Raw genomic sequence first — 572185 nt, 5'->3', positions numbered from 1 at the left:
TCCATGAAGAGAAATATAAAGATTTTTGCAGGGGAAAAAATATTAATTGTGTTCCTTTACTTTACTCGTAGTAAAACGTAGTAAAATAAAGAAATTTTGAAAATCCTCTCAGAGTTCAAAATTTGGTCAAATGTACAAGAACGAAAATATAGTAAAAAGTAAAAAAATCTTCTTTACCCTCAAAAAAACAAATAAAACGCCAGAAAGGAAAATTGTGCTTAATTTGAGGTTAATTTTAGAAACTTTTTAACTAAAATGTATTATAAACGGCTAACATAAAAATAAGCAAATATAGCTTCATTTCAGAAAATTTTAACTAAAATGTTTTACTAATTGCAACATGATACAAATAATTTGACAACTTTTGTCATATTGAATAAAATTTATAAAAAATAATATTTTTTCCATTGTTTAATAAACTTTCACATTTTGGAAGTAAAAATTGGAATTTGAAATTGGTAAAATGTCTCTGGCGCAATATGAAGTTCAAAACAAACACAATTTAAGAAAAAAATAACACATTTGAGAAATAAAGAAGTAAAATTGTGTACTTTTTTCTCATAATTTTTCTCACCAAAATAAAGATAAAAATTGATTGTCTTTTTTTCTGAGGGTTAGACATACTTATTTTCACAGGTCGAAAACCCATGTTGTTAGCACCTATCTTATTGTGTTTATTTGCATAATTTATTATGAATGAAAATATATAAAAAATTAAATAAATATTTTTTTCAATTCCCAGCAAAAAATTTGAAAGTTGTTCTAAAGGCACAACGTTAAAAGCTCTTCCAAAAATGTGCTTCCAAAGATGTTCTTAAAATATTTGAAATAATAAAATAATATGTTAATATTTGAGTTCAATCGTTAGAAGTAGGGCTGTCATTCGGGATCGATTTTTATTAATCCCGGGATGCGGGGATTTAAAATATTGAATCCGGGATCTCGGGATTTTTTTCGGGATCCGGAAATTTTCGGGATAATAAAAGTCTACAGCGCCTAAAACTGCTGTACATTAAACCAATTCAATTTAATTCAATTCTTTAAAAAAAAAAGAACATAAAAGAAAACTAAAAAGCAATTTCAAATTGCTATAATACCCAACAAACATCTAGTCCAACTCAACAAGAACAACAAAAAATTATGACAAAAAAGCAATTTCATATCGCTTATTCAGCAAAACATTTTAAGGATTTTGATTAGATTAGGTATATTTTCGTACACTTGTGTTAATCCTGTTGTACTCCATGGTTTTATGTAACTTCTTAAAAATATCAAGGCATTCAAATTTCTATCAGATAAACCCGATATGTCGACGGACCTATTACCATTGTTTGAGGAACTTATCGTTTACTTCGATTTTTGATGAAATTGTGCTTTTTATAGAATACCTCATGTATAACAAATACCAAGGTGTACCATAAATGTTTATTAACTCAATTTGTCTGGTATGAAATCTAAGAGCCGTTTGCACTGAATGTAGACGCTAATTTATTAATAAATAATTCTAAAAAGGCACAAAATTTAACAAATTTGAAGGATTTTGATTAGGGATCCCAAAAAATCCCGGGATTCAAAACACCAAATCCCGGGATTCGGGAATTATCCCGTCCCGAAATCCCAGGTGACAGCCCTAGTTAGAATGCATTAAAAATCATAAAAATATTAAAATTTTATTTATTTGGCAACATATTACAAAATTTTTCAATTCACATCCAAAATACTGTATTCGGATCACACCTTAAGAAGTGATGCAAATTCAGTGGAACGACTGTTGAAATGGTGGACATCCGTCCTATGACAATGCCATGTTAAATTTATAGCTTCTGCGCCACTTCCGGATCGAAAAAGAATATTTTTCACTACTTTTTTTGGCGATGTTGTTTTTTTTTGCTGTGTTATTAAAAAACAATCGTAGTTTGAAGAATAAAATTAAGCTCAAAATTGCAAAAATTCCTTTGGCACCATAAGAAATTAAAGATGGTAAAATTTAAAAATTTTATGAAACTCTGAACTATTTTGTTTGAAATACGAATTTATTAAATCTTCATGCTTCATTTTGAGTATAATTGTTCCCACTTTTTTTAGTTATGTTAGCTAATGTACGCAAAAACATAATAAATTCAGGGAAACTTCCTTAACAAAAATAATTCCATGAAATAAAATAGAGTTAAATTGGCTTTAGTACGCTAGAGGGTTCACATTTTATTTTTGAGTGTACAATAAGAAACTGTTGTGTAGTTCATACACGCAAAGAAAAAAAACGTTTGGAAAACGTGTACCGAAAACGTTTTTCTTTTGTTAGAGTTTTTTGAATTGCTTCGAAAATTTTAAACTTTTATCACCAAAAAATAAAATAAAAAAAGTTATTTTTGAAATAACAACACAGTCCATTTCGTTTATATCAAACACTGTTCTTTTCTGACTTTAGGTCTTTAATAAGACACATTTTACAGTTCAAAATTTAATATAGTACAATGTAATGTTGAACATTTTTTTCGGAATCTTCCGAATATATCTGGAATATATGTAAAAAAAAAAAACAAAAACAAAAAAAAACTTTGGCCGAAGCAGGGATCGAACCCACGACCCTTGGCATGAGAGTCGGACGTAGCTACCACTGCTCCACGGTGCCAAACTAAATGTTTGTTTCTGTTAAATAAACTTTGTTTATTCGGTTCGTGGGCGCCGCAAGCTATGCTATATAAATATAACTTATATGGATATTTATCTATTGATGACCATAACAGGTACATAGCTCAGTGGTAAGTGTGTTGGCTTACAATGTGCATGGTCCGCGGTTCGATTCTCCGTCCAGGCGAAAGGTAAAAAAAAAATTTAAAATTTATAAAATCGTATAATTTCTTCTACATTGTTGGTATTACAGGAAAAGGTGTTAAGAACTAAAAATCCTCGTGGATGTGAGAAAGATGTGAGGGACAATGCAATTAGCAAGAAAATAATGTTTTTTGAGCTAGTCTTTATGAAATTGTTTTTACATCCTGGAAAAGAATAAACGTTTATCACAAAAAGTATATACTTTTCTTCCAAATACACTTCCTTACAGCGAAAAGCAAATGAGAAACGAACTTTGTTTGTCTAAAATTTCGTTTGGGAGGAAAGAATTATTTTTTTGCGTGTACAAAACAAGTTGACATTCATTTATTCGAAAATATTATTGCAATAATTATTCTAATAAAGTAATAAACATATTTAGTATGACAACAAAACAAAGTCACGCGGGACAATGGACTGTATATTCTTAATCATATGGTTGATGGAGCTGCAAAATTCGCCGTGGACAGTCCATTATTTCAATTTCTTCTTGGAGTTTGGTCTGGTCATCTAAGGAGAAAATACATTTATTTATTTATTAATTGACATCGCTAATAGCAGACAGGACTTTACAAATGATAACTTTGAATATTTAATCAACCACAATGAGCTAGAAAGGACCCCCTGACCCAGAAGGGACGCTTTGGGTCAATAAGGACCACAGCGAGTCAGTAGGGACTCCAGAGTTTAGGCATTCGAGATTTTGGTCAGTAAGGACCCCGTTGAGTCAATGAGGCCTCCGCAGTACTCAATATGTTTCCACATATATAAACAGTTGGATCAGTAGGGATTCCATTGAATAATATAGAAGTCGTAAAGAGCCTTTTCGTAAGATAAATATCAACAAACTCTTTAAACCATCTCTTAATGAAACCCAATACACCTGTAGCCTTATTAACACATTCCACAATATGAGGACCAAAATCAACCCTGGGTATCAAACAAAATCATTAAATCTAAGCACATTCTCTAGGAGTAACCACAGAATCGGCCAGTCTTGGTGAAACTATTGGAAACTATAATAGTTTCACCAAGACTGGCCGATTCTATGGTTACTCCTATTTAAAGGACGCATTTCAGATGACAATGGAATCATTTGCACAATCTTTGAAAACCTCCGAAATGTTACCAGCATTGAGAAAAAATAAACCACCGCTTAAGCCTTTTTGGTGGTCGATCGAATCTGGTATGGGGTTGGGGTATACAAAAAATTACTTGAATTACAGATATATAACACCATATACCACTGTTAATTTTTCAAAAAAAATTTTCTTTGAGTGTATGAAATAAAATGGAATACACAGTTCTAAAAATAAATGAAACAATTAAATATTCTTCAAATAGAGCTGATTGAAACATTTTAACATAAAATTCCGGCAACTCTATAATCTCATAATAGATAAATTGGTCTCATTCCACAGACCCTCTCTAACTTACAAATGTTTTAGTATTAGTTTGCTCTCTCCTGCATGCAATTCCGTAGAAAATTAGGGCCCCCATATTTTCATTTTCACTTCAACGTTAAAAGCTAAATAAACATTACGGAATTATATAAAAAGGGAAATAACGTGAGAGTTGGATACTAACTAATCTCAACACATTAAAGAGAGCGGTGGTTTAGATTTACCCATTAATAATATGAGAAAGGTAATTGAGAGAGTGTTATAGGGAGACAAAGAGAGAGAGAGGGTTTAAATTAGAATGAGAGAATATTTTTTGACAACAATAACAACAACTAAAAAATTCTTATCAGTAAAAGCAAAAACATGAGCGAGAGAGAGAGAGTGAAATAAAATTCCTACAGACATAGAGCATCATTGTAACCAAATGTAGCGACCTGCCATTCGATAATAAACATGAAAACCCCAAACGTACATACATGGGAACGAACACACACACAACCATTGTGTACGTGGAACATGCACCTACAACCATGAATTTGTCAGCTTTGTTTCCTTCACTGACATATTTTCAACAAGAAACAACACACAAAAATCCCAGTATATGATTTTTTGTACGAGGGAATCCGAGAGTGTCAATTTGTGCATGTGTTGAATGTAGCAAGAAAACGGGAAAAACTGATAAGAAATATTAATATTAGTTTTAAAGTATAACCCAAACATATGATAAACATCCACATTTCAAACACATCTCACTCACAGTAAACACTCAATATTTGAGTATCCTAAGAGATGGACTGGACTGGAATTTCTCCAGCAGGCAGTATGAAACTCAGTACCGCCATTCATAACAATGTCCTTACGGTCACCTTCAGTGTACTAGGTTTGAGATGTTAATGTTTGTTGTTATGTTTGCGCTTAATATATTTGTTCTTCATCTTCTTCTTTTTAATTATTGTAAACCACAAGGCCGGATTTTTCACAAATATCCCAAAATAACAAACTGCCCTGTGTAAACAGAGAAGCACATATAAGCAAACACAGTAATTTTTCTTTCCTATTTTCATTTCCTGGAGTATTTTCTTTTTGACTTAAATTTTAACATTGCATCGTTGGCAACACTATGCCGTTAACCATTAGTGACCGGGACATTAAACATTTGACATTTGACACATTACAATTTTTAACTAGATTCGAAAGGATACTTTACTTCTCCGGTGGGTATTGGGAAAATTTTAAGGTATTTTGTGAGGGGGATCGTTATAGAAAGAGCAGCACTCTTCTCACTACTTGTGCTATCACAATGGCACAAACGAGCGTAATGAACACCGTCGTACAAACCCAAGAATCAGGGATCTGAATCCAGAGATTAGTAAGATAGTCGACGAGCACAAGCGGGACACATGATTAGAGCACCTGAACCAATGTAACCTAGGAACTGACACAGATATGTTGGGGTAAATAGTAAGAGCCCTGTCAAACCCCTCTACAAGGGATGATGGGATCTCAGTTATGTTTGGCCACGTGACTGATGCGAAGAGATGGGCGAGATGTTTCAACCCATAGTTTTGTTAGCATCCCGGGAGTGATAGGCGAGAGCCATTTGTCGCTTTCGTTATTCGTCGACAAACTACAAATTTCCCCAGTTATCAATGTCATCAACAATTCAAAACCATCCAATACGCTGGAACCCGACGGAAATTCTATGCTAATGCTGAAGCATCCGAGAATAATGGGAGTGATTGACCATACCCGACCAAACTCCTCAATTTGATAGTGATGATCGCCCTTGTGCTAACACTGCTGATCCAAGATTGGGCAAACTGAATTAGTTAGATAGTAGACGAGCACAAATGGAACACATGGTTAGATCATCTGAAGCAATATAACCTATGTACTGGTACAGGTACACTGTGGTCAACAGTAAAAGCTCTCTCGAACCCAGCACTACCATATGATGTGATGTGACTCGAAGAGATGTCCGCTGCCGACAGTTTGTTTAACATCCCATGAGCGATAAGGAAAGCCATTCACAGCATTTGTAGTTTCCAAGCCAGCGACACAACACAATTCAACCCAGACGAAGTTACCAACGTCATCAAGAGCTCAGAACCATCCAAGAATTTGGGTCCCAACGGAATTTATATGATAATGGTGATGTATTTGGGAATACTAGGAGTTGAGTACTTGACCAGACTCCTCAATTTGTCCTTGGAATCCATTATTAAAGGCAGGCAAAGACTCGTTCAAGGGTAATTCGTACAGAACGATTTCCCTCCTCTCGCCAAGACACTACTCCTCCCTAGATTTGTGGATAATGTTCCAGCTGCCAACCATCAAATGGATTCCATAAAGTAAATGGCACAACAACAGGTTTGCATGTCATTACAGCGTACATAAATAAGGAACTCATTCAGCCCAAGCCGTGTCTCAAGTCCTCGTTGCACTTGACCTATCGAAGGCATTCAATATGGTCAGCCATTCCAAACTATTCGAACATCATGTAGACAAGGACCAAACGTTGAGTTCTTAATTAAATGTGCGGGCGCCATTGGTACGTTTAATTTACGGATGGAAAATCAAGACCTCGTAGAGTGAAACAGGGAGTACCCCAAGTTGGGGTGATAACTCCGGCTCTGTTGAACCTCTACATCTCTCCTATTCCCTCCTCCTCCTCCTCCCTGCTCCTCCATGGCATTGAGATTGTATTATATGTGGGTGACATTGCATCCGCGCCCATTGTTGATGACATCTGCTATCGATTAAATATCTACCTAGCTGATCTTACCATTTATTTCACTGCCAGAAATTTGAATAGAATATCTCCCACCATATCCTCAGCCACACTATTAACTATATGGACGACAGAAGCTCGTATGTAGTTGAATATCACAGTCGATGCGAAATAATTCCAACTACAAGTTAGCAATTTGTGATAAGCTTCACGTTAGAAAAACCGCCCTCAAATTGCTTACCGGCAACACTTAGGGAGCGGCAAAGACACCTTGTTGATTACATATAAGTCAATTGGCCTTATCCAGCGTTACAATAGAAAATCTTTCGAGCAATCAGATCTGAAGAGGATTCATAAGGATGCTGTAGCTGAAACGGTGAAAACTTAGAAGGTCAGTCGTATTCTTGGAGTTCGACCATGGTAGACCAGATATGTTTTGGTTCAACTAAGAGCAGGCAAGTGCATCCACCACAATTCCTACCTATCAGTGACTGATATCAGAGTAGCTAAAGTAACATTTGGGGTGATGGTAGGATAGGTTAGGTTAAAGTGGCAGCCCGATTAAGATTCAGGCTCACTTGGACTATTCAGTCCATTGTGATAAGTAAGGGTGATGGTAAGTCTATGTGTGTTTTGTGTATCCTAGAATACGTCGGGAATCACAAAATGTGTCCTAAGAATGGTATCAAAAATGTTGCCCTGGTTAGACACTAGCGTAATGAGACCTATACTTTCGCACGCGTAGGGAGTATCGTGGATATCGATGGAGAAGAAATGCATCACAGAAACCCTGCAATCGGGTCTATGAGAACCACTTCAACTAGAGAGCTAGAAACTATTCTAAACAATATATATCTCTATAACAAGACAGCCATAACGGCAATGAGACTCAAAATTATGAGAGAATGGTCCCAAATGTGCAACAAATGAAACCATCAGCGGATAATAGAGGCAACGATACATCCCATTTAGGAGTGCTACATGATCGTATATCTGAAGAAACGCTAGTGACCGACAAAATTGTTACACAGAAGTAGCAAAATGGGGGGTAGAACGGGATTGCCGGTATACATAGAAGACTAAAGGGTGATACGGTCAAAATTTGGTCAAGGGAAAACGCGTGTAAATCGGTGAAATCGTTTATTTAAAAAATCAAATTAAATTTCTTTTTCAAGTTCAATTAATATAAAATTCAGGAAAAATATTCAGTTAGGCTTTCGTTTTTCCAAATCCGAATTGCCGGGCCTCACGCTTGACACCTGCCATCAGATTTTGTACAGCCACCTTGTCCACCTTCTTCGCCGCAGAAAGCCAGTTTGCCTTGAACTGCTGCTCGTCCTTAGCAGTTTTTTTGGTCTTCTTTAGGTTCCGCTTGACAATAGCCCAGTATTTCTCAATTGGGCGGAGCTCTGGCGTGTTGGGAGGGTTCTTGTCCTTGGGAACCACCTGCACGTTGTTGGCGGCGTACCACTCCATGGCCTTTTTACCGTAATGGCAAGATGCCAAATCCGGCCAAAACAGTACGGAACAACCGTGTTTCTTCAGGAAAGGCAGCAGACGTTTATTCAAACACTCTTTCACGTAAATTTCTTGGTTGACAGTCCCGGAAGCTATGAAAATGCTGCTTTTCAAGCCACAGGTACAGATGGCTTGCCAAACCAGATATTTATGTGCTTGAAAATATCTGCTACCTTTCCCCTTCCTTTTGCCGTATAAAACTCCTGTCCCGGAAGCTGCTTGTAGTCGGCTTTGACGTAGGTTTCGTCGTCCATTACCACGCAGTCAAACTTCGTCAGCATCGTCGTGTACAGCCTCCGGGATCGCGCTTTGGCCGTCGTATTTTGTTTATCATCGCGATTTGGAGTCACTACCTTCTTGTAAGTCGATACTCCGGCTCGTTTTTTGGCTCGATGCACGGTTGTAGACGATACATCCAGCTTATTTGCGGTATCTCGGAGAGAGAGGTTAGGTTAAGGTTAGGTTAAATTGGCAGCCCGATTAAATTTCAGGCTCACTTAGACTATTCAGTCCATTGTGATTGTGTGAGAGAGAGGTTAGGGTTTCGCTTGAAACTGCCGGCAACTCTCTTTGTCGTCTCAGCGGCTTCCGGTTTTCGATTTCCCCCCGATCCAGACTTCCTGGATGTCGACAAACGTTCCCCAAACACTTTAATTACATTTGTAACGGTTGATTTGGCAACTTTTAGCGATTTTGCCAGCTTTGCGTGCGAGTAGCTCGGATTTTAGCGATTCGCGAGCAAAATTTTGATACGCTGCTCTTCTTGCTTGGACGGAATTTTGACAACTGAAGAGTGAATTCCAAAATCAAAATAGGAGCAACATTCTACACACAAACACCTTCAGAATGAGGGGTGTTCAGGTTTTTTAAATGCAAAATTTAAAGAAATACGTCAAGTTTATATTGACCAAATTTTGACCGTATCACCCTTTAGCACCGAAATCTTCTTCCGCCTGTAGAGCATAATTCATTTCGGCAATCGGAAATCCGAGCAATCACGGAATGTGTCAAATGTTTCAGTACAAATACCAGGCAGTTGATTATAAGATATGATCATCGAAACGGTGAAATCACGAATAAATTCCACGGGGAGATGCCGATGCTATCCGATTTGCCTGAAATGGGAAATCTAGAGGTATTTTAGGAATGGTGCCTATAGGTCAATGTTTTGGTATAGCCACCATATAGATCAATCTCCCGATTTCAATTCTTGGGCTTATAGAATCCATAGTTTTTGTCCACTTTGCATGAAATTAGAAATCTAGAGGTATTTTGGGACCACAAATAGATGTGCCGCAAATGGGTGGGTTCGGAAATTTGGATTACTGCTACAATATATAACAGTCCCCGGTCTGACACATAGATGGCGTCGCTAGTATTAAATGCATATTATTTTTATATAGTACCACCCTTCAAATGATTCGTGTCAAAATTTGACGTCTGTAAGTCAATTAGTTTGTGAGATAGGGCGTCTTTTGTTATTGTGAAAAAAATGGAAAAAAAGGAATTTCGTGTTTTGATAAAATACTGTTTTCTGAAGGGAAAAAATACGGTGGAAACAAAAACTTGGCTTGATAATGAGTTTCCGGACGCTGCCCCAGGGAAATCAACAATAATTGATTGGTATGCAAAATTCAAGCGTGGTGAAATGAGCATGGAGGACGGTGAACGCAGTGGACACCCAAAAGAGGTGGTTACCGACGAAAACATCAAAAAAATCCACAAAATGATTTTGAATGACCGTAAAATGAAGTTGATCGAGATAGCAGAGGCCTTAAAGATATCAAAGGAACGTGTTGGTCATATCATTCATCAATATTTGGATATGCGGCAGCTCTGTGCAAAATGGGTGCCGCGCGAGCTCACATTTGACCAAAAATAACAATGTGTTGATGATTCTGAGCGGTGTTTGCTCGTAATACATCCGAGTTTTCCGTCGATATGTGACAATGGATGAAACATGGCTCCATTACTGCACTGCTGAGTCCAATTGACAGTCGGCTGAGTGGACAGCGACCGGTAAACCATCTCCGAAGCGTGGAAAGACTCAAAAGTACGCTGGCAAAGTAATGGCCTCTGTTTTTTGGGATGCGCATGGAATAATTTTTATCGATTATCTTGAGAAGGGAAAAACCATGAACAGTGACTTTTATATGGCGACCTTCAAACGCTCCAATGTTTGAAGGTCGAAATCGCAGCAAAACGGCCCCATATGAAGAAGAACAAGTATATACAGCACTAAGTTCGGCCGGGCCGAATCTTAAATACCCACCACCATAAACCAAATATTAGGGTTTCCTTTGAAATTTCAGGAGGGCTTGAGGACTTGAGGACACTTCCCGAAGATAAATTTATATATTTCCCCTATGAGGACTATATCAGATTCTGGATTTATAATAACCATTTTTGTTTGAGTTTTAGAGGAATCATTAACATCTCTTGTAAGTGTGCAAGAAAATTATAAAATAACGTCTTGATTTGAAATTTTAAATCTGTAGAAGTAAAATCTGGAAATTTTACATTGAGTTTCAAGCAATTTTCGTGATCAGTGCGCCTTCTACACCCTAAAGAAGTGAAGTCGGTCTATATGTAGGCATTACCAAATGGACCGATAAAAACTTAATCCGATACACGTTTTTTTGAGCATAAAATACCAGAATATTTACAATTTCAGGCAAATCAGATAAAACCTACGGTTTCTAGAAACCCAAGGAGTTAAATCGGGAAATCGTTCTTATGGGGGCTATACTAAAATATGGACCCATACTCACCGTTTTCGGCACACCTCTTTATGACCCGAAAATACCTCTAGATTTCCAATTTCAGGCAAATAGGATAAAAACTTCGGATTCTAGAAGCCCAAGAAGTAAAATCAGGAAATCAATCTATATGGGGGCTATACCAAGATATGGACCGATACTCACCATTTTCGGCACACCTCTTTATGTTCCTAAAATACCTCTAGATTTCCAATTTCAGACAAATTGGATAAAAACTACGGTTTCTATAAGATCAAGTCCCCAAATCGGGAGGTCGTTTTATATGGGGACCATACCAAAACATGGACCGATACTCACAATTTTTTGCACACGTAATTGTGGTCCTACAACACCTATAGATTTCCAATTTCAGGTAAATTGAATAAAAACTGCGGTTTCTATAAGCCCAAGAAATAAAATCGGGAGATCGGTCTATATGGGGACTATACCAAAATATGGACCGATACTCACAATTTTTGGCACACGTATTTGTGGTCCTACAATACCTCTAGATTTCCAATTTCGGGTAAATTGAATAAAAACTGCGGTTTCTATAAGCCCAAGACCCCAAATCGGGAGGTCGGTTTATATGGGGACTATATCAAAACCTGGACCGATATAGCCCATCTTCGAACTTGACCTGCCTGCAGACAAAAGACGAGTTTGTGCAAAATTTCAGCACGATTGCTTCATTATTGAAGACTGTAGCGTGATTACAACAGACAGACAGACGGACAGACGGACATCGATATATCGTCTTAGAATTTCTCCCTGATCAAGAATATATATACTTTATATAGTCGGAAATCGATATTTCGATGTGTTACAAACGGAATGACATACTTATTATACCCCCGTCACCATTCTATGGTGGTGGGTATAAAAAAGTGTTGTTCTACCAAGACAACGCACCGTGCCACAAGTCATTGAGAATGATGCCAAAAATTCATGAATTGGGCTTCGAATTGCTTCCCCACCCACCGTATTCTCCAGATCTGGCCCCCAGCGACTTTTTCTTGTTCTCAGACCTCAAAAGGATGCTCGCAGGGAAAAAATTTGGCTGCAATGAAGAGGTGATCGCCAAAACTGAGGCCTATTTTGAGGTAAACCCGAAGGACTACTACCAACCCGAAGGACTACTACTACCACCCACCGTATTCTCCAGATCTGGCCCCCAGCGACTTTTTCTTGTTCTCAGACCTCAAAAGGATGCTCGCAGGGAAAAAATTTGGCTGCAATGAAGAGGTGATCGCCAAAACTGAGGCCTATTTTGAGGTAAACCCGAAGGACTACTACCAAAATGGTATCAAAAAATTGGAAGATTGTTATAATCGTTGTATCGCTCTTGAGGGAACAATGTTGAATAATAAAAACGAATTTTGACAAAAAAATGTGTTTTTCTTTGTTAGACCGGGGACTTATCAGCCAACCTGTTAGTTTTGGCACCAGATGTGGTGCTGGCTATAATATTGTCGCCCTCTTGACTTTACTTTTTCCTTACTGGATTTCTCTTATTTCATATAATTTTGAACTTGTGTTTACTCACTTTAGAGCATTGCAGGAAATTTTCCTAGAATTTTTTTCCTACATTTACACAGGACAATAAGATTTATTACTAAAGTGGAAATTAATCCAATTAATATTAAAAATGCATATATCATGAAAAAAAAAAACGATAGCCATTGACAATATTCGATTTTATTTGTAATATAAGAAAAACAAATTACATCACATTAATTTTTGATGGTGACAAATAAAATAACACATTGAGAAATGTGACATTTCTGGGTTACCTGCCGGCAATAACGATATAACATTCAAAGATTGACTTTTACACATACCGGCTCCTACACTTACATGCACGCAGACAACAAACTCAGATTTCCCTCTTATCGATGTCAATGGGAAAATTAATTTAATAAAACAAAACAAAGCGAAAAAGAAACGAAAACAAAATATTATAAATTACTTAAAATTAATCATGGATCAAAAGAGTGCACATGTGTTTAACCTTTCGTTGATCTATGTGTGTGTGTGTGAGTGGCATAGGTGAAAGAACACGAGGAGTACGAGTAAGAGCATGGCTTAAATAGCAAAACAAAAATAAAATACATAATGAGAATTGGTCCTCAGTATGTCAATGAGTGGAAAGTGGAAAAAACAAATGATCATCATCATCATCTACTGATGACAATGATGTCGTTGATTACCGTGTCATGCAGAAAACCAAATGGTAGCCGTTTTTATGACAACATATATTGTTTCGTTTATTTTATAGCCGACAACCACTCACACTTTTAGCGATGATAATGATGATGACGATGATGTACTACCTATTCGGGGAGGGGTGGGAAATCCTTAAGAATTGTTATCTATGAAAACTATTTGTCCTTAGCTATCGACAACATTACATTGAAATAAAAAGTACAAGGACAAGTAGCCTTTAAAAAACAGTAACACAGGTAAATAAAATGCAATGAGCTGAAAAACTCATAGTTAATTTGGTCTGTGTGTATGGAAGACTACGGGTGCGAAAGAGCGAGAGATAGAGAGAGGGAGTGTGTGGACCACACATATGCACACATGAGTTGTGAATTAGTGATGGATGGTAAATAAGTCATAAACCTCAATCAACATTCATTACAGACATCACGTAATAAACAACAACAACAACATTTGAAATGTTAGCATTTTATGTATATTTCGCTTGTTTAGATGATCGTTAGGAAATTGCTAATAAAAATGTCAAGCACAACATTTGGATTCAGAAAAAACTGGATAAGAATATTTGTGGAAAGTTGTGGTAAAATTGCAGTACAAATTCAACTTTCACAAAAGGAAAGTTTTTTGAAAATCCTGCGAAAATGGCGACAAAGAGAATAAAACCACACGAGAACGAAACTGTGAAGCGAAACTGCCTCAGTAGGTGGCAGTCATGAGGAAATTTCTCTAATATCATGCAGTTTTTGTCGGCACTTCTCTCAAATATGATACAGTTTGCGTCGGCGTCACCCAGTTCAGTTCTCTGCCTTTACGAAACGTAAAGAAAATAGGATTTAAAACCTACTTTGTACTAACAAATGTTCCTTTTTATAAATGTTTTCATTCCATTAAATTTTTTGGCAGACAATTTCAAATTATAACTGCCGATGCCTTTATAAACAATTTATCAAAACAGCCCTTCGACCACAACGTCGGTAATAGAGGTGTGCACGTGACACGAAATTGTCGTGACTCACGAAAATTGTCGTGATTCGTGCGTGAGTCGTGAGTCACGCTCATGACAACAGCGGGAGTGTGCGTGAGCGTGATTAACAAACCAAAATGTCGTGCGTGAGTCACGAAAATAATATCTTCGTGAGTGTGCGAATTACACTCACGAAAATATTCCTGCTCACCAACATAAAACCCTTAAGAGTTAAATTCAATTACAATTTTAGTAACACCTGGGATGTTAAGAGTTTAAAAACATGTTTTCAGACACTTCGGTAAGGTAAAATAATGATAAAATTATTCGTGAGTCCTACCAAAAAATATCGTGCGTGAGTTTCCGTGAGTATGATTTTTCAGTCGTGAGTGTGCGTGAGCGTGAGTAAACTATTACTCACGTGCACACCTCTAGTCGGTAATACCAAAGCTGCAGGCATTGTGTGACATCTATACGGTGACATTTGTTGTTTTTGTAGAAGAGAAATTTTCGTCCTCTTGTGTTTTTATTCTCTCTGCCCGGGTCATAGTCACGGTTGCCACAGTTGGTAAAATTCTACCAAAAATGGTACATTTTAATAAAATTTTGGAAGTAATAAAATTTTGACAAAATTTTCTATAGAAATAAAATTTTGAAGAAATTTTCTAAAGCCGTAAAATTTTCTATAAAAAAAATTTTGACAAAATTTTCAATATGAAAAACATTTAAAGAAAATTTTCTATAAAAATAAAATTTTGACAAAATTTTCTATTGAAATAAAATGTTGACAAAATTTTCTATAGAAAAAAAAATTTGACAAAATTTTCTATAGAAATAAAATTATAGATAAAATTTTCATAGAAGTAAAAACTTGGAAAATTTTCAATAGAAATAAAATTTTTGATTTTTTTTCTATAGAAATAAAATTTTGATTTTTTTCTATAGAATTAAAATTTTGATAAATTTTTCCAAAGTAATAAAATTTTGACAATATTTTCTATAGAAATAAAATTTTGAAGAAATTTTCTAAAGCAGTAAAATTTTCTATAGAAAAAAACTTTTCAACAAAATTTTCTAAAGAAATAAAATTTGAACAAAATTTCCTAAAGAAATAAAATTTGGACAAAATTTTCTATAGAAATAAAATTATAGATAAAATTTTAATAGAAGTAAAAACTTGGAAAATTATCAATCGAAATAAAATTTTAGAATTTTTTTCTATAGAAATAAAATTTTGATAAATTTCTAAAGCAGTAAAATTTTCTATAGAAAAAAATTTTGACAACATTTTCTATAGAAATAACATTTTTACAAAATTTTCTATAGAAATAAAATTATAGATAAAATTTTCAATAGAAGTAAAAGCTTGGAAAATTTTCAATAGAAATAAAATTTTGGAATTTTTTTTCTATAGAAATAAAATTTCGATAAATTTTTCCAAAGTAATAAAATTTTGACAAAATTTTCTGTAGAAATAAAATTTTGAAGAAATTTTCTAAAATTAGTAAAATTTTCTATAGAAAAAAATGTTGACAAAATTTTCTATAGATATAAAATTTTGACAATATTTTCTATAGAAATAAAATTTTAAAAGAATCTTCTATAGAAATAGAATTTTTACAAAAAATTCTATAGAAATAAAATTTTGACAAAATTTTCTATAAAAATCAAATTTTGACAAAATTTTCTATAGAAATAAAATTTTGACAAAATTGTCTATAGAAATAAAATTTTGACAAAATTGTCTATAAAAAAAAATGTTGACAAAATTTTCTATAGAAATGAAACTTTGACAAAATTTTCTATAGAAATAAAATTTGGACAAAATTTTCTGTAGAAATAAAATTTTTACAAAATTTTATATAAAAATAAAATTTTAGATAAAATTATCTATGGAAATAAAATTTTAACAAAATATTTTTTTTGTTTGGTACTTTTTTGGTAAGATTTTCTCAAAATTCTAGGGTCTTGTTGTTCTCCAAAACTAAAGAACTCCAAAGTGTGCTTCACGTACTACTCATACAATGCGATCGCACATATCTGGAGAGGTGAGATAACATAAATATTACAATTTCCGTCATTTGGGAACCGAATACATTTCGCTATTGTATGCGATTAGAGCCGATATATTTACCCTTAATTTTTTTTTTTTTGCTAGAAAGAACCACATTTACAGGTCTCTAAAATAGGCTAAATTTTGTTAGCTTTATTTTGAGGGACTATTAAAAATTATATCTGTATATTTCAGTTCTATTTACGATTTTGTTTTATATTTGTTGTTAAATTTTAATAAAACAAAGAAATTTGACTAAACTAACGTTACTTTTTCAAAAAATAAAATTTTTATATGTTTGATGACACACTTAGGAATTTTAATATGAAATTCAAGCGTAATTGCTTTATATTTGGCTGAAAAACCACCAGTGACTATCGCTGGAGCCCCCTAGGATTTTAATGTGAATAAATAAGGTTAGGTTAGGTATAGTGCCAGCCCGTTATTTTAGGCTCACATAGGCTATTATGTTACCACAGTTGATAAGAGAGAAGTTCACCATGTGGTATCACAATGGAGCCTGATACATCGGGCTGCCACCTAACCTAACCTACCACGGTGGTGATCATCTGTCTTATTCACTTAAAGAACGTATGAAATACACAGAAATGTCTCTACACTGACGGAAAAGACTGTTTTTCATATGTTTGGGTGTAAAAATTATATGTTTGGAACTCATATTTTTTAACACAATATTTTTAAGTGCACGCATATAATGTTCATAAACTAGCATAACATGTTTGGGACATATACGTTAATATGTAAGAACATATTATGTTTGAGACATAAATTGCTTGTAAATATAATATGCTTAAATGCAAACATATATTAATTTGGAAATAACCTATAAACATATATGTGTGAGACCTAGAGAGTATGCTGCAAATAAAATAATGGATGTAACCAATTGGCGCCTTAAAAATATATCCGCACAAAGAAAATTTCATTAAGATTTTTTATAACCAGTGTATGCCCTAAGGTGAAACATAATATGTTTGAACAATACAAACAATATATTGTTTGCACCAATTCTGAAAATATATATGCTTGAAGCAAAATGTGTTTAGGGTATATGTTACAGATATTTTTTTTTTTTTTTGAGGATGTAGCATTATAGAGAGGGGATAATCCACCGCTGAATATTTTGGTGTCCGGCCGAAGCTGGGATTGAACCCACGATCCTTAGTATGCAAGGCGGGCCACCGTGGTGGCTTCCCATTGCTCGGAAAATTATGGCCAGATTTAAGTGAAATCTGCGCCGCAGGCTGAACATATCGTTAGGTTAGGTTAGGTGGCAGCCCGATGTATCAGGCTCACTTAGACTATTCAGTCCATTGTGATACCACATTGGAGAACTTCTCTCTTATCACTGAGTGCTGCCCGATTCCATGTTAAACTCAATGACAAGGGACCTCCTTTTTATAGCCGAGTCCGAACGGCGTTCCACATTGCAGTGAAACCACTTAGAGAAGCTTTGAAACCCTCAGAAATTTCACCAGCATTACTGAGGTGGGATAATCCACCGCTGAAAAACTTTTTGGTGTTCGGTCGAAGCAGTAATCGAACCCACGACCTTGTGTATGCAAGGCGGGCATGCTAACCATTGCACCACGGTGGCTCCCATATCGTTAGAACCGAATGCAATTCATATTGAAAAATGAGTTTGGACTACAGTCATTGAAGTTTCAAAATACGCAAGAGCTCACCGATGCACAAAACGAAAGCACGATTTGGTCTCCTCCGAGAGATGAAGCCATTCCAAGTTGAGCAGTTTACGAACAAACAAAATAAGATAATCATAAAATTTTGGAAACAATTTCCAAAATTTTATTTCTATAAAAAAAAATTGGAAACATTTTGTATAGAAATAAAATTTTCGGTAAATTTTCTATAGAAATAAAATTTTGGATACAATTTTATATAGAAATACAATTATAGATTGTTGAAACTTTCTATAGAAATAAAATTTTGGAAAATCTTCTATAGAAATAAAATGTAGACAACATATTCTATACAAATAAATTATGGATAAAATTTTCTATAGAAATAGAATTTTGGATAAAATTTTCTATAGAAATAAAATTTTGACAACATTTTCTATAGAAATAAAATTTTCTATAGAAATACATTTTTTACAAAATATTCTTTAGAAATAAAATGTTTACAAAATTTTCACATAATCAAAATCTTGCTCAAACGATATGGTTAAAATCCCACCGAAATTCTACGATAAAATGTCAACTAATATTTTAATCGTTCATAAAAAATTTGGTATTATTTCCAATGTATAACTGTCCTCAGGCGAAGAATAAAATAAATACTATCGGCTCAGTTGTCGTCGCCATCGACATTAAAGCAACGGCTTCATTCTCAGGACATCACTATGTGTATGTGGACTACCGACAAAAGTGTTGGCTACTTCAAATGGATATTCAGTAGGCTTGAATAAGAACCATTGACAAAACCACCAATATCAATGGGTCAGCTAGTCAATCAGTCAAGGAGTCATGTAATATCAAACAAATCGAGAAAAAATGCAAATAACGGACTCATGCGACATACGTATAATATCCTCCTCCCCCCTCATATACTTTTTATTACGGGTCACGATTAGAGGTGTGCACGTGACACGAAATTGTCGTGGCTCACGAAAATTTTCGTGATTCGTGCGTGAGTCACGCTCATGACAACAGCGTGAGTGTGCGTGAGCGTGATTAACAAACCAAATATCGTGCGTGAGAGTGAGTCACGAAAATAATATCTTCGTGAGTAGGCGTGAGTAACGAATTACACTCACGAAAATATTCCTGCTCACCAACATAAAACGCTTAAGTGTTAAATTCAATTACAATTTTAGAGATACCTGGGATGTTAAGAGTTTAATAACACTCTCGATTTTAATAATGCTCATGTTTTCAGACACTTCGGTAAGGTAAATTAATAATAAAGTTATTCATGAGTCACGACGTTTTCGTGCGTGAGTGTGCGTGAGTACAAATTTTCTTTTCGTGAGTGAGTCCTACCAAAAAATATCGTGTGTGAGTATAATTTTTCAGTCGTGAGTGTGCGTGACTAAACTATTACTCACGTGCACACCTCTAGTCACGATGGTGCATGAAACAACAACCAAAATTGCAGCAATAACTGGAAAACACACAAAAAAACATATAAATGTTCTCTTGACCCTTATACGATGGACAAAAGTCACACAAAACGAACATCGAGGAAAAGAACATATAAGAATGATACACTGAAAAAACAAGTATTCCCGGTTCCAAAGATTTTGTCTTTACACTAATTAATTTGGTATTGATTTCGAGACAAAAAAGCGGAGAATTGATGTAAGAATTAAGAAACAACTCTCTTTAAAATTTGAGTTTTGCATACTTGATACTAGGAAACAAATTTGAATCTTTTTCGTTTTTTTTCTGCTTAAATTTCCAAATTCCAATTATGCTATGTTTCATGTAAAACTCGTATTCTCTATAGAAATAAAATTTGACAAAATTTTCGATAGAAATAAAATTTTGACAAAATTTTCTATAGAAATACAGTTTTGACAAAATTTTCTATAGAAATAAAATTTTGAAAAATTTTTCTATTTGAAATTAAATTTTGACAAACTTTTCTAAAGAAATAAAATTTTGACCAAATTTTCTATAGAAATAAAATTTTGACAAATTTTCTATAAAAAAAAAAATTTGTTAAAATTCTATATAGAAATACAATTTTGATAAAATTTTCTATAGAAATAAAATTTTGACAGAAATAAAAGTTTGACAGAATTATCTATAGAAATACAAAATTTTCTATAGAAATAAAATTTTGACAAAATTTTCTATAGAAATAAAATTTTGACAAAATTTTTCGATAGAAATAAAAATTTTGACATTTTCTATAAAAAAAATTTACAAAATTTTCTATAAAAACAAAAATTTTGACAAAATTTTATATAAAAATACAATTTTGACAAAATTTTCTATAGAAATAAAATGTTGACAAAACTTTCTACAGAAAAAAAAAATTTTTCAAAATTTTCTATAGAAATAAAATTTTGACAAAATTTTCTACAGAAATAAAATTTTGACAGAAATAAAAGTTTGACAAAATTCTCTATAGAAATACAATTTTGTCAAAATTTTCTATAGAAATAAGGTTAGGTTAGGTTGTGTGGCAGCCCGATGTATTAGGCTCACTTAAGCTCAATGACAAGGGACCTCCTTTTTATAGCCGATTCCGAACGGCGTTCCACATTCCAGTGAAACCACTTAGAGAAGCTTTGAAACCCTCAGAAATGTCACCAGCATTACTGAGGTGGGATAATCCACCGCTGAAAAACTTTTTGGTGTTCGGTCGTAGCAGGAATCGAACCCACGACTTTGTGTATGCAAGGCGGGCATGCTAACCATTGCACCACGGCGGCTCCCTTTCTATAGAAATAAAATTTTGACAAAATTTTCTTAGAAATAAAATTTTGACAACATTTTCTATGGAAATAAAATTTTTTTTTTTGTTTTGTTATTGTTGGTTTTGTTCTTTAAGCATTGTTGTTGTTTTTTTATTTCAGCTTAAAACCATACATTGACTAAACTACAAGAGTAGCTTAACCAACAGAGGAAAAGAATGTTTGTCAAATTTATTTGGGCAAAGCCCTATAGACTGCAAGATGGTTGGATGGACGCACGTTTCGGAATTACCACATTCCTCATCAGCATCCTCTACTTGCAGCAAAACTATCAACCAATTATCAGAATAAATTCAGGCAGTTTATTAAACCCAACAAAAACCACACTTGAACCCTCCGAAAAAAGGTTTTACATTGATAGCCGGCTTATGCCGAAATAAACTCGAAACAAACATATCTCTTTTCCTATGCCACTGTCAAATCATCGATTTGAATTCACATGGCTGGGTTTATTTTGAGCGTGCCTCCTCTTCTTTTTCCATTTGTTTTGTTTTGTTATTGTTGGTTTTGTTCTTTAAGCATTGTTGTTGTTTTTTTATTTCAGCTTAAAACCATACATTGACTAAACTACAAGAGTAGCTTAACCAACAGAGGAAAAGAATGTTTGTCAAATTTATTTGGGCAAAGCCCTATAGACTGCAAGATGGTTGGATGGACGCACGTTTCGGAATTACCACATTCCTCATCAGCATCCTCTACTTGCAGCAAAACTATCAACCAATTTATTTCTATAGAGAATTTTATCAAAATTTTATTTATGTAGGTTAGGTTAGGTTAGGTGGCAGCCCGATGCATCAAGCTCACTTAGACTATTCAGTCCATTGTGATAGCACATTGGTGAACTTCTTTCTTATCACTGAGTGCTGCCCGATTCCATGTTAAGGTCAATGACAAGGGACCCCCTTTTATAGCCGAGTCCGAACGGCGTTCCACATTGCAGTGAAACCACTTAGAGAAGTTTTGAGACCCTCAGAAATGTCACCAGCATTACTAAGGTGTTCGGTCGAAACAGGAATCGAACCCACGACTTTATGTATGCAAGGCTGGCATTTCGTTTCTATAGAAAGTTTTGTCAAACATTTTATTTCTATAGAAATTATTGTCAAAAAATTTATTTCTATAGACAATTTTGCAAAAACTCATTTCTATAGAAATTTTTTGCAAAATTCCATTTCTATAGAAAGTTTTGTCAACATTTTATTTCTGTAGAAATTATTGCCAAAAAATTTATTTCTATAGAAAATTTTATCAAAATGTTATTTCTATAGGAAATTTTATCAAAATTTTATTTCTATAGAAAATTTTGTCACAATTTTATTTCTATAGCAAATTTGATCAAAATTTTATTTCTATAGAAATTTTTTTTCAAAATTTTATTTCTATGGAAAATTTTGTCAAAATTTTATTTCTATATAAATTTTTGTCAACATTTTATTTCATTATTGTTGTTGTGATCTCAGCTTAAAACCATGCATTGACTAAACTACAAGTGTAGCTTAACCAACGGAGGAAAATAATGTTTGTCCAATTTATTTAGGCAAAGCCCTATAGACTGCAAGATGGTTGGATGGACGCACGTTTCGGAATTACCGCAATCCTCATCAGCATCCTCTACTTGCAAAATTTCATTTCTATAGAAAATTTTTGCAAAATTTCATTTCTATAGAAAATTTTGCAAAATTTCGTTTCTATCGAAAGTTTTGTCAAACATTTTATTCTCTCTTATCACTGAGTGCTGCCCGATTCCATGTTAAGCCCAATGACAAGGAACCTCCTTTTTATTGCCGTGTCCGAACGGCGTTTCATATTGCAGTGAAACCACTTAGAGAAGTTTTGAGACCCTCAGAAATGTCACCAGCATTACTGATGTGGGATAATCCACCGCTGAAAAACTTTTTGGTGTTCGGTCGAAACAGGAATCGAACCCACGACCTTGTGTATGCAAGGCGGGCATGCTAACCATTGCACCACGGTGGCTCTTTATTTTATTTCTGTAAAAATTATTGCCAAAAAAAATTATTTCTATAGAAAATTTTATCAAAATTTTATTTCTATAAAAAATGTTGTCAAAATTTTATTTCTATAGCAAATTTTACCAAAATTTTATTTCCCTAGAAAGTTTTGTCAACATTTTATTTCTATAGAAAATTTTTGCAAAATTTTATTTCTATATTATCATTTATTTCTAAAAAAATTTTTGTCAAAATTTTATTTTTATGGACAATTTTGTCAAAATTTTATTTCTATAGATAATTTTTGCAACATTTTTTCCAATAGAAATTTTTTTGCAAATTTTTCTCTATAGAACATTTATGCAAAATTTTATGTCTAAGAAATTTTTTTCCAAATTTCACTTCTTTAGAAAATTTTTGCAAAATTTCGTTTCTATAAAATGTTTTGTCAAACATTTTATTTCTGTAGAAATTATTGGAAAAAAATTTATTTCTACAGAAAATTTTATTTATGTAGAAAATTTTGTCAAAATTTTATTTCTATAGAAACTTTTGTCAAGATGTTATTTCTATAGAAAATTTTTGCAATGCTTAAAGAACAAAACCTACAATAACAAAACAAAACAAATGGAAAAAGAAGAGGAGGCACGCTCAAAATAAACCCAGCCATGTGAATTCAAATCGATGATTTGACAGTGGCATAGGAAAAGAGATATGTTTGTTTCGAGTTTATTTCGGCATAAGCCGGCTATCAATGTAAAACCTTTTTTCGGAGGGTTCAAGTGTGGTTTTTGTTGGGTTTAATAAACTGCCTGAATTTATTCTGATAATTGGTTGATAGTTTTGCTGCAAGTAGAGGATGCTGATGAGGAATGTGGTAATTCCGAAACGTGCGTCCATCCAACCATCTTGCAGTCTATAGGGCTTTGCCCAAATAAATTTGACAAACATTCTTTTCCTCTGTTGGTTAAGCTACTCTTGTAGTTTAGTCAATGTATGGTTTTAAGCTGAAATAAAAAAACAACAACAATGCTTAAAGAACAAAACCAACAATAACAAAACAAAACAAATGGAAAAAGAAGAGGAGGCACGCTCAAAATAAACCCAGCCATGTGAATTCAAATCGATGATTTGACAGTGGCATAGGAAAAGAGATATGTTTGTTTCGAGTTTATTTCGGCATAAGCCGGCTATCAATGTAAAACCTTTTTTCGGAGGGTTCAAGTGTGGTTTTTGTTGGGTTTAATAAACTGCCTGAATTTATTCTGATAATTGGTTGATAGTTTTGCTGCAAGTAGAGGATGCTGATGAGGAATGTGGTAATTCCGAAACGTGCGTCCATCCAACCATCTTGCAGTCTATAGGGCTTTGCCCAAATAAATTTGACAAACATTCTTTTCCTCTGTTGGTTAAGCTACTCTTGTAGTTTAGTCAATGTATGGTTTTAAGCTGAAATAAAAAAACAACAACAATGCTTAAAGAACAAAACCAACAATAACAAAACAAAACAAATGGAAAAAGAAGAGGAGGCACGCTCAAAATAAACCCAGCCATGTGAATTCAAATCGATGATTTGACAGTGGCATAGGAAAAGAGATATGTTTGTTTCGAGTTTATTTCGGCATAAGCCGGCTATCAATGTAAAACCTTTTTTCGGAGGGTTCAAGTGTGGTTTTTGTTGGGTTTAATAAACTGCCTGAATTTATTCTGATAATTGGTTGATAGTTTTGCTGCAAGTAGAGGATGCTGATGAGGAATGTGGTAATTCCGAAACGTGCGTCCATCCAACCATCTTGCAGTCTATAGGGCTTTGCCCAAATAAATTTGACAAACATTCTTTTCCTCTGTTGGTTAAGCTACTCTTGTAGTTTAGTCAATGTATGGTTTTAAGCTGAAATAAAAAAAAAAAAAAAAAAAAAAAAAACAACAACAAATAAAATTTTGACAAAATGTTTTATAGAAATAAAATTTTGACAAAATTTTCTACAGAAATAACATTTTGACAAAATTTTCTTAGAAATAACATGTTGACACAAGTCTCTGTAGAAATACAATTTTGACAAAATTTTCTTGTAGTCAACGCAATGGTTTTAAGTTGAAATCAAAGCAACAACTATAATAAAATTTTGACAGAATTTTCTATAGAAATAGAAAATTTTTCTATAGAAATAAAATTTTGACACAATTTTCTATAGAAATAAAATTTTTACAAAATTTTCTATAGAAATAAAAGTTTGGCAAAATTTTCTATGGAAATAAAATGTTGACTGTTGAATGGTGTCTATAAAAATAAAATTTTGACAAAATGTTCTATAAAAATAAAATTTCCACAAAATTTTCTATAGAAATAAAATTTTGACAAAAAAAACAACATTTTCTATAGAAATAAAATTTTGCAAAATAATGTTTTTTCGTTTGATAGTATTTTGGTAAAATTTTCTCAAATTTTTGGTAGATTATTTTTGACTCTAGTGGCAACCTTGTTGGGGAGACTTGATAGATACTACAAAAAAATCAATTTTTTCAGACCTACTGCCTTTCTTTTAATATGCAGTAGAAAAAAACGTAAAGTGCAAATGAATATGTTTAGCTGGAAGTGCTTGGGGTTATAATGTTTAACTTGGGACACCCATAACAAAACAAATGCAAGAATGGACAACAAAAAGCCAAGGATATAACGGCATTGAATCATATGATGCTGTGTTGTGTACGTATATGTGTTTGTTGGTTTGATATTATTATTGTGGGTGTTGATATTACCATAGTTGTTGTTGTTCTTGTTGTAGCCATCAAATAATTCATACACACATTAATGTGTATGTGAAAATGGGAGATGATGGGGCTTTTGCTTTAACTCGTCATTTCCAGTTCGTGATACTCTTCAGTGTCATTGATGCTGGCATGGCAGATATGAAATGAAAGGATAATACCTTGAAGGTATTCGACAAGCAAACAACATGTTCATCTTCGTTTTTGTTGTTCCTGAGAGGGAGTTTGTAATGGCCTTAAAGGGCTTACCAGGCTTCATACGTTTTTTCTTGGGGGGCCTGATGGAGCAAAATTAATAGGTTTAAGAAAATATTTGTCTACCAAAATGTCGTATTATCGCCGTCTTTGTAAAGAATCCTCCTAAGAGTGCTGACAACGTCATAAATGAAAGTAATTAATGTCTATGCAGAGATTATTATTTTGTTGAATTAAACAAAATGTATTCAAATTTTAAAATTGTCCCAAGATCAATGGACTATCGGTCTTTTTGTAAAAATTGAAGGATTCGAAAAGGAACCAAATTGTTCTTATATTAAAGAAAAATATTTTTGGTACACACAAATTAATCTTTAAATAAACTGAAAACATAGCGAAAAAAGTTTTCTACAGAAATAAAATGTTTAAATTTTTTTTTATAAATATATGTTTTCTAAAAAATTATCTATCGAAATAAAATTTAAAAAAATAAATAAATTTTTAAAAAATTTTCTGTAGAAATAAAATTTTTTGAAAAATTTTCTACAGAAATTAAATTAAAAAAAGAATCTATAGAAATAATAATATTTTATCCTCTGTTTAAGTTACACTTGTAGTTTAGTCAACGCATGGTTTTAAGCTGAAATCAAATAACAACAAAAATAAAAAATTAATATTTCAAAAATTTCCTATAAAAATAAAATTTTTCAAAAATTTCTATAGAAATAAAATTTTGCAAAAAAAATGTTTATAGAAATAATAATTTTCACAAATTTTCGATGGAAATGAAAATTATTTATAGAAATAAAATTTGCTAAAATTTACTATAGAAACATTTTTTCAAAACAATTTTTATTGCAAAAATTGTAAAAAAATTCTATAGAATTTTTTTTTTACTTTTCTGTGGAAATAAAAATAAATTAATAGAAATAAAAGTTTTCAAAATTTTTCTATAGAAATAAAATTTTTCAAACTTTTCTATGGATATAAAAATTATTTATAGAAATAAAATTTGGAAAAATTTACTATAGAAACAAAATTTTCCAAAAATGTTCTATAGAAATAAAATTTTTCAAAAATGTTTTATAGAAATAACATTTTTCAAAAATTTTCTAAAGAAATAAAATTTTTCAAAAATTGTCTATAGAAATAAAATTTGATCTTTAAATAAAAAATGAATTTTTAAATAAACTGAAAACAAAGCGAAAAAGCTTTCTACAGAAATAAAATGTTAAAAAAAATAAAAAAAAAATAATCTTTAAATAAACTGAAAACAAAGCGAAAAACGTTTTCTACAGAAATAAAATGTTCTAAAAATTTTTCATAAACATATTTTTTTCAAAAATTTTCTATCGAAATAAAATTTTTTAGAAATAGAAGTTTTCAAAAATTTTCTGTAGAAATAAAATATTTCAAAAATTTTCTACAGAAATCCTCTGTTTCCTCTGTTTGTTAAGCTACACTTGTAGTTTAGTCAACGCATGGGTTTAAGCTGAAATCAAAAAAAAACAACAAAAATAAAAATTAAATTTTTCAAAAAGTTCTATAGAAATGAAATTTTTCAAAAATTTCCTATAAAAATAAAATTTTTCAAAAAATGTTTATTGAAATAAAAATTTTCACAAATTTTCGATGGAAATAAAAATTATTTATAGAAATAAAATTTGGAAAAATTTACTATAGAAATAAAATTTTTCAAAACAATTTTTATGGCAAAAATTTTAAAAAATTTTCTATAGAAATAAATTTTTTTTTGAAACTTTTCTATGGAAATAAAAACTGTTTATAGAAATTAAAGTTTTTACATATGTTCTATGGAAATAAAATTTGTCAAAAAAATTTAAGGAAATAAAATGTTTCAAACTTTTCTATGGATATAAAAATTATTTAAGACATAAAATTTGTAAAAAATTACTATAGAAACAAAATTTTCTATAGAAATAAAATTTGACAAAATTTTGAAAAATTTTTTTATAGGAATACAATTTTGACAACATTTTCTATAGGAATAAAATCTTGACAAAATTTTCTATAGAAATAACATTTTTACAAAATTTTCTATAGAAATAAAATTTGACAAAACTTTCTATGGAAAAAAAATTTTTCAAAATTTTCTATAGAAATAAAATCTTTAAACATTTTTTATACAAATAAAATTTTCAATTTCTATAGAAATAACACTTTTCAAACTTTTGCAAAAAATTTTTATAGAAAAAAAATTTCTTTACAAAAAATTTTGCAATTTTTTTTATAGAAATACAATTTTACAAAAAATTTGTAAAAAAATTTCTACACAAATAACATTTTGCAAAAATTTTCTATAGAAATAAAATTTTTCAAAAAATTTCTGTAGAAATAAAATTTTTCAAAAAAAAATTTCTGTAGAAATAATTTTTTTTTAGAAATTTCTATAGAAATCAAATTTTTCAAACTTGTTCTATAGAAATAAAATTTTGCAAATTTTTTCTTTCCCTAGATTTGAACAGTATTGAAATTGGTCGTCAAAAAGTGAGGAAATTCCTTCTTAATCTTCGTCAATACCATTCCCAAACAATTGATGCAAAGAATTGAGGCATAATTCTGCTAGTCTGTAAGTATTGTAATCCATAGACTTAAATAAATAAATCTATATATATAAAATTCAATTTATGTTTGTTTATTTGTTTGTTTGATTGTTTGTTTGTATGTTCCGAGTTGGCTCCGAAACGGCTGAACCGATTTACTTGAAACTTTCAGAGATCGTAGGGGGCGTTCATGTGGTGAAAATAGGGTACCTCATTTTTTGACACCTGGTCGCGGAGGGGGACCTCCCCTTTGTCGGACTTTTTGAAAATTGGACCAAAGTTGCTTGAAATTTTCATTGAAGGTTGGGGTTGGCATCTAGACATAGATCCGCTACTTTATATTTCGATATTTGGTGGCGGAGGGGGGCCTCCCCTTTGTTCGACTTTTTAAAGTACAGTGAAAAAACTAAAATTCTCTCAATTATCTGAGATTTACAGAGAACATGCGGTGCGGTTATGGAATAATATGGGGTACCTGATGGTTTCATATGAGGACGGAGAGGGGGACCTCCCCCTTGCCCTATTTTTTGAAACTTGGAACAAAATTATGCGATTTGCATGAAATTTTCATTGAATGTTGGGGTTGGCATCTAGACAAAAATCCGCTACATTATTTTTGACCGACTTTATTTTTAAAGTACAGTGAAAACAAAACTAAACTCCCCGACTGAAATTTTACGGAAAAATAAGTGAGGTTATGAAATTTATATCAGGTTCCTGATTTTTTAATAAAAATAAAAGGGCATAGGGAGACATCCGCTTCTCTTAAGTACATACAGAGAAACAATTTAACTTTACCGAGTTACTTGAAATTTACAGAGGACTGGGGAGAGGTTACGATATTAATAGTTGATACCTGATTTTGTGATATTTGGACGGAAGAGAGGCCGCCCTTTTAGGCTTATAATTTGCTTGACATTTTCTGGGACGTTTACAAAAGATACGCTACATCACTTTTCGATATTTAGTCGGGGAGGAGGTCCTCCTCTAAAGCTGCAAAAAAAAACAACAATTCTTAAGTTTTCTTGAAATTTACATAGGCAGTGGGGGAAGGTTATGAACGAAGAGGCAACCTTCCTTGCCCCACACTTGAAGGAAAGTATCAAGCATTTTCTGGGAAGGTTAGGGGTGCTATTCACTACGGTGTTTGTCGATATTGTATCGGGGAAAGTGACGACCCTTTAAAACAATAGAGCAAAATTTAAACATCGCCGATCTACTTGAAATTTACAGGGAACGTGGGAGGAGGTGATTAAATTTATACATGATTTTTTAATTAGTATATGATTTTTCGATATCTGGTTGGGGAAGGGGAAAATTGAAATAAACTTTGTCGATTTACTTCGATAGAATTTATAGGGACCATTGAGTAGTTGCGAAATTAATATAGGGTACGTGATAGTCCGATATCAGGTCGGAGTGGAGCGAAGGTGGGGGGATGGTTCCCTTTTGTCCGTTTTTTTTCTCTTAAATTGAAAGTAGAGGGTTGTCCGTTAATGGGAACTCGGTACATAATTTTATGATTTTTGCACAGGCTTCTGCCAGACTTCTTTTTAGTAAAGAACTTAAATTTACATGAAATTGGCAGCCAACGTAGAGGGTGCATCATTTTCCAACATTTTAGCAAATGTTAATGTGGTAAAATTTTTTACTATTTTTGCTTTTTCCGATTTATTGGATGGGAAACAGTAATTCTTTGTATGTTGAGGAGAAGGATATCTTTCCTTGACAAACCACACTTAAAATTCACAAGAAATATAGAAGAAGGTACATCCTCTCCCACCGTACTTGTACCTATAAACGAAAAATCAAGTAGTCCGATTTGTTTAAAAGAATTCAAATCTTTTCGAATTTGTTTTCAGCACGAAGGATATAGTTGACTTAGTTAACGCAAAATATTCCTCCAAATATGCTTCGGAAGGCGCAGCGAAGCGGGTCGGGTTACGCTAGTAAATAAATAAATAATGCCTGGTAATATTGGCTAAATATTCACGCAATGAACAAAGAAACAGATCGCCTGCTACCTACAATTTGTCGATAAAAAATCCTTTGAAATCGGCCAAATTATCACTTTCATTTGCTCATAGCTCCATGGAACACTATTCCATTCTATCTTTTTCATCCGTTGAGAAATAATTCCATGAAAAGCTAGTCTATCGACATCTACACATCTACTCTAAAAGGTGTATGTGAAAAGAAATTCCGGTATTTAGTTCCCTTAAATATTAGGATGTTAATGGCAAAGTAAATATTTACGGACTTGTTTCTTCAGACAGATCCAAAACGAGAACACCGAGAACACCAAGAGCCTATGTCCTTAGCAAATTAGAGGAATAGAAAAATGGCCTGAAACCATAGCAAATATTTTAGTCAAAGTTATAGAATTGGATTTGCCACGAACACACACACACAAACACACACAAATGTATCCAAACACCAGAACAATTTGATGAAACAAAAAGTGCTTTATAAAATACAGTAGGTAAAGGATATAAACATATCTCATATAAAGAAAACTTATTTTATTTCTTCTTAACTTAATTTATTTTATGTAACAATACAATTTTCTATAGAAATAAAATTATGGCAAATTTTTCTGTAGAAATAAAATCTTGACAAAAACTACCAAAGAAACAAAATTTTGACAACGTTTCTATGGAAATAAAATTTTGTCAAAATTTTCTATAGAAATAAAATTTTGACAAAATTTTCTAAACAAATAAAATTTTGACAAAATTTTCGAAAATTTGATAGAATTTTTTTTATTCCTTTTAGTTTTTATTTTTTTTTTAAGGAAAGATTCTGTAGAAATAAACATTTGCAAAACTTTTTCAGAAATCTTCTATAAAAATAAAATTTTTCTATAGAACAAAAATTATTCAAAATTTTTCAATATAAATAAATATTTTCAAAAAAACTTTTACAGAACTAAAATTATTCACTGTTTTCTATAGAGAAAAACATTTAAAAATTTTGTATAACAATAAAATGTTAATACAATTTTCTATAGAAATCAAATATTGTTAATATTTTCTATAGATACACTTTTCAAAAAAATTTTTTAAACATAAAATTTTTAAAAAAATTTATATAGAAATAAAATTTAGCATTCAAAAAAATCGTCATAGAAATCAAATTTAACAAAAAAAAATCTATAGAAACATGTTCTTCAAAAATTGTATATACAAATAAAATTTTAATAAAATTTTTAATCGATAAATAAAAGTTTTCTGAAGAAATTTCTTATAAACAAACAACCTTATAACACTTTTTATATAAATAAAATTTTGCAAAAAGTTTTTATAGAATTAAAAATTTTCTATGGTAATAAAATTTTTCAAAAATTGTCTATAGAAATAAAATTTTGTCAAAATTTTCTCAAAAAAAAAATACATAATTTTCTATAGACTAAAATTTAGACAGAATTCTCTATACAAAAATTTTTTACAAAATTTTCAATAGAAATAAAACTTTGACAAAATGTTTTATCAAAATAAACTTATGACAAAACTTTCCGTAACAATAAAAATTTTCAAAATTTTCTATTCAAAAAAACTTTGTTAAAATTTTCTATAGAAATAAAATTTTCTATAGAAATAAAATGTCGAAAAAATTTTCTATAGAAATAAAATGTTGACAAAATTTTCTATAGAAATAAAATGTTGACAAAATTTTCTATAAAAATAAAATTTTGATACAAACTGCATAAGAAAAACTCCCAAAAATATCTATAAAATTCAGCAAAAAATTTCGTACAGAAAAAAAATTAAAACAAAAATCTATAAAAATAAAATTTTAATAGAATTTTCTATAGAAATAACTGTTGGTAAAATTTTCTATATATACCCTTTTTCCACAATTTTCTATAGAAATAAAAAATTGAAAACAAGATCCACAAAAATAAAATTTAGACAAAATTTTCTACAGAAATAAAATTTTGACAAAATTTTCTATAGAAATAACATTTTGAAAAATTTTCTATAGAAATAAAATTAAAATTCTTTATTTTGCCAAGCTTGAGATCTATTTGTTTTATTATTTTTAATTCATCCGTCCTAATATTGCTTCAAGCAATTCAACGAAAATTGCGAAATATTAGGACGGATGAATTAAAAATAATAAAAACAAATAGATCTCAAGCTTGGCAAAATAAAGAATTTTATTTAAACTGAAAAAGATCGAACAAGAAACAAAATAAATCAAAATAAAATTTGAAAAAAATTTCTATAGGAATAAAATTTTGACAAAATCTTCTATAAAAATAAAATGTTGACAACATTTTCTATAAAAATAAAATGTTGACAACATTTTCTATAAAATAAAATGTTGACAACATTTTCTATAAAAATAAAATGTTGACAACATTTTTTATAGAAATAAAATTTTGTCAAAATTTTCTCAAAAAAAAATACATAATTTTCTATAGACTAAATTTCAAATTTACAGAATTCTCTATACAACATTTTTTTTTTGCAAAATCTTCAATAGAAATAAAACTTTGGCAAATTGTTTTATCAAAATAAAATTTTGACAACATTTTTCCGTAACAATAAAATTTTTCAAAAATTTTCTGTTAAAAAAGAACTTTGCCAAACTTTTCTATAGAAATAACATTTTGACAAAATTTTCCATGGAAATAATATTTTGACAAAATTTTCTAGAAAAATAAAAAAATAAAATAAAATTTTGCATACAAACTGCATAGGAAAAACTTCTCCCAAAAATATCTATAGAAATAAAATTCAGCTAGGTTAGGTTAGGTGGCAGCCCGATTTATCAGGTGTATTCAGTCCATTGTGACACCACATTGGTGAACTTCTCTCTTATCACTGAGTGCTGCCCGATTCCATGTTAAGTTCAATGACAAGGGACCTCCTTTTTATAGCCGAGTCCGAACGGCGTTCCACATTGCAGTGAAACCACTTAGAGAAGTTTTGAAACCCTCAGAAATGTCACCAGCATTACTGAGGTGGGATAATCCATCGCTGAAAAACTTTTTGGTGTTCGGTCGAAGCAGGAATCGAACCCACGACCTTGTGTACGCAAGGCGGGCATGCTAACCATTGCACCATGGTGGCTCCTATTCAGCTAAAATTTCGTGCAGAAAAAAAAATTAAAACAAAAATCTATAAAAATACAATTTTAATACAATTTTCTGTTAAAATAAAATTTTTGAAAAAAAAGATCCCCAAAAATAAAATTTTGACCAAATTTTCTACAGAAATAAAATTTTGACAAAATTTTCTATAGAAATAAAATTTTGACAAAATTTTCTATAGAAATAAAATTTTGAAAAAAAAAATTCTATATGAATAAAATTTTGACAAAATTTTCTATGGAAATAACATGTTGACAAAAAATTTTCTATAAAAATAAAATGTTGACAAAATTTTCTATAGAAATAAAATCTTCTTAAGAAACATAATTTTGACAGAATTTCTATAGAAATGACATTTTGACAACATTTCTATGGAAATAACATGTTGACAAAATTTTCTATAGAAATAAAGTTATTTATATTTCATTTAGTTATTACTTTATTTTAAGTCTGAATTAAATTAAATAATGAAAATTTAATTTGTTATATTGTATTTTATTACTTTTAAATCTTTTAAATATATAATTGTCTGTAAGAAAAAAAACTTTGGTTTTTCTGACATATTTATATTCCTTATCTACTGTTATGCCAGTAGTGAGTGTATGTGTATGTGTATTTATTGATGTAGATGTAGGAGTAAAAGTTTACATTATTCCAAAGGACACACCTCCTCAAAAAGGATTCCATTTTTTTTTTTTTTTAATTTTAGCAAACGAAAGAGAGCAAAGAGTTGCCTGCCTAGTTTGTCCTAATGTTTAACTAGGTAAGTGTTGGCCAAGAAGATATGTTTATCTTGGAAAATGTTTTGAAATTATATTTGATGTGTACTGCTCGATAGCGTTAAAGTGACTGGCGTGTGAATAGAATGTGAATGAGAAGCATATTTTCGGGTCGGTTCTTCATATGATTTACTTTAGAGTGTTTTTGTTTTTGTATTCTTTTTTGTTGTCTATTTGTCCTTCTTAGAAACAAAAGTTTGTCCTCTGATTTATTTAGTATCGTTCTCGGTTAAGTACACGTGATAAATTTGTAATAGATAGGAGCATTATGAAAGGCTTACATCTGGTTTATGTGTGCGTAACCCAAGGACACTTTACGATGTCACAGTGGATTACAAAACTATCGACAAGGGAATTCGTAATGGTAAGTGAGTGTATTTTAGATAATTTTAATAAAGGAAATATTCTCCAAAATCTATGGATATTAAATTTTTACAATATTTAATATAAAAATTAAAATTTGCAAAAATTTTCCATAAAAATAAAATTTTGACAACATTTTCAAAGAATTTGGATAAACTTTTCTATAAAAATAAAATTTTCTTAAAGAAAATAAGACTAAACTAAAATTTTCTATAAAAATAAAATGTTGACAAAATTTTCTAAAGAGATAAAATTTTGGCAAAGTTTTTTTATAGTAAAAAATTTTGACAAGATTTTCTATAAAAAAAAATTTCCATAAAAATAAAATTTTGAAAAAAAATTTCTATAGCATAAATATTTTGACACATTTTTCTATAAAACAAAAATGTTACGAAATTTTCTATGAAAAACAAATTTTGGCAAAGGTTAGGTTAAGTTAGGTGGCAGCCCGATGTATCAGGCTCACTTAGACTATTCAGTCCATTGTGATACCACATTGGTGAACTTCTCTCTTATCACTGAGTGCTGCCCGATTCCATGTTAAGCTCAATGACAAGGGACTTCCTTTTTATAGCCGAGTCCGAACGGCGTTCCACATTGTAGTGAAACCACTTAGAGAAGCTTTGAAACCCTCAGAAATGTCACCAGCATAACTGAGGTGGGATAATCCACCGCTGAAAAACTTTTTGGTGTTCGGTCGAAGCAGGAATCGAACCCACGACCTTGTGTATGCAAGGCGGGCATGCTAACCATTGCACCAGGTGGCTCCCAAATTTTGGCAAAACTTTGTATAGAATATATGGCCATTTCGGCTTGGTTGTAAAATGAGCTAAATAAATAAATAAATAAATTTTGACAAAATTGTTTATAGTTTGATAAAATTTTCTATAAAAATAAACTTTTTAAAAAATTTTCTATAAAAATAAACTTTCTACAAAATTGTCTATAAAAATTACAACAAGTTTGACACCTGTTTCTATAAATTTTTTTTTTTGACAAATTTTTCTATAGAAAAAATTTACCAACACGCAAAAAAATAATTCTTTCCTCCCAAACGAAATTTTAGACAAACAAAGTTCGTTTCTCATTTGCTTTTCGCTGTAAGGAAGTGTATTTGGAAGAAAAGTATATACTTTTTGTGATAAACGTTTATTCTTTTCCAGGATGTAAAAACAATTTCATAAAGACTAGCTCAAAAAAAAAAAAAAACATTATTTTCTTGCTAATTGCATTGTCCCTCACATATTTCTCACATCCACGAGGATTTTTAGTTCTTAACACCTTTTCCTGTAATACCAACAATGTAGAAGAAATTATACGATTTTATAAATTTTTAAAATTTTTTTACCTTTCGCCTGGACGGAGAATCGAACCGCGGACCATGCACATTGTAAGCCAACACACTAACCACTGAGCTATGTACCTGTTATGGTCATCAATAGATAAATATCCATATAAGTTATATTTATATAGCATAGCTTGCGGCGCCCACGAACCGAATAAACAAAGTTTATTTAACAGAAACAAACATTTAGTTTGGCACCGTGGAGCAGTGGTAGCTACGTCCGACTCTCATGCCAAGGGTCGTGGGTTCGATCCCTGCTTCGGCCAAAGTTTTTTTTTGCTTTTGTTTTTTTTTTACATATATTCCAGATATATTCGGAAGATTCCGAAAAAATGTTCAACATTACATTGTACTATATTAAATTTTTAACTGTAAAATGTGTCTTATTAAAGACCTAAAGTCAGAAAAGAACAGTGTTTGATATAAACGAAATGGACTGTGTCGTTATTTCAAAAATAACTTTTTTAATTGAAAAAATAAAAATTTTGTAACAAACGAATTTTTTTGGTGATAAAAGTTTAAAATTTTCGAAGCAATTCAAAAAACTCTAACAAAAGAAAAACGTTTTCGGTACACGTTTTCCAAACGTTTTTTTTCTTTGCGTGAAAATGTTCTATAAAAATACAATTTTAACAAAATTTTCTATAGCAAACATTTTTCTTAAAAAAAAAATTGACAAAATTTTCTATAGAAAATAAATTTTGACAAAACTTTAAATAGAAAAACAATTTTTGACAAAAATTTTTATAATAAAAATTTGACAAAATTGTCTATAAAACTAAACTTTTTGCAACATTTTCTATAAAAATAAACTTTTTACAACAATTTTGACAAATTTTCCATAAAAATACAAATTTGGCAATATTTCTTACAGAAACAATTTGACCAAATTTTCTATAGAAAAAAAATTGACAAAATTTTTTATAGACAATGATTTTGCTAAATTTTCTATAGAAAAAAATTTTGTTTAAATTTTTTATACCAATAAACTTTTTACAAACTTTTCCATAAACATTTTCAATAAAAATAAAATTTTGACAATATTTGCTACAGAAAATTATTTGACAAAATTTCCTATAGAAAAAAATCTTGATAAAATTTTCTATAGGAACACAATTTGCTAAATTTTCTATAAAAAAAAGTGTTACAACAATTTTGACAAAATTTTCAATAAAAACAAAATTTTGACAAAATTTTCTAAAGAAAAAAAAATTCTATAGAAAAAACTTTGACAAACTTTTCTATAAAAATGAAATTTTGAAAAAAATAATCTATAAAAATAAAAATTAAAACGGAAGCACAATTTTATAAAGTTTTGTCAAGGTTTTTTTTTCTAAAGAAAATTTTGGCAAAATTTTATTTTTCTAGTTTTTTTTATAGAAATTATAATTTCTATAGAAAATATTGTCAAAATGTTATTTATATAGAAAATTTTATCAAAGTTTAATTTCTATAGAAAATTTTGTCAATCCTATATAATCGTATGTATACGTTAATAAAAATTTTTGTCAAAAAAAAACTATTAAAAAACATTGTTGGCAAAATTGTCTATAGAAAAAACTTTTAACAAAATTTTCTATAGAAAAAACTTTTGACAAGATTATATATTTTTACAAAAACTTCTATAAAAATAAAATTTTAACAAAATGTTCTAAAAAAATTAACTTTTTACAAAATGACCAAATTATAAAAAAATTTCTATATAAATTAAATTTGTTAACCTTTTCTCTACAAACAACATTTTGACAATATTTACTATAGGAACAATATTTTGCAGAAAATGTGTATAATAATAAAATTTGGAAATTTTTCCTATAGAAAAAAAATTTTTTGACAAAATTTTCTATAGAAATAAAATTTTGACAAAATTTTCTATAGAAATAAAATTTTGACAAAATTTTCTATAGAAATAAAATTTTGACAAAATCTTCTATAGAAATAAAATGTCGAGAAAATCTTTTTAAAATATTGATTCAAATTAAATTTCTTACATCTTAGTTTAAACAACATACTGTTTAAGGTGTTAGGTACATACATTTTCTTTGAATAATTAATTTTGTTTTAATAAAATTAAACAAATTAGCTTCAAAAAAATATAAATTTGAATTTTCATCAACACCATTTGACCCACTGTTCTAATGGAATTGCGTGAAATGTCACGTGAATTGTTTTATTTGGACTTAATTTCACATACACCCACGAACACGCATACAAATGCATGCTCTCATACTCTCATACAAACGTCACTTGCCTAATACAAAACTAAAGCAAAGAAAACACACACAACCACACACATAGAAGCTCTCATGCTTAGAGACGTCACTTGCAAAGCAGAGAAAACAAATGGAGAAAGGATCCCATGAAATTGTTTTTGGGTTCTTTGTTTGCGGAAGCTAAGCAGAAACATCACGAGATTATTTTTCATATCGATTTTTCTACCCAGGAGGAACAGTACAGGCATCTGGCAAGGCACGCATTCACCAAAACCAGAAAATATTGTTGCGTGATTCCTTTCAACGTAGACCCAAGGATTTCTCACATCACCCACAAACGAAAGACGATGATGGGAAAAGACGAAATTCGAAAGCATTTGGGATGATGAAGAACGTCCGAACGAACCTACCAAGGAAACGCATTAATTTGCAACGCATACAACTTTCATGAGACATACGCTTCTCCCGTACACCAGCGGCTGCTCATTTGTTTGGATCCATAATGTGTTTCGTAATGCTCCTTGTCTCATTTCAGAGACGTGAGAGTTCTTTTTTGCTTTCTTGTTTTCATTCATTGCTATGGTGTTACTAAGGCACCCCTGGCTATATAGCTCAAATGGATGCTATTCATCCATCCGTACTCTCGTTTGCTAGTGAACAACAATTTTATTGTCCTTTTGCGTCTGGTTGTTGTGTTGTAGTTCTATGGACTACTCTCATATGATATGGCCGTGGAGAGCTTTAAAGCTTTTTCTCATTCTCATTTCATATCTTATGAATTGATTATAATCTTAAGAGCATTCATTTCGTAAAGGCAAAGTAGAAGAAAATTTCATTTAAAGATTCAGATTGAGGAAAATGATAGCTGAAAGTATTTCATAAAATGAAACAATTTCCTCTTTCCTTCCGAATGCGGAATGAGTGAAGGGTAGGCGACATTTTATGACATTCAAGGTTGGTCCTATAAATTCTTCATAAAAATATACTTATCAAATATTATAAAACATGAGAAATAAAATTTTACAAAAAGTTTCTCTAGAAATAAAATTTTACCAAAATTTTCTATATAAATAAAATTTTGACAAAATTTTCTTTAGAAATAAAATTTTGACAGAATTTTCTTTAGAAATAAAATTTTGACAAAATTATCTATAGAAATAAAATTTCGACAAAAATTTCTGTAGAAATAAAATTTCGACAAAAATTTCTATAGAAATAAAATTTTAACAAAAATGTCTATAGAAAAATAATGTTGCCAAAAGTTTCTATGGATATAAAATTTTGACTAAATTTTCTATAGAAATAAAATTTTGGTAAAATTTTCTATAGAAATAAAATTTTGACAACATTCTCTATAGAACTAAATTTTTAAAAAATGTTCTATAAAAATAAAATGTTGCAACAATTGTCATAGAAATAACATTTTGTAAAAGTTTTGTTATTGTTGGTCTCTTTCTTTAATCATTTTTGTGGTTTTTGATTTCAGCTTAAAACCATGCATTGACTAAACTCCAAGTGTAGCTTAACCAACAGAGGAAAAAAAAAATTTCAATAGAAATAAAATTTTGCAAAATAAATTCTATAGAAATAACATTTTGCAAAATTTTCTATAGAAATAAAATTTTAACAAAATTTTCTATAGAAGTAAAGTGTTGACAAAATTTTCTATAAAAATTAAAGTTCGACAAAATTTTTCTATAGAAATGAACCTTTGACAAAATTCTTGATAGGCATAAAATATTCTATCGAAAAAAAATTTGAACAAAATTTTCTATAAAAATAAAATTTTGAAAAAATTTTCAATAGAAATAAAATTTTGAGAAAAATTCTTTAGAAAAAAATGTTTGCCAAAAGTTTCTACGGAAATATAGTTTTTATAAAAATATAATTTTGGCAAAATTTTTATAGAAATAAAATTTTTTAAAAATTTTCTATAGAAAAAAAATTTGCAAAAATTTTCTATAAAAATAAACTGTTGACAAAATTTTCTATAGAAATGAAATTTTAACGAAATTTTCTACAGAAATAAAATTTTGACAAATGTTTCTATAGAAATAAAATTTTGGCAAAATTTTCTATAGAGATAAAATTTTGGCAAAATTTTCTATAGAGATAAAATGTTACAAAATTTTCTATAGAGATAAAATTTTGACAAAATTTTCTATAGAGATAAAATTTTGACAACGTTTTCTATAGAGATAAAATTTTGCAAAAATTTTTTATAGAAATAAACTTTTGACAAAATTTTCTATAGAGATAAAATTTTGACAAAACTTTATATAGAGATAAAATTTTGACCAAATATCCTATATAGTTTTTTTATAGAGATAAAATTTTGACAAAATTGTCTATAGGGATAAAATTGTGACAAAATTTTCTATAGAGATAAAATTTTGAAAAAATTTTCTATAGAGATAAAATTTTGACAACATTTTCTACAGAGATAAAATTTTGACAAATTTTTTTATAGAGATAAAATTTTGACAAAATTTTCTATAGAGATAAAATGTTGACAAAATTTTCTATAGAGATAAAATTTTTTACAAAATTTTCTATAGAGATAAAATTTTTACAACATTTTCTATAGAGATAAAATTTTGACAAAATTTTCTATAGAGATAAAATGTTGACAAAATTTTCTATAGAGATAAAATTTTGACAACATAAATATAAAATTTTGGAAAAAAATTTTATAGAAATAAAATTTTGACAAAATTTTCTATAGAGATAAAATTTTGACAAAATTTTCTATAGAGATAAAATTTTTACAACATTTTCTATAGAGATAAAATTTTGACAACATTTTCTATAAAGATAAAATTTTGGAAAAAAATTTTAGAGAAATAAACTTTTGACAAAATTTTCTATAGAAATACAATTTTTCAAAGTTATCTATAGAAGTAAAGTGTTGACAAAAATTTCTATAAAAATAAAATTTCGACAAAGTTTTTCTATAGAAATGAAACTTTGACAAAATTCTTGATAGGCATAAAATTTTGATAAAATATTCTTTCGAAAAAAAAAATTGAACAACATTTTCTATAAAAATGAAACTTTGACAGAGATTCTTTAGAAACAAAATTTTGCCAAAAGTTTCTATTGAAATATAGACAAAATTTTTTATAAAATTATAATTTGGCAAAAATTTGTATAGAAATAAAATTTTGGCAAAATTTTTTAAAAATTTTCTATAGAAAAAAAATTTGCAAAAATTTTCTATAAAACTAAACTTTTGACAAAATTTTCTATAGAAATGAAATTTTGTCGAAATTTTCTATAGAAATAAAATTTTGACAAAAGTTTCTATAGAAATAAAATTTTGGCAAAATTTTCTATAGAGATAAAATTTTGACAACATTTTCTATAGAGATAAAATGTTAACAACATTTTCTATAGAGACTAAATTTTGACAAAATTTTTTATAGAGATAAAATTTTGGCAAAATTTTCTATAGAGATAAAATTTTGACAAAATTTTCTATAGAGATAAAATTTTTTACAAAATTTTCTATAGAGATAAAATTTTGACAACATTTTCTATAGAGATAAAATTTTGACAAAATGTTCCATAGAGATAAAATTTTGACAACATAAATATAAAATTTTGGAAAAAAAATTTATAGAAATAAAATTTTGACAAAATTTTTTAAAGAGATAAAATTTTGACAAAATTTTCTATAGAGATAAAATTTTGACAAAATTTTCTATAGAGATAAAATTTTTTACAAAATTTTCTATAGAGATAAAATTTTGACAACATTTTCAATAGAGATAAAATTTTGACAAAATTTTCTATAGAGATAAAATTTTGACAACATAAATATAAAATTTTGGAAAAAAATTTTATAGAAATAAAATTTTGACAAAATTTTCTATAGAGATAAAATTTTTACAAAATTTTCTATAGAGATAAAATTTTGACAAAATTTTCTATAGAGATAAAATTTTTACAACATTTTCTATAGAGATAAAATTTTGACAACATTTTCTATAAAGATAAAATTTTGGAAAAAATTTTTAGAGAAATAAACTTTTGACAAAATTTTCTATAGAAATACAATTTTGACAAAATTTTCTATAGAAACAAAATTTTGACAGAATTTTCTATAGAAATAAAATTTTGCAACAATTGTCATAGAAATAAAATTTTGCAAATGCATTCTATAGAAATAAAATTTTGAAAATATTTTTTATAGAAATAAAATTTTACTAAGGTTTTCTATAGAAATAAAACTTTGACAAAATGTTCTTTAGAAATAAACTGTTGACAAAATTTTCTATTAAAATAAAATTTCGACAAACTTTTGCCATAGAAATGAAACTTTAACAAAATTCTTGATAGAGATAAAATTTTGATAAAATTTTCTATCGATAAAAACTTTTACAAAATTTTCTACAAAATAAAATTTTTTGCAAAATTTTCAATAGAAATAAAATTTTGACAAAATTTTCAATAGAAATAAAATTTTGACAAAAATTCTTTAGAAACAAAATTTTTCTAAAAGTTTCTATGGAAATATAGCTTTGGAAAAAATTTTTATAGAAATATGATTTTGGCAAAATGTTTTATAGGAATAATTTTTTTTTTTTAATTTTCTATAGAAAAAGATTTTGCAAAAATTTTCTATAGAAATAAACTTTTGACAAAATTTTCTATAAAAATAAAATCTTTACGAAATTTTCTATAGAAATAAAATTTTGACGAAATTTTCTAAAAAAATAAAATTTTGATAAAATAAAGCTTAAATTTTGACAAAATATTGTATAGAGTTAAAATGTTGACAAAATTTTATATTTAGATAAAATATTGACACAATTTTCTATTGAGTTAAAATTTTGACAAATTTTCTATAGAGATAAAATTTTGACAAAATTTTCTATAGAGATAAAGTTTTAACAAAATTTTCTATAGAGATAAAGTTTTGACAAAATTTTCTATAGAGATAAAATTTTGACAACATTTTCAGTACAGAAAAAATGTTGACAAAATTTTCTATAGAGATAAAATTTTGACAAAAATTTCTATAGAGATAAAATGTTGACAAAGTTTTCTATAGAGACAAAATGTTGACAAAATTTTCTATAGCGATAAAATTTGACAAAATTTTCTATAAAGATAAAAATTTTACAAAATTTTCTATATGCCAATCTAATGTTACCAAAATTTTGCATAGAAATGAAATTTTGCCAAAATTGTCTATAGAAATAAAATTATGCGACAATTGTCATAGAAATAAAATTTGATAAAATTTTGCAAATACTTTCAATAGATATAATATTTCGCAAAAATTTTCTTGAGAAATAAAATTTTGCAAATATTTGTTAAAGAAATAAAATTTTGACAAAAATGTTCTATAGAAATAAAATTTTGACAAATTTTTCTATATAAATAAAATTTGGACACAATTTTCTGTAGAAATAAAATTTGGACAAAATTTTTTATAGAAATAAAATGTTGGCAAAATTTTTCGATAGAATTAAAGCTTTGTACAAATTTTCTATAGAAATAAAATTTGTATATAAAAAAAGAATTTCGATTAAATTTTCTGTAGACACAAAATATCGACCTTCGAAAGCTTTCTTCCATATTCTTTGTACGTTGATTTGGTTTTAATTACTCTTCTCTCATTTGTTTCCATTTTGTTGGCCTCCTAATCTGACCTTAATTCCATATCTCAGTTACACTATTCATGCTGAGGAATTTCGAGGTGGGAAAAAGGTCAACGCAGAATATCAAATTGACCCACATCACGAAAGCTAAAGTATGAAATTTGAAATCCAAATGTCCTCAAGTATGTACTGGAAAAAAGCCCCAACTAAGGATGGTTTACAAGTAAGAACATTTTTTAGTGGGGTTGACTGACTTTTGGTGTTTGAATAAATAAAAGTCATCAGTCAAAATGTTGCGATTGTGATTTTTATTTTTGTTGCCTTTGACAAGGCAGACATGTCAAATTCATTCATTGACCAATTTTCATGTCTTGCACATACACAAATCCCTTCCGCCTTGAACTAAAATATAAATACATCCTGATAATATTGAATCCAAGAGATTGTATATATGGTTCCAATTAAAGGTCCTTTTTTGCATTTCACTGAAGGTCGTAACATTTCCTTCAAATTATGGCATATATTTCCGGCATTCTTGGCCCAAAGGAAAATGACAAAGTTGACATTTTGGGGGGTGGTCGTTAGATCCAATGTTAATGAATATCATAAAAACACAACAAATCCATGGTGGTATTCATTGACCAAAAGCCTTCCATGATTTTGCAAAAATAAGAAAGTAAGTGAATCCAGACCAAAATTTGGTCAGACCAGTTTCTTTGCCACGACAATCCTTACACCAATCATATTGGCTTGTTTTCTTTGTGATACTTAATTGGCTGGAGCCATAGAAACTTTGGTAGTTAGTTTGGAAAAGTGTTATTACTGAGTTTTTGGGTGTGAAAATACATTACGGAATTAAATACTAATTTATTTTCTAGGATTTGCAGAGTTGAAAAGCAAATGAAATATGACCTTAATTGTGGAAGTAATTTAAAGTAAATAACCACACACAATTTAAACAAACACCCACATCCGGGTTGTACAGTGCGAAAACAAAACAAAATGGTATACAAAAATGTTCGAAACTGTACTAATATCTGACCGATTAGTAGGGGCCTTGGACAAAAAGGGTCAAATTGAGAAATTTTCATAAAATTTTTTGTGGAAATTAAATTTTGACAACAATTTTCTATAGGAATAAATTTTTTCAAAAAGAAAAAATTTTTGAGCGTTTTTAACAAAATTTTCTATAGAAATAAAACCTTAACAAAATTTTCTAAAGAAATAAAATTTTGACAAAATTTTCTATAAAAATACAATTTTCACAAAACTTTCAATAGAAATAAAATTTTGACAAAATTTTCAATAGAAATAAAATGTTGACAAAATTTTCTATAGAGAAAAATTTTTCAGCAAATTTTCTATAGAGATAAAATTTTGACAAAATTTTCTATAGAGATAAAATTTTGACAAAATTTTCTATAGAGATAAAATTTTGACAAAATTTTCTATAGAAATAAAATTTTCACAAAGTTTTCTAGAGAAATGAAATTTTGACAAAATTGTCTATAGAAATAAAATTTTGACAAAATTGTCTATAGAAATAAAATTTTAACAAAATTTAAAAAAAAAATTTTCAGCAAATTTTCTATAGATAAAATTTTGACAAAATTTTCTATAGAGATAAAATTTTGACAAAATATTCTATTGAAATAAAATTTTTATATTTCATGTTAGCCTGATATCGAAACAGGCAATTGACGTCCAAATGCATTATATCTAATTATACAATTATTTTTCGAGCTTTATGGACATATATAGATTAAGATTAAATTTTCACAAAATTTTCTATAGAAATAAAATTTTCTAGAGAAATTAAATTTTGACAAAATTTTCTATATAAATAATATTTTCACAATATTTTCTAGAGAAATAAAATTTTGACCAAATTTTCTATATAAATAAAATTTTCACAAAATTTTCTAGAGAAATGATATTTTGACAAAATTTTCTATAGAAATAAAATTTTACAAAATTTTCTATAGAAATGAAATTTTGCCAAAATTTTCTATAGAAATAAAATTTTGACAAAATTTTCTATAGAAATAAAATGTTGACAAAATTTTATATAGAAATAAAATGTTGACAAAATGTTCTATAGAGAAAAATTTTTCAGCAAATTTTCTATAGAGATAAAATTTTGACAAAATTTTCTATAGAAATAAAATTTTCACAAAATTTTCTAGAGAAATGAAATTTTGACCAAATTTTCTATATAAATAAAATTTTCACAACATTTTCTAGAGAAATGATATTTTGACAAAATTTTCTATAGAAATAAAATTTGACAAAGTTTTCTATAGAAATGAAATTTTGATAAAATTGTCTATAGAAATAAAATATTGACAAAATTGTCCATAGAAATAAAATTTTGACAAAATTTTCTATAGGTTAGGTTAGGTTAGGTTATGTGGCAGCCCGATGTATCAGGCTCACTTAGACTATTCAGTCCATTGTGATACCACAGTGGTGAACTTCTCTCTTATCACTGAGTGCTGCCCGATTCCATGTTAAGCTCAATGACAAGGGACCTCCTTTTTATAGCCGAGTCCGAACGGCGTTCCACATTCCAGTGAAACCACTTAGAGAAGCTTTGAAACCCTCAGAAATGTCACCAGCATTACTGAGGTGGGATAATCCACCGCTGAAAAACTTTTTGGTGTTCGGTCGTAGCAGGAATCGAACCCACGACCTTGTGTATGCAAGGCGGGCATGCTAACCATTGCACCACGGTGGCTCCCAAAAATTTTCTATAGAAATAACATTTTGACAAAATTTTCTATAGAGAAAAATTTTTCAGCAAATTTTCTATAGAGATAAAATTTTGACAACATTTTCTATTGAAATAAAATTTTAACAAAATTTTCTATATAAATAAAATTTTCACAAAATTTTCTAGAGAAATGATATTTTGACAAAATTTTCTTTAGAAATAAAACTTTAACAAAATTTTCTAAAGAAATAAAATTTTGACAAAATTTTCTATAAAAATAAAATTTTCACAAAATTTTCAATAGAAATAAAATTTTAACAAGATTTTCTATAGAGAACAATTTTTCAGCAAATTTTCTATAGCGATAAAATTTTGACAAAATTTTCTATAGAAATAAAATTTTCACAAAATTTTCTATATAAATAAAATTTTCACAAAATTTTCTATAAAAATAAAATTTTCACAAAATTTTCAATAGAAATAAAATTTTGACAAGATTTTCTATAGAGAATAATTTTTCAGCAAATTCTCTATAGCGATAAAATTTTGACAAAATTTTCTATAGAAATAAAATTTTCACAAAATTTTCTATATTTTCTGAAATTTTCTATAGAAATAAAATTTTCACAAAATTTTCTATATTATCTGATATTTTGACAAAATTTTCTATATAAATAGAATTTGGCAAAATTTTCTATATAAATGAAATTGTGACAAAATTGTCTATAGAAATAAAATTTTCAAGAGAAATGAAAATTTGACCAAATTTTCTATATAAATATAATTTTCACAAAATTTTCTAGAGAAATGATATTTTGACAAAATTTTCTATAGAAATAAAATTTGACAAAATTTTCTATGGAAATAAAATTTTCACAAAATTTTCTAGAGAAATGAAATTTTGACAAAATTTTCTATATAAATAATATTTTCACAAAATTTTCTAGAGAAATAACATTTTCACAAAATTTTGTATGGAAATAAAGTTTTCAAAAAATTTGGACAAAACTTTCTATAGAAATAAAATTTTGACAAAATTGTCTATAGAAATAAAATTTTGACAAAATTTTCTATAGAAATAAAATTTTGATAAAATTTTCTATAGAAATAAAATAAAGAGAAATGTTATTTTGATATGAAATGATATTCTGACAAAATTTTCTATAGAAATAAAATTTTACAAAATTTTCAACAGAATTGAAATTTTGACAAAATTTTCTATAGAAATAAAATTTTGACAAAATTTTCTATAGAATTAAAATGATGACAACATTTTCTATAGAAATAAAATGTTCACAAAATTTTCTATGGAAATAACATTTTCACATTTTCAAATTTGGACAAAACTTTCTATAGAAATAAAATTTTGCAAAACTTTCTATAGAAATAAAATTTTGACAAAATTTTCTATAGAAATCAAATTTTGACAAAATTTTCTGTAGAAATAAAATTTTGATAATATATTCTATAGAAATAAAATTTTGATAAATATTCTGTAGAAATAAAATTTTGACAAAATTTTCTATAGAAATAAAAGTTTGATTTTTTTGTTTGGTAGGTTTTTGGTAAAAATTTCTCAACATTTATTATTTTTGGCTCGAGTGGCAATCGTCAACTTTGCCTTCTTCAATTCAGACCAGCATTTCGCTTTTCCCTACCCAAAGTCAAATAATCAATTTGACAAACATACTTTCCCTCTATTGGTTAAGCTACTCTAGTAGTTGAGTCAACATATGGTTTTAAGTTGAAATCAAAACAGTAATTAAACGACCAACAATAACAAAACAAAAGTTATCAATTTTTTTCTAAACTCACTCTATTCCCGTGGGAGAGTTTTTCCATGACCATGTTAAATTAAAATTAAATATTAAAAACAAAAAAATCTAAAAACAAAGTTTGGGCGTAACACAAAACAAACGCTATTTAAAATATGTCATAGATTTACATGCAAGCTAAATTTTATCCTAGAAAAAAAACGAAAAAAAACATCTACCATGGGGTGTCCTTGCATATCCCGTCATGCAAATAAAAATGAAACCCAGTGTTTTTAATAACAATAATGTGAATTATAATAAGTGAAACGGGAAGGCACGCAAACATGCATAATGTCCTGTTTCTTGTTTCGTTTTTAACGGCCAACTTCCTTTGTCCTTCACAGTGTGAGCAATTGAAGCTCTCCATACAATATTCCCCATAGCTAGCCCTCTCTCTTATACCATCCATCCTGTTGGCCATAGATTTGCACGCATACAATTGAAACACACTGCTTTTTTGTATCTTAAAAAAACAGCAACAACAATGGCTACCGAAAATGAACATGTTCCGGTAAAATGCATGTATGCGAAAAACAACAACAGCACAGCACAGGAAGTAATCTTTTTTGTGATTTTTCCCCATGTTTGTTTGTTCGTATGTGTAGTTGCTGTAATCGTTGCTTGTTGATAATTTTCATTTTTAAATACAGTTTTGCATCGTTTGTAGCCCCACATACGAGTATATGAATGTAGAGGTATTATGGTACATGTGAGTGAATTTTAGTTTATGTTTGTGTGTAAGCACGAGAAGGAATTAACTTGTGCTCTCCCTATATGAGGAGATAAGTTTAATCAGTGTGGTGAATTTCGATTAAACTCCCCAACACACGCACATAGAGCTTTGTCATACAGTAGATAACAACTATACGAAACATCAAATGACTGTAATACCACTCACTCATTTTTCCCAAATTTTCATGCAATTTCAAGAGTGACAGAGTTTTGCTTGTCTTAATTGAGTCAAGTAATATTTAATTGAATATCTCCTTTGTCCAAATTTTATCTCCATAGAAAATTTTGTCAAAATTTTATTTCTATTAAAAATTTTGTCAAAATTTTATTTCTACACAAAATTTTGTCCAAATTTTATTTCTATAGAAAAATATCTTAAAATTTTATTTCTACAGAAAATTTTTTCAAAATTTTATCTCTATAGAAAATTTTATCTCAATAGAAAGTTTTCTCAAAATTTCATTTCTATCGAAAAACTTCCGAAAATTTTATCTATATAGAAAATTTTCTGAAAATGTTATTTTTCTCTATAGAAAATTTTCTGAAAATTTTATCTCTATAGAAAAGTTTCTGAAAATTTTATCTCTATAGAAAAGTTTCTGAAAATTTTATCTCTATAGAACATTTTCTGAAAATTTTATCCCTATAGAAAATTTTCTGAAATTTTTATATCTATAGAAAATTTTCTGAAAATTTTATCTCTATAGAAAATTTTCTGAAAATTTTATCTTTATAGAAAATTTTTCGAAAATTTTATCTCTATAGAACAATTTCCGAAAATTTTATCTCTATAGACAATTACCTCAGAAATTTATCTCTATAGAAAATTTTCTGAAAATTTTATCTCTATAGACAATTATCTCAGAAATTTATTTCTGTAGAAAATTATCCGAAAATTTTAACTCTACACACAAAAAAATTTCACAAACATTTTTCCAAATAAAATTTTAATTGAGTTTTAAAAAATATTCAATTAAAATTTTAATTGATTCAAAAAATTTTTTTAATTGAAACAAAAATCAATCACAAAAATTAATAGTATCAATTAATTTTTTAATTGGATCAATTAATTTTTTAATTGATACTATCATTTATGTGATTGAAGACATTTCAATTAAAAAATTAAGTGGATCAATTAATTTCGTGATTGAACCAGAAAAAAATTTTTTTTGTGTATAAAAAAATTGTATCTCTATAGAAAAGTTTCTCAAATGTTATCTCTATAGAAATATTTGTCAAAATTGTATCTCTGTAGAAAATTTTGTCAAAATTTTATCTCCATAGAAATTTTTCGAAAATTTTATCTCTATAGAACAATTTCCGAAAATTTTATCTCTATAGAAAAATTTCCGAAAATTTTATCTCTATAGAAAAATTTCTGAAAATTTTATCTCAATAGAAAATTTTACGAAAATTTTATTTCTATAGAAAATTTTCCGAAAATTGTATATCTATAGAAAATTTTCCGAATATTTTATCTCTATAGAAAATTTTCTGAAAATTTTATCTCTATAGAAAATTTTCTGAAAATTTTATCTCTATAGAAATTTTTTATGAAAATTTTATCTCTATAGAAAATTTTTGTGAAAATTTTATCTCTATAAAATATTTTTGTGAAAATTGTATCTCTATAGAAAATTTTCCGAAAATTTTATCTCTATAGATAATTTTCTGAAAATTTTATCTCTATAGAAAATTTTCTGAAAATTTTATCTCTATAGAAAATTTTCTGAAAATTTTATCTCTATAGAAAATTTTCTGAAAATTTTATCTCTATAGAAAATTTTCTGAAAATTTTATCTCTATAGAAAATGTTCTGAAAATTTTATCTCTATAGAAATTTTTTTGAAAATTTTATCTCTATAGAAAATTATCTCTATAGAAAATTTTCTGAAAATTTTATCTCTATAGACAATTATCTCAGGAATTTATTTCTGTAGAAAATTATCCGAAAATTTTAACTCTACGCAGAAAAAATTTCACGAACATTTTTCCAATTAAAATTTTAATTGAGTCTTAAAAAATATTCAATTAAAAATTTAATTGATTCAACAAATTTTTTAATTGAAACAAAAATCAATCACAAAAATTAATAGTATCAATTAATTTTTTAATTGGATCAATTAATTTTTTAATTGATACTATCATTTATGTGATTGAAGGCATTTCAATTGAAAAATTAATTGGATTAATTTCGTGATTGAACCAGAAAAAAATTTTTTGTGTGTATAAAAAAATTTTATCTCTATAGAAAAGTTTCTCAAATCTTATCTCTATAGAAAATTTTGTCAAAATTGTATCTCTGTAGAAAATTTTGTCAAAACTTTATCTCCATAGAAAATTTTCCGAAAATTTTATCTCTATAGAAAAATTTCCGAAAATGTTATCTCTATAGAAAAAATTTCGAAAATTTTATCTCTATAGAAAAATTTCCGAAAATAATATCTCTATAGAAAAATTTCTGAAAATTTTATCCCTATAGAAAATTTTCTGAAATATTTATCTCTATAGAAAATTTTCTGAAAATTTTATCTCTATAGAAAATTTTTCGAAAATTTTATCTCTATAGAACAATTTCCGAAAATTTTATCTCTATAGAAAATTTTCTGAAAATTTTATCACTATAGAAAATTTTCTGAAAATTTTATCTCTATAGAAAATTTTCTGAAAATTTTATCTCTATACAAAATTTTCTGAAAATTTTATCTCTATAGACAATTATCTCAGAAATTTATTTCTGTAGAAAATTATCCGAAATTTTAACTCTATAAAAAAAAATTTATCTCTATAGAAAAGTTTCTCAAATCTTATCTCTAAAGAAAATTTTGTAAAAATTTTAGTTCTATATAAAATTTTATCTCTATAGAAAAATTTCCGAAAATTTTATCTCTATATAAAATATTCTGAAAATTTTATATCTGTAGAAAATTTTCTGACTACCGAATTCACCCTGTTTTGCATATCTGACCGCCAGCAAGTATTTCATGCTCTAAAATCCCAAAAGCATATTACTACAAAAGCAGTTTACTATGTTATACCGAGCCCTTGATAGTTGAAAAAAAAAATAGTTCTTGAACTTCTTTACCATGTCCCGGTCGCCTCAATTCTTATATTCATTACACATGAATGAACAAAAAATTACATGTTTTATTTAAATTTTATTTCTATAGAAAATTATGTCAAAACATTATTTCTATAGAAAATTTTGTCAAAATTTTAGTTATGTAGAAAATTTTGTCAAAATTTTATCTCTATGGATTTGTCAAAATTTGGTCTCTAGGAAAATTTTGTCAAAATTGTATCTCTATACGATATTTCGTGAAAATTTATTTAAATATAAAAAATAATTTGAAATTGAAAATGAATTTCTTGAATTTCTTTGCCATCTACCGCTCTCCTAAATTCTAATATTCATTACACAGGAATGAACAAAAAATTCCATATTTCAGTGCATGTTGGAAAACCGTTTTTAACAAACAGCATTTTAACTTTCAGTTACAGTTTCATTGCGAGTTACTAGTTCTTTGCTTTCGCTTTTTTTCTCTCAACGCTAGTGTGGCATTATCGGTGGCGCCTTTAGTGCGATTGCCATTGCTCCTCTTCAGTCTCATTCTCTTGGCACTTTTTGTCGACTTTTTCGGAGTTTAGCAGAAGCTTTTTATTCTTTCCATTCCAAAAACAACCAAACCCACAAAAGAGAAGAAATTGGGTCATAATAATGCAAAAAGTATGTTAATTGTTAAAGTTTTTCATCAAAACATTTGTACGCTAGCACGTTCCACGACCATAGAGTGTTGGGAAAAAAAAAGAAAAACACCATCAAAAGCAGCTAAAATTATGTACACTTAACGTCCAACGCATTCTTTGGGCGCCAGCTGTCAAGTCAGCACTTGCACTACTTAGGATCAAGAACAAAAAATCAAATTAAAAGTCATAGCATATGATTCAATTGTTATAAACTTTTTGGGTTTTAGTAAAGAAGATGAAAATTATAACACATTTTGCAAAATTTTAATTCTATAGAAAATTTTCTAAAACATTTTATGTCTATAGATAATTTTGTGAAAATTGTATGTCTATAGAATATTGTGCCAACATTTCATCTCTGTAGCAAATGTTGTGGAAATTTTATTTATATAGAAAATTTTGTCAAAAGTTTCTATGGAACATTTTGTTAAAATTGTGCTTCAATAGAAAATTTTGTAAAAATTTTATTTCTATAGCAAATTTTGTGAAAATTGTATTTCTATAGAAAGTTTTGTGAAAATATTGTTTTAATAGAAAATGTTGTCAAAATTTTATTTCTATTAAAAATTTTATCAAAATTTTATTTCTATAGAAAATTTTGACAAAATTTTATTTTTATAGAAAACTTTGTCAAAATTTTATTTCTATAGAAAACTTTGTGAAAATTTTATTTCAATAGAAAATTTGGTTATTTTTATTTCTATAGAAATTTTTGTCAAAATTTTATTTCTATTAAAAATTTTATCAAAATTGTATTTCTATAAAAAATTTTGTCAAAATTTTATTTCTTTTTAAAAATATTTTTGAGTGTTGTTGACCTATTTTATGTTTATTCTGATTATTAATTTTGTTCGGCTTGAGGTCATAGAAACAATCGATTATTGATTTGTTTTAATATTTATTTCCAATATTTCGGTTAGTGCCACTAACCATCTTCTGGAATTTCGTATCTACATAAAATACAAAAATTAAATTACTTTCAATGTTCACAAATCACAATATTATTTTAGATATAATATATTGAAAATAACTAACGTGAGTTCGTGTGATGCTGTCCGTTCTACAAGTCACCGTACACTAAGCTTCGTTTGTGTCGATGCTTGTTTATGATGTGTCGATACATTCTCGCGCATTCTTCCGTGTCTTTTTTGAAATTCATGCTCTTGTCAGGAGAGAGATCTATTATATTAAGCATATCAAGAGTGTATCTACGCCTATGATTATTCTCTCGAGCAAGTATTTCGTTAGAAAATTTTTGTCAAAAATTTATTTCTATAGCAAATTTTGCCAAAAGTTTATTTCTATGGAAAATTTTGTCAAAATTGTGCTTCTATAGAGAATTTTGTCAAATTTTTATTTCTATTTTTTTTTTGAAAATTTTATTTCTATAGAAAATTTTGTGAAAATTTTATTTCAATAGAAAATTTTGTGAAAATTTTATTTTTATAGAAAATTTTATCCAAATTTTATTTCTATAGAAAATTTTGTCAAAATTTTATTTCTATAGAAAACTTAGTCAAAATTGTAGTTCTATAGAAAATTTTGCCAAAATTGTACTTCTATAGAATTTATTTTTATATTTACATCTCTATAGAAAATTTTCTCACAATTTTATTTTGTGCATACTTTTATTGCTATTTTTTTCAAAGTTTTAATTCTATAAACAATTTTGTCAAAATTTTATTTCTATAGACAATTTTGTCAAAATTTTTTTCTATGGATATTTTGTCAAAATTTTATTTCTATAGAAAATTTTGTAAAAATTTTATTTCTATAGAAAATTTTGTCAACATTTTATTTCTATAGAAAATTTTGTCAAAATTTTATTTCTATAGAAACTTTTGCAAAGTTTTATGTTCTATAGAAACTTTTGTCAAAGTTTTATTTTCTATAGAAACTTTTGTCAAAGTTTTATTTTCTATAGAAAATTTTGTCAAAATTTTATATCGATAGAAAATTTTTGTCAAAAATTTATTTCTATAGCAAATTTTGTCAAAAGTTTATTTCTATGGTAAATTTTGTCAAAATTGTGCTTCTATAGAAAATTTTGTAAAATTTTTATTTCTATTTTCTATATACAATTTTATTTTTATAAAACATTTCCATAATCTGTCCATAAAGCTCGAAAAATAATTGTATAATTAGATATAATGCATTTGGACGTCAATTGCCTGTTTCGGTATCAGGCTAACATGAAAAAAAAAACATTTTGTTAAAAATGTATTTCTATAGAAAATTTTGTCAAAATTTTATTTCTATAGAAAATTTTGTCAAAATTTTATTTCTATAGAAAATTTTGTCAAAATTTTATTTCTACAGAAAATTTTGTCAAAATTTTATGTCTATAGAAAATTTTGTCAAAATTTTATTTCTAAACTTTTGTCAAAGTTATATTTTCTATAGAAGCTTTTGTCAAAGTTTTATTTTCTATAGAAAATTTTGTCAAAGTTTTATTTCTATAGAGATTTTTGTCAAAGTTTTATTTCTATAGAAAATTTAGTCAGAATTTTATTTCTGTAGAAAATTTAGTCAGAATTGTATTTCTATAAAAAAATAATTGTCAAAATTTTATTTCTATCAAAAATTTTGTCAAAATTTTAGTTCTATAGAAAAAATTTTACAAAAATTGATTTTACAACAAATTGACTCAATTTTTTTATTTATTTTTGAAAATGTCAAAATTTTATTTCTATAGAAAATTTTGTCAAAATTATATTTTTAATAGACAATTTGGTCAAAATTTTATTTCTATAGAAAATTTTATTTCCATAGAAAATTTTGTCAAAATTTTATTTATATAGGAAATTTTATCAAAATTTTATTTTTATAGGAAATTTTATCAAAATTTTATTTCTATAGAAAATTTTGACAACATTTTATTTCTATAGAAAATTTTGTCAAAACTTTATTTCTATAGAAAATTTTGTCAAAATTTTATTTTATTTCTATAGAAACTTTTGTCAAAGTTTTATTTTCTATAGAAGCTTTTGTCACAGTTTTATTTTCAATAGAAAATTTTGTCAAAGTTTTATTTCTATAGAAATTTTTGTCTAAGTTTTATTTCTATAGAAAATTTTGTCAAAATTTTTTTTCTATAGAAAATTTAGTCAGAATTTTATTTCTTTAAAAAAAATTTGTCAAAATTTTATTTCTATCAAAAATTTTGTCAAAATTTTAGTTCTATAGAAAAAATTGTACAAAAATTGATTTTACAACAAATTTACTCAATTTTTTAGAAAAAAATTTTTTTAGAAAATTTTATTTCTATAGAAAATTTTGTCAAAATTATATTTTAATACACATTTTGGTCAAAATTTTATTTCTATAGAAATTTTGCGAAAATTTTATTTCCATAGAAAATTTTGTCAAAATTTTATTTCTGTATAAAATTTTCTGAAATTTTTTTTTCAAATAAAATTTTCTCGAAAGTTTATTTCTATATAAAATTTTCTGAAAATTTTATTTTTTTAATAAATTTTCTAAAAACTTTATTTTTTTATAAAATTTTCCAAAATTGTATTTCTATATAAAATTCAAAATTTTGCTGAATAGTTTTTTTTGCAGAAAATTTATTCAAAACTTTATTTCTTAAGATTTTGAAGGAATTTTTATCAAAATTTTCTGTCGTTGGTAAATCTTATCAAAATTTTATTTCTATAAAAAAATTTTGTAAAAATTTTATTTCATTAGAAAATGTTGTCAAAATTTTATTTCGATAGGAAATTTACTCAAAATTTTATTTCGATAGGAAAATTACTCAAATTGCTCATAAAATTCTGAGAAAATAATTTTTGACATAATTTTCTAAAGAAATAAAAACAAAATTTATTTCTTTAGAAAATTATGTCAAAAACTATTTTCTCAGAATTTTATTTTTATATAAGAGTTTTTTTCAAAATTTTATTTGTATAGAAAATTTTGTCAAAAATTAGTTTTATTGAAAATTTACACAAAATTTAATTTCTTTAGAAAAAGTTGTAAACAATTTGTTTCTACAGCAAATTTTCTCAAAATTGTATTGCTATAACTAGAAATTTATCTCAAACTTTTATTTCTATGTAATATCTTGTTAAACTTTTATTTCTATAGAAAATATTCTTACAATTTAAATGTTCTAAAATTTTCTCTTAATTTTAATTCTATATAACATTTTCTTAAAATTTTATTTCTATAGAAATTTCATTTTATTTTTGTGTTGTTCAAATAAAGAAATAAAGGAAGTATGCCAAGTTAATTTATAATATCGTAACCTTCGATAGAAGGAAATATCTTTTATGTAATGCACCATCTATAGCATCCTGCGTTCATAGAAATACAAATAAACTTTACCAGCTATTATATCCTTTATAATGTTTGTGGAACATTTTAACTTCCTCCACACGCATTTAGGTTTTAGGATATGTGAACACATGTGCCACCATTAGACACAATTAGAAGGAAACCAAAAGAATAGTAATACACAGAAATATTGGACCACAAGGGTTAAGCATTAAAAGGAATTTAATGCTCAAGGGAGGTGAAAAATCCGCGCTCAACACAAAATAACACACACTAACACAACTGTTGTCTACGCATACAATATCATACCAACAACATACAGAATACCTATATCCACGTTCAAAAGGACATCACGTGAGGTGTTGTTAGGATATATGGTGAGTGGGAGGGGATATGTGTTATTGTTGGCCATGTCGTGATATGAGAACGGGAGTGAAAGTAAAAAAAAAACGACGACTATTTGTAACTAGGTAATGCAAGTAAAGCAAAATTGCTCTCCACATTATGCCCGACACAATTTAGAAGCCTTCTTGCTGGTGTTTTGCCTTCCATTAAAGGCGACTAGCACACATTAATTTAAATAAATTATGAGCATGTTTTTTGTTTTGTTTTGTTTCTTTAGCTTAAATCAAAGTCGAGTGTTGGTACTTGCTGAAAGTTCCCATATTAACTCAATTTCCCCTCCTCTTAAGAAAAAGCCACCGGTTTTTTCCCCCATTCGTCCTTAGTTCCATTGTCTGACTTTTAATAGAATTTCTGCTAGTTTTTTCAACATGAGCAAATCCTTAAAAATGCTAACTGGGTCTATGTTTTTTTTCGGGAGTGCTTCTGTTTGTTGTTAGTCCATTCTTAGTAGCTGGTCATAATTAAGCAGCAAAAGGTTCTTTTTTCATTTATTTTGTATTTTAGTTTGTTTTGTAATTAATTTGCGTTTAATTATACATTTGTGCGATTTTCCATTTCGGGAATTTTAGTGGAATGACTACAAAAAATTTACGCTTTGCGGTAGTAATTTATATGGTATTTACTTAAATCAAATTTGTTAGCTGTTTATATAAACCATATAAATATTAATTTGGCTTATAGCGTAAACATGTTTGTGTTGGATTTTGCCATAAGCCAAATATCACCTAGGATTCTTAACGTTTTTAGTATACCCAACAAAATCTGGGAAGAAAATTTTTTATTCATGGAGCACGATTTATTACGAATGAAAAATGTGAGTTTTGATTTTTGAATTTTTGTAAGAAAATTATAATTTTGTAAGAAAATTATAAATTTAAATAATTTGTTGGTCATAATTGTGACAACATTTAACCTTTCACCATTTTCATTTCTTAGCTTATTTGACAAAATCAGGGGTTTTTTAATTCAAGCATTCTATCGATCATCCCATGGAGAGAACAAGATAGAGAACTTATGGCAAATTTCAATAAGAGGTCATCTCCTCATAGCCCAGCACTACACGGTAAGCAAGATACCGAGAAGTTTTAAAAATTTTTCTCTCTCTCTCTCCCAACTACTAATCTCAGCTTTTCGAAAAGTTTTAAGCTATTTTATATGTTGCAAGAGCCTTTGTGGTGAAAACGGGAAATTTCCTCTCTCTGGTAAAATGGTTATCTCTCATCTCATACATGTTTTACGCAGTGTAGCCAACTCCCGAATGGCAAAAATCACCAAAAATATATTATAATTTCTAACACCCCGATATCCACCACAAAAAATATTAAATTAGTTAAAATGCATTCAGCAAGAACAAAACAAACAACAATAAAAAATCGCACTAGAATATGGATAATATATGGATATGGATAACTTGAAAGATCTATTACATACAGTCAGATAACTTTTAAAATAGGTATTGATTTGAAGCAATTTTAAAATTATGAACCTTTATCAGGAATCAATCAGTCCGATGTATGTAGTACACAGCTTTATAGTTTTAATGCTTATTTCAATTTCATTTCCTTGACTTTGATCAGTAAAGAATTCTTCGACAAATTTCAAATTATGTTTTTCAGAGGACATAATAAATTTTTCGACATTAAATATGGCAAACTTCCCAGCAAAAAAAATTTGGAAGTTCTTCTCAAGGCACAACTTTAAAAGAGCTTCCAAAAATGCTCTCCCAAAGAAGTTCTTTATTTTAACTCATTTGAGTAAATTTTTTTATAACCCGTTTTTTCATATTTTTAAAGAGAAATTTATTTTTATTTGTTTCAAATAGATTAAAAACATATTAAGAATTAATAAAATTGTACAAATTATTTAAATTTAGCCGAAAAAATGTTAAATCCTTTCTAGAAATTGTGAATTTTTGAAAATATTTGATGACAAACGTTCCAGACAAGCGTTATAATGCCTTAAAAATAAAAAAGTTAAAAATTATTTATTTGTCAAAATATCACAAAAATTCTTAATTCACATCCAAAACACTGAATTCACCTCACACCTTAAGAAGTGATGCAATTCAGTGCAGCAGCTGTTGAAATGTTGGACATCCGTCCTATGACAAGCCCATGTTAAATTCATCGCTTCTGCGTCAATTTGGCACCACTTCCGGATCCAAAAAGAACATTTTCACTACTTTTGTGGGGACGCTTTTTAATGGGTTGTTTCCATTACGAGTGCTTTTGTGAATTTAATACACACGTTTTTAATGACATTTTTATCAGGATCAGAAATTTTACACAAGACTTAAAAAAAAAAACAAGTAAGGAAAGTCTAAAGTCGGGCGGGGCCGACTATATTATACCCTGCACCACTTTGTAGATCTAAATTTTCGGTACCATATCACATCCGTCAAATGTGAGGGGGCTATATAAAGGTTTGTCCCAAATATATACATTTAAATATCACTCGATCTGGACAGAATTTGATAGACTGCTACAAAATCTATAGACTCAAAATTTAAATCGGCTAATGCACTAGGGTGGAACACAATGTTAGTACAAAAATATGGGAAACATTTAAATCTGAAGCAATTTTAAGGAAACTTCACAAAAGTCTATTTATGATTTATCGCTCGATATATATGTATTAGAAGTTTAGGAAAATTAGAGTCATTTTTACAACTTTTCGACTAAGCAGTGGCGATTTTACAAGGAAATTGTTGGTATTTTGACCATTTTGGTCGAAATCAGAAAAACATATATATGGGAGCTATATCTAAATCTGAACCGATTTCAACCAAATTTGGCACGCATAGCTACAATGCTAATTCTACTCCCTGTGCAAAATGTCCATTAAATCGGAGTAAAAGATTGGCCACTGTGGTCATATGAGTGTAAATCGGGCGAACGATATATATGGGAGCTATATCTAAATCTGGACCGATTTCGATAAAATTTGGCACACTTGACTAAACTACTAATTGTACTTCCTTTGCAAAATTTCAACTAAATTGGGCCAAAACTCTGGCTTTTAGGGCCATATTAGTCCATATCGGGCGAAAGATATATATGGGAGCTATATCTAAATCTGAACCGATTTCAATCAAATTTTGCACACTTGACTATGCTACTAATTGTACTCCTAGTGCAAAATTTCAACCAAATTCGGCCAAAAATCTGGCTTCTGGGGCCTTATAAGTCCATATCGGGCGAAAGATATATATGGGAGCTATATCTAAATTTGAACCGATTTCAATCAAATTTTGCACACTTAACTATACGACTAAGTGTTATGTTTGTACAAAATTTCAAGCAAATCGGTATAAAACTCTGGCTGCTGGGTCCATATTAGTGCATATCGGGCGAAAGATATATATGGGAGCTATATCTAAATCTGAACCGATTTCTTCCAAAATCAATAGGGTTCTATTCTGACCCAAATTAGGAACATGTGCCAAATTTGAAGGCGATTGGACTTAAATTGTGACCTAGACTTTGATCACAAAAATGTGTTCACAGACAGACGGACGGACATACGGACTTGGTTATATCGACTCAGGGACCCACCCTGAGCATTATTGCCAAAGACACCATGTGTCTATCTCGTCTCCTTCTGGGTGTTACAAACATATGCACTAACTTATAATACCCTGTTCCACAGTGTGGTGCAGGGTATACAAAAAATACCTAAATAATAATATTGATTTACAGCAGAAACAATATTACATTCATTACAATCTTATTCTAAATTTGGCAATATAATTGAGTTTGTTAATAAACAAAACAAACACTGTTCAAAATAAAATCAAATCAAAAAGCACTAAATTTGGTGGTAAAAGCACCAAATTTGCATCACTGACCAGAGTCTCTGTGGTGAAAACGGGAAATTATCTCTCTTTCTCTGATTAAAATGAGCATCTCTCTGCAATTGAGCTCAGCATTAATGATATTTATCGCATAACATAGTTGTTATGCGACGCTTTTTTACACCTAAATAACAAAAAACACCTTAAAACACCTACACTTAAATAACAAAAAAACACAATTAAAAAAACCTAAATAACAATATTGATTTACAGCAGAAACAATATTACATTCATAACAATCTAATTCTTAATTTGGCAATATAACACTGTTCAAAATAAAATCAAATCAAAAAGCACTAAATTTGGTGGTAAAAGCACCAAATTCGCATCACTGACCAGAGTCTTTGTGGTGAAAACGGGAAATTATCTCTCTTTCTCGGATTAAAATGGGCATCTCTCTGAAATTGAGACCAGCATTAATGATATTTATCGCATAGTTGAATAATTAATTTGTGTTTTGTTTGAGTCTCTGTGTAAATAGTCAACTCTTGGTTATCACTTGTCGAGAAGGTTTATAAGACTGACACAATTTTCTATCTCTTTCTCCTTCTCTCTTCGTCACATATTAAGCCCAGCTTTTCCAAAAGTTCGGCACAGTTGAATAACGATTTTATATGTTCTAGACCGGGCTGCCAATAAAATTTTAAGAAAAGTCGTCACTTTTTCCCGAAAAAAATCGTCATAATCGGCACTTGCTTTTTAAAAATCGTCAAAAATCGGGAATTTAAATAATACTAGCGTAACCCGGCCCGCTTCGCTGCGCCTTCCGAAGCGTATTTGGAGGAACATTTTGCGTTAACTTAGTCAACTATATCCTTCGTGCTGAAAACAAATTCGAAAAGATTTGAATTCTTTTAAACAAATCGGACTACTTGATTTTTCGTTTATAGGTACAAATACGGCGGGAGAGGGTGTACCTTCTTCTATATTTCTTGTGAATTTTAAGTGTGGTTTGTCAAGGAAAGGTATCCTTCTCCTCAACATATCTGAAAATTAAGCATTATATTATAATAACATACAAAGAATTACTGTTTCCCATCCAATAAATCGGAAAAGGCAAAAGTAGTAAACAATTTTACCACATTAACATTTGCTAAAATGTTGGAAAATAATGCACCCTCTACGTTGGCTGCCAATTTCATGTAAATTTAAGTTATTTACTAAAAAGAAGTCTGGCAGAAGCCTGTGCAAAAATCATAAAATTATGTACCGAGTTCCCATTTACGGACAACCCTCTACTTTCAACTTAAGGAAAAAAAAAACGGACAAAAGGGAACCCTCTCTTTACTAATAAGAAGTCTGGAAGAAAGAAGCCTGTGCAAAAATCATAAAATTATATACCGAGTTCCCATTTACGGACAACCCTCCACTTTTAATTTAAGAGAAAAAACCGACAAAAGGGAACTCTCTCCCCACCTTCGCTCCACTCTGACCTGATATCGGACTATCACGTACCCTATATTAATTTCGCAACTACTCAATGGTCCCTATAAATTCTATCCAAGTAAATCGACAAAGTTTATATCAATTTTCCCCTTCCCCAACCAGATATCGAAAAATCATATATTAATTTAAAAATCATGTATAAATTTCATCACCTCCTCCCACGTTCCCTGTAAATTTCAAGTAGATCGGAGAAGTTTAATTTTTGCTCTATTGTTTTAAAGGGACGTCACTTTCCCTGATACAATATCGACAAACACCGTAGTGAATAGCACCCTAACCTTCCCTGAAACTTTCCTTCAAGTGTGGGGCAATGAAGGTTGACTCTTCATTTATAACCTTTTCCCCCGCTTCCTTTGTAAATTTCAAGAAAACTTAAATTTTTTTATATTTCATGTTAGCCTGATACCGAAACAGGCAATTGACGTCCAAATGCATTATATCTAATTATACAATTATTTTTCGAGCTTTATGGACAGATATAGATTAAGGAACATGGTTAATAGAGCCATTTTTTTTTGCAGTTTTAGAGGAGGACCTCCCCGACCAAATGTCGAAAAGCGTATCTTTTGTAAACGTCCCAGAAAATGTCAAGCAAATTATAAGCCTAAAGGGGCGGCCTCTCTTCGGTCCAAAAATCACTAAATCAGGTATCAACTATTACGGTTGACAGAGGTTACGATCTCTCCCCAGTCCTCTGTAAATTTCAAGTAACTCGGTAAAGTTTAATTGTTTCTCTGTATGTACTTAAGAGAAGCGGATGTCTCCCTATGCCCTTTTATTTTTATTAAAAAATCAGGAACCTGATATAAATTTCATAACCTCACCCATTTTTCCGTAAAATTTCAGTCGGGGGAGTTTAGTTTTGTTTTCACTGTACTTTAAAAAAAGTCGGGCAAAGGGGTGGCCCCCTCCCCGACCAAATATCGAAAAATAATGTAGCGGATTTTTGTCTAGATGCCAACCCCAACATTCAATGAAAATTTCATGCAAATCGCATAATTTTGTTCCAAGTTTCAAAAAGTAAGGCAAGGGGGAGGTCCCCCCCCCCCCCCGTCCGCATATGAAATCATCAGGTACCCCATAATAATTCCATAACCTCACCGCATGTTCTCTTTAAATCTCAGATAATTTAGAGAATTTTAGTTTTTTCACTGTACTTTAAAAAAAGTCGAACAAAGGGGAGGTCCCCCTCCGCCACCAAATATCGAAATATAAAGTAGCGGATCTTTGTCTAGTTGCCAACCCCAACCTTCAATGAAAATTTCAAGCAAATCGGTCAACTTTGGTCCAATTTTCAAAAAGTCCGACAAAGGGGAGGTCCCCCTCCGCGACCAGGTGTCACAAAATGAGGTACCCTATTTTCACCACATGAACGTCCCCTATGATCTCTGAAAGTTTCAAGTAAATCGGTTCAGCCGTTTCGGAACCAACTCGGTTCATACAAACAAACAAACAAACAAACAAATAAACAAACATATTTTGTTCGCAGTATTCCGGTCGCAATTATTTTGATGAAACTCGGTTCAGTGTTTTTTTGGCACAAGGACGAACGCTTTTGAATTTGGAAAAAATCGGATCACATTTAGATATAGCCCCCACACACATGTATCGCCCAATTTCAACAAATGGGGTCATATTGAGACTATTTACTAATCGGTCGTCTTCAAATTTAATACAAGATAATTAAGCATCCTTAAAGTAAGCAAAATTTAATCGAAATCGGTTCAGAGTTCGAAATCACTCGACTTTCCCAAATGTTTGAACGGAGTAAATATCATCATTTTCGAGGCAAAAAACGGAAACTGCTATTTTTTGAGCGAAAAATCGTCAAAACGACGATAAATCGGCAAAATTGGCAGCCCTGGTTCTAGAGCCTATGTGGTAAAAATGGAGAATTTTCTCTCTCGCTCTGGTGAAAATGGGCATCTCTTGGGCATTACATATCGAGATGTTTTATTGTTATTTTAAACTATCTCTTTCTCTCTGAAATTGAGCCCAACATTCATGAGATTTTTAGCATTGTTAAATAATTAATTTGTGGTTTGTTTGAGTGTATGACCAAATAGGCAACTCTTGGATATCACTTATGAAGATTTATAGTATATAGAAATGTAGCCCGGCATTACTGAGAATTGTAATCAAATGTGGTGAACATTGGACTATTATGAACATATTTCATTCCAATGTCATTTAATTTTCTCTCTATTCAATGCACTCTGCTCCTTAGTCAAAAAGACTGACATAATGATAAAATTTCTCAAACATTATTTTAATAATGCTTTGTTTATTACAATAAAGATTAGATTTCATTAAATAACCGGTATTAGCTATACCACAAACCATAGCGACTATGAGCAATAGAAAGGGCAGGTGGTTGAGATGCATACAGCGCTATTATTGCGTCGAGTTTTGAAGTGTGTGATGGAAGATGGCACATCATGTTTAAACTTGTTTTGTTTTCTATTTTAGTCGGTGTGTATTTTGTTTTATTAATTAATGCGCTTCAAATGAATATGACCTTCAAAGTAAATAAATATTGACGTTTTGTTATTGTATTATTAGTTTTGTTTTTTTTTTAGACTTTTTTTATATGGTTCTTGTTTTAAAATATAATTCTTTAGGTGGCTCGTGACTTAGGATAAAAAGACATACACTTTTTTTGCTAAAATAATTAGCATTTGTTTTTTTTTTCTCTTTTTATTAAAAGTATATGCAGTAGAAATCTCGTTAATTTGTTAAAAAAAAATTATTGACATGAATTGTTATGTGGATGCAGCACATAACATTTTCATATATTTAGAAAAAAAATAGAAAATTTAGATATTAAATCGTTATTCAACAAAACTTTTCATTACCAAGTAATATTGCATGTAATCATATTGGATGAGGGATTTTGGTATTTTCGTTGATATATCGAAAGGTAATGTCCACGTATAAAATTGTGAATATAAGTAAAATCAAATTTGGTCACAGTCTACTTTATTCATTTTTTAGTATAACCAAGTCTACGCTTGTTACTACTTAATTTATAATTTTTATAAACTTAAAATATATTTATGTATATATTGTTACATTAATAGAAATAAAACTCACCACCAATTTTAGGATTTTCAAGGCCAATCAATCTATAAGTATGAAACAAAAGAAAATATAATTTTAAAAACCAAAATATTAACCAATTTTATAAATAAAATGTAATGTAAAATAGTCTCTCATCATCATTCCTTATTTCACCTTCTAATGTTACATTGTATTTGCCAGAGATCATTCACAATAAATACTGATATAGATGTTATGTACTCATTGCTATGGTAGTGATAATTTACAATAACATTAACTCTCTTGCTCTCATCAATGTTATGTTAAATCATTTACAGAGAGTAGGAAATACAGAGAACGAAACTGTGAAGTTTTTCTAATTTCATGCAGTTTTTGTAGGTGTTTCTCTCAAATATCATGCAGTTTGCGCCAGCGTCACCCAGTTCTGTTCTCTGCCGTATTTACGAAACTTAAGGAAAATATGATTTATAACCTACATTGTAATAACAAATGTTATTTTTTATAAATGTTTTCATTCCATTGAATTTTTGCCAGACAATTTGAAATTATAACAGTCGATGCTTCTATAAGCCATTTATCGACCGCAACGCCAGTGATACCATAACGCTGCGGTCATTGTGCGACATCTATACGGTTGACATTTGATTTCTTTGCAGGAGAGCCATTTTCTCCTAAGAAATTTCCTACTCTCTGTCACTTATGTTGATCGTTTATAAACTTAATTATATTTGAATATTTGAATAAATTGGCGGTTAGCTTAATGACAGCAACTAAAGGACTGCATCGAATAACTTTTCACTGCATGAAATTCGCTTTCGAATCACAGTTGCCACAATTGGTAGAAATCTACCAATATAAACCAGGAATAAAATTTTACAAAATTTTCTATAGAAATAAAATTTTGACAAAAACAAAATCAGTAGAAATAAAATTTTGACAAAATTTTCCATAGAAAGAGAAATTTGGAAAAAAATCAATAGAAATAAAATTTTGGAAAAAAATCAAAAGAAATAAAATTTTGAAACAAATTTCTATGGAAATAAAATTAAACAAAAAATGGATAAAATTTTTAAAATCATGAATAGAAATAAAATTAAAAAAAATATATAGAAATACAATTTTGACAAAATTTTCTATAGAAAAAAAAATATTACAAAATTTTCTTTGAAATAAAATGTTTACAAAATTTTCAATAGAAATAAAATTTTGAAAACATTTTTATAGAAATAAAAATTTTGCAAAATTTTCTATAGAAAAAAAATTTTGGGCAAAAAATCAATAAAAATAGATTTTCTATAGAAATAAAATTTTGACAAAATTTTCTATGGAAATAAAATTTTGAAAAAAATCTATAGAAATAAAATTTTACAAATATTTCTATTGAAATAAAATTTTGACAAAATTTTTCATAGAAATAAAATTTTGAAAAAATTTATATAGAAATAAAAATTTTGCAAAATTGTATAAACTAAATTTGAAAAAAAATTAATAGAAATGAAATTTTCAAAAAAAAAAACTCTATAGAAATAAAATTTTGGCAAGTTTCCTATAGAAATAAAATTTTGGTAATTTTCCTATAGAAATAAAATTTTGACAAAAACCAAATCAGTCGAAATAAAATGTTGACAAAATTTTGCATAGAAAGAAAATTTGGGAAAAAAATCAATAGAAATAATAGAAATAAAATTTAAAAAGAATGCATAGAAATAAAATTTTGAAAAACAAGAAAAGAAATAAAATTTAAAAAAGTCTATAGAAATACAATTTTGACAAAATTTTCTATAGAAATAAAATTATTACAAAATTTTCTACAGAAATGAAATTTTTACAAAATTTTCAATAGAAATAAAATTTTGAAAAAAAATATTTTTCAAAAATTTTCTATAAAAAGAAAAGTTTGGAAAAAAAATCAATAGAAATAAAATTTTAAAAAAATTTCTATAGAAATAAAATTAAAAAAATGAATAAAAATAAAATTTTGAAAAACATAAATAGAAATAAAATTTAAAAAAGTCTATAGAAATAAAATTTTGACAAAATTTTCTATAAAAAGAAAAGTTTGGAAAAAAAATCAATAGAAATAAAATTTTAAAAAAATTTCTATAGAAATAAAATTAAAAAAAATGAATAAAAATAAAATTTTGAAAAACGTAAATAGAAATAAAATTTAAAAAAAATCTATAGAAATAAAATTTTGACAAAATTTTCTATAGAAATAAAATTATTACAAAATTTTCTATAGAAATAAAATTTTTACAAAATTTTCAATAAAAATAAAATTTTGAAAAAATTTATATAGAAATAAAAATTTTGCAACATTTTCTATAGAAAGAAAATTTTGGAAAAAAAATCGATAGAAATGAAATTTGGACAAAATTTTCTATGGAAATTAAATTTTGAAAAAATCTATAGACATAAAAGTTTACAAATATTTCTATAGGAATAAAATTTTTACAAAATTTTCAATAGAAATAAAATTTTGGAAAAACATTATATAGAAATAAAAATTTTGGAAAAAATAATTAGAAATTAAATTTTGAAAAAAAATTCTATAGAAATAAAATGTTGACAAGTTTTCTATAGAAATAAAATTTTGACATTTTTCCTATAAAAATAAAATTTTGACAAAATTTTCTATGGAAATAAAATTTTGAAAAAAACCATTTACAAATATTTCTATAGAAATAAAATTTTGACACAATTTTCTATAGAAATAAAATTTTGACAAAATTCTCTATAAAAATAAAATTTTCACAAAAGTCTCTATAAAAATAAAATTTTAACGAAATTCTCTATAAAAATAAGATTTTGACAAAATTTTCTATAGAAATAAACTTTTATCGAAATTTTCTACAGACATAAAATTTTGTCAACATTTTCTATAGAAACACAATTTAGTCGAAATTTTCTATAGAAACTTTAAAATTTTCAAGTGTTTGTTTCAATTAAAAAATTTGTTGAACCTATACAATTTTAATAGAATATTTTTTTTAATTCAATTAAAATTGTAATTGGAAAAATTTTGGTTATATTTTTTCTGTGTAGTTAAAAAGTCACATCTAACTACCAAAGAAATTTGCGTCGTTTGTCTGCCACAAAAAAAAAATAATATCGTGACATATATGACACTATATTATATTATTTTTTGTATATCACCTAAAAATATGAATAATTTATAAAAATGGCATCAAAAATTGTGAGTCTTTTCATTAAAAGTAATATACATATCCGTATCAAAAAAAAAAACCCTTTTTATCGACCATTAACTTTACGAAATAGAAAGGTGTCATTGTTGCATGTATTACAGGGTTTCTCACAACCAATGACAGAGAGAAAGAGTCCAAAAATACCAAAAGCTTTGATAATAACACCAACACAGGCTGAAAAGGAAAATCCATTTAAGTTTCACCTTTAATTGTAAGCACATTGTAATTACACTTTAGTATATTTCAGATTTTCTTTTATTGTTGTTGTTCTGCATTGTTGTTTTTTTGTTTTTGTTAGTCGAGGTTTTAAAAATAAAGACCAACAACTTTTACTCAACGTTACAGTGTGAAAAACTTTTATATTTTACATATTAAACAAAAAAAAAAAACAAAAACAAGGCAATGATGAAAGACAGCAACAATGATGAGAATGTTTTAAGAGAGTGAGAGAGACATGTCATGAGGTGTTAGTTAGTGTTAGTGTTGATAATGTTGATAATGTTGATAATGTTCTTCTCATTCCTGATGTTGTTGCTGTTCTTGATGATGATGATGGCATGATATTCATGGTGTTAGTGTTCTCATTTAGTTTGCTTCAAGTTGTGATGGTTTTCCGCTTACAACCCACGCACATGTACACAAACACATACAAAAATTTATGGGGTCATCTAATTTAGATGTGTGTGCATTTAAAGGTGCGATTTAATGTTGCCAACTTCAGTGTTTTTCTTCTCAAATATTTTGGGCGAGATTTTTGAGCATAAAAATAAATGTTATTATGATTAGTTTTTAGCAGAACAATGATGAAGTTCCATACTACACACATACTACAGCTTAATTTTAGAAACTTTTAATAAAGCTATGTTGTAAATATCTATATTACAAAATTAATTAATTTTTTCGACTCAATTGAAGATAATTTATTACACATATATTTTTATACCCTCCACCATAGGATGGTGGGTATATTAACTTTGTCATTCCGTTTGTAATACATCGAAATATTGCTCCAAGACCCCATAAAGTATATATATTCTGGGTCGTGGTGGAATTCTGAGTCGATCTGAGCAAGTCCGTCCGTCCGTCTGTTGAAATCACGCTAACTTCCGAACGAAACAAGCTATCGACTTGAAACTTTGCTCAAGTAGTTGTTATTGATGTAGGCCGGATGGTATTGCAAATGGCCCATATCGGTCCACTTTTGCGTATAGCCCCCATATAAACGGACCCCCAAATTTGGCTTGCGAATCCTCTAAGAGAAGCAAATTTCATCCGATCCGGCTGAAATTTGGTACATGGTGTTAGTATATGGTCTCTAACAACCATGCAAAAATTGGTCCACATCGGTCCACTTTTAAGTATAGCCCCCATATAAACGGACCCCCAAATTTGGCTTGCGAATCCTCTAAGAGAAGCAAATTTCATCCGATCCGGCTGAAATTTGGTACATGGTGTTAGTATATGGTCTCTAACAACCATGCAAAAATTGGTCCACATCGGTCAATAATTATATATAGCCCCCATATAAACCGATCCCACGATTTGGCTTGCGGAGCCTCTAAGAGAAGCAAATTCCATCCGATCCGTCTGAAATTTAGTACATGGTGTTAACATATGGTCTCTAATGACCATGCAAAAATTGGTCCACGTCGGTCCATAATTATATATAGCCCCCATATAAACCGATCACCAGATTTGACCTACGGAGCCTCTTGGAAGACCAAAATTCATCTGATTCAGTTGAAATTTGGTACGTAGTGTTAATATATGGCCTCAAACACCCATGCAAAAATTGGTCGAAATCGGTCCATAATTATATATAGGCCCTATATAAACCGATCCCCAGATTTGACCTCCGGAGTCTCTTGGAAGAGCAATATTCATCCGATTCGTTTGAAATTTGGTACCTGAAGTTAGTAGTTATTTAGTTGAATCTTTATTATTTATAAATTCATCTATATAATTCAATGTTTAAAAATTTAATTGATATAATAATTTAAATAAAGATTTTACGGCTATGACTTAACGTCGTCAGCCTGTGTACTTGTAACGTGTAATGTGTTAATTAAAGAACATATTATTCAAAAAGAAATAAAAAACAAAAAATTATGCAAACTCTCTGATAATCAAGTCACGGTATCGTAAAGCTGCTTTAAGATATCCAATAAGATTTCTCCAGTCTTCCACTTCTCTTCCATCTAGTATACTAATGATAGTATCCTCATTTAATAGGTTCCTCCTAAAGTAGAGCTCCCTAATCTCACATAAAATGGGACAAACACCAAGGAAATGTTGCAGTGTTTCTTTCCGATTTATATTGCATAATGTGCACCGATCGTTGCCATTTGGATTAGGGATGTACGGATTTGCGTTAAGAAGTATTAGATCACATCTGGCCTTAATTATCCATGAAATGTCGTCTACGGTGTAAGTTCCCCAAAAATAAAGATGACTTCTGGAGTAATCTAGGTATCTATATATTCTCATGGTGCTTTGTTGCGCTCTTTGTATTGACATACTTCTGTTTTTCATAATCATATGTTCGACCAGGTTTGCCATCATAGTATTCCAAGAATTCAAACTCATATTCTCGTTGATTAGGGGCATATTAAGCAGATATATATGGCCTTCCTCAAGTCCAGTCTCCAAGGCTACTGCATAATTAGGGGCAGAGTCTGGCAATCGTAGTAATTTCTTTATAAAGAATCGCTGTAGCTTATCAACCTCATCATAATAACTGAAACCCCAGACTTGTGCACCATAAGATTGAATCGATCTACATACTGCTTTGAATAGATTCCATTTTTGTTCTAGCGATATGCTTGATTTCCCAAGAAAATTTTTCCATGTCATGTTTATTGCATTTTTTGCTTGTAGGTTTCTGGCTTCGATATGTTTAGTAAAATTCATTTGGGGTGTCAGTATGACACATAAGTAGTTATATTCTGACACTATTTCAATTGGTTGGTTGTTTAGAGTCCACTTCTCTTGATTCGATAATCGGCCACCGTTTCTGAAAACCATTATTTTAGATAAATTTACAACTAAATTCCACTTATTGCAATAGCTTTCTAAGTTATTTATCATTGATTGGAGAACATCCTTATCCTCTGCCAATATTATAATATCGTCTGCATAAAGCAATATTTTAACTCTAATTTATTCAATGGCTACACCACCTCCCAGGATATCATGTAAATCATTTATGTATAGAGCAAATAATAAAGGCGATAGTAGGCAACCTTGCTTTACTCCGCTATTCGTATTAAAATACTCCGAAAGTTCATCTCCCGTCCAAACTGCTGATTCTGTTTTTTGATATACACTCTCAATAATTTTTACCATTTTATACGAAATTCCTAGCTCATACAGCTTGTATATTATAAGATTTCTTGACACAGTATCAAATGCCGCCTTGAAATCTACGAAAAAGGCATATATCTTTCTCTTCTGTGCAAGTTTAATTTGTATAATCGTCGCAAGATTATAAATGTTGTCAATGGTTGAATATTTTTGTCTGAACCCAGCTTGGTATTCAATAAGTACTCTTTCTGCCCATGAACACAAACGATCATTCAATATTCCCATGAATATCTTCGCTATAGAGTTCATAAATGATATTCCTCTGTAATTGGATGCCTCGTTCATATTTCCCTTTTTATGTATGCGAAAAATAATCGTTTTAACAAATGCTTTATCTATGCTCCCACTGGCATACATTTTATCATAAACTTTAGCCAACTCAGCTAGAAACTCTTCAGAAGCATTTACAAAGAACTCGTAAGGCATTCTGTCTTCACCCGGAGCTTTATTCATTTTAACCTTCGACAACATAGTATATATATCCTGTACTGTGATGTTCCTATCTGTTCTAAAAAGCGGGACATATGCAATCATTATTGATTGTTGCTCTGGATTCAGTAGTTGTTCGAAGTATTCTTTAAATTCGTCTGCCGTTACTTGGGGACTTATTTGAAAGCATTGATTATTCAATTCTCTCGCGATTTTCCACCACTCCCTCGACTGAGTTACTTCATTTATTCTTAGACTGATTTGGTCAAAATAATTCCGTTTGCTGGACTCGCATATCTCCTTGAAATTCTTTTGTGCCTCTAAATACAACTTTTTATCGTCGTCAGAATTAGTTCTCCTGAACTTTGCTAAGGAGTTAGTATATGGTATCCAACTACAATTCAGGAATTGGTTCATATCAGTCCATAATTATATATAGCCCCCATATAAACCGATCCCGAGATTTGGTTTTGGAGCCTCTTGGAGGAGCAAATTTCATACGAGTCAGTTGTGCTAGTATATGACCGTTAACAACCATGCCTAACTAGGTCCATATCGGTCTATAGTTATATATAACCCTCAGATAAATCGATCCCCAATCACACAAAAATTGGTCCATATCAAGTTCATAATTGTATATAGCCCCCATATAAGCGACCCCCATATTTCTATTCTGGCTCTCTACGTATTGTCTAATATATACCACGTATGGACTAACTCACAATTTAGAAAACGATGTTAAGATGTTTTAAGATACCACAACCCAAGTAATTCAATTGTCGATGACAGTCTTTCGTAAAAGTTTCTACGCAATCCATGGTGGAGGGTATATAAGATTCGGCCTGGCCGAACTTACGGCCGTATATACTTGTTTTAATTGTTAAGGAAAATTTCGTATTTGTAAGAAGAAAAAAATAAAATGTAGTCAGAATTTAAAAAAAGTCTTCAACAATATATTCCTATATTTGTTCCCTAAATTAAATTTTTTAAATATATCCAAAAATGGGTAAATTATTTTGGGGATGATTTTGATAAAATCTAAAATAATTTAGTTGGTTTTTGAATAGTTAAGAGGAGGGTCCCCAAAACACTTGGCAACACTTGGGCGATACGTGTGCAAAGGTAAGCAACATTCAGTGAGAGAAATAGCACAAGTGCCAAGTGTATCACATCAACTTGAGTGATGATACTAACACAGTACTCATCGTTGCTAGTACTACTACTACTACTACTACTTGCTATTATTGTACGATGAGTGTTACAAATACGAGGTAGCACATACCATGAACATAAATATGAGCCATTGAAGGTGCTACAATGGCTCATATTTATGTTCATTGTCTCCCTAACAAATGTAAAGAAATGACAATAAAATACATATATCACATACAGTGTCCTGTTAAATAATTGTTAATTATAGGCATATAAAATACGGGGAAAGGGCTTTTAAAACCTCACCGAATTGAAGACCCACGATCGCCTAAAAGTTGTCCATATTTGGGATAGATGCATTTGAATGTGATAATATAAGAAAACAACTCCATTTTTTGAGAGGTGTCCGCTTTTCAGTGTCCATGTTCGAGAGGTATCTCTGTAGTTTATTATCTTTACTAGGTTAGATTATAGAAAAAGGCTCCTATTCGTAGAAAACGAATTGATTTCCACTTAGACCATATTGGCCCATTATGATTCATCATAGTTGTTTCTCTCTTCTTTATCATATATCTGCCTCTGCCAGGATTAATTCCTTCATATTTGCGTTTTCAAACGAGGTTTCTAAGTCTTCCGTCTAGAAGCCTTGATGAACGTAAATATATTCTTCCGATTATAGTCCCGTACATCAGTAATGTACTGAAAGAAAAAGAATCCCAGTATATTGATTCTTTTCAATAATAATGCCGGACAGAAAACAAATATCTTCAGTTATTAAACCAATCCTTATCATGTGTTTTCCGAGTGTAATATGTCCTAGTTATAGTTGATGCCAAATAAACTATCTTAAATCCTCTCCATACGTCGCCATTAGAAATCCAGAGTTCTTATTACTCTGGGCCTCCCATATCAATTTGGTGTGCTCACAGCCCACAAAGGAAGCCCAACGTCCTTTGTCTTTGACATTGACTCTATAGATTTATAAAGATAGCGGGGGAAAACGTCCGTAATGATGTTATCCGTGCCGCCTGCGTCCTTATAAGCCAGCTCCTCTCCAAAAATTTTCTATAAAAATAAAATTTCTATAGAAATAAAATGTTGACAAAATTTTCTATGGAAATAACATTTTTACAAAAATGTTCTACAGAAGATTTTTTTCGTTTAGTAGATTATTTTTGGTTCGAGTGGCTACCGTGAAAGTGACACCTCGATATTTCAGGCTCACATTAACAATTCATTTCATTGTGTGGTGAACTTCTCTCTTATCACTAAGTGCTGCCCGATTCCTCAATGACAAGAGACCTCCTATTTATAACAGAGCCCATACGGCAGATAAACCACTTAGAGAACTTTTGAAACACTCCGAAATGTCACCAGCATTACTGAGTGGAGATAATCTACTGTTGGGAAACCTTTTTGGTGTTCCGTCGAAACAGCGATTGTTTCGACGACAAGGCGGGTATGCTAACTATTGCACCACGGTAGTTCCCGAGGCCTTTATTGCTTCCTGACTTTCGAAGCTGATACCGCTTCTGAATAAAGGGTGATACGGTCAAAATTTGGTCAATATAAACTTGACGGATTTCTTTAAATTTTGCATTTAAAAAACCTGAACACCCCTCATTTTGAAGGTGTGTGTGTGTGTAGAATGTTGCTCCTATTTTGATTTTGGAATTCACTCTTCAGTTGTCAAAATGCCGTCCAAGCAAGAAGAGCAGCGTATCAAAATTTTGCTCGCGCATCGCGAAAAACCGAGCTACTCGCACGCAAAGCTGGCAAAATCGCTAAAAGTTGCCAAATCAACCGTTACAAATGTAATTAAAGTGTTTGGGGAACGTTTGTCGACAGGCAGAAAGTCTGGATCGGGGGGAAATCGAAAACCGGAAGCCGCTGAGACGACAAAGAGAATTGCCGGTAGTTTCAAGCGAAACTCCAACCTCTCTCTCCGAGATGCCGCAAATAAACTGGGTGTATCGTCTACAACCGTGCATCGAGCCAAAAAACGAGCCGGACTTTCGACTTAAAAGAAGGTAGTGACTCCAAATCGCGATGATAAACAAAATACGACCGCCAAAGCGCGATCCCGGAGGCTGTACACGACGATGCTGACGAAGTTTGACTGCGTGGTAATGGACGGCGAAACCTACGTCAAAGCCGACTACAAGCAGCTTCCGGGACAGGAGTTTTATACGGCAAAAGGAAGGGGAAAGGTAGCAGATATTTTCAAGCACATAAAACTGTCAAAGTTCGCAAAGAAATATCTGGTTTGCGGTAAAAAGGCCATGGAGTGGTACGCCGCCAACAACATGCAGGTGGTTCCCAAGGACAAGAACCCTCCCAACACGCCAGAGCTCCGCCCAATTGAGAAATACTGGGCTATTGTCAAGCGGAACCTAAAGAAGACCAAAAAAACTGCTAAGGACGATCAGCAGTTCAAGGCAAACTGGCTTTCTGCGGCGAAGAAGGTGGACAAGGTGGCTGTACAAAATCTGATGGCAGGTGTCAAGCGTGAGGCCCGGCAATTCGGATTTGGAAAAGCGAAAGCCTAACTGAATATTTGTCCTGAATTTTATACTAATTGAACTTGAAAAAGAAATTTAATTTGATTTTTTAAATAAACGATTTCACCGATTTACACGCGTTTTCCCTTGACCAAATTTTGACGGTATCACCCTTTATCAGCCTCATCAACAGCAGATCTGTCAAATGCTTCCTCCTGAAAAATGCTGCATCCGCTGTCCATCTTATATGACTATCTAATACCCAACTCTTCGCAGTAAATACCACTGTTTTCGATTCATCCGTATCAATATTCCGATCCCCAAAATGTGTGCGCCTTTCTTCCAATCATCTATACATGGGATAATCAATTTCATTTCGTCCTGAGTCACCATATAGTCTGTCCTTATATATTGCCCAACAGAAGCAAAGAGTTCTGTGTGCCTGCAATCCGCGTTTCCAAGCGATTCCAGGCTCTTCAGCCTGGAATCGGCAACCCAGAGCTCGGGTTGCCGTTGTTCTTATTGCACCAGTCATCTAAATAAGAGCAGTCCTTTATATGTTGTTGAATTTTTGTATATGATTCCGATAGTTCGTAATTGTCCACCAGACAATTACGAAGCTGCTGGTCTTATAACTGCTTTAAAAAGCCAGTGAAAGAGGGAGGGCTTCAAGTCCCAACTTTCCCAAGCTGTTGGCACGCAATCAGTGCCACGTAGGCTTTATTTTCTACCCAGTTTAGTTTGGACCTTTTTATTAACTCGTTCGCGAAATAATGTCTAATTTAAATCTGTATCTCAGGATACAGGAAATTCCCCCTAGGTTAACGTGACTACCAAGCAATAAAATGTTCATACGACAAATTTCAAAGTTACTTGAGTGCCTCATGTACCCCATGAAATCTTTTGTTAATTTTATTGACATTTCTTGGAAAACTTTTATTTAGCTTTAAAAAAAAACTATATACATATGTATGTATTTTGCGGGACACTGTCACATGTGTTATTTTTTTCTCTCTCTTTTTCTATAAATAAAAGAAATCTACAAATGCAGCGTTAAAATACAACAAAAAGGCAAACGTAAGCAATGTTCTATACGTAGGACCATTGCCGCCTCCACCGGTGATACTATGATGAGACAACAGCTAAAGTAACAACAACAATAGTTGCTACTACATCACAAAACGGCTATCTAAACTTAGCAAAAGGAAGGTAGGGAAAACCTAGAATAAGAAGGCACACGAGGAAAAAAACAACAACAGCAATAAGAATAAAATTAATGTCACAAGGTTCTCCTCACTTGACCAAGTTTTTTTTTGTGTTGCATTTCTATACAAGAAAGAAGAGAAAAAAATACAAACGTAAGCACCGAAAGGAAAATAGCCACGACACAATCACATACTGACATATATTGACTCTCACACACACGCACATACCCGTATGTACATCCAAAAGCCCACCGCAAACAATGCACAATGGAAAGAATGGCAAGCAAAGAATGAGTAACAAAACAATGGGAACAAGAACAATTCTGCCTGCTTGACAAACAAATGATTTACAGGTGTATCTTCTATAGCAGCAAGTGCAATAATAATAATGATGACAACTAAGAGGGTGGCCATAAAGGGAGAGTGAGAGTGAGAGAGGCCAAAAAAAGCAATATAGCAAAATAACGGAACTAGGGATGATACACAACAGAGGATTTATTGCGTGAGATTCTGGGATGTTTATGTCATACATGACAAATTTAATTCGATATCTAATACTTGGACAGAAGTTTGGAACATGACGAACCATCGAAGGATAATAGATGGAGCGACGACCCTCTGAGTGCGAATTTCTAACGCTATGTTACACCGATGTTTCGAAGATGTGTGACTTAAGAATCAGAGAACGCAAAACAGTATGCGTTTAGATATATACAGAATATTGACACGTATCCCACTCCTATAAAGATCTATTCAACTCTCCTGATGTTAAATAAGACACACACACAAAGCGTATATATACGAAGGTTGAGAGATAAGATGATACTTCTTTAGGTTAAAGTAGCAGCCCGATTTAGATTCAGGCTCACTTAGACTATTCAGTCCATTGTGAGCTAATACTTACGCTCACTATGAATAGGTAACAATTGAGAGAGCAAAGCTCACATGTAGGAATATATATAAATTGTGGTTAAAGTGTATGGGCCGATGTTGAATGTGAAGCACACCTAAATGCCATGTTTTTTTTCCGAATTTTATTTGACATTTCTCTATTTCAGACTTACTCAATTTGAACCATGGAGAGATACACAATCCAACAACTTGTTAAATGGTTCCAAGAAATGGCAACAGTAGATGATAAATTTTCGAAGAAAATCATCTTCAGTGATGAGGCACATTTTCACCTCAGTGGATTCGTCAATAAACAGAATTGCCGCATTTGGACGAATGAGAATCCAAGAGTGATTGTCGAAAAACCAATGCACCCACAAAGAGTGACTGTTTGGTGCGGTTTATGTGCTGGCGGCATCATCGGACCGTATTTTTTCCAAAATAGGGCCGGTCAGGCAGTTACTGTGAATGGTGTTCGCTATCGTGAGATGATAACGAACTTTTTATGGCCCGAATTGGGAGATATGGATGTGGACGATATGTGGATTCAGCCACTTGCCACACAGCTAACGAAACAATGACTCTTTTGCGCAACAAATTCAATGGACGTGTTATCTCACGTAATGGCGATGTCAATTGGCCGCCAAGATCATGTGATTTGTCACAGTTGGACTTTTTTCTTTGGGGTTATTTGAAAGAAAAGGTGTACGTCGATAAGCCAGCAACAATTCAAGAGCTAAAGGATGAGATAATTCGGCACATTAACGGCATAGAACCTCAGCGTCATCGACAATTTGGACCATCGGATGAATGTGTGCCACCGTGGTCGCGGCGCCCATTTGGCCGATATTTTGTTTCATACATAATTGAGTAATACCAATATATCATAATAAAATAAAATTACAATACTTTCCTAAATAGTTTGTGTTTTATTCAAAATCAACATCGGCCCTTGAAATTTTTTCCACCCTTTACATTCAGTAGATGAGCTTATGCATGTTGTTTATTCTCACAATGAGTTGTAATGTTTCGCTCTACCCCTGAGAGAATATCAAATGCCACCAAATCGTTTAGTTTATGTATTGGTTTCTATTATTTACAGAGCCTATGTGCATAACTTCTCTTCGGCATATTTATGGGAAGCAGAGAATACAAGAGAAAGAGATGCAATTACTACAATACAATTTGAGTAAATATTTGGATATACTCTCCCGTGAGTAAACTTTTTCATTTTCTGATAGAAATTGTAATGAGAATCACAAAGTTGAATTATCAATATTTTCTCAATTTGGAAAAGTTTATATTTCGCCATTTCGATTTTTGTATCGATTAATCGATGTTGACTAACATATTCAAAACAAAAATCAAAATCGATTGGTTGAATTCCAAGATTATAAGAAGTCGATTTCAATTTTTTTGACAAGATGCAGTCACGAAATCTATTGGAAAATAAACGAATGATCAACGACTACTCAAAATATCAATCATATTTATGGCTCGAAATGGCGGAATAAGGAGAAACATGATAAATTAACTGGCCATATAAGATACGACTCAAAGGGAAGTGGACGCGCCGACCATAAACTTTATGGTCAATTTGTTATGTTATCAAAATTTTATTTCTACAGAAAATTTTGTGCAAATTTTTTCATTTGGAAAATTTTGTCAAAATTTTATTTCTATAGAAAATTTTGTCAACATTTTATTTCTAAAGCAAATTTTGTCAAAATTTTATTTCTATAGGAAATTTTGCCAAACTTTTCTTTCTATACAAAATTTTGTCAAAATTTTATTTCTATACAAACTTTTGTCAATATTTTATTTTTATAGAAAATTTTGTCAAAATTTTATTTAGGTGGAAAATGTTATCAAAATTTTATTTCTATAGAATATTTGGTCAAACTTTTATTTCTATAGAAAATTTTGTCAAAATTTTAGTTTTATAGAAAATTTTGTCAAGATTTTATTTCTACAGAATATTACGTCAAACTTTTATTTCCACAGAATAATATTTTTTTTCTATAGAAAATGTTGTCAAAATTTTATTTCTATAGAAAATTTTGTCAAAATTTTATTTCTATAGAAAATTTTGTCAAAATTTTATTTTTATAGAAACTTTTGTCAAAAAAATTTTTTTATAGAAAATTGTGTCAAAATTTTATTTCTATAAAAAATTTAGTCAAAATTTTATTTCTATACAAAATTTTGTCGATATTTTATTTTGATAGAAAATTTTGTAAACATTTTATTTAGGTGGAAAATGTTGTCAAAATTTTATTTCTATAGAATATTTGGTCAAACTTTTATTTTTATAGAAAATTTTGTCAAAATTTTATTTTTATAGAAAAATTTGTCAAGATTTTATTTCTACAGAATATTATGTCAAAATTTTGTCAAAATTTTATTTTTATAGAAAATTTTTCAAAAAAAAGTTTTTGTCAAGGTTTTATTTCTACAGAATATTATGTCAAATTTTTATTTCCACAGAAAATTTTGTCAAAATTTTATTTCTATAAAAAATTTAGTCAGCATTTTATTTCTATAAGAAATTTTGCCAAACTTTTCTTTCTATAGGAAATTTTGCCAAACTTTTCTTTCTATACAAAATTTTGTCAAAATTTTCTTTCTATACAAAATTTTGTCAACATTTTATTTCTATACAAAATTTTGTCGATATTTTATTTTTATAGAAAATTTTGTCAAAATTTTATTTAGGTGGAAAATGTTATCAAAATTTTATTTCTACAGAATATTTCGTCAAACTTTTATTTCTATAGAAAATTTTGTCAAAATTTTAGTTTTATAGAAAATTTTGTCAAGATTTTATTTCTACAGAATATTTCGTCAAACTTTTATTTCCACAGAAAATTTTATTTTTATAGAAAATTTTGTCAAAATTTTATTTTTATAGAAAATTTGTCAAAATTTTATTTTTATCAAAATTTTATTTATATAGAATTTTTTTCTATAGAAAATTTTGTCAAAATTTTATTTCTATAGAAAATTTTGTCAAAATTGTATTTTTATAGAAAATTTTGTCAAAAATTTTTTCTATAGAAAATTGTGTCAAAATTTTATTTCTATAAAAAATTTAGTCAAAATTTTATTTCTATAGGAAATTTTTCAAACTTTTCTTTCTATAGGAAATTTTGCCAAACTTGTCTTTCTATACAAAATTAGACGATATTTTATTTTTATAGAAAATTTTGTCAAAATTTTATTGTCATAGAAATTTTTTTTTCAAAATTTTTTATCTATAGAAAATTTTGTCAAAATTTTATTTTTATAGAAAATTTTGTCAAAATTTTATTTTTATAAAAAAATTTTGTCAAAATTTTATTTCTATATGAAATTTTGCCAAACTTTTCTTTCTATAGGAAAATTTGCCAAACTTTTCTTTCTATACAAAATTTTGTCAAAATTTTATTTCTATACAAAGTTTTGTCAATATTTTATTTTTATAGAAAATTTTGTCAAAATTTTATTTAGGTGGAAAATATTATCAAAATTTTATTTCTATAGAATATTTGGTCAAATTTTTATTTCTATAGAAAATTTTGTCAAAATTTTAGTTTTATAGAAAATTTTGTCAAGATTTTATTTCTACAGAATATTACGTCAAACTTTTATTTCCACAGAAAATTTTATTTTTATAGACAATTTTGTCAAAATTTTATTTTTATAGAAAAATTTTGTCAAAATTTTATTTTTATAGAAAAATTTGTCAAAATTTTATTTTTCTAGAAAATTTTGTCAAAATTTAATTTTTATAGTAATTTTTTTCAAAATTTTTTTTTCTATAGAAAATTTTGTCAAAATTTTATTTCTACAGAAAATTTTGTCAAAATTTTATTTCTATAGAAAATGTTGTCAAAATTTTATTTTTATAGAAAATTTTGTCAACATTTTTTTTATAGAAAATTGTGTCAAAATTTTATTTCTATAAAAAATTTAGTCAAAATTTTATTTCTATAGGAAATTTTTCCAAACTTTTTTTTCTATAGGAAATTTTGCCAAACTTTTCTTTCTATACAAAATTTTGTCAAAATTTTATTTCTATACAAAATTGTGTCGATATTTTATTTTAATAGAAAATTTAGTCAACAGTTTATTTAGGTGGAAAATGTTGTCAAAATTTTATTTCTACAGAATATTTGGTCAAACTTTTATTTTTATAGAAAATTTTGTCAAAATTTTATTTTTATAGAAAAACTTGTCAAGATTTTATTTCCACAGAATATTATGTCAAAATTTTGTCAAAATTTTATTTTTATAGAAAAATTTTCAAAAATTTTTTCTATAGAAGTTTTTGTCAAGGTTTTATTTCTACAGAATATTTTGTCAAATTTTTATTTCCACAGAAAATTTTATTTTTATAGAAAATTTTGTCAAAATTTTATTTTTATAGAAAAAATTGTCAAAATTTTATTTTTATAGAAAATTTTATCAAAATTTTATTTATATAGAAAATTATATCAAAATTTTATTTATATAGAAAATTTTGTCAAAATTAAATTTTTATAGAAATTTTTTTCTATAGAAAATTTTGTCAAAATTTTATTTCTATCGAAAATTTTGTCAAAATTTTACTTTTATAGAAAATTTTGTCAAAAATTTTTTCTATAGAAAATTGTGTCAAAATTTTAGTTCTATAGGAAATTTTTCCAAACTTTTCTTTCTATAGGAAATTTTGCCAAAAGTTTCTTTCTATACAAAATTTTTTCAAAATTTTATTTCTATACAAAATTTGACGATATTTTATTTTTATAGAAAAATTTGTCAAAATTTTAGTTTTATAGAAAATTTTGTCAAAATTTTATTTTTATAGAAAATTTTTTCAAAATTTTTTATCTATAGAAAATTTTGTCAAAATTTTATTTTTATAGAAAATTTTGTCAAAATTTTATTTTTATAAAAAAATTTAGTCAAAATTTTATTTCTATAGGAAATTTTGCCAAACTTTTCTTTCTATACAAAATTTTATTTCTATACAAAATTTTGTCGATATTTTATTTTTATAGAAAATTTTGTCAAAATTTTATTTAGATGGAAAATGTTGTCAAAATTTTATTTCTATAGAATATTTGGTCAAACTTTTATTTTTATAGAAAATTTTGTCAAAATTTTAGTTTTATAGAAAATTTGGTCAAGATTTTATTTCTACAGAATATTATTTCAAACTTTTATTTCCATAGAAAATGTTGTCAAAATTTTATTTTTATAAAAAATTTTGACAAAATCTTATTTTTACAGAACATTTTTGTCAAAATTTTATTTCTATAGAAAATGTTGTCAAAAATGTATTTTTATATATCTACAGAAAATTTATGAAGTATCATGAAGAACAACTGTGACAACCGTGATTACAGTACTACGGTAGCCTTTGTAAGCGGATATATAAATAAAACATATATTTAAAACTGAGGAGTTGACACACAAAAGTACTTTTTCGCTCAAAAAATACTTTTTTTTTACTTTATTAAAAATGTATTTTCCATCGCTGATAACAATACATTGATTTTCAATCCTCTTTGCTCTTTTTTTGTTTGAGTGTACATTTTCTGTTATGGTGGAATCACTTTGTTTTTGGGTGTATAATCTAACATAGCCTAAGTTTCATAAGAATTTTAATTGAAATAATTTTGTATTCTTCCTTTTACAGCCTAATATCTTACATCTTGAGTCAACAATACTTTACTCAAATGGGGCTACTCTTCTCTAGTTGCATTCTTCATCGCATTTTATTGCTAGCACTAGCTCATTTAAAAAAAAAATCATAAAATTGTACTTGGCATGGTTCACAAACTAAGAAACTCGAAATTGCTAAAATGTTTCATAGTTTGTTGTTGCAATTGTTGCTGCAAACCAACAACAAAAGCTTGTTTTTCTCTTCCACTTTGGGGTCTTCTGTGACACACCCTCAAATTAGTTGGACATTTCAAAAGCTATAACAGAACTATTGTGGTACTTCTCTTGCCCCCTCTCTAACATAACATAACAAACTCAAACTTATCGCCGAACACACACACACATAAGCTTGCGTATAGGTTTGAAGTTTTGGGCTTGTTGGCAAACAATTTTTAGTGGCACGATTTTATACCGAATGAGGTTTAAGACTGCAGCACCTGCATGTGTATTTAGCCAGCAAACAGAAAACTCCAATTTTTCTATCACAGCACTTAAAGAAGCTAAAACTAGCGCCCATTTAGCAACACACAGTACTTTGCCATGATTTTACCATCCAAATATCTACCATGTACTGCAATGGATCATATTATGGTTGATGTCATTGTGGTAGACAATTGTGGGTGACACGAAGAATATGAGGATTAAAGAAGAAATTTTGGGAAATACACTAATTTTCTTTAGAAATAAAATATTGACAACATTTTCTATAGAAATAAAATTTTGACAACATTTTCTATAGAATTAAAAATTTTTATAGAAATAAAAATTTCACAAAATTTGACAAAACTTTCTATAGAAATAAAATATCAAAAAACAATTTTGACAAAATTTTCTATAAAAATAGAATTTTGTCAAAATTTTCTATAAAAATAAATTTTTGACAAAATTTTCCATGGAAATACAATTTGGACAAAAATTTTCTATAGAAATAAAATTTTGACAAAACTTCCTATAGAAATAATTTTTCGGCAAAGTTTTTTATAGAAATAGAATTCTTACAAAATTTTCTATAAAAAAAGATTTTTTGACAAAATTTTCTATAGAAATAAAATATTCTATAGAAACGAAATGTTGACAAAATTTTCTGTAGAAATAAAATTTTGACAATATTTTCTACAGAAATAACATTTTGACAATATTTTCTATTGAAATAGAATTTAAACAAAATTTTGTTTAGACATAGAATTTTTGTAAAATTTTCTATAGAAATAAAATTTTTGTAAAAATTTTCTATAGAAATAGAATTTTGATAAAATTTTTTTATAGAAATAAAATGTTGACAAAATTTTCTATAGAAATAAAATTTTGGTAAAAATTTTCTATAGAAATAAAATGTTGACAAAATTTGCTGTCGAAATAAATTTTGACAAAATTTTCTATCACAATAAAATTTTGACAAAATTTTCTATAAAAATATAATTTTCACAAAATCTTCTATAGAAATAAAATTTTCACAAAATAAATAAAAAATACACGAAATTTTCTATAGAAATAAAATGTTCACAAAATTTTTTATAGAAACACAATGTTGACAAAATTTTCTATAGAAATAAAATGTTGAGAAAATTTTCTATAGAAACAAAATGTTGACAAAATTTTCTATAGAAATAAAATGTTGACAAAATTTTCTATAGAAATAAAATGTTGAGAAAATTTTCTATAGAAATACAATGTTGACAAAATTTTCTATAGAAATAAAATGTTGACAAAATTTTCTATAGAAATAAAATATTGACAAAATTTTCTATAAAAATAAACTATTGAAATTTTAGAAAAATTTTCTATAAAAAAATTGACAAAATTTTCTATAAAAAATAAAAATTTGACAAAATTTTCTATAAAAATAAAATTTTGACAATATTTTCTATAACATAACATTTTGACAATATTTTTAATAGAAATAGAATTTTGGTAAAATTTTTTTATAGAAATAAACTATTGAAATTTTAGAAAAATTTTCTATAAAAAAAAATTGACAAAATTTTCTATAAAAAATAAAAATTTGACAAAATTTTCTATAAAAATAAAATTTTGACAATATTTTCTATAACATAACATTTTGACAATATTTTTAATAGAAATAGAATTTTGGTAAAATTTTTTTATAGAAATAAAATGTTGACAAAGTTTTCTATAGAAATACAATGTTGACAAAATTTTCTATAGAAATAAAATTTTGACAAAATTTGCTGTCGAAATAAATTTTGACAACATTTGCTGTCGAAATAAATTTTTGCAAAATTTTCTATAAAAAATGTTTTGGAAAAAAAATTTCTATCAAAATAAAATTAGTAAATGAGAAATAAAATTTTGACAAAATTTTCTAAAGAAATAAAATTTTTGTAAAAATTTTCTATAGAAATAGAATTTTGTTAAAATTTTTTATAGAAATAAAATGTTGACAAAATTTTCTATAGAAATAAAATTTTGACAAAATTTGCTGTCGAAATAAATTTTGACAAAATTTGCTGTCGAAATAAATTTTGACAAAATTTGCTGTCGAAATAAATTTTTGGCAAAATTTTCTATAAAAAAATGTCTATCAAAATAAAATTAGAAATAAAATTTTGACAAAATTTTGTATAGAAATAAAATTTTGACACAATTTTCTATAGAAATAAAATATTGGCAAAAGTTAGGTTAGATTAGGTTAGGTGGCAGCCCGATGTATCAGGCTCACTTTGACTATTCAGTCCATTGTGATACCACATTGGTGAACTTCTCTCTTATCACTGAGTGCTGCCCGATTCCATGTTAAGCTCAATGACAAGGGACCTCATTTTTATAGCCGTGTCCGAACGGCGTTCCACATTGCAGTGAAACCACTTAGAGAAGCTTTGAACCCCTCAGAAATGTCACCAGCATTACTGAGGTGGGATAATCCACCGCTGAAAAACTTGTTGGTTTTCGGTCGAAGCAGGAATCGAACCCACGACCTTTTGTATGCAAGGCGGGCATGCTAACCATTGCACCACGGTGGCTGCAATACAAATAAAATTTTAACAAAATTTTCTATAGAAATAAAATATTGAAATTTTAGAAAAATTTTCTATAAAAAAAAATTTGACAAAATTTTCTATAAAATAAAAATTTGACAAAATTTTCTATAAAAATACAATTTTGACAAAATTTTCTATAAATATAAAATTTGACAAAGTTTTCTATAAACAAAAAAATTTGACAAAGTTATCTATAAAAATACAATTTTGACAATATTTTCTATAAAAATAGAATTTTGTCAAAATTTTCTATAAAAATACATTTTTGACAAAATTTTCCATGGAAATAAAATTTTGACAAAATGTTCTATAGAAATAAAATTTTGACAAAACTTCTTATAGAAATAATTTTTTGGCAAAGTTTTTTATAGAAATAGAATTCTTACAAAATTTTCTATAAACAATTTTTTGACAAAATTTTCTATAGAAATTTCGTAGAAATAAAATTTTTACAATATATTCTATAACATAACATTTTGACAATATTTTTAATAGAAATAGAATTTAAACAAAATTTTGTTTAGACATACAATTTTTGTAAAATTTTCTATAGAACTAAAATTTTTGTAAAAATTTTCTATAGAAATAGAATTTTGGTAAAATTTTTTTATAGAAATAAAATGTTGACAAAATCTTCTATAGAAATAAAATTTTGACAAAATTTGCTGTCGAAATAAATGTTGACAACATTTGCTGTCGAAATAAATTTTTGGCAAAATTTTCTTAAAAAATTTTTTTGGGAAAAAAATTTCTATCGAAATAAAATTAGAAATAAAATTTTGACAAAATTTTCTATAGAAATAAAATTTTGACACAATTTTCTATAGAAATAAAATATTGACACACTTTTCGATAGAAATAAATTTTTGACAAAAATATAGTAAAATTCTGACAAAATTTTCTATAGAAAAAATTTTAAAAATTTTTCAAAAGAAAAAAGTTGATCGTAAAATTTTCTATAGAAATAAAATTTTGACAACATTTTCTATAGAAATAAAATTTTGGTAAAATTTTGTATAAACAAAATTTAACAAAATTTTCTATAAAAATAAAATTTTGACAAAATTTTCTATAAAAATATAATTTTGACAAAATTTTCTATAAAAATAAAATTTTGACAAAATTTTCGTTAGACATAAAATTTTCGTAAGCTTTTCTATAGAAATAAAATTTTGATAAAGATTTTCTATAGAAATAAAATTTTCACAAAATGTTCTATAGAAATAAAATTTTCACAAAATTTCCTATAGAAATAAAATATTGACACAATTTGTTATAGAAATAAAATATTGACACAATTCTCTATAGAAATAAAATTTTGACACAATTTCCTATAGAAATTAAATTTTGACAAAATTTTCTATAGAAACAAAAGTTTAAAAACATTTTCTATAGAAATAAAATTTTCACAAAATTTTCAATAGAAATTAAATTTTGACAAAATATTCTATAGAAATAAAACTTTAGTCATTTTCTATAGGAGTGTGACAACAAATAAAATACAATTTTGAACAAAATTTTCTATAGAAAAAAATTTGAAAACTTTTTCCAAAGAAAAAAGTTGATCGATAACTTATAGAATCACATGCTTTCTCCGTATATATTCGATTGCAAATATATCTCTCCGCCTCTCACTCTTACTCTCTTAAGTTTTGTAGACATTTTTATTTTTCTCTCCTGTTTCACATGACCCTCGTAAACATATGTAAGACACGTTTTTCGTGGATTGTTTACGTTTTTAGTACTGCTAGGTCTGCTGCAACATTCTGGTTTTTTTTGTATTCTAATGGTTGTTGCCTATATTCGTTTGTTTGTTTGTCGTCATCGCTTACGTTTCGATTGTGTCTTGCATTCTATCACACAAATATAGCTTTGCAGATTCTAGGTGAAAAAAAAACCAAGTAAAGTGAGTTTTTGTTGCCAGCCTATGTCCTTTCCCTTCCCTCCAATTGCTATGGTCTTGCTTTGGTATGTGTTGGAATTTTTGAGATGACGCGTGCCGTTACCGTAATTTTCGTACGTTTTTGTAATTTCTAGCCGTTTTTTTCTGCTTGCAAATTCTTTCGTACTTTATGATGCCACATGCAGTATTGTAAAGGGAATGTTTACAAAACAAACAACAAATACGATCATCTGATGCTGGTGTGAATATGTATGTTTGGTGGTAAATATGGAATGTATCTTCAATGCAGTAGAGAGATGGCATTACGGTAATGCCTGTTACGTGGTTTTTTGATGGACAAAATTTAAATGCAAATTTAGTTATTTTAAAGATTAAACAAAATGTTGTGACGTGTTATTTTTTTTCTTCCGCACAAAATTGTGTCAATTTCTTTATTAAATTCATAATCACAGTGTAAATCTAAGCTATGATTTATTTTCAACAACAGGCGTCAGACGTTTGGCTTCAAAATTTCAAAAAATACATTACTGTAGTAAATGACCCAATTTAGCTTTAGCTACGTTTCTCTCTCTCTCTCCCTCTTTCTCTCACTCGTTTCCTAACCTAGAAACTTAGTTAAACCCACCCAATCCATGATATCTCCGTAGATATTCTGAAGGCAATTTGCATTGGATGTTGACAACAAATTTATGTATTATATTATCCGTAATTGTATTTTGAATTTCTGAATAAATTTGCAAGCCATGCTAATACATATACCATGGGGTGGAACGAAAATATATTTTTTTTGTTAAAATTTAAAATGAAATTTTAAAGGAGAGATCAGTGATGAGGCAATTGTACACTGTTAAAGGTGGACAATTCTGAAATTTGGATAATTTTTTTGAGGGGTGCTTTTAAAATTAACGTCTCATACCATAAGTAGACTAGGGTGTCCAAAACCGAAACCGGATAGTAAAATAATTGGCATTTTCGATTGCGAAACCCGGATTTTGACTATCGGTTAACGGGTTTTCTGTATTTCAATAATATTGCTACCTACTTTATTATATGTTTCTTCAGAAAGTCGAACTTTTTGTGGAGAGATACTAACCTTTTTCTATACCACTCTCTATTCGATAAAGCTAAAAAGATAATTTGTGTGTCTTGCTCCCAAAGAAAAAATATTTTCCTCCGGTACGAAATTTTAGTCAAGCGAAATTTTGCTTTATTTTAAAGTGCTTTCTTTGAGATCAAATAAACCAGAATTTATTAGAAAAGTTACGAAAATTGTCTCAAATTCCTTCCAAATTTTAAAGTTTTGTACCAAAAACAGTTTTTTGTTACAAAATTGTTATTTTTGCAATAAAAAAAATAATATTTTATCCAAAAATCAGTCAATTTCGTTTATATCAAGCACCGTTACTGACTATAACTCTTTAATAACCCACATTTCGAAGTTTCATTATAAAAATTTAATATAGTATAAATATAAATGTGTAAATTAAAAAACAAAAAGTGTTCGGTCGGAGCAGGGATTGAACCCACGACCCTTTGCATGCAAGGCAGACATGCTAACCACTGCTCCACGTGGCAAACAAATGTATGTTTCTGTTAAATAATGTTATGTTTGCATGGGCTCGTAGGCGCTGCAATCTATGCTATATAAATGTAATTTCTAACGATAATTATCTCCTGGTGACTATAACAGCTACGTAATCCAGTGGATAGTGTGTTGGCTTACAAACTGTATGGTGCTCGGTTCGATTCTCCGTGCAGGCGAAAGGTAAAATTTAAAAAATTTATAAAAGTGAATAATTTCTTCAACATTATTTGTATTACAGAAAAAGGTGCCAAGAACTAAAATATTTCGTGGATGTGAAAATTACGAGTATGTTAGGCAATGAGCAGAATCGTCTTTGGGAAAAATTCTTCCAAGCATATAATATTTTTGGACTCAAAATGTTCACATAAAACAAACATATTAATGTTTCGGCAGTATCCAATAATATATGTGCTTCCGGCAAAATATGTTTGGAACATATGTTAAAGAAGCGATTTTTTTTTGAGGGTGTATATGTGTAGGTAAGTCTACAAATAATTAGGAATCGATATGGACTTTTGCACGGTACGTAGTGAGCCAGAATTGAAATATGGGAGTCGCTTATATGGGGGCCATATACAATTATTGATATGGACTAATTTGTGTGTGATTGGGCATCGATTTATCTGAGGGCTATATATAACTACACGGATGAAAAAGACTGTTTTTCATATGTTTGGCTATAAACATTATATGTTTGGAACACAAATTTTTAAATACAATATTTTTGAGTGCAAGCATATAATGTTCATAAACTAGCATAACATGTTTGGGACATATATGTTAATATGTTAGAACATATTATGTTTGGGACATAAAATGTTTGTAAATATAATATGCTTGGATGCAAACATATATTAATTTAGAAATAGCCTATAAACATATATGTGTTTAGTAGCTTGGAGCGCTATTTAACAGGGAGCGATATTGAATTAAGTTGGTGGTTGTTGCTTGTTATTACAAAATTAACATGTTATTTTCCCTTGGGCAATTGATCAGCTACTTCTTTGATCCTTACACGCAAAAAAATAATTCTTTCCTCCCAAACGAAATTTTAGACAAACAAAGTTCGTTTCTCATTTGCTTTTCGTTGAAAGGAAGTGTATTTGGAAGAAAAGTATATTGTTTTTGTGATAAACGTTTATTCTTTTCCAGGATGTAAAAACAATTTCATAAAGACTAACTCTAAAAAATTTTTTTCTGGCTAATTGCATTTTCCCTCACATCTTTCCCACTTCCACGAAGCTTTTTAGTTCTTAGCACCTTTTTCTGCAACACAAACAATGTAGAAGAAATTATACGATTTTATAAATTTTTAATTTTTTTTTACCTTTCGCCTGGACGGAGAATCGAACCGCGGACCATGCAATTTGTAAGCCAACACACTATCCACTGAGCCATGTAGCCGTTATTGTCATCAATAGACAATTACCCATATAACTAAGTTATATTTATATAGCATAGCTTGCGGCGCCCACGAGCCGATTAAACAAAGTTTATTTAACAGAAAAATACATTTAGTTGGACACCGTGGAGCAGTGGTCGCACGTCTGACTTGCATGCCAAGGGTCGTGGGTTCGATCCCTGCTTCGACCAAAGTTTTTTTTTTTTTTTACATATGTTCCAGATATGATCGGAAGACTCCGAAAAAATTTTCAACATTATATTCTACTATATTAAATTTTTACTATGAACTGTAAAATGTGTCTATTAAAGACCTGAATTTAGAAAAGAACAGTGTTTGATATAAACGAAATGGACTGTGTCGTTGGTTCAAAAATAACTTTTTTTAGTGAAAAAATAAAAATTTTGTAACAAACGAATTTTTTTGGTGATAAAAGAGTATACTTTTCGAAGCAATTCCAAAAACTCTAACAAAAGAAAAACGTTTTCGGTACACATTTTCCAAACGTTTTTTTTTTTCTTTGCGTGTACAAACTGTGTAGTCCGCTGTTCGAATCCCCGTCCGGCAAAAGGTAAAATTAAAACAAACAAAAAATCATAAAATTGAATAATTTCTTCCACAATGTTTGTATTACAGAAAAAGGTGCTAAAAACTAAAAAATCTCGTGGAAGTGAGAAAGATGTGAGGGAATATACAATTAGGCAGAAACAACATTTTGAGCATTCAGGTCGAAAACCCATGTTGTTAGCACCTATATTACCTGTTTATTTTCATAATTCATTATGATTGTAAATATATAAATAAATAAATAAAATTTTGAGCACAATATTGTTTGGGAGAATTTTTTTTCAGCATATAATATTTTTGGGTGCAAAATGCTTCCAAACATATTATATGTTCACATAATAACATATTGTTTTTTGGAAGACAACATTATTGAATTTGGATGCAAAAATACAAAATGTTTGGAACTACCCAAACATATATTGTTTAGACCAATATGCTTTCAAACATATTATATATTGGAAGAGATCAAACATATAAATGTTTCGGCAATACCCCAAAAATGTATATGCTTGAAGCAAAATATGTTTGGGAGTATATGTTACAGAAGTGATTTTTTGTGAGGGTGTATAGACCGATATGGACCTAGTTAGGCATGGTTGTTAACGGCCATATACTAGCACAATGTATCAAATTTCAACTGACTCGGATGAAATTTGCTCCTCCAAGAGGCTCCAAAACCAAATCTTGGGATCGGTTTATATGGGTGCTATATATAATTATGGACTGATATGAACCAATTCCTGCATGGTTGTTGGATACCATATACTAACATCACGTACCAAATTTCAACCGAATCGGATGAATCTTGCTCTTCGAAGGGGCTCCGGAGGTCAAATCTGTGGATCGGTTTATATGGGGGCTATATATAATTATGGACCGATTTCGACCAATTTTTGCATGACCATTAGAGACCGTATACTTACACCATGTACCAAATTTCAGCCGGATCGGATGAAATTTGCTTCTCTTAGAGGCTCCGCAAGCCAAATCGGGGGATCGGTTTATATGGGGGCTATATATAATTATTGACCGATGTGGACCAATTTTTGCATAGTTGTTAGAGACCATATACTAACACAATGTACCAAATTTCAGCCGGATCGGATGAATTTTGCTCATCAATGAGGCTCGGCAGGCCAAATCTGCGGATCGGTTTATATACAGTTATGGACCGATGTAGACCAATTTTTACATAGATGTTACTAACACTACGTACCAAATTTCAGCCGGATCGGATAAAATTTGCTTCTCTTAGAGGCTACGAAAGCCAAATCGGAGGATCGGTTTATATGGGGGCTATATATAATTATGGACCGATGCGGACCAATTTTTGCATGGTTGTTAGAGACCATATAATAACACCATGTACCAAATTTCAGCCGGATCGGATGAAATTTGCTTCTCTTAGAGGGTCTGCAAGCCAAATTTGGGGGTCCGTTTTTATGGGGGCTATACGTTAAAGTGGACCGATATGGCCCATTTGCAATACCATCCGACCTACATCAATAACAACTACTTGTGCCAAGTTTCAAGTCGATAGCTTGTTTCGTTCGGAAGTTAGCGTGATTTCAACAGACGGACGAACGGACATGCTCAGATCGACTCAGAATTTCACCACGATCCAGAATATATATACTTTATGGGGTCTTAGAGCAATATTTCGATGTGTTACAAACGGAATGACAAAGTTAATATACCCCCATCCTATGGTGGTGGGTATAAAAAGACGTTTATCTAAAATTATGCTCCTCAGAAAAGAAAAATTGCTTTTCAGTGGAAAACGCATATTTCGATATGTGCAGCTTAATGGCATTAAATTGTTCTATAAAACTGAAATAATACAGCGTGAATCAATCCTTAGTTTATTGAAAAGAGTTTATTTTATTACAATGATTAATTAATTCTCAGTACTTTTAGAATAAAATGAGTATTGAAAATTCACATTCACTAATTTTGTCGGTTTTAACCAGTGAACCCCTTTTTGGGAAACTAATAACCAACCGAAAACTGGTTTTTACAAAATTGGGATTTTCGAATAAACCGAGAAGGGACTTTTCAAAAATCACCGCTTATTTGGACACCCTAAAGTGGACTCTTTGCAATTGTTGACAAAATGTAAATGACTATCTAATTTACCTACAGAGGTTCCACTGTCATTAGCATTATGTACGATTTCTATGGCGAAGGGTTAGCACCCACTCAATGAAATAGTATATGAAATTGAGATGAAAAGGCCCCAGGACTGCAAAATCAGCGCTGATTTTACCAATTTTCGCAATGGGAGTTTGTTTTCCGTATACTCCTTCTGTCATCTATATTCTTACTCTGTGAAATGCTGTGTGATTGCTACCACTCCAATGTTATGATAGCAACTTTATATTACATACATATCTTATCTACTTTATATGCATGTATGCATTCACATAACATTTGAATATACATGCATACATATACACTGTAATTTACATAAATATATACAGATGCACATAACTATGCTATAGATGCTACTGTTGCAACTGAAATAACGAATGAGAAATAAAAATCCACACCCACATTCACACACAATCAGGTACATTTCATGAGGGATTTGGTGCAATTCGAAATAGAAAATTGGCCCATTTCTTATTACATCAAGTCGATCATATGGTTAGATTCAAAAGTAAAAACTACTTCAGGATTTTCAGTTGAAATTTATTTATTTAAAATTCCATATAAACATATGATATGACTTTAAAGAATATCATATTCAAGCATATACGATTTTTATACCTTCCACCATAGGATGGGGGTATATTAACTTTGTCATTCCGTTTGTAACACATAGAAATATTGCTCTAAGTTCCCATAAAGTATATATATTCTGGGTCGTGGTGAAATTCTGAGTCGATCTAAGCATGTCCGCCCGTCCGTCCGTCTGTTGAAATCACGCTATCCCACCTCAGTGATGCTGGTGACATTTCTGAGGGTTTCAAAGCTTCTCTAAGTGGTTTCACTGCAATATGGAACGCCGTTCGGACTCGGCTATAAAAAGGAGGTCCCTTGTCATTGAGCTTAACATGGAATCGGGCAGCACTCAGTGATAAGAGAAAAGTTCACCAATGTGGTATCACAATGGACTGAATAGTCTAAGTGAGCCTGATAGATCGGGCTTCCACCTAACCTAACCTAACATAACCTAACCTAACTTCCGAACGAAACAAGCTATCGACTTGAAACTTGGCATAAGTAGTTGTTATTGACGTAGGTCGGATGGTATCGCAAATGGGCCATATTGGAGCATTTTTTCGTATAGCCCCATATAAACCGACCCCAGATTTGGCTTGCGGAGCCTCTTACAGATACATATTTTATCAGATCCGGTTGAAATTTCGTACGAGCAGTCAGTACATGGGATCTAACAACCATACAAAAATTGGTTCATATCGGTCCATAATTATATATAGCCCCCATATAAACCGATCCCCAGATTTGACCTCCGGAGCCTCTTGGAAGAGCAAAATTCATCCAATCCGGTTTAAATTTTGTACGTCGTGTTAGTATATGGTCTATAATAAACATGCAAAAATTGATCCATATCGGTCCATAATTATATATAGCCCCATATAAACCGATCCCCAGATTTGAACTCCGGAACCTCTTGGAAGAGCAAAATTCATCCAATCCGGTTGAAATTTGGTACGAGCAGTAAGTGTATGGAATCTAACAACCATGCAAAAATTGGTTCATATCGGTCCATAATTATATATAGCCCCCATATAAACCGATCCCCAGATTTGACCTCCGGAACCTCTTGGAGGAGCAAAATTCATCCGATTCTGTTGAAATTTGGTTCGTGGTGTTAATATATGGTCTCTAACAATCATGCACAAATTGGTCCATATCGGTCCATAATTATATATAACTCCCATTTAAACCGATCCCCAGATTTGACCGCCGGAACCTCTTGGAGGAGCACAATTCATCCGATTCGGTTGAAACTTGGTACATTACGCTAGTATATGGCCGCTAACAATCATGCCAAAATTGGTCCATATCGATCTGCAGTTATATATAGCCGATCCCCAATCACACAAAAATTGATCCATATCTCCAAAAATAATCTACCAACATTTTATTTCTATAGAAAATTTCGTCAAAATTTTATTTCTTTAGAAAATTATGTCAAAAGTTTATTTCTATAGAAAATTTTGTCAAAAGTTTATTACTATAGAAAATTTTGTCAAAATTTTATTTCTATAGAAAGTTTTGTCAAAATTTTATTTCTATAGAAAATTTTGTCAAAATTTTATTTCTATAGAAAATTTTGTCAAAATTTTATTTCTATAGAAAATTTTGTCAAAATTTTATTTCTATACAATATTTTGTCAAGATTTTATTTCTATAGAAAATTTTGTCAAAATTTTATTTCTATAGAAAATTTCGTCTACATTTTAGTTCTATACAAATTTTTTCAAGATTGTATTTCTATAGAAAATCTTGTCAAAAGTTTATTACTATAGAAATTTTTGTCAAAATTTTATTTCTATAGATTTTGTCAAAATTTTATTTCTATAGAAAATTTTTCAAAATTTTATTTCTATAGAAAATCTTTCGAAATTTTATTTCTATAGAATATTTTGTCAAAATTTTATTTCTATAAAAAATGTATTAAAATTTTATTTTAATAGAAAATTTTTTCAAAATTTTATTTCTATCGAAAATTTTGTCAAAATTTTATTTCTATAGAAAAATTTGTCAAAATTTTATTTCTATAGACAATTTTGTCAAAATTTTATTTCTATAGACAATTTTGTCAAAATTTTATTTCTATAGAAAATTTTGTCAAAATTTTATTTCTATAGAAAATTTTGTCAAAATTTTATTTCTATAGAAAATTTCGTTAACATTTTAGTTCTATAGAAAATTTTGTCAAAATTTTATTTCTATAGATTTTGTCAAGATTTTATTTCTATAGAAAATTTTGTCAAAATTTTATTTCTATAGAAAATTTTATCAAAATTTTATTTCTATAGAAAATTTTGTCAAAATTTTATTTCTATCCAAAATTTTGTAAAAATTTTATTTCTATAGAAAATTTTGTCAAAATTTTATTTCTATAGAAAATTTTGTCAAAATTTTATTTCTATAGAAAATTTTGTCAAAATTTTATTTCTATAGAAAATTTTTTCAAAATGTTATTTCTATAGAAAATTTTGACAACATTTTATATCTATAGAAAATTTTGTCAAAATTTTATTTCTATAGAAAATTTTTTCAAAATGTTATTTCTATAGAAAAATTTGACAACATTTTATATCTATAGAAAATTTTGTCAAAATTTTATTTCTATAGACAATTTTGTCAACATTTTATTTCTATAGACAATTTTGTCAAAATTTTATTTCTATAGAAAATTTTGTCAAAATTTTATTTCTATAGAAAATTTCCTTAACATTTTAGTTCTATAGAAAATTTTGTCAAAATTTTATTTCTATAGATTTTGTCAAAATTTTATTTCTATAGATTTTGTCAAAATTTTATTTCTATAGAAAATTTTATCAAAATTTTATTTCTATTGAAAAATTTGTCAAAATGTTATTTCTATAGAAAATTTTGTCAAAATTTTGTTTCTATAGAAAATTTTGTCAAAATTTTATTTCTATAGAAAATTTTGTCAAACTGAATTATATTTAATCAGCCTTTTTTTGTTTAATATATACGCCGTATGGACTAACTTACGATGTAGAAGATTAAGAAGTTTTACGATACCATCGGCAATTGTTACCGCAACCCAAGTAATTCGATTGTGGATGGCAGTCTGTACGCAATCCATGGTGGAGGGTACATAAGATTCGGTCTGGCCGAACTTACGGCCATATATACTTGTTTTCAATAATTTATACATACATATATTCAAATACTTACTAACTCCATTCTCATTTTCAAAACTCACTGTACTTATATTGTAATTTCATATAATATTTGGACTTTTGCCATGACCAGCTTTCAATCAAATGGCTTTACATGCAAAATACGAATTCATCCCACAGCACTTTAATTACAACATCCCTGAATTTTATTTAAAATCATTTGCGGCAAATTCAATCAATTGAAGTATTGAGAATAAATCTACATGGACCGACCATCTGCACAAATTGTATTTATATATTTGCACAAATATTATTTGTATGACATACACATAGGTTCGTTCGATATACTTTTTACAAAATTTTCTTGCTTCCTTAAAAAAATTACAAATAAAACGATTGTAATTCTTGGATGAAAGCTGAGTTTTAAGCAAAGCTAAGAACGAATTCTCTTGCTTATACTCAAATCAAAAAAGTTGACTAGCATTCAAAAATTTTTATTTTAAATATTGCAAAAATGACATCACATTTTTAGCTTGAAATTTATATTGTTATAGGTTTATTTGTAATTTATTTCGATGGTCCCATAAAGAGGCCGGACTGTTACTAAGTATAGTGACAGTTCGTCATTTTAATCGATATTAAAAGTGGCGAACTCTTACCAATGAGTGCTGTCCGATTTATAACCGAAGCTTAACAGCGTCTCACATTATGGAGAAACCGTTTAGAGAAACACTCAGAAATGTAAACACCATTACTGAGAGAGCTAATCCACCTGTAGGCAATTTAAAATTTTTTGTGCTTAATTTTGGTTTGAAATGAAAGAACATGTTCCGTTGATATGACGAATCCGAATTAATTTTTTAATCGAGTTTTTTAATCAATTATTTTTTTTTATTCAATTGTTTTTTTGTAGTCCTTGTTGTTCTAACTTGAGTATCTGTTGTTTCGTTCGTTGTTTGTGTGTGTGTTGTGTTTGGCTTTTATAATGCTGGCGTAGAGAAGCACAGTTTGAGATCCACTCGGAGAACTTTTATTTTGAGCAAGAGTGTGAACCAAAGTAACTGCAGTAAAATGATTGTATTTTGTATATTTTACACAAGAGGGTGGGTGGGGGAGTGTAGTGGGGTATTGGAAGTTTTTAAAATGATAAGAGAGCCGCATATTTTTGCTAATGCCATTCAAAATTGTAATTTTTGGGAAAATAAACTTAAGTGGTCTTTTAATAAAATTAATGGAATATGACTAAAATGTAGACAAAAAGTTACTATATATTAATTTAAATATATAGCAACTGGAATAGGGATGCCAAATAGGGATAGTTTTGCCATCTTTGAAGATTTCTTCTATGATGCAGTAACTGGTTAATGAGTTTATTAAATGTACACACAAAACAAATATTTTTTGTCTTCAATCACAAAATTAATTGATCCAATTGATTTTTAATTGAAATGTCTTCAATCACAGAAATGATAGTATCAATCACCACAGGTCCAATTAAAAAATTAATTGATACAACTAATTTTTTTTTGATTGAATTTCTGTTTCTTTTAAAAAATTTAATTGAATCAATTAAATTTTTAATTGAATATTTTTTAGAACTCAATTAAACTTTTAATTGGAAAAATTTTCGTGATATTTTTTTCTGTGTATATGTGGGAACATGGAGCTTAGAAGAAAGTAATATCTTAAAATACTATTTCATTAAAATGTTGAAGACAGGCTTTTAAACAGGGCACGCATTTATTTATTTATTTTTTTATTTATTTAAACGTATCCTGTACAACAAGATTAAAGTCTTATAATTAAAGTACGGGAATTTTAATAAGTTGATTGAATCTAAAGACTTTTTAATTAAAAAATTAATTGATACAATTAACTTTTTCATCAAACTAGATTGTCATGCTAGATAAGTCAATGATTGGACATTTTAAAATTTTTAATTCAAAAATTACAGTGATGCAATTAACTTTTTAATCAAATTTGGAAGGCTAAGGTTATGGTCACACTAGGCAAACTATGTTACCAAAACAAGTGTCAAACTTTTTTACAGGATCATTTGCGAAATATCGAAATACAGTTTTTAGAAAATAAACCTATCGTTATGACCCAAACATGTGCTAAAAGTGCATGCTGGTTTGACTTTGACGACGAATTCTTTTTTGATTTCTGTCAAATGTTTGCCTAGTGTGGCCATACCGTAAGTCAGACAGTTCACCAAATTATGGCATTTTTTTAATTTTTAATTCAAAATTTATTTGAAACAATCAATTTCCTAATTAAGTCACTTAAGAAAGTAATTGAAAATAATTACGCTTTTAATGAATTTAAAAGTTAATTGTGTTTTGTAATCAATATCAATCAAAAATGTTTAATTTAATCAATTAAAGAAGAGAAGAGTGAAGAAAAACTTATTTTGCTCAATTATGCATAACATGTTGTCTAATTATTACAATACTGAGAACTAAATAAAGCTTCAGCAACACTAGTTATATCTGATGCTAAATGTTATGCTATCGGTAGCCAATTTGCCCCCAATAACATAGGCATGTTACAACAAATTGGTGGAGGGAGAATTTGGTATTCAATACCTAGTTACCCAATCAAACGTATAATTACAACACACATACGTACCATCACTGTTCTCCCCAAGTTTGTTTATTACACTGATTGTCCTTATAAAGGTCTTGTTGTTTGAAGATCAATTGTTTTTGCATATCATATGTTTGTGTATGTGAACAATACTATCTGTGTTGATTGTAATCTCTGCACATAGAGAGAGAGAGAGAGACAATAGATTCACATTATAATGTACATCCCTTGTTCTTATTCTTCCTCTCTCGTTGCTATAAAAGATAATAAATTACATAACGGTCACGAATAGCATATCACACATACAATCTGCAAACCAAGATTATCATCGAATTTAATACGAATTTAAAACAAAATCACCGAATTAAATAAGAAAAAAAAATATTTTTTATTGATTTTTAACATTTTTTTTAATATTTACATTTTTTTTAATATTTACATTTTTTGTAAAATGCAATTACCCGATCGTACTACATCATACTACATCATCGTGTGGCAGTTTTAATTCTATGGATGTTAAGGAAAATTCACCAATTAAGCATAAAATTCTAATTAAAATACCAATGAAAGAAAGCTGTTTTGTTTTTCTTTTATGGTACTGGGTATCCACAAAACCTAAGGTAACACCTGCATCGAATTTCATCCAAGGAAACGAAACGCAACCCATAACCAGTATCGTCATTATACAACAAATTCAAATTAAATTCTGAAACTTAAAATGGCATTGAATGGACCACAAAACTCAAGCCATAGCCTTCTAGTGTAAACTCAACCAGAAGTGATTAAATAAATGAATTCGCACACCAGTGACGTAAAGAGAGACAGAGAGAAAGAGAGGCGTAGTATTAAACTTATTCTATGAAATCTCTTCCGTGAATAAAGGAGGGATAGATGCTGTGTATTTGTGTAGTTTGGAATAAATAAACAGAAAATGGGAAAATTCTGTATAAAGGCAGCAGATATTGCTGTCATCGTTTGGAGCATCTCAATCCCCCCGTACCATCACCACAAGAAGCTCCCTTGAAAAAAATATAACCACAGCTTTTGGCAAACCGATACTTGGACTCTTGAATGAGCAATAATGGAAGTCAATGAAAATGCATGTTTTCAAGGCTTTTGCTACAAGGGACAATGGTTGTAGGTTGATGTTCCAAGTTGTTGGCGACTTGTAATCACATCAGTATTACAACTGCCAACTGCATAAAATATGTCCAAGCCTTTTTATTTGTATTCATTTATTTTTTATTTTAAATTTCAATTAGCAAAAAGTGCATCATTGGCCAGATCTTAGCCTTGGTGTTGGACATTTTTAAAAACAAATACAGAAACAGAAATTTGAATATATCACCACGAGAAAGCCATGAATTTTGTAGATTTACAAAATGGTGGTAGTAAATGTGGGGACAACTTTATAGTTGTGAAATATACAACTTTATAGATGTGAAATATATAGAACTATATACAGGGTGGCATTTCTATACCGTTCGTCTGATAGCTGACAGATTCATTCCAGTAACAGTTAATTTTATTGTTAACAATGAAATGATTTTCAATGAAATGAAGATAAAAGTATTGTTTTAGTTAGTTTAGATCTAATTTTAAAAAGGTCATTTCAAATTTCTATAAGAAAGTTCATCTTTATAGATGTGAAATATATAGAACTATATACAGGGTGGCATTTCTATACCGTTCGTCTGATAGCTGACAGATTTATTCCAGTAACGGTTAATTTTATTGTTAACAATGAAATGATTTTCAATGAAATGATAAAAAAGTATTGTTTTAGTTAGTTTAGATCTAATTTTAAAAAGGCCATTTCAAATTTCTATAAGAAAGTTCATCTTTATAGATGTGAAATATATAGAACTATATACAGGGTGGCATTTCTATACCGTTCGTCTGGTAGCTGACAGATTTATTTCAGTAACAGTTAATTTTAACAATGAAATGATTTTCAATGAAATGAAGATAAAAGTATTGTTTTAGTTAGTTTAGATCTAATTTTAAAAAGGTCATTTCAAATTTCTATAAGAAAGTTCATCTTTATAGATGTGAAATATATAGAACTATATACAGGGTGGCATTTCTATACCGTTCGTCTGATAGCTGACAGATTTATTCCAGTAACAGTTAATTTTATTGTTAACAATGAAATGATTTTCAATGAAATGATAAAAAAGTATTGTTTTAGTTAGTTTAGATCTAATTTTAAAAAGGCCATTTCAAAATTCCATAAAAAAAATCATCTATACATATTTTTTCTTTTGAAAAGTTGTGCCACTGTCAGCGTGGCCACAATGAATTTTTATTTTGGAGCAACATTTTTCCAAAATTCGTACCAGCGGACCATTTTTCCAAATTAAATTAATATAATTTAAAAGTTAAAATTTTTCCAAAATTTTACTTCCATAGATTTTTTTTAAATTTTTATTTCTATTCAAAATGTATATTTTTTTTTATTTCTATAGAAAATTTTGTCAAAATTTTATTTCTATAGAAAAATGTCAAAATGTTATTTCTGTAGAAAACTTTGTTAAAATTTTAGTTTACTAGAAAATTTTCCAAATTTTATTTCTATAAAAAATTTTGTCAAAATTTCATTTCCATAGAGAATTTTATCAAAATTTCATTTCTTTAGGAAATTCTGTCAAAAATTTCATCACGATAGAGAATTTTAGCAAAATTTCATTTCTTTAGGAAATTCTGTCAAAATTTCATTTCTATACAAAATTTAGCCAACATTTTATTAAAAATTTAGTTTTTTTTCTATAGAAAATTTGTCAAACTTTTACAATTTATACAAAATTTTCTTCCTGATTTTTTTCTATTTTTGCATAATTTTGTATCAATACAATTTTTTTACGTTTATTTCTGTACAAAATTTTGGCAAAGTTTTATTACTATAGAAAATTTTGTTTGAATTTTTTTTTTTTTGTTAGAAATTTTTGTCAAAATTTTATTTCTACAGAAAATTAGTTTTATACAAAAGTTTGAAAAAAATATCGATTTGACGAAAATGGACCAAAATCAACCAAATTCCTATTGGTCCGACCATCGGACCAAATTTAAAAACAAGTAAGTAAAGTAGAAAGTCGGGCGGGGCCGACTATATCATACCCTAAACCACCATTACAGAATTAGTAATCATAAGCATTTGTGGGGTAACATATAGGTCTGGGAGATAAACCGCAGTTGCATATTTAAGAAAATTAAGGGGTACATGTCTATGGGTGCTTTGTGTCAATCTGACTATAGCTCATAGTCACTGTTGCCAGGGAAAATGTTCGGTTTACCCTACAAGGACAAAAAAAGTTCCTAAACAATTTTCCCTAAACAATTTTTCGTTAAAATTAAAATTTTACAAAATTTTACAAAACAAAAATGGTTCTAAGTACTTTATTATCTTAAAACATGAATATGCAACGTTTATAGCTTAGAATATAAATTTGTATTACCACCACGGTTGCCACAGTTGGTAGAATTGTACCCAAAGTAGTAATCTTTTTGTTAAATCTCTATAAAAATAAAATTTTGGAAAAGTTTCTATAAACAAATTTTTGTGAGAAATTTTTCTATAGAAATAAAATTTTGACAATAAATTCTATAGAAATAACATTTTGAGAAAAAAAAATCCACAGAAATAAAATTTTGAGAAAATTTTTTATAGAAATAATATTTTGAAAAAAATTTCTATAGAAATACAATTTTGACAAAATGTTCTATAGAAATAAAATGTTGACAAAATATTCTACAGGAATAAAGTTTACCACACATTGTTAAAGATCAAGCCTTGCCGGCTTCTAATTTCCTCCTCTAGAGCCACCAAAATGTAAAAATTATTACAAGTTGTGTTGAGTGAAAATGTCCTACATTGTGGCCCTACGTCCCTACAAGACGCTAAATATTAAACCCCTACATATAGGGAATTTCCCCTACTTCTAGCAACACTGGCTGTGTTGATATTGCGCCTATGGAGTTAGTATGCCACTAATAGTGAGCCCATTATTAAAAAAGAGAAAATCGTTAAATTAATGTGGGTAATACATCAAAATTTGTAAAAATCGAGCAATATTCTTATGTAAAAGCTACAAGTACGTATACATACGATCGGCTAGTACATCAAAATTTGAAATTTGAGTAACATTAGTTAGTAAATAAGAGTACTATGGCCAAATTTGGGAAAATCGAGCGATGCATATATATGGAAGCTATATCTAAATCTGAACCAATTTGCATAATATTTTGCGGGTTTGATTAATACCACAAAAGGTTACCTTGTACAAGATTTGAGTAAGATCAGTTAAGAAATGAGGCCTGTATGGTCAAACATAAGGTTATTAGGGGCGAAGTTTTCAAAATCGGGTGATACATATATAGGAGCTATATCTACATCTGAACCGATTTCGATGAAATTTTGCACATATAGTTAGTACTATAGAGGACTGTATCTAGCCAACTTTTAGTAAGATCGGTTAATAAATAAGGGTTCTATGGCCAAATTTGGGAAAATCGGGCTATACATATATATGGGAGCTATATCTAAATCTGAACCGATTTCGATGATTTTTGGCACATATAGTTAGTGCTATAGAAGACTACATTTAGCCAAATTTGGGTAAGATCGGTTGATAAATAAGGGTTTTATGGCCAAATTTAGAAAAATCGGGCAGTACATATATATCGGAGCTATAGCTAAATCTGAACCGATTTCGATGATTTTTTGCACATATAGTTAGTGCTATAGAAGATTATATTTAGCCAACTTTGAGTAAGATCGGTTGATAAATAAAGGTTTTGTTGCCAAATTTGGGAAAATCGTGCGATACATATATATGAGAGCTATATCTAAATCTGAACCGATTTGGATGAAATTTTGCAGACTTGAAGGGCGATGGAAAAGATTACCTTTTGTCAAATTTGGTGACGATTCGTTTGAAAAAACGCGCAACGTGACCCCATTTGTCGAAATCGGGCGATACATATATATGGGAGCTATATCTAAATTTGATCCGATTTCTTCCAAATTCAATAGCGTTCGTCCTTGTGCCCAAAAAACTCCCTGTACCAAATTTCATCAAAATCGGTTAATAATTGCGACCGGAATCCTGTGAACAACAAATACATGGACAGACGGACGGACGGACACCAAGCGCTAGATCGACTCAGGAGGTGATTCTGAGTCGATCGGTATATATTTTATGGGGTCTAAAATCAATATTTCTGGTAGGCACATTTTTTGGCCGATCAAACTTATTATGACCACTATGTGGTTTAGGGTATAATTAATATTTTTTGGACCAATTTTGGTCCGATGGAATCAAAATGGCACCCTGGCCGCTGTTCTAAAATACACACTCACTTTTTACAAATTCTCAACGGTGACGCGGACTGGGCCGTTGAAAAATTTGTCAGTGTGGGCATCATTCAGCCAAATGTATAGAGAAGCTATGGAAAAAAATATATTACAATTTTCAAAACATTTAATTTTTTTATAGGACACAGTAAAAATATCACCAAAATATTTCCAATTAAAAATTTGAAAATTTAAAATTTTTTAAAGTAATAAATTAATTGATACAATTGACTTTTTAATCAACATAGAAACATTGAGTTAATTAAGTCAATGATTGAAATTTTTTAAATTTTTATTTAAAAAATTAATTGATACAATTCACTTTTTAATTTAAACTCGGAAGACTAAGACAGTTAAAAAAAGTGATGGGATTTTTAATTTTTAATTAGAATTTATTTCAAACAATCAATTTTTTAATTGGAAGTAAACGGTTAAAGTGGCAGCCCGATTAAGATTCAGGCTCACTTAGACTATTCAGTCCATTGTGATAAATTGTTACGTTTTTAATTCAAAACAAATAATTGAGTTTTGCAATCAACATCAATTAAATTTTTAATTGAATCAAAAAAAAAATAATTAAAAAATTAATTGAATTTTGTTAATGAAATCAATCAAATTTTTATTAATCAATCAAAGTCCAATTAAAACTGTGATTGATACTATCATTTTCGTGATTAAAGACATATCAATTTAAAAAAATAATTGGATTGGATCGGATCAGAAAAAAAAAGTGATGGGATTTTTAATTTTTAATTAGAATTTATTTCAAACAATCAATTTTTTAATTGGAAGTAAACGGTTAAAGTGGCAGCCCGATTAAGATTCAGGCTCACTTAGACTATTCAGTCCATTGTGATAAATTGTTACGTTTTTAATTCAAAACAAATAATTGAGTTTTGCAATCAACATCAATTAAATTTTTAATTGAATCAAAAAAAAAATAATTAAAAAATTAATTGAATTTTGTTAATGAAATCAATCAAATTTTTATTAATCAATCAAAGTCCAATTAAAACTGTGATTGATACTATCATTTTCGTGATTAAAGACATATCAATTTAAAAAAATAATTGGATTGGATCGGATCAGAAAAAAAAAATTTGTGTGTTGTATATAAACTAAACTCAGCTTACTTTTACAACAATCACAAAAATATATCATCACTTCAAAGTGATGCTGAGCAGAAATATCTCACTGTGATACATTTTATACCGAAAAATACTGAACTGTTTTATAGGAAGAATGAACTACCACGCACGAAAATTGAACTAAATTTTACTCCACATTTTGAGATTTCAACAAAGCGTTGTTTAATGCCCTGAGACATACTTAAAAAAAAAAGTAAGATTTCATTAAGCTGTGGAAAATTTCGATAAAAATAATAAAATTTAACTACAAGCAAATAATTTTTATACCTTGCACCACCCTGTGGAAAAGGGTATTATAAGTTAGTGCATATGTTTGTAACACCCACACACAAAGAAAATTTCCATTTCATTGATATAATGAAACATTTTCATTAATACAATAGAAATATTCGTTAATAGTACGAAATGTTACGTTGATTAACAGAAAATTCATCACATTAACGAAAAATTTCATTGTATTAACGAATATGTTTCATTGGCTCACTTTTAATGACACATTTCGTTAATATAACTAATCTTTTTCTATCAGTGCAGAAGGAGACGAGATAGACACATGCTGTCTTTGGCAGTAATGCTCAGGGTGGGTCCCTGAGTCGATATAATCATGTCCGTCCTTCCGTCCGTCCGTCCGTCCGTCTGTCCGTCCTTCCGTCCGTCCGTCCGTCCGTCTGTCTGTGAACACCTATTGATTTTGGAAGAAATCGGTTCAGATTTAGAATTTTGTGCAAACATAACACTTAGTCGTATAGTCAAGTGTGCAAAATTTGATTGAAATCAGTTCAGATTTAGATAGCTCCCATATATATATTTCGCCCGATATGGACTTATATGGCCCCAGAAGCCAGAGTTTTATCCCGATTAGCTTGAAAGTTTGCACAAGGAGTACAATTGGTAGTGTAGTCATGTGTGCCAAATTTGATTGAAATCGGTTCAGATTTAGATATAGCTTCCATATATATTTTTCGCCCGATATGGACTTATATGGCCCCAGAAGCCAGAGTTTTGGCCCAATTTGGTTGAAATTTTGCACTAGTACTACAATTAGTAATATAGTCATGTGTGCCAAATTTGATTGAAATCGGTTTAGATTTTCTTATAGCTCCCATATATATGTTTTTCTGATTTCGACAAAAATGATCAAAATACCAACATTTTCCTTGTTAAATCGCAACTGCTTAGTCGAAAAGTTGTAAAAATGACTCTAATTTTCCTTAACTTCTAATACTTATATATCGAGCGATAAATCATAAATAAACTTTTGCGAAGTTTCCTTAAAATTGCTTCAGATTTAAATGTTTCCCATATTTTTTACTAAAATTGTGTTCCACCATAATGCATTAGCCAACTTAAATGTTGAGTCTATAGATTTTGTAAAAGTCTATCAAATTCTGTCCAAATCGAGTGATATTTAAATGTATGTATTTGGGACAAACCTTTATATATAGCACCCAACACATTTGACGGATGTGATATGGTATCGAAAATTTAGATCTACAAAGTGGTGCAGGGTATAATATAGTCGGCCCCGCCCGACTTTAGACTTTCTTTACTTGTTTTTCTAATAAAAATAAGTTAAATTTAGCGTTAGTTTAACTACGGATTTTTTTTTTCTGTGTAGCAGAAAATTTGCCAAAACCACCATATTGTCTGTTAAAATATTAAAAAACAAAAAAAAATCTAACATCTTTATCAGACCTTTCAACATCCAAAACATCTTTGGTTAAAGACAAAATGAAAAACCTCACAAAAAATCTTTGGTTATGACAAAATGAAAACACAATAGAACAACAAACAAAAGAATAGGAAATTAAATATTTATTCATTTATTCTTTGATTATATCAATCATTCATTCATACATTAATATGCATAAATGTATAGCCTAACGGATCTCTCACTGACTGACTGACTGCAATCATGGTTAATATTAAGCACATCACATTTGGCAAAAACCAAAAACAAAAATAAACATAATCTAAATGTGGGAGATGGCAGGGAAGACTAAGAGGTGTGATGTAAGTGAAAAGTCTTTGATAAACGACTGCGTGCTCATTTGACTGGCAGTTGACTGAGTACCCCATTGACTGACAAATTATCTGACGTGTTGTTGTAGCAACTGTGGACTTAACCAAACACACACACACACATCCCCACCCACAAAACTTTATATGGGTATTTGAACTTTGCACACATGAGGTGGAGTGCGGTGTGACAAATGTGTGTGTATGTGTGTTGGTAAGCATATTCAGGGATTATGATAATCATTATTATCATTTACTCATTATCCAAGCATATATTGTGGAAAGCTTAATGATAATTTCATTGCAAAACCCCAAATTGCATTACATGACACTAAACTCAATGTAAATTATCGTAGTTCACAGTGGGCTATGGGTTATTGATACAAAAAGGACATCCACATTGGTAGTGATTCAATAAAAGTAAAATGCATACAATTATTTCACCTTCAATTAAGTGCTTTGGTGTTTTGAAATTTTAACTAAACATGGGATACATAAAAAAAACATCATTATACCTATCAAATAACTTATATTGCTAAATATAATTTCTTTAAAAGAATAAGTTTTTAGTACACATAAAAACGCCCTACTTTATATTTTCTTCTATCTTATCCCACTGTACATATGTATGTATAATCCACACATTTCATTATGTTGATATTCATGTTTGGAGAAGAATCATCCTTTTGCTCTTATTATCAATGTAGTCACTGGAACTCGGATGTGATATATGTCACCGCCAAATATGTCCCTTGGTCATCGTCACATATCAAATTTAGCTTCTAGAAACAAAAACAACAACAATAAGCTCAAAAATTATTTGCTGTCTATATGCCTCCATTGTCTCAATGGGGGAGTTAGTGGGTGTTCAAAATGTGAATTACACGATTTTGACCCAGTTTTGTCAGTGACTTTTGAATGCAGTATGACATAGATGGAAAATATCCGAGAGAGAGAGAGAGAGAGCGATGGAGGGAGAGTAAGAGTACATAGAGAAGTATTGACATCGCAATAAACTTTGTGATGTGTTTGTCAAGTGTTTGAATGAAAAATGGCTGTCGATGGTAAAGACAGTGGGTGACAAAAAAGGTAAATTTATTAAAATTGTAATAATTTCCATTATATTGATATAAAACCTATAAATATAGCACAATAATTTAATAATATTAACTATGGTCTATGTGAAAATATACTGACCGGAATATTGATCTTAAGATTGATCTCGTTTATCTATACAGAATCAATTCCTGAGTTCATTTAGGTTACGTCAGGTTCACAGTGTTGAACTTCGCTCTTATCACTGAGTGCTGCCCGATTCTATGTTTAGATCAATGGCAAGGGACATACATAATTTTTATAGCCGTGTCCACAAGGGCTATGAAAAATCATATTGCGGTGAAACCCCATAGAAAAGCTTTGAAACATGTCACCAGCATTACTCAGAGGAGATAGTCCAACATAGGCATGCTAACCGTTGCACCACAGTGGCTCCAGAGTTCTTTTAACTCTGACTGTCCGTCTGTCTGATGTTCATGTATTTGTTATTCACACGAAAAATGCTACAATTATTATAAAAAATTATATTTATTTTCAGGAAAGGTTGGGAGTGACTTCTGAATATTATTTTTATGTTTTCGTATGATGCGCAAGACTATGTTGAAGGAAGTACACAATTATAGTAGCTTATAAATTCTGATTTTTATAGTGTTAGGGAGAAAAATTTAATTTTATCAAAATAAAGACTAACATACATTCAAAAAAGGGGTCTCCAATTTCAACTGCACTATATTTCAGTTCATGAAGATTAGTTGATTTTAGTTAAATTTTGCCGAATGTGAGCAAATGTTCCTTATTTGAATAATTTTTTGCCTACTTTAATGACGTGAACTAAAAATAAGAGAAAACAAGTATATACGGCCGTAAGTTCGGCCAGGCCGAAGCTTATGTACCCTCCACCATGAATTGCGTAGAAACTTATTCCAAACACTGTCATCCACAATCCACACAAAAAATACCAAATTCTCGATTATCTCAAAACGATTCTTCGCCCTGGGATGAATCAAAATACCTCAGAGACACTTTCGTGCTGGACTTTGTCGTCCGTTTGAAGGCCATTCGTGCCAAAGCTAGCCAATTCGAACAGATCTAAATTGCTTCTTAAATTTTAACAATAAAATTTAAAAAAAAAGTAAAACAATACATATCAGCCAATCTGAACGGTAATTAGGCATTTTTGTGCTTTATAAATCGAAAGCTTTTGTAAAATTTTGATAAAAATCTCATTCTCGCATTTCATTCAATCAAACATAAGTAACTAAAATATCCTATTATAAACATATTCATACACTCAACACTGTTGCACAGTGTCTATAGCAGACCTACATACAAGAAAAATGTACATGGACAGCAAAATGAGCACAAACTATGGAATTCTATGACAGGGGGTTAGCAAAGGAGCTAGTACTGAATGGATTGATAGTTTAACTGTTTGTCATTATTATTCACTTGCTGTTATAGCACACTTATTGTCGTTGGAAGCGATATTGAATGAAGACTGTTGCACAATTGTGGACTTAAATAGACTCTTAGAACTTTAGTATATGAATATGAATAGAAATAAAATTACACATACATTTCTATAATCCATGTACATATATATGTATGTATGTTTATAGGTATGCATAAATTTGTGAATAGAGCAAGTGTATCATCATTACGATAATATCCCAGCGGGAAAATTGCGAAGTACCGCAAAAATCATACCTTCTTAGCCCATGATTTTGGGATCCTTAACACCTTCCCATATGCCTTCTCCTATCATGCATTCTATAATGCCTTGCACTTCCTTTCTAAAAAATGCTCGCACACATTATTCTGTGCCTTCTTTGGGAATTGGAAAAAGAAGGACCTACATTGTTGTTATAAGAACGAAAATTCAGTTTTACAGACAGTTTTAATAAAATCTTTAATTCGTGAAATTGAATCTGACTTTAGATGAAAGTAAAAGCAATATTTCTTCCTTGGAGTTAAAGAAGCAAACAAATTGTCTTTGATAGATCAGCTCGCCCATTCTCTCTAGTAATTTTGACAACTTGTTTCACGGTATGAAATTGAAATCTTTTTTAATGCGAATCGTAAAGTCCAATAGAAAAACACGAATTAACTCATTCTCATATTAAACAAGTAAGGAAAGTCTAAAGTCGGGCGGGGCGGGCTATATTATACCCTTCACCACTAAGTATACCAATATCTTAACACCTTCAAATTTGTTAGGAGCTATATAAAGGTTTATGTTATTTTCCCATATACAAATATTTAAATATGAACCGATTTGGGCATTTTTTTAAACATTCACGAAATGTTTAGACTCAAAATTTAAATTGGTTTATGACCCGGACGGACAACAGTGTTAGTAAAAAACAAGTAAGGAAAGTCTAAAGTCGGGTGGGGCCGACTCTATTATACTCTGCACCACTTTGTAAATCCACATTTTCGACACTATATCAAATCCGTCAAATGTGTTGGGCGCTATATATGAAGGTTTTTGTCTGACTCCATCTGAACAAAATTTATAACCTATAGACTTAAAATTTAAGTCGGCTAATGCCCTGGGATGGTACACTATGTTAGTAAAAAAATATGGGAAACATTTTAATCTGAACCAATTTTGAGGCAACTTCGCAAAAGTGTATTTATGATTTATCGGTCGATAGATATGTATAAAGGAATAAAGGAAAATTTGAGTCACTTTTACAAGTTTTCGACTTAGCAGTGGAGTTTTTATAAGGAAAATGTGTGTATTTTGGTCATTTTTGCCCAAATCGGAAAAGCATATATGGAAGCTATATAGAAATCTGAACCGATTTTAAACAAATTTGACATGCATACTTACGGCCATTTTCATGAAGCTCCGTTAGGCTTTAACTCCCAGTTAACAGAAAATAAATTGCAAATATCTGCTCTCCGGTTAACTTTAACTGAAAATTTTTTGGCAGTTAAGTTCCTAACTGACATATGGAATATATAGGCAAGATTGCAGCTATGGCCATACTACGGTTTAACGGATCACTAACGGAGCTTCATGAAAATGGGGGTTATTATTTTAATTCTACTCCCTGTGCAAAATTTCACGTAAATCGGACTACAACTTTGAACTCTGTGGTCATATGACGGAAAATCCGGCGAAAGATATATGGGAGCTATATCAAAATCTGAACCGATTTCAATTAAAATTCGCTCGCATATCCAGAACCTTAATTCTACTCCCTGTGCAAAGTTTCAAGTAAATCGGGGTAACTCTTTGGTCTCTGTGGGTATATGAGACGAAATAGGTCGAAAGATATATTCGGGAGCTATATCTAAATCTGAACCGATTTAAACTAAATTTGGTATAATTAACAATACTATTAAACGCACTCCTTGTGCAAAATTTGAAGCAAATCAGGGTAAAACTCTGGCTTTTGGGGCCATATAAGTCCAAATCGGACGAAAGATATATATGGGAGCTATATCTAATAATTTTGCATATTTGACGAGAGCCCCCAAATATTCGGCCTTGCGAATACGTTGAGAAATACGTCAATTATGGCCATATCGGTGATAAATATATATGGCAGCTATATGTAAATCTGAATCGAAATCAATAGCGATTGTCTTTGAGCCAAGGTAAAACTCTGTGCCAAATTTGAGGACGATCGGACTTAAACTGCGACATATACTTTTCACACAAAATTACATATACAGACAGACGGACATCGCTAAATCGACTCAGAATTTAATTCTAAGACGACCGGTATACTAAACATGCAAATGCACAAACTTATTATACCCTGTACCACAGTAGTGGTGAAGGGTATAAAAACGAACTAAAAATAAGGACAAAATCATTGGCATTTCATTCTATTTTTTGGAATCGTACGAAAATTTTCTTTTGCTTTAGTTCATATGGAATTTATGCTTGCTTTAGTTCATATGGAATTTATAAAATGTTTGAGACATACGTACAAAAAACGAAAATTTCATTGGGATGTGGAAAATTTCGAAAAAAATAAATTTAACTACAAACAAATAATTAATAGTTATCAATAATTATTGTGCAATAAAAATAAGTTAAATTTAGCGTTCGGTTAACTACAGATTTTTTCGGTGTAGTAATATCGTCTTTTCATTTTCCCCTAATCAAGTATATATACACTGTATATAGTCGGAAATAGATATTTTGTTGTGCTACGCACGGAATGACAAATTTATTATACCCCCAATACCATTCTGTGACGTCAGGTATAAAAAGGATTTCATAATCATTCTTTGTTGGCTGCCAAGCTATTAATTTACTTATTTCTAGTTACTCCTAACTTTGGCCTTCTAGAAGGCATTCTCTGTAACATATAAAAGATCCGATACCCATTATACGTTCACTTCCAACGGAAGGAAACGCGGAATGACCTCACGTGTAGCTTAAGTTTACCTTTTGGTGCCCACATCACTTAAATGTGTCGTAGGCCAGTGGATGAGTGTAGGACTATCAATAACGAGGACCCCGGTTCAAATCCCGACGGAGCAGAAAAATAAAAAAATTAAATATTAAAATCACAAAAATAAGATAAACTGTATAGGAAAAGTAATTCAAATTAAATTCTAATGTAGAAGGTATGAGGGCAAATGTTCAGTTCATAGACAACCTTGCCTTCAAAATATTTATTTTTACACGCTTTCTTTTATGCCTTCCTGTCCAGGCCTTTTTGAGGGCCTTCTTTGGAAGGCATGATTTTTGTACTTAGTATGAAGGCCTGATAACATGGCATCGACGACATCACCTCTAGAAGGCATACGAATAGAAGCGAGAGGCAAGGCCTTGGTCTCCAATCCAATGTTATTTTGAAATGAACACGTAATGCAGCGCCCAGGCCTTATAGCTACCCGGACAGCACTTCCATCATCGATTCCACGTCGCTTCCATTTCCCGCTGGGATGACTTACTTTACATAGTTAGTGGGGTATGTACCATATGCATGTGAGAGCGTGTGTAACTACTCTGCTATAGAGCACTCACCACTCACACACTCCCTTGCATTCTCTTAAATATCGCATGCACTCACAGAGTGAATGCATGAATTCTATATTAGAAAGGTTTGCAAGTAGAGTACTACTTCTCGTCGTTTTTTTTTTTTTTGTGTTTCATTTAATTGTCCTATAGTTTGTGTTAAGAATACCCAATGGTAAATTAGGTTACTAATTGTTTAAAATTACACACAGGAGTAGACCATTTAAATATTATTTTACCCTTCCACGTCTCTACTTGCAATTGTTGGTGAATTATTGTTTGAATTGTTACGAGTATGTGGTCCACATATTAAGGAAATGGGCAAAGGGGACAATTCTTACTTAATTTATCTTTGAGAGAGAATATGTGGGTGGATGTAAGGTCGTACTAATACATTAGGACATTGTTGAAACATTTGTATATTAAGTAGGACAATGATGATATGTTTATGATCAGAGTTGGGTGATGAGGTTTTAAATCAATTTGAGAGATAGAGAGCGAGTAAAAACTACAATTCAACTTCTTCTCTTCTCCACAATAGCAACCATACAGAAGAGAGTCCTCTCAATTTAAAAATTACCCCCAAATCAAATTAAATAACATATTAAAGCCATTTTAATTAAGTTTGATTTAGCTGCCTTTAATGACATTTCCAAGTTCATATGTGTAATGAAAAATTTCCTCACTCAAAAATTATAAATTTATTTTAAAATAAAATGAAAATAAAATTAAAAATTAACTAATAATTATTATTTTTTTTTTTTGGATTTGAAATTTTTGGAATGACAATGTTTTACTGTAACTTAATTTTCTTTTTTCATGGTTTGGAACAACAACGAGATACACTTACTTACACAATATTCACATTAAAACATTATCACGTGATATTTGAAGAATATTTTGAGATAAATCTTAACAGAAATTCGAGATAGTCAATCATTTTTATTTATTTATTATTATTATTATTATTTATATTCATTTGACTTACATACGAACATTGTAAATTGTTAATTTATGGCACAAACACTCTGTAGACACAATACTAGCAGCGTAGCGTAGCTGTCTATCTTTTAAATTCTAATAAAGCCTTAAGTACGCTCTAAAAAAAAGTACAGTAAATTTTAATATCAAAAGGTTTTCGTATTATTTTGGCCCATTCCCAGTAAAAAAGCATCGCCAAAAAAGTAGTGAAAATGTTCTTTTTGGATCCGGAAGTAGTGCAAAATTGGCGCAGAAGCGATGAATTTAACACGGGCTTGTCATAGGACGGATGTCCACCATTTCAATAGCCGTTGCACAGAATTTGCATAGATTCGAATTCAGTGTTTTGGATGTGAATTAAAAAATGTTGTCATATTTTGACAAATAAATAATTTTTATAATTTTTTATAATTTTTAATGCATACTAGCGCTTGTCTGAACTGTTTGAATTAAAATATTTTGAAAAATTCCCAATATTTCTTGAATGGATTTACAATTTTTTCGACAAAATTTCAATAAGTTGTACCATTTGTTTAATGCTTATTCGGTTTTTAACCTTTTTGAAACAAACAAATTTATGTTACCCATTAAAAATAAGAAAAAAGCGAATTAAAAATAATTGAATTAAAAGAACTTCCTGTGTAGTTAAAATGAAGAGCATCGTTGGTAGTACATCTCTTGGAAGTGCTTTTAAAGTTGTGCCTTTGGAAGAACTTCCAAATTTTCTTGGTGGGTTTTCATGGTATTCTTCAGCACATCTATTTCGTTATATTTCTTATATGGTAACTCTAATAGAGAGGAACTCTATAATGACCAAATTGAGAAAATTGAATTAAAAAGAATGTACACTTTTCGAGTTTTTTTGAATTTATCCAAATTTGAAATATTCGACTTCTCCACTGCAAGTAGGTTCTAAGCGAAAAGTAGACTATTTAAATTTTAAAATTTGAAATAGTCGATTTTCCACTTTCTAAATTTGAAAAATTCTATTCTTAGAATTTAACTTCATATAGTGAAATATTTTAGTTCACATTTTTTTTTATATATAATTAAATGAATAGTTTTTAATTCTTTAATTCATTTGTTTTTTATGTTTTTTCTTATTTTTATTATTTCGTTATATATTTTGTTATATCAACTATTTTTGTTATGATAATGTGAGTCTCTCTACTAGTTAGTAATGTTGACTTACTCATGAAGTAGTTTTATATTCATGTTGTGTTATTATTGTTTCTTATTTTTATTTTTTATATTAATAATGAATAAAATTTATTTTTTTTATGATTTTTTTAATATTAATATTTTTTATTGCTTTAATTATTGTATATTCGTTTGTTTCAAACTCTGTTAGTTAGTTTTTAATACTATTTGTGTTAATTTTTTATATTCATGTTGTGTTTTTATTGTTTCTTATTTTTATTTTTTATATTAATAATTAATAAAATTTATTTTTTTAAGAATTTTTTTAATATTAATATTTTTTATTGCTTTAATTATTGTATATTCGTTTGTTTCAAACTCTATTAGTTAGTTTTTAATACTATTTGTGTTAATTTTTTTTTTCAGCTCTTGTACCTTTTTTTATTATTTATAACTTAGGTTTAAGTTTTTTTTTAGATTTTTTAGATTCGTGAAGAAAGAATAAATAAATACATATTGGGTTCACCTTTTTCTGGGTACGAGTTGTCAGCGTACTTTTTGATGAGTTGTCGGCATAAAAAGAACCACTTCATATTTCCGTTACTACTCAAAATAATTATTTTCGTTAAAATTCGATAATTTTTTTTGTCAACATCAAAAATCTGTTTTTCCATTTGACTCAATTTTAAAAAAAATTAATATGACTTCCACCTTTTAGGTCAAGCATAGCTATAATTTTTTTCTCTTCCATTTTTTTGCTATTAAGGCAAATGTTTTAAAACAAGAGAAAATTCAATTTGTTTAAATTTTGTCAATTTGACAAAATATCAAGAAAACGCCGATTTTAAAAATTACAAAATATTTGAATATGACTTTTTATGACATTAGTAAGTATGATTTTCTTGCATTAATTTTATTTCCTATTACGGAAATTTCTTTAAAGAAAAGAAAACATCTCAATCCAGAGAAACTAAAAATATTCTTTCAGTGTAAATGTGTAAAAAATAATCTGACAAAAATATAACTTGTTTCTGTGCAAAATCCACCATCACACCCCCTGACCTGGGCAAGAGTTAAGCTAATGTAAAATTATATGCATATTAAAGCAGAGCAGAGTACATGGGGCACATGCGGAGATCCAGAACATCCGACTACCTTGCTAAAACCTATGTATTCAGTCCATCCAACAATGTCATCCATAGTCACACTAATCTCAATTGCATGTATGCGAGATAGGATGATATTTGGGGGGGACAAGTATGCGTTTTATAGTCAGGTCAATCTTGCATAGACATTCAAATTGGAGTGTAGCCCATTTTGTGGTCTAATCTTATCGATTAGTATGACATGAACAACAACAATAACAAGACAACGTAATTATAAAAGGAAGAGAAACAAGAGAGAGAGCGAGAGAGTGGTGCACAAGTGAGAAATTGAGAATGAACAAGTATATACGGCCGTAAGTTCGGCCAGGCCGAAGCTTATGTACCCTCCATCATGGATTGCGTAGAAACTTCATCGAAACACTGCCATCCACTATCGAATTACTTAAGTTGCGGTAACGCTTGCCGATGGCAAGGTATCTTAAAAACTCCTAACACAATCTTCTAAATTGTATGTAAGTCCATACGTGGTATATATTAAATCAAAAAAGATCGATCCAATGCGTATATAATTAAGTTTGACAAAGTAGACATAAAATTTTGACAAAATTTTCAACAGAAATAAAATTTTAACAAAATTTTCTATAGAAATAAAATGTTCACAAAATTTTCTATGGAAATAAAATAAAAATCTTGACAAAATTTTCTATAGAAAGAAAATTTTGACAAAAATTTCTACAGAAATAAAATTTTAACAAAATTTTCTATAGAAATAAACTTTTGACAAAATGTTCTATAGAAACAAAATCTTGGTAGATTATTTTTGGCTCGAGTGGCAACCATGATTATGAACCGAATAAACTTTGAACAAAATTTTCTATAGAAATAAAATTTTGACAAAATTTTCTATAGAAATAAAATTTTGACAATGATGAAAATTTTATTATGAACCGAATAAAATTTTAACAAAGTTTTCTCTAGAAATAAAATGTTGACAAAATTTTCTATAGAAATAAAATGTTGACAAAATTTTCTATAGAAATAAAATTTTGACAAAATTTCCTATAGAAATAAAATTTTGGTAGATTATTTTTGGCTCCAGTGGCAACCATGATTATGAACCGATATGGACCAATTTTTGTGTGATTGGACCAATTTTGGTATGGTTGTTAGCGACCATATACTAACACTATGCCTAATTTGAACCGGATCGGATGAATTTTGCTCCTCCAAGAGGCTCCGGACGTCAAATCTGGAGAATGTTTTATATGGGGGCTATATATAATTATGGACCGATATGGACCAATTCTGGCACGGTTGTTAAAGATCATATACTAACACCATGTTCAAAATTACAACCGGATTGGATGAAATGTGCTTCTCTTGGAGACTTCGCAAGCCAAATATGGGAATCGGTTTATATGGGGGCTATATATAATTATGGACCGATGTGGACCAATTTTAGCATGGTTGTTAGAGATCATATACCAACACCATGTACCAAATTTCAGCCGGATCGGATGAAATTTTCTTCTCTTTGAGGCTCCGCAAGCCAAATCTGGGGATCGGTTTATATGGGGGCTATATATAATTATGGACCGATGTGGACCAATTTTTGCATGGTTGTTAGAGACCATATACCAACACCATGTACCAAATTTCAGCCGGATCGGATGAAATTTGCTTCTCTTTTAGGCTCCGCAAGCCAAATCTGGAGATCGGTTTATATGGGGGCTATATATAATTATGGACCGATATGGACCAATTTTTGCATGGTTGTTAGAGACCATATACCAACACCATATACCAAATTTCAGCCGAATCGGATGAAATATGCTTCTGTTAGAGGCTCCACAAGCCAAATCTGAGTGTCCCTTTATATGGGGGCTATACGTAAAAGTGGACCGATGTGGCCCATTATCAATACCATCCGACCTACATCGATAACAACTACTTGTGCCAAGTTTCAAGTCGATAGCTTGTTTCGTTCGGAAGTTAGCGTGATTTCAACAGACGGACGGACGGACGGACGGACGGACGGACATGCTTAGATCGACTCAGAATTTCACTACGACCCAGAATATATATACTTTATGGGGTCTTAGAGCAATATTTCGATGTGTTACAAACGGAATGACAAAGTTAATATACCTCCATCCTATGATGGAGGGTATAAAAACATTGAGTTTTAAAAATAGCATAAGGGCCAACATTTAAAATAGGAATAAAGTACAATTAATTGACTTTACTCCTCTAACTTCTTATGTGAAATGAATTGAACAAGTTTTTAATGGAAACTTGTTTAAATATCTGTACTAGTAGCAATGAAATATAATTATATTATCAATTATATAGTTTATAGCCTCTAATTTTAAAATACATATTTAATTTCATTGTAAATACAGATGCAAATCTAAAACTAATATTTTTGTTTGCAATTAGTTTGGTAATGAGTTTTTCAGACACATATCTGGAAATGGGAAGGTCTCCCAACATTCGTAGAATGTGGTTGTGTGTATAAGAAATTTGATCAATACGACAGATATTGTGATCCTCCACATCCGATGTTCCAATTTACAGGGTACGAAGATTGACAACAGCCGAAGATGAATTTTGGAAACTCAAAACATCGATTTGATGGGTCATCCGCCGTATAGTTCTGGCTTGGTGCCGAATAACTTATTTTTATTCCAGTACGTAAAAAAACAAAATGAGATGTCAACGTTTTTCAACACCTGAAGACGCGATTGATGCGTTCACAATGTATGTTTAGGGGAAGCCTCAATCAGAGTGACAAAAGTGCTTTGGCAATTGGTTCAAACGCATGCAGCATAAGTGTATAGTTCTTGTAGCATACACCTTCATACAACTTTAATTTAATTTACGCTTGTATGAAATCAAAATTTAAATAGTTTGCCTTGAATTCATAATATTTGCATTGTCAAAAGAAATTAAAAATAAATTAAAATCTTAGAGATTTTTATACCCTGCGCCACATTGTTGAACAGGGTACTTTAAGTTAGTGCATATGTTTGTAACACCCAGAAGGAGACGAGATAGACACATGGTGTCTTTGGCAATAATGCTCAGGACCCACCCAGTCGATATAACCATGTCCGTCCGTCCGTCTGTCTGTGAACACATTTTTGTGATCAAAGTCTAGGTCGCAATTTAAGTCCAATCGCCTTCAAATTTGGCACATGTTCCTAATTTGGGTCAGAATAGAACCCTATTGATTTTGGAAGAAATCGGCTCAGATTTAGATATAGCTCCCATATATATCTTTCGCCCGATATGCACTAATATGGACCCAGCAGCCAGAGTTTTATACCGATTTGCTTGAAATTTTATACAAACATAACACTTAGTCGTATAGTCAAGTGTGCAAACTTTGATTGAAATCGATTCAGATTTAGATATAGCTCCCATATATATCTTTCGACCGATATGCACTTATATGGACCCAGAAGCCAGAGTTTTATCCCGATTAGCTTGAAATTTTGCACAAGGAGTACAATTGGTAGTATAGTCATGTGTGCCAAATTTGATTGAAATCGGTTCAGATTTAGATATAGCTTCCATATATATTTTTCGCCCGATATGGACATATATGGCCCCAGAAGCCAGAGTTTTGGCTCAATTTTGTTGAAATTTTGCACTAGGAGTACAATTAGTAATATAGTCATGTGTGCCTAATTTGATTGAAATCGGTTCAGATTTAGATATAGTTCCCATATATATGTTTTTCTGATTTCGACAAAAATGGTCAAAATACCAACATTTTCCTTGTTAAATCGCCACTGCTTAGTCGAAAAGTTATAAAAATGAGTCTAATTTTCCTTAACTTCTAATACATATATATCGAGCGATATATCATAAATAAACTTTTGCGAAGTTTCCTTAAATTTGCTTCAGATTTAAATGTTTCCCATATTTTTTTACTAACATTCTGTTCCACCCTAGCGCATTAGCCGACTTAAATTTTGAGTCTATAGATTTTGTAGAAGTCTATCAAATTCTGTCCAGATCGAGTGATATTTAAATGTATGTATTTTGGACAAACCTTTATATATATAGCACCGAACACATTTGACGGATGTGATATGGTATCGAAAATTTAGATCTACAAAGTGGTACAGGGTGTAATATAGTCGGCCCCGCCCGACTTTAGACTTTCCTTACTTGTTTTTTTTTTTTTTTAATTTAGTGAAAAAAACTTTTTCGCTCAAAAAATGCCTTTTGATACCTTCTTAAAATTTTTATTTTCCATCCCTGGTATTAATACAAGTTTGGTACTAATCTCTGGGTTCTGGTACTAACGCTATCAAAGCCCAATTAACATGTGAACGAGGATGCATATACAGTATTTAATGGTCTTTGGTTTTACTCTTCAACTTTTTTCCACATTGTTTTCGAACTCTAAGCAGGGCTGCCAATAAAATTTTAAGAAAAATCGTCACTTTTTCCAGAAAAAATCGTCATAATCGGCACTTGCATTATAAAACTCGTCCAAAAATCGGTAATTTAAATAATATTAAAATAAATGCATCCAGATTTTATATCCTAACCCACATAGCGTTTAGGGAATAATAAGTTTTATTGACTTTGGACTCCATAAGACATACTGATCGTCTCAGAATCACCTCCTGAGTCGATATATTTGTATTCGTCCGTTCATCGGTCGGTCTGTCTATGTATTGTTCGCAGGATTCCTTTCGTAATTATTTTGATGAAACTTGATTCAGTGCTTTTTGGGCACAAGGACAAACGCTATTGAATTTGGAAAAAAATCGGATCACATATAGCCCCCATATATAGGAATCGCCCGATTTCAACAAATGGGGTCGTATTGAGCTAAATAGGTCGTCTTCAAATTTAATACAAGGTAAAGTACCTTAAAGTAAGTAAAATTTAATCAAAATCGGTTATGATTTCGATTTTTCCAAATTTTTGAACCGAGTAAATATCGTCATTTTCGAGGCAAAAATCGGCAAAATTGGCAGCCCTGACTCTAAGAGGATTTCTGATCAGGGCAGCCAATTTTGCCGATTTATCGGCATTTTGACGATTTTTTACTCAAAAAATAGCAAATGCCGATTTTCCGATTTTTGCCCCAAAAATGACGATATTAACTGCGTTCAAAAATGTTGTCTAGAAGCTGTTCGTTTAACGCTCAGAGCCAACAAAAGAAAGAATACATTTGACAGTTGCCAGATAGAGAAATTGCGAGTTTTTGCTAGAGATTTCATACATGTTGGAGCTATACCTTACACCTACAGTATTAGTATCACGGTTGCCACTCGTGCCATAAATACTCCACCAAAATTTGAAGAAAATTTTACTAAAAATTTAAAAACTAAAAAAAAATTAAGTTGTTGATCAAATTTTTGTGGTTAGTATATAAAAAAAATTGTTTTATTCGAAAGAAATGTTTTATATTGAAATGATAGAAAATTTTATTTTTACAGAAAACGTTGTCAAAATTTTATTTGTACAGAAAATTTCGTCAAAATTTTATTTCTATAGAAAATTTTGTCAACATTTTATTTCTATAGAAAATTTTGTCAAAATTTCATTTCTATAGAAAATTTTGCCAAATTTTATTTCTATAGAAAATTTTGTCAAAATTTTATTTCTATAAAAAATTTTGTCAAAATTTTTAGTTCTATAGAAAATTTTGTCAAAATTTTTAGTTCTATAGAAAATTTTGTCAAATTTTATTTTTATATAGAATTTTGTCCAAATTTTATTTTTATATAAAATTTTGTCAAAAATTTAGTTCTATAGAAGATTTTGTCCAAATTTTAGTTTTATAGAAAATGTCGTCAAAATTATATTTATATAGAAAATTTGGTCAAAAATTTTATTTCTATAGAAAACTTTCTGAGTACTTTATATCTGTAGAGAATTTTTGCATATTTTTATAGGACGTTCTTGAAAAATTTATTTCTATAGAACATATTTGGCAATTTTTTGTCTATATTAAATTCTTGCAAAATTTTATTTCTAAGAAAATTTCGTCAAAATTTTATTTCTATAGAAGATTTTGTTAAAATTTTATTTCAATAGAATATTGTATCCCTTAATTGGAGATTTATGTTCAAATTGTGGAAAATTTTTAAATAAAAATCTTACTGAATTAGTAACTATATATTTAAAAAATAATTTTTATATTATTTTTTAATTGCATACATTTTTTAAGTTATTTTTATACAAAGCCGAATTCATTGTGATTTTGTTGTTCAAATGCATAGTGGGATATATTAATTTTCTGTTCTTTATATGAAATAAATACTTTTGTTTTTAACCAAAAAATTAGTTTGGATTGAATATTATTTACACTGCAGATTTTTTTGACGATTTTTAAAATGGAAGTGACGATTATGATGATTTTTTCGGAAAAAGTGACGATTTTTCTTGAAATTTTATTGGCAGCCCTGTTTCTGATATTTCTCTCATATACCAGGAGCAAAGAAAATATTCTCTTCCTCTTATTCTCTTCTATAGCTAAATAAATTCGAATTAGGTAACTTTCCCCCCATACATCTGAAATAGATAATCACATAGCACATATTTGAAAATTGTGCAAACAAATTATTTAAAATTGAAGTAGAAAATGTAAAAATTAAATTATAAGGAAAACGTGACGTTCTATAATTAAAAAAGTCAGCAATGTTTTTTTAAGAATGTCAAAGTAGTTACAAATATCAAGTTATTGTAACTTACACCATGGCAAATAAAATCAATCATGAAATTATTTCACCTCAAATAATGAAATTGAGAAATGTAATCATTTTTAATTGATTCCATTAATTTATTGAATTGATTATTGTTTTGACAAAATATTTATTAAATTCATTAAGGTTTCAATTGAATATTTTTTTTAAATCTAATTGAATTTTTTATTTAAAAATATTGGTATCTATCTACCAGTTTATATTTATATTTTTTACAAGGTCTTCACATTCTTTTTTATTGGACTGAATATGACACAAATGAACATCCAACATTTTTTTCTGACGTATGTTTTTTTTTATACCCTAAACCACATAGTGGTTTGGGTATATTAAGTTTGATCGGTCAAAAAATGTGCCTACCAGAAATATTGATTTTAGACCCCATAAAATATATACCGATCGACTCAGAATCACCTCCTGAGTCGATCTAGCGCTTGGTGTCCGTCCGTCCGTCCGTCTGTCCATGTATTTGTTGTTCACAGGATTCCGGTCGCAATTATTAACCGATTTTGATGAAATTTGGTACAGGGAGTTTTTTGGGCACAAGGACGAACGCTATTGAATTTGGAAGAAATCGGATCAAATTTAGATATAGCTCCCATATATATGTATCGCCCGATTTCGACAAATGGGGTCACGTTGCGCGTTTTTGCAAACGCATCGTCACCAAATTTGGCAAAAGGTAATCTTTTCCATCGCCCTTCAAGTCTGCAAAATGTCATCCAAATCGGTTCAGATTTAGATATAGCTCCCATATATATGTATCGCCCGATTTTCCCAAATTTGGCCACAAAACCTTTATTTATCAACCGATCTTACTCAAAGTTGGCTAAATATAATCTTCTATAGCACTAACTATATGTGCAAAAAATCATCGAAATCGGTTCAGATTTAGCTATAGCTCCCATATATATGTATAGTCCGATTTTTCTAAATTTGGCCATAAAACCCTTATTTATCAACCGATCTGACCCAAATTTGACTTCTAAAGCACTTACTATATGTGCAAAAAATCATCGAAATCGGTTTCGATTTAGATATAGCTCCCATATATATGTATAGTCCGATTTTCCCAAATTTGGCCATAGAACCCTTATTTATTAACCGATCTTACTAAAAGTTTGCTGGATTCAGTCCTCTATAGTACTAACTATATGTGCAAAATTTCATCGAAATCGGTTCAGATGTAGATATAGCTCCCATATATGTATCACCCGATTTTGAAAAAATCGCCCCTAATAACCTTATGTTTGACCATACAGGCCTAATTTCTTAACTGATCTTACTCAAATCTTGCACAAGGTAACCTTTTGTGGTATTAATCAAACCCGCAAAATATTATGCAAAGTGGTTCAGATTTAGATATAGCTTCCATATATATGCATCGCTCGATTTTCCCAAATTTGGCCATAGTACTCTTATTTATTAACCAATGTTACTCAAATTTCAAATTTTGATGTACTAGTCGATCGTACTTATACGTACTTGTAGCTCTTACATAAGAATATTGCTCGATTTTTACAAATTTGTATTTATTACCCACACTAATTTAACGATTTTCTCTTTTTTTTAATAATGGGCTCAATATTAGTGGCATACTAACTCCGTAGGTGCAATATCAACACAGCCAGTGTTGCTAGAGGTAGGGGAAATTCCTTATATGTAGTGCTTTTCTAAAATTTAGCGTCTTGTAGGGACGTAGGGCCACAATGTAGGACATTTTCACTCAACATAATTTGTAATAATTTTTACATTTTGGTGGCTCTAGAGGAGGAAATTAGAAGCCGGCAAGGCTTGATCTTTAATAATGTGTGGTAAACTTTATTCCTGTAGAAAATTTTGTCAACATTTTATTTCTATAGAACATTTTCTCAAAATTGTATTTCTATAGAAATTTTTTTCAAAATATTATTTCTATAAAAAATTTTTCTCAAAATTTTATTTCTGTGGAATTTTTTCTCAAAATTTTATTTCTATAGAATTTATTGTCAAAATTTTATTTCTATAGAAAAATTTCTCACAAAAATTTGTTTATAAAGGGTGATTTGTTAAGAGCTTGATAACTTTTTAAAAAAAAAAAAACGCATAAAATTTGCAAAATCTCATCGGTTATTTATTTGAAACGTTAGATTGGTCCATGACATTTACTTTTTGAAGATAATTTCATTTAAATGTTGACCGCGGCTGCGTCTTAGGTGGTCCATTCGGAAAGTCCAATTTTGGGCAACTTTTTCGAGCATTTCGGCCGGAATAGCCCGAATTTCTTCGGAAATGTTGTCTTCCAAAGCTGGAATAGTTGCTGGCTTATTTCTGTAGACTTTAGACTTGACGTAGCCCCACAAAAAATAGTCTAAAGGCGTCAAATCGCATGATCTTGGTGGCCAACTTACCGGTCCATTTCTTGAGATGAATTGTTCTCCGAAGTTTTCCCTCAAAATGGCCATAGAATCGCGAGCTGTGTGGCATGTAGCGCCATCTTGTTGAAACCACATGTCAACCAAGTTCAGTTCTTCCATTTTTGGCAACAAAAAGTTTGTTAGCATCGAACGATAGCGATCGCCATTCACCGTAACGTTGCGTCCAACAGCATCTTTGAAAAAATACGGTCCAATGATTCCACCAGCGTACAAACCACACCAAACAGTGCATTTTTCGGGATGCATGGGCAGTTCTTGAACAGCTTCTGGTTGCTCTTCACTCCAAATGCGGCAATTTTGCTTATTTACGTAGCCATTCAACCAGAAATGAGCCTCATCGCTGAACAAAATTTGTCGATAAAAAAGCGGATTTTCTGCTACTGATTTTGGTAATAAAATTCAATGATTTGCAAGCGTTGCTCGTTAGTAAGTCTATTCATGATGAAATGTCAAAGCATACTGAGCATCTTTCTCTTTGACACCATGTCTGAAATCCCACGTGATCTGTCAAATACTAATGCATGAAAATCCTAACCTCAAAAGAATCACCCTTTAGAAACTTTTTCCAAAATTTTATTCTTATAGAGATTTAACAAAAAAGGTAACTAATTTGGGTAGAATTCTACCGTGGTGGTAATACAAGTTTATAATCTAAGTTACGTTGCATATTCATGTTTTAAGATAATAAAGTACTTAGAACCATTTTTGTTTTGTAAATTTTTTTAAATTTAACGAAAAATATAGTAGGGAAAATTGTTTGGGAATGTATGGGAAAGTAGGGAACTTTTTTTGTCCTTGTAGGGTAAACCGAGCATTTCCCCTGGCAACATTGACTATGAGCTATAGTCAGATTGACACAAAGCACCCATAGACATGTACCCCTTAATTTTCTTAAATATGTAACTGCGTTTTGTCTCCCAGACCTATATGTTACCCCACAAATGCTTATGATTACTAATTCTGTAATGGTGGTTTAGGGTATGATATAGTCGGCCCCGCCCGACTTTCTACTTTACTTACTTGTTTTTTTTTTTTAATTTTGCAAATCATGAATTTTAAATATAACCATGGATAACTGCGAGTTTTTATACCCTTCACCACTACTGTGGTACAGGGTATAATAAGTTTGTGCATTTGTATGTAACGCCAAGAAGGAAAAGTCTGAGACCCATCGTTTAGTATACCGATCGTCTTAGAATTAAATTCTGAGTCGATTTAGCGATGTCCGTCTGTCTGTCTGTCTGTCCGTCTGTCTGTCTGTTGATGTATTTTTGTGTGCAAAGTACAGCTCGCAGTTTTAGTCCGATTGTCCTAAAATTTGGTATGGGGTCCTGTTTCGGCTCAAAGACGATCCCTATTGATTTTGGAAAAAATCGGTTCAGATTTAGATATAGCTGCCATATATATTTTTCACCGATCTGGTCATAATTGGCGTGTATATCAACCGATCTTCCTCAAATTCCGTACATCCCAGTATTTTATGAGTCTCGAAAAACTTGCAAGATATCATCCAAATCGGTTCAGATTTAGATATAGCTCCCATATATAGCTTTCGCCCGATTTACACTCATATGACCACAGAGGCCAATTTTTAACTCCGATTTAGTTGAAATTTTACACAGGGAGTAGAATTAGCATTGTAGCTATGCGTGCCAAATTTGGTTGAAATCGGTTCAGATTTAGATATAGCTCCCATATATATGTTTTGCTGATTTCGACAAAAATGGTCAATATACCAATATTTTCCTTGTAAAATCGCCACTGCTTAGTCGAAAAGTTGTAAAAATGACGCGATAAATCATAAATAAACTTTTGCGAAGTTTTCTTAAAATTGCTCCAGATTTAAATGTTTCCCATATTTTTTAAATAACATTGTGTTCCACCCTAGTGCATTAGCCGACTTAAATTTTGAGTCTATAGATTTTGTAGAAGTCTATCAAATTCTGTCCAGATCGAGTGATATTTAAATGTATGTACTTGGGACAAACCTTTATATATAGTCCCAACACATTTGACGGATGTGATATGGTATCGAAAATTTAGGTCTACAAAGTGGTGCAGGGTATAATATAGTCGGCCCCGCCCGACTTTAGACTTTCCTTACTGGTTTTAGCTACAATTTAATTCGAACCTTTTAGTTTATAAAAGAAGTCCTACAACAAACCATAGAAACCCTATAGTCCAAAATATTATTTTATACAATAAGTCTTTTGTTTCTAATACCAATACCTTCTTCTAAGACTTGTCAATATTCTGACATTTTAAGATTTAACAAAGATTTATGAGTATCCTCTTTCACTTCCATTCATTCCCATAACGTTTTTCTCACGTTTCTGACTTAATCTTATTTAAAAAAAAAAATACGGTGAAATGTGTCATTAAAATCAAAATGCCAATACACATAAATATGTATATAAATATAAAAATTTATTATCAAAAAGGTTATAAAAACAATATGATATGAATGCAATAACTTTCCATAAAAAAGAAATATTATTACATAAGAAATGACAAGAAAGGAATTTTTATTTCTGTCATAAAAAATACAAAACACAATGCATTAAAATTTATCCATAAATTCATATCCTTCACTTGGTGATTCAAGGATATGATGAAGGTCACAATTTTTTAAAATTTATAAAAAATAAAATTTATGTTTTGCTTCATTGATAATGAGAGTCCAAATAATATTGACATTTATAATTTGAAGTGATTTTTGATTTAATTTCAAAGTTTCATTTATCTATGATACTTATTATGCAAATACATACACTGAACAAAAAAAGCATGCCCGGTTCCAAAGATTTTGTCTTTACACTAATGATGAAAAGGAAAGTTTAAGTTAGGATACCCTTAAGGCAGAATTCTCTTTTAAATTTGAGTTTTGCGTACTTAATTCTAGGAAATAAAATTTTAGTTTATTCGTGTTTTCAGCTTTTTTCTTCATGTGTAAAAAATGTCTCTAAAATAAAGTATTGGAAAACATCTCCTATTTTTGAACAGTTTCTTGCTTAAAGACGATTTTATTAATTTTAAAGGATGTTTCGGAATTAATAAAGTAAAATTGATCTTAGTCAAAAAAAAAGTCGTTCATGTAAAGATACCCAGTTAAGGGCAAACCAACTTCATTGAAAATTTTATAGACTTTTGGCCAAGAAAAAAAACTTTATAACATAGAAAGAAGTCTTCTATGCTATGCCTTCGTCTTCGTATTTTAAGGACATGAAACATTTGACCACACGACAATATTTTTTTCAGTGTGCGAAAATCTACCTTTGTATATTTAAGAAGAAGTCCCATTATTACTATTTGATACCCAATTGTACCCAATATTAACCTATACTACCATTAAATTTGAAATATACATTAGCAAATTGAAAGTTTTTCCACAAACATTTCTTTTAAAGCCCATCCCAGAATACCCCATCGAATTTTTTCAACTTCCGATGCAGTCCTTGTGGACAAATATTAGAAAGAACGCAATCAGGCTATTTTAAGTGCAAATTAAATTTTACAAAAAAAAAAAAATAGAAAACTAATAAAAAACTAAAAAATAGAAAATTAATAATAAAAAGTAAAAACATAATAAAAAAAATGTCATCCCCGCTGGGATTTGAACCTGTGCCGTTTGACTTTTTCGCTTCCATGGAAGTTCTTTTGAGAAGGTTTTGCAAATTACGAGAATTTTTATACCCACCACCATAGGATGGTGGTGGGTATAAAATATTGCTCTAAGACCCCATAAAGTATATATATTCTGGGTCGTGGTGAAATTCTGAGTCGATCTGAGCATGTCCGTCCGTCCGTCCGTCCGTCTGTTGAAATCACGCTAACTTCCGAACGAAACAAGCTATCGACTTGAAACTTGACACAAGTAGTTGATATTGATGTAGGTCGGATGGTATTGCAAATGGGCCATATCGGTCCACTTTTACGTATAGCCCCCATATAAACGGACCCCAAAATTTGGCTTGCGAGGCCTCTAAGAGAAGCAAATTTCATCCGATCCGGCTGAAATTTGGTACATGGTGTTAGTATATGGTCTCTAACAACCATGCAAAAATTGGTCCACATCGGTCCATAATTATATATAGCCCCCATATAAACCGATACCTCGATTTAGCTTTCGAGGCCCCTAAGAGAAGCAAATTTCATCCGATCCGGCTGAAATTTGGTGCATGGTGTCAGTATATGGTCTCTAACAACCATGCAAAAATTGGTCCACATCGGTGCATAATTATATATAGCCCCCATATAAACCGATCCCCCGATTTGGCTTGCGAGGCCTCTAAGAGAAGCAAATTTCATCCGATCCGGCTGAAATTTGGTACATGGTGTTAGTATATGGTCTCTAACAACAATGCACAAATTGGTCCACATCGGTACATAATTATATATAGCCCCCATATAAACCGATCCCCCGATTTGGCTTGCGAGGCCTCTAAGAGAAGCAAATTTCATCCGATCCGGCTGAAATTTGGTACATGGTGTTAGTATATGGTCTCTAACAACCATGCAAAAATTGGTCAACATCGGTTCATAATTATATATAGCCCCCATATAAACCGATCACCAGATTTGACCTCCGGAACCTCTTGGAAGACCAAAATTCATCTGATTCAGTTGAAATTTGGTACGTGGTGTTAATATATGACCTCAAACTCCCATGCAAAAATTGGTCGATATCGCTCCATAATTATATATAGGCCCCATATAAACCGATCCCCAGATTTGACCTCCAGAGCCCCTTAGAAGAGTAAAATTCTTCCCATTCGGTTGTAATTTGGTACGTGATGTTAGTATATGGTATCCAACAACCATGCAGGAATTGGTTCCTATCAGTCCATAATTATATATAGCTCCCATATAAACCGATCCCCAGATTTGACCTCCGGTGCCTTTTGGAGAAGCAAAATTCATCCGATCTGCTTGAAATTTGGTACGTGGTGGTAGTATATGATATTTAACAACGATGCCAAAAGTGGTCCATATCAGTCCATAATCGTACATAGCCCCATATAAACCGATCCCGAGATTTGGTTTTGGAACCTCTTGGAGGAGCAAATTTCATCCGAGTGAGTTGAAATTTGGTACATTGTGCTAGTATATGGTCGTTACCAACCATACCCATATCGATTCGTAATTATTTCTAGACTTAACTATACATAACTTTTTTGTCTAATATATACCATGTATGGACTAAATCACAATTTAGAAAACGATGTTAAGAAGTTTTAAGTTACCACAACCCAAGTAATTCGATTGTGGATGACAGTCTTTCGTAGAAGTTTCTACGCAATCCATGGTGGTGGGTACATAAGATTCGGCCTGGCCGAACTTGCGGCCGTATATACTTGTTTAATTTAATATATAATACGTATGGACTTACTTACAATTTAGAAGACGGTGTTAGGAGGTTTTAAGATACCTTGCCATGGGCAAGCGTTACCGCAAACCAAGTAATTGGATTGTGGATGACAGTGTTTAGAATAAGTTTCTACGCAATCCATGGTGGAGGGTACATAAGCTTCGGCCTGGCCGAACTTACGGCCGTATATTTGTTATATATAATAATATTATTAAATCAAAAATTTTAATAATTCCATAAATTTTTTAAACGAATAAATAAAATGTTGAAGGAGGAAATTAAGTTCAATAAAAAGTAATTGATTGTGTCAATTCAAAAATTAATGGAGTTTTGGATTCAAAATCAATTAAATGTTTTATTGAAAATGCGGAAAAAAAAAACAATTTTTAAAATCGTAATTGAATTACAATTTTTTTCTGTGTTTGGTCACAAGTTCTTGTAACACAACTCAAATGTGCCGTATACCACTAATTCACTAGGGGTATGTATGTTAGGGTAGAGTATAGTCGGCTCTGAGCAACTTTAGGACTTTCTTATTTGTTCTCGTATAAAATCACATTAAACCCACGGGACTAAAATATAGTTGGCAACACCAAACGCCCACATGTTATCTCGCTAACCTAATACTTGTTAAATACAAAAAAATATTCCATTCAACATAATCGCATCTTTTGGTTACAAGTCACGTGTACGAATAAATAATAGAGGTGGGTATGGAGCATGTACACTTGCACACACACACACATGATGCTAATTCATTCAGTTTTGTTTTCTGCTTTTGTGCTAATTTCAATTTTAAACAATCATGGAATAAATAAAATCAAGAAAACTGTTTAGAATTGTTTTTCTTTAAGCTTATTTTTTTAATATTCACCTTTTTTTATTAGGATAACCATAAAATTCACTTCCTCTGGTTTTGTTGTCGTTTTTCTTGTTTTCTTTGACGTGTAAAGGGGGGTTTTCAAGTTGACAGTACCACACACAATTAGAATGCGTGAGTTTTGTCTATGACGTTTGTTCTCGAGAATCTGTGTCAGTGTTGGTAACCGATGTGTTATTACACTCTTCTGTTATTCTAAACGATGCAGTTATTGTTATGTTTTCTTTATTATTTCTTTTTCTTATGATTTTTCCTTTAGAAATAAGCAAGAATTGCTGGAACAATAATATATGGGTTTATGGATTATTTTCTTTTACAAAATTCTTGGCTTTTGTTTGTTTTCGTTTACTGAGTGCATTTGTTTTTATACTACTCTCTCTGATAATTACTAGACAAAGTTAACGGTGAGGCCTAATGGTGTTTGGTTAATGTGTATGAGGGGGAGAGGTATGCAAATTCTCAATATTGCTAGTGTATGGAGATTTATATTTTTGGGGTTTTCACTCCTTCTATAATTTTCTTTTTGTTTGACAAAATTTTGTTTTATCTAGCACAAATGAAGCTGTAACTTTATTTCTTCACAAGTGAGAACAAGTATGAATGAAACAGTACATAAACTTTTCTAGAATTCCAAAAATATGTATGATGACAATATTTTTCTTATTCTTCAATATATATATAATTAGCTTCTAACACCTTTTCCGATTATATTTAATAACAAATGCTATGACGAATTTTCCTTCTTCCCTTTTATTGATTATTATATATATATATATATATTATTGATTATTATCTTATCCCCACACTTAATATCTTAATATTGATTTCGCGTTTGATTTCCGCTTTTCTTAAATTTTTCCGGAGATTTTTCTTCTTTACTTTGATTTTTTCTCAACGGTGATTTTTTTTTTTTTGTTAAAGAATGGAGGAGAGTATGCTTTTGGTTAGTTAGAGATTTTTGACGATAACGACTACGACGACGACAGCGTTTATGGTGACAGAACGACAATGACCGTTCAGAGCCAAAGTTTCATGCGAACTTGTAATAAAAAATGAGGTTTTCCTATGTGTATGGTAAACGTCAAATTGCTTGCTTTTTTTATTCCATGACATTTCATGGGGGGTCTACATCTTCCCCCTATACCATCAGCCAAAATACATCAAAAGTTATTGTAAAGTATACACAGAATATTTGCAAGAACTTTCTCTCATGGTGAGATATAGAGAGTAAGTTATTATTATATATCTCCATTCATAAACCTGGAAAATTATTGTTTTGGAGTAATATTCGAATTTGAGCATGAAAAAGCTCCCATTACATATGTATGTGGATGTGTGTGTATGTTTACATCTTCCGCACGTGTTTCTCGTGTTGGCTCTCAATAAAATGTAATATGTACAAATGTAAGGGTATAGGAAAGTTTGTAAGTGCAAAGTAATTCCATTATGAACGGGTTTACATACACTTAGAATCAAAAGTGTATTCACATAAGCCGAATAATATAAAAAGTTCAAAAGATCATGGTTTTTGGATCAAAAGATTATACACAAAATCCGAGTAATAGAGAAAAAAGGAAAGATCGTGTTTCTATAATATGCCGGGATTGAAAGCAGAGATAAAAACTGATTTTCGACCGTTAAAAATATGAAATTGGATATTTTTTGGCGTCTAGATATTCGACTTATTTCTGTCCCTACAAAATAAAAAACCTTTTTTGATTCAATCATGAAATTAATTGATTCAATAAATTTTTTAATTGAAATTGCATACATCAGGAAAATGACGTATGCATTTTCCTGATGTATGCAGAATTAATTAGAAATTAAAAATATATAATTATAATTATGTATATCAAAAAAAAAAAATACTTCTTCTTGGCAAAAAAATTAAAATTCAAATTCTAAAAACAATATTTCAAAAGTAAAAGTGCATACAAGTAAAGTATTTCAACATTTTAGATTAAATTACCTTTAGATTAAATAATGTTCTTGTAATTCTTATGAGATTTAGAATTATTTTAGGATTTTTCCGATTATAATTATATTTGGATTTTTCTTTGGATTTCAGTCAAAATTTAATGCCAATGAATAAGATGTATATAGAAATTATTTCCATTCAAACAAAAAAATTAAATTATTATTCTAATTGAAAATATTTTTCAATTTAATTTAAATGTTAATTGGGATAATTAATACAATAATATTTTGGTGACGTTATTTCTGCTTAGATGAACGTATATCTTTCCATCTATTTATTGCTATCAAAATCCAGATATGCATATTTGTTTTAATCTTGATCTACACATTTTTGGTCCTCAGTGTAATTTTGTTTGCCAAAAGAGAGAAAACATACACAGAAGTATGTATGTATAAATCTATGCCTGGATTACATAGTGTGCTAAGTCAAAAATAAGGATTTTTCACAAAAGTTCCGACATTTTCAAATAGCTTCTGATGAAAATATATAAACTTGTTTTAAGATCAAGACTAAGACATTAAAAATAAATGCCTTTTTGACTTGAGCTTTAGTGACTTAATATATTATATTGTTTATCAATATTGTAGCTGCAATCATCTCACAGAGATAATAAATAAAATGCTTTTCTCTCACAGTAAATATTTCTGAGAGGAGATAATTGGCAATGAAGTAGAGAGCGAAAGAGAAGAAAATTGAGAAGTTCTGGAAATCTTAACCACATTTCTCTCTCTCTCTGTCAAGAAAATCATCGGTTCCTGGAATTTTTCTACGTCAGAAATATAAATAGCAATTGCATTTCCGCAAAACTAAAGTACAAGAATTATCTTATTCAATACTATGCAATTTTTCTTTTCCTTTGAACCGTATTAAGAAACAAAATTTATTTTAAAATTAAAAGCTTATTACTTATTAGCTTATATATTGTTAACTGTTTTCCATTAGTTTCTTTAATTGAAGCAAATAGAACTATAGGTACTTGTATTCTATAGTTTTGTCGTTTAAATAATATGAGTTAGCCTTCTCAGTTGTATCTATGGATGTGTATGTTTTTATAGATATAAGAGTTGCCATATTGCCTATTTATAGGAACTTTGCGTTTTAACACCCCCAAAGAAAACAAAAATCTGATATACAAACTTTTAAGTGGATTATGGTCAGATTCAAATTTATAGTCTATCTTATCTACTGAGGGAATTTTTTATTGAAACCCGAGCTTTGAAACACTCATCAATTTTTATAGAGGAGATGATCAGCCTCTGACACACATTTTTGGGGTTCGGCCGAAACTGGGGTTAAATCCAACCTTTGAGAGTCCAAATGTTTTCGTGGGCAACATTTGTTCTCCATTTAAAACTGATGTGTTTGGGAATTCTGTTCACTAGGTTTTCTTTAGGGGTAAAACTCTTTATTTCGTGGAATACCGCGATATAATAGTTCGATTTGTCAATAGCAAAACTTCTCGCAAAATCTCCCTATATTTCTAATAAAACGTTATACGATTTGCTTAACAAAATTTTCTAAAGAAATACAATTTTGACAAAATTTTTTTTATGGAAATAACATTTTGACAAAATTTTCTATTGAAATAACATTTTGACAAGATTTTCTATAGAAACAAAATGTTGACAAAATTTTCTATAGAAATAAATTTTGACAACATTTTCTATAGAAATACAATTTTAACAACATTTTCTGTAAAAATACAATTTTGAAATAATTTTCTATGGAAATAAAATGTTGACAAAATTTTCTATAGAAATTAAATTTTGACAACATTTACTATAGAAATTAAATGTTGACAAAATTTTTTTATAGAAATAAAATTCTGACAATTTTTTCTATAGAAATAAAATTTTGACAAAATTTTCTATAAAAATACAATTTTGAAATAATTTTCTATGGAAATAAAATTTTGACAAAATTTTCTATCGAAATTAAATTTTGACAACATTAACTATAGAAACAAAATGTTGACAAAATTTTCTATAGAAATAAAATTTTGACAAAATTTTCTACAGAAATACAATTTTGACAAAATTTTTTATAGAAATAAAACTGTGACAAAATTTTCTATAAAAATACAATTCTGAAATAATTTTCTATAGAAATAAAATTTTTACAAAATTTTCTATAGAAATAAAATTTTGACAAAATTTTCTATAGAAATAAAATTTTGAAATAATTTTCTATGGAAATAAAATTTTGACAAAATTTTCTATAGAAATAAATAGAAATAAAATTTTGACAAAATTTTCTATAGAAATAAAATTTTGACAAAATTTTCTATAAAAATAAAATTTTTACAAAATTTTCTATGGAAATAAAATTTTGACAAACTTTTTTATAGAAATAAGATTTTGACAAAATTTACTATAAAAAAATAAAATCTTGACAAAACTTTTTATAAAAAAAAAAAATGTTGACAACATTTTCTATAGAAATTAAATTTTGACAAAGTTTTCTCTAGAAAAAATAAAATTTTGATAAACTTTTTTATAGAAATACAATTTTGACAAAATTTCTATAGAAATATTTTTTTTTTAATTTCCTGTAAAAATAAAATTTTGGCAAAATTTTATAGAAATTCAATATCTTTAAACATTTAATTTTTGTGTTAGGTCATTTTATCAAAGTTCAATCAAAAATTTGACACATCCAAAAAATTGCAGATCAACGATATAACATTGCACAATATATAATATCATAAAATAATAAAACATTTCATTCCAAGAAAAAAACATTTTTTCATACTAACCACAAAAATTTGATCAAAAACTTTAAAATAATATTTTTTCAATTGGGGTGATTTTTGGTTAAATTTTGGTAGATTAATTTTGGCTTGTGTGTTTTCAACTCGAACATTGTACCGGCCTTTAACCTAAAACTAAACGAAACTGAAAGATCTGGCCACCTTATTATTTATATGGATTTGTATGAAAACCAGAGAACGAGAGAGAGCTTTAAATCCGTATTATTATCTTTCCAATGTTTACATCGCGTTTCCATTTGCCACCATGTGTGGTTCGTGCAAAGAAAATAAAATGAAAACAAATTAATGACAACAACAACCTGTCTTCTTTCTTATTAGGGCACTAGGTTTTTCCCGACCCGTTAAGCGTGAGCAAACTTTTATACGCACATTCCTATAGTGGATGGATAATTTTATTTGCGCATAACGACACACACATACAGTCATATACATAAGTATGTATGCAATTTGTGGATTGGAGGAACTCTAGGTAATGTAACATGTAGTTGTTCATAACGAATAGTTTGTTGTTTTATTGGTTAGCTAGAACATTGAATATTTTTTTTATACATGCGTGAATATAAATGGGTTTATACAATTTCAATTATTCTGTGTAAACCAAAAGTCAAATATGATAAAGAAAAAATAACATAAATACACACACCCTCCATTACAACTACATCGGTATAACAGCATCCGTTAAATAGAGAGCAGAAGTAACAACTACCTCAAAAGAGAGTTAAGGAGAGAGCTGTGTTTGAGTTTTGCCAAATCGTTACTCTTTTAATGTAAACATACAAAACTGTAGCTTAACATGAATACTTAACATGAAAATTTAGGAATATTTCACTCTCCTTTTCTTATCGATATTGAACATGTCATAACGCTGACATCTCTCTTGGAAATTTCATGGGAATCAATACATATGACTTAAATTGTTTGTAAAAAAATTACAAAAGAAATTTAAAATTCTAGTTATTGGTCTTTTTTGTTGAAATTTTAGACCCATAATGCGTATAAGTTATATTTATTACTTATACGCACAACGGAACCAAAATTGAATAAAGGAAATATTCAAGCTTAGTGTCTAAATTAGGGATGTCACTCACGATATAAAAAAAATAATTGAAATTTTCAATATTCAGTGATTCTTTTGAATGCTTTTTGTTTTGTGATAATTATCTAAGTTTATTTAGTATGCGAATGGAGCTAAAATCGTAATTTTCGAGAGAAAAATCGGGAAATCGGCATTTCATATTTTTTTTTTTGTAAAAAAAAAACGTCCAAATGCCGATTAATTGGCAAAATTGGCAGGCGAGCATTTTTGATCTATTTTAGCAAAGATAGTACAATAAATTCTTACTCTTTTGCAAGTTTTTACTATAATTTATAGTAAAGTTTTTACTGACATCTTTTATTTGCAAATTTTCCCGAAAAAAATATAGACCCTTCATGTAAATAAATAGTCTGTTCGGCAAGGCTTTCTTTCAATATAGTAAAACGATTTAAGTCTATTAATCTTCCATTTGGAGTGAGTTTTTAACTTTTATTTATATAATGTGAAAATTACAAGATTTATTATATATTTTATACTTTATAATTGAGATTAGATTCGTGTTTTACAAAATATTAGTATTACATTAACTTAAACTTATATGAATACAAATAATTTCGACCTTGTTAATTTGTTCTGTAAAAATCATTCTTCAGCGAATACTCTCTACAAGAAGTTATTATGTCATACCTTGCTGATTTGTCCTATTAACGTTCTCATACCTCTGCGAATACTACATATTCTATGTTCCACTCAATTTTTTTTTTTTTGTAATGTAAAACTTTTTTGTTATTGTAATTATTTTTAATACATTTTTATTTATAAAAATTAAAAAAAAATAATAAATAAATAAATCAAACTAAAAAACGTTTAATTGGTATAAAAAAAATTAAAAAAAAGCCAGTCTGTTTAAATCACCCAACCTTACACCAAAAGTATTAGTGGAAAAATCAGTTCTCAACCCTGTCGCGATTTTTTATCCTGGACTGTTTAGGAAAATAGGGGTGAGGCTCTGGTATAGTGATCAAAGACGGTGAACAATAAACTGGCCGACTGGTTTATATTTTTTGCACCGCCTTTGTTAGGTTAAGTTAGATTAGGTGTTGAGAAAAACCAGTTCTACCAACGGTGTTTTATTAGATACAGTAGTAATCTGTTAAAAAAAGGAATAATAATTTGTTCGCTAACTACTAATGGCCAATTTCTCATCCTCCGATTAATACTTAACAGGAGGATAGACCATCGGTTAGTAAAATTTTTGTAAGGGATCAGATGTTTATCGACACGATAAATAGCAACAAGACATTGAGAAACCGGCCCTAAATGCAAGAATTAGAACCATGGTTGCCACTCGTGCCAAAAACAATCTACCAAAATTTGAAGAAATTTTTACCAAAAAATGGTCAAATTTTTGTGGTTAAAAAATATTTTTTATTGAATTTATAGAAAATTTTGACAAAATTTTATTTCTATAAAAAAATTTTGGCATGATTTTATTTCTATAGAAAATTTTGTCAAAATTTTATTTTTATAGAAAATTTTGTCAAAATTTTATTTCTATAGAAAATTTTGTCATTTTTTTTTTTCTATAGAAAATTTTGTCAAAATTTTATTTCTATAGAAAATATTGTCAATATTTTATTTCTATAGAAAATTTTATCAAAATTTTATTTCTATAGAAAATGATGTCACAATTTTATTTGTTTACATTTTATTTTTATAGAAAATTTTGTCAAAATTTTATTTCTTTTTATAACTCTTATTTCTATAGAAAATTTTGTCAAAATTTTATTTTTATAGAAAATGTTATCAAAATTTTATTTCTATAGAAAATGTTGTCAAAATTTTATTTTTATAGAAAATGTTGTCAAAACTTTATTTCTTTTTTTAAAACTTTTATTTCTATAGAAAATATTGTCAAAATTTGATTTCTATAGACAATTTTCTCAAAATTTTATTTTTATAGAAACTTTATTTCTATATTTTATTTCTAAGAAAATTTTGTTAAAATTGTATTTCTATAAAAAATTTTGTCAAAATTTTTCTATAGAAAACTTTATCAAAATTTTATTTGTAAAGAAAAATTTGTCACAATTTTATTTCTATTGAAAATTTGCTCAAAATTTTATTTCTATAGAAATTTTTGTCAAAATTTTATTTCTATAGAAAATTTTCTCAAAATTTTATTTCTATAGAAAATTTTCTCAAAAATTTTTTTTAACATTTTATTTTTATCGAAAAATTTGTCAAAATTTCATTTCTTTTTTAAAGCTTTTATTTCTATAGAAAATTTTGTCAAAATTTTATTTCTATAGAAAATTTTGTCAAAATTTTATTTCTATAGAAAATTTTCTCAAAATTTAGTTTTTATAGGAAATTTTCTTAAAACTTTACATCTATATTTTATTTCTATTGAAAATTTTGTCAAAATTTTATTTTTATAGAAAATTTTGTCAAAATTTTATTTCCATAAAAAAATTTGTCAAAATTTTATTTCTATAGAAAATTTAATTTCTATAGAAAATTTAGTCAAAATTTTATTTCTATAGAAAATGTTCTCAAAATTTTATTTCTATAGAAAATTTTCTCAAAATTTTATTTCTATAGAAAATTTTCTCAAAATTTTATTTTTTTAACATTTTATTTTTATCGAAAATTTTGTCAAAATTTTATTTCTTTTTTAAAACTTTTATTTCTATAGAAAATTTTGTCAAAATTTTATTTTTATAGAAAATGTTCTCAAAATTTTATTTTTATAGGAAATTTTCTTAAAACTTTATTTCTCTATTTTATTTCTATAGAAAATTTTGTTAAAATTTTATTTCTATAAAAAATTTTGTCAAAATTTTATTTCTATTGAAAATTTTGTCAAAATTTTATTTTTATAGAAAATTTTGTCAAAATTTTATTTCCATAGAAAATTTTGTCAAAATTTTATATCTATAGAAAATTTTAATTTCTAGAAAATTTAATTTCTATAGAAAATTTAGTCAAAATTGTATTTCTATGGAAATTTTTCTCAAAATTTTATTTCTATAGAAAATGTTCTCCAAATTTTATTTCTACAGAAAAATTTGTCAAAATTTTATTTTGTTTTTAACATTTTATTTCTTTTTTAAAACTTTTATTTCTATAGAAAATTTTGTCAAAATTTTATTTCTATAGAAAATTTTCTCAAAATTTTATTTTTTTTTATTTGGCAAAACTTTGTTTCTATATTTTATTTCTTTAGAAAAAAAAATTTTGACAAAATTTTATTTCTATAGAAAATTTAGTCAAAATTTTTTGTCAATAGAAAATTTAGTCAAAATTTTATTTCTATAGAAAATTTTCTCAAAATTTTATTTCTATAGAAAATTTTCTAAAAATTTTATTTCTATAGAAAATTTTCTAAAAATTTTATTTCTATAGAAAATTTTGTCAAAATTTTATTTCTATAGAAAATTTTCTCAAAATTTTATTTCTATAGAAAATTTTCTCAAAATTTTATTTCTATAGAAAATTTAGTCAAAAATTTATGTCAATAGAAAATTTTGCTAAAATTTTATTTCTATAAAAAATTTTTGTCAAAATTTAATTTCTATAGAAAATTTTGTCAAAATTTTATTTTTATAGAAAATGTCAAAATTTTATTTCTATAGAAAATTTTGTCAAAATTTTATTGCTATAGAAAATTTTCTCAAAATTTCATTTCTATAGAAAATTTAGTCAAAATTTTTGTCAATAGAAAATTTTCTCAAAATTTTATTTCTATAGAAAATTTTGTCAAAATTTTATTTCTATAGAAAATGTTGTCAAAATTTTATTTCTATAGAAAATTTTGTCAAAATTTTATTTCTATAGAAAATTTTCCCAAAATTTTATTTCTACAGAAAATTTTCTCAAAATTTTATTTCTATATTTCTATAGAACATTTTGTCAAAATTTTATTTTTATAGAAAATGTCAAAATTTTATTTCTATAGAAAATTTTGTCAAAATTTTATTGCTATAGAAAGTTTTCTCAAAATTTTATTTCTATAGAAAATTTTGTCAAAATTTTATTTCTATAGAAAATTTTGTCAAAATTTTATTTCTATAGAAAATTTTCCCAAAATATTATTTCTATAGAAAATTTTGTCAAAATGTTATTTCTATAGAAATTTTTGTCAAAATTTTATTTCTATAGAAAATTTAGTCAAAATTTTATTGCTATAGAAAATTTTCTCAAAATTTTATTTGTATAGAAAATGTTCTCAAAATTTTATTTCTATAGAAAATTTTCTCAAAATTTCATTTCTATGGAAAATTTTGTCAAAATTTTATTTCTATAGAAAATTTAGTCAAAAATTTATGTCAATAGAAAATTTTGTCAAAATTTTATTTCTATAGAAAATTTTCTCAAAATTTTATTTCTATAGAAAATTTTCTCAAAATTTGATTTCTATAGAAAATTTTGTCAAAATTTTATGTCAATAGAAAATCTTGTCAAAATTTTATTTCCATAGAAAATGTTGTCTAAATTTTATTTCTATAGAAAATTTTGTCAAAAATTTATTTCTATAGAAAATTTTGTCAAAATTTTATTTCTATAGAAAATTTTTGTCAAAAATTTATTTCTATAGAAAAATTTTGTCAAAAATTTATTTCGAAATTTTATATCTATAGAGCATCTTTGCAGCAAAAAAATCTACCATTTTTGGTAGAATTCTACCAACTAGGGAAACCGTGATAAGAACGCATTTTTCAAAAAAGAAGTTTCACTATTGGTTGATGATATGTCAGAATTTTTGTTTACCTCAACAACAGCAACGCATGAAATAAGAAATTTGTTTTATTTAGTTTTTTATATTTTTGCACAAGCAATAATGCCAATTTTGATGCTTATCTTATTTGTTGATATATCACTGCCAACATTGAAACTTTCTTGCAATAGAAAAATAAAAAATAAATAAAACATAGAAATTATTAAATTACATAAAAAGGAACAAAAAAACAGAGTACATACACTTAGTGAGATTATAAACGAAATTTACATACATACAACATAATTTAGTTATATTCCACTATAAAATCTTCGAGTAAAATTAAATATCATTGAGTTAAAAAATAAAAAAGATGTTGGTTTCTTTTACTATACATATACAACACTACTAAAAGAAGAGAAAACTAAGTCAAATTAAGTCAATGCATTATATTGCAGTTTTGTTTTTTGCTTTTAAACAACCAGTTGTTCGATAGTAACAGATCAACTAGAACTGGCCCGTTGTAGGATAAATGCCAATGTGTCCATGGGACATAATGATAAATCTTCGTCAAATTGATGCGATGACAAACGCCTAAGGAATGTTAAGGTGGTCTTTTGGACTGCTGATACATTGGCCATTTGCAACAGATGATGTAAATTAATCTGAAAAAAAGGAAAATAATTGTCGTATTAGTAAACTGATGTTCCAAGAAAATACAATTAAAATATTAATATTTTTTTTTTTGTTTTTAGGATTTATTAAGAATCATATAAGATTTATTCCATGTTCCATGTTCCATGTTCCGATACTCGAAATCGCAAAAATTTAGTTTTTTAAAAGAAAAAATTGAGATACTATCGGACTTACATTCAATTTGCATTTGAACTTTTTATAAAAGAGATTTTTTAGCCAAAATTTAAATTTGAATGTTTTAGGGTTAAGAAAATATCGCCAAACGAAAATTTTGCTATTCCGAACATTGGAATATATGTTACCTCACAATGGATCCTTCTAATTGAAAGAAGTTTATTCTATTTCCATAAGACAAATTCTATTTCATATTGGTCATTACCAAAAGGCTGTTACACATAATATTTTTTGTCTTCAATCACAGAAACAATAGTATCAATTTAAATAATTAATTGGTCCAATTAAAAAATTATACTATAAATTGATACTATTAATTTTTGTGATTGATTTTTGTTTCAATTAATAAATTTGTTGAATCAATTGAATTTTTAATTGAATATTTTTTAAAACTCAATTAAGACTTTAATTGGAAAAATTTTCGTGAAATTGTTTTCTGTGCAGTGGGGTTCGGCCATATTGAAATGTCGATTCTGAAAATGACAAAAAGTCATCATCGACTTTTGATGAAAAAGTCAATTTTCGAATTTTATATCCTCCACCAAAACAACCACAACAACTAGTTTTAAAAGTAAAACACGTTTTTTCGACTCACCTCTCCTGTATTCTTTGCCTCCAATCCAGAGCATTGCATGAGATTCGTTCGATGGACAATAATTCCTGTATTCTGTATCATATTTGGTTTACGATCGCGGGGTATAGCTGGTACAGAATTCGAGGGATTTAGATTACGCATAGCCACAATTTCCATGTCATCACCCAATGCGGAATGAGTAGATCCAAATTCGGGTAAAACTCCCAACCAATCATTTTCAGCAAATATGAATTTATCCAAAGGATTTAAAATACATTTGGAATTTCGATAGGCGGTCAAGGTCAAGGCACCCGCTGGATGATTATCTGCCAATTTTTCACAACCATCTACCCGTTCCAAAATAATACGGAAAATATGCACAACTGGTCGATTGTCTAAAACACCTTGACCCAAACCACGTTCATCGTCATGGGTCAAACGGCGATCTTGCATTATTTCCACTTCACCCTGGGCCAAAGAGGAACCACCCAAGGGTTGGGCGGATACAACACTTAAACGTAAACTATCATCTTCTATAAAGATGGCCGATGGTATGGGATAGTAATTGGCTTGCAATGGTATTTTTGAAAAGCGCTGACGTTTTATTGTTTGCAGACCATTGAGATCGGTGTAAAATGTTTCACCACTACGAATGCGAGTTTGTAATCGCATTACCAGTTCCGAATCATCCATATCGATGATATCGATATTATTACGTATTTCAGGAGCTTCACCATCGCGCAATATGGTATGATGAATACCAAATGAAAGGCCTGTGGATACGCTAGATTGTAGAGGACCTTGTATAACTAGAACCACGGGTGCTTGAGCATTGGCTACAAGGGTAGCGGGTCCATTTGGTAAGAATAAATAAGCACCGGAACGATCACCATTCATACGTGTTCCATATTTGAAAAATTGTACTCTTACAGGATTATGAGATTCAGATTCTTTAATTTGGATGGATTTCATCATGCCATCTGTATTAAACGCCACTGTGGGTCCAGATCCCACTTTTAGAGAGACCTCACGATGTTCACCAAATTGTACCTCCTTGGGATAATCACCCAATTGTGTGGTAATAGGATTGCTGGTTAAAATGAGATTCGATGCAAATGTGACAAAGCTGGAAAAAAACAACAGAAATTAAATTCCACTATAAAGTCTAAAAATGTAGGCCATTCTTACTTTTTATTTAACGATTCAGGAGTCTCTACTTTTACTACGTATGTTGTAAGACCCATTGGTGGAACTTTGGCCTTAAATATCAATTGATATTTTGTGGTAGATGCTTGAGGTGTTATTGTATTCGAGAGTGTATGTTTATGCCATGACCATACGGGACTAATCTGTATTTCAATGGGATTATTATTCGAGTCCACAACACTTACAAATGGTGAGGCTATATGGAAATCTACAATTTCTTCGCGCCACTGAGGTAAAGCATTGTGAAAAACAAGATGTTTTTGTGGTAATTCTTCACCCAAAATGATGGTAGTTCGACTATCATCGGGACCAGGCCAACGTGAATCATCCATATAGAAATAATTAAAATTAGTATCGGCATTGTAAATCTAAAATAAAATTAAAAAAAAATAAAATTAATTTTGTACTACGAACGAAACATTATCCATATACCGATTTCTTTGTCAATAGCCTGTACACAGATTGTTGCATAACAAATTTACAAGCCTTTATAGCATTCATCATTCGATTATTGTAATCTTCAACAACATGGGTCTTGGCGGTTCCTGTTATACCATCATGATGTTGGAATAGAGATAGCTATTGCAAAACAATAAACAGAGATTACCATACATTTTATTATGACCAAGCTAGACCAACTTACCTGACGCCTGGCATCTTGTAGCATTTCATCAAATTTAATACTTGGATCCCATTTATGCCAAGCACTTAACATTTCTGCACTATGAATGTAATGGGTCAATACACGATCCATACGTTTATGATAGGGACGTGAGGTATAATAACCACTCCAATAATTATCTGAACGATCGGCATAGGTAAAGAAATCTCCACTTAAAGTAGGGAATGTTCTTTGCTTTTCTCTTTGTTCTTCGTGGACTGCATCAAAGTATTCCTGTAAAGTGCCAAATTTGGCTTCTACAAAATATTTACGTTCTCCATTGATGTGAGAGAAGAGATTCTCATAGTTTAATCGTTGTACTTCCCATTCAGTACTTTGGCTATAACGAAAATCATCACCAAGGGGAAACAATACAACATTTGTTCGATATAATTCGGCTTTCTTTTTCCATTGATCGACCAGAAGTTCAGCCCTAAGAACAACGATATTTTCGCAATTATTTCTTAAAATGTAAAATTTTTTCTTTGTCTTACCTTTGAGCCACATTATGATCACTTATGGTCTGGGGCGGTACACGCCATGGACAATTCAAACCAAAACCAGGTACCCGTTTAAAATCAAATTGACAGCAAATTTTCGGATCTGGACCACAGGAGTGAGGAATATCGTAAGAATAGAAAGGCATCATATGAGTGAAAAGTTCAGTATCTCCCGTGTCATCTGTAGAAGAAAAAATCCATGATATTCTTTGCATATAACCAACCACATTCATTGATCATACCCCACAATTGTCTCCAATAGAATTCCAAATTGCGTTTTAAAGCTAATTCTTTTTTCACCGAGTAATGTGTCCGTTGTATCAAAGCATTTTGGAAACCTGATTTCTTCAATATATAAGGCATTGAAGGACTATGGCCAAATGGATCTATGGCCCAGGATGACATAGGTGTAACATTGAGATATTTCTTCAGCCAATGTTGGCCCTCAGTCAATTGTAATAGCATATTTTGCCAATGTGAATTAGCTTCGTCTGGCATAACCCAACCACCCGATACAAATTCCAATTGGCCACTTTGAACCAGTCTTAAAAATAAAAGAGAAAGAGAAACATAATGGAATATTTTGTTTGGTATTTTTTGAAATTAAAATTATTATTACTTACTTTTTCACTTCCATTTTATGAGATTCGCCCAATTCATGATAGAATCTTGAGAAATAGGAAATTTCAGCCCAAATAAATTTCATATCAGGATTCTCACGCAAATGTCTCAAGGCATTTGAGAGTATGTGTTTGGTTTCATGTTCATAGTAATCTTCGAAAGTCTTAATCCAACCGGGATCATTGTGAGAATGAGGTACCACAAACACTTTCAGCTTATGATGGTCATTGTATTGCAAAGCATCATATTTGATATTCCAGCCTTGTTTCCAAACACCACCATCGACATCGGCAAAGGACATTTTCCCATACAGATTCAACATCTGCAACGTTAAGTAACGCTAGGAATAAGAGTTTTAAAATACCTCCATCATCTCACCTGAATATCCGGTTGTGGAACTTGCTGTGGATCAAACTCACAAGTCTCATCCCTACCAATGGCGTTTTCTTCCATCACTTTATTATCGTCCACAATGTTAGGCATGGCTCCTACTGCTTTCCTTTCTTCACTTCTATCCAATTTATTGATGATAGGGCCAAATCGACCGGTGTTTCTATTTTTTGAAGTGTTTTCATTACTCATATCTGGTTTTTGTAGCACCTGTTTGTTATATCCATTTTGTTGATTACTATTTTCCAATGCCATAAAATTTGGCTTTTTATCCTGGCCGGAAGGAGCAGCATAGTTTATCATGAAATACACGGTCAGGAAAATCACCAATGAGATGCCACATAACAGAAGGGCGAAACGTCGACGTATTCTTATCATTTTTATTAATCTATTGTTGTTACTCTAATCAATTAGAAGATTAAAAACATTGATGCGCCATCGACCAATTATCAACTAAGACTACAGATGAGTATTATCTACTTCATTTCTTTATTATTCCTCAAAACACACAAATTTTCTACCAACCTAAAAGCAAAGATATGAATCAAGATTGCCAAGTGTTCTGAAATGGGTTGTTAGCCGGATTGGATTTGGTTAGATGTAAAACTCCAATTTTCCAGATTATACCAAATACTTCAGAATCAAATATAGAGCACTATCAACACTTATTCATTGATAACTATGCAACTTTTGTTATTAAAATTTCTATTTAAACAATAAATGTCCATAGTTTTATTAAGCTTGAGATCTTAGTTTTCCTTTATATTAAAGATCAAATCCCCTCTGAAGAAGCAATGCAGTGAAAATTGCGAAATATTAGGAATGATGGATAAAAAATAAATAAAGGAAAGCTAAGATCTCAAGCTTAATAAAACTATTGACATTTATTGAAAGAAAAAGATCGAATAAAAAACCAAAAAACAATAAAAAAATCTATTTAAACTTTCTAAATGGTAACAACAACAGTAGGCTTTACCTTATCTTACATTGGCAACCCTAATAAGTTTGTTTACAAACGCAAAGAACAAAGTCGAGGCAACTTTGCTGACGCAGTTAGCAAATGTTATCATCTCTCTAAGCATTTCGTTATTGTTTACCTTTTCTTCTTATTGAAATCACCCACGACATGATACAGCCGTAGGAATTATACAATAGTCAACGCATTCTTAATATTTGTAAAATAAAATGAAGCTGCAAAGATTGTTTAATTTCTATGGCAATCGACTTGTGACAAGAACAGCTAATTATGTCGCCTTTAGTACTTCAACAAAAATAGCCAAACCACCATCGCCAAGAGAAACTTTCCTTGAACGTGTAAAAGCTGGACCAGAATTACAAGAATTTTTTAATGTTAGACCTGCCACGAAATTCAAGCCCTTAGAAGCTCAAGAGGAGGAAATCATACCGTATTTGCCAACAGATAGTTTCAGTGGTCAAGGCCGACGTGTATTTTTTGAAGTTTATGGCTGCCAAATGAATTCCAATGATACCGAAGTAGTTCTATCCATTCTAAAAGCTAATGGATATGAGAAATGCGATGACATTAAACATGCCGATGTTATTATGATTGTAACATGTGCTGTAAGAGAAGGTGCAGAGACAAAAATATGGAATCGGCTGAATCATCTAAAAGCTATGAAAGATAAACGATCCTCGAAAAAAGGACCCTTACAGGTAACAGTTTTGGGTTGCATGGCGGAACGTCTAAAACAGAAACTTTTAGAAAAAGAAAAATGTGTCGATGTAGTAGCTGGCCCCGACAGCTATAAAGATCTTCCAAGGCTATTAGCCATATCACGACATTATCAACAATCGGCAATTAATGTACTTTTGAGTCTGGATGAGACTTATGCCGATGTTATGCCGGTACGCCTCAACTCTGAATCACCAACAGCGTATGTATCCATTATGAGAGGGTGTGATAATATGTGTACTTATTGTATAGTACCATTTACAAGAGGTAGAGAACGTTCCCGAGATTTGGAATCGATCAAGCAAGAAGTATTAGCATTAAGAGAAAATGGAATAAAAGAGGTGACGCTTCTAGGACAAAATGTAAACAGCTATAGGGACACATCTAAAGAAATGTCACAAACAAATGCTTCCACCGTGCCAGGCTTTAAGACGGTATACAAGCCTAAAACTGGTGGCTTACCTTTCTCCATACTATTACAAGAAGTAGCCGAAGCTGTACCGGATGTAAGGTTACGATTTACATCACCACATCCCAAAGATTTCTCAGAAGACGTATTAAGAGTTATTCGAGATTATCCCAATGTATGTAAAAACCTTCACTTGCCAGCGCAATCAGGTTCAAATACTATTTTGGAGCGAATGCGAAGAGGTTATACTAGAGAAGCTTATTTGCAACTAGTAGAGACTATTCGACTTTATTTGCCCGATGTGGGTCTGTCCAGTGATTTCATTTGCGGGTTTTGTGGTGAAACTGAAGAAGAATTCCAAGATACCATTGATCTTATTGAACAGGTGCGTTATAATGTTGCCTTCCTCTTTGCATACAGCATGAGAGAAAAAACCACTGCTCACCGAAGGTATAAAGACGACGTGCCTCAAGATGTAAAAACCCAAAGACTACAGAGAATGGTGAAAGCCTTCAGAGCCGGAGCTACAGAGCTTCATAAACAATATGAAGGTCGGAAGGAATTGATTTTAATTGAGGGTAAAAGTAAACGATCTGACAATTTCGTCTTTGGCAGAAATGATGCAAATATTAAGGTGATTGTTCCTATTCAAAAATTAGCAATAGGAAGTAATGGCAATGAAGCTAGAAAACGGGACATAGTTACTGGAGATTATGTAGTAGCTCAAATAAATGAATCCAATTCACAAGTCCTTAAAGGAGAACCTCTGTATATAAGTTCCATAGCTGACTATTACTCGAGAGTGTAAAAGCAAGTAGAATAAAGTTGTTGATTTGATAAAAAAAACAGTAGTGGTCTTTATTAGCCTTCCATGGGTTCTTCAGCAGCAGAATTGGATTGTATCGCTTGATTTTTAGTGTGAAATTTCGTCATGATTTTTCGATAGAAATCAAAAAGAACACCACTGGCTGCACGACACATTAGATACGCATCATTGAACTGCGCCATTTTAAAGCATCCCGAACTGTTGACTGTTACTAGATCTCTCTCCAGAGAATCAAAAACAAATGTAAAATTGGCTTGGCTTTCATTTGTTTGACCATAATCAGGATCCAAAACAAGTTGACCATTCTTATCAACAATGCAGCAGACAGCAGCTACGGTGAACTTCATGGGCATCCCACCAATTAATAAAGCCATACAGGCGGCGTTAATGGCACAAGCATCCAACTATATATGTGAGAGGAAATATGAGAATTTAGATTTGGTGTAACATATTTTTCAATTACACTTACGCCTCCTCTATCATCGAGTTCTTGTACTTGTACAGACACCATTGTTCTGGGATGCATACTCGACAACAACGCTGCTTCACAAGTGTCCTTTATAACAGATTCTCTCATTCTGTCTTTTATAGTTGGTAAACCCGATTTTGGTCTATAAACGCATTCCACATAGGCTTTATCAATGTTTAAATTTTGCAATTTTACTTCAACCGGCCCTAAAATAGAAGCCATTACACATGTGCCACCTTGGGCGAAAAGTGCGGATCCATCACCCCGGGTTAAGGGGTTGAGTTCACAATTTAAGGAGCGAATTTTAACGTCAGTGCCAGACTCTAAATCCTGTTCCATTTTAATAGTGGTAACCATAGTTAAATGTAATACAAAACAAAATTATCGATGAACTTGTGAATGTTTACTTTTTCAAAATGTGGCCTACAGGTCTTCTTCTTGTTATTGACGGCACTCACAAAACAGATACCCAGCTGTAGTTAAAAACACAAACAGTTAATATCGTAACGCATAAACGTACGTTACGATACACGAGGGCGGTTTACAGTGAGCAGTTTAGCTTGCCGAATTTTTATGAGGAATCGATTGTTTATATTTTCTCTCTAAATAATAGTACTAAGATAACGTTTTCGCACGAAAAATCGTTAGCGCGGAATAACTACGAAATCTTCGTTTTGAGATTTTTCGAATACAGAGTGTTGATATTTTTGCACGAATAAATAGGCTGACATTTTACTTTGCACGAATATGTTAACAACATTGTGGTTGGGACTGTGATCCATGTTTATATTCCTCTTACGTTTTCGCATGGAAAACTGTTATACTCCATATAAAAAACGTTCGTGCTGTATAACTGCGAATTGTTTGTTTTGAGTGAGGCAATAATATCCTAAAACTAAAAAACCTAACGCACACTTTTATAAAAAAAAATAAAATAATTATGAAAAAAATAAATGGTGATAAAATTATTGTCAGTGAGAAACATGACTAGTTCAAACGATTATTATGAAAATGCAAAATCAATCGATCTTTAAATGTATGAGAAGAAATTGAAAAATCCTTAGCAATAGCAGGCAAATGGTCCATAGCCTTGTAATGCGAATTGCAAAAGATTTCTCAAAAATGTTGTGGCTGAAATGTTCCACACGGAGTTGTGAATTTCTTGTGGAGTGTAAAAAATTGAAGTTATGCAGAAGATAAGAAGGTTGTCTGCGTTTTATGACATTAAAAAAGAAACAAAGACATTTTATGGATACAAAATCGTTAAAAGAACAACCCAAGAACTGCGAAGCAAAGTAGTCGTAGTCCCTCCTACATCTCTGGCCATAACAAAACGAAGAATACCATGAAAACACGAAATAAGTCTGTTAACGCAGGATCGATTAGCACCCGTATAGACCTCAATACCGTAAAGTATATGCGGCATGAGCAAGGAATGTGCCAACCTATATTTAATCGCACAAATAAGATAATAACCCAGTAATTGCTGAATCATTCATTGTCATAAATGCTCACATTTGTTTTTCGAAATTAGTACAATTATTGGGAACGGCGCATAATGAACTGCCGAGTCGGCACAATCTTTACGTCTTTATTTTCTGCTAGCTCTGTAGTAAATCGAAGTGCCAATAACTGTCAGTCGTAAAATTATTATTTTTGGGAAAAAGTAACTGAGGAGATTTATCTCATTCGTTTTGTTGTTCATCGTAAAAAACCAAAATAATTCACAACTAATTTAAGTTTGCAATAGTTAATCTTTTGTATTTCTATATTCAAGATTAGTGATTATCGTATAAATCTTAGGAAATTGGTGGTCATCGTATCGATCCAAACAAATTGGACCAATGTTCAATAAACATTGTTAAGCAAATTAAAATAATTTATATAAACAATGACAGATCCTGATCCTTGGTCTGTCCAACATCCAGAAAACTGTAGTAACGGCAATCTAACTAACGGTAATCCACCGCCAGAGTCGTCAGGTGTGGGATTCGAGGATAGTTTTACGACATTCGTTGATAATAACATACAGGGAGAAAATAATAGTTGTGCGGATAATAAAGTAGAACATCAACCCCTTCCTGATTCTCAAACGTATTTGAAATCTCTTGGTAAGTCCTTATAAATAGTTCAATAATTATTAGTTCCAAACTGCAAATTAAACATTAAGTCAGGTATAGTGGCAACGCGATATTTCAGGCTCACTTAAACTATTCAGTCCATTGTGATACCACAGTGGTGAACTTCTCTCTTATAACTGAGTGCTGCCCGATTCCATGTTACGCTCAATGCCAAGGGACCTATTTTTATAGGTGAGTCCGAACGGCGTTCCACATTGCAGTGAAACCACTTAGAGAAGCTTTGAAACACTCAGAAATGTCACAAGCATTACTGAGGTGGGCCAACCCACCGCTGAAAAGCTCTGTGGTGTTTGGTCGAAACTGGGTTTGTATACAAGGTGGACATGCTAACCATTGCACCACGGTGGCAAATATCCTCTAAATACGAATTAAACGAGGGTGTTACATTTATCAATGATTATGTTTAGGTTTTCCGAGAAAACATGGAATGGTTAACCAATTTTTGACTATAACTCGGCTGTATACAAACACAAAATATATGAGCTTCTTTTACCGGTACCAGATATAGTACGTAATTAGGGTAACGATATTTTGAAACTATCTGTCAACCGACTTGAGGATATTTTCGCACATTAATGAAGTGTTCCCGTGCTGTTTTCGTGGAAACACATTTTTTAAAGGTTTTTCGAGTATTCCCATATTATTCGAAACTCATTATTTATGCTTTATTGTTACTCCATTAACATTAAATTATTTTTTCCTTTCATTTTAAAATTTCATCAAATATTTGACATGCTTAAATTTTTCTTTTCTTTGCAGAACGCAAATTAGATAAATTGAAAAAGAACTCTAAACTCGTGGATGCATTATCGGAAAAACGTAACGATTGTTTGCGTTCATTGATTGAGAGTGATTTATCTGCTAATAGTGGACGTAATAATGATCTGCTTTTAGAATTGGAAGCTAGTGTGGGAAACACAGATTCTGCAATACAAAATTTATATCGTCAAATACAACCGGTACAACCAGTTACTGTTGGAGAAACGGTACACATAGTCAAATACGATCAATTGGAGGAACAACGCTTAGAAGCTGACGAATCGGGAGAATCGATTGCTGAAGAAGACGAATCAGCTGTCAGCCGTTAAATATACACTTTTTTCCTCAAATTTCCGGTAATTGGAAAGCTTCATCATGAATTCTCCTTTTGGCGAAGTATTTATGTTTCTTACGAATTTGGCGTGGAAAAGTCGGGTCACCATACCCGTTTTGGTGACGACTGCTTTTCTCATTATGGACATAAGATTGCAAATAGAAATAAATATACAGTCGGGTCATGTAGTAAGTAAATAATTAGTTATTAAAAAAAAATAATAATAATAAATAAAAAAAGTAATAACACATCAATGAAAAAAATAATTTAAATCAGTATAAATTGACGACTCAAATAATTTACTTATTTAATTATAAATATTTTGGAAAAATGAATTATTTTAATTATGGCAATTAATTTATGTATTGACCATTTTATAGGCTGCTGCAGAATTTAATAGAATTGATGGTGACGACGATTATTTGGATGATGACGATGATGATTATGATGGTTATGAAGAATATACAACTGATTCCAATGAGGATGACGACGACGATGATGATGATGACAATTAGTTCTTAAGGAAAACATATTGGAGAAATCACATTATTTAAGTCACATAGTATATAGCAGCAGCATCAGCATTATCCAAAAAACTTTTTTCATATAAACACTAGAATGGCGATATAAATGCATATTCCTCTTAGCTTCCTTTATTCTAATTTATATTTTAAGTATCACATATTATGGTTCAAGATAATTTCAATGGTAAACTAGTTGCCATTTAAAAACAAATATTTTTATGTAAGCGAGATATTTTGTACAAAAAATATTTTATTTTTTATTTTTACGAATATAATAAATACCACGTACACAATATCTACATATAAAGTTTTATCAATTCATCGCTCACAGCTGAGGGGGTTAAAATGCCCAAATCAGTGAAAAGCAGTGTAATATAGGCCGGAGGTGTATAGTCCACCAAAGGATCAACCTTTGAAACATCACTCAAATGTTTGCGGGAGTACTGAAATTAAAAAAAAAATGGAAAAGAAATGTATTAATGAGACCATAACAAATTTCAAACAAAAGAATATTTAAAAAATTAAAAAAATTGCGTAGAGCGCCCCATTGTGGATACTGCAGCAAGAATTTAATAGACGTGTTCGTGCCGATCCTTGTACACACATGTATTGCTTTCGTTAGGTGTCACACTGACACACCGTCAGAGACCTGAAAAGTATACACGAACATTTTATGTGTGTGGGCCAAGTGTATCGCAAAGTTAGAAGATGTTTAACAATAAATAATAGTTTCTGAAACTTTAATGTGTTTTTTTTTTATATTTTTTGCACATTTTATTGAGCAAAATCGCTTGCATATATAAATGCGATTAAAAAAATCTAAAATTTGAAAAAATGTTTTTTTGTTTCATTATATTGTTATTTTACCAATTGGTGGTTTATAGTTTCTGTCTGCAAACAAAATGCATTGCAGAAAACAAATTATGTTTAACTTTTTCGATCAGAAGTTCGAAAAAATGGTTCTCATGTATGAGTCAGAACAACTAACTTTTTGAGAGATTTGAAGAATGTATGTTGTGTGGTGTTGTACAGTGCGGTGAGATTCAGAACAGGCATGATTATGAACCCACCGGAGCGAAGTCAAAATAAGCTTAAGGATTATCACAACAGCTGTAATAAAACATTCAGAATGGTTATCGGCATTACTGAGAGGGGATAAACCACGGCTGAACATTTTTATTGGTTTTAGGACTTTAAATGAGTACCGTATTCAATTTTGCGAAAAAAGCAAATTAAAAAATGCCAGAATATCAAAACGCAAGATTGGTTTAAATGATAATCACTTAAGGCCAATCATGGAATTTGATTTATCTAAACAATACAAATCTCTGCTAGCGATATTTTAATGAATGAATATAACAGTTGGTTCAATACCTAAGGCTATAGTCTTTCTTTACTCAAACTTCAAACCTGTTAGAAAATCATTCATGAGTTTCCATATTAATATTCATATTGGCTAGCTATTTTAGTATGGGACCCACTAATTTCAACCTTACCTTGTATTCATCTGGCAAATCCCTTTGATTAAGTGGATACAAACGAGTGAATTTGAAACTTTCAGCCAAAACATAATAAGGTTTCTTCATTTCTCGTGCACACAGGCCCATAGTGAAACTGCCTATGCGGTTTATAATGCCACCCGATTCTACAACGGCTTCTGCACCAACCATAACAAAGTCCACAGATTCCATAACATAGCCGGTGGCAGAATCCAATATTAGTGTACAATCAATGCCGGCTCGTTCTAGATCGGCAATCATTTGTTCACTTGAAGAAAAGTAAATAAAAATGTAACTTACTCATCTCTTGTTTTTTTTTCATATTTAGACTTACCCTGAGTTGTCTGGACCTCCGTGGGTTACAAAAACATGGAATTGTTTGTTTGCTTTGGCCGCTGTTAGTAGAGCTTTTAAAACCACTCTCGATCTTGAATGGGTCAATACACGACAACCATCCGTTATGAATTTCTGAGCTTGTTGAGCAATTACGTTACGTGAATTTAACAGTTTGGCCAAAAAAATTTTACCACGATGTAACATGATTTCACGGCATTCCTCCATGCCACGATCATCTAAACTAAGTGTAATGAAACGGCAAAATAATTCACCACCTGACACCACAGCGGCTATAGAAAGATCTGTGTTACGCATAGCAGCCACAGCATCCAACATGGTGTTCTGCAATATATGGATAGTGCCAACTGGAAAATAATTCCAGAAATATTAGAAGTTTCCACTATTTGCATCAAATAGATGTTTTCACACTTACATTGTTTCTTTTCCAAAATCATTAGCAAAGTTTTAATTGCTGCAATGCCAGATGATAGATCTTTGTCGTCGTCCAATAATTTAAGGAAATATTTGACTACATCTAAAATAATGGGAAATTATTAAAACTAGCTCGTGTTACAAAGATATACGGTTGTTTTACTTACCAAAGTCATCCTTTTTATCCAGCGGCGATTGTGGTGGCATCTTGCAATTGTTTTATTTATGATGAAAAAGACCACAACAGTGGATTGGTGTTTTGACACGCAAACTTTGTAGTTTATTTAGGTTAGATTTCATTGCTCGTGAGCTATATGTTTTTTGTTTACAACTCAACATCTACATATATAATGCGGGAAGGCGTCGCACAGTGGCTCAATGTGAAAGTGATTTGCTATTCTTATTAAGACCAGTATGCATCTCTAACCAAATTTCCACTATTTATAAGAAAGACATTGGTGTTTTTGGAACCTTCCGGCTTTGAAGTCGATTGTTTACATTTTTCTTCCGTAAGAAATACATGCAAAACTGAATTACTCGTATAGGTGGGTATTAAGTTCGAGTTTAGCCGCTAAAATCACCATTTTTTAACGATTACTTTTCTTAATTAATCCACCTTAAGGAATACAAACTTTGTGAAAATTTGCTTTGGGGTATTCCCCATCAAGTTATAATAAAATTTGCAACAAATATGTATAATTTTATGCCGTTTTTTTACTGATTTAGTTTTCACTTTAGCGATTTTAGCGGCTAAAGGCCGGTATGCACCTCTAGCGAAAAATTTCATTCCCATAAGAAATGCATTGCTATTTATGCTAACGAAATTTTCGGTAGCGTTCAATTTCGTAAGCTGGTACGCACCTCTAATGAAAATAACAGGGTTGTCAAAAGCATATTTTGGCAGCAAACATTTAATTTATTACAATCATTGTGTGCGTAAAAGTTTTAAAAGGTCTGTAAATAATAAACAATTTATTTGAGGAATATTTGGAACATATATTAACAATGTTTAAACGCGATTAGCTGGTTTAAAATTTGTGTATACAGCCCTGTTTTTTTGTTGTAGACTTACATACATTTTTGCTACCGAAAATTTCGCTAGAGGTGCATACCGGCCTTAAACTTGAACTTAATACCCACCTTAAGGCCGATATGCACCTCTAGCGAAATTTTCGGTAGCAAAAATTTATTTAATGGCGTTTTCTTTTCTTGTAAAAAATGCACACTTTTTTTGCATTTTGCCCGGAAAATGTACTCTTTAGGTTCTTTTTTAAAAAAACAGGCAAAAGTGCGAAAAGGCTTCGAATTCTGTTGTGAAAATAGCGCCACGCATAGAGGCAAATTACGGGCATTTTCAGCACTGGCAACAAACGAGAGTGCTGCGATTGCCCTGTTTCCTTCTTTGAATTCTTTTCTGCCCGCTGAAATGATAACATTTTTTTAGGTTTCTGGTAACATTTTAAAAATGCGCATTCTGTACAGACAAAATGAAGGCAAAGCATTTTTTTTTCAGAAAAGAAAACACCATAAGTCTACAACAAAAAACAGGGCTGTGTACACAAATTTTAAACCAGCTAATCGCTTTTAAAAATTGTTAATATATGTTCCAAATATTCCTCAAATAAATTGTTTATTATGTACAGACCTTTTAAAACTTTTACGCACACAATGATTGTAATAAATGAAATGTTTGCTGGCATAATATGCTTTTGACAACCCTGTTATTTTCATTAGAGGTACGTACCAACTTACGAAATTGAACGCTACCGAAAATTTCGTTAGCATAAATAGCAATGCATTTCTTATGGGAATGAAATTTTTCGCTAGAGGTGCATACCGGCCTTTATGGCACAAAAGCTACATACCGGCTTTAGCCTTTAAATGTGAACGTGGTGGTAAAATTTACCACATCGCACACTCGTTTACATGTATTATAAATAAGACGTGTGAAATAAAGTGATTGTTAACTTTTGAAATTATATATAATATTTCGAAATATTGTTTTATTTTCGTTAAATACAATGTGTTCTAATTAACAAATGTAATAATGAGACAAAAAAACTTTCCCACGTTCCAAATTACCTCAACAGTTAAAGGTTAACTATTGTCAAATTTTAAATTTTTGACCGACGACGACAATGATACCCGACCCAGGTAACGATGGATACACAATTTATATGTAGATCATGTTTGTTATACCACGAAGAAAAAATGTTCATAGTTTACTTTACTTAAAAGAAGAAATCTAATATTTGTAGTCAAATTGGTCAAATTAAAGCCAGAACTTAACCTTGCCTAAAATCCCAAAAATTGCCGTAGGTGCTGAAAACCCCCAACTATTTAAGAACGCATCTCTAGCTGAAATGTCGTTTGTGTGTCAATAAAACAGATTTACTATGCATTGTGATCCCACGGCGGCGGGTTCTGTGTACCGGATCGAATGGATGGACCCCATCCATTGGCCAGCGGCTGCCACATCAGTGTACGTGTACGTGTACTATGCATATCTTATGTTATCCAAATGTAAACAATCGATAACAGCTTAGATTAGGTTATGAAGGAGAAGCCAACCCGTAGAAAAAGGAGTTGGTTTCTACTTAGACTATGTTGGTCCATTGTGTTTCCTCATAGTTGTTTTTCTCTGCTCTTTATCAAGCGCATTCGCGTTTCCAGATGAGTTCCAAAATGAGCTTTCTAGGTCGATATCACTATGGAATAGATAACAACTCCACACGGAATCTTCGATAGCATGGATAGGAGAAATTTCGTTGGAGTGGAAATTTCGTTGCACTACCCATAATAATGCTTGCAAAATTGTCGTTAGAACGATGTTAACTATTGTTCTCATAAGAAATGCACTTAAAAACGGCTTTATCGGTATGTAACAACCGTGTACTGGGCTCAAGACCTACAGGAACCTCTAGAAAAGTTTGTTTGCTTGCTAATAACACAGTTTTACCATGTATCTCTCATGCGGGCAAAATGAACAATTGATATTAACGAATAATCATGAAATGTTCCATTTTACAAGTTTCGTTAGAGGTGCTTACAGGGATTTTGTTCAAGACAATACAATAGTAATATATAGTGGAAAATCATAAATAGGTTTTCAAATCCTGGCGGAGGGACTAACATTTTTCTAGGGGGGCTAAGTCATCCCCCTCGAGGCCTTTCTAGGCTTATGACCATTGCACCAATGTGACTTTTTACTACACAGAAACAAATATGTTTTGTCTTCAATCACGAAATTAATTGGTCCAATTTTTAATTGAAATGTCGTCTATCACAGAAATGATAGTAACAATCAAGTCACTTAAAAAAATAATTGATACATTTAATTTTTGTTTCAATTAAAAAATTTTTTGAAAAAATTATAAAAAAATGATATATTTAAAGATTATATTTTATAATCTTAAGAATCCTTTAAACATGTTATATTTTCTTTTTTATTATCTATCAACTATTGTTAATTTAATAATATTAATGCATTGGCCTTGAAATAAATTAATTTTTAATTGAATATTGTTTATACAATTCAATTAAAATTTTTATTGGAGAAATGTTGGTGATATTTTTTTTTGTGTACCAATAGAAGATATGCATAAAATGGGCCATTTTGAAGTAGCTCCTCTGTAATACCATTTGCGATGTTAATGATGCAGATCACGTTCGTCCTATTTAAGCCGAAACTGAAGTATTGAAGAAATTTAAGACTTATGGCAATTTCGAATGTTGCATCTTTTATTGGAAAAAGGTGCAACATTCTCGAAATTGAAATAAAATGTTGACAAAATTTTCTATATAAAAAATTTTTGACTAAATTTTCTATACAAAAAAATTTTGACAAAATTTTCTATAGAAATTAAATATTGACAAAATTTTCTATAAAAACTAAATATTGACAAAATTTTCTATAGAAATATAATTGTTACAAAATTTTGCATAGAAATACAATTTTGACAAAATTTTCTATAGAAATAAAATTTTTATAAAACTTTCTATAAAAAAAAAAGTTTTACAAAATTTCCTATAGAAATAAAATTTTGGAAAATTCCTCTATGAATATAAATTTAAGTTTGTATTCGTTCCTTTCGTTGTAGCCTTCCCTTATTCTAGGAATCCTTAACTTATAACAAAATCTGTTTCTAAAACGAGCTTCCCACAAGGTTAGGTTAGGTTATCCCGTTTTATTTCAGACTCACATTGACACGTAGTGTGTGAATAATCACGTCTACCCATTGGTCATTCAATATATTGCTTTAATCCCAACAATTTCTTATCGTTAAAATTTTGTTTTCCTCATTATATTTAGGGTAAAAGAAAATTTTTTTTAAACTAAAGAAATACGAAGAGAATAAACCGAAGAGGGAATATTGTTTAGATCAGGAAATGTAAAAATATATACATACATTTGTGTTTTTTTTATTGTTGTCGGTAATGTACAAATATAAAAACAACAAAAACCCACTCAATTTTATATTATGCGATGACATATTATATGTGTTTGCTTTTGCTGCTGCAATGCATTTCGGCATAACAATACCAAAATAGTTGCTCCACTTTCTCACTCTTTTTTTATATTATAATGCGAAAGGGATCTAATGGTCACATATAGGGGCTCCTTTAAATTGGCACGATTCTGTTTAGTGTTTTTGTTGTCGTGTTATTTGTGTCATCACCTCCCTAAAATAAGAAGAAAATCAAACTACATACATAAGGCCAATGTATATATTAGGGAGATAAATGTTATACATTGGCTGGCAATGAGATATAATGAGATTTTTGTTTTTAAATTGAAAGGCTTTTCCAGAATCAGTGGATATTTATTAATGATGAATTGTTAATATCTAAATCTCATACGACGACATTCATAATAATAATCTATATGAACACACTAATTCGAATGAACAATTTCAGACTTATATTTAAAACAAACTAAATACTGTACATACGATAGTATAACTAAATACGACACACAAGATGCGAGCTGCTGCTAAAACACACACACAATATATTTGATTCGCTATTTCGCTTAAAATCTACTCCTCAGTTTGCTGGTGTTGCTGTTGATTGTTGGCCAATTTGGAGGAGAGATGTGCGGAGTGACTATCGCCGCTACCCCGCCTCTGTTGTTGTGAATGAGGCAATAGAATGAGGCTCGTATCCGGGTAGGCGCCCACAAATTCGGAGGTGGTTGATAATTTGCTATAGGTTCTATTACTTCCCTCCAACTGATGATGAGATGTTTGACTTGATGTTGTCTGATGATGGCCCCACAGAGTATCTGTAGATTGTTGAGATATTAATGATGAGACTAATGGTCCCACCGTTCCAATGGCGGTGAGAGCAGCTAAACAGTCTTTAGTATGGCTTATTTTTCTAATGTCCGTATTGGCAGAGGAACCACTCGCTCTACCACTATCACTGCTTGGATTTGCACTTATGGGTGATTTTTCATCACAGGTGCTACCAGGACCACTACTGCCGCTTATGGCACCATTTACATGGCTGCTAGGAGGCCTAGGTAGACGTCTACGAAGCCATGGATGTTTAAGGGCTTCAGCAGGAGTAATACGTTTTTCGGGATCCCACTCCAAGCAGCCCCTTATGAAATTCAAAAACAATGGGTCATTGCACCCATCTAAGGCTTTTGATAAACTTTTCGATCCTGGTGGACCTCGAGGTTTGCCACGCCTGGATTGCCCTCCGACCAGCACAACAGTTCCATCGCTCATGTTCCGTACAGTACAATAACGCGGATAGCCCTCCGAATTGAAAAACATTTTTGTACGCTTTGAATTGGCCAATAAATGCTTGGGCGGCATACCCAATACCTCCAAAATGCATGCCAATTGATCAGCCTCGTTTTCTCCAGGAAATAGAGCTCGTCCAGATAAAAGTTCAGCCAAAATGCAGCCCAAAGACCACATATCAATAGGACGACCATACTTGGATCCCAATATAACCTCGGGGGCCCTGTAGAAGCGTGATTGAATGTACGTATATACGCGTTGGCTCTCATAGCAAGATGATCCAAAGTCTATGACTTTTATGCCTGAACGTCCTTGCTGTTTCAATAGGACATTTTCTGGTTTCATATCACAATGGATAATTTCATTCTTGTACAAAACATCCAAACACTGCAACAATGAATGGGCAAATTTACGCATGAGTTGTAAACTGAAACCCTTAAATCCATTCTTTTTAATTAGCTCATACAGATTGATATTCAATAACTCGAAGGTGATACACATGTGATTGCGGAAAGTGAAATAGTCGTACATGTGTATAATGTTCATGGTGTTGTACTTGTCCTGTCGTCGAAGGTGATGTAAGATACGTATTTCTTCCTGAGCCTGGCGATGAAAGCGTTTTTCGTTTCGCACCATTTTAAGGGCAACGTGTTCATGGGTTTTGTGGTCGTAGGCCTTTATCACTTGGCCAAAACTGCCTTTGCCTATTACCTTAAGCATTTCGTAGCGGTAAGCTACATGATCGTGGGGTATATGAATATAAGCACCTTGTTCATTGTCGTAATCACAGTTGTTGGGACCAAACAGGCCAGGACGTTTTTTGGCATTGGCTCCAATGAAATATATTTGCCGATATGACAAGATCTCAGTACGTTCATATGGCGTGAGTTTATGCATATATAATACCATCACCTGCTGGGGTGAAACAATCAGGGGCTTAGGCTTTTCGGCCATGGCGCTTTTCTGCTGTCCCGACATCAAAATTTGATCGTGAAATGAGAATAGGCTATTTTGGGTAGCTGCTAGGGGTACTAAGGCGTTGCTGATTGTTTTGGCCTGATCGTTTTGACCACTACCGCCACCGGGTGATGACGAAGATTCCAGATTGCCAGGTTCTGAGGCAGCTTTTATTAAGTGCTTATTGCTGGAAGCGGATTTCGTTGGAGTATTTGTAGGATTTGGATTAGATTTGTTTGGGGTTTTTAGCAATTCCTTAGCCGAGGAAGAGCTATAATGATTTGAAAATTTTGAATGTTGAGCTGCCGACGATGTTGCTATAGCGGACTCCTTGGACTTTGTGGCACCATCTGTGTTATCACTGTCGCATTGTGATTGCTGGTGCTGCTGTTGTTTATTCCTGTAATCATTTTGGGCATATTTTTGCTTGCTTATTAAGGCAGTGTTAATGTTGGCGTCAAAAGCTATTGATGTCGATGAGGGCGATGATACTGATGGATGCGATCCAATAAGTGAATGAAATGGATTTAAACTAATTTTGTTGATGCTATTATTCCTAAAACAGCTACTAATGCCGTTTACACTCCTTGGCGAGTATATTTGACTCGCTGTTGAGTTATCCAAGCTTCCACCAACAGCACTAAGAGTGCCGCCTATGGATAATAGATCTTTGTTGCTACTGGTAGTGGATAGGGATGATGGTGAATTGACAGATGTTGTGCTATTGGCTGAAACATGATTATGCTTGACTGTTGGCTGATTTGTATTTGTTGTTGTTGTTGTCTGTGCCGTATGATTAATACAATGTTTGCTAGCTTGCTGAGTGGTAGTAGTAGTAGAGGTTGGTTGCTGTGCTTTGGAACCCACCATTTCTTTCCTATGTTCAATGTCCTTTAAAGCTGTTATTTGTTACTAAATATGAGATCCGAAATGTAATGGCAGATCGTTTATTATTATTCCACAGGACCTTGTTTTTGATCTGCGACCAATTTCCTCCAATTTTATTAGCGAGATTTTTCTATGTGCATGTGCAGTAGTGCTGATGATGTCGATGATGACTCCTCGTCGTGAATGATACCGATGCACAGGAGATTCAAGTTTCGGCTACGATAAATTATCAACTAATATTGCAATTTCCTTTGTTCTCCATTATCCCACTGCAAAAGGTGCTATGTTCCTGTTGTTGTGGGAATACTCGAATGATTTCACAATCGATTTTTTTTTATTACTTAAAAAACATTTTCTGGGTGTCCTCAATTTTCACCACACGGAACTTGTGTGAAAAGTTTTCGTATAAATATTCTTCTCGCTTTTTATTTCACATTTACTACTTGTAGATGAAAATTTTGCAGAATTTTTCCAATAGAAACAAAATCTAAGACAATTTTTATAAAGAAAACTTGGAAACTTGTTATTAACTCTGAACTCATAAATTCCAAGTGCTCGTTTAGACAGTGCTTTTCGACGAGTATGTTTGGTTGGGTTTTTCCAATCGACACAATGAGTTCGTCTGACGCTTTATGGGCCGTTCGCACATGTATGATTTGTTGGAAGAAGTATGGCCGTGCTGGTTTGCTCAGAAACGCGACAAACGAGAGTTTTGCGATTTCCCTGAAAAGCAGAGTTGCATTTTGCTGTTGATGGCAACTTGAGTTGTGGACTTAAATGAATTGTTTGGACGAAAATAATGTATATATATTATTATTATTATACATATTTTTTTAGCTCATTTTAGTTTCGCTCAGTTTGGTCCTTTGAATTTTTTTTCTGGTCCTATTGGCGAAATGAAAGAAACTAGTTTTATTTTTCAGAAAATAAAACACCATAAGCGATCTGGAGGATTTGCAATTTTATAGAGGATTTTGAATCGTATTAAAATCCACTACGAGCCAGCTGATCTTTATGCGCCGTCCAGACTATAACCCTGCTGACATTTTTTGAATTTGACGGCGCTTCTGAGAATCCCCACCACGTCGAAAACAATCGTATACGACATCAAAAGCTCGTCGGAAAAGCGCCGTCATCGCATGAGTGCAATTATTAGGTGACTTTTTTGATAAATTTAGAACGTCGCAATAAGAGCCCCTTCAAAATAATAGAAAAAGTGACTTTTAAGATAGTTGTATAAGAATCACTGTGATTAAGAAAAATAATTTTGTTTAGGTTTTTATTAATTTGATTAAACATTTATAAATATAACATTTATACCACTATCACAACACATTTAACATATTTTTTTTTATTAATAATAGAATGATGTTGATTTACAAGTGGCAAGTTACATGTTGCAGCGTCTATCAGCCAGTGTTTTTAATCTCGATGGAGGAAGCGTGTCTGTAAAATATCTGAAAAACAATCACTTTATCCATTTGTAAAGTCAAAAATTGTTCACCATTATACCTTTTATAATTTTAAGCGAAATAACTATGTTTTCAGCACTTCATTATCGATTTTATTTAAATAAATTATAATGCGCTTTACAGACTATAGGTTGAATTACACACCATGCGTCAATCCGTGCGTTGATGGAAGGGTTGATTTTTTTCTGTTTGCGACATACTATTCGAGCTTTTGATATCAAAGAGAAATTTCAACTCTTCAATCATCGGACGCATTGAACGCATGGTATGTAATTCTACCTTATCACCCTGCCAGCATTTCAAAGTTCCATTTCAACCTCATCGTTACCACAGACTCGTAAATGTCACTTCAACCATCATGAAAAGGTACATCAAAAAGTACATGCAAGTAATTTGCCATCCCTACTGTTAAAAAAGCCATTTTTTTTTGTGAAACGCCAAGCGCAACCAGCTTGTTATATTTTAATGAAATAAAAACGAAAATAAAGTTCTGAAAACATAGATTATACGCTTAAAATTGTGAAAGGTATATTGGTGAACAATTTGGTGATTTTCCAAATGGAATAAAGTGATTGTTTTTCAGATATTTTACAGACACGCTGCCTCCATGGAATAAAAACACTGGTTGATAGACGCAGCAACCGCTACTTGTAACTCAACATCAACATTAATGCCAAAAATTATGTTAAATGTAATGTGATAGTGGTATAAATGTTATATTTTTAAGAATTTGTAAATGTTTAATCAAATTAATAAATATCTAAACAAACGTGTTTTACTCGACCACAATGATTCTTTTACAACTATCTTAAAATGCACTTTTTCTGATTGTTTGGAGGGTCCCTTATTGGCGTCGTTCTAAATTGATCTATAAAGGCACCTAATAATTGCACTCATGCGAAACATTTTTGTAGTAACTTGGCGTGGTACAACTTCTCAATAGTGACGGCGCTTTTCCGACGAGTTTTTGATGTCGTATATGATTGTTTTCGACGTAGTGGGGATTCTCAAAAGAGTCCCCAAATTCAAAAAATGTTGGCAGGGTCAGTTATTCCGGACGGAATGTCGGTGTTTGTAAAGAATCTTACAGTGTGTCGGATCGATACGACTTGTCGGCGATGACTAAATAATCGGTATATGTGTTATCGATCCCATAAACATGCATAAACATACCGATTATGCTTTCGGACTTAACTTATAATGTGCACAATATATGGGATATGTTCGACACGAGCACTTTCGTCCGGAATAACTGATAGTCTGTAAAGCCCATAATACGTCAAGTATTATGCAACAACGACCTCTATTGGGGTCTGCCTGTATTGTCAGTGCGACATCTTTTCATAAACACCAATGACACTGATTATTATAAAAATAGGGCAATACCCTTTTCGAACATATGATTTGTGTTTCTAACACATACAGCAACAAAATCAACTTGACGTGTGCAATCAAATTCTTTAGTGGATTCGCAAAAAAAAAACTTTTAAATAATGTAAAACATTCTTCGTTGAGCCTTTGCTGTGTAGACATCGTTCCTTGCTTGTGAAGAGAAACCTTTTTGATTTTGTATTCAGTTCTAACTGTGTGCATTGATTTGAATACTGTTGGACAATTTCATTGTCTTGTTGGTGGTTGTTATTTTGTGTATCTGGTGTGAGTGGTTGTGCAAAATTAACCGCTGGCCTTAGTGGTGGCCATGGAAAGTGGTGTGGAGGAGAAGGCTGGGCCTTCTAAGTCCATGATTGTTTGTCATATTGATACTGACAAAAAATGTGACAATAAAAAGAAACTGACGAAACCTATAAAAGGCAGAAATGTTAGACCTGCGATTATTAATAATTGTGAAGTAGCTGAAACGGGGGTTGACGAGGCTATGAATGTTGATGTGATTGTTAATGATGGTGATGGTGGTATTGCGGCGAAAAATGCGAGACCGCGAGAAGAAATGGTGGTACATGAAAGCAAAAAAAGAAGAGTGAATGATTCGTTGGTGAGATATTCGAATAATCATAAAGGTGAGCCACACGTATTGGTAGACACCTCTGAGGTAGATAATGGTACTAACAAAAAAGTTAAAAATGGTCTCTATTTTGTACAGAAAATAAGAGACATTAAGTCTGACGAGTTTGACAAGATCAAGAAGATCGATGCAATTGGTGTTACGTTATATAAATTAACGTTTGAGGATGTTGAATCAGCCAATAAATTTTTAGACAATGAAGAGTTGAGGAAAAGAAAGTTGAGGGCCTTTGTCCCCAGAAACTTTGTTGAAACTTTCGGTGTCATTAGAAATGTGCCTTTATGCTATAGTGAACAAGAGATTTTAGAAAATGCAACTTCAAGTATCAATATTACTTCTGTTAAACGTTTTACCAGGCGCGATGAAAAAGAGGTGGGTGTTTTTCATCCAACTGAAACAGTCAAAATTGGCTTTGCGGGTGATGATCACCCTAGTTGGATAGTGTTTGAAAAGTCTGTTCTGGTTGTCAGCACATACTATCCTGCTATCAGACAGTGTTACAACTGTGGTCGCTTGGGCCATACTAAACTGGGTTGTCGGTCGAAGAAACGATGTATAAAATGTGGTGCTGATAGTGAAGTCTGCAATGGCCAATGTGGTGGTAAAAAATGCATTCTGTGTAAGGCTGAAGGCCATCTTGCTAGTGACAAGGAAATTTGTCCGAGCTGGATAAAAGAAATAGAAACCAACAAGATTATGACGCGTAAAAAGATGTCAAAACGTGAGGTACTTCAGAAATACAACAACCAAAATCGTTTTGATCTTTTAGCTGATGATGACAGTTTTCCGGAATTATCTAATGGAAGGAATAGAAAGAAGACTGCCCCAGTGAGGGAGGATATGAGAGACAGAGATGTTAATCAAATTTTAACCCCATACACTTATAGCTCTGTGGCTAAGAGGCAGAGAAAAGAATATGTTCATCGCACCGGTGTGCAAACTCATCCGAGGATGTTTCCGGAAACGCAGCCCTCATCGCCTGTTTATATGACAAGTGAGCTGAGAGTCAGTGAACTCGAGAAAGTCACCAGTGAGATGCTGGCTTTCATGATGGACTTTTTCAAGATGTCTGGTAACACTGTTGCTATAGATGCTGCTAATCATTTTAATTCGCGCCTGGTAAAATGTGGTTTGGTGCCTCAATCTTCTAATTCTAGTCTTTTATCTAATTCTTCATTTTATGGTAAAGATACTACAGTATAATGTGCAGTCGTTTACAAAAAACAAGAATTATCTAGAATTTTATGCGAATAACTACAACTTTGACATTTTAGTGCTGTCTGAAATTTTTTCTGAAAACAGAGATAATAGAAATAGAATGATTAATTTCAATCTTGTTCAGAAATTCAGACCTGATGGCTATGGGGGTGTAGCCATTGCTCTGAGGAAATATATAAAATTTTCCAGAATCGTATTTGAAACTGAATTTGACATAATAATTGTCAAAACCAGTAATCTTCATACAAATTTTACAATTGCGTCGGTTTACTTCCCTCCGTCTATGCCATTGTATATTCTGGCTGGTGAAGTAGGAAGACTATGCAATTTTTTAGATAGACATGAGAATGTTATTCTGATGGGAGACTTCAATGCTCGTAACACTGTTTGGGGAGATAATATCTCCAATAGAAAAGGGAAAGAACTGGAGACCATTTTTAGCTACTCTAGATTAAAATGCATCAATTCCAATAACATCACTTTCAGAAGGAATGACGAGTCTGATGGTTCGGTGCTCGATCTCACTTTCATTAGTACATGTTTGGAGGGAACATGGACTGTGAGCGACTGTTATCTTGGTGGCAGCAGACACTTTCCCATTACGGTTGTCATAGATTCAAGGAAAAAATCAAAGATGAAATTTCTATCCAAAAATAAACTTCTGATGTCGCTTTCGAAGTTGGAGCTTGAGCCGGATTTGGATAGTATACAAAAGTCTATGAAAGATGAAGTTGAGTATGCCTCATATGTTGTTCCAGATGGACGTAGCCCAAAGTTTTGGTGGAGTGAGGAACTCAAGGTTGGGTTTCGCAGGCAGTGGGCGGCTGCTAAGAAAGCCAGGCTTTTTCCCTCGTATAACAATCTTGAAGATGCTAGAAAAGCGACTGAGCACTGGAAGAATATGGTGGCTGAGGCCAAGAAAAAGTGTTATCTTGCCAAACTAGATGAAATCAACAAGTCTCCCAACACTAAAAATGCCTGGAAGTTTATTAATAACATCCGTGGAAGAAATAATCCTACTAGATCTATTTGGAATGATGAAAATAATGCTGTATACTTGGAGCACCTTAAAAATCAAGTTACTGGTGAGAATGTGATTATTGATTTTCCTTTGGTTAATCACTTCATTGAACCATTTGATTTTGAAGAGTTTATTTTGTGTCTATCTGGAAAAAGGTCTCAGTCGGCTGGAGGACATGATGGAATAACGTATAATATGATTAAATCTCTCTCGGGCATTTCCAAACGCGCTTTGTTAACAGCTATGAACAATGCTTTTTTGACTAACACCATTCGAGATGATTGGAGAATTATAAAAATTGTGCCTATACCAAAACCGAAAAAGAATCATAATGACCCTAAAAACTTTCGGCCAATATCATTGATATCGGTGTTTCTAAAATGTATTAATTTAATGGTGAAAGAAAGAATCTCAGTACACTTTGACAGTGTGGATATTATACCCAGAAGATCATTTGCATACAAAAAGAATTCTTCCACAAGTACATGTATTAATGAACTCTTGCATAGAGTTGCCTTGCTTAAGGCCAACAACTTCAAGGTTGTTATTCTGTCTCTTGATATATGTGATGCTTATAATTGTGTCAAGATTGATATGCTACAGAGAAAACTCATCCTTTCAGGTTTGGATACTGCGTACTGTAACTGGATCATTAATTTTCTCTCTCACAGAATACTGAAGTTGAGTAATTCGGAGGTGTCTGTGTACAATGGGTTGCCACAAGGTAGTTGTCTGTCGCCACTGCTGTTTAACTTATACACTGCCAGTCTTCATACCCTTGAGGATGGCAATACAACTATTTTTCAATATGCAGATGACTTCATCATAATGTCGTATCACCGTGATTTTGCTGAGGCTAGATCGAACCTTATTGACAAGGTAAGAGAATTCATGGACACCTGTAGAAATCTTAATTTATCCTTTAATCCATCCAAATCGAACACAATGTATTTTGCTAAAAATGGTTTTAAAAATATTGATATGGTTATCGATGGTACTAGAGTTGAGCAGACGAAAAAACTGCGATTTCTAGGCAGAATTGTCACGAATTCCTTGTCGATAAAGGACCATTATGATTCTATTTCAAAGGAGACGCAGAATCGTGTAAACATGCTTAAGTGCCTCACTTCTATTCGAGGGGGTTTGCATCCCAATGTTGCGTTGAATGTGTATAAAAGCATTGTTAGATCAAAGATAGAATATGTGAGAACCACAGCGGCAGATGCCCCGAAGAGTATTAATAAAAGAGTGGAAAGATTACAGACTGACATGTTAAGGAGAAGTCTAGGTGTTGCCAGATCTTCCCCCACACATATTGTTTATGCATTGGCTCATGAACTCCCCCCAGAGTTTAGAGCAGTGTACCTGACAGCGAAAGAACTCATTAAGGTGCAATCCAGAGATAAGGTGCTGTATGATCTAGTGTCTGATAATCCAAAAGTCAACTCCAGCTACAGTTACGTATATTATGAATTTCCTCAAATTTTTGATAGTATTGAGCACATTTCTAACTCCTTGACATCTAGAAAAGTTACTGTCAGACTCAACCTATTGCCTAATGGGAAGAATAACTATCCCATAGATATATTAAAGTCCATCTACCTCAGCGAAATTGATGGCTATAAAAATTTTAATTTTACTATTTTTGCTACTGATGCTTCTGTTTCTACTAACTCTATTGGCTGTGGTATTGTCAATGTATCCACAAATCAACGATTTCTTTTCAGAATTGGTTTTGCTGCCTCATCCACTTTTGGGGAACTATGGGCATTAGTCAAGGCTCTGGAGATTGCCATTGAACATGAAGATGACAAGTGTGTACTGTTCACGGATAGCCTTGCTGCATGCAAGATTATTGCCAGTGAAAACACCAACAACTACATTGCCGCTACATTTCATCAAAAACTTCAAGATTCTAACATCAATAAATGCCATATTGTCTGGATTCCTGGTCATAGAGGACTGAACATAAATGAGTTAGCAGATGAAACAGCCAAACTTGCTGCAGAGTGTGGGGCACCCCTTAACCCTAAACTCACTCCTGAAGAAGGCCTAAACAAAATCCGAACAGCTCTATGGAATAATTGGAATTTAGAATTCAAGAAAATTTCTCTCTGCAAAAGCATCAAAGCCAGCAAATTATTTGAAGATGTTAGAATAAAGCCGTGGTTTTCGAAGTATATGTTCAACCCCCAAGAAACCAAAATCATCAATCGATTGCACACAGCCCGTACGTATGACAAACCTTTTCTTTTAAAAATTGGAGCTATCAGCTCAGATGTCTGCAACGAATGTTTGGATGCGGAATCAACACATCATACAATTTTTGATTGTACAAAATTCGATGCTCTAAGACTGAAATACAATTTAACTAATCGTTTTACTGATGTTTATGACATCCTGGCTACAAAGGACATAGATTTATATAAATCTCTCGTTAATTTTATTATTGAAACTAACGTTTCAATTTAATTACTTGATTGAATCAACAAGACTGATATGGAATTCATCTGTGATATTTTATGGCTTACGCCTAATCGATTTAAACTAACAACAAACCTAACCTGTGATATTTATAAGCCTGATACATTTATGCCGTCGTCACATTTACAATAATAATTGACTAATTGACTATCATTTATATTTTGAATAACTGATCCTAAACTTTTGTCATGGCGAAACATATGCACTATTTATACCACTCACACCTGATAATTAGAGTCTACTCATATCGGGTTCGATAGCTTCTAATCGGGGCTTTTTTGGCTCAACGAAAGTGTTCATTTGTTTATTTCCGGTGTAGTTTGGGTCTACATCGATCGGTGTATATAACCTGGCCTTTTAATGTCGAAGAGACATTGCCATTAATTAATCAAAACCCAAAAAAAAAAAAAAAAAAAAAAAAAAAATAATGTAAAAAGGAAGTGTTTAGGAATAACGAAACATCACAATGTTCAAAATAGAGTCGTATATTACGCCAATAATTCTGAACTATTTGGCAAAATATGTGAAAAATATAAGACCACAGGATTTTCAAGTGTGTTTGTGGGAGGGCGAGGTAACATTTCAAAATTTAGATCTACGTTTAGATGTCTTGGAGCAGGAGCTGAATTTACCTTTTGAGTTCTTGTCCGGTCACATACACGAGTTGGTTATACAAATACCATGGACAAAAATCACATCGGAACCCATTAAAGTTCTTATAAATACCATCGAATTTGTTCTGAAGGGAAAATCGTGCAAATCATCTGCAAGTAATTCCCCTCAACATGCTCCCCTAGCAGATACGGGAAAAACATCACGCAAAGATGACGAAACCTCGAGTATGGGTTCTTCCGGCTTGGCCATGAAAATCGTAAATAACATTAATGTACAATGTCAAAATATAATTTTAAAGTATGTAGAGGAAGATATTGTAGTATCGATGAATGTACAATACCTAAGCTATTGTCCTGCCAATGAAGTGTGGCAACCGGCAATGGTTGACATTAATCCTCATAAAGTTTTGATGCGAAAACTCATCAATATATCGGATTTGACAATATGTTTGGATAAACGTAATTCAGCGGGGCAAATTGATGTTTGTCAGGAACCAGTCCTATATAGGTAAGCAGTAATATGGCATTTCGAAACTTCCCTCTAATACTTGCCCTTGCAGGTGTACCTTGGAGATAAGATTTCTTCGTAAATACAATAGTAATACAATGGTCAACAGTAGTATCACACGAATAGGTATATTCACTCAAGCCCTAGATCTGAACTTATCATCGCTACAAATTCCAATGGTTATGCGTCTTATAAAATTCCTTACGTCTCTGTCGCCCGATAACGATGATGAGGATATGCATGGCGGGCATCGAGAAAGGAATATGGACAATACAGCAAATACTGTGGGTTCATCATATCTATCATGGGCATGGAATCTATTGCCAAGTTTTACTTTCGATGAACCCGACGAGGTGGACGGCAATAGCGATGATACATTAGGTCATACAAAAGATGTCGGTATTTACGTTGAAGTATTGAATTTTACATTGAAAAATTCGGAATTTATTAATGATGCCATGATGGGTGGCATTAAACGTATACGTTATACACCGATTGTACGATTTACCTTTGGCGGTTTGTATTTTGAGAGGGTAGTTGTAAAGGAAATTGATTGGAGTAGCACAAAAGCGGGTTTATCTTCGATATATGTCGAACCATTGGGTCAATATCGGCCAGAGGATACACAGGAATCTTTGGCCTTAATAGAAACAGCAGCGGTAAGTTTTTTTTTTGCATATAATCACATATATTAACACATAATGTGTCATAGTATACCAAATTATATCATGTGCCGGATAAGCTTGGTAAAGGGATGAACCGAGTTACATGGATGTTTGGACGGGGTAGGGACATGGATGCCACTTGGGCCAAAAATAATGTATCAAAATTTATAAAAAAAAATTCCACAAATCTACCAAATTAAAAAATTTCAATTAAATTTGACTATAGAAAAGTTATGTAAAATATTTATATCCATGGAAAATTTTGTCAAAATTTTATTTCTATAGAAAATTTTGTCAAAATTTTATTTCTATCGAAAATTTTTACAATATTTTATTTCTACAGAAAATTCTCTCCAAATGTTTATATGAATTTATTTCGGCATAAGCCTTTTTTTCGGAAGGTTCAAGTGTGGTTCACCTTCGGTTTATTGAACTGCCTGAATTTATTCTGATAATTGGTTGATAGTTTTGCTGCAAGTAGAAGATGCTGATGAGGAATGTGGTAATTCCGAAACGTGCGTCCATCCAACCATCTTGCAGTCTATAGGGCTTTGCCCAAATAAATTTGACAAACATTCTTTTCCTCTGTTGGTTAAGCTACACTCTTAGTTTTAAGCTGAAATAAAAAAACAACAACAACATTTTATTTCTATAGAATATTTTGCTAAAATTTTATTTCTATAGAATATTTTGTCAAAATTTTATTTCTATAGAAAATTTTGTTAAAATTTTATTGCTATAGAAAATTTTGTCAACATTTTATTGCTATAGAAAATTTTATTTCTGTATAAAATTTTGTAAAAATGTTATTTCTGTAGAACATTTTGTTAAAATTTTATTTCTATAGAAAATTTTGTCAAAATTTTATTTTTTATAGAAAATTTTATCAAAATTTTATTTCTATAGAAAATTCTGTCAAAATTTTATTTCTATAGAAAATTTCTGTAGAAAATTTTCTCCAAGTTTTATTTCTATAGAAAATTTTGTCAAAATTTTATTTCTATAGAAAATTTTGTAAAAATTTTATTTCTATAGAAAATTTTGTCGAAATTTTATTTCTGTAGAAAATTTTGTCAAAATTTTATTTCTATAGAATATTTTGTTAAAATTTTATTTCTATAGAATAGTTTGTTAAAATTTTATTTCTATAGAAAATTTTGTCAAAATTTCATTTCTATAGAAAATTTTGTCAAAATTTTATTCCTTTAGACAATTTTGTCAAAATTTTATTTCCATAGAAAATTTTGTCAAAATTTTATTGCTATAGAAAATTTTGTCAAAATTTAATTTCTATAGAATATTTTGTTAAAATTTTGTTTCTATACAAAATTTTGTCAAAATTTTATTTCTATAGAAAATTTTGTCAACATTTTATTGCTATAGAAAATTTTATTTCGAAATAAAATTTTATCAAAAATTTTTTTTATAGAAAATGTTGTTAAAATTTTATTTCTATAGAAAATTTTGTCAAAATTTTATTTCTATAGAAAATTTTGTCAAAATTTGATTTCTATAGAAAATTTTGTCAAAATTTTATTTCTATAGAAAATTTTGTCAAAATTTTATTTCTATAGAAAATTTTGTCAACATTTTATTTCTATAGAAAATTTTGTCAACATTTTATTTCTATAGAAAATTTTGTCAAAATTTTATTTCTATAGAAAATTTTGTCAAAATTTTATTTCTATAGAAAATTTTGTCAAAATTTTATTTCTATAGAAAATTCTGTCAAAATTTTATTTCTATAGAAAATTTTGTCAAAATTTTATTTCTATAGAAAATTTTGTCAAAATTTTATTTCTATAGAAAATTTTGTCAAAATTTTATTTCTATAGAAAATTTTGTCAAAATTTTATTTCTATAGAAAATTTTGTCAAAATTTTATTTCTATAGAAAATTTTGTCAAAATCTTATTTCTATAGAATATTTTGTCAAAATTTTATTTCTATAGAATAGTTTGTTAAAATTTTATTTCTATAGAAAATTTTGTCAAAATTTCATTTCTATAGAAAATTTTGTCAAAATTTTATTCCTTTAGACAATTTTGTCAAAATTTTATTTCCATAGAAAATTTTGTCAAAATTTTATTGCTATAGAAAATTTTGTCAAAATTTAATTTCTATAGAATATTTTGTTAAAATTTTGTTTCTATACAAAATTTTGTCAAAATTTTATTTCTATAGAAAATTTTGTCAACATTTTATTGCTATAGAAAATTTTATTTCGAAATAAAATTTTATCAAAAATTTTCTATAGAAATTTTATTTCTATAGAAAATTTTGTCAAAATGTTATTGTTATAGAAAATTTTGTCAAAATTTTATTTCTAGAGAAAATTTTACTTCGAAATAAAATTTTGTTAAAATTTTATTGCTATAGAAAATTTTGTCAAAATCTTATTTCTATAGAATATTTTGTCAAAATTTTATTTCTATAGAAAATTTTGTCAAAATTCTATAGAAAATTTTGTCAAAATCTTATTTCTATAGAATATTTTGTCAAAATTTTATTTCTATAGAATATTTTGTCAACATTTTATTTCTATAGAATATTTTGTCAAAATTTTATTTCTATAGAAAATTTTGTCAAAATTTTATTTCTATAGAAAATTTTGTAAACATTTTATTTTTATAGAAAATTTTGTCAAAATTTTATTTCTATAGAAAATTGGAATATTCAGATACGAATTAATTTCTTATCCTATATTATGATACCACGTCAACTAAACTATTTTCTTAACCTTTTGCAGTACACCAACATGCGTTCCTTTATCGACAAATCGCTCTTTGATGAGCAATGTATGATTGCCGAACGGGGATGGGGTGTAACTAACTATGATGACTATATTACCCGCATAACAGATGACTATCTCATGTATCGTAGTCCTATTTTGGCCTTTGACATTATAACCTATCGGTCGTCAAGCAATGAGAACCAAGATGCCGGTATTACCACTATGAATTTGGCTAACACAACATGTGCAAGTGGCAAAGATGTACACAAGCAAATCCGTTTACTTTCGGCAGGAGTAACATTTCGTTTAAATGAAACATTTATGCAGGTTAAAGATATAATTAAAAACTTCATTGATTTATACGATTCATTGGCATATTCGTCAAATGTAGAAAAAATCGAAATTCATGATGGTAGTACAGCGGTGATTAAGCAAAAATCCCTAGTATATCCTCAGGAACATATAGTAAATACCAACGAAGTGGGCCATAAGCAAACCTCTTTGGACAGCGCTGGTAGTGGGGTGGGGAGAAATTCGACTACTACAACACTGGAAGGATCGCCAAAACTACATCCTCCTTTGGTTGAGGATTACGATGCCTTAATGCAGGGTATACCATTGTGTGCATACAAAATCGATTTGAAACATATTCGCATGGAAGTCTATGCAAAAACTGAACCTCCACACATGTCGGGCCGTCTGCATAAAAGAATACCGATTAGTATTAAAACGTCTATGCCATTTCTTTTGTTACATTTCGAACATTTAGAAGGATTTCTAGCTACCCCCATTAATCCGGACAAATTGGTCCATACTACTTGTCAATTGCCCGATAAACCTCAAGAACTTTTAAATGCCTGTTATGACAACTACACTTTGAATGTTAAAGAATTCTCTTGTGGTTTGGTATCACCTTCCATGGATAGTTTTATACGTTTGGCCACCATACCAAAGTTACACATAAGCTATGGAACCTTATTGCAACCACATCACTGGAAAACTGATGAGGTGCCTATAAAGAAGCTTGATTTACAATGTGATCACATCAAAATGGAATTCTCCAAAAGAGAGCTATGGGTATTTCTATATCTGTACGAGGCTTTGTGGTCATATCAACCCCAGGCATTGATTAAGGTGGCTGGTATTTTGAATCATCCCTTTGAAATGGCCGATTCGATTGCCCTGAATTGTCTATTCAGTAAATGGCATGTGAAACGTCGTTATTATCATACCTTCGATGTTTGGAATAGCCATATGGCGGCCCTAAATGCAGAACTCTTACTTGATCGCAAATCTGTACAATTCCAAAGATGTAATGTCCTAAATACTATGGCCAAGATGCACAACAATCAAAACAAATGGCTTGAAATTCAAATACAATTCCCGTGTAATGCTCAAGAACCGTTGGCAAATATACAGAAATCATCAAAAAGGGAGAAACGGGAAGAACCCTGCAATATTGCCCTTGGTATATGGATGGAAAAATTCAATGTGACTGGTGCTCGAAATCTATTGGATTTTCTTACATTTACTTGCAAAGATAGCCGTTTTGCTAGAGGTAGGTTTCACAGCTAAAGTAGTCGGTTTTTCGTTTCACATTTTTTCTTTGATCATTCCAGAATATTCTGTAGAAAGTGATCTACAAAATCAAGTGGTTCAAAATCCTCCACCAGTTACAACCAGTCATCATACAAGTTCGGCCCCTTCGACAACTGCTTATCAAAATAATCCTGCAATGCCCCAAATATTTGGTCGAAAATCTTCACGCACTTCGAATTCACAGAGGAAAATATCTCATCCCGAGGAGACTATACATTATAGTTCAGAAAAGGATGAGCGTATTGAATATACCACCACCGATCCATTGATAACAGATGATCCTTTGGTTACTTCAGTCGAGAATAAAACTAAAGACGAGGACCTTATTAAAATGTATTTTAGACAATTCAATACCATTATCATATACATGGAAATAGCACAAAGTCAATTAGATGTGAGTCTGCAGCATAAGCAAGTGGGAAAAAATGATGCAGTAAAATATACCCGATTCTCACTGCCTCGTATACTTCTAAAGTCAACTTTTGCCGAGTACATAACACGATCAAGTCTACGACTAAAAGTCAATCCTCCTTTAACCACTAAAACTACATTTAATTGGACTATACAATTTATAGATCTTGCCATAGAGACCATAAGGGAAGATGGTTTGTCAATGACTGTACTACAACCTTGGCAGACTACAGTGACCGTGGCCATGAACAAACGCAAACAGAATGTATCGATGCATAGTGAAATTTCACAAATTAATTCAGCGAGTCTAAGAAACCAAACAACTACTCCCAAAGTGGTTAAACAGAAGCTAAAACATTCTTTGCCAGAACATTCACATAAATCTCAGGAAAATTCCTCTGTGTCATCTGGTTCTCTCAAAGATATATTTTCGGGTAGTGAACATTATAAGGATTCTTCTTCGGGTGCTCCATCTTCACCGAAAACTAGTACAAAACCCAAATCTTGTGCAGGTGAACAACAGTCTGCCAGTATAGATAAAACTCAGGAGCTTGTGTGCTTAAATCTCCATTTGGATTCATCCACTATTTATGTATATGGAGATAATATTAAAACTCTACAAGAACATTTTCAACATCTTATGAAACTTATAGAATTGGCTTCTTCTGTAATCGCCTCAAAGAGTGACATTAAATCATCAAGAGATATTCCAGCTATAAAAATTCTCACCCTATCAGAAGATCATCAACATATTAAGGAATTTATGGATCTCGATTCCAACTCTGATATATCAGCCACCAAAACAGGCAATGAAAGTAAGTATATATTATCCGTGTAATATTTGGGAGAGTTTTGTACAAGGATGAGTCTATTATTTTCCAAAAATTTGGGTAGAAAATCGAAAAGGGCTTTTCACAATAATTTTCCTTTTTTTTCGTATTAAGAGTAAGATTTTTTATAGGCATGTCACGTTCATGAAAAAATTCACCGATAGTCATTTCGTGAGCACTCGGAGCCTAAATGTTACCCCATTATCAGTGTTCATCACTGATCTGGACATTATTACCCAAAAATATGGAAACGATGGACATGGTTCACCTTCTTATTGAAATTCCACTAAATTTCATTACTTGGCGGCCAAACTCACATTTAAATTTTTGGAGCATTTGGAAGACGATTGCCGGTCTCCTGTTGTTGTCTTTCGAATTCTTGATCTTACGAATTTTTTTCCAATTTTTAATTTTTTACCGATTTTTGATTTCTATAGAAATAAAATTTTGACAAAATTTTCTATAGAAATAAAATTTTGACAAAATTTTCTATAGAAATAAAATTTTGACAAAATTTTCTATAGAAATAAAATTTTGACAAAATTTTCTATAGAAATAAAATTTTGACAAAATTTTCTATAGAAATAAAATTTTAACAAAATTTTCTATAGAAATAAAATTTTGACAAAATTTTCTATAGAAATAAAATTTTGACAAAATTTTCTATAAAAATAAAATTTTGACAAAATTTTCTATAAGAATAAAATTTTGACAAAATTTTCTATACAAATAAAATTTTGTCAAAATTTTATTTCTATAGAAAATTTTGTCAAAATTTTATTTCTATAGAAAATTTTGGCAAAATTTTATTTCTATAGAAAATTTTGTCAAAATTTTATTTTTATAGAAAATTTTGTCAAAATTTTATTTTTATAGAAAATTTTTTCAAAATTTTATTTCTATAGAAAATTTTCTCAAAATTTTAATTCTGTAGAAAAATTTCTAAAAATTTTATTTCTATAGAAAATTTTGTCAACATTTTAATTCTATAGAAAATTTGGTCAAAATTTTATTTCTATAGAAAATTTTGTCAAAATTTTATTTATATAGAAAATTTTGGCATTATTTTATTTCTATAAAAAATTTTGTCAAAATTTTATTTGTATAGAAAATTTTGTCAAAATTTTGATTCTATAGAAAATTTTGTAAAAATTGTATTTCTATAGAAAATTTTGTAACAATTTTATTTCTATAGAAAATTTTGTCAAAATTTTATTTCTATAGAAAATGTTGTCAAAATTTTATTTCTATAGAAATAAAATTTTGATTATTTCTATAGAAATAAAATTTTGACAAAATTTTCTATAGAAATAAAATTTTGTCAAAATTTTATTTCTATAGAAAATGTTGTCATAATTTTATTTCTATAGAAATAAAATTTTGATTATTTCTATAGAAATAAAATTTTGACAAAATTTTCTATAGAAATAAAATTGTTACAAAATTTTCTATAGAAACAAAATTTTGACAAAATTTTCTATACAAATAAAATTTTGACAAAATTTTTTATAGAAATAAAATAATGACAAAATTTTCTATATAAATAAAATTTTGACAAAATTTTCTATAGAATTAAAATTTTGACCAAATTTTCTATAGAATTAAAATTTTGACCAAATTTTCTATAGAATTAAAATGTTGACAAAATTTTCTATAGAAATAAAATTTTTAGAAATTTTTCTACACAATTAAAATTTTGAGAAAAATTTCTATAGAAATAAAATTTTGAAAAAATTTTCTATAAAAATAAAATTTTGACAAAATTTTCTATAGAAATAAAATTTTGACAAAATTTTCTATAGAAATAAAATTTTGACAAAATTTTCTATAGAAATAAAATTTTGACAACATTTTCTATAGAAATAAAATTGTTACAAAATTTTTCTATAGAAATAAAATTTTGACAAAATTTTCTATAGAAATAAAATTTTGACAACATTTTCTATAGAAATAAAATTTTTAGAAATTTTTCTACAGAATTAAAATTTTGAGAAAATTTTCTATAGAAATAAAATTTTGAAAAAATTTTCTATAGAAATAAAAAATTTTTTCAAAATTTTATTTCTTCAAAATATAAAGAACTTTCTAAGCAGCTTGAACGTAAATAGCAATAACAATGAACACAGGCTATGGAGTGCAACAAAATATCTCAAGAGGCCGAAGAAGCGAAATGTTCCTATAAAAAACAAGGATGGTGTTTGGTGTAGATCGAGCGAAAGCAAGGCGAATGCTTTTAAATTACATTTAGAAGAAACGTTTAAACCCTTTTGCTTCTGCAATAGTCTCCAAGCAAAAGAAGTCTCAGATTTTCTTGATTCAACCTGTCAGATGGACCTACCCATTAAACCCTTTAGCATTCGAGAAGTGAAAACGGAGATTAGAAAGCTTAAAAATAAATCACCTGGATATGACCTGATAGATGGACGAGTTGTTAAATCACTTCCAAAGAAAGGAGTAGTGCTACTCACAGTAATATTTAACTCAATTGTAAGATTAAGTTATTTCCCTGATAAGTGGAAATGTGCCAAGATTATTATGGTACCAAAACCTGGTAAACCCGAAAACATAATAACTTCGTATAGACCTATTAGCCTGCTGCCCATACTTTCGAAATTGTTTGAAAAACTCTTCCGGAAGCGATTATCTCCAGTTCTTGAATCATTCAATATATTGCCTGATCATCAATTTGGATTTCGACAGGGACATGGAACTCCCGAGCAGTGCCATAGAGTGGTTAATGTAATTAGAAATGCCCTAGAGAAAAAACTATACCGTTCATCAGTCTTCTTAGATGTTCAGCAAGCGTTTGATCGAGTTTGACATCAAGGATTGCTGTACAAACTAAAGCATTTGTTACCCTCACCATTTTATCTGCTTTTAAAGTCATATTTACATGAGAGAACATTCTTTGTTAGCATCAATGATATTGAGTCAGAAATTGGAAAAATTAAAGCTGGAGTTCCTCAAGGCAGTGTGCTTGGGCCTGTGCTTTATACAATTTTCACAGCTGACATGCCTGTAATGGATGAGGTAACATTAGCAACGTACGCAGATGACACAGCAATATTGGCGACTAATAAATGTCACAAAAAGGCTACTAAAAAAATCCAAAATCAATTAAATACAATGCAAGAATGGTACAAAAAGTGGAATATTAAGGTTAATGCCGAAAAATCTGGCCATGTTTCATTTAGTCTTCGAAGAAAGGAATGTCCTCCACCTGTATTCAATGGAACAGTAATAGTGTCAGCATACTCTGTAAAATATCTTGGACTTCACTTGGATAAAAGACTAACTTGGAATGAGCACATTCGAATGAAAAGGCAGCATCTAAACATTAAAACAAAAAGAATGCATTGGTTGTTAGGTCAGAGATCTACACTAAGTTTAAATAACAAAGTTCTGCTCTATAAAACAATTTTAAAACCAATATGGACCTACGGAATTCAATTATGGGGTACTGCCAGCAATTCCAACGTAGAAATTCTTCAAAGATACCAATCAAAAACTTTGAGGCTTATTACTGGCTCTCCCTGGTTTGTCAACAACAACAACATTCACAAAGATCTCAACATTCCTCTTGTTAAAGACGAAATTAAAAAGTTTAGTAGTAATTATATGAATAGATTAAGTTATCACTCTAATGTATTAGCAATTAATTTGTTAGATGATACCGATGAAGGAAGAAGACTGAAAAGGCGACATGCTCTTGATCTCCCTTTTATTTAAGTAAAGCTTAACTATCAATGTCATGTAAATATTAGATATTTTAAAGAATATATTGTTAGGTTCAATGGAGCCTAAACAATTCAGTTTAAGATATGTAACAAAAAATTTGCTTAATGTTTTGTTGAAAAATAGATTGCAAATAAACAGAATTATTAACAAAAAAAAAAATTATTTCTATAGAAAATTTTGTCAAAATTTTATTTTTATAGAAAATTTTGTCAATAGAAATAAAATTTTGACAAAATTTTCTATAGAAATAAAATTTTGACAAAATTTTCTATAGAAATTAAATTTTAACAAAATTTTCTATAGAAATTAAATTTTAACAAAATTTTCTATAAAAAATAAAATGTGACAACATTTTCTATAGAAATAAAATTTTGACAAAATTTTCTATAGAAATAAAATTTTGACAAAATTTTCTATAGAAATAAAATTTTGACAACATTTTCTATAGAAATAAAATTTGTACAAAATTTTCTATAGAAATAAAATTGTTACAAAATTTTCTATAGAAACAAAATTTTGACAAAATTTGCTACAGAAATAAAATTTTGACATAATTTTCTGTTGTTGGTATTAAAATGAGATTTAGTTATATTACCCGGAGTCGACTCCGGAGTCGGAGTCGAGCTGATGAGAAATGCTGGAGTCGGAGTTGAGCAAAATTGGCTCGACTCCACAGCCCTGATTTTGACAAAATTTTCTATAGAAATATAATTTTGACAAAATTTTCTATAGAAATATAATTTTGACAAAATTTTCTATAGAAATAAAATTTTGACAAAAATTGCAAAATAAAATTTTGACAAAAATTTCAAAATAAAATTTTGACAAAATTTTTAAAGAAATAAACTTTTGACAAAATTTTTAAAGAAATAAAATTTTGACAAATTTTTTAAAGAAATAAAATTTTGACAAAATTTTTAAAGAAATAAAATTTTGACAAAATTTTTAAAGAAATAAAATTTTGACAAAATTTTTTAAGTAAATAAAATTTTGACAAAATTTTCTATAGAAATAAAATTTTGACAAAATTTTCTATAAAATGAAATTTTGACAAATTTTATTAAAGAAATAAAATTTTGAGAAAATTTTCCATAGAAATAAAATTTTTACAAAATTTTCTAAGAAATAAAATTTTTATAAAATTTTCTATAGAAATAAAATTTTGAGAAGATAGAAACAAAAATTTCAGAAAATTTTCTATAGAAAAGGGCGTATAGAAATATAACTGACTTAAAGTAGATAAAGCAATAATTTTCTTTAAATCAAATTCATAGTTAGCACCTAATCCAGCTATAAATATTGTTAATCCAGATAATAATAATAATAAATTACCTAATCAAAAATTAGCTAATAAAATATTAAAACGAATTAATAAATAAACTCCTGCTATAGAAATAAAATTTTGACAAAATTTTCTATAGAAATAAAATTTTGACAAAATTTTCTATAGAAATAAAGTTTTGACAGAATTTTCTATAGAAATAAAAATTTGACAAAATTACCTGTAGAAATAAAATTTTGACAAATATTTCTATAGAAATAAAATTTTGTCAAAAAATTTTAAAGGAATAAAATTGTGAGAAAATTTGCTAAGAAATAAAATTTTTACAAAATTTTCTATAGAAATAAAATTTTTACAAAATTTTCTATAGAAATAAAATTTTGACAAAATTTTTTAAATAAATAAAATTTTAACAAAATTTTCTATAGAAATAAAATTTTGACGAAATTTTCTATAGAAATAAAATTTTGACAAAATTTTCTATAGAAATAAAATTTTGACAAAATTTTCTATAGAAATAAAATTTTGACAAAATTTTCTATAGAAATACAATTTTGACAAAATTTGCTAGAGAATTAAAATTGTTACATTTTCTATAGAAATAAAATTTTGACAAAATTTTCTATAAAAATAAAATTTTGTCAAAAATTTTTAAAGAAATAAAATTGTGAGAAAATTTTCTAAGAAATAAAATTTTTACAAAATTTTCTATAGAAATAAAATTTTGACAAAATTTTTTAAATAAATAAAATTTTAACAAAATTTTCTATAGAAATAAAATTTTGACGAAATTTTCTATAGAAATAAAATTTTGGCAAAATTTTCTATAGAAATAAAATTTTGACAAAATTTTCTATAGAAATAAAATTTTGACAAAATTTTCTATAGAAATAAAATTTTGACAAAATTTTCTATAGAAAAAAAAAATTTACAAAATTTTCTATAGAAATGAAATTTTGAAAAAATTTTCTATAAAAAACAAAATTTTGACAACATTTTCTATAGAAATAAAATTTTGACAAAATTTTGAAAAAAATTTTCTATAGAAATAAAATTTTGACAACATTTCTATAGAAATAAAATGATGTTACAGCCTTTCTTGGATACGCCATCTATTGACAAAACAATTGATTTAGTTTTACTAATATATTCTGTTTCCCCTCAACAACCTTATGTATTTACTAAATTAACTTGGTTTTTCTATTTTTTTGTTTCCAGATAAAACTTTGCTTAGTAAAATCTCACTTTTCTGTCAATGGACCATAGCCAAGGTGATAGCAGAAATTGGAAATCCTCTCGAACAGACACATCGAGCAAAAATCATTGTAGAACTTGAAGATTTTCTATGCACTGTAGATCAGGGGCATGATTTTACAAAGTACACAAGTAAAATTGGGAATTTCAATATAAATCATTACTGCCAGAAAACTCCCAATAGCGATGAATGGCTAGCCCAAGAATATTTGCGTATACGTATGTTAGCCGAAACAAGTGACTTGCCATTTTTGAATGTGGTCATAACCAAAGTTTCATTGAGGGATTTTTATAAACGAATTGGGGTAAAACGTAAAGGTGATGTGGATAGACAAATAAGTGAGATTTTGGTTGTTATGCAAGCCATGGAAATCATAATGGATTTTGATCAAATACAAGAATTTGTAGAACCTTTATGTGCTCTAATGCAGGGAACTTATGATGGTGATCAACATTTGAATAAGGGCGAGTCGTTAGTTATAGCTTCTGAGTTACCCCTAATGCATTTCGAAAGCAAGGGTATAACATGCTATTTTCCCCTAACGCAAGCAAAAGTTCAAGAATGTTCTGTATTGATATGCAAAATAGATGGTATTAATGTAACACCCAATTTACAAAATCCATTGCAACGTAAACCCTTGAGGCCAGATGTTTATGGTAAAGCTGCATCTATGGGTATACTTACAATACCCGGTTCAATGGTCGAGGATCGTCAATATGAGTTGACGGTGAGAAAAATATCTGCAGCTTCGAGTAATTGGAATGAGATTTTGGCCCACATGCGTAACAAAGATCACAACTTCCATACAAATCCTGCAGTTGAATGGAATAATCCAGAGCGCAAGCAATCTTTGAGATTGATAGAAATTTTCAAGAATTTCACTTTAATTTCCATCTATGCTCCAAATATAGTCTACCAAAATATTTTAATATGCGGCGAAGCTTTCGAGTTCAATTGTTCATCGGATTTTGTGGCCAATATAAATACGGATCAACTGCAAATGATAGGTTGCCATTTAAGGACTTTAAAAAAAATCACGAAGTAAGTAGAGCGAGTGTGGTAGGGATATTCCAAAATATTTTACATTGTTCCTTTTTGGTTTGTTTTTACAGGACAATGCAAAAAGTTAGTCATCGCAAATGTCGAACCAAATCACCAACGGAAAATTCTTCGTTTATATCAACAACAGATAGTCCCTATGTTTTAAATGGCCGAGGCACAAAGTCCCATAGCAATATGTGGAATGGAAAAAAGTCTCAACCCCTAGACACTAGACGATTTAGTCGTTTGGGATCCACATCACAATTTGAATCGATTGATGAAGATGCCGAACCGCAAACTAAAACAGATTCCGGTGTACAGTCAATGAGATCTAAGCCATCAATGGTTAATACCGCAATAGCCCGGGAAACCATAAACTCATTGAACAGCTCTTCTATATTCCTAGAGAAAATTGCCCATTCTCAACCATCCTCGATAATGCCTGCGTCAGGTGTTACAAGAAATTTACCAAAATCAATTTCATTATTGGCTGGTGTATTTGTATTCAATATTTTTGATTCCCCTGGAAAAAGTGAAATGTCTTCCGAAGAAGAAGACGGCAATGCGTTGATATCTTGCACAATATCACAGCCCAGTTTTATGATCACACAAAATATCTATGATTCCATAGTAAATTTTTCCATATTTAATTTGAGTCTATGTTTACCCAGCATTGGCATAAATCGTCTACATATTCAAGAAACACCCACGAATATATTTTCGGAGCCCATTATTGATACCCTTCCGGGGGAAAGGAACTCTACAGGGATTCCTCCAGCTTTCCTCACGTATAAAGCCCATCAAACTAAAATGAAAATGCTTGAAATCGATGTGGATTTATCCAAGCCATTGGTTGTAACCTTAAGCCTAGCCTATGTTGAGAAATTTTCGAAAAATCTCATGATCATCTATAATGCCATACGTACTACCACCACGCTGGAGGGCAAAACTACAGTCCTGGAGACACCACTATGTCGCAAATCTAAAGTGATGCTTATGAAAGAGAAAACCCTAAATGCAGATCGTCTTAATGTAAAATGTCATAATATTGCCTTAAAGCTAACCAATCACCATAACTACGAATGCAATTTGGTTTCAAATGATCTAAATTTTAATGTGAAATATTTAACTCGTCCCGAGAAGTGTTCAATCAAATATTCATTGGCCGCCATTTACTTACGCACAAATAGTAATATTGTTGTACATCCCATTGCTTTTAGGGGTTCTTTGGATTTTGTCAGTGAACCCTGGAATCGTTTACCTTTAATGCATGTCATTTGTAAATTCAATGTTTTACAAATCGATGTAGCCACATGTATTCTAAAACATTTAGAATTGGCCAAAAATGACCTGGATGCTATAGCTACATATGCACAAGAACAATGGCAACATTTTCAAGTGTTAAATTTACATGATGATAATGGCTGCTATCTAAATCGTCAGACATTGAGACGTATGAAATGTCCATCGGTCACAAATTTTGTACACAATAATAAAAGTTTAAAACGTGAAGAATTCTATCAAGATGATTTAAGGTATGTCAAAAGTGCAAGATTTTTTTTGCTGATGTGTGTGTGTGTCTATATGTATATGTTTTCAGAGCTGGAGCCTTTCAATTTGTGGAACTTATGTCTGATGCAGTTCTTCCTATGCCATATCAAATTCAAATTATTAAGAAGGATTATGGTATCATTTGTTGGCGTTATCCACAACCTAGAAAAATGTGTAAGATACACATATATCCAGTGCCAATGGCGGTAAGTTTATTTGCCCATGAACATATATATATACTAAGTCCATTGTAATGTCATATATATATGTGGTGAATTTATCCCCTATAACTTAGTGTTATCCGATCGTTGACTACTCCTCCTTTTACAGCAGGCTCTTTGGTGTTTTTCTACGAGAGCTAAAAACCTGCTGAAAGATGGCAATAAATTCGTATATGAATTTTCATCATCAGTACCACCTGTGGGTGAATAGAATAATTCAAAAGTTATAACAGTTCAGTTAAGTTCGGCCAGGCCGAATCTTAAGTACCCTCCACCATGGATTGGGTTGAAAATTCTACTACAGACTGTCATTCACAATCGAATTACTTGGGTTGTAGTAATATTTGCCGACAGCAAGGTATCTAGAAACATTTTAACATCGTCTTCTAAATTGTAAGTTAGTCAATACGTGGTATATATTAGAAAAAAACAAGTAAGGAAAGTCTAAAGTCGGGCGGTGCCGACTATATTATACCCTGCACCAATTTGTAGATCTAAATTTTGGATACCATATCACATCCGTCAAATGTGTTGGGTGCTATATATAAAGGTTTGTCCCAAATACATACATTTAAATATCACTTGATTTGGACAGAATTTGATAGACTTTTACAAAATCTATAGACTCAAACTTTAAGTTGGCTAATGCACTAGGCTGGAACACAATTTTAATAAAAAATATGGGAAACATTTAATTCTGAAGCAATTTTAAGGAAACTTCGCAAAAGTTTATTTATGATTTATCGCTCGATATATATGTATTAGAAGTTAAGGAAAATTAGAGTCATTTTTACAACATTTCAAATAAGCAGTGGCGATTTTACAAGGAAAATGTTGGTATTTTGACCATTTTATGTCGAAATCAGAAAAACATATATATGGTAGCTATATCTAAATCTGAACCGATTTCAATCAAATTTGGCACACTTGACTATATTACTAATTGTTCTCCTTGTACAAAATTTCAACCAAATTGGGCCAAAACTCTGTCTTCTGGGGTCCATATCGGGCGAAAAATATATATGGAAGCTATATCTAAATCTGAACCGATTTCAATCAAATTTGGCACACATGACTATACTACCTATTGTACTCTTTGTGCAAAATTTCAAGCTAATCGGGATAAAATTCTGGCTTCTGGGTCCATATAAGTGCATATCGGGCGAAAGGTATATATGGGAGCTATAGCTAAATCGAAATCAATTTCAACCAAATTTGGCACGCATAGCTACAATGCTAAATCTACTCCCTGTGCAAAATTTGAACCAAATTGGGCCAAAACTCTGGCTTTTAGACCATATTAGTCCATATCGGGCGAAAGATATATATGGGAGCTATATCTAAATCTGAACCGATTTCAATCAAATTTTGCACACTTGACTATACGATTAAGTGTTATGTTTGTACAAAATTTCAAGCAAATCAGTATAAAACTCTGGCTGCTGGGTCCATATTAGTGCATATCGGGCGAAAGATATATATGGGAGCTATACCTAAATCTGAACCGATTTCTTCCAAAATAAATAGGCTTCTATTCTCACCCACAACAGGAACTTGTGCCAAATTTGAAGGCGATTGGACTAAAATTGCGACCTAGACTTTGATCACAAAAATGTGTTCACAGACAGACGGACGGATGGAGGGACGGACGGACGGACAGACGGACATAGTTATATCGACTCAGGGACCCACCCTGAGCATTATTGCCAAAGACACCATGTGTCTATCTCGTCTCCTTCTGGGTGTTACAAACATATGCACTAACTTATAATACCCTGTTCCACAGTGTGGCGCAGGGTATAAAAAAAAACAGATTAAATACGTATACGAGTATAATTCAATCCTTAACTAGGGCAGTTAATTAGAGAGCCAGAATTTAATATGGCTATATACAATAATGAACCGATATGGACCAATTTTTATGTGATTGGGGATCGGTTTATCTGGGGGCTATATATATCTAGAGACTGATTTGGACCAAGTTTGTCATGGTTGTTAGCGGTACCAAATTTCAACCGAATCGGATGAATTTTGCTCCTCCAAGAGGCTCCGAAGGTCAAATTTGGGGATCGGACTATATGGGGACTCTATATAATTATAGACCGATATGGATAAATTTTTGCATGGTTGTTAAAGGCCATATACTAACATCACGTGCCAAATTTCAACAGGATCGGATGAATTTTGCTACTCCAATAGGCTCCGGAGGTTAAATCTGGGGATCGGTTTATATGGGGGCTATATATAATTATGGACCGATATCGACAAATTTTTGCATGGTTGTTAGAGACCATATACTAACACCACGTACTAAATTTCAACCGGATCCGATGAAATTTGCTCCTCCAAGAGGCTCCGGAGGTTAAATCTAAGGATCGATTCATATGGGGGCTATATATAATTATGGACCGATATCGATAAATTTTTGCATGGTTGTTAGAGACCATATACGAACAACACGTGCCAAAATTTAAACCTGATCGGATGAACTTTGCTCCTTCAAGAGGCTCCGGAGGTCAAATCTGGGGATCGGTTTATATGGGTGCTATATATATTTATGGACCGATATGGACTAATTTTTGCATGGTTGTTAAAGGCCATATACTAACACCACGTACTAAATTTCAAACGGATCGGATTAAATTTGCTCCTCCAAGAGGCTCCGGAGTTTAAATCTGGGGATCGGTTTATATGAGGGATATATGTAATTATGGACCGATATGAACCAATTTTCGCATAGTTGTTAGAGACCATATACTAACACCACGTACCAAATTTCAACCGGATCGGATGAAAGTTTCTCCTCCAAGAGGCTCCGAAGTTCAAATCTGGGGATCGGTTTATATGGGGTCTATACGTAAACGTGGTCCTATATGAGCTATTTGCAATACCATCCGACCTACTTCAACAACAACTACTTGTGCCAAGTTTCAAGTCGATAGCTTGTTTCGTTCGGAAGTTTGCGTGATTTTTACAGACGGACGGACGGACATAGCTAGATCGACTCAGAATTTCACCACGACCCATAATATATATACTTTATGGTGTCTTACACCAATATTTCGATGTGTTACAAACGGAATGACAAAGTTGATATACCACCACCCTATGGTGGAAGGTATAAAAATGCTCCTTGCCCCAAAAAGTTCAAATTTTCATAATTGTCGGTGGATTTGACAAGCTAAAAAAAATTTCATAAATCGGAGGTGACCAACTTTCAATGCCAACAGGTCAGCTCGTAGGCCCACTAGGGACCCACAAACTTGCAATTTAGAGGAAAACACCTTACCACAAAAAGCGATTTGGAACCACAGAATGTCTCATGATGTCTCATGATGAATATTCTCCATCAGCGCCACCTATAGGCGAATAGAAAATAGTAGATCAAAGAATTCTGCAGAGGCACAAGTAAGTTATGGACCCATTTTAAGAATCTGTATCAGCTGATTGAACGGTTGCCACTCGAGGCAAATTTTGGAAAAAATTTTCCAAACAAAAAAAATTGGAAAATGTCATTTGTCTATAGGAAATGTTGCCAAAACGTTATTTCTATAGGAAATTTTGTCAACATTTTATTTATATTGTAAACATTTTTTTCTATAGGAAATGTTGTCAAAATTTTATTTCCATAGGAAATATTGTCCAAATTTTATTTCTATACGTAATTTTGTCAATTTTTTTCTATAGGAAATGTTGTCAAAATTTTATTTCCATAGGAAATTTTGTCCAAATTTTTTTCCATAGGAAATTTTGTCAAAATTTTATTTGTATAGAAAATTTTGTCAAAATTTTATTTGCATAGAAAATTTTGTCAAAATTTTATTTTTACAGAAAATTTTGTCAACATTTTATTTGTATAGAAAATTTTGTCAAAATTTTATTTTTACAGAAAATTTTGTCAAAATTTTATTTCTACAGAAAATTTTGTCTAAATTTTATTTCTACAGAAAAATTTGTCAACATTTTATTTCTACAGAAAATTTTGTCAAAATTTTATTTCTACAGAAAATTTTGTCAAAATTTTATTTCTATAGAAAATTTGTGAAGTACCTCTTAGTTAGGGAGGAATATTTCGCAAAATCTACCAAAACATCAAGATTTCTACCAATCTACCAAAACATCAAGATTTCTACCAATCTACCAAATAGTAAATAGTCTACCATTTTTTGGTAGAATTCTACCAACTGTGGCAACCGTGGTTGGAGGCCGTTCGTTAGTAATATAATGGAAGACTAGAAAGGCAACAATGTGATCCCTGTTTTCGAAGTTCGACCAAATCCGTCTTACCTCCTTATTTGGAATTGATAGAAGCGTGGCTGACTTTTGTGTGTCTTTGGCCGTGGTGAAATATTTGACCAAACTGAGTGTCAAAAGTTTTTTCCAATACCGTTTTCGAATTATCTAGATACTGTGTTTGGCAAATACTTCTCTCGTGATGTTATGTACCCAAAATGAAATGTTTACTAGTTTCACTGTGCCGATTATTTTTTTGTTTTGATTTTTGTCAAATACTTGCTTACACACAAAAAAACATTTTTAATTCAATCACGAAATCAATTGATTCAATTAATTTTTTTAATTGAAATGTCGAAACACGAAAATGATAGTATCAATCACAGTTTTAATTGGACATAAAAATACTTTGTTAAAAACTTAATTGATTTCATTAGCAAATTTCAATTAATTTTTTAATTGATTCAATTAAAAATTGAATTGATTTTGATTGCAACTCACCTACGTGTTTAATTACAAACGTAACTATTTTCAGTTACTTTCTGAATTGACTTAGTGTTTTATTAATAAATTGATTGTTTGAAATACATTTTTAATAAAAAAAATCTTTATTTATTTATTTATTTATTTTATTTTCATTATGTAATTTGAAGCCACATAGCGGCCAATTTATGTAAATTACAATGGACTACTAACCGTGACTAAAGTATAATTGAAGTTATGACAACTTAGCCTTCTGAGTTTGATTATAAAGTTAATTGTATCATTTAAATAAAAATTTTAAAATCTTCAATTATTGGCTTAATTATCTTAATGTCTTGATTGGGAGCCACCGTGGTGCAATGGTTAGCATGCCCCCTTGCATACATAAGGTCGTGGGTTCGCTTCCTGCTTCGACCGAACACCAAAAAGATTTTCAGCGGTGGATTACCCACCTCAGTAATGCTGGTGACATTTCTTCTCTAAGTGGTTTCAATGCAATGTGGAAAGCCGTTCGGACTCGGCTATAAAAAGGAGGTCCCTTGTCATTGAGCTTAACATGGAATCGGGCAGCACTCAGTGATAAGAGAGAAGTTCACCACTGTGGTATCACAATGGACTGAATAGTCTAAGTGAGCCTGATACATCGGGCTGCCACCTAACCTAACCTAACCTAACCTTCTATCTTGATTAAAAAGTTAATTGTATCGATTAATTTATTAATTGAAAATGTTTCCAACTTTTTAATTGTAAATATTTTCGTGATATTTTTTCTGTGTGTGGGTATGGCCACATCCTTACTACGAAATCAGTTTCGTAGGTACTCATTAGATGTCTTGACGGTCCGCAAATCTCATTTTCAGATTAGCTCTTTTTAGGTTTTTCGACACTGCTAAAATGTAAACGGGATTAATCAGTCAAGCTTTATATATCTCTCACATAGACCCGGTTTTATTTCTTAAGACAATTTTTCCTCAATTTTTTAATTTTTATATAAAAATTTCTAAAATATTAAACATTTTTCCGCTACCTTTTTTTCTTCCTTTCCAGATTTCAAATCCCATTCACATCAAATGTCGCATGGAATATTTTAGCGAAGTACATGAACAATTTCTACACTACTGTGATTTTTGGCTATCCGAAACAATTTCCAAAGAAATTAAATTACCCGAACGGGATATTTGTGCCACTATCTGGAGGGTAGTTATTTTGCAATCATTGGTCTCCGTCGATGGCGAATGTTTCGATACCAGTGAAGAGGACGAAGAATTGCAATCGATTATGAACATTGACGAAGTATTAGGCAAAGGCCGTAAAGATTCCGATTTTATGTTACATCCAAGAGTATTAGTTGCCTGCATGAAGGTTGATACAACATTCCAGTCAAAGTGTGTGCCCAAAGCACAAGTTCTACTTAGTTGCAATTCAATCTATCTGAAGTTACTCAATCAATCAGAAGAGAGTGAAGAATTACCACCATTATTGCGGAATTTTCATTTGGCGAAAACTACGAAAATTCCCCATGTATTTTTAATAGTCACCATACAAAATGCAAAGCTCCATGCCACATGCTATAGCTGGCTTAACTATAATCTTAATTTGTCATTAACAGCCCATGTGAAATATTTGGACTATGGATTTCTAAATATGTTACCCTTGCTGGAAGAGACGACATTGCAAACCTATTATGCCATGGATCAAAAGAAAAATGCAGTCAATATCAATGTAGTTTGTGATCGTTTACGCTTTAATTTAGGACCTTCAGTCCTGCACACCTTGTTGATGTCTAAACAGCATTGGGAGGAATGTTTGAAATCGGATGAACAACAACATGATCGTTACGCTTTAATACCAAAATGTATTATTGTGAATCGGACAATGACTACTATGGATTTTGGTCAGACCGGGACCCACGAACATATTCCCTTAAATCCCAAAGAATGTTATTTGTATTCATTTCGTAGTGATTCCCATAAACAGGAACTTACTCTGTATATATCCGATGAAGAGACAAACACAGTGTATACATCAACATCAATTCCAATTTATTTTAAATTTGAAACCGAGTCCATGGTACAAGATTTATGCATAGGTAGCAAATGCATATCGGTGAAATTGGAAAAGTTATCGTGTTCTCAGATTTATGTGTTCATCCAAGGTCAAATTGAGCTGGTGTCCATGGTTCCACATAATTTACATTTAGAATTTCGACAAGAGGGTAAAGTCTATGAAGAATCTAACAAACCGTTGGAGTATTTCATCGAAAGATATGGTCGAAATTCATTTTTCTACAGTGTTGAGCGAAACACAAATCTATCAATGAGGTAAAGTATATGTTTCAAATAATCTATTTGCCTATTTGTAACGTAAACGTCCTTTGCGGACGTTACCATATCTCCCAAAATATGAACCGAAAAGGTTCGAAATAAGATTTTCATATAAAATTTTACAATTTTCCGGGATTTTCATCGAAAATTTAAATTTTTCGAGGAATTTCGATTGTTTGGGGATGGTCACGAATTAACGTTCTTTTCGCCAAAATGGCCAAAATACGTTTTTCATATCAAAATTTGAAATTTTCCAGGATTTTCCTAAAAAGATAATTTTTTTGGGGGGATAATCACAAATTAGCGTCCTTTTCGATCTACGGTTGCCACAGTTGATAGAATTCTACCAAAAATGGTAGCTTTTGTACTGTTTATTAGATTGGTAGAATATTCGATGTTTTTGGTAGATTTTACAAAATATTCCTCTCCAACTAAGAGGCATTTCACAAATTTGTAGTAGCAATACAATTTTGACAAAATTTTCTATAAAATAAAAATTTTGACAAATTTTCCTATAGTAACATTTTGACAAAATTTTCTATAGAAATAAAATTTTGACAAAATTTTCTATAGAAATAAAATTTTAACAAAAATTTCTATAGAAATAAAATTTTGACAAAATTTTTTATAGAAATAAAATTTTGACAAAATTTCCTAAAGAAATAAAATTTTGAGAAAATTTTTCTACAGAATTAAAATTTTGAGAAAAATATTTATAGAAATAAAATTTTCACAAAAAAATTTTACAACAATAATTGTCCTAGTTTTCTCTTAGGATATTTTAATTTCTATAAGTCTATTGATTGTTAATAAATAAACTATTGGTTAGTCACTTCTTCATAATAGAGACTAGTTGTAGTATAAGTTAAGTATCATATATGTATTCGCTTAAATAAATAAATAAAAAAAAAACAAGAAATAAAATTTTGACAAAATTTTCTATAGAAATAAAATTTTTAGAAAATTTCTATAGAAAAAAAATTTTTAGAAAATGTCTATAGAAATAAAATTTTTAGAAAATTTTCTATAGAAATAAAATTTTGAGAAAATTTTCTATAGAAATAACATTTTGACAAAATTTTCTATAGAAATAACATTTTGACAAAATTTTTAATAGAAAAAAATTTTGACAAAATTGTTAATAGAAATAAAATTTTGAGAAAATTTTCTATAGGAATAAAGTTTTGACAAAATTTTCAATAGAAATACAATTTTAACAAAATAAAATTTTGACAAAATTTTGTATGGAAATAAAATTTTGACAAAATTTTCTATAGATATAAAATTTTGACAAAAATTTCTATAGAAATAAAATATTGACAAAATTTTCTATAGAAAAGAATTTGACAAAATTTTTTATAGAAATAAAATTTTGACAAAATTTTCTATAGAAATAAAATTTTGACAAAATTTTCTATAGAAGTAAAATTTTGACAAAATTTTCTATAGAAATAAAATATTGACAAAATTTTCTATAGAAAAGAATTTGACAAAATTTTTTATAGAAATAAAATTTTGACAAAATTTTCTATAGAAATAACATTTTGGCAAAATTTTCTATAGAAATAAAATTTTGACAAAAATTTTTATAGAAATAAAATAGAAAATAAATTTTGACAAAATTTTCTTTAGAAATAAAATTTTGACAAAATTTTCTATAGAAATAAAATTTTGACAAAATTTTCTATAGAAATAAAATTTTGACAAAATTTTCTATAGATATAAAATTTTGACAAATTTTGCTATAGATATAAAATGTTGACAAAATTTTCTATAGCAATACAATTTTGACAAATTTTGCTATAGATATAAAATTTTGACAAATTTTTTTTTAGAAATAAAATTTTGACAAATTTTGCTATAGATACAAAATTTTGACAAAATTTTCTATAGATATAAAATTTTGACAAAATTTTCTATAGAAATAAAATTTTGATACAATTTTCTATAGAAATAAAATTTTGACAAAAATTTCTATAGAAATAAAATTTTGACACAATTTTTATAGAAGTAAAATTTTGACAAAATTTTCTATAGAAATAAAATTTTGACAAAATTTTCTAAAGAAATAAAAATTTTGACAAAATTTTCTATATATAAAATTTAAAATTTTCTGTACAAATAAAATTTTGACAAAATTTTCTATAGAAATAAAATTTTGACAAAATTTTCTATAGAAATAAAATTTTGACAAAATTTTCTATAGAAATAAAATTTTGACAAAATTTTCTATAGAAATAAAATTTTGACAAAGTTTTCTATAGAAATAAAATATTGACAAAATTTTCTATTTTTTATAGAAATAAAATTTTGAGAAAATATTCTATAGAAATAAAATTTTTTAATTCGATTAAAAAAAATTTGACAAAATTTTCTATAGAAATAAAATTTTGATAAAATTTTCTTTAGAAATAAAAGTTTGACAAAATTTTCTATAGAAATAAAATTTTTAAAAAATTTTCTATAGATATACAATTTTGACAAAATTTTCTATAGAAATAAAATGTTGACAGATTTTGCTATGCTATATATATAAAAATTGTAAATTTTCGAGGATTTTCATAAGAATTTATTTTTTTTTGGTGGTCTCAAATAATCGTCGGTTTATATATTTAAGAAGATATAGCCAAAAAAAGTTTTTCATATAAACAATTTTGGGGAAGATAATAATTTATCGCATTTTCAAAGGCTTTCCTCTATTATAATGAAAATAGAGCTCTTGTGCGGCCTCTCGCTGTTTAGTCTCTTTGATATATTGGCTAATATTTCTCTGCTCAGAAATAGTTCTGTTTTCTGAGCGGAAGCCAGAAGTATGGCCGAAAATCGTAGAAATACTATAGACTTTTTGTCAAAAAGTCCAAATCGACATTTTGTAATCTATCAAATCGACTAACCGACATTTTAATTTTTTTTTTTTTTAAATCGAAGTTTTTGTTTGTTGATCAAAATCGACTAAATAAACTTTAAGTAGTATAATTAAAGTAGAAAGGTCGACTTTTCAATAATTGTGAAAGTAGTAAGTCGACTTTTTCGAAACGGACGAGAAGTCAAAAAAAAAAAATGACTCAGAATAGCTCTACTCATTTTCCAGTGACATATTTTCAGATTATTCACCGTAACGTCGTCAAGTTGTTGTAGTATCTTATGCCGTTGTCAAGAAATCATTTTAAATAGTCACAACTGTTACATTAGGTAGCAGTGCTCTACCCACAATGTAGTTAAGGACTATATTCTTAATTACCATTATATAATATTTAAGGAATCCTTCGTATTCTATAATTTCAATATTGATTTCAGATTAATGTTGGCAGATAAGAAGATACGAGCTCGTACCGGTGATATACCCTTAAGAATGAACAAAAAATTACCATGGCTAGTTAAAGGTGAGTATTTGAATCGATATATCATTTTACCGATTTAGCAACGTCTATCCTGTACCTATCCACAGTTCCTATTAGCGGCAGTGAATTCATAAGTTTTTGGGTTCGAATTTTACGTGAAGATCTACCAGGATTATCTAATGAGTCATTCTATCCACAAAAGATTCTCATCACTATATGGCCTATATTTGAAATTACTTCCATGTTGAATTGTTCAATTCAGGCGAAAGAAGAAAACACTTTGGAAGAATTTATTTTACATGGACAAGGTGGCCGCTATATATTAGATGCACCAGCAACACATCTTACCGAGCATCCCATACGCTTTAAATATAACATTCCATTGGGAGCTTCGTCACAAGATAATTACACGTTGCGTTTAAGATCTTTTGATTGGCAAAAATTCTTTTGGTATGATGAACAAACCTGGACCATCGATAATGCATTAGATCTTTTGTCTCATACGAAGGGCAAACATTGGCCCATGGAAGATGATGAAGAGGAAATGAAAATAAAACGAATTTCTGAGGGGTCAGGAGAAGCAGATATTATTTTTAATACCAAAGCCAGTAGAGATTTTTCATGTACTCTAAATTTAGAGGTATCACCTTGGGGTATGTTTATTAATGGCACAGGAATTGAAATACGTATATGTGAGCTTCCTATGGGTGGTGAGTCTACAACACAACAATTTCGTCCCAAGGAAGTTGTTGTTGCTGCCAATGGCCTGGAGATGCTATTTAATTTATCTCAAGGTTTCAGCATTGCTATACGAAATGGCTCTAGTTGGTTACAATCTTTGCCCATATTTTTTGAAAATACCTCATATGGCAAACATAAGCGTTATCATATTCTAACTGAGATAGATGTCACCGACATTGTGATTCTAAGGGCAAATGAAGTTTTTAAATTTCTATTGAAATTGAGAAATGAGAATGGTCGAAAAATTCTAAAATTATATCCCAAATTTGGAGTGGTAAATTATACAAAATCTCAACTCAGTTTATTACCCTTTGCCATGGATCATAAGGAAAATGTGACACGACCAAATATCCTTGATTTGGATAGGAACACCACCAAGACCCCTTTGGCGCCTGCTGCAGGATTGGAGAATAGCATTGGTATTTCTATGACTACATTCTATGATATTAATTTTGAAAATACCCAACGATCTGTGGATTCTGCAGCTTTTGTTTATTTTGTTGTAATAAAATTAAATGAAAATACCGAAGTGTCTATGCCAATATCTTTGGCATTACCTTTCCATCGAAAATCGTTGAGTATACAGAATGGTAGAGAATCTATAGCCTTGATGGTATCACTGATAGAACATGAATATGTTTACTACTTAACCATTAGTGAAGATGTGTCACCTGCCGTATTGATCAATAATCAAACCGATTGTGGTTTCATAGTGGCTCAAACGAATGCTGCTGAAAATGCCAAAGTATCCACAACTACACCAGAATATGATGGTAAACATTTGGAATGGTATCATATGATACCGGCACAGAGTAAATGTTATTATACACCACCTGAATGGTATATCCGTTTTCCCGAAGTCGAATCAACATTGTGCAATATTACTCTAGCTTTATATGATGGTGAGTATGTTTGTGTGAGAGAGAGTCAGAGTTAATTGCTGAAAATCGATTTTATTTGTAGCTATGTCAACGAAAAAGACTATTAAATGGTCTAAACCTATACGTTTGGATAAGACATGGAAGAAATTTTTACATATCCCCGGTCATGGGGATGTTAAAGTTATAATCTGTGATAAACATCGGGTCATACGGATTAATATATACTATATATCACAGGTAAGATCTATAATAGGCTATAATAGCACTGAATTGCTAAATAATAATGTTGACAAAAATTTGTATAGAAATAAAATTTTGACAAATATTTCTATAGAAATAAAATTTTGACAAAATTTTCTATAGAAGTAAAATTTTGACAAAATTTTCTATAGAAATAAAATTTTGACAAAATTTTCTATAGAAATAAAATTTTGACAAAATTTTCTATAGAAATAAAATTTTGACAAAATTTTCTATAGAAATAAACTTTTGACAAAATTTTCTATAGAAATAAAATTTTGACAAAATTTTCTATAGAAATAAAATTTTGACAAAATTTTCTATAGAAATAAAATTTTGACAAAATTTTCTATAGAAATAAAATTTTGACCAAATTTTCTATGGAAATAAAATTTTGAGAAAATTTTTCTACAGAATTAAAATTTTGAGGAAAATATTTATAGAAATAAAATTTTCACAAAAAAATTTTACAACAATAATTGTCCTAGTTTTCTCTTAGGATATTTTAATTTCTATAAGTCTATTGATTGTTAATAAATAAACTATTGGTTAGTCACTTCTTCATAATAGAGACTAGTTGTAGTATAAGTTAAGTATCATATATGTATTCGCTTAAATAAATAAATAAAAAAAAAAACAAGAAATAAAATTTTGACAAAATTTTCTATAGAAATAAAATTTTTAGAAAATTTCTATAGAAAAAAAAATTTTAGAAAATGTCTATAGAAATAAAATTTTTAGAAAATTTTCTATAGAAATAAAATTTTGAGAAAATTTTCTATAGAAATAACATTTTGACAAAATTTTCTATAGAAATAACATTTTGACAAAATTTTTAATAAAAAAAATTTTGACAAAATTGTTAATAGAAATAAAATTTTGAGAAAATTTTCTATAGGAATACAATTTTAACAAAATAAAATTTTGACAAAATTTTGACAAAAATTTCTATAGAAATAAAATGTTGACAAAATTTTCTATAGAAATAAAATTTTGACAAAATTTTTAATAGAAATAAAATTTTGACAAAATTTTTAATAGCAATAAAATTTTGACAAAATTTTTAATAGCAATAAAATTTTCAATAGAAATAATATTTTCTATAGAAATAAAATGTTGACCAAATTTTCTATAGAAATAAAATTTTGAGAAAAATATTTATAGAAATAAAATTTTCACAAAAAAATTTTACAACAATAATTGTCCTAGTTTTCTCTTAGGATATTTTAATTTCTATAAGTCTATTGATTGTTAATAAATAAACTATTGGTTAGTCACTTCTTCATAATAGAGACTAGTTAGTATAAGTTAAGTATCATATATGTATTCGCTTAAATAAATAAATAAAAACAAAAAAAAAAACAAAAAAAACAAGAAATAAAATTTTGACAAAATTTTCTATAGAAATACAATTTGTAGAAAATTTTGTATAGAAATAACATTTTGACAAAATTTTCTATAGAAATAACTTTTTGACAAAATTTTTAATAGAAAAAAATTGTGACAAAATTGTTAATAGAAATAGAATTTTGAGAAAATTTTGTATAGGAATAAAGATTTGACAAAATTTTCAATAGAAATACAATTTTGACAAAATTTTGTATAGAAATAAAATTTTGACAAAATTTTCTATAGAAATAAAATTTTGACAAAAATTTCTATAAAAATAAAATGTTGACAAAATTTTCTATAGAAATAAAATTTTTAGAAAATTTCTATAGAAATAAAATTTTTAGAAAATGTCTATAGAAATAAAATTTTTAGAAAATTTTGTATAGAAATAACATCTTGACAAAATTTTCTATAGAAATAACATTTTGACAAAATTTTTAATAGAAAAAAATTTTGACAAAATTGTTAATAGAAATAAAATTTTGACAAAATTAGCAATAAAATTTTGGCAAAATTTTCTATAGAAATAAAATGTTTTCTATAGAAATAAAGTTTTGACAAAATTTTCTATAGTAATAAAATTTTGACAAAATTTTCTATAGAAATAAAATTTTGACAAAATTTTCTATAGAAATAAAATTTTGACAAAATTTTTATGGAAACAAAATTTTGACAAAATTTTTATGGAAATAAAATTTTGACAAAATTTTCTATGGAATAAAATTTTGACAAACTTTTCTATGGAAATAAAATTTTGACAAAATTTTCTATGGAAATAAAATTTTGACAAAATTTTCTATGGAAATAAAATTTTGACAAAATTTTCTATGGAAATAAAATTTTGACAAAATTTTCTATAGAAATAAAATTTTGACAAAATTCTAAGAGATAAAATTTTGAGAATATTCTATAGAAATAAAATTTTGACAAAAATTTCTATAGAAATAAAATTTTGTATGGAAGTAAACTTTTGACGAAATTTATTTATAGATGGCTTTAAACATTCCATATCCTATTGGATTTTGAAAAGCGGCTTTTCAGCGACAAATTTATATCGATCTATGTTTCTTTGGTTTTTGTTTATAGGATATATCGTAGTGTGATTATATGGTTTATGGTGCGTTTGTGAAGTTTAGGTCGTATTGATTTAAAAAAAATCTCGTTTCTTTAACTAAAAAATGTGATTCCATGTCCTTACAAAAGAATTCTCTTAAATTTAAATCGTACGAACTTTCTCTCCTTTTATTTATTTTCCAGCAAATGGAGTTCTCCGTCAAAGATTTACGCCTACGTTTGTCAACAACAGAACCAAAACTACCTGTAATCAATACAGAATCGAATGACAACAAAACATCGCCGACAACTGTTACCAATCTGTACACTGAAACACCACAATTCTTCAAACCGGATGTATGTCACCACTTCCGTAATGAATGTGAATCTCGGCCAAATAAGAAAATACGTTTGTTCATCAAAGAAATTGTCTTGAGTCTGCACAATGATAGTCCACAACAGCAGTGTATGAAGCGAGAAGTTGTTAGCCTTTTTACAGATGATTTTCTAATGGCTTTCGATGATTCAGAGGATGAGCGTATATTGAATGTGGCTATACCAAATTTACAAATTGACAATCAATTGTTTTCGACGGGAAAATATGATTTTCCCGTAATATTGTGTGCTGAAGAGTTGTATGAGAAAACGGATTTCTTGCCAGAGCCCTACTATTTGGGAGGCTATTATAAATATCTGATGGATAAATCACCCATGATAAGTTTGAAATTAAAACTGTACGAGGATGAATTCAAAATACGATCTTTGAATTGTCATTTTAACCCGGTCAGGGCCTATATTGAAGATGCATATATTACGGATTTCTTAGATGCTCGGGTGGATTGTGAACCATCCAATTGCACATATCGACCAAAAATGGATTGTGATCGTATTGTATTGGTGGATAATCAAATGAGAATACCCAGTGATGTGGAATCCACCGTCTTATACACGGCTGAACCTTTACATTTAAGGACATTTCGTATAGAACCAATGAGTGTCCTATTATCGGTTCACACTTCGGTACGTTTGTATATTGCTTTGGATCATTCGCCTTTGTCGTTTTCGGCCTATGAAAGAAGTCATCTAGTCACAATGCCCTTGAAATTTGGTCAATCCTTGGGTATGCATTATTTATCCGGGGCAATATTTGGTGCTGGCTGGGTAGTGGGCTCTTTGGAAATTCTTGGTAGCCCCAGTGGTTTGGCTCGCTCTGTAACTACAGGTCTTAAAGATTTTGTCTCGATGCCAGTGAGAGGTCTTTTCCGAGGTCCATGGGGTTTTATTGTTGGCGTAACCCAAGGATCCGCTTCATTGTTAAGAAATGTAACTGCTGGTACAGTTAACTCAGTAACCAAATTAGCTGCATCTGTGGCTCGAAATTTAGATCGATTGACTTTGGATGAGGAGCACATTGAGAGAACCGAAGCGTTACGTCGTTCAAGGCCTCAAGGATTTACCGAAGGTTTGTCCCAGGGTATGACCGGACTAGGTATTAGTATGCTTGGTGCAGTAGGCGGCTTGGCTCATCATACCTTAGAGGCTCGATCTACCGTCGAAGTATTCACCGGCCTAAGTAAGGGTCTGGTAGGGGCTTTTACAAAACCCATAAGTGGGGCAGCTGAACTTCTTGCTCTTGCGGGCAAAGGAATGTTACAAACAGTGGGCTTTAATGCTATGCCCAAACAACGGGCCCCCACAGATAGCCGCAATTTGTCGCTGGAACCTTCGTGCTATCGAACGTGGAAACTATTGCCTATCGAAATGGGAGCTGATCAAATTTTATTTTATAATGAAATTACCCTGTTGATGGAAGAACAACCTAAAAGAGGCTATGTTTTCCTTACGTCAACAGTATTTGCCATTATAGAAGCTGAGGGGGATAAATTGCAATGTGCACTTCCATTGCCAAAGGTGGAGATGACAGTAGATGCCAGTGATAAAACACGTTATTATGTTCGTGTAACAAAAGAAAGGAGAGACATTGAAGAGGTAAATCAAAGGCAAATTTAATTTAATCAAATAAAAATGTCTCCAAAAATGTATTTCTATTTTCTTGCAGGAAGCAAAATATACGAATGAACGCATTATAAATTTTCTACATACATCATCCATTAAAATAGCTTCAGATTCTCTTTACGATCTGCTACAACCTCACAATGATACTTCAGTCGATGATGTCTCCACGAATAATGTATGGAACCAAAGACACTCACAAACTCTAGATTGGACTTTTTATATCAATGAACATTTGGGTGAATACATTATGCGCTATTTGAAAATTCTAAATTCCAAATATCAAAATTTGTAATTTTTAGTATCACATCCTATTTTGCTAATTTAATTAGAAATTAGATAAATAAGTTTGCAATAGAAAGAAAGACATGTGTCATTTCATAGAAATTTTTGCCAAAATCATGATGCATACGTTGTAAGATTTGTTAAAAGAAAATTTTAATTTGATATTATCTATTATTATCTATATACACACATATTTGTTGGAAAACCATTCAGAAAAAAGACTGTATTTAATTTACTGTATATATATTTTGATTTATATACATGCTGTATTTTTCCTTATTTTGTTGTTCTAAATACACAACTGTTTCATATATTTATATATTTTATTGTTGTTTTATTGCTTGGGTTTATTTGGTTTTTTACTACGATATGATGACGATGATTATTAGAATTGAAAAGTTAAATTTACAATGTTAGAATTTAGAAAAATGGAGACCTCTTTTTTTTTGAAAATATGACTAGTTGTCAATGAAAAAATGTAGTATAAACAAAGAAATTTGCTGTTTCTGCACATTCTATCTGCTGATAAAAAGAAAGGAATCACTATAGCTGAAATAAAGAACTTGCTATTGGTCTAAATGATCGTGTTTTTTATGCCATGAGCCACACTGTGGAACAGGGTGTTATAAGTTAGTGCATATGTTTTCAACACCCAGAAGGAGACGGGATAGAAATTTTATTTCTTTATTTTTGAAAAAATTTTCTATCGAACTAAAATTTGAACAAAATTTTCCTTCGAAATAAAATTTTGACAAAATTTTCTATAGAAATGAAATTTTGACAAAATTTTCTATAGAAATGAAATTTTGACAAAATTTTCTATAGAGATAAAATTATGACAAAATTTTCTATAGACATAAAACTATGACAACATTTTCTATAGACATCAGCGTTGCCAGAATTGTTTCACCAAAAACCGCTAGATTTGTCCAAAAAACTAGCCAAAAAAAGCTAAAAAATTTACAAAAATAGCTAGAAAAAAAGCTAAATTTTTTTGTATCAAAAGTCACATTTTCGATTGAAATTTAACAAACTGTTAGGTTTTAACTCCCAGTTAACAGAAAGTAAAATCGAAATATCTTCTCTCCGGTTAACTTTAACTGAGAATTTTTCAGCAGTTAAGATCCTAACTGACATATGGAATATATAAGCAAGATGTCAGATATGTCCGTAGTACGGTTTAAAAGTTCGTTAGCTAACGGAGCACTAACGGGGTTTCATGAAAATGGGCGTTAAAGGCTTTATTTCACTTAAAATGCATATTATTTTAATTGTATTCATTTTAAGTCCATTTCTGTGAGACTGTAAGAAAATCTAAGTCATATTAGCTTTGCTGGCGTACTCGATACATTTTGATTACTATCACAAATTTTTGCTGGAAGTCCTCCGTTTACATTTCCTTGTAAAAACATTTTTCCCAGTAAACTTGCAATTGTCAGCTGGTTAATCATCAACAAGTCCAATGTGCGATATTTTGCACAATGTTACATAGAACTGCATTAGAAAATATTAATATATTTCGTTTTAACTGAATTAATAATAAATTCGTGAACGTGTACACTTCTCTTAATTTTACCCAAGAGAATAAAACCCATTCTAACTGTCTTGCAAGTTTATACTGAATAACTTTTATTCGAAAACTTCCCAAACCTATTGTTGTCCAATTTTCGTAAATGTAAATCCATTCCATTAATAAATAGCAGATTTGTTTTGATCCTATCACTACGAATTTTTTATTGCAATTTTTTGTTGTTAAAAAAAATAATACCACATTCAAAACTTTATTTCCTTAATTATTTCTATGTTCGGTTCCAAAGATTTTGTACACTAATGATTTTTGTATTGATTCCGAGTCAAATTTTGAATTTATTCGTTTTTTCAGCTTTTTCTTCATAAGCTATCACAGTGTTTTAAAAACGTGCTAACGAAAACTTAAATTTCCAAATTCAGACTCGACTTTAAGTAGAAATTATTTTATGTATACGTTTTTATAATAAAATGTTTAAAAACCTCTTCTATTTTTGAACGTTATTTTGGTTTGTGGTCAAGATACAAAAACTCCACAAATTTAAAGACTATTAATTTTAAGCATTTTTTAGAATTGACCCTAGCCTTCTTTCATGAAAAGATACCCATTTTTAAGTTGAATCAATTAACTATAAGGACAAAACGACTTTATCGGCTTTTGGACAAGGAAAACAGTTTACATAAGAGAAATTCACAAATGCTATTATAACCAAAATTCGTGTTCGTATTTTAAGGACATCAAATCTTTGGCCTCACGACAATATTTTTTCAGTGTACAAAGCAATTCACATCTACTATTTTAATTTAGTAATATCATAATAACTTTAGAATATTATAATAACATAAAAAGGATAAACGAGTCAAATGCTAATATTCCTAATAATTTACTGACAGTTTATATAAGGAATTTGTATGGTAATAGTAGATTTAAAGTTTACGATAAATTTTATGATTACGAGGCAAAAACTTTACAACAGGTGTATTTGCTACAAAATGCCCGCATAATGGCAGTAATAATTATTAATGTTTCAATTGAGATTTGAAAATGTGGAAAAACTTATTCTAGCAGCAAGACTTAGATAAAAACGAAGTTTTATCCATATTTCAATAGGAACATGTCGAAAATAAAAAAGCCAAAAATAGCTAAAAGGGTCATGAAAAAAAGCCAGAAAAAAAGCTAAAAGCTAAATACATTTTTTTCCCGCTAAACGTCTTCAAAAAAAGCCAAATCTAGCGGGAAAAAAGCTAAATTGGCAACGCTGATAGACATAAAATTTTAACAAAATTTTCTATAGAAACAAAGTTTTGACCAAATTTTCTATAGAAATAAAGTTTTGACCAAATTTTCTATAGAAATAAAATGTTGATTAAATTTTCTATAGAAATAAAATATTGACAACATTTTGTATAGAAATAAAGTTTTGACAAAATTTTCTATAGAAATAAAATTTTGACAACATTTTCTGTAGAAATGAAATTTTGACACAATTTTCTGTAGAAATAAACTTTTGACAAAATTTTCTATAGAAAAAATTTTCTATAGAAATACAAAATTTTGACAAAATTTTCTATAGAAATATATTTTTTTACATAAATAAAAATTTTCATAAAATTTTCTATAAAAAATTGTTTTCTATAGAAGTAAAAATCTCACAAAATTTTCTATAAAAATAAATTATTACAAAATTGAAGAATAAACCAACAATAAAAAATAAAAGGAATGAAGATAGAGGAAGCTCGCTCAAAACAAATTCAGGCAACTGCACTCAAATCGATGATTTGACTTTGGCAAAGGAAAAGAGATATGCTTGCAAATTTGTTTAGGGAAAGCCGACTTTAAAACAAAAAAACCTTTTTTCAGAGGTTCAAGTGTAGTTCACTTTGGGTTTAGTGAATTACCCGCATTTATCCTGAGAATTGGTTGATAGTTTTGCTGCAGTGTTGGGCGTTATTCAATAAATTTTTATTCAAATAACAAATAATTTTTTATTCGTTATTTTTCATTTGGAATTTTTTGAAATCAAATTTCAACTGTTATCTGTTTATTTGTGTCACAAATAATTATTCGTCATTCGTTAGTTGTCATTTGTCATACAAATAATAATTTTTTTGAATCGAAAAAAATAAATTGAATTTATTGAATTCTTCTGATAAAATAATATTTTTTTGAGGAGCGATAATTGTCTTTATAACTAGGAATGGAACCGGAAGGTACAACATCCAAAAATAGTGATTCAAGTGAATCTGGGTTTTCCATTTTTGATGGAAAATTCTACAGAATTTTAGAAGACGGAGTAAAGAATATCAGTGCTGTGTGCGTGAAATGTGAACCTGATTTTGTTAAGATAAAAGGAGAGAAAAATTCAACATCAAACTTCATATCTCACCTTAAGAGGCGACATGGTAAGGATGCGTTTGAAGAGTACCACAGCTATAAACGCCTCAAACGTTCTCAAGCGAAGGAGGCAATGAGAAAAAAAAATTTTTCACATACGTGTATTATTTGAAATTTTATTTGAAACTTTCGAATAACAAATAAAAAGATAACAAATCAATTTAAGTTATTTGTTTTCACAAATAAACGAATAAAAAAATTATTTGTTATTCCAAATAAAAACTAAATGGAATTGATTCGTTATCTTTTTATTCGTTATTTAGAATAAATTTTGCCCAACACTCTTTTGCTGCAAGTGGAGGATACTGATGAGGAATGTGGTCATTCCGAACTGTCTTGCAGTCTAAATTTGACAAGCATACTTTTCCTCTGTTGGTTAAGCTACACTTGTAGTTTAGTCAATGCATGGTTTTAAGCTGAAATCAAAACAAAATTAATAGAAATAAAATTTAGATAAAATTTTCTATAGAAATAAAATTTTGACAAAATTTTCTATAGAAATAAAATTTTGACAAAATTTTCTATAGAAATAAAATTTTGACAAAATTTTCTATAGAAATAAAATTTTGACAAAATTTTCTATAGAATTAAAATTTTGACAAAATTTTCTTAGAAATAAAATTTTGACAATTTTCTATAGAAATAAAATGTTGACAAAATTTTTTATAGAAATAAAAATTTTGGCAAAATGTTCTATATAAATAAAATTTTTATAAAATTTTGACAAAATTTTCTATAGAAAAAAAATATTGACAAAATGTTTTGAAGAAATAAAATTTTGACAAAATTTTCTATAGAAATAAAATTTGACAAAATATTTCTATAGAAATAAAATGTTGAACAAATGTTTTATAGAAATAAAATTTTGACAAAATTTTCTATAGAAATAAAATTTAGACAAAAATTTTCTATAGAAAAAAAATCGACATAATTTTCAATAGAAATAAAATTTTGACAAAATTTTCTACAGAAATAAAATTTTGACAAAATTTTCTACAGAAATAAAATGTTGACAAAATTTTCTATAGAAATAAAAATTTCACAAAATTTTCTATAGAAATAAAATTTTCTATAAAAACAAAATTTTGACAAAATTTTCTATAGAAATAAAATTTAGACAAAATTTTCTATAGAAATAAAATTTAGACAAAATTTTCTATAGAAATAAAATTTAGACATAATTTTCAATAGAAATAAAATTTTGACAAAATTTTCTATAGAAATAAAATTTTGACAAAATTTTCTACAGAAATAAAATTTTGACAAAATTTTCTATAAAAATAAAATTTGGACAAAATTGTTTATAGAAATAAAAATCTTGATAAAATGTTGTATATAAATAAAATTTTGTTATAATTTGCTATAGAAATAAAATTTTGACAAAATTTTCTATAGAAATAAAATTTTGACAAAATTTTCTACAAAAATAAAATTTTGACAAAATTTTCTATAGAAATAAAAATTTGACAAAATTTTCTATAGAAATAAAATTTTAACAAAATTTTCTATAGAAATAAAATTTTGATATAATTTTCTATAAAAATAAAATTTTGACAAAATTGTTTATAGAAATAAAAATCTTGACAAAATGTTCTATATAAATAAAATTTTGATATATTTTCTATAGATATAAAATTTTGACAAAATTTTCTATAGAAATAACATTTTGACAAAATTTTCTATAGAAATAACATTTTGACAAAATTTTCTATAGAAATAAAAGTTTGACAAAATTTTCTATAGAAATAAAATTTTGGCAAAATTTTCTATAGAAATTAAATTTTGACAAAATTTTCTATAGAAATAAAATGTTGACAAATTTTTTTATAGAAATAAAATTTTGACAACATTTTTTATAGAAATAAAATTTTGACAAAATTTTCTATAGAAATAAAATTTTGACAAAATTTTTTATAGAAATAAAATTTTAACAAAATTTTCTATAGAAATAAAATTTTGCCAAAATTTTCTATAAAAATTAAATTTTGACAACATTTTCTATAGAAATACAAATCTTGGCAAAATGTTCTATATAAATAAAATTATGATAAAATTTCTATAGATATAAAAATGAGACAAAATTTTCTATAGAAATAAAATTTTGAAAAATTTTTGTATAGAAATAAAATTTTGAAGAAATTTTTTATAGAAATAAAACTGTGACAAAATTTTCTATAGAAATAAAATTTTGACAAAATTTTCTATAGAAATAAAATTTTGACAAAATTTTCTATAGAAATAAAATTTTGACAAAAGTTTCTATAGAAATAAACAGCCTGTTTCTGTATGTCGAATGAGCTCTATCGATCGACTAAAATGCATAGGAACAGCTGATGTTTGGTTATATGCTAAATTCAGCTGTTTGTCTCCATTTCAGTCGATCGATGGAGCTCGTTCGACATACAGAAACAGGCTGTAAATTTTAACAGCCAAATTCGAATTTAATTTCCACCTTAAATCGATAAAAATAAAAATTGTCTGAAATGTGGCCACAATTGGGTGTGCTGAACATCGTGCACACCCTACCACCTTTTAGTATAGCGCCCATATATGTTAGACCTATCTACCGATTTGTCTTCTTGGGCATATAGACACCCTAGTTGTTATTCGATTTGCTTGAAATTAGAAACCTAAAGGTAAATTAAAATGTTTTTATTCGTTGTTAATCAATGTAAGCGGATCAAAATATTTGGTGAGGAACTTCATCATCAAAAAAACAAAAAAAAAAAACACTTGAACTTGAACTAATCTACTTGGGTTTTATTTCTTTATCTCCTCTACTTGTGTCCTTATACTTGTGTGGATTTATTTCGTTCCCCGAGAGATTTTATCCCCACAAGTTACTCACATTGTCTTCCACAAATAGGAAATCATTTCTCTGGTGAAATAGTCTCCTATGATACAGTCTTGTCTTCTTGCCGCAATCCATCACTGTCATTACCCACAGAGTTGCAGTCATCCCCCCTACAAACTGGTTACCATAGTCCCGGGTTTTTGTTTAGAAATAAATCCAGAATCTGAATCTTAAATTTAGCTTCGTTAACATTGCCATTGTCATAAAAAAACCACCTGAAATTCTATGAATTACCAATTAAGCCGCTACGACGAGGGATTTTCAAAGAAATCAATTATATTTGATCCATGGTGGTGGGCATTAACGATTGGGCCTTATATACATTTTGGGTATTTCAGTCTTGTAAACTTCTCTAGGTCTCGACTATAAGAAACATTTCCCATTTGTCCCACAAACTCTTTATAGCATTAAAAATGCATTTCATTGTTATCTTTGATGTTATTTTATTAACTTTCCTGTACAAAAAAACGACTTTATCCCTTGTGACAACAGTTTAATTCAACTTTGTTTTAAAATTCCATTCCATTGAAAAGTTTTAGCCCAGTACCACAAAGATTGCAAACTTAAATTAAACCAATTGATATTGCATTGGAATTTGGTATTCCACACAAGAAAGACATTCCCCATTGGTAGTTGGTTTGCGTGTCTGGTATACATAGACAGTTTTATGGAGTTAATATTCAGAGAAGAAATCAACTAAAGGTAAGGAATTCCATGGTGCTTTAAAAGTTTATGTCCAAGAAGAAGAAGAAGACGAAGAGCACAATGAAATGTTATTTCAAATATTTTCATTACAAAGACATGCTAGCATGCTTCTCCAATGGCAAATATTAAAGGATTCGCTTGCTTTTTATCAGCTTCGAATACTAAACCACAACGATTTTCTTTGGAATAAGTACAATTGAAAATGCAGTTAATGTTAGTAAAGTTCAAAGGTTAAAACTGATTCAGGAATTACTATTTTGGTCAGAAAATTTGATTTAATTAAAAGTTAGTAAGAAAGAACAAAAGTCGGCAGCAGAGGAATGATATTCTTCATCACATAGAAAAAATTAGTTTTTCTGATTAAATCGCGAAATTCTTTGATCCAACTAATTTTTTAATTGAAGTTTCTTTAATCAATTAATTATAAATTAAACAAGTATATACGGCCGTAAGTTCGGCCATGCCGAATCTTATGTACCCTCCACCATGGATTGCGTAGAAACTTCTACGAAAGACTGTCATCCACAATCGAAATACTTGGGTTGTGGTATCTTAAAACTTCTTAACATCGTTTTCTAAATTGTGAGTTAGTCCATGCGTGGTATATATTAGACAAAAAAGTTATGTATAGTTATGTCTACAAAATAATTACGAATCGATATGGACTTTTTGCACGGTACGTAGAGAGCCAGAATTGAAATAGGGGGGTCGCTTATATGGGGGCTATATCCAATTATGAACTTGCTATGGACCAATTTTTGTGTCTGAGGGATATATATATATATATATATATATATATATATATATATATATATATATATATATATATATATATATATATATATATATATATATATATATATATATATATATATATATATATATATATATATATATATATATATATATATATATATATATATATAACTATAGACCGATATGGACCTATTTAGGCATGGTTGTTAACGACCATATACTAGCACAATGTACCAAATTTCAAATCACTCGGATGAAATTTGCTCCTCCAAGAGGCTCCAAAACCAAATATCGGGATCGGTTTATATGGGGCTATATATGATTATGGACTGATATGGACCACTTTTGGCATGGTTGTTAAATATCATAGACGATCACCACGTACCAAATTTCAAGCAGATCGGATGAATTTTGCTTTTCCAAAAGGCACCGGAGGTCAAATCTGGGGATCGGTTTATATGGGAGCTATATATAATTATGGGCTGATAGGAACCAATTCCTGCACGGTTGTTGGATACCATATACCAACATCACGTACCAAATTTCAACCGAATGCTCTTCCCCTTGGAAGAGCAAAATTCTTCCCTGGAGGTCAAATCTGGTGATCGGTTTATATGGGGTCTATATATAATTATGGACCGATTTCGACCAATTTTTGCATGGGAGTTTGAGGCCATATATTAACACCACGTACCAAATTTCAACTGAATCAGATGAATTTTGGTCAAATTTCAGCCGGATCGGATGAAATTTGCTTCTCTTAGAGGCCTCGCAAGCCAAATTTGGGGGTCCGTTTATATGGGGGCTATACGTAAAAGTGGACTGATATGGCCCATTTGCAATACCATCCGACCTACATCAATAACAACTACTTGTGCCAAGTTTCAAGTCGATAGCTTGTTTCGTTCGGAAGATAGCGTGATTTCAACAGACGGACGGACGGACGGACATGCTGAGATCGACTCAGAATTTCACCACGACCCAGAATATATATACTTTATGGGGTCTTAGAGCAATATTTCGATGTGTTACAAACGGAATGACAAAGTTAATATACCCCCCATCCTATGGTGGAGGGTATAAAAAAATAAAAGTTTGTCAATTTTTTGTTTTCTGTAGAAACAAAGTTTAAAAATGTTATTTATGTAAAAAAATTTGTCAAAATTTTATTTCTATAGAATTTGTCAAAATTTTATTTCTATAGAAAATTCTCTCAAAATTTTATTTCTATAGAAAATTTTCTCAAAATTTTCTCAAAATTTTTTCAAAATTTTATTTCTATAGAAAATTCTCTCAAAATTTTATTTCTATAGAAAATTTTCTCAAAAAAATTTTTTTTTCAAAATTTGATTTCTATATGAAATTTGTCAAAATTTTATTTCTATTAAAAATTTTGTCAAAATTTTATTTCTATAGAAAAGTGAAGTAACTCTTGGGTGGAGAGGAATATTGTGCAAAATCTACCAAAACGTCAAAAGTTCTACCAATCTATAAAACAGTAAAAAATCTACCAATCTGTGGTTACGATAGCCATTATTTTAACTCTTTTTTGTTTATTTAAGCTTCACTGAAACATGTTTAAGGGTACTCTAGTTTAAGCAAGTATATATAGGGCTAAAATTTCGGTCAGACTGAAATTTATGTACTCTCCACCAAGACATGGAGTCGAAGAAATAAATATGTGACCAATGCAATGCTTTATAAACTATTCATATAATATACCGTTGTACTTCGGTGCGTATGAAGGATATGAAAGTAAGCATGTTGCTCACACGCACCCCAGGCTATGGGAAATGTTTTGGAGACACCTCCATCACAGTGGCAATATTTATGTCCAATATGCTCATAATTATAATGATATGTAAAGTAATTAATATCAGGGATCCGGAGCGGAGCGGAGCGTGGAGCGGAGCAAGCCCTTTTTTTGCCGGAGCGGGAGCGGAGCGGGAGCGGCATTTCTAAAATCCGGAGCGGAGCGGGAGCGGAGCGGTTTCCAAATGAAAAACCGCTCCGCTCCGAATAAAATATTACTTGAATGAAATGTGTAACTTTGAAATTACACTGTGTAGGTAATTTCAAATATAGCTAGTACTTAGCGTAGTGTGAGTAAACGTTTAAAATGTACGATATGTATTTTTGTACGTACATACATTGGGGAAAACACAAAAACGGCAAATGTCAAAATATATATCTAGTATGTGTTGTAAAAGTAACAACAGTACTTTCGATCAATTTCATTCCGTATTACTACAAAGATGTTTGTAATGAACGTCAAATAAATGCAATTAAACGATCTTATTTATATTTAATTTTTTAGTTTTCTACACTGAAAAAAATATTGTCGTGAAGTCAAAGATTCCATGTCCTTAGAATAAGAATGCAAATTTTGCTTAACATGGAAGACGCATTTCTCTAAAATAAAGTTTTTTTTCTTGTCCAAAAGGCAATAAACTTTTGAATGAAGTTGTAATGTCCTTATCATTAAGTGATTTTACTTAAAAATGTGTATCATAACATGAAAGATAAAATTTTTGAGGTAAGGTCAACGTGACTTTAATAATTAAGAAAAATTCTTTAAAATTAATAAAATTGTCTTTAAATTTGTTTCCTTTTTGCATCTTGCCTACAAAGCAAAAAATCGTTAAAAAATTAGACATGTTTTTCAACACTTTATTTTAAAGACGCTTTTTACTTGAAACATAGCATAATTTCTACTGGAAGTCGAGTCTTAATATGGAAAAAAATAACTCGTTAACTCGTTTTTAAAGGATTTTGATAACAACTGACGAAAAAAATCTAAAAAAATGAAAAATTAACATTTGCTTCCTAGAAGCAAGTACATAGCCCCCAAATTTAAAAGAGAATTACGTCTTTAAAGTATCCTTACTTGTATTCTCCGCTTCTTTGGCTAGGAATTAATACCCAAACTGTTAAAGTAAAGAAAAAATCTTTGGAACCGGGCATGCTTTTTTTCATTCACATTTGCTTTACTATTGTACTATATCCTAGCATTCTCTTATTTCTGATATTAGTTCTCGAAAATTTAATTAAAATTTCAATTTTGGTTGAAAAATGTGCGCATATACATTTATTATACAATAAAGGGGAAAAAAGCGAAATTAGGTAACACTAGATCTGAGTAAGAATATTCGTAGGTATACCACGGACTGATGTCGATGGAGGTTGTTGCAAACATAAACATAAACATACACACACACATTACAAATATAACAAAACCTCTTCTCTACGTCTGTTGCAAAACAAAAAAAAACTTTCGGAGAGTAGTTACTTCTACTCTGTGTATAGACTTTCAATTCCAATCAGCGTTGCCGTTTTGGTCCGATTGGACCAAAATTGGTCCAAAAGATTTATAATTTTTAAATTTGGTCCGATGGTCAGACCAAACAGAATTTGGTCCATTCTGGTCCATTTTCATAAATTTGGTTTCTATCACATATTAAATAGTAGATGGTGCACCGCAAAGAATATTGTCGGGAGGCCAAATATTTCACATGCTTAAAATACGAATACGAATTTTGCTTAGAATAGAAGACGCATTTCTCTGAAAAAAAGTTTTTCCTTGTCTAAAAGTCTCTAAACTTTTCAATGAAGTCTGTTTGTCCTTATAGCTAAGTGATTCGACATAAAAATGTGTATCCTAACATGAATGCAAATTTCGTTTTAATGAAGTCAAAATGGATTTAATATTTCTGAAAAAATCTTCAAAATTAATAAAATATTTCAACACATTGTTTTAAAGTCATTATACCCTAAACCACATAGGTGTTAGGGTATAATAAGTTTGATCTGCCAAAAAATGTGCCTACAAGAAATATTGATTTTAGACCCCATAAAATATATACCGATCGACTCAGAATCACCTCCTGAATCGATCTAGCGCTTGGCGTCCGTCCGTCCATCCGTCCGTCTGTCCATGTATTTGTTGTTCACAGGATTTCGGTCGCAATTATTAACCGATTTTGATGAAATTTGGTGCAGGGAGTTTTTTTGGGCACAAGGACGAACGTTATTGAATTTGGAAGAAATCGGATCAAATTTAGATATAGCTTCCATATATATGTATTGCCCGATTTCGACGAATGGGGTCACGTTGCACTTTTTTTTTTAACCGATCGTCGTCAAACTTAGCACAAAATAATCTTCTGTATCACCCTTTAAGTCTGAAAATTTCATCGAAATCGGTTCAGATTTAGATATACACAGTCTCACATAAGTTTACATACCCTTGAGGTTTTTACCTTATAACTAAACATGTTTCTTGTTGTTGTTTATAATCCAGACTAAAAAAATCTTCTTGAAAATTGACAAATACTTTGTTTTTCAAGTTAATTTACAAAATCTAAAGCATATATATGCAAATTTTATTATATTTTATTAATTAAAGAAAATACAATTTCTTAAACCGTATGTAAACTTGTGTAAGACTGTGTAGGTCCCATATATATGTATCGTCCGATTTTGTCAAATTAGGTCATAAAACCCTTATAACCGATCTTACTCAAAGTTGGCGAAATGTAATCTTCTATAGCACTAACTATATGTGCAAAAAATCATCGAAATCGGTTCAGATTTAGCTATAGCTCCCATATATGTACCGCCCGATTTTTCTAAATAAAATAAAGCTCAATTGAACAAATAATACAATGTTTGTACTATAATTTTCTCGAAGAGGAGCGGAGCGAAGCGATTTTTTTTCTCGGAGCGGAGCGGGAGCGGAGCGGAGCGAAAAAAATGGACCGCTCCGGATCCCTGATTAATATCACCCTAACATATATATATATAGGCTATATAGGAGCTATACCAGAATATAGACAGATGCAAACCACATAATTTTGGGCCTAAAATACCTCTTGATTTTCAAATTAAGGCATTTCAAATCGGGAAATTGATCTATATGAGAAATATAACAAAAAAAAAAGAAACGATAGAAACCAAATTTTACAAATCTGTTCACGGACCTAAAATAAAATTTTGGCAAAATTATCTATGGAAATAAAATTTTGACAAAATTTTACTATAGAAATAAAATTTTGACAAAATTTTCTATAGAAATAAAATTTTTACAAAATGGAAATAAAATTTTGACAAAAATTTCTATAGAAATAAAATTTTGACAAAATTTTCAATAGAAATAAAATTTTTACAAAATTTTCTATAGAAATAACATTTTGACAAAATTTTCTATATAAATAAAATTTTGACAAAGTTTTCTATAGAAATAAAATGTTGACAAAATTTTCTAGACAAATAAAATTTTGACAAAATTTTCTATATAAATAAAATTTTGATAAAACCTTCTATAGAAATAAAAATTTGACAAAAATTTTCTATGGAAATAAAATTTTGACAACATTTTCTATGGAAATAAAATTTTGACGAAATTTTCTATGGAAATAAAATTTTGACAAAATTTTCTATAGAAATAAAATGTTGACAAAATTTTCAATAGAAATAAAATTTTGACAAAATTTTTTATAGAAATAACATTTTGACAAAATTTTCTATATAAATAAAATTTTGACAAAGTTTTCTATAGAAATAAAATTTTGACAAAATTTTCTATATTTATAAAATTTTGATAAAACCTTTTATAGAAATAAAACTTTGACACAATTTTTTCTATTGAAATACAATTTTGACAAAACTTTCCATAGAAATAGAAATTTTGAAAATTTTTTTATATAGAAATAAAATTTTGATAAAACCTCCTTCGGAAATAAAATTTTGACAAAATTTTCTATAGAAATAAATTTTTAACAAAATTTTCTATAGTAATAAAATTTTGACAAAATTTTCTATAGAAATAAAATTTTGACAAAATTTTCTATAGAAATAAAATTTTGACAAAATTTTCTGTAGAAATAAAATTTTGACAAAATTTTCTATAGAAATAACATTTTGACAAAATTTTCTATAGAAATAAAATCATGACAAAATTTTCTATAGAAATAAAAATTTGACAAAATTTTCTATAGAAATAAAATTTTGACAAAATTTTCTATAGAAATAAAATTTTGACAAAATTTTCTATAGAAATAAAATTTTGACAAAATTTTCTATATAAATAATATTTTGATAAAACCTTCTATAGAAATAAAATTTTGACAACATTTTCAATAGAAATAAAATTTTGACAAAATTTCTATATAAATAACATTTTGACAAAGTTTTCTATAGAAATAAAATGTTGACAAAATTTTCTAGAGAAATAAAATTTTGACAAAATTTTCTATATAAATAAAATTTTGATAAAACTTTCTATAGAAATAAAATTTTGACAAAAATTTCTAGACAAATAAAATTTTGACAAAATTTTCAATAGAAATAAAAATTTGACAAAATTTTCTATAGAAATAAAATTTTGACAAAATTTTCTATATAAATAAAATTTTAACAAAGTTTTCTATAGAAATAAAATGTTGACAAAATTTTCTAGATAAATAAAATTTTGACAAAATTTTCTATATAAATAAAATTTTGATAAAACCTTCTATAGAAATAAAATTTTGACATTTTCTATGGAAATAAAATTTTGACAAAATTTTCTATAGAAATAAAATTTTGACAAAATTTTCTATATAAATAAAATTTTAATAAAACCTTCTATAGAAATAAAATTTTGACAAAATGTTCTATGGAAATAAAATTTTGACAAAATTTTCTATAGAAATAAAATTTTGACAAAAATTTCTATAGAAATAAAATTTTGACAAAATTGTCTATAGAAATAAAATTTTGACAAAAATTTCTATAGAAATAAAATTTTGACAAAATTTTCAATAGAAATAAAATTTTGACAAAATTTTCTATAGAAATAAAATTTTGACAAAACTTTCCATAGGAATAAAATTTTGACAAAGTTTTCTATATAAATAAAATTTTGACAAAATTTTCTATATAAATAAAAGTTTGACAAAAATTTATATATAAATAAAATTTTTACAAAATTGTCTATTGCTCCTATATCCTCAAGACGTCAAATTGGGTGATCGGACTATATTGTGACTATATCAGAATATGGGTACACAACATTTTCGGCATACCTATATTTGAACCAAAAATACCTTCAGATTTCCAATTTAAAGCAAATCGGATAAAAATTGTGGTGTAAACTTGGAAATTGGATCTTAAATGAACAATGAACTCCTGTATGATTCAAAAAGAAAATCACTTTTTTTTTTATTAAATGCTTTTCGCCCTAAATTAATAAGAATGTTACTGCCGATTTTACAATGCCCTTGATCAGCATCATTTTTTTCATACGCGTAGTGCCATTACAATTTAAGTAATTTTGTGGTGAAAACTAAAACCGTGGAATAAAATGTGAATTGATTTTTTTTCACTTGGCAAATAACACCATCTCCATAATATGGTGTGGTGCATGAAATCGGGTAACAAAGAGATAAAAAGGAATCCAAATACATAGCAATGCTATTACAGTGTGCAATTTTAAATGCCACATCGAAAATGGTATCTTTCGTTTCGTTTCATGCAAAGAAAATGTGTATGTGTTTGTTTGTGTATGTGTACATTTTTCCATGTGTGCTTTGGAGTGCATTGCACTTGTAAGTTTATTGAGATGGTTTTGTGAAAATACCATCTCAATTTTCTTCTCTGAGAGGGAGCAAAAAAAAAACACAAACAAATACAAGCTTAATGAAAATGCTACACAATGTGCAATCAAGCGAAAACGGAAATGGAATTATAATCCTGTTCGGTACAGAATGCAATTCGTTGCATTCGTAGGAAATATGTGAATTTTGGTTTGAGGGAAATTCTAGCTGTTTGTGAACAAACAAAACGGTCGGGTATTTTTTTGATGTTGCCTTTTAAATTTCGGGATTGGGCAACCCTAGTGTTACAATCCTTCAACTGACAGCTCTATCGTAAAGCTTGACATTTTTGAGGCCATACGTACTCAGAACATTTTGACATATGAGTGTTATTTGTGTTGTTTACAACAACTTAACTGATTCATATTGGCCAAAAAACTGAATTAAATCGTGAACAACGTGAACTTTCAACGTAAACTTAATTTATTTTCTGGCGATGGAGTTCCGTCAAGGGCCAGTGAATTTAATCGTAGTCGTAGTTCTTTTCAAGACGAATCTCCCAAATCTCTATCTCCCCCTCTCTGTCTTAAAAACAGAAATTTCCTGCATGATTTAAACCATCCTCGTTACAGTAACTATTGTTGCAACCACAACTTGAGGCTTTTGCGGGAAAATTCAAAGAGAAGGCTTACAACCAGTGTGATTTGTTATAAGCTAACAAATATACATATGTGGATGCCACATAGGGAAATAAATACTCTACCCCAGAATGAGGTTGAGGGATGCTAGCAAAATTTGCCATTCGGTTTATAGAGCATTAAAATATTGGTCTGAAGTTTATAAATATTTCTTTGTAGTAGGGAATTTTCTTAGTGAATGCATAGAAACAAATTCATCATTAAAATGTAAAGGCAACAATTTAACATACATATTTTTATTGCAAACAAAAATATTTTTTACCCTGTGCCACACTGTGGAACAGGGTGTTATAAGTTAGGGCATTTGTTTGCAACACCCAGAAGGAGACGAAATAGACACATGGTGTCCTTGGCAAAAATGATCAGGTTGGGCTCCTGAGTCGATATATCCATGTCCGTCTGTCCGTGAACACATTTTTGTAATCAAAGTCTAGGTCGCAGTTTTAGTCCAATCGACTTCAAAATTTGGCACAAGTATGTGTCAGAATAGAACCCTATTGATTGTGGAAGAAATCGGTTCAAATTTAGATATAGGTCCCATATATATATATTTCGCCCGATATGGACTTATATGGCCCCAGAAGCCAGAGTTTTGCCCTAATTTGCTTAAAATTTTGCACAAAAAGAACAATTAGCACTATAGTCAAGTGTGCCAAATTTTATTGAAATCGGTTCAGATTTAGATATAGCTCCCATATATATCTTTCGCCCGATATGGACTAATACGGTCCCAGAAGCCAGAGTTTTATCCCAATTTGGTTGAAATTTTGCACTAGGAGTACAATTAGTAGTGTAGTCAAGTGTGTCAAATTTTATTGAAATCGGTTCAGATTTAGATATAGCTCCCATATATATCGTTCGCCCGATTTACACTCATATGACCACAGTGGCCAATCTTTTATTCCGATTTAATTGAAATTTTGCATAGGGAGTGGAATTAGCATTGTAGCTATGCGTGCCAAATTTGGTTGAAATCGGTTCAGATTTAGATATATCTCTCATATATATCTTTCGTCCGGTATGGACTAATACGGTCCCACACCCTCAAAAAAATTGCTTCTGTAACATATACTCTAGATAGGGTCACGAAAAAAAGTTGATGCGGTCACCCCCCAGTTTTGTAGCATATTCGAAGACAATATCAGAACACCAAAACTTTTTTTATTCCGTGCACCCTACGACCCCCCGAAATACAATTTATTGTGCTGTGTCGTCATTTGAAGTCCGATCGAAAAGAAACGCATATCGTTGTTCGTGGTTGATCAGGGGCTATATTTCGTGCATCGGTCATTTTTGACTCCGACGTCAAATTTGATTTTTAATTTTTTTATTTCGCTTCGTATACCCCTATGATGCCCATTTCTTATGACCATTATAAAGATCTTAACAAAATATGAAACTTTTGCTTTTGAACTATTTACTTATATTCATAAACAAAAAAGTTACAGAGATTTTAAAAAGTCAATAGGTCACCCTACACACCACCAAATAGTTTTTGCTGTGTTGTCATGATGTCCGATCGAAACCACATGCACATCGTTATTCACATCTACGAAATTAATTTATAAGGCATTTAGAACACAAAACCTGTTTATCTGTAAATTTCTAACGGTACCTTTGTATACATACTCGTTGTTTGCACTACGGCAATTTCTGCGTTATGCAAAGTGCATGTGTTTTTACTAGAACAATTTGAGAGCCTACTGTTTTAAAATTCTAACAATCACTTTCGCTACATGATTTTTTAAGTCTGTCCATATTTTTGTGAGAGAAGGCTGTTGATAGTATTTGAAAAAGTGAAAACAACAGCCTTCTCTCACAAAAATATGGACAGACTTAAAAAATCATGTAGCGAAAGTGATTGTTAGAATTTTAAAACAGTAGGCTCTCAAATTGTTCTAGTAAAAACACATGCACTTTGCATAACGCAGAAATTGCAAAAAACTATTTGGTGGTGTGTAGGGTGACCTATTGACTTTTTAAAATCTCTGTAACTTTTTTGTTTATGAATATAAGTAAATAGTTCAAAAGCAAAAGTTTCATATTTTGTTAAGATCTTTATAATAGTTATAAGAAATGGGCATCATAGGGGTATAAGAAGCGAAATAAAAAAATTAAAAATCAAATTTGACGTCGGAGTCAAAAATGACCGATGCACGAAATATAGCCCCTGATCAACCACGAACAACGATATGCGTTTCTTTTCGATCGGACTTCAAATGACGACACAGCACAATAAATTGTATTTCGGGGGGTCGTAGTGTGCACGGAATAAAAAAAGTTTTGGTGTTCTGAAATTGTCTTCGAATATGCTACAAAACTGGGGGGTGACCTCATCAACTTTTTTTTTTTCCTTTAGGCCGTGACCCTATCTAATATACTCCCAAACATATTTTGCTTCAAGCATATACATTTTTGGGTATTGCCCAAACATTTATATATTTGATTTCTTCCAAAATATAATATGTTTGAAAGCATATTGGTCTAAACAATATAATATGTTTGGGTAGTCTAAGTTCCAAACATTTTGTATTTTTCCATCCAAATTCAATAATGTTGTCTTCCAAAAACCCATATGTTCTTATGTGAAAATATAATATGTTTGGAAACACTTTGAACCCAAAAATATTATATGCTTTGAAGAATTTTCTACCAAAGAAGATTGTGCTCAAATTTTTTTTCTGCCTAATTGTATATTCCCTCACATTTTTCTCACTTTTTCTGTAATACAATTATTTTAAAAGAAATTATTATATTTTATAATTTTTTTTAATTTTACCTTTTGCCGGACGGGGATTCGAACAGCGGACCACACAGTTTGTAAGGCAGCACACTAACCACTGGCCTACGTAGCTGTTATGGTCATCAAGAGATAATTATCGTTATAAGTTATATTTATATAGCATAGCTTGCGGCGCCCACGAGCCGATGCAAACATAACATTGTTTAACAACATAACATTGTTAAACATACATTTGTTGGCAGCGTGGAGCAGTGGTTGGTCGTCCGCCTTGCGTGACAGGTGACCTGGGTTCGAGCCCTGCTTCGACCAACACCATTTTTATACCCTGCTCCACACTGTGGAACAGGGTATTATAAGTTAGTGCATATGTTTGCAACACCCAGAAGGAGACGAGATAGACACATGGTGTCTTTGGCAAAAATGCTCAGGGTGGGTTCCTGAGTCGATATAGCGATGTCCGTCTGTCCGTCTGTCCGTGAACACATTTTTGTAATCAAAGTCTAGGTCGCAGTTTTAGTCCAATCGACTTCAAATTTGGCACAAGAATGTGTTTTGGCTCAGAATCGATCCCTATTGATTTTGGAAGAAATCGGTTCAGATTTAGATATAGCTCCCATATATATATTTCGCCCGATATGGACTTATATGGCCACAGAAGCCAGAGTTTTACCCTAATTTGCTTAAACTTTTGCACAAGAAGAACAATTAGTACTATAGTCAAGTGTGCCAAATTTTATTGAAATCGGTTCAGATTAAGATATAGCTCCCATATATATCTTTCGCCCGATATGCACTAATATGGACCCAGCAGCCAGAGTTTTATACGGATTTGCTTGAAATTTTGTATTAGCATAACACTTGGTCGTATAGTCAAGTGTGCAAAATTTGATTGAAATCGGTTCAGATTTAGATATAGCTCCCATATATATCTTTCGCCCGATATGGGCTTATATGGCCCCAGAAGCCAGTTTTTTGGCCGAATTTGGTTGAAATTTTGCACTAGGAGTACAATTAGTAGTATAGTCAAGTGTGCAAAATTTGATTGAAATCGGTTCAGATTTAGATATAGCTCCCATATATATCTTTCGCCCGATATGGACTAATATGGTCCTAAAAGCTAGAGTTTTGACCCAATTTGGTTGAAATTTTGCACAGGGAGTAGATTTAGCATTCTAGCTATGCGTGCCAAATTTGATTGAAATCGGTTCAGATTTATATATAGCTCCCATATATAGCTTTCGCCCGATTTACACTCATATGACCACAGAGGCCAATTTTTGCTCCGATTTAGTTGAAATTTTGCACAAGGAGTAGATTTAGCATTGTAGCTATGTGTGCCAAATTTGGTTGAAATCGATTCAGATTTAGATATAGCTCCCATATATATCTTTCGCCCGATATGCACTTATATGGACCCAGAAGCCAGAGTTTTATCGTTTTTTATAGCTTGAAATTTTGCACAAGGAGCACAATTGGTAGTATAGTCATGTGTGCCAAATTTGATTGAAATCGGTTCAGATTTAGATATAGCTTCCATATATATTTTTCGCCCGATATGGACTTATATGGCCCCAGAAGCCCGAGTTTTGCCCAATTTGGTTGAAATTTTGCACAGGGAGTAGATTTAGCATTCTAGCCATGCGTGGCAAATTTGATTGAAATCGGTTCAGATTTATATATAGCTCCCATATATAGCTTTCGCCCGATTTAGACTCATATGACCACAGAGGCCAATTTTTTGCTCCGATTTAGTTGAAATTTTGCACATGGAGTAGAATTAGCATTGTAGCTATGCCTGCCAAATTTGGTTGAAATCGGTTCAGATTAAGATATAGCTCCCATATATATGTTTTTCTGATTTCGACAAAAATGGTCAAAATACCAACATTTTCCTTGTAAAATCGCCACTGCTTAGTCGAAAAGTTGTAAAACTGACTCTAATTTTCCTAAACTTGTAATACATATATATCGAGCGATAAATCATAAATAAACTTTTGCGAAGTTTCCTTAAAATTGCTTCAGATTTAAATGTTTCCCATATTTTTTTACTAAAATTGTGTTCCACTCTAGTGCATTAGCCAACTTAAATTTTGAGTCTATAGATTTTGTAAAAGTCTATCAAACTCTGTCCAAATCAAGTGATATTTAAATGTATGTATTTGGGACGAACCTTTATATAGCACCCAACACATTTGACGGATGTGATATGGTATCGAAAATTTAGATCTACAAAATGGTGCAGGGTATAATATAGTCGGTCCCGCCCGACTTTAGACTTTCCTTACTTGTTTTTATATATTTTTTAACATATAATCCAGATACGTTCGGAAGTTCCCGAAAAGGTGTTCAGCATTACACACTATTATATTAAATTTTTACTACGAAATTGTAAAGTGTGTTTTATAAAAGACTTAAAGTCAGAAAAGAAAAGTGCTTGATATAAACGAAATGGACTGAGTTCAAATCAAATATTATTTTTTTATTGCAACAATAAAAATTGTGTAGCAAATAAAGGTTTTTGTATTCAAGTTTAAAATTTTCGAAGAAAACTCTTACAAAAGAAGAACGTGAAGTCGAGTATATATAAATATTTTTCCATCGAATCCTAAGGTTAACGATAACCATTCAAAAGCACATTATATTTAAATTCTAAACAGTAATTTTAAAACTGCACATAAATTTATTTTGGTGTGAACAATTGTTTGCTAGCATGTTACACTATTAATTTAGAAATACAAATAAATATGAATTTTTATTAACGAATAATTTTGTACTTAATTTAATTCTTAAGACCGGTATAAATTGGCATTATCACGTTAAAATGGCTATGTTTACCCTTTTACTTTTCTTTAATAATTTTTTTTAAAGAAAATAAACTTATTCAATTGTTGCTTTGGATCTTTCCCCACCATGTTATAATACAATTTACCGGAAAAGTTGTAATGTTATTCTGGTTTTGCCGCTAAATTGAGAAATAATTTTAGCGGCAAAACTCGAACTCAATGCCCACTTTTATTTTCGAAAAAATCCGTCAACTCCTCTTGGACTACTCATTAATAAAGAGGAACTAATCTTTGTTTTTATAGATCTTCAAATGTCGATACTTTCAATGAAGTCGTGTTGTTGTTATAATTAAGTGATTTGGCTTAAAAATGAGTATCATAACATGAAAGAACAAATTTTGGACTAAGGTCAACTTGACTTTAATAATTCAGAAAAATTCTTTAAAATTAATGAAACTGTCTTTAAATTTGTTGCATTTTTGCATCTTGACTACAAGGCAAAAATCATTCAAAAATAGGATATGTTTTTCAATACTTTATTTTAAAGACATTTTTTACTTGAAACATAGCATAATTTCTACTGGAAGTCTTGTTTTTAACGGACATTTTATAGCATATGAAAAAAAGCTGAAAAAGCGAAAAATTGAAATGTACTTCGTAGAGTCAAGTACACAAAACCCCATTTAAAAGAGAATTGTGTCTTAAAAGCATCCTTACTTGTATTCTCCGCTTCTTTGGTTCGGAATCAATATCAAAATTGTTAAAGTGGAGACACAATCTTTGGAACCGGACATGCTTTTTGTTCAGTGTATATTGCCCTTTCGTTAGTTTTTATGAAGATCCCTTTAATTACCTTTGTTTGAATATTTGGACTTACTCGTCCTACGTTCCGATTTGTTTTGACGAAACAAAAAAATTGTGCCCGTAATGCGAAAATGATAAACAAAACTCATGCTCTTTTTTTCAAATATATTTTATCTTGGTTCCGAATGAATACTCTCCGAATACTCATTTTAATATTTTACTTAAGCATATACAATTTTTGGCGAAGTCTTATATCACAACATATATATTTTTACTCATAATATGTAAATTTATACTTGTTTATATTCACACATAGTATTTTTCCTATATTTAATGAAATTTTCTTTGTGTATATATATTTATAATGCGCCAATTGGTTACTTTCATTATTTTACTTCCAGCATACACTTTGTCTCTCTTTGTAAACACATATGTGTTTATGGGCTATTTCTAAATTAATATATGTTTGCATCTAACATATTAACATATATGTCCCAAACATATTATGCTAGTTTATGAACATTATATGTTTGCACTCAAAAATATTGTGTTTAAAAATTTGAGTCCCAAACATATAATGTTTATACCCAAACATATGAAAAACAGTCTTTTTCGTGCGTGCAGAAGCCAGAGTTTTACCCCAATTTGGTTGAAATTTTGCACTAGGAGTACAATTAGTAGTGTAGTCCAGTGTGCCAAATTTTAAATATTGAAATCGGTTCAGATTTAGATATATCTCCCATATATAGCTTTCGCCCGATTTACACTCATATGATCACAGAGGCCAATTTTTAACTCCGATTTAGTTGAAATTTTGCACAGGGAGTAGAATTACCACTGTAGCTATGCGTGTCAAATTTGGTTGAAATGGGTTCAAATTTAGATATAGCTCCCATATATAGCTTTCGCCCGATTTACACTCATATGACCACAGAGACCAATTTTTTTCTCCGATTTAGTTGCAATTTTGCACAGGGAGTAGAATTAGCATTGTAGCTATGCGTACCAAATTTGGTTCAAATCGGTTTAGATTTAGATATAGCTCCCATATATATGTTTTTCTGATTTCGACAAAAATGGTCAAAATATCAACATTTTCCTTATCAAATCGCCACTGCTTAGTCGAAAAGTTGTAGAAATGGCTCTAATTTTCCTAAACTACTAATACATATATATATATCGAGCGATAAACCATAAATAAACTTTTGCGAAGTTTCCTTAAAATTGCTTCAGATTTAAATGTTTCCCATATTTTTTTACTAACATTGTGTTCCACCCTAGTGTATTAGCCGACTTAAATTTTGAGTCTATAGATTTTGTAGAAGTCTATCAAATTCTGTGCAGATCGAGTGATATTTAAATGAATGTATTTGGTACAAACCTTTGTATATAGCCCCCAACACATTTGACGGATGTGATATGGTATCGAAAATTTAGATCTAAAGGGTGATTCTTTTGAGGTTAGGATTTTCATGCATTAGTATTTGACAGATCACGTGGGATTTCAGACATGGTGTCAAAGAGAAAGATGCTCAGTATGCTTTGACATTTCATCATGAATAGACTTACGATCTGCCACAACGTCGAATTTTCAGTGAATGGGCCCTAGAAAAGTTGGCAGAAAATCCGCTTTTTTATCGACAAATTTTGTTCAGCGATGAGGCTCATTTCTGGTTGAATGGCTACGTAAATAAGCAAAATTGCCGCATTTGGAGTGAAGAGCAACCAGAAGCCGTTCAAGAACTGCCCATGCATCCCGAAAAATGCACTGTTTGGTGTGGTTTGTACGCTGGTGGAATCATTGGACCGTATTTTTTCAAAGATGCTGTTGGACGCAACGTTACGGTGAATGGCGATCGCTATCGTTCGATGCTAACAAACTTTTTGTTGCCAAAAATGGAAGAACTGAACTTGGTTGACATGTGGTTTCAACAAGATGGCGCTACATGCCACACAGCTCGCGATTCTATGGCCATTTTGAGGGAAAACTTCGGAGAACAATTCATCTCAAGAAATGGACCGGTAAGTTGGCCACCAAGATCATGCGATTTGACGCCTTTAGACTATTTTTTGTGGGGCTACGTCAAGTCTAAAGTCTACAGAAATAAGCCAGCAACTATTCCAGCTTTGGAAGACAACATTTCCGAAGAAATTCGGGCTATTCCGGCCGAAATGCTCGAAAAAGTTGCCCAAAATTGGACTTTCCGAATGGACCACCTAAGACGCAGCCGCGGTCAACATTTAAATGAAATTATCTTCAAAAAGTAAATGTCATGGACCAATCTAACGTTTCAAATAAAGAACCGATGAGATTTTGCAAATTTTATGCGTTTTTTTAAAAAAAAAAGTTATCAAGCTCTTAACAAATCACCCTTTACAAAGTGGTGCAGGGTATAATATAGTCGGCCCCGCACGACTTTAGACTTTCCTTACTTGTTTTTAGTTGACTTTTATAATATTTCAAGAAAATTTTCCCAGGCCACTGAAATATTCCTTATACTAAATACTTCTGAAAAATTTTATGAAGTGAACGTGTTTATAAACAACAACCCTATAAATAAGTTCAATAGAAACAAAGTGCAAACACTGTTGCCACAGTTGGCACAACTCTACCAAAAATGGAAAATTGTTCATTTTTGTTAGGTTCGTAGAATTCTTGATGAACATTCTATAGAAATAAAATATTCTACAGAAATATAAATTTAACAATATTTCCTAGAAATAAGATGTTGACAACATTTTCTTTGACAAAATTTTTGATTTTGACAAAATTTTTTGGACAACATTTTCTATAGAAATAAAATGTTGACAAAATTTGGAAATAAAATGTTCATACAATTTTCTATGGAAATAAAATTTTTTAGTAGTGCATGTGTCTTCAAATTTTGGTAGATTATTTATGGCTCTATAGAATTTTGACAAAAGTTTCTATAGAAATAAATTTTTGACTAAATTTTCTATAGAAATAAAATTTTTACAAAATATTCTATAGAATTTTGACAAATAAAATTTTAAAAGATTTTTGCTATAAAAGTAACATTTTGACAAACTTTTCTATAGAAATAAAATGTTAACAACATTTTTCATAGAAATAAAATTTTGGCAAAATCTTCTATAGAATTTTGACAAAATTTTCTATAGAATGGTGACAAAATTTTCTATAGAAATAAAATTTTCTATAGGAAAAAAATTTGGACAAAATTTTCTATAGAAATAAAATTTTGACAACATTTTCTATAGAAATAAACTCTTGATAAAATTTTCTATATAAATAAAATTTTGACAAAATTATCTATAGAAATAATATTTTGACATAATTTTCTATAGAAATAAAATGTTGACAAAATTTGGAAATAAAATTTTGATACAATTTTCTATGGATATACATTTTTTTAGTAGTGCATGTGTCTTCAAATTTTGGTAGATTATTTATGGCTCTATAGAATTTTGACAAAAGTTTCTATAGAAATTAATTTTTGACTAAATTTTCTTTAGAAATAAAATTTTAAAAAATTTTCTATAGAATTTTGACAAATAAAATTTTAGAACATTTTTGCTATAAAAGTAACATTTTGACAAACTTTTCTATAAAAATAAAACTTTAACAACATTTTTTATAGAAATAAAATTTTGGCAAAATCTTCTATAGAATTTTGACAAAATTTTCTATAGAATGTTGAAAAAATTTTCTATAGAAATAAAATTTTCTATAGGAAAAAAATTTGGACAAAATTTTCTATAGAAATAAAATTTTGACAAAATTTTCTATAAAAATAAACTCTTGATAACATTTTCTATATAAATAACAAAATTGACAAAATTATCTATAGAAATAACATTTTGACATAATTTTCTAAGAAATAAAATTTTGACAAGATTTTCGATAGAAATAATATTTTGATAAAATTTTCTACAAAAATAAAATTTTGACATAATTTTCTATAGAAATAAAATTTTGACATAATTTTCTGTAGAAATAAAATTTTGACAATATTTTCTATAGAAATAAAATTTTGACAAAATTTTCTATAGAAATAAAATTGTGACAAAATTTTCTATACAAATAAAATTTTGACAAAAATTTCTATAGAAATAAAATTTTGACAAAATTTTCTATAGAAATAAAATTTTGACAAAATTGTCTATACAATTAAAATTTTGACATAAATTTCTATCTTTTAGTTTTTTGTTGCATGGACATCCAAATGGTTGCTCAATCATCAATTGCGGCATCATAAATACATAGCAAAAACACTATCCCATTGCCAAGGTAAGTTTTATGGTTGCGAAAAAATTCGAAGAACTATCAAAATTATTCAATCTCATATTTCCGCTAACAAATTACGGATGCCATTTTCCATTTCCACTTGGCGGTTTGGTACGGAAACTTTTTTCAACAAATCAAAATAAAATAAACTTTGTACAATGGAATGAAATATGTAAAGTTAACGGAGGCCACCGTGGTGCAATGGTTAGCATGCCCGCCTTGCATACACAAGGTCGTGGGTTCGATTCCTGCTTCGACCGAACACCAAAAAGTAATGCTAGTGACATTTCTGAGGGTTTCAAAGCTTCTCTAAGTGGGTTCACTGCAATGTGGAACGCCGTTCGGACTCGGCTATAAAAAGGAGGTCCCTTGTCATTGAGCTTTACATGGAATCGGGCAGCACTCAAAGATAAGAGAGAAGTTCACCAATGCACTTCCAGAAGATGCACTCTCAACGATGTTCTTTATTTCAACTACCCAGAAAGTTCTTTTAATTCAATTTTTTATACCCTCCACCATACACGCAGAGAAGGAATATTATCACCTCAACCATATTTCGAGAGCAAAATGTTATTTTTGGACGGTGACCATGGAACATTTTTGTCGCAAAAATGGTGTTTTCTCGGCAAACATATACATGGTTGCCGAAGTCAGACATATGCTTTTTGAGAAAATAACATGGTTGCCGCAAACATGTTCATGTTCTCCGTCCAAAAATAACATTTTGCTCCCGAAACATGGTTGAGGTGATCATATTCCTTCTCTGGGTGTAGGGGGGTATATTAACTTTGCCATTCCGTTTGTAACACATCGAAATATTGCTCTAAGACCCCATAAAGTATATATATTCTGGGTCAGGGTGAAATTCTGAGTCGATTTGAGCCTGTCCGTCCGTCCGTCCGTCTGTTGAAATCACGCTAACTTCCGAACGAAACAATCTATCGACTTGAAACTTGGCACAAGTAGTTGTTATTGATGTAGGTCGGATGGTATTGCAAATGGGCCATATCGGTCCACTTTTACGTATAGCCCCCATATAAACGGACCCCAAATTTGGCTTGCGAGGCCTCTAAGAGAAGCAAATTTCATCCGATCCGGCTGAAATTTGGTACATAGTGTTAGTATATGGTCTCTAATAACCATGCAAAATTTGGTCCACATCGGTGAATAATTATACGACCCCATATAAACCGATCCCCCGATTTGGCTTGGCAAATTTAATCCGATCCGGCTGAAATTTGGTACATGGTGTTAGTATATGGTCTCTAACAACCATGCAAAAATTGGTCCATATCGGTCCATAATTATATATAGCCCCCATATAAACCGATCCCCCGATTTGGCTTGCAGGCCTCTAAGAGAAGCAAATTTCATCCGATCCGGCTGAAATTTGGTACATGGTGTTAGTATATGGTCTCTAACAACCATGCAAAAATTGGTCCACATCGTTCCATAATTATATATAGCCCCCATATAAACCGATCCCCCGATTTGGCTTGCGAGGCCTCTAAGAGAAGCAAATTTTTATCCGAACCGGCTGAAAATTGGTACATGATGATAGTATATGGTCCCTAACAACCATGCAAAAATTGGTCCACATCGGTCCATAATTATATATAGCCCCCATATAAACCGATCCCCCGATTAGGCTTGCGAGGCCTCTAAGAGAAGCAAATTTCATCCGATCCGGCTGAAATTTGGTACATGGTGTTAGTATTTGGTCCCTAACAACCATGCAAAAACTGGTCCACATCGGTCCATAATTATATATAGCCCCCATATAAACCGATCCCCCGATTGGCTTGCGAGGCCTCTAAGAGAAGCAAATTTTATCCGAACCGGCTGAAAATTGGTACATTATGTTAGTATATGGTTCCTAACAACCATGCAAAAATTGGATCACATCGGTCCATATTTATATAAAGCCCCCATATAAACCGATCCCCCGATTTGGCTTGCGAGGCCTCTAAGAGAAGCAAATTTCATCCCATCCGGCTGAAATTTGGTACATGGTGTTAGTATATGGTCTCTAACAACCATGCAAAAACTGGTCCACATCGGTCCATAATTATATATAGCCCCCATATAAACCGATCCCCCGATTGGCTTGCGAGGCCTCTAAGAGAAGCAAATTTTATCCGAACCGGCTGAAAATTGGTACATTATGTTAGTATATGGTTCCTAACAACCATGCAAAAATTGGATCACATCGGTCCATATTTATATAAAGCCCCCATATAAACCGATCCCCCGATTTGGCTTGCGAGGCCTCTAAGAGAAGCAAATTTCATCCGATCCGGCTGAAATTTGGTACATGGTGTTAGTATATGGTCTCTAACAACCATGCAAAAATTGGATCACATCGGTCCATAATTATATATAGCCCCCATATAAACCGATCCCCCGATTAGGCTTGCGAGGCCTCTAAGAGAAGCAAATTTCATCCGATCCGGCTGAAATTTGATACATGGTGTTAGTATATGGTCCCTAACAACCATGCAAAAATTGGTCCACATCGGTCTATAATTATATATAGCCCCCATATAAACCGATCCCCCGATTTGGCTTGCAAGACCTCTAAGAGAAGCAAATTTCATCCGATCCGGCTGAAATTTGGTATATGGTGTTAGTATATGGTCTCTAACAACCATGCAAAAATTGGTCCATATCAGTCCATAATTATATATAGCCCCTATATAAACCGATCCCCAGATTTGAACTCCGGAGCCACTTGGACGAGCAAAATTCATCCGATCCGGTTGAAATTTGCAACGCGGTGTTAATATATGGCCGCTAATAACCATGCCAAAGTTGGTCCATATCGGTCTATAGTTATATATAGCCGATCCCCAATCACACAAAAATTGGTCCATATCGGTTCATAATCATGCTTGCCACTCGAGCAAAAATAATCTAGCAAAATTTTATTTCTATAGAAAATTTTGTCAAAATTTTATTTCTATAGACAATTTTGTCGAAATTTTATTTCTATAGAAAATTTTGGCAAAATTTTATTTCTATAGAAAATTTTGTTAAAATCGTATTTCTATAGAAAATTTTGTCCAAATTTTACTTTTATAGAAAATGTTGTCAAAATTTTATTTCTATAGAAAATTTTGTCAAACTTAATTATATACGTATTTAATCGGCCATTTTAAGTTTAATATATACCACGTATGGACTACGTGGTATATATTACGGTATTAGGAAGTTTTAAGATACCTTGTCATCGGCAAAACTTACCGCAACCCAAGTAATTCGATTGTGGTTGACAGTCTTCAGTAGAAGTTCCTACGCAATTCATGGTGGAGGGTACATAAGCTTCGGCCTGGCCGAAGTTACGGCCGTATATACTTGTTTCCATTAAAAATCAACAACAAATTAAAAATGATCGTAATTTGCAAAACCTTCTCAAAAGAACTTCCATGAAAGTGAAAAAGTCAAACGGCAGGTTCAAATCCCAACAGCGATGATTTTTTTATTTTTTTCTTATTTTTTTACTTTTTTTTTGATTTTCTTGTCCAAAACGACTGCATCGGAAGTGGAAAAAATCGATGGGGGATTCCGGGATGCGCTTTTTTATGTGCTTTTATGTGCTTTGCTGGTGATTTCGAAAAAAAAATTTTAATTTTTTAATGAACAGTTTTTGATATATCCCGTTATTTTTAGTTGTTCGCTCTTTTCTCACTAAACAAATTATAACTCGAGTTAAAAATTTCCGATTATATCGTTGTTGATACTTAAATGAAAGGTATCGAAATGACGAATAATCGTGTATAATGGAATTATAAGACCATATAAAACAAACATCATAATGTTTTTTTTGAGGGTGTAGCTATTATTTTGTCCATGAATGTGAATTTGGGGTGTACGTAACACCATCCATATGCTTTGTTCAATTCATTGTGACGACCGTAGGTGTCTACGGATATTGGTTAAGATTTTTGGTCATTTTTTATATTTTGTAGATGACTTTTGAAATTTATTCTTTATTTTCTGTGTCAGGATGTTCACGTAGTTGCTTCGAAATGACTGCCACCTGTCCAAAGGAAATTCTTATGCAGAAACTTTAATTACTTTACTTCGAAGGAAGATTGTTTACATGGGGGATACTACGACGAGTGGCCTTCTTGTGTTGACAACATTGTTTACAAGTACTTAAAAATCTGTGAACATACATATTTGCAGAATTTGACAATAAAAGTTTGTTTTTTTTTTCGTACAAAATAGAAAAACAAACAAAAAAGGAGAACGTTAGAAACCTGTCTTGATTATTTTCTATTTTAAGAGGATTTTCTTTTAAAGGGTGATTTGTTAAGAGCTTGATAACTTTTTTTTAAAAAAACGCATAAAATTTGCAAAATCTCATCGGTTCTTTATTTGAAACGTTAGATTGGTCCATGACATTTACTTTTTGAAGATAATTTCATTTAAATGTTGACCGCGGCTGCGTCTTAGGTGGTCCATTCGGAAAGTCCAATTTTGGGCAACTTTTTCGAGCATTTCGGCCGGAATAGCCCGATTTTCTTCGGAAATGTTGTCTTCCAAAGCTGGAATAGTTGCTGGCTTATTTCTGTAGACTTTAGACTTGACGTAGCCCCACAAAAAATAGTCTAAAGGCGTCAAATCGCATGATCTTGGTGGCCAACTTACCGGTCCATTTCTTGAGATGAATTGTTCTCCGAAGTTTTCCCTCAAAATGGCCATAGAATCGCGAGCTGTGTGGCATGTAGCGCCATCTTGTTGAAACCACATGTCAACCAAGTTCAGTTCTTCCATTTTTGGCAACAAAAAGTTTGTTAGCATCGAACGATAGCGATCGCCATTCACCGTAACGTTGCGTCCAACAGCATCTTTGAAAAAATACGGTCCAATGATTCCACCAGCGTACAAACCACACCAAACAGTGCATTTTTCGGGATGCATGGGCAGTTCTTGAACGGCTTCTGGTTGCTCTTCACTCCAAATGCGGCAATTTTGCTTATTTACGTAGCCATTCAACCAGAAATGAGCCTCATCGCTGAACAAAATTTGTCGATAAAAAAGCGGATTTTCTGCCACTGATTTTGGTAATAAAATTCAATGATTTGCAAGCGTTGCTCGTTAGTAAGTCTATTCATGATGAAATGTCAAAGCATACTGAGCATCTTTCTCTTTGACACCATGTCTGAAATCCCACGTGATCTGTCAAATACTAATGCATGAAAATCCTAACCTCAAAAGAATCACCCTTTATTTATATTTGGGGTTCTGATAATACTGAAATTGCTAGATAAATTCTTTCATGGGGTGGATGAATACTGCTGGTATCTTAAAAGGAAGGGAGAGCAGTACTTTGCTTTCTCTTGGGGTCGACGAAATAATATGTCATGAATTGTATGCCTTTCAAATTTTATAAAGATAGTCATTTATAGTATATTTGCAGGTTGTTGCTATTTTGGGATTATTAGATGTAATGTAGATGTGAATAATATAGCTATCTCAGAAAATATGGTAGAATGTGGTAGCGAGAAAGACGAAAAGAGAGAGATAGATTTTACTTCAGTTAAATATATACCTTAAAGAGAAAATAAACTTCGTTTGTTTGAATTTACCTTAAATAACCTTTTAAAGAGAATTAAAACAGAAAGTATCCTATAAAAAAAGCGTCGCCAAAAATAGTGAAGGTGTTCTTTTTGGACCCGGAAGTGGTGCAAAATTGGCGCAGAAGCGATGAATTTAACATGGGCTTGTCATAGGACGAATGTCCACCATTTCAACAGCTGTTGCCGGTGCACGTTGATTTCTATAGAAAATTTAAAAATAAAATTTGATTTCTATAACAAACTTTGTCAAAATTTGATTTCTTTAGGAATTTCTGTCAAATTATTATTCCTATAGAAGATTTTGTCAACATGTTATTTCGTAAGAAAATATTGTCAAAATTTTATTTCTATAGAAAATTTTGCCAAAATTTTATTTTTATAGAAAATTGCACCAAATTTTTATTTCTGAGAAAATTTTGTCAACATTTTATTTCTATAGATAATTTTGTAAAAATTTTATTTCTATAGAAAATTTTTATTTTATTTCTATAGAAAATGTTGTCAAACATTTTTTTAAATAGAAAATTTTGCCAAAATTTTATTGCTATAGAAAAGTTTGCCAAAATTTTATTTCTATAGAAAATTTTGTCAAAATTTTATTCGTTTTGTTTGTCATTGTTGGCTTCTCTTCAATCGTTATTGTTGTTTTTTTTTTATTTCTATACAAAAATTTTGTTAAGATTTTATTTCTATAGAAAATTTTGTCAACATTTTATTTCTATGGAAAATTTTGTTAAAATTTTATTTCTATAAAAAATTTTATCATAATTTTATTTCTATAGAAAATTTTGTCAAAAATTTATTTTTATAGAAAATTTTATTACTATAGAAAATTTTGTCAAAATTTTATTTCTATAGAAAATTTTGCCAAATTTTATTTCTATAGAAAATTTTGCAAAATTTTGATTTCTATATGAAATTTTGTCAAAATTTTATTTATATAGACAATTTTGCCAAAAATGTTATTTCTATAAAAAATTTTGCCAAAATTTTATTGCTATAGAAAATTCTGTCAAAATTTCTATAGAAAATGTTATCAAAATTTCTATAAAAATTGTGGCAATTTTTTTTTAAATTATATTTCTATAGAAAATTATCTCAAAATTTTATTTCTATTAATAAGTTTGTCAAAATGTTATTTATATAGAAAATTTTGTCAACGTTTTATTTTAATTTTAAAATTTTGCCAAAAATTTATTTCATAGAAAATTTTGCAAAAAATTTATTTCTATAGAAAAATTTATCAAAATTTTATTTCTATAGAAAATTTTGTTAAAATTTTATTTCTTTAAAAAATTTTGTTAAAATTTTATTTCTATAGAAAATTTTGTTAAAATTTTATTTCTTTAAAAAATTTTGTTAAAATTTTATTTCTATAGAAAATTTTGTTAAAATTTTATTTCTATAGAAAATTTTATTTCTGTTGTTTTTGATCTCAGCTTAAAACCATGCATTGACTAAACCACAAGTGTAGCTTAACCAACAGAGGAAAATTATGCTTGTCAAATTTATTTGGGCAAAGCTTTATGGACTGCAAGATCGTTGGATGTACAGCTGTTTCGGAATTACCACATTCCTCATCAGCATCCTCTACTTGCAGCAAAACTATCAACCAATTATCAGAATAAATTCGGGTAATTCACTCAACCCAAAGTGGATGGTTCAAGTGTAGTTCACTTTGGGTTGAGTGAATTACCCAAATTTATTCTGATAATTGGTTGATAGTTTTGCTGCAAGTAGAGGATGCTGATGAGGAATCTGGTAATTCCGAAACAGCTGTACATCCAACCATCTTGCAGTCTATAGGGCTTTGCCCAAATAAATTTGATAAACATTCTTTTCCTCTGTTGGTTAAGCTACACTTGCGGTTTAGTCAATGCATGGTTTTAAGCTGAGATCAAAAACAACAATAATAATTGAAGAGAAACCAACAATAACAAACAAAACGGAGGAACATTTTATTTCTATAGAAAATTTTGTTAAAATTTTATTTCTATAGAAAATTTTGTTAAAATTTTACTTCTATAGAAAATTTTGTTAAAATTTTATTTCTATAGAAAATTTTCTCAAAATTTTATTTCTATAGAAAATTTTGTCAAAAATTTATTTTTATATAAAATTTTATTACTATAGAAAATTTTGTCAAAATTTTATTTCTATAGAAAATTTTGCCAAATTTTATTTCTATAGAAAATTTTGCAAAATTTTAATTTCTATATGAAATTTTGTCAAAATTTTATTTATATAGAAAATTTTGCCAAAAATGTTATTTCTATAAAAAATTTTGCCAAAATTTTATTGCTATAGAAAATTTTGTCAAAATTTCTATAGAAAATGTTGTCAAAATTTCTATAAAAAATTTGGCAATTTTTTTTTTAATTATATTTCTATAGAAAATTTTCTCAAAATTTTATTTCTATTAATAAGTTTGTCAAAATGTTATTTATATAGAAAATTTGGTCAACGTTTTATTTTAATTTTAAAATTTTGCCAAAAATTTATTTCTATAGAAAAATTTATCAAAATTTTATTTCTATCGAAAATTTTGTCAAAATTTTATTTGTATAGAAAAATGTTATCAAAATTTTATTTCTATGGAAAATTTTGTTAAAATTTTATTTCTTTAAAAAATTTTGTTAAAATTTTATTTCTATAGAAAATTTTGTTAAAATTTTATTTCTATAGAAAATTTTCTCAAAATTTTATTTCTGTTGTTTTTGATATCAGCTTAAAACCATGCATTGACTAAACCACAAGTGTAGCTTAACCAACAGAGGAAAATTATGCTTGTCAAATTTATTTGGGCAAAGCCTTATGGACTGCAAGATGGTTGGATATACAGCTGTTTCGGAACTACCACATTCTTCATCAGCATCCTCTACTTGCAGCAAAACTATCAACCAATTATCAGAATAAATTCGGGTAATTCACTCAACCCCAAGTGGATGGTTCAAGTGTAGTTCACTGTGGGTTGAGTGAATTACCCGAATTTATTCTGATAATTGGTTGATAGTTTTGCTGCAAGTAGAGGATGCTGATGAGGAATGTGGTAATTCCGAAACAGCTGTACATCCAACCATCTTGCAGTCCATAAGGCTTTGCCCAAATACATTTGACAAGCATAATTTTCCTCTGTTGGTTAAGCTACAGTTGTGGTTTAGTCAATGCATGGTTTTAAGCTGAGATCAAAAACAACAGAAATAAAATTTTGAGAAAATTTTCTATAGAAATAAAAACAGAAACAGCTGTACATCCAACCATCTTGCAGTCTATAGGGCTTTGCCCAAATAAATTTGATAAACATTCTTTTCCTCTGTTGGTTAAGCTACACTTGTAGTTTAGTCAATGCATGGTTTTAAGCTGAGATCAAAAACAACAATAATAATTGAAGAAAAACCAACAATAACAAACAAAACGGAGGAAAATTTTATTTCTATAGAAAATTTTGTTAAAATTTTATTTCTATAGAAATTTTTGTTAAGATTTCAGTTCTATTTGTAATTTTGCCAACATTTTATTTCTATAGAAAATTTTCTCAAAATTTTATTTCTATTAGAAATTTTCTCAAAATTTTATTTCTATTAAAAATTTTGTTAAAATTTTATTTCTATAGAAATTTTTTTTCAAATTTCTATGGTTTTTTTATTTTTTTTTGAAAATTTTGTCAAAACTTTATTTCTATGGAAAATTTTGTAAAAAGTTTTTGCTATAGAAAATTTTGTCAAAATTTTAGTTTTCCTATAGAAAATTTTGTCAAAATTTTATTCATTGTTGTTTTTTTTTTTTTTTTGATTTCAGCTTTAAACCATGCGTTGACTAAACTACAAGTGTAGCTTAACCAACAGAGGAAAATAATGTTTGTCAAATTTATTTGGGCAAAGCCCTATAGACTGCAAGATGGTTGGATGGACGCACGTTTCGGAATTACCACATTCCTCATCAGCATTCTCTACTTCCAGCATAACTATCAACCAATTATCAGAATAAATTCAGGCAGTTCACTAAACCCAAAAGTAAACCACACTTGAACCTTCCGAAAAAAAGTTTTACATGATAGCCGGCTTATGCCGAAATAAATTCGTACAAATATATCTCTTTTCCTTTGCCACCGTCAAATCATCGATTTCTATAGAAAATTTTGTCAAAATTATATTTCTATAGAAAATTTTGTAAAAATTGTATTTCTATAGAAAATTTTGTCAAAATTTTATTTATATAGAAATTTTTGTTAAAAGTTTATTACTAGAGAAAGTTTTGTTAAGATTTCAGTTCTATTTGTAATTTTGTAAAAATTTTATTTCTATAGACAATTTTTTCAAAAATTTATTTCTATTAAAAATGTTGTCAAATTTCTATGAAAAATTTTGTGAAATTTTTATTTCTATTGAAAATTTTGTCAAAATTTTATTTCCATTAAAAATTTTGTCAAAATTTAAGATTGAATAAAATCAAAATTTCCAAAAATTTATTTCTTTTGAAAATATTGTCAAAATTTTATTTCTATAGAAAATTGTGCCAAAAATTTATTTCCAAAAAAATATTTATTTCTATAGAAAATGTTTTCAAAATTTGATTTCTTTTAAAAATTTTGTCAAAATTTGATTTCTACATGAAATTTTGTCCAATATTTTATTTCTATAGAAATTCTTTTCAAAATTTGATTTTTATAGAAAATTTTGTCAAAATTTTATTTCCATAGAAAATTGTGTCAAAATTTTTTTCTGTAGAAAATGTGTTCAAAATTCTATTTATATAGAAAATTTTGTCAAAAATGTATTTCTATAGAAAATTTTGTCAACGTTATGTTTCAATAGAAAATTTTGTAAAAATTTTATTTTTATAGAAATTTTTGTTAAGATTTCAGTTCTATTTGTAATTTTGTAAAAATTTTATTGCTATAGAAAATTGTGTCCAAATTTTATTTCTATAGAAAATTTTGTCAAAATTTTATTTCTATTAAAAATTTTGTTAAAATTTTATTTCTATAGAAAATTTTATCAAAAATTTATTTCTATTAAAAATGTTGTCAAATTTCCTTGGAAATTTTTGTGAGATTTTAATTTTTTATAGACAATTTTGTCAAAACTTTATTTCTATAGAAAATTTTGTAAAAAGTTTTTTTCTATAGAAAATTTTGTCAAAATTTTATTTTTTCTATAGAAAATTTTGTTAAAATTTTATTTCTATAGAAAATTTTGTCAACATTTTATTTCTATAGAAAACTTTGTCAAAATTCTTTTCCTATAGAAAATGTGTTGAAAATTCTTTTTCTATAGAAAATTTTGTTAAAATTTTATTTCTATAGAAAATTTTGTCAAAATTCTTTTCCTATAGAAAATTTTTGTAAAAAGTTTTTTTCTTTAGAAAATATTGTCAAAATTTGATTATTGTAGAAAATTTTGTCAAGTTTTGTTAAGATTTCAGTTCTATTTGTAATTTTGTAAAAATTTTATTTCTATAGACAATTTTTTCAAAAATTTATTTCTATTAAAAATGTTGTCAAATTTCTATGAAAAATTTTGTGAAATTTTTATTTCTATTGAAAATTTTGTAAAAATTTTATTTCCATTAAAAATTTTGTCAAAATTTAAGATTGAATAAAATCAAAATTTCCAAAAATTTATTTCTTTTGAAAATATTGTCAAAATTTTATTTCTATAGAAAATTGTGTCAAAAATTTATTTCCAAAAAATATTTATTTCTATAGAAAATGTTTTCAAAATTTGATTTCTTTTAAAAATTTTGTCAAAATTTGATTTCTACATGAAATTTTGTCGAATATTTTATTTCTATAGAAATTCTTTTAAAAATTTGATTTTTATAGAAAATTTTGTCAAAATTTTATTTCCATAGAAAATTGTGTCAAATTTTTTTTCTGTAGAAAATGTGTTCAAAATTCTATTTATATAGAAAATTTTGTCAAAAATGTATTTCTATAGAAAATTTTGTCAACGTTATGTTTCAATAGAAAATTTTGTAAAAATTTTATTTTTATAGAAATTTTTGTTAAGATTTCAGTTCTATTTGTAATTTTGTAAAAATTTTATTTCTATAGAAAATTTTGTCAAAATTTTATTTCTATAGAAAATTTTGTCAAAATTTTATTTCTATTAAAAATTTTTTTAAAATTTTATTTCTATAGAAAATTTTATCAAAAATTTATTTCTTTTAAAAATGTTGTCAAATTTCCTTGGAAATTTTTGTGAGATTTTAATTTTTTATAGACAATTTTGTCAAAACTTTATTTCTATAGAAAATTTTGTAAAAAGTTTTTTTCTATAGAAAATTTTGTCAAAATTTTATTTTTTCTATAGAAAATTTTGTTAAAATTTTATTTCTATAGAAAATTTTGTCAACATTTTATTTCTATAGAAAATTTTGTCCACATTTTATTTCTACAGAAAACTTTGTCAAAATTCTTTTCCTATAGAAAATGTGTTGAAAATTCTTTTTCTATAGAAAATTTTGTTAAAATTTTATTTCTATAGAAAATTTTGTCAAAATTTTATTTCTATAGAAAATTTTGTCAAAATTTTATTTCTATAGAAAATTTTGTCAAAATTCTTTTCCTATAGAAAATTTTTGTAAAAAGTTTTTTTCTTTAGAAAATATTGTCAAAATTTGATTATTGTAGAAAATTTTGTCAAAATTTTATCTCTATAGAAAATTTTGCCAAAATTTTATTTGTATAGAAAATTTTATCAAATTTTATTTCTATAAACATTTTTCTTAAAATTTTATTTCTATAGAAAATTTGTTAAAATTTTATTTCTATAGAAATAAAATTTTAACAAATTTTTTCTATAGGAAATTTTGTTAAGATTTTAGTTTTAATTGTAATTTTGTAAAAATGTTATTTCTATTAAAAATTTTATTAAAATTTTATTTCTATAGAAAATTTTTTCAAAAAATGTATTTCTATAAAAAATCTTGTCAAATTTGTATTTCTATTAAAACTTTTGTCAACTTTTTATTTTTATTAAACATTTTATCGAAATTCTATAGAAAATGTTATATCTAAAGAAAATTTTGTCAACATTTTAGTTCTATAAAAAATTTTCTCAAAATTTTATTTCTATGGAAAATTTTGTGAAATTTTTATTTTTATAGAAAATTTTGTGAAAGAAAAAATTTATAGAAAAATTTTGTAAAAAGTTTTTCTATAGAAAATTTTGTTAAAGTTTTATTTTTTTTTATAGAAAATTTTGTCAAAATTTTATTTTTTCTATAGAAAAATTTTTAAAAATTTTATTTCTATAGAAATGTTTGTTAAAAGTTTATTTCTGTAGAAATTTTTGTTAAGGTTTTAGTTTTATTTGTAATTTTGTAAATATTTTATTTCTATAGAAAATTTTGTTAAAATTTTATTTCTATAGAAAATTTTGTCAAAATTTTATTTCTATAGAAAATTTTTCAAAATTTTATTTCTATAGAAAATTTTGTCAAAATTTTAACAGTATAAAACCTACCATGTTTGGTAGAATTTTAGCAATTATGGTAACCGTGTTCATAACCTGTAACGAAGTCATAGAAGTGTTTCAAAACACCGCGATAATTTTTTGGAAGGACTTCTTAAGGATTCCTCCCTAGTGAACTTATATATTATATATATATTTGAATATATTTGTTTATCTTTCTATTATTTGTTAAATTAAGTTAACCCTATTTTTTGCGGCACTATTTATATCCCATCTTACCTTTAGTTTATACGATTATTTGGAGTAATTGTGTATTATATACAAAGAAAATTATCCTTAATGAAGTCATATCGAGTCCTTTACAAACGTAATTTACATTTCTATTGAATGCATATTGCCAAAATAATAATCTATGAGCATTTTCATAGATGCCAAATAAATGCTCATAGATGCATTTGCTCAACCATGTTATGGAAGATTTAGTTCAAGTAATTTATTGCACATGAATTAGCATAAATGCTTCAAATCGTTTGGGAACAAAGAATGTACTCACGTATAATCAAGGAGCATCATGTCTGTTAGAGACACTGCATATTATCCCAATCAATTGGCATTGTAAGTGGATGGTCTATTGGATAATAAGAATGCCATTAAAATACCATTAGCTGTGGAACAATCTTATATCCTATGCATCTTAATTATTCACAGCAATACAAATTAGTCCTTCTATTTGTGGGATACTATACTCTTAATAGGCAACACGTTTTGCACTCATAAGTGATTGATGAGCTATTTAATTGCGAATGTTATTGGTAAAGGGGACGCACACATCTGCTGCCTTTACGACCATCATATTAAGGATTTCGAAAGAGGAAACTTTTAATTCAATTACCATTATGTATGTCAATATGTAAATAAGTATATTAATATTGATATATTTGTAGTTAAATATTATATTGGCTTTTAAGTTGAACAATAGGCTTTACTTTGTAGTTGTATAAAAGTACCTTATTTCTATTTATAAAGGGTGGTTAAAATTTCAAGGGCCGATGTTGATTTTGAATAAAACACAAACTATTTAGGAAATTATTGTAATTTTATTTTATTATGATATATTGGTATTACTCAATTATGTATGGAACAAAGTATCGGCCAAATGGGCGCCGCGACCTCGGTGTTACACCTCCATCCGATGGTCCAAATTTTCGATGACGCTGAGGCATAATGGAGGTTCTATGCCGTTAATGTGCCGAATTATCTCATCCTGTAGCTCTTGAATTGTTGCTGGCTTATCGACGTACACCTTTTCTTTCAAATAACCCCAAAGAAAAAAGTCCAATGGTGTCAAATCACATGATCTTGGCGGCCAATTGACATCGCCATTACGTGAGATAACTCGGCCATTGAATTTGTTGCGCAAAAGAACCATTGTTTCGTTGGCTGTGTGGCAAGTGGCACCGTCCCACATTGGGGTTTTTGATAACAAAAATGGGAATTAATTGAAAAATGAAATTTAGGAGAACCGAAAAAATTTTTATAGTCGGTAAAAGTACACAAAATTCCACATCACTAGCGCAAAAATTGTGTCTTTGACAAGTACCGTTGTGTCACTATATATGTTTGAAGTTGGAGTTATTTTACGTTTTCCTTGCGTGCGATATAAATGTAAATTATTGGTATCTTAAAAATTAGTTTTGAGTGTTTTCTAAAGCGATAATTAAAAAAATAATAATGGAACCTTCATCCTCAGGTTAATAAGATTATTTTTGTGTTTTTATACCCTCCACCATAGGATGGGGGTATATTAACTTTGTCATTCCGTTTGTAACACATCGAAATATTGCTCTAAGACCCCATAAAGTATATATATTCTGGGTCGTGGTGAAATTCTGAGTCGATCTAAGCATGTCCGTCCGTCCGTCTGTGGAAATCACGCTAACTTCCGAACGAAACTAGCTATCGACTTGAAACTTGGCACAAGTAGTTGTTATTGATGTAGGTCGGATGGTATTGAAAATGGGCTATATCGGCCCACGTTTACGTATAGCCCCCATATAAACCGATCCCAAAATTTGGCTTGCGGAGCCTTCCGGAGCAGCAAAATTCATCCGATCCGGTTGAAATTTGGTACGTGGTCTAAGTATACGGTCTCTAACAACCATGCAAAAATTGGTCCATATCGGTCCATAATTATATATAGCCCCCATATAAACCGATCCCCAGATTTGACCTCCGGAGCCTCTTGGAGGGGCAAAATTCGTCCGATCCGGTTGAAATTTGGTACCTGATGTTAGTATACGTTCTCTAACAACCATGCAAAAATTGGTACATATCGGTCCATAAATATATATAGCTCCCATATAAACCGATCCCCAGATTTGACCTCCGGAGCCATTGGGAGGAGCAAACTTCATCCTACCCGATTGAAATTTGGTACGTGGTGTTAGTATATGGTCTCTAACAACCATGCAAAAACTGGTCCATATCGGTCCGTAATTATATATAGCTCCCATATAAACCGATCCTCAGATTTGACCTCCGGAGCCTCTTGGAGGGGCAAAATTCATCCGATCCGTTTGAAATTGGGTACCTGGTGTTAGTATACGGTCTCTAACAAGCATGCAAAAATTGGTCCATATCGGTCCATATCGGTCCATAATTATATATAGCTCCCATATAAACCGATCCCCAGATTTGAACTCTGGAGCCTCTTGGATGAGCAAAATTCATCCGATCCAATTGAAATTTAGTACGTGTTGTTTAGTATATGGTCTCTAACAAGCATGCAAAAATTGGTCCATATCGGTCCATAATTATATATAGCTCCCATATAAACCGATCCCCACATTTGACCTACGGAGCCTCTTGGAGGAGCAAAAGTCATCCGATGCGGTTGAAATTTGGTACATTTCGTTAGTATATGGCCTCTAACAGCCATGTAAAAATTGTCAAGTTTTATTACTATAGAAAGATTTGTCAAAATTTCATTTCTATAGAAAGTTTTGTAAAAAGTTGATTTCTATAACAATGTTTGTCAACATTTTATTTCCATAGAAAATTTTGTCAAAATTTTATTTCTATAGAAAATTTTGTAAAAAATTTATTTCTGTAGAAAATTTTGTCAACATTTTATTTCTATAGACAATTTTGTCAACACTTTATTTCTATAGCACATTTTGTTAACATTTTATTTCGGCCTGGCCGAACTTACGGCCGTATATACTTGTTTTTTTTTTTAATTTATTTATCCAAATGAATTTCCAAGGTACAACTTCCAAAGCAATGCATATCATCCCAAATGGTGTACTTCCGTCCTATGACAAGCCCATGTAAATTAATTGGAGATGATCCAAGTTTGCACTACTTCCAGATCACAAATTGGGGATCCAAACTACTATTTTGGAACCTCTTTTTATACCCTCCACCATAGGATGGGGGTATATAAACTTTGTCATTCCGTTTGTAACACATCGAAATATTGCTCTAAGACCCCATAAAGTATATATATTTTGGGTTGTGGTGAAATTCTGAGTCGATCTGAGCATGTCCGTCCGTCCGACTGTTGAAATCACGCTAACTTCCGAACGAAACTAGCTATCGACTTGAAACTTGGCACAAGTAGTTGTTATCGATGTAGGTCGGATGGTGTTGCAAATGGGTCACATCGGTCCACTTTTACGTATAGTGGTCCATATAAACGGACCCCCAAATTTGGCTTGCGATTGCTCTAAGAGAAGGAAATATCATCCGATCCGGCTTAAATTTGGTACATGATGTAAGTATATGGTCTCTAACAACCACGCAAAAATCGGTCCACATCGGTTCATAATTATATATAGCCCCCATATAAACCGATCCCCCGATTTGGCTTGCGGAGCTTCTAAGAGAAGCACATTTCATCCGATCGGCTGAAATTTGGTACATGATGTTGGTATATGTTCTCTAATGACCATGGAAAAATCGGTCCACAATGGCCCATAATTATATATAGCCCCCATATAAACCGATCCCCAGAATTGGCTTGCGGAGCCTCTAAGAGAAGCAAATTTCATCCGATCCGGTTGAAATTAGGTACGTGGTGTTAGTTTATGGTATCTAACAACCATGCAAGATTTGGTCCTTATCGACCCATAATTATATATAGCCCCCATATATATCGATCCCCAGATTTGTCCTCCGGAGCCTCTTGGAGGAGCAAAATTCATCCGATCCGGTGAATGGTGTTAGTATAAAGCAGCTAATAACCATGCCAAAATTGGTCGATATCGGTCTATAGTTATATATAGCCGATCCCCAATCACACAAAAATTGGTCCATATCAGTTCATAATCATGGTTGCCACTCGAGCTAAGAATAATCTACTAAAATTTTATTTCTATAGAACATTTTGTCAAAATTTTATTTCTATAGAAAATTTTGTTAAAATTTTATTCGGTTCATAATCATGGTTGCCACTCGAGTCAAAAATAATCTACCAAAATTTTATTTCTATAGAAAATTTTGTCAAAATTTTATTTCTATAGAAAATTTTGTCAAAATTTTATTTCTATAGATTTTTTTTAATTTTATTTCTCTAGAAAATTTTTTTTAAATTTTATTTCTATAGAAAATTTTGTCAAAATTTTATTTCTATAGTAAATTTTGTCAAAATTTTATTTCTATAGAAAATTTTTCAAAATTTTATTTCTATAGAAAATTTTGTCAAAATTTTATTTCTATAGAAAATTTTGTCAAAATTTTATTTCTATAGAAAATTTTGTCAAAATTTTATTTCTATAGAAAATTTTGTCAAAATTTTATTTTAAACTTAATTATATTCGTATTTAATCTGCCTTTTTTAGTTTAATATATACCACGTATGGACTATGTGGTATATATTACGGTGTTAGGAAGTTTTAAGATACCTTGCCATCGGCAAGTGTTACCGCAACCCAAGTAATTCGATTGTGGATGACAGTCTTCAGTAGAAGTTTCTACGCAATCCATGGTGGAGGGTACATAAGCTTCGGCCTGGCCGAACTTACAGCCGTATATACTTGTTTATTTTTATATTTGACTTGTGTTATTATATGAAATTTAGTTTCGCTCGTAAGTCTTTAAATTAGAGGATTTCGAGAAATATATCGATAAATAGTTGTGAATAAAGCCAAATTAAGTAAAAAAGTTTATTTTTTCTAAAACAATAAACTCTTTTGAAAGCATAGATGAAAAAGTTGTCTGCACTTTTTTGCACATTTTGAAATTAAATGAAAATACATTTTTCAACCCCTGGTATTATATGTCCCCAACTGTGCACAAATATTTATTACTTGGAGCAGAAATAATTAACCACGCTTTACTTCCAATTGGACAGTTGTCGGAAGAAGCGCACGAAGCTAGAAACAAAGATTTTAAAAATTTTAGACAGCATTTTTTGCGAAAATGTTCTATGGAAAAGTCAAATGAAGAGATATTTAAAAGACTGTTAATTAACATACTTCGGATCCAGTTATATCAGAAATGAGAAATTAAAAGAGAAGAAACCCCACAATTTGCCTATGGAAGCAATTCAAATGTTGATATTTGAGTCAAATCTTGATGGTGATCAAAATGTCAGTATTGATGATAATGATACATATAGTAATTTTACTGGCGATGATGATAATAATTGTTAAGAATCAGATCAAAAAGCAGATATTCATTCTTTTTTTTTTTTGTTGCAAATTAACTAATGGAAAACAAATAAAATGTGGACTAAAAAATATTTAAAATTTGATTGGTTTTATGTCTTTTAGTGAATTTGGCCGAAAAAAGTTAAAACTATAAACAGGGAAAGCTACTTCGAATTAATTCCCACTTTTGATATCAAAAATCCCACTGTGCGTCCTGCTGAAACCACATATCGTCCACATCCATATCTTCCAATTCGGGTCATAAAAAGTTCGTTATCATCTCACGATAGCGAACACCATTCACAGTAACTCATTTTGAAAAAGATACGGCCCGATGATGCCGCCAGCCCATAAACCGCACCAAACAGTCACTCTTTGTGGGTGCATTGGTTTTTCGACAATCACTCTTGGATTCTCATTTGCCTAAATGCGGCAATTCTGTTTATTGACGAATCCACTGAGGTGAAAATGTGCCTCATCACTGAAGATGATTTTCTTCGAAAATTGATCATCCACTGTTGCCATTTCTTGGAACCATTCTGCCCATTCCCGAAGTCCATGGTTCAAATTGAGTAAGTCTGAAATAGAGAAATGTCAAAAAAAAGCGGAAAAAAAACTTAACGCTTAGGTGTGGTTCACATTCAACATCGGCGCTTACAATTTAACCACCCTTTATAATTATTGACCGATGTGGACCAATTTTTGCATGGCCATTAGAGAACATATACCAACATCAGGTACCAAATTCCAGCCGGATCGGATGAAATTTGCTTCTCTTAGAGGCCCCGCAAGCCAAATCGGGGGATTGGTTTATATGGGGGCTATATGTAATTATGGACCGATATGGACAAATTTTTGCATGGGTGTTAGATACCATATTCTAACACCATGTACCAAATTTCAGCTGGATCGGATGAAATTTGCTTCTCTTAGAGGCCTCGTAAGCCAAATTTGGGGGTCCGTTTATATGGGGGCTATACGTAATAGTCGACCGATATGGACCGATAATTTGCAATACCATCCGATCTACATCAATAACAACTACTTGTACCAAGTTTCAAGTAGATAGCTTCTTTCGTTCGGAAGTTAGCGTGATTTCAACAGACAAACAGACAAACGGACGGACGGATATGCTCAGATCGACTCAGAATTTCACCACGACCCAGAATATATATACTTTATGGGGTCTTAGATCAATATATCGATGTGTTACAAACGGAATGACAAAGTTAATATACCCCCCATCCTATGGTGGAGGGTATAAAAATCACTCAATTGCAGACCTAAAATAGCCCTCTACGGTGTGCAGACAAACTACAGCGCTGTGAATTCACTTGAGATTTTTATACCCACCACCATAGAATGGTGACGGGGGTATAATAAGTTTGTCATTCCGTTTGTAACACATCGAAATATCGATTTCCGACTATATAAAGTATATATATTCTTGATCTGGGAGAAATTCTAAGACGATATAACGATGTCCGTCTGTCCGTCTGTCTGTCTGTCTGTCTGTTGTAATCACGCTACAGTCTTCAATAATGAAGCAATCGTGCTGAAATTTTGCACAAACTCGTCTTTTGTCTGCAGGCAGGTCAAGTTCGAAGATGGGCTATATCGGTCCAGGTTTTGATATAGTCCCCATATAAACCGACCTCCCGATTTGGGGTCTTGGGCTTATAGAAATCGTATTTTTTATCCAATTTGCTTGAAATTTGAAATCTAATTTACCTGAAATTGGAAATCTAGAGGTATTGTAGGACCACAAATACGTGTGCCAAAAATTGTGAGTATCGGTTCATGTTTTGGTATGGTCCCCATATAAAACGACCTCCCGATTTGGGGTCTTGGGCTTATAGAAACCGTAGTTTTTATCCAATTTGTCTGAAATTGGAAATCTAGAGGTATTTTAGGACCATAAAGAGGTGTGCCGAAAATGGTGAGTATCGGTTCATATTTTGGTATAGCCCCCATATAGACCCATATCCCGATTTTACTTCTTGGGCTTCTAGAATCCGAAGGTTTTATCCAATTTACCTGTAATTGGAAATCTAGAGGTATTTTCGGGCCATAAAGAGGTGTGCCGAAAACGGTGAGTATCGGTCCATATTTTAGTATAGCCCCCATAAGAACGATCTCCCGCTTTAACTCCTTGGGTTTCTAGAAACCGTAGATTTTATCTGATTTGCCTGAAATTGTAAATATTCTGGTATTTTAGGCTCACAAAAACGTGTATCGGATTAAGTTTTTATCGGTCCATTTGGTAATGCTCCATATAGACCGACTTCACTTCTTGAGGGTGTAGAAGGCGCACTGATCATGAAAATTGCTTGAAACTCAATGTAAAATTTCCAGATTTTACTTCTACAGATTTAAGATTTCAAATCAAGACGATATTTTATAATTTTCTTGCACACTTACAAGAGATGTTAATGATTCCTCTAAAACTCTAACAAAAATGGTTCTTATAAATCCAGAATCTGATATAGTCCTCATAGGTGAAATCTTTAAATTTATCTTCGGGAAGTGTCTTCAAATCCTCAAGCCCTCCTGAAATTTCAAAGGAAACCCTAATATTTGGTTCATGGTGGTGGGTATTTAAGGTTCGGCCCGGCCGAACTTAGTGCTGTATATACTTGTTATATCTTAATTGGTCTATGATATGACCTGCTCCCATGTGTCTAGAAAATTTCACCATTTCCGATAACATAAAATAAAGTAAAATGTTTTCATTGTTTCTTTATTTTCATATGTTATATGCAACAAATAGAATTAAAATATTAAATATTAAATATCTTTTACATTTAATTTGTTTATATATATACACACATTTACAATATTTGGTAATAGTCAGGAACTTTAAGTTCATTTATTTTGTAATTCTTATAATAATATCATACATATGGATATTTCTAATTCATGCTACATTTACATACATAATTAATATCTATAGAAATATGTTTTATGTTTTTCATTTTCGTATTCATTTTTGTTTGTTTTTTAATATTTATAAACTATTCATTCATGTTTTGGTATTGATGGTAAAAGGATGACATTGCTATATTAAAATGTAAATGAATGAGGAGAGTAAGAGCATAATAATGACAGCAAAAACAAAAACTAACATAAAATGTAATGTAATGGGCAAACCAACAATAAACAGGGTTTATATTCTACATACAAAACAGAATTATTTTGCTACACTAAAACCATTATTTTAACTTTACATATACATTTAAACATTTATCCTTAGAGTGCTTATCCTTACACCTTATGACATACACACATACATACACATTTCTACCTACCATAAAATGGTATCTAAAACCACCACTAAACCACTTGCACTTTACATGGCGAATGAGTATCATCATTTGAGTCATGAAACCTCCTTAAAAAACTATGACATTACAAAAAAACAGCAAATAGGAGGGAAAAAAAAACTATGCAAATAAAATGACGGTGTATTGCTCGTAAACTTATCAGGTATTAATAATGATGAAACAAAGACCTACGCGCTATACAACAACTGCTCGTAGTTCATAATATTCTAAGGACTATACCAAGATAAATATGAGGTTGGGGAAAAATGAAAAAGCAAATAAGAAAGAATTTAAAATGGACCAATACGATTTCAGAATACCGGCTACGGTGAACTTCCTGCAAATTGCATTTGAAATACCTTGCACGGGATTGGTACCAATGCTCCAATTTATTTCTATTTATTATTATTTCGTTATGTTGTTTTGGGATAAAGGGTGATACGGTCAAAATTTGGTCAATATAAACTTGACGTATTTCTTTAAATTTTGCTTTTAAGAAACCTGAATACCCCTCATTCTGAAGGTGTGTATGTGTAAAATGTTGCTCCTATTTTGATTTTGGAATTCACTCTTCAGTTGTCAAAATGCCGTCCAAGCAAGAAGAGCAGCGTATCAAAATTATGCTCGCTCGCGCATCGCGAAAATCCGAGCTACTCGCACGCAAAGCTGGCAAAATCGCTAAAAGTTGCCAAATCAACCGTTACAAATGTAATTAAAATGTTTGGGGAACGTTTGTCGACAGCCAGGAAGTCTGGATCGCGGGGAAATCGAAAACCGGAAGCCGCTGAGACGACAAAGAGAGTGCCGGTAGTTTCAAGCGAAACCCTAACCTCTCTCTCCGAGATGCCGCAAATAAGCTGGGTGTATCGTCTACAACCGTGCATCGAGCCGGACTATTGACTTACAAGAAGGAAGTGACTCCAAATCGCGATGATAAACAAAATACGACAGCCAAAGCGCGATCCCGGAGGCTGTACACGACGATGCTGACGAAGTTTGACTGCGTGATAATGGACGACGAAACCTACGTCAAAGCCAACTACAAGCAGCTTCCGGGACAGGAGTTTTATACGGCAAAAGGAAGGGGAAAGGTAGCAGATATTTTCAAGCACATAAAACTGTCAAAGTTCGCAAAGAAATATCTGGTTTGGCAAACCATCTGTACCTGTGGCTTGAAAAGCAGCATTTTCATAGCTTCCGGGACAGTCAACCAAGAAATTTACGTGAAAGAGTGTTTGAATAAACGTCTGCTGCCTTTCCTGAAGAAACACGGTTGTTCCGTACTGTTTTGGCCGGATTTGGCATCTTGTCATTACGGTAAAAAGGCCATGGAGTGGTACGCCGCTAGCAACGTGCAGGTGGTTCCCAAGGACAAGAACCCTCCCAACACGCCAGAGCTACGCCCAATTGAGAAATACTAGGCTATTGTCAAGCGGAACCTAAAGAAGACCAAAAAAACTGGCTTTCTGCGGCGAAGAAGGTGGACAAGGTGGCTGTACAAAATCTGATGGCAGGTGTCAAGCGTGAGGCCCGGAAATTCGGATTTGGAACAGCGAAAGCCTAACTGAATATTTTTCCTGAATTTTATACTAATTGAGCTTGAAAAAGAAATTTAAATTGATTTTTTAAATAAACGATTTCACCGATTTTAACGCGTTTTCCTTGACCAAATTTTGACCGTATCACCCTTTATTTATACCCTGCGCCACACTGTGGAACAGGTATTATAAGTTAGTGTATATGTTTGCACCCAGAAGGAGACGATATAGACATATGGTGTCTTTGGCAATATTGCTCAGGGCCGGCCCCTGAGACGATCTAGCCATGTCCGTTTGTTCCTCCGTCCGTCTGTCTGTGAACACATTTTTGTGATCAAAGTCTAGGTCGCAATTTTAGTTTTTGATTTTGATTTTAGATATAGCTCCCATATATATCTTTCGCCCGATATCTACTGATATTGCCACAGAAGCCTGAATTTCAGCCTGATTTACTTTAAATTTTGCACAGGGAGTAGAATTAATATTGTAGCTATGCATGCCAAATTTGGTTGAAATCGGTTCAGATTTATATGTAGCTCGCATATATATCTTTCACTTGATATACACTTCATGGCCCCAGAAGGCAGAGTTTTTATACCCTCCACCATAGGAGGGGGGTATATTAACTTTGTCATTCCGTTTGTAACACATCGATCCCAGCTACAATATAAGAAGAAAATTAAGTCGGGTAAAAACGAAATATGAATTTTACTGCTAACCTCATAGGCAAAAATGTGACGGCATGCAAATGGCGTTGAAAACCCCATATTTCTTTGTGCACTTTTCTATTGTGCAAATTGTGCACACAATAGATAATTTACACATTCTGAAGAATAATTTGGCTGAATCTTCCCAAAAAACGGATCTGGAAGAAGGATTTGTGTTTGTCCAAGATAATGACTCAAAGCATTTGACTTATATTCTTAAAGAATACATGATATACAACACCAAAAAAGTATTGCCTCACCTCTGCAGAGCCCAGACATGAATCTAATAGAACACATTTGGAAATATATGAAGATAAATTGAAGAACGTTAACATTTTTAGCAAAGAAACTCTCAAAAATATTATATATCCCCCATATAAACCGATCCGCTGATTTGGCTTGCGGAGCTTCTAAGAGAAGCAAATTGCATCCGATCCGGCTGGAATTTGGTACATGGTGTTAGTATATGGCCTCTAATAACCATGCAAAAATTGGTCCAATTTTCAGCCGGATTGAATGAATTATGCTCAAGAGACTTCGGAGGTCAAATCTAGGGATCGCTTGATATGTGGGCTATATAACTATATATAATTATGGACCGATTTGGACCAATTTTTGCATGGATGTTACAGGCCATATATAAACATCACGTACCGAATTTCAACCGGATCGGATGAAATTTGTTCCTTCAAGAAGCTTCGGATGTCAAATCTGGGGATCGGTTTGTATGGGGGCTATATATAATTATGGACCGATTTGGACCAATTTTTGCATGGATGTTAGAGGCCATATATGAACACCACGTACCGAATTTGAACCGGATCTGATGAAATTTGTTCCTTCAAAAGGCTTCGGAGGTCAAATCTGGGGATCGGTTTATATGGGGGCTATATAAAATTATGGATCTATATGGATCAATTTTAGCGTGAATGTTAGAGACAACAAATTAACACCACGTACCAAATTTCAACCGGATCGAACGAAATTTGTTTCTCTAAGGAGTTCCGCTAGCCAAATCCGGAGGTCCGTTTATATGAGGGCTATACTTAAAAGTGGTTTGATGTGGCCCATTTGCAATACCTTCTGATCTAAATCAGTTTTTTTTGTGTGTGGTATCGAAATCCCCATAAATAAAATCTCCACTATATCTAACCTAAACTACCCAGCAAAAAAATGGAAGTTCTTCTAAAAGCACAACTTTAAAGGACTTCCAAAAATGCCCTCCCAAAGATGTTTTTATACCCTGCACCACACTGTGGAACAGGGTATTATACGTTAGTGCGTATGTTTGCGACACCCAGAAGGAGACGAGATAGACACAGGGTGTCTTTGGCAATAGTGCTCAGAGCCCGTCCCTGAGTCGATATAGCCATATCTGTCTGTCCGTCTGTCTGTGAACACATTTTTCTGATCAAAGTCTAGTTCGTAATTTTAGTCCAATCGAATTCAAATTTGGCACACGTATGTATTTTGGGTCAGAATAGAACTCTATTGATTTTGGAAGAAATCGGTTCAGTTTTAGTTATAGCTGCCATATATACCTTTCGTCCGATATGCACTTATATGGACCCAGAAGCCAGAATTTCAGCCCGATTTACTTTAAATTTTGCACATGGAGTAAAATTGGCAGTGTCGTAAAGTGTGCCGAATTTGGTTGATATCGGTTCATATTTGGATATAGCTCCCATATATCTTTCGCCCGATATGCACTTATATGGCCCCAGAAGCCAGAGTTTTGCCCTAATTTACCTTAATTTTTCCACAGGGAGTTGAATAATTATTGCAGTTATGCATTCCAAATTTAGTAGAAATCGGTTCAGATTTATGTATAGCTCCCATATATATCTTTCCCCCGATTTTCACTCAAGGACCACTGAGGTCAAAGTTGTGATCCGATTTACGTGAAATTTTGCAAAGGGAGTAGAAATGACTTTATAACTATGCATACCAAATTTGGTTGAAATCGGTTCAGATTTGGATATAACTCCCATATATATATTTTTCTTATTTCTGCTAAAATGGTCAAAATACGAACATTTTCCTTGAAAAATCGCCACTGCTAAGTGGAAAACTTGTAAGAATGACTTAAATTTTCCTATACTTATAATACGTAGCTATCGACCGTTAAATCATAAATACAATTTAGCGAAGTTGCCTAATAATTGCTTCAGATCTATACGCTGGTCAACACTTGGGAACAACTAACATTGTGTTCCACCCCAGGGGATTAGCTGACTGCAATTTTAAGCCTCCAGTTTTTTTGAAGTCTAACAAATTTTGTCCACATCGAGTCAGATTTAAATGTATGTACAAGGGAATAAAACTCTTTATATATAGCACCCAACACATTTGACGGATTTGAAAATGTGGATCTACAAAGTGGTGCAAGGTATAATATAGTCGGCCCCGCCCGACTTTAGATTTTCCTTACTTGTTTATTTTAACTACACATGAAGTTCTTTTGATTCAGTTTTTTAAAATTCGATTATCCATATTTTTAATTAGAAATTTTAAATTAATTTGTTTCAAATAAGTTAAAAAAAAAAGATTAAGAATTAATGACATTGTAAAAATTATTTAGATTTTGCTGTAAAAAATTCCAAATCCTTTTAGGAAAAATTACGAATTTTTGAAAATATTTGAAGTCAAACGTTCCGTAAAGGCGTAAGGCTATGGTCACACGAGGCAAATATTTGACCAAAATGAGTGTCAAATATTTTTCTAGAACCATTTTCCAAATATCTGAATACAGTTTTTGGAAAATAATCCTATCATGATGTTATATATCCCATATGAGCTAAATATGTTTTCTGGTTCGGCTGTGGCGAAGGATTCTTTTTTGATTTCTGTCAAATATTTGTCCAGTGTGACCGTAGCATAAGAATGCATTAAAAATCATAAAAAAAAAATTAAATTATTTATTTGTCAAAATATCACAAAATTTCTTAATGCACATCCAAAACTCAGAATTCGCACCACACCTTAAGAAGTGATGCAAATTCAGTGCAACGGCTGCTAAAATGGTGGACATTTGTCCTATGACAACCCAAAAGAAAGAAAAATACATCTTTTTATACCCTCCACCATAGGATGGGGAGGGTATAAAAATTAACTTTGTCATTCCGTTTGTAACACATCGAAATATTGCTCTAAGACCCCATAAAGTATATATATTCTACGTCCTGGTGAAATCCTGAAACGTTCTAAGCATGTCCGTCCGTCTGTTGAAATCACGCTAACTTCCGAACGAAAACAAGTTATCTACTTGAAACTTGGCACAAGTAGTTGTTATTATTGTAGGTCGGATGGTATTGCAAATGGGCCATATCGGACCACTTTTACGTATAGCCCCCATACAAACCAACTTTCAGATTTGGCCTGCGGATCCTCTTGGAGGAGCAAAATTCATCCGATCCGGTTGAAATTTGGTACGCGGTGTTAGTATATGGTCTCTCACAACCATGCAAAATTGGTCCACATCGGTCCATAATTATATATAGCCCCCATATAAACCGATCCCCAAATTTGGTTTGCGGAGCCTCTAAGAGAAACGAATTTCATCCGAGCCGGGTGAAGTTTGGTACATCGTGTTAGTATATGGTCTCCAACAATCGCGCAAAATTTGGTTCACATCGATCCATAATTATATATAGCCCCTATATAAACCGATCCCCAGATTGGACCTCCGGAGCCTCATGGATGAGCAAAATTCATCCGATTTGGTTGAAATTTGGTACGTGGTGGTAGTATATGGTCTCTGACAACCATGCAGGAATTGGTCCATATCGCTCCATAATTATATCTAGCCCCCATTTAAACCGATCCCCAGATTGGACCTCCGGAGCCCATTGGAAGAGCAAAATTCATCCCGGTTGAAATTTGGTACATTGCGCTGGTATATGGCCACTAACAACTATGCCAAAATTGGTCCATATCGGTCTATAGTTGTATATAGCCGACCCCCAAAAATAATCTACCAAAATTTTATTTCTATAGAAAATTTTGTCAAAATTTTATTACTATAGAAAATTTTGTCAAAATTTTATTTCTATAGAAAATTTGTCAACATTTTATTACTATAGAAAATTTTGTCAAAAATTTAATTCTATAGAAAGTTTGTTCAAAATTTTATTGCTATAGAAAGTTTGTTCAAAATGTTATTGCTATAGAAAATTTCGTCAAGATTTTATTTCTATAGAAAATTTTGTCAAGATTTTATTTCTATAGAAAATTTTGTCAAAATTTTATTTCTATAGAAAATTTTGTCAAGATTTTATTTCTATAGAAAATTTTGTCAAAATTGTATTTCTATAGAAAGTTTTGCCAAAATTTTATTTCCATAGAATATTTTGTCAAAATTTTATTTCCATAGCAAATTTTGTCAAAATTTTATTTCTATAGAAAATTTTGTCAAAATTTTATTTCTATAGAAAATTTTGTCAAAATTTTATTTCTATAGAAAATTTTGTCAAAATTTTATTTCTATAGAAAATTTTGTCAAAATTTTATTCCTATAGAAAATTTTGTCAAAATTTTATTTCTATAGAAAATTTTGTCAAAAATTTATTTCTATAGAAAATTGTCAAAATTTTATTTCTATAGAAAATTTTGTCAAGATTTTATTTCTATAGAAAATTTTGTCAAAATTTTATTTCTATAGAAAATTTTGTCAAGATTTTATTTCTATAGAAAATTTTGTCAAAATTTAATTTCTATAGAAAATTTTGTCAAAATTTTATTTCTATAGAAAATTTTGTCAAAATTTTATTTCTATAGAAAATTTTGTCAAAATTTTATTTCTATAGAAAATTTTGTCAAAATTTTGTTTCTATAGAAAATTTTGTCAAAATTTAATTTCTATAGAAAATTTTGTGAAGATTTTATTTCTATAGAAAATGTTGTCAAAATGTTATTTCTATAGAAAATTTTGTCAAAATTTAACTTCTATAGAAAATTTTGTCAAAATTTTATTTTTATAGAAAATTTTGTCATAATTTTATTTCTATAGAAAATTTTGTCAACATTTTATTTCTATAGAAAATTTTGTCAAAATTTTATTGCTATAGAAAATTTTGTCAAAATTTTATTTCTATAGAAAATTTTGTCAAGATTTTATTTCTATAGAAAATTTTGTCAAGATTTTATTTCTATAGAAAATTTTGTCAAGATTTTATTTCTATAGAAAATTTTTTTAAAATTGTATTTCTATAGAACATTTTGTCAAAATTTTATTTCTATAAAAATTTTGTCAAAATTTTATTTCTATGGAAAATTTTGTCAAAATTTTATTGCTATACAAAATTTTGTGCAAATTTTATTTCTATAGACAATTTTGTTAAAATTTTATTTATATAGAAAATTTTGTCAAGATTTTATTTCTATAGAAAATTTTGTCAAATTTTTTTTTTTCTATAGAAAATTTTGTCAAAATTTTATTTATATAGAAAGTTTTGTCAAAATTTTATTTCTACAGAAAATTTTGTGAAAATTTTATTTCTATAGAAAATTTTTCAAAATTTTGTTTCTATAGAAAATTTTGTCAAGATTTTATTTCTATAGACAATTTTTATTTCTATAGACAATTAATTCGATTGTGGATGATAGTCTTTAGTACAAGTTTCTATGCAATCCATGGTGGAGGGTACATAAGATTCGGCCTGGCCGAACTGATGGCCGTATATACTTGTTTAATTCCAATGAACATGAAATGAATACGAACTAATGACTTCCCAAGGCATTAAATTAAAAAATTAAAGCTCATTATTTTGGAATAGTCCTTAGAGAGTTTAACGTTAAAAAAAAAAAACATCTTGTAATATGTATCTTAATGTAAGGCGATAACATTTGAACGTAGATATACCTACGTCTTAAACAAGTACACACACATACACTCACTAAGGTTAAGGAAATTTACAGCGGAGGAGAAGGAACAGGAGAAGATGGAAGGTTAAGTTTTTAAGTAATGGGCAAATACACGTGTCACTGGATCACTGGCTTAGAGCCATGTCTTGTCATTGTTATGCATAGCAGTGGCTGTTGTTGTGGCATAAAGCATCTTAATACCACTTCCGCCGGCATCTACTCCTCGCGGTTCTTCTTCATTGCCACTATGGGTCATTGTTGAACTTTCAATTGTTCCGTTAATAGCAGTGTCACAAATTGTTTTGTCAGCATTGCTCTTGCAGCTGTTAGGTTCTTTACCGAAAGTTACCGTCCCATAATCTGTTTGTTTGGAATGCAACGGAGATTTAATGCTTGTGGTGGTGGTGGCGGTGGCATTGATATTGCAACCATTTGTCAATGCCGGATTGTAGAGACGGAAACCATTTCCGTTTCCTTTTGTGCGATTAAGCGAATAATTCATGAATTCATGCATGGGGTGTTGCTCAACATGCTTTTGTCTTTCTTGCTGTCTACAAAGATCATCCTCCTTGGCCGACTGGTCATCTTTGCCATGTTGTCAAGAAGACATTAAAGGTGCCCCCCGATTGCCCAAATAGTTGGTATCACTAACACCATCTGCACTACCATTGATTGTGGTAGAGAGCGGTGCCCCAAAGACCACACTTTTCTCAGATGGCGTTGATGTTTCCGTATTGGGTGCCACTGTCTCTGTTGACATTGTGGTCGCCCATTTGCCATTTGACCTGGCATTTGATTTCAGAAGCATTTCCTTTGAATTGGAATAGAGTTGTAAAGGTCCATTGCCACTTAACGCTGCCAATTCATGAGAGTTATTGCCCATCTTGAGGCTATTCCTCTGATGGTATGCGGCCGAGGTGTTATGATGATGAGGATGATGATGATGGTGATGGTGATAGCTTCCACCACCCAAATTACAAGAATTCTGTCCAATTGTTGTTGTTATAGGCATTGAATGTCTACTGCCATCACGTTGTGTGGTCATAATCGTTGAACTGCGAAGGATACCTGAATATACCATAATGATGATTGGTTGGTTGGTTGGTGTTCGATGCCATGAGTAGAGCGTTGTAGTTGAGTATCCATTTCAATGGAGAAATAAGAGACACATGGAAAGAGAGAGAGAGAGAGAGAGAAAACAAATTAAAAAAAAGTTTATTTCAGTATCATGTTAATTGGCCCAAAAGTTTGACCTTCTAATGGTTCAGTGAAACGGAAATAAGAGGCTTTTTTTGTGCTTCGTGGTAACAGCATACGTGTCTCTGTTTGTGTGCGAGTGTCATGGTGTGTGTGTGTGAGTTTGTTTGGTCAATTAAAAGTTGCTATTTTTGATTGCTATGATATGACACTGTGTTGTTATAGTTTGTGCTGTTTTTGTTTTGATCTCAAAAATATGGAGACAAATGGCAATGGGTTAAAATTCTTCAACGAACCGACTACATGATACCCTTCAAAGATGTTATGAAAAAAAAAAATGAATTTTAGCAGATTTGTAGCTTAATGGCGTTTCCAAAAGGAATAGTGTTAGTTTGGTACTCAAAGCAAAATGTAAATTTTTGAGATAAATGATCTAATAAAGGGGGAAAACGAAATATTACGCATACCGTTAACCACGTAGGTGAGAATGTGACGGCATGCAAATTGCGTTGGAAACCTCATATTTCTTGAAGAAAATATACACAAAATAGATAATTTATATATTCTGAAGAATAATTTGGCCGAATCTGCCCAAAAATGGGTCTGGAAGACTTATGGATATATTGAGCTCAATTCCCGTAGATTTGACGAAAACCCTAACCCACTCAATGCCAAATAAACTCCAGACAGTAGAAAACACTAAGGGCTATCATACAAAATATTAAAAAAGTTGTAATATTTAAAGTTTAAACAAATATTTTAATTTATTTTAAGTGTACAAGTTTTTTTTTGGACAAGTGAAATTAACCCTTTTTAAACCCTGCGTCACACTGCAGACAGGGTTAGTTAGGGTTAGTGCATATGTTTGCAACACCCAGAAGGGGGCGAGATAGACACAATATTGTCTTTGGCAATATTGATCAGGGTCGGAACCTGAGTCGATCTAGCCATGTCCGTCTGTCCGTCTGTCTGTGAACACATTTTTGTAATCAAAGTCTAGGTCGCAATTTAAGTCAAATCGACTTCAAATTTGGCACAAGTATGTATTTTGGGTCAGAATATAACCCTATTGATTTTTGAAGAAATCGGTTAAGTTTTAGATATAGCTCCCATATATATATTTCGCCCGATATGGACTTATATGGCCCCAGAAGCCAGAATTTCAGTCTGATTTACTTTAAATTTTGCACAAAAAGTGCAATTGTTAGTGTCGTAAAGTGTGCCGAATTTGGTTGAAATCGGTTCAGATTTAGCTGCCATATATATCTTTCGCTCGATATGCACTTACATGGCCCCATATCTTTCTCCTGATTTTCACTCATAGTACCACAGAGGTCAAAGCTGTGATCCGATTTACGTGAAATTTTGCACAGGGAGTATAAATAACTTTATAACTATGTATTTGGTTGAAATCGGTTCAGATTTAGATATAGCTCCCATATATATGTTTTTTTTTATTCCTCAAAAATAGTCAATATACCAACATTTACCTTGTAAAATCGTCACTGCTAAGTCGAAAACTTGTAAGAATGATTTAAATTTTCCTATCCTTATGATACGAGTATTATCAAGTAACCCGCTACGACAGAAAGTTTTCAAAGTAAACTATTATATTTGATTCATGATGGTGGGTATTTAAGATTCGGACCGGCCGAACTTACTGCTGTATATACTTGTTATACCCTCCACCATAGGATGGGGGGTATATTAAATTTGTCATTCCGTTTGTAACACATCGAAATATTGCTATACGACCCCATAAAGTATGTATATATTCTGGGTCGTGGTGAAATTCTGAGTTGATCTAAGCATGTCCGTCCATCCGTCTGTTGAAATCACGCTAACTTCCGAACGAAACAAGCTATCGACTTGAAACTTGGCACAAATAGTTGTTACTGATGTAGGTCGTATGGTATTGCAAATGGGCCATATCGGTCCACTTTTACGTATTGCCCCCATATAAACGGACCCCCCAGATTTGGCTTGCGGAGCCTATAAGAGTAGCATATTTCATCCAATCTGGCTGAAATTTGGTACATGGTGTTGGTATATGGTCCCTAACAACCGTGCAAAAATTGGTCAATATCGGTCCATAATTATATAGCCCCCATATAAACCGATCCCCAGATTTGACCTGCAGAGCCTCTAAGAGAAGCAAATTTCATTCGATCCGGCTGAAATTTGGTACATGGTGTTGCTATATGATCTCTAACAACTATGCAAAAATTGGTCCACATCAGTCAATAATTATATATAGCCTCTATATAAACCGATCCCGAGATTTGGCTTGCGGAGCCTCTAAGGGAAGCAAATTTCATCCGATCCGGCTGAAATTTGGTACATGGTGTTAGTATATGGTCTCTAATGACCATGCAAAAATTAGTCCACATCGGTACTTAATTATATATAGCCCCCATATAAACCGATCCCCAGATTTTAACTCCGGAGCCTCTTAGAGGAGCAAAATTCATCCGATCCGGTTGAAATTTGGTACGTGGTGTTAGTATATAGTCTCTAACAACCATGCAAAAATTGGTCCATATCGGTCCATAATTATATATAGCCCCCATATAAACCGATCCCCAGATTTTATTTGCGGATCCTCTAAGAGAAGCAAATTTCATCCGATCCGGCTGACACACAAAAATTGGTCCATATCGGTTGCATGGTCTCTAATGACCATGCAAAAATTAGTCCACATCGGTCCTCAATTATATATAGCCCCCATATAAACCGATCCCCAGATTTTAACTCCGGAACCTCTTAGAGGAGCAAAATTCATCCGATCCGGCTGAAATTTGGTACATGGTGTTAGTATATGGTCTCTAATGACCATGCAAAAATTAGTCCACATCGGTCCTTAATTATATATAGCCCCCATATCAATCGATCCCCAGATTTGGTTTGCGGATCCTCTAAGAGAAGCAAATTTCATCCGATCCGGCTGACACACAAAAATTGGTCCATATCGGTTCATAATCATGGTTGCCACTCGATCCAAAAATAATCTAGCAAAATTTTATTCCTATAGAAAATTTTGTCAAAATTTTATTTCTATAGTAAATTTTGGCAAAATTTTATTTCTATAGAAAAGTTTGTCAAAATTTTATTTCTATAGAAAATTTTGTCGAACTTATTTATATACGTATTTCATGGGCCTTTGTTAGTTTAATATATACCACGTATGGACTACGTGGTATATATTACGGTATTAGGAAGTTTAAAGATACCTTGACATCGGCAAGTGTTATCGCAACCCAAGTAATTCGATTGTGGATAAAAGTCTTCAGTAGAAGTTTCTACGCAAGAAGTTTAATTTTACCTTTCCAAAAATATTCGCAAGGAATATAGCTTTAACAGTTTGGTGTACGGACAATTGTTTGAGATACACACAAAAAAAAATTTTTTTGTCTTCAATCACGATATTAATTGATCCAATTAATTTTTTAATTGAAATGTCTTTAATAACAGATGATGATGGTATCAATTTAAAAATTAATTTTAAAATTTATTGACACTATTAATTTTTGTGATTGATTCTTGTTTCAATTAAAAAATTTGTTGAATCAATTAAATTTTTAATTGAGTATTTTATAAAACTCAATTAAAACTTTAATTGGAAAATTTTTTTCTGTGTAGTGTATGTGAATCTTTAAATGTATCTTATTTAATTTATCTGTTGCCTTCATATATGTTATTTATGTATATACAACTTAAATAGTGGCAACCTTCTTATACTATTCCAACACCTTTATTTAACTCATAACACATGTGCACACACTGACATCATTACATACACAGTGCCACATTACAATATACCCAGTTTTCATTTGAATGACCCCTCCAAACATTCTGCGAGTGTTAGGTTGATTGATCATTGGAATGATTATTTTATGACTCCGCCTGATGTTCAGTTATGGATTAATTATAACCATGAGTAATTATTGACTCTTTTATTATGCCAAAATATGATGTTCTGATTTTTATTACTCATTTTGGAGAATAATTTCTTAATCATTAATGATTGCATGATGAGACTCATTAAATGATATATTCTTAATCATTTTTGTTTCAATTTGCTGATTTTCATATGCACGATGCCTAAAAGAATTATTAAAAAGTCATACATATGATTGTTTTTTCTTTCCCAGTTAGTTTGAAAAGGCGATCGTCAAACAATCACCCACAGAACTCTTTAATGATTAACATATGCGACAACAACAGAGAAAGGGCTAACACTCATCAAACAAGCACACTTGTAATTAAAAAATGATTGTTTGTTGTTTGATTTTGTTGTAGAAAGAATATAAGAAACTTTCACTGTGCTAAATTTGAATTTGAATCAACGCAGTACATTATAGATAGTCAATTTTTATGTTTGATAAATAAAATACATATTTTTCAGTTGAATAAAATATTTTCACACTATAAGACCAACGCAAATTAATTAATTTTTTTGAGTAACAATATCGGTTGTATTATCGGAGTGCCATTTTCAACCTCAACCGCCTTAAAAGAATTCGACGTTGAGTTACAGACTAACCCTGATTTGAATGCCGAGCTGGTAAGTTACAGTAGGTCACATTTCGCAAATATTTGACCAAGTGTCACGCCAAAAGACATTTCTGAGACATTTTGGTTACATACTAGGTATATATCGAAAACTTTCTTAATTCGTTAATTCGAAAATGTTTCAAGAAAAATATTTGGTCAAAATTTTGTATAGTGTGGCAATGTCCTTAGATTAAAATTTGTTTGATACTCAAATATATACTTATAATGTTCTTTTCTTGCAGAAGCGAATTTTAATGAAAGTGGGAGGACAAGTGTTTAAAAAATTTTAGTGGATGACTTGACCAAGGATTATTCCTGGCTTTATTAGTATTTTGAAAGGTATATTCTTATATTTATTCCAGACATTTTTTAATTAAACAAAATTTCAGATGTTACTCATCGTAAATTTCAAAATGTTGACGACAATCGTATTAATATGGTTTTGCAACAATATGTTGTACACGCAAAGGAGCGTACGGAAAGGCGGCAAAAAAATTGAGCTTCATTTCTGCACTTTTTCTGCAATTTATAATTAAATATATGTATTCGATAATTTAACACATATAACTTTACTTAAATTTATTATATAACATATTATATAGATTTCAAACAAATACATTTTCTTAAATTTTTTTCATATAGTTTTAAAACATATAAATATATATTTAAAAACAAAAACACAAAAAATATTAATTTAACTTACATATAACGTAACATATAATTTATAATAGAATTTATGGACATGAACAAAACCAAAAATTACAACATTTTTCTCTAAGTTTTTTTTTCATATTGTATAATACAAAATATTATATAATAAAAATAAATAAAACAAGTATATACGGCCGTAAGTTCGGCCAGGCCGAATCTTATGTACCCTCCACCATGGATTGCGTAGGAACTTCTACTAAAGGCTGTCAAAAAGGCCGATTAAATACGTATATAATTCAGTTTGACAAAATTTTCTATAGAAATAAAATTTTGACAAAATTTTCTATAGAAATAAAAACTTGACAAAATTTTCTATAGAAATAAAATGTTGACAAAATTTTCTATGGAAGTAAAATGTTGACAAAATTTTCTATAGCAATAAAATTTTGACAAAATTTTCTATAGAAATCAAATGTTGACAAAATTGTCTATAGAAATAAAATGTTGACAACATTTTCTATAGAAATAAAATTTTGACAAAATTTTCTATGGAAATAAAATGTTGACAAACATTGCTATAGAAATAAACTTTTTACAAAACTTTCTATAGAAATGAAATTTTGACAAAACTTTCTATAGTAATAAAATTTGACAATTTTTACATGGCTGTTAGAGGCCATATACTAACGAAATGCACCAAATTTCAACCGCATCGGATGACTTTTGCTCCTCCAAGAGGCTCCGGAGGGCAAATCTGGGGATCGGTTTATATGGGAGCTATATATAATTATGGACCGATATGGACCAATTTTTGCATGGTTGTTAGAGACCATATACTAACACCACGTACTAAATTTCAATTGGATCGGATGAATTTTGCTCATCCAAGAGGCTCCAGAGTTCAAATCTGGGGATTGGTTTATATGGGAGCTATATATAATTATGGACCGATATGGACCAATTTTTGCATGCTTGTTAGAGACCGTATACTAACATCAGGTACCCAATTTCAAACGGATCGGATGAATTTTGCCCCTCCAAGAGGCTCCGGAGGTCAAATCTGGGGATCGGTTTATATGGGAGCTATATATAATTATGGACCGATATGGACCAGTTTTTGCATGGTTGTTAGAGACCATATACTAACACCACGTACCAAATTTCAATCGGGTAGGATGAAGTTTGCTCCTCCAAGAGGCTCCGGAGGTCAAATCTGGGGATCGGTTTATATGGGAGCTATATATATTTATGGACCGATATGGACCAATTTTTGCATGGTTATTAGAGACCGTATACTAACATCAGGTACCAAATTTCAACCGGATCGGATGAATTTTGCCCCTCCAAGAGGCTCCGGAGGTCAAATCTGGGGATCGGTTTATATGGGGGCTATATATAATTATGGACCGATATGGACCAATTTTTGCATGGTTGTTAGAGACCGTATACTTAGACCACGTACCAAATTTCAACCGGATCGGATGAATTTTGCTGCTCCGGAAGGCTCCGCAAGCCAAATTTGGGGATCGGTTTATATGGGGGCTATACGTAAACGTGGGCCGATATGGCCCATTTTCAATACCATCCGACCTACATCAATAACAACTACTTGTGCCAAGTTTCAAGTCGATAGCTAGTTTCGTTCGGAAGTTAGCGTGATTTCCACAGACGGACGGACAGCCGGACAGATCGACTCAGAATTTCACCACGACCCAGAATATATATACTTTATGGGGTCTTAGAGCAATATTTCGATGTGTTACAAACGGAATGACAAAGTTAATATACCCCCATCCTATGGTGGAGGGTATAAAAACATTACATGTAAAGACTTATAAATGAATATTAAGACGGAGTACAATATCAATCAAAAAAAAAAATGATTATTTAAAGAGTCATTGAAGCAAATCATTTTGTGGGCACACTTTCTCTATGAAAAATACTCATATTTGACTCATAAATGAATATTAGGGCGGAATGCAACATCAATCGTAAGAATGATTATTTAAAGAGTCATTGAGGCCATTCATTTTGACAAAAGATAAAGAAAAGATATTTTGATTAATATTTAAACTTACCACAATGGGAAATACGACGACTTTTAGGTGAGGCTGGACACGTGTAAAGAAATGAGCGTTGAGTATCTAAAATTAATACAAGAAAATGATTTATTTTAAGTCTCAAAGGCAAAAGTCCATATAAGTCCATATATAAAATTTTGTAATGATAGCATACTGATATGAATAAACATACACTGAAGAAAAAAAAACGTGTTAACCACAAAAAACAAAAAAATTTGCAAATTTAGGTTAGGTTTTACTTCATGTAGTCAATTATGCCAAGTTTTTTTTTTTTTTTTTTTATTTTTATTTTATTACGTCTATAGATACAAAATCCTTACAGACTAATATGTACAAATAATTTATCTGTTCAAATGCAAGATAATGTTTCTCTTTAATGTTACTCGATTCTCAGACAGATCTATAAGGTTATAATATTTGTTGAATTGCGCGCATAATCTTCGAAAAGGATCATTATTTGCAAAGTTTGTTCTATGATATAGAATTTTTAATGGTTCAAAATTCCTCGTGGGCCTAATAGGTATATTGAAAGCAAGCCTGTTGAGAAGAAACTCTGATTCAATCTCACCTTGAATTATATTCATTATATAACAGATATTTAACATTGTCCTGCGACTTGACAATGAGGGTAATTTTATAAGATTCAAACGAAATTCATATGATGGTAAAGACTGGGGATCCCAGCCTCTGTGTCGTAGGCAGAATAAAAGAAATTGCTTCTGCACAGATTCTATCTTGTCCGAGTGGATGGTGTAATATGGATCCCAAATTATGGAACCATACTCAAGATGGCTTCGTACTAATGTAGTGTATAATATCTTAGTAACTGAATAATCTCTAAACTCCTTACTCCATCGTTTCATAAAACCTAGAGTAACATATGCTTTACTAATGGCCATAGAAATGTGTTGACGGAAGTTCAGACGCTGATCCATTAACAATCCAAGATCCTTGAAAGAATCAACCGCCTCCAGCCTGGTAGAACCGATAATATAACTTGAATCATATACAGTGCCTCTCGAGAAGCGCATTAACTTACATTTCGAGGTATTTAACTCCATTAAGTTCAATTCACACCAATTGGAGAAGCTATCAAGATCAATCTGTAGATAATATTGATCGACGGGATCATTAAATGATCGAAATAATTTTACATCATCAGCGAACATAAGTATATTAGAATATTTTATAATCGATGGTAAATCATTAATAAATAAACAGAATAAAAACTGGCCCGAGATGACAGCCCTGGGGAACACCCGACGTAACGGAGACATATCTTGATGTCGCATTGCCGAACTTAACACATTGTGTCCGACCGATTAAATACGATTGAAACCATTTCAATAAAGAATTGCTGAAGCCAATCATATCTAACTTCCGTAGAAGGAGAGCATGATTAACTTTGTCGAATGCTTTACTGAAATCAGTGTAGATAGTATCAGTTTGCAAGCGATTTCTAAAAGCATCGTTTACCAAGCAAGTAAATTCTAAAAGGTTTGTTATAGTCGATCTTTTCCTTCTAAAACCATGTTGGCTTGTAGATAATAATGATGAAATCTGGTGGGTTATAGAATTAGTTAATATCTTCTCCATCAACTTAGGGATAGCGCTAAGATTTGAGATACCTCGATAATTGCATACGTCGTTTCGGTCACCTGATTTGTACAAAGGGATAATATAAGATCGTTTCCATATATCTGGAAGAACTCCTGACTTTAATGAACTATTAAACAATAATGATAGAGGATATGAAAGTTTATCAGCACACAGTTTCAAGATACAAGACGGAATACCATCGGGGCCAGCATTATATGAAGACTTAAGAGTCCTCAAGTTATCTAAAACGGTAGTTTCATGAACGTAGGAGAAATCGATTCGATCAAAACTCCTAGTTATAAACGGGTATGTGTTACTACAATCATATGATCTATCTGAATAAGTCGTAGCAAAGAATTCTGCGAATAAATCCGAAATGTCCATATCATTATCAGCGGTTAGTGACTGATATTTAAGATATGTCGGTTGGGTATTAGATTGACGTTTTGAATTCACAAATTTATAGAAAGACTTAGGGTCAACTCTAAGTTGCTCCTTCATACTACTTAAATAGTTTCGATGAGCCAGTTTGTTCTCCAGATTGTATTTAGAACGGGCTATTGAATAGTTTGAAAAATCAAGAGATGAACCTGATTTCTTGAATTTTCTGAACATTTTGTTCTTTCTATTCTTTAGTCTCATTAAGACCCTGGTCTTCCAAGGTGGTCCCGAATTGTTGTCCACAGTAAATCGTGGCACTGATTTAGATATGCAATCTTGAAGAACTGAATAAAACCGGTTCGATAATTCAGTAATATTGCCAGAGTCAAGAATATCGTCCCAAACTATGGCAGAAAGTAATGAATTAAGCATATTATAATTGGTTTTAGCAACACAATACTCTTTCTTTGATCCAGTGATTCTAGATGGCAGAGAATTTGGGGCAGCGACATGTATTATTAGAGTAGGGTGATATCGATCTTCCGGTTTTGTTAAAGCATGAAACGATTCTAAACGAATGTTAGATGTATCATTAACAAAAACTAGATCGAGTAGTTTGCCATGTGAATTAAATATATTATTTATTTGAAAAATGCCAAGATTTAGTAATGAATTAAGAAAGTTATTAGAAATATTATTATTTGAGATTATAGGAATTAAGCTGTTAGATTCAGAAGAATGTAACCAGGAGACCGAAGGTATATTGAAATCGCCTAAAACTATTAAAGTATCAGATGCTGATAAATATTGAAATGCGGATGAAATTGCCGAAACGTGACGGGCATAAGTTTCATCGTCTGATGAAGGTGGAATGTAAGAACAAGAAATTAAAAAAGACATGTTCCTGAAGAGTACTTTGACCATAACTATTTCAATACCGTTAAGATGTTGAATCAGAATCTGTTCAGAAGGAATTTCAGTGGATACTGCTATCAGTATTCCACCACCTGTTTTCCTTACATTACTTTCACGGTCGCGTCTATAAATTCTGTATTTTGAACATAATATTTCCATATCATAAACATTTGGTTGAAGCCATGTTTCAGTAAATGCAATTATATGAAAATCGAAACCAAAACTGTCTGAGTAAAGAGTAGAAATTTTGGTATTTAAACCTCTTACATTTTGATATACTATAGAAATGTTCTTATCGGAAGTATTAATTAGTTTTTTGGAACATTTTGTGAACTGTTTGGTAAATATACAATATCTGTAATTGGAGATTCTTTATATAGATATTCCTTAATTAGAGCATTCTGTGGCCAAAATTCTGGATTAACCACTCTATCAAAAATGTCCTCTGGAACGATGATCTTAAATGATGCTTTGCTTCTCCTTTCGCGATATTTAAACTTGAAGACACTCAGTTCGATATCAGCTTGTAGCTTCGATTTTATATAAAAGGAAATATCCTCGATAGTCGTTTCCGCGGCAAATTTTGCTGCAAACACAGTTTTCTTGGAAGGTACCACTTGTAATGGTTTTGGGGGAATATTAGGTAAAGGTGAAGTTAACGTAGTACGAAATCTATTCGATGTAGATGGCGTAGTAGTATTTAATGATGCATTTGAAACAGTTAAATTTGGGAAATTGCTGCATTGCTCGTAGAAGGATTTGATGTTTGAGATAGGATTGGTATAGATAAATTTGGTTGCATTTGGGGACTGAATAACTGGAATGGTGCTAAGTTAGTGTCAGAATTAGTATTAAGATTAGACACAACTTCTGTATTTATATTATTGGATGTTTTTTTCCGCTTACGCAATGAATCTATGGGAGACTGCAGAAATTTTTCCAAGCATGATGCATTCTCAAAAACCGTTTTATATTTTGCGAATTTTTCGGTTAATGCAGTGAGATCTTTATTGATCAGTTCAAAATCCGCACGGGTATTTTTGAAAAAAGCATAAAATTCCACATCATATATTTTGCAATTTTTACAGCACCATCGTAAACCTTTATCTTCACGCAAATTGTCGGCAGTACGAGCCGCCAGCTCTACACATTTAGCATGATATGATGAATGACACAACCAACAAGTAACAACAGGTTCCTCAGTTTTCTTTACTGCGCAATTGGATTTCTCACAAATCATATTGGATTATATGGTTTTTAATAGTGTATAGGTAAATGGTGTATATTATCAGTGCTTCAGATTTTGTAAGTGAATAAATGATGATTGTGAATTATGATATAATGATTATTCACAGTTTTTAAAGTATACCCTTAGGCGGATTTTTAAAACGTGAGTGTGGTGAAAATGTGTGGTGAGAAATTAAACTCAACATACAATCAAATTGTCAAACGTATCAGCTGTTTTTGTTTATTACCAGTGATAAACATCAATCGGTTAACATCAAAATAGCAAAATTCCAGGATTTTTCCAACGATGAAAAGTTGCAAAAATATAATTATAATTTTTTAATACCAAAACTTGCCAATAATAACAACGATGGACTGCACACAGCAATTATAGCGGCTTCCTCTTGAGAAAATTAAGCCAGTAAACTGCAACAGGCACTGTATAATGGCGTAAGTAAGTGTTTATTCAAGTTTTTGTTGGAGCGAATAGAAATACGTGCGATCAGTTAACAGGCCGTATGAACTCTTATAATAAAATAAAGTTTAAAATAAAATCTTGAAAAACATCTCTAACTTCTGAATACGTTTTACATTTGTATTAGCTATACAAAAAATCATCGAATTTAGAAACGTATTCCTTTCCAACTAATATATACTTCAATTTTTATAGAAACACAATTTTGATAAAATTTTGTTTAGAAAAAAAAATTGACAACATTTTATTTCCTATAGGAAAACAAGTAAGGAAAGTCTAAAGTCGGACGGTGCCGACTATATTTTGTAAATCTAAATTTTCGATACCATATCACATCCGTCAAATGTGTTGGGTGCTATATATAAAGGTTTGTCCCAAATACATACATTTAAATATCACTCGATTTGGACGTAGTTTGATAGACTTTTACAAAATCTATAGACTCAAAATTTAAGTTGGCTAATGCACTAGGTTGGAACACAATTTTAGTAAAAAAATATGGGAAACGTTTAAATCTGAAGCAATTTTAAGGAAATTTCGCAAAAATTTATTTATGATTTATCGCTCGATATATATGTATTAGAAGTTTAGGAAAATTAGAGTCGTTTTTACAACTTTTCGACTAAGCAGTGGCGATTTTACAAGGAAAATGTTGGTATTTTGACCATTTTTGTCGAAATCAGAAAAACATATATATGGGAGCTATATCTAAATCTGAACCGATGTCAACCAAATTTGGCACGCATAGCTACAAGGCTAATTCTACTCCCTGTGCAAAATTTCAACTAAATCGGAGCAAAAAATTGACCTCTGCGGTCATTTGAGTGTAAATCGGGCGAAAGCTATATCTAAATCTGAACCGATTCCAACCACATTTGGCACGCATAGCTACATTGCTAATTCTACTCCCTGTGCAAAATTTCAACTAAATCGGAGTTAAAAATTGGCCTCTGTGCTCATATGAGTGTAAATCGGGCGAAAGCTATATATGGGAGATATATCTAAATCTGAACCGATTTCAACCAAATTTGGCACGTATAGCTACAATGCTAATTCTACTCCCTGTGCAAAATTTCAACTAAATCGGAGTTAAAAATTGGCCTCTGTTGTCATATGAGTGTAAATCGGGCGAAAGCTATATATGGGAGCTATACCTAAATCTGAACCGATTTCAACCAAATTTGGCACGCATAGCTACAATGCTAATCCTACTCCTTGTGCAAGATTTCAACTAAATCGGAGGTAAAAATTGGCCTTTGTGGTCATTTGAGTGTGAATCGGGCGAAAGCTATATATGGGAGCTATATCTAAATCTGAACCGATTTGGCTGATATTTTGCAAGTTTTTCGAGAATCATAAAATATTCGGATGTACGGAATTTGAGGAAGATCGGTTGATATACACGCCAATTATGACCAGATCGGTTAAAAATATATATGGCAGCTATATCTAAATCTGAACCGATTTCAATAGGGATCGTCTTTGAACCGAAACAGGACCCTATACCAAATTTCAGGACAATCGGACTAAAACTGCGAGCTGTACTTTGCACACAAAAATACATCAACAGACAGACAGACAGACGGACATCGCTAAATCGACTCAGAATTTAATTCTAAGACGATCGGTATACTAAACAATGGGTCTCAGACTTTTCCTTCTTGGCGTTACATACAAATGCACAAACTTATTATACCCTGTACCACAGTAGTGGTGAAGGGTATAAAAATTGACAAAATTTTCTTAGAAAAAAATTTTGACAAAATTTTCTATAGAAAAAAAATTGACAAAATTTTCTGTACGAAAAAAATGACAAAATTTTGTCACAAAAAGTAGACAAAATTTTCTATAGAAATAAAATTTTGACAAAATCTTCTATAGACACAAAATTTTTGCAAAATTTTCCATAGAAATAAAATTTTGACAAAATTTTCTATAGAAAAAAAAAATTGACAAAATTTTCTGTACGAAAAAATTACAAAATTTTGTCACAAAAAGTAGACAAAATTTTCTATAGTAATAAAATTTTGACAAAATCTTCTATAGACACAAAATTTTTGCAAAATTTTCCATAGAAATAAAATTTTGCCAATTTTTCTATAGAAATAAAATTTTGCCAAACTTTTCAATAGAAATAAAATTTTGATAAAATTTTCTATAGGAATAAAATATTGACAAAATTTTCTATAGGAATAAAAATTTCACACTATTTTGTATAAAAAAAAATTTGGACTATGTTTTGCCCCAAAAAAAAAAAAAAAACAAAATATACTATAGAAAACATTTTTGACCAAGTTTTCTATAGAAAAAAATATTGAGAAAATTTTATATATGAAACCATTTTGAGAAAATTTTTCTATAAAAAATAATATTTTGGCAAAATTTTCTATAGAAATACAATTTTGACAAATTCTTCTATAGACATAAAATTTTAGCAAAATTTTCCATAGAAATAAAATTTTGACAAAATTTTCTATAGAAATAAAATTTTGACAAAATTGTCTATAGAAATAAAATTTTGACAAAATTTTTTATAGAAATAAAATTTTGACAAAATTTTCTATAGAAATAAAATTTTGGTAAAATTTTCTATAGACATAAAATATCGACCAAATTTTCTATAGAAATAAAATATTGACAAAATTTTCTATAGAAATAAAAATTATGACAATATTTTCTATAGAAAAAAATTTAGATTGAATTTTGCAACAAAAAAAAAAACATAACAAATATTGAGAAAATTTATTTCTACAGAAAATTTTGTCAATATTTTATTCCTATAGAAAATTTTGTCAAAATTTTATTCCTTTTTGTTCTTTAAGCATTGTTGTTGTTTTTTTTTTATTTCAGCTTAAAGCCATACATTGACTAAACTACAAGTTTTTTTATTTCTATAGAAAATTTTGTCAATATTTTATTTCTATAGAAAATTATGTCAATATTTTATTTCTATAGAGAATTTTATCAAATTTTATTTCAATTTATTATTGTCAAAATTGTATTTCTATAGAAAATTTTGTCAAAATACAAATAGGTTAAAAACAGAGTAAGAATTCATAAAATGGTACAAATCATTTAAATTTTGACGAAAAAAATGCTAAATCTAATCTGAAAAAATTGTGAATTTTTGAAAGCCCATGTTAAATTCATCACTTCTGCGTCAATTTTGCACCACTTCCGGATCTAAAAATAACATTTTCATTACTTTTTTGGCGACGCTTTTTTTGCTGGGATTTTTAGAAAATGTTCTATAGAAATAAAATTTTGCTAACATTTTCTATAGAAATGAAATTTTAACAAAATTTTCTATAGAAATAAAATTTTGACAAAATGTTCTATAGAAATAAAATTTTGTTGTTGTTTTTTTGATTTCAGCTTAAAACCATGCATTGACTAAACTACAAGTGTAGCTTAGCCAACAGAGGAAAAGAATGTTTGTCAAATAAAATTTTCTATAGAAATAAAATATTGGCAAAATTTTCTATTGAAGTAAATTTTGACAAAATCTTCTACAGACATAAAATTTTGACAAAAGAAATCTATATAATAACAACAATATTTTTTTCAATGTAATAATGTTCAACTTATGTTGTGGTCTTTGGAAGGTAAGAGTCCATATAAGTATGAATCAATAACGATGACATACGGGTATGAATATAATACTGTGTAACTTGTGGCCTATTGGAGATATTTTGAATGAAGAAAATGGAAATGATAAATAATGAATTCGTAAGCTCTCCTCAGCTTATTGAATTTAATTAAATGTTATTTATTATTTTTTAATTTGATTTAATTTCATTTAAATAAAATAAATTTAATGTAATTCTATATTTATTTGAGTAACATTAAATTTAATCGGTAGGTAAACTAAAAATTTGAGGTTGCATGCTAATACATAGTTTGGAACATTTACCATTACGTTTGATTCTATTATGATCCGGTGAGCCTGAACAGGAATAACGCGATGTTAGATTATCGCGACGATTGAGACTTTCCGCTCCAACATGCACGAAAGGACACCAGCGAAAGAACATTTTAAAGCCAAAACGAAATCTGTAAAAAAATGAGCAATAAAAAAAAGACAATAATAAATCAAGACGAAATGTATATATATTTTATAACCCATATCATTGTATGACCAGCAAAAAAAAAAAAAAAACTTATAATTTCTTTTAAAGGCACTACTTTGAAAGCTCTTCCATAAATGTTCTTCCAAAGATATTCTTTATTTTAACTACAAAAGAAGTTCTTTTAATTAAATTTTTATAACACGTTTTTTCATATTTTTGTTTGAGTATTTAGTTTTAACTTGTTTGTTTCAAATAAATTAAAAACAGAGTAAGAATTAATAAAATAAATCATTTTATTAAAATGTTGTCGATAAAAAATCTAAATACATCCTAGAAAAATTGCTATTTTTTGAAAAAAATTGAGGACAAACGTTTCAGACAAACGTTAAAATTCATTAAAATTTTCTATAAAAATAAAATTTTGAAAAAAATTTCTATAAAAATAAAATTTTCACAAAATTTTCAATAAAAATAAAATTTTGACAAAATTTGCTATAGAAATAAAATTTTGACAAAATTTTCTATAGAAATAAATTTGTTTCAAACATTTTTATTGGAATAAAATTTTGACAACATTTTCTGTAGAAATAAAATGCTACCAAAATTTTCTGTAGAAATAAGATTTTGACAAAATTTTCTATAAGAATAAAATTTGAACAAAATTTTCTATAGAAATAAAATATTGACAAAATTTTCTATAGAAATTAAATTTTTGACAAAATTTTCTATAGAAATAAAATGTTGACAAAATTTTCTATAAAAATAAAATTTTGACAAAATTTTCTATAAAAATAAAATTTTGACAAAATTTTCTATAAAAATACAATTTTTGACAAAATTTGCTATAGAAATAAAATTTTGACAAATTTTTTTTGAAACATTTTTATTGGAATAACATTTTGAGAACATTTTCTGTAGATATAAAAATTTGACAAAATTTTTTATAGAAATAAAATTTTGACAAAATTTTTTATAGAAATAAAATTTTGACAAAATTTTCTATAGAAATAAAATTTTGATAAAAATTTTCTATACAAATAAAATATTTTTTTTTTTTATTATTGCCTTTATTTGCAATCTATTTACATACAGAAATAATTAGCAAATATAATAAATAATGAGTATCTTAAAAATAGTTAACAGAGAAGTTAAGATCCAGTGAACTTAACAAAGTAAATAAATTTCATTTTGGACTTATTTATTCATGTGATTATGTGATTATTTTATCTTAGGTAGGGAAGGTCTAAAATATGCTTTCGTTTTAATCTCTTAACTTCATTGGTATCGTCTAAAAGAGTAATGGCCAGTACGTTAGAGTGGTGACTTAATCGATTGAGATATTTTGTACTAGTCTTTACAATTTCATCCTTTATTTTTGGTATATTGAGATCTTTATGTATACAGTTATTTTTTACAAACCAAGGAGCGTTTGACAACAATTTTAAGATTTTTGACTGATATCGTTGTAAAATTTCTATGTTTGAGTTACTAGAAGTTCCCCACAGCTCTATCCCATAAGACCAAACAGGTTTTAGAACAGTTTTATATAATAGGACTTTATTATATAAGCTTAATTGTGAGTTTGGTCCAAGTAGCCAAAACATCCTTTTAGTCTTTATGTCAACTTCTTTTCTCTTCTTTAAAATATGTTCTTTCCAATTAAGTTTTTTGTCCATATGAAGACCGAGATATTTTACACTATTCGACTTAGGAATAGGGACTCCATTAAGTGTTATTGGCTTATGCAATTCATGTCTTAGGGTAAATGTTACATTGGTAGATTTTTCTGGATTCACTTTTATGTTCCACTTTGCAAACCAAGTCTGCAGATTGTTTAACTGTCGCTGAACTGCTCTAGCTGCTACGAATTCATTAGAACTTGATGACAATACAGCGGTGTCATCCGCATAGGTGGCCAAAGTAATATCCTTATTTACGGGCATATCAGAAGTGAAAATATTATACAGAATAGGAGCCATTACACTACCCTGGGGTACACCTGATCCAATTCTTCCTATCTCTGATTGATCATCATTTACAGATACAAAAAACGATCTATTACTTAAGTATGATTTAATAAGTAACTAATATGGCGTTGGAACAATATTTTTTACTTTAAATAATAACCCTTCGTGCCAGACCCGATCAAATGCTTGTTTGATATCTAAAAACACAGCTGAACAGAACAGTTTTCTTTCGAGAGAATCACGTATAACATTAACAATTCTGTGACATTGCTCCGGAGTACTATGTTTGTTCCTAAATCCAAACTGATGTTCGGGAATTATATTTCTCTTGTCAAGTATTGGGATCAGTCTCTTTAGAAAAAGCTTCTCGAATATTTTTGAGAGAATGGATAACAAGATTATAGGTCGGTAAGAACTTAACAGATTTTCAGGTTTCCTTGGCTTTAGAACCATAATAATATTGGCATGCTTCCACTGTGAAGGGAAATATGATAATCTTATTATTGAATTAAACAACGTTGTAAGAAAAATGTGTCCTTTTTTGGGCAAACTTTTTAACGCTTTGGCAGATATGTTGTCATACCCAGGTGATTTTTTGTTATTTAACTTCTTTATTTCTTCTCGAACTTCTTGGACTGAAAACGCTTTAATTGGTAAATCCATTTGACAAGGACTATCAATGAAGTCTAGAATCTTATTCATATCGTCATTGGCACAGGTAGTGAATGGTGTGAAAATATCTTCTAGATAGACTTTGTAGGCCTCAGCCACTGTTTTGTCAGATCTGCACCAAGTTCCATCGGCCTTTTTTATTGGCGTTATACGTTTTCGAGGTCTTTTTAAATATTTGGTTGCTTTGTATAAGCTATGTTCATTGGATTTCGAAGGGCTCAAATTTTGTAAGTATTGTCCAATGCCATCATTTTTGGTTTGTTTCATCCTTTTTCTAAGGTATTGAACTGCTCGGTTAAAGTTGGTTTTATCAATAGGGAGCCGCGTCCTTTGCCATCTTTTTCTTAGCCTTCTTTTCTCCTTTACAAGATTTCTTATCTCTTGTGTTAAATAAAAGTTAGATTTTTGTTTTGTTATTTCTCCCGGAGAAGATTGAAATGTGGCTTCGTGAATAAGTTTCACGAGACATTCAACTGCATCATCGATATCAGCACCCGTTTTAAGGGAAATATTAAGGTTAAGATGAGATTCAATCCAAGTTTGAAAGATTTCGATATTTGTTTTGGAAGAAAACGTATTGCTGTTTGTGGCTTTTAAAGATGAGTTGGTCTTGAAGTTTAAAATAATGGGCGTATGATCGGAGCTAAGGTCATCACAGAACCTGATGTCAAGAAGATTTTGAGGTATGCCAAGGAAAACAAAGAAATCTAACAGATCTGGTATCTTTGCCGGATTAGTAGGCCAGTATGTTGGTCTTCCTGTGGATATTACTTTAAAATCATTTTTACTAATACATTCGAATAATTGTTTGCCTTTAGGATTGTTTAGCCTAGATCCCCACCAGATATTCTTTGCATTGAAATCACCTCCAACAATGAACTTATTTCCAAGCTTCTTGAAAAAGTTTTCGTAGGTTGAACTGCTAATATTGAATCGAGGAGGAAAGTAAGCCGAATATATGGAAACGAAGCCGCCGTACTCACAATATATTTTAACCCCCGCAGCTTGAATATGGATCTCAGAGATTTCTTCTAGTATTTCATATTTTATTCTTGATTTAATAAGTATGGCTGCTCCACCATGGGCTCGATCATCAGGGTGATTGGCAGTTATCAGATCAAATCCTTTGACATGAATATACGATTTGCTTGTGAGATGCGATTCAGAAATGAGTAGTATATCTACATTATATATACTTAAAAATACTTCTATTTCATTGATATGATTAGAAATGCCATTAGCATTCCACTCTACAATTATGATGTCGGAATTCATATTTTACTTATTAACACAGACATCATGTTTATGAGGGTATTCGTCATTTCTATCTGTTTTTCGAGCATGGATTCTATTTTACGCAATAGAGAATTTTCGTTGATTTCTGTACCTCGAAGTGCTTGAGCGTACGACATAGTATTTTGAGGTTCGGCCCTATTTAGTGGAGCAAAGTTAATCTGTGTATTGTTTGGCCTGGATGTTCGTGTTATTCTCTTATTTAATAAGTTCTGATAGAATCTGCAACCTTTGTAACTTGAAGTGTGACTCTCCAAACAATGAACACATTTCGGAGGAACTTCTGGAGACTTGTTACATTCAGTAGTAGGGTGATCTAGACCACAGTTGACACATCGAAAGGGTTTCCTGCAGTAGGATTTAGTATGCCCGAATTCCTGACAACGAAAACATTGGACAATGTCGTCGTATTTTATTGGTGCTTCTACTTGAATGATGGCATTGTCAAGTGATTTTAAATTAAATATTTCCTTATTGTTCGGTTTTGGATCCAAATCTACAAAAAACATTGGAAGTGGGACTTTTGTAACTCGGCTCACGACATTACGAACACTTCGCACATCGTGTCCTAGAGATAATAAAAACGCCTTTATATCTGAAGTGTTCGTTGAGTGGTGGAGACCTTTAATCACCACTCTGAATGCACGTTCTGGTTTTAATTGAAAGGTGTGATAGCTTTTTCCCGATTTTTCCAAATATTTTATTACTGTACGATAGTTCTCAACCGTTTTAATTGAAACTCTAACATGACCGTCTCTAAGACTCTTATAACTAAATTCAGTGGGAGATATTAGCTTATTTAGTCTAGTTACAAGTTTGGAAATATTTTCTACATTAGGTATAAATATTGGACGGGGTTTCGGCTGACTTTCTTGTGTTGTAGAGTTGTCATCATCGTTTACATTACTAGCAAGAGTAATGAATCGATTTGATGATCCAGGTTGATCATCATGATGTGCTCTCTTTTGTTGATATAATTTTGGGGAGCCACAGTTCTTTCTCTTACCAGACACTTGCTGCCACTCATCATCATCGTCTTCATTGCTGCTGCTTGCACTTAAGTCGGGTTCTCTCATTGACATTTTTTTTTATAGGGTTTTGTTTGTGCTTAGAGTGTGCGATCCACAATGGGCATCAATTGCACAAACAACTGATGCACATAAGTTGTAAATAGTCGCTGTAGACTATGATCGTTTGTTGATCGAGTCCGTAACAAAAATACTGGTTTATTAACAATTGTTTTTGTTTAGATTCAGTATGCAAAAATAACTATTTGCTCGTATCACCGCACAACACGTCTTACTCTTTTCGTAGTCAGACAACGACTCCAAATAAAATATTGACAAAATTTTCTATAGAAATATAATTTTGAAAAAATTTTCTATAGAAATCAATTTTTCTATAGAAATAAAATTTATACAAAATTTTCTATAGAAATAACATTTTCACAACATTTTTTATACAAATAAAATTTAGTAAAAAAAATTCTATAGAAATAAAATTTTAACAAAATTTTCTATAGAAATAAAATTTTGAAAATTGTATAGAAATACAATTTTGACAACATTTTCTATAGAAATAAAATGTGCACAATTTTCACAAAATTTCTATAGAAATAAAATTTTGAAAATATTTTCTACAGAAATAATTTTTTTTTTCAAACATTTTTTGACAAAATTTTCTGCAGAAATAAAATTGTGAGAAAATTTTCTATAAAAATAAAATTTTGACAAAATTTTCTATAAAAATAAAATTTTGACAAAATTTTCTATAAAAATAAAATTTTGACAAAATTTGCTATAGAAATACAATTTTGATAAAATGTTCTATAGAAATAAATTTTTTTCAAACATTTTTATTGGAATACAATTTTGACAAAATTTTCTGTAGAAATAAGATTTTGACAACATTTTCTATAGGAATAAAATTTTGGCAAAATTTTCTATAGAAATAAAAGTTTTGACAAAATTTTCTATAAAAATAAAATTTTGACAAAATTTTCTATAAAAATACAATTTTTGTCAAAATTAGCTATAGAAATTAAATTTTGACAAATTTTTCTATAGAAATAACATTTTGACAAAATTTTCTATAGAAATATTTTTTTTTCAAACATTTTTATTGGAATAAAATTTTTTATTGGAATAAAATTTTCTTTAGAAATAAAATTTTCACAAAAATTTCTATAGAAAAAAAAAATTGACACAATTTTCTATAGAAATAAAATTTGGACAAAATTTTCTACAGAAATTAAATTTTTTACAGAAATCTAATACAAAATTTGCAAACACAATTAAGATAATAAATCAGTTAGATATGAGCATTGTAAGGAGAAATTCTATTACTTTATAAAATGTAAATATAATTAATGTTATATTTTTGTTTCAAAACGTTGTTAAAGTTAATATTGTAAAATATTTAAATTATTACAATTTATAGATAATATCTCGCTGAAGATGATCACCGATGGTGTATCGAAATATCCGAGAATAGCAATATTTCAATAAAAAGTAATGAAAAACATTAACACCAGCATTTTTCATTAGTCCATGACCTCAAGCCAAACAAATAATCCCAAAATTGAAATAAAATTTTGTCAAAATTTTCTGTAAAAATAAGATTTTGACAAAATTTTCTATAGGAATAAATGTTTTTCAAACATTTTTATTGGAATAATATTTTGACAAAATTTTCTAAAGGAATAAAATTTTGATGAAATTTTCGGTAGAAATAAAATGCTGACAAAATTTTCTGTAGAAATAAGATTTTGACAAAATTTTCTATAGAAATAAAATTTTGACAAATTTTTCTAAAGAAATAAAATTTTGACAAATTTTTCTAAAGAAATAAAATTTTGACAAAATTTTCTATAGAAATAAAATTTTGACAAAATTTTCTATAAGAATACAATTTTGACAAAATTTTCTATAGAAAAAATATTTTTAAAAAATTTTGTATATAAATAAAATTTTGACATTTTCTATAGAAATAAAATTTTCACAAAAATTTCTATAGAACTAAAAGTTCGACAAAATATTCTACAGAAATGAAGTTTTGGCAAAAAACAGAAGTGAATTTTTGGCAAAATTTTTTGGAGATAAAAAGTTTGATAAAAACTTCAAAATAAGTTTATTTTTTTAATTTGGTATATTTGTGTTAGAATTTTCATAAAAATTTGGTAGATTTGTTTTGGAACGAGTGGGAACCGTGCGCCAGCAACCAAGGGCCCCAATGGTAAAGGCCGATGGTCGCTCCATGTTCGTCATCCAAAAATAACAGTTTGCTCTATGAGGTGGTTATATTCCTTCTCTGTGTGTACTTTGGACCCATAAAAGGGGCCAAATTGGAAAATCCATCCTGTACAAAATTTTTTCGAAATCGTTTCAAATTTCATTATATGTAAATGGGAATATAAGAGTATAGCTATCAAGAAATCTGGAGGATTTGAGATGTTATCGAAAACATAGGTCTCCAACATAGTTTGGGGTATATTACATTCTGCACCGCCTAATATTAGTCCAATCTTGATTAAATAATTTTTCCAACTGGATTTCAATGATTTAATTTCCGGAGGGGTGGGTATATGAGTAGTAACATGCTGCAATTTAGAGTAGTTTTTAGATGTTTCTCCATTCATTTGATATTGTTATTTCCCACCGTTTTTATATCCCTGTCTGCGTATACACTTAGCGGAAATGCCCCATTGACATCAAGACATCCTCCACGGTTTTTAAAAATATCACATATACTCCCACCAACAAAGAAAAAAATGAAAACAAATATCCAAGGATACTAGGATTTCCATGGCATTTTTCAATGACTTTCTAGTATCACACTTCTTTGGGGATAAAGGAAATGTTTTGTTGGCTTTTATACAACAAATTGCAAGAGTTGATTGCTTTGTGACATTTAAGTTTTCTGAATGAATTCCATGATGTGGGAGTAGTGGATTTTCCGTTGGTATGTCAGTTTACTCACGAATGGATCGTGATGTGGAGTTTAAAAGATTTGCTATAGTTCCAAGAAAACGGCAAAGCATGAGAAACATTTATCCCCTTCAAAATGTATAGTGTATTGGTTTATAATGGTATGGTATGACTTTCTTTAAAATCCCCTTCATATGTGAACGAAAATGCAAGCAACCAGGAAACGGAAATTTCTTAGCAATGTATGGTATTGTTTGAAGATAAAACGTCATTGACTTAAAATTTATTTTAAAACTTGTCAAGCTTTGTATGATAGTTGATGGAGTGGTTGCAATAAGTTTGTAGCACTTCGCATTATTGATTTGCGAGCGTATAAAGCGATGTCCGTTTGGACCGTACTACATCAAAGATGATGCGAATCGTAATGTAACTGTGAATGGTGAGCTTTGGATACCGTGAGATGGTATCCAACTGTTTTTGCTCAAAATGCAAGAGCTTTATATACATGATATGTGCTTTCACGGTTGCCACAGTTGGTAGAATTTTATCAAAAATGGTAGATTTTTACTATTTGGTAGATTTATATATAATAATATAATTTGGACAAAATTTTCTATAGAAATAATATTTTGACAACATTTGCGATGAGAATAAAATATTGACAAATTTTCTCTAGGAATAAAATTTTCCCTAGAAATAAAATTTCGACAAAAGTGTCCACAAAAAATTTTGACAAAATTTTCATTAAAAAAAAAAAATTGACAAAATTTTCTTTATAAATAAAATGTTGACTATATTTCCTCTAGAAATAACATTTTTATATAATAATATAAAAATATAGATTTTTATATAATAATATAATTTGGACAAAATTTTCTATAGAAGTAAAATTTTGACAACATTTTCGCTGAGAATAAAATTTTGACAAATTTTCTCTAGGAATAAAATTTTCCCTAGAAATAAAATTTCGATAAAAGTGTCCACAAAAAATTTTGACAAAATTTTCATTAAAAAAAAATTTTTGACAAAATTTTCTTTAGAAATCAAATGTTGACAAAATTTCCTCTAGAAATAAAATTTGAAAACATTGGCTCTAGGAATAATATTTTGACAACATTTGCTCTAAGAAAAACATTTTGATAACATTTTCTGTAGAAATAATATCTCTAGGGAAAAAAATTTAAAAAAATTTTCTCAGGGAAAAAAATTTTGTAAAATTTTCCATAGCAAAAAAATTTTGACAAATTTTTTTCTAGAAATAAAATTTCGACAAAATTTCCTCTAGAAATAAAATTTGAAAACATTTGCTCTAGGAATAAAATTTTGATAACATTTTTTCTAAGAAAAACATTGTAAAAATAATTTACAAGGTATTAAAATTTTGTAAAATTTACCCTAGCAATAAAATTTTGAAAATTTTTTTTCTAGAAATTAAATTTCGACAAAATTTCCTCTACGTTAGGTTAGGTTAGGTGGCAGCCCGTTGTATCAGACTCACTTAGACTATTCAGTCTATTGTGATACCACATTGGTGAACTTCTCTCTTATCACTGAGTGCTGCCCGATTCCATGTTAAGCTCAATGACAAGGGACCTCCTTTTTATAGCCGAATCCGAACGGCGTTCCACATTGCAGTGAAGCCACGTAGAGAAGCTTTGAAACCCTCAGAAATGTCACCAGCATTACTGAGGTGGGATAATCCACCGCTGAAAAACTTTTTGGTGTTCGGTCGAAGCAGGAATCGAACCCACGACCTAGTGTATGCAAGGCGGGCATGCTAGCCATTGCACCACGGTGGTTCCCAAATTTCCTTTAGAAATAAAATTAAAAAAAATCCTTAGGAATAAAATGTTGACAGCATCTTCTTTAGGAATAAAACATTGACAATATTTTTTCTAGGAATAAAATTTTGAAAACATTTTCTCCAGAAATCAAATTTTTATAAAATTTTCCCTAGGACCAAAATGTTGATAGGAATAAAATTTCACAAAATTATCAAATAAAAATAAAATTTTGAAAAAATCTTCGTTAGGAATAAAATTAAAAAAAAATTCTAAGTATAAAATTTTGGCAAAATGTTCCCTAGGAATAAAATTTTGACAAAATCCGGTTGAAAATTTTGACATTTTCTCTAGGAATGAAATTTTTGACAACATTTTCTGTAGAAAAAAAAATTTTATAAAATTTTCTATAAAAATAAAATTTTGACCAAATTTTTCTAGGAATAAAATGTTAGGCAAAATTTTCAATGGGAGTAAAATTTTGACAACATTTTCTACAAAAATTAAATTTTTGATAAAATTTTCTGTAGAAATAAAATTTTGACAAAATTTCCTCTAGAAATAAAATTTTGATAAAATTTTCTCTAGTAATAAAATTTTGATAAAATTTCTATAGAAATAAAATTTTAACACCATTTCCTCTGGGAATAAACTTTTGGCAAATATTTTTTCTAATAATAAAATTTTGGCAAAATTATTTCTAAGAATAAAATTTTGTCAAATATTTTTTAAGAATTAAATTTTGTCAAAAAATTTTTAAGAATTAAATTTTGTAAAAAATTTTTCTAGAAATAAAGTTTTGACAAATTTTTCTCTAGGAATAAAATTTTGAAAAAATTTCCTCTAGAAATAAAATGTTGACAACATTTTCTATACGAAATAATTTTGATAAAATTTTCCGTAGGAATAAAATTTCGACAAAATTTTCTTTAGGAAAAAAATTTTGATACCATTTTTTTTGGGGGAAATTTTTTTATAAAACTTTTTCTAGGAATAAAATTTCGATAAAGATTTTCCTAGGAATAAATTTTTTGGCAAATTTTCAATGGGAATAAAATTTTGACAACATTTTCGTCAAAAATTAAATCTTTATAAAATTCTCTGTAGAAATAAAATTTTGACAAATTTTCCCTAGAAATAAATTAAAAAAAAATCCCTTGGATTAAATTGTTGACAATATTTTTGATAGAAATAAAATTTTGATAAAATTTTCCCTAGGAATAAAATTTCTACAGCATTTTCTTTAGAAATAAAATTTTGACAAAATTTCCTCAAGAAATAAAATTTTGATTAAATTTCTATATAAATACAATTTTAACACCATTTCCTCTAAGAATAAAATTTTGGTTAAATTTTTTTTTCTAAGAATAAAATTTTGGCAAAATTATTTCTAACAATAAAATTTTGACAAAATTTTTTCTAGGAATAAAGTTTTGACAAAATTTTCTCTAGGAATAAAATTTTGAAAAAATTTCCTCTAGAAATAAAATGTTGACAACATGTTCTACACGAAACAATTTTGATAAAATTTTCCGCAGGAAAAAAATTTTGACATTTTCTTTAGGAAAAAAATTTTGATAAAACTTTCTCTAGGAATAAAATTATGATGAAGTTTTTCCTAGGAATACAATTTTCACTGAATTTTCTAGACATATAAAATTTTGACTAAATTTTCTATAGAAATAAAATTTTGACAAAATTATCCCTAGGAATAAAATTTCGACAAAATATTTATAAAAATAAAATTTTGACAAAAATTTCTATAGAAATAAAATTTTGGCAAATTTCTCTATAGAAATAAAATTATGACAAAAATGTCTATAGAAATAAAACTTTGACAAAATTTTGTAAAGAAACAAAATTTTGATAAAAATTTCTATAGAAATAAAATGTTTTCTAAAAAAAAAGCTTTTGACAAAATTTTCTCTAGGAATAAAATTTTGACAAAATTTTTTCTAGTATTAAAACTTTATTAAAATTTTCTCTAGGAATTAAATTTTGACAAAATTTTCTTTAGGATTAAAATTTTGGTAACATATTCGCTAGTAATTTTTCCTAGAAAAAAATTGATAAAATTTTCTTTTGAAATAAAATTTTGATAAGATAAAAAATGAATAAAATGGTGAGAAAATGTTCCCTAGGAATAAAATTTTTCTTATAAAAATAAAAAAATTTTCTGTAAAAATAACATTTTGACAAAATTTTCTGTAGAAATAACATTTTGACAATATTTTCTCCAGGAAACTAGTACGTATAGCCTCCATACTAACCAAATTACATTAGCTCCGGTTGAAATTTGATACGTTGTGTTACTATATGGCCTCTAACATCCACGCAAAAGTTGGTTCATATCAGTCCATAATTGCCCAGCAAAAAATGCGCATCAAAAAAATGTTCTTTTTTGCATCCGTAAAAATTGGCGCAGAAGCGATGCATTTAACATGGATTTGTCATATGATGGATGCCCTCCATTTCAACAGCCGTTGCACTGAATTTGCATTACTTCTTAAGGTGTGAGCCGAATTCAGTGTTTTGGATGTGAATTAAAAAATGTTGTGATATTTTGCCAAGTAAATAATTTGTCAATTTTTTTATGATTTTTAATGCATCCTAACGCTTGTCTGAAACGTTTGACCTCAAATATTTTCAAAAATTCGCAATTTTTCTAGAAAACATTTAGCCTTTTTTTCGACAAAATTTGTACCATTTTATTAATTCTTACTCCGTTTTAACCCTATTTGAAACAAAAATGGTTAAAATAACCCATTAAATATAAGAAAAAAAAATTAATTGAATGAACTTCCTGTGTAGTTAAAATGAAGAACATCTTTCGTAGGACATTTTTGAAAGTGCTTTTAAAGACACGACACGTTTAGGAGAACTTCCAAACGATTTTGTTGGATATATATACCACCGTGGTGCAATGGTTAGCATGCCCGCCGTGTATACACAAGGTTGTGGGTTCGATTCCTGCTTCGACCGAACACCAAAAAGTTTTTCAGCGGTGGGTTACCCCACCTCAGTAATGCTGGTGACATTTCTGAGTGTTTCAAAGCTTCTCTTAGTGGTTTCACTGCAATGTGGAATGCCGTTCGGACTCGGCTATAAAATGGAGGTCCCTTGTCATTGAGCTTAACATGGAATCGGGCAGCACTCAGTGATAAGAGGAAAGTTCACCAATGTGGTATCACAATGGACTGAATAGTCTAAGTGAGCCTGATACATCGGGCTGCCACCTAATCTAGCGCTCTAGAATGGATGTCCAGATTTAATTTGCAGACCAATTTGGAGGTACAAATTTATCCGAACCGATTGAAACTTGTTACTTGGTATGACCTTCAACAACCACGCAACCACGGTCCATAATTATATATAGCCCCCATATAAACCGATACCCAGATTTAATTTCCTACGCTTCCAGCAAAAAAAATGGAAGTTCTTCTAAGTGCACAACTTCAAAAAACACTTCCAAAAATGCCCTCACAAAGATTTTCTGTATTTTAACTACTCAAGAAGTTGTTTTGATTTAATTTTTTAAAACTCATTTTTTCGCATGTTTTTAATAAGAAATTTTATTTTGTATACCCTCTTCCATAGGATGGGGGGTATATTAACTTTGTCATTCCGTTTGTAACACATCGAAATATTGCTCTAAGACCCCATAAAGTATATATATTCTGGGTCGTGGTGAAATTCTGAGTCGATCTGAGCATGTTCGTCCGTCCGTCTGTTGAAATCACGCTAATTTCCGAACGGAAGAAGCTATCGACTTGAAACTTGGCACAAGTAGTTGTTATTGATGTAGGTCGGATGGTATTGCAAATGGGCCATATCGGTCCTCTTTTACGTATAGCCCCCATATAAACGGACCCCCAAATTTGGCTTGCGAGGCCTCTAAGAGAGGCAAATTTCATCCGATCCGGCTGAAATTTGGTACATGGTGTAAGTATATGGTCTCTAACAACCATGCAAAAATTGGTCCACATCGGTCCATAATTATATATAGCCCCCATATAAACCGATCCCCCGATATGGCTTGCACAGCCTCTAAGAGAAACAATTTTCATCCGATCCGGCTGAAATTTAGTACATGGTGTTAGTATATAGTCTCTAACAACCATGCAAAAATTGGTCCATATCGGTCCATAATTATATATAGCCCCCATATAAAGCGATCCCCAGATTTGAACTCCGGAGCCTCTTAGAGGAGCAAAATTCATCCGATCCGGTTGAAATTTGGTACGTGGTGTTAGTATATGGTCTCTAACAATCATGCAAAATTGGTCCATATCGGTTCATAATTATATATAGCCCCCATATAACCCGATTCCCAGATTTGGTTTGCGGATCCTCTAAGAGAAGCAAATTTTATCCGATCCGGCTGAAATTTGGTACATGGTATTAGTAATAGTCTCTAAGAACCATTCACAAATCCATATCAGTCCATAATTATATATAGCCCCTATATAAACCGATCCCCAGATTTGAACTCCGGAGCCACTTGGACGAGCAAAATTCATCCGATCCGGTTGAAATTTGCAACGTGGTGTTAATATATGGCCGCTAATAACCATGCCAAAATTGGTCCATGTCGGTCTATAGTTATATTTAGCCGATCCCCAATCACACAAAAATTGGTCCATATCGGTTCATAATCATGGTTGCCACTCAAAAGCAAAAATAATCTAGCAAAATTTTATTTCTACACCCTCAAAAAAAATCGCCTCTCTAACATATGTTCCAAACATATTTTGCAGGAAGCACATATATTATTGGATACTGCCGAAACATTAATACGTTTGTTTTATGTGAACATATTCTATTTTTGGAAGCACTTTGAGCCAAAAATATTATATGCTTGGAAGAATTTTCCCCAAAGAAGATTGTGCTCATTCCCTAACATAATTTTCACTTCCACGAAATTTTTTAGTTCTTGGCACCTTTTTCTGTAATACAAATAATGTTGAAGAAATTATTCAATTTTATAATTTTTTAAATTTTACCTTTCGCCTGGACTGATAATCGAACCGAGGACCATACAGTTTGTAAGCCAACACACTACCACTGAGCAACGTAGCTGTTATAGGCACCAGAAGACAATTATCGTTATAAGTTACATTTATATAGCATAGTTTGCAGCGCCCACGAGCCCATGCAAACATAACATTATTTAACAGAAACATACATGTGTTGGCAACGTGGAGCAGTGGTTAGCATGTCTGCCGTACATGCAAAGGGTCGTGGGTTCAATCCCTGCTCCGACCAAACACCAATTGTTTTTTTTTTAATATACACATTTATATTTATACTATATTAAATTTTTATAATGAAACTTCGAAATGTGGGTTATTAAAGATTTACAGTCAGAAACAGTGCTTGATATAAACGAAATGGACTGAGCTTTTGGATAAAATATTATTTTTTTATTGCAAAAATAACAATTTTGTAATAAAACACTGGTGTTGGTATAAAAGTTTGATATTTTGGAAGGAATTCAAAAACTCTAACAAAGGAAGAACGTGGGGTCGAGTATAAACATACATAAATAATTTTATAATATACACAAATTAAATAATATTTAGACTTAAATTAAATAATATTTAGACTTAAGCGTATAAAATTTTTGGCCTTATCATAAAGCAGTTTCCGAAACAATATATATAAGCGGTTTCACAGAAATTGCTCTCTTTCGATTCTCTCGCTGTGTTAATTTGATATCTTTCGTCAACCCTCCCGGTTTTTATCTCTATTTCTTTCTCTATACTCTCTCTCTCTCTCTGTCGCTCTCTGAATAAAATATCACAACATATATATGTTTACTCGAAGTTTGTAAATTTATATATGTTTACATTCACACATATAATTTTTATGAAACATGCATGCCCCAAACATAATATATTCTAACATATTAACATATGTGTTCCAAACATTTAGTGTTAGTTTGAGAACTTTACATGTTTGCACTTAAATATATTGTGTTTAAAAATTGTGCCCGAAACACATTTTGTTTATATCGAAACATATGAAAAACATATTTTTCTAACAGTGTATAGAAAATTTTGTCAAAATTTTATTTCTATAGAAAATTTTGTCGAAATTTTATTCCTATAGAAAATGTTGTCAAATTTTATTTCTATAGAAAATTTTGGCAAAAATTTATTTCTGTAGAAAATGTTGTCAAAATTTTAATTCTATAGGGAATGTTGTCAAAAATTTGTACAAAATTTTCAAAAGATTTAAAAATTTGTAAAAATTTTATTTCTATAGAAAATTTTGTAAAAATGTTATTTCTATAGAAAATTTTGTAAAAATGTTATTTCTATAGAAAATTTTGTTAAAATCGTATTTCTATAGAAAATTTTGTCCAAATTTTACTTCTATAGAAAATGTTGTCAAAATTTTATTTCTATAGAAAATTTTGTCAAACTTAATTATATACGTATTTAATTGGCAATTTTAAGTTTAATATATACCACGTATGGACTACGTAATATATTTATACCACATATTACGGTATTAGTAAGTTTGAAGATACCTTGTCATCGGCAAAAGTTACCGCAACCCAAGTAATTCGATTGTGAATGACAGTCTTCAGTAGAAGTTTGTACGCAATCCATGGTGGAGGTTACATAAGCTTCGGCCTGGCCGAACTTACGGCCGTATATACTTGTTTAAAACTAATTTTTTCGTATGTTTTTAATAAGAAATTTTATTTTTTTTTGTTTCAAATAGTTTAAAAAGAGGGAAAGAATTAATAAAATGGTACAAATTATTTAAATTTTGTCGAAAAAAAATTCTAAATCCATTCTAGAAAAATTGCAAATTTTTGAAAATATTTGAAGTCAAACGTTTTAGATAAGCGTTAGAATGAATTAAAAATCATAAAAATTATAAAAAGTATTTATTTGTGAAAATATGACACAATTTTATAATTTACATCCAAAACATTGAATTCGGATCACACCTTAAGAAGTGATGCAAATTCAGTGAAACGTTTGTTAAAATGGTGGACATACGTCATATGACAAAAGCCCATGTTAAATTCATCGCTTCTGCGCCAATTTTTCACCACTTCTGGATCCAAAAAGAACATTTTCACTACTTTTTGGGCGACGCTTTTTTTTGCTGGGTTCATCCAATCCGGTTGAAATTTGGTCCTCTAGTACAGGTTCATCACTATTTAAAGGCTACTTCTTGTAAACCGAGCAAGAACTTAATTGTTTTATGTAAGTAAATAATCTGCTTCCATACACTGAGAAAACAGTGAACGCACCAGGAAAAAAACTTTCGGTTAATTTTGAAAAGTTTTAGAAAATTTTAACTAAACAGTATTACAAACGCTGGCATCACGCCGATATCATTAAAATAAGTAAATATTTTTCGACAAATTCAAGAAAATTTATTAGACATAATTAAGTTTTTTCACTTGTTAAAGAAAAATTTGTAGTTTCAAGGAAAAAATTGGAGTACACAATTGCAAGAATGTCTTTAGTGACATACGAAGTTCATGCTGAACGCATTTGTAGTAAAATTTGCAAATTTAAAGAAATGCTGAACTATTTTGTGGAAGACACGAATTTAGTTAATCTTTATGCTTCATTTGTGTATATTTTTTCCTCGGTTTTAGTGAATTTAACTAATGTACGCAAAAAATTATTAGAGTAGAGGAAACTTTCTCCAAACATAATAATTCCATGAACTCAAATAAAGTTAAATTGGCTTTAGTGAAATAGAGAGTTTTTTTTAGGTTAAGACAACCCAACTATATGACAATCTTTAGTAGAGCTTTCTAGGCGAACCTTGGTGGACAGTACATAAGATTCGGCCTGACCGAACTTATGGCCATGAATACTTTTTGTTTTACCGTGCAAAGAAATTTCCAAACGTTGATCGTTTGCTCTAAAATTTTATTTGGTAGGAAAGTATTTGATCGAATTAACTTTTATATATTGTCTAAACTTACAAGTTTAGACTTACATGTTTCATGTTATATCTTGTATATTAATTATTAGGTTTGAATAATCAAAGATACAATGAATTACTCTAGTTTTAAGACCACAGTGCGTTATTGTGAATAGTCAATTATTATTGGAATATTTCTTGGCAAGTGAAAGAAGATAACTTAGCCACTTACATTTACACATTAAAACGTATTCAAATATTGAATTCCTCTTTATTATTGAAGCCCCTTGCGTCTCGGAAGTCGACTTCAGCGACTTGCTCCACATACAGTCCACTCGAACATCGGTAAAGAGGTATACGTCTCCACAGCGCATCACAGCTTTTGTCCCGATTGCCCATCTTACATATCTAAACAATATAATTTGGGTTACTTCTACTTCTACTGTTTTTTCACCATTCAAGCACTTCACCATTCAAGCACGGGAGGAATTCATGCAATTTTTCTTTAAAATTTCCCCATACAGTAAAATTAAGCTAACATTTGCATTCCACATGAAAATAAAATGTACGAGTCTTCTTAACGATACCTGGTAATGGAATATTTGCAGAAAACGTCAACATTTTGGCAAAAAAACATTTCTGAAATTCCTCTAGACCCATTTAATGAGTACAGGGTGATGTGGTAGTTGGTCATGACGAGGATATACGAAATGTTTGTAGCAAAAAAAAGCATAACTACTCTATCTAAAAATGTCATGTATTTCAGTCACTAAGGTTTCCCTTTGGCCTTCACGTTTGACTGAAGATACTCCATATCACTGAAAAACATGCAATGAATACAACTACGTATGTCAAACAAACGCACACACACACACACATATACAAAAAAAATTGTCTCCGATAATCTACAGGTTTTTCTTTGTGAGTGAAGGTTTTATTTGCCTTACGTGACAGATGAGATATGAATGGGTGCTCTCTTTTATTTTTGTTCATCTCTTTTTGGAGGTTGGAATGTTGTTGGCAATTCTATGCTTGAGGAAAATGTCTTTGAGGGGGGTGGGGGCGGTGACTGACTAAAAATCAACATCAATTTATTCAGTTTATTACACATACACACTGAATTGGTTTTGATTTGGTCATCAATTACTAAGGAATTCATAGCCTTGGATTTCGATAACATTTCTCTTCTAATAATTCGAGAAAGAAAATCTATCGTATCAGGTTTATTTAGCTTTAAGTGCTAACAAGTGAATGATTTAACATTGACTTAATGTGAAATACCAACCTGGGAATATTTTGTAAAATATAATTCTATGAAATTTTGAGACATTGGCATACCATTGCATTTTGTTTGTAAAAAAACAAATGCAAGACCAGCAATTATTTCATTTTTAGAATTTAAAGAACTGAATCACTTATCTATGAACGTAGATATTTATGGAATGAAAACTGTTGACTACCGACACTGAACAAAAAATTTATAAAGTTTCAAAGATTTTGTGTTTACCTTAATTATTTTGGTATTGATTTCGAGCCAAAGAAAACCTTTAAGGCAAACTTCATATTTAATTTTAAGTTTTGCGCACTTAATAAATGAACAAACATCTGTAGCAGTGTTCCTTTTTTATACCCTCCACCATAGGATGGGGGATATATTAACTTTGTCATTCCGTTTGTAACACATCGAAATATTGCTCGTAGACCCCATAAAGTATACATATTCTGGGTCATGGTGAAATTCTGAGTCGATCTAAGGATGTCCGTCCGTCCGTCCGTGATGAAATCCCGCTAGGTTAGGTTAGGTTTGGTGGCAGGCCGATGTATCAGGCTCACTTAGACTATTCAGTCCATTGTGATACCACATTGGTGAACTTCTCTCTTATCACTGAGTGCTACCCGATTCCATATTAAGCTCAATGACAAGGGACCTACTTTTTATAGCCGAGCCCGAACGGCGTTTCACATTGCAGTGCAATTAGAGAAGCTTTGAAACACTCAGAAATGTCAAAAATGCATTACTGAGGTGGGATAATCCACCGCTGATAAACTTTTTGGTGTTCGTGGGCAGGAATCGAACCCACGACTTTGTGTATGCAAGGCGGGCATGCTAACCATTGCACCACGGTGGCTCCCGACCATATACTAATATACTGTATACTAAAATAACGTACAAAATTTGAAACGAATCGAACGAAATTTGCTCCTCCAAGAGGCTCTGGAGGTCAAATCTGGGGATCGGTTTATATGGGGGCTATATATAATTTTGGTCAGATATGGATACATATACTTACGCAACATAGAAAATTTCAACCGAATCGCATGAAATTTGCTCCTCCAAGAGTATCCGCAAGTCAATTCTGGAGGTCAGTTAATATGGGCGCTATATACAATTATGGACCGATGTGGAGCAATTTTTGCATGGTTGTTATACTAATATAATGTACAAAATTTTAACCAAATCGGATGAAATTTGCTCCTCCAAGAGGGTCCGGAGGTCAAATGTGGGGATCGGTTTATATGGGGGCTATAAATAAATAATGGACCGATATGGAGAAATTTTCGCATGGGTATTAGAGGTCATATACTTAGATCACGTACACACAAAAAAATTTCACGAAAATTTTTCCAATTAAAATTTTAATTGAGTTTTAAAAAATATTCAATTAAAAATTTAATTGATTCAACAAATTTTTTAATTGAAGCAAAAATCAATCACAAAAATAATAGTATCAATTAATTTTTTAATTGGATCAATTAACGTTTTAATTGACCCTCAATTAATTTTTTAATTGATACTATCATTTGTGTGATTGAAGACATTTCAATTAAAAATTAATTGGATCAATTAATTTCGTGATTGAATCAGAAAAAAAATGTTTTGTGTGTACCAAATTTCAACCGGATCGGATGAAATTTGCTCCGCCAAGAGGATCCTCAAGACAATTCTGGAGGTCGGTTTATATGAGGGCTATACGTAAACGTGGTTCGATATGGCCCATTTGCAATAAAAAAATTACTTTGTGTTAAATTTGAAAACAATCGGGTAGTAAATAAGCACAGCATGGTCTCATTTGTCGAAATCGGGCGATACATATATATGGAGCTATATCTATATATAATAATATATCCCGTGTAAAAATTGAGGGATCTAATCAGATATGATTAGATCTCAAAATTGGCCCCTTTAGATATAAGCAGATATACCAACATATGATGAGATAGAATTAGATATAAATGTATATCATTTCATATATGACCAGATCTAACATCAGATCCAATAATATATAGGGACAGATATAATTACATCTAAGACATTAGATCTAGGCCAATTTTGAGATCTGATCAGATCTAATTCCATAGTAATTAGATATGATTAGACCTTACCATTTTTCGGATCTACTCATATCTAATTGTATCAAATTAGATCTCTCAATTTTTTCTCGGGATATTAAACTCCATTTAAGAGTATATTCTATAGTATTGCAAGTGGAATTAAAATTTCGACTCCTCTATAGTAACGCACCTGGAATAAGGGGGATTGACTCCCTTTTTATTGGTAACATTTGATTTTGATAAGATATAAGGGTGATTCTTTTGAGGTTAGGATTTTCATGCATTAGTATTTGACAGATCACGTGGGATTTCAGACATGGTGTCAAAGAGAAAGATGCTCAGTATGCTTTGACATTTCATCATGAATAGACTTACTAACGAGCAACGCTTGCAAATCATTGAATTTTATTACCAAAATCAGTGGCAGAAAATCCGCTTTTTTATCGACAAATTTTGTTCAGCGATGAGGCTCATTTCTGGTTGAATGGCTACGTAAATAAGCAAAATTGCCGCATTTGGAGTGAAGAGCAACCAGAAGCCGTTCAAGAACTGCCCATGCATCCCGAAAAATGCACTGTTTGGTGTGGTTTGTACGCTGGTGGGATCATTGGACCGTATTTTTTCAAAGATGCTGTTGGACGCAACGTTACGGTGAATGGCGATCGCTATCGTTCGATGCTAACAAACTTTTTGTTGCCAAAAATGGAAGAACTGAACTTGGTTGACATGTGGTTTCAACAAGATGGCGCTACATGCCACACAGCTCGCGATTCTATGGCCATTTTGAGGGAAAACTTCGGAGAACAATTCATCTCAAGAAATGGACCGGTAAGTTGGCCACCAAGATCATGCGATTTGACGCCTTTAGACTATTTTTTGTGGGGCTACGTCAAGTCTAAAGTCTACAGAAATAAGCCAGCAACTATTCCAGCTTTGGAAGACAACATTTCCGAAGAAATTCGGGCTATTCCGGCCGAAATGCTCGAAAAAGTTGCCCAAAATTGGACTTTCCGAATGGACCACCTAAGACGCAGCCGCGGTCAACATTTAAATGAAATTATCTTCAAAAAGTAAATGTCATGGACCAATCTAACGTTTCAAATAAAGAACCGATGAGATTTTGCAAATTTTATTTAAAAAAAAAGTTATCAAGCTCTTAACAAATCACCCTTTATATACCATGTTTGACGATACTAAATTGATTGTAAATAAATTTTGCCGCAAATTTTCAATTTCCGCCCATAGTGGCACGTACCAAATTTCAACCGGATCGGATGAAATTTGCTCCTCCAAGAGGATCTTCAAGTCAATTCTGGAGGTCGGTTTATATGGGGGCTATACGAAAACGTGGTCCGATATGGCCCATTAGCAATACCATCTGACCAGCGTTGCCAATTTAGCTTTTTTCCCGCTAGATTTGGCTTTTTTTGAAGACGTTTAGCGGGAAAAAAATGCATTTAGCTTTTAGCTTTTTTTCTGGCTTTTTTTCATGACCCTTTTAGCTATTTTTGGCTTTTTTTATTTTCGACATGTTTCTATTGAAATATGGATAAATCGGCGTTTTTATATAAGCCTTGATGCAAGTATAAGGGTTTCCACATATTTCAAAGCTCAGTTGAAACATTAATAATGAGTCCAGCCATTATGCGGGCATTTTTGTAGCAAACACACCTTGTTGTAAAGTTTTTTCATTATATACAAAAAAGTTATCGTAAACTTTAAATCTACTATTACCATACAAATTTGTTAGATAAACTGTCAGTAAATTGTTGGGAATATTATCATTTGACTCGTTTATCCTTTTTATGTTATTATAATATTCTAAAGTTATTACGATATTACTAAATTAAAATAGTAGATGTGAATAGCTTTGTGCACTGAAAAAATATTGTCGTCTCCTTAAAATACGAACGCGAATTTTGGTTATAATAGCATTTGTGAATTTCTTTTATATAAACTGTTTTCCTTGTCCAAAAGACGATAAAGTCGTTTTGTCCTTATAATTAAGTGATTCAACTTAAAAATGGGTATGTTTTCATGAAAGAAGGAAGAATTAATGAAATAGTCTTTAAATGTGAGGAGTTTTTGCATCTTAACCACAAACCAAAATAGCGTTCAAAAATAGAAGATGTTTTTACTGGGAAATGTAAACTATAGGTATTTTCTACAATTTAAATAAAAGTAATGTATTTCGATTTTTTCACAATTTCAAAACCAAACTAAAATTTTATTTAAAAAAATGACAAATCATTTTTTTACCAAATCCAAAGCATGCTTAGATCATTTAATATTTTAAAATAACAAGTAAATAAAATAGAGGTGTTGGGAAGGTAGCTCCCAAAAAACGAAGGACTTCCAGTAAAAAATTTGTGATAGTAATCAAAATGTATCGAATACGCAAACAGAGCTAATATGCCTTAGATATTGTTACAGTCTCACAGAAGTGGAATTAAAATGAAAATAATATGCATTGTAAGTGAAATAAAGCCTTTAAGTTTGTTAAATTTCAATCAAAAATGTGACTTTTGATACAAAAAAATTAGCTTTTTTTCTAGCTATTTTTAGCATTTTTTAGCTTTTTTTAGCTATTTTTTTGGGCAAATCTAGCGGTTTTTGGTGAAACAATTCTGGCAACGCTGCATCTGACCTATGTTACATCAATAACTACTACTTGTGCCAAGTTTCAAGTCGATAGCTTGTTTCGTTCGGAAATTTGCGTGATTTCCACAGACGGACGGACAGCCGGACAGACAGACGGACGGACGGACATAGCTACATCGACTCAGAATTTCACCACGATCCAGAATATATACACTTTATGGGGTTTTAGACCAATATTTCGATGTGTTACAAACGGAATGACAAAATTAATATACCCCCATCCTATGGTGGACGGTATAAAGAAGTATTTATCTAATGTAATCTTTCTTTCATGCAACCTAAATTTCGAAAAAAAAATTCCCACAAAATTCTCCAAATTCATGGAAATTCCCCATTCATACCCCAAGTCCCCAATTCAAAAATTTCTTTCCCATATACTAAAAAATATCCTCAATTTTGGGGAAAAAGATCCCCAATACTGGCAACACTGATAATAAGTTAATATTGTTTATTGGTATATCAAAAATACTAAGCTTTTTATTCAGTATTGATATACGACATTTCTTTGGTATCTTAGTTTTAAATTCAAATAAATGGATTAAGGGTATATTCACACTAGGCAAATATTTGCCCAAAATGAGTGTCAAATTTTTTCCAGTGGCACTTTCGAAATATCTGAATAGAGTTTTGAGAAAATTCTTTTATCGTTATGTAATGTATCCAATATGAGCTACAAATATTTGCTGGTGTGACCGTGGCGACGAATTCTTTTTGATTTCTGTCGACTACACACAAAAATTTTTTTTCTGATTCAACCAGGGATCCGGAGCGGTCCATTTTTTTCGCTCCGCTCCGCTCCCGCTCCGGAGAAAAAAAACCGCTCCGCTCCTCGCTCCGCTCCGAGAAAAAAAAAATCGCTCCGCTCCGCTCCGCTCCACGCTCCTCTTCGAGAAAATTATAGTACAAACATTGTATTATTTGTTCAATTGAGTTTTATTTTATTTAGAAAAATCGGGCGGTACATATATGGGAGCTATAGCTAAATCTGAACCGATTTCGATGATTTTTTGCACATATAGTTAGTGCTATAGAAGATTACATTTCGCCAACTTTGAGTAAGATCGGTTGATAAATAAGGGTATTATGACCTAATTTGACAAAATCGGGCGATACATATATATGGGAGCTATAGCTAAATCTGAACCGATTTCGATGATTTTTTGCACATATAGTTAGTGCTATAGAAGACTACATTTAGCCACATTTGGGTAAGATCGGTTGATAAATAAGGGTTTTATAGCCAAATGAAGAAAAATCGGGCGGTACATATATATGGGAGCTATAGCTAAATCTGAACCGATTTCGATGATTTTTTGCACATATAGTTAGTGCTATAGAAGATTATATTTAACCAACTTTGAGTAAGATCGGTTGATAAATAAGGGTTTTATGACCTAATTTGACAAAATCGGGCGATACATATATATGGGACCTATATCTAAATCTGAACCGATTTCGATGAAATTTTCAGACTTAAAGGGTGATACAGAAGATTATTTTGTGCTAAATTTGACGACGATCGGTTAGTAAAAAAAGTGCATTGTGACCCCATTTGTCGAAATCGGGCAATACATATATATGGGAGCTATATCTAAATTTGATCCGATTTCTTCCAAATTCAATAACGTTCGTCCTTGTGCCCAAAAAAACTCCCTGTACCAAATTTCACCAAAATCGGTTAATAATTGCGACCGAAATCCTGTGAACAACAAATACATGGACAGACGGACGGACGCCAAGCGCTAGATCGACTCTGAGTCGATCGGTATATATTTTATGGGGTCTAAAATCAATATTTCTTGTAGGCACGTTTTTTGGCAGATCAAACTTGTTATACCCTAACCACTATGTGGTTTAGGGTATAATGACTTTAAAACAATGTGTTGAAATATTTTATTAATTTTGAAGATTTTTTCAGAAATATTAAATCCATTTTGACTTCGTTAAAGGAAGCATTCTAGGAAGCATATGTTAATTTTTTATTTTTTCGTCAGTTGTTATCAAAATCCTTTAAAAACGAGTTAACGAGTTATTTTTTTTCCATATTAAGACTCGACTTCCAGTAGAAATTATGCTATGTTTCGCGTCTTTAAAATAAAGTGTTGAAAAACATGTCTTATTTTTTAACGATTTTTTGCTTTGTAGGCAAGATGCAAAAAGGAAACAAATTTAAAGACAATTTTATTAATTTTAAAGAATTTTTCTTATTATTAAAGTCACGTTGACCTTACCTCAAAAATTGTATATTTCATGTTATGATACACATTCTTAAGTAAAATCACTTAATTATAAGGACATTACAACTTCATTCAAAAGTTTATTGCCTTTTGGACAAGAAAACAAGTATATACAGCACTAAGTTCGGCCGGGCCGAACCTTAAATACCCACCACCATGAACCAAATATTAGGGTTTCCTTTGAAATTTTAGGAGGGCTTGAGGACTTGAGGACACTTCCCGAAGATAAATTTAAAGATTTCACCTATGAGGACTATATCAGATTCTGGATTTATAAGAACCATTTTTGTTTGAGTTTTAGATGAATCATTAACATCTCTTGTAAGTGTGCAAGAAAATTATAAAATAGCGTCTTGATTTGAAATCTTAAATATGTAGAAGTAAAATCCGGAAATTTTACATTGAGTTTCAAGCAATTCAAGTGAAGTCGGTCTATATGGAGGCATTACCAAATGGACCGAGCCTAAAATACCAGAATATCTACAATTTCAGGCAAATCAGATAAAAATTACGGTTTCTAGAAACCCAAGGAGTTAAATCGGGAGATCGTTCTTATGGGGGATATACTAAAACATGGACCGCTACTCACCGTTTTCGGCACACCTCTTTATGACCCGAAAATACCTCTAGATTTCCAATTTCAGGCAAATAGGATAAAAACTTCGGATTCTAGAAGCCCAAGAAGTAAAATCGGGAAATCGGTCTATATGGGGGCTATACCAAAATATGGACCGATACTCACCATTTTCAGCACACCTCTTTATGGTCCGAAAATACCCCTAGATTTCCAATTTCAGACAAATTGGATAAAAAATACGCTTTCTATAAGCCCAAGACCCCAAATCGGGAGGTCGTTTTATATGGGGACCATACCAAAACATGGACCGATACTCAAATTTTTGGCACACGTATTTGTGGTCCTACAATACCTCTAGATTTCCAATTTCAGGTAAATTGAATAAAAACTGCGGTTTCTATAAGCCCAAGAAGTAAAATCGGGAGATCGGTCTATATGGGGGCTATACCAAAACATGGACCGATACTCACCATTTTTGGCACACCTCTTTACGGTCATAAAATACCTCCAGATTTCAAATTTCAGGCAAATTGGATAAAAAATACGATTTATATAAGCCCAAGACCCCAAATCAGGAGGTCGGTTTATATGGAGGTCAGGAGGTCCCTGATCAAGAATATATATACTTTATATTGTCGGAAATCGACATTTCGATGTGTTACAAACGGAATGACAAACTTATTATACCCCCGTCACCATTCTATGGTGATGGGTATAAAAAACTTTATTTTAGAGAAATGCGTCTTCCATGTTAAGCAAAATTTGCATTCTTATTCTAAGGACATGGAATCTTTGACTTCACGACAATATTTTTTTCAGTGTAGAAAACTAAAAAATTAAATATAAATAAGATCGTTTAATTGCATTTATTTGACGTTCATTACAAACATCTTTGTAGTAATACGGGATGAAATTGATCGAAAGTACTGTTGTTACTTTTACAACACATACTAGATATATATTTTGACATTTGCCGTTTTTTGAAAACAATTACTAAAAAACACGTTGTGTTTTCCCCAATGTACGTACGTACAAAAATACATATCGTATATTTTAAACGTTTACTCACACTACGCTAAGTACTAGCTAAATTTGAAATTACCTACACAGTGTAATTTCAAAGTTACACATTTCATTCAAGTAATATTTTATTCGGAGCGGAGTGGTTTTTCATTTGGAAACCGCTCCGCTCCCGCTCCGCTCCGGATTTTAGAAATGCCGCTCCCGCTCCGGCAAAAAAAGGGCTTGCTCCGCTCCGCTCCACGCTCCGGATCCCTGGATTCAACCACGAAATTAATTGATCCGATTAATTTTTTAATTGAAATGTCTGCAATCACCGAAATGATAGTATATACTAAAAATTAATTGAAAGTCAATTAAAAAACTAATTGATCCAATTAATAAATTAATTGATACTATTAATTTTAGTGATTGATTTTTGTTTCAATTAGAAAGTTTGCTGAATCATTTAAATTTTTTAATTGAATATTTTTTAAAACTCAATTGAAATTTTAATTGGAAAAATTTTTCGTGAAATTTTTTCTGTGTATTTGCCCAGAGTGACCATACCGTAAGTATATCTGTCAATCAAAAGAAAATTTCGGTGGAATATTTAAAATTCATTTATGTTTCTAAAATCAAAGCCATTCGCGGACTATTCCATCAAATTGAACACAAGCCCTAGAATCGTGTTTGTTGGAATTTCGATGGTTTTTCCCTATTCATATAAAAGTTCTTAGTTCTTAGAATTTCTTCTAAGAAAATTCAAATACTAAATTGTCTCCAAGGATTCTTAGATATATTAGCACGATCTTATTTATTTTCCTTAAATATTTTTCGATGTTTGCAAAATAGTGGATCATCTGAAGCATTACAAAATGTTATACAATTCAAAGAATATTTACTTTAATGTACACGGACAGACAGACAGACTTAATTTAACTAAGCCATACTGCAGTAACCACTACACTACTTTGCGACTACTTTGCCCTACTTAGGAGGGTGGTGAGCATTAAAAATGCTCCTGAAAATGTCTGACATCTGGCCGTGAAGCCACAACAGTGAAACAGTGTAACCATAATCTAAATAAAGTCGACTGTTAACAAACATTGAGAGTGCAAGGTAGCACGAACCGGCATGAAGAAGCAAAAGAAGACGATAATGATGATGAATCGAGTGCTTTAAAGTCATAGTGATGATGATTGAATGGAGGCTACTTTGTATACACAGGTAAGTAATGCATATATTTTGTAGGTAGGTACACGTAGAAAAATTAATGCCATTAAGAATTGTTTTGATGTAAGGTGTAAAGAGATGTCAACGGCAAAAACCTAGAGGAAATTGGTTTTGGTCATGGGTTTGAAATAATTTTTTTAATTTGTTTAAATCAAGAAGCCCAGTTTGAAAACAAAACTAACATGGTCACGTCATGTTTTTTAACATGATTAAAATTTCCAAAAAGCAAGTGAGTAAAGTAGAAAGTCGAGTGGGTCCGACTATATCATACCCTAAACCAAACCTACACTCAAAGAAATATTTACGTGATCTTAAAGATTACGCAACCTAAATTTTAGAATGCGAAATTTACAAAATATTAAGGACACATTTTTTTAAAATAAGGATAATTTTTTTACCCTCCACCATGTCATTCCGTTTGTAACACATCGAAATATTGCTCTAAGACCCCATAAAGTATATATATTCTGGGTCATGGTGAAATTCTGAGCATGGCCGTCCGTCTGTTGAAATCACGCTAACGACCACAAGCTATAAGCCCAAGAAGTAAAATCGGGAGATTGGTCAATATGGAGGCTATATCAAAACATGGTCCGATAATCACCATTTTCGGCACATCTCTTTATTTTCCTAGAATACCTCCAAAGGGTGATACGGTCAAAATTTGGTCAAGGGAAAACGCGTGTAAATCGGTGAAAACGTTTATTTAAAAAATCAAATTAAATTTCTTTTTCAAGTTCAATTAGTATAAAATTCAGGAAAAATATTCAGTTAGGCTTTCGCTTTTCCAAATCCGAATTGCCGGGCCTCACGTTTGACATCTGCCATCAGATTTTGTACAGCCACCTTGTCCATCTTCTTCGCCGCAGAAAGCCAGTTTGCCTTGAACTGCTGCTCGTCCTTAGCAGTTTTTTTGGTCTTCTTTAGGTTCCGCTTGACAATAGCCCAGTATTTCTCAATTGGGCGGAGCTCTGGCGTGTTGGGAGGGTTCTTGTCCTTGGGAACCACCTGCACGTTGTTGGCGGCGTACCACTCCATGGCCTTTTTACCGTAATGGCATGATGCCAAATCCGGCCAAAACAGTACGGAACAACCGTGTTTCTTCAGGAAAGGCAGCAGACGTTTATTCAAACACACTTTCACGTAAATTTCTTGGTTGACAGTCCCGGAGGCTATGAAATTGCTGCTTTTCAAGCCACAGGTACAGATGGCTTGCCAAACAAGATATTTCTTTGCGAACTTTGACAGTTTTATGTGCTTGAAAATATCTGCTACCTTTCCCCTTCCTTTTGCTGTATAAAACTCCTGTCCCGGTAGCTGCTTGTAGTCAGCTTTGACGTAGGTTTCGTCGTCCATTACCACGCAGTCAAACTTCGTCAGCATCGTCGTGTACAGCCTCCGGGATCGCGCTTTGGCCGTCGTATTTTGTTTATCATCGCGATTTGGAGTCACCACCTTCTTGTAAGTCGATAGTCCGGCTCGTTTTTTGGCTCGATGTACGGTTGTAGACGATACACCCAGCTTATTTGCGGCATCTCGGAGAGAGAGGTTAGGGTTTCGCTTGAAACTACCGGCAACTCTCTTTGTTGTCTCAGCGGCTTCCGGTTTTCGATTTCCCCCCGATACAGACTTCCTGGCTGTCGACAAACGTTCCCCAAACACTTTAATTACATTTGTAACGGTTGATTTGGCAACTTTTAGCGATTTTGCCAGCTTTGCGTGCGAGTAGTTCGGATTTTCGCGATGCGCGAGCAAAATTTTGATACGCTGCTTTTCTTGCTTGGACGGCATTTTGACAACTAAAGAGTGAATTCCAATATCAAAATGGGAGCAATATTCTACACACACACACCTTCAAAATGAGAGGTGTTCAGGTTTTTAAAATGCAAAATTGAAAGAAATACGTCAAGTTTATATTGACCAAATTTTGACCGTATCGCCCTTTAGATTTCCAAATTTAAGCAAATTGGGTAAAAACTACGGATTATAGAAGCCCAAGATGTAAAATCGGGGGATCGGTCTATATGGGAGCTATACCAAAACATGGACCGATACCCCCCATTTTCGACATACCAAGTTGTGGTCTTAAAATACCTCTAAATTTTCAATTTCAGCCAAATCGGATAGAAAATACACTTTCTGGACGTCCAAGAAGCAAAATCGGGAAATATGTCCATATGGAAGCTATACCAAAACATGGCACCGATAGGCACCTTTTTCGGTACACTAAACTAGCGCTAGATTTCCAATTTTAGGCAAATTTGAAAAAAAAGTACGGGTTTTATAAGCCAAGACCTCAAATCGGGAAGTCGGTTTATATGGGGACTATATCAAAACTTGGACCGATATAATCCATCTTCGAACTTGACCTGCCTGCAAACAAAAGACGAATCTGTGGCAAATTTTAGGACGATAGCGCCATTATTGAAGGCTGTAGCGTGATTACAACAGACAGACAGACGGACATGCTTATATCGTCTTACAATTTCTCCCTGATCAAGAATATATATACTTTATATAGTCGGAAATCGATATTTCGATGTGTTACAAACGGAATGACAAACGAATCGATATGAACTTTTTGCACGGTACGTAGAGAGCCAGAATTGAAATATGGGGGTCGCTTATATGGAAGCTATATACAATTATGAACTTGATATGGACCAATTTTTGTGTGACTGGAAATCGATTTATCTGAGGGATATATATAACTATAGACTGATATGGACCTAGTTAGGCATGGTTGTTAACGACCATATACTAGCACAATGTACCAAATTTTAACTGACTCGGATGAAATTTACTCCTCCAAGAGGCTCCAAAACCAAATCTCGGGATCGGTTTATATGGGGGCCATATATGATTATGGACTGATATGGACTGATATGGACCACTTTTGGCATGGTTGTTAAATATCATATACTACCTACCACTACGTTCAAATTTTCAACCAGATCGGATGAATTTTGCTTCTCCAAAAGGCACCGGAGGTTAAATCTTGGGATCGGTTTATATGGGTGCTATATATAATTATGGACTGATATGAACCAATTCCTGCATGGTTGGTGGATACCATATACTAACATCACGTACCAAATTTTAACCGAATCGGATGAATTTTGCTCTTCCAAGGGGCTCCGGAGGCAAGGGGTTGCATGGTTATTAGAGACCATATACTAACACCATTTACCAAATTTCAGCCGGATCGGATGAAATTTGTTTCTCTTAGAGGCCTCGCAAGCCAAATCGGGGGATCGGTTTATATGGGGGCTATATATAATTATGGACCGATGTGGACCAATTTTTGCATGGTTATTAGAGACCATATACTAACACCATGTACCAAATTTCAGCATGATCGGATGAAATTTGCTTCTCTTAGAGGCCTCGCAAGCCAAATCGGGGGATCGGTTTATATGGGGGCTATATATAATTATGGACCGATGTGGACCAATTTTTGCATGGTTGTTAGAGACCATATACTAACACCATGTACCAAATTTCAGCCGGATCGGATGAAATTTGTTTCTCTTAGAGGCCTCGCAAGCCAAATCGGGGGATCGGTTTATATGGGGGCTATATATAATTATGGACCGATGTGGACCAATTTTTGCATGGTTATTAGAGAACATATACTAACACCATGTACAAAATTTTAGCATGATCGGATGAAATTTGCTTCTCTTGGAGGACTCGCAAGCCAAATCGGGGGATCGGTTTATATGGGGGCTATATATAATTATGGACCGATGTGGACCAATTTTTGCATAGTTGCGGAGCCTCTAAGAGAAGAAAATTTCATCCGGATCGGATGAAATTTTCTTCTCTTAGAGGCTCCGCAAGCCAAATATGGGGATCGGTTTATATGGGGGCTATATATAATTATGGACCGATGTGGACCAATTTTTGCATGGTTGTTAAATACCATATACTAACACAATGTACGAAATTTCAGCCGGATCGGATGAAATTTGCTTCTCTTAGAGGTTCCGAAAGCCAAATCGGGAGATCGGTTTATATGGGGGCTATATATAATTATGGACCGATGTGGACCACTTTTTGCACGGTTATTAGAGACCATATACTAACACCATGTACCAAATTTCAGCCGGATCGGATGAAATTTGTTTCTCTTAGAGGCCTCGCAAGCCAAATCGGGGGATCGGTTTATATGGGGGCTATATATGTGGACCAATTTTTGCATGGTTATTAGAGACCATATACTAACACCATGTACAAAATTTTAGCATATCGGATGAAATTTGCTTCTCTTGGAGGACTCGCAAGCCAAATCGGGGGATCGGTTTATATGGGGGCTATATATAATTATGGACTGATGTGGACCAATTTTTGCATAGTTGCGGAGCCTCTAAGAGAAGAAAATTTCATCCGGATCGGATGAAATTTTCTTCTCTTAGAGGCTCCGCAAGCCAAATATGGGGATCGGTTTATATGGGGGCTATATATAATTATGGACCGATGTGGACCAATTTTTGCATGGTTGTTAAATACCATATACTAACACAATGTACGAAATTTCAGCCGGATAGGATGAAATTTGCTTCTCTTAGAGGCTCCGAAAGCCAAATCGGGGGATCGGTTTATGTGGGGGCTATATATAATTATGGACTGATGTGGACCAGTTTTTGCACGGTTGTTAGAGCCCATATACCAACACCATGTACCAAATTTCAGCCGGATCGGATGAAATTTGCTTCTCTTAGAGGATCGGCAAGCCAAATTTGGGGATCCGTTTATATTGGGGCTATACGTAAAAGTGGACCGATATGGCCCATTTGCAATACGATCCGACCTACATCAACTACTTGTGCCAAGCTTCAAGTCGATAGCTTGTTTCGTTTCGGAAGTTAGCGTGATTTCATTAGACGGATGGACGGACGGACATGCTCAGACCGACTCAGAATTTCACCACGACCCAGAATATATATACTTTATGACGTCTTAGAGCAATATTTCGTTGTGTTACAAACGGAATGACAAAGTTAATATACCCCCCATCCTATGGTGGAGGGTATAAAAAATGGAAATAAAGCCTTTACTTTGTTAACATTACATATTAGCCTCTCTGTAAGTAATGTTTGAATACATATTTTGAAAGTATACGTACAAAAATTATTCTGGATCATTACGATCATTAGGATTATTTGACGAGTGTTGTTCTAGAAGAGACTAAGGGCGTTTTCGTTTCGCAAAAAAATATGTTGCCTTGGTGTTACACTACTTTTTCCTTCATTGTTTTTTCGCCCAAATGATATTGTCATTCCAAAGTTATTGTTAATTCATAATATTGTAAGGGATACCGGATCCAAAATCGAAGATAGTGTCCTTGATATTTTGCAATCAATTTCGAGAATGCTGCACCATTTTTCCCAATCGAAATCGCCATAAGTCATAACATTGATTTAGTATCGTTTTTAATGAAAACACGTTTTTTTTTCTCAATGTAAAGCCAGCATACTTGGTAAAGCAATAAATGCTTTCAATCATAAAAATATTTACATATCCTGTTAGAGTTTCCCTAGAGAAAACGAATGCAAGAAATTGATTTCTTTCTTTTTTTTATTTACGAAAATATGCTGGTCTATTTTCTTTAAGAAACGCATATATCTTCACTCTCCTCCCCATCGGAGAGTAGAATATAACGTCTCTTTACTTACCTCGAATTCATCCAGCAATATATAATGGGATTGTACATAGAATTGCTCATTGCCAGCCAGTAAATGAAAAGATAGACCTCTTGGATGAACGGGGTCTCTGTTATGGCTGGATAGCAGGATGTTACGATAAAATACGCATGAAATGGTAGCCAACAAACGACAAATATTAAAACCACAACCATCATCATTTTCACCACCTGGTTGGGAAGGAAAATAAAGTAAATAAAAAATCCATAGAAGCAATTAAAAAATATTTTTTTTTTGGGGGGAGCTAAATGTAAATAGCAATCGAGGTTTTTACTGATGGTGACATTTTTTTGATTGGTAAACATTTTTTAAATGATTTTTTCTTTGTTTTTGTGATCATGTGGGTTACGTGAATTTACTTACCCTTCGTTTACTTTTAACATTCTCCACTTGACGTGGTGTGTATTCACCAATGGCTTTGGAACCCCATAGCTCTAAACCAACACGGGAATATGTGGCTGTCATGGATATGACGGGCAAAAAATACGTGAGTATCATAAATAAAATATTGTAGCTGTGAAGGAGAAAAAATATCGAAGAAAATGTGAATGCTTTAGATAAGATGGAAATTTTTAAAGTAAACATTTATGGTTTATTTATAGCAATAATGCTCCCATTGATATTTATTTTTATGTATTTAAAGTAATTAAAATATATGCTAAATGTAGCAAATAGGAGCTCTTTAATTGTTGCCTGCAAGCGTATACCCTAGTTAGAGTGATTTGATTTAGGTCAAATATGCTACGTTATTTATATTTTGTATATTGAAGTTTTTTTTTGACATTTTTGGAATATTTAGAATTTTTAAGTGAAATTTTAAATTTTGTACAATTAAATGCAGGGCTGTGAAGTCGAGCCAATTTTGCTCGACTTCGATTCCATAATTTTACATCAGCCTCGACTCCGATTCCGACTCCAGAGTCGAATCCGGGTGATATAACTAAATCTCATTTTAATACCACTAATTTGTAGTTCTATTGTGGGGGTACCGTAAATAGAACGATATAAATTATCGTATTTATTTATGTGTGCAAAAAAGATCTTAATTTCACATTTGATGCCAATTGAACTCTATATTTAAAATTTAAGGCAAAGTCGGTCCTAAAATAATGATATAAATACACATCATAATATGAGCAGATACCAACAGTCTTCAGTATATTATGTATTTATAAACAAGTAAAGAAAGTTCAAAGTCGGATGGGGCTCATTGTACTATACCCTTCAACATATTGTGGACCAATATTATTGATACCATCTCAAATCCTTTAAATTTGTTTCGAGCTATATAAAGGTTTATATTCCTATATGCATGAATTTGAACCTGAACCGATTTAGATAAAATTGTATACACTCAAAATCTAGGTACCTAAAATTTAAATCTAACGTTGCGGGACGAAACACAATTTTAGTAAAAAAACAAATAAGGAAAGCCTGAAGTCGGATTTAAATTTCGATAAAATCTCAAATTCTTCAAATTTTGAGAAAATTTGCTATGGAAATAAAATTTTGACAGGATATTTTATAGATATAAAATTTTGAAAAAAAATTGTATAGAAATAAAATTTTGACAAAATTTTCTATGGAAATACAATTTTGACAAAATTTTCTATAGAAATAAAATTTTGTACAGAAAAAAAAAAATTTACAAAATTTTTTTATAGAAATAAATAAAGGATGATTTGTTAAGAGCTTGATAACATTAAAAAAAAAAAAACGCATAAAATTTGCAAAATCTCATCGGTTCTTCATTTGAAACGTTAGATTGGTCCATGACATTTACTTTTTGAAGATAATTTCATTTAAATGTTGACCGCGGCTGCGTCTTAGGAGGTCCATTCGGAAAGTCCAATTTTGGGCAACTTTTTCGAGCATTTCGGCCGGAATAGTCCGAATTTCTTCGGAAATGTTGTCTTCCAAAGCTGGAATAGTTGCTGGCTTATTTCTGTAGACTTTAGACTTGACGTAGCCCCACAAAAAATAGTCTAAAGGCGTCAAATCGCATGATCTTGGTGGCCAACTTACCGGTCCATTTCTTGAGATGAATTGTTCTCCGAAGTTTTCCCTCAAAATGGCCATAGAATCGCGAGCTGTGTGGCATGTAGCGCCATCTTGTTGAAACCACATGTCAACCAAGTTCAGTTCTTCCATTTTTGGCAACAACAAGTTTGTTAGCATCGAACGATAACGATCGCCATTCACCGTAACGTTGCGTCCAACAGCATCTTTGAAAAAATACGGTCCAATGATTCCACCAGCGTACAAACCACACCAAGCAGTGCATTTTTCGGGATGCATGGGCAGTTCTTGAACGGCTTCTGGTTGCTCTTCACTCCAAATGCGGCAATTTTGCTTATTTACGTAGCCATTCAACCAGAAATGAGCCTCATCGCTGAACAAAATTTGTCGATAAAAAAGCGGATTTTCTGCCAACTTTTCTAGGGCCCATTCACTGAAAATTCGACGTTGTGGCAGATCGTTCGGCTTCAGTTCTTGCACGAGCTGTATTTTATACGGTTTTACACCAAGATCTTTGCGTAAAATCTTCCATGTGGTCGAATAACACAAACCCAATTGCTGCGAACGGCGACGAATCGACATTTCACGGTCTTCAGCAACACTCTCAGAAACAGACGCAATATTTTCTTGTGTACGCACTGTACGCATTCGTGTGGTTGGTTTAATGTCCAATAAAGTAAATTGAGTGCGAAACTTGGTCACAATCGCATTAATTGTTTGCTCACTTGGTCGATTATGTAGACCATAAATCGGACGTAAAGCGCGAAACACATTTCGAACCGAACACTGATTTTGGTAATAAAATTCAATGATTTGCATGCGTTGCTCGTTAGTAAGTCTATTCATGATGAAATGTCAAAGCATACTGAGCATCTTTCTCTTTGACACCATGTCTGAAATCCCACGTGATCTGTCAAATACTAATGCATGAAAATCCTAACCTCAAAAGAATCACCCTTTATTTGACAAAATTTTCTTTAGATACAATTTTGAAAAAAATTTCTATAGAAATACATGTTTGACAAAATTTTGTATAGAAAAAAAATTTTACAAAATTTTTTTATAGAAATAAAATTTTGACAAAATTTTCTATAGATAAAATTTTGACAAAATTTTCTATAGAAATAAAATTTTGACAACATTTTCTTTAGATAAAATTTTGACAAAATTTTCTATAGAAATACATGTTTGACAAAATTTTGTATAGAAAAAAAATTTTACAAAATTTTTTTATAGAAATAAAATTTTGACAAAATTTTCTATAGAAAAAATTTTAACAAAATTTTCTATAGAAATAAAATTTTGACAACAATTTCTATAAAAATAAATTTTTTACAAAATTTTCTATAGAAATAATTTTTTGACAAAATTTTCTATAGAAATAAAATTTTGATAACATTTTCTATAGAAATAAAATTTTGAGAGGATATTTTATAGATATAAAATTTTGAAAAAAAATTTTATAGAAATAAAATTTTGACAAAATTTTCTATGGAAATAAAATTTTGACAAAATTTTCTATGGAAATACAATTTTGACAAAATTTTCTATAGAAATAAAATTTTGACGAAATTTTGTACAGAAAAAAAAATTACAAAATTTTTTTATAGAAATAAAATTTTGACAAAATTTTCTTTAGATACAATTTTGACAAAATTTTCTATAGAAATACATGTTTGACAAAATTTTGTATAGAAAAAAAATTTTACAAAATTTTTTTATAGAAATAAAATTTTGACAAAATTTTCTATAGATAAAATTTTGACAAAATTTTCTATAGAAATAAAATTTTGACAACATTTTCTTTAGATAAAATTTTGACAAAATTTTCTATAGAAATACATGTTTGACAAAATTTTGTATAGAAAAAAAATTTTACAAATTTTTTTTATAGAAATAAAATTTTGACAAAATTTTCTATAGATAAAATTTTAACAACATTTTCTATAGAAATAAAATTTTGACAGCAATTTCTATAGAAATAAATTTTTTACAAAATTTTCTATAGAAATACATTTTTGACAAAATTTTCTATAGAAATAAAATTTTGATAACATTTTCTATAGAAATAAAATTTTGAGAGGATATTTTATAGATATAAAATTTTGAAAAAAATTTTATAGAAATAAAATTTTGACAAAATTTTCTATGGAAATAAAATTTTGACAAAATTTTCTATGGAAATACAATTTTGACAAAATTTTCTATAGAAATAAAATTTTGACGAAATTTTGTACAGAAAAAAAAATTTACAAAATTTTTTTATAGAAATAAAATTTTGACAAAATTTTCTTTAGATACAATTTTGACAAAATTTTCTATAGAAATACATGTTTGACAAAATTTTGTATAGAAAAAAAATTTTACAAAATTTTTTTATAGAAATAAAATTTTGACAAAATTTTCTATAGATAAAATTTTGACAACATTTGCTTTAGATAAAATTTTGACAAAATTTTCTATAGAAATACATGTTTGACAAAATTTTGTATAGAAAAAAATTTTTACAAATTTTTTTTATAGAAATAAAATTTTGACAAATTTTTCTATAGATAAAATTTTGACAAAATTTTCTATAGAAATAAAATTTTGACAACAATTTCTATAGAAATAAATTTTTGACAAAATTTTCTATAGAAATAAAATTTTGACAAAATTTTCTATAGAAATAAAATTTTGACAAAATTTTTATAGAAATAAAATTTTGACAAAATTTCCTATAGAAATAAATTTTGCAGTCTGTAGGGCTGTGCTCAAATAAATTTGACAAACATTCTATTCCTCTGTTGGTTAAGCTACACTTGTAGTTTAGTCAATGTATGGTTTTAAGCTGAAATCAGAAAAACAACAACAATAAAATTTTGACAAAATTTTCTATAGAAATAAAATTTTGACAAAATTTTCTATAGAAATAAAATATTGGTAGATTATTTTTGGGGGTCGGCTATGTGGACCAATTTTGGCGTGGTTGTTAGCGGCTATATACTAGCGCAATGTACGAAATTTCACCACGTACCAAATTTCAAACGGATCGGATGAATTTTGCTCTTCCAAGAGCTCCGTAGGTCAAATCTGGGAATCGGTTTATATGGGGGCTACATATAGCGATATGGACCAATTCCTGCATGGTTGTTATATACTATATACTAACACCACGTACCAAATTTCAACCGAATCGGGTGCATTTTGCTCTTCCAAGGGGCTCCGGAGGTAAAATCTGGGGATCGGTTTATATGGGGCTACATATAATTATGGACCGATGTGAACCAAATTTTGCGCTGTTGTTAGAGACCATATACTAACACGATGTACCAAATTTCAGCCGACTCGGATGAAATTTGCTTCTCTTAGAGGCTCCGCAAGCCAAATCGGGCGATCGGTTTATATGGGGGCTATATATAATTATGGACCGATGTGGACCAATTTTTGCATAGTTGTTAGAAACCATATACTTACACTTTGTACCAAATTAAAGACGGATCGGATGAAATTTGCTTTTCTTATAAGCTCCGCAAACCAAATCTGGGGATCGGTTTATATGGGAGCTATATACAATTATGGACCGATATGGACCAATTTGCATGATTGTTATAGACCATATACTAATACCACATACCAAATTTCAACCGGATGGGATTAATTTTGCTCCTCCAAGAGGCTCGGCAAGCCAAATCTGAGCATCGGTTTATATGGGGGCTATACGTAAAAGTGGTCCGATATGGCCCATTTGCAATACCATCCGACCTACATTAATAACAACTACTTGTGCCAAGTTTCAGGTCGATAGTTTTTTCTTTCGGAAGTTAGCGTGATTTCAACAGACCGACGGACATGCTCAAATCGACTCAGAATTTCACCACGAACCAGAATATATATATAAATATACTTTATGGGGTCTTAGAGCAATATTTCGATGTTTTACAAACGGAATGGCCACCATCCTATGGTGGAGGGTATAAAAATTAATTGATTTCAAATTTATTTTTTAATTAATTCAATTAAATTTTTAATTGACATTGATTGCAAAATTCAGTTAATTTTTTAGTTAAAAACGTAACTATTTTTAATCACTTTTTCAACAATGATTTTTTTAAAAATAAAGTATCAATTAATTTTGTAATTGAATAAGTTTTACATTTCAATCAACATTTAAATTGGGAATATTTGGTGATATTTTCCTATGTAGGATCTCAAAATTTGGCTCACGACTTAGTCAAATATGCAAAATTTTAAAAAGTAGCGATTTATACCCATTACCAAATGACGGACATTTTGCTATTTGTATTATCTCACCACTTTATGTAATCACATGTTTTTGATCCCTTTGTATGGGAGGTACGTGAAGGAGTGGTCCGATTGAAACCAAATTTCGCATGTTTCTTAGTTTTGACCACCAACAAGGCCCTGCAAGGCCCTAAGATGCTTCCTTCCATTTACGTCTATTCGTTGTATGCGAAAGAAGTAATGTGTTACGGTGCGTATGAGCTACAGTCGTATGTTTCATGTTCATCATACGCACCGAAGTACAATTGCATGTTATATGAATAGCCAGTTTTTTTTACCGAACTATTAAATAATGTGGCTAAAAAACTGAAGTCTTTATTTTTAACGTAACTTCAAAATTATTCTTCTTTTACACAGTTTTCTAAATAAATTTAAATTTTTAAAATTTGTATAATTGTATCGATCCAATTTTCGATTGACAAAAAATTTGCCATAGAAAAATGTTTCCACATTTTTTAAATAAAATCCGCAATAATTAATACTGATTACAACAGGCAAACGGCCGTAGTTAGATAGTATTATGGCGATTTTGATTGGTAAAAAAGGTGCAAAATTCTCGAAATTGATTGCAAAATATAAAGGACACTGTCACAGCTTTTGGGTCCTGTATTCCAATGTTAGGAATTTACAATAATTTTGGAATGACACTATTATTTTGGGGAAAATACAATGACGAAAAGAGGCAACATATTTTTTGTGCGACACGAAAGCACTTTGTATGGTCGAAAATCGATATTTCAATGTCAACTTCTTACCATCACCATACTACACAGAAAGAAATTTCACGAAAATTTGTCCAATTAAAATTTTAATTGAGTTTTAGAAAATTTTCAATTAAAATTTTAATTGATTCAACAAATGGTTTAATTGAAACTAAAATCAATCAATTAATAGCATCAATTAATTTTTTAATGGACCTTCAATTAACTTTTAAATTGATACTATAATTTCTGTGATTGAAGACATTTCAATTAAAAAATTAATTGGATCAATTAATTTCGCGATTGAATCAGAAAAAAAATTGTTTTGTGTGTATAGGATTTAATTTTTTTTTTTGGAAAATATTAAATCTTAAAACAAATGTTTATTTTAAAAATTTCAAATGGCATTGCACCAAATTAACCACATCGTATGTTAATACAAAAATCAAACCTATCGCTATTGGGATAATCCAACCAACTTATGTGTATACAGTTCAGGTATATTTGCCATAACATAGATGAACATAAATAAACCAAAAGCAGAAATTCATTAAACGGGGTTTCAGTGCCTCCCATATATCAGGAGCCATGATTCGATGTATTTCAAGGATAACTATACCCCATAAAACCAAATAGAATTCAATGCTAAATGTGGTCCAACACAAACGTATTTGGCCAAATAAAAGCCCCAAAAACGTCTCTAATTAGACAAATGATGCTATGGAAAATTACTCGAACGTGAATGCATTCAGGCATAAACAAAACATCTGGAGAGGAAGTTTTGGAATAAATGGAATGGAAGACAATTGATTCTCTATTTGGTGGTATAAAGAACTTTAATTACTTGGATTGTATTTGTTTGTATGTGAGGTATTTAGTAAATCACAAATGGCTTTGTTAAGAGATTCTTAGGAATGATACGTGTGTTATTTGGGCTAATTGGCAGAGCGAAATTCATAAGAAATGCAATGGAAAAGAAAATTCTTTGAATCGCACAAAAAATTTTTTCTTTTTCTTTTTTTCTTTTTCCACAAAAAATTGATTTTTTATGGAAATTGTGATTCTTTGGAAAAAATATAATATTTCAAATTCTATACAGATGAAGCAAAACCACACTGAAATTTTTATCGAAATGCGTTTATCTGACCCTTTAGTAGCGGAATTATTAGTAATAAAAAAATATTTAAGCTAGAAATAAACTAAAACAAGTAAGGAAAGTCTAAAGTCGGGCGGGGCCGACTATATTATACCCTGCACCACTTTGTAGATCTAAATTTTCGATACCACATCACATCAAATGTGTTGGGGGCTAAATGTGTTGGGGGCTATATATAAAGGTTTGTCCCAAATACATATATTTAAATATCACTCGATCTGGACAGAATTTCATAGACTTCTACAAAATCTATAGACTCAAAATTTAAGTCGACTAATGCACTAGGGTGGAACACAATGTTAGTAAAAAATAATACCCTGTTCCACAGTATGGCGCAGGGTATAAATATGGGAAACATTTAAATCTGAAGCAATTTTAAGGAAACTTCGCAAAAATTTATTTATGATTTATCGCTCGATATATATGTATTAGAAGTTTAGGAAAATTAGAGTCATTTTTACAACTTTTCGACTAAGCAGAGGCGATTTTAAAAGGGAAATGTTGGTAATTTGACCATTTTTGTCGAAATCAGAAAAACATATATATGGGAGCTATATCTAAATCTGAACCGATTTCAACCAAATTGGGCACGCATAGCTACAATGCTAATTCTACTCTCTGTGCAAAATTTAAACTAAATCGGAGTAAAAAATTGGCCTATGTGGTCATATGAGTGTAAATCGGGCGAAAGCTATATATGGGAGCTATATCTAAATCTGCACCGATTTCAATCAAATTTGGCACACTTGACTATACTGCTAACTGTATTCCTAGTGCAAAATTTCAACCAAATTGGGCCAAAACTCTGGCTTCTAGGACCATAATAGTCCATATCGAGCGAAAGATATATATGGGAGCTATATCTAAATCTGAACCGATTTCAATCAAATTTGGCACACATGACTATACTACTAATTGTACTCCTAGTGCAAAATTTCAACCAAACTGGGCCAAAACTCTGGCTTCTGAGGCCATATAAGTCCATATCGGGCGAAAGATATATATGGAAGCTATATCTAAATCTGAACCGATTTCAATCATATTTAGCACACATGACTATACTACTAATTGTACTCCTTGTGCAAAATTTCAAGCTAATCGGTATAAAACTCTGGCTTCTGGGTCCATATAAGTGCATATCGGGCGAAAGATATATATGGGAGCTATATCGAAATCTGAACCGATTTCAATCAAATTTGGCACACTGGACTATACTACTAATTGTACTCCTAGTGCAAAATTTCAACCAAATTGGGCCAAAACTCTGGCTTCTGAGGCCATATAAGTCCATATCGGGCGAAAGATATATATGGAAGCTATATCTAAATCTGAACCGATTTCAATCGTATTTGGCACACATGACTATACTACTAATTGTACTCCTTGTGCAAAATTTCAAGCTAATCGGGATAAAACTCTGGCTTCTGGGTCCATATAAGTGCATATCGGGCGAAATATATATATGGGAGCTATATCGAAATCTGAACCGATTTCAATCAAAGTTGGCACACATAACTATACTACTAATTGAACTCCTAGTGCAAAATTTCAACCAAATTGGGCCAAAACTCTGGCTTCTGGGGCCATATAAGTCCATATCGGGCGAAAAATATATATGGGAGCTATATCTAAATCTGAACCGATTTATTCCAAAATCAATAGGGTTCTATTCTGACCCAAAAACGGAACACGTGCCAAATTTGAAGGCGATTGCACTTACATTGCGACCTAGACTTTGATCACAAAAATGTGTTCACAGACAGACGGACGGACGGACGGACAGACGGACATGGTTATATCGACTCAGGGACCCACCCTGAGCACTATTGCCAAAGACACCATGTGTCTATCTCGTCTCCTTCTGGGTGTTACAAACATATGCACTAACTTATAATACCCTGTTCCACAGTGTGGCGCAGGGTATAATAAATCTGTTAGTGGCCAAATAAGTACTCAGCATACAAAAATGAAAATATATGGAGGTTAGGTGTACTCAGAAAATTTTTACAGTCAAGCGCTATTTGTGTTGTTTATAGCAACTCACCTACTTACGGACCAAAAATATCTCTATATTTTTCTCAAAATGAAAAAAGAAAAAAATAAATTTCGGTTATAGTCAAGAATATTGAGCTTGTAGCCAAGAAGTCAATTGAGGAGAGCGGGTTATATGGAGCCAATTGATTGATCGGCGCTGGGAAAATGGGCTCCGGGAAAATGAGTCCCAAAACCCAAATGAAACAGGGCCACAAATGTGGTGCGACGCTTTATAATGAATGTCAGCCCGAAAAAATAGCTGAAGTAGCTGAAGTAGGAAAATGAACCCAAAAATAAAATTAGGGTTAATTTTCATTTTTGAATTAGAGGACCGTGTGAAAATTAATCCTAACGGATAGAAAAATATGAAGTCTTAAGGAAGAATTAGAGTGCTACGTTGCCAAATGTCTGAAAATGAAAAAGGCCCACCAGCCAACGAAGCACAATACCAAAAAAGAAGAGTTTATTTTCATTTAAAATATTTCGGTTTGTTTTCATAATGCAAACGGGCCCCAAAAATAAAATGAAGTAAAAAACAAGTATATAAAGCAGTAAGTTCGGCCGGGCCGAATCTTAAATACCCACCACCATGAATCAAATATTATAGTTTCCTGTGAAAATTTCAGAGGGAATTGGTGATGACAAGATCAGTTCAACCAGTACACTTCCCGAAGATAAATTCAAAGATTTTATCAGATTCTGGATTTATAAGAACCATATTTGTTTGAGTTTTAGAGGAATCATAAACATCGTGTGCAAGTGTGCAAGAAAATGAAATGAAAATGAAATATCGCCTTAATTTAAAATCTAACATCTGTAGATTTGTACCCCCACTATTTAAATGATTACCATTAGTAAAATCTGGAAACTATAATTCAGTTTCAAGCAATTTTCATTATCAATGCACATGGACCGACATTCACAATTTTCGGCACACCTCTTTATGTTCCTAAAATACTTCTAGATTTAAAATTTCATGCAAATTTGAAAAAAAAAACTATGGTATCGGTCTATTTGGGAGATAAACCAAAACATGGACCAATACACGCCATTTTCGGCACACCTCTTTATAGTAGTAAAATACCTGTAGATTTATCATTTCAGGCCAATTGGATAAAAACTACGTATTCTAGAAGCCTAATTGTATTCACCTATTTGTATTCCTAAAAACCTAAAGATTTTCGATTTCAGGAAAAGTGGACAACAATTACGGTTTCTAGAAGCCCAAAAAGTAATCGGTCTATCCGATGGCTATATCAAAACATGGACCTATACTCACCATTTTCGGCATACCTCTATATGGTGCTAAAATACCTCTAGATTTCCAATTTGGGGCAAGTTGAATAAAAACTACGGTTTCTATAAGACCAAGAATGAAATTTGGAGATCGGTTTATATGGGGGCTATATAAAAACATGGTCCGATACTCATCATTTTCAGCACACCTCTTTAGGGTTTTAAAATACCTCTAGATTTCTAATTTCAGGCAAATTGGATAAAAACTACAGATTTTAGATTTATATATGGGGGCTATACCAAAATATGGACCGATACTCACCATTTTCGGCACACGTCTTTATGGTCCTAAAATACCTCTAGATTTCCAATTCCAGGCAAGTTGGATAAAAACTACGGATTCTATAAGCCCAAGACCCCAAATCGGGAGATCGGTCTATATGGGGGATATACCAAAACCTAGACCGATACTCACCATTTTTAACACACCTCTTTATGGTCCTAAAATACCTCTAGATTTCAAATTTCAGCCAAATTGGATAATAACTACGGATTCTAGAAGCCCAAGAAGTAAAATCGGGAAATCGGTCTATATGGGAGCCACCCTGGTGCAATGGATAGCATGCCCGCCTTGCATACACAAGGTCGTGGGTTCGATTCCTGCTTCGACCGAACACCAAAAAGTTTTTCAGCGGTGGATTATCCCACCTCGGTAATGCTGGTGACATTTCTGAGGTTTTCAAAGCTTCTCTAAGTGGTTTCACTGAAATGTGGAACGCCGTGCAGACTCGGCTATAAAAAGGAGGTCCCTTGTCATTGAGCTTAACATGGATTCGGGCAGCACTCAGTGATAACAGAGAAGTTCACTAATGTGGTATCACAAGTCTAAGTGAGCCTGATACATCGGGCTGCCACTTAACCTAACCTATGGGGGCTATATCTAAACATCAACCGATAGTCACCATTTTTGGCACACCTCTTTATGGTGCTAAAATTTCAGGCGAACTGGATAGAAACTATCGATTCTAGAAGCCCTAGAAATATAATCGGGAGATCGGTCTATATGGGGGCTATACCAAAACATGGACCGATACTCACCATTTTTGGCACACCTCTTTGTGGTCATAAAATACCTCTAGATTTCCAATTTCAAGCAAATAGGATAGAAACTAAGGTTTTTATAAGTCCAAGACCCCAAATCGGGAGGTCGGTTTATATGGGGACTATATCAAAACTTGGACCGATATAGCCCATCTTCGAACTTGACCTGCCTGAAGACAAAGGCGAGTTTGTGTGAAATTCCAGCACGATTGCATTATTATTGAAGACTGTAGCGTGATTACAACAGACAGACAGCCAGACAGACAGACGGACAGACGGACATGGCGATATCGCCATAGAATTTCTCTCTGATCAAGAATATATATACTTTGTATAGTCGGAAATCGATATTTCGATGTGTTATAAACGGAATGACAAACTTATTATACCCCGTCACCATTCTATGGTGGTGGGTATAAAAAACGGTGTTATTGTTTTCCATATAATTTTTGTGGCCCTGGTTCAGGTTTTGGGGCTAATTTTCATAAATTTTGACAAAGGTTTCTATTGAAATAAAATAATGACCAAATGTTCTATACAAATAAAATTTCGAAAAAATGTTTGGTAAAATTTCTATATAAATAAAATTTTTAAAAAATTTTCTATAGAAATAAAATTTGACAAAATTTTCTATAAAAATAAAATTTTGACAAAATTTTCTACGGAAATAAAATTTTGACAAAGTTTTCTATATAAATAACATTTTGATAAGATTTTCTACAGAAATAAAATTTTGACATTTTCTATAGAAATAATCTTTTCACAACATTTTCTATTGAAATAAAATTTTGACAAAATTTTCTATTGAAATAAAATTTTGACAAAAATTTCCATAGAGATAAAATTTTGACAAAATTTTCTAGAGAAATAAAATTTTTTCCATAAAAATAAAATTTTGACAAAAAAAACTTGATTAAATTTTCTATAGAAAAAAAAACAAAAATTTCTATAGAATATTAAAATTTTGACAAAATTTTCTATGGAAATAAAATTTTGACAAAATTCTCTATATGAATACAACTTTGAAAAAAATTTTATAGAAACAAAATTTTGAAAAAATGTTTTATAGAAATACAATTTTGGCAAAATTTTCTATAGAAATAAACTTTTGACTGAATTTTCAATAGAAATAAAAAATTGACAAAAATGTTCTATAGAATATTAAAATTTTGACAAAATTTTCTATGGAAATAAAGTTTTGACAACATTTTCTACAGAAATAAAATTTTGACAAAACTTTCTATAGGAATAAAATTTCGACAAAATTTTCTATAGAATTAAAATTTTGATAAAATTTTTAATAGAAAAAAATTGAAAAAATTTTCTATAGAACAAAAAATTGAAAAAGATTTCTATAGAAATAAAATTTGACAAAATTTTCTATAAAAATAAAATTTTGACAAAATTTCTATGAAAATAAAACTTTGACAAATTTTTCTATGAAAAAAAACTTTGACAAATTGTTGATGGAAATAAAACTTTGACAAATTTTTCTATGGAAATAAAATTGTGACAAAATTTTCTATATAAATAAAATTTTGACAAGATTTTCTACAGAAATAAAATTTTGACAATATTTTCTATTGAAATAAAATTTTGAAAAATTTTTCTATAGAAATAAAATTTTGACAAAATTTTCTACAAAAATTAAATTTTTTTCCATAAAAATAAAATTTTGAAAAAAAATTTGTTTTTTTTTTTTTGAAACAGAAACTAGACAAAAATTTTTATAAAAATAAAATTTTGACAAAATTTTCTATAGGAATACAACTTTGAGGAATGTGGTAATTCCGAAACGTGCGTTCATCCAACCATCTTGCAGTCTATGGAAATAAAATTTTGACAATATTTTCTAAGGAAATAAAATTTTGACAAAATTTTCTATAGGAATACAACTTTGAAAAAAATTTTATAGAAATAAAATTTTGACAAAATTTTACGTTGAAATAAAATTTTGACAAAATTTTCCATAGAGATAAAATTTTGACAAAATTTTCTAGAGAAGTAAAATTTTTTCCATAAAAATAAAATTTTGAAAAAAATAGTTTTTTTTTGAAACAAAAACTTGACTCAATTTTCTATAGAAATTAAACTTTGACAATATTTTCTATAGAATATAAAAATTTTGACAAAATTTTCTATGGAAATAAAATTTTGACAATATTTTATAAGGAAATAAAATTTTGACAAAATTTTCTATAGGAATACAACTTTGAAAAAAAATTATAGAAATAAAATTTGGACAAACTTTTTTATAGAAATAAAATTTTGGCAAAATTTTCTATAGAAATAAACTTTTCATTGAATTTTCAATAGAAATAAAAATTTGACAAAATGTTCTATAGAATATTAAAATTTTGACAAAATTTTCTATGGAAATAAAGTTTTGACAAAATTTTCTACAGAAATAAAATTTTGACAAAATTTTCTATAGAAATAAAATTTTGATAAAATTTTCAATAGAAAAAAAATTGAAAAAATTTTCTATAGAACAAAAAATTGAAAAAAATTTCTATAGAAATAAAATTTGACAAAATTTTCTATAAAAATAAAATTTTGACAAAATTGCTATGGAAATGACACTTTGACAAATTTTTCTATGAAAAAAAAACTTTGACAAATTTTTCTATGGAAATAAAACTTTGACAAATTTTTCTATGGAAATAAAATTTTGACAAAATTTTCTATATAAATAAAATTTTGACAAGATTTTCTACAGAAATAAAATTTTGACAACATTTTCTATTAAAAAAAAAAATTGAAAAATTTTTTCTATAGAAACAAAATTTTGACAAAATTTTCTACAAAAATTAATTTTTTTTCCATAAAAATAAAATTTTGAAAAAATTTTGTATTTTTTTTGAAACAGAAACTTGACAAAAATTTTTATAGAAATAAAATTTTGTCAAAATTTTCTACGGAAATAAAATTTTGACAAAATTTTCTATAGGAATATAACTTTGAGGAATGTGGTAATTCCGAAACGTGCGTTCATCCAACCATCTTGCAGTCTATAGGGCTTTGTCCAAATAAATTTGACAAATATTCTTTTCCTATTTTGGTTAAGCTACATGCATGGTTTTAAGCTGAAATCGAAAAAAAAAAACAACAACAATGCTTAAAGAACAAAACCAATAATAACAAAACGAATGATAAAAATAAAATTTTGACAAAATTTTCTATGGTACTAAAATTTTAAAAAAATTTTCTATAGAAAAAAACTTTGGCCTAAATATACAATAGAAATAAAATTTTGACAAAATTTTTCTATGGAAATAAAATTTTGACGAAATTTTCTAAGGAAATAAAATGTTGACAAAGTTTCTTATAGGAATACAACTTTGAAAAAAAAAATTATAGAAATAACATTTTGACAAATGTTTTTATAAACGCTCACAAAAAATCGCTTCTGTAACATATACTCCCAAACATATTTTTCTTCAAGCATATACATTTTTGGGTATTGCCCAAACATTTATATGTTTGATCTCTTCCAATATATAATATGTTTGAAAGCATATTGGTCTAAACAATATATGTTTGGGTAGTCTAAGTTCCAAACATTTTGTATTTTTGCATCCAAATGCAATAATGTTGTCTTCCAAAAAACAATATGTTATTATGTGAACATATAATATGTTTGTAAGCATTTTGCACCCAAAAATATTATATGCTTAAAAAAAATTCTCCCAAACAATATTGTGCTCAAAATTTTATTTATTTATTTATATATTTACAATCATAATGAATTATGAAAATAAACAGGTAATATAGGTGCTAACAACATAGGTTTTCGACCTGAATGCTCAACATTTTGTTTCTGCCTAATTGTATATTCCCCCACATCTTTCTCACTTCCACGAGATTTTTTAGTTATTAGCACTTTTTTCTGTGATACAAACATTGTAGAAGAAATTATTCAATTTTATGATTTTTTTTATTTTAATTTTACCTTTTGCCGGACGGGGATTCGAACAGCGGACCACACAGTTTGTAAGGATCAAAGAAGTAGCAGATCAATTGCCCAAGGAAAAATAAAATCTTAATTTTGTAATAACAAGCAACAACCACCAACTTAATTCAATATCGCTCCCTGTTAAATAGCGCTCCAAGCTACTAAACACATATATGTTTATAGGCTATTTCTAAATTAATATATGTTTGCATCCAAGCATATTATATTTACAAACATTTTATGTCCCAAACATAATATGTTCTAACATATTAACATATATGTCCCAAACATGTTATGCTAATTTATGAACATTATATGCTTGCACTCAAAAATATTGTGTTTAAAAATTTGTATTCCAAACATATAATGTTTATAGCCAAACATATGAAAAACAGTCTTTGTCATCCGTGTAGAAATAAAATTTTGGCAAAATTTTCTATAGAAATTAATTTTTGACTAAGTTTTCAATAGAAATAAAATTTTGACAAAATTTTCTATAGGAATACAATTAAAAAAAAATTATAGAAATAAAATGTTAACAATTTTTTTTATAGAAATAAAATTTTGGCAAAATTTTTTATAGAAATAAACTTTTGACTAAATCTTTAATAGAGATGGACCACCTTTTTATACGATTTTTGTTTAAACTACAGTAAAAAACAAAAAATTTTCTCAAAAAGTCTAATTAGTTTTGTCGCGATCGAGTCAGCTTTAAATACATGGGAATATAAGTCTTGATATATCGAACCCTACAAATTTGATAGATTTGATTGATAGATAGATTGAGATAGTATCGAAAATGTAAATGTACAAAGTGGTGCAGGGTACATTATAGTCAGTCCCGCTCGACTTTATACTTTCCTTACTTGTTTTAATAATGGACTCAATATAAGTGGTATACTAATCTTGTAGGTTAAAAGTCAAGTATAGCTCCTAATATCAAGCATTTAGGTTCAGATTGAAATAAAGCTCCCATAAACCTATAAACCACTTAATTTTCTTATATATGGAAATACGGTTTATCTCCCGAACCTATTTCAATGATATCCCACAAATGTTTACTAATTCACTAAGTGTGGTTTAGGGTATTATATAGTTGGGCCGCCCTACTTTCTACTTTAATCACTTGTTTTATTTTCTTTTACAATTTCATTTCAATGAATCGTCAGTCGTTCTGAGATACAACATGGTGGCCTCGTGGTGGTCTAAATATGTTTCCCAATTTACCTTACTCAATAGTAATATCTATTGTGAGTAAAGGATTTTCAACTGCACTTACAGGAAACTTTAATCCTTTAAAATTGACTTAATTGTATGAGTTTCATAATGGAGTGGAATGACCACCTTCAAAAAATTTAAAAATCCACCCAAAACTTTAAAAAAAATGATATTTTAATATGAAAAACTTATTTTGCCCATATCTCCTTAAATATGCGTCCTAGAGCGAAAAGGACTTTAATTCGTGACCACCCCCCAAAAAATTGAAAAATCCACCCAAAACCTAAAAAAATTTAAATTTTTATATGAAAAACTTCTTTTGCCCATATCTCCTTAAATATGCGTCCTAGAGCGAAAAGGACTTTAATTCGTGAACACCCTCAAAAAATTGAAAAATCCACACAAAACCTAAATAAAATTGAAATTTTTATATGAAAAACTTCTTTTGCCCATATCTCCTTAAATATGCGTCCTAGAGCGAAAAGGACTTTAATTCGTGACCACCCCCAAAAATTGAAAAATCCACCCAAAACCTAAAAAAATTGAAATTTTTATATGAAAAACTTATTTTGCCCATATCTCCTTAAATATGCGTCCTAGAGCAAAAAGGACTTTAATTCGTGACCACCCCCAAAAAATTGAAAAATCCACCCAAAACCTAAAAAAATTTAAATTTTTATATGAAAAACTTCTTTTGCCCATATCTCCTTAAATATGCGTCCTAGAGCGAAAAGGACTTTAATTCGTGAACACCCTCAAAAAATTGAAAAATCCACACAAAACCTAAATAAAATTGAAATTTTTATATGAAAAACTTCTTTTGCCCATATCTCCTTAAATATGCGTCCTAGAGCGAAAAGGACTTTAATTCGTGACCACCCCCAAAAATTGAAAAATCCACCCAAAACCTAAAAAAATTGAAATTTTTATATGAAAAACTTCTTTTGCCCATATCTCCTTAAATAAGCGTCCTAGAGCGAAAAGGACTTTAATTCGTGACCACCCTCAAAAAATTGAAAAATCCACCCAAAACCTAAAAAAATTGAAATTTTTATATGAAAAACTTATTTTGCCCATATCTCCTTAAATATGCGTCCTAGAGCAAAAAGGACTTTAATTCGTGACCACCCCCAAAAAATTGAAAAATCCACCCAAAACCTAAAAAAATTGAAATTTTTATATGAAAATCTTCTTTTGCTCATATCTCCTTAAATATGCGTCCTAGAGCGAAAAGGACTTTAATTCGTGACCACCCTCAAAAAATTGAAAAATCCACCCAAAACCTAAAAAAATTGAAATTTTTATATGAAAAACTTATTTTGCCCATATCTCCTTAAATATGCGTCCTAGAGCAAAAAGGACTTTAATTCGTGACCACCCCCAAAAAATTGAAAAATCCACCCAAAACCTAAAAAAATTGAAATTTTTATATGAAAAACTTCTTTTGCCCATATCTCCTTAAATATGCGTCCTAGAGCGAAAAGGACTTTAATTCGTGACCACCCCCAAAAAATTGAAAAATCCACCCAACACCTAAAAAAAATTGAAATTTTTATATGAAAAACTTCTTTTGCCCATATCTCCTTAAATATGCGTCCTAGAGCGAAAAGGACTTTAATTCGTGACCACCACCAAAAATTTGAAAAATCCGCCCAAAACCTAAAAAAATTGAAATTTTTATATGAAAATCTTCTTTTGCCCATATCTCCTTAAATATGCGTCCTAGAGCGAAAAGGACTTTAATTCGTGACCACCCCCAAAAAATTGAAAAATCCACCCAAAACCTAAAAAAATTGAAATTTTTATATGAAAATCTTCTTTTGCTCATATCTCCTTAAATATGCGTCCTAGAGCAAAAAGGACTTTAATTCGTGACCACCTACAAAAAATTGAAAAATCCACCCAAAACCAAAAAAAATTTGAAATTTTTATATGAAAAACTTCTTTTGCCCATATCTCCTTAAATATGCGTCCTAGAGCGAAAAGGACTTTAATTCGTGACCACAAAAAATTGAAAAATCCACCCAAAACGTAAAAAAAATTAAATTTTTTATATGAAAAATTTATTTTGCCAATATCTCCTTAAATATGCGTCCTACAGCGAAAAGGACTTTAATTCGTGACCACCCCCAAAAAATTGAAAAATCCACCCAAATCCTAAAAAAAATTTAAATTTTTATATGAAAAACTTCTTTTGCCCATATCTCCTAAACTAAGCGTCTTAGAGCGAAAAGGACTTTAATTCGTGACCGCCCCCAAAAAATTGAAAAATCCACCCAAAAACCTAAAAAAAATTGAAATTTTAATATGAAAAACTTCTTTTGCCCATATCTCCTTAAATATGCGTCCTAGAGCGAAAGGGACTTTAATTCGTGACCACCCCGAAAAAATTTAAAAATCCACCCAAAACTTAAAAAAATTGAAATTTTTATATGAAAAACTTCTTTTGCCCATATCTCCTTAAATATGTGTCCTAGAGCGAAACGGACTTTAATTCGTGACCACCCACAAAAAATTGAAAAATCCACCCAAAACCTAAAAAAATTGAAATTTTTATATGAAAAACTTCTTTTGCCCATATCTCCTAAACTAAGCGTCCTAGAGCGAAAAGGACTTTAATTCGTGACCACCACCAAAAAATTGAAAAATCCGCCCAAAACCTAAAAAATTTAAATTTTTATATAAAAAACTTCTTTTGCCCATATCTCCTAAACTAAGCGTCCTAGAGCGAAAAGGACTTTAATTCGTGACCACCACCAAAAAATTTAAAAATCCACCCAAAACTTAAAAAAATTGAAATTTTTATATGAAAAACTTCTTTTGCCCATATCTCCTTAAATATGTGTCCTAGAGCGAAACGGACTTTAATTCGTGACCACCCACAAAAAATTGAAAAATCCACCCAAAACCTAAAAAAATTGAAATTTTTATATGAAAAACTTCTTTTGCCCATATCTCCTAAACTAAGCGTCCTAGAGCGAAAAGGACTTTAAATCGTGACCACCCACAAAAAAATTAAAAATCCACCCAAAACCTAAAAAAATTTAAATTTTTATTTGAAAAACTTCTTTTGCCCATATCTTCTAAACTAAGCTCCTAGAGCGAAAAGGACTTTAATTCGTGACCACCCACAAAAAATTTAAAAATCCACCCAAAACCTAAAAAAATTGAAATTTTTATATGAAAATCTTCTTTTGCCCATATCTCCTTAAATATGCGTCCTAGAGCAAAAAGGACTTTAATTCGTGACCACCCACAAAAAATTGAAAAATCCACCCAAAACCTAAAAAAAAATTTAATTTTTTATATGAAAAACTTATTTTGCCCATATCTCCTAAACTAAGCGTCCTAGAGTGAAAAGGACTTTAATTCGTGACCACCCTCAAATTGGAAAATCCACCCAAAACCTAAAAAAAATTTAAATTTTTATATGAAAAACTTATTTTGCCCATATCTCCTAAACTAAGCGTCCTAGAGCGAAAAGGACTTTAATTCGTGACCACCCTCAAAAAATTGAAAAATTCACCCAAAACCTAAAAAAATTGAAATTTTTATATGAAAAACTTATTTTGCCCATATCTCCTTAAATATGCGTCCTAGAGCGAAAAGGACTTTAATTCGTGACCACCCCCAAAAAATTGAAAAATCCACCCAAAACCTAAAAAAATTTAAATTTTTATATGAAAAACTTATTTTGCCAATATCTCCTAAACTAAGCATCCTAGAGCGAAAAGGACTTTAATTCGTGACCACCCACAAAAAATTGAAAAATCCACCCAAAACCTAAAAAAATTTGAAATTTTTATATGAAAATCTTCTTTTGCCCATATCTCCTTAAATATGCGTCCTAGAGCAAAAAGGACTTTAATTCGTGACCACCTACAAAAAATTGAAAAATCCACCCAAAACCTAAAAAAAATTGAAATTTTTATATGAAAAACTTCTTTTGCCCATATCTCCTTATATATGCGTCCTAGAGCGAAAAAGACTTTAATTCGTGACCACCCTCAAAAAATTGAAAAATCCACCCAAAACCTAAAAAAATTTGAAATTTTTATATGAAAAACTTCTTTTGCCCATATCTCCTAAACTAAGCGTCCTAGAGCGAAAAGGACTTTAAATCGTGACCACCCACAAACAAATTAAAAATCCACCCAAAACCTAAAAAAATTTAAATTTTTATATGAAAAACTTCTTTTGCCCATATCTTCTAAACTAAGCTCCTAGAGCGAAAAGGACTTTAATTCGTGACCACCCACAAAAAATTTAAAAATCCACCCAAAACCTAAAAAAATTGAAATTTTTATATGAAAATCTTCTTTTGCCCATATCTCCTTAAATATGCGTCCTAGAGCAAAAAGGACTTTAATTCGTGACCACCCACAAAAAATTGAAAAATCCACCCAAAACCTAAAAAAAAATTAATTTTTTATATGAAAAACTTATTTTGCCCATATCTCCTAAACTAAGCGTCCTAGAGCGAAAAGGACTTTAATTCGTTACCACCCTCAAATTGGAAAATCCACCCAAAACCTAAAAAAAATTTAAATTTTTATATGAAAAACTTATTTTGCCCATATCTCCTAAACTAAGCGTCCTAGAGCGAAAAGGACTTTAATTCGTGACCACCCTCAAAAAATTGAAAAATTCACCCAAAACCTAAAAAAATTGAAATTTTTATATGAAAAACTTATTTTGCCCATATCTCCTTAAATATGCGTCCTAGAGCGAAAGGGACTTTAATTCGTGACCACCCCCAAAAAATTGAAAAATCCACCCAAAACCGAAAAAAAATTAAATTTTTATATGAAAAACTTCTTTTGCCCATATCTCCTTAAATATGCGTCCTAGAGCGAAAAGGACTTTAATTCGTGACCACCCTCAAAAAATTGAAAAATCCACCCAAAACCTAAAAAAATTGAAATTTTAATATGAAAAACTTCTTTTGCCCATATCTCCTTAAATATGCGTCCTAGAGCGAAAGGGACTTTAATTCGTGACCACCCTCAAAAAATTGAAAAATCCACCCAAAACCTAAAAAAATTAAAATAAAAAATTTAATCGCAAGATCATCATGACATACAGTTTTTCCACAAGAGCCATTGCTCAACTATGTATAATGCTAACCAAAGACCTAAGTGTTATGCACGTTTCCTTATAATCAATTGGCTGATTTGTAAAAGTTTTCAATAAACTATTCTATACTCCTCACAGTTTGCCATCTTCAATGGTTTCTTCGAACACCAACAAACTCTCAATTTTTATTACAAAATCTCGGTAAAAGTTTTCTGGTATCCCTTTCCCCTTCTAATGCCTTACACAATTCTCAGATAGACCATGGACCAACTTTTATTGTATATTCAATGAATTTTCATTCATCCATAAGCAGCTTAACTCAGCTCATTTCCTCTATTGTTTTGGGTATATTCATCCTTATGAACATTATGGCAAGCAAATCCTATTGACCACTGCCGCCAATGCCAAATACCAACGTCAATCATCTTTCGTTGTTATTGTTTTTTTTTTTTGTTTGCATTCATGGGATGGGATACTTACATGTATTCTTGGTTTGAGTGATTCGTTGAACCATCCGGCCATTCTTGAAAGCATACCGTACGAATGCCATCCTTGCTGATAATTTCCTCGGTGGTATAGAAAAGTAACATGGGACATGATATGACAGCCGATGCTATCCAGATGACTGCAGCTATGCCCAGATTACTGCGTTTACTCATTCGTGGCTTCAAAGGCTTCATTATGGCCACATACCTGGAATGGGAAATAAGAGGTGGTAAGTTGGGAATGATAAAATGATAAAGTTGCCAAATAGCATTACATCGACCTATTGCGAGGCCTGCAATGGCATACGCCAAACTGCTCCACCATTGCAGTTTCCTGTAAGAGATCTACCAGATTTTTTTTCCGTTCTGCTAATTGAAACTATGGTGTGGGGCTTTTAAAATGTAAGTTACCTTAAGTAACTCAATAACAGCATATATCTGTTTTGGATATTTTCACAGAATTTCCCTTTTTCGCTTACTTGAACAATGTATCGGTAAAGTATCAACTGAGCAGAGAATACTGAAAAGAGGGGAATTTTTTTTTTTGATAGATCCATCAACAAAAGTGAAGCAAGGCAATTGAAGCAAAACAAGTGAAACCCGCTCAGCTTAAAAATCTCTAAGTTTTAAAAATCTTTAATAAATTACAAATACACAAGTTTTCGGCTAGATGCATTGTCCAATGTAGACACTTATCATTGTATCCATTAGAGGGTGTAATGGAAAATCTGGTATTATTTTGAAGCATTCTTATCCCCATTTTCAGAAAGCTCCGTTAGTGCTACGTTAGCTAACGAACTTCTAAACCGTACTATGGAGATGTTTCTCATCTTGCTTATATAATCCATAGGCCAGTTATGAAGTTAACTACTAAAAATTTTTCAGTTAAAGTTAACCGGAGAGAATATATTTACTTTCTGTTAACTGGGAGTTAAAGTCTAACGGAAATACATGAAAATGGCCGTTAGTACACTCATAGAAAAAATCATGCACGGCGTGGTCATTTCAAAACGATTCGTTCATGAAAGTGAATCAACACACATGTGGTGTCAAACTGTGAACAGGCGGTGTCAATTTGGCAACGATAAAATGACACCATGCGTTGTCAAAACAATAACGAGCGTTCATGATCTGACAACGTTATGCAAACGACTTTATAAATAAAATTAAAAAAAAGATCGGCTAGCGTGACTCGAACCTGTATTTTCTGCACCATACGCGTTAACAGTCGCCTTAGCACATTGCACCACCGAGGGAGTTGCCATAATAACGTCTAACGATTATTTTAAGACTTTTCATGGTGGCCAACGAAAAACGAATGCCGTTCATGAAATCGTGAACGCCCGTGGACGAAATTGTGAACATTCCGTTTTGATTTTTTGTGAACGTTTCCGTTTCATTTTATCACCGTCCGTTCACGACTACGGAACGTAATTTTTTCTATTAGTGTAGTAAATGTTAATGACTTCGAAAAGAAGTTAAGGTGATAAACTGTTTGCCAATAGCATTTGTGCCTTACCGTATGCTTGGGAATAATGGCTTACCATCACCGGATCAGATCAGATTTTCCACCATATACCAGATTTTCATTAGTACTGTCACGTAGCACATATCCTCTCATATAGAAATAAGGGGATAGAAATAAAATTTTAACAAAATTTTCTATAGAAATAAAATTATGACAAAATTTTCAATTGAAATAAAATTTTGACAAAATCTTGTTTAGAAAAACAATCTTGATAAACATTTTTTATAGAAATGAAATTTTGACAAAATTTACAATAGAAATAAAATTTCGAGAAAATTTTCCATACAAGTAAACTTTTGACAAAATTTTCTATAGAAATAAAATTTTGACAAAATTTTCTATAGAAATAACATTTTGACAAAATTTTCTCTACAAATAAAATTTTGACAAAAAATTTCTATAGAAATAAAATTTAGACAAAATTTTCCATAAAAATAAAATTTTGATAAAATTTTCTAAAGCAAGAAATTTTTTACAAAATTTTTTAAAGCAATAAAATGTTAACAAAAATTTTTAAAGCAATAAAATGTTGACAAAGTTTTCGTGGAAATAAAATTTTGACTAAATTTTGCATAGAAGTAAAATTATGACAAAATTTTCTATAGAAATAAAATTTTTATAAAATTTTCTACAGAAATCAAATTTTGGGAAAATCTTATAAGATTTCGACAAAATTTTCTATAGACATAAAATTTTAACAGAATCTTTTGTAAAAATTAAATTTTCTAGAGAAATAAAATTTAAAAAAAAAAATTCTAAAGATATAAAAATGTTGAGAAAATTTCTATAGAAATACAATTTTGTCAAAATTTTCTATAGAAATAAAATTTTAACAAGATTTTGTATAAAATAAAATTTTGACAAAATTCTCTATAGAAATAAAATTATGACAAAATTTTCTATAGAAATAAAATTTTGACAAAATTTTCAATAGAAATAAAATTTTGACAAAATTTTCTATAGAAATAAAATTTTGAAAAAAATTGCTATGGAAATAAAATTATGACAAAATTTTCTAAAGTAATAAAATTTTGACAACATTTTCTATTGAAATAAAATTTGACAAAATTTTCTATTAAAATAAAATTTTTGATAAAATTTTCTATTGAAATAAAATTTTGACAAAATTTTCTAATGCAATAAAATTTTGACAACATTTTCTATAGAAAATAAATTTGACAAAATTTTCTATACACAAAAAAACATATTCTGATGCAATAACGAAATTAATTGATCCAATTAAACATTTAAATTGAAAATTCTTCAATCGCAGAAATGAGATTTGTTAAAAAATTAATTGAATGTCAATTAAAAAATTAATTAATCCAATTGATACTTTTAATTTTTCTGATTGATTTTTGTTTCAATTAAAAATTTTTTGAATCAATGAAATTTTTAATTGAGTATTTTTAAAACTCAATTAAGACTTTAATTTGAACTCTTTCTGTGTAAATATAAAATGTTGATAAAGTTTTTATAAAATTTTCTATTGAAATAAAATTATGACAAAATTTTCTATAGAAATAAAATTATGACAAAACTTTCTATAGAAATAAAAAAATTTTGACAATATAGAAATAAAATTTTTAAAAAATGTTCTATAGAAATAAAATCTTGACAAAATTTTCTATAGAAATTAAATTTTGACAAAATTTTCTATAAAAATAAAATTTTGGTAAAATTTTCTATAGAAATAAAATTTTGACAAAATTTTTATAGAACAAGTATATACGGCCGTAAGTTCAGCCAGGCCGAATCTTATTTACCCTCCACCATGGATTGCGTAGCAACTTCTACCAAAGAATGTCATCCACAATCGAGTTACTTGGGTTGTGGTATCTTAAAACTTCTTAACATCGTTTTCTAAATTGTGAGTTAGTTCATATGATTATGGACTGATATGGACCATTTTTGGTATGGTTCTTAAATATCATATACTTCCACCACGTACAAAATTTCAACCAGAGCGGATGAATTTTGCTTCTCCAAAAGGCACCGGAGGTCAAATCTGGTGATCGGTTTATATGGGGGCCATACATAATTATGGACTGATATGAGCCAATTCCTGCATGGTTGTTGGATACCATATACTAACATCACGTACCAAATGTCAACCGAATCGGATGAATTTTGCTCCTCCAAAGGGCTCCGGAGTTCAAATCTGGGGATCGGCTATATATAATTATGGGCCGATTTCGACCAATTTTTGCATGAGTCTTTGAGGCCATATATTAACACCACTTACCAAATTTCAACTGAATCAGATGAATTTTGGTCTTCCAAGAGGCTCCGGAGGTCAAATCTGGTGATCGGTTTAATGGGTGCTATATATAATTATGGAATGATGTGGACCAATTTTTGCATTGTCATTAGAGATCATATACTAACACCATGTACCAGTCGGATCGGATGAAATTTGCTTCCATTAGAGGCTCCGCAAGCCAAATCAGGGGATCGATTTATATGGGGGCTATATATAATTACGGACCGATGTGGACCAATTTTTGCATGGTTGTTAGAGTCCATATACTAACACCATGTATCAAATTTCAGCCGGATCGGATGAAATTTGCTTCTCTTAGAGGGTCTGCAAGCCAAATTTGGGGGTCCCATTTGCAATACCATCCGACCTACATCAATAACAAGTACTTCTGCCAAGTTTAAAGTCGATAGCTTGTTTCGTTCGGAAGTTAGCGTGATTTCAAAGACGAACGGACGGACATATTCAGCTCGACTCAGAATTTCACCACGACCCAGAATATATATACTATATGGGGTCTTAGAGCAATATTTCGATGTGTTACAAACGGAATGACAAAGTTTATATAAAGCTCATCCTATGGTGGAGGGTATAAAAAAAATTGACAATATTTTTTATATATATAAAAAATTTTCTATAGATATAAAATTTGAAAAAAAATTTCTATAGATTTAAAATTTGGACAAAATTTTCTATAAAAATAAAATTTTGACAAAATTTTCTATAAAAATAAAATTTGGACAAAATTTTCTATAAAAATAAAATGTGACAGAATTTTCTATAAAAATAAAATTTTGACAAAATGTTCTATATAAATGAAATTATTACAAAATTTTCGATAGTAATAAAAATTCGACAAATAGAAATACAATTTTGACAAAATTTTCTATAGAAGTACAATTTTGAAAAAATTGACAAAAAATTTTGACAAAATTTCTACAGAAATAAAATTTTGACAAAAGTTTTCATAAAATAAAGCTTTTACAAAATGTTCTATAGAAATAAATTGTTCACACAAATTACCCTAGGAATAAAATTTTGACAAAATTTACAATAGATATAAAATTTTCTATAGACATTAAATATTGAAAAAAATTTCTAAAGAAATGAAAGTTTGACAAAATTTTCTATAGAAATAAAATTTTGACAAAATTTTTCATAAAAGAAAGCTTTTACAAAATTTTCTATAGAAAAAAAATGTTGACACAATTTTCCCTAGGAATAAAATTTTGACAAAATTTTCTATAAAATAACATTTTCTATAGACATAAAATATTGACAAAATTTTCTATCGAATGAAAGTTGAATTTTTACAAAATTTTTTTATAGAAGTACAATTTTGAAAAAATTTGCATAGAAATAAAATTTTGAAAAAATTTGCATGGAAATAAAATTTTGACAACATTTTTCATAAAATAAAGCTTTTACAAAATTTTCTATAGAAATAAAATGTTCACACAATTTACACTAGGAATAAAATTTTGACAAAATTTACTATAGAAATAAAATTCTAATTATACAATTATTCTTCGAGCTTTATGGACAGATATAGATTAAGGAACATGGTTAATAGAGCCATTGAAAAGAAAACGCCAGATACCAAGGTGTTAGCATAAAGGGCCCAAAATTGAGTTATCTCCCCAGCCAGATCTATACTAAAGGCTGTGGAAAGGTTCATTCGCCCGAACCGAAACATGTACAATCCAGGCGAGTATAGATTGGTATCTGGCGTTTTCTTTTCAATGGCTCTATTAACCATGTTCCTTAATCTATATCTGTCCATAAAGCTCGAAGAATAATTGTATAATTAGATATAATGCATTTGGACCTCAATTGCCTGTTTCGGTATCAGGCTAGCATGAAATATAATAGAAATAAAATTTTCTATAGACATTAAATATTGAAAAATATTTCTAAAGAAATTAAAGTTTGACAAAATTTTCTATAGAAATAAAATTTTGGAAAATTTTTCTATAGAAATAACATTTTGGAAAAATTTTCTATAGAAATAACATTTTGACAAAATTTTCTATAACAATTAAATTTTGGCAAAACTTTCTACAGAAATCAAATTGTGGAAAAATCTTCTTTAGAAATAAGATTTCGACTAAATTTTCTATAGAAATAAAATTTTGACAAAATTTTTCATAAAAGAAAGCTTTTACAAAGTTTTCTATAGACAAAAAAATGTTGACACAATTTTCCCTAGGAATAAAATTTTGACAAAATTTTCTGTAGAATAAAATTTTCTATGGACATAAAATATTGACAAAATTTTCTAAAGAAATGAAAATTTGACAAAATTTTCTATAGAATTTTTACAAAATTTTGTATAGAATTTGCTTTTGATTAAATTTTCTATAGATATAAAATTTTGACAAAATTTTCTATAGAAATATTTTCACAAAATTTTCTATAGAAATAAAATTTTGACAAAATGAAATTATTATATTTGGAGAAAGTTTCCTTTACTCTAATAATTTTTGGCGTACGTTAGTTAAATATACTAAAAAGTGGGAACAAACTATACACAAATGAAGCTTCATTAAATTCGTACTTCCCACAAAATAGTTCATTATTTCTTTAAAATTGTAAATTTTACTAACAGTGCGCCCATCTTGAACTTCGTATGGCACTAAAGACATTCTTGCAATTATGAACTCCATTTTTGCCTTAGAACTACAAAAATTAATTTAACATGTGAAAAAAATTAATTATGTTTAATAAATTTTCTTGAATTTGTCGAAAAAAATATTTACTTATTTCGGCGTAATGTCAGCGTTTGTTATACTGTGTAGTTCAAATTTTCTAAACATATTCCAAACTTTCTAAAATTAAACAAAATATCTCCTTCTTCCTGATGGGTTCAATCCTTTTCAGTGTAGAAATAAAATTTTGACAAGTTTTTCATTTACTGCTTTAAAATTTCCTTAAAATACCTTTAATACATTTTTCGCATGGTTTTTGGCATGGTGTGGGGAGGGGGGATGATAGGATAACAGCGAAATAATTGACTTACCTATCAATTGATATCGCCATCAGAGTAAACACGGAAGCACTTATACTCAGGGTCGCTATAAATTGGGATATTTTACAGTAGAGTTGCCCAAAAGCCCAATTATTATCCAGCATGTAAATATAACTGAAGGTGACATTGAGGCTGGAGACCATGGCATCTGCAATGGACAAGTTGACTGAAACAAAGAACAGACAACAAAAATAAAAGCCAAACAAAACCAAACAAGCATTAATAATTATTGATATTTCATACAAAACACAGAGAAGGGCTGTTTGTTTTGAGCATTAGGGACAACAATGGCTTATTATGAATGTTTATTTATTTGATGAGTATAAGTGTGTATGTGTGTATGCGTTTGAATAGTGTAAACAAGAAAAGCTTATGTTGTTGAAACACAGCCCTTTGTTGTGGTCATATTTGCGGTCCATTATGATTTTTCTCTCTCTCTCTCTCTGTTTTTTATGAGAACAATGAATGTGATGGGTGTGTTTGCATGAATTCTATTCTAATTATGATACTTTTAGGATATTTTTGAAACCATTACTAGCAGATGCTATTTGAAATAGATGTTTGTGATACAAAGCAATAATGGAACATCGTCTGTGTGCTATAAAGAATCCATGACATTGATTTATACTATGTGGATACATTTTTAGATCCATTCACTTCGACAAAGCCCTTGGAAGAAAATTTCAGATTTGTTGATGGTAGATTATGTGTGCCCTTTGTTCAATAGAAAATCCCTTACGTGCTGCATTTTAATCGCTTTATTAAATTTAAATATAATATAACTTCATATAGGCGTATATATGTAGACATACAAAACAAAACAAACAAAAAAACAAGTATATACGGCCGTAAGTTCGGCCAGGCCGAATCTTATGTACCCTCCACCATGGATTGCGTAGGAACTTCTACTAAAGGCTGTCATCCACAATCGAATTACTTGGGTTGCGATAACACTTGCCGATGGCAAGGTATCGTAAAACTTTTTAATACTGTCTTCTAAATTGTAAGTTAGCCCATACGGGGTATATATTAATCAAAAAAAGGCCGATTAAATACGTATATAATATAGTTTGAGAAAATTTTGTATAGAAATGAAAACTTGACAAAATTTTCTATAGAAATAAAAACTTGACAAAATTTTCTATAGAAATAAAAAGTTGACAAAATTTTCTATGGAAGTAAAATGTTGACAAAATTTTGTATAGAAATAAAATGTTGTCAAAATTTTCTACAGAAATAAATTTTTTACAAAATTTTCTATAAAAATAAAATTTTGACAAAACTTTCTAAGGAAATAAAATTTTGACAAACATTTCTATAGAAATAAACGTTTGACAAACCTTTCTATAGAAATGAAATTTTGACACAACTTTCTATAGTAATAAAATTTGACAAAATTTTCTATGGAAATAAAGTTTTGGTAGATTATTTTTGGCGATATGGACCAATTTTTGTGTAATAAGTCATCGGCTATATATAACTAAAGACCAATATTGACCAATTTTTACATAGCTGTTAGAGGCCATATATTGACAAAATGTACCAAATTTCAACCGCATCGGATGACTTTTGCTATATATAATTATGAACCGATATGGACCAATTTTTGCATGGTTGTTAGATACCATATACTAACACCATGTACCAAATTTCAACTGGATCGGATGAATTTCGCTCCTCCAAGAGGCTCCTGAGGTCAAATCTGGGGATCGGTTTATATGGGAGTTATATATAATTATGAACCGATATGGACCAATTTTTGCATGGTTGTTAGAGGCCGTATACTAACATCAGGTACCAAATTTCAACAGGATCGGATGAATTTTGCCCCTCCAAGAGGCTCCGGAGGTCAAATCTGGGGATCGGTTTATATGGGGGCTATATATAATTATGGACCGATATGGACCAATTTTTGCATGGTTGTGAGAGACCGTATACTAACATCAGGTACCACATTTCAACCGGATCGGATGAATTTTTCCCCTCCAAGAGGCTCCGGAGGTCAAATCTGGGGATCGGTTTATATGGGGGCTATATAATTATGGACCGACATGGACCAATTTTTGGATGGGTGTTAGAGACCGTATACTGAGACCACGTACTAAATTTCAACCGGATCGGATGAAATTTGCTCCTGCAAGAGGCTCCGGAGGTCAAATCTGTGGATCGGTTTATATGGGAGCTATATATAATTATGGACCGATATGGACCAATTTTTGCATGGTTGTTAGAGGCCGTATACTAACATCAGGTACCAAATTTCAACCGGATCGGATGAATTTTGCTGCTCCGGGAGGCTCCCCAAGCCAAATTTGGGGATCGGTTTATATGGGGGCTATACGTAAACGTGGTCCGATATGGCCGATTTTCAATACCATCCGACCTACATCAATAACAACTACTTGTGCCAAGTTACAAGTCGATAGCTGGTTTCGTTCGGAAGTTAGCGTGATCTCCACAGATGGACGGACAGCCGGACAGACGGACGGACGGACGGACATGCTTAGATCGACTCAGAATTTCACCACGATCCAGAATATATATACTTTATGGGGTCTTAGAGCAATATTTCGATGTGTTACAAACAGAATGACAAAGTTAATATACCCCCATCCTATGGTGGAGGGTATAATAATATAATGGTTTTTGTCCGTTTTTTGTCTACTAGACATATTTATGATTTTATTGTATGTATGGTATATCCATTTGCTAAAATTATATTACATTAAAATATTTATGGAAAATGTAATTGTAATATAATAATTAATTGTCCATGACTATAGGCTGTTAATAATAAAATTCCATAAATATTTGTGAGTTTATTTATTATACTCAAATTAAGAAGAAGTTTACTTGGATACAAAGTCTTTGACCATATCTCTTATACCCAGCACTATAGAATGGTGGTGGGGATATATTGAGTTAGTCATTCCGATTGTAACACACCGAAATATCGTTTTTCGAGTGTATAACATGTCGGAGAGAAATTCCAAGACTATATAACAATGTCCGTCCATCCGTCTGTCTGTCTGTTGTAGTCACGTTACAGCCTTCAATAATGACGCAAACGTCCTGAAATTTAACTCATTGCACCACAATACACTTTAACCCTGCTGTTAGGTTAAGCCCATTTGGTCCATTTTTTTTTCTTTTTTCCTTTGTAACTTGGAATCGGTGGTATATATTGACAAAAAATTTCTGCTAATGGGTTCATTTTATACAACAATAGTATATACAAAAAAAATTTCTAACTTTCTCCAATACTGAGAAAAATACAACATCACGAATCATAGGTTTGTGGACCATTTGGTTCATAATAAGTTTTTATTGATATTTTTTGAAAACTTTATAATTTATTTTTATACCCTGCGCCATACTGTGGAACAGGGTATTATAAGTTAGTGCATATGTTGATTTTGGAAGAAATCGGTTCAGATTAAGATATAGCTCCCATATATATCTTTCGCCCGATATGCACTTATATGGACCCAGAAGCCAGAGTTTTATCCCGATTAGCTTGAAATTTTGCACAAGGAGTACAATTGTAGTATAGTCATGTGTGCCAAATTTGATTGAAATCGGTTCAGATTTAGATATAGCTTCCATATATATTTTTCGCCCGATATGGACTTATAATGCCCCAGAAGCCAGAATTTTGGCCCAATTTGGTTGAAATTTTGCACTAGGAGTACAATTAGTAATATAGTCATGTGTGCCAAATTTGATTGAAATCGGTTCAGATTTAGTTATAGCTCCCATATATATGTTTATCTGATTTCTACAAAAATGGTCAAAATATCGTATATATCGAGCGATTAATCATAAATAAACTTTTGCGAAGTTTCCTTAAAATTGCTTCAGATTTAAATGTTTCCCATATTTTTACCCTGCGCCACACTGTGGAACAGGGTATTATAAGTTAGTGCATATGTTTGTAACACGCAGAAGGCGACGAGATAGACACATGGTGTCTTTGGCAATAATGCTCAGGGTGGGTCCCTGAGTCGATATAACCATGTCCGTCTGTCCGTCCGTCTGTCTGTGAACACATTTTTGTGATCAAAGTCTAGGTCGCAATTTAAGTCCAATCGCCTTCAAATTTGGCACATGTTCCTAATTTGGGTCAGAATAGAACCCCATTCATTTTGGAATAAATCGGTTCAGATTTAGATATAGCTCCCATATATACCTTTCGCCCGATATGCACTATTATGCACCAGCAGCCAGAGTTTTATACCGATTTGCTTAAAATTTTGTACAAACATAACACTTATTCGTATAGTCAAGTGTGCAAAATTTGATTGAAATCGGTTTAGATTTAGATGTAACTCCCATATATATCTTTCGCCCGATATGGACTTATATGGCGCCAGAAGGCAGACTTTTGGCCGAATTTGGTTGAAATTTTGCACTAGGAGTACAATTAGCGGTATAGTCAAGTGTGCAAAATGTGATTGAAATCGGTTCAGATTTAGATATAGCTCCCATATATATCTTTCGCCCGATATGCACTGACATGGACCCAGCAGCCAGAGTTTTATACCGATTTGCTTGAAATTTTGTACAAACATAACACTTAATCGTATAGTCATGTGTGCAAAATTTGATTTGAAATCGGTTCAGATTTAGATATAGCTCCCTTATATATATTTCGCCCGATATGGACTTATATGGCCCCAGAAGCCAGATTTTTTGCCGAATTTGGTTGAAATTTTGCACTAGGAGTACAATTATTAATATAGTCATGTGTGCCAAATTTGATTAAAATCGGTTCAGATTTAGATATAGCTCCCATATATATCTTTCGCCCGATATGGACTTATATGGCCCCAGAAGCCAGATTTTTTGCCGAATTTGGTTGAAATTTTGCACTAGGAGTACAATTAGTAGTATAGTCAAGTGTGCAAAATTTGATTGAAATCGGTTCAGATTTAGATATAGCTCCCATATATATCTTTCGCCCGATATGCACTGACATGGACCCAGCAGCCAGAGTTTTATACCGATTTGCTTGAAATTTTGTACAAACATAACACTTAGTCGTATAGTCATGTGTGCAAAATTTGATTTGAAATCGGTTCAGATTTAGATATAGCTCCCTTATATATATTTCGCCCGATATGGACTTATATGGCCCCAGAAGCCAGATTTTTTGTCGAATTTGGTTGAAATTTTGCACTAGGAGTACAATTATTAATATAGTCATGTGTGCCCAATTTGATTGAAATCGGTTCAGATTTAGATATAGCTCCCATATATATGTTTTTCTGATTTCCACAAAAATGGTCAAAATACTAAAATTTTCCTTGTAAAATCGCCACTGCTTATCGAAAAGTTGTAAAAATGACTCGAATTTTCCTAAACTTCTAATACATATATATCGAGCGATAAATCATAAATAAACTTTTGCGAAGTTTCCTTAACATTGCTTAAGATTTAAATGTTTCCCATATTTATACCCTAAACCACATAGTGGTCAGGGTATAATAAGTTTGGCCAAAAAATGTGCCTACCAGAAATATTGATTTTAGACCCCATAAAATATATACCGATCGCCTCAGAATCACCTTCTGAGTCGATCTAGCGCTTGGTGTCCGTCCGTCCGTCTGTCCATGTATTTGTTGTTCACAGGATTCCGGTCGCAATTATTAACCGATTTTGATGAAATTTTGTACAGGGAGTTTCTTGGGCACAAGGACGAACGCTATTGAATTTGGAAGAAATCGGATCAAATTTAGATATAGCTCCCATATATATATGTGTCGCCCGATTTCGGCAAATGGGGTCACGTTGCGCGGTTTTTCAAACGGATCGTCACCAAATTTGGCAAAAGGTAATCTTTTCCATCGCCCTTCAAGTCTGCAAAATTTCATCCCAATCGGTTCAGATTTAGGTATAGCTCCCATATATATGTATTGCCCGATTTTCCCAAATTTGGCCACAGAACCCTTATTTATTAACCGATCTTACTAAAAGTTGGCTAGATCCAGTCCTCTATAGTACTAACTATATGTGCAAAATTTCATCGAAATCGGTTCAGATGTAGATATAGCTCCCATATATGTATCACCCGATTTTGAAAAATTCGCCCCTAATAACCTTATGTTTGACCATACAGGCCTCATTTCTTAACTGATCTTACTCAAATCTTATAATATAGTGACACAAAGCACCCATAGACATGTACCACTTAATTTTCTTAAATATGCAACTGCGGTTTATCTCACAGACCTGAATGTTACCCCACAAATGCTTAAGATTACTAATTCTGCAATGGTGGTTTAGGGTATGATATAGTCGGTCCCGCCCGACTTTCTACTTTACTTACTTGTTTTTTTTTTACTAACATTGTGTTCCATTAGCCAACTAAAATTTTGAGTCTATAGATTTTGTTAAAATCTATCAAATTCTGTCCAAATCGAGTGATATTTAAATGTATGTATTTGGGACAAACCTTTATATATAGCACCCAACACATTTGACGGATGTGATATGGTATAGAAAATCTACAAAGTGGTGCAGGGTATAATATAGTCGGCCCCGCCCGACTTGTTTTATTTGTACATATTTTTCATTACAAGTAATGCACAATGGTTTTCGGTTAGTTTTGCAAATAAATTTGCTGCAAATGGAGCATTTTACGTCACACTTCGATTTGCAGCAAGCACAATTTCCACGCTTCCGAGTACCAGAATGGGAAGTTGCACTATTTTCGGAAGCCTCTGAAGCTGTGCATCCCAGCAAAAAAAGCGTCACCAAAAAAGTAATGAAAATGTTCTTTTTGGATCCGGAAGTGGTGCAAAATTGACGCAGAAGCGATGAATTTAACATGGGCTTATCGTAGGATGGAAGTCGTCCATTTCAACAGCCGTTGCACTGAATTTGCATCACTTCTTTAGGTGTGATCCGAATTGAATGTTTTGGATGTAAATTAAAAAAGTCTGTGATATTTTGTCAAAAAATTATTTTTATAATTTTTTAAAATTTGTATATGTTCTAACGCTTGTGGGAAACGTTTGACCTCAAATATTTTCAAAAATGCACAATTTTTTCAGATTGGATTTAGCATTTTTTGAAACAAAATTTAAATGATTTGTACCATTTTATAAATTCTTACTTTGTTTTTAACCTATTTGATACAAAAAAAGTTAAAATTACCCATTAAAAGTATGAAAAACTAAGACATACAAACTTGAATTAAAAGAACTTCCTGGGTAGTTAAAATAAAGAACATCATTGGGAGTGCATCTTCTGGAAGTGCTTTTAAAGTTGTGCCTTTGGAAGAACTTCCAAATTTTTTTGCTGGGATGTTGTACGTATATTTGACAATAACTGGGTTGAGAATCCTTGTTGAGGTAATCGAGATCGTTTTGTCATATATTTGGCATGAATATTATAGTATGGACCAAATGGTCCCTTAACCTGGGATTCGTAAGTTTTTTCTAACCTAACAGCAGGGTTAAATTCACTGATATATTGAATCTTAGATTTAAGATAGAAATGCTTATAATATAGACTTGGACTTATGCTGAGGATGTTGCATCTTTGGTTTCAAATAGTTTGAAATTCGTTTTGTTTGTTATTGTTGGTTTATTCTTTAATCGTTATTGTTATTTTTGATTTCAGCTTAAAATCGTGCATTGACTAAACTACAAGTATAGCTTAACCAACAGTGTAGAGAAAGTGCATGAGATTCTTGTTCAGCTCTTTTTGTTGCGATGATTTTTTTTACTTTTATAGCCTCAGCAGAACAGACATAAACGTCAAATTCGCCTATGTGGAAATGTTATAGGGAAGGAGGTCAAGACGGACGTATGGTCCAATCTGATCTACTTTCCGTGTAATAATAAATTATATCTCTATATTTTATAAATTAATGTATTCCCGCCGGCATTTCCCAGTGATGACACAGAAGAGTTTTTCTTGAATTATGTTTATTGTCCAAACGAATGACAAGTGTTTTCTTATTTAAAAGAGTTTATGCTTAGCCCAACGGTAGTAATACAAATAAGAGTGATGTTGTTGTTACAAACTAAATGAGATCAAATTGAGTATTTCGAAAAATTGTGTTATTATTAAAAGAGAGCGAGAGAGACTGTAAGTGATGAACCCATAAGACGACACTAATGATCAATAATCTAGGTGCACATAAAAACGTAACAAACTGAATGATTAATTCTCACAATTTAACAAATATAAATTTAATAATAAATATAAATGAAATAATGTATAGAAAATAATTAGTAGGTAGGTAATCTTATTACAACAGAGGAAAAGTATGCAAGAGGGCAAAGCCCTGTAGACTGCAAAATGGTTGGATGGACGCACGTTTCTGAATTACCACATTCCTCATCAGCATCCTCCACTTGCAGCAAAACTATCAACCAATTATCAGAATAAATTCGGGTAATTCACTAAATCCAAAGTGAACTATTACACTTGAACCTCCCAAAGGTTTTTGATAGTCGGCTACTGCCTAAGCAAATTTGCAAGCATATCTCTTTTCCTTTGCCAAAAACAAAACGATGGAAATTTAATTTAGTATTATCTCATCACCACGTGGTAAGACACAAATATTTTAAATATATCCAAATACAGGTCAATTGATTATAAGCTCATAAATTTTTATGTTTGTTCATATATTATTCGTTCATTTTTATACACATTTGAAGGATGGAAATTCCCGTACACCTATATATTTTTTATTTTTCTCCTATAAATATTGATTACATATTTAGAAATGGTATTTGACATTTACATCATTGATCGCAAAATGAATATTTTATTAAAATATTCTCATATGTCATAGAGCACATACGAGTAGATGTTATATTAAGGTGACTCACAGAGAATAATGGCACAATATTTTAAGAGCTACTCAGTAATATGACAAACAATACTGGATGACTTTTATTCACAAATTAATTGTAAAAATTTTATTTCTATAGAAAACTTTGTCAAAATTTTATTTCCAAAGGAAAATTTGTCAAAATTTTATTTCTATAGAAAAATTTGTCAAAAATGTATTTTTATACAAAATCTTTGCAAAATTTTGTTTTGTATAGAAAATGTTTGAAAAATGTGGTTTTCATTTTTCTATAGAAATAAAATTTTGTCAAAATTTTATTTCTATAGAAATTTTTGTCAAAAATTTTATTACTATAGAAAATTGTGTCAACATTTTATTTCTATAGAAAAATTTGGCAAAACTTTATTCCTATAACAATCTTTGTCAAAATTTTATTTCTACAGAAAATTTTGTCAAAATTTTATTCCTATCGAAAATTTTGTTAACATTTTATTTCTATGGAAAATTCTGTCAACATTTTATTTCTACAGAAAATTTTGTCAAAATTTTATTCCTATAGATTTTTTTTTTCAAAATTTTATTTCTATAGAAAATCTTTGCAAAATTTTGTTTTGTATAGAAAGTTTATGCAAAATTTTGTTTTGTACAGAAAATTTTGTCAACATTTTATTTCTTTAGAAAATCTTTGTAAAATGTTGTTTTGTATAAAACATTTTGCAAAATGTCAAATTTGTCAAAATTTTAGTTGTATCGAAAATGTTGACAAAATTGTATTTAAATAGAAAATTTTGTCACAATTTTATTCCCATAGAAAATTTTGTCAAAATTTTATTTCTATAGAAAATTTTGTCAAAATTTTATTTCAATAGAAAATTTTGTCAAAATTTAATTTCTATAGAAAATTTTGTCAAAATTTTATTCCTATAGAATTTTTTTTTTCAAAATTTTATTTCTATAGAAAATCTTTGAAAAACTTTGTTTTGTATAGAAAATGTTTGCAAAATTTTGTTTTGTATAGAAAATTTTGTCAAAATTTTATTTCTTTAGAAAATTTTTGCAAAATTTTGTTTTGTGTAGAACATTTTTGCAAAATTTTGTTGTCCACAGAAAATTTTGTCAAAATTTTATTTGTAGAGAAAATTTTGTCAAAATTTTATTTGTAGAGAAAAGTTTGTCAAAATTTTGTTTCTATAGAAAATTTTGTGAAAATTTTATTCCCATAGAAAATTTTGTCAAAATTTTATTTCTATAGAAAATTTTGTCAAAATTGTATTCCTATACAAATTTTGTTAAAATTTTATTTCTTTAAAAAATATTGACAAAATTTTACTTAAATAGACAGTTTGGTCAATATTTTATTTCTATAAAAAATTTGTGTCAACATTTTATTTCTATAGAAAATTTTGTCAAAATTTTATTCCTATAGAATTTTTTTCAAAATATTATTTCTATAGAAAATCTTTGCAAAATTTTGTTTTGTATAGAAAATTTTTGCAAAATTTTGTTTTGTATCGAACATTTTTGCACAATTTTTTTTTGTATAGCAAATTTTGTCAAAATTTTATTTCTTTAGAAAATCTTTGCAAAATTTTGTTTTGTATAGAACATTTTCTACAGAAAATTTTGTCAATTTTTTTTTTGTGGAGAAAATTTTGTCAAAATTTTATTTGTATAGAAATTGTTGACAAAATTGTACTTAAATAGAAAATTTTCTCAACATTTTATTTCTATAGAAAATTTTGTCAAAATTTTATTCCCAAAGAAAAAAATTTTGTCAAAATTTTATTTCTATAGAAAATTTTGTCAAAATATTATTTCTATAGAAAATTTTGTTAAAATTTTATTTCTATAGAAATTTTTGTCAAATTTTATTTCTGTAGATAATTTTGTAATATTTTATTTCTATAGAAGATTATGTTAAAATTTTATTTCTATAGAAAATTTAATCAAAATTTTATTTCTATAGAAAATTTTGTCATAATTTTATTTCTATAGAAAATTTTGTCAAAATTTTATTTCTGTAGAAAAATTTGTCAAAATTTTATTCCAATACAAATTTTGTTAAAATTTTATTTCTATAGAAAATTTTGTCAAAATTTTACTTCCATAGAATATTTTGTCAAAGTTTTATTTCTATAGAAAATTTAGTCAATTTTTTATTTCTATTTTGTTAAAAATTTGTTTCTATAGAAAATTTTGTAAAATTTTATTTCTATAGATAATTTTGTAAAAGTTTTTTTATTTAATAGATAATTTTCCAAAAATTTTATTTGTATAGAAAATTTTGTCAAAATTTTATTTGTATAGAAAATTTTGTCAAAATTTTATTTCCAAAGATAATTTTGTCAACATTTTATTTCTATAGAAAATTTTGTAAAAATTTTATTGCTATAGGAAATTTTGTAAAAATGTTATTTCTCTAGAAAATTTTGTAAAAATTTTATTTCTATAGAAAATGTTGTCAAACTTTTATTTCTATAGAAAAATTTGTCAAAATTTTATTTCTATAAAAAATATTGACAAAATTTTCCTAACTAGATAGTTTCGTCAAAATTTTATTCCTATAGATTATTTTCAAAAATATATTTCTATAGAAAATCTTTGCAAAATTTTGTTTTGTATAAAAAATTTTGCAAAATTTTTTTTTTTATATAGAAAATTTTTGCAAAATTTTGTTTTGTATAGAAAATTTTGTCAAAATTTTATTTCTTTAGAAAATCTTTGCCAAATTTTTGCCAAATTTTAGAAAATCTTTGCCATTTTTGCAAAATTTTGTTTTCTACAGAAAATGGTGTCAAAATTTTATTTGTAGAGAAAATTTTGTTAAAATTTTATTTGTATATAAAATGTTGAGAAAATTGTATGTAAATAGAAAATTTTCTCAAAATTTTATTTCTATAGAAAATTTTGTCAAAATTTTATTTCTGTAGAAAATTTTGTCAAAATTTTACTCCTATAGGGTTTTTTGCAAAATTTTATTTCTATAGAAAATTTTGTAAAAATTTTATTCCTATAGAGTTTTTTTTTCAAAATTGTATCTCTATAGAAAATCTTTGCAAAATTTTGTTTCGTATAGAACAGTTTTGCAAAATTTTGTTTTCTACAGAAAATGTTGTCAAAATTTTATTTGTAGAGAAAATTTTGTCAAAATTTTATTTTTATAGAAAATGTTGACAAAATCGTATTTAAATAGAAAATTTTCTCAAAATTTTATTTCTATAGAAAATTTTGTCAAAATTTTATTCCCGTAGAAAATTTTGTAAAAATTTTATTTCTATAGAAAATTTTGTAAAAACTTTATTTCTATAGAAAATTTTGTCAAAATTGTATTCCTATAGAGTTTTTTTTTCAAAATTTTATTTCTATAGAAAATCTTTGCAAAATTTTGTTTTGTATAGAAAATTTTTGCAAAATTTTATGTCTTTAGAAAATCTTTGCAAAATTTTGTTTTGTGTAGAACATTTTTGCAAAATTTTGTCAAAATTTTATTTGTATAGGGTTTTTTGCAAAATTTTATTTCTACAGAAAATTTTGTCAAAATTTTATTTCTATAGAAAATTTTCAAAATTTTACTCCTATAGGGTTTTTTGCAAAATTTTATTGCTATAGAAAATTTTGTAAAAAGTTTATTCCTATAGAGTGTTTTTCAAATTTTATTTCTATAGAAAATCTTTGCAAAATTTTATTTTGTATAGAACAGTTTTGCAAAATTTTGTTTTCTACAGAAAATTTTGTCAAAATTTTATTTGTAGAGAAAATTTTGTCAACATTTTATTTTTATAGAAAATGTTGACAAAATCGTATTTAAATAGAAAATTTTGTCAAAAATTTATTTCTATAGAAAATTTTATCAAAATTTTAGTCCCGTAGAAAATTTTGTCAAAATTTTATTCCTATAGAAAATTTTGTCAAAATTTTATTTCTATAGAAAATTTTGTAAAAACTTTATTTCTATAGAAAATATTGTCAAAATTTTATTTCTATAGAAAATTTTGTAAAAACTTTATTTCTATAGAAAATTTTGTCAAAATTGTATTCCTATAGAGCTTTTTTCAAAATTTTATTTCTATAGCAAATCTTTGCAAAATTTTGTTTTGTATAGAAAATTTTTGCAAAATTTTGTTTTGTATAGAAAATTTTGTCAAAATTTTATGTCAAAATTTATGTCTTCTATAGAAATAAAATTTTGTCAAAATTTTATTTCTATAGAAAATTTTGTCAAAATTTTATTTCTATAGAAAATTTTGTCAATATTTTATTTCTATAGAAAATTTTGTCAAAATTTTATTTCTATAGAAAATTTTGTCAAAATTTTATTTCTTTAGAAAATGTCGTCAAACCTTTATTTCTATAGAAAAATTTGTCAAAATTTTATTTCTATAGAAAATTTTGTCAAAATTTTATTTCTATAGAAAATGTCGTCAAACCTTTATTTCTATAGAAAAATTTGTCAAAATTGTATTCCTATACAAATTTTGTTAAATATTTCTGTAAAAAATATTGACAAAATTTTACTTAAATAGACAGTTTCGTCAATATTTTATTTCTACAGAAAATGTTGTCAAAATTTTATTCCTATACAAATTTTGTTAACATTTTATTTCTATAAAAAATATTGACAAAATTTTATTTCTAAAGAAAATTTTGTGAAAATTTTATTTCTATAAAAAATAATGACAAAATGTTACTTAAATAGACAGATTCGTCAATATTTTTTTTCTATAGAAAATGTTGTTAGAATTTTATTTCAATAGAAAATTTTGTTAAATTTTATTTCTATAGAAAATATTGACAAAATGTTACTTATATAGACAATTTCGTCAATACTTTTTTTTGTATACAAAATTTTATTACAATTTTATGTCTATAGAAAATTTTGTCACAATTTTATGTCCAAAAAGAAAATTTGTCAAAATTTTATTTTTATAGAATCCTTGAGGTTTTATTTGTAATATTCCCTGAACTTGCCTAATGTATATGAATATGATATCGCATTGTTGTTTCATACCGTCACATTGGCCCATTTGAATTGGTAACTAAATAGAAGTACGCCATTGAAGAGTTGACTACTCGTAAACATGGATATCCATAACCTCCTCCCATACCTAGATGTAAGCCAGTTACATATGGTTCTCAATAAGATTTCAAATCATTTCAACCACAATGGCTGCCATGGCATAAGACCAAAAAGTTCATAAACTCCATGGCTGCAGGAATACCGCAAAACAATTGTGGTGAATTTTTAATACCTCAACAAAACATGCATGCAGATATAGAATTATGGTAACTGAATATGTGATGAAAATCCTATCAGAGTCACATACACTCGATGACATAGGGATGACATTTGGTTTTTTTTTTTGTACTTTGTTCGAGAGCATAGGATTCGCTTTAAGTGGATGTGTATAACGGTTGAATGAATGTGTGGTGCCAACAGGTGATGTAGAAATAAATTGGATGTTTGTTTTACGGTTGTTATTTACTCGAATGAAAGGACATTTGATAAGTGGTTTCAGTGTTGTTTTTTTTTATGTGAAAAACAAAAATGAAACAAAATAAAATATTTATGCTAAATCCTATAAAACAATCCTATAACGTAATAGGACTATTGTGTAAATAGTGAAGGTATTATTTTGGGTAAGGTGGTAATCATACGAATAGGCAACAAGAATATACAACTGTATATTCGGCCGAACCGAATTTTAAATACCCACCATCACGGACCAACATTTCTTTTGAGGTGGATACACTCAAAAAAGGTGAACCCTGTATGGAACTAAATCCAATTTAATTCTATTTTCAATCAAGTTATTATTATTTTTTTGAGAAATCTTCCTTGACTATAATAATTTTTTGTGTACATTAGTTAAATGAACTAAACAAGGGAGGATTTGAAATCAATTTTTTTCTTTAAATTTTGTCAAAATTTTATTTCTATAGAAAATTTTGTAAAATTTCTATTTCTATAGAAAATTTTTGTGTACATTAGTTAAATTAACTAAACAAGGGAGGATTTGAAATCCATTTTTTTCTTTAAATTTTGTCAAAATTTTATTTCTATAGAAAATTTTGTCAAAATTTTATTTTGTCAAATAAAATTTTGACAACATTTGCTATAGAATGTTGTCAAAATTTTATTTCTATAGCAAATTTTGTCAAAATTTTATTTCTATAGAAAATTTTGTAATAATTTTATATCTATAGAAAATTTTGTCAAAATTTTATTTATACAGAAAATTTTGTCAAAATTTTATTTTAATAGCAAATTCTATCAAAATTTTATTTCTATAGAATTTTTTGTAATATTTTATTTCTATAGAAATGTTGTTAAAATTTTATTTCTATTTTTGTCAAAATTTTCTAAATTTTTCAAAATTTTATTTTAATAGAAAATTCTGTCCAAATTTTATTTTCATAGAAAATTTTGTCAGTATCTTATTCCTATAGAAATTTTTGTCAAAATTTTATTTCTATAGAAAATTTGATCAAAATTTCATTTTGGTATAACATTTTGTTTCTATAGAAAAATTTGTCAAATTTCTATTTCTATAGAAGAATTTGTCAAAATTTTATTTTGTCAAATTTCTATTTCTATTGAAAATTTTGTCAAATTTCTATTTCTGTATAAAATTTTGTCAATTTCTATAGCAAATTTTGTCAAATTTCTATTTCTATAGCAAATTTTGTCAAATTTTTTTCTATAGGAAATTTTGTCAATTTTTTTTTCTATAGCAAATTTTGCCAACATTTTATTTCTATAGAAAATTTTGTAAAAATTTTATTTCTATAGAAAATTTTGTTTAAAGTTTATTTCTATAGAAAATTGTGGCAAAATTTTATTTCTATAGAAAATTTTGTCAAAATTTTATTTCTATAGAAAATTTTGTCAAAATTATATTTTAATAGAAAATTCTGTCAAAATTTTATTTCTATAGAAAAATTTGTGAAAATTTTATTTCTATGAAAAAATTTGTCAAAATTTTATTTCCATAGAAAATTTTGTCGAAATTTTATTTTAATAGAAAATTTTGTCAAAATTTTATTTCTATAGAAAATTTTGTTTAAAGTTTATTTCTATAGAAAATTGTGGCAAAATTTTATTTCTATAGAAAATTTTGTCAAAATTTTATTTCTATAGAAAATTTTGTCAAAATTATATTTTAATAGAAAATTCTGTCAAAATTTTATTTCTATAGAAAAATTTGTGAAAATTTTATTTCTATGAAAAAATTTGTCAAAATTTTATTTTCATAGAAAATTTTGTCGAAATTTTATTTTAATAGAAAATTTTGTCAAAATTTTATTTCTATAGAAAATTTTGTCAAAATTTCATTTCTATAGAAACTTTTGTCAAAATTTTATATCTATAGAAATTTTTTTTTCAAAATTTTATTTCTATAAGAATTTTTGTCAAAATTTTATGTCTATAGAAAATTTCGTCAATTTTCTCTTTCTATAGAAAATTTTGTCAAATTCTATTGCTATAGCAAATTTTATCAAAATTTTATTTGGTCAAATTTCTATTTCTATAGGAAATTTTATCAAAATTTTGTCAAAATTTTATTTCTATAGAAAATTTTGTCAAAGTTGTATTTCTATAGAAAATTTTGTCAAAATTTTATTTCTATAGAAAATTTTGTCAAAATTATATTTTAATAGAAAATTCTGTCAAAATTTTATTTCTATAGAAAAATTTGTAAAAATTTTATTTCTATGAAAAAATTTGTCAAAATTTTATTTCCATAGAAAATTTTGTCGAAATTTTATTTCTATAGAAAATTTTGTCAAAATTTTATTTCTATAGAAAATTTTGTCAAAATTTCATTTCCATAGAAACTTTTGTCAAAATTTTATATCTATAGAAATTTTTTTTTCAAAATTTTATTTCTATAAGAATTTTTGTCAAAATTTTATGTCTATAGAAAATTTCGTCAATTTTCTCTTTCTATAGAAAATTTTGTCAAATTCTATTGCTATAGCAAATTTTATCAAAATTTTATTTGGTCAAATTTCTATTTCTATAGGAAATTTTATCAAAATTTTATTTCTATAGAAAAATTTGTGAAAATTTTATTTCTATGAAAAAATTTGTCAAAATTTTATTTCCATAGAAAATTTTGTCGAAATTTTATTTCTATAGAAAATTTTGTCAAACTTTTATTTTGTCAAATTTCTATTTCTATAGCAAATTTTGACAATTTTTTTATAGGAAATTTTGTCAAAATTTTTTTCTATACCAAATTTTGCTAAAATTTTATTTCTATAGAAAATTTGGTAGAAAATTTTATTTTTAGAGAATTTTTTTAAATTGTTATTTCTATAGAAAATTTTTTCAAATTTTTATTTCTATAGAAAATTTTGTCAAATTTCTATTTCTATAGAAAATTTTGTCAAATTTTTTTTCTATAGAAGATTTTGTCAAAATTTTATTTTGTTAAATTTCTATTTCTATAGAAAATTTTGTCAAATTCTATTTCTATAGAAAATTTTGTCAAATTCTATTTCTATAGCAAATTTTGACTTTTTTTTCTATAGGAAATTTTGCCAAAATTTTTTTCTATAGCCAATTTTGCCAAAATTTTTTTCTATGGCCAATTTTGTAAAAATTTTATTTCTATAGAAAATTTTGTAAAAATTTTATTTCTATAGAAAATTTTGTTAAAATTTTATTTCTATAGAAAATTTTGTCAAAATTTTATTTTAATAGAAAATTTTGTCAAAATTTTATTTCTATAGAAAATTTCGTCAGAATTTTATTTCTATAGAAAATTTTGTCAAAATTTTATTTCCAAGAAACTTTTGTCAAAATTTTATGTCTATAGAAATTTTTGTCAAAATTTTATTTCTATAGAAAATTTTGTCAAATTTCTATTTCTATAGAATATTTTTAAATTTCTATTTCTATAGCAGTTGTTGTCAAAATTTTATTTCTATAGCAAATTTTGTCAAAATTTAATTTCTATCGAAAATTTTGTCAAAATTTTATTTCTATAGAATTTTGTCAAAATTTTATTTTCATAGAAAATTTTGGTATATTTTATTTTTATAGAATTTTTTGTCAACATTTTATTTCTATAGAAAATTTGATCAAAATTTCATTTTGGTAGAAAATTTTGTCAAATTTTTATTTCTATAGAAAATTATGTCAAATTTCTATTTATATAGAAAAATTTGTCAAATTTCTATTTCTATAGAAGATTTTGTCGAAATTTTATTTTGTCAAATTCTATTTCTATAACAAATTTCGTCAAAATTTTATTTTGTCAAATTTCTATTTCTATAGCAAATTTTGTCAATTTTTTTCTATAGGAAATTTTGTCAAATTTTTTTTTTCTATAGCAAATTTTGCTCTTGAAAGGAACTATGTTGAATAATAAAAACAATTTTTGACAACAAAATGTGTTTTTCTTTGTTAGACCGGGGACTTATCAGCCAACCTGTTATTTGATGTCTTCTGTATCTTGACTACAAAGCAATCGTTCAATCAAAAATAGGACATGTTTTTCAACACTTCATTTTAAAGGCGTTTTTTACTTGAAACATAGCATAATTTCTACTGGAAGTCGAGTCTGAATTTGGAAAATAAACTTGTAGTTATTTCGTTTTTAAAGGACTTTGATAGCATATGAAGGAAAAAAGCTGAAAAAGTGAAGAATTAAAATTTGTTTCCTAGAAGCAAGTACACAAAACCCAAATTTAAAAAGAATTGTGTCTTAAAAGTCTCCTTACTTGTATTCTCAGCTTCTTTGGTTGGAACCGGGCATGCTCTTTTTTCAGTGTACATTTTAGAAGCTCTCAACAGTAACACGTGTTTTATTGGTTGAACATTCTCTCAAAGTCCTGAAACTGCAACATCGGTAGCGGTATGCTTCACACCATTAACCACAATTCTTCAAAAAACATTTTGTGTTTCGCCAATAGAAAATGACAATTGAAGGTCTGCTGTCCAAATCCAGATGTCTTTACAAGCCCTGCACCATTCAATGCAAAATGTTTTTATCAAAATATCCACACCAAAGGAGTCTGCATCACTACAATAAACCAATTCCAAGTCCCTTTGTCCGTCTGTTTTGGTAAAAGGAAAAGTTTCCATTCTCAGGCTATATCTAACAATTTTGAATAAGTGTCTTATTTCGCCTAAGGACGTATTGTAATTTATTTGCAAAAAATTGGAGCCCATAGTCCCCGTCCCACCCCGTTTAAATACTTTACAAATAATTTGCAAATCTAAATACAAAATAACACGCAAAACTCAAATATTGAAAGGTTTCAAACATTTTCCCCTTTCGAAATCAAATTGTATGCAAAATGACTTATTTCCTCTATGAAGGTGATTTATGGCAATAAGGCCAATGTGCTAAACGTAGACATTATTAAGGTGGCTTTTGAACCCTTTGAACTAGGCCCATAATCCCATTGTAAAACACAATTGCAAAATATATTCTACTCGAAGGGATTTCGAATATGTTTCGCTGTAGACTATCACCTAGTACCACATCAGACACTAGGGTTAAGGGAAAGAAGGTGTTGTTAGGAATATTGCATGAAATGTGTTTTTACCCTTGGATTATTGTAATTTTCTCAGCGCGGCTCAATTTTTGCCTGCGAATGATTTGCATGTCAATGAAGACCATCATTGTATGACATGACAGTGATGAATAAATCCTTGAACATTCTTTAAAAATGTCTTACACCATGCTAAAGGATAAAAATGAAAGTAAATTTACCGGAATTCCGGTCAATCCTTTCATTTCGGTCAGCGGTTAAGTGGCTAAAATGAAGTCATATATGAGACAGACTGTAATAAAATAACAAAATTTCGAAATTTAATTTTTATTTTTTTTTTGATGTGTTCTGTTAATTTCGGTGAAATTTTCTATAGAAATAAAATTTCGACAAATGTTATATAAAAATCAAATTTCGACAAAATTTTGTATGAAAATATAATTTTGAAGCAATTTTATATAAAAAATAAATTTTGACAAAATTTTCTATAAAAAAAAATTGAAATCATTTTTCTTTTTGTTGATGTTTCTTTGGCCAATTTATGACAAATTTCTTATAAAAATGTTCCACAATTTAATTTTAAATTTTATCTTTGAGGAAAAAACAATATTTTTATCGAAAACTTTGTGAATTTTTTTATAGCAAATTATGTCAAAATTTTATTTTTTAGAAAAATAGTAGAGATACGTCGGGAGAATATAAAATAAAAGATTTCTATTTCAAAAACAAATTAGGCCTATTGAACTAAATTAAAATAATAATAACATACAGAATTGGCCAAAGAAACATCAACAAAAAGAAAAATGATTTCAATTTTTTTTTATTGCAAAGAAATTTTCTATAAAATAGAGTTTAAACAGAATTTTCTTTAAAAATAAAGTTTTAATGAAATTTTCTATAAACTAAAACTACAAAAAAAATCCAGGAAATGTTTTAAAACAAAAATCGACAAAATAAATAAATAACAAGTATATATGGCCGTAAGTTCGGTCAGGCCGAATCTCCCCTCCACCATGGATTGCATAGAAACTTGTACTAAAGACTGTCATCCACAATCGAATTACTTGGGATGCGGTAACACTTGCTGATGGCAAGGTATCTTAAAACTTCATAACACCATCTTCTAAATTTTAAGTAAGTCCACACGGGGTATATAAAGAAATAATGAAATACAATTTTAAAAAAATTTTCTTATGAAATAAAATTTTGACAAAATTTTCTATAGAAAAAAAATTTTGACGAAATTTTCGAAGCAATAAAATTTTGACAAAATTTTCTATGGCAATAAAATTTTGAAAAAAATTTCTATAGAAATAAAATTTCGACAAATGTTATATAAAAATCAAATTTCGACAAAATTTTGTATAGTAATAAAATTTTAACAAATTTTTTATAGAAATAAAATTTTGACAAAATTTTCTATAGAAATAAAATTTTGACAAAATTTTCTATAGAAATAAAATTTTGATAAAATTTTCTATAAAATTTGACAAAATTTTCTATAGAAATAAAATTTTGACAAAATTTTCTATAGAAATAAAATCTTGACAAAATTTTCTATAGAAATAAAATCTTGACAAAATTTTGTATAGTAATAAAATTTTGACAAATTTTTTTATAGAAATAAAATTTTGACAAAATTTTCTATAGAAATAAAATCTTGACATAATTTTGTATAGTAATAAAATTTTGACAAAATTTTGTATAGTAATAAAATTTTGACATTTTTTTAGTAATAAAATGTTGACGAAATTATCTATAGCAATAAAATTTTGACAAAATTTTCTATAGAAAAAAAATTTTGACAAAATTTTCTATAGAAAAAAAAATTTGACAAAATTTTTTATAGAAATAAAATTTTGATAAAATTTTCTATAGCAATAAAATTTGACAAAATTTTCTATAGAAATAAAATTTTGACAAAATTTTCTATAGATATAAAATCTTGACATATTTTTTATAGAAATAAAATTTTGACAAAATTTTCTATAGAAATAAAATTATGACAAAATTTTCTATAGCAATAAAATTTGAAAAAATTTTCTATAGAAATAAAATTTTGACAAATTTTTCTTTTAATTTTTTTTGTTAGTGGAAATAAAATTTTGACAAAATTTTCTATGGCAATGTGAGCCACCGTGGTGCAATGGTTAGCATGCCCGCCTTGCATACACAAGGTCGTGGGTTCGATTCCTGCTACGGCCGAACACCAAAAAGTTTTTCAACGGTGGATTATCCCACCTCAGTAATGCTGGTGACATTTCTGAGGGTTTCAAAGCTTCTCTAAGTGGTTTCACTGGAATGTGGAACGCCGTTCGGACTCGGCTATAAAAAGGAGGTCCCTTGTCATTGAGCTTAACATGGAATCGGGCAGCACTCAGTGATAAGAGAGAAGTTCATCACTGTGGTATCACAATGGACTGAATAGTCTAAGTGAGCCTGATACATCGGGCTGCCAAATAACCTAACCTAACCTAACCTTCTATGGCAATAAAATTTTGACAAAATTTTCTATAGAAAAAAAATTTTGACAAAATTTTCTATAGAAATAAAATTTTGACAAAATTTTCTATACAAATAAAATTTTTACAAAATTTTCTATAGCTACAAATTTTGACAAAATTTTCTATAGAAATAAAATTTTGACAAAATTTTCTATAGAAATAAAATCTTGACAAATCTTTGTATAGTAATAAAATTTTGACAATTTTTTTTATAGAAATAAAATTTGACAAAATTTTCTATAGAAATACTATTTTGACAAAATTTTCTATAGCAATAAAATTTGACAAAATTTTCTATAGAAATAAAATTCTGACAAAATTTTCTATAGAAATAAAATCTTGACATAATTTTGTATAGTAATAAAATTTTGACAAAATTTTGTATAAAAATAAAATTTTGACAAAATTTTGTATAAAAATAAAATTTTGACAAAATTAAAAATTTTCTATAGCAATAAAATTTTGACAAAATTTTCTATAGAAAAAAAAATTTGACAAAATTTTCTATAGAAATAAAATTTTGACAAAATTTTCTATACAAATAAAATTTTTACAAAATTTTCTATAGCTACAAATTTTGACAAAATTTTCTATAGAAATAAAATCTTGACAAATCTTTGTATAGTAATAAAATTTTGACAATTTTTTTTATAGAAATAAAATTTGACAAAATTTTCTATAGAAATACTATTTTGACAAAATTTTCTATAGCAATAAAATTTGACAAAATTTTCTATAGAAATAAAATTCTGACAAAATTTTCTATAGAAATGAAATCTTGACATAATTTTGTATAGTAATAAAATTTTGACAAAATTTTGTATAAAAATAAAATTTTGACAAAATTTTGTATAAAAATAAAATTTTCTATAGAAATAAAATTTTGACAAAATTTTCTATAGAAATAAAATCTTGCCAAAATTTTGTATAGTAATAAAATTTTGACAAAATTTTCTGTAGCAATAAAATTTGACAAAATTATCTATAGAAATAAAATTTTGGTACATCGGGGATTTTGGTACATTGTGGTACATTGGGGATCGGCTATAACTTTAGACCGATATGGAAAAATTTTGGCATGGCTGTTAGTGGCCATATAATAGCGCAATGTACCAAATTTCAACACGTAACAAATTTCAACCGAGTCGGATGAATGTTGCTCCTCCAATACCTCCGGAGGTCAAATCTGGAGATCGGTTTAAATGGGGGTTATGTATAATTAAGACCGGTATGGACCAATTTTTGCATGGTGGTTAGAGACCATATACATACTAACACCACGTACCAAATTTCAACCGGATCGGGTTAATTTTGCTCTTCCAAGGGGCTCCGGAGGCAAAAAACTAATTATTTAAAATTAATGAAATTGTCTTTGTATTTGAAGAAATTTTCTATAGAAATAAAATTTGGATAAAAATAAAATTTTAACAGAATTTCTATAAAAATAAATATGTAACAGAATTTAAAAGAAAACAATAGAATTTTCTATAAAGATAAACTTCCGGGAAATTTTCTAAAAAAAAATCGAAAAATGTTCTACAAAAAAAAAATTCCAGGACATCTTCTACAAAAATAAAGTTTTGTCAACATCTTGTATAAAAATTCAACAACATTTTGTATAAAGATGAAATGTTAACGAAATTTGCTAAAGGAATAAAATTTAAACTAAATTTTCTTTAGAAATAAAGTTTCGATGGAATTTTCTATAGAAAAGAATTTTAACGAAATTTTAAATGAAAATAACATTTTGACAGAATTTTCTATAAAAATTAAAATTTCTATAAAAATTAAAATTTCGACGAAATTTTCTATTAAAATATCATTCAATAAAATGTCGTAATACAATTTCGTAAAATTTTTCTATAGTAATAAAATATTGGCAAAATTTTCCAAAAGTATAAAAAAATTTTTTTTTGAGAAATTTTCGATACAAATAAATTTATATTCAATTTATATTCATTTATAATCAGATATTGAAGAAGTTAAAAGTTCATTTTTTTTTGACTCTTGGTTATGACTTCAATTTTGTAGATTGTCTCGTATTTTCTTTATTGACCCATTGAATGAATGAAAAATTACAATGAAGTTAACAAATCATAATGTTTTACACTTGCTGCCTCCGCGAGAGATTATTACTCTTTTGGGAGCGTTTTATACTTTATCTTACCGATGGTTTATAAGCGTTTGTATCTGTAATACAGACAAATGGATTTTTTTGTGCATTTTTGGGAGAGGCTTTTTATGACCCAGGATATGACGTTTTTTTTCTTTCTTTCATAGGAAATTTCATCACTTTACTTTTGGGGATGAGGGATTATTTATTTTCATTGTTGCCTGTGTGATGAAACACTTTCGAGAAATGGAAATAACCATGATAATAGGAGAATTGTTTTTTGCTTTTACGATCTAATGGAATTTGTTTTTCCTTTTACATCATATGGGGGGGGGGGGTCATAATCGAAAGGGTAAAAAAAGGATAAAAAGACTTATGCTTTTTTATATATTCCTTATTGTCCTCTCAAACATTATGGTAATAGAAAGGCCCGACAGCAAATAATAATGCATAAATTTCGATCTAATTTTGTTGACATAAATTAGGGAAAATTTTTACAATTTGTTTATACGCTGCGAGTTGTTATTGTCGTTTGGGGGTTAGTGTTTTAAGAAGAAATTTTATGCATGCACTGAAGAAAAAAGAGTTTTTAAGTTTAAAAACTAAATTAATTGATTGTCGACTATATTATACCCTGCACCAGATCTAAATTTTCGATACCATATCACATCCGTCATATGTGTTGGGGGCTATATATAAAGGTTTGTCCTAAATACATACATTTAAATATCACTCGATCTGGACAGAATGCGATAGACTTCTACAAAATCTATAGACTCAAAATTTAAGTCGGCTAATGCACTAGGGTGGAACACAATGTTAGTAAAAAACAAGTATAAGTTCGGCCAGGCCGAATCTTATGTACCCTCCACCATGGATTGCATAGAAACTTGTACTAAAGACTGTCATCAACAATCGAATTACTTGGGTTGCGGTAATACTTGCCGATGGCAAGGTGTCTTAAAACTTCTTAACACCGTGTTCTCAGTTGTAAATTAGTCACTACGGGGTATATATTAAAAAAAAATCAAGTATATACAGCAGTAAGTTCGGCCGGGCCGAATCTTAAATACCCACCACCATGAACCACATATTAGGGGTTCCTTTGAAATTTCAGGAGGGCTTGAGGACTTGAGGACACTTCCCGAAGATAAATTTAAAGATTTCACCTATGAGGACTATATCAGATTCTGGATTTATAAGAACCATTTTTGTTTGAGTTTTAGAAGAATCATTAACATCTCTTGTAAGTGTGCAAGAAAATTATAAAATAACACCTTGATTTGAAATCTTAAATCTGTAGAAGTAAAATCTGGAAATTTTACATTGAGTTTCAAGCAATTTTCATGATAAGTGCGCTTTCTACACCCTCAAGAAGTGAAGTCGGTCTATATGAGGCATTACCAAATGGACCGATAAAAACTTAATCCGATACACGTTTTTGTGGGCCTAAAATACCAGAATATTTACAATTTAAGGCAAATCAGATAAAAACTACGGTTTCTAGAAACCCAAGGAGTTAAATCGGGAGATCGTTCTTATGGGGGCTATACTAAAATATGGACCGATACTCACTGTTTTCGGCATACCTCTTTATGACCCGAAAATACCTCTAGATTTCCAATTTCAGGCAAATAGGATAAAAACTTGGGGTTCTAGAAGCCCAAGAAGTAAAATCGGGAAATCGGTGTATATGGAGGCTATACGAAAATATGGACCGATACTCACCGTTTTCAGCACACCTCTTTATGGTCCTAAAATACCTCTAGATTTCCAATTTCAGACAAATTGGATAAAAACTACGGTTTCTATAAACCCAAGACCCCAAATCGGGAGGTCGTTTTATATGGGGACCATACCAAAACATGGACCGATACTCACAATTTTTGGCGCACGTATTTGTGGTCCTACAATACCTCTAGATTTCCAATTTCAGGTAAATTGAATAAAAACTGCGGTTTCTATAATCGGGAGATCGGTCTATATGGGGGCTATACCAAAATATGGACCGATACTCACAATTTTTGGCACACATAATTGTGGTCCTACAATACCTCTAGATTTCCAATTTCAGGCAAATAAGATAAAAACTTCGGATTCTAGAAGCCCAAGAAGTAAAATCGGGAAATCGGTCTATATGGGGGCTATACCAAAATATGGGCCGATACTCACCATTTTCGACACACCTCTTTATGGTCCTAAAATACCTCTAGATTTCCAATTTCAGACAAATTGGATAAAAACTACGGTTTATATAAGCCCAAACCCCAAATCGGGAGGTCGTTTTATATGGGGACCATACCAAAACATGGACCCATACTCACAATTTTTGGCACACGTATTTGTGGTCCTACAATACCTCTAGATTTCCAATTTCAGGTAAATTGAATAAAAACTGCGGTTTCTATAAGCCCAAGAAGTAAAATCGGGAGATCGGTCTATATGGGGGCTATACCAAAACATGGACCGATACTCACTATTTTTGGCACACCTCGTTATGGTCATAAAATACCTCTAGATTTCAAATTTCAGGCAAATTGGATAAAAACTACGATTTCTATAAGCCCAAGACCCCAAATCAGGAGGCCGGTTTATATGGGGACTATATCAAAACCTGGACCGATATAGCCCATCTTCGAACTTGACCTGCCTGCAGACAAAAGACGAGTTTGTGCAAAATTTCAGCACGATTGCTTCATTATTGAAGACTGTAGCGTGATTACAACAGACAGACAGACAGACAGACAGACAGACGGACAGACGGACATCGTTATATCGTCTTAGAATTTCTCCCTGATCAAGAGTATATATACTTTATATAGTCGGAAATCGATATTTCGATGTGTTACAAACGGAATGACAAACTTATTATACCCCCGTCACCATTCTATGGTGGTGGGTATAACAAGTAAGGAAAGTCTAAAGTCGGCCGGGGCCGACTATATATATGTATTAGAAGTTTAAGAAAATTAGAGTCATTTATACAACTTTTTGACTAAGCAGTGGCGATTTTACAAGGAAAATGTTGGTATTTTGACCATTTTTGTCGAAATCGGAAAAACATATATATGGGAGCTATATCTAAATCCGAACCGATTTCAACCAAATTTGGCACACATGACTATATTACCAATTGTACTCCTAGTGCAAAATTTCAACCAAATTGGGCCAAAACTCTGGCTTCTGGGGCCATATAAGTCCATATCGGGCGAAAAATATATATGGAAGCTATATCTAAATCTGAACCGATTTCAATCAAATTTGGAGCACATGACTATACTACCAATTGTACTCCTTGTGCAAAATTTCAAGCTAATCGGGATAAAACTCTGGCTTCTGGGTCTATATAAGTCTATATAAGAAAGATATATATGGGAGCTATATCTAAATCGGAACCGATTTCAACCAAATTTGGCACGCATAGCAGCAATGCTAATTCTACTCCCTGTGCACAATTTCAAACAAATTGGGCCAAAACTCTGGCTTCTAGGACCATATAAGTCAATATCGGGCGAAAGATATATATGGGAGCTATATCTAAGTCTGAACCGATTTCAACCAAATTTGGCACGCATAGTTGCAATGCTAATTCTACTCCCTGTGCAAAATTTCAAACAAATTCGGCCAAAAATCTGGCTTCTGGGGCCATATAAGTCCATATCGGGCGAAAGATATATATGGGAGCTATATCTAAATCTGAACCGATTTCAATCAAACTTTGCACACTTGACTATACGACTAAGTGTTATGTTTGTACAAAATTTCAAGCAACTCGTTATAAAACTCTGGCTGCTGGGTCCATATTAGTGCATATCGGGCGAATGATATATATGGGAGCTATATCTAAATCTGAACCGATTTCTTCCCAAATCAATAGGGTTCTATTCTGACCCAAATTAGGAACATGTGCCAAATTTGAAGGCGATTGGACTTAAATTGCGACCTAGACTTTGATCACAAAAATGTGTTCACAGACAGACGGACGGACGGACGGACAGACGGACATGGCTATATCGACTCAGGGACCCACCCTGAGCATTATTGCCAAAGACACCATGTGTCTATCTCGTCTCCTTCTGGGTGTTACAAACATATGCACTAACATAATACCCTGTTCCACAGTGTGGCGCAGGGTATAACAAGTATATACAGCACTAAAGGGTGATACGGTCAAAATTTGGTCAATATAAACTTAACGTATTTCTTTCAATTTTGCATTTAAAAAACCTGAACACCCCTCATATTGAAGGTGTGTGTGTGTAGAATGTTGCTCCTATTTTGATTTTGGAATTCACTCTTCAGTTGTCAAAATGCCGTCCAAGCAAGAACAGCAGCGTATCAAAATTTTGCTCGCGCATCGCGAAAATCCGAGCTACTCGCACGCAAAACTGGCAAAATTGCTAAAAGTTGCCGAAATCAACCGTTACAAATGTAATTAAAGTGTTTGGGGAACGTTTGTCAACAGCCAGGAAGTCTGGATCGGGGGGAAATCGAAAACCGAAAGCCGCTGAGACGACAAAGAGAGTTGCCGGTAGTTTCAAGCGAAACCCTTACCTCTCTCTCCGAGATGCCGCAAATAAGCTGGGTGTATCGTCTACAACCGTGCATCGAGCCAAAAAACGAGCCGGACTATCGACTTAAAAGAAGGTAGTGACTCCAAATCGCGATGATAAACAAAATACGAGGGCCAAAGCGCGATTCCGGAGGCTGTACACGACGATGCTGACGAAGTTTGACTGCGTGGTAATGGACGACGAAACCTACGTCAACGCCGACTACAAGCAGCTTCCGGGACAGGAGTTTTATACGGCAAAAGGATGGGGAAAGGTAGCAGATATTTTCAAGCACATAAAACTGTCAAAGTTCGCAAAGAAATATCTGGTTTGGCAAGCCATCTGTACCTGTGGCTTGAAAAGCAGCATTTTCATAGCTTCCGGGACTGTCAACCAAGAAATTTACGTGAAAGAGTGTTTGAATAAACGTCTGCTGCCTTTCCTGAAGAAACACGGTTGTTTCGTACTGTTTTGGCCGGATTTGGCATCTTGCCATTACGGTAAAAAGGCCATGGAATGGTACGCCGCCAACAACGTGCAGGTGGTTCCCAAGGACAAGGACCCTCCCAACACGCCAGAGCTCCGCCCAATTGAGAAGTACTGGGCTATTGTCAAGCGGAACCTAAAGAAGACCAAAAAAACTGCTAAGGACGAGCAGCAGTTCAAGGCAAACTGGCTTTCAGCGGCGAAGAAGGTGGACAAGGTGGCTGTACAAAATCTGATGGCAGGTGTCAAGCGTGAGGCCCGGCAAGTCGGATTTGGAAAAGCGAAAGCCTAACTGAATATTTTTCCTGAATTTTATACTAATTGAACTTGGAAAAGAAATTTAATTTGATTTTTTAAATAAACGATTTCACCGATTTACACGCGTTTTCCCTTGACCAAATTTTGACCGTATCACCCTTTAAGTTCGGCCGCAACGAATCTTAAATACCCACCACCATGAACCAAATATTAGGGTTTCCTTTGAAATTTCAGGAGGGCTTGAGGGCTTGAGGACACTTCTTCATGACCCGAAAATACCTCTAGATTTCCAATTTCAGGCAAATAGGATAAGAACTTCGGATTCTAGAAGCCCAAGAAGTAAAATCCAGAAATCGGTCTATATGGGGGCTATACTAAAATATGGACCGATACTCACCATTTTCGGCACACCTCTTTATGGTCCTAAACTACCTCTAGATTTCCAATTTCAGACAAATTGGATAAAAACTACGATTTCTAATAGCCCAAGACTCCAAATAGGGAGATCGGTTTATATGGGGACTATATCAAAACCTAGACCGATATAGCCCATCTTCGAACTTGATCTGCCTGCAGACAAAAGACGAGTTTGTGCAAAATTTCAGCACGATTGCTTCATTATTGAAGACTGTAGCGTGATTACAACAGACAGACAGACGGACGGACCTCGTTATATCGTCTTAGAATTTCTCCCTGATGAAGAATATGTATACTTTATATAGTCGGAAATCGATATTTCGATGTGTTACAAACGGAATGACAAACTTTTTATACCCCCGTCATCATTCTATGGTGGTGGGTATAAATATGGGAAACATTTAAATCTGAAGTAATTTTAAGGAAATTTCGCAAAAGTTTATTTATGATTTATCGCTCGATATATATGTATTAGAAGTTTAGGAAAATTAGAGTCATTTTTACAACTTTTTGACTAAGCAGTGGCAATTTTACAAGGAAAATGTTGGTATTTTGACCATTTTTGTCGAAATCAGAAAAACATATATATTGGAGATATATCTAAATCTGAACCGATTTCAACCAAATTGTTAATTCTACTCCCTGTGCAAAATTTCAACTAAATCGGAGTTAAAAATTGGCCTCTGTGGTCATATGAGTGTAAATCGGGCGACAGCTATATATGGGAGATATATCTAAATCTGAACCGATTTCAACCAAATTCGGCACGCATGGTTACAATGCTAATTCTACTCCCTGTGCAAAATTTCAATTAAATCAGAGTAAAAGATTGGCCACTGTGGTCATATGAGTGTAAATCGGGCGAAAGATATATCTGGGAGCTATATCTAAATCTGAACCGATTTCAACCAAATTCGGCACGCATGGTTACAATGCTAATTCTACTCCCTGTGCAAAATTTCAATTAAATCAGAGTAAAAGATTGGCCACTGTGGTCAATCAGAGTAAAAGATTGGCCACTGTGTGGTGAGTGTAAATCGGGCGAAAGATATATCTGGGAGCTATATCTAAATCTGAACCGATTTCAATAAAATTTGGCACACTTGACGACACTACTAATTGTACTCCTAGTGCAAAATTTCAATGAAATTGGTGTAAAACTCTGGCTTCTGGGACCGTATATATCTAAATCTGAACCGATTTCAAAAAAAATTTGACACACTTGACTATAGTACTAATTGTTCTTCTTGTGCAAAATTATAAGCAAATTAGGGTAAAACTCTGGCTTCTGGGGCCATATAAGTCAATATCGGGCGAAATATATATATGGGAGCTATATCTAAATCTGAACCGATTTCTTCCAAAACCAATAGGGTTCTATTCTGAGCCAAAACACATACTTGTGTCAATTTTGAAGTCAATTGGACCAAAACTGCGACCTAGACTTTGCTTACAAAAATGTGTTCACGGACAGACGGACATGGCTATATCGACTCAGGAGCCCACCCTGAGCATTTTTGCCAAAGACACCATGTGTCTATCTCGTCTCCTTTTGGGTGTTGCAAACATGTGCACTAACTTATACTAACCTGTCATTTAGCTTAACATGGAATCGGGCAGCACTCAGTGACAAGAGAGAAGTTAACCAATGTGGTATCACAATGGACTGAATAGTCTATGTGAGCCTGATACATCGGGCTGCCACCTAACCTAACCCAACCTATACTAACCAGTTCCACAGTGTGGCGCAGGCTATAAAAATAGTATCATAAATTGATGAATTATCTTCAAAATCGAGTCCTGTACCAAATAGGAAGATTGATTAATTGATTCAGATGAAAAGGATAATATACATCCTTGGAGTCAGGAAGTCAATTATAGTTGAGGTCTCTTACTTGTAATGGTATCATTAATAATATGATTACTTTAAAATTCAATTGTCTACCGTGTGGTATTGTTTTTTGTTTGTTTGTTTACAATTTAGGTTCATAAAGAGCAAAAACAATGGAAGATGAAGATGGGAAAATGGCAGCAGAGGGTATCAAACCATTGACGGCATTCGATGCAAACGTGTCGTTTATGATTTTTTGTTCCACAAATTAAACTAAGAATAAAAAGAAAGATTTTGCTCAAATTTGTTATAAAAAAATTTGAACAAAAATTTGTTAAAGAGATAATTTTGACAAAATTTATTATAGAGATAAGATTTTGGTAAATTTTGTTATAAAAATAAATTTTGACAACATTTTATATAGATATAAAATTTTAACAAAATTTTCTATTGAAATAAGATGTTAACAAAACCTTTTATATAACTAAAATTTTGACGAAATTGTGTATAGAAACAAATGTTGACAAAATTGTTCTACAGAAATAAAATTTTTATACAATTTTCTATTGAAATAAAATTTTTACAAAATTTTCTATAAAAATAAAATTTGGACATAATTTTCTACTGAAATAAAATGTTGATAAATTTTTTATAAAAATTAAATTTTGGAAAAAATTTGGCAAAATTTGTTATAAAAAAATTTGAACAAAAATTTGTTATAGAGATAATTTTGACAAAATTTATTATAGAGATAAGATTTTGATAAATTTTGTTATAAAAATAAATTTTGACAAAATTTTATATAGATATAATATATTGAAATAAGATGTTAACAAAACTTTATATATAACTGTAATTTTGACAAAATTTTCTAAAAAAATTTTGACAAAATTTTCTAGAGAAAAAAATTTTGACAAAATTTTCTATAGAAATAACATTTTTATACAATTTTCGATTGAAATAAAATTTTGACAAAATTTTCTATAAAAATAAAATTTGGACAAAATTTTCTACTGAAATAAAATGTTGACAAATTTTTTATAAAAATAAAATTTTGGAAAAAATTTGGCAAAATTTGTTATAAAAAAATTTGAACAAAAATTTGTTATAGAGATAATTTTGACAAAATTTATTATAGAGATAAGATTTTGATAAATTTTGTTATAAAAAAATTTTCACAAAATTTTTTATAGATATAAAATTTTAACAAAATTTTCTATTGAAATAACATATTAACAAAACATTATATATAACTAAAATTTTGACAAAAAAAAAAAAAAACAAATTTTGACATAGAACAATCGGTCAAAAGTTTCTCAATATTATTTACACAAAATTTAACATCATTTGTGAGTTTTTAACAAAAAATATTGCAAATTAAAAATGAACGAACGTGTATGTATCGAACACCGTAAATGCAACTTTTGGTATGACGTCGCCCATTTTCCAATCTTCCTTTTCTATTGTTTTTGATAAAGAGTTTCCATACTCCTTAAAAAATTTCATACTATTTAAGTTCAACCCCTGCCATTTTCATACTTTGTATAAATGCCTGTTTGTCTTTTTCTCTATTTTTCCTATTTTTTTGTTTTTTGGTATCTTTGTAATGAACAAATTGTATTCAACGAATGTACGAATTTGTTTACATTGGCCTTTGTTTATAAACGTATTTGGTATTCCATTTTGATATTTACATAAAGAATAAGTATCACTCCATTAGCAGTTGTGATGGGTCCCATGTGTTAAGAAGGCTTATTCATTTATCGATGATGCCGCTGGTGGTGGCAGTGGAATAGAATATGTATGGGCTGTTCCACAACAAATAGGACAGTGGATAGACAAAAAAAATTATACCTACACCCTCAAAAAAATCGCTTCTTTAACATATGTTCCAAACATATTTTGCAGTAAGCACATATAAAGGGTGATTTGTTAAGAGCTTGATAACTTAAAAAAAAAAAAACGCATAAAATTTGCAAAATCTCATCGGTTCTTTATTTGAAACGTTAGATTGGTCCATGACATTTACTTTTTGAAGATAATTTCATTTGAATGTTGACCGCGGCTGCGTCTTAGGTGGTCCATTCGGAAAGTCCAATTTTGGGCAACTTTTTCGAGCATTTCGGCCGGAATAGCCCGAATTTCTTCGGAAATGTTGTCTTCCAAAGCTGGAATAGTTGCTGGCTTATTTCTGTAGACTTTAGACTTGACGTAGCCCCACAAAAAATAGTCTAAAGGCGTCAAATCGCATGATCTTGGTGGCCAACTTACCGGTCCATTTCTTGAGATGAATTGTTCTCCGAAGTTTTCCCTCAAAATGGCCATAGAATCGCGAGCTGTGTGGCATGTAGCGCCATCTTGTTGAAACCACATGTCAACCAAGTTCAGTTCTTCCATTTTTGGCAACAAAAAGTTAGTTAGCATCGAACGATAGCGATCGCCATTCACCGTAACGTTGCGTCCAACAGCATCTTTGAAAAAATACGGTCCAATGATTCCACCAGCGTACAAACCACACCAAACAGTGCATTTTTCGGGATGCATGGGCAGTTCTTGAACGGCTTCTGGTTGCTCTTCACTCCAAATGCGGCAATTTTGCTTATTTACGTAGCCATTCAACCAGAAATGAGCCTCATCGCTGAACAAAATTTGTCGATAAAAAAGCGGATTTTCTGCCAACTTTTCTAGGGCCCATTCACTGAAAATTCGACGTTGTGGCAGATCGTAAGTCTATTCATGATGAAATGTCAAAGCATACTGAGCATCTTTCTCTTTGACACCATGTCTGAAGTCCCACGTGATCTGTCAAATACTAATGCATGAAAATCCTAACATCAAAAGAATCACCCTTTATTATTGGATACTGCCGTAACATTAATATGTTTGTTTTATGTGAACATAATATAGTTTTGGAAGCATTTTGAGCCCAAAAATATTATATGCTTGGAAGAATTTTCCTCAAAGAAGATTGCACTCATTCCCTCACATCATTTTCACTTCCACGAAATATTTTAGTTCTTGCCAACTTTTTATACCCTAAACCACATAGTGGTCAGGGTATAATAAGTTTGATCGGCCAAAAAATGTGCCTACCAGAAATATTGTTGTTAGACCCCATAAAATATGCAGTGGTGGCCACATAATTAGGGACATTTTCAAAAACTGTACTAATATATATTTCTATGCGTTTTTTTCTCCACGTATGGCAGTTTTTAAGATCAATGTGTAAAGTAACGGGATTTTCTAACTGTTATTTGTTATTCTCAATAATCACTCATCTCTCATTGTTATGCAAACTGATAAAAAAGTCATTAACTGAAACTGTCGTAATTTGTGTGTGTGTGTTAAGTTGGTCATATAATTAAGGACAGGGAATATTTAACTTTGTTTTCACAGAGAATAACTGCATAAAAAATTGTAAGTAAAAAATATAATAAAATCGTGGTACAGTAAGTATAAAATTGTACAATATTATTTCAGAAATGGGTCGCAATAAGAGCTGCACTCCAGAATTACGCAAACTCATAATTTGTAAATACGTTCGCGGAAAGAAATCAATTCGTGACGTAGCCGATGAGTTGGAATGTTCCAAAACGATGGTACACAATGCTATTGTGCATTATAGAAATAATGGGACTGTTGAAAATATTGAAAGAGCATCCAGACCAAGAAAAACAACAAGTGCTGACGATCGCATAATCTGCCGAGTGAGCAAAGCTAACCCATTTCTAACCTCAAGGCAGATTCATAAGGAAGTAACACCTCAAATTAGTAATGAAATATCCACTCGCACTGTAAGACGACGTCTACTTGAGGGAAATCTCCGTGGCTGTATCGCAAAACGAAAACCCCACGTTTCTGCCAAAAATTTGAAAAAGCGTACACCCTCAAAAACAATCGCTTCTCTAACATATGTTCCAAACATATTTTGCAGGAAGCACATATATTATTGGATACCGCCGAAACATTAATATGTTTGTTTTATGTGACCATATTATATGTTTGGAAGCATTTTGAGTCCAAGAATAGTATATGCTTGGAAGAATTCCCCAAAGAAGATTGTGTTCATTCCCTCACATAATTTTCACTTCCACGAAATTTTTGAGTTCTTCGCATCTTTTTCTGTAATACAAATATGCTGTTTTTTTTTTCAAATGTCTATTCTCTTGGTTCCGAATATCTATTCTCTTTATTCCGAATACTCATTCTACTATTCAAATTAAATAATATTTAGACATAAGCATACCAAATTTTTGGACTTATTATAAAACAGTTTTCCGAAACAACATACATTCACAGAAATTGCTCTCATTTCATTCTCTCGCTGTGTTATGTTGATATTTTTTATTCAACCCTCCCGGTTTCCATATCTATTTCTTTCTCTATACTAACTCTCTCTCTGTCGCTCTCTGAATAAAGTATCACAACATATATATGTTTACTCGAAATTTGAAAATTTATATATGTTTACATTCACACATATTATTTTTATGAAACATTCATGCCCCAAACATAATATATTCTAACATATTAACATATGTGTCCCAAACATTTTGTGTTAGTATAGGAACATTACATGTTTGCACTTAAATATATTGTGTTTAAAAATTGTGCCCGAAACACATTTTGTTTATATCGGAACATATGAAAAACATATTTTTCTAACAGTGTATAAATTTCGCAAAAGAGCATTTAGAGAAACCCTTAGAGTTTTGGAAAAACATTCTTTGGAGTGACGAATCCAAGTTTAATTTATTTGGTTCTGATGGTAAGAGATATGTCCGACGCCCACCCAACAAAGAACTCGACCCCCGCTATACACTAGAGACCATAAAACATGGTGGTGGGAATATAATGGTTTGGGCGGCATTTTCATGGTTTGGAGTAGGTCCAATCCGTCGAATAACCGAGAAAATGGACCAGTATTTATATAAAGATATTTTGGCGAATACAATGAAGCCTTTTGCAGACGAACATATGCCAAGCACATTTATGTTTTTGCAGGATAATGATCCAAAACATACGGCAAAAAGTGTAAAAGCCTGGTTTTCCGATCAAAACATTAATGTTTTAGACTGGCCTGCTCAAAGTCCAGATTTAAATCCGATAGAAAATCTGTGGGCTGATGTAGAGAGGTCGTTGGAGCAGAAAACAAACAAAAATGGTGATGAATTATTTGAAAATGTTAAAAATATATGGCAGAATATCTCAATAGAAAGATGTCAACGTCTGGTTGAAAGTATTCCTCGGAGGTGCAGAGCTGTGATTGCGTCCAAAGGTTACCCAACAAAATATTAAATATAAACATACATTAGAATCAAAATGGAGTCTTTTTATATACTTAATTAATTTTTTTTATTAACTTTAACAAAAAACACGAAGTGTCCTTAATTAGCTGTCCAACCAAAAAACCATAAAATATTTGTATTTATGTATTTAAGTTAATGTGAGTAAAATATTTTTTTATTTTTTTAACACTAATAAATGTTCAGAAGTATAGCATACATTTCTAAATCATAAAAAATGTTTTTGTTGTCCAGGTCAGAAAACATCGGTGAAACTTTGCGCTAAAAATTGTGTCCTTAATTATATGACAACCACTGTATACCGTTCGACTCAGAATCACCTCCTGAGTCGATCTAGCGCTTGGTGACCGTCCGTCCGTCTGTCCATGTATTTGTTGTTCACAGGATTCCAGTCGCAATTATTAACCGATTTGGATGATATTTGGTACAGGGTGTTTTTTGGGCACAAGGACGAACGCTGTTGAATTTGGAAGAAATCGGATCAAGTTTAGATATAGCTCCCATATATATGTATCGCCCGATTTCGACAAAAGGGGTCACGTTGCGCTTTTTTACAAACCGATCGTCATAAAATTTTGCACATAGAAAACTTTTTCATCGCTCTTTAAGTCTGCAAAATTTCATTGAAATCGGTTCAGATTTAGATATAGCTCCCATATATATGTATCGCCCGATTTTCCCAAATTTGGCCATAAAAACCTTATTTATTAAGCGATCTTACTCAAACTTGGCTTACTATAATCTTTTATGGTACTGACAATATATGCCAAAATTAATCGAAATCGGTTCAGATTTAGATATAGCTCCCATATATATGTATCGCCCGATTTTGCCAAATTTGGCCGTAAAACCCGTATTTATCAACCGATAGTACTCAAAGTTGGCTAAATATAATCTTCTATACCTCTAACTGTATGTGCGGAATTTCATCGAAATCGGTTCAGATTTAGATATAGCTCCCATATGTATGTATCGCTCGATTTTGCCAAATTTGGCCGTAAAACCCTTATTTATCAACCGATTGTAACCAAGGTTGGCTAAATGTAATCTTCTATAGCACTAACTGTATGTGCAAAATTTCATCGAAATCGGTTCAAATGTAGATATAGCTCCCATATATATGTATGGCCCGATTTTGAAAAATTTGCCCCTAATAACCTTATTTTTGACCATAGGGGCCTAATTTATTAACTGATCGTACTCAAATTTTACACAAAGTGACCTTCTGTGGTATTAATCATACCTGCAAAATATTATACAAATTGGTTCAGATTTAGATATAGGTCCCATATATATGCGTCGCTCGATTTTGTCATATTTGGCCATAATACTCTTATTTATTAACCTATGTTATTCAAATTTCAAATTTTGATGTACTAGCTGATCGTATTTAGACTTACATGTAGCTCCTACATAAATCTATAGCCCTATTTGCAGAAATTTGGATTTATTACCCACAACTAATTGACCGATTTCCTCTTTTTTAATAATGGACACAATATTAGTGGCATACCAACTCTTTTGGTGCAAAATAAACTATAGCTCCTAATATTAGACATTTCTGCTCAGATTGTGCCAAGACACGTTCTCCAAAACCTATACCAATGATACTCCACAAATGCTTATGCTTACTAATTCAGTAGGGGTGGTTTAGGGTATGATATAGTCGGCCCCGCCCGACTTTCTACTTTACTCACTTGTTTTTTGACTAACATTGTGTTCCACCCTAGCGTATTAGCCGACTTAAATTTTGAGTCTATAGATTTTTTAGAAGTCTATCAAATTCTGTCCAAATCGAGTGATATTTAAATGTATGTATTTGGGACAAACCTTTATATATAGCACCCAACACATTTGGCGGATGTGATATGGTATCGAAAATTTAGATCTACAAAGTGGTGCAGGGTATAATATAGTCGGCCCTGCCCGACTTTAGACTTTCCTTACTTGTTTTATTCCAAAAAACTGTTAACCAAAAATGCAAAATTTTTATAATAAGTTTTAGCCTATATATGAAGCATTTTTATCTCAAATGTAATGATTCAATATATCAGTTAATTTAAAGACGAAATCAAATATGTTTTTCTTTAAAGAAAATTCTCCTTATTTCAAAGACGAATTATATTGACGGAGAGACACAAATTTCCAAAATGTTATGAAAATCAAGTGAGGGAAGTCTAAAGTCGGGGGCGGGACGAACCATATTATACCCTGCGCGACTTTGTAGATCCTACTTCAATTCTCCGCTTCTTTGGCTTGTAATCAATACCAAAATCATAAGAGTGAAGACAAAATCTTTGGAACGGGCCATGCTTTTTTTTCAATGTGTATTGTTAATTGAAAACCAGTTGTCCTATATTGTTTGTTCTTATTTCCATAATTTCCATTTTGTATAATGGTTGAAGATTTCTATTGAAAGTTTTCTTCGATTAATCCATTAACAGATTAACCTTTACATCAAAGAAATTTGTTGTAAATATTTTATATAATTTTCAATGTCATTTACATGGTCTTTAGTATTAAGCCAATATAAGTTTGAATATTGGTTCCAAATGGCTTTTAGCAATATGCAGGATTTTCTTTTTATATGCTCTTAAATTCTTTTGTTTGATTTGATTTTTCTTTTTTAAGTTACAAATTTCCATTTTGTTTTTGTTTTTTATACCCTCCAGCATAGGATGGGGGTTATTAACTTTGTCATTCCGTTTGTAACACATCGAAATATTGCTCTAAGACCCCATAAGAAATATATATTCTGGGTCGTGGTGAAATTCTGAGTCGATCTGAGCATGTCCGGCTGTCCGTCCGTCTGTGGAAATCACGCTAACTTCCGAACGAAACAAGCTATCGACTTAAAACTTGGCACAAGTTGTTGTTATTGATGTAGGTCGAATGGTATTGCAAATGGGCCATATCGGTCCACTTTTACGTATAGCCCCCGTATAAACCGATCCCCAAATTTGGCTTGGGGAGCCTCGCGGAGCAGCAAACTTCATCCGATCCGGTTGAAATTTGGTACGTGGTCTTAGTATACGATCTCTAACAACCATGCCAAAATTGGTTCATATCGGTCCATAATTATATATAGCCCCCATATAAACCGATCCCCAGATTTGACCTCCGGAGCCTCTTGGAGGGGCAAAATTCATCCGATCCGATTGAAATTTGGTACCTGATGTTAGTATATGGTCTCTAACAACCATGCAAAAATTGGTCCATATCGGTCCATAATTATATATAGCCCCCATATAAACCGATCCCCAGATTTGACCTCCGGAGACTTTTGGAGGGGCAAAATTCATCTGATCCGGTTGAAATTTGGTACCTGATGTTAGTATACGGCCTCTAACAACCATGCAAAAATTGGTCCACATCGGCCCATAATTATATATAGCCCCCATATAAACCGATCCCCAGATTTGACCTCCGGAGCCTCTTAGAGGAGCAAAAGTCATCCGATCCGATTGAAATTTGTTACGTGGTGCTAGTATATTGTCTCTAACAACCATGCAAAAATTGGTCCATATCGGTCCATAATTATATATAGCCCCCATATAAATCGATCCCCAGATTTGTCCTCCGGGGCCTCTTGGAGGAGCTAAATTCATCCGATCCGGTTGAAATTTGGAACATGGTGTTAGAATGTGGTCTCTAACAACCATGCCAAAAGAGGTCCATATCGGTCCATAATTATATATAACCCCCATATAAGCCGATCCCCAGATTTGACCTCCGGAGCCTCTTAGAGGAGCAAAATTCATCCGATCCGGCTGAAATTTGGTACATGGTGTTGGTATATGGTCTCTAATGATCATGCAAAAATTGGTCCACATCGGCCCATAATTATATATAGCCCCCATATAAGCCGATCCCCAGATTTGACCTCCGGAGCCTCTTAGAGGAGCAAAATTCATCCGATCCGGTTGAAATTTGGTACGTGGTGTTCGTATATGGTCTCTAACAACCATGCAAGAATTGGTCCATATCGGTCGATAATTATATATAGCCCCCATATAAATCGATCCCCAGATTTGACCTCAGGAGCCTCTGGAAGGAGCAAAATTCTTCCGATCCGGTTGAAATTTGCAACGTGGTGTTAGTATAAGGCCGCTTATAACCATGCCATAATTGGTCCATATCGGTCTATAGTTATATATAGCCGATCTCCAATCACACAAAAATTGGTCCATATCGGTTCATAATCATGTTTGCCATTCGAGCCAAAAATAATCTACCAAAATTTTATTTTTATAGAAAACATTGTCAAAATGTTATTTCTATAGAAAAATTTGTCAAAATTTTATTTCTATACAAAATTTTGTCAAAATGTTATTTCTGTAGAAAATTTTGTCAAAATTTTATTTCTATAGAAAATTTTGTCAAAATTTTATTGATATAGAAAATTTTGTCAAAATTTTATTTCTATAGAAAATTTTGTCAAAATTTTATTTCTATAGTAAATTTTGCCAATATTTTATTTCTATAAAAAATTTTGCCAAAATTTTATTTTTATAGAAAATTTTGTAAAAATTTTATTTCTATAGAAAATTTTGTAAAAATTTTATTTCTATACAAAATTTTGTCAAAATTTTATTTCTATAGAAAATTTTGTCAAAATTTTATTCCTATAGAAAATTTTGTCAAAATTTTATTTCTATAGAAAAATTTTTCCAAATTTTATTTCTATAGAAAATTTTTTCCAAATTTTACTTTTATAGAAAATGTTGTCAAAATTTTATTTTGTCAAAATTTTATTTCTATAGAAACTTTAAACTTAATTATATACGTATTTAATCGGCCTTTTTTAGTTTAATATATACCACGTATGGACTATGTGGTATATATTACGGTGTTAGGAAGTTTTAAGATACCTTGCCATCGGCAAGTGTTACCGCAACCCAAGTAATTCGATTGTGGATGACAGTCTTCAGTAGAAGTTTCTACGTAATTCATTGCGGAGGGTACATAAGCTTCGGCCTGGCCGAACTTACGGCCGTTTATACTTGTTTTTTTTTTGTCGTTTGTTAACTAAACTTTATTGTATTATAGTTTGGCAAACATCTTGTAGTCGGGTGATGTGATTTGATATTTACATAAAAATATCTTTTAGCTTTGTCTTATGAATACGTTCAAGAGAGCATATGCGTCAGCATAAATTTCTTATTCTTCTTTAGCATGAATTTGAAAAAGTCAAATAAAGAAATTTGCATATGGATTTTCAAGCAAAAGAGATTTTGCACTCACAAATGCTTATTGCCCTCCTTGACCTATGGTCAACAATGATGGATGGCTATATGCGGACATATGGGGGTTTTGAAGTAAGTATCTAAGTATCCTTAAAGTATTAGCCATGTTCTTTATCTTCTTAAAGATTTATGCATGTCCATCTAAAGGGTGATTTGTTAAGAGCTTGATAACTTTTTTTTTTAAAAAAACGCATAAAATTTGCAAAATCTCATCGGTTCTTTATTTGAAACGTTAGATTGGTCCATGACATTTACTTTTTGAAGATAATTTCATTTAAATGTTGACCGCGGCTGCGTCTTAGGTGGTCCATTCGGAAAGTCCAATTTTGGGCAACTTTTTCGAGCATTTCGGCCGGAATAGCCCGAATTTCTTCGGAAATGTTGTCTTCCAAAGCTGGAATAGTTGCTGGCTTATTTCTGTAGACTTTAGACTTGACGTAGCCCCACAAAAAATAGTCTAAAGGCGTCAAATCGCATGATCTTGGTGGCCAACTTACCGGTCCATTTCTTGAGATGAATTGTTCTCCGAAGTTTTCCCTCAAAATGGCCATTGAATCGCGAGCTGTGTGGCATGTAGCGCCATCTTGTTTAAACCACATGTCAACCAAGTTCAGTTCTTCCATTTTTGGCAACAAAAAGTTTGTTAGCATCGAACGATAGCGATCGCCATTCACCGTAACGTTGCGTCCAACAGCATCTTTGAAAAAATACGGTCCAATGATTCCACCAGCGTACAAACCACACCAAACAGTGCATTTTTCGGGATGCATGGGCAGTTCTTGAACGGCTTCTGGTTGCTCTTCACTCCAAATGCGGCAATTTTGCTTATTTACGTAGCCATTCAACCAGAAATGAGCCTCATCGCTGAACAAAATTTGTCGATAAAAAAGCGGATTTTCTGCCACTGATTTTGGTAATAAAATTCAATGATTTGCAAGCGTTGCTCGTTAGTAAGTCTATTCATGATGAAATGTCAAAGCATACTGAGCATCTTTCTCTTTGACACCATGTCTGAAATCCCACGTGATCTGTCAAATACTAATGCATGAAAATCCTAACCTCAAAAGAATCACCCTTTATAACAACAGCAAAAAAAAAAAAAAAAAAAAAATTGCAAGAATTTATTTGCCAATTGCTATTGGTAAAGAAATTGTGGAAGTTCATTGAAATGATAAAGTGATGGATTGAAATGTAAATAATGGAGTGGGATTGAAATGAATTTCTCTAGAGGAAATTATATTGAAATTCAATGAATATCATTGAGAGATATATTACCTTCATTGCAATCATGGGTTTTCTTATATTTATACTACTTTCTAATATGAACTTCTAGTACATCTCGGCAAATGGAAGGGAGAAAACTATTGATCACCCCATAAGCGGAAAAATAATCATGGTAACATTAGCTTATACTTCTTAAGGATTGGGGGAGAGCTGCTGAATGGCCTTGTGTCTCGAATTTTTCCTTACTTTAATTCCCCGCTTCTTTGGCTCGGAATCAATACTAAAATCATTAGTGTAAAGACAAAATCTTATTTACTTCAAATTAACATTATTTTTAAATGTGTAGAATTTTATCCAAATCGGCTCAGATTTAGATAAATCCCAAATGTGGTCGTCCGATTTGGGAACATATGGTCCGAATACTCACCACGGTTGAGTTGGCAAAATTTTCTATGGAAATAAAATTTTGACAAAATTTTCTATAGAAATAAAATTTTGACAAAATTTTCTATAGAAATAAAATTTTGACAAAATTTTCTATAGAAATAAAGTGTTGACAAAATTTTCTTTAAATATAAATTTTGAGAAAATTTTCTATAGAAATACAATTTTGACAAAAAATTCTATAAAAATACAATTTTGACAAAATTTTCTATAGAAATAAAATTGTGACAAAATTTTCTATAAAAATAAAATTTTGTCAAAATCTTTCTGTAGAAAATTAAAAATAATAATAAAAATTAAAACTAAAATTTTGACAAAATTTTCTATAGAAATAAAATGTTGACAAAATTTACTATAGAAATAAAATTTTGGCAAAGTTTTCTTTAGAAATAAAATTTTGACAAAATTTTCTTTAAAAATAAAATTGTGACAAAATTTTCTATAGAAATAAAATTTTGACCAAATTTTCTATAGAAATAAAGCTTTGACAATATTTTCAATAAAATTAAAGCTTTGACAAAATTTTCCATAAAAATAAATTTTGAGCAAATTTTCTTTAGAAATAAAATTTTGACAAAATTTTCTATAGAAACAAAATGTTGACAAAATTTTCTATGGAAATAATTTCATTTTCTATGGAAATAATTTATTTCGGCATAAACCGGCTATCATAAAAAACTTTTTTTTCGGGAGGTTCAAGTGTGGTTCATTGTTGGGTTTAATGAACTGCCTGAATTTATTCTGATAATTGGTTGATAGTTTTGCTGCAAGTAGAGGATGCTGATGAGGAATGTGGTAATTCCGAAACGTGCGTCCATCCAACCATCTTGCAGTCTATAGGGCTTTGCCCAAATAAATTTGACAAACATTCTTTTCCTCTGTTGGTTAAGCTACACTTGTAGTTTAGTCAATGTATAGTTTTAAGCTGCAATAAAAACAACAACAATGGAGATAAAATTTTGACAAAGTTTTCTTTAAAAATAAAATTTTGACAAAATTTTCTATAGAAATAAGATTTTGACAAAATTTTCTATAGAAATAAAATTTTGACAAAATTTTATATAAAAACAAGTATATACGGCCGTAAGTTCGGCCAGGCCGAATCTTATGTACCCTCCACCATGGATTGCATAGAAACTTCTACGGAAGACTGTCATCCAGAATCGAATTACTTGGGTTGTGGTATCTTAAAACTTCTTAACATCGTTTTCTAAATTGTGAGTTAGTCCATACGTGGTAGAGAGCCAGAATTGAAATATGGGGGCTATATATACTAAAAAAAAGCATGCCCGGTCCCAAAGATTTTGTCTTTACATGAAAAATTTTGGTATTGATTCCGAGCCAAATAAGCGGAGAATACAAGTAAGGATACTTTTAAAACACAATTCTCTTTTGAATTTGGGTTTTGTGGACTTGCTTCGAGGAAGCAAATTTTAATTTTTCGCTTTTTCAGATTTTTTGCTTCATATGGTATCAATATTCTTTAAGAACGAATTAACGACAACTTTATTTTCAAAATTAAGAATCGACTTCCAGTAGAAATTATGCTATGTTTCAAGTAAAAAACGTCTTTAAAATAAAGTGTTGAAAAACGTGTCCTATATTTGAACGATTTTTTGCTTTGTAGTTATGATGCCAAACGACAACAAATTTAAAGACAATGTCATTAAATTTAAAGAATTTTTGCTAAATTATTAAAGTCAAGTTGACCTTAGCCCAAACATATTTTCTTTCATGTTATGATACCAATTTTTAAGTCAAATCACTTAATTATAAGGACAATACGACTTCATTGAAAAGTTTATCGACTTTGGACAAGGAAAAGAACTTTACATTAGAGAAATGCGTCGTCTATGCTAAGCAAAAGTTGCCTTCGTATTTTAAAGACATGAAATCTTTGACCTCAGGACAATATTTTTTTCAGTGTACAATTATGAACTTGATATGGACCAATTTTTGTGTGATTGGGGATCGATTTATGTGAGGGCTATATAAACCTATAGACCGATATGGACCTAGTTAGACATGGTTGTTAACGACCACATACTAGCACAATGTACAAATTTCAACTGACTCGGATGAAATTTGCTCCTCCAAGAGGCTCCACAACCAAATCTCGGCACTTTTGACACGGCTGTTAAATACCATATTCTACTATCACGTACCAAATTTCAACCGAATCGGATGAATTTTGCTCTTCCAAGGGGCTCCAGAGGTCCAATCTGGGGATCGGTGTATATGGGGGCTATACGTAAAAGTGGACCGATATGGCCCATTTGCAATACCATCCGACCTACATCAATAACAACTACTTGTGCCAAGCTTCAAGTCCATAGCTTGTTTCGTTCGGAAGTTAGCGTGATTTCAACAGACGGACGGACGGACGGACATGCTCAAATCGACTCAGAATTTCACCAGAATATATATACTTTATGGGGTCTTACACCAATATTTCGATGTGTTACAAACGGAATGACAAAGTTAATATTCCCCCATCCTATGGCGGATGGTATAATAAAATTGTGAAAAAATTTTCTATAGAAATAAAATTTTTTACAAAATTTTCTATAGAAATAAAGTTTTGACAAAATTTTCTATAGAAATAAAATTTTAACATAATTTTCTATAGAAATAAAATTTTGTCAAAATTTTCTATAGAAATAAAATTTTGACAAAATTTTTTTAGAAATAAAGTTTTGACAATATTTTTTATAGAAATAAAGCTTTGACAAAATTTTCCAAAAAAAATAAATTTTGAGAAAATTTTCTATAGAAATAAAATTTTGTCAAAATTTTCTATAGAAATAAAATTTTGTCAAAATTTTCTATAGAAATAAAATTTTGTCAAAATTTTTTATAGAAATAAAATTTTGTCAAAATTTTTCATAGAAATAAAATTTTGACAAAATTTTCTATAAAAATAAAATTTTCACAAAATTTTCTATAAAAATAAAATTTTGTCAAACTTTTTTATAGAAATAAAATTTTGACAACACTTTCTATAGAAAAAAATTTTGACAAAATTTTCTAAAGAAATAAATTTTTGACAAAATTTTCTATCGAAATAAAATTTTGACAAAATTTTCTATAGAAATACAATTTTAATAAAATTTTCTATAGAAACAAAATTTTGACAAAATTTTCTATAGAAATAAAATTTTGACAAAATTTTCTTTAGAAATAAAGTTTTGACAAAATTTTCTTTAGAAATAAAATTTTGACAATATTTTCTATAGAATTAAATTTTGACAAAATTTTCTATTGAAATAAAATTTTGAAAAAAATTTTATATAAAAATAAAATTGTGAACAAATTTTCTATAGAAATAAAATTTTGACAAATTTTTCTATAGAAATAAAATTTAGATAAAATTTTCTATAAAAATAAAATTTTGACAAAATTTTCTATAGAAATAAAATTTTGACAAAATTTTATATAAAAATAAAATTGTGAAAAAATTTTCTATAGAAATAAAATTTTGAAAAAATTTTCTATAGAAATAAAATGTTGACAAAATTTTCTATAGAAATAAAATTGTGAAAAAATTTTCTATAATAATACACACAAAGAAATTTCACGAAAATTTTTCCAATTAAAATTTTAATTGAGTTTTAAAAAATATTCAATTAAAAATTTAATTGATTCAACAAGTTTTTTAATTGAAACAAAAATCAATCACAAAAATAATAGTATCATTTAATTTTTTAATTGGATCAATTAACTTTTTAATTGACCTTCAATTAATTATTTAATTGATACTATCATTTTTGTGATTGAAGACATTTCAATTAAAAATTAATTGGATCTATTAATTTCGTGATTGAATCAGAAAAAAAATTTTTGTGTGTACAATTTTGTCAAAATTTTATTTCTGTAGAAAATTGAAAATAATAGTAAAAATTAAAAATAAAATTTTGACAAAATTTTCTATAGAAATAAAATTTTGTCAAAATTTTATATAGAAATAAAATTTTGACAAAATTTTCCATAGAAATAAAATTTTGACAAAATTTTCTATAGAAATAAAATGCTTAAAACATTTTTATTTTATTTCTATAGAAAAAAATATAGAAATAAAAAAATATAGAAATAAAAAAATATAGAAATAAAATGTTGACAAAATTTTCTATAGAAATAAAATTAAAAAAAAAAAATTCTATAAAAATAAAATTTTGTCAAAATTTTATTTCTGTAGAAAATTAAAAATAATAATAAAAATTAAAAATAAAATTTTGACAAATATTTCTATAGAATAAAATTTTGACAAAATTTTCTATAGAAATAAAACTTTGACAAAATTTTCTACAGAAATAAAATTTTAACAAAATTTTCAATAGAAATAAAATTTTGACAAAATTTTCTAAAGAAATGAAATTTTGACAAAATTTTCCATTAATATAAAATTTTGACAAAATTTTCTATAGAAATAAAATTTGAAAAATGCAACGGCATAGGTGTAAATCCCCTACTGCGGTGAGTTTTTGTAATTTAATTTTTATTGGGCTTTTAAATTTTTATTGTAAACTTTTATTATTTGCAAAATATACCATTTTAGATATTGGTTTCTTTGTAACCCTAATACTGAAGGTCAAATAAAGGGTGATTCTTTTGAGGTTAGGATTTTCATGCATTAGTATTTGACAGATCACGTGGGATTTCAGACATGGTGTCAAAGAGAAAGATGCTCAGTATGCGAGCCACAACGTCGAATTTTCAGTGAATGGGCCCTAGAAAAGTTGGCAGAAAATCCGCTTTTTTATCGACAAATTTTGTTCAGCGATGAGGCTCATTTCTGGTTGAATGGCTACGTAAATAAGCAAAATTGCCGCATTTGGAGTGAAGAGCAACCAGAAGCCGTTCAAGAACTGCCCATGCATCCCGAAAAATGCACTGTTTGGTGTGGTTTGTACGCTGGTGGAATCATTGGACCGTATTTTTTCAAAGATGCTGTTGGACGCAACGTTACGGTGAATGGCGATCGCTATCGTTCGATGCTAACAAACTTTTTGTTGCCAAAAATGGAAGAACTGAACTTGGTTGACATGTGGTTTCAACAAGATGGCGCTACATGCCACACAGCTCGCGATTCTATGGCCATTTTGAGGGAAAACTTCGGAGAACAATTCATCTCAAGAAATGGACCGGTAAGTTGGCCACCAAGATCATGCGATTTGACGCCTTTAGACTATTTTTTGTGGGGCTACGTCAAGTCTAAAGTCTACAGAAATAAGCCAGCAACTATTCCAGCTTTGGAAGACAACATTTCCGAAGAAATTCGGGCTATTCCGGCCGAAATGCTCGAAAAAGTTGCCCAAAATTGGACTTTCCGAATGGACCACCTAAGACGCAGCCGCGGTCAACATTTAAATGAAATTATCTTCAAAAAGTAAATGTCATGGACCAATCTAACGTTTCAAATAAAGAACCGATGAGATTTTGCAAATTTTATGCGTTTTTATTTTTTAAAGTTATCAAGCTCTTAACAAATCACCCTTTACATTATGATATCTTTCATATGGTGCAATACATAAAAATGGTCTTATTTTGGTTTCCATTTTAAAAATTTTTGCATTATATCATAAATGTTCATACAATTATAGGAAAATACTAAAGAATATATTTGTTGATAAAATACTTTTCCTTCATCCCATTTTGCATGTGAATATACCCTGAATGTTGCAGTGTTTACAATGTAATGAAATATCGATATTAGGGCTATAAAGTTGATATACATGAAACTCATGGATACTTACCTATAAAGTAATTGGTTACAGTACGCATCCGTTTCGTTGTTATGACAATCCAAACAACGATTAAATTGCCACCAGTCGCCACAATAACCATAACACCATAAAGAATACTCCAAAGGACTTGGCGCCACCATGGCAGTATAAATGAAATATCACTACAAAGAGAATACACAAATGAAACACACAAAAAAAAGAGACAAACCATGAATGAATAAGACTGGTGAAATTGTTTTAGAAATGAAAAAAAAAAAAAACAAATATATTGCTTAATAAAATATTTTTTCAACTAACGTTGCTATTCATTTAATTTTAAATAATATGGTTGGTATATTGAATTTTTAAAAATTAGGTAGGGTCTGTTTATTATTTTCTGTAATTTAAAGTAAACATTTATGGAATGTATGATACACCTAGAAAAGTTACTATGGTTAGGAGTTACAGGATTTACAATTTACTCAATAAAATATCGTAAAGTTTTATGAGATTCATACTTCTCACGATGTCAATTAATTGTCATTCCCATTTGGCTTGGCCCTTGCCTTTCATTAAAATCTTCCGTAAACACAAAAAAAAAAAATAATGACGATTTCATTAATTGGTAATTCATATCTGCTTTATGGTTATGATGGTCATTCATTTAGGGATTTCATTTGAAGCCTATTTCGTGATATCTAACCACAATAACCACTGAAGCGTTAAACAATAGAGTGATGAAGAGCAGATGCCGGACACATTTTTATCATTAATTTCATCACATTCCCCAACCAAAAGAGATAAAAAGTTATAAGCAAATTAATGAAACTTTTTTTGTTCGTTTCGTTTTTTTTGTTTGCTCATGGCTCATCCTTAAGGTCATTAGAAAAAATATTTACGCAAATATCAACATCATCAGTGACTGCTGGTATTTGGTAAAATATAATAAACTGCTTTTTTGTGGTTATTATGGGTGACCTTAATTGGTTATTATCGAGTAGAAAAATGTTGAAATATCGATGGCTTAATTTTAGAGGATGTTAAATCAACATAAATACTGTTGTATCCTTAATCTGTATTAGAACTATACCTTTCGAATAATGTAAAATATTTTGTAAGAAATCTAATTCCGGTTTATTCATTTGAAATTTCAAATAAAATGGGTATTAGTCAATTTAATCTGCTCTATCAAAAACTACAAAAACGACTTAGCATACTATGACTTGAAGGTAAACAATATTAATTTTTCGGGATGGCTGAGTTTTATAATTTTATTTCCCACTAAAATTTAAATTCATATGAGTCATATGAGAATTTAATTTGAATTGGTTTTAAATCTGTATTAACATACAACAAGTATATACGGCCGTAAGTTCGGCCAGGCCGAAGCTTATGTACCCTCCACCATGGATTGCGTAGAAACTTCTACTGAAGACTTTCATTCACAATCGAATTACTTGGGTCGCGGTAACACTTGCCGATGGCAAGGTATCTTATAACTTCCTAACACCGTAATATATACCACATAGTCCATACGTGGTATATATTAAACTAAAAAGGCCGATTAAATACGTATATAATTACGTTTAAAGTTTCTATAGAAATAAAATTTTGACAAAATAAAATTTTGACAACATTTTCTATAGAAATAAAATTTGGAAAAAAAATTCTATAGAAATAAAATTGTGACAAAATTTTCTATAGAAATAAAATTTTGACAAAATTTTCTATAGAAATAACATTTTGACAATGTTTTCTATGAAAATAAAATTTTGGTAGATTATTTTTGGCTCGAGTGACAACCATGATTATGAACCGATATGGACCAATGTTTGTGTGATTGGGGATCGGCTATATATAATTATGGACCGATATGGACCAATTCTTGCATGGTTGTTAGAGACCATATACTAACACCACGTACCAAATTTCAACCGGATCGGATGAATTTTGCTCCTCTAAGAGGCTCCGGAGGTCAAATCTGGGGATCGGCTTATATGGGGGCTATATATAATTATGCACCGATATGGACCAATTTTGGCATGGTTGTTAGAGACAATATACTAACACAACGTACCAAATTTCAATCGGATCGGATGACTTTTGCTCCTCTAAGAGGCTCCGGAGTTCAAATCTGGGGATCGGTTTATATGGGGGCTATATATAATTATGGGCCGATGTGGACCAATTTTTGCATGGTCATTAAAGAACATATACCAACATCATGTACCAAATTTCAGCCGGATCGGATGAAATTTGCTTCTCTTAGAGGCTCCGCAAGCCAAATCGGGGGATCGGTTTATATGGGGGCTATATATAATTATGGACCGATATGGACCAATTTTTGCATGGTTGTTAGAGACCATATACTTACACCTTGTACCAAATTTCAGCCGGATCGGATGAAATTTGGTTCTCTTAGAGGCTCCGCAAGCCAAATCGGGGGATCGGTTTATATGGGGGCTATATATAATTATGGACCGATGTGGACCAATTTTTGCATGGTTGTTAGACACCATGTACCAAATTTCAGCCGGATCGGATGAAATTTGCTTCTCTTAGAGCAATCGCAAGCCATATTTGGGGGTCCGTTTATATGGGGGCTATACGTAAAAGTGGACCGATATGGACCAATTTTTGCACGGTTGTTAGAGACCATATACTAACACCATGTACCAAATTTCAGCCGGATCGGATGAAATTTGCTTCTCTTAGAGCAATCGCAAGCCAAAATTGGGGGTCCGTTTATATGGGGACTATACGTAAAAGTGGACCGATATGGCCCATTTGCAATACCGTCCACCCTACATCAATAACAACTACTTGTGCCAAGTTTCAAGTCGATAGCTTGTTTCGTTCGGAAGTTAGCGTGATTTCAACAGACGGACGGACATGCTCAGATCGACTCAGAATTTCACCACGACCCAGAATATATATACTTTATGGGGTCTTAGAGCAATATTTCGATGTGTTACAAACGGAATGACAAAGTTAATATACCCCCATCCTATGGTGGAGGGTATAAAAATAGAGTAAAGAAGAGCTAAAGTTGAATGGAATCGATTAAATTATGCTAGAAACCAGGACGGCACGGCCAATTGACCCGTTCGCTTCCACGCAACCACAACTTTTTACGGCTGCTTCGTCGCAATCTGAACTCTATAGAATCCTTGGCAGATTTTAGGTCGGAAATTTGGTGGAATCAGAAAGAAAACAAAAAACCATTCTATCCTTTGTGGATTATTTGATCTCCAGACTCCGACTCAGTGGCCCGAAGATCTCAGTGGTGGAACTGTGGATCTCAGTGGTGCAATAATGGGACCGAAAGTCTCAGTTGTACAGAAGCTGTAGGCTGGAAGGTTCTAGTGATGGAAATGTAGACCCGAAGGTCTCAGTGGTAGAACTGTAGACGCGAAGGTCTTAGTGGTAGAACTCTAAGGCCGAAGATCTTAGTGGTGGAACTATAGGTCCTATGGTCTTAGCGGTGAAACTATAGGCCCACAGATCTTGGTGTAGAAACCGTAGGCCCGCAGATTCCATTGGATGAACTGTGGACTCGAAGGTCTCAGTGGTGGACCTGTAGATGCGAAGGTATTAGTGGTAGAACTGAAAATCCGAAGGTCTCAGTGGCAGAACTCTAGGCCCGCAGATCTTAGTGGTGGAACTATAGGCCCAAAGGTATTAGTGTAGCAACTGTAGGCCTAAAAATCTCAGTGGAGGAGCTGTATATCCGAAGATCTTAGTGGTGGAACTGTAGACGCGAAGGTGTTAGTGGTACAACTGAAAATCCGAAGATCTCAATGATAGAACTCTAGGCCCGAAGATCTTAGTGGTGGAACTATAGGCACAAAGAGCTTAGTGTAGAAACTGCAGGCTAGATCTTAGTGGTAGAACTGTAGATCCAAAGATGTCAGTGGTGGAACTGTAGACCCGAAGGTCTAAGTGTAGGAGCTTTAGGTCCGAAGGTCTCATTGGGGGAACCGTGAACCGGGGGTCTCAGTGGGGGAACTATATGCCCAAAGGTCTTAGTGTAGCAACAGTGGGCCCGAAAATCTCAGTGGAGGAGCTGTATATCCGAACATCTCAGTGGTGGAACTGTAGGTCATATGGACTTAGCGATCAAACTATAGGCCCAAAGATCTTAATGGAGGAACTGTAGGCCCACAGGTCTTAGTATAGGAGCTGTAGAGAACTATAGGTCAGAAGGTCCCAATAGAGGGAGAGTATAGCCGAATATCTCAGTTGTGGAACTGTAAACCCGAAGGTCTCAGTGGTGAAACGGTAGATCCGAGGATCTCAGAAATGGAACTTTTGCCCCGACGATCTCACTGGGGGGACTGTATACCCGCAGGTCGCAGTGGTGGAACTGTATATCCGAAGATCTCAATGGTGGAATTGTAGACCCGAAGGTCTCAGTGAGGGAACTGAAGGCCTGAAGATCTCAGTGATGGAACCGGAGGCCGGAAGGCCTGAAGAAGTGAGTGATGGATTTGTAGATCCGATGGTCTACAAACTGTAGGTCTGAAGGTCCTCGTGTAGGAACTCCGGAATCCGAAGACCTCATTGGTGTATATCTGAAGATATCATTGGTGGAACTGTAGGCCCGAAGGTCTCACTGGTGGAACTGAAGATCCGAAGGTCTCACTGGTGGAACTGTAGTCCGAAAGGTCATAGTGGAGGAACTGGAGGTCTGAAGATCTTAGTGGGGAACAGTAGGCCGGCAGATATTAGCGGTGAAACTATAGGCCCAAAGATCTTAGTGTAGAAACTGTAGACCTGAAGATCTCAGTTGGGAATATGTAGGTCCGAAGGTCTCAGTGTAACTGTAGGTCTCATTGGAGGGACTGTAGACCCAAAGGTCTTAGTGTATGAATTGTAGGCCCGAAATTGTGTTGATGAGCGGGATCTCCGAAGATCTCATTCGTGCAACTGTAGATGCGAAGGTCTTAGTGGTAGAACGGAAAATTCTGTGGGCCCGAAAATCTCAGTGGAGGAGCTGTATATCTCAGTGGTGGAACTGTAGGTCCTATGGGCTTAGCGATGAAACTATAGGCCCAAAGATCTTAATGTACGAACTGTAGACCCGAAAGTTTCAGTGGTGGAATTGTGGGCCTACAAGTCGTAGTGTAGGAGCTAAAGGCCCGAAGGTCTCATTGGGGGAGCTATAGGTCAGAAGGTCCCAGTAGAGGAAGAGTATATCCGCATATCTCAGTGGTGGACTGTAAACCCGAAAGTCTCAGTGATGAAACGGTAGATTCTAGGATCTCAGTATTGGAACTTTTGCCCCGACGATCTGGCAGGGGGAACTGTATACCCGAAGGTCGCAGTGGTGCAACTGTATATCCGACGATCTCAATGGCGGAATTGTGGACCCGAAGGTCTCAGTGAGGGAACTGAAGGCCTGAAGATCTCAGTGATGGAACTGAAGGCCGGAAGGTCTGAAGAAGTGAGTGATGGATTTGTAGATCCGAAGGTCTTAGGTGGGAGAACTGTAGGTCTGAAGTTCCCCGTATAGGAACTGTATATACGATTACCTCATTGGTGTATATCTGAAGATCTCATTGCTGGAACTGTAGTCCCGAAGGTCTCACTGGTGGAACTGAAGATCCGAAGGTCTCACTGGTGGAACTGTAGTCCCAAAGGTCATAGTGGAGGAACTGTAGGTCTGAAGATCTTAGTGGGGAACAGTAGGCCGGCAGATAGAAACTGTAGGCCCGAAGATTTCAGTGGTGGGGCTGTAGACCCGAAGATTTCAGTGGAGGGGCTGTAGACCCGAAGGTCTCAGTGGTGGAACTGTAGGTCCGAAGATCTCAGTGGTAGAACTCGAGGCCCGAAGATCTTAGTGGTGGAACTATAGGCCCTATAGTCTTAGCGTTGAAACTATAGGCCCCAAGATCTTAACGTAGAAACTGTAGGCCCGAAGATTTCAGTGGTGGGGCTGTAGACCCGAAGGTCTCAGTGGTGGAACTGTAGGTCCGAAAATATCATTGGGGGAACCGTAGACCCGAGGGTCTCAGTAGGAAAACTGTAGACCCAAAGCTCCTAAGACGAAGGTCTTAGTGGAGGAACTGTAGGCCTGAAGATATCAGTTGGGGAAATGTAGGTCCGAAGGTCTCTTAGTGGAGGAACTGTAGGCCTGAAGGTCTCTTAGTGGAGGAACTGTAGCCCTGAAGATCTCAGTAGACCCAAAGCTCCTCAGACGAAGGTCTTAGTTGAGGAAATTTAGGCCTGAAGATCTCAGTTGGGGAAATGTAGGTCCGAAGATCTCACGGGTGGAATTGTAGATGCGAAGGTCTGAACTGTAGACCCGAAAGTCTCAGTGGTGGAACTGTAGGTCCGAAGGTCTCATTGGGGGAACCGTGAACCCGGGGTCTCAATGGGGGAACTATATGCCCAAAGGTCTTAGTGTAGCAACAGTGGGCCCGAAAATCTCAGTGGAGCTGTATATCCGAAGATCTCAGTGGTGGAATTGTAGGTCCTATGGACTTAGCGATCAAACTATAGACCCAAAGATCTTAATGTAGGAACTGTATGCCCGAAGGTTTTAGTGGTGGAACTGTAGGCCCACAGGTCTTAGTGTAGGAGCTGTAGAGAACTATAGGTCAGAAGGTCCCAATAGAGGGAGAGTATATCCGAATATCTCAGTTGTGGAACTGTAAACCCGAAGGTCTCAGTGGTGAAACAGTAGATCCGAGGATCTCAGAAATGGAACTTTTGCCCCGACGATCTCACTGGGGGGACTGTATACCCGAAGGTCGCAGTGGTGGAACTGTATATACGACGATCTCAACGGTGGAATTGTAGACCCGAAGGTCTCAGCAAGGGAACTGAAGTCCTGAAGATCACAGTGATGGAACTGAAGGCCGAAAGCCTGAAGAAGTGAGTGATGGATTTGTAGATCCGAAGGTCTACAAACTGTAGGTCAGAAGATCTTCGTGTAGGAACTGTATATCCGAAGACCTCATTGGTGTATATTTGAAGATATTATTGGTGGAACTGTAGGCCCGAAGGTCTCACTGGTAGAACTAAAGGTCTGAAGGTCTCACTGGTGATACTGTAGTCCAAAAGGTCATAGTGGAGGAACTGTAGGTCTGAAGATCTTAGTGGGGAACAGTAGGCCGGCAGATATTAGCGGTGAAACTATAGGCCCAAAGATCTTAGTGTAGAAACTGTAGACCTGAAGATCTCAGTTGGGAATATGTAGGTCCGAAGGTCTCAGTGTAACTGTAGGTCTCATTGGAGGGACTGTAGACCCAAAGGTCTTAGTGTATGAATTGTAGGCCCGAAATTGTGTTGATGAGCGGGATCTCCGAAGATCTCATTCGTGCAACTGTAGATGCGAAGGTCTTAGTGGTAGAACGGAAAATTCTGTGGGCCCGAAAATCTCAGTGGAGGAGCTGTATATCTCAGTGGTGGAACTGTAGGTCCTATGGGCTTAGCGATGAAACTATAGGCCCAAAGATCTTAATGTACGAACTGTAGACCCGAAAGTTTCAGTGGTGGAATTGTGGGCCTACAAGTCGTAGTGTAGGAGCTAAAGGCCCGAAGGTCTCATTGGGGGAGCTATAGGTCAGAAGGTCCCAGTAGAGGAAGAGTATATCCGCATATCTCAGTGGTGGACTGTAAACCCGAAAGTCTCAGTGATGAAACGGTAGATTCTAGGATCTCAGTATTGGAACTTTTGCCCCGACGATCTGGCAGGGGGAACTGTATACCCGAAGGTCGCAGTGGTGCAACAGTATATCCGACGATCTCAATGGCGGAATTGTGGACCCGAAGGTCTCAGTGAGGGAACTGAAGGCCTGAAGATCTCAGTGATGGAACTGAAGGCCGGAAGGTCTGAAGAAGTGAGTGATGGATTTGTAGATCCGAAGGTCTCACTGGTGGAACTGTAGTTCCAAAGGTCATAGTGGAGGAACTGTAGGTCTGAAGATCTTAGTGGGGAACAGTAGGCCGGCAGATAGAAACTGTAGGCCCGAAGATTTCAGTGGTGGGGCTGTAGACCCGAAGATTTCAGTGGAGGGGCTGTAGACCCGAAGGTCTCAGTGGTGGAACTGTAGGTCCGAAGATCTCTGTGGTAGAACTCGAGGCCCGAAGATCTTAGTGGTGGAACTATAGGCCCTATAGTCTTAGCGTTGAAACTATAGGCCCCAAAATCTTAACGTAGAAACTGTAGGCCCGAAGATTTCAGTGGTGGGGCTGTAGACCCGAAGGTCTCAGTGGTGGAACTGTAGGTCCGAAAATATCATTGGGGGAACCGTAGACCCGAGGGTCTCAGTAGGAAAACTGTAGACCCAAAGCTCCTAAGACGAAGGTCTTAGTGGAGGAACTGTAGGCCTGAAGATATCAGTTGGGGAAATGTAGGTCCGAAGGTCTCTTAGTGGAGGAACTGTAGGCCTGAAGGTCTCTTAGTGGAGGAACTGTAGCCCTGAAGATCTCAGTAGACCCAAAGCTCCTCAGACGAAGGTCTTAGTTGAGGAAATTTAGGCCTGAAGATCTCAGTTGGGGAAATGTAGGTCCGAAGATCTCACGGGTGGAATTGTAGATGCGAAGGTCTGAGTGGTAGAACTGAAAATTCGAAGATCTCAGTGGAAATCTAGTCCCAAATATCTTAGTGGTGGAACTGTAAGTCCTAAGTTCTTAGAAAACTATAGGCCCAAAGATCTTAGTGTTGGAACTGTAGGCTCGAAGATCTTAGTGGTTGAACTGTAGATCCCAAGATCTCAGTGGTCGAACTGTAGACCCAAAGGTCTCACTGGGTGAACTATATAGCGAAGGAACTGTAGGCCTGAAGGTCGTAGTTTTGGATCTGTAGGCCCGAATGTTTCATTGGGGGAACCGTAGACCCGAGGGTCACAGTGGATGGGGGGGGGGACTGTAGACCCAAAGGACTTAGTGTTGGATCTGTAGACATAAAGGACTTAGTGGAGGAGCTGTATATGCGAAGATCTCGGTGGTGGAACTGTAGACGCGAAGGTCTTAGTGGAAGAACTTTAGGCCCGAAGATCTTACTGGTGGAACTGTAGGCCCAAAAGGTCTTAGTGTAGGAGCTGTAGGCCCGAAGGTCTCATTGGGGGAACTGTAGACGCGAAGGTCTCAGTAGAGGAAGAGTATATCGGAATATCTCAGTGGTGTATTTCCGAAGGTCTCAGTAGTGAAACAGTAGATGCCAGGATCTCAGTAATGGATCTTTTGCCCCGAAGATCTCACAGAGGGAACTGTATACCTGAAGGTCGAAGTGGTGGAACTGTATATCCGACGATCTCAATGATGGAACTGTAGACCCGAAGGTCCCGGGTAGGAACGGTATATCCGAAGATCTCATTGGTGTATTGTTATCTGAAGATGTCAGTCGTGGAACTGTATATCAGAAGATCTCAGTGGTGGAACAGTACACCCCAAGGTTGTTGTGGGCGAATTGTAAGCACGAAGGTCTTAGTGGAGGAACTGTAGGCCTGAAGATTTCAATGATAGATTTGTAGGCCCTATCTCTGGAGGAGGGGGGGGTCTATTGACCCGTGGGTCCCTGTGGTGGAACTGTATATCCAAATATCAATTTATTTCGCGCCTAGGAATAAATTTCTCAGACGTGGCCACATAATTAAAACCGAAGTACGAGAATCTCAATGGGAACAACCGTGGTTCAATGGCTAGCATGCCCGACTTACATACAAAGGGTCGTGGGTTCAATTCCAGTTTCGACCGAACACCAAATCGTTTTTCTACGGCGGTTTTTCCCTCACTCAGTAATGCTGGTAACATTTCTGAGTGTATCAAATTCAAAAGTGGTTTCATCGTAATGTGAAGCGCCGTTCGAACTCGGCTATAAGAAGGGGGTCCCTTATCATTGAGCTTAACAAAGGATCGGTCAGCACTGATAAGAAAGAACAATGGACATAATAGTCTAAGCGAAATTCTTTCTTATCAGTGCTGACCGATCCTATGTTAAGCTCAATGATAAGGGAACTCCTTCTTAGCGAAATTAATCTTTTAAGTTGTTGTAAACAACACAAAAAGCGCTCGTAAAACAACGTAAACGAAAACAGTATTTTATCAAAACACGAAATTCCTGTTTTTCCATTTTTTCACAATAACAAAAGTTGCTTCACAAAAGACGCTCTATCTCACAAACTATTTGACTTAAAGACGTCAAATTTTGACACGAATCATTTGAAGGTTTATACTATATAAAAATAATATACATTTAATACTTGCGACGCCATCTATGTGTCAGACCGGGGACTTATCAGCCAACCTGTTATGTCAAAACGTTCTGAGTTCGTATAACCTGAAAAATGTTGAGATTTACGTAAATCTATTTTTTTCTCCTTAATCTATTTTTAGCATACGAGTACAAATTCCTCGATAAAATGTCAATAACTTGTCTTGAATTTGGGCAAACATTATTATACCCTGTAGCATAGTAACGGTGAAGGCTATAGAAAATAAATGGGTGGAAAATATTTTGAAATGCTAACCTGAATTTGTTAACTTAATTTATGGCGCTTACAAAAAGTATTTCAATACGTACGGAAACTCTTGTGATTAAAAGTCAATGAGAAATATCTAAATTTTTTGTTCGCTTTTGTAATAAGATTAAACTGTCAGCTCTTAAGCTACTTAATTGAAAATTGTTGCTGTATATGGAGTGTTTAATTATCATATGAAGTGCGGATAATGTGGATTTATTTACATTTAAATGCACATATCTACTTATCCTGGAATGTCTACTGAAAGGGAGAACTGTTGATGGTCTGACTTTTGCTGAAGTTATTACGTATGTTCATTTACGATGTTGTTGTCCATTGTTAGTCATTGCAATTAATGAAAGGTAACATAATGAACAATAAACTATACGGTCTTAAATAAGTGCATTATGCTCAACACTTATTATTATCCACGGAAGAGGATACTCGTATAATTGAGAACAAGTAAAAAATGTATGTCTTGCGTTTAATTTGTTATACGTTGGGCATTTAAATGCATTACAATATATATTTTTAACAATTATGAGTTGGCATTACTGTAGCCATTCGTGTCAAAAATAGCCTTCCGAAATTTGAAAAAAACTACCACAATTCTACCAAAAATATAAATACAAAATTTTCCCAAATATTATTTCTATAGAAAATTTTTGTAAAATTTTATTTATATAGAAAAATATTCCTAAATTTTGTTTTGATTTCTTTAGGAAAATTTTTTGCTAAATTTTATTTCTATAAAAAATATTTGCGAATATTTATTTCTATAGTCAATTTTTACAAAAATTTATTTCTATAGTAAAATTTTTCAAGATTTTAATTCAATGGAAAATGTTTGCAAACTTTTATTTCTAAACGTTGCCCATTTTTTTTCTATTGAAGTAAAATTTAGCATATTTGGCTAATGTGTTGTAGATATTATTTCTATAGAAAATTTTTGCAAAATTTTATTTCTATAGAAAATTGAGGAATATCTTAGTTGACGAGGAATGTTTTGCAAAATTTACCAAAACATCAATAATTATATCAATCTAACAAACAGTAAAAAATCTAGAATTTTTGGTAGAACTCTACCAACCGACAATTTTATCAAAATTTTATTTCTATAGAAAACTTTATCAACATTTTATTTCTATAGAAAATTTTATCAAAATATTATTTCTATAGAAAATTTTCCCAAAATTTTATTTCTATAGAAAATTTTATGAAAAAATTATTTCTTTAGAAAATTTTCCCAAAATTTTATTTCTATAGAAAATTTTATCAAAAGTTTGTTTCAAAATTTTATTTCTGTTGAAAATTCTGTCAAAATTTTATTTATATAGAAAATTTTGTTAAAATGTTATTTCTATAGAAAATTGTCAAAATTTTATTTCCAAAGAAATTTTTATCAAAATTTTATTTCCAAAGAAAATTTTATCAAGATTTTATTTCTATTGAAAATTTTGTCAAAATTTTATTTCTATAGAAAAATTTGTCAACATTTTATTTTTTCAACATTAAATTTTCCCAAAACTTTATTTCAATAGAAAATTTTGTCAAAATTTTATTCCAATAGAATATTTTGTCAAAATTTTATTTCTATAGAAAATTTTATTTCTATAGAAAATTTTGTCAAAATTTTATTTCTATAGAAAATTTTGTCAAAATTTTATTTCTATAGAAAATTTTGTCAAAATTTTATTTCTATAGAAAATTTTGTCAAAATTTTATTTCTAAAGAAAATTTTGTCGAAATTTTATTTCTATAGAAAATTTTGTCAAAATTTTATTTCTAAAGAAAATTTTATCAAATTTTTATTTCTATAGAAAATTTTCCCAAATTTTATTTCTATAGAAATTTTTCCCAAAGTTTTATTTCTATAGAAAATTTTATCAAAAGTTTATTTCAAAATTTTATTTCTATAGAAAATTTTGTCAAAATTTATTTCTATAGAAAATTTTGTCAAAATTTTTTTCTATAGAAAATTTTGTCAAAATTTTATTTCCATAGAAAATTTTGTCAAAATTGTATTGCTGTAGAAAATTTTCCCAAAATTTTATTTCTATAGAAAATTTTATCAAAAGTTTTTCAAAATTTTATTTCTATAGAAAATTCTGTCAAAATTTTATTTATATAGAAAATTTTGTTAAAATGTTATTTCTATAGGAAACTGCCAAAATTTTATTTCCAAAGAATATATTATCAAGATTTTATTTCTATTTAAAATTTTGTCAAAATTTTATTTCTATAGAAAAATTTGTCAACATTTTATTTCTATAGAAAATTTTCCGAAAACTTTATTTCCATAGAAAATTTTATGAAAAGTTTATTTCTATAGAAAATTTTCCCAAAATTTTATTTCTATAGAAAATTTTATTTCTTTAGAAAATTTTATTTCAATAGAAAATTTTGTCAAAATTTTATTTCAATAGAATATTTTGTCAAAATTTTATTTCTATAGAAAATTTTATCAACATTTTATTTCTATAGAAAATTTTGTCAAAATTTTATTTCTATAGAAAATTTTGTCAAAATTTTATTTCTAAAGAAAATTTTGTCAAATTTTTATTTCTTTAGACAATTTTATCAAAATTTTATTTCCATAGAAAATTTTGTAAAAATTTTATTTCAATAGAAAATTTTGTCAAAATTCTATTTCTATAGAAACTTTTGTCAACATTTTATTTCTATAGAAAACTTTATCAAAATACTATTTCGATAGAAATTTTTTCCAAAATTTTATATCTATAGAAAATTTTATTTTTAAATTGTCAAAATTGTATTTCTATAGACAATTTTGTCAAAATTTTATTTCTAAAGAAAATTTTGTCAAAATTTATTTCTATAGAAAATTTTGTCAAAATTTTATTTCTTTGGAAAATTTTGTCAAAATTTTATTTCTAAAGAAAATTTTGTCAAAATTGTATTTCTAAAGAAAATTTTGTCAAAATGTTATTTCTATGGAAATTTTCTCAAAATTTTATATATATAGATCAGTTGTTTAAATTTTACTCGTTTTGAACTTTTTGTTCGAATTTTATTTCTATAAAAAATTTTGTCAAAATTTTATTTCTATAAAAAATTTTGTCAAAATTTTATTTTATAGAAAATTTTGTCAAAAGTTTATTTCAATAGAAAATTTTGTCAAAATTTTATTTCTGTAGAAAATTTTGTCAACATTTTATTTCTATAGAAAATTTTGTCAACATTTTATTTCTATAGAAAACTTTATCAAAATACTATTTCGATAGAAAGTTTTTCCAAAATTTTATTTCCATAGAAAATTTCGTCAAAAGTTTTTTTCTATAGAAAATTTTGTCAAAATTGTATTTCTATAGAAAATTTTGTCAAAATGTTATTTCTATAGAAATTTTCTCAAAATTGTATATGTATAGATCAGTTGTTTAAATTTTACTCGTTTTGAACTTTTTGTTCTAATTTTATTTCTATAAAAAATTTTGTCAAAAAGAAAAGAAAATTTTATCAAAATTTTATTTCATTCGTTTTGTTTCTTATTGTTGGTTTCTCTTCAATCATTATTGTTGTTTTTGATCTCAGCTTAAAACCATGCATTGACTAAACTACAAGTGTAGCTTTACCAACAGAGGAAAAGCATGCTTGTCAAATTTATTTGGGCAAAGCCCTATAGACTGCAAGATGGTTGGATGTAATACAGTTGTTTCGAATTTACCACATTCCTAGTCAGCAAATTTGTTTAGGCAGTAGCCGACTATCAACCCTGTTTTCGGAAGGTTCAAGTGTAGTTCACTTTGGATTGAGTGAATTACCCGAATTTATTCTGATAATTGGTTGCTAATTTTGCTGCAAGTAGAGGATGCTGTTGAGGAATGTGGTAATTCCTAAATTTTATTTCTATAGAAAATTTTCTCAAAATTTTATTTCTATAGAAAATTTTCTCAAATTTTGCCAAAATTCTACCAATTTACCAAACAGTAAAAAATCGACCATTTTTGGTAAAATTGTATCAACAGTGGCAATCGTGTTCTATATTGATAAGTTGCAATATTGATTTCCAATATGCAATTGCAAATTTTACAATTGTTTTCATGATGAAGAAAATTCTCTTTCTATAAAAATTTCCATTTCATCAGAGATTTGTAAAATTCCTTCGATGAAAATAATTAATGCCTTGGTACATTCGCTCTTACATCTCGACATACATATATTTCACTATGGCATCTACAACCATTCACTCGTCGTAATACGCGTAATATTGAAAGCGTCATGAATATGCAATGCAAACGAGGATACAGAAAAATGTGCCTTGGTAAAATGCCATCTATGCTGTAAGGGATTAACCATTTTCTCTGACTAACCTCGTACTCAGAGTAGAACTTATGCAAACTTTGTTAGCATCATTACATTCCGTTGTTAGCACTTAACAATCACGAACATTTAATTAAAAAATACCTCTCGTTTTACATCTAGAGCTTCGCTGCATGTGAGAGTATGCAAAACAATTTTCTTAAATCCTTCCGAAAACTATTTCTTTAATTGACATTTAATGACAGCTCAAAAAGTGAATACCACCAAAAGAAAAGCCTGAAGCAATTAGGTGCGGGAGTGCGATTATTAATGCAAAAGTGTGTTATAAAATTTACTACTTTTAAGGGGGGCGAAAATATGTGTAACTAAATGTTGGCAAAGCATTTGACAAAGTAAAATCTTAAATATTCGGGTCATATTTAATTTCAGTGGAGAAAATTTCAAATGAAGGCTATTGCAACACAAGGTCTGAGAAAAATGTTCGACCTTGAAATATTATAGACCCCAAATTTCAGTCCATGTAATTTGCACTATATAAATTATGAATTTCTCTAAAATAAAGAAAATTTAATTAAAGAAAATAAACAATATCTTCTATAAAAAATTTGTTCATTTAATTTAAGAAACAAATCTTTAAAACTGGTGTCCCTCCGGTATGTCTTTGGAGTAAGGCAAATTTTTTTAAGGAAAATATTAATTCTGGTCTTCGTAAAATATATTCTGATCGGACCAAGAATCAGCTCATGAATTTGCTATGTCTGTCCGTCCACCCATAATTCCATCAATGCTGGTGCACAAGATAGAGGTCACAATTCTGTGCTAATCCTCATGTACAAAGTTACACATTTTTAATAGCAAGGGTTGCCCCTATTGAATTTGGCAAAGGGGCGCTACGTCGCATACGTGATGTCAAAACTAGATCATCATACGTTCCATAGTGCCATAATCATTGTTACTCATACGACACAATGTACTAACTTCACCGCATACATATACATTTCAACCATTTTAAGATATTATAGCTTTGAACAGGACGAAAATTTCTCTACCAGAAATATTGATTCTGGTCTTCGTGAAATATATTCTGATCGAACCAAGAATCAGCTCATGAATTTGCTATGGCTGTCCTTCTACCCATAATTCCATCAATTTTTGTGTGTTAGATAGAGGTCACAATCCTGCGCTAATCCTCATGTACAAAGTTACACATTTTTAATAGCAAGGGTTGCCCCTATCGAATTTGGCAAAATTATTATGGTCCCAACAAAGGGGTGCTACGTCATATACGTGATGTCAAAACTAGAGAAGCAGTAATAAACATGATCATCATACGTTCCATGTTTGAGTTGTATGAAAACTTCTCTTCTAGAAATATTGATTTTGGGCTCCATAAATTATGTTCTGATCAGCCCATGAATGAGTTCTTGAGATGGACTTCCCATGGATATCCGTTCGTCCATAATTTCATTAATGCTGGAGGGCAAGATTGAGGTCACAATTTTGCACCAATTCTCAGGTACCAAATTACAAGTTTTTAATTGCATGGTTGGCCGCTAAATAATTTAGCAAAATTATTATGCCCCCAAACAAAACGGTTCTACGTCCTATACGTTATGACAAAACTAGAGAAACAGTAATAAATATGGTCATTATACGTTCCATAGTGCCATAATTAATGTTACTTATCCGACACAATGTACTAACTTCACCGCATACATATAATAAATTTCAACATTTTTAAGAGATAATAGCATTGAGTAGAAGGAAAATTTCTCTACCAGAAATATTAATTCTGGCCTTCGTAAAATATATTCTGATCGAACCAAGAATCATCACATGAATTTGCTATGGCTGTCCGTCCACCCATAATTCCATCAATGCTGGTGCGCAAGATAGAGGTAACAATTCTGCGCTAATCCTCATGTACCAAGTTACACATTTTTAATAGCAAGGGTGGCCCCTATTGAATTTGGCAAAATTATTATGGTCCCAAAAAAGGGGATGTCAAAACTAAATCATCATACGTTCCATAGTACCATAATTAATGTTACTTATACGACACAATGTACTAACTTAACCGCACACATACCATAAATTTCAACGATTTTTAAGATATAATAGCTTTGAGTAGGACGAAAATTTCTCTACCAGAAATATTGATTCTGGTCTTCGTAAAATATATTCTGACTGAACCAAGAATCAGCTCACGAATTTGCTATGGCTGTCCTTCCACCCATAATTCCATCGATACTGATGCACAAGATAGAGGTCACAATTATGTAGCAATTCTCATGTACCAAGTTACAAATTTGTAACTGCAAGGTTGGTCGCTATTGAATTTATCAAAATTATTATGCTCCTAAACAAAACGGTGCTACGTCATTGGCAAAATTATTATGGTCCCAACAATGGATTGCTACGTCGTATACGTGATGGCACAACTAAAGAAGAAGTAATAAACATAATCATCATACGTTCCACAGTGCAATAATTAATGTTACTTATACGACACAATGTACAAAATTCACCGCATACATACCATAAATTTCAACCATCGTAAGATATTATAGCTTTGAATAGGACGAAAATTTCTCTACCAGAAATATTGATTCTGGTCCTCGTAAAATATATTCTGATCGAACCAAGAATCAGCTTGCGGATTTGTTATGACTGTACGTCTGCCCATAATTCCCCATCAATTTTGACGGGCAATATAGATGTCACAATTATGTAGCAATGGGAAATTGGTGCAAATTGCCACTGTCGGACCTATCACAGAACTGATACCTGTGCTCCAGTTAGTTGCAATTTTTAAATAGTCGTAATTTATTCATTTCCGTACTCGCTTGATGATAATGGGTCTTTTATGATTTCTCTAAGGCATTCGATCTAGTTGATCATGGAATTTTGTTGGAAAAGCTGTCATTTTATGGAATTAGGGGAAGAGAGTTAGCATTTTTTAGAAGTTACTTGAGGGATAGAGTACAATATGAGCATATAAATAACGGTAGAAGTTCAATGGGTATTATTAAACATGGCGTTCCCCAGGGCAGTGTTCTGGGGCCTCTACTGTTTAAGATTTATATTTATATTGATGATTTAAACAACCTTAATTTGAGATGAAGAATATATATGTATGCTGATGATCTGTGCATTTTTTACCCGTCTAAGATAGATAGTGTACTTTTAGATAATATTCAACATGATGCTAAGATTGTTTCGGAATTTGCGAAATTAAACAAACTCAAACTGAATTTAAATAAGACGCAGTTGATGCGGTTTAGACCACATCAGTCACAAAGTAGTGACAATATTATTATGTGGGAAGGAAATGAGATCAGAGAAGTTAAGGTAGTTAAATACTTGGGTGTTTATCTCCAAAATAATTTGTCATGGAGCAAACATATACAAGAATTAAGAAGTAAAATTTCTCCTATTCTTGGAATACTTTACAAACTTAAAAATAAACTCACTGAGAGCACAAAGATGAAGGTTTACGAATGTCTCATTCAAAGTAAAATCAATTATTTGTCCTTAATTTATGGTCACAAACGGAACGCTGATCTAAAATCAATACAAATAATTCAGAATAAAGCACTAAAAATAATTTTTAATCTTCCAAGAACATATTCGACATTGTCCTTGTATAAAGATGTAGCCAAAACTATTTTACCTATATATGGATTATTCAAAATGCAGATTTTAACGTACGTTTATAAAGTTTTGCACAATATAGGATTTCATACCATAAGATTTCGCCAGCGTAATCATGGTATAAATACAAGAAATCATATGAATTTGTACGTTGTCAGGTGTCGCTTGGAAATGTCAAAGCAGAGAATCGAATTTATGGGAAGCATGGAATATAATGATTTGCCATTGTATGTTAAAGATGCACAATCAATATCAATATTTAAACAAAGATTAAAGCGTCATCTAATTGACAATATTGAAATGCTTATAATATGATGATGGGAATAAGCAGAATTTGAATTTATGCTAAATATAATAGAACAAGATTTAAAATTATTATTATCAGTTTTATTATTTATTTTCTTTTTTTTTTCTTTTAAGGAAATATGTTGTAATTGAATTTTGACTTCATTAACAGTTTAAATGTTGCCAGATTGCCTCAATAATGCCATTATGGCGCTGAGGCTATAAATATTTTTATAAATGTATATATATAATTAATTTGTAAAAATGAATTAATAATAATATAATAAAAAAAATGTTATACAAAAAAAAAAGATCTATTAAGATTTTAATATCAAGCATTTTCACATTTACCCCCATTTTCATAAAGCTCCGTTAGTGCTCCGTTAACTAACCAACTTTTAAACCGTATTATGAACGAAGCTGTCATCTTGCATATATATTCCATATGCTACTTAGGAACTTAACTGACGAAAATTTTTCAGTTAAAGTTAACTGGAGAGAAGATATTTGCAATTTACTTTCTGTTAACTGGCAGTTAAAGTCTAACGGAGCTACATGAAAATGGCCGTTAGTGAAATAAAATTACCAGAATAACCTATTGTTCGACATATTTCAAAAGTTTTTTTTCATTTCGGGTTCGATTGGGATGCCCAAATTGAAAGAGATTTCTAAGAGTTTGTCCGAGACTGATTCCTGAGGACCTGTCTATGGAGTGTTCCTGCCAAAATGTCCCAGGACGTGTCCTTTGGGTTGAGTCCAAGACGAGTCCTAAAATGTAAATTTACCCCATCAATGACAAAGTGACCGGTCCTTTCCATACGTTTTGATCAGAACTGGGATTGGTCCATACACACCAGGGACTAGTCCTATATCGGCAGATCCATTTCCCGTAGGGAAGTTATACAATTTTAATTGCAAGATTGACCGTTATTGAATTTAGCTAAATTATTATACACCCCATCAATGGAACGCTATGTCGTATACGTTATGGCAAAATAAGAGAAGCAGTAATAAACATGATCATCATACGTTCCATAGTACCATAAATAATGTTACTTATGCGATACAACGTCCCAAATTAGCAAAATATTTTTAAAATAACCGCTAACATTTAGTCTATTTCTGTCTATTAGAAATATTGATTGTGGGCTTCATAAAATATATTCTAATCGAACCAAGAACCAGCTAACTACACGGACTTGCTGTGTCTGTACCTCCGCCTATAATTCCCTCAGTTTTGGTGTGCAATATAGAGGTCTCAGTTCTTAACCAATCATCATGTACCAAATTACATTTTTATACCATCCACCATGAAATAGTTATGGAGGTATAATAAGTTTATCATTTCGGTTGTAACATATTGCAAATATCAATTTCCCACTATATTGATTCTAAGGCGATACCACCATGTCCGTGTTGTTATTGTTGTAACAGTTTTTAATGTAGTTTCATCCATTTTGTTCTATGCTTGTGTAGTTCAGCTGGTAGCCAGATCAAGGAACTCTGCGACAAGGATGGGGTGTGTCCAGAGTGATCTGGTAGTGACACGGTTAGGCTTAGCTGGGCAAGCAAAAAGGTGAGGAGTGTCATGTGGCCCTTGATTACAGATGGTACGCACGTCAGCTACGCTGCTGTCAATCATTGATAAGTATGAATTGAGGCGGCTGCACTTGCCTAATCTTAGTTGGGCCAAAACTACCCTGGTTTGCCGTGGGAGGTCTCTTTCCTCCGGTGCTATGGGCGGCGGTCAGACTCCGAGAACAGGATTAACCTTGTAGCTTCTCACCGCTTCAGCTACAGTATCCTCATGAATCCTGTTCAGACCTGTCTGGTATGCTGCCTGGTCTAGAGGCTCTCTTTTGTAATGCTGGATCTCGGGCTCTAGAAGGTGAAGATAAACCCTTACATTCCTGGGTGAAGGTTGTCTATCCACAAGATGGTGATTCGGATGACAACTTCGATGGCAATCCAAGAGGTACTGCTTTGACAACATGTAATTGTGTCGATGATCTTGGTCTCCGCATAAAGGTGATCCAGGGGTGTACTGCGGAGACATCCTGTTGCGGTTCTAAGGTCAGCGTTCTGACAGGTCTGTATGTTATTCCACTGCGTATCGCTCGTTTGAAGTGTCCACACTGGCGCTGCATAGTTTACCACTGACCGGCCAATTGCCTTATATATAGTTAACAAGGTTTCTTTGTCCGCACCCCAAGCAAGCGACTTGAGGACCTTGTTTCTACCGCGGAGCTTATTACAAAATGCAATGGCATGGGCGACGACTTAAAAAGGCTATCGAATGTGACCCCGAGAATCTTGGGGTAATTTGTTGTCGGAATTGTTTCGCCATCGACTCTGACATTCAACTGCCTGCGTACTTCCGCCGTCCATGTAGTGAATAGTGTGGCTGAGGATTTGGTGGGAGATATCCTCAAATTTCTTGCAGTGACATAACTGGTAAGATCAGCGAGGTAGACATTCAATCGATCGCAAATGTCATCAACAATGGGCCCGGAAGCCATGATTGTGCAATCGTCTGCATATCACACAATCTCGACACCGTCAGGAGGGGGTGGAATCGAGGACAGGTAGAGGTTAAACAGTGCCGCAGATATCACTCCGCCCTGGGGAACTCCCTGTTTAACTCTACGGGGTTTTGACTTCTTGTCCCTGAATGGTTGTTGCATAGTTGACCGTATCGAAATGGCCTTACATGCCATCTCGACCATGTCCTTCTGTCTGTTTGCTGTAACCACGCTACGCTATAGCCTTTACGCAGTTCAATATCAGTCCAGGTATCGAAATTGCCCCCATATAAACCGATTTGCGATTTAACTTCGTGGCATCATACGGGCTGCTATTTTTTCCGATGTCCCGGAAATTCGAAATCTACAGGTATTTTATGTCCACAAATAGATGTTCCGAATATCGATATGCCGTGTTATGGTCCATGTTTTGGTATAGCCCCCATATAAACCAATTTTCCGATGTGCCTAGAGATATTTAAGGTCTACAAATAGATGTTACGGATATGGTGGTATCGGTCCATGTTTTGGTATAGCCCCAACATTAGAATTCTTGAGCTTCGAGATACCGCAAATTTCACCTAATTTACTTGAAATTCCGTGTTTGCTTGATGTACAGTGTTATGGTCCATTCTTTTGGTATAGTTCCCATATAAGCCGATTTCCCGATTTGACTTCTTTGGCTTTTACAAACTCCAATTTTAATTCTATTTGCCTGAAACTTGAAATCTAGAAGTCTTTTAGCTCCATTAATTGGGCTTCTATATAATATTCAAATATTTTAGGTCTCCGATCGGTCCATATCGAATGCCTTTCGGACTCGGCTATAAAAAGGAGGTCCCTTGTCATTGAGCTTAATATGGAATCGGACAGCACTCATCCATCAAATTCCCGTGGAGTTCGATACATTTGCATTTCAAAATAACAAATCGAAACAATTTTTTTCGTAACAAAACATCCAGTTATTCAGGACTTCAATATAATCTTAATTTGAATTTTTCATTGAGGAGAATAATAAGACTTTTATGTACAATACCCATTAAAAAGGCTAAATATCAACTTTATAACTTTAGATTAAACTAAACAAGTATATACGGCCGTAAGTTCGGCCAGGCCGAATCTTATGTACCATCCACCATGGATTGCGTAGAAACTTCTACGAAAGACTGTCATCCACAAATTTCAACTCACATGGTTGTTAAATATCATATGCTACCAACAGTTACCAAATTTCAACCAGATCGGATTAATTTTGCTTCTCCAAAAGGCACCGGAGGTCAAATCTGGGGATCGGTTTATATGGGAGCTATATATTATTATGGACTGATAGGAACCAATTCCTGCATGGCTGTTGGATACCCTATACTAACATCATGTACCAAATTTCAACCGAATGGGAAGAATTTTGCTCTTCCAAGGTGCTCCGGAGGTCAAATCTGGGGATCGGTTTATATGGGGCCTATATATAATTATGGACCGATATCGACCAATTTTTGCATGGGTGTTTGAGACCATATATTAACATCACGTACCAAATTTCAACTGAATCAGATGAATTTTGGTCTTCTAAGAGGCTCCGGAGGTCAAATCTGGTGATCGGTTTATATGGGGGCTATATATAATTATCGACCGATATGGACCAATTTTTGCATGGTTGTTAGAGACCATATACTAAACCCATGTACCAAATTTCAGCCGGATCGGATGAAAATTGTTTCTCTTAGAGCCAAATCGGGGGATCGGTTTATATGGGGGCTATATATAATTATGAACCGATGTGGACCAATTTTTGCATGGTTATTAGAGACCATATACTAACACCATGTGCCAAATTTCAGCCGGATCGGATGAAATTTGCTTCTCTTAGAGGCTCCGCAAGCCAAATCGGGGGATCGGTTTATATGGGGCTATATATAATTATGGACCGATGTGGACTAATTTTTGCATGGTTGTTAGAGACCATATACTAACATCATGTACCAAATTTCAGCCGGATCGGATGAAATTTGCTTCTCTTAGAGGCCTCACAAACCAAATTTTGGGGTCCGTTTATATGGGGGTTATACGTAAAAAAAATTTCTATAGAAATAAAATTTTGAAAAAATTTTCTATAGAAATAAAATTTTGACAAAATTTTGTATAGAAATAAAATTTTGACAAAATTTTGCATAGAAATAAAATTTTGACAAAATTTTCTATAGCAATAAAATTTTGACAAAACTTTCTATATAAATAAAATTTTGAGAAAATTTTCTATAGAAATAAAATCTACACAACATTTTGTGTAGCAATAAAATTTTGACAAAATTTTCTATAGAAATAAAATCTGCACAAAATTTTGTATAGCAATACAATTTTGACAAAATTTTCTATAGAAATAAAATCTTGACAAAATTTTCTATAGAAATAAAATCTTGACAAAATTTTCTATAGAAATAAAATTTTGAAAAAATTTTCTATAGAAATAAAATTTTGGCAAAATTTTCTATAGAAATAAAATCTTCACAAAATTTTGTAGAGCAATACAATTTTGACAAAATTTTCTATAGAAATAAAATCTTGACAAAATTTTCTATAGAAATAAAATCTCGACAAAATTTTTTATAGAAATAAAATTTTGACAACATTTTCTATAGAAATAAAATTTTGGTAGATTATTTTTGGGGGTCGGCTATATACAACTATAGACCGATATGGACCAATTTTGGCATGGTTGTTAGTGGCCATATACTAGCGCAATGTACTAAATTTCAACCGGGATGAATTTTGCTCTTCCAATGGGCTCCGGAAGTCCAATCTGGGGATCGGTTTATATGGGGGCTACATATAATATGGAGCGATATGGACCAATTCCTGCATGGTTGTCAGAGACCATATACTAACACCCCGTACCAAATTCCAACCGAATCGGATGAATTTTGCTCATACATGAGGCTCCGGAGGTCAAATCTGGGGATCGGTTTATATGGGGGCTATATATAATTATGGACCGATGTGAACCAAATTTTGCGCGGTTGTTAGAAACCATATACTAACACCGTGTTTATATGGGGGCTATATATAATTATAGACCGATGTGGACCAATTTTTGCATGGTTGTGAGAGATCATATACTAACTAAAAGTTGACTGAATTTGTACGTGAATGAAGCTCTAAAATATAGAAAATTTTTAAATCAAGAATACTATAATAAAGCCCATACCTACTATTTCTTAAATTACAAACTAATACACACAAGTTTACTAATGTATAAATTACGAACAATAATACAATTTTGCGGCAAAATGACTGACGGCAATATGCCATTGTCATAAATAATCTTTAATTTATTATTTTAATATAACTTGCTAAATTGAAATTGTAATAGTTTTATGAATGAATTAAAAAAAATAATAATAATAATAAAATACTACTACTACTAATATACTAACACCATGTACCAAATTTCAACCGGATCGGATGAATTTTGCTCCTCCAATTGGCTCCGCAAGCCAAATCTGAGCGTCGGTTTATATGGGGGCTATACGTAAGAGTGGTCCGATATGGCCCATTTGCAATACCATCCGACCTACATCAATAAAAACTACTTGTGTCAAGTTTCAAGTCGATAGCTTGTTTCGTTCGGAAGTTAGCGTGATTTCAAAAGACGGACGGACGGACATGCTCAGATCGACTCAGAATTTCACCACGACCCAGAATATATATACTTTATGGGGTCTTAGAGCAATATTTCGATGTGTTACAAACGGAATGACAAAGTTAGTGATTTTAGTAACAAAAATATTCGTGATTTGGCTAATTTTGATATGACTCATCAAATGTTTCCCATTCTAATATAACGCAGTAGCATATCATATAGTCGACTCTGACTATCGTTTTATAATGTCCTAAAAATGTGAAGAATTCGCAAATGTCAAGTATGAAAATAAAAATGATACACAATGACTTATACGTAATTTTCTCATATTTATAAACTCAAGTCATACGCTCCATAGTTATTTAATTAATATTACTTATTCGACACAGTGCATTCACTTCATTAAAATATTTTATATATCAAATTACATATGAACTTTTTTGTAATTTGTATTAATGTTACTAATGAAATCTAACTCTTTTTTCCCCCTATGTGACCTCCAAATGGATCTTTAGTATTTTTAAGACGCCATTAAATTAAGTGTACGCTGAACCCATAAGGCAAATGCCAAAGCCTTAGAGGTCATGAAATATTGACTAAAGCGTTGACTACTTCAAGCCAACGTGCACAAGTTGTTAAAAAGTGTGAAGTGTCAAATATGCCTTCAAAATTAAACGCACTCACATATGTTTATTTCATTATTCTTGTAGCATATTGCTACAAGTGAACAATTGACTGTACTAAGAGTTTTGGGTTTTCTTCGGATAATTTCTTTTTTATATGCTAGAGATTCCCGTACATGTAGAACAAAGGCTTTTGTTTATATATAATTAATGATAGACTTTTTTCAAAGTTCAAAATGTTTATGGGTTCTTTGACATTTGAGTCTTTGTTCTTTAAAGTAGAACGTGTACAATTGATTTATTTTGAATATAACTTGGATTATATTTAAGAGTGTAGGAACGAGATAACTAACGGGCCTTTTTGGATAATGTGCAACTTAACTGAAATGGCTTTCAACAATATGAACAATTCTTAGACCGGACTCAGGTGACCTGAACAATAACTGTGAGGATAGAAAATCATACAATATATGTAACAGATAAAAAAACTACAGAAGGTATGATGCTAAACAGAAGGTCAGAGCGGGGTACATACACCATTAGGAGGGCCCTCCTTGCCGTTTCTATGGCCTTCTGAAGATTCTGCCTAAGGAGAGTTTATAATATGTTACTTCAGACAATCCCATAGTCAATTTGAAGGAACCTGGTTGTCGGCGACTCCAAAGAAAGTTGGAGTAACGGAAAGAATAAGCCGATTACGACAAGCCATTAGATATAGAGATATTAGACACAATATTTGACTTAGACATACAGAACTTGAGCTTGATAGATAGCGAACGGTGGGAGGCGAAGGAATATACTCTTGTACAGTTTATAATGCTATTGATTTAATAATAGTACACTATAGTATATCCTGAGTTCTGGAATCATTTTCAAAATAGGCAAAAAGTTTCATATATTGCTCAAGAATGCGGGAAGGATGCTCTTTGGGGAGCAGGATTTTGATTCGTCGTTGTCAAAATTTTATTTGTATAGAACATTTTGTCAAAATTTTATTTCTATAGAAAATTTTGTCAACATTTTATTTCTACAGAAAATTTTGTAAAAATTTTTTTCTGTAGAAAATTTTATCAAAATTTTATATTTTTAGAAAATTTTCTCAAAATTTTATTTTTATAAAAAAATTCTCGCAATTTTATTTCTATAGAAAATTTTGTAAAAATTTTATTTCTATAGAAAATTTTCGGCACAATGTTACTTCCACATAAAAAAACAAACTTTATTTCTATAGAAAATTTTGTCAAAATTTTATTTCTATAGAAATTTTTGTACAATTTTATATCTATAGAAAATTTTGTCGAAATTTTATATCTACAGAAAATTTTGTCAAAATTTTATTTCTATTGAAAATTTTGTCAAAATTTTATTTGTATAGAAAATTTTATCAAAATTTTATTTCTATAGAAAATTTTAACATTTTTTTTCTACAGAAAAAAAACTTCCATAGAACATTTTTGCCAAACTTTATTTCTTCAGAAAATATTGTCAAAATTGTATATCTATAGAAATTTTTTCAAAATTTTATTTGTATAGAAAATAGAAATAGAATAGAAAATTTTCGCCAAACTTTATTTCTACAGAAAACTTTGTGAACATTTTGTATCTATAGAAAATTTTTTCAAAATTTTATTTGTATAGAAAATTTTGTCAAAATTTTATTTCTATTGAATAGTTTGTCAAAATTTTTACATCTATAGGAAATTTTGTCAAAATTTTATTTCTATAGAAATTTTTGTACAATTTATATTTCTATAGAAAATTTTGTCAACATTTTATATCTATAGAAAATTTTGTCAAACTTTTCTATAGAAAATTTTGTCAAAATTTTATATCTATAAAAAATTTTGTCAAAATTTTATTTCTATAGAAAATTTTGTCAAAATTTTATATCTATAAAAAATTTTGTCAAAATTTTATTTCTATAGAAAATTTTGTCAAAATCTTATTTCTACAGAAAATTTTGTCAAAATTTTATTTCTATAGAAAATTTTTTCAAAAATTTATTTCTGTAGAAAATTTTCTCAAAATTTTATATCTATAGACAATTTTGTCGAAATTTTATATCTACAGAAAATTTTGTCAAAACTTTATTTCTATAGAAAATGTTGTCAAAATCTTATTTCTACAGAAAATTTTGTCAAAATTTTATTTCTATAGAAAATTTTTTCAAAAATTTATTTCTGTAGAAAATTTTCTCAAAATTGTATATCTATAGAAAATTTTGTCAAAATTTTATATCTATAGAAAATTTTGTCAAAATTTTATGTCTATAGCAATTTTTTTCACAATTTTATTTCTATAGAAAATTTTGTCAATATTTTATTTCTATAGAAATGTTTATTAAAATTTTGTTTCTATAGAAAAAAAAACTTTTGACAACATTTTCTATAGAAGTAAAATTTTGACAAAATTTTCTATAGAAATAAAATTTTGAAAATTTTTCCAAATTTTATATATACAGAAAATCTTGCCAAAATTTTATTTCTATAGAAAATTTTGTCAAAATTTTATATCTATAGAAATTGTTTTTCAAAATTTTATATCTACAGAAAATTTTGTCAAAATTTCATATTTATAGAAAATTTTGTCAAAATTTTATTTCTATAGAAAATTTTGTCAACATTTTATTTCTATTCTATTTTGTCAAAATTTTATATCTATAGAAAATTTACTCAAAATTTTATTTCTATAGAAAATTTCTATATATATAAAAATTTGAAAAATATTATTTCTTCAGAAAATATTGTCAAGATTGTATATCTATAGAAAATTTTTTCAAAATTTTATTTGTATAGAAAATAGAATAGAAAATTTTCGCCAAACTTTATTTCTACAGAAAACTTTGTCACAATTTTGTATCTATAGAAAATTTTTTCAAAATTTTATTTGTATAGAAAATTTTGTCAACATTTTATTTCTACAGAAAATTTTGTAAAAATTTTTTCTGTAGAAAATTTTATCAAAATTTTATATTTTTAGAAAATTTTCTCAAAATTTTATTTCAATAGAAAATTTTGTCAAAATTTAACTTCCATAGAAAATTTTCGGCACAATGTTACTTCCATATAAAAAACAAACTTTATTTCTATAGAAAATTTTGTCAAAATTTTATTTCTATAGAAATTTTTGTACAATTTTATATCTATAGAAAATTTTGTCGAAATTTTATATCTACAGAAAATTTTGTCAAAATTTTATTTCTATTGAAAATTTTGTCAAAATTTTATTTGTATAGAAAATTGTATTTCTATAGAAAATTTTATCATTTATTTTCTACAGAAAAAAAAACTTCCATAGAAAATTTTTGCCAAACTTTATTTCTTCAGAAAATATTGTCAAGATTGTATATCTATAGAAAATTTTTTCAAAATTTTATTTGTATAGAAAATAGAATAGAAAATTTTCGCCAAACTTTATTTCTACAGAAAACTTTGTCACAATTTTGTATCTATAGAAAATTTTGTCAAAATTTTAATTGTATAGAAAATTTTGTTAAAATTTTATTTCTATAGAAATTTTTGTACAATTTATATTTCTATAGAAAATTTTGTCAACATTTTATATCTATAGACAATTTTGTCAAACTTTTCTATAGAAAATTTTGTCAAAATTTTATATCTATAAAAAATTTTTTCAAAATTTTATTTCTATAGAAAATTTTGTCAAAATTTTATTTCTATAGAAAATTTTGTCAAAATTTTATTTCTATAGAAAATTTTGTCAAAGTCTTATTTCTACAGAAAATTTTGTCAAAATTTTATTTCTATAGAAAATTTTTTCAAAAATTTATTTCTGTAGAAAATTTTCTCAAAATTTTATATCTAAAGACAATTTTGTCGAAATTTCATATCTACAGAAAATTTTGTCAAAACTTTATTTCTATAGAAAATGTTGTCAAAATCTTATTTCTACAGAAAATTTTGTCAAAATTTTATTTCTATAGAAAATTTTTTCAAAAATTTATTTCTGTAGAAAATTTTCTCAAAATTGTATATCTATAGAAAATTTTGTCAAAATTTTATTTCTATAGAAAATTTTGTCAAAATTTTATGTCTATAGCAATTTTTTTCAAAATTTTATTTCTATAGAAAATTTTGTCAATATTTTATTTCTATAGAAATGTTTATTAAAATTTTGTTTCTATAGAAAAAAAACTTTTGACAACATTTTCTATAGAAGTAAAATTTTGACAAAATTTTCTATAGAAATAAAATTTTGACAATTTTTCCAAATTTTATATATACAGAAAATCTTGCCAAAATTTTATTTCTATAGAAAATTTTGTCAAAATTTTATATCTATAGAAATTGTTTTTCAAAATTTTATATCTACAGAAAATTTTGTCAAAATTTCATATTTATAGAAAATTTTGTCAAAATTTTATTTCTATAGAAAATTTTGTCAACATTTTATTTCTATTCTATTTTGTCAAAATTTTATATCTATAGAAAATTTACTCAAAATGTTATTTCTACAGAAAAAATTCTATAGAAAAATTCTATATATATAAAAATTTGAAAAATATTGTCTATTTTGACAAGATTTTCTATATATCAAAATTTTGTCAAAATTTTCTATAGAAATACAATTTTGACAATTTTTCCAAATTTTATATATACAGAAAATCTTGCCAAAATTTTATTTCTATAGAAAATTTTGTCAAAATTTTATATCTATAGAAATTGTTTTTCAAAATTTTGTATCTACAGAAAATTTTGTCAAAATTTCATATTTATAGAAAATTTTGTCAAAATTTTATTTCTATAGAAAATTTTGTCAACATTTTATTTCTATTCTATTTTGTCAAAATTTTATATCTATAGAAAATTTACTCAAAATGTTATTTCTACAGAAAAAATTCTATAGAAAAATTCTATATATATAAAAATTTGAAAAATATTGTCTATTTTGACAAGATTTTCTATATATCAAAATTTTGTCAAAATTTTCTATAGAAATACAATTTTGAAAAAATTTTCTACAAATATATAAAAATTTGAAAAAATTGTCTATATATAATTTTTTAACAAAATTTTCTGTAAAAATAAAATTTTGACAAAATTTTCTATAGAAATAAAGTTTGGCAAAATTTTTCTATGGAACTAAATTTTTGACAAAATTTTCTGTAGGAACAAAAAAAAATTGATAAAATTTTCAATAGAAAATTTTCAATAGAAAAATTTTATTTCTATAGAAATTTTGTCAAAATTTTACTTTTTAGAAAATGTTGTCAAAAGTTTATTTCTATAGAAAATTTTATCAAAATTTTATTTCTATAGAAAATTTTGTCACAATTTTACTTCTATAAAAGATTTTGTCAAGATTTTATTTCTATAGAAAATTTTGTAAAAATTTTATTTCTATAGAAAATTTTGCCAAATTTTATTTCTAAAGAAAATTTGTCAAAATTTTATTTGTATTGAAAATTTTATCAAATTTTTTTTTGTTCCTACAGAAAACTTTGTCAAAAATTTACTTATTAGTATTATTTATTTTTTTTTTGTTCCTACAGAAAACTTTGTCAAAAATTTACTTCCATAGAAAAATTTTCTCAAAATTGTATTTCTATAGAAAATTTTGTCAACATTTTATATATAGACAATTTTTCCATATTTTATATATACAGAAAATCTTGCCAAAATTTTATTTCTATAGAAAATGTTGTCAAAAATTTATTTCTATAGAAAAATTTCTCAAAATTGTATTTCTATAGAAAATTTTGTCAAAATTTTATTTCTTTTTGTTTGTTATTGTTGGCTTCTCTTCAATCGTTATTGTTGTTTTTTTTTTTTGATCTCAGCTTAAAGCCATGCATTTATTTCTATAGAAAATTTTGTCAAAATTTTACTTCTATAGAAAATGTTGTCAAAAGTTTATTTCTATAGAAAATTTTTTCAAAATTGTATTTCTAAAGAAAATTTGTAAATTTTTTATTTCTGTTGAAAATTTTATCAATTTTTTTTTGTTCCTACAGAAAACTTTGTCAAAAATTTACTTACATAGAAAAATTTTGCCAAACTTTATTTCTATAGAAAATTTTGTCAAAATTTTATTTCTATAGAAAATTTTGTTAAAAGTTCATATAAAGGGTGATTCTTTTGAGGTTAGGATTTTCATGCATTAGTATTTGACAGATCACGTGGGATTTCAGACATGGTGTCAAAGAGAAAGATGCTCAGTATGCTTTGACATTTCATCATGAATAGACTTACTAACGAGCAACGCTTGCAAATCATTGAATTTTATTACCAAAATCAGTGTTCGGTTCGAAATGTGTTTCGCGCTTTACGTCCGATTTATGGTCTACATAATCGACCAAGTGAGCAAACAATTAATGCGATTGTGACCAAGTTTCGCACTCAGTTTACTTTATTGGACATTAAACCAACCACACGAATGCGTACAGTGCGTACAGAAGAGAATATTGCGTCTGTTTCTGAGAGTGTTGCTGAAGACCGTGAAATGTCGATTCGTCGCCGTTCGCAGCAATTGGGTTTGTGTTATTCGACCACATGGAAGATTTTACGCAAAGATCTTGGTGTAAAACCGTATAAAATACAGCTCGTGCAAGAACTGAAGCCGAACGATCTGCCACAACGTCGAATTTTCAGTGAATGGGCCCTAGAAAAGTTGGCAGAAAATCCGCTTTTTTATCGACAAATTTTGTTCAGCGATGAGGCTCATTTCTGGTTGAATGGCTACGTAAATAAGCAAAATTGCCGCATTTGGAGTGAAGAGCAACCAGAAGCCGTTCAAGAACTGCCCATGCATCCCGAAAAATGCACTGTTTGGTGTGGTTTGTACGCTGGTGGAATCATTGGACCGTATTTTTTCAAAGATGCTGTTGGACGCAACGTTACGGTGAATGGCGATCGCTATCGTTCGATGCTAACAAACTTTTTGTTGCCAAAAATGGAAGAACTGAACTTGGTTGACATGTGGTTTCAACAAGATGGCGCTATATGCCACACAGCTCGCGATTCTATGGCCATTTTGAGGGAAAACTTCGGAGAACAATTCATCTCAAGAAATGGACCGGTAAGTTGGCCACCAAGATCATGCGATTTGACGCCTTTAGACTATTTTTTGTGGGGCTACGTCAAGTCTAAAGTCTACAGAAATAAGCCAGCAACTATTCCAGCTTTGGAAGACAACATTTCCGAAGAAATTCGGGCTATTCCGGCCGAAATGCTCGAAAAAGTTGCCCAAAATTGGACTTTCCGAATGGACCACCTAAGACGCAGCCGCGGTCAACATTTAAATGAAATTATCTTCAAAAAGTAAATGTCATGGACCAATCTAACGTTTCAAATAAAGAACCGATGAGATTTTGCAAATTTTATGCGTTTTTTTTTTAAAAAAAGTTATCAAGCTCTTAACAAATCACCCTTTATATAGACAATTTTTTCAAATTTTGATATATATGTAGAAAATTTTGTCAAAATTTTATTTCTATAGAAAATTTTTCAAAATTTTGATATATAGAAAATCTTGTCAAAATAGAAAATTTTTTTCAAATTTTTATATATATAGAAAATCTTGTCAAAATAGACATTTTTTTTTCAAATTTTTATATATATAGAAAATCTTGTCAAAATTTTATATCTACAGAAAATTTTGTCAAAATTTTATTTTCTATAGAAAATTTTGTCAACATTTTATTTCAATAGAATATTTTTCAAAATTGTTTTTCTATAGAAAAATTTTTCAAAATTGTATTTCTGTAGAAAATTTTTGTCAATTTCTTCAATTTTTTTCCAAATTTTTATATATATAGACAATTTTTTCAAATTTTTATATATACAGAAAATCTTGTAGAAATGTTATTTCTATATAAAATTTTGTCAACATTTTATTTCTATAGAAAATTTGTCAAAATTTTAGTTTTATAGAAAATTTTGTCAAAATTTTATTTCAGTAGAACATTTTTCAAAATTGTTTTTCTATAGAAAAATTTTTCAAAATTGTATTTCTGTAGATTTTTTTTTTAATTTTATTTCCATAGAAATATTTTTGCAAAATTTTAATTCTATAGAAAAGTTTTGCAAAATTTTAAATTTTGAAAAAAAAAAATTAATTTCTATAGAAAAAATTTGTCAAAAATTACCCTCGTGAGTCTCTGGTTCCTGAACAGTTGGGGTAAAAGGGCAATGGAAATATTAGAGCACACAATAAACTAATGTTAGATCCTCCATTAAACCTAACCGTAAACTTTCAATAATATTTCCTAAAACGTTTTTTGGTTAAAAATAAAGTGAACTTACCCATATGTATCATTGCCAGGCATACTAAAATTGTTGGCATTCCCTAGTAATGAACAATTGTAGCCATTGGCACTTGGGCTACCACTATTGCTCATATCAGGAAAATATGACGACGCTGAGGCTGAGGATTGATTACACCAATCGTACATTAAATTACTGGCTACATTCACTAGAGGATATAAGGATGATGCTGTAGTTGATGCCACCGGGTCTGTCATCGTGTCCACTGTATGTGTCATATTAAAACCATTGGCCATTGCCAGTGGCAGAGGTGCGAATGTTTCCAAGTCATCGAAAGCTGATGATGATGATGACGATGAAATTTGATGGGAATTTTGTTGCTGCTGAAGCAGTTCTGCATCATGGCGTAGCATAATGGAACTGGCTGTGGGAATGTGGAGATCTAACATATTTGTACAATTCAGTGTCTATGTATGGGTGTATGTGTGAGTGTCAATTTGCAGGAGCAACTGTTGCTGGTGATGCCTAATACAGTTGTCGTTGACGTAAATTGCTTTTAAATCTATTTCACAGCTACCTTTCTATGGAGGAGGATGTGCTTTTTTGTTGTCCCTCTCGGTATTTTGTTGTAGGCGCTTATTTATCTTTGCGGTAGCTGTACTAGGATTAACATCGATTTAGATTGAGGAATGTTTGCTTTGGTAATGGTGGGATTTTGTGGCTATAGGCCATGGGTCCTAAGGCCATAGTGTCAACGATGATGTTGTCACAATTCGTTGTTTAGGGGGGACACGAGCAACGGCTAGCAGCATCCTAGCAGCAGGATCTCTCATTTATTTAGCATTGCCTTCACCACCCCGAACATTGAAGAGAGGAGTGGAGAGTGCGACCTGGAGTGGTCATAATGATTAGGAGTCTTTATGAGACAGATTTTTTTCTTAGCTGGCTTCTCCGTTTGATTTACTGAAATTAGAAAACAAAGAAAGACGAAAAAAGTTAATCTTGAAAATTCTGTAAAGACAGGCGAGACATATACAGGCATATAAATGGTTATTTTTTAGCTATTATCTCTTTGGCAAAACTGGTTTAAACAGATGGCGAACGATTCGCGTTTTGGTTCGTAATTTAACCATGAATCGTTTTCAATCGAGCGTCAAACGAAAAACATTTCTATAGAAAATTTTGTCAAAACTTTATTTCAATAGAAAATTTTTCAACATTTTTTTTTCTATAGAAAGTTTCGTCAAAATTTTATTTCTATGGAAAATTTTTGCAATTTTTTTGATAGCATTTTTTTTTCAAAATTTTATATCAACAGAAAGTTTTTGAAAATTTTTTCAATAGAAATTTTTGTCAAAATTTTATATTTATACAAAATTTTCTATTTAAACAAAATGTTGTCAAATTTTGATCTTTTTTACAAAAATTTTGTAAAAATTCTATTTCCATAGAAAATTTTGTCAAATTTTATTTCCATAGAAATTTTTTTCAAAATTTTATTTCTATAGAAAATTTTGAACAATTTATTTTGTAGACATTTTTGTCAAAATTTTACTTCTATAGAAAGTTTGTCACAATTTTATTTCTATAGAAATATTTGTCAAAATTTTATTCCTATAGAAAATTTTGTCAAAGTTTTATTTCTATAGAAAATTTTGTCAGAATTTTAATTCTTTAGAAAATTTTGTCAAAGTTTTAGTTTTAAAGAAAAGTTGTGCAAAATTGTTGTCTAAATTTTTATTTTATTTCTATAAAAATTTTGTGAAAATTAAATTTCTATAAAAATTTTATCAAAATTTAATTTCTGTAAAAATTTTGTAAAAATTTTATTTCTATAGAAAATTTTGTCAACGTTTTATTTCTATAGACAATTTTGTCAACATTTTATTTCTATAGACAATCTTGTCAAAATTTTATTTTTTTAGAAAATTTTATTTCTATTGAACATTTTGTCAAAGTGTTATTTCTATAGAAAATTTTGCCAACATTTTATTTCCATAGAAAATTTTGCCAACATTTTATTTCCATAGAAAATTTTGTCAAAATTTTATTTATATATACAATTTTGTCAAAATTTTAATTCTTTAGAAAATTTTGTCAAAATTTTAAATCTTTAGAAATTTTTCTAAAAATTTTGTTTTTATAAAAAAATTTGCCAAAATTTTATTTCTATAGAAAATTTTGTCAAAATTTTAGTTTTATAGAAAAGTTTTGCAAAATTTAATTTTTATAGAAAAGATTTGCAAAGTTGTCTTTCTATAGAGAAAGTTGTCAAAATTTTTATTTTATTTCTACAAATATTTTGTGAAAATTAAATTTCTATAAAAATTTTGTCAAAATATAATTTCTGTAAAAATTTTGTCAAAATTTTATTTCTGTAGACAATTTTGTCAAAATTGTTATCTTTAGAATATTTTGTAAATAATTTATTTCTATAGGAAATTTTTAGCAAAATTTTATTTCTATAGAGAATTTTGTCGAAATTTTATTTCCATAGAAAAGTTTGTCAAAAATTTTATTTCTATAGAAAATTTTGTCGAAATTTTTATTTTTATAGAAGATTTTGTTCAAATTTTATTTCCATAGAAAATTTGGTAAAAAATTTTATTTCTAACGAAAATTTTGTCTACTTTTATTTCTAACGAAAATTTTGTCTACTTTTATTTCTAACGAAAATTTCGTCAAAATTTTATTTCTATAGAAAATTTTGTCGAAATTTTTATTTCCGTAGAAGATTTTGTCGAAATTTTATTTCCATAGAAAAGTTTGTCAAAAATTTTATTTCTAACGAAAATTTTGTCAACATTTTATTTCTAACGAAAATTTTGTCAAAATTTTGTTTCTATAGAAAATTTTGTCAAAATTTTCTTTCTATAGAAGATTTTGTCAAAATTGTTTTTCTGTAGAAAATTTTGTCACAGAAAATGTCAAAATACAGAAAATGTCAAAATTTTATTTCTATAGAAAATTTTGTCAAAATTTTATTTCTATAGAAATTTTTCAATGTTTTATTTCTATAGAAAGTTTTGTCAAAATTTTAATTCTATAGACAATTTTGTCAAAATTTTAAATCTTTAGAAATTTTTATAAAAAATTTTGCCAAAATTTTATTTCTATAGAAAATTTTGTCAAAATTTTATTTCTATAGAAACTTTTGTCAATATTTTATTTCTATAGAAAATGTTTGCAATTATTTTCAATAGAAATTTTTTTTTTCCAAATTTGGCTTCTATAGACAATTTTTGAAAATTTGTTCAATAGAAAATTTTGTCAAAATTTTATTATTATACAAAAGTTTATATTTACACAAAATTATGTCAAATTTTCTTCATTTTTACAAAAATTTTGTCAAAATTTTATTTCAGTAGAATTTTATTTCCATAAAAATTTTTGAACAATGTTGAACATTTTTGTAGACAATTTTAAAATGTTATTTCTAAAGGAAATTTTGTCACCATTTTATTTCATAGAAAAATTTTTTTTTAGTTTTATTTTTATAGAAAGTTTTTGCACAAATGTTATTTGTCAACATTTTATTTCTATAGAAAATTTTGTCAAAATTTTATTTCTATAGAAAATTTTGTCATTATTTTATTTCTATTGAAAATTTGGTCAAACTTTTATTTCTATAGAAAATTGTGTATTTTTTTTTTGAAATTATTTGTAAAATTTTATTTTCATACAAAATTTTATCAAAATTTTATTTCTATAGAACATTTTGTCAACATTTTATTTCTGTAGAAAATTTTGTCATAATTTTATTTCTTTTGAAAATTTGGTCAAAATTTTATTTCTATAGAAAATTGTGTAAATTTTTTTTAGAAATTTTTTGTAAAAGAAAATTTTTTGTCATAGAAAATTTTATAAAAATTTTATTTCTATAGAAAATTTTGTCAAAATTTTATTTTCATAGAAAAGTTTTGCAAAATTTTATTTCTATAGAAAATTTTGTTTTATTATCTATCTATAGAAAATTTTGTCAAAATTTTATTTCTATTGAAAATTTTGTAAAAATTTTATTTCTATAGAAAAGTTTTGCAAAATTTTATTCAAAATTTGGTTAACTTTTTATTTCTATGTAAAATTTGGTCAAAATTTTATTTCTATAAAAAATTGTGTCAAAATTTTATTTCTTTAGAAAATTTTATCAAAATTTTATTTTTATAGAAAAGTTTTGCAAAATTCTATTTCTATAGAATATTTTGTCATAATTTTTTTTTTATTGAAAATTTTGTGAAAATTTTATTTTTAAGCTGAGTACTATGTTCAGTTTCAAGCTGAAAACCAGCTTGTTTTCACGGTTACTTTTTTTCCTTCCATTATTTGGTAGGACTTGATCAAAATATAATCGTCTTCATACATATTTTTGTACTTTTAGTTTAGTGTTTTGGTGAAAACTCCGAACATAGTACTCACCTTATAGAAAAAATTTGCAAAAGTTTATTTCTATAAAAAGTTTCGTCAAAATTTTATTTCTGTAGAAAAGTTTTGCAATTTTTTTCAATAGAAAATTTTTGCACACCTTTATTTCTATTGAACATTTTTGTAATAAATCTTTCAAAAAAATCACCCTTTACAAGGAAATAAACGTGGAAACGGCCTTGATATATAAATAATTTCTTGACATTTTGATTCAGTTTCATCTGATTTGCTTATCACATTTTCACCACCCTCCTCCCCCAGACATATACAGTCTGCTTCCGTTTTTCCCACATAAATGGTGCCTTATTTAATGATGGTATTAGGTGAGATGTATTTATCATTAGCACGAATTCCTATAAAGTTATTGCGATTTTCCTCCCCTACCAACACTGTCCGTTGATGCGAATGCATGGTAAAATGCCATCTATTCAAATGCCTTGGTGTCACGTAATGGCGGGCATATTTTTTTATTTCAATCTATCGCCATCAATTTGAGGCATTTGTATATGTTTGCTTTTTATGGGCTGTTGGAAATTTTCTGCTTAATCGGTTTATTGCATTTTTGTGAAAATTTATCTGATTGAAATTTCCCTAATTCGAGGCAACACAAAGATTAAATTGCGGCATAAAAGTGTAACATTCAATGAATTTATTTCAAGCTAATTATAACAGGTAATAAAGTCGAACACGTTTACAAAAGAGCATCGGATAAAGGGAATTGTTGTTTAGATACCATAGTTTTCTATTATGAAATGCCCATACTGAGCTTTGTTTATAATGACCAAGGTTATAATAAATAGCAATAAATATAAATAAACATATGATAATCTGTGGTCCCTTTTATACGTTTTAATTAAAAAAAAAACAATATATTTTTTAAAACCGATCAACAGAAATACCATCAACATAGATACCATGGAATAAACCGAAACCCATCATATTGGCCAAAATTCAAGAAATTCAATTGAAAGACAGGACTTTATGGGGGGTTATTTCATGATGCACACTTGGATTGAAGAATACTTTTATATGTTTCATGCAAATTGCAATAAAATTTCCAGTTTTATATACACCGGAAGTTAAATCGAGATATCAAGCAATACCAGAAAAGAAACCGAACTAACCCATACTTGAAAAATTTTGGTCAACATTTTATTTCAATAGAAAATTTTGTCAAAATTTTATTTCAATAGAAAATTTTGTCAAAATTTTATTTCAATATAAGATTTTGTCAAAATTTTATTTCAATAGAAAATTTTGTCAAAATTATATTTTATTTATAGAGAAAATTTTGGCAAAATTTTTTTCTATAGAAAACTTTCTAACAATTTCTATAGAATTTTTTTTCACAATTTTATTTCTATAGAAAATTTTCTCAAAACTTATTTCCTATAGAAAATTTTATTAACATTTACAAAATTTTACACAGAAATACTGTGTAAAATTTTGTCAAAATTTTATTTCTATAGAATAGTTTGTTAAAATTTTATTTATATAGAAAATTTTGACAACTTTTTTTTCTATAGAAAATTTTGTTAAAATTTTATTTCTCGAGGAAAATTTATTAAAATTTTATTTCTATAGAACATTTTGTCAACATTTTTTTCTATAGAAAATTTTGTCAAAATTTTATTTCTACAGAAAATTTTCTAACAATTTTATTTCTATAGTAATGTTTTTCACAGTTTTAATTATATAGAAAATTTTCTCAAAATTTATTTTCTATAGAAAATTTTGTTAACATTTTAATATCTGTAGAAAATTATTTAAAAATTTTATTGCTATAGAAAATTTTGTCAAAATTTTATTTATATGGAAAATTTTGTCAAAATTTTATTTATATGGAAAATTTTGTAAAAATTTTATTCTCTATAGAAAATTTTGTTAACATTTTATTTCTGTGTAAAATTTTGTCAAAATTTTATTTATATAGAAAATTTTTACAAAACAATTTATTTCTATAGAAATTTTTTCAAAAAATTTTATTTGTATAAAAAATTTTGCCGAAGTTTTATTTCTTTAGACAATTTTTTTAACATTTTATTTCTTTAGAAAATTTTGTTAAAATTTTATTTCTATAGAAAACTTTGTCTAACTTGTATTTCTATAGAAATTATTGTCAAAATTTTATATCTATTTAACATTTTTGCAAAATTTTATTTGTATAGAAAATTTTGTCAAAACTTTATTTTCGATAGAAAATTTTGCCAAAATTTTATTTCCATAGAAAATTTTGTCATAATTTTATTTCTATAGAAAATTTTTTTAAAATTTTATTTCTTTAGAAAATGTTGCTAAATTTTTATTTTTATAGAAAATTTTGTCAAACTTGTATTTCTATAAAACATTTTGTCAAAATAAAATTTCTATAGAATATTTTGTTAAAATTTTATTTATATAGAAAATTTTGGCAACATTTTTTTCTATAGAAAATTTTGTTAAAATTTTATATCAAGAGGAAATGTTGTCAAAATTTTATTTCTATGGAAAATTTTGCCAAATTTTATTTCTGTAGAAATTCTTTTTTTTTTAAACAATACCAGAAAAGTAACTTTAAAGGACTTTTAAGGACTTTAAAAAATGTTGTAAACATTTTATTTCTATAGAAAATTTTATTTCTGTAGAAATTTTGTAATTTTTTTTTCTATAGAAAATTTCAAGCAGTTCGAGGAAAGGAACCGAATTAACCCATAGCTGGAAATTTTTTTCAATAGTTTATTTCAATAGAAATTTTGTCAAAATTTTATTTCTAAAGAAAATGTTGTCAAAATTTTATTTCTATAGAAAAGCTAATTATAACAGGTAATAAAGTCGAACACGTTTACAAAAGAGCATTGGATAAAGGGAATTGTTGTTTAGATACCATAGTTTTCTATTATGAAATGCCCATACTGAGCTTTGTTTATAATGACCAAGGTTATAATAAATAGCAATAAATATAAATAAACATATGATAATCTGTGGTCCCTTTTATACGTTTTAATTTAAAAAAAAAAAAAAAAAACAATATATTTTTTAAAACCGATCAACAGAAATACCATCAACAGAGATACCATGGAATAAACCGAAACCCATCATATTGGCCAAAATTCAAGAAATTCAATTGAAAGACAGGACTTTATGGGGGGTTATTTCATGATGCACACTTGGATTGAAGAATACTTTTATATGTTTCATGCAAATTGCAATAAAATTTCCAGTTTTATATACACCGGAAGTTAAATCGAGATATCAAGCAATACCAGAAAAGAAACCGAACTAACCCATACTTGAAAAATTTTGGTCAACATTTTATTTCAATAGAAAATTTTGTCAAAATTTTATTTCAGTAGAAAATTTTGTCAAAATTTTATTTCAATATAAGATTTTGTCAAAATTTTATTTCAATAGAAAATTTTGTCAAAATTATATTTTATTTATAGAGAAAATTTTGGCAAAATTTTTTTCTATAGAAAACTTTCTAACAATTTCTATAGAAATTTTTTTTCACAATTTTATTTCTATAGAAAATTTTCTCAAAACTTATTTCCTATAGAAAATTTTATTAACATTTACAAAATTTTACACAGAAATACTGTGTAAAATTTTGTCAAAATTTTATTTCTATAGAATATTTTGTTAAAATTTTATTTATATAGAAAATTTTGACAACTTTTTTTTCTATAGAAAATTTTGTTAAAATTTTATTTCTCGAGGAAAATTTATTAAAATTTTATTTCTGTAGAACATTTTGTCAACATTTTTTTTCTATAGAAAATTTTGTCAAAATTTTATTTCTACAGAAAATTTTCTAACAATTTTATTTCTATAGAAATGTTTTTCACAATTTTAATTATATAGAAAATTTTCTCAAAATTTATTTTCTATAGAAAATTTTGTTAACATTTTAATATCTGTAGAAAATTATTTAAAAATTTTATTGCTATAGAAAATTTTGTCAAAATTTTATTTATATGGAAAATTTTGTAAAAATTTTATTCTCTATAGAAAATTTTGTTAACATTTTATTTCTGTGTAAAATTTTGTCAAAATTTTATTTATATAGAAAATTTTTACAAAACAATTTATTTCTATAGAAATTTTTTCAAAAAATTTTATTTGTATAAAAAATTTTGCCGAAGTTTTATTTCTTTAGACAATTTTTTTAACATTTTATTTCTTTAGAAAATTTTGTTAAAATTTTATTTCTATAGAAAACTTTGTCTAACTTGTATTTCTATAGAAATTTTTGTCAAAATTTTATATCTATTTAACATTTTTGCAAAATTTTATTTGTATAGAAAATTTTGTCAAAACTTTATTTTCGATAGAAAATTTTGCCAAAATTTTATTTCCATAGAAAATTTTGTCATAATTTTATTTCTATAGAAAATTTTTTTAAAATTTTATTTCTTTAGAAAATGTTGCTAAATTTTTATTTTTATAGAAAATTTTGTCAAACTTGTATTTCTATAAAACATTTTGTCAAAATAAAATTTCTATAGAAAATTTTGTTAAAATTTTATTTATATAGAAAATTTTGGCAACATTTTTTTCTATAGAAAATTTTGTTAAAATTTTATATCTAGAGGAAATGTTGTCAACATTTTATTTCTATGGAAAATTTTGCCAAATTTTATTTCTGTAGAAATTTTTTTTTTAAACAATACCAGAAAAGGAACTTTAAAGGACTTTTAAGGACTTTAAAAAATGTTGTCAACATTTTATTTCTATAGAAAATTTTGTCAAAATTTTATTTCTGTAGAAATTTTGTAAATTTTTTTTCTATAGAAAATTTCAAGCAGTTCGAGGAAAGGAACCGAATTAACCCATAGCTGGAAATTTTTTTCAATAGTTTATTTCAATAGAAATTTTGTCAAAATTTTATTTCTAAAGAAAATGTTGTCAAAATTTTATTTCTATAGAAAATGTTGTCAAAATTTTATTTCTATAGAAAACTTTCTAACAATTTTTATAGAAATGTTTTTCACAATTTTAATTCTATAGAAAATTTTCTCAAAATTTATTTTATTATTTTCTATAGAAATTTTTTTTAACATTTTATTTCTGTGTAAAATTTTGTCAAAATTTTAGTTCTATAGAAAATTTTGTCAAAATTTTATTTCTATAGAAAATTTTTTAACATTTTATTTCTATAGAAAATTTTGTGAAAATTTTGTTTCTATAGAAAATTTTGTCAAAATTTTAATTCTGTAGCAATTTTGTCAAAGTTTTTTTCCTATAGAAAATTTTGTAACAATTTTATTTCTATAGAAATGTTTTCCACTATTTTAATTCTATAGAAAATTTTCTCAAAATTTATTTTCTATAGAAAATTTTGTTAACATTTTAATTCTGTGTAAAATTTTGTCAAAATTTTTTTTCTATAGAAAATTTCAAGCAATACCAAAAAAGGAACCGAACTAACCCATACTTGAAAATTTTTGTCAAAATTTTATTTCTGTAGAAATTTTGTCAATTTTTTTTTCTATAGAAAATTTCAAGCAATACCAGGAAAGGAACCGAACTAACCCGTACTTGAAAAATTTTGTCAAAATATTATTTCAATAGAAAATTTTGTCAAAATTGTATTTCTATAGAAAATTTTGTCAACATTTTATTTCTATAGAAAATTTTGTTAAAATTTTATTTGTATAGAAAATTTTATCAAAATTTTATTTCTGTTGCACTTTTGTCAAATTTTTTTTCCTGTATAAAATTTTGTAACAATTTTATTTCTATAGAAATATTTTTCACAATTTTAATTCGATAGAAAATTTTCTCAAAATTTATGTTCTATAGAAAATTTTGTTAACATTTTAATTCTGTGTAAAATTTTGTCAAAATTTTATTTCTATAGAAAATGTTGTCAAAATTGTATTTCTATAGAATTTTTTTTTTTTAAATTTTATTTCTTTAGAAAATTTTGTTAAAATTTTATTATATAATTTTAATTCGATAGAAAATTTTCTCAAAATTTATGTTCTATAGAAAATTTTGTTAACATTTTATTTCTGTGTAAAATTTTGTCAAAATTTTATTTCTATAGAAAATGTTGTCAAAATTGTATTTCTATAGAATTTTTTTTTTTAAATTTTATTTCTTTAGAAAATTTTGTTAAAATTTTATTATATAGAAATTTTTGTCAAACTTGTATTTCTATAAAATATGTTGTCAAAATAAAATTTCTATAGGAAATTTTGTCAAAATTTTATTTCTATAGAAAATTTTGTCAAAATTTTATTTCTATAGAAAATTTTGTCAAAATTTTATTTCTATAGAAAATTGTTTTTAAGTTTTGTATAGAAATTTGGTTTAAAATTTTATTTCTTTAGACATTTTTTTTTAAATTTTATTTCTATAGAAAATTTTGTCAAAATTTAATTTCTATAGAATATTTTGTCAAAATTTTAGTTCTATAGAAAATTTTGCCAAAATTTTATTTCTATCGAAAATTGTTTTTAAATTTTCTATAGAAATTTTGTTTAAAATTTTATTTCTTTAGAGAATTTTGTTAAAATTTTATTTCTATAGAAAATTTTGTCAAACTTGTATTTCTATAGAAAATTTTGTCAAAATTTTATTTCTATAGAAAATTTTGTCAAAATTTTATTTCTATAGAAAATTTTGTCAAAATGTTATATCTATTTAAAATTTTTGCAAAATTTTATTTGTATAGAAAATTTTGTCAAAATTTTATTTCTATGGCAAATTTTGCCAACATTTTATTTTTAGCCGTTATATAGGCCCGTCTCCAGATTTGACTTCTTGCAAAAATATTAAGGTCAATAGATTTTTAGACACCGCAATTTTGGTGAAATATTAACGTTTTTGTTTGATGCCTATAATTGTGAAAGTAAGGCATTTTTGCCAATCAGTCACAAAACAAAAGAACTTTTTATCTGCTTTAGTATTCATTTCACAGAAGAGAAAATATTGTATGAGGCTTTAGCTATTAAAACCCCCTTTGCGTGTTTTATATAATTTTATCATGCAAAGAAATTTCAAAATAATTTTTCAAATTGTTCCAGAGAAATTTCAAAGTGTTTCAAAGAAATTGTTCCAGTGAACAGTGAATTTAAGATTTTCTATGCTAGGATTTGTAATCATTTGCTTATTTCGCAAAAGTTCATTAACTAGATCTTGTCAAAGGCATGCATTGTAGTCACTCTGTGGCACTCAGACATATAATGAGGGTAAATATTTACTTGAGATCATTATGGGAAATATTTCGATTCATTTAAAATGGAACAAAAGCATGATGATTTGGAAAGGTAGTTTTGTTAGGAATTCCCTTTTTGAAAAATGTCCATTCAAAAGAAAACACAATACAAGTACCGACAAATATATAAAGGATATATTAATTTTACTGTTAATTTTTTTTTTATTAATTCTTGGAAATCTCAACACCATGACAAGCCGTAAAGTCCTAATGTCGTCTCCATGACTATGAAATATGAAACAAGCCCAAATATTCTGTACTGAGTGCCAAGTAAATATTTACTTTGAAATGGATTTGTTTTGTTTTTTTTGTTCTGTCGTTTAGGACAACGACTACTAGGCGTCTACAATCACTCAAGGGCGTTTGTTGGCGTGTAGTGTGAATCAAGATAAAATTGAGTAATCCAGACAAAAAAATTTAAGATTTTGCACAAAATTAGGAAAATATGGGATAGCTTCATTGAGGCAGGACATTCTGGGCATTCTTCCTTAATTTTGCCACTTATTGGTGAAAGGAAAATAAAACTGAGAATATGTAGATTAATATTTACTTGGAATTGGAATGGAAATTGTCATTACCATTAAATATTTGTGTTACATATTTTTTGTCTTGCACTAATGATTATACCCTAAGCCACATAGTGGTCAGGGTTTAAAAACTTTGATTTGCCAAAAAATTTACCTATTAGAAATATTGATCTAAGACCCTATAAAATATATACCGATCGACTTAGGATCATCTCTTGAGTCGATCTAGCTATTGGTGTCTGTCCGGTCGCAATTATTAACTGATTTTGGCGTTCTTATATCACAAGGAAGATAGCATTCTTCCTTGTGATATGGAAAAAATCGGATCAAATCGGATTAGATAAAGCCTCCATATACATGTAACTCCGATTTCAATAAATGGGGTTATATTCACGGTTGCTACTCGAGTCAAAACTAATCTTCCAAATTTTAAAGAAAATTTTATCAAAAAAACTACCAAACAACTCTTGTTTTGCAAAATTTTAATTTCTTAAAACATTTAATCAAAATTTTATTCCTATCAAAAAACAAGTATAAAGAGCAGTAAGTTCGGCCGAGCCAAATCTTAAATACCCATCACCATGAATCAAATATAATAGTTTACTTTGAAAACTCTTCATCGTAGCGGGTTTCTTGATAATATATAGAATTTTAGGGGTTTGATGACAAATTTTCTCCCAAGCAAATCAGTTCAACCAGATTCTACCTATGAAGACTAGATCAGATTCCGGATTTATGAGAACCAATTTTGTTTAAAATTTAGAGAAATCGTAAACATATCGTCTATATGATGAAATAACGCCTTGATTTGAAATCTTAAATCTGTAGATTTTTTACGACGAGTAAAATCTGGAAATTTTACTTTCACTTTCAAGCAATTTTCATGATCAGTGCGCCTGTTATACCCTGAAAGAAGTGTTTTCATTTCTGAGGAACGAAATTTTAGACAAGCATAGTTTTCTTTTGACACAAATTTTTTTAAACAACCGTTGAATCGCTTATCAAAAATTCTGATTAGTTGGTCTAAACGAAAATACTTTCTACGAAAGGGAAATTTCATTTATCTAAAATTTCATTTTTTCTTTGGGTGTACCCTCAAGAAGTTATATCGGTCTATATCGATGCCTTACCAAACGGACCGGTAAATAAAAATGCGATACAGGTTTTTGAGGGTCCAAAATTCCAGTATATTTACATTTTTGTACAAATTGGATAAACACTACGGTTTCTAGAAGCCCAAGGTGTTAAATGTGGAGACTGGTCTATGTGGAGGCTAAACTAAAACATGGGTCGACACACATCATATTCGGCTGACTTATTTGTGGTCAGCCGGATTTCAGAAGTCCTAAAAATAAATTCGTGAGTTAAATCTATATAAGGGCTATACCAAAACATGGACCAATACTCACTACCTCTTAATGTTTCTCAATTACCTCTAGAATTCCACTTTCAGACGAATTGGGTGAAAACTACGAATTCTAGAAGCCCAAGAAGTAAAATCGGGAGATCAGTCTATATAGGGGCTTTACCAAAACATGGACCGATACGGTCCATTTTCGACATATCTCTTTATGGTCCTAAAATACCTCTAGATTTCTAATTTGCGGCAAATTGGATAAAAACTACGGATTCTAGAAGCCCCAAGAATAAATTCGGGAGATAGGTGTATATGGGGGCTATACCAAAAAATGGACCGATACACCTCAATTTCGGCACACCTATTTGTGGTCCCAAAATACCTCTAGATTTCCAATTTCAGGCAAATCGGGTAATAAATACAGTTTATAGAAGCCCAAGATTAAAAATCGGCAGATCGGTCCATATGGAGGCTATACCAAAACATGAACCGATAAGCACCATTTGCGATACACCTATTTGTGATCTTAAAATATCTCTAGATTTTCAATTTCAAGCAAATCGGATAGAAAATACAGTTTCTAGACGTCCAAGAAGCAAAATCGGGAGGTCGGTCTATATGGGGGCTATACCAAAACATGGACCGATATGGACCATTTTCGACACACCTCTTTATGTTCCCAAAATACCTCTAGATTTCCCATTTCAGAAAAATCGGTTAGTAAATACAGTTTCTAGAATCCCAAATTCGGGAGATCGGTCTATATGGGGGCAATACCAAAACATGGACCGATGGGCACCATTTTCGACACACGTTTTTATGTTTCTCAAGTACCTCTTTTTCAGGCAAATTGGATAAAAACTACTGTTTTTATAAGCCCAAGACCCCAAATCGAGAAGTCTGTTTATATGGGGACTATATCAAAACTTGGACCGATATAGCCCATCTTCGAACTTAACCTGCCTGCAAACAAAAAACAAATCTGTGCCAAATTTCAGAACGATAGGGTCATTATTGATATGCTTATATCGTCTTAGAATTTCTCACTGATCAAGAATATATACTTTATATAGTCGGAAATCGATATTTCGATTGATTTACCATTCTATGGTGGTGGGTATAAAAAAAATTGTCAAAATTTTATTCCTATAAAAAAAATTTCAAAATTTTATTTATTTAGAAATTTTTGTAAAAATTTTATTTTTATAACAAATTTTATAAAATTTCTATTTCTATAGGGAATAAAACTATTCTAACAAATTTTAAAGAAAATTTTACCAAAAAACTACCAAACAAAAAAGAAAATTTTACCAAAAAAAGTACCAAACAAAAAATTTTGTTTTTCAAAAATTTATTTCTTAAAAAATGTTATCAAAATTGTATTCCCATAGAAAATTCTGTTAAAATTTTATTTCTACAAATTTCTATAGAAATTTGTAACAAAATTTTATTTCTATAAAATATGTTTTCAAAATTTTATTTCTTTAGAAATTTTTCTAAAAATTTCATTGCTAAAAAATGTTTTTAAAATTTTATTCCTATAAAAAAATTGTCATAATTTTATTTCTTTTTAAAAATTGTATTTTTAAAAAAATTTTATCAAAATTTTATTCCTATAGAAAATTCACTTAAATTTTATTTCTTTTGAACAATGTTTGTCAAAATTTTATTTCTATAGAAATTTTTATTAAAATTTTATATCTATAAAATATGTTGTAAAAATTGTATTTCTTTAGAAATTTTTCTAAAAATTTCATTTCTTTAGACAATTTTGGCAAAAATAATCTACGAAATTTTAAAGAAAATTTTACCACAAAAAATACAAAAAAAAACTCATCTTTTGCAAAATTTCATTTCCTAAAAAATTTAATCAAAATTGTATTCCTATAGAAATATTTTTCAAAATGTTATTCTTATAAATAAAAATTTGTCAAAATTTTATTTCTTTAGAAATTTCTGTAAAAATGTTATTCCTATTTGCAAAATTTTAATTTCTTAAAACATTTAATCAAAATTTTATTCCTATCAAAAAACAAGTATAAAGAGCAGTAAGTTCGGCCGAGCCAAATCTTAAATACCCATCACCATGAATCAAATATAATAGTTTACTTTGAAAACTCTTCATCGTAGCGGGTTTCTTGATAATATATAGAATTTTAGGGGTTTGATGACAAATTTTCTCCCAAGCAAATCAGTTCAACCAGATTCTACCTATGAAGACTAGATCAGATTCCGGATTTATGAGAACCAATTTTGTTTAAAATTTAGAGAAATCGTAAACATATCGTCTATATGATGAAATAACGCCTTGATTTGAAATCTTAAATCTGTAGATTTTTTACGACGAGTAAAATCTGGAAATTTTACTTTCACTTTCAAGCAATTTTCATGATCAGTGCGCCTGTTATACCCTGAAAGAAGTGTTTTCATTTCTGAGGAACGAAATTTTAGACAAGCATAGTTTTCTTTTGACACAAATTTTTTTAAACAACCGTTGAATCGCTTATCAAAAATTCTGATTAGTTGGTCTAAACGAAAATACTTTCTACGAAAGGGAAATTTCATTTATCTAAAATTTCATTTTTTCTTTGGGTGTACCCTCAAGAAGTTATATCGGTCTATATCGATGCCTTACCAAACGGACCGGTAAATAAAAATGCGATACAGGTTTTTGAGGGTCCAAAATTCCAGTATATTTACATTTTTGTACAAATTGGATAAACACTACGGTTTCTAGAAGCCCAAGGTGTTAAATGTGGAGACTGGTCTATGTGGAGGCTAAACTAAAACATGGGTCGACACACATCATATTCGGCTGACTTATTTGTGGTCAGCCGGATTTCAGAAGTCCTAAAAATAAATTCGTGAGTTAAATCTATATAAGGGCTATACCAAAACATGGACCAATACTCACTACCTCTTAATGTTTCTCAATTACCTCTAGAATTCCACTTTCAGACGAATTGGGTGAAAACTACGAATTCTAGAAGCCCAAGAAGTAAAATCGGGAGATCAGTCTATATAGGGGCTTTACCAAAACATGGACCGATACGGTCCATTTTCGACATATCTCTTTATGGTCCTAAAATACCTCTAGATTTCTAATTTGCGGCAAATTGGATAAAAACTACGGATTCTAGAAGCCCCAAGAATAAATTCGGGAGATAGGTGTATATGGGGGCTATACCAAAAAATGGACCGATACACCTCAATTTCGGCACACCTATTTGTGGTCCCAAAATACCTCTAGATTTCCAATTTCAGGCAAATCGGGTAATAAATACAGTTTATAGAAGCCCAAGATTAAAAATCGGCAGATCGGTCCATATGGAGGCTATACCAAAACATGAACCGATAAGCACCATTTGCGATACACCTATTTGTGATCTTAAAATATCTCTAGATTTTCAATTTCAAGCAAATCGGATAGAAAATACAGTTTCTAGACGTCCAAGAAGCAAAATCGGGAGGTCGGTCTATATGGGGGCTATACCAAAACATGGACCGATATGGACCATTTTCGACACACCTCTTTATGTTCCCAAAATACCTCTAGATTTCCCATTTCAGAAAAATCGGTTAGTAAATACAGTTTCTAGAATCCCAAATTCGGGAGATCGGTCTATATGGGGGCAATACCAAAACATGGACCGATGGGCACCATTTTCGACACACGTTTTTATGTTTCTCAAGTACCTCTTTTTCAGGCAAATTGGATAAAAACTACTGTTTTTATAAGCCCAAGACCCCAAATCGAGAAGTCTGTTTATATGGGGACTATATCAAAACTTGGACCGATATAGCCCATCTTCGAACTTAACCTGCCTGCAAACAAAAAACAAATCTGTGCCAAATTTCAGAACGATAGGGTCATTATTGATATGCTTATATCGTCTTAGAATTTCTCACTGATCAAGAATATATACTTTATATAGTCGGAAATCGATATTTCGATTGATTTACCATTCTATGGTGGTGGGTATAAAAAAAATTGTCAAAATTTTATTCCTATAAAAAAAATTTCAAAATTTTATTTATTTAGAAATTTTTGTAAAAATTTTATTTTTATAACAAATTTTATAAAATTTCTATTTCTATAGGGAATAAAACTATTCTAACAAATTTTAAAGAAAATTTTACCAAAAAACTACCAAACAAAAAAGAAAATTTTACCAAAAAAAGTACCAAACAAAAAATTTTGTTTTTCAAAAATTTATTTCTTAAAAAATGTTATCAAAATTGTATTCCCATAGAAAATTCTGTTAAAATTTTATTTCTACAAATTTCTATAGAAATTTGTAACAAAATTTTATTTCTATAAAATATGTTTTCAAAATTTTATTTCTTTAGAAATTTTTCTAAAAATTTCATTGCTAAAAAATGTTTTTAAAATTTTATTCCTATAAAAAAATTGTCATAATTTTATTTCTTTTTAAAAATTGTATTTTTAAAAAAATTTTATCAAAATTTTATTCCTATAGAAAATTCACTTAAATTTTATTTCTTTTGAACAATGTTTGTCAAAATTTTATTTCTATAGAAATTTTTATTAAAATTTTATATCTATAAAATATGTTGTAAAAATTGTATTTCTTTAGAAATTTTTCTAAAAATTTCATTTCTTTAGACAATTTTGGCAAAAATAATCTACGAAATTTTAAAGAAAATTTTACCACAAAAAATACAAAAAAAAACTCATCTTTTGCAAAATTTCATTTCCTAAAAAATTTAATCAAAATTGTATTCCTATAGAAATATTTTTCAAAATGTTATTCTTATAAATAAAAATTTGTCAAAATTTTATTTCTTTAGAAATTTCTGTAAAAATGTTATTCCTATAGCAAATTTTGTAAAATTTTTATTCCTATAGGGAACAAAAATAATTTACCAAATTTTAAAGAAAATTTTACCAAAAAAGTACCAAACAAAAAATTTTACCAAACAAAAAATAATCTACCAAATGTGAAAAACAAATTTTACCAAAAAACTATCAAAAAACTCTTGTTTTGCAAAATATTATTTCTTAAAAAAATTTAATCAAAATTGTATTCCTATAAAAAAAATTGTCAAAATTTTATTTCTTTAGAAATTTTTGTCAAAATTTTATTTATTTAGAAATTTTTGTCAAAAATTTCATTGCTATAGCAAATTTTAACAAATTTTTATTTCTATAGGGAATAAAAATAATCTATCAAATTTTAAAGAAAATTTTGCCAAAAAGCTACCAAACAAACAATTTAGTTTTTCAAAATTTTATTTCATACAAAAATTTATCAAAATTGTATTCATATAGAAAATTCTGTTAAAGTTTTATTTCTATAAGCAAAAGTTGTCAAAATTTTATTTCTACAGAAATTTCTATCAAAATTTTATTTTTATAAAATACTAGCGTAACCCGCCCCGCTTCGCTGCGCCTTCCGAAGTGTTTTTGTAGGAACATTTTGCGTTAACTTAGTCAACCATATCCTTCGTGCTGAAAACAAATTCGAAAAGATTTGAATTCTTTCAAACAAATCGGACTACTTGCTTTTTCATTTATAGATACAAATACGGCGGATATGCATATGTAAAACAATTCGTCTTAAAAAATGTCGGGGAGAGGGTGTACCGTTTCCTCAAAATTTTTTAAATAATGTTCTGTATTCAAGTAGTTGGAAAATCTTCTATATTTCTTGTGAATTTTAAGTGTGGAAATGTATCCTTCTCCTCAACATATCTGAAAATTAAGCACTATATTATAATAACATAACATCCAAAGAAATTTAATCACCTCCTCCCACGTTCCCTGTAAATTTCAAGTAGATCGGAGATGTTTAAATTTTGCTCTATTGTTTTAAAGGGACGTCACTTTCCCCGATACAATATCGACAAACACCGTAGTGAATAGCACCCCTAATCTTCCCTGAAAATTCTTGAAACTTTCCTTCAAGTGTGGGGCAAGGAAGGTTGCCCCTTCGTTCATAACTTTCCCCCACCGCCTTTGTAAATTTCAAGAAAACTTAAGAATTTCCCCCTCGACCAAATATCGAAAAGTGATGTAGCGTACCTTTTGTAAACGTCTCAGAAAATGTCAAGCAAATTATAAGCCTAAAGGGGCGGCCTCTCTTCCGTCCAAATATCACAAAATCAGGTATCAACTATTAATATCGTAACCTCTCCCCAGTCCTGTGTAAATTTCAAGTAACTCGGTAAAGTTAAATTGTTTCTCTGTATGTACTTAAGAGAAGCGGATGTCTCCCTATGCCCTTTTATTTTTATTAAAAAATCAGGAACCTGATATAAATTTCATAACCTCGCCCATTTTTTCCGTAAAATTTCAGTCGGGGGAGTTTAGTTTTGTTTTCACTGTACTTAAAAAAAAGTCGGGCAAAGGGGTGGTCCCCCTCCCCGACCAAATATCGAAAAATAATGTAGCGGATTTTTGTCTTGATGGCAACATTCAATGAAAATTTCAAGCAAATCGCATAATTTTGTTCCAAGTTTCAAAAAGTAGGGCAAGGGGGAGGTCCCCCTCCCCGACCACATATGAAATCATCAGGTACCCCATATTAATTCCATAACCTCACCGCATGTTCTCTGTAAATCTCAAATAATTTAGAGAATTTTAGTTTTTTCACTGTACATTAAAAAAAATCGAACAAAGGGGAGATCCCCTCCGCCACGAAATATCGAAATATAAATTAGTGGATCTTTATCTAGATGCCAACCCCAACCTTCAATGAAAATTTCAAGCAAATCGGTCAACTTTGGTTCAATTTTCAAAAAGTCGGACAAAGGGGAGGTCCCCTTCCGCGACAAGGTGTCCAAAAATGAGGTACCCTATTTTCACCACAAGAACGCCCCCTACGATCTCTGAAAGTTTCAAGTAAATCGGTTCAGCCGTTTCGGAGCCAACTCGGTACATACAAACAAACAAACATAGATTGAATTTTATATATATAGATATTGTCAATATTTTATTTCTTTAAAAATTTTCCTAAAAATTTCATTTTTATGGCAAATTTTGTCAAAAATAATCTACCAAATTTTAAAGAAAACTATACCAAAAAATTACCAAAAACGCTTGTTTTGCAAAATTTTATTTCCTTAACAAAATTTTCAAAATTTTATTCCTATAAAAAATTGTCAAAATTTTATTTCTTTAGAAATTTTTGTCAAAATTTTATTGATTTTATTGATTTAGAAATTGTAAAAATTTTATTTCTATAGCATTTTGTAAAATTTTTACTTCCATAGGAAACAAAAATAATCTACCACGTTTTAAAGACAATTTTACCAAAAAACTACCAAACATAAAATTCTGTTTTTTAGTTTTATTTCTTAAAAAAAATTATCAAAATTGTTTTCATATAGAAAAAATTTTCAAAACAAAATTTGTAAACAAAATTTGTCAAAATTGTATCTCTATAGAAAATTTTATCAAACATATAAAATATGTTGTTAAAATTGTATATCTTTAATTTTTTTCAAAATTTCGTTTCTAAAGGGTGATACGGTCAAAATTTGGTCAATATAAGCTTGACGTATTTTTTTTTTCAATTTTGCATTTAAAAAACCTGAACACCCCTCGTTTTGAAAGTGTGTGTGTAGAATGTTTCTCCTGTTTTGATTTTGGAATTTACTCTTCAGTTGTCAAAATGCCGTCCAAGCAAGAAGAGCAGCATATCAAAATTTTGCTCGCGCATCGCGAAAATCCGAGCTACTCGCACGCAAAGCTGGCAAAATCGCTAAAAGTTGACAAATCAACCGTTACAAATGTAATTAAAGTGTTTGGGGAACGTTTGTCGACAGCCAGGAAGTCTGGATCGGGGGAAAATCGAAAAAAAAACTGTCAAAGTTCGCAAAGAAATATCTGGTTTGGCAAGCCATCTGTACCTGTGGCTTGAAAAACAGCATTTTCATAGCTTCCGGGACTGTCAACTAAGAAATTTACATGAAAGAGTGTTTGAATGAACGTCTGCTGCCTTTCCTGAAGAAACACGGTTGTTCCGTACAGTTTTGGCCGGATTTGGCATCTTGCCATTACGGTAAAAAGGCCATGGAGTGGTACGCCGCAAACAACGTGCAGGTGGTTCCCAAGGACAAGAACCCTCCCAACACGCCAGAGCTCCGCCAAATTGAGAAATACTGGGCTATTGTCAAGCGGAACCTAAAGAAGACCAAAAAAACTGACGAGCAGCAGTTCAAGGCAAACTGGCTTTCTGCGGCGAAGAAGGTGGACAAGGTGGCTGTACAAAATCTGATGGCAGGTGTCAAGCGTGAGGCCCGGCAATTCGGATTTGGAAAAGCGAAAGCCTAACTGAATATTTTTCTTGAATTTTATACTAATTGAACTTGAAAAAGAAATTTAATTTGATTTTTTAAATAAACGATTTCACCGATTTACACGCGTTTTCCCTTGACCAAATTTTGACCGTATCACCCTTTATTTTGTAAAATCATCAGGAATTCTACCAATCTAACAAACAGTAAAAAATTTACCATTTTTGGTAGAGTTCTACCAACTGTTGGGCTTCTTTACTAACTGATCGTCGTTAAGTTTGGTACAAAGTAATCGAACTCATCACCCCTTAAGTGCAAAAAATTTCATCGAAGTCGATTCAGATGTAGATATAGCTCCCATAGATATGTATCGCCCGTTTTTCCTGAATATGACCATTTTAACCGATCTCATTTAAGGTTGGTTAAATGTTATATTTTATAGTACTGTGCAAAACATCTATGAAATCGGTTCTGATTTAGATATTGCTACCGCATATATGTATCGCACGATTTTCGAAACTTTGGCCAAAATAGTCTTATTTATTTACCGATCTTAGTTAAATTTAACACAAGATAACCTTCTGTGGCATCAGCCATACCTGCAAAATATCATTCCAATTGGTTCAGATTTAGATACTCGTATAGCTCCCATATATATGTATCGCCCGATTTTCAGAAATTTCCCCCTTATAACTTTATTTTTTTACCATAGTGGCCTTCTTTATGGACTCGTGTTTATCACAGTTTAATCCTCTGTAATATCAACCAAACTTTTCAAATACCATTCAAATCGATTCAGATTTAGATATAGCTCCAAATAAAAAAAGAACTCCCTTACGTGCAGATATAAAAAACTATCGGTGCTCTATAGCCATCTTTCAGTAAATCGATGTATTTACACGAACTACTAAAAACACATGTAAAGAGGCAGTTTACCTATGTCATTTGGTACTCAATCCAATTTTCATCCAATTAATAACAATAAAGATAATTAGCAATGTGGATAGTAGCATCTTTCCACTCAGAAAAGACAGAAAAAAAATCTTTTCAACCAACCAAAGTTATCCATCAAATAAACACCATTAAATGCAGATGTTCATCACACTCTGCACTCTCCTTGCAAAACAAAATCTTTGCCTTAGAGTGACAATTTGTCTAAGTGAGTGTGTCGGCTATGCATTGTCATTTATCTCTGGGAAATCTTAGTGCTTAGTCTTTGGTTGTCATTGTAGAAATCTCATGGTGCAACTACGACTATGTCTAGTCGTCTGCTGTCCATTAGATAGATTAAATTATTATTTTTTTTTTTAGAAAAAACAAAAACGCAAACGCAAACAAAACAAGTATATACAGCAGTAAGTTCGGCCGGGCCGAATCTTATATACCCACCACCATGAATCAAATATAATAGTTTACTTTGAAAACTCTTCGTCGTAGCGGGTTACTTGATAATATATAGAATTTCAGTGGGGTTTGATGATAAATATTCTCCGCAGCGAATCAGTTAAACCAGGAAGATTCTACCTCTGAAGACTAGGTCAGATTCTGGATTTATAAGAACCAATTTTGTTTGAGTTTTAGAGAAATCATAAACATATCGTGTATGATATAGCCCATCTTAAAACTTGACCTGCCAGAAAACAAAATACAAATCTGTGCCAAATTTCAGAACGATAGCACCATTATTGAAGGTTGTAGCGTGATTACAATAGACAGACGGACATGCTTATATCGTCTTAGAATTTCTATCTGATCAAGAATATATATACTTTATTTAGTTGGAAATCGATATTTCGATGTGTTACAAACGGAACGACAAACCTATTATACCACCGTCACCATTCTATGATGGTAGTATACAAATATAGCTATCAGAGCCAGTTAGATGAAACACTGAAAACAGTTTATTTCGATTTACAGACTTTTATCTTCCTTAAAGATTTTGATATTGATTTCGAGCCAAAGATGAGGATGTTAAAAAAAAAATTACAAAACTTAAAAGCCTTAAATTTAAAATCTACTAAAATTAGGAAACAAACCAAACAATGGATTGCATAGAATGTTCTACTAAAGACTGCCATCCATAATAGAACACTTTTTGATGTCAAAATTTTATTTCTATAGAAATTTTTGCAAACATTTTATTTCTATAGAAAATTTTGTCAAAATTTTATTTCTATAAAAAATTTTGTCAAAATTTTATTTCTATAGAAAATTTTGTCAAAATTTTATTTCTAAAGAAATTTTTTTCAAAATTTTATTTCAATAGAAAATTTTGTCAAAATTTTATTTCTATAGAAAATTTTGTCAAAATTTTATTTCTATAGGAAATTTTGTCAAGATTTTATTTCTGTAGAACATTTTTTCAAAATTTTATATCTGTAGAAAAAAAACATTTCTATTGAAATAAAATTTTGACAAAATTTTATTTCTATAGAAAATTTTGTCAAAATTTTATTTCTATAGAAAATTTTGTCAAGGTTTTATTTCTGTAGAAAATTTTGTCAAAATTTTATTTCTATAGAAAATTTTGTCAAAATTTTATTTCTATAGAAAATTTTGTCAAAATTTTATTTCTATAGAAAATTTTGTCAAATTTTTTTTTCTATAGAAATTTTTTCAAAATTTTATTTCTATAGAAAATTTTGTTAAAATTTTATTTCAATAGAAAATTTTGTCAAAACTTTATTTCTATAAAAAAATTTTGTCAAAATTTTATTTCTGTAGAAAATTTTGTAAAAATTGAATTTCTATAGAAAATTTTTGCAAAAATTTCATTTCTATAAAAAATTTTGTCAAGATTGGTGGTGGTGGTCGAATTATATGGGGGCTATAACATACGTAAAAGTGGTGCGATATAGCCTATGTGCAATACCATCTGATCTACATCAATAACAACTAATTGAGCAAAGTTTCAAGACGATAGCTTGTTTCGTTTGGAAGTTTGCGAGATTGTAACAGACGGACGGACATCGCTAGATCGACTCAGCTTTTGCATCACCACCCAGAATATATTTACTTTAGGGTGTCTTAGTTCAATATTTCGATGTGTTACAAACGGAATGACAAAGGTAATATACGCCTTTTTCCTATGGTGGATAGTTATAATAATTCGTCACCACAGCCAACCCAGCAAACTTTTTAGCTCATATTGAATTTATAACATAATGATAGGGCAATTTTCCAAAAACGGTATTGCGAATATTATTTCTATAAAAAATTTGGCAAGATTTTATTTCTGTTGAACATTTTGTCAGAATTTTATTTCGGTAGAAAATTTTGTCAAAATTTTATTTCTATAGAAAATTTTGTCAAAATTTTATTTCGGTAGAAAATTTTGTCAAAATTTTATTTCTATAGAACATTTTGTCAAAATTTTACTTATATAGAAAATTTTGTTAAAATTTTATTTCGATAGAAAATTTTGTCAATATTTTATTTCTGTAGAAAATTTTGTCAAAATTTTATTTTCATAGAAAATTTTGTCAAAATTTTATCTCTATAGAAAATTTTGCCAAAATATTATTTCTATAGAAAATTTTGTCAAAATTTTATTTCCATCGAAAATTTTGTCAAATTTTATTTCTATAGAAAATTTAGTCAAAATTTTATTTCTGTAGAAAATTTAGTCAAAATTTTATTTCTATAGAAAATTTTGTCAAAATTGTTTCTAAAGAAAATTTTGTCAAAATTTTATTTCTATAGAAAATTTTGTCAAAATGTTATTTCGGTAGAAAATTTTGTCAAAATTTTATTTCTATAGGAAATTTTGCCAAAATTTTATTTCTATAGAAAATTTTGTCACAATTTTATTTCTATAGAAAATTTTTTCAAAATTGTGTTTCTAAAGAAAATTTTGTCAAAATTTTATTTCCATAGGACATTTTTTCAAAATTGTATTTCTATAGAAAATTTTGTCAAAATTTTATTTCGGTAGAAAATGTTGTCAAAATTTTATTTCTATAGAAGATTTTGTCAAGATTTTATTTCTATTGAAACATTTTAATATTATTTCTATAGAAAATTTTGTCATAATTTTATTTCTATAGAAAGTTTTGTCAAAATTTTTAAAATTTTATTTCGGTAGAAAATGTTGTCAAAATTTTATTTCTGTAGAAAATTTTATTAAAATTTTATTTCTGTAGAAAATTTTGTCAAAATTTTATTTCGATAGAAAATGTTGTCAAAATTTTATTCCTATGAAAATTTTGTCAAAATTGTGTTTCTAAAGAAAATTTTGTCAATATTTTATTTCTAAAGAAAATTTTTTCAAAATTGTATTTCCATAGAAAATTTTGTCAAAATTTTATTTCTATAGAAAATTTTGTCAAAATTGTATTTCTATAGAAAATTTTGTCAAAACTTTATTTCTATAAAAAAAATTTGTCAACATTTTATTTTTGTAGAAAATTTTGTCAAAATTGAATTTCTATAGAAATTTTTTGCAAAAATTTTATTTCTATAAAAAATTTTGTCAAGATTGTGGTGGTGCTAAATGTGGTGGTCGATTTATATGGGGGTTATAACATACGCAAAAGTGGTGCGATATAGCCTATGTGCAATACCATCTGATCTACATCAATAACAAATAATTGAGCAAAGTTTCAAGACGATAGCTTGTTTCGTTTGGAAGTTTGCGAGATTGTAACAGACGGACGGACATCGCTAGATCGACTCAGCTTTTGCATCACCACCCAGAATATATTTACTCTATGGGGTCTTAGTTCAACATTTCGATTTGTTACAAACGGAATGACAAGGGTAATATACGCCCTTTTCCTGTGGTGGTTATGGTATAATAATTCGTCACCACAGCCAACCCAGCAAACTTAGCTCATATTGAATTTATAACATCATGATAGGGCAATTTTCCAAAAACGGTATTGCCAAAATATTATTTCTATAGAAAATTTTGTCAAAATTTTATTTCCATCGAAAATTTTGTCAAAATTTTATTTCTATAGAAAATTTAGTCAAAACTTTATTTCTGTAGAAAATTTTGTCAAAATTTTCAAAATTTTATTTCTATAGAAAATTTTGTCAAAATTGTTTCTAAAGAAAATTTTGTCACAATTTTATTTCTATAGAAAATTTTTTAAAAATTGTATTTCTATAGAAAATTTTGTCAAAATTTTATTTCGGTAGAAAATTTTGTCAAAATTTTATTTCTATAGGAAATTTTGCCAAAATTTTATTTCTATAGAAAATTTTGTTAAACATTAGTTTTCATAGAAATTTTCTCAAAATTTTATTTCTATAGAAGATTTTGTCAATATTTTATTTCTATAGAAAATTTTAAATATTATTTCTATAGAAAATTTTGTCACAATTTTATTTCTATAGAAAATTTTTTCAAAATTGTGTTTCTAAAGAAAATTTTGTCAAAATTTTATTTCTATAGGACATTTTTTCAAAATTGTATTTCTATAGAAAATTTTGTCAAAATTTTATTTCGGTAGAAAATGTTGTCAAAATTTTATTTCTATAGAAGATTTTGTCAAGATTTTATTTCTATGGAAACATTTTAATATTATTTCTATAGAAAATTTTGTCATAATTTTATTTCTATAGAAAGTTTTGTCGAAATTTTTAAAATTTTATTTCGGTAGAAAATGTTGTCAAAATTTTATTTCTGTAGAAAATTTTATTAAAATTTTATTTCTGTAGAAAATTTTGTCAAAATTTTATTTCTATAGAAAATGTTGTCAAAATTTTATTCCTATGAAAATTTTGTCTAAATTGTGTTTCTAAAGAATATTTTGTCAATATTTTATTTCTAAAGAAAATTTTTTCAAAATTGCATTTCCATAGAAAATTTTGTCAAAATTTTATTTCTATAGAAAATTTTGTCAAAATTGTATTTCTGTAGAAAATTTTGTCAAAACTTTATTGCTATAAAACAATTTTGTCAACATTTTATTTTTGTAGAAAATTTTGTCAAAATTGAATTTCTATAGAAAATTTTTGCAAAAATTTTATTTCTATAAAAAATTTTGTCAAGATTGTGGTGGTGCTAAATGTGGTGGTCGATTTATATGGGGGTTATAACATAGGTAAAAGTGGTGCGATATAGCCCATTTGCAATACCATCTGATCTACATCAATAACAATTAATTGAGCAAAGTTTCAAGACGATAGCTTGTTTCGTTTGGAAGTTTGCGAGATTGTAACAGACGGACGGACATCGCTAGATCGACTCAGCTTTTGCATCACCACCCAGAATATATTTACTCTATGGTGTCTTAGTTCAACATTTCGATTTGTTACAAACGGAATGACAAGGGTAATATACGCCCTTTTCCTGTGGTGGTTATGGTATAATAATTCGTCACCACAGCCAACCCAGCAAACTTAGCTCATATTGAATTTATAACATCATGATAGGGCAATTTTCCAAAAACGGTATTGCCAAAATATTATTTCTATAGAAAATTTTGTCAAAATTTTATTTCCATCGAAAATTTTGTCAAAATTTTATTTCTATAGAAAATTTAGTCAAAACTTTATTTCTGTAGAAAATTTTGTCAAAATTTTCAAAATTTTATTTCTATAGAAAATTTTGTCAAAATTGTTTCTAAAGAAAATTTTGTCAAAATTTTATTTCTATAGAAAATTTTTTAAAAATTGTATTTCTATAGAAAATTTTGTCAAAATTTTATTTCGGTAGAAAATTTTGTCAAAATTTTATTTCTATAGGAAATTTTGCCAAAATTTTATTTCTATAGAAAATTTTGTTAAAAATTAGTTTTCATAGAAATTTTCTCAAAATTTTATTTCTATAGAAGATTTTGTCAATATTTTATTTCTATAGAAAATTTTAAATATTATTTCTATAGAAAATTTTGTCACAATTTTATTTCTATAGAAAATTTTTTCAAAATTGTGTTTCTAAAGAAAATTTTGTCAAAATTTTATTTCTATAGGACATTTTTTCAAAATTGTATTTCTATAGAAAATTTTGTCAAAATTTTATTTCGGTAGAAAATGTTGTCAAAATTTTATTTCTATAGAAGATTTTGTCAAGATTTTATTTCTATGGAAACATTTTAATATTATTTCTATAGAAAATTTTGTCATAATTTTATTTCTATAGAAAGTTTTGTCGAAATTTTTAAAATTTTATTTCGGTAGAAAATGTTGTCAAAATTTTATTTCTGTAGAAAATTTTATTAAAATTTTATTTCTGTAGAAAATTTTGTCAAAATTTTATTTCTATAGAAAATGTTGTCAAAATTTTATTCCTATGAAAATTTTGTCTAAATTGTGTTTCTAAAGAATATTTTGTCAATATTTTATTTCTAAAGAAAATTTTTTCAAAATTGCATTTCCATAGAAAATTTTGTCAAAATTTTATTTCTATAGAAAATTTTGTCAAAATTGTATTTCTGTAGAAAATTTTGTCAAAACTTTATTGCTATAAAACAATTTTGTCAACATTTTATTTTTGTAGAAAATTTTGTCAAAATTGAATTTCTATAGAAATTTTTTGCAAAAATTTTATTTCTATAAAAAATTTTGTCAAGATTGTGGTGGTGCTAAATGTGGTTGTCGATTTATATGGGGGCTATACGTAAAAGTGGTGCGATATAGCCCATTTGCAATACCATCTGATCTACATCAATAACAATTACTTGAGCAAAGTTTCAAGACGATAGCTTGTGTCGTTTGGAAGTTTGCGAGATTGCAACAGACGGACGGACATCGCGAGATCGACTCAGCTATTGCACCACCACCCAGAATATATTTACTTTATGGTGTCTTAGTTCAACATTTCGATTTGTTACAAACGGAATGACAAGGGTAATATACGCCCATTTCCTGTGGTTGTTATGGTATAATAATTCGTCACCACAGCCAACCCAGCAAACTTAGCTCATATTGAATTTATAACATCATGATAGGGCAATTTTCCACAAACGGTATTTCGAATATATCATTTCAATAGGATATTTGTTAAATTTCTTTTCGATGGGAAATTTTATAAAAATTTCATTTAAGTAGTAAATTTTGTCAAGACTTCGTTTCTATATGAAATTTTGTTAAATTTAATTTCTAATGGAAATTTGGTTAAAATTTAATTTCTATGGAAATTTTTTTATTTTATTTCTATATAAATTTTTATCAAAATTTCATTTCTACAGAAAAATTTGTCAAAAATTCATTAGTCCATGACCTCAAGCCAAACAAATAATCCCAAAATTGTAAAATTCCAAAGGTCAACTAACAAAACTAAACAAAAAATTCATTTCTATAGGAAAGTTTTTCAAAATTTGATTTCTATAAGAAATTTTGTCAAAATATAATTTTTATAGGAATTTTTTTCAAAATGTCATGTCTATAGGAAATTTTGTCAAAATTTTATTTCAATAAGAATTTTTTTTTAAATTTCCTTTCTAAAGGAAATTTTGTCAACTTAAATTTCTAGGGGAATTTTTGTCAAAATGTTATTTTCATTGGAAATTTTGTTAACATTTTTTCTCTTTTATTTATTATTATTTATTTTATTTTTATAGGATTTTTTTTTAAACTTCATTTCTGTAGGACATTTTGTCAAAATTTCATTACTATAGGTAATTTTGGTAACATTTTATTTCTATAGGAAATTTTGTTAAAATTTCATTGAAATTTAAATTTTTTCACAATTTTATGTCTTTAGGAAAATTTTCTGATAATTGTGTTTCGTTGGAAATATTTATCAAAATGACATTTCTATAAGAATTTTTTTTAAAAATTTCATTCTATAGCAAATTTTGTCAAAATTTCATTTCTATGGGAAAGTTTGTCAAAATTTCATTTCTATAGGAAATTTTTGAAAAATTACATTTCATGGGAAATGCTTCTGAAAAAATGTTTGGCACTCTTTTTGGTCAAATATTGACCTAGTGTGACCATACCCTAAGACAAGTTGAAAGAGATTTTTTTAAATGATTTAACAATTTTCTTCTGTTGAGCCTAATGACTGTAAAATATGGTGAATGAAATATGAACTTCACATTGGTCGAATTCCCTTGATTGTCTTCTATTATTTCCATTCTAAATGATAACCTTACCAATTTTCTCCCTAATATCTGCGTGTGACATACATATATTTGTATTCGAACTATGTAAATGACACAATCATAAGATCATATTTAATTTTCAACCAATTTAGCTATTGCCAATTTGATATTCATATTCATCAAAGCCCAAAAAAAAGAAGGAAGTTTCACAAATCAACTGTAAAAGAAAATTTCTTTTCATCAAACCGTGTCCGTATAAGATAATTGACCAACATCATTGAAGTTGATGCTGTGGGATTTAGAGAATGGGCGGGTTGATTGGGCCAATCCCTCCAATATCTGCCATTATAAAAGTTTCGAAAAGTTTAAATTTCCTAAATAAATGTTTTCTAAATTAATAAGACAAACAGACAACAGCAAAAGCTAAATATTGAACAAAACTTTTCCAATCATTCAAAGGGAATTTACGATGGTGATGGAGGGGTTTGCATTGTAAAGCATATTGCGATTATTATCAATTTAAACGCTAACCGCTTATTTTCCATTGCTACCAAAAACTTTGTTTGGCAAATTTAAACATTCCTTTAGCCATGGGGCAAAACGGAGTATTTGAAGGATTCAACATTTTAGTCTGTTTGTATTTCACAGCTCCCAGCAAATTCACTTAAAGTTTTTGGAACTTTTCTGTTTGCGTGTGTTTGTTATATATTTTTTTGGGTTTTCTGGTAAATAGTAAAAGTAAAGCGCTAATGATGTAAATAATTTTTGTGCATAACTTTATGAAGGTTGTTTAGCCGTAAGCGATATATACGAAGCCTTCATAAAAGTTTTATTAAAATTAGAAACCTATATAATATCGGAAAATTCAATGTTGTCTTTTAGGGCGTGATATAGCTTACGTGTTTTTATAATGAAGTCAGTATGGCGCAATAGCATGTATGCCGGCCTTGTATACCAAAAAAAGTACTTAAGGTCCCTATTGACCATCGAATTAGAGGTTTACAGCTTTATATTGTGGTATGAAATTAAAACACAAACAAAAAACTAGTAAGGATAGTCTAAAGTCGGTCGGGGCTATATTATACCCTGCACCACTTTGTAGATCTAAATTTTCGATACCATATCACATCCGTCATATGTGTTGGGGGCTATATATAAAAGTTTGTCCCAAATACATACATTTAAATATCACTCGATCTGGACAGAATTTGATAGACTTCTACAAAATCTATAGACTCAAAATTTAAGTCGGCTAATGCACTAGGGTGGAACACAATGTTAGTAGAAAATATGGGAAACATTTAAATCTGAAGCAATTTTAAAGAAACTTCGCAACCGTTTATTTATGATTTATCGCTCGATATATATGTATTAGAAGTTTAGGAAAATTAGAGTCATTTTTACAACTTTTTGACTCAGCAGTGGCGACTTTACAAGGAAAATGTTGGTATTTTGACCATTTTTGTCGAAATCGGAAAAACATATATATGGGAGTTATATCTAAATCTGAACCGATTTCAACCAAATTTGGCACGGATAGCTACAATGCTAATTCTACTCCCTATGCAAAATTTCAAATAAATCGGAGTTAAAAATTGGCCTCTGTTGTCATATGAGTGTAAATCGGGCGAAAGCTATAAATGGGAGCTATATATAAATCTGAACCGATATCAATAAAATTTGGCACGCAAAGCGACAATGCAAAATCTACTCCCTGTGCAAAATTACAACAGAATTGGGCCAAAACTCTGGCTTCTAGGACCATATTAGTCCATATCGGGCGAAAGATATATATGGGAGCTATATCTAAATCTCAATCGATTTCAACCAAATTTGGCACGCACAGCCACAATGCTAAATCTACTCCCTGTGAAAAATTTCAACCAAATTGGGCCAAAACTCTGGCTTTTAGGACCATATTAGTCCATATCGGTCGAAAGATATATATGGGAGCTATATCTAAATCTGAACCGAATTCAATCAAATTTTGCACACTTGACTATACTACTAATTATACTCCTAGTGCAAAATTTCAACCAAATTCGGCCAAAAATCTGGCTTCTGGGGCCATATAAGTCCATATCGGGCGAAAGATATATATGGGAGCTATATCTAAATCTGAACCGATTTCAATCAAATTTTGCACACTTGACTATACGACAAAGTGTTATATTCTTACAAAATTTCAAGCAAATCGGTATAAAACTCTGGCTGCTGGGTCCATATTAGTGTATATCGGGAGATAGATATATATGGGAGCTATATCTAAATCTGAACCGATTTCTTCCAAAATCAATAGGGTTATATTTTGACCCAAATTAGGAACATGTGCCAAATTTGAAGGCGATTGTACTTAAATTGCGACCTAGACTTTGATCACAAAAATGTTTTCACAGACAGACGGACGGACGGACAGACGGACATGGTTATATCGACTCAGGGACCCACCCTGAGCATTATTGCCAAAGACACCATGTGTCTATCTCGTCTCTTTCTGGGTGTTACAAACATATGCACTAACTTATAATACCCTGTTCCACAGTGTGGCGCAGGGTATAAAAATCATTTTAATAGCAAATTTTGACAAAAATTCATTTAATTTCTGTATGAAATTTTGGAAAAATTTCATTTCTAAAGAAAATTTTCTCAAAATTTCATTTCCAAAGGAAATTTTATTAAATTAAATTTCTATGGGAAATTTTGTCAAAATTTCATTTCTATAGAATTTTTTTTTGCAAAATTTCATTTCTATAGGAAATTTTTCTAAAATATCATTCCTTTAAATTTTTTGTTTGGAAATTTTGTCGAAATTTCATTTCTATAGCAAATTTTGTCAAAGTTTCATATATATAGAATATTTTGACAAAATCTCATTTCTATGGAAAATGTGCTAAAAATTTCATTTCTTTAGAAATGTTTTGCAACATTTCATTTCTATAGGAAATTTTTCTAAAATTTAATTTCTACAAAAAACTTTGCCAAAATTTCATTTCTAAAGAGAGTTTTTGCAAAATTTCATTTCTATAGAAAATTTTTGCAAAATTTCATTTTTATAGGAAATTTTTTTTTAAATTTAATTTTGTCGAAATTTAATTTCTATAGGAAATTTTAACAAAACTTCTTCTATATAAAATTTTGTCAAAATTTTCATTTTTATGGAAAATTTTGTCAAAATTTGTTTCTATAGGATTTTTTGTCAAAATTTCATTTCTGTGGGAAATTTTGTAGTAATTTCATTTCTATAGGGAATTTTGTCAAAATTTTATTTATATAGACATTTTTGTCAAAATTTTATTTCTATATAAAAATTTTGTAAAAATATCATTTCTAAAGGAATCCTTGTAAAAACTTTATATCTATGGGAATTTTTTGCACAACTTGGAAATTTTGTCAAAATGCATTTTTCGTCAGTTATGCGCATACGTACCCATAGTATACTTCGTAAAACAATAATATAATGACTAATTTATTAGCCTCTCACTACTGGTTACTTTTCTGATGTATGGAAACGTAAAATGTTATCCAAATTTTTGTCAAAAATTTCATTTTAATAGGAAAATTTTATTTCTATAGGAAATTTTATCAAATTTTCATGCCTATAAGAAATTTTGTTAAATTCCTTTCAAATGGGAAAATTGTATCAAATTGGAAATTATATAAAAAAAATCATTTAAATAGGAAATTTTGACAAATATTCATTTCATTCTATAGGAAATTTTGGAAAAATTTCTTTTCTATATAAAATTTTGTCAAAATTTCTTTTCTATATGAAATTTGGCCAAAATATCATTTCTACAGGAATTTCGTGCAAAATTTCATTTCTTAAGGACATTTTTTCATAATTCCATTTCTATCGAAAAAAAAATAATTGCTATAGGAAATTTTGTCAAATTTTCTTTTCTATGTAAAATTTATCAAATTTTATTTTCTATGTATAATTTTGTCAAAATTTCATATCCATAGGAAATTTTATCAAAATTTCTTTTCTCTATAAAATTTTTTCAAAATTTAATTTCTGTTCAAAATTTTGCCAAACTTCCACTTCTAAAGGAAATTTTTGCAAAATTATCATTTTTAAAGGAATTTTGTGCACAATTTCATTTCTATGGGAAATTTTGGTTGAAATTTCATTGCTATAGGAATTTTTTTGAAATTTCATTTCAAAGGAAAATTTTGTCAAGATTCATATCTACACGAAATTTTGACAAAATTTCATTTCAGAAATTTGTTTCAACATTATTTTCTATATGAAAATTTTGTCAAAATATCATTTATATAGGAAATTTTTATCGAAGTTTCATTTCTATAGGAAATGGCAAAATGTTATCAAAATTTCTTTCCAATTGGACATTATATATAAAAAAATCATTTAAATAGGAAAATTTGACAAAATTTCATTTTCATGGGAAAATTTTGCAAAATTTCATTTTCATGGGAAAATTTTGCAAAATTTCAATTTCAAAATATCATTTCTACAGTTTTCAAAATATCATTTCTACAATTTTTTTTAAATTTCCTTTCTAATTTGACAAAATTTCTTGTCTATAGGAAATTTTGTATAATTCCATTTAAATATGAAAGTTTTTTCATTTCTATAGAAAATTTTGTCAAAATTTCATTTGCAAAATAAATTTTTGAAATAAAATTTCATGTTAGGAAAATTTTGTAAAAATTTCTTTTCTATATAAAATTTTGTCAAAATTTCATTTCTAAAGGAAATTTGTACAAAATTGTCATTTCTAATGGAATTTTGTGCAAAATTGTCATTTCTATGGGAAATTTCATTGCTATAGGAAATTTTGTTGAAATTTCATTTCAAAGGAAAATTTTGTCAAGATTTCATATCTGAACGAAATTTTGACAAAATTTTATTTCTATCAAAAATTTGTTTCAAAATTTCTTTTCTATATAAAATTGTTGTCAAAATGTCATTTATATAGGAAATTTTTATTTCTATAGGAAATGGCAAAATTTTATCAAAATTTCTTTCCAATTGGAAATTATATAAAAAATTCATTTAAATAGGAAATTTTGACAAATTTTCTATGGGAAAATTTTGCAAAATTTCATTTTCATGGGAAAATTTGGCAAAATTTCAATTTCAAAATATTATTTCTACAACAATTTTTTTTCAAAATTTCCTTTCTAATTTGACAAAATTTCTTGTCTATTGGAAATTTTGTATAATTCCATTTAAATATGAAAGTTTTTTCATTTCTATAGAAAATTTTGTCAAAATTTCATTTCCAAAATAAATTTTTGAAATAAAATTTCTATGGGAAATTTTGGCAAAATTTCTTTTCTATATAAAATTTTGTCAAAATTTCATTTCTAAAGGAAATTTGTACAAAATTGTCATTTCTAATGGAATTTAGTGCAAAATTTCATTTTTATGGGAAATTTCATTGCTATAAGAAATTTTGTTGAAATTTCATTTCAAAGAAAATTTTTGTCAAGATTTCATATATGAACGAAATTTTGACAAAATCGAAGTTTCATTTCAATAGGAAATGGCAAAATTATATCAAATTTCTTTCCAATTGGAAATTATATAAAAAATTCATTTAAATAGGAAATTTTTACAAAATTTCTATGGGAAAGTTTTGCAAAATTTCATTTTTGCAAAATTCCATTTTCATGGGAAAATTTTGCAATATTTCGAAATATCATTTCCACAGCATTTTTTTTCAAAATTTCCTTTCAAATTTGACAAAATTTCTTGTCTATAGGAAATTTTGTATAATTCCATTTCAATATTAAATTTTGAGAAAATTTCATTTCTATAAAAAATTTTGTTAAAATTTCATTTCCAAAATAAATTTTTGAAATAAAATTTCAATGTCAATTTGTCAAAATTTCATGTTAGGAAAGTTTTTTAAAAATTTCTTTTATATATAAAATTTTGTCAAAATTTCATATCTGTAGGAACTTTTGACAAAGTTTCATTTCTATCAGAAATTTGTTTCAAAATTTATTTTCTATATAATTTGTTTGTCAAAATGTCATTTATATAGGAAATTTTCATCGAAGTTTCATTTCTAAAGGAAATTTTATAAAAAAATCATTTAAATAGGAAATTTTGACAAAATTTCTATGGGAAAATTTTGCAAAATTTCATTTTCATGGGAAAATTTTGCAAAATTTCAAAATATAATTTCTATAGCAAACTTTTTCAAAATTTCACAAAATTTTTACAAAATTTCTTGTCTATAGGAAATTTTGTCAAATTCCATTTAAATGTGAAATTTTGAGAATATTTCATTTCATTTCTATAGGAAATTTTGTCAAAATTTCATTCGTATGAGAAATTTTTGCTAAATCTCATTTCTATAGGAAATTTTTATCAAAATATTACTTCAATAGGAAATTATATATTTTTTAAGAAAATTGGAAATTATATAAAAAAATTTATTTAAATAGGAAATGTTAACAAAATTTCATTTCATTTCTATAGGAAATTTTAGCAAAATTTATTTTCTATAGGAAATTTTTTCAAAATTTCATTTCTATGGGAAATTTTTTCAAAATTTCATTTCTATGGGAAATTTTTTCAAAATTTCATTTCTATGGGAAATTTTGCCGAACTTTCATTTCTAGAGGGAATTTTTGCAAAATTTCCTTTCTATGGGAAATTTGGCCAAAATATCATTTGTAAACGAATTTTGTGTAAAATTTCATTTCTTAAGGAAAGTTGTTCATAATTCCATTTCTATAAGAAACTAATTTAATTTCTATAGGAAATTTTGTAAAAAAATTTATTTCAACATCTTTAGGAAATTTTTTCAACTTTTAATTTCTAAAGGAAATTTTGTCAGGAATTCATATCTGTAGGAAATTGTGACAACATTATAAATATAAAACATACAAAATATAAAATTAGAAATTTTGATCAAAATATAAAATTGTTGTAAAAATTTAATTTTTATGGGAAATTTTGTCGAAATTTCATTTCTATAGGAAATTTTATCAACATTTTGTTCTTTATGAAATTTAGTCAAAATTTTATTTGTTAGGGAAATTTTGACAAAATTTCATTTCTATAAGAAATTTGGCCAACATTTCATTTGAAAAAAAACGTTGTGCAAAATTGCATTGTCATAGGAAATTTTGTGCAAAATTTCGTTTCTATAGGAAATTATTACAAAATTTCATTTCTAGCGGAAATTCGTCTAAAATATCATTTCTATAAAAATTTTTCTTTACGAATTTTCGTCAAAATTTCATTTTTTTTTGGCAAATTTTGTCAAAATTTCATTACTTGGCAAATTTTGTCAAAATTTCATTTCTATATAAAATTTTTTAAAAATGCCATTTCTTTAGGAAATGTTAACAAAATTTCATTTCTTTAGGAAATTTTATTCAAAATTCATTTCTATAGGAAATTTTGTAAAAATGTAATTTTTGACAAAATTTCCCATAGAAGTGAGATTTTTTCAACACCACATATAGATATGAAATCAGTTTTTCACCATAACTTCTTACCCAGTTTTTTTTCTGGATTCTCTTGTTATTGTAGGGGAGGATGATTTAAACTGGTATGTGATACTTGTTCTTTCAATCTTTCATAGTGTTACTCATAAACTAGAATACATGCCAAGTTAAAAAAAATCTTTCTTTCTTTCTTGTAATTTAATCTTCTGTTGGAAGCATTAATGTTTTATGGCATTTTTGGACTAAGTTCATTTGGTGCGCAAAAGGAAATGTAAGAAATTGAACAGAAGTTCATATGTAAGCAATACCAGTGATAAATATGACAAAAACATAGTTATGGCCAGCAAACTCATAACAATGTTTACCAAGTCCTTGAAAAGATAATGTGCCTTTGGCCTAAGAATATCTGCAGCATCTTCTGTTCATGGTGCTAAAACAAATCTCTGATTACGCACGAACGAAGAAGAAAAGCAAAACAATTACAACCGTGATGCAAGGTTGGTTGGTTGGCATAGTGTTGGCAGAAGTTAAATGTCGAAAGGACATAGGTTGCAACAAAACTAAAAATGGGAGGAAAAAATGAAATGCACTTAAGTCATGACAAATAAGGTTAAAAAGATGAACACAGTTGCAAGCAGCCATGATGATGGTCCTCCATCGTTAATATTAAGAGAAAGACCAAAAATCTTTTTAAAAAAAATTTCGTAAAATAAATGAGAAAAGTGATTGAAAGTTGTGTCATCTTGTGCAATCATAGTTCACGAAGATTGTTCGTTTATTGTCCTTTCAACTGAAATGGCAATGTTCTAAGAACCTCTGTAATTTCACGAAATATTTTCATTAAGTTTTCTATTTACTGTCTTTTAAGATAATAAGGGAATCGAAGGAAGCTCTATGCTATTTTAAATCACTTTATGAAAATCTGTTTCTTCTTCTTCTTTTTCTTCTTGATGATAAAACTATGAATGTTTGTGAAATTTCAGTTAATCTTCTTCATGTCATATTTCAATAACCACGGTATTATGTTGTAAGGAATTTTCAAGGAAAATTCAATCCTTGATAGCCAAGAGATATTTTTTTAGTACATATTTGAAAAAAAAAAAGAAAAGTAACGGTTCCGTTTTGCATTTTCAAGCTCGATCGAAGGAAGCCTTAAACAATGTCTAAAATGAAAAAAATAGCCATAAAAATGACTAAATAGAGTTTTTAGTATTAAATTCCCACTTTTTCAATGGGACAATGGAATATTAAGCCAAACATTTTAATAAAAAGAAGTATATACGGCCATAAGTTCGGCCAGACCGAATCTTATGTATCCTCCACCATGGACGAACGACTGTCATCCACAATCAAATTACTTGGGTTGTGGTATCTTAACACTTCTTAACATCGTTTTCTAAATTGTGAATTAGTCCGTACGTGGTAGAGAGCCAGAATTGAAATATGGGGGTCGCTTATAAGAGGGCTATATACAATTATGAACTTGATATGGACCAATTTTTGTGTGATTGGGGATCGATTTATCTGAGGGCTATATATAACTATAGACCGATATGGACCTACACAGAAAAAAATTTCACGAAAATTTTTCCAATTAAAATCTTAATTGACTTTTAAGAAATATTCAATTAAAAATTTAATCGATTCAACAAATTTTTTAATTGAAACAAATATCAATCACACAAATTAATAATATCAATTAATTTTTTAATTGGATCAATTAATTTTTTAATTGACTCTCAATTAATTTTTTAATTGATATTATCATTTCTGTGATTGAAGACATTTCAATTTAAAAATTAATTGGATCAATTAATTTCGTGATTGAATCAGAAAAAAATTTTTTTGTGTGTAGATATGCATGTTGTTAACGGCCATATACTACCACAATGTACCAAATTTCAACTGACTCGGATGAAATTTGCTCCTTCAAGTGGCTCCAGAACCAAATCTCGGGATCGGTTTATGTGGGGGCTATATACGATTACGGACTGATATGGATCACTTTTGCCATGGTTGTTAAATATCAAATACTACCACCACGTAACAAATTTCAACCAGATCGGATGAATTTTGTTTCTCCGAAAGGAACCCTGGGTCAAATCTGGGGATCGGTTTACATGGGGGCTATATATAATTATGGACCGATTTCCACCAATTTTTGCATTGGTGTTAGAGACCATATACCAACACCATGTACCAAATTTCAGCCGGAACGGATGAAATTTGCTTCTCTTAGAGGCTCCGCAAGTCAAATGGGGGGATCGGTTTATATGGGGGCTATATATATAATTATTGACCGATGTGGACCAATTTTTGCATAGCTGTTAGAGACCATATACTTACGCCATGTACCAAATTTCAGCCGTAACGGGTGAAATTTGCTTCTCTTAAAAGTTTTTTTTTTTTGTCAAAATTCGTTTTTATTATTCAAAATAGTTCACTTCAAGAGCGATACAACGATTATAACGACCTTCCAATTTTTTGATACCATTTTGGTAGTACTCCTTCGGTTTTGCCTCAAAATAGGCCTCAGTTTCGGCGATCACCTCTTCATTGCAGTCAAATTTTTTCCCTGCGAGCATCCTTTTCAGGTCTGAGAACAAGAAAAAGTCGCTGGGGACCAGATCTGGAGAATACGGGGGGTGGGGAAGCAATTCGAAGCCCAATTCATTAATTTTTGCCATCGTTCTCAATGACTTGTGTCACGGTGCGTTGTCTTGGTGGAACAACACTTTTTTCTTCTTCATATGGGGCCGTTTTGCCGCGATTTCGACCTTCAAACGCTCCAATAACGCCATATAATAATCACTGTTGATAGTTTTTCCCTTCTCAAGATAATCGATAAAAATTATTCCATGCGCATTCCAAAAAACAGAGGTCATTACTTTGCCAGCGGACTTTTGAACCGTCTCCACGCTTCGGAGACGGTTCACCGGTCACTGTCCACTCAGCCGACTGTCGATTGGACTCAGGAGTGTAGTGATGGAGCCATGTTTCATCCATTGTCACATGTCGACGGAAAAACTTGGGTGTATTACGAGTTAACAGCTGCAAACACCGCTTAAACAAGTATATGCAGCAGTAAGTTCGGCCGGGCCGAAACTTAAATACCCACCACCATGAATCAAATATTATAGTTTCCTTTGAAAATGTCAGGGCTGTTTGATGACAGATATTTTCCCAATCAGATCAGTTCAACCAGTACGCTTCCCACAGATAAATGTAAAGATTTTACCTATGAAGACTAGATCAGATTCTGAATTTATAAGAACCATTTATTGTTTGAGTTTTAGAGGAATAATAAACATCTCTTGTAAGTGTGCAAGAAAGTGATGAAATAACGCCTTGATTTGAAATATAAAATCTGTAGATTTTCATCCCAATTATTTAAATGATTACGAGAAGTAAAATCTGAAAATTTTGCATTCAGTTTCAAGCCATTTTCATGATCAGTGCGCCTTCTATACCCTCAATAAGTAAAATCGGTCTATATGGAGGGTTTACCAAATGGACCGATAAAAACAAATCATATACACTTTGTTATGCCAGTATATTTTCAATTTGTGGCAAATCGGATAAAAACTACAATTTCTGGAAATCCTAGGAATTAAATCGGGAGTTCGGTGTAATGGGGCTATACCAAAACATGGAAGAATAGACACAGTATTCAGCACATCTAATTGTAGTTCTAGAATCTAGACCCCAAACCGGAGGGCCGGTTTATAATAAAAACATCTCATATTTAGAAAGGTGAGAAATGTATGAGTTTGAATAAACCTGAAAATATTTTTAATTAAAAATTTCGTATATTTGGCTAGCTATAGCGATGCAATTTTTTATTTTACCATTACGTCCAGCGCTAGCGTACTATCAAAGTTTACAAACCCTATTGAAAAAACAATATAGACAATGTAAATATGCTGCTTAATTAGCTGCATTAAATTAATTCATTTTGAACAATGAAAACAACTTAGGACAAGTTTTGTAAAATATATTTTAATCCCATCACTGGCTTGTCTTTAAACGTGTTAGTCTCTCAATGTCTACAAATCATAGTTATGCATAAATGAAACATATTTTTTAGGAAAACGTTAATAGTTTCCATTTTAAATCAATTTTATATAATTTTCCCAAAATAAATTTTAATTTAGGTGCATTCAAATTTTCAACATTTCTAAAAAATGTTATTGAATCGCAAATTCCTCATGTCTAGCTTTCTTACTAAAGGACCAGAACTACTATGAATAAATCGCCTAATCTGTTTAAAAACTTAAATGTTGTCGACATTGAATGACGCCCATATTCAATGCAATCACACTTAATATATGTATACTACCGCGCATTCTACGACGTCGATTGGTGTGAGATTGCAAAACACTGCATACGAACATTGTTACATACTAATGGTGTTTTTATTCTCGCATTTGTATCAATGTAAAAGATCGCATGGTAATTGGTGTGTTACCCACTGCCACCGACAATTTGTGGGTAAGATTGCAGTACGAAAAAAAGCCACCGCTTGCAGTTCTCTGATGGGGGCTATCTCAAAACATGGACCGATAGGCACCATTTTCGGTACACTTTTTGATGATCCTAAAATATTTCTAGATTTCCATTTTCAGGCTAATTGGATAAAAACTACAATTTTTATAAGCCCAAGACCCCAAATTGGGAGGTCGGTTTATGTGGGGACTATATCAAAACTTGGACCGATATGGCCCATCTTCGAACTTGACCTGCTTGCAAATAAACGACGAATCTGTGCCAAATTTCAGGACGATAGCGCAATTATTCAAGGCTGTAGCGTGATTACAATAGACAGACAGACGGACATGTTTATATCGTCTTAGAATTTCTCCCTGATCAAGAATATATATACTTTATATAGTCGGAAATCGATATTTCGATGTGTTACAAACGGAATGACAAACTTATTATACCCCCGTCACCATTCTATGGTTTTGGGTAGAATAATTTACAAATAAACAATTTGATTTTAGTAGAGAATAGAGATATGTTTATACTACGCAGCTTTTTTACCAACATTAGATTCATCTCTGGTAAATATTAGTTAACTTCCAATTTGTAGTTTTATGGATTTTTGGTCAACATTTGATTTTTATTTTTAACTGCAGATTACTCAGAAGTTCAAACAATTTTTCCGGAAGAACTTATTTTTAGAAATAGGGCTATAATGTATTAAATACAACAAACTTGATTTCATAGAATTCGGTCGTTTTAATTCACATCCAAAATACTGAATTCATATCACACCTTAAGAAACACTGCAAATTCGTTGCAATAGCTGCAAAAATGAAGGACATCAATCCTATGACAAACCCATGTTAAATTAATCGCTTTTGCGCCAATTTTGCACCACTTCGGTATCCAAAAAGAACATTTTCACTCAGTTTTTTTGAGCGACACTTTTTTCCGGGGAATAATCATTTCCGACTATATAAAGTATATTTTCTTGATCAGGGAGAAATGTTAGGACGATATAACCGTCTGTCTGCCAGTCTGTTCTAATCACGCTACAGCCTACAAATTTTTGTCAAAATGTTATTTCTATATACAAATTTTTATTTCTATAGAAAATTTTGTCAAAATTTTATTTCTATAGACAAATTTGTCAAAATTTTATTTCTATAGAAAATTTTGTCAAAATTTTATTTCTATAGACAATTTTGTCAAATTTTTATTTCTATTGAAAATTTTGTCAAAATGTTATTTATATATACAATTTTGTCAAAATTTTAATTCTTTAGAAAATGTTGTCAAAATTTTAAATCTTTAGAAATTTTTCTAAAAATGTCAATGTCAAAATGTTATTTCTATATACAAATTTTTATTTCTATAGAAAACTTTGTCAACATTTTGTTACTATAGAAAATGTTGTCAAAATTTTATTTCTATAGAAAATTTTGTCAAAATTTTATTTCTATAGAAAATTTTGTGAAAATTTTATTCCTATAGAATATTTTATTAAAATTTTATTTCTATAGAAAATTTGTCAAAATTTTAGTTTTATAGAAGATTTTATCAAAATTTTATTTTTATAGAACATTTTCTAAAAATTTCATTTCATTTCATTATAGAAAATTAGGTCAAACTTTCAGTTTTATAGAAATTTTTATCAAAATTTTATTTCTATAGAAAATTTTGACAAAGTGTAGCTTAACCAACAGAGGAAACGAATGTTTGTCAAATTTATTTGAGCAAAGCCCTATAGACTGCAAGATGGTTGGATGGACGCACGTTTCGGAATTACCACATTCCTCATCAGCATCCTCTACTTGCAGCAGAACTATCAACCAATTATCTGAATAAATTCAGGCAGTTCATTAAACCCAACAATGAACCACTCTTAAACCTTCCGAAAAAAGGTTTTACATGATAACCGGCTTATGCCGAAATAAATTCGTACAATTTTTATTTCTATAGACAATTTTGCCAAAATTTTATTTCTATAGAAAATTTTGTCAAAATTTTATTTCCATAGAAAGTTTTATGAAAATTTTATTCCTATAGAAGATTTTATTAAAATTTTATTTCTATAGAAAATTTGTCAAAATTTTAGTTTTATAGAAGATTTTATCAAAAATTTTTTTTATAGAAAATTTTCTAAAAATTTCATTTTTATAGAAAACAAGTAAGAAAAGTCTAAAGTCAGGCGGGGCCGACTATATTATACCCTGCACCACTTTGTAGATCTAAATTTTCGTTACCATATCACATCCGTGTTGGGGGCTATATATAAAGGTTTGTCCCAAATACATACATTTAAATATCACTCGATCTGGACAGAATTTGATAGACTTCTACAAAATCTATAGACTCAAAATTTAAGTCGGCTAATGCACTAGGGTGGAACACAATGTTAGTAAAAAATATGGGAAACATTTAAATCTGAAGCAATTTTAAGGAAACTTCGCAAAAGTTTATTTATGATTTATCGCTCGATATATATGTATTAGAAGTTTAGGAAGATTGGAGTAATTTTTACAACTTTTCGACTAAGCAGTGGCGATTTAACAAGGAAAATGTTGGTATTTTGACCATTTTTGTCGAAATCTGAACAACATATATATAGGAGCTATATCTAAATCTGAACCGATGTCAACCAAATTTGGCACGCATAGCTACAATGCTAATTCTACTCCCTGTGCAAAATTTCAACTAAATCAGAGTTAAAAATTGGCCTCTGTGGTCATATGAGCGTAAATCGGGCGAAAGCTATATATGGGAGCTATATCTAAATTTGAACCGATTTCAACAAAATTTGGCACGCATAGCTACAATGCTAGTTCTACTCCCTGTGCAAAATTTCAACTAAATCGGACCAAAAAATTGGCCTCTGTGGTCATATGAGTGTAAATCGACCGAAAGCTATATATTGGAGCTATATCTAAATCTGAACCGATTTCAACCAAATTTTGCACGCATAGTTACAATGCTAATTCTACTCCCTGTGCAAAATTTCAACTAAATTGGGGTAAAACTCTGGCTTGTGGGACCGTATTAGTCCATATCGGGCGAAAGATATATATATGGGAGCTATATCTAAATCTAAACCGATTTCTTCCAAAATCAATAGGGATCTATTCTGAGCCAAAACACATACTTGTGCCAAATTTGAAGTCGATTGGACTAAAAGTGCGACCTAGACTTTGATTACAAAAATGTGTTCACGGACAGACGGACATCGCTATATCGACTCAGGAGCCCACCCTTAGCATTTTTTCCAAAGACATCATGTGTCTATCTCGTCTCCTTCTGGGTGTTGCAAACATATGCACTAACTAATAATACCCTGTTCCACAGTGCAGGGTATAATTAGGTTAAACTTTTAGTTTTATAGACATTTTTATCAACATTTTATTTCTATAGAAAATTTTGACAAAGTGTAGCTTAACCAACAGAGGAAACGAATGTTTGTCAAATTTATTTGGGCAAAGCCCTATAGACTGCAATGTGGTTGGATGGACGCACGTTTCGGAATTACCACATTCCTCATCAGCATCCTGTACTTGCAGCAAAACTATCAACCAATCAGAATAAATTCAGGCAGTTCATTAAACCCAACAATGAACCACACTTGAACCTTCCGAAAAAAGGTTTTACATGATAGCCGGCTTATGCCGACATAAATTCGTACAAACATATCTCTCTTCCTTTGTAGTTTAGTCAATGCATGGTTTTAGGCTGAAATCAAAAACAACAACAATGATTAAAGAACAAAACCAACAATAACAAAACAAAAAATTTTATTTCTATACAAATTTTTATCAAAATTTTATTTCTATACATAATTTTTATTTCTATACAAAATTTTATTTCTATAGAAAATTTTGTCAAAATTTTATTAGAAAATGTTGTCAAAATTTTATTAGAAAATGTTGTCAAAATTTTTTTTCTATATGGAAAATTTTGTCAAAATTTTATTAGAAAATTTTGTAAAAAATTTTTTTCTATATAGAAAATTTTGCCAAAATTTTATTTTTATAGAAAATTTTGTCAACATTTTATTTCAATAAACATTTTTGTCAAAATTTTGTTTCTATATAGAAATTTTGTTTTCAAAATTTAATTTTTGTAGAAGATTTTGTTAAGATGTTATTTCTATAGAAAATTTTGTAAATTTTTTTTTCTTAGAAAATTTTTTAAAAATTGTATTTCTATAGAAATTTTGTTTTTAATTTTATTTTGATAGAAAATTTTGTCGAAATTTTATTTCTGTAGAAAATGTTGTCAAAATTTTATTTCTTTTATTTTAATTCTATTCAAAAACAAAAAAAAATTGTCAAAAATGTGATGGGGATTGTTAGAATTTAAATTTAAATCCTAATTTAGGGACAAGAGCCACACTGCTACTACATGTCTATTTACACATTTAAACATTTTTTTGAACAAAAATTTGATTAACTAAAAAGTTGCTTCACAAATGCTCTGAATACCATTAATAAATGGTTTCGCCCGAATTTTGACCTTTTTCAGTTCTTTTCTGGTAACAATAATCTCTTTTCGGGCTGTTGAAATTTTCCCTTTCAATTGAATTAGATTATCATTAATTTAATGCGTCTTCTTGAAAAGTACTTCAAATTTGCCATAAAATGTACCACTTTAGTCAAGGACATTCATTTATTCATACCATTCGAATCAATTTCATACCAAAAGTAAATTAAATTCTACACTTTATGGGTTAATGGAAAGCAACACCATTTGGGGTTTATGAATATTTGTGTAAAATATGAAGATCTCTTTAAAAATCACTCATTCAATGCAAAACCCATCTCTCCCTTTAAGAATGCTGCTCCCCATGCCACAAAGGCGTTTTTCACAAAATCAATTTCAAGCGTGGGAAAATTTTCCAATTCTCAGTTATGTGACATTTGACGATATTGCTTGGAGCCCAATGAAGGAAATCTCTATAAATAACTCATAAACATCTTTTTTTTTGGGAGCATAAGAAGTGCCTTTCGAGTAATTGCCTACTTTTAGGCACTGAAGTCTATAACCATTTCAAGTATATTCATCAGGGTGTTTGGTCAATGAATTTTAGCGAACATTAAATTATGATGACAAAGCTCTCATTCACAGCTGCTTCCAATTGGGCTCTTAAGTGTAGAGTGTGTACGTTAATGGGTGAGAAAAAGAATAGAGCTTTCGAAGGAAATTAAATTCCTCTTAGGCTATATATGAAATTAAATAAAATTATTTTATGCTTGAATAAATTTTATTAAAAGAATTTGGAATGGAAAGCGCTTTTATGTTTTTGTTTTTTTTTTTTTCGCTACTTGGAAATGTTTTTTAAATTTTAATTGAAATATCCTTTTATTTTTTGTTGACGGCACTAGGGAAACCAAATTCTTAAGAAATCTTTTGTTGAAAGTGGCTGAAGGAAGGATGAGGTAGGAAAAGTTTAAATTATAAATTAATTCTATCATTATGTCGTGTGGGTAGAAAATATGAAATAAATTTTGCCAAATTTCTTATAGAAATGCAATTTTGACAAATTTTTTTATAGAAATGAAATTTTGAGAAAATTCCCTATAGAAATGAAATTTTGGAAAAAAAAAATCTATAGAAATCAAAATGTAAAAAAAATTTCTATAGAAATGAAATTTTGCCAAAATTTCCTATAGAAATTAAATTTTGACAAAATTTCCTATAGAAATGAAATTTTGACAAAATTTTGCTATAGAAATGAAATTTTGTAAAAATTTAAAATTTTTAGAAAAATTTTTATAGAAATCAAAATTTAATAAATTTTTCTATAAAAATGAAATTTTGCCAAAATTCCCTGTAGAAATGAAATTTTGACAACATTTCGTATTAAAATTAAATTTTAAGAAATTTCCTATAGAAATGAAATTTTAACAAAAATTTCGATAGAAATGAAATGTTGACGAAATTTGTTGTATAAATGAAATTTTGAAAAAAATATCCTATAGAAATGAAATTTTAACAAACATTCCGAAGGTAATAAAATTTTGACAAAATTTCCATAAGAATAAATTTTTGACAAAATTTCCTATAGAAATGAACATTTGAGAGAATTTCCTGTATACATGCAATTTTGACAAAATTTTTTTATTGAAATGAAATTTTGAGAAAAATTTCTGTATAAATCGAAATTTAATACATTTTTCTATAGAAATTAAATTTTGACAAAATTTGCTAAAGAAATTAAAATTTGCCAAATTTTGCTATAGAAATGAAATTTTATAAAAATTTAAAATTTTGAGAAAAATTTCTAAATTCGAAAATGTCCTGTAGAAATTAAAAAGGAACTGAAATTTTGACAAAATTTCGTATTGAAATAAAATTTTATAAAATTTCCTGTAGAAATGAAATTCTGATAAAATTTCCAATAGAAATGAAATTTTAACAAACATTCCGATAGAAATGAAATTTTGCAAAAATTTCCATAAGAATAAAATTTAGACAAAATGTCCTATAGAAAAGAAAATTTGACAGAATTTCCTATATAAATGTAATTTTGACAAAATTTTTTATTGAAATGAAATTTCGACAAAATTTTTTATTCAAATGAAATTTTGAGAAAATTCCCTATAGAAATGAAATTTTGAGAAAAATTTCTATAGAAATCAAAATTTAATACATTTTTCTATAGAAATTAAATGTTGACAAAATTTCCTAAAGAAATGAAAATTTGCCAAATTTTACTATAGAAATGAAATTTTGTAAAAATTTGAAATTTTGAGAAAAATTTCTAAAAAAATTTCCGATACAAATGAAAATTTGACAAAATTTTGCTATAGAAATTAAATTTTGAGAAAAATTGCTATAAAAATCAAAATTTAATAAATTTTTCTATAGAAATGAAATTGAGAAATGATATAGGAAATTAAAATTTTTATTGGAATGAAATTTTGAGAAAATTTCCTTTAGAAATGAAATTTTAAGAAATTTCCTGTAGAAATGAAATTGTGACAAAATTTCCTGTAGAAATGAAATACAAAATTTCCATTAGAATAAAATGTTGACAAAATTTCCATAAGAATAAAATTTTGACAAAATTTCCATAAGAATAAAATTTTGACAAAATTTCCTATAGAAATGATATTGTGACAAAATTTCCTGTAGAAATGAGATTTTGACAAAATTTCCATTAGAATAGAATTTTTCCAAAATTTCCTATAAAAATGAAATTGTGACAAAATTTCTTGTAGAAATGAACTTTCGATAAAATTTCCTATAGAAATATAATTTTGACAAAATTTCTTATAGAAATTAAATGTTGTCAAATGTCCAATAGAACTGAAATTTTGCAAAATTTGCTATAGAAATTAAATTTTGTAAAAATTTCCTATAAAAATTACATTTTGCAAAAATTTTCTATAGAAATTAAATTTTGTAAAAATTTCCTATAGAAATTAATTTTTGCCAAAAATTTCTACAGAAATGAAATTCTGACAAAAATTTCCTATGGAAATAAAATTTTGACAAAATTTCCTATAGAAATGAAATATTTTTAAAAAAATCCTGTTCAATTCTTCTATAGAAGTGTTATTTCCACAAAACTAAAGGGTGATACGGTCAAAATTTGGTCAATATAAACTTGACGTATTTCTTTCAATTTTGCATTTAAAAAACCTGAACACCCCTCATTTTGAAGGTGTGTGTGTGTGTAGAATATTGCTCCTATTTTGATTTTGGAATTCACTTTTCAGTTGTCAAAATGCCGTCCAAGCAAGAAGAGCAGCGTATCAAAATGTTGCTCGCGCATCGCGAAAATCCGAGCTACTCGCACGCAAAGCTGGCAAAATCGCTAAAAGTTGCCAAATCAACCGTTACAAATATAGTTAAAGTGTTTGGGGAACGTTTGTCGACAGCCAGGAAGTCTGGATCGGGGGAAATCGAAAACCGGAAGCCGCTGAGACGACAAAGAGAGTTGCCGGTAGTTTCAAGCGAAACCCTAACCTCTCTCTCCGAGATGCCGCAAATAAGCTGGGTGTATCGTCTACAACCGTGCATCGAGCCAAAAAACGAGCCGGACTATCGACTTACAAGAAGGTAGTGACTCCAAATCGCGATGATAAACAAAATACGACGGCCAAAGCACGATCCCGGAGGCTGTACACGACGATGCTGACGAAGTTTGACTGCGTGGTAATGGACGACGAAACCTACGTCAAAGCCGACTACAAGCAGCTTCCGGGACAGGAGATATTTTCAAGCACATAAAACTGTCAAAGTTCGCAAAGAAATATCTGGTTTGGCAAGCCATCTGTACCTGTGGCTTGAAAAGCAGCATTTTCATAGCTTCCGGGACTGTCAACCAAGAAATTTACGTGAAAGAGTGTTTGAATAAACGTCTGCTGCCTTTCCTGAAGAAACACGGTTGTTCCGTACTGTTTTGGCCGGATTTGGCATCTTGCCATTACGGTAAAAAGGCCATGGAGTGGTACGCCACCAACAACGTGCAGGTGGTTCCCAAGGTCAAGAACCCTCCCAACACGCCAGAGCTCCGCCCAATTGAGAAATACTGGGCTATTGTTAAGCGGAACCTAAAGAAGACCAAAAAAACTGCTAAGGACGAGCAGCAGTTCAAGGCAAACTGGCTTTCTGCGGCGAAGAAGGTGGCTGTACAAAATCTGATGGCAGGTGTCAAGCGTGAGGCCCGGCAATTCGGATTTGGAAAAGCGAAAGCTTTTAAATATTATTGTAATGAATATTTGTAATATTTTCTATGGATATTAACTTTTGACAAGATTTGATATAGGATTGATATTTTGACAAAATTCGCTAAAGAACTTAAATTTTTGACAAACTTTCCTATGGAAATTAAATAGTGGTAAAATACCTTGAAGGTATTTTAGGTAACTATAGGGTCTTGTAATACTTTTTTTATATTAAAAAAAACTTTTTTCGTCCTTTGACAATGTTTAAAAAAAATTCCTGCTTTCATTTTGATGTTTCTATTTCGATCTTGATCTAAGCCCAGACTGAACTGTATAAAATATTGTGATACATATTTTTAACAGGCATTTAGTCCTACTTTCCTATAATTAAATGTTGTACCAATCACTATGTAGCAGACTCCTATGCGTTCATAAACTAAATCATTAAATAATAAAAAAACAGTAGTAAAGTAGCAAATCCTCCAAAATCACTCGATATGTGCTTGTAAATGAAGGATTTATGTGGGAATTAATTTTGTTCTCATTGCGAGTCAGTCTGGGCCATAAAACAATGGCTACATATCCAGAAATTTCCAAACAAAATAACGAGCAAACATTGTTGGTAGTATTACACTAAAAGAAAATTTATGATGAGAGATAAAAATGGCTTTTGCCGTTAATTTGGCTCAACTTATATAGCTTATATTTACTAGATGCATAAATTTAATAGTAAAAGAAAAATTGCAAATATTGATACCACTGTGGTAAAAAAAATCCTCGCTGATTTTGTTGTGGCTATGATGATTCAATATACACAGACAATGTCTGTTAAAATATAAAATTTTTGAATATTTTCTTTAATAAAATTAAAATTTTGTTACAATATTTGGGTTAAAAAAGTTGGGGATTTCTTGAGCCACAAAAAAAAAAAAAAAAAATTGGGGTAAAAGTCTAATTGCTTGAAAAAACATTTGTCCAGTTCTCCTATTTCTCTAGGTGTACAAAGTGTTTTTCTTTGGTATGAGTGTGTATATGTTGCGGGCATTACCGTGTGTGTATGTGTGTGATAAACAAAATGCAAAGATTTCCATGAGTACGGTCATGAAAAGTAGAGATTTATTATCTCTCTCTCTATTGATTTGTTAAGCAACCCATCAATTGTCTTTCATCACCATAAATATTAGAAGAGATTAACAGTTTTGTTTACGATATCTAGAGTTTGATAAATTATGCGGGGTTGATAAATTTTTCGGAGGTTTAAGAAACATTGGGAAGATAATACTTATGGGTATCACATAGTAAAAAGGAAAATATATGTAATTTAATTTAAACTAGCCTTCTTGGCACTTGAAAATTGAGCATTTATTAAACCATTAAAGATGGTATAAAAGCCCAAGATGATATGGAAATTTAGCGACGCCCGTTTGTCTGTGGCTGTATTCAGGAGATCAGCGAATTTACTAAATATTGCTCTTTAATTGAAAATTAATTAACATTGTTTTTGTACTCATCACCACAGAATGATGATGGGAATATATTAAGTATTGCTATAAAGTATGTATATATTCTTGATCAGGAAGAAATTATATGACGACAAAGTGGTGTGCTAACTATGGTGTATATCGGTCCAGATTTTGGTAAGGACCGAATAAGGTATATACCAGTTCAGACTTTGATATACCTCCCGTATAAACCGATCCCCCGATTTGGGGTATTGAACACCAATACATCGAAATTTTAATGCGATTGGCTTGAAATTGGAAATCTAGAAATCATGTCGGCGTGACGAATATGTTATGTTATGTATCGGTTCATGTTTTTTATCGGTTCATGTTATTGCTATAGAAATTTTTGTCAAAATTTTATTTCTATAAAAAATTTTGTCAAAATTGTATTTTTATAGAAAATTGTGTCAAAATTTTATTTCTATAGAAATTTTGTCAAAATTTTATTTCTAGAGAAAATTGCCTCAAAATTTTTATTTCTGTAGAAAATTTCCTCAAAATTTTATTTCTGTAGAAAATTTTGTCAAAATTTTATTTCTATGGAAAATTTTGTCAAAAATTTTTTTCATTAGAAAATTTTGTCAAAATTTTATTTCTACAGAAAATTTTGTCAAAATTTTATTTCTCTAGAAAATTTTTTCAAAATTTTATTTCTCTAGAAAATTTTGTCAAAATTTTATTTCTATAGAAAATTTTGTCAACATTTTATTTCTATAGAAAATGTTGTCAAAATTTTATTTCTCTAGAAAATTTTTCAAAATTTTATTTTTAAAGAAAATTTTAACAAAATTTTATTTCTAAAGAAAAAAATTTATTTCTATAGGAAATTTTGCCAAAATTTTATTTCTAAGAAAATTTTTCCAAAATTTTATCTCTAAAGAAAATTTTGTCAAAATTTTATTTCTATAGAAAATGTTGTCAACATTTTATTTCTATAGAAAATTGTCTCAAAAATTTTATTTCTGTGGAAATGTTCCTCAAAATTGTATTTCTATAGAAAATTTTGTCAAAATTTTATTTCTATGGAAAATTTTGTCAAATTTGTTTTTCAATAGAAAATGTTGTCAAAATTTTATTTCTATAGAAAATATTGTCAACATTTTATTTATATAGAAAATTTAGTCAATATTGTATCACTATAGAGGTAATTAAAAAGTTTATACGTGCAGTATTACCTGGGATTTAAAAATAATAACTTACCTGTGTAGGCAAAAAATGATTCTTTCTATTAATACCGGTAATTAAAATCATATCTTGCGGTCCGGGTTCGGCTCTACAGTGGGCACCGTAAATAGTAGCGATAAGTAATGCCAAATTGCATTTCAGAAAAAATTGCCGATAACATATACCTTTGTTTTCTAAAGTGGTACAGTACATAATTTATATTACAAAATAACATCATTGAAGAGATCCATGTTGTGGAGCGTGGTATAGTGTGTTGAATTACAAAACAACAGGGGTGAGTTCGCACTTTTTGGGTATCTTTATGGTAAAGATATTCTTTTTGGAGAGCTGGTATGCTTGCGAAGAAGTACTTATTTTTCGACTGCTGGTATGCTTGCACGAAAGTACTTTCCTCCAATGTCATGCCCGTGTAAACGTATTACTACTGATATATGTACGAGGAAGTTGTTACCAATTTGGCGCAGGCATACTTGTACTCTTACTAATAAGAGTTTTTGCTGGGTATAGACAATTTTGTCGAAATTTTATTTCTATAGAAAATTTTAAGAAAATTTTATTTTTATAGAAAAGTTTAACAAAATTTTATTTCTAAAGAAAAAAAATTATTTCTATAGCAAATTTTGCCAAAGTTTTATTTCTAAGAAAATTTTTTCAAAATTTTATCTCTAAAGAAAATTTTTTCAAAATTTTATTTCTAAAGAAAATGTTGTCAAAATTCTATTTCTATAGAAAATGTTGTCAAAATTTTTTTCCTGTAAAAAATGTCAAATATTTTTGTCTATAGAAAATGTTGTCAAAATTTGATTTCTATATAAAATTTTGTCAAAAAAAATATTTTTTATAGAAAAATTTGTCAAAATTTTATTTCTATAGGAAATTTTTTCAAAATTTTATTTCTCTAGAAAATTTTTTCAAAATTGTATTTTGAAAGAAAATTTTGTCAGCATTTTATTTCTATAGAAAATTTTAACAAAATTTTATTTCTAAAGAAAAAACTTTATTTCTATAGGAAATTTTGCCAAAATTTTATTTCTGAAGAAAATGTCAAAATTCTATTTCTATAGAAAATGTTGTCAACATTTTTTTCCTGTAAAAAATGTCAAATTTTATTTCCATTTATATCTAAAGAAAATTTTGTCAAAATTTTATTTCTAAAGAAAATGTTGTCAAAATTCTATTTCTATAGAAAATGTTGTCAAAATTTTTTTCCTGTAAAAAATGTTGTTAAATTTTTTTGTCTATAGAAAATGTTGTCAAAATTTGATTTCTATAGAAAATTTTGCCAAATAAATTATTTTTATAAAAAATTTTATCAAAATTTTATTTCTCTAGAAAATTTGTTCAAAATTTTATTTCTTTAGAAAATTTTGTCAAATTTTTTCTATAAAAAATTTTGTTAAAATTTTATTTCTATAGAAAATTTTGTCAAAATTTTATTTCAATAGGAATTTTGCCAAAACTTTATTTCTATGGAAAATTTTGTAAAAAAAATTATTTCTATAGAAAATTTTGTTAAAATTTTATTCCTATAGAAAATTTTGTTAAAATTTTATTTTTATAGAAAATTTTGTCAAAATTTTATTTCTAAAAAAATGTTGTCAAAATTTTATTTCTATAGAAAATGTTGTCCAAAAATTTTTCTTGTCAAAAATATTGTCAATTTTTTTTTTATAGAAAATGTTGTCAAAATTTTATTTCTATAGAAAATTTTGTCAAAATTTTATTTATATAGAATATTTTGTCAAAATTTTATTTCTATAGAAAATTTTATTTCTAAGAAAATTTTGTCAACATTTAATTTGTATAGAAAATTTTGTCAAAATATTATTTCTATAGACAATTTTGTCAAAATTTTATTTCCGTAGAAAAATTTGCCAAAATTTTATTTCTATAGAAAATGATGTCAGAATTTTATTTCAATAGAAAATTTTGTCAAAGTTTTATTTCTATAGACAATTTTGTCAAAATTTTATTTCTATAGAAAATTTTGTTAAAAATTTATTTCTATTGAAAATGTTGTCAGAATTTTATTTCTATAGGAAACTTTGTCAAAATTTTATTTCTATAGAAAATTTGTCAAAATTTCAAATATAGAAAATTTTGTTAAAATTTTATTTTTATAGAAAATGTTGTCAAAATTGTATTTTTAAGGCCGGTATGCACCTCTAGCGAAATTTTCGGTAGCAAAAATTTATTTAAGTCTACAACAAAAAAACAGGGCTGTGTACACAAATTTTAAACCAGCTAATCGCTTTTAAAAATTGTTAATATATGTTCCAAATATTCCTCAAATAAATTGTTTATTATTTACAGACCTTTTAAAACTTTTACGCACACAATGATTGTAATAAATTAAATGTCAAATATAAATGCCAAAATATGCTTTTGACAACCCTGTTATTTTCATTAGAGGTGCGTACCAGCTTACGAAATTGAACGCTACCGAAAATTTCCTTAGCATAAATAGCAATGCATTTCTTATGGGAATGAAATTTTTCGCTAGAGGTGCATACCGGCCTTTATGGAAAATTTTGTCAAAATTTTATTTCTATAGAAAATTTTGTTAAAATTGTATTTCTATAGTAAATTTTGTCAAAATTGTATTTCTATATATATATTTTATTTCTATAGAAAATTTTATCAAAATTTTATTTCTATAGAAAATTTTGTTAAAATGTTATTTCTATAGTAAATTTTGTGAAATTGTATTTCTATAGAAAATTTTGTCAAAATTATATTTCTATTAAAAAGTTTGTCAAAACTGTATTTATATAAAAATCTCCAAAATCTATCAAACAGTAAAAAATCTACAATTTTTCGTAATTCTACCAATTGTGACATCCATGAGTGGGAGACAACATGAAAGCACTTATATCAAAGTATGCCAAATTTGACGAAATAGATGGACCATTAGAGGCTCACTCGAGGTCAACATCTGCATGAAATCTTCAAGTATTAAATTATATTTAACCGATAGTCCGATTCAAATAAAGATTTCCGGCATTTTTCTTAAAGTGTTTTTGTTTTGACAAATTTTCCTATAGCTCCTAAAAATCATCCTTTATTTATTGCTCATCTGCTGTTAGCTATTCCATAGAACATTGATTTTATTGATGGGCGAGTTTCTAGTATATTTTCATCCGACCGTGGTTTCACATTTTTGTTTTGGGTTTCAAATAAAAGAAATTCTCTGCCGAAATTTAGATAGCCTAACTTCTTTGTTGTTTTATAACACAATTAGACCATTGATTAGCAGCTTAATATAAGCTCATTAATGTGGTTTTTGTTTTCTCAAAAATATACAGAGTATAATTTCCTTAGAAAATCAATCTTTTGTTTCTGGAAATTTAACTGATTGATAGCTCGTTTTCAATTACAAACATTGCTGACATTATCTTCAGTCCCAAGGGGGAGTAGCGGAATGCTGCTGTATATTTGAAGTACATTCCATTGTGATGTGAGTACCTCTGGCATATATCACCGCATACAACTACCCACCATCCATGGTGGCTTAACTTTGTTTTTCACTTCAATTTCAATTCTGGCAAACAATTGTGTCTGGCATCTTGTTTTGACAAAGCTACACCCCCCTCGTCATTGTTGCCACTTAGTCTTGCTCATCATCATCAACCATGGACATTGTTTGCGGTCGAATTTTATCTTAAGTGGCTGCTGAGAGGAGAGTTCATTATTGTATTCTTATTCAATTTGTTCAACAATGTTGTTAATTTCAGTGATTTTATTTTTTTTTGTGCGGAGAATGCTTTTATTTGCTCGTAATTTGCCCCACTGGCATAGGGGCATTAACTTTATACGGGCGTACGTGAATGCCACAATAACAAATTAGGATAATAATTTTTTTTGTATGAAAACTCTACTTGAGAGTGTTTTAAGGGCACATGTAGTTAAAAATTTTGTTGTTTTTTTTGTTGCTGTTATATGCGTAGCATTTGTGTCTTTGGCAACTATTTTCCTGGTAACCCATATGAGGTTATATTATTTGTTGTGCACATTGGGCAAAATATTAGATTTGCGCAAAGCTGGTTTCGATGAAACACCAGACAAATTTCATGAAGAAAAATCACAGAAACATTTCATCGACGATGTAATACTCTCCCTCTTTCTCTCTCTCTCTCTCTCAATTTTATTATTTATTTATTCTCCACTCCAAGTCGATATTCTTTATTTCGGTGAAATTCTAGGAGAATCTAGCTGTTTTCGGTTGAACGTTTGTATATTGCAATTACTATGAATTGCAATAAGAATCAAATCGTATAGATTTTTTCACCTTTTCCCTGCTCGATTTTTGAAAAATTTCAGAGTTCAAGTTTCAGATTTTCTTGAAACTTCCATGATTTATTTGAAATTGACTGGAAACGACTGGGAGAGTGGCACATCTTCCTCGCTCGATTTGTTTGTGCAACGAAGATAGAGAGTGATTCCTGTATGGAAATTAACAACTTAACTTTTTAATATTTGAATAGGAGCAAAAGCTCCTTCTTGCCAGACTTTTTGATGTAAACTTTTAAAATTAAACTTATTTTTTTAAGAACTTTTAAATATTAACTTTCTGTTTTTATGCTGAAATAGAATATTCCCATTGGATTCCACACAGGAGGAACACAAAGGTGTACTCAATTTTTTGTGCCAGTATAGGGAGGGAAGTTCTCCGGTTTATTTTTTGATTGGATAGCTTCATAAACGCTTCATTGGACTTGATTAAATCCACCAAACTGTTCAAAATTCCAGTCGGTGGGGATTTGGTTTGGAATAGAACCCTGTTGATTTTTGCCTTGATTTTCTTCAAATATTGCACTAGCAGCAAATTTGATAGTGTCGTAAAGTGTGTCACATTTGGTTGAAATCGGTTCATATTTAGATATAGCTCCCATATATATCACTCATACGACCTCAGACAGTATTGCCAGCATTGGGGATTTTCCCAAAATTGGGGATATTTTTGGGGACGAATTTTTTGAGTTGGGGACTTGCGGATTTGGTGGGGAATTTCCATAAATTCGGGGATTTTTTCGAGAAATCGGTTTAATCTTTTTAACACAATTTTGTTTCTATAGACAATTTTGTGAAAATTTTATTTCTATAGAAAGTTTTGTAACAATATTATTTCTAATGAAAATTTTCTCAAAATTTTATTTCTATAGAAAATTTTGTCAAAATTTTATTTCTATAGAAAATTTTGTCAAAATTTTATATTTATAGAAAATTTTTCTCAACATTTTATTTGTCAAACTTTTAGTTTTATAGAAATTTTTATCAAATGTTTATTTTTATAGAAAATTTTGTCAAAATTTTATTTCTACTCGAATATAGAGAATTTTGCAAAAATTGTATTTCTATAGAAAATTTTGTCAAACTTTTAGTTTTAGAGAAATTTTTATCAAAATTTTATTTTTGTAGAAAATTTTGTCAAAATTTTATTTCTATAGACAACTTTGCCAAAATTTTATTTCTATAGACAATTTTGAGAAAATTTTATTTCTATATAATTTTATGTCAAAATTTTATTCCTATAGAAAATTTTGTTATAATTTTATTTCTTTAGAAAATTTTGTCAAAATTTTATTTCTATAGAAGATTTTAGTAAAAATTTATTTCTATAGAAAATTTTAATTTTATTTCTATATAGTATTTTTTTTTTAATTTAATTTGGTGTGGAATTTTCATAAATTTAAGGGTTTTTTAAGGGATTTTTTTCGAGAAATCGGTTTAATCTTTTTTAACAAAATTTAATTGACAATTAATAGACAATTTTGTGAAAATTTTATTTCTATAGAAAGTTTTGTAAAAATTTTATTTCTAAAGAATATTTTCTAAAAACTTTATTTCTATAGAAAATTTTGTCAAAATTTTAGTTTCATGGAAGATTTTATCAAAATTTTAGTTTTATAGAAGGTTTTATCAAACTTTTATTTTATAGAAAATTTTTCTCAAAATTTTATTTTAGTTTTTAGAAATTTTTATGTCAAAATTTTATTTCTATAGAAAATTTTGTCAAAATTTTATTTCTACTCATATATAGAGAATTTTGCCAAATTTTATTTTTATAGAAAATTTCGTCAAGCTTTGAGTTTTATAGAAATTCTTATTAAAACTTTATTTCGATAGAAAATTTTGTTAAAATTTTATTACTATAGAAAATTTTGTTAATATTTTATTTCTATATGGACAAATTTGCCAACATTTTATTGCTATAGACAATTTTGTGAAAATGTTATTTCAATATAATTTTTATGTCAAAATTTTATTCCTATAGAAAATTTTGTTAAAAGTTTATTTCTTTAAAAAATTTTGTAAAAATTTTATTTCTATAGAAAATTTTAGTAAAAATGTATTTCTATAGAAAATTTTGTCAAAATTTTATTTCTATAGAAAATTTTGTTAGAATTATATTTCTATAGAAAATTTTGTCAAAATTTTATTACTATAGACAATTTTGTTAAAAATTTATTTCTATAGAAAAATTTGTCAAAATTTTATTTCTATATAGAAAATTTTGCCATAATTTTATTTTTATAGAAAATTTTGTCAAAATTACATTTTTAGAGAACATTTTATAAAAATTTTATTTCTTTAGAAAATTTTGTCAAAATTTTATTTCTATAGAAAACTTTTTCAAAATTTTATTTCTAAAGAAAATTTACCCTAAATTTTATTTCTATAGACAATTTTGTCAAGTTTTTTTTTCTATATAGAAAATTTTATCAGAATTTAATTTTTTATAGTATTTTTTATTTTTTTTTTTTTTGTACTTGTCAAAAATGTGATGGGGATTTTTGTGAGGAAATACAATTTAAATTGGGATTTTTTGGGGACGAAAACATCCTAATATGGGGACATTAGGCAGAAAGATACTGACAACACTGACCGCAGAGGCCACAGGTTTACTCAGATTTAAGTGAAATTTTGCGCAAATAGCAGAATTAACATTATAACTATGCCTTTCGTATTTGAAATTTCCCATATTTTTTTTTTAAATGTGGGAAACTAAAAAAAAAAAATCCAGACCGAGTCATATTTAAGTATATTTATATGGAACATAAACCTTTATATATAGCACTTAACACGTTTGACGGATTTGCGATGTTAACATATGAAAAATGTGGATCTCAAAGTGGTGCAGGCAGGGATGCCAAATAATTAAAAACAAGTATATACAGTAGTAAATTCGGCCGGGCCGAATTTTAAATACCCACCACCATGAATCAAGTATAATAGTTTACTATGACAAATCTTCTCCCAAACGAGCCAGCTTCCGAAGACAAACTTTAAAGATTCTACCTATGAAGACCAGATAAGATTCTGGATTTATGAGAACCAATTTTGTTAGAGTTTTAGAGAAAATATAAACATATCGTGTATATATTGAAATTACGCCTTTATTTAAAATCTTAAATCTGTAGATTTTTCCGCATTTATTTAAATACGATGAGTAAAATCTGGAACTTTTACTTTCAGTTTGAAGCAATTTTCATGATCAGTGCGCCTGCTATAACCTGAAAGAAGTGTATTCTTTTTTGAGAAACGTAATTTTAGACAAGCAAAGTTTTCTTTTGACACAAATTTTAGAGACAATCGTTGAATAAACGAAAACACTTTATAAGAAAAAGAAATTTCGTTTGTCTAAAATTTTATTATAGATTACTAATTTCCAGCAAATCGGATACAAACTACGGATTCTAGAAGCCCGAGAAATAAAGCCGGGAGTTCGGTGTATATGGGGGCTATTTGTGGTCTAAAAATACCTCAAATACCTCTAGATTTCCAATTTCAGGCAAATCGGATGGTAAATATAGTTTCTAGAAGCCCTAAAAGCAAAATAGGGATATCGGTCTATATAGGGGCTATACCAAAACATGGACCGATGAGCACCATATTCGGCACACCTTTTTATGGTCCTCAAATACCTCTATATTTCCAATTCCAGGCAAATTGGATAAAAACTATGGTTTTTATAGGCCCAAGACTCCAAATCGGGAGGTTGGTTTATATGGGGGCTATATCAAAACATGGACCGATTCGGACCATTTTCGACACACCTCTTTATATTCCCACAATACCTCTAGTTTTCCAATTTCAGGCAAATCGGATGATAAATATATAGTTTCTAGACGCCCAAGAAGCAAAATCGGGAGATCGGTCTATATGGGGGCTATATCAAAACATGGACCGATACGAACGATTTTCGACACACCTCCTTATGGTCCTAGAATACCTCTAGATTTTGAATTTCAGACAAATCGGATAGAAAATACTTTTTCTAGACGCCTAAGAAACAAAATCGGGAGATCGGTCTATATGGGGGCTATACTAAAACATGGATGGTCTATATGGGGGCTATACTAAAACATGGACCGATACGGACTATTTTCGACACACCTCTTTATGGTCCCAAAATGCCTTTAGATTTTCAATTTTATACAAATCGGATAGAAAATACAGTTTCTAGACGCGTAAGAAGCAAAATCGGGAGATCGGTCTATATGGGGGCTATACCAAAACATGGACCGATTCGGACCATTTTCGACACACCTTTTTATATTCCCACAATACCTCTAGATTTCCAATTTCAGGAAAATCGGATGGTAAATATAGTTTCTAGACGCCCAAGAAGCAAAATCGGGAGATCCGTCTATATGGGGGCTATATCAAAACATGGACCTATACGAACGATTTTCGATACACCTCCTTATGGTCCTAAAATACCTCTAGATTTTCAATTTCAGACAAATCGGATAGAAAATACTTTTTCTAGACGCCTAAGAAGCAAAATCGGGAGATCGGTCTATATGGGGGCTATACTAAAACATGGACCGATACGGACTATTTGCGACACACCTCCTTATGGTCCCAAAATACCTTTAGATTTACAATTTCATACAAATCGGATAGAAAATACAGTTTCTAGACGCGTAAGAAACAAAATCGGGAGATCGGTCTATATGGGGGCTATACCAAAACATGGACCGATACGGACCATTTTCGACACACCTCTTTATATTCCCACAATACCTCTAGATTTCCAATTTCAGGCAAATCGGATGGTAAATATAGTTTCTAGACGCCCAAGAAGCAAAATCGGGAGATCGGTCTATATGGGGGCTATATCAAAACATGGACCGATACGAACGATTTTCGACACACCTTCTTATGGTCCTAAAATACCTCTAGATTTGCAATTTCAGACAAATCGGATAGAAAATACTTTTTCTAGACGCCTAAGAAGCAAAATCGGGAGATCGGTCTATATGGGGGCTATACTAAAACATGGACAGATGCGGACTATTTGCGACACACCTCTTTATGGTACCAAAATACCTCTAGATTTCCAATTTCAGTCAAATCTGATAAAAACTACGGTTTTTATAGGCCCAAGACCCCAAATCGGGAGGTCGGTTTATATGGGGACTATATCAAAACTTGGACCGATATAGCCCATCTTCGAACTTGACCTGCCTGCAAACAAAAAACTAATCTGTGCCAAATTTCGGGACGATAGCGCCATTATTGAAGGCTGTAGCGTGATTACAACAGACAGACAGACAGACAGACGGACAGACGGACATGGTTATATCGTCCTAGAATTTCTCCCTGATCAAGAATATATATACTTTATATAGTCGGAAATCGATATTTCGATGTGTTACAAACGGAATGACAAACTTATTATACCCCGTCACCATTTTATGGTGGTGGGTATAAATATATATATATAAAAAATAACAATTATATACAGCACTAAGTTCGACCGGGCCGAATCTTAAATACCCACCACCATGAACCAAATATTAGGGTTTCCTTTGAAATTTCAGGAGGGCTTGAGGACTTGAGGACACTTCCCGAAGATAAATTTAAAGATTTCACCTATGAGGACTATATCAGATTCTGGATTTATAAGAACCATTTTTGTTTGAGTTTTTGAGGAATCATTAACATCTCTTGTAAGTGTGCAAGAAAATTATAAAATAACGTCTTGATTTGAAATCTTAAGTCTGTAGAAGTAAAATCTGGAAATGTTACATTGAGTTTCAAGCAATTTTCATGATCAGTGCGCCTTCTACACCCTCAAGAAGTGAAGTCGGTCTATATGGAGGCATTACCAAATGGACCGATAAAAACTTAATCCGATACACGTTTTTGTGAGCCTAAAATACCAGAATAATTATAATTTCAGGCAAATCAGATAAAAACTACGGTTTCTAGAAACCCAAGGAGTTAAATCGGGAGATCGTTCTTATGGGGGCTATACTAAAATATGGACCAATACTCACCGTTTTCGGCACACCTCTTTATGACCCGAAAATACCTTTAGATTTCCAATTTCAGGCAAATAGGATAAAAACTTCGGATACTAGAAGCCCAAGAAGTAAAATCGGGAAATCGGTCTATATGGGGGCTATACCAAAACATGGACCGATACTCACCATTTTTGGCACACCTCTTTATGGTCATAAAATACCTCTAGATTTCAAACTTTAGGCAAATTGGATAAAAACTACGATTTCTATAAGCCCAAGACCCCAAATCGGGAGGTCGGTTTATATGGGGACCATACCAAAACATGGACCGATAATCACAATTTTTAGCACACGTATTTGTGGTCCTACAATACCTCTAGATTTCCAATTTCAGGTAAATTGTATAAAAATTGCGGTTTCTATAAGCCCAAGAAGTAAAATCGGGAGATCGGTCTATATGGGGGCTATACCAAAATATGGGCCGATACTCACAATTTTTGGCACACGTATTTGTGGTCCTACAATACCTCTAGATTTCCAATTTCAGGTAAATTGAATAAAAACTGCGGTTTCTATAAGCCCAAGAAGTAAAATCGGGAGATCGGTCTATATGGGGGCTATACCAAAACATGGACCGATACTCACCATTTTTGGCACACCTCTTTATGGTCATAAAATACCTCTAGATTTCAAACTTTAGGCAAATTGGATAAAAACTACGATTTCTATAAGCCCAAGACCCCAAATCGGGAGGTCGGTTTATATGGGGACTATATCAAAACCTGGACCGATATAGCCCATCTTCGAACTTGACCTGCCTGCAGACAAAAGACGAGTTTGTGCAAAATTTCAGCACGATTGCTTCATTATTGAAGACTGTAGCGTGATTACAACAGACAGACAGACAGACAGACGGACAGACGGACATCGATATATCGTCTTAGAATTTCTCCCTGATCAAGAATATATATACTTTATATAGTCGGAAATCGATATTTCGATGTGTTACAAACGGAATGACAAACTTATTATACCCCCGTCACCATTCTATGGTGGTGGGTATAAAAAAATCGTCACTTCTTTCGTTACTACCATTTTAAAAATCGTCAAAAATCTGCAATGTAAATAATATTAAAACCAAACTATTTGTTTGGTTGTAAGTATTTATTTCATATAAAGAACAGAAAATTAACATACGTAACTTTGCATTTCAAGAACAAAAGCATAATGAATTTAGTTTTGTATAAAAAAATACATTTTTATGCAATGCTATGTTATTTAATTCAAAAAAAAAATATATAAAAATTAATTTTGTAATATGTAGTTACTAATTCAGTAAGATTTTTATTTAAAATTAAAAAAGATCTTTAATATTTACATATGTCAATATTAAAGATCCAAAATTTGACCCTTAAACTCTCCAATAAAATCTTCTACAGAAATAAAATTTTGACAAAATTTTCTTTACAAATAAAATTTTGACAAAATTTTCTATAGAAATGAAATTTTGATAAAATTGTCTATAGAAATAAAATTTTGATGAAATTTTCTATAGAAATAAAATTTTGATAAAATTGTCTATAGAAATAAAATTTTGACAAAATTTTCTATAGAAATAAAATGTTGGCAAAAAATTCTATAGAAATATTTACAGCTTTGAAAAAATGTTCTATAGATATAAAAATTTTTCTTTAGAAATAAATTTTTGACAAAATTTTCTATAGAAATAAAATTTTGACAAAATTTTCTATAGAAATACAATTTTGACAAAATTTTCTATAGAAATACATTTTTGCAAAAATGTTCTATAGATAAAAAATTTTGACAAAATTTTCTATAGAAATACATTTTTGCAAAAATGTTCTATAGATAAAAAATTTTGACAAAATTTTCTATAGATAAACAATTTTGACAAAATTTTATATAGAAATAAAATGTTGACATATTTTTTAATAGAAATACATTTTTGACAAACATTTCTATAAAAATAAAATTTTGACAAAAATTTTCTCTAGATATAAAATTTTGACAAAATTTTCTATAGAAATAAATTTTTGATAAAAATGTCCATAGAAATATATTTTTGACAACATTTTTTATAGAAATAAAATTTTAACAAAATATTCTATAAATTCAATATCAATTTTTAGTGGATTATTTTTGGCACGAGTGGCAACCATGATACTAATACTGTAGATGTAAAATGAGGTATAGTTCCTACATGTATAAAATCGCTAGCAAAAACTTGCAATTTCTCCATCTGACAACTGTTAAATGCATTCTCTCTTTTACTGGCTCTAATCGTGTAAAAAACTGCTTCTAGTCAACATTTTTGAACGTAGCTAATATCGTCATATTTGGGGCAAAAATCGGCATTTGCTATTTTTTGAGTAAAAAATCGTCAAAGTGACGATAAATCGGCAAAATTGGCAACCCTGGGTGCAGGGTATAATATAGTAGGCCCTGCCTGACTTTCGACTTTCCTTACTGGTTTTATTTATTCGTTTTTTTTTTTTTTTGTATAGCACACCCTTCACAATTCCATATCTCACCCAGTGTTCCTGGCTCGAGTTCTCCCCATTTGGAAAACTTTGTATAATTTCGTTAAGCGAGTTTAGTTTGTTGTTAAACACATAGAATATTAACATGGTTTACAAATCTGTCCTGTTATGCATGTCATAAACAGTTTCATAAATTTACTAATGGCTTCATGTATGCGATTTTAAAAGTTTTACTTTATTGTTTGTCGTTGAGTTGTGTTCATGTTATGTGGAAGAGAAGTATGGGCCATATTTTTGGATTATGTATTTGAGATTTAATTTTGTAGAAACAGAATAAAGTTTTGCCAAAATGCATTTAAATATCCTAACAAAATATTAGTTTGTGTTTATGAAATAACTCAACGCAATACATTAGAAAACTTTTTTTGTTTGGTTATTTAATTTGAGAAGACTATGCGGATACACTGGCTACATTTTGTAGAGAGAGCGAAAGTTTTCCACAGTTGTTTTCCTTTAGCAAAAAGGAAAAGGAAGTTGTTGACGGAAATGAAATGGTAAATTTATGATTTCCGTACATATGTTTTGCGTCACTTGTTTTCACTGTCCCTGTATTCTCATGTAGGCATAGAGAGTGTGGCGTATGATGGATATTTATGACCATGCCATTACTTATACGCATTACTGGTTTCCGGCCTATTATCGTATTGCATCGGATATTTTTAATTATTTCAATTAAGTGCTGGTTCAATTGCCATATAATTTGCCATGATATTTGAGGAAACTTCTAGGGGTAAGGGGAATATATATATAAGAAGTATAAGATTAAAAAAAAAAAAAAAACTAAATAAATAAAAAATGATATAAAAAAATTCAAACATAAAAATCATAAATATAAATTAATTGCGTTAGTGCTAAATAAACCATCAGCTCATTAGAGTACTTAAACAGTGAGCAAAAATGTAAATGTAAAAGTAATAAAATTAATTGATATAATAAATAATGAAATTGATTCAATTTGTGTAACAATATCAATCACTGACACCGATTTAAAACTTAAACGATCGAATTACCAATTTATTTGGTTTAATAATTTTTGTAATTAATTTTTATAACCACCTCCACAGAGTGGTGATGGGGGTATATTGAGTTTGCATCTCCGTTTTTAACACATTGAAATATTCATTTCCGACTACATAAAGATTAGTGAAACCTCGGGAAACTAGGACACTCTGAAAACCGGACACCTCTCAAAAGTGGACAATTGTTGAAAGGCGTTTGCTATATTAACCCAAATGCAAATTAACTCTTGATCGGGAGAAATTCTAACACAATATATCTATGTATGTCTGCGCTACAGCCTTCAATAATGGTGCAGTTGGAAAATATTCTTTTTTCTCTGCGATTAGGTCAAATTCGATGATGGGCTATATTGGTATAGGTTTTGATCTTTGTGGTCTGGAGCATCACGACACCTCAATTTTTATGTGATTTGCTTAAAACTGAAAAACTAAACTATATATAATTTATGACCATAAATGGGTGTGCAGAATATAGTGTGTATAGGTCCCTGTTAGGGCCCCCGTTAGACCGATCTATCTAATTTGACTATTTGTTTTTTTTTGTTTTAATTTTCCCATAGCCCTTAAATGTCACTTTACACTTTTTTATTATTTTTTTTTTATTTAATAATAACAAATATTTTTCTTAAATAATACCATATATAGTTTCTGTAAGAGAGACTGTATAATAAACATGGTATACATGTTTAATAAAATTTTCTATAAAAAAATTTGACAGCATTTTCTATAAAACAAAAATTGACAAAATTTTCAATAAAAATTAAATTTTGACGAACTTTTCTATACAAATAAAATGTTGACAAAAATATTCTATAGAACTGAAATTTATTTATTATTTATTATTTATTTATTTATTTATTAAACTTATAGTAAATATAAGAATAATAGAGAGAAAATCTAGCATTAGCTACTTAGGCTATCAGCTAAAGAACTGAAATTTTAACACAATTTTCTACAGAAATAAAAATTCTAAAAAAATTTTCTGTAGAAATAAAATGTTGACAAAATTTCCTGCTGAAATAAAATGTTGACAAAATTTCCTATTGAAATAAAATTTTGACAAAATTTTCTAGAGAAATACATTTTTGGCAAAATGTTCTATTGTAAAAAATTTTGTTAAACTTTTCTACAGACAAAAACAAAATTAAAAAAAAACATAAAATTAAAATGTTAACAATATTTTTTATAAAAATAAAATTTTAAAAAATTTTCCATAGAAATAAAATTTTGAAAAAAAAAATTTACGGAAATAAATTTTTTATAGGAATGAATTTTTGACAAAATTTTCTATAGAATTAAAATTTTGACAAAATTTTATAATTTTGACAAACTTTTCTATAAAAATAAAATGTAGACAAAAATTTCCTATTAAAGTAAAATTTTAACAAAATTTTCTATAGAAATAAAATTTTGAGAAAAATTTCTGTAGAAATAAAATGTTGACAGAGTTACCTATTGAAATAAAATTTTGACAAAATTTTGACCAGAATTTCTATAGAAATAAAATTTTGTGTAGGAATAAATTTTTGACAACATTTTCCATAGAAATAAAACTTTGACAAAATTTTCTTTGAAAATATAATTTTGACAAACTTTTCTATAGAAATAAACTTAAGACAAAAATTTCCTATTGAATTTTTTCCTATTGAATTTTAACAAAATTTTCTATAGAATAAAATTTTAACAAAATTTTCTATAGAAATAAAATTTTGTCAAAATTTTCTATAGAAATAAAATTTTGACAAAATTTTCTATAGAAATAAAATTTTGACAAAATTTTCTATAGAAATAAAATTTTAACAAAATTTTCTATAGAAATAAAATTTTACACAAAAATAAAATGTTAACAAAATTTTCTATAAAAATAAAATTTTGACAAAATTTTCTATAGCAATACATTTTTTAAATGAAATTTTAACAAAATTTTCAATAGAAATAAAATGTTGACAACATTTTCTGTAGAAATAAAATGTTGACAAAATTTTCTATGGAATAAAATATTGACAAAATTTTCTATAGAAATAAAATTTTGACAAAATTTTCTATAGAAATAAAATTTTAACAAAATTTTCTATAGAAATAAAATTTTGACAAAATTTTGACCAGAATTTCTATAGAAATAAAATTTTGTGTAGGAATAATTTTTTGGCAACATTTTCCATAGAAATAAAACTTTGACAAAATTTTCTGTGAAAATATAATTTTGACAAAAATTTCTATATAAATAAAATTTTAACAAAATTTTCTATAGAAATAAAGTTTTGACAAAATTTTCTATAGAATAAAATTTTAACAAAATTTTCTATAGAAATAAAGTTTTGACAAAATTTTCTATTGAAATAAAATATTGACAAAATTTTCTTTATGAGTTTTTACAAAATTTTCTATAGAAATAAATGTTTGAAAAAATTTTCTATTGAAATAATTTTCGACAGAAAAAAAATTAAAAAGTCGTAGAACTAAAATTTTAACAAAATTTTCTTTAGAAGTAAACATTTTTCTATAGGAATAAAATTTTGACAAAATTTCTTTTAGAAATAAAAGTGTGAGAAGATTTACTACAGAAATAAGATTTGGATGAAATGTTATATTTATTTAAAAAAAAAATTGTATAGAAATAAAATTTTGATAAAATTTTCTATAGACATAAAAAAATTTCTATAGAAATAAATTTTTGAGAAAATTTTCTACAGAAATAAATTTTTGACAACATTTGCTAGAAAAAAATGTTTGTAGCATATTTTTTACATATTTGTCTTTCTGTTTGGTTAATTTGTGTTTATTTCTTTTGTTAAAGTTAATTTCCCTGAGGACGGACAACTATGGTGTTCGAAATATTATTGGAAAGAATTTAAAATAAAACACTATAAAAAACTAAGATTTTATTTTGTTTTATTACAACATGACCTCAAGCCTTACAAGCTCTACAAAGAACTAAAATTTTTGCGATAAAAATAAAATTTTGACAAAATTTTCTATAGAAATAAAATTTTGACAAAATTTTCTACAGAAATAAAATTTTGACAAAATTCGCTATAGAAATAAAATTTTGACAAAATTTTCCATAGAAATAAAATCTTGACAAAATTTTGTATAGTAATAAAATTTTTACAATATTTTCTATAGTAATAAAATTTGGACAGGATTTTCTATAGTAATAAAATTTTGGCAAAAATGAGGACGGACAACGATGGTGTTCGAAATATTATTGGAAAGAATTTAAAGTAAAACACTATAAAAAACTAAGATTTTATTTTGTTTTTTTACAGCATGACCTCAAGCCTAACATACTCTACAAAGAACTATAATTTTATCAAAATTTTCGATAAAAATAAAATTTTGAAAATTTTTCGATAGAAATGAAGTTTTGAAAAAAAAAATTGAAAAGAAATAAAATTTTGACAAAATTTTCTATAGAAAAAAAATTTACAACATTTTCTATAGGAATAAACTTTTGACAAACTTTTCTGTAGAAATAATTTTTTGACAAAATTTTCTATAGAAATAAAATTTTATCTAATTATACAAATAAAATTTTGACAAAATTCTTTAGAGAAATAAAATTTTGACAAAATTTTCTATAGAAATAAAATCTTGACAAAATTTTGTATAGTAATGAAATTTTGAAACTATTTTCTGTAGTAATAAAATTTTGACAATATTTTCTATAGTTATAAAATTTTGACAAAGTTTTTTATAGAAATAAAATTTTGACAAATTTTATTTCTATAAAACGATAACGATATGTATTCAGTATTAATCTCTTATTCAAAATGTTATTAATATAGAGAATTTTTGTTTATTTTTCTATACAATTTTATAATTTTTTATAAAGAATGTAGTCAGAAATTTAGGAAAAAATTAGAAAGTTTTTGTTAAACTTTTATTTCTATAATAATCTTGTCAAAATTTTATTTCTATCGAAAATTTTGTTAAAATTTTATTTCTATAGAAAATTTTGTATAAATTTTATTTCTGTAGAAAATTTTGTCAAAATTTTATTTCTATAGAAAATTTTGTCAAAATTTTATTGCTATAGAAAATTTTGTCAAAATTTTATTGCTATAGAAAATTTTGTCAAAATTTTATTGCTATAGAAAATAATTATTGCTGTTTTTTTATCTCAGCTTGGCTAAGCTACACTTGTAGTTTAGTCAATGCATGGTTTTAAGCTGAGATCAAAAAATAACAATAATGATTGAAGAGAAACCAACAATATCAAACCAAACGAATGGGGATAGAGGAAACACGCTCAAAAACAAACCCAGCCAGAGAAATTTACCAAAAAAAAAAAAAAAACTATCAAACAAAAAGAAACTTATTTTGTAAAAATTTTATTTCTATAAAAATTTTTGTCAAATTTCATAAAGAAAATTCTATCACCTCTTCTTTGGAATGTTGCTATAAACGACCTTCTGGTTTCCCTAGAAAAAGAAAGGATACAAGTGGTGGCATACGCCGATGATGTGGCGCTAGCAGTCAGGGGAAAATTCCCATCAACAGTTAGGGATATTATACAGAGAGCCCTCCGGATGACTGAGAAATGGGCGGAGGATAATGGTCTTGGGGTAAATCCTGCAAAGACAGAACTAGTCATGTACTGCAAAGATCGCAAAACTCCCACGGTTAGACCCATTTCCTTAGGGGTATTGAAATTCCCTTTAGGGAGTGTGCAAAATACCTTGGCGTTATTTTGACAGGAAGCTGAACTTTAAGCTTAATATTGAAGAAAGGGCGAGGAAAGCAACGGTAGCTTTATACTCGTGCAAAAAGGCAATAGGGAAAAAGTGGGGACTAAAACCAAAAATTGTACATTGGCTATACACGGCAGTGGTTAGACCTATAATGCTATATGGTGTTGTAGTCTGGAGGCCGGCACTTCACCAGCCGACAAGTTTAGACAAAGTTCATCGTATGGCGTGCTTGTGTATCTCAGGTGCATTGAGCAAGACAGGAACAAACTCCCTTAATGTCATACTGCATCTATTGCCTTTAGACATTTTGGCCAAACAGTCAGCTACAACAACGGCTGTGCGGTTGCGCGAGCTATCGCTGTGGTCGGAAAAAAGTTACGGTCACAGTTCGGTCCTCAAAATAATGCCAGATGTGCCTAACGTAGTGGATTACACTTTGGCGAGTCCACTTTTCGACAAAAAGTTTGAGACTCTAATTCCCAACAGTGAGGCGTGGTGTACACGGACCCCGGGGAATAAAAGATATATAGATTTCTACACTGATGGCTCCAAATTGGATGGCCAAGTGGGTTTCGGAGTATATTCTAAAGATCTGGAACTTCGAATAGCGAAAAGATTACCTGATGACTGTAGTGTTTTTCAGGCTGAAATATTAGCAATAAGAGAAGTGGTGAATTGGCTGAGAAGTAATGCTCCAAGCAATATTGGCATTAATATATACTCAGACAGTCAGCCTGCAATAAAATCCTTGGACTCTGTGTTCCTCAACTCAAAACGGCCATCGACTGCCGCAAATCTCTCAATGAGATGGCTGAGCAGCACAATATTCACCTAATATGGGTGCCTGGCCACAGGAACATACCGGGGAACTGCGAAGCAGGTGAGCTAGCAAGGCTAGGAACTACCTTACATATTCCAGGGGAACTAGAATCTGTTGGTGTGCCTCTGGCTACCTGCAAGCTCTTACTGCGTGAGAAGGCTGTCATGATGGCAAATGTTCGATGGGAGAATTGTAAGGGTTGTAACGACACCAAGCAAATATGGCCCCATTTAAACTTAAACCGCACACTAGATATGCTAGTGTTCTCGAGACGCCAGATATCACTCCTGATATCTGCTATAACGGGTCGCTGCCTGATAGGCGATTTTGCAAAAACTATTGGTGCGAAGTATAACGACTATTGTATGAGCTGTCATGATGCGGAGGAAAAGGAATCAATAAAACACCTCTTGTGTGAGTGTCCTGTATTTTGTGTAAGGCGTAAGCAAACTTTAGGGGCATATACACTGAAAAAAATTATGTCGTGAGGTCAAAGATTTCATGTCTTTAAAATACGAATGCAAATTTTGCTTAGCATAGAAGACGCATTTCTCTAATATAAAGTTTTTTTCCTTGTCCAAAAGTCGATAAACTTTTCAATGAAGTCGTAAAGTCCTTATAATTAAGTGATTTGACTTAAAAATGGGTATCATAACATGAAAGAAAAATGTTTGGGCTAAGGTCAACTTGACTTTAATAATTCAGAAAAATTCTTTAAATTTACCCCCATTTTCATAAAGCTCCGTTAGTGTTCCGTTAACTAACCAACTTTTAAACTGTATTATAGAAGAATCTGTCATCTTGCATATATATTCCATATGCCAGTTAGGAACTTAACTGACGAAAATTTTCCAGTTAAAGTTAACTGGAGAGAAGATATTTGCAATTTACTTTCTGTTAACTGGCAGTTAAAGCCTAACGGAGCTACATGAAAATGGCCGTTAATGAATTTGTCTTTAAATTTGTTGCCTTTTTGCGTCTTGACTACAAAGCAAAAAATCGTTCAAATATAGGACATGTTTTTTAAAACTTTATTTCAAAGAAGTTTTTTACTTCAAACATAGCATAATTTCTACTGGAAGTCGAGTCCTAATTTGGAAAATAAAGTTGCCGTTAACTCGTTTTTAAAGGACTTTGATAGCATATCAAGAAAATAAGCTGAGAAAGCGAAAAATTAAAATTTGCTTCCTAGAAGCAAGTTCACAAAACCCAAATTTAAAAAAGAATTGTGTCTTAAAAGTATCCTTACTTGTATTCTCCGCTTCTTTGGCTCGGAATCAATACCAAATTTTTTAAAGTAAAGGCAAAATCTTTGGAACCGGACATGCTTTTTTTTTCAGTGTAGCTTCAGATACTGGCGGACCTGGAAAACGTTAACTTAAGCAGTCTGCTAATGTTTTTGGAACAATCAGAAGAAAATAATCGAGAAGGTTCAACGGTTAAAACTAGAAGTGCCCATTTGTAATAGGTACTTTTAATTAATGTGGTATCACAATGGACTGAATAGTCTAAGTGAGCCTGAATCTTAATCGGGCTGCCACTTTAACCTAACCTTAACCTAACCATAAAGAAAATTCATAACGAAAATTTTGTCACAATTTTATTTCTTTAGAAAATTTTGTAAAAATTTTATTTCTATAGAAAATTTTGTCAAAATTTTATTTCTATTGAAAATTTTGTCAAAATTTTATTTCTATAGAAAATTTTGTCAAAATTTTATTTCTATTGAAAATTTTGTCAAAATTTTATTTCTGTAGTAAATTTTGTCAAAATTTTATTTCTATAGTAAATTTTGTTAAAATTTTATTTCTATAGAAAATTTTGTTAAAATTTTATTTCTATAGAAAATGTTGTCAAAATTTTTTTTCAGAAAATTTTGTCAAAATTTTATTTGTATAGAAAATTTTGTCGAAATTTTATTTCTATAGAAAATTTTGTCAACTTTTTATTTCTGTTGAAATTAGTTTCAACAAAATCATTAATTTTTTTTAACTTGTTATTGAATTGAATTGAATTTACTTGAATTAACAATCCAATATAATGAATTTTAGTATTAGTAATCGTATTGAATTATTCGAATATCTTCAAAATTAAGATACATCTGTATGGCAACTATTTATACATGAATTTATCGATAACTGCCTTTTCTCAAATAGATAGATTTTCTCCATTTTTAAAATTGTTGCTCTAAAAGATAAATGAATTTTCACTCAATTAATCATAACGCCTGCGCGCGAACCATATTGACTTACTTGTGCTTTAACATCTGAAGTGGTAAGAAGCCAAACACTGTAAATAAACCTACCTCAAACTGAAACCTCCATTATTTTTTCTTATTTACTTGCATACTTCTAACTGATAAACTTTTGCGGAGATATACATAATTAAAACGATACAGTCCACTTGTAGACTACCGCATTTGTTCATGGTCCTATCGATCCGTCAAGGAACTTTGAGGAATTAATTTGTATTTAACTTGGATCACGTCTGCCACCGCCTAATTATTTGCAAATTGTTTCTACTGAATATTATGGAGAAAAGGTACGTACAATTTGTTAAATTGTGAACGGTCAGGGAAATCAGTGTTTGTTGTATATATTACCCTGAATTGTGGGCAAAATTTGGTGATTGCAACTCGTACTACCACTATTAACAATCTGAATATATAGATCAAAAAAGCACAAAGTCATCGCTGTTAAAATTAATTTGCACCATTTGAGTTATAAAGTAACTTGTTTGAAAGTTACACCGCTTTATTTGGTTCTTAACGAGCACCATTTAATATTCCGCGTGTGTTACGCACCGCATCTTACATATATGCAAATACTAATTTTCTTGTGGAAAGAAGAATCTTTTTAAGATTGTACAATTGTGTGTCGGAGTACATTTTGTGTTAATTTACATAAAAGGCACAGCACACGTTTCGTTTGGCAGCTTGCCTTTTACATCAAACTCCATTTGGGGTTAACATACAGAAATTAGAACTCGTTTTTTATGTGTAATTATGTTGTGAGACATATGCAAAAATTTGGAATGACATATGCATGAAATTGAGATAACAAACCACGGCTCAGCATTTAGCCTAACACAATTAAGATCGATGCAACATAACTAACCAGCATCTCATTTCCAACCTTCGAACATCTGGCATTTACGAGAGCCATCTTTCCATTATTTATGCACAACTTTTATGCTTACATGCATTCCACATGAGAAACAAACCCATATACATATATTAGTTACGACTTGTGTTGATAACATTTGCCTGCTAAGTAAGGCAAGAATCGAACACATACTGTTAATAACATTTCTTGATTGGAGAGTGTCCCATAACTGCACTCACCCCACTAACATACCAACAAACGACGTCTAGAGTAAGTGCGTTGGAGTAACAGGGCTTACAGATTTACTACATTACATACATATATACATAATAATACTGCTGGTCTAAAAAGACAAGAATAAAAATATCCCTATACATATTTGGAAACTTGAGAGCACTGTGCTCTCTCTTGGATTGTCAAATTTACCTCATGCACATGTACAAATAGATTTCATTAGATTGCAAGTTATTGGGCACATGAGCCTTCCATTTTTCTGCCACCACCTACAGCAAGATCTTAACGAAAAGAGGAGTAAAGTAGAGAACCCCATTGGTCAAAAGTAGGCAGCGCAGCTCAAGCTCTCTTAGAAAGAACAGAAAAGAGTTCTATGTGCGTTCATATTCTCTTCCATATTCTGAAGTCGGCAGCGCGGCACAAGCTCTCTTAGAAATAACAGACAAGTGTTCTATGAAAGCGAGAGTTTAGATTTCTCTTTGTTTATCAGCTTTTGACTTTCAAACAAACATTCAGGGAAAAGTGGTTGGTCAAAGTAAATACGGTCAAATTAATATAATTCTTGCTTCAAATTAATATAATTCGGATTTATATGTCCCATATCCATAATGCGTAAATGGTAATTGTCGGCTTGCAGTAAGGCATCTCGAATACACACAAGATTGGGCATACGTACACCTGGCCACCTCAAAATATTGAGAAGTCTAAACAGTGAGAGAGCGAGAAATAGGCTATTGATAGTTACGATTTTCATCAGCTCCTCATTCTGATTGAAAGCTGCGAGAATGAAGATGTGCTGGACATGAAAAATAAAGAAACAACTGGTTTCAGAAGAATAAGAAGTTTGTAAAGAATTTTGTATGGAAATTAAGTTTCAAATAATACGAAAGTGGTCGAAGAGAATTTGCCGGAGTTAAATTGCAAGAATAATACTTTATGAACAGAAATAATTGTGCAAGGAAAATTATATTTGGAAATTAAGCGAACGGTTATAAAAGAGGTTCGGAAGTAAACAAAACAAAGATTTGCTAAGGAATTTATGGAAGAAGAGGCAGAGAAGCGAAACGTTGGTCAGATTTTTTTTTGGATGTGCATTGGATAAATTGCTCGAAGTTTCCATGGTCTGAAATGTACATACTTTGGGTAATGTTTTCTGTCTAACGGTGTGACAGTAAATTGAAGACGGTGGTAAAAGAAGACAAGGCAACGTGTGGAATGTTTAGTGGGTGAGTGCACGTAGAGTAGAGTTGCCGTGTGCATACATTAGAAAATCACCAAATAACAGAAAGTGCTTACATTTTTGTTTATGCATCGTAGTAAATATATTCATGCTCTCTCTAGGAATTATATTATATGTACTGATAAAAATATTATATACACTGAGAAAAATATTGTCATGTCCTTAAAATACAAATGCAAATTTTGCTTAGCATAAAAGACGCATTTTTCTAATATAAAGTTTTTTTTCTTTGTCCAAAAGTCGATGAACTTTTCAATGATGTCGTACTGTCCTTATAATTAAGTGACTTGATTTGAAAAGTGGTATCAAAAACAGAAAGAAAAACATTTTTGGGTGAGGTCAACTTGACTTTAATAATTCAGAAAAAATCTTTAAAATTAATGAATTTGTCTTTAAATTTGTTGTCATTTTGCATCTTCAGTACAAAGCAAAAAATCGTTCAATAATAGGACATGTTTTTCAACACTTTATTTTAAAGACTTATTTTACTTGAAACATATCATACACAGAAAAAAAAAAATAAACTACATTTTGGGAAAAATGAAATATCTCGTGCGAAAAATTAACTAAATTGTATTCCAAATTTTGAAATTCATTAAACTAACGAAAATTTTCCGACCTTTTTGGATTTTTAATTACCATTTACGAAATTTATCTTCCTCGAAAAGGAAAACTGAACTGAAAATAAAGGAAAAATCTTAAGCGCCAGATCATTCCCAATTTAACCACGCTGTAGTTCTTTCTTACTATATTTGTGAAGTGTATGAAAAACTTCTTCTGTTTTATTTCAATTGAACTAATTTGTATGCCATTGAAATTTTACTGCCATTTAGTTTTGAGTCTTGGAATGAGGAAAATATCGTTGGTCTGGGGAAAATTTCTTACAAAATTTGAAGAATGAACTAAAGCAACGTAAAATTTGTGCACTAAATATTAGTTCATTTTAGCATCAGTTTTGCAACAGACTCTTTTTTTTTCGGTTTAATTTCTACTGGAAATCGAGTCTGATTTTGGAAAATAAAGTTTATGGTCCTAAAATACCTCTAGATTTCCAATTTCAGACAAAAACTACGGTTTCTATAAGCCCAATACCCCAAATCCGGAGGTCGTTTTATATGGAGACCATTAGCGTAGCTTGACAATTTTCCTAGACTTAAAAGTCTTAATGACATATGGAAAAAAAAAGCTGGAAAAAACAAAAAGATTAAAATTTGCTTTCTAGAAGCAAGTACACAAAACCCAAATTTAAAAGAGAATTGTGTCTCTAAAGTATCCTTACTTGTATTCTCCGCTTTTTTGGCTCGGAATCATTACCAAAATTGTGAAAGTAAAGACAAAATCTTTGGACCCGGGTATGTTTTTTTTGAGTGTTAATATACGGGGTCAATTAAAACTGGAAATACTTAATCAAATTAAAATCATCTTTCAGGTCGAAAACCTATGTTGTCAGCACCTATATTAACTGTTTATTTTCATAATTCATTATGATTGTAAATATATAAATAAAATCATCTTTATACATTTCATTGGCGATTGTAATCCCAAATGTGGGGATTTGCAATTTTGTATTTATGTGGCAAAAGTGGTTAAGTCTGGGGCAGAAAATGAATAAAACCCAAATTGAATTGAATGTATGAGAATTGAATGTATGAAATATTAAGCGGTTTAAGGTGAAAGAATATTCGAAAAAAAATTTTACTCATACTACTGAGGAATTCTGAACTACTATTTTGCAACTGTTAATTATTTATTTTAAACCTTGGCAAACTGTCGAATAAAGAGAACGAAATTAGGTCTTTAAGCGTTTTGGACCGAAAGTTTATACAAGATTTTGTTCTTCGAATCGCCTTAATATAGTAATTTTTTGATTCTAAATCTTGGCTAATTGCCGGAAAAAGAGAGTTTACGGGATTAAGTTTGTAAAATTTAATATAGTTACATTTGTTACTGGAAATAATATTGCAATTTATGTCATTTATGAGAATTTTCCTTATCAAAGAGCAGAGGCGCCAAATTGTTATCATTTTGTCCTCTCGCGAAAAATTTTTTTTGAGCAATCAATTTTTATGTGGGTGCCTTTTACTGAACCTAATTGTGCGTTTATTGGAATTTAACTTGCGTTTAGTAAATGGAATTAAAGATTTAACGTCGGTTTTCCAGCGCACATTTTGAAATCGAACATTATCTCATTTTTTGGAACTTACTGGGACTTTTTATTATCTACTTTATACCATATTTGAAAAAAAAGGAAATTGAGAATTTCAATAACAAAATTATTGATTTATGCAAACTAATTTTTTGGAACACGTCATCTTACCCAGCTCTAAACAAATATTTGTTTGTGATAAAAAGATTTTAACTAACTAAATTTGTTAAAGTCATCATAGCGAAATCTCTTTTTTGAATTAACTGAAATATTGAAGATTGGGGAAGACGAAAAGTCTCCGAGTATAGGATAATGATTGCAGATATTGCATCTGGGGCTTAAAGTTTTTCGAAAATACGATATGTTTGGCTTCTTTGTACAATTTTAAAATTAAAACTCATATTTCTCGGCCAGTTAATAGTTTTGTTTGTATACTACTCAACGTGAATGGAAATTGGTGTGATGTCAAAAAACTATGCATTCTGAACTCAGTGTTTTGAGATAAATTTTATCAAAATCTAGGATTAATTAACTGGGTTTGCATTGGAAAAAAAAACCATATTTCGCAACACTACCTCATTTTTGCGACTTACTGTGATTTTTATTATTTGCTTTTATACCATATTTGGGAAAAAATCACGAAGTTCAGTGTATGTGATTAATTGGAGATACTGTTATCAACTCGGATATCGCACGTTACGTTTCATTAATACCAAAATTTTGGCTTTTTTGGTTTGTTTGGTTTGTTTGGCCAAGTATAAACCAGCTATATAATTGTTCTTAAGTTCTTGCTCTTAAGTTGAGTTCCAAAATTCTCTTACTTTCGGACAGTTATTTTGGATTTCAAAATACTACAGAGATAACAAACCGTTACTGTACTGAAGTATACCAGACTATATTATTTCTCTGCAATACTAGTGTTGGGCTCTTCCGTACGAGATACAAACTTCTCTTATTGCTCAATATATCGACTTTCTTCGTGGTGACTGAGTAACACATACAAATTCAACATAGTTGTTGAAAAGCATTTACGCTGTTGAAGTTTACGATATTATTCTCAGGGGTATTGAGTATCTCGTGGTTCAATTACTTAAACTCTGTTGATTTACTTGTGTCACTTTTGCAATATTCTGTGAGACTTATACTCCATTTAAGAGAAAATGTCTTCGCAAAAGTTCATATTCTTTTCTGATCAGTTGGTCACATATTGCGCTAATTTTTCGGCAATCGATGTGTCAGAACATTCGCTATCCAGTTTGAAAGTTGATTTGGATGATCTGGAACGTCGATGGCATACATTAACTCAGGTGTATGAGACTGAAATGACCACTGTGGAGACACATTCTAAATCTGAGAAAGAATCTATTCATTCCAAGTTTAACGAATCATGTAGATCGTACAAATCGTGTAAAACGTCAATCTTGGATTTGATAGAAATCGAGAAAAGGAAGATGGATAACTCGTCACGGTCGGCTGAGAGAACTGAGATCAGGACTTCGGATGAAAATGGATTCTCACTGAAAGTACCTCCCTGCGATACTGAGATATTCAGTGGAGGCTACGACAAATGGCCAAGTTTCAGAGATATGTTCTCTGCCATTTATATTAAGCATCCAAAGTTGTCACCTGCGCAGAAACTTTTTCACTTGAGGGCAAAAACTCGTGGGGAAGCACACCAAATTGTAAAACAATTTGCTTTAACAGATGACAATTTCAGTCTGGCATGGGATGCACTGAAGCAACGTTACGAGAACAAACGTATTTTGATTAATCATCAGCTGAGGAAAATTTTCGAAACTGAACGCGTTACTTCGGAGAAGGGAAAATCTTTGCGAAATCTTCAGTATACGATAAATAATTGTCTCTCGGTCTTGAAAACTTATAACATATCTGTCGTTTCATGGGATCCTATTTTAGTGTTCTGGGTTTCATCCAGACTACCCGATGAAACACTAACTGCCTGGGAAAACTCATTAACTGATCATCGGCAGATACCGTCATGGGAACAATTGGATATATTTATATCCAAACGTCTTCATATGCTGGAATCAATCTCAGATATGAGGAAACCCTCAAACTCAACAACTGCACAAAACAAAACTCAAACTTACCACACTAAGACGGATTCTAATTTCCGACCCTGTAAGGCTTGCAATCAAAATCATGCTCTGAGAGTATGTTTTAAATTTAAATCGTGGCCATTTGCTCAAAAGAAGAAATTCGTTATTGATAATAAGATATGTGAAAACTGTCTATCCCATGGTCATACTACACAACACTGCCAAAGTGATAATGTGTGCCAAAAATGTCATCAAAAACATCACTCGATTTTGCACCCTGAAAATAATCATGCTGGAAGACGAGATGGAACACAGCGCAGTCTGTCGCAAAATGTTAATACTTTCCATACTGATGCGGTAGTTAACGATCAACCGACTACTTCAGCCGCTGCCTACACCGTACCCATTACTGATGTGCAATTAAACTTTGCCAACTCTGGGGAAGGAACTGTTTTGCCCACTGCTTTGGTTGATCTGGAACATTTGGGAACAAATTTTACTATTAGAGTTTTTATAGACCAGGGCTCGCAGGAATCATTTATTTCCAGCAGAATGATTAACCGTTTCTCAATTCCGACTAAGAGATCTTTCACGAGGATATCTGGTCTAGGAGGAACGATTTTAGAAAATTCCTCTAAAGTGTGCAATATAACTTTAAAGTCTCGCAAATCAGATTTTAGGCTACACACTTCGGCTTTAGTCGTTTCGAACTTGAAGAATTTGATGCCATATGCACAAACTCATATCTCTGATTGGTCCGAATTAAAACAACTTGACTTAGCAGATCCAAATTTTTTCAAACCTGGGCCCATTGATATGTTGTTGGGTAGCGATGTTCTGCCATCTATCATTAAAGCTGGTTTGGAAAAGAATGTAGCAGGAAGTCTTCTCGCTCAAAATTCTGAATTTGGTTGGCTCATAAGTGGGCCCCCGAAACGTCGAACTGTTACAACCTTTGCATCATGGGTTACATCAAATGATACCCTTAATGAAGATGTAAAGAAATTTTGGGAATTGGAAGAAATACCTAAGTCGAAAACTCTTTCTGATTCTGATATTTGGTGTGAAAACTTTTACCGTGAGACAACTTGCCGCTTACCAAATGGGAGATACCAAGTAAGATTGCCATTTCGTCAAGATCTACCTCCCGAAGTATTTCTCGGATCTTCGAGACGAGCTGCTATGGCTCAGTACTTAAACTTAGAGAAACAATTACAGAAAACACCTGAGCTTATGACTGAGTACTCGAACGCTTTACAGGAATATTTGGAACTGAATCATATGGAGCCTACTAAGTCATATGAAATCTGTGAAAATTCTCGTTACTGTTCCTTTTACTTACCACATCATGCAGTTGTCAAACCTGAGCGGACTACAACAAAAGTCAGAGTGGTATTTAACGCTTCAAAGAAAACTACTACTGGATTTTCTTTAAATGATATTCTGCACACTGGACCGATACTACAAAATGATTTAACAAATGTTATTTTGCGTTGGCGGTTCTTTAAGTATGTGTTTAATGGCGACATACAGAAAATGTATCGTCAAATTCATGTACATGAAAATGATCAACAATTTCAGCGAATTCTGTTTCGAAATTCTCAATCTGAAAGTATCCTTGATTATGCATTGAAAACTGTGACTTTTGGAGTAAACTGTGCTCCATATTTAGCCATTCGCACCCTTATACAACTGAGTGAGGATGCGAAATACACTCATCCCACTGCATCGTCAATTCTGCGAGATCAAATATATGTTGATGATGTTCTCTCGGGAGGACATTCTCTTGCGGAGACTAAATACTACTTAATTCAACTTGTTGATTTACTAGACTCTGCGGGCTTTCCTCTGAAAAAACTTACAGCAAATCATCCTGAGATTTTACAAGATATACCCCCCGAGGATCTTCTAAACGAAGATTTTTTGAAATTGGAGGATACGAGTGAAACAAAAACGTTAGGCATTCGATGGAATGCAATGAATGACTGTTTCCATTATAAAGTTTCGGTTATTACTATGCCATCTCCTCCTTTGACTAAAAGGAAAATACTTTCAATAGTAGCCAAGATATTTGATCCCGCTGGTTGGTTGGCTCCAATTATAATTGTAGCAAAAACGCTTTTGCAACAACTGTGGATTGACGGAACTGATTGGGACGAAGAAGTCAAGCCACATTCACTTGAGAAGTGGGAATATATAATATATGTATATATGTCTGTACGTATCCCTCGGAAGAACCTGGAATTTCTCATTTACTGGCATCCAAAAGTAAAGTAGCTCCTTTGAAAACTTTAAGTTTGCCGAGACTGGAATTATGTAGCGCTGCACTGTTGTCCAAACTGTTGAAATCTGTTTCTCAGAACTTACCGTTGTCAGTAGCTGATGTATATTTATGGTCTGATTCAACGATCACTTTGGCTTGGCTAGATAAGCCACCATACCACTGGAAAACTTTTGTGGCCAATAAGGTTTCTGAAATATTGGAAAACGTCGGCAATGCCACATGGAGACATGTCCCAACGACAGATAATCCCGCCGATATTGGCACTCGTGGATGTACTGCATCGGAACTCAGCAATAACTCGCTATGGTGGCACGGGCCGAAATGGCTTTTAAAATCTATTGAATTCTGGCCAAAATCTGTAACATTTAAAGAACCTGATCTGGAGCGAAGAGTATCCACTTTCCAAACTGATAGTCCAACTGAGGATATATTGGATCGGTTTTCTTCTTTTAGTCGGGCTCTACGAGTACTATGCTACATATATCGATTCGTAAGAAAATGTAGGAATCAAACTTTGGTGAATATGCAGAATGACTTTATCACTAAGGATGAAATAATGACTGCCAAATTTAACTTAATACGTATAGCCCAAAAGAATTATTACGCATCCGAATATCAAGCACTTGAGAACAACATGCCCATTAGCGCAAAAAGTAAACTACTGACGTTAAACCCGAAACTTGATGAATACAAATTGCTACGAGTAAATGGTCGTTTGGCGAACGCCGATCTTAGCTACAACGAGCGACATCCAATAATACTGCCTGAAAAATCACGTTTCTGCAAGCTGTTTATTGATTTTACTCATAAAATGTTGCTCCACTCTGAATACCAAGTAATGTTGCGAGCAATCCGCCAGGAATTCTATGTAGTTCGCTTAAAAAGTTCAATACGACATTGTATACGGAACTGTCGCACATGTGCAATTTATAAACATCGTATTCGTACTCAGATAATGTCGACTTTGCCAACTGAAAGATGTACTTTTTCCTTGCCATTTACGTATACTGGAGTGGACTTTGCGGGTCCGTTTGATTTGAAAACATCTAGACTGCGAAACGCAAAATTGCACAAGGGTTACGCTGCAATTTTTGTATGCATGTCAACTCGTGCTGTTCATTTGGAGGTTTGTTCGGAATTAACAAGTGAAGCTTTTTTGTCAACTTTTATTAGGTTCGTTGGAAGGCGAGGATTCCCTAACAAAATTTATTCTGATAATGGCACGAATTTTGTTGGTGCAAGTAGAACATTGTTGGCTGAATATAAGACTTTTTTGAAGACGGTTCAGAAATCTGTTGTTGAAAAATATAGTACTCATGGATTTTCATGGCATTTCATTCCGCCCCACGCCCCACATATGGGAGGATTATGGGAGGCGGCTGTGAAGAGCATGAAAACTCATTTACGTAAAGTTGCTTCCAATATTAAATTCACTTTTGAAGAATTTTCCACTTTACTGATTCGAATAGAAAGTATTTTGAATTCACGGCCCCTTTCACCCATTAGCGAGGATCCCACGGAATTGATTCCACTTACTCCTGGTCACCTATTGAGAGGAGCTGCCCTTATTGCAGTTCCGGAAGAATACTCCGACAACCTAACACTTATAAATCGCTGGAAACGATTAAAAACACTACAAATACAATTTGCGAAAAGGTGGAAAACAGAGTACATTTGTGAATTACAGAAACGATACAAATGGAAATCTACCCAACAGAATTTGAAGGTCGACGATTTTGTAATAGTAAAGGAAGATAACCTTCCGCCTAACGAATGGTGCCTTGGCAGGGTTACTAACGTTTTCAGAGGTAGTGACTGTAATGTTCGTGTTGCTGAAATTCGAACACAAAACGGAACACTGATTCGCCCATTAGTAAAACTTTGTATACTACCAAACGCTTAGGAGTTAAATTTCCCCACCGTTCATAATTTAATAAATTTACGTTTACAGCTCAGTATCTGCCCTTCCAAAATGCCGCATTTGCTACAAAAGGCATACATTGAGAGACTGTCAAGCTTTTTATAATATGGATGTCTCAAAACGAAGACAGGAAGTGAAGGAAAAGCGGTTTTGTTTTAAATGCCTGTGCTCGTCCCATACCCGTGAGTGGTGTAGATCACGCAAAACTTGCATGGTGTGTAACAGTAATCACCACACACTATTACATGTCGACGACCACAACAAGCCTCGCCGTATTCATCAAAAACATGCTTCCAAGTCCTCCCATAGTACTCAACGCCTGGAGTCCAACCGCCGCAGCTCAACTCGGTTGTCGTTAAATGCCAATCAGTCACGTCGTCACGCCACTGCCGAAAACTATGGTTCACAGCGCGCGCCACCATTGGTTCACGAACGGCTGAGCCGCAAAAGAAAAGTTCACGTTTTTCTTCCCACTGCACTGGCACGTCTCCTTACCCCTGGTGGTCCTGCCAAGGTAAGATTGATGCTGAATTCAGCTAGCCTCCGAACTTATGTCCTGAGGTCTATGGTACAACGTTATCATCTGCCAACAACTCGAAAAAATGGCGAAGAATTTTGTACACTCAGCATGCAGTCCTACTATGATTCAGCGATGAAGATTCAGATCACCGGAGCGGTTCAACGCCGATTGGAGGTAGCAACACCAGAGACCACGGAAGATAAGCAACTACAATCAGTTTATAATCATATAGCGGACTTAGCCGACCCCCATTTTTATAACCCGATTGATATTGAAGTTGTAATTGGAAATGATCAAATTTCTAAGATCCTACTGGCGGGCCTAATACAAACATCCTCCTCTATGCCTATAGCTCAAAGCTCAATTTTTGGATGGGTTATATCCGGTGCTTACAGTTATTAAGTTGCAACGCTGCAAGGGGGGCTGAATGTTGAAATTAGTTTCAACAAAATCATTAATTTTTTTTAACTTGTTATTGAATTGAATTGAATTTACTTGAATTAACAATCCAATATAATGAATTTTAGTATTAGTAATCGTATTGAATTATTCGAATATCTTCAAAATTAAGATACATCTGTATGGCAACTATTTATACATGAATTTATCGATAACTGCCTTTTCTCAAATAGATAGATTTTCTCCATTTTTAAAATTGTTGCTCTAAAAGATAAATGAATTTTCACTCAATTAATCATAACGCCTGCGCGCGAACCATATTGACTTACTTGTGCTTTAACATCTGAAGTGGTAAGAAGCCAAACACTGTAAATAAACCTACCTCAAACTGAAACCTCCATTATTTTTTCTTATTTACTTGCATACTTCTAACTGATAAACTTTTGCGGAGATATACATAATTAAAACGATACAGTCCACTTGTAGACTACCGCATTTGTTCAATTTCTATAGAAAATTTTGTCGAAATTTTTATTTCTATAGAACATATTGTCAAAATTTTATTGCTATAGAAAATTATTATTGTTGTTTTTTGATTTCAGCTTGGCTAAGCTACACTTGTAGTTTAGTCAATGCATGGTTTTAAACTGGGATCAAAACACAACAATAATGATTGAAGAGAAACCAACAATAACAAACAAAGCTATAGAAAATTTGCAAAATCGACCAAAACATCAAGAATTCCATCAATGTATCAAACAGAAATAAATCTACCATTTTTGTTAGAATTCTACAAACTGTGGTAACCGTGACTCAGCAGTGTCAACCAAAAATGGGTTAGGAAGGTGGTTCCTCGCTTCATTAATACCAATTATCCACCCTTGAACAATTGTAGTGTTTGGTCGAACTGGGTTTGAACCACGGTGGCTTCCTTTGGTGGTGGGTATAAAAAATAAATAAAATATTGCACTTTACTTTTGTGCATTACATATATTCCACCTAGGATATAAATATTAAATCTTAAATAAAAATACACGAAGAAAAATGTGTACAGTAGATCTTTTACATGGTAGATTTATTTTATGACTTGATTTTTGATATTCCCACTAAAAACTAAAAATAAAATTAGTGGTTTTATTTCAAAAAACCGAATAAATGTGACCCAAACTACATAATTTTTTTGCCATTGGTTCCCTATAATTTGCAGCAAAAATCACTATTTTATATACCCCCACATGAATCGTATTGTTCGTCAAATTAATGTTTGAATCCAATGAATACTGACTAAGTGTCACTGTTTTTAAGACTAAATTTTATCACTTGTACTAAAACTTTATGGTCGACATCCAACTCATAAATCATCGAAATAAAAACACAGTAACTTAATAGTGATTTACCACCCAACCCATATTTCCATATAAGTCATCCTATTATCCCATGCCCCGGTATTTCACATGGAAGCCAAATACGCTTGTATTGTGACACTTAATGTTGGACATCGTGTGATTGTTGTTTGCCATCTATGCTGGACTATTTGCTCAAGTGGTCTTTAAGTTTACAATGGCAAATAAAATGTTTAAACAATTGCAACTATCCCCGCAGTCAAAAGAGAGAGAGAGAATGAGAGTTTGGAAAAAATAACTTTTTTATCTTCATTTCCTTCAATATGTGGTAAACATTTCTTGGAATTTAATGGAGTGGAATTAAATGAAATTGATTTTTCCAATTAATTGTAAAATTATTTTTTTTTTCGCAAACACAGCATTTCACGAAACCAATAAATAATTAAATGTGAATGGATTTTTTATTGTTTTAAACAAAAATTCAAAACGAATAAGAAAATCCCAAAAATTGTCAGAAAATAAGTCTTTCGTTTTCAATATTCAGGCATTGCTGTGGTTCACTCAGGCTAGTGGTTAAAATTTTTCACATATAAACGTCTAGGTGGGATTAACATTGATTCTCAGTATTAATATATTTATTATAATAATAAGTTATATATAATAATAAATATATAATAAATTTGGCAAACATTATTTTCCTCTGTTGGTTAAGCTACACTTGTAGTTTAGTCAATGAATGATTTTAAGCTGAAATCAAAACCAACATTAACGATTGAAGAATAAATCAACAATAACAAAACAAAACGAAATAAACTTAAAAAAAAAATTCTCTATAGAAATCAAATGTTGATGAAATTTTCTATAGAAATAAAAGTGTTTGCATTTTTATAGCAATAAAATTTTGACTAAATTTTCTATGGACGTAAATTTTAACAAAATTTTCTATAGAAATAAAATTTTAATAAAATTTTCTATAGCAACAAAAATTTAACAACATTTTTTTTTTATAAAATTAAATTATGAACAAACAATTTTAACAAAATTATTAAATTTTTCATGTTAGCCTGATAATGAAACAGGCAATTGACGTCCAAATGCATTATATCTAATTATACAATTATTTTTCGAGCTTTTATGGACAGATATAGATTAAGGAACATGGTTAATAGAGCCATTGAAAAGAAAACGCCAGATACCAATCTATACACGCCTGGACTGTACATGTTTCGGTTCGGGCGAATGAACCTTTCCACAGCCTTTAGTATAGTTATCTCTCCCAGCCAGACTATACTAAAGGCTGTGGAAAGGTTCATTCGCCCGAACCGAAACATGTACAGTCCAGGCGTGTATAGATTGGTATCTGGCGTTTTCTTTTCAATGGCTCTATTAACCATGTTCCTTAATCTATATCTGTCCATAAAAGCTCGAAAAATAATTGTATAATTAGACAAAATTATTAAATTATAAATTTATATAAATTAAAATGTGTAACATTTTTCTATAGAAAGAAAATTGTGATTAAATTTTAAATAGAAAGAACATTTTGAAAAAAAAAATATTGAAATAAAATGTTGATAAAATTTTTCTATAGCAATAAGGTTGTCGTCGATACCAAATAAAATTTTAATAATTTTTTTATACCCTCCAACATAGGATAGGGGGTATATTAACTTTGTCATTCCGTTTGTAACACATCGAAATAGTGCTCTAAGACCCCATAAAGTATATATATTCTGGGTCGTGGTGAAATTCTGAGTCGATCTGAGCATGACCGACTCTAATTTTCCTAAACTTATAATACGTATATATCGAGCGATAAATCATTAATAAACTTTTGCGAAGTTTCCTTAAAATTGCTTCAGATTTAAATGTTTCCCATATTTTTTACTAACAAGTGCATTAGCCGACTTAAATTTAGAGTCTATAGATTTTGTAGAAGTCTATCAAATTCTGTCCAAATCGAGTGATATTTAAATGTATGTATTTGGGACAAACCTTTATATATAGCACCCACCACATTTGACAGATGTGCTATGGTATTGAAAATTTAGATCTACAAAGTGGTGCAGGGCATTATATAGTCGGCCCTTACTTGTTTTATCAAAATTTTCTGTAGAAAAATATTTTGACAAAATATTATTCTTTTTTTGGTAAATAATTTTTGGTCGTGTGATGCGATGGTGCTGAGTCCTGTTCGAATGTTCTTAGTCTGCAGAAGAAATATTTGGACAGTTTCTTGATAATATTCGTTACGGCGGCCCACACCACTATCATTGGCGGCGTTTAATAAAAACTCTTTTGTGAGTTTATAGACATTAAAATTTACTGCCACTGGAGTAAATCTGTCAGCTGTGAGGTGAGTGGTTTAGAAGTGACAAAAAGCTGAAGTTGGTTTCAAAAATATCAGCAACATAGAAAAAAATAAAAATTTTTACTGCAAAAATGAACTTGTGCGAACTTTGAACAAAATTTTGACACTACCATAAAGCGTTTTTAAATAACTGGATTTTTAACGACCACTTAGGGGAATCTTCTTTCTCATAAAAATGAATTAAAATTAAAAAGGAAACCATTACCATATTGACTATGCAAAATTCTTTGAAATGTACATCAACTTTTAGTTAATAATTTTTTTTTTAATTTTTGAGATGTATTTTTATACCCTCCATCATAGGATGGGGGTATATTAACTTTGTCATTCCGTTTGTAACACATCGAAATATTGCTCTAAGACCCCATAAAGTATATATATTCTGGGTCGTGGTGAAATTCTGAGTCGATCTAAGCATGTTCGTCCGTCCGTCCGTCCGTCCGTCTGTTGAAATCACGCTAACTTCCGAACGAAAACAAGCTATCGACTTGAAACTTGGCACAAGTAGTTGCTATCGACGTAGGTCGGACAGTATTGAAAATGGGCCATATCGGTCCACTTTTACGTATAGCCCCCATATAAAGGGACCCTCAGATTTGGCTTGTGGAGCCTCTAACAGAAGCATATTTCATCCGATCCGGCTGAAATTTGGTACATGGTGTTGGTATATGGTCTCTAACAACCATGCAAAAATTGGTCCATATCGGTCCTTAATTATATATAGCCCCCATATAAACCGATCCCCAGATTTGGCTTGTGGAGCCTCTAAGAGAAGAATATTTCATCCGATCCGGCTGAAATTTGGTACATGGTGTTGGTATATGGTCTCTAACAATCATGCAAAAATTGGTCCACATCGGTCCTTAATTATATATAGCCCCCATATAAACCGATCTCCAGATTTGGCTTGCAAAGCCTCAACGAGAAGCAAATTGCATCCGATCCGACTGAAATTTGGTACATGGTATTGGTATATGGTCTCTAATAACCGTGAAAAAATTTGTCCACATCGGTTTATAATTATATATAGCGCCCATATAAACCGATCCCCAGATTTGGGTTGCGGAGCCCCAAAGAGAAGCAAATTTCATCCGATCCGCCTGAAATTTGGTACATGATATTGGTATATGGTCTCTAACAACCATGGTCCACATCGGTCCATAATTATATATAGCCCCCATATAAACCGATCCCCAGATTTGGCTTGCGAAGTCTCCAAGAGAAGCAAATTTCATCCAATCCGGTTGTAATTTGGAACATGGTGTTAGTATATGATCTTTAACAACCGTGCCAGAATTGGTCCATATCGGTCCATAATTATATATAGCCCCCATATAAAACGTTCTCCAGATTTGACCTCCGGAGCCTCTTGGAGGAGCAAAATTCATCCGATCCGGTTCAAATTAGGAACGTGATGTTAGTATATGGTCGCTAACAACCATACCAAAATTGGTCCAATCACACAAAAATTGGTCCATATCGGTTCCTAATCATGGTTGCCACTAGTGCCAAAAATAATCTACCAAAATTTTATTTCTATAGAAAATTTTGTCCAAATTTTATTTCTAGAGAAAATTTTGTTAAAATTTTATTCGGTTCATAATAAAATTTTCATCATTGTCAAAATTTTATTTCTATAGAAAATTTTGTTCAACTTTTATTCGGTTCATAATTATGGTTGCCACTCGAGCCAAAAATAATCTACCAAGATTTTATTTCTACAGACAATTTTGTCAAAAGTTTATTTCTATAGAAAATTTTGTTAAAATTTTATTTGTGTAGAAATTTGTGTCAAAATTTTCTTTCTATTGAAAATTTTGTCAAAATTTTTATTTCTATAGAAAATTTTGTGAAATTTTTATTTCTATAGAAAAATTTGTTAAAATTTTATTTCTGTAGAAAATTTTGTCAAAATTTTATGTCTACTTTGTCAAACTGAATTATATACGTATTGGATCGATCTTTTTTGATTTAATGTATACCACGTATGGGCTTACATACAATTTAGAAGATGGTGTTAGGAGGTTTTAAGATACCTTGCCATCGGCAAGCGTTACCGCAACTTAAGTAATTCGATTGTGGATGGCAGTGTTTAGAAGAAGTTTCTACGCAATCCATGATGGAGGGTACATAAGCTTCGGCCTGGCCGAACTTACGGCCGTATATACTTGTTTTTTAATTTTTGAGACGTATTTGAAATATTGAAAATTTTTGCCTAAAATACCTCTAGATTTTTAAGAAGTCGGTTAAAGGGTGCGCTTTATTATAACTTGAGCTGATTAGGTTAGGTTAGGTGGCAGCCCGATGTATCAGGCTCACTTAGACTATTCAGTCCATTGTGATACAACATTGGTGAACGGCGTTCCACATTGCAGTGAAACCACTTAGAGAAGCTTTAAAACCCTCAGAAATGTCACCAGCATTACTGAGGTGTGATAATCCAACGCTGAAAAACTTTTTGGTGTGTATGCAAGGCGGGCATGCTAACCATTGCACCACGGTGGCTCCCAACTTGAGCTGATAAAGGCCATTTTCAAATTTGACATGCTTGCAGACAAAAAACGAATCTGTGCCATGTCTCACGAAGATAGCGCAATTATTATTATCATGTTAAAGATTTGGACAGCCAGACGGACATCGTTCACACTGATCAGGAATATGGCCTTATATTGTCGGAAACTGATATTTCAATAGTGATGCTATGGTGGTGGCTATAAAAAAAAAATGAAAATATATTTTTTGGGAAAATTTTTAATATATTTATTGTTTCGGAAGTAATCGTATTTTTACCTCAAATATTTTATTGAAAACTATTGTTAATGGCATCAGTTAAAATTTATAAAATTCTACTTTGCCACATTGATTTTGCGTATTATCTTTAAAAAGATAATTGTATCCACTACGTTCGTTTACCATCAAATGTCATTGTGAAATTTTCTAAAAAGAATTGAATCACAATGCCATCGAGCTAGAGTCAATGGAAAGCCAGAACTATGTACTATTCTTAACATTTATGTGGATTGCGATAAAAGGAACTAAAGATGTGAGTTTTTTTGCAATCTCATTTCATGTCATTCAAAAGTGACTTAAAGCATTGTCGAAGAAGTACTTGTACAATTATCACTTGATTACACATCAAAAGGTATTCCAATTTGATAGAAATAAGAGATCCTTTGCCGTCTTTTTGGTTTCTGGGGCATGCCAAATGAAGACAACATCAGATAGTAGTGAAAGTGGTCCTAGTTGGTTGCGTAGAAAAATCCAAGTATGCAATTGAATGACATCAGTGATTATATGGGGCATTCCATATCAAATAAAAACAAAAAATATTAATAATAGAATCAAATTACAAAAAAAAAAACAATAAAACAAGTATATATGGCCGTAAGTTCGGCCAGGCCGAAGCTTATGTACCCTCCGTCATGGATTGCGTAGAAACTTCTACTGAAGAATGCCATCCACAATCGGATTACTTCGGTTGCGGTAACACTTGCCGATGGCAAGGTATCTTAAAACTTCTTAACACCGTCTTCTAAATTATAAGTTAGCCATACGGGGTATATTAAAAAAAAGCCGATTAAATACGTATATAATTAAGTTTGACAAAATTTTCTATAGAAATAAAATTTTGATAAAAGTTTCTGTAGAAATAAAATTTTGACAACATTTTCTATAGAAGTAAAATTTGGACAAAATTTTCTATAGAAATAAAATTTTAACAAAATTTCTTTAAGAAATAAAATTTTGTCAACATTTTCTATAGAAATAAAATTTTGACAAAATTTTCTATAGAAATAAAATTTTGACAAAATTTTCTATAGAAATAAAATTTTAACAAAATTTTCTTAAGAAATAAAATTTTGTCAACATTTTCTATAGAAATAAAATTTTGACAAAATTTTCTATAGAAATAAAATTTTGACAAAATTTTCTATAGAAATAACAATTTGGTAGATTATTTTTGGCTCGAGTGGCAACCATGATTATGAACCGATATGGACCAATTTTTGTGTGATTGGGGATCGACTATATATAACTATAGACCTATATAGACCAATTTTGGCATGATTATTAGCGACCATATACTAACACCACGTTGCAAATTTCAACCGGATCGGATGAATTTTGCTTCTCCAAGAGGCTCCGAAGACCAAATCTGGGGAACGGCTTATATGGGGGCTATATATAATTATGGACCGATATGGACCAATTTTATATATTTTTGCATGGTTCTTAGAGACTATATACTTACACCATGTACCAAATTTCAACCGAATCGGATGAATTTTGCTCCTCCAAGAGGTTCCGGAGGTCAAATCTGGGGATCGATTTATATGGCGGCTATATATAATTATGGACCGATATGGACCAATTCTTGCGTGTTTGTTAGAGACCACATATTAAAACCATGTACCAAATTTCAACCGGATCGGTTGAATTTTGCTACTGCAAAAGGCTCCGGAGGTCAACTCTGGGGATCGGTTTATATGGGGCCTATATATAATTATGGATCGATATGGACCAATTTTTGCATGGTTGTTAGAGACCATATACTTACACCATGTACCAAATTTCAGCCAGATCGGATGAAATATGCGACTCTTAGAGGCTCCGCAAGCCAAATCTGGGGGTCCGTTTATATGGGGGCTATACGTAAAAGTGGACCGATATGGCCCATTTGCAATACCATCTGACCTACATCAACAACAACTACTTGTGCCAAGTTTTAAGTCGATAGCTTGTTTCGTTCGGAAGTTAGCGTGATTTCAACAGACGGACGAACGGACGGACATGCTTAGATCGACTCAGAATTTCACCACGACCCAGAATATATATACTTTATGGGGTTTTAGAGCAATATTTCGATGTGTTACAAACGGAATGATAAACTTATTATTCTCTGATATAAACCTATGACCCCTTTAATTATTGTCTTTGGAAGGCTTATCATGTTGTGCCCCATATATGTCTATATATACCACACTACGAATGTAACCAAATATTTATCACAATTCCATTGCAAATAGCAAGAAAATACTTAAGAAATATTATAAAGCCATTGCAGTTTGAACTCGAAACTGCAATGCTATCAAAAGAACATGCTTTCACTTTTAGATATGGACAAATTTGTAGCAGCATTATTTATTATGTAACAATCGATTTCATGTGTGCAATGTTGGAATGAGATTTTATTGTATGCTACATTTGAAAGGATCAATGGAATAACATTTAATTTGGAGATATTGTTGGAAAATTAGGAGATAAGAGTTTCGCAAGAATATTCCTAGTGCCACCATCGATATGTAAAATTCTAGACAGCGAATACCTGACTGAATTTTTAAACAACAAATATATATGGCCGGGCCTAAATGCCTTGAAGCAAAAAATAACAGTTTCCTCTAAAACAAACTTACATTGTATTGGGTTACTTTGAAATATACATATGTATACAAATTTCAGGTGGATTTGAAGATTCAAAAAAATTCTGTGATATTTTGTCAAATAAATAATTTGTTATAATTTTTAATGGATTATAATGCTTGTCGGAAACGTTTGACCTCAAATATTTTCAAAAACTAACAATTTTTTCAAATTGGATTTAACATTTTTTTTCCGACAAAATTTAAATGATTTGTACCATTTTATGAATTATACCCTATTTGAAACAAAAATATATCCTATTTGAAACAAAAAAGTTTAAATTACCCATTAAAGCTATGAGAAAAACCAAGTTATAAAAAAATTGAATTAAAAGAACTTCCTGGGTAGTTAAAATAAAAAACATAATTGGCAGTGCATCTTCTGGAAGTGCTTTTAAAGTTGTGCCTTTGGAACAACTTCTAAATTTTATTGCTGGGCGTGTATATAATTTCCGATTACAAGCAAATCGGATAAAATAAAATTTTCAATAAAAATAAAATTTTGACAAAATTTTCTATACACATAAAATTTTGAAAAAAAATCTATATAAATAACATTTTGACAAAATTTAATAAAGAAACAAAATTTTGAAAAAAAATCGTTTTCTTTCTATTGTTGGTTTATACTTCAATCATATTTGTTGTTTTGATCTCAGCTTAAAACCCATGGCGTTGACTAAACCACTAGAGTAGCTTAACCAACAGAGGAAAAGAATGTTCGTCAAATTTTGGGCAAATCCCTATAGACTAAAATTTTTACAAAATTGTCTATGGAAATAAAAGTTTTACAAAACTTTCTATGGAAATACAATTTTTACAAAAATTTCTATAGAAATAAAAATTTTACAAAATTTTCTATGGAAATAAAAGTTTTACAAAATTTTCAATGGAAATAAAATTTTTACAAAATTTTTTTTAGAAATAAAATATTTACAATATTTTCTTTAGAAATATATATATATACCTTTATATATAGCTCCCAACACATTTGACGGATGTGATTTGGTATCGAAAATTTAGATCTACAAAGTGGTGCAGGGTATAATATAGTCGGCCCCGCCCGACTTTAGACTTTCCTTACTTGTTGTATATAAATAAAATATATTTTGACAATATTTTCCATAGAAATAAAGTAAAATTTTGACAAATGTTTCTATAGAAATAAAGTAAAATTTTGACAAATGTTTCTATAGAAATAAAATTTTGACAAAATAGAAAAATTTAATATAGAAATAAATTTTGGCAAAATTTTTAAAAATAAAAATAAAATTTTGTCAATAAAAGTTTTGTATAAAAATAAAATTTTGACAAAATTTTTTAAACAAAAAAAAAAAAATATTGACAAAATTCTATATAGAAAAAAAATTGGCAAAATTTAATATAGAAAACAAATTTGGCAACATGAAATGTATAAAAAATTTATGGCAAAATTTTTCAAAATAGAAAAAATAAAATGTTGACAAAGTTTTCTATAGAATTAAAATTTTGACAAAATTTGTTATACAAATAAAATTTTAACAAAATTTTCTAAAGAACTAAAATATTGACAAAATTCTCTATAGAAGTAAAATTTTAATAAAATTTCTCTAGAAATAAAATTTTTACAAAATTTCCATAGAAATTTAATAAAATTTTGACAAAATTTTGTATAGACATAAAATTATAGAAAACAGACATACTAGATAATATAGAAATACATATATAATTATGTCAATTATCTATAGCAATAATATTTTGAGAACATTTTCTATAGAAATAATAATTTCTATAAAATTAAAATTTTTACAAAATTTTCTATAGACATAAAATTTTGAGAAAATTTTCTATAGAAATAAAGTGTTCACAAAATTTTCTATAGGAATAAAGTTCGACACAATTACCTACAGAAAAAAAATTTGGATAATTTTTTTATGGAGTGTTGGCAGAATTTTCTTAGGGATAAAATTTTGACAAAATTTCATATAGAAAAACTATTTTGACATTTTTTGTTGAAATAAAATTTTGTATAATAAAAATGTATAATAATATGTATAATGTATAATAAAAATTTGAAAATTTTTCTATAGAAATTAAATTTTTACCAAATTCTATATAGAAATAAAATTTCGACAAAATTTTCTATAGAAAAACAGTTAGATACAATATCTACAGAAAAAAAATTGACAGGTTTTTTATAAAATTTCATATAGAAAAAATATTTTGACATTTTTTTGAAATAAACTGTTGACAAAATGTTCTGTGATAATAAACATTTGACAAAATTTTCTATAGAAATTAAACTTTTACCAAATTCTATATTGAAATAAAATGTTGACTAAAATTTCTATGGAAATAAAATTTTGACAAAATTTTATATTTTGACAATTTTATTTTTATAAAATGTTGACAGAATTTTCTTAGAGATAAAACTTGTACAACATTTTATATATAGATACAATTTTGACAAAATTTCATATAGAAAAAATATTTTGACATTTTTTATTGAAATAAAATTTTGACAAAATGTTCTATGATAATAAAAATTTGACAAAATTTTCTACAGAAATTAAATTTTTACCAAATTCTCTACAGAAATAAAATTTTGACAAAAATTTCTATAGAAATAAAATTTTGACAAAAAATTCTATGGAAATAAAATGTTGACAAAAATACCTATAAAAATAAAATTTTGATAAAATTTTCTATAGACAAAAATTTTGACAAAATTTTCTATGGAAATAACATGTTCACAAAATTTTCTATATAAATAAAATTTAGACACATTTATCTACAGAAAAATAATTTTGACAAAATTTCTATATACATGAAATTTTGACAGAATTTTCTTAGAGATAAAATTTTGAAAAAATCTTATACTTAGATAAAATTTTAACAAAATTGTATATTTAAATAAAATTTTGACAAAAATATTTATTGAAATAAAATTTTGGCAAAATGTTATATGATAATAAAAATTTAACAAAATTTTCTATATAAATTAAATTTTGGCCATATTCTCTATAGAAATACGAATTTGATAAAATTTTCTATAGAAATCAAATTTTGACAAAATTTTCTATAGAGATAAAATTTTGACAAAATTTTCTATAGAAATACAATTTTCGCAAAATTTTCTTCAGAAATAAAATTTTGACAAAAATTTCTAATAAATAAAATTTAGACAAAATTTTCTATAAAAATAAAATTTAGACAAAATTTTCCATAGAAATATTTTTTTTGTGTTGTTATTGTTGGTTGTTTTCCTTTAATCATTGTTGTTGTTTTTGATTTCGGCTTAAAACCATACATTGACTAACCTACAAGTGTAGCTTAACCAAAAGAGGAAAAGAATGTTTGTCAAATTTATTTGGTCAAAGCCCTACAGACTGCAAGATGGTTGGATGGACGCACGTTTCGGAATTACCACATTCCTCGTCAGCATCCTCTACTTGTAGCAAAACTATCAACCAATTATCAGCAGAATAAATTCAGGCAGTTCACTAAGGTTAGGTTATGTGGTAGCCCGATGTATCAGGCTCACTTAGACTATTCAGTCCATTGTGATACCACAGTGGTGAACTTCTCTCTTATCACTGAGTGCTGCCCGATTCCATGTTAAGCTCAATGACAAGGGACCTCCTTTTTATAGCCGAGTCCGAACGGCGTTCCACATTCCATTGAAACCACTTAGAGAAGCTTTGAAACCCTCAGAAATGTCACCAGCATTACTGAGGTGGGATAAACCACCGCCGAAAAAACTTTTTGGTGTTCGGTCGTAGCAGGAAGCGAACCCACGACCTTGTGTGTGCAAGGCGGGCATGCTAACCATTGCACCACGGTGGCTCCCAGTTCACTAAACCCAAAAGTGAAAAAAAATTTTGACAAAATTTTCTACAGAAATAAAATTTTTACAAAATTTTCTATAGAAATAAAATGTTGACAAATTTTTCTAGAGAAATAAAATGTTGACAAAATTTTCTTTGGAAATAAAATTTTGACAACAGTTTCTACAGAAATAAATTTTGACAACATTTTCTATAGAAATTAAATTTTGACAAAATTTTCTATAAGAACAAAAATTGACAAAATTTTCTATAGAAATAAAATTTTGACAACATTTTCTATAGAAATAAAATTATGACAAAATTTTCTATATAAATAAATTTTTTAAAAAAATTTTCTATAAAAAAAAATTGACAAAATTTTCTATAGAAATGAAAATTTGACAAAATTTTCTATAGTAATAAAATTTTGACAAAATTTTCTATAGAAATAAAATGTTGACAAAATTTTTTATAGAAATACAATTTTGACAAAATTTTCTTTAGAAATAAAATTTTGACAAAATTTTCTATAGAAATAAAATTTTGACAAAATTTGCTATGGGAATAAAATATTGACAAAATTTTCTATAGGAATAAAATTTTGACAAAATTTTCCATAGAAATAATATTTTGAGAAATTTTTCCATAGAAACAAAATTTTGATAAAATTTTCCATAAAAATAAAATTTGAGAAATTTTTCTATAGAAATACAATTCTGACAAAATTTTCTATAGATATACAATTTAGGAAAATTTTCTATGAAAAAAAATATGCAAAATAATTTTTTTTGTTTGGTATCTATTTGGCAATAAAATTTTTACAAAATTTTCTAGAGAGATAAAATGTTGACAAAACTTGTCTCTAGAAATAAAATTATGACAAAATTTTCTATAGAAATAAAATTTTGACAAAATTTTCTATAGAAATGAAATATTGACAAAATTTTCTTTAGAAATACAATTTTGACAAAATTTTCTATAGAAAACAAATTTTAACAAAATTTTCTATAGAATAAAATTTTGACAATATTTTCTACAAGAATAAATTTTGACAACATTTTCTATAGAAATTAAATTTTGACAAAATTTTCTATAAAAAAAATTTTTTGACAAAATTTTCTATAGAAATAAAATTTTTAAAAAAATTTTCTATAAAAAAAAATTGACAAAATTTTTTATAGAAATGGAAATTTGACAAAATTTTCTATAGAAATAAAATTTTGACAACATTTTCTATAGAAATTAAATTTTGACAAAATTTTCTATAAAAAAAAATTTGACAAAATTTTCTATAGAAATAAAATTTTTAAAAAAATTTTCTATAAAAAAATTGACAAAATTTTCTATAGAAATGAAAATTTGACAAAGTTTTCTATAGAAATAAAATTTTGACAAAATTTTCTATAGAAATACAATTTTGACAAAATTTTCTATAGAAATAAAATTTTGACAAAATTTGCTATGGGAATAAAATATTGACAAAATCTTCTATAGGAATAAAATTTTGACAAAATTTTCCATAGAAATAATATTTTGAGAAATTTTTCCATAGAAACAAAATTTTGATAAAATTTTCCATAAAAATAAAATTTGAGAAATTTTTCTATAGAAATACAATTCTGACAAAATTTTCTATAGATATACAATTTAGGAAAATTTTCTATGAAAAAAAAATATGCAATATAATTGTTTTTTGTTTGGTATCTATTTGGCAATAAAATTTTTACAAAATTTTCTAGAGAAATAAAATGTTGACAAAACTTGTCTATAGAAATAAAATTTTCTATAGAAATAAAATTTTGACAAAATTTTCTATAGAAATAAAATATTGACAAAATTTTCTTTAGAAATACAATTTTGACAAAATTTCCTATAGAAAAAAAAATTTGACAAAATTTTCTATAGAATAAAATTTTAACAACATTTTCTACAGGAATAAATTTTGACAAAATTTTCTATAAAAAAAAATTTTGACAAAATTTTCTATAGAAATAAAATTTTTAAAAAAATTTTCTATAAAAAAAATTGACAAAATTTTCTATAGAAATGAAAATTTGACAAAATTTTCTATAGAAGTAATATTTTGACAACATTTTCTATAGAAATAAAATTATGACAAATTTTTCTATAGAAATAAAGTTTTTTTGACAAACATTCTTTTCCTCTGTTGGTTAAGCTACACTTGTAGTTTAGTCAATGTATGGTTTTAAGCTGCAATAAAAAACAACAACAAAGCTTAAAGAACAAAACCAACAATAACAAAACAAAACAAATGGAAAAAGAAGAGGAGGCACGCTCAAAATAAACCCAGCCATGTGAATTCAAATCGATGATTTGACAGTGGCATAGGAAAAGAGATATGTTTGTTTCGAATTTATTTCGGCATAAGCCGGCTATCAATGTAAAACCTTTTTTCGGAGGGTTCAAGTGTGATTTTTGTTGGGTTTAATAAACTGCCTGAATTTATTCTGATAATTGGTTGATAGTTTTGCTGCAAGTAGAGGATGCTGATGAGGAATGTGGTAATTCCGAAACGTGCGTCCATCCAACCATCTTGCAGTCTATAGGGCTTTGCCCAAATAAATTTGACAAACATTCTTTTCCTCTGTTGGTTAAGCTACACTTGTAGTTTAGTCAATGTATGGTTTTAAGCTGCAATAAAAAACAACAACAAAGTTATTTTCAAAATATTCTATAGAAATAACATTTTGACTAAATTATCTATAGAAATAAAATTTTGACAAAATTTTCTATAGAAATAAAATGTTGGCAAAATTTTCTATAGAAATAAAATGTTGACAAAATTTTCTATAGAAATACAATTTTCACAAAATTTTCTATAGAAATAAAATGTTGACAAATTTTTCTAGAGAAATAAAATGTTGACAAAATTTTCTTTAGAAATAAAATTTTTACAAAATTTTCTATAGAAATAAAATTTTGACAAAATTTGCTATATCAATAAAATATTGGCAAAATTTTCTATAGGAATAAAATTTTGACAAAATTTTCCATAGAAATAATGATTTGAGAAAATTTTTCATAGAAACAAAATTTTGATAAAATTTTCCATAGAAATAAAATTTGAGACATTTTTCTATAGAAATACAATTCTGACAAAATTTTCTATAGATATAAAATTTAGGAAAATTTTCTATTAAAAAAAAATAGTTTTTTTTGTTTGGTATCTGTTTGACAAAATTTTCTTCAAATTTTGGTAGATTATTTTTGGGTCGAGTGGCAAACGATTTACGAAATTTTGCACATGGAGTAGAATTAAAGTTCTTACGATGCATGCCAAATTTAGTTGTAATCAGTTCAAATTTAGATATTGCTCGCAGATATATCTTTCGCTCCGATGTACTTGAAATTTTGCACAGAGTGCAATGTATGCTACATTTGTCCAAAATTGGTTCAGACAAAGCCCCCAGACATATAGTTTTCCGATTTTGGGTAAAAATGGGCAAAATACAAACATTTTCTTTGAAAAATTGACAGGGTGTATATAGTAGGCCCCGCCCGAATTTAGACTTTCCTTAGTTGTTTATCTTAAGTCTAAAAATTCAATATATCAGTTAATTTAAAAACGATTTCAAATTTTTTTCTTTCAATGAAAATTTCATTATTTTAAAGAAAATTTTCTTAATATTACCATAATATTGTGTAAATTGCGTAAACTAAATTTTAGTTTGCATAATCTTTCATATCAGGTCAATTTCTTGAGGGAATGAAGGCCGAAATTTCATCCGATTTTCTTGAAATTTAAAATTATATTTTAGGCGTCTAAAGAGCTGTGCTAAAGTTTATATTGGTTCATGATTTGACACAATAAGTGTGGAAGTATGTTATAGACCATATATAAAATAATGGAAATTTCCAAAACAAATTGAAAATTTTGAAAATTTTTTCTCTACAGATGTGGAATTTCCTTAGTTTTTTTTTAATGAAATCCAAAATAGTGAAATAGAATTACATCGGGAGATCTAATGTGAAACCATTGCACCGAATGCTTTAAGAAATCACTCCCCTACATGACATGCAAAAAATTCAGTGATTCTAAGCCAATATGGCAAAATGAATAATTTCATAGCAAAATGAATAATTTCATAGCAAAATGAATAATTTCATAGCACTTTTGGCTAAGTTCGTTTGACTGGGGAGTTCAATTAAGACATTCAATGTCTATTCTGCATGAGTTTTATTGGCGGTTTTGTCCTATTCAGCCATAAATTAATACATTTAGGCTAACATAATTTAATTGAACATTATTATAAAGCAAAGCAATATGTCTTTATATTTTTTTGACAATTTTCCCCAAATATTGCTATGACATTTTAAATAAAATTCAATTTAGGTCTTTCCCTAGTCACCTTTGAAATTTTATACAAATTGAGTACTCCACATGACGTTAGCAACCACCTGAAATGATTGCAAGAAGCCAAAATGTTTACATTCTCTCAAACGCAAGTGAAAACAGAGCCACTTGAATCGTTATAGAGGTGGTTCACGGTGGCGAAAAAAAAAGACTTATGACAACTTTGGCATTCATTAATTACAAATTTTATTTTTAAAATTACTATCATCGTCCTGGAAACTTCTCACAAAACTTTGTGCCATTGAAATCAATATTTGTTATACACTCGAATGCATTTCAAGCAAATTTTCTTTCACAAAAAGAACTTTATCTTTCGAATTAAAAAAATACGAAAGGTTCTGATAAATGAAGGTATGGCTACACCGTCGAAAGACAAGAAAGTTTTTCATTCTCAGATTCTTTTGGCATTTTAATTCCTTTTACAAACGAAAACTTACAATTCACTGGTTAAAGATGACTACCAGCAATGGAAGATGATTGTTTTATTCCCTATAGGGCTAGCATATTGAAATTTGGAAAACTAAATTTTCTTTATTTCTTTAAAGGTAATGAAAATTCAATTGTTTGTAAGACTTGTCAGTTCTAATTCATCCACGGTTGCCTTTCAAGCCGTAAATAATGAGAAAATTTTACAAACAAAATTTTACAAGCAAAAAAAAAAATCTTATATTGCAAAATTTAATTTCTATCGAAAATTAGTCAACATTTTATTTCTATAGAAAAATTTGTCAAAATGTTAATGTGCCTACCAGAAATATTGATTTTAGACCCCATAAAATATATACCGATCGACTCAGAATCACCTCCTGAGTCGATCTAGCGCTTGGTGTCCGTCCGTCCGTCTGTCCATGTATTTGTTGTTCACAGGATTCCGGCCGGTCGCAATTATTAACCGATTTTGATGAAATTTGGTACAGGGAGTTTTTTGGGCACAACGACGAACGCTATTGAATTTGGAAGAAATCGGATCAAATTTAGATATAGCCCCCATATATATGTATCGCCCGACTTCGACAAATGGGGTCACGTTGCGCGTTTTTTCAAACGGATCGTCACCAAATTTGGCAAAAGGTAATCTTTTCCATCGCCCTTCAAGTCTGCAAAATTTCATCCAAATCGGTTCAGATTTAGATATAGCTCTCATATATATGTATCGCCCGATTTTCCCAAATTTGTCCACAAAACCTTTATTTATCAACCGATTTTACTCAAAGTTAGCTAAATATAATCTTCTATAGTACTAGCTATATGTGCAAAAAATCATCGAAATCTGTTCAGATTTAGCTATAGCTCTCATATATATGTATCGCCCGATTTTCCCAAATTTGTCCACAAAACCTTTATTTATCAACCGATCTTACTCAAAGTTGGCTACATATAATCTTCTATAGTACTAGCTATATGTGCAAAAAATCATCGAAATCTGTTCAGATTTAGCTATAGCTCCCATATATATGTACCGCCCGATTTTTCTAAATTTGGCCATAAAACCCTTATTTATCAACCGATCTTACCCAAATTTGGCTAAATGTAGTCTTCTATAGTACTAGCTATATGTGCAAAAAATCATCGAAATCGGTTCAGATTTAGATATAGCTCCCATATATATGTATAGCCCGATTTTCCCAAATTTGGCCATAGAACCCTTATTTATTAGCCGATCTTACTAAAAATTGGCTAAATCCAGTCCTCTATAGTACTAACTATATGTGCAAAATTTCATCGAAATCGGTTCAGATGTAGATATAGATCCCATATATGTATCACCCGATTTTAAAAAATTCGCCCCTAATAACCTTATGTTTGACCATACAGGCCTCATTTCTTAACTGATCTTACTCAAATCTTGCACAAGGTAACCTTTTGTGGTATTAATCAAACCCGCAAATTGGTTCAGATTTAGATATAGCTTCCATATATATGCATCGCTCGATTTTCCCAAATTTGGCCATAATACTCTTATTTATTAACCAATGTTACTCAAATTTCAAATTTTGATGTACTAACCGATCGTACTTATACGTACTTGTAGCTCTTACTTAAGAATATTACTCAATTTTTACAAATTTGTATTTATTACCCAAACTAATTTAACGATTTTCTCTTTTTTAACAATGGGCTAAATATTAGTGGCATACTAACTCCGTAGGTGCAATATCAACACAGCCAGTGTTGCTAGAAGTAGGGGAAATTCCCTATATGTAAACTTTATTCCTGTAGAGAATTTTGTCAACATTTTATTTCAATAGATCATTTTGTCAAAATTGTATTTCTATAGAATTTTTTTTTCAAAATATTATTTCTATAAAAAATTTTCTCAAAATTTTATTTCTATGGAATTTTTTCTCAAAATTTTATTTCTATAGAATTTATTGTCAAAAATTTATTTCTATAGAAAAATTTCTCACAAAAATTTGTTTATAGAAACTTTTTCCAAAATTTTATTTTTATAGAGATTTTACAAAAAAGATTACTAATTTGGGTAGAATTCTACCAACTGTGGCAACCGTGGTGGTAATACAAATTTATATTCAAAGTTATATACGTTGCATATTCATGTTTTAAGATAATAAAGTACTTAGAACCATTTTTGTTTTGTAAATTTAACGAAAAATATAGTAGGGAAAATTGTTTGGGAATGTATGGGAAAGTAGGGAACTTTTTTTGTCCTTGTAGGGTAAACCGAATATTTTCCGTGGCAACATTGACTATGAGCTATAATCAGATTGACACAAAGCACCCGTAGACATGTACCCCTTAATTTTCTTAAATATGCAAGTGCGGTTTATCTCCCAGGCCTATATGTTACCCCACAAATGCTTATGATTACTAATTCTGTAATGGTGGTTTAGGGTATGATATAGTCGGCCCCGCCCGACTTTCTACTTTACTTACTTGTTTTTTTCATAAGAAATTTCATCAAAACTTTATGTCTATAGAAAAATTTGTCAACATTTTATTTTAATAGAAAATTTTGTCAAAATTTTATTTTTATAGAAACATTTTACAAAATTATATTTCTCTAGAAAATTTTGTCAACATTTTCTTTCTATAGAAACTTTTGACAACATTTTATTTCTATAGAAAATTTTGACAAAATTTTATTTCTATAGAAAATTTTGTAAAACTTTTATGATAATACATAAAAAATTTGTCAAAATTTTATTTCAATAAAAATTTTGTCAAAATATCTTTTCTATATGAAATTTTGTCAAAATTTTATCTATTTATAAAATTTTGTCAAAATTTTATCTCTCAGAAAATTCTGTCAAAATTTCATGTATATAGAGAATTTTGTCAAAATTTCATTTCTATAGAAAATTTTGTCATAAATTTATCTCTATAAAAAATTTTGTCAAAATTTTATCTCTATAGAAAATTTTGTCAAAATTTTATCTCTATAGAAATTTTTGTCATAAATTTATCTTTATAGAAAATTTTGTCAAAATTTTATTTCTATAGAAAATTTTGTCAAAATTTTATCTCTATAGAAAATTTTGTCAACATTTTATCTCTATAGAAAATGTTGTCAAAATTTTATCTCAATAGAAAATTTTGTCAAAATTTTATTTCTATAGAAAATTTTGTCAAAATTTTATTTCCATAGAAAATTTTATTTCCATCGAAAATTTTATTTGTATAGAAAATTTTATTTCTATTGAAAATTTTTTAAAAATTTTATTTCTATAGAAAATTTTTGCAAAATTTTATTTCCATAGAGATTTTTGTCAGAATTTTATTTCTATACAGTTTTTTTTTTTATTTAATTTCTCTACACTGAAAAAACAGTGAACCCTTTTCCATTGCAAAATGAACTAAACTGTAGTAATATTGACCATGATTTAGCCCTTAAGATTTTTTTCAACTTGTCTAGTTTATAATTCTCTTAAGTTTTAGTTCATCTATAACATTGTAGTTTAGTTCATTTTTACAACACCATAAGATTTATATACACCTACCAAGTTAAAAAGTCAGTATTATTTTGGTTTACTTGCTTATTTTGTGGGAAACCCGATAATAAAAATTGGTTAACAGTCTCTTTAAAATGTCGACGACTAGACTATTTTTAAATCAATCATTCCACAGTATAGAGAAATTAAATAATTAAAGGAACAACAAACCGTTTTACTATTGTGAGAATTTTCATACATTAAAATTAAACTATCTTTTAGCAAAAGTACTTTATTATAAAAACTTATGATGAAAGTTCTTAATACAATGTTTTTTGTGAATAAAAATTATGACCACATGGAAAAGAGAGTAGTTCATTTGAACCCACTGTTTGGACATTTTGACTTATCCTTTTTTTATTCATCGTAGGTAATTTTTTCACATATCTTGCTGGAAAAATGGAAACAATAATGAAAATTGTTAAAAATTAATACCATGTAATGAAATATAATTTTTAATTCTTCATTTTAGCTTGTAACTTACCATATTTGGGGCATTTTATCAAATGGTGTAAGGAATTCAACTTTTCTTTGGAAAACGTATCTCATAAAATTGGTACCTGAAACAATTAGAGAAATAATGAAGTATTCTAAATAAACTCATAAAACGGTGTTGTTATCGATGTGAAGGATATAATAAAATAAATATTCTAGTTGAAAGAAAGCCAAAGTTTTAATATAAAACTTACCAATTCTCTATTAAATTGTACGCTGAGGGGAAATAGAAAAAGTTGTCCAAATTTATTTGGGTTACTCGAAAATAAAATTATTAAATAACTTTTCAAAAAATCTAATGAAAAAAATAATAATATGCATAAAAAACCAAATATTCTTGATATTCCTAGATAGTCATCAAAATGACGACACGTAATTTCATTTTCGATTTGAAATGCATTTTAGTCTATTGGGAAATGGTAAATTTAAGTTATACTAATTCGACCGTTTTATGAATTTTTGTTTTATACTACTTAAAACCAAATTGAATAAGAAAATAAATGCAAGTTTGGTTCACTTTTTCGCTCACGATGAAAATTATATCGTCTTGAAATCAGCCGTAGTCAAAATGACGAAGGATGACGTTAATGTACAAAAAAAAAAAGGATGGCTGTCCAGGGTTAAAAGAAAGTTAAAGAAAACTTACCAATTCACTATTAAATTACAGGCAAAGGAGTACTAAAAATTTGTCCAAATTTTAAGGGGTTATTCTGAAATTAAATATTTATTTTTACATTAAAAATACTACATTAGTTTCCAAAAAAATTAATTAAAAAAATACTAAAATAAGGTATTAAAAACCTGTAATTTTGATGATTAAAAGGTCATAAAAACGTAAATATTCTAGTTGAAAGAAAGCCAATTTTTAAAAGAAAACTTACCAATTCGCTACCTTTTTAAATTTGTTTGAATCCGTCTGGAGTTGCTCTGAAATTAAATATCGCTTTTACAACAACGAAAAACATTAAACTGGTTTCCAAAAAAAATAATTAACAAATAATAATATACATAAAAATATTCTTTTCAAAAGAAAGCCATATTAAAAAAATACTTACCAATTTATGAATAAACTATACGCTGAGATATTACAAAAATTTTCCAAATTCATCTGGAATTGAATATTAATTTTTTTACATTGAATAATGAAAATTTCAATACACTTTCAATTTCAACATATTTTACTAAATATTCTTAATAACTTTTTTCTAAACTACCGATAAAATATTAATAACCTTCATTTAAAAGGTTTAATAAACAAACACCAATATATGACTCAAAAATCCAAAATATTCCATGCCTTTATATTCCCTTGTTGCATACCTACTTAACAGATGCAACAGCCCACGCCAACGCCAACTATACAACTGAAGCATGCCAAACAAAACCAAGCAAAGCCAAAACATTCCTACAACAACAAAAACACATGTGCCTTTATTGAAAACAACACCTCATCCAGCCAAAAACCATCAACGAATAACAAACACACGCACACACAAACCACTAAATGAACAAAAATAAAAACAACCCCACGCTCATGTATACACAACAAAACTCAAGTAACATCATCTTTACATTAATCACATTCCACTATTCCGATAAAGATCTCTGTACTATGCATTAGTTCATCGCATCTGCTGACAATTTACTCTAAGAATAATATTCGTAAAGGCACACCAGTTTATGAGCGATGAAACGTTTAACTTAAAATTTGCAAAATTTTCATGAAATGTTATCTACCATTTTTGACGAAAATGTCTATAAATTTAATTACATGTGAACTAAAAATATTTCATTGTGTAATTTTTTACCAACAATTATTAACTATAGGAATAATCAGTAAGAAATTGCTATCCACTTTCAAGTTCATTTTTCGTAAAAAAATATTTTCTCATACAAAAAAATCTTATAGTAAATTGCACTTATTATTTAGAAAATACTTTACATTTCACAAGTAGTTTTATAGCATAACAAACGAATTTTTAACTACTAGTTAAGAAATTTTTTAAGAAAATTTCCATCGTATTTTGTAGGCCATGAACTAAACGATTGCAACTTAGAATTTGTAAAATTTCCTTTCGAGTAGTTAATTTTCGTTCAAGATACGAAAAATGAACTAAAATTCTGGAAAATTCTTGTAATAAATTATTGTAAAAATCTTCTTAATTTTACGAGACACTTTTTTTTCTGTGTAGAAAACATTTTATTTCTATAGAAATCTGCGAAGTACCTCTTAGCTGGAGGGTAATATTTTTCAAAATCTTCAAAAAACATCAAGAATTCTACCAATTTATCAAACAGTAAACAAATCCACCATTTTTGGTAGAATTCTACCAACTGTGGCAATCGTGCTCTGTGGTCTATATGAGTGCATATAGAGTTCTGTTCTGACCCAAAACATATACTTGTGCCAAATTTGAAGTCGATTTGACTAAAACTGCTACGGACTGACGGACATGGCTAGATTGACTCAGAGGCCGACCCTGAGCAATATTGCCAAAGACAACATATTTCTATCTCGTCTCCTTTTGGGTGTTCCAAACATATGTACTAACTTATAATACCCTGTTCCACAGTGTGGCGCAGGATATAGAAAAACGATCATGGATATCGAATTTATTTAAATTTCATTCAAGGTAGTCCTCGATGCTTTATTGGCTCAGATTAGGAATGCGAATGTCGAAAATCAATTTCTTGTAATCTTAGGTTAGGTTAGGTTGAGTTAGGTGGCAGATCGATGTATCAGGCTCACTTAGACTATTCAGTTCATTGTGACACCACATTGTTGATCTTCATATTGACTAATCGACTTTACATATTTTTGACAATAGAATAATATAGTAATCGGCTTTCAAGGAAAATGTAAGAACATTTGATTGTGGAGTAAAATGGTGAGCCGACTTAATTTACTATAAAAATATTTTCAGAGGTATATGTATGTACAGGTGTATATGAATATTTATGTACAATTATTTAGTTTAATCGCAACACAAAAATTTATTTTTTTATACCCACCACCATAGAATGGTGACGGGGGTATAATAAGTTTGTCATTCCGTTTGTAACACATCGAAATATCGATTTCCGACTATATAAAGTATATATATTCTTGATCAGGGAGAAATTCTAAGACGATATAACGATGTCCGTCTGTCCGTCTGTCTGTCTGTCTGTTGTAATCACGCTACAGTCTTCAATAATAAAGCAATCGTGCTGAAATTTTGCACAAACTCGTCTTTTGTCTGCAGGCAGGTCAAGTTCGAAGATGGGCTATATCGGTCCAGGTTTTGATATAGTCCCCATATAAACCGACCTCCCGATTTGGGGTCTTGGGCTTATAGAAATCGTAGTTTTTATCCAATTCGCGATTTTATTTCTTGGGCTTATAGAAACCGCAGTTTTTATTCAATTTACCTGAAATTGGAAATCTAGAGGTATTGTAGGACCACAAATACGTGTGCCAAAAATTGTGAGTATCGGTCCATGTTTTGGTATGGTCCCCATATAAAACGACCTCCAGATTCGGGGTCTTGGGGCTTATAGAAACCGTAGTTTTTATCCAATTTGTCTAAAATTGGAAATCTAGAGGTATTTTAGGACCATAAAGAGGTGTGCCAAAAATGGTGAGTATCGGTCCATATTTTGGTATAGCCCCCATATAGACCGATTTCCCGATTTTACTTCTTGGACTTATAGAAACTGTAGTTTTTATTCAATTTACCAGAAATTGGAAATCTAGAGGTATTTTAGAACCATAAATAGGGCGTATGCATTTTCGAGCCTTATTCTTGTATCTTCTATGATAAAAACAAATTTTCTCCGGGCTTCGAGGGGACGAATCTCTACGTTTACGAGATTGTGAACGACCTGTACGATGTCTACTAGGAGAATAAGATAATGAATGTGCCTCCAAAGCACTTGCAATCGTAGCCAGCTGAGTTTCTATACGAGACAACCTGTTATCCGAACTAGATGTAACGGATGCCGAAAATAAAGAACTTGTCTCTTCCTGTCCCACTTCACAGAGCATGTCAGCCAACGAACACAAGTCACTCATCTCTTGCTTTCCTGATGATATTAAAGACTGGTGAATTCGAGGCGGAAGCCCCCGTAGCCAGAGACTTTTAAGTAATTCATCCGTTACTAGTTTGGAATCTCCCGCAATTTGGCGAAGATGTCTATAATATTCGGAAGGTTTTCTATTTCCTAATGCTTCATGGGAAAGAATCTGTTCGAGACGTTGTTTCTCCGACAATGTATTGCGGCTAATTAAAGCTGTTTTAAGATTAGTATAAGGTGTCGGTGGAGGTGTGGTTGAATCCTGAGCCCGAAGAGAAACATAAGTTGCTGCAAATCTATTATTCTCTTCAATAATATCAAATATTTCGGCGATTGTCTCCTCGGGTAAAACTGAAAGAACGTGGTCGTATTTGGTGTCTTCCGTGGTGATATTTGACCGCCTAAAGAGACTATCTGCGCGTATAAACCAACCCTGGGGAAATTTGACCCAAAAAGGAGGTAACTTCACCGCGACAGCACTAATTTGTTGGACTTGTTCCGAGTTTGCCACACTATCTACCATTTTGCACTGATTTCGCGAAGTATTTAGAATGGAGATAATATAAGAAGCAATCGCCACAAAAATTAATTCCAGCAAAATTTTGACAGTGATAAAAGTAAGATACTAATTCTAATAATAGTAATTAAAGTTAATAATAATTAAAGTTAAAAAAAATATCTTATGCTAAATTAAACTGTGTTACATAAAAAAATAATGAAATTGGTCATCAATCAATGGTATCTCCCTCTACTCACTAAAAATTCACGTCTTTTTCTCTTCTTGTTGTATATGCTTCGAGCAGCATCTGATAACACGAGGTGATGAGAACTTAAATCCAATGTATCAAATAGAGCCGCTGCTTACATTCATTCGTAGTTATATCTCTCTATATTCATTTCAGCGAGATTAATTTTAATATGCGCAATTCGTTTTCATTCGGGATCACCAATGTAGATAATCATCTTCTTAGTATCCACGATAAAATTATTGTTTTGAGAAGTCAGCCAATTATTTGTTAAGGGTGGTATTTTGGATACAGGATTGAGATCCTTCAGTCACACAACCAGTTTATATAAAACTCAAAATTACAGATTTATTTTAATAAGTAAATTACAAAAATTGATTTAAAATAACAAATATTTAAATGCTTTTAAGGAGAGGATTGATTTTTTAATGAATATAATTTTATTGGAAAAAAAATTATTGACGATTGACATATATTTCAATTCAAGCAAATGTTGCTATGTTATTATCAAGAAACCAAATTAAAATTTTCAAAGTAATAAGTTGGCAAAGTTAAAACAAGTCATTTACTACACAGGCTAATGTAGTCCAAGTGGGCACCACAGGCTTCTAGAATCCGAAGTTTTTATCCTATTTGCCTGAAATTGGAAATCTAGAGGTATTTTCGGGTCCATATTTTAGTACAGCCCCCATAAGAACAATCTCCCGATTTAACTCCTTGGGTTTCTAGAAACCATAGTTTTTATCTGATTTGCCTGAAATTGTAAATATTCTGGTATTTTAGGCTCACAAAAACGTGTATCGGATTAAGTTTTTATCGGTCCATTTGGTAATGCCTCCATATAGACCGACTTCACTTCTTGAGGGTGTAGAAGGCGCACTGATCATGAAAATTGCTTGAAACTCAATGTAAAATTTCCACATTTTACTTCTACAGATTTAAGATTCCAAATCAAGACGTTATTTTATAATTTTCTTGCACACTTACAAGAGATGTTAATGATTCCTCTAAAACTCAAACAAAAATGGTTCTTATAAATCCAGAATCTGACACAGTCCTCATAGGTGAAATCTTTAAATTTATCTTCGGGAAGTGTCCTCAAGTCCTCAAGCCCTAATGAAATTTCAAAGGAAACCCTAATATTTGGTTCATGGTGGTCGGTATTTAAGATTCGGCCCCGCCGAACTTAGTGCTGTATATACTTGTTTTTTTTTTTTTCAAATAAACATTTTTTTTTATTATGATGATGATCCCTAGATTAGATTTTCATATGCATATCTCCCGTTTTATGTTATAACTTCGTTGATTTTCTAGATATTCATAATGTATTATTATAACTTACCTTTTGACGAAATGTCACAGAAATGTTCCCAAAAGTATCTGTGAAACTGTAAAAAAAAAGAATTAAATTATTTAGCTACCATTAATTAAAGAATTTAATATTCTATTTTGGTCTCATTTAATGAGATTTATATGACCATGACTAACTAATAAACCCTAAAGGATAGCCCACAAAGTTTGTTAATAGCAAACTGCTATCATGAATCCTAATACACTTCTCTCCCTCCGCAAACGAAAAACATCCACCACTGAAAAAAGTGAAATTAGGCTATGCCTTTTTTCTGCCTTCGTTCTACTTTTGATTCTATGGTGGGAAAATGGAATTGTAATTAAGAGAGACTAAATGGAAGTCAAGTGAAAATATTCATTTACATTAAATAGGAAGTCCCCTATTTAAATAAAGGAAAATGATGAAAACACTGTTGACACAGTTAGCTGTCACTTAACACTTTAAATAGAAGCAAAAAAAAAAAAATGGGGGAGGGGGAGAAATCCAAAAAATAAAAGCAAATATCAAGCGTCACAAAAAACACGTATAAAAAGTTGTCGTGTTTTATATGTTTGGTGTGAGAATAACATATTTTTAGAATTTTTAAAATTAATATGTTGGGGTATTAAGCTATTATAGTCCACAAAGTAAAAAATAATGTTTGGGATCAATATATTAATAATATAATACATTTGGTATAACAATATAGAATATACATGATAAAAAAAAAATTAATTTTATACGCTCATTTGTAAAAATTAAAACTTTGGGACTAAATTTTAACAAAATATGTTGAAGTGCAAGTACATGATAGTTACAAATATGAACCATATGTTAATATGTTACTACGTCTTCTGTTAGGGACATTAAATATAAATGGATGTAGAAATATTTTCATTTCGAAATTTCATGGGGGCTTCCCGGAATGCTCTTAAAATAAAAATGTTTGTGGAACAAAAATTCCAATTTTGTTTTGCTTGGTATATATTCGAATAAAAAATCACAATATTTAAGCAGTATGCAAGCATGCACGTACTTCCTGAAAAATAAGTTTGCAACATATCTCAGACAGAACAATATTGAAAATTTTATTTTTGGATCCGGCAGCACGGTTACCACTCGATACAAATATAATCTACCAAAATTTGGTGAAAATTTGACCAAAACAACTACCAAACAAAATTTTATTTTGAAAAAATTCTATAGAAAATTTTGTCAAAATTTTATTTCTATAGGAAATTTTGTCAAAATTTTATTTCTATAGAAAATTTTGTCAAAATTTTATTTCTAAATGAAATATTTGTCAAAATTCTATTTCTAAACAAAAATGTTGTCAAAATTTTATTTCTATTGAAAATGTGGTCAAAAGTGTATTTCTATAGAAATTTCTTCCAAAATTTTATTTCTATAGAACATTTTGTCAACATTTTATTTCTATAGAAAACTTTTTCCAAATTTTATTTCTATAGAAAGTTTTGTCAAAATTTTATTTCTATATTTTTTTTTTAATTTTATTTCTTTAGAAAAGTTATCCAAAACTGTATTTCTATAAAAAATATTTGCAAAATTTAATTTTTATAGAATTTTTTTTGCAAAAATTTATTTCTTTAGAATTGTTTTGCAAAATTTTATATCTGTCAAAATTTATTGTTATTGTTTGCAAAATTTTATATCTGTCAAAATTTATTGTTATAGAAAATTTTGTCAAAATTTTATTTCTGTAGAAAATTTTGTCAAAATTTTGTTTTTATTGAAATTCTTGTCATTTTTTTATAGAATATTTTTAAAAAATTTTATTTCTATAGAAAATTTTGTCACAATTAAATTTCTATAGAAAATGTTGTCAACATTTTATTTCTATAGAAAATTTTGTCAAAGTTTTATATCTATAGAAAATTTTGTCAAAATTGTATATCTATAAGAAATTTTGTCAAAATTTTGTTTCTATTGAAATTTTTGTCAATTTTTTTTTCTATAGAAAATTTTTGTAAAATTTTATTTCTATAGAAAATTTTGTCAAAATTAAGCTACACTTGTAGTTTAGTCAATGTATGGTTTTAAGCTGCAATAAAAAAAACAACAATGCTTAAGGAACAAAATCAACAATAACAAAACAAAAAGAATGGAAAAAGAAGAGGAAGCCCACTCAAAATAAACCCAGCCAACTGAATTCAAATCGATGATTTGGCAGTGGCATAGGAAAAGAGATATGTTTGTTTGGAATTTATTTCGGCATAAGCCGGCTATCAATGTAAAACCTTTTTTCGGAAGGTTCAAGTGTGGTTCATTGTTGGGTTGAATAAACTGCCTGAATTTATTCTGATAATTGGTTGATTGTTTTGCTGCAAGTAGAGGATGCTGATGAGGAACGTGGTAATTCCGAAACGTGCGTCCATCCAACCATCTTGCAGTCTATAGGGCTTTGCCCAAATAAATTTGACAAACATTATTTTCTCTGTTGGTTAAGATACACTTGTAGTTAAGTCAATGTATGGTTTTAAGCTGTAATAAAACAACAACAATACTTAAGGAACAAAACCAACAATAACAAAACAAAAAGAATGAAAAATTTTATATATATAAAAAATTTTGTAAAAATTTTATTTCTGTAGAAAATTGTGTCAACATTTTATAACTGTATATTTGTCAAAATTTATTTTTATAGAAAAATTTGTCAAAATTTTACTTCTATAGAAAATTTGGTCTCTATTAAAATTTTTGTCAATTTTTTTTCTATAGAAAATTTTTGTAAAATTTTATTTCTATAGAACATTTCGTCAAAATTAAATTTCTATCAAAAATGTTGTCAATATTTTATTTCTATAAAAAATTGTGTCAACATTTTATAACTGTATATTTGTCAAAATTTATTTTTATAGAAAATGTTGTCAAAACTTTAATTTTGTCAAAATTTTGTTTGAATTTTTAATTTTTATCAATTTTTTTTCTATAGAAAATTTTTGCAAAATTTTATTTCTGTAGAACATTTTGTCAAAAGTAAATTTCTATAGAAAATGTTATCAAAATTTTATTTCTATAGAAAATTTTGTTAAAATTTTATATCTATAAAAAATTTTGTCAAAATTTTATATCTATAGAAAATTTTGTCAACATTTTATATCTAGAGAAAAATAAATAAATAAATAAATAAATAAATAAAATAAATAAATAAAATTTTTTTTCTATAAAAATTTTATCTCTATCTATAGCTTTGTTAAAGCTTCATTTCTATCTAAAATTTTGTCAAAATTCAATTTCTATAGAATATTTTGTCAAAATTTTATTCCCATAGAAATTTTTGTCAATTCTTTATTTCTATAGAAAATTTTTGTAAAATTTTATTTCTATAGAAAATTTTGTCAAAATTAAATTTCTATAGCAAATGTTGTCAAAATTTTATATCTACAATTTTGTCAACATTTTATATCGATAAACAATTTTATCAACATTTTATATCGATAAAAAATTTTGTCAAAATTTTTTATCTGTAGAAAATTTTGTCAAAATTTTATATCTATAGATAATTTTGTCCAAATTTAATTTCTATAGAAAATTTTGTCAAAATTTCATGTGTATAGAAATTTTTGCCAAAATTTTATTTCTATAGAAAATTCTGTCTCTATTGAAATTTTTGTAAATTTTTTTTCTATAGAAAATTTTTGTAAAATTTTATTTCTATAGAACATTTTGTCAAAATTAAATTTCTATCAAAAATGTTGTCAATATTTTATTTCTATAAAAAATTGTGTCAACATTTTATAACTGTATATTTGTCAAAATTTATTTTTATAGAAAATTTTGTCAAAATTTTACTTCTATAGAAAATTTTGTCTCTATTGAAATTTTTGTAAATTTTTTTTCTATAGAAAATTTTTGTAAAATTTTATTTCTATAGAACATTTTGTCAAAATTAAATTTCTATCAAAAATGTTGTCAATATTTTATTTCTATAAAAAATTGTGTCAACATTTTATAACTGTTTATTTGTCAAAATTTATTTTTATAGAAAATTTTGTCAAAACTTTAATTTTGTCAAAATTTTGTTTGAATTTAAATTTTTGTCAATTTTTATACCCTGCGCCATACTGTGGAACAGGGTATTATAAGTTAGTGCATATGTTTGTAACACCCAGAAGGAGACGAGATAGACATATGGTGTCTTTGGCAATAATGCTCAGGGTGGGTCCCTGAGTCGATGTAACCATGTCCGTCTGTCCGTCTGTCCGTCTGTCCGTCCGTCCGTCTGTCTGTGAACACATTTTTGTAATCAAAGTCTAGGTCGCAATTTAAGTCCAATCGCCTTCAAATTTGGCACATGTTCCTAATTTGGGTCAGAATAGAACCCTATTGATTTTGGAAGAAATCGGTTCAGATTTAAATATAACTCCCATATATATCTTTCGCCCGATATGCACTAATATGGACCCAGCAGCTAGAGTTTTATACCGATTTGCTTGAACTTTTGTACAAACATAACACTTAGTCGTATAGTCAAGAGTGCAAAATTTGATTGAAATCGGTTCAGATTTAGATATAGCTTCCATATATATTTTTCGCCCGATATGGACTTATAATGCCCCAGAAGCCAGAGTTTTGGTCCAATTTGGTTGAAATTTTGCACTAGGAGTACAATTAGCAATATAGTCATGTGTGCCAAATTTGATTGAAATCGGTTCAGATTTAGATATAGCTCTCATATATATGTTTTTCTGATTTCGACAAAAATTGTCAAAATACCAACATTTTCCTTGTTAAATCGCTACTGCTTAGTCGAAAAGTTGTAAAAATGACTCTAATTTTCCTAAACTTCTAATACATATATATCGAGCGATAAATCATAAATAAACTTTTGCGAAGATTCCTTAAAATTGCTTCAGATTTAAATGTTTCCCATATTTTTTTACTAAAATTGTGTTCCACCCTAGTGCATTAGCCAACTTAAATTTTGAGTCTAAATCTGAAACGATTTCAATCAAATTTGGCACACATGACTATATTACTAATTGTACTCCTAGTGCAAAATTTCAACCAAATTGGACCAAAACTCTGGCTTCTGGGGCCATATAAGTCCATATCGGGCGAAAAATATATATGGAAGCTATATCTAAATCTGAACCGATTTCAATCAAATTTTGCACATTTGACTATACGACTACGTGTTATGTTTGGACAAATTTTCAAGCAAATCAGTATAAAACTCTGGCTGCTGAGTTCATATTAGTGCATATCGGGCGAAAGATATATATGGGAGCTATATCTAAATCTGAACCGATTTCTTCCAAAATCAATAGGGTTCTATTCTGACCCAAATTAGGAACATGTGCCTAATTTGAAGGAGATTGGACTTAAATTGCGACCTAGACTTTGATCACAAAAATGTGTTCACAGACAGACGGACGGACGGACGGACGGACGGACGGACATGGTTATATCGACTCAGGGACCCACCCTGAGCATTATTGCCAAAGACACCATGTGTCTATCTCGTCTCCTTCTGGGTGTTACAAACATATGCACTAACTTATAATACCCTGTTCCACAGTGTGGCGCAGGGTATAACAAATATTTGAGAGTCTCAAATTGAGACAAAGCTGTTTATTGTCATTGAACTAAGAAACATAGAATGAAGAAGCACCATTGAAAAGAGATATGTTCGCCACTGTGGCATCACAATGGACTGAATTATCTGAAATATCGGGCTGCCACTTTACCTTATCTAACCTAACCTCAGCTACTTATTTTTAAAACATTGAGAAAAACGTAATATATCTCCAAACATGTTTACTTTTCATTATATATAATCCCATTATGGTCTTCTCGTTTTTATACTGATATGGAAATAAAATTCAACATGGGGGATTTGTTGCCAAATATATTACAAAAAAAATTGGTCCAAAAATAGACATTCTTCTGGCCAAAATACAATTGGGACATATTTTACAAAAGGAATGTTTTTGAGCTGGTACCTTAAGTATTTAGGGGAGCCGTTTTTGTTTTCTCATGAATTTTATTTATTTAATAGACAAAATTAGTTTGTGGTAAATTTAACAAAGGGCAAAGCTGTAACTGTAAGCTTTCAGTTGGTGAATATTTTCTTCTTGGTAAAGCCTACCGGCTTTATTTTGTAGCCTATGCCATTTCTTTTTTCATATGAAAAGTTTCTTTAATTATGAGACTTTCTTTGTGAGTTCAACAAAATACAGAATACCCTGGGGCAGATAAAGGCTTAATCGTCATTACTGCCGCAACCCTTCAAACAAAGAGAGACACCATACCAGCATCATTTTCACGGGGGGGTGAGTATCAGTGATGACTTTTCATTGACATGACAACAATAGACAATGACAATATGGGAATTCGTAGGTTTTTTGAATTAACGAAGAGTCGTTTTTGTTTGCAAAGCTTAAAAGGCAAGTCGAAATGGAAAACAGAATCTTTTGCTAGCTTAAGACATATTAAATCCAAGGAAGATTATTGTTTAGCCTTAGCCTGTTTCATGCAAGCACAGTGGGAGAAAACCTAAAGAATGCGAATGAATGGGTGATTTTTGATAGCTATAGAATGCAGAAAAAAATTTTTATGTGAATTCACGGTCCATATATTTTAATTCGTGGATCTTAAACTTTCTAAAGAAAGCCGCATTTTGACAATAAAATTCAATTATTTGCAAGATTAAATTGTTTGACAGTGAAGATGTATCTTAAAACTTCCTAACATCGTCTTCCCAATTACAAGGTAGTCCATACGTAGAATATATTAAACTAAAAAAGGCCGATTAAATATCTATATAATTAAGTTTAAAGTTTCTATAGAAATCAAATTTCGACAAAATAAAATTGTGACAACATTTTCTATAGAAGTAAAATTTGGAAAAAATTTTCTATAGAAATAAAATTTGGAAAAAAATTTCTATAGAAATAAAATTTGGAAAAAAATTTCTATAGAAATAAAATTTTGACAAAATTTTCTATAGAAATAAAATTTTGACAAAATTTTATATAGAAATAAAAGTTTGACAAAATTTTCTATAGAAATAAAATTTTTACAAAATTTTCTATAGAAATAAAATTTTGATAAAAGTTTCTATAAAAATAACATTTTGACAATGTTTTCCATAAAAATAAAATTTTGGAAAATTATTTTGGGCTCTATGAACAGATATGGACCAATTTTTGTGTGTATAACTATAGACCGATATGGACCAATTTTGGCATGGATATTATCGGCCTTATACTAACACCACGTTGCAAATTTCAACCGGATCGGATGAATTTTGCTCCTCCAAGAGGCTCCGGAGATCAAATCTGAGGAACGGTTTATATGGGGGCTATATATAATTATGGACCGATATGGACCAATTTTTGCATGGTCATTAGAGAACATATACCAATACCATGTACCAAATTTCAGCCGGATCCGATGAAATTTGCTTCTGTTAGAGGCTCCGCAAGCCAAATCGGGGGATCGGTTTATATGGGGGCTATATATAATTATGGACCGATGTGGACCAATTTTTGCATGGTTGTTAGAGATCATATACTAACACCATGTACCAAATTTCAGCCGGATCGGATGAAATCGTATGACCTATATGGTCTTGCGTATTTGTTAGAGACGACATTCTAACACCATGTTCCAAATGTCAACCGGATCGGATGAATTTTGATCTTCCAAGAGGCTCCGGAGGACAAATCTGTGAATCGATTTATATGAGGGCTATATATAATTATGGACCGATATGGACCAATTTTTGCATGGTCATTAGAGAACATATACCAATACCATGTACCAAATTTCAGCCGGATCGGATGAAATTTTCGTTTCTTAGAGGCTCCACAAGCCAAATCGGGGGATCGGTTTATATGGGGGTTATATATAATTATAAACCGATGTGGACCAATTTTTGCGTGGTCATTAGAGAACATATACCAATACCATGTACCAAATTTCAGCCGAATCGGATGAAATTCCCCTCTCTTAGAGCGATCGCAGACCAACTCGGGGGATCGGTTTATATGGGCGCTATATATAATTATATAGCGCCCATCCGATCCGGCTGAAATTTGGTACATGGTGTTAGTATATGGTCTCTCACAACCATGCAAAAATTGGTCCATAATTATATATAGCCCCCATATAAACCGATCCCCATATTTGGCTTGCGGAGCCTCTAAGAGAAGCAAATTTCATCCGATCCGACTGAAACAACCATGTACAAAATTGTCCACATCGGTCCATAATTATATATAGAGCCTCGTGGAAGAGCAAAATTCATCCGATTCGGTTTGAATTTGGTACGTGGTGTTAGTATATGGCCTCAAACTCCCATGCAAAAATTGGTCGATATCGGTCCATAATTATATATAGGCCCCATATAAACCGATCCCCAGATTTGACTTCCAGAGAAGAGCAAAATTCTTCCCATTCGGTTGGAATTTGGTACGTGATGTTAGTATATGGTATCCAACAACCATGCAGGAATTGGTTCCTATCAGTCCATAATAATATATAGCTCCCATATAAACCGATCCCCAGATTTCACCGCCGGTGCCATTTGGAGAAGCAAAATTCATCCGATCTGATTGAAATTTAGTACACTGAAAAAAAAATTGACATGATATTAAAGATTACGCAACCTAAATTTTACGATGCGAAATTTACAAAATATTAAGAACAAATTTCTTTAAAATAATAAAATTTTAATTAAAATAAAGTTTGTAATCTTTGCTTCAAATTTTTGCATTAAATTTAGGACACAAATTTTGTAAATTTGCATCCCTCCGTTACAGTCGCATGTCATGAACTAAGGCTAACTTTCCTTAAAGTAAAGAAACACATTTTTGATTTAAAGAAATTGTCCTTAAATTAACTGAAATATTGAAATTTTAGATTTAAGATAAAAACGCTTCAAATATAGGCTATCTCGAATCTTAATACCCACCACCATGAACCAAATATTAGGGTTTCCTTTTAAGGATTTCAGGAGGGCTTGAGGACTTGAGGACACTTCCCGAAAATAAATTTAAAGATTTCATCTATGACGACTATATCAGATTCTGGATTTATAAGAACCATTTTTGTTTGAGTTTTAGAGGTATCATTAGCATCTCTTGTAAGTGTGTAAGAAAATTTAAAATAACGTCTTGATTTGAAATCTTAAATCTGTAGATTTGCACCCGAGAAGTAAAATCTGGAAATTTTACATTGAGTTTCAAGCAATTTTCATGATCAGTGCGCCTTCTACACCCTCAAGAAGTGAAGTCGGTCTATATGGAGGTATTACCAAATGGACCGATAAAAACTTAATCCTAAAATACTAGAATATTTACAATTTCAGGCAAATCAGATAAAAACTACGGTTTCTAGAAACCCATGGAGTTAAATCGGGAGATCGTTCTTATGGGGGCTATACCAAAGTATGGACCGATACTCGCCGTTTTCGGCACATATCTTTATGGCCCGAAAATACCTCTAGATTTCCAATTTCAGGCAAATTGGATAAAAACTTCGGATTCTAGAAGCCCAAGAAGTAAAATCGGGAAATCGGTCTTTATGGGGGCTATACCAAAGTATGGACCGATACTCACTACTTTCGGCACACCTCTTTATGGTCCTAAAACACCTCTAGATTTCCAATTTCAGGCAAATTGGATAAAAACTACGGTTTCTATAAGCCCAAGACCTCAAATCGGGAGGTTGGTTTATATGGGGACCATACCAAAACAATGACCGATGCTCACCATTTTTGGCACACCTCTTTACGGTTCTAAAGTACCTCTCGAATTCCAATTTCAGGCAAATTGAATAAAAACTGCGGTTTCTATAAGCCCATGATGTAAAATCGGGAGATCGGTCTATATGGGGGCTATACCAAAATATGGACCGATACTCACAATTTTTGGCACACGTCCTACAATACCTCTAGGTTTCCAATTTCAGGTAAATTGAATAAAAACTGCGGTTTCTACAAGCTCAAGAAGTAAAATCGGGAGATCGGTCTATATGGGGGCTATACCAAAACATGGACCGATACTCACCATTTTTGGCACACCTCTTTATGGTCATAAAATACCTCTAGATTTCAAGTTCCAGGCAAATTGGATAAACACTACGATTTCTAGAAGCCCAAGACCACAAATCGGGAGGTGGGTTTATATGGGACTATATCAAACCCTGGACCGATATAGCCCATCTTCGAACTTGACCTGCCTGCAGACAAAAGACGAGTATGTGGAAATTTTCAGCACGATTGCTTCATTATTGAAGACTGTAGCGTGATTACAACAGACAGACAGACAGACAGACAGACATCGTTATATCGTCTTAGAATTTCTCACTGATCAAGAATATGTATACTTTATATAGTCGGAAATCGATATTTCGATGTGTTACAAACGGAATGACAAACTTATTATACCCCCGTCACCATTCTATGGTGGTGGGTATAAATATGGGAAACATTTAAATCTGAAGCAATTTTAAGGAAACTTCGCAAAAGTTTATTTATGATTTATCGCTCGATATATATGTATTAGAAGTTTAGGAAAATTAGCGTCACTTTTACAACTTTTCGACTAAGCAGTGGCTATTTAACAAGGAAAATGTTGGTATTTTGGCCATTTTTGTCGAAATCAGAAAAACATATATATGGGAGCTATATCTAAATCTGAACCAATCCAATTTGGCACACATGACTATATTACTAATTGTACTCCTAGTGCAAAATTTCAACCAAAGTGGTCCAAAACTCTGGTTTCTGGAGTCATATAAGTCCATATCGGGCGAAAAATATATATGGAAGCTATATCTAAATGTGAACCGATTTCAATCAAATTTGGCACACATGACTATACTACCAATTGTATTCCTTATGCAAAATTTCAAGCTAATCGGGATAAAACTCCGGCTTCTGGGTCCATATAAGTGCATATCGGGCGAAAGATATATATGGAAGCTATATCTAAATCTGAACCGATTTCAACCAAATTTGGCACACATAGCAACAATGCTAATTCTACTCCCTGTGCAAAATTTCAACTAAATCGGAGCAAAAAATTGGCCTCTGTGGTCATTTGAGTGTAAATCGGGCGAAAGCTATATATGGGAGCTATATCTAAATATGAACCGATTTATCTGATATTTTGCAAGTTTTTCGAGACTCATAAAATATTCGGATGTACGGAATTTGAGGAAGATCGGTTTAAATACACGTCAATTAGACCAGATCGGTGAAAAATATATATGGCAGCTATATCTAAATCTGAACCGATTTTTTCCAAAATCAATAGGGATCGTCTTTGAGCCAAAACAGAACCCTATACCAAATTTTAGGACAATCGGACTAAAACTGCGAGCTGTACTTTGCACACAAAAATACATCAACAGACAGACAGACAGACAGAGGTGGACAGACAGACAGACAGACGGACATCGCTAAATCGACTAAGAATTTAATTCTAAGCCGATCCGTATACTAAAAGGTTGGTCTATGATTACGGGAAATATTTAAATCTGAAGCAATTTGAAGGAAACTTCGCAAAAGTTTATTAATGGTTTATCGCTTGATACAAATGTATTTGAATTTTAGGAAAATTAGAGTCATTTTTACAACTTTTCGACTGAGCAGTGGCGATTTAACAAGGAAAATGTTGGTATTTTGACCATTTTTGTCGAAATCAGAAAAACATAGATATGGGAGCTATATCTAAATTTGAACCGATTTCAACCAAATTTGGCAAGCATAGCTACACTGCTAATTCTACTCCCTGTGCAAAATTTCAACTTAATCGGAGTTAAAAATTGGCCTCTGTGGTCATATGAGTGTAAATCAGACGAAAGCTATATATGGGAGATATATATAAATCTGAACCGATTTCAACCAAATTTGGCACGCATAGCTACAATGCTTAATTCTACTCCCTGTGCACAATTTCAATTATCTCGGAGTAAAAGATTGGCCACTGTGGTCATATGAGTGTAAATCGGGCGAACGATATATATGGGAGCTATATCTAAATTTGATTTTGATTTCAATCAAATTTGGCACACTTGACTACACTACTAATTGTATTCCTAGTGCAAAATTTCAACCAAATTGGGGTAAAACTCTGTCTTCTGGGACCGTATAAATCCATATCGGGCGAAAGATATATATAGGAGCTATATCTTAATCTGAACCGATATCAATAAAATTTGGCACACTTAACTATAGTACCAATTGTTCTTCTTGTGCAAAATTTTAATCAAATTAGGGTAAAACTCTGGCTTCTGGGGCCTTATAAGTCCATATGGGGCGAAAAATATATGGGAGCTATATCTAAATCTGAACCGATTTCTTCCAAAATCAATAGGGTTCTATTCTGAGCCAAAACACATACTTGTGCCAAATTTGAAGTCGATTGGACTGCGACCTAGACTTTGATTTCAAAAATGTGTTCACGGACAGACGGACATGACTATATCGAGTCAGGAGCCCACCCTGAGAATTTTTGCCAAAGGCACCATGTGTCTATCTCGTCTCCTTGGTTTTGCAAACATATGCATTAACTTATAATACCCTGTTCCATATTGTGGCGCAGGGTATAACAAAATCAAAGAAAGAAATGAAACTCAGAGATATAATTATTTGTTACAGTATGTTTCAAGTAAGTCGGAGAAGTTTATGGCCTGTTCCTGTATATCGAACGAAAGCTTTTAGTTCTTCTATTTCGAAAGACAAGTCACTTGTAATATTTTTGTCGAGTAGTACAAAAGTAAAAACATTGCTAACATTAGAATGAATTTCCAGGCCAAAAATTTGAAAATACTCATTTTTGATAATCGATGTATTCTCATAAAAGCGATACCATCTTTCAAAACTAGAAAACCCCAAATTAATTCGAATTCGAGTGACTGCCTTTCTTTCGAATGGGCTTTCGTTCGATATACAGGGCATATGACATTTCTGTAAGACTACGACTATAAGCCCATGAACACATACAATCTTCATTAAAATCCTTGATAATTCCTTAATTACTTGAACTTTGAGTATTTGTTGACAGATAGTGTGACTTCAATAAGGCCAACTGGTTCATGAAATACAGTCTTGGTACTTCTAACAGATTTAGTAAAAATATATATAACAAAATTGTTTCCTTATTAACACTGTTATGAATGTCCTAGCTATTCGAGTTAAGCATATGGGTTGGAGTGTAGCCTTATTCTCTTGTCTTATTGTTGTTTTGGTATAAAATGACCATTCGATTTGAACGAAAAACAAAAAAAAAAAACAACAACATACAATACAATACAAAACAGCAACAAAACAAACCAACACAAATGGACACAAAGAAGGCGACTTAGAATATTTTAATTAAAATTGTCTTGTCCTTGACGACGAGCGACTTTTCTCTGCGTTTTACTTAGTATCTCATGTTGGCTTTTGTATTTTAATACATTTTAATATCCTTTAGCTTTATAAAGTAGGATATTATTGAATTTAATTTATAGCACTTGGGCAAGATAAATTTTTTAAGGCTTTTAAAGTAATGAGGAAATAAATGTGAGTATTAAATTCATCCTCATTTAAAATGATGAAGCAGTAGGACGGTTTTCGATTCACTTCATTGATTTTTATAATCTCCACCATAGGAAGGTACGGGAATAATAATTTCGTTATTCAGTTTCCACCTTGGTTTCTGATCACATAAGTCCAATAAAAATTTTGGTAAGTAACATAGAAGAGATGAAAAATGCTTACAAAGAGTATTTGTGCCTTGCATACACGCAGAGAAGAAACATGATTGTCACAATCATATTCGAAGAGCAAAATAATATAATGGGAGCTATTTTTGCCATGTAACATTTTCACCTGCAACCATGTTGGCTCATTGAACATGGTTCTAAGAAAAATAAAATTGTCCTCATCCAAAATGTTATTACATGCACAGCATCCATTTAATGCTTATCTAGAGCATGTAATTGCCGTGAAAACCATGTATTGTGTTTTGTAAAAAAAGTTTTCGAGCGGAGAAAAATGTATGGTGGCAATAAGCATTTGAATGGTTCTCAAATACCGCAAACATGTTCTATCATTTAAATGATAGAATTTGAGACCATTAAATGGTCGGGAAAATCATGTACGTGACCATTCAATTATTTTACATTTTTACAGGGAAAAAAGTATTTTTATAGGTTAAGTATAGACATGTCTAGAACCATTACATGGCAACAAAGACCATTTACATTTTTTCGTCAACATTTAATTTTTTAACTTTTTTGCAGCGAAAATAATGTTATAATAAAAACATTGACCAGGTACACACGATTTTCATTTTGCGCGTCAGTCGTGTGTTGATTGTTTCTTGGAATGGAGAGAGAATACGGAATTACTTTGTTTTGTGTTAATTTATTTATTCAGAAGTGCCACGTGGTTTTCTGTGAAGACAAAAACGGAATGTATAATTGAAAATAAATGTACCTGCTTTTTGTTCTGCATTTTGCTATATGGTATCATTTATTTAGTTAATTTTGTGTTTTCTTTTCTCAAGTGGCGTCCATTTTTCGACGATGAAAAAAGTTTTTTCATAAGGATCAAAACATTTTAGGTTGTGACCATGTTCTTTTAACTAGAAGAAAAACATTTTGAATGAATATCATAACATTTTAAATCATGACCATTGTATTTTCATTCAAACAAAATTCTTTTTATCAATATAATAAAATTTTAGATAAGGACAATTATATTTTTCTTAGAACCATGTTCACTGGTTCTAAGAAAATGTTACATGGTCGTGGCAAAAATAGCTCCTATCATATTATTTTGTTCTTCAAATATGATTGTGACAATCATGTTTCTTCTCTGCGTGTATATTGCAAGAATTTTGTATCCATCAAAAGACAATGGCCATGATCTAAAATGTTATGGTATCCGTCAAAAATGTTTTTCTTCCAGTTAAAAGAACATGGTCACAAGCTACAATGTTTTGCTCTTTATGAAAACAACTTTTTTCGCCGTCGAAAAAAGGACTACATTTTCTATAGAAATAAAATTTTGACAAAATTTTCTATAGAAATATAATTTTGGCAAATTTTTCTATAAAAATAAAATTTTGACAAAATATTCCATAGAAATAAAATTTTGACAAAATTTTTTTATAGAAATATAATTTTGGCAAATTTTTCTATAAACATAAAATTTTGACAAAATATTCCATAGAAATAAAATTTGGACAAAATTTTCTATAGAAGAAAAAAAAAATTTACTGTAGAAATAAAATTTTGACAAAATTTTCTATAAAAATAACACTTTGACAAAATTTTCTATAGAAATAAACATTTGACAACATTTTTTATAGAAATAAATATTTTAAAAATTTTCTATAGAAATAAAATTTTAAAAAATGTTATGTAGAAATAAAATTTTGACAAATTTTTCTATAGAAGTAACATTTTGACAACATTTTCTACAGCAGTAAAATTTTTACAAAATTTTCTATAGAAATAAAATTTTGACAAAATTTTTTTAGAAATAAAATTTAAAAAAAATTTTTTTAGAAATAGAATTTTGACAAAATATTCCATAGAAATAAAATTTTGACAAAATTTTCTATAGAAATAAAATTTTGACAAAATTTTCTATAACAAAAAAAACATTTTGACAAATTTTCTATAGAAATAAAATTTTGACAACATTTTTTAAAGAAATAAATATTTTAAAAATTTTCTGTAGAAATAAAATTTTGACAAAATTTTCTAAAGAAGTAAAATTTTGACAAAATTTTCTATAGAAGTAAAATTTTTACAAAATTTTCTATAGAAATAAAATTTTAACAAAATTTTTTTAGAAATAAAATTTTGACAACATTTTTTATAGAAATAAAATTTTTACAAAATATTCTATACAAATAGAAGTTTAACAAAATTTTCTATTTAAATAAAATATGACAACATTTTCTTCAGAAATAAAATTTTGACAAAATTTTCTTTAGAAATAAAATTTTGACAACATTTTATATAGAAATAACATTTTGAAAAAATTTTTTATAGAAATATAATTTTGGCAAATTTTTCTATAAAAAAAAATTTGACAAAATATTCCATAGAAATAAAATTTGGACAAAATTTTCTATAGAAATGAAATTTGGACAAAATTTACTGTAGAAATAAAATTTTGACAAAATTTTCTATAAAAATAACATTTTGACAAAATTTTCTGTAGAAATAAAATTTTGACAACATTTTTTATAGAAATAAATATTTTAAAAATTTTCTATAGAAATAAAATTTTAAAAAATGTTATGTAGAAATAAAATTTTGACAAATTTTTCTATAGAAGTAACATTTTGACAAAATTTTCTACAGCAGTAAAATTTTTACAAAATTTTCTATAGAAATAAAATTTTGACAAAATTTTTTTAGAAATAAAATTTTGAAAAAATTTTTTTAGAAATAGAATTTTGACAAAATATTCCATAGAAATAAAATTTTGACAAAATTTTCTATAGAAATAAAATTTTGACAAAATTTTCTATAACAAAAAAAACATTTTGACAAATTTTCTATAGAAATAAAATTTTGACAACATTTTTTAAAGAAATAAATATTTTAAAAATTTTCTGTAGAAATAAAATTTTGACAAAATTTTCTAAAGAAGTAAAATTTTGACAAAATTTTCTATAGAAGTAAAATTTTTACAAAATTTTCTATAGAAATAAAATTTTAACAAAATTTTTTTAGAAATAAAATTTTGACAACATTTTTTATAGAAATAAAATTTTTACAAAATATTCTATACAAATAGAAGTTTAACAAAATTTTCTATTTAAATAAAATATGACAACATTTTCTTTAGAAATAAAATTTTGACAAAATTTTCTTTAGAAATAAAATTTTGACAACATTTTATATAGAAATAACATTTTGAAAAAATTTTTTATAGAAATATAATTTTGGCAAATTTTTCTATAAAAAAAAATTTGACAAAATATTCCATAGAAATAAAATTTGGACAAAATTTTCTATAGAAATGAAATTTGGACAAAATTTACTGTAGAAATAAAATTTTGACAAAATTTTCTATAAAAATAACATTTTGACAAAATTTTCTGTAGAAATAAAATTTTGACAACATTTTTTATAGAAATAAATATTTTAAAAATTTTCTATAGAAATAAAATTTTAAAAAATGTTATGTAGAAATAAAATTTTGACAAATTTTTCTATAGAAGTAACATTTTGACAAAATTTTCTACAGCAGTAAAATTTTTACAAAATTTTCTATAGAAATAAAATTTTGACAAAATTTTTTTAGAAATAAAATTTTGAAAAAATTTTTTTAGAAATAGAATTTTGACAAAATATTCCATAGAAATAAAATTTTGACAAAATTTTCTACAGAAATAAAATTTTGACAAAATTTTCTATAAAAAAAAACATTTTGACAAATTTTCTATAGAAATAAAATTTTGACAACATTTTTTAAAGAAATAAATATTTTAAAAATTTTCTGTAGAAATAAAATTTTGACAAAATTTTCTAAAGAAGTAAAATTTTGACAAAATTTTCTATAGAAGTAAAATTTTTACAAAATTTTCTATAGAAATAAAATTTTAACAAAATTTTTTTAGAAATAAAATTTTGACAACATTTTTTATAGAAATAAAATTTTTACAAAATATTCTATACAAATAGAATTTTAACAAAATTTTCTATTTAAATAAAATATGACAACATTTTCTTTAGAAATAAAATTTTGACAAAATTTTCTTTAGAAATAAAATTTTGACAAAATTTTCTTTAGAAATAAAATTTTGACAACATTTTATATAGAAATAACATTTTGAAAACATTTTTTATAGAAATATAATTTTGGCAAATTTTTCTATAAAAAAAATTTGACAAAATATTCCATAGAAATAAAATTTGGACAAATTTTTCTATAAAAAACATTTTGACAAAATTTTCTATAGAAATAAAAGTTTGACAACATATTTTAAAGAAATAAATATTTTAAAAATTTTCTATAGAAATAAAATTTTAAAAAATTTTCTGTAGAAATAAAATTTTGACAAATTTTTCTACAGAAGTGAAATTTTGACAAAATTTTCTATAGAAGTAAAGTTTTTACATAATTTTCTATAGAAATAAAATTTTAACAAAATTTTTTTAGAAATAAAATGTTAACAAAATTTTTTTTTTAAATAAAATTATGACAACATTTTTTATAGAAATAAAATTTTTACAAAATATTCTATAGAAATAGAATTTTGACAAAATTTTCTATTTAAATAAAATATGACAAAATTTTCTTTAGAAATAAAATTTTGACAAAATTTTAGATAGAAATGAAGTTTTAACAAAGCTTTAGATAAAGATAAAATTTTTATAGAAATAAAATTTTGACAAAATTTTCTATTGAAATAAAATTTTGACAAAATTTCTCTCTCCGAGATGCCGCAAATAAGCTGGGTGTATCGTCTACAACCGTGCATCGAGCCAAAAAACGAGCCGGACTATCGACTTACAAGAAGGTAGTGACTCCAAATCGCGATGATAAACAAAATACGACGGCCAAAGCGCGATCCCGGAGGCTGTACACGACGATGCTGACGAAGTTTGACTGCGTGGTAATGGACGACGAAACCTACGTCAAAGCCGACTACAAGCAGCTTCCGGGACAGGAGTTTTATACGGCAAAAGGAAGGGGAAAGGTAGCAGATATTTTCAAGCACATAAAACTGTCAAAGTTCGGAAAGAAATATCTGGTTTGGCAAGCCATCTGTACCTGTGGCTTGAAAAGCAGCATTTTCATAGCTTCCGGGACTGTCAACCAAGAAATTTACGTGAAAGAGTGTTGGAATAAACGTCTGTTGCCTTTCCTGAAGAAACACGGTTGTTCCGTACTGTTTTGGCTGGATTTGGCATCTTGCCATTACGGTAAAAAGGCCATGGAGTGGTACGCTGCCAACAACGTGCATGTGGTTCCCAAGGGCAAGAACCCTCCCAACACGCCAGTGCTCCGCCCAACTGAGAAATACTGGGCTATTGTCAAGCGGAACCTAAAGAAGCCCAAAAGGCTGCTAAGGACGAGCAACAGTTCAAGGCAAACTGGCTTTCTGCGGCGAAGAAGGTGGACAAGGTGGCCCGGCAATTCGGATTTGGAAAAGCGAAAGCCTAACTGAATATTTTTCCTGAATTTTATACTAATTGAACTTGAAAAACAAATTTAATTTGATTTTTTAAATAAACGATTTCACCGATTTGCACGCGTTTTCCCTTGACCAAATTTTGACCGTATCACCCTTTAGAAATAAAGCTTTGACAAAATTTTCGATAGAAATAAAATTTTGCAAAATAAGACTTTTTTGGTTGGTAGTTTTTTGGTAAAATTTTCTTCCATATTTGGTAGATTATTTTTGACTCAAGTGGCAACCGTACTCAGTAGACGTTTTTTGTTAAATAAAGCGCTAGTAAGTGAGCAATGACACTTCCCTTGTTTAAAATTTAATATTTAAAATTTTCTTTTTAATTTTTGAATTGAGAAACATGAATGTCATCACATCCCTCGACGTTAACACTGACCCCACCTTCAATTGACACCTGATGGTTAGTCAATAATCTTCACAGATGACATACAGCGCAATGTCATTTAGACAGGAATGACATGGTATTGCGTAGCTAATTACACATTACTTAAAATGCCAAAACAAACAAGAAAAACCACGTAGTCATTAATAAGTGACAATATGATGATGATGATGCTGGTGGATGTTGAAATTATTTACCTGGCAAATATTTTACTAAGTACCAATATCACCGAATAATTAAACATGGATGATGTAATTAATGTAGATGGCATTTGTCTGTGTGAAACGTAATAAGATTAATTGGCATACAAAAGTAATTGCATCCAATTACATGTTAGTGGTTAATTTAATTTTATGTAGAATATTATCTTTTGTATATTAACATGGAAATAATTTGCAAGAAATTTTATAATATGAAATTAGTTCAGAGAAAAACAAAATCATCTGTTTCAATCACGAAATTGATTGATCGTATTAATTTTTTAATTGAAAATTCTTTTTTTAGGAATATTATAGAATCAATCACAGAACTTACTAAAGTAATAAAATTGAGTGGTAGCTCAATTGAAGGTGAAACATCTTCACCAGCATTTCCATATTTATAGGATATATTGTCCAAATTAGTGATAAATACTGATGAGGCCCGAGTTCTCACGAAATGATTTCACATTTATAGAAAAATGTCTTAGCCAAGCCGAGTAAAATTATAAATTAGTGCTTAAGCCAAAAAAAAGCTCGTATCCGTTTCTAGTCCAAATGCTCCATTTCCAGCCTATTGTCTGCCTTGAATTAAAATTTTTAATCATGTATAAATAAAAAGAATTTCATAAAAACTCAATTTATTATATTTAACCGATTTCCAAAAAAATCCTCAAATTTATGGAAATCCCCCATCAAATCCCCAAGTCCCCAGCTCAAAAATTAGTCGCCATTCACGTAAACCTATCCCCAATTTAAGGAAAAAATCTCCAATAATGGCAACACTGCATGAGGTAAACACTTGGATGGTGAGTACAAAAAAAGTTCAGTGAGAAATTAAGTTGACTAAACTATGCAAATTTATCTATCAATTTCTGGCAACATTTCACATTTATCAAGTATTGAATTTATTATTTCCCACCTACATATATATTTAAAAATATAAACAATCAATGAAACTGGATTTATTGTTGAGCGAATATGTGATTTGATTTTATGCTTTTCAAATTATTTGTTCAGAATTGTTTAGGAATGCATTTTTTTTTTTTTTTTTGATGGAAATTTTTGTTACATTCATCGAAGTTCTCAATAACACTCTCAAAATTTTAGTTAATTAAAAATAGTTTTCTATGTTTTTGAATTCACACCATGAAATAAAAAGGGTCCTAGATATGAAAAAGTTATACAATTATTGCATATGACTTATGAAAATGTTCAAATATTGGTTTTTGTATGGCGTGGTTGTTAAAATCCTAATTAGTTGAAATGGCACTGAAAAGAAAAAATATTGGATTGTTCAAATTAAATTTTAGAACACACTATTTGAGCAATATTAAGGGCGCCTTTCTTTAGAATAATGACATTTTAATTAAAAGAAATAATAAAACAAATGTTCTGTTTGGATCCGGAAATGGTACACAATTGGCGCAAAAGCGATGAATTTAACATGGGCTTTTCATAGGACGAATATTCACCATTTCGACAGTCGTTGCATCGAATTTGCATCACTTCTTAAGGTGTGATTAGAATTCAGTATTTTGGATGTGAATTGAAAATTTTTACAATTTTTAATGCATTCTAACACTCGTCTGATCCCAAATATTTTCAAAAATTCTCAATTTTTCTACACTGCATTTTCGCAAATTTTAAATAATTTCTATAATTTTATTAATTCTTACTGTCTGTCTTTAACATATTTGAAACAAAGTTAAAACAAGTAAGGAAAGTCTAAAGTCGGGCGGGGCCGACTATATTATACCCTGCATCACTTTGTAGATCTAAAGTTTCGATACCATATCACATCCGTCAAATGTGTTGGGGGCTATATATAAAGGTTTGTCCCAAATACATACATTTTAATATCACTCGATCTGGACAGAATTTGATAGACTTCTACAAAATCTATAGACTCAAAATTTAAGTCGGCTAATGCACTAGGGTGGAACACAATGTTAGTAAAAAAATATGGGAAACGTTTAAATCTGAAGCAATTTTAAGGAAACTTCGAAAAAGTTTATTTATGATTTATCGCTCGATATACATGTATTAGAAGTTTAGTAATATTAGAGTCATTTTTACAACTTTTCGACTAAGTAGTGGCGATTTTACAAAGAAAATGTTTGTATTTTGACCATTTTTGTCGAAATCAGAAAAACATATATATGGCAGCTATATCTAAATCTGAACCGATTTCAACCAAATTTGGCAAAATTTTATATAGATTTAAAATTTTCTAAAGAAATTTTTTTTTTGTAGTTTTTGGGCAAAATTTTCTCCAAATGTTGGTAGATTCGGAAGTTAGCGTGATTTTAACAGACCATAGGATGGGGGTATATTAACTTTGTCATTCCGTTTGTAACACATCGAAATATTTCTCTAAGACCCCATAAAGTATATATATTCTGGGTCGTGGTGAAATTCTGAGTCGATCTGAACATGTCCGTCCGTCCGTCCGTCCGTCCGTCTGTTGAAATCACGCTAACTTCCGAACGAAACAAGCTATCGACTTGAAACTTGGTCGGATGGTATTGCAAATGGGCCATATCGGTCCACTTTTACGTATAGTCCCCATATAAAGGGACCCCCAAATTTGGCTTGCGATTGCTCTAAGAGAAGCAAATTTCATCCGATCCGGCTGAAATTTGGTACATGATGTTAGTATATGGTCTCTAACAACCATGCAAAAATTGGTCCACATCGGTCCATAATTATATATAGCCCCCGTATAAACCGATCCCCCCATTTGGCTTGCGGAGCCTCTAAGAAACGAAAATTTCATCCGATCGGGCTGAAATTTGGTACATGGTGTTGGTATATGTTCTCTAACGACCATGCAAAAATTGGTCCATATCGGTCCATAATTATATATAGCCCCCATATAAATCGATTCCCAGATTTGTCCTCCGGAGCCTATTGGAGGAGCAAAATTCATCCGATTCGGTTGAAATTTGGAACATGGTGCTAGAATGTCGTCTCTAACAAACACGAAAGAATTGGTCCATATCGGTCCATAATTATATATAGCCCCCAGATTTGGTCTCCGGAGCCTCTTGGAGGAGCAAAATTCATTCGATCTGGTTGAAATTTGCAACGTGGTGTTAGTATAAGGCCGCTAATATCCATGCCAAAATTGGTCCATATCGGTCTATAGTTATATATAGCCGATCTCCAATCACACAAAAATTGGTCCATATCGGTTCATATTCATGGTTGCCACTCGAGCCAAAAATAATCTACCAAAATTTAATTTTTATGGAAAACATTGTCAAAATGTTATTTCTATAGAAAATTTTATTTCTATAGAAAATTTTGTAAAATTTTATTTCTATAAAAAATTTTGTCAAAATTTTATTTCTATAGAAATTTTTATCCAAATTTTATTTCCATAGAAATTTTTTTTCAAAATTTCACTTCTACAGAAAATGTTGTCAACATTTTATTTCTATAGAAACTTTAAACTTAATTATACGTATTTAATCGGTCTTTTTGAGTTTAATATATACTACGTATGGACTACCTTGTAATTTAGAAGACGATGTTAGGAAGTTTTAAGGTATCTTGCCATCGGCAAGTGTAACCGCAACCCAAGTAATTAAATTGTGGATGACAGTGTTCAGTAGAAGTTTCTACGCAATCCATGGTGGAGGGTACATAAGCTTCGCCCTGGCCGAACTTACGGCCGTATATACTGTTCGTATTGCAATCTTACCCACAAAATGTCGGTGGCAGTGAGTAAGACACCACTTACCATGCGATCTTTTACATTGATACAAATGCGAGAATAAAAACACCAATAGTATATAACAATATTCGTATGCAGTGCCTTGCAATCTTAAACCAATCGACATCATAACAACGCTCGGTAAACAAAAAACGAGGTTGACACTTAAGTGTGATTGCACTCAACAACAACAATTACTAGCAGTTGGCATTAGCTCAAGAGAATTGAGAGAGTACAAAATAAGAGAATACCAAACTGCTGAGATATGGGTAACCAATTTGTGTGATGGCTTTACTACGGTGTTTTCGAGAGACCAACACTCATACTAACAAACACCGACAGTCGTCGGTTGCATTGGATATTGGTGGTTGAAATATTTTTTACCAATAGGTGTTTTAAGATTGCAAATGTTGGTGTTTACTAAATACACTGGTCGGTTGCGGTAGATCGTAGCCGTTCTCTGACCTGCTGACATTATTTGCTCTGTGGTTTGTAATCCCTGTTAGGTTGGGTTAGGTGGCAGCCCGATGTATCAGGCTCACTTAGACAATTCGGTCCATTGTGATACCACATTGGTGAACTTCTTTCTTATCACTGAGTGCTGCTCGATTCCATGTTAAGTTCAATGACAAGGGACCTCCTTTTTATAGCCAAGTCCGAACGGCGTTCCACATTGCAGTGAAATCACTTAGAGAAGCTTTGAAACCCTCAGAAATGTCACCAGCATTACTGAGGTGGGATAATCCACCGCTGAAAAACTTTTTGGTGTTCGGTCGAAGCAGGAATGGAGCCCACGACCTTGTGTATGCCTGGCGGGCATGCTAACCATTGCACCACGGCAGCTCCCTAAAATTGTAATCCCTGTTGGGTTTCGTTTTCGATTCTCTTTATTTTAAAATTTCATCACTTCTTTAATATTAACCATCTCAATGTAAGTGCTTTTATGTTGTTTTTTTGGTCTTTAAAAACTGTTACAACATTTGGTAAACTATATTACTTTGTGGGGGGTTAAAAGTGGGCTCTAACACAAGGCCGTAGCCAGGATTTTAATTCGGGGGGGGTTCAACTTAAAAAAAATATTCATATAATCCCATGTGTAGAAAATTTTATTTATGCATAGGAATGTATACAATATTTATACCCTTCACCAATACTGTGGTACAGGGTATAATAAGTTTGTGCATTTGTATGTAACGCCAAGAAGGAAAAGTCTGAGACCCATCGTTTAGTATACCGATCGTCTTAGAATTAAATTCTGAGTCGATTTAGCGATGTCCGTCTGTATGTCTGTCCGTCCGTCTGTCTGTCTGTCTGTTCATGTATTTTTGTGCGCAAAGTACAGGTCGCAGTTTAAGTCCGATCGTCCTCAAATTTGGCACATGGTCGTTTTGGGGAACAAAGACGATCGCTATTGATTTTGGAAAAATCGGTTCAGATTTAGATATAGCTGTCATATGTATTTATCCCCGATCTGGTTATAATTGGCGTGTTTATTAACCGATGTTCTTCAAATTCCGTACATCCAAATATTTTATGAGTCTCGAAAAACTTGCAAAATATTATCCAAATCGGTTCAGATTTAGATATAGCTTCCATATATATCTATCGTCCGATTTATACTCATATGACCACAGAGGCCAAAGTTTATTACCGATTTACGTGAAATTTTGCACAGAGAGTTGAATTGACATTCTACCAATGCTTGGTAAATTTGATAGAAATCGGTTCAGATTTAGATATAGCTCCCATATATATCTTTCGTCCGATTTGCACTTATATGGCATCAAAAGCCAGAGTTTTGCCGTGATTTAGTTCAAATTTTGCACAAGGAGTACGTTTAATAGTATGGGTAAGTGTACCAAATTTGGTTGAAATCGGTTCAAATTTAGATATAGCTCCCATATATATCTTTCGCCCGATTTACACTCATATGACCACGGGGGCTAAAGTTACGTGAAATTTAGCAGAGATTGCAGAATTATTGTTCTAACTATGCAGTTCAAATTTAGTCAAAATCGGTTCAGATTATATATAGCTCTCATATATACGTACACCAGAGTTGGGGAAATATGGTAGACTTTTTCATATTTTAGACCCATTTTCAATGGGATTTTTCTCCAATTGACTGGATAGTTTACACAGAGAATATATTTAATATGATATTTAAGTGTGTCAAGTTTGTTCTAATTTGGTTCAGTTTTAGGTAAAGCCTCCATATATTCGTTCTTCTGGTTTATACAAATATGGCCCACACTTTACACAAAATTCTGTGATGATTTCCCCATATCTTAGTCACACACTGTAATGCCAGAATTTCCACAGAACGGTTGAGTTTTAAATAAGGCTCCAAGTCGCCCGACTTGACCAAATAATATATCACAACCCACACTTGACCACATATCTTGGCGAGAACTAACCAATATCCTTGTAAAATCGCCACTGATAAGTAGCAAAAATTGTAAATATTACTAAAATTGTCCTATATCTCGAATACATATGTATCACCTGATAAATCATAAATGCTCCTTTGTACAATTGCATTAAAATTTCTCTTGCTTCATATTTCCCATATTTTTTACTAACATTGTGTTTCATACCAGGGCGTTAGCCGATTTCAATTTTAATTTTAGAGATTTTGTATAAGTAGAAAAAATTGTCTCCATTATAAGTATTTGATTGATATTAAATTGAGCCGACGGGCTTTTTGGGCAGCAAATAAATCAATTACTTCTTCAGTCGGCACATTTATTCGGCGATGAACCGACATTAATGCCAATCCATTGAGTCTACTCTCGCTAGTCGAATTTCTAAGATTCGTCTTTAATCTCTTCATTGTTGAAAATGAAAGTTCGGATGAGTACGTAGTGACTGCAGGGATGGAAAATGCAGTACTATAGTACTTTTTTCAATACTTTTTCACCCCGGTCAGTACCGTAGTACCCCCGCGAATGATTTAGTACCTTTTGTGTAGACATTTTTGAGTCGATATCAGATTTATGGTACAATAGCTTTGACAAAATATATTTTGAGAAAGTCTTTATCAACCTTATTTGCTAATAGTCTTTTACAAATATGGCAAAACAGACATGTTCATGTGGGAAGAAAATCTCGATTTTGTAAAACACATAGTCAAAAACAGGATTTTATTGAACTTCAAGAATGTTATAGTCGAAAAAAGAATGCGAGTCTATATTATCGATTTTTTATTTCAGTAGAAAATGTTGTCAAAATTTTATTTCTATATAGAATTTTTGCAAAATTTTATTTTATAGAAAATTTTGTCAAAATT

The 572185-nt window shown here is 30.2% G+C and overlaps 11 protein-coding genes and 1 long non-coding RNA gene across 22 annotated transcripts; 7 read left to right on the top strand and 5 right to left on the bottom strand.

The window, feature by feature from the left end:
- Nucleotides 1-144978: 144978 nt before the first annotated feature.
- alpha-Man-IIa (alpha-mannosidase 2) lies at nt 144979-150277 on the bottom strand. Its single transcript, XM_075291274.1, has 9 exons — nt 149716-150277; nt 149340-149659; nt 148959-149260; nt 148711-148897; nt 148199-148649; nt 147988-148134; nt 147538-147923; nt 146371-147475; nt 144979-145570 (listed from the first exon to the last, which is right to left on the bottom strand). The coding sequence occupies exons 1-9, from the start codon at nt 150103-150105 to the stop codon at nt 145409-145411; spliced, it is 3450 nt and encodes a 1149-aa protein (XP_075147389.1). The 5' UTR covers nt 150106-150277; the 3' UTR covers nt 144979-145408.
- A 542-nt stretch (nt 150278-150819) lies between these two features.
- Nucleotides 150820-152675, top strand: LOC142221502 (CDK5RAP1-like protein). The gene has a single exon (XM_075291259.1). The coding sequence runs from the start codon at nt 150913-150915 to the stop codon at nt 152635-152637; it is 1725 nt and encodes a 574-aa protein (XP_075147374.1). The 5' UTR covers nt 150820-150912; the 3' UTR covers nt 152638-152675.
- Rrp46 (exosome complex component Rrp46) lies at nt 152655-153574 on the bottom strand. Its single transcript, XM_075291269.1, has 2 exons — nt 153125-153574; nt 152655-153059 (listed from the first exon to the last, which is right to left on the bottom strand). Exons 1-2 carry the CDS (start codon nt 153479-153481, stop codon nt 152691-152693), a joined length of 726 nt encoding a protein of 241 aa, XP_075147384.1. The 5' UTR covers nt 153482-153574; the 3' UTR covers nt 152655-152690.
- A 1173-nt stretch (nt 153575-154747) lies between these two features.
- Nucleotides 154748-156353, top strand: LOC142221491 (uncharacterized). The gene is made up of 2 exons (XM_075291249.1): nt 154748-155235; nt 156025-156353. Exons 1-2 carry the CDS (start codon nt 155016-155018, stop codon nt 156351-156353), a joined length of 549 nt encoding a protein of 182 aa, XP_075147364.1. The 5' UTR covers nt 154748-155015.
- A 46-nt stretch (nt 156354-156399) lies between these two features.
- LOC142221498 (uncharacterized) lies at nt 156400-157189 on the top strand. The gene is made up of 2 exons (XM_075291254.1): nt 156400-156546; nt 156739-157189. Exons 1-2 carry the CDS (start codon nt 156400-156402, stop codon nt 156871-156873), a joined length of 282 nt encoding a protein of 93 aa, XP_075147369.1. The 3' UTR covers nt 156874-157189.
- eIF2Balpha (eukaryotic translation initiation factor 2B subunit alpha) lies at nt 157096-159474 on the bottom strand. Its single transcript, XM_075291242.1, has 5 exons — nt 159317-159474; nt 159151-159252; nt 158716-159082; nt 158379-158649; nt 157096-157325 (listed from the first exon to the last, which is right to left on the bottom strand). Exons 1-5 carry the CDS (start codon nt 159354-159356, stop codon nt 157179-157181), a joined length of 927 nt encoding a protein of 308 aa, XP_075147357.1. The 5' UTR covers nt 159357-159474; the 3' UTR covers nt 157096-157178.
- Nucleotides 159475-163928: 4454 nt separating this feature from the next.
- LOC142221478 (putative dual specificity tyrosine-phosphorylation-regulated kinase 3 homolog) lies at nt 163929-167301 on the bottom strand. Its single transcript, XM_075291232.1, has one exon. It carries the CDS (start codon nt 166727-166729, stop codon nt 164189-164191), a length of 2541 nt encoding a protein of 846 aa, XP_075147347.1. The 5' UTR covers nt 166730-167301; the 3' UTR covers nt 163929-164188.
- Nucleotides 167302-169715: 2414 nt separating this feature from the next.
- Vps13B (vacuolar protein sorting 13B) lies at nt 169716-208720 on the top strand. 9 transcript variants are annotated; one of them, XM_075291166.1, is made up of 14 exons: nt 169716-169853; nt 175285-176087; nt 176140-176746; nt 179501-181043; nt 181105-182310; nt 188564-189641; nt 189713-191176; nt 191242-191398; nt 197177-198450; nt 201751-201836; nt 201902-203437; nt 203499-203653; nt 206306-208090; nt 208161-208720. In XM_075291166.1, the coding sequence occupies exons 2-14, from the start codon at nt 175432-175434 to the stop codon at nt 208407-208409; spliced, it is 11796 nt and encodes a 3931-aa protein (XP_075147281.1). In that variant the 5' UTR covers nt 169716-169853; nt 175285-175431; the 3' UTR covers nt 208410-208720. The 9 variants fall into 9 exon arrangements, with proteins under 9 accessions (XP_075147281.1, XP_075147273.1, XP_075147265.1 ...); XM_075291158.1 differs by having other exon boundaries at nt 175259-176087; XM_075291150.1 differs by having other exon boundaries at nt 169716-169875; nt 175259-176087.
- Nucleotides 170101-175227, top strand: LOC142221463 (uncharacterized). Of its 3 annotated transcripts, XM_075291224.1 has the most exons (3): nt 170101-170237; nt 171947-172545; nt 173104-175227. In XM_075291224.1, the coding sequence occupies exons 2-3, from the start codon at nt 172095-172097 to the stop codon at nt 174951-174953; spliced, it is 2301 nt and encodes a 766-aa protein (XP_075147339.1). In that variant the 5' UTR covers nt 170101-170237; nt 171947-172094; the 3' UTR covers nt 174954-175227. The 3 variants fall into 3 exon arrangements, with proteins under 3 accessions (XP_075147339.1, XP_075147331.1, XP_075147336.1); XM_075291216.1 differs by having other exon boundaries at nt 171947-175227; XM_075291221.1 differs by having other exon boundaries at nt 170135-170237; nt 171950-175227.
- Nucleotides 208721-266162: 57442 nt separating the features above from the next.
- On the bottom strand, nt 266163-545474 carry TkR99D (Tachykinin-like receptor at 99D). Its single transcript, XM_075291122.1, has 10 exons — nt 545425-545474; nt 430265-431188; nt 396560-396711; nt 347101-347275; nt 340289-340501; nt 317392-317542; nt 317002-317198; nt 282583-282722; nt 274070-274135; nt 266163-266657 (listed from the first exon to the last, which is right to left on the bottom strand). Exons 2-10 carry the CDS (start codon nt 430672-430674, stop codon nt 266188-266190), a joined length of 1974 nt encoding a protein of 657 aa, XP_075147237.1. The 5' UTR covers nt 430675-431188; nt 545425-545474; the 3' UTR covers nt 266163-266187.
- LOC142219678 (uncharacterized) lies at nt 271237-271946 on the top strand. The gene is made up of 3 exons (XR_012717699.1): nt 271237-271350; nt 271583-271679; nt 271730-271946. It is a non-coding gene; the product is annotated as an uncharacterized LOC142219678 (long non-coding RNA).
- LOC142219675 (uncharacterized) lies at nt 505604-517917 on the top strand. Its single transcript, XM_075288555.1, has 2 exons — nt 505604-506156; nt 516635-517917. The coding sequence occupies exons 1-2, from the start codon at nt 506146-506148 to the stop codon at nt 517524-517526; spliced, it is 903 nt and encodes a 300-aa protein (XP_075144670.1). The 5' UTR covers nt 505604-506145; the 3' UTR covers nt 517527-517917.
- Nucleotides 545475-572185: the final 26711 nt, after the last annotated feature.

This window comes from Haematobia irritans, chromosome 1, assembly GCF_050003625.1.
Source record: "Haematobia irritans isolate KBUSLIRL chromosome 1, ASM5000362v1, whole genome shotgun sequence".
Lineage (NCBI taxonomy): Eukaryota > Metazoa > Arthropoda > Insecta > Diptera > Muscidae > Haematobia > Haematobia irritans.
This window is presented reverse-complemented; position numbering and strand designations above follow the sequence as displayed.

Excerpts from the sequence above, each read along its gene's own strand:
- LOC142221478 (XM_075291232.1), bottom strand. The coding sequence starts at position 166,729 with ATGGTGGGTTCCAAAGCACAGCAACCAACCTCTACTACTACTACCACT.
- LOC142221463 (XM_075291216.1), top strand. The coding sequence starts at position 172,095 with ATGAAATTTCTATCCAAAAATAAACTTCTGATGTCGCTTTCGAAGTTG.
- Vps13B (XM_075291166.1), top strand. The coding sequence starts at position 175,432 with ATGTTCAAAATAGAGTCGTATATTACGCCAATAATTCTGAACTATTTG. Across the intron at positions 189,642-189,712 it reads ACTTTAAAAAAAATCACGAA|GACAATGCAAAAAGTTAGTC; the intron begins GTAAGTAGAGCG and ends TTGTTTTTACAG. Across the intron at positions 203,654-206,305 it reads ATATATACTATATATCACAG|CAAATGGAGTTCTCCGTCAA; the intron begins GTAAGATCTATA and ends TTTATTTTCCAG.
- LOC142221491 (XM_075291249.1), top strand. The coding sequence starts at position 155,016 with ATGACAGATCCTGATCCTTGGTCTGTCCAACATCCAGAAAACTGTAGT. Across the intron at positions 155,236-156,024 it reads AACGTATTTGAAATCTCTTG|AACGCAAATTAGATAAATTG; the intron begins GTAAGTCCTTAT and ends TTTTCTTTGCAG.
- LOC142221502 (XM_075291259.1), top strand. The coding sequence starts at position 150,913 with ATGAAGCTGCAAAGATTGTTTAATTTCTATGGCAATCGACTTGTGACA.
- alpha-Man-IIa (XM_075291274.1), bottom strand. The coding sequence starts at position 150,105 with ATGATAAGAATACGTCGACGTTTCGCCCTTCTGTTATGTGGCATCTCA. Across the intron at positions 149,660-149,715 it reads TTCCACAACCGGATATTCAG|ATGTTGAATCTGTATGGGAA; the intron begins GTGAGATGATGG and ends TTAACGTTGCAG. Across the intron at positions 145,571-146,370 it reads AGGCAAAGAATACAGGAGAG|ATTAATTTACATCATCTGTT; the intron begins GTGAGTCGAAAA and ends CCTTTTTTTCAG.
- TkR99D (XM_075291122.1), bottom strand. The coding sequence starts at position 430,674 with ATGTTAGATCTCCACATTCCCACAGCCAGTTCCATTATGCTACGCCAT. Across the intron at positions 282,723-317,001 it reads TATTGCTGGATGAATTCGAG|ATTTCGTTTTGGCTTTAAAA; the intron begins GTAAGTAAAGAG and ends ATTTTTTTACAG. Across the intron at positions 274,136-282,582 it reads TAATAGAATCAAACGTAATG|ATACTCAACGCTCATTTCTT; the intron begins GTAAATGTTCCA and ends TATTAATTTTAG.
- LOC142221498 (XM_075291254.1), top strand. The coding sequence starts at position 156,400 with ATGAATTCTCCTTTTGGCGAAGTATTTATGTTTCTTACGAATTTGGCG. Across the intron at positions 156,547-156,738 it reads ATATACAGTCGGGTCATGTA|GCTGCTGCAGAATTTAATAG; the intron begins GTAAGTAAATAA and ends ACCATTTTATAG.
- Rrp46 (XM_075291269.1), bottom strand. The coding sequence starts at position 153,481 with ATGGTTACCACTATTAAAATGGAACAGGATTTAGAGTCTGGCACTGAC. Across the intron at positions 153,060-153,124 it reads AACTCGATGATAGAGGAGGC|TTGGATGCTTGTGCCATTAA; the intron begins GTAAGTGTAATT and ends TCACATATATAG.
- eIF2Balpha (XM_075291242.1), bottom strand. The coding sequence starts at position 159,356 with ATGCCACCACAATCGCCGCTGGATAAAAAGGATGACTTTG. Across the intron at positions 159,253-159,316 it reads GGATAAAAAGGATGACTTTG|ATGTAGTCAAATATTTCCTT; the intron begins GTAAGTAAAACA and ends CCATTATTTTAG. Across the intron at positions 157,326-158,378 it reads ATTTGCCAGATGAATACAAG|TACTCCCGCAAACATTTGAG; the intron begins GTAAGGTTGAAA and ends TTTTAATTTCAG.